At 42.5% G+C, this 471,183-nt stretch overlaps 7 protein-coding genes, 1 long non-coding RNA gene and 1 pseudogene across 9 annotated transcripts; all 9 read left to right on the forward strand.

The window, feature by feature from the left end:
* The first annotated feature begins 41,838 nt into the window (after positions 1-41,838).
* Positions 41,839-56,952, forward strand: LOC146548235 (protein NLRC3-like). Its single transcript, XM_085265041.1, has 4 exons — positions 41,839-41,843; positions 41,957-42,018; positions 43,159-44,950; positions 56,760-56,952. The coding sequence occupies exons 1-4, from the start codon at positions 41,839-41,841 to the stop codon at positions 56,950-56,952; spliced, it is 2,052 nt and encodes a 683-aa protein (XP_085121167.1).
* A 6,418-nt stretch (positions 56,953-63,370) lies between these two features.
* On the forward strand, positions 63,371-80,504 carry LOC146548236 (ribonuclease inhibitor-like). Its single transcript, XM_085265042.1, has 7 exons — positions 63,371-63,435; positions 63,880-64,053; positions 71,899-72,075; positions 74,183-74,359; positions 76,735-76,911; positions 79,287-79,463; positions 80,139-80,504. The coding sequence occupies exons 1-7, from the start codon at positions 63,371-63,373 to the stop codon at positions 80,146-80,148; spliced, it is 957 nt and encodes a 318-aa protein (XP_085121168.1). The 3' UTR covers positions 80,149-80,504.
* Positions 80,505-110,643: 30,139 nt separating this feature from the next.
* On the forward strand, positions 110,644-119,960 carry LOC146548237 (protein NLRC3-like). Of its 2 annotated transcripts, XM_085266197.1 has the most exons (4): positions 110,644-110,798; positions 112,858-113,099; positions 113,204-114,992; positions 115,132-115,180. In XM_085266197.1, the coding sequence occupies exons 1-4, from the start codon at positions 110,644-110,646 to the stop codon at positions 115,178-115,180; spliced, it is 2,235 nt and encodes a 744-aa protein (XP_085122323.1). The 2 variants fall into 2 exon arrangements, with proteins under 2 accessions (XP_085122323.1, XP_085122322.1); XM_085266196.1 differs by lacking the exons at positions 110,644-110,798; positions 115,132-115,180 and adding an exon at positions 119,783-119,960 and having other exon boundaries at positions 112,826-113,099.
* A 12,423-nt stretch (positions 119,961-132,383) lies between these two features.
* On the forward strand, positions 132,384-135,147 carry LOC146548238 (uncharacterized). The gene is made up of 4 exons (XR_014890887.1): positions 132,384-132,530; positions 133,447-133,595; positions 134,295-134,459; positions 134,537-135,147. It is a non-coding gene; the product is annotated as an uncharacterized LOC146548238 (long non-coding RNA).
* Positions 135,148-165,370: 30,223 nt separating this feature from the next.
* On the forward strand, positions 165,371-188,809 carry LOC146548239 (NACHT, LRR and PYD domains-containing protein 12-like). Its single transcript, XM_085266174.1, has 8 exons — positions 165,371-165,467; positions 167,547-167,788; positions 167,893-169,684; positions 175,622-175,795; positions 182,744-182,920; positions 185,028-185,204; positions 187,580-187,753; positions 188,429-188,809. The coding sequence occupies exons 1-8, from the start codon at positions 165,436-165,438 to the stop codon at positions 188,439-188,441; spliced, it is 2,781 nt and encodes a 926-aa protein (XP_085122300.1). The 5' UTR covers positions 165,371-165,435; the 3' UTR covers positions 188,442-188,809.
* A 37,385-nt stretch (positions 188,810-226,194) lies between these two features.
* On the forward strand, positions 226,195-459,520 carry LOC146548240 (NACHT, LRR and PYD domains-containing protein 12-like; annotated as a pseudogene).
* Positions 319,749-324,160, forward strand: LOC146548241 (protein NLRC3-like). Its single transcript, XM_085266198.1, has 3 exons — positions 319,749-320,022; positions 320,127-321,912; positions 323,983-324,160. The coding sequence occupies exons 1-3, from the start codon at positions 319,749-319,751 to the stop codon at positions 324,158-324,160; spliced, it is 2,238 nt and encodes a 745-aa protein (XP_085122324.1).
* On the forward strand, positions 395,071-401,192 carry LOC146548242 (protein NLRC3-like). The gene is made up of 2 exons (XM_085266236.1): positions 395,071-395,344; positions 399,421-401,192. Exons 1-2 carry the CDS (start codon positions 395,071-395,073, stop codon positions 401,190-401,192), a joined length of 2,046 nt encoding a protein of 681 aa, XP_085122362.1.
* Positions 450,615-454,931, forward strand: LOC146548243 (ribonuclease inhibitor-like). Its single transcript, XM_085263828.1, has 3 exons — positions 450,615-450,637; positions 452,452-452,628; positions 454,736-454,931. The coding sequence occupies exons 1-3, from the start codon at positions 450,615-450,617 to the stop codon at positions 454,929-454,931; spliced, it is 396 nt and encodes a 131-aa protein (XP_085119954.1).
* Positions 459,521-471,183: the final 11,663 nt, after the last annotated feature.

Consider the following 471,183-nt stretch of genomic DNA (forward strand, 5'->3'; position numbering starts at 1 on the left):
CCTCTCCCTGCAGGAAATAAGCTCCGCCTCTTCCTGTCCTGTATATGAGTGATTCTGACATGAGACACAATGAGTTTCCTGTTTATTGTGACTTAAAGCGAGCAGCAAAGACACTAAACTGTGTGTTTCCAGCTGAAGCTGCTTTTTGTGTTGCTCCCACAATCCTGTCTAAAACAGTCAGTGAGGAAAACTCAATGTGACTTCAGAGTGTCAGAGGTAAGCGACTCATGTTGTAACTGATGTCAGACGCCGGAGATTTTGGCGGAAATTAAAGCGAATGGTAGTTTAGAATTGAACAAATTCCTTTAAGCTTCAGTATTACCAAATACACTTATCAATAGTCTTCTAACTAACAATATTTGTCTAAATCATCTCCAACACCCTGGAGAACAACGGGGAGAGTTTAGAGGCTCTCCAAGATTACATTGATCAGTGCTTCCAGGATCTTGTGATGAAGAAGGCTCAGAGTGCAAAACCTTCATCAAAACTGTTAAGATTCAAAGTTGAGGAAGGAGAGTACACACCACCCATGGTCCAGTAGGTCTTTGGTCAAACAATGATTTTAATGAACACACGTGTGGGAAGACAACTCTGTACGCAGACAGGAAGTAGTCTTCGACTTAATCAAAGCATGAACAGATATTTTATAGCATCAGGGTTTATTTACTGACGCCCCTTCATGCGTCACCGTTACATTTTATACATAGATCAGATCAACATCATCATGACTTTTCACCCAGAAAATCATCTTCTATTTTCATGGCTTGGTACTTTCCGTTCTTATCTTAAAATGAATTGTTCCTCTTTCTTGCCGAGACAACAAGGACGGTTCCTCTAAATAAATTTAACTCTATGTGTGTGTGTCACGACCTCACATGCTCTTTCTCAATTCACCTGTTGCACTTCTGACCTTTTACCAGACCAGAAGCTCACTGAGACTATGTGTATGTCTTCTACTAAATAAATGTTTTAACCAAGAACCTCTACTAAAACCTTAATATAAAATGATCTGATATATAAGTGTTTTGTAAGCATGTATTGCAATTCCTTCTATGGCTCCAAGTCACTTGCACAATAGATTGTCCGAACATCGCGCCGAACAAAGCTTCCGACCCCCAATTAATTGACCGAGCTCCAACTCTTTAATAAGCACAGATATGCATTGTGTATAAAATAGTCATAACTGCTTAAGGCCTTCTTAAAGCTATCTGTTACATTGTTAAAGCCTCGTCTTAGCCTGCGGCTCAAAATAACTATCTGCTTTCACTTCTGCATACAACTTCCTGTCAGCCTGCAACTCAGTCTTTCTGAAAGAGACACTGTTTAACCCCTGAATGCAATATAAACTCCAGATTTTATTATTAATGCAATGGTAATGATGACAATTATTTAACAATAGCAGTAAAATAATTTCCCTGCTCCACACTCCCTCTCACGACCTCTGGAACACCAGAGGTCGCAATACATTGTGGTTCAGCAGGCCTCGAGATCTCCAGGATCCTCGCCCCTCCTGTGGTCGCCGAGATCGATCTTCTGCAAAAGAAACAAAACACCTTTTCCTGCACCTCCCTAACTTATCCTATCTGGGACTCTTTAATCAAAAGCCTGATCCTAATTATCTTCTTAACTTATTGACTTGTATTTATGTATACTCTTCAACGTTACTCATCCCTTTAAAACTCTTTAAGCCCTGCTTTCACGTCCGGTTGCTCGCTCTATTTTCCCTTATCTGATCATCAACATCCTGTGCACAAATTGTCGCTGCTGCAAGTTCCTCTACTCTAAAAGAAAACAACCACTTTAATCAATTAAGTTTAAGCATATAAGCAATTACTCCTGTATACATTTCATCATAGCTAAATGCTGCCTTGAAACAACTCCTATGTGTTAACTTCATTTTAACCTCACATTTCCTATGTTATAACCCATTTTGGTATAGCCTTTATATTTCATTTTCTCCCTTTAATGTAACAATACCTTCTAATTCTAATGTACCAGACTTAACCAAAATATATGCTTTCCTTCCTCTTTGGTCCTTCTTTAAGTTCAGTTAAAAGCTAAATGAATTTAAGGCCTTTTGCCTGGAATCAATACTGTCATGTGTGTTTCTTAACTCTGTGTCTGTAAGCGTGTGCAATCCTTCATGAACTCATATTATCCTCACAGTAGATTGGCTAATCATAGCGCTAGCCAAAGGCTCATGACCCTCCAGAGACAAATTTGAGCCACAACTCCTTTAAAAGCACAAAATGCAATATGTATAAAAATCATTTCTACGTAGAAGCTCCCCCTTTATCCTAAAAATACCTTCCATGTAATATCTGTATGTGTACGCCTACATTATAACCACTTCTTCTAAAGATCAAAAAATCAAAGCTGTTCTACTCCTTCAACCCTCACTAATTTTCCCTCTAAGATTTATTCACAGCTTTGAAAAACCAGCATTGTATCTTCTAAACAGGATTCAGTTCTGTCATGGTCCTGGGCCATGTTGGCCCAGTATTCTTGGTTCCTTGTATTTTCGCTCCTTATTTAGGCCAGGTTTTCTCAGGTGTCCTATTGTGGTGTTCCCTAAGTGTTTTTCCCTTTGTGACTCTTACCCCCTTGTGCCCCTCTGTGTATTTATGAGCTCTCGTCTCTCTTTGTATTTATTCCATGTTTCCCCCAGCCTGTTATGTCTATGTTCTCCCCGTACTTTCTCTGGGTGTATTTAAGTTGTGTCTTCTGTTATGGTAGTTGCTGGTTCGTCTGTGTTGTTTCCCCTCGGTCTCCCTGTGTTCTCTGTGTGTATTTCCCCGGACCTCCCTGCGTCTCGTTTCTGGTTTGTGTTATTAGCTTACCCAGTTTAGGTTTCCGGTTTCTTGTTTTTCCACCAGTGCTGTTTTGTGCCCACCGTTGTAAATAAATATTCACCTGCACCAGAGCTGCCGCCTTTTGGGTCCTTTTCTACAACTCCACACGGCTTGCCTCGCAAACCGTGACAAGTTCACCTTTAATCCTTTAACCTTAACTTAAAAATAACAGTTTCAGTTTTACCATATCCAAATGATCAAAAACCCAAAAGGTCCTAAAATGATCCTAAATTATTAAACAATTAAATTATTAAACCCTAAACCCCCCTTTATCTTGATACATTTCATGTGTCAAGATACTATACAAAACTTAAAAATGCTCAGTTTCCCCACTCATGATCCAATCTATGTCATAAAAATAAACTTAAAACAGAACAGTTATCAGTCATGTGTTTCTTCAATTAATGATAACTGAGTTACATCAAAAAATATTTCCCCTTTAGCATTTGGCATTCTCCCAACAATATACTATAATCCCATAATCTAACCCCAGTCAACAAAACAAAAATTTTTCTGGTAAAAGCAAATTGTTTGTCCACATTTATTCATCCTCACTCACATTCACTCACACATTCACTCACATGCAGTCACACCATATATTTGCTGATAGTGGAGCTTCCCGCACGATCAGATACTCCACCCTCAGCAAAATGAGCTCAGTCATTTTTTATTTTCCATAGGAAAATATTTCTTTATGCTTCTGGACTGGATTGACTCGCATAAAATCCTTTTTACAGGGACTTACGACCTTGATCAGTCCCCACAGGTAGCTTTCTCCTCAGCCAATTGTAATCTGGGAAGCCCACCTTATATTTGCTCTTCCCGATAATTTTCAGCGCCGTTATTCACTGTTGCAGGCCTGCTTAAAACAGAAATGAAAAAATAGAGCTGATTGTTAGCTCATAAAAACAAAACAAAATCCCCTGACAGGTTTTCTTTAAGTGCACTGTTACAAAATAATGGGCCCCTCCCAGACATGTCCATGTTTCCTAAAACTCCCTCTATTAAAAACAAAAATAACAACAACAACCTACCTGACAGAATCAACCCATCACCACAACAACCTTAAACACCCAAGTCTTGCCACCACATAATTTCACCTCCTCAATACACCAAAAGTCTCATTAAAACCACACAATTTGCACACAAAAATCACCCCCTTATGCTCTGTAACATACTTCAATTCAGCATAAAACATAACCCCCTTTGTCATATGGCTTCTTCTATTCCTCAATTACAAACACAAATGTATTTTATTAAACATTCACACCATTGTATCATTCATACAAAATAGCAAGCTGTTCTTCATTGCATATGTTTGTGTTCTTAGCCAGGTTTAATCTCTATCTCTGCATTAAACTCCATGAGCTTGTCTTGTCTTTATAAGGTTAATGCATTTTCTGTTTGTGTATGTGAATTTGCATATGATGCTTTTGCAGTGTGTCAGACTCCTTCATAATTTTGCCTTTAAACAGTCAATTTTCTCCTCCCCAAATTTACTAACCCAAATTCTGATTTCCTACCTTAAATAGCAGCATTCCTTGTCCTCAGCCAGAAGGTAGGGCTCCACTTGCCACTTTCCACCTCCACCTTAGCCCAGCGGCTTTACCCCTTGAGGTCCCATCCTCTTCACTTCATCTCACCAGTGAGTCGGAGCTCACCGGGACTGAGTGAGGCGAATAATCGTGACTGTGCCTGCCTTAGGTTGTCCCAGGGTTTCGAGGTGGGATCTTACCCGTCATGGGCTATCCAGCCTTCCATACTCGCCTGATACGGGGCCCAAGTGGGCAGGGGAGGGAACACACTGGCTCTGGGAATTAAAGGAATGTAAGCTGCTTCCTTCATTGCATCTTATATTAAACTATCTCACTTCTGACTCCTTCTTCCGTTTGTTTGTAACGTTCTACTTTAGTTCTACTAAACCTTGATGTAAAAACAATACTCCCTTATTTCACGCACACACTCTGCATTTTGCCTACGCACACACTTCTCTCTCAGACTTCCTCTGTTCACACATCACCTTGCACTCACTCTACTATCAACTTTCATAGTGTTATTATTATTTAGTATTTTGTACACCTCACACAGAATCATTCAAATCGAGTACTCACAGCATTCACATCACCGGAGATTTTGGCGGAAATTAAAGCGAATGGTAGTTTAGAATTGAACAAATTCCTTTAAGCTTCAGTATTACCAAATACACTTATCAATAGTCTTCAAACTAACAATATTTGTCTAAATCATCTCCAACACCCTGGAGAACAACGGGGAGAGTTTAGAGGCTCTCCAAGATTACATTGATCAGTGCTTCCAGGATCTTGTGATGAAGAAGGCTCAGAGTGCAAAACCTTCATCAAAACCCACCTGAAGCTGCTGGAGGACACGGTGAAGAACATCGCCTTTGATAGAGTGCATCGCATCGGCCCCATGCGGGCTGCGACCGGGAGACCACGTCCTACTGTGGCCAAGTTCGGCCACTTCAAACAAAAGGAACAGGTGAAAAGTCTCCGTGTCCATCGGTGTTTCTCCACGTCTCTCTGCCTTCTTCGTGTCATCTCTGTGTTTCCCTGCTGCCCTCATGTTTTCTGCTTTGTCTGTTAGTTCTTCCCAGTTTAGGTTGATGTTCACTTCTTCCCTCACCTTTGTTATTTTCACTGTAAATAAATCTCCACTCGCATCTCCACCGCCGTCTGCATCTTGGTCCTCATTCACTCCACCACACGACTGCTGCCCCAGCCGTGACAACTTTTGATGTTTCCTCTACATTTACCTTTAAAAATTATTTACTTTGCCTTGTTTGGTATCATTTGGTATCAGATGGCCGACTTCTAAATGGCCACCATGGTCACCACCCAACTTGAGGAGTTTGCCCCCTCACATATACTAATGTGCCACAAACAGGACTTTAATATATATCTCATGTATATCTCATGTATATCTCATGCACATATCTTTCTTTCTACATAGCACTTTAATTCTTATTGTTTGCACTGAAGCACCGCAGCAATTTCCTAATGTTGTAAACCTCAACATCTGGCAATAAACCCATTCTGATTCTGATTCTGATTCTGATTCTGATTAACATCACCAACCATTCCCATGTTATTACGGTGTATCCATATAACTGGCCCACCCTGTACAGTTATGCTTTCATGTTGACATACTGTATTAACACAATTCAGGGAGGATTCTAGGATCAGAGCTTCGGGGGGCTGAGCACCCAGAGAGCTGCCCAGCCAGCCAAGATACACTTTACTCGTCACAATGAGACTTCTTCCCCGTCTCTGTCGGTCCCTGCATCCTCCCTGTCCTCATCGTCTGTTGTCTTCGCCTCCTTTATCAGTCATCATAATTTTACCATCTCTGTGCAAGTCTGCAAATTTCTTTATTAAATCAAAAGATTCTTAAATTCATCAAGTCTCTCTGTGCCTGGGTCCTCGTCACAAAACATGACATCACTGTTTTGTACTTTTTAACAATTTAATCCCACATTTGTGAAAGAAAAGCAAAACACTTTTTTGAAAAGTCTGTAACAAAACCATCAATTCTGATCAAGGTTATTTAAATGCTGCCAAAGAAGAATGGATTGGAATAAAAAAAAATACATATCCTAACCTTAATTACTGGAGGAGAATAATGAATGATGCTCATAGTGAGTAAGAAGTAAACTGAGTGCATATTTTGGACAGAGATTCACTTTTAATGTGTTTGTATAATATAATACAGATGCATAAAAACACTCCTGAAACAGAATAAATTATTACAAATAAATTATTACAAAATATTAAAAAATATTATGGATACTTTTGTTGTTAAAATGTTACCTCTCAACCAAGTTCTGCCTTTTATATTTTTAGTAGTGTGTCACACAAACAGGAAATATTGTCAAAAAAAGTAAGTAAGTGCTGAAGCACCCCCAAAAATGAACCAAAGCACCCCAAAAATGAACCAAAGCACCCCAAAAATGAACCAAAGCACCCCAAAAATGAACCAAAGCACCCCAAAAATGGGCTAAAATCGCCAAATAATAGCCCAACAGTCACTTTTATGCTTACTGTAGCTGTTAGCTAAAAACACTAATTTAGCCTAGTTTGCCCTGAATTCAGCTTTGACAGACATGATCGACTGTTTCCAGTAGAATTCCTCGTTGTCATCTTGTTCCCTCTCAGAGCCCCGTATGCTTGCAGAGACCCCTACAGTAGGGAAATGTGCCAAAGAACGTCCAAAACATTGCATTTTAGGTTTATTTATGCCTTACACACAATCCCAACTCTTTAGCTAACTTAACAACTTTGGCTAAAGTCTATAGTTAGTCTTACTCGTTTGTACAACATTTCTGGATCGCCACTGTTTGAAATGATATGACATATGACTCTCACTGAAACAGCAAACTTTGTAGAAAACACAACACTTCTGATTCTCTATCTAGCTGTTTGGTCACAGCTGTAGATTACATTATAAGTGGTTGTTCACTCTTGTCAATAATTACATTTCTAAATTCTATTTGTGCAGTTACATGTAAACAAAGTCCAATATTGTATCTAAATGATTGTGTTATGGTGGGACAGTTTCCAATTTTGTTGTATTATTGTACTAGGTATGACTGTGCAAGAGTTATCTTATCTTCCTTGCTTGCACCACACTCTTTGCAGAAATGGTGCACAGCAGCACTGCATCATGTTATTGTGTTGTATAATATACCAGAACTAATACAAAGCAACATCCATGTACACTATAGGTCCATGCCAATGTGCCCAAATGGGACCTCCATAAATGGTAAGGGGCGCAAAGGCACTTTAAGACCAGTGGGCACACCATCGGTGCACATCCGCTCGGATGCTTTTTTCTATTCATTTATTTCCCTGTTTATTTATCGATGCACAAAAGCAATTATCTCAGAGACACCATCCTCTTAACAGAGACTCAAATCAGGAACCTGCAGATTATTAGTCAGCAGCTTTAACTTCCTGTCTTTGTCTCACTAAACCTTCCACGTGGAAACTTGAGCTGCCCACTCAAGCACAGTAGGCTTTAACTGGCTCTGCTCAAGTCACTTCAGTATCTGAGAAACTGTCTCGATGCATGCCAAAGAACACTTTGACAATACGCTTGTGTTGAGTCAAATCCACCACAAGCATATTCTATGGCAGTTTAATTCCACTCCACATAAAAATAGTCACGTATTATTTCCCCCCACCACACCTCCTGCCAGTAGCTGGTGCCCCCACCCACAGTGCATTAGTGGTTCTCTGTGTTTAGTGGCTCACTCTGGGTGGCTGCTCGGTGGGGCCCGGCCCCCTGGCTCTGTTGGGCCTGTGCTACGGGTGGGGTGCCCTCAGGTCTCGGCCCTCTGGGCCCATTTACTGTGTGCTGCTCAGTGACATTTAACACCTGCAAAGCCAGGCTTCTACCTTTCTACCTATAAAACCCGGAGAGCAGCCAAATGGCTGATAGGCTTTTAGCTAAGCTTTAGCTTCAGCCAAGTGGAAGCTAAATTGGCTAGTCATTCATATGTATATTAGGTTGTTACCTGGGAATTCTGGAGGGAGGGGAGTGGGGGTGTGTGATTGAGGGCGTGGGGGAGCTGCTAAAAGCTGTGCACTTCCTTTTGTGTTTCATCTTGATGCATTCTCAATCATCCAGGGAAATAAATCTCCAAAAGTCACCAACTTGGAGTGTTTCAGTTTGCCATCTTAGGGAGAAATCAACACACATGGGTGTAGGTCCTTTGTTGCTGAGATTTATTGATAAAAACAGTACAAAAAACCAACCATTTGTACACATATTTACAAATAATAATAAAAAGCGAGTGAGTACATTTCAACATTTTCAGCAATCACTCACAATCCTGGCACTGCCATGGTATCTGTAGTCTGCATTTACCACATGTGTATCTGTTGCAGTGAACACATCGCACAGTGGCATGATTGTTCTTGCATTTGTGTTTGACCTGACACATGGCTCTTTTTCCAGGGCTAGGTGTGGAGGGTTGTGTCCAAAGCAACTGTTCTTTTCTTGCCTTCTTCCCAGCCATATGAGAGTTAGCCAACTCTCTTGCAAGCTCCACCAGGAAGTCCACCCGTCTTTCCTTCGTCCCGGTGCATGCTTGATACAGCACATGTGCATTCAGTGCTGCCATGTCAATCATGTTATAAAACACGGCAACTGGCCAGCACCGTGTTCCTCTGCGGACAGTGTACTCCCGAACCATCTGGTCCATCACATCCACGCCACACTTTGTTTTGTTGTAAAGGGTGACAGTGTTTGGCTTCCTTTTGGTAGTGTTATCAGTCTGAACCACGCTGTGCATGCTGCTAAGAATATAGACTGTCTTCTTCCGTTTGGCCGCATACGCCGTCAGCGTGGCAGCAGAGGTTGAAAACACCTAAGAAATAAGATAAATTGTTATTTCCATAGCCCTTTTACACACAATGAAACACATAAACATAGAACCACAAAAGACCTGCAACATACCTGAGTGGTGAATTCATTGCGATCTGTCTGTCTAGTGGATTGAGGAATTTCCCTGCGAATCTTGTTGACTGTGCCGAGGATGGTGGTTTTTCGTCTAAGAAGTTTTTGCGCAAGTGAAAGCGATGTGAAAAAATTGTCCGTGGTAACATTTCTGCCCTTGTCTAGGAACCATCAGCCTCATCACTACATTTTCAGAAAGTCTCTCCCTAGTGGGACGATTGGGGTCCTTGCCAAGATATGGGAAGACATTGCAAATGTACTTGGATTTTAGGTCGCAAGCCACCCAAAACTTGATCCCAAACTTGTCAGGTTTACTTGCAATATACTGCAGGAAACAGCACCGAGTCTTTGATGGGAAAAGCTGTTCATCAACGGTGATATGTAGACCAGGGTTGTAGCACGTGATGCAGTTGGTGACAAATGATCCCCACACACTGGAAATTGCAGCAAACTTATCAGTCTTTGCTCGATCACTGCGGGTGGACTTGTCATCAAAGCGTAGGTGTTGCATGATGTCTTGGAAGCGGTTCCATGCCATAGTTCCAATGATCTGTGGGTTTCCCAGGTTTGCTGACCAGCAGTCACGTAAAGATGGAACCCTGTTAACCCCCCGCAAGATGACAATTGCAATAAATGCCATTAGTTCAGGGAGGTCCATGAACCAATGAACATGCTCCGTTTGCTGTGCATGTTGAATAGTCCATTCTTGAATGCTATGAAGCATGTCAAGAGTGATGAAACACAGGAAGCTCTGAAGGCGACTCGAGATACTTCTCCTGGCCTTAGCCGTTGGCTCTCCATCTGCAGCGTACGCTTCTATTGGGGTGAAAGGGAGACAGGTCCCCACCTGTTCTTCATGCCACACTGTGCCATCTTTCGCTGTCTCAGTCCCCAAACAAGCTCTCTTTTTAGGTGCAGAAGCAGTCTCCTCATCTGCAGTGTGAACAAATTCAAATTGTGAGCAATGGGAAGGTCAAACAAAATCAGAAATGCATGCATAGATACTAATTATAATTCCAGTATCTCCTCCTCTGTATCAGAATAATGTCTGAAATATCTTACTTACAAACTACATCCACTTACTTGTTTGAAATGAAATAGGAAATAACATGAAATGAAACTAACCGGAAGACTGATCAGACAGCTCTGAGTCCGAATCCGGCTGAACTTCTAGGTCTTCTCCATCCGAGTCACAAGGGTCGACTTCCCTCAGGATCATTTCCAAGGCCTGCTGAGTGGTGAGTCTTCTCTGCATTTTCTTTCCTTGGAGAGGAGGTCCGTACACCACAGAATTCTTCAGGGCAATGAAGGATTAGGCTAAGTGCAGTGAGATTGTATCATATATATAGGGCTTGGCTTCCTGATCAATGGTCCACTACCAAAAGGAAGCCAAGCCCTGTGATCACACCTTGTTTTGTTGTAAAGGGTGACAGGGCTTGGCTTCCTTTTGGTAGTGGACCATTGATCAGTCGTCCATTGTGGCATCAATCAGACCACTGCTGTGGTGTTTTTAGCCCAGTCCAGTTTATTGTCAATGTGTACTCCAAGGTATTGTGGAGGACTATAAATACCTTGGAGTACACATTGACAATAAACTGGACTGGGCTAAAAACACCACAGCACTTTACAGGAAGGGCCAGAGTCGTCTCTATTTTTTGAGGCGACTGAGGTCCTTCAACATCTGCCAGAAAATGCTGAGGATTTTCTATGAGTCTGTTGTGGCCAGTGCGATCCTCTATGCTGTTGCATGCTGGGGGAGCAGGCTGAGGGTCGCACCTTGAGGAGCTGGACTCCCTCAAGGTGGTGTCGGAGAGGCGGATGCTGTCCAAGATAAAGACAATGTTGGATAACACCTCCCACCCACTCCATGACATGTTGGTCAGTCACAGGAGCACGTTCAGTGAGAGACTGAGATTACCAAAAAGCACCACTGAACGACACAGGAAATCTTTCCTGCCTGTGGCCATCTCCCTGTACAACGCATCCACTTAACACACTGGTTACTGCTACAGCTACACATGTTTCTTTTCCAACTATTTATTTATAAGTGACTTATGTATGTATGTATGTATATATATGTATATATTGTACTATTCTTAGTTAGCGTATTGTCTGTCTTGTCTTAATGTTGGTTTAAAATGGAGCACTGTAACAAAAAATAATTTCCCCCAGGGATCAATAAAGTATTCTGATTCTGATTCTGATTGATTTCTCCCTAAGATGGCAAACTGAAACACTCCAAGTTGGTGACTTTTGGAGATTTATTTCCCTGGATGATTGAGAATGCATCAAGATGAAACACAAAAGGAAGTGCACAGCTTTTAGCAGCTCCCCCACGCCCTCAATCACACACCCCCACTCCCCTCCCTCCAGAATTCCCAGGTAACAACCTAATATACATATGAATGACTAGCCAATTTAGCTTCCACTTGGCTGAAGCTAAAGCTTAGCTAAAAGCCTATCAGCCATTTGGCAGCTCTCCGGGTTTTATAGGTAGAAAAGCCAAATGGCTGGTCTCTGGGAGTTTAATTAATATCTATTATTTACTACTACTTACTAGATTAGATTAGATAGATTAGATAGAACTTTATTAATCCCTCGGGTGGGTTCCTCTGGGAAATTCGATTTCCAAAAAATCACAGCACCGACAGAAGTTACAGAGGTACAGAATATTATATATATATACACACACACACACACACATATATATAAATACAGAGACAATATAAATAAAATATACGAAGGGGATAAATAGAATAAATAGGAATAAAAAATAAAAATACAAGTGAATTGCACATTTCAAGTAACGCGTTACAAGTAACGCGTTACTGTAATCTGATTACTTTTTTCAAGTAACGAGTGAAGTAAGGGATTACTATTGCAAAAACGGTAATTAGATTACCGTTACTTTCCCGTAGGAACGCTGCGTTACTGCGTTACTAAAACCGTGATTTTTTGCGAGAATGTCTCATGACAGTGACGTAAGCGAGTGCGCCGTTCGTGACAACAGCTGTGTGCAGATCAACAATGGTTCACATATCGATTGTGGGAGAGAGTATGAGCGTGCAGCGTTTAAAGCGTGGAAGTACTGACCTTACTTTGAGTTTGATTCCATAAAAAGTGACAAAAACATTAGCATCCGTTGTGCGTGGGAAGAAAACTTCTTTTTACAGCGAAAAAAACCCCTAAACTTCCGAGCAAGCACCGAGTGCGCAACGACGTGATGGGAAACTCACAGAGAAACTCGCGGATTCTTCAACTGACCGCGGCACACCTGCACCAGGGTAAACCTCCGCCTACCACAGTCCTGCTTTACAGGTGAAAATAGAGCAACAGGACCGCTGAGTCTTTGACTTTATTTATTTTCTGCTGCGTTTTACTTGCATCTATTTGAAAGACTGAGTGTAAACACAAAAAATATTTTATTTTATGTGCTGGAATGTGTAGAAAATAGGTTTAAATGTTAAACTAATTTATTCAAGTCAGAGAATGTTGCATATAATTACATTTTTGCTTGATGCATAAAGTTAAAAGATTTAAACTAATAAAACAAGTTTAAAAAAAGAGACTTTTCCATTTGATTACATTTTGTATGATGGATTATGCAGAAAAAGTAGAATTGGGCTGAAAGATCTATCGCTTTATCACCTATTCAGGTTGTAAATCGTGTTTTTTAAAAGTAACTAAGTAACTAAGTAATTAATTACTTTTGAAAATAAGTAATCAGTAAAGTAACGGGATTACTTTTTTGGGAAAGTAATCAGTAATTAGTTACTGATTACTTTTTTCAAGTAACTTGACCAACACTGGTTGACTATTTACAAAAGTATTGCACAGTGAGGTGAAGAGGCACTACAGCTTAGTTGTTCCCCCCTCCTTTGTCCTCCTGTTTCCCCTCCCTCTCCCCTCCAGAGAGGAGTTAAACAGTCTGATGGCGTGTGGGACAAAGGAGTTTTTAAGTCTGTTAGTTCTTGTCTTTGGGAGAAGCAACCTGTCACTGAACAGACTCTTCTGGTTGTTAATGGCCGTGTGCAGAGGATGCCTGGCATTGTCTATAATGTCCATCAGTTTCTTTAATGTCCTTTTCTCTGCCACTGTCACCAGAGTGTCCAGCTTCATGCCGACCACAGAGCTAGCCCTCCTGATCAGTTTCTCCAGCCTGGATGAGTCCTTCTTTGCTGTGCTGCTCCCCCAGCACACCACAGCATAGAAAAGGACTCCAGCAACCACCGACTGGTAAAACATCCTCAGGAGCTTCCTGCAGATGTTAAAAGACCTCAGCCTCCTGAGGAAGTACAGTCGGCTTTGGGCTTTTTTATACAGGTGCTCTGTGTTGCATGACCAGTCCAGTTTATTGTCCACCCACAGCCCGAGGTACTTGTACTTGTTGACCACCTCCACCTCCTCCCCCTCTATCTGAACCGGCAGTGGACCTGCTCTAGACCTCCCGAAGTCCACAACCAGTTCCTTAGTCTTTGAGGTGTTGAGTTGCAGGTGGTTTGTGTGACTCCATGCGACAAAGTTCCTCACCAGACTTCTGTACTCCTCTTCCTGATCATCCCAGATACACCCCATGATGGCTGTGTCGTCTGCAAACTTCTGAATGTGGCATAATTCAGAGTTGTAGCAGAAGTCAGAGGTGTACAGGGTGAAGAGAAGAGGGGACATCACGTCTGACACTGTGGTGCTCCTGTGCTGCTGACCACAGTGTCAGACGTGATGTCCTTCAGCCTGACGTACTGTGGTCTGTCGGTGAGGTAGTCGGAGATCCAAGCGACCAGGCAGGGGTCCACCTCCATCCTGTTCAGTTTTTCCTGAAGCATACAGGGCCGGATGGTATTAAAGGCACTGGAAAAGTCAAGAAACAGGATCCTGACCGTGCCTTTTCCCCCATCCAGGTGTGAGTGGGCTCTGTGTAGGAGGTACAGGATGGCATCCTCCACTCCGACACCCGCCTTGTATGCAAACTGTAGTGGGTCCTGGGCATGTTGTACCTGTGGTCGGAGGAGGTTGAGGAAGAGCCGCTCTAGAATCTTCATAAGATGTGACGTCAGTGCCACCGGTCGGAAGTCATTCAGCTCATTGGGCCGGTTCTTTTTGGGGACCGGGACGATGCAGGATGTCTTCCATAGGGCGGGCACTCTCCCCAGTCGCAGACTGAGGTTGAAGACTCGTTGCAGCGGCTCCCCAAGTTCAGCAGCACACGCCTTTAGCATCCTAGGACACACCTTGTCTGGGCCTGCTGCCTTTCTGGGGCGAAGCTTCCTCAGTTGTCTCCTGACCTGATCCACTGTGACACTGGGAGATGTTTGGGAGGAGGGGAGGGGGGGAGATGTCTTGCTGCTGAGAGAGGGATTGGAGGAGGGGGGTGTCATGGTGTCAGGAAGGGGGGGAAGCGAGGGAGGTAGGAGAGTGGGGATTGGACTCTGTAGTGAAGGTGAGGGTGAGGGTGGGGGGGTTGTGGGCTGGTCAAACCTGTTGAAGAAGTTGTTGAGTTCGTTTGCCTTCTCCACAGTCCCCCCCACTGTGCCTTTCTTGGTGTTGTGGCCTGTGATGGTTTTCACACCATTCCAGACCTCCCTCATATTGTTCCTCTCCAACTTCTGCTCCACCTTCCTCCTGTAGGTGTCCTTTGCTTCCCTCAGGCAGCGTTTCACCTCCCGCTGTGCTGCTTTCATCTCCTCCTTCACTTTGCTCCTGAAAGCCTTCTTCTTCATGTTGAGGACAGCTTTGACTTCCTGTGTTACCCACGGTTTGTTATTAGGATAACACCGTACCGTCTTAGCAGGGGCGACCGTGTCCACACAAAAGTTGAAGTAGTCTGTAAGACAGTGTGTCGCCCCCTCTATGTCCTCACCATGTGGGCTCAGGAGCACATCCCAGTCTGTGGTGTCATAACAGTCCCTCAGAGCATCCTCCTTTTCTGGGGTCCATCTCCGGATGGAGCGCGTTGTGACCGGCTGCCTTTGGACGAGGGGTGTGTATTGTGGCTGTAGGTAAACCAGGTTGTGGTCTGACTTCCCTAGTGGGGGGAGGGGGGTGGCTCTGTATGCATCTCTCACATTAGCATATAGTAGGTCAATTGTCCTGTTGCTCCTTGTGGGACAATTCACTAGCCTAGTTACTGCATATTATTGGTTGTTGCTGTGGGTTCCCCACTGTGTTGGTTTTTCCTTGTGTTTTTCAGCAGATGATGAAATAGATTTTCAGTATGTTTTCTCTCTTCCTCTCCATCTATTTCTCTTCTTCTCTATTTTTCCCTCTTCTTCTGTTAACTTTCTCCCCAGCTTATCTTTTTTCTGCTTTCCTGACCCCCGTTCTGATTCTAATGACTCAAAATAAAATAAAATCAGAATCAAATTCTAATAAAATATGACTATCAAGTGGACCAGTATACAGTGGGGCAAAAAAGTATTTAGTCAGCCACCGATTGTGCAAGTTCCCCCACCTAAAATGATGACAGAGGTCAGTAATTTGCACCAGAGGTACACTTCAACTGTGAGAGACAGAATGTGAAAAAAAAATCCATGAATCCACATGGTAGGATTTGTAAAGAATTTATTCGTAAATCAGGGTGGAAAATGAGTATTTGGTCAATAACAAAAATACAACTCAATACTTTGTAACATAACCTTTGTTGGCAATAACAGAGGTCAAACGTTTACTATAGGTCTTTACCAGGTTTGCACACACAGTAGCTGGTATTTTGGCCCATTCCTCCATGCAGATCTTCTCGAGAGCAGTGATGTTTTGGGGCTGTCGCCGAGCAACACGGACTTTCAACTCCCGCCACAGATTTTCTATGGGGTTGAGGTCTGGAGACTGGCTAGGCCACTCCAGGACTTTCAAATGCTTCTTACGGAGCCACTCCTTTGTTGCCCGGGCGGTGTGTTTTGGATCATTGTCATGTTGGAAGACCCAGCCGCGTTTCATCTTCAAAGTTCTCACTGATGGAAGGAGGTTTTGGCTCAAAATCTCACGATACATGGCCCCATTCATTCTGTCCTTAACACGGATCAGTCGTCCTGTCCCCTTGGCAGAAAAACAGCCCCATAGCATGATGTTTCCACCCCCATGCTTCACAGTAGGTATGGTGTTCTTGGGATGCAACTCAGTATTCTTCTTCCTCCAAACACGACGAGTTGAGTTTATACCAAAAAGTTCTACTTTGGTTTCATCTGACCACATGACATTCTCCCAATCCTCTGCTGTATCATCCATGTGCTCTCTGGCAAACTTCAGACGGGCCTGGACATGCACTGGCTTCAGCAGCGGAACACGTCTGGCACTGCGGGATTTGATTCCCTGCCGTTGTAGTGTGTTACTGATGGTGACCTTTGTTACTTTGGTCCCAGCTCTCTGCAGGTCATTCACCAGGTCCCCCCGTGTGGTTCTGGGATCTTTGCTCACCGTTCTCATGATCATTTTGACCCCACGGGATGAGATCTTGCGTGGAGCCCCAGATCGAGGGAGATTATCAGTGGTCTTGTATGTCTTCCATTTTCTGATGATTGCTCCCACAGTTGATTTTTTCACACCAAGCTGCTTGCCTATTGTAGATTCACTCTTCCCAGTCTGGTGCAGGTCTACAATACTTTTCCTGGTGTCCTTCGAAAGCTCTTTGGTCTTGGCCATGGCGGAGTTTGGAGTCTGACTGTTTGAGGCTGTGGACAGGTGTCTTTTATACAGATGATGAGTTCAAACAGGTGCCATTCATACAGGTAACGAGTGGGGGACAGAAAAGCTTCTTACAGAAGACGTTACAGGTCTGTGAGAGCCAGAGATTTTCCTTGTTTGAGGTGACCAAATACTTATTTTCCACCCTAATTTACGAATAAATTCTTTACAAATACCACCATGTGAATTCATGGATTTTTTTTTTCACATTCTGTCTCTCACAGTTGAAGTGTACCTCTGGTGCAAATTACTGACCTCTGTCATCATTTTAAGTGGGGATACTTGCACAATCGGTGGCTGACTAAATACTTTTTTGCCCCACTGTAGCAAAAACCATGATGGTCACAGAGGCCACAGAGCCAAGTGGCAGGATTTTCAACGTTCAAACCAGATAAAAAACAGAAATTAAATGGTGTTAAAAGCCATGAATTAAGGCAATTCATTCACAACATCATTACAAGTTTTACTGGACGTTAATATTTTTCTCTTTTTTCAGTGCAAAACAAACTAACAGTACACATGATGCTGGCAAGTTAAAATGTCAGTGTCTTTTATAGATAGCATGTCTAGCATCATAGTTTTATAGATTATGTAGTCAGGATAAAAACTCCATCTCTGATTATTATTGTACATGACTGTGACATGCAGCGGCCTCAGCATCATGATGAAGGCGACCGGAGGAGATAGTTTGGTAGACATCGATGTTTTGCCGATGAAGGCTCATGTAGCGGTCCTCTTTGTCCTAAACAACAATTTACACTGTCATTTACATTTAATTAAAGTGCAGCTTAAAACACAGACATAATGCACTGCAGCCTCGGCACAATTAAGTGTAAAACAGAACTATGGAAAACTGACAAACATCTGGCGAGTTTCAGATCCTGTTAAGTTAGTTAGACCTGATCTGTTTTCTCTGTTAGGATAAAAACATCAGAGGTCATGGGGTGAAAAATACCTCAAAAACAAGACTAGCTATGTCTACAACTAATGTGTGGTGTTTGAAAAGAACCTATGAGATACTTTGAACACCACAGTGGCTGCTGTATGCAGTAATGTGCTCAAGTGATTTCAAAGGGTCATTTCATGAGTTTAAGTGCGTCAGTAAAAGTTTTCACCTGCGAGGATTTCTCCTCAGGCTGTAACCACAGGTTATCACAGCCACACTGATGAGTGAAGCAGCAGCAGAAATGATGGGAACTGTAGCCATGAACTTCATGCCAGAAGAATCTCCATCGTCTGTTGAATGTTGCCACACACACACAAAAAAACTTCATTTTGAAAACATGAAAAGTCACGAAATTTGCATTAACCTGTTATATTAAAGTGGAAAACATGTTTATCTTTTCATTACATTAGAGTTACAATTGCATCATTCAAACATTTCACTGATGAAATAACACCAAAGTTGTGATTGGACAGTGTGAGGTAGACTATAGTGAAAGCAGGAAGACTTGCACCCTCCTTATTTCACCTCTTGTGTCTACACTGAAACTTTTACTATGTCTAAAATAGAAGTGCATAAAAGTGGAAGGACAGTAGAAGGTAAACCACCAACATTGTTTAAGCCAGACTGATCTCTCTGTTTATCTGGATGGACATTGTGTTCAAATTATGATGAGATGTTTGTTCAAAAACAAAACTAGTCTGATACAAAGAGTCATGTTTGCCACAGTTTATTGTGTTTGTATTGTATTAAATCTGAGAGCCTGAGTTGGAGTGTTATGACTGAATGGTCTCCATTACTGGGAAACAACTATCCAGTGTGAAAAGATGGACGTTTATTATAATATATGAATATTATTATATTAGTATGTCACCTAAAGTTTTATATACTTTAAAATGTTTCATAGAGCTTTATTATCCACTCCCACAGTTCCTGTGCTTCTTGCTGAGCGTGTCTTGTTGTCGTGTTGATGGTTCACTGAGATGATAGTCTGGTAGGAATCACTCGATGGCTGCTGAAGGTTTGTATAGGGCTGATCTGGCTCATCGTCATCCTTTAGAAAAGTGAAATATTTTAGGTATTAATCAAGTTCAACCCGGTCTACCCACACACTCTATTGATCTTTAAATCTCTCCATCTGTTGCCTGGATTATTTAATGTTTCTGCTCATTTCTGTAAGAGCTTCTTCACAAAATAAAGGACACTGAAGTTGGCACTAATAGTATTATAACAATAATCTGTAATTATCTATATAAGTAACATCCTAAAACATAAATGTACATGTTTTACCAAGTCTGCCAGAGCTCATATTATATTTTTACATGCTGTAGTGCCATTTTTGGGAGCATTTCAAGTTGATATACATCAATACAACCATTATAGCCCAAATTCTAATAATATGTCTGCATTAAGTGCACAGTAATTACATAAATTGCAAAAAAATGCAATAAACTACCAAAAAATTGAAAATCGTTTTTGTTTTTGAACATATATTTCTAGTTAGAGAAATTTAAGAGGCTTATCTCTCAAAACTGTAAATACAAAATAGTTGCACAAAATAGTTTCCCACCACAGGAAATTTATTTTGAGTGTCTTCATAGTTTTATTTCTGAAATACACCAATTTTTATATAATGCAGGAAAAACAAAAATAAATATTATAATGCAAAATTAATCATCAAAATAAACTATTTCCAGCAGTGCAATTTGAGTTCTAAGCATCCCAGAAACGACACAGAAAGTCATAAAGTCAAACATAACTTTTAAAAACACCAGTATAGGCTCATAAGGCCCTGATGGTAAAAAACTACATTTCTGCAAACTTTTAACTAGCTGCTGTAGATCGTAGCAATAAATTGCTCACCAAACCGTTGGGATTTTCAGGTACAGACACTCCAGATGTTCCTGACCTTAAGCAGCCACGTTGATAAGAAAGGATGTCAGCATTAGTGTAACACTATTCACATTCAAACAGAGAAAAATCAAGTAAGAACATCTACATTTATATTATCTTCTCTCTTAATAATGATAATTATTTTTGGAAGGATAAAAAGTGTTCATTCTAGACATGATGTTTAACATACAGCGAATTCTCATTTATTGAAATGTGATGTTTCCTTTTACTTTCTCTACATCTATATCATCTTTGAATTACTACAGCAAAAATAGTCTCACCCATTACTTTTCCTCCAGTAGATAAATCCCACGATAACTCCAGTTATAAAGATGATCACAACACCGGGCAGATAAACGGAAAAAGATTTGTCTGCTGAAGTGTGGGCCTCGTTTGTGTCTAAATCATTGAAAAGATGCATTTGTCAGTAAAATCATTTACTTTCATTTCCTGGAAATCAAAACACAAATCAAACACAGTTTACGTCTACTGAAACTCTGAGTGAAGTAATGAAACCCCAGTTTTATAACCACAGAGCTTTAAATATTGTCACTGTGCTCTTTTCTTTTGTCTTCTTCTTCTTTTGCAGTCTTTTCTGAATATTACTATGAACTGAAATTGGTCCAACTGCTTATATACATTCACTGGCCACTTTATGAGGTATACTTGTTCAGGGTGTAACACAAATATTTCAGTGTTCATTTCATTTGTCAATCACATGTCAGCTTCATCTTCCTGGTTAAATAAAGGTTAATAAAATAATAAAATGTCAGCAAATCAATGCTCAAACAGAGCAACATGGCACATGTTACTGGTCCCAGTGCTTCACAAACTGCTGATCTGCTGGGATTTTCACACACAATCATCTCTGTTCACAGACAATGGTCTGAAAAATAGAAAATATCCAGTGAGCTGTGATTCTCTGGGTAAAAATGCTGTTTACACATCAAACCTTGAGGCAGAGCGGACCACACTGGATATCACTGCTGTCCTCTAACAACAGCAAGCTGAGGCTACAGTTTGCAAGTCTGGACAACAGAAGACTAAAAAAACGATGCCTTGCCCGATGAGTTGATTTCTAACAGTTCAGACTGCTGGTGGTGTAATGCTCTGTGGGGGATTTTCTTTGCAAACTTTGGACCCTGTAGTAACCACTGAGCATCATTTAAACACCACAGCCTGCCTGAAGGTTGTTGCTGACCACATTCATGTCTTTATGCCCAAAAAATACCCATCGTCTGATGGCTGCTTCCAGCAGGATACCACACCATGTCACGGCGCTCAAATCATGTACGGCCTGCGCAGTCACCAGATCTCAATCTAGCAGAGCACCTTTGGGATGTGGTGGAACGGAAAGTTTGCTTCAAGTAAGAGCAGCTGACGAATCTGCAGCAACTGTGTGATGATGTAATTTCAATATGTCTTGAGAATCTTTGAGGAATGTTTTTAGCGCCTTGTTGTGCCACAAAAAATGAAGACATGTTTGATGGCTGAAGGTGGTCCAACTCGGTTCAAAGATGTACCTGATAAATGAGTCAGTGAGAGTATTTAAACTGCTGTAAGTGAAAATAAGAAGAAAAGAAATGAACAAATTACAAGAATAAAAAACACATAAGCAGGTCAATACAATGCTAACACAGTGCTGAATAACTGTGTCAAATAAAGAAACCAAAATGCATTTACCTTCCACAGTGACACTGATATGGACAATATATGTCCCTTCAGTGTTTGTACACTCACAGGTGAAGTTCCCACTATCAGCTGGTGTTAAACTGGTCAGCTCGAGAAAGGCAGTCTGATTTTCTTTTGTTATTGAGAACCTGGGGTCACATTCCTGAGTAACGTTCTCTCCGTGTCGATACAGCAGATGACACTCTCCTCCTGTGTCCCTCTGTCTTTTGATCTTACAGATAATCAAAACAATAGTAGTCTGACTTTCCTTGTTGCAAATCCGAGTGACATCGTGTTCTCTCCTGACTGTCTTCACAACAGTCTCTGTAAACAGGGACAGCAAAATACGGTAAATACAAGATTCAGCCTGTGTCAGAGAGGACTTTAGTTTCTATATTTTGTGAATGTTAAACCATCTTTTTAATCCCATAATAATGTGTTTAGTTTAAACTAAAAGCAAGGAGGTTATAAATTTAAAAATATTAATAATGCATAATGAAAATAGTTTCCTTGTATTACCTTCAGCATCATGGGACACAGCTAGTGGTAACAGCAAAATCAAGCAAAGTTTTGATACGTCCATGCTTGTTAACATGTCTGTGAGCCACCGAAAGTGAAGAGGAAGATGTGCGGAAAGAAACAAGCTGAAGCTTTCCTGGCTAAGCAGACGTCAGACTGTTGCCCTTCACGGGGCAAGTGTGAAATGATGTAAAAAGGAAGTGTACTGACAGGACTTTCATATTAAAAGGCTGTAAAGTTGAAACACTGTGCGAGCTCCCACACAAAAAGAAAACAGGCTAATTTTTCTTTATCACAGAGGAATTATTACACTGCTAACTGTCATGTTCGCTGAAGCTGAAGGATGGATAATATTGTAAAAGTAACAACAAAACTACCATTTATCATAACATTATAAGTATTTTAAACTAAAATAGCGTGTTACGTCATCAAACCGCTTCATCCAATCACTCAGATACTTACAAAGTTTTGACTGCATTACCTTTAAAATTTGTACGAAGATGAGCATAAAATGAATAAAACTGACATGCTTGCATTTGTTGTGTAGTGCAACAGGTGTATGTGGCTGAGGGATTCCCATGATGCAATGCGTATTTCTTCTTCAGTCACCTTTCCTACTCACTGTGTGTTAATGCAGCTCTCTGCATTGAATCATACCTGTTATTAACCTCTGTCTCTCTTCCACAGCGTGTCTTTATCCTGTCTTCCTTCTCTCATCCCAACCAGTCGCAGCAGATGGCCCCGCCCCTCCCTGAGCCTGGTTCTGCTGGAGGTTTCTTCCTGTTAAAAGGGGGATTTTCCTTCCCACTGTCTCCAGACTGCTCACTCATAGGGAGTCATATGATTGTTGGGCTTTTTCTCTGTATGTATTATTGTAGGGTCTGCCTTACAATATAAAGCGCCTTGAGGTGACTTTATATTGTTGTGATTTGTCGCTGTGCAAATAAAATTGAATTGAAAATTGAATTGTGAAGGCCACACCAGAAGCCACACAATTGGGAAGTCAGTAACGTCAGACACCAGCATCTTTATTTTAATTTTAATGCACATTTCCACAAACATAAATAACAACACATGTCCCATAAACAATTTCTGGTTAATGTTTTACTGGTTCTGGAGGTCTGTTGGACTGCTGAGGGTAACTGGAGAGAAAATGATGTGTTGTTTTCACTGGACGTTAAGGCGTCTGGGAAGGGATCTCAGACCATTTACATCCTGGGCCATCTGACCTCAGGAAATCACATGATAAGGTGGGGCCAGGTTTCACAATGAGCTCACCCGAAACCCTGGCTGATTAGGACCCACATCCGCTTTCACACCTTGGCTCATGTGATTAGGTAGAGGATCATCAGGGGTCCTTTGTCCCTCTTTGGGGGGAAACTCCCACTGGTTTTAAGTCTAGGACTCCCCACCATTGACCCTTAGAACTGAAGAAGCTTCTCGGATGAGAGGTGAAACGTCTTCAAGCAACTCAAGAAGTCCAGACGCTTTTCCTTCCAAGCTCCTTAGACTACGATGACCTGGATGACTGAGAACCTTCACAGACTTAAGTATTAAATTAATAGTTGGTTTTCATTCTTTGTTTTTAGATAATTTTTTTTCTATTTGTATCCCCTCGTGTATTTAACTGGCCAGTTCAGTCCAATTTACTTTGGGAAATATTTAATCTGAGGTAGGGTTGCACCGATACCGGTATCTGGTATCGGCCTCGATACCACATTTTCTAAAGTACTCGTTAAAAGTTCCCCGATATCGAGGACCGATACCACGGTCTGAGACCTGTCTATGTTTGAGCGGCATGTAAGGGGTTAATCACAGGCGCTGAGTGCCCGCCCCACAGGCCCCGGCTGCATCTCAGAGCTGGGAGAAGGCGAGGCGAGACAAGTCAGCCGTGTGGAACTATTTCAAAGTGAACGAAGACACGAAAACAAAGACGGACTGCAAATTGTGCTCATCGAAATTGTCCAGAGGAGGCTCTAAAGGTAGCGCATTTAACACAAGTAATTTAATCAAGCACCTAAAATCCCAACACGACAACGAGTACAAAGAGTTTACCCACGCTTATTTACCCACGCTTATTAGCACAGAGGAGCATAGCTGATGCCAAAGCAGTGGGACGGAAAATAGTTGGGCATTTTAAACATTTTAAACGCCTTAGCCTACTCCCGCCTCGAGGACATTCAGGGACAGCTCAACCAGCCAATAAAGAGACTGCAGCAGGACATACAGACACGCTGGAACAGCACGTATTACATGACATCAGTCCTATTTTTCCACATATTAATACATTTATGAATTTTGTGCAGGTATAAAGATCGCTTCTTCTCCAACAACACTGCTCCAGAGGCCAAGCTGCACCTGAAGCAGGAGCTTCTAGAGGTGAGGCAGAGGGGAGTCGGGCAGAAGCTGCAGAACCTCCTGCTAAACTGTTCCTCAAGGCCCAGGCTGCCGCTGGCAGCAGGTGCTGCCATTGAGCTCGACACATACCTCGGAGAGGCCCCAAGCCCTCGTGAAGACAGTCCTCTGAAGTACTGGGGTGTCAACAAAATCAGGTTCCCCACTTTGGCTAAAATAGCCTGTAAATAGCTCTCAGCCCCATGTAGCAGTGTGGACAGTGAAAGGCTTTTTAGCTCAGTGTCACACATTATAGATGAAAACAGAAACAGTCTGACTGCTGATGATGCAGAAAAGCTACTTTTCTTAAAAAACCCTGCCACTCACTGTTTCTCTCCATTTAGTGAGTCATCTTAGACTTGATGTTAATACCTACCTCAGTTGCACTGACTGCCACAGTTCTATGTCAGTGGATGTTGTTAGTTTATTCACATATTGTGCACTAAATGGCAAAGATGTTTATTAATGCCCCTTGTGTTGTCCAAAGCGGCAGAGTTTAAAATAAACTGAAAAATACTTGAGTTGCACTGTCACTGTTTAAATTTTTTTTATAATTATTTATTCTGTAATATGTTGCATACAACATGCTTTTATTTTAAATAAATGTTCTTAATTCCAAACCAGTCCCTTGTTTTTTTGTTGTTAAATTATAGGACTAAAGCTGTTACCTGTAAATTTAAATCATGTTTTTATTAAGTACTCGGTATCGGCGAGTACTGAAATGCAAGTACTCCTACTCGTTTCCAAAAAAGTGGTATCGGTGCATCCCTAATCTGAGGTAAACATTTTGCTTTTCATTTGACCCCTGACCTGTCTGCTGTAATGCAGGAGGCAGGTTTATGACCTATACTGCAGACAGACACCACAGGAAGCCTTCCTCCATGTTTTCTTTACAGTAATTGATTCAGCCAGTTTAAGTCTCCTTTGTTTTTGTGCATTAGATCACTGTGTGGGTTGTGTTGAGTGCTTATGTATTTGTAAGTAGCCATTATGACTTGACTAGTGGTGTTTATCTCTTTTAAGGGTCTAGTATCATCAGTTAATTAGTTTTTACACTTTGCAGGCACTTTGCTGTAAATACAACAACACTGCTGAAAACTCTAATTTAAATAATTACTACTGATGCACCTATCAAATAAACTAACATTTGCACAGGTGTTGAAATGCTGGACTCTTCCTCTCCTAAATCTGTGGCAGAGAAAAAATGTTGCAGGAGTGTTTTTTTACATGATATGTAAGAAAAAGAAGAAAAAGAAAGAAACCCTGTGATTTTAATGTGAATGCATTACTGACATCTTATCCAAACACACATTGTGCACACCACTTTATCCGCTATTACAACTGCAGCTTTTATTAGTGCATGTTCACGGGACTTCTGATTCTATAGGGTCTTGACAAAAGTCTCTGCAATCAATTGATTACAATCAAGTGATTCAATTGAAACATGGAAATCAGCATTTCACCATTTTATACTATACATACATGTTTTGCTTTCAAGACTGGACAGGAGTGGCATGTGGGCGGCATTGTAGAGTGTGTTGACAGGAGGAAAACTTACACGCTCAGTAAATCACCCCCGTCACTACCTAAACCTCAAAGTCTGTAAACAGGAAGTGCATCTGCATGAAAGCTTCTGTTTTATATGCAGACAGATGACCTTTTGATGTAAAACCTTTCTCTGTATCTAGAGAAACACTTTAACTATATATTCAACTATATAGTTTAACATTTGGTCCGTAACTATCATTTAAAAACAATAAAAAGGTTTAAAAGAATATACATAGGCGGCTATAAAGACTGCAGGTCAAACATCGTGCAGATACAGAAGGACCTCCTGGGGTCCAAAATGTCGCACTATTACAGAGCAATGCTTACAATAGTCTTGCATGGTTAGCCAGTTAGACAGATGCAAATGTTAAAGTGCTAAAACAGACATGTAAATAAAATACAACATCATGTTAGCAGCTTATTGGTATTAATGTCTCTTAAAGCTCTCCATGACCTAGCTGCATCTTAACTCTCTGAGCTGCCACAGTCTTATAAACCCACCCGCTGTCTCAGGTCAGCTGATCAGCTGTTCCTGAATGTTCCCAGGACTGAGCGTAAACTTAGAGGACATCGTGCTTTTGCTGCAGCATCTCTGAAACTGTGACACGATCTGCCTTTAGAGATTAGACAGGCTTCTTCTCTGCCTGTTCTTAAATCACTCCTGAAAACTCATCTCTTCACCCTGACCTTTGACACCTTGTAAGATGTTGGTTTTTAGTTTGAGTTTTTTAGTTTATTTTTGCTGTTTTATCTTGTTTTGAAATATAGGGCTGTTTACATTTTTTATGTATTATGTGTTTTATTTTTTTACTGTTATGTTTTATTCTATTGTTCTTAACTCATTTACTGTACAGCATTTTGGTTTTGTCCTGGGTTTTTTAAAGTGCTTTCTCAATAAAGATGGATTGGATTGGACTGGAAGATAAACACTTTAGTTTGCAGTACTGTGGTGAGTTCACAGTAAAGCACTGTGTTGGACTGGCGCACAGTGATTGTGGCGTTCATGGTCAGTGTTAGGTTACCTCAAGTACAGTGGATTCATTTGCATTTAAGCTGATGATGCTTCTATTAAGTCATCAAATTTCACCTTTATATCAGCTCTATAAGCCAATTCTCAGGATACTGTTAGTGTAGGAAATGGAAAGACAACCAAGATATCTGTGAAACGTCTGCTTACATCTTGAATTCAGCTCCGGCGTATGTGGTAAGTTGTTAATGAGTGACTTTAATTGATTCTTTCTTCAGATGTGGCTATACACTCTACTGAGAATAAGCATACTGTCATGATATGAGTGGATCTTCAAAATAGACATCAAAATAGTTCATGGAGAAAATAAGTAGAAAAAGTAAAGATCTTATTAGGAATAATACTGTTTGGATAATTATAACCATCATAAGCAACCGAATCATCTCAACATGTATTTGCTCAAAAATGTATTTATTACCACAAACATGTATTTAATTATCAACACAAGGAAAATCAACAGTTTCTAGAACTCCAACAGGGGCAGGACTTGGAGGTACTGGGATTTCAGGAGGCAGCAGAATGGTACACTGGTCAGTGTCATTATTATTGACCTGTGATGGTGGATGGCCTTGGAGGGAGCTGAGAGGTAACTCAGACCTCTTGTCTTCAGGACACGTAAAGCAAACATACTCCTTCTCAGCAGCTGGAGACTTAGAGACATCCCAACTCATCAGCCTCATGCGTTTGGGCATCAAATGTTCCTCTTCATCATTAACAGAAAAAGCAGTAGAATATCTGCGCTTTCTGCAGAGACCTACCTCTGCAGTGGGTGGAGGTCTCGGAGGCAGAGGAACATCGCTAGGACACATGAAAAATGTCACTTCATCATCCAGGGATGCATGATCATTTTTCAAATCTGGATTAATGATCTTGTCAGTGTACTTTGCATGGAAGCTGGCATCAGCAGGTGGAGGAACTGAAGAAACTGGAACATCAGAACTCATCAGCCTCATGCGTTTGGGCATCAAATGTTCCTCTTCATCCTCCACAGAAAAAGCAGTAGAATATCTGCGCTTTCTGCAGAGACCTACCTCTGCAGTGGGTGGAGGCACTGGGATTTCAGGAGGCAGCAGAATGGTACACTGGTCAGTGTCATTATTATTGACCTGTGATGGTGGATGGCCTTGGAGGGAGCTGAGAGGTAACTCAGACCTCTTGTCTTCAGGACAAGTAAAGCAAACATACTCCTTCTCAGCAGCTGGAGACCTAGAGACATCCCAACTCATCAGCCTCATGCGTTTGGGCATCAAATGTTCCTCTTCATCATTAACAGAAAAAGCAGTAGAATACCTGCGCTTTCTGCAGAGACCTACCTCTGCAGTGGGTGGAGGTCTCGGAGGCAGAGGAACATCAGTAGGACACATGAAAAACGTCACGTCATCATCCAGGGATGAACGATCGTTTTTCAAATCTGGATGCATGATCTTGTCTGTGTCCTTCGAATGAAAGCTGGCATCAGCAGGTGGTGGACTTAGGAGCTCACATGCAGGTGCGCTGATAGGTCGGAACATGAAAGCGGGAACTTCATTGTCCAGAGCACAACGGTCTGCACTGGATGAGCGTGGGAGCTTCTCCTTTGCCTGTGGAGGAGGCAGACTTTGACTTTGTGTTGCAGAGGAACATTTAAGTCATCTGACGTTTTGCTCTGTTACATATTATTATTGTTGTTGTTGGATTTTTCTTTAAAAATTCACACGATTTAATGTTTAGAAACAGACACAGTGAAGGGTAACTTACCACAGCTCGAGCCATTTTAGGCGTCTGTCAAGGCAAAGACGCAGGATTTGGTTTCTCTGTGTAAGATTACAGGACAGTTGTCAGTTTCATTTTCAAGTCAGTTGGATAAATTCATATCAAACTTCTCAAACTGTATCATTAAAGCATTGTTTAGGTGGACAAATATGAAAGCTATGAAGATAAAACAGTAACAGCTGGCAATCAAGGGAAAACAACCTTACGAAAAAGGTCTTAATCATTATTGTTTTAAAGTAAATCTTTCAGTCCTTACTTCAGTGATTGTTTGAAGTCTCTGTGCTTGTTGTCAGTCGCAGATTTGTGTAAAATATTTGCAGTTTGTGCATAAAGTTTGCAGGAGCTCCAAAGTTTGTCTGTTCAATACCAAAGTAATGAGGAGACTGAGTGCAGGTTTGGAATCCTCAGTGACAGAAGAATGCAGCAATGTTTGAATTTGAATTTGTTATTGTTTTATTAACAACAACTACCAGGATCATACCATAGCAACACAGTGATGCCCAATCAAATGTCAGGTACAAGGGATAGCCCACATACACATCCAACAGCACAGTAAAGCAATGGGCACCAATGCCACCAGTCAGGCCTTAAAAATACCTGAGTTATATAACAGCACACTGACAGTGTCTCATCCAAAAATATAAAATGTATAAATACAGTTAATATCATTTTCATTTAAATTTTATTTAATTCTCTTCATATAGTGCCAAACAGATGTCTCAAGTCGTCACTGTTACAACATAGATAAACATGAACATGAAATCCATTATTTAATTCTCTTCCATTCACTCCAGTTCAATTCAATAGCTATATAGATGGATAGACAGATACTGTATTATATACTATATTGATTCCAAATGGAGAATTAATGTGTTATATCACCAGGATAATGAATTCAAGTAGTACAATCTCCAATAAACAGACAACACAGTTCAAGTTCAAAGTGCAATATGTGCAGGATCCAGGCTTTATATTGTAAGATGCAAAATGTTTATATATACATAATATTGTTGAAAAAATAAAGAAAGTTAAAAATCAAAATAAGTTTATTGTCACTGTGGCTGATGTGATTGCAATATGAACCCGGAAGCAGACAAGGGAGAGATGGAACTGAATCTTAACAAAAAACAAACCATTTATTAGGTTGAAAAACACGAACACAAAACAAGGCCCAGCAAACAGGGGCGGAAACTAAAACTAAAACCTATACTGGGAATAACTCGGTATGACTATGACAACTATGACAAGAAAAACATGAACATGAATCCGAGGAGGTGCATGCGAGAAACTCTGATGAAAAAACATGAACATGAACATGGACCTAAACAGAATCAGGAGATAACCTGAAACCCGGAATAACGTGAACGGAGGAAAACGCACCAACACTGCCCAGAGGAAGACAGCGGACTTAAATACACAGAAGAGAAAGGAGGGAAGTGGAAACACAGCTGACACAAATGAGCCTGACACCACAGGGGAAGCAACATGAAACACACTGAACATGGAAACACAACCCTTTCATAATAAAAGACGAAACAAGGAGAGACGTGGACGTGTGATGGGCTGAGTAGCCAAATGGCTGGTAGGCTTTTAGCTAGGCTTTAGCTTCAGCCAAGTGGAAGCTAAATTGGCTAGTCATTCATATGTAAATTAGGTTGTTACCTGAGAATTCTGGAGGGGAGTGGGGGTGTGTGAATGATTGCTGATTTCTAACTGCCAACTGCCTCTTTGTTTGTCTGGGGGGGAGCTGCTAAAAGCGGTGAACTTCCTTTTGTGTTCGTCTTGATGCATTCTCAATCATCCAGGAAAATAAATCTCCAAAAGTCACCAACTTGGAGTGGTTAGTTTCCTGAGCCACAAGGAAACTTGTGTTTCAGTTTGCCATCTTAGGGAGAAATCAACACACATGGGTGTATGTCCTTTGTTGCTGAGATTTATTGATAAAAACAGTACAAAAAACCAACCATTTGTACACATATTTACAAATAATAATAAAAAGTGAGTGAGTACATTTCAACATTTTCAGCAATCACTCACAATCCTGGCACTGCCATGGTATCTGTAGTCTGCATTTACCACATGTGTATCTGTAGCAGTGAACACATCGCACAGTGGCATGATTGTTCTTGCATTTGTGTTTGACCTGACACATGGCTCTTTTTCCAGGGCTAGGTGTGGAGGGTTGTGTCCGAAGCAACTGTTCTTTTCTTGCCTTCTTCCCAGCTACATGAGAGTGAGCCAACTCTCTTGCAAGCTCCACCAGGAAGTCCACCGTCTTTCCTGCGTCCCGGTGCATGCTTGATACAGCACATGTGCATTCAGTGCTGCCATGTCAATCATAATTATCAAAGACCAGTGGTCTGATTGATACCACAATGGACCTCTGATCAATGGTCCACTGTTCTCCCCGTGTTTGCGTGGGTTCCCTCCGGGTACTCCGGCTTCCTCCCACCGCCCAAAGACATGAAGCTTGTGGGGATAGGTTATTTGGATAATCCAAATTGTCACTAGGTGTGAATGTGCGAATGAATGTGGGGGGCGGTCAGCCTGTACTCGTGTCCCGTCTACAAGAAGCCTTGATGCACCGACCTGAACTTCATCTTCTCCCTGCAGCTGAGGAGCGTGCAGCCGCCCGAGCACTGGACGCTGCGAGGCGCCGCGCTGCTCTGCGACTGCAAGTGATCCAAACGTTGTTGTTCCACAGACACGGACAGACACTCACCGTGGGGCTCTGCCGTGTCTCACTCAGACCTCCCCACAGTTTTCACTTTTTTATTCTGATGTTCTGATATTTTTCATTTTTCTTCAGCACCAAACATGTTTGTAGGTTTTTAGTCTGTTAAATTTATGAAAATCAAAATGTTTCCACCTCTTCTCTCTGCAAGTCTCTAATAATAATAATAATAATAATAATAGTAACATTAATGATTTTGTATGGGACCTCACACAGTAAAGCTGATGTGAGGATCATCACAGTTTTGGTGGTTGTATGAACTTAGAATGCATAAACTAATAATTTGTTTTAACTAAAAAACTTTCTCTCTGTCATTTCCTGAGTGTTTCAAAATAAAAGTCCTCTCTTTCATGTTTTGAATGTGAGGCTGTTCCTGTGATGCCTTCAAATCTGTTTCAGTTTGCAGATTTTTACAGTTCAGACCCAAAGTGACTCAAACATTTACTTAAAAGAGATTTTTGTTCGTCTGGGTTTTCCTGCTCAGCAGCTCTAAACAGGCAAAAGCAGAAACACACAAACAGAAAGAAACAGGAAAATATGTGTTTCTGTGAACAATGCAGCACCAAAATGAAAGACCAGGATTTATTTTTAATGATTGACCAGTGTTGGGTAAGTTACTTTAAATTAGTAACTTAGTTACATTGCTAGTTACTTCTATCAAAAGTAACTCAGTTACTTCAAGTTACTCGTTACTTTCAAAGTAACTAGTTACTAGGGAAAGTAACTTTGGTTTTACTCAGAATTCTCTTGTTAATGTGTTGCTTCCATAACTTTGCCAGTCTTCTAGCTTGCTTACCTGCCACAAGTGCACTGTGCCACCTACCAATAGAAAGGAAAAGATAAGGTGCATATTTCCACGAGAGAAATCCCACGCCTGGACCGCCGTTGACCGCCACCATGATTCTAGCCTACGTCACAGCATCATGTGCGCCTTTTACATCCAACACAAAAACTGCAGTCATGGTGCTTTCGACTGTACTCAGAACTCGGAAATTCTGCCTTCTGAATAGGAAGATGTAGGTAACACCAGACTGCAGATGAGCTGCATACAGGGTTGGACTGGGACAAAAAAATCAGCCTGGGCATTGTGACTAGAGACCGGCTCACCATTATAGCAAAAATCCTAAAGCCTTTGAATGAAAACAAACGCTGTTGTGACAGTGATGCTCACTGTCTTGATGGTGTATATGCATCAATCTATCAATCGTTTGTTGTAAGATTCAGATAATTATTTTTTAAAAGCGAGACATTTTAAACGAGAATAAGAAAGAAAAGTATTTCCTTGTGCCCCCCTTTCCCTGTTAATGCCCTACCTGGCCCCCCTGGCAAAACTTTGCTAGACCCGCCCCTGCACAGTTACCAGCTGTCAGCTACCTAAAAAAGGATCCTGGTGTTATTTGTCTCTCAGAAACAGTTCATAACTTCCCTTCAACTCATCCATGTCACCTAAAAGGTAAACCTGTTTCTCCATCACAGCTCTGATGATTCAGTAAGGACATCTCCTGGTTTCATCTTCATGTTTCCCTCTCACCACATAACCAAACCGACATCATGACCAGCAGCTTTTTTGCAGCTGTGGCTCCAGCAAACATCAGCTGATACTAGAAATTAATATGAAATAAATTCTAACAACAGCTGATCAAGCTTAAACGTGCTGCTGTTGTTTAACGTGAACTCCGCTGGTTTCCTCTTTCTGATGCAAAGTGGGCGATAAACAAACAAGAGAGACGATCAGCTGATCATTGATCAGTTTTCATGATTGAAGTAGAAACGGGAGAGGGAGGGGGAGAATGAAAGAAGAAGAGGCAGCTGTGCAGCAAAGACACAGAATAACTCCAGCTTTGTGCCTTTTTCATTGTAGCTGAATTACGGGACTAACTGTTCCTTTTCACCTCAATAAGAAATGCGTAATATTTTCTCTGAATACCAGATGAGACGGTTGGCAATTCTAATAACTTATGAACGAAATAAAGTTCAACATCATTAACTTCATAGCACCCACCCAGCTGTATAGAAACTCTGTCATGCTAGCTAGTATGCAGTACGGAAAAAGTCAGAATAACAAAAATAAACTCCACCTAAACTTGGTTTATATCTGACCCAGAGAGACTGCAGGTCATAACTTCTTACCTGAAGTTCAGTTCACACTTGGACCGGCGGCCGCCTCGGGTCTCTTTTCCTTCTGCGTCCCCCTTTCCCTCCTCCACCTGCTGGCTTCCACCACTTGCTAATGTTACTGAATCTGTGGAAGCTCCGCGATAGCCATCACACGAAGTAACGAGTAACGAGCCTATCTAAATCCCAGTAATGACTAACGCGTTCCAGATTTTAGTATAATAACTAGTTACCGTGCTCGTTACCACAATAATAACGTAGTTACTGTAACGTGTTACTTAATAACGCGTTAGTCCCAACACTGTGATTGACAAAAACATTAAATGATCATGTTTATTTTCACATAAATGTTCCATCGGTCCTTCTTTTAGAATAAGTTTAGAAATGAAAAATACTAATAACACACCAGGAAAAAGCCAACAGCACGAGTCCTGAAAGGCTTAAAGATAAAATAAACGCACAAAGAATGAAACAAAAAGGCACAAAACCTCAAAACAAGAGTGAATTAAATCTGACCGACACACAAAGATGCTAAAAGCCCCAAACATGACCCTGCAGAGGTGAAGGTCACAGTCAGAATCAGCGCCAGAGAACCGCACAAGGACGGCCTCATTGGTCACGGCTGAGTTCATTATGTGATGGTAACAAGCTGATTATTACAGAACAGGAAACACACGTCTGCTCATCAAACACCAGCTGCTGCTGCTTTTATCAGTCTGACAACAAAACCTCACAAGAAAGAAGTTTTTGTGAGTTTGCAGCGTTCCTCTAAACTGAAAACTAAAACAGACTGAAAATGGGAACACGCACCCACACTCGAGAGTCAGGCAGCTTAAATGTGTTTGTCTTCATCTGTAGTTACGTTTCATTGGCTGGAAATGTGCTAACTGGAATCATTCATGAGTCCAGATGAACAAGAACAAGTGTTTACTGCTCCACGCTGCACGAATCTGAATCAAAATCACTCAGACGCGCCCACGTAGGCATTCCACTAAAACCATGTGACCACCTTCACCTTTAAACCTGTCGTGAATATAATTTTAGACTCTTCACTTTATTTTGAAAGAACAGATTTGCAGGAAGTGCGGCTGCTGCAGAAACTCTTCACTTTTCACTGGCTTTAATCTTGAAGGTTTCTCCAGATGTGGAACTTTCATGCTAAACATTCAACATCTGACGACTGTCTCCGTGTAAAACACTGACAAACTCAAACTTTATACGGTAACTGACAGATTTATTCCTCCATTTTCAGGCATTTCACAATGAACTTGGATTAGTTTGATGATTTTATTCACGTCGGTGAATAAAACCAGCCAAGAGGCTGATTCCTGCAGAGGAGGAGGCAGAGTGGAGGAATCTGCAGGTTCTGTCTCTAACACACAACCAGAGCTTCAATCATAACGAGCACATAATAAAACCATGATCCCCCTGATCGACTCTTTTAGCCTGTTTCCTCTGGATCGAACAGGATCTAACAAACCCCAGCTTCTGCTGGGACACTGGTCATCATGGGAGGAAAAAGATGGCTGCCGTGTTGCCGTTTCCTGTCTTACACCAGCGTTATACTTCCTGTATCTGTGGGTCTGAGTTTTTAATCAGAGGATGAACTTAAAGCTTTCAGTCTGCTCTACAACCCACCACCTATCCACACGTCTGCTAAGTGGACTGGAAATCAGTAAAACTTCTACCAGACTTTAGTAAATATTGCATTAAGATGAGCAGACAGATTTTAATCTCAGCATCGTGCACACAGATTTTTCAGGACACTGGAAGAGTTCCTGCCGTGGATTTAGATGTTAGTGTTGTGTGGATGATCCCATTCTGTCATCTTTGTGTTACTAACACTGATGACACCACCGTTATTGGACTCATCTCGGACGGGGATGAGTCTGCCTACAGGAGGGAGGTTGAACGTCTGGTGTCCTGGTGCAGCCACAACAACCTGGTGCTGAATGCCCAGAAGACAGTGGAGATTATTGTGGACTTCAGGACGCACACAGCTCCACTCCCCCCCATCATCCTGTCTGACACCCCCATCACCTCTGTGGACTCATTCCGCTTCCTGGGTACCACCATCACCCAGGACCTGAAGTGGGAGCCCACCATCACCTCCGTCATTAAGAAAGCCCAGCAGAGGATGTACTTCCTGAGGCAGCTGAAGAAATTCAACCTGCCAACACGGACGATGATGCAATTCTACACTGCAATCATCGAGTCCATCCTCACCTCCTCCATCGCTGTGTGGTACGCTGGAGCCACTGTCAGGGACAAACAGAGACTGCAGCGTGTTGTGCGCTCTGCTGAGAAGGTGATTGGCTGCAGACTCCCATCTCTGCAGGACCTATACACCTCCAGGACACTGGGGCGTGCAGCTCGGATCTCAGCTGACCCTTCTCACCCTGGACACAGTCTGTTTGACCTGCTCCCCTCAGGCAGGAGGCTCCGGTCCATTCGCACCAGAACCTCTCGCCATAAGAACAGTTTCTTCCCCTCTGCTGTCGGACACATGAACAATAACCGTATGACTGTTCCCACCACTAACACCCTACGCTGTGTTCACTGCATCATTCCATGTTTGGCACTGATCACCACCTGCACTCATGTATATATCATGTATATATCTATCTACTTAGCACTTTTAATTCTTATTCTTATTTTTATTTTCATGTCTATTTAAGTGTAATTTATGACAGTATGTTTGCACTGAAGCACCGCAGCAATTTCCTAATGTTGTAAACCTGCTCAACATTTGGCAATAAAACCCTTTCTGATTCTGATTCTGATGCTTTTACACTTTAGGACCCTCGAGACCTCTGCTGCTCAGCTGTTCTGATCGCTGCCTCCACTTTAACCAGAGGCTGTAACCTCTGATCATTTCACCTGCACCGACAGTAAAACTCTTCTCCAGAACCAAACGTGCCATAAACCCATCACAGCTTCATCATCAGCTCAGTCTCAGCAACATGCAGACGACCGAGCAGCAGAAACTCTGCAGGGAACGTCTGAAGTCTGTTCTTCAGTTTTCCCAGCTCACTGTTTATTGAACATGAGACAGAAAAATAATTTCACCTTTAATGTGAAACTTTTATCGCCTGTGACATGTTTGCAGGAAGTTTACATGCTGTGATTTAGTGTCACAGCCATAAATATCACACAAGGTAAAAACTACAAGTCCCAGCATCCTCTGTGTTTAGGGAGGAGCAGTGAAAGTGAAAGTGTTGATCCTCCGTTCAGAGCAGCAGGAGGAGGAAGGTGGAGCTGATGCAGGTGAGTGTTAACATGAATATGTTTCTTCTTATGACATAAAATAATTCCACGCTGTTCGTGTCTGTGGATGAAACGTGAGGCCGGTCGGCTCCTCTGAGCGCTGGTTTCCTGTAAGTAGAGAGGAAGTGAGTTTAGCTGAGAGAGCAGGAGGAGAGTGAGAGCTGTGCTGAGGCAGGTGAGTGTTAACACCGCTCTGACATTACTGTGTCTCTGTGGCGGGAACAACAGGCTCCGTCAGTGGAGGCAAAAATAATCAGACTTTGGTTTTTCAAAGGAAACTACTTTATGTTGGGAGAAGCCGCGCGCTCATTGGATAACGACTTGTCAATCTCAAGTTATTAGCCAATGAGCGCGCAGGTTCACAGTAAGACCCGCCCTTATCACGACGTCTTTTAAAACTAAAATGGCGACAGAAACTCGGTGAGTGGAGTTCAGGCTGACTTTATGAAAGTGCGACGTTTGAGCCACTTCCTGTTCTCAGTCCCGGCGTCCTGATCACCGAGGTTTCTGTTGCTCTGATATCTGATATTGATTATATCGGTAAACAGGCTGTAGGCAGAAACATCAGGTCTGATCTGAAAATCCCTTCAGAAACAAACTTTAAGAGTTTTATGTCCGTGTGAGGCCGCACGCTGATTGGATAACCACCTGTCAGTCTCAGGGTATTAGCCAATGAGCGCGCAGATTCACAGTAAGATCTTACACGTCATTCTTTTAAACTAAAACATCGACAGTGAAACTGTAACGTGTCCTGTGATCTATAAACACTCTGTGATGAATAATCTGAAGTCATTTTGAGCCTGACAGTAGTTTCCTGTCACAGAGCTGAAGCTGCAGGCAGTTTTTGGCACCTTTATATTTAATTTATTCCAAAATAAATCAATAAAGGTAGAAAAGAACTCTCAGTGACATTAAAAATCTATTTTTAAAGACAGATGTGACCAAGTGCAACAAATATAAGATGAGATGTTTACAGATATTTGAAGTATTGATCATATGTAGAACACAGAGCAGGTCCAATAACAGAGTCATCCTACTCACAAACAGCAGTTTGGTTTCATGAGCTCACTTCCTGCAGTGATCCTCAGCTTCTCTCCAAAGGAGCCGTAACATGTGGGCTCCTCACCATGATGATGATCCCAAACACACTGAGTTCCTTCATCCACCTGATCATGTACTTATTAAATAATGTGATGGTTTTGGTGTTTTTTAAAGACTTTGAGCCTTTAAAATAACTGGTTTGGACTTTAGGGCCAAAGCTCCAACATTAGAAAGCCGTCAGTGTGATGCTTCCAGTACAACAGCACCTCTGAGTGTGTGTGTTTACCTCTCAGACTAACTCCACCCTGACATCAAGAAGATGGAGGAAGAGGACGGAGCAGCATCTACAGCATCCAGCTGTGTGTCTGTGAGGAGTGACGGAGTTACACAAACACCTCCACCTTACAGTCATGGACCTGCAGCAATAATGTAAGAACACTACTAACTTTATTAGTCATTTCAACATAACCATGACAGAATCATTGATCTGTGATTGGTTCAAACTGTTTGATCTGAGTTTGATTTTTATTGACTTGTTTTCTTGCTAAGATCTGAACTCGGTAAGTTTAAGTGAAGTCAGTGCAGCAGAATCAGAGAGAAGAGCTGAGAACAAACTGAGTTCATTCAGAGACAGAAAAAACTGGATGATGATTGGCTGACCTGTCAGCGTTATGAGGCAGACACAATATCACAGAGGGATCAGCTGATCATATGGCTGTCAGAGAGAACTGATCAGTTATTGATGTTTGTGTTTGCAGAGGTCAGAGGTCACAGTCTCCAGCATCCAGCTGTGTGTCTGTGAGGAGTGACTGGTCCAGAGAAATACTTCCTCCACTCTTCAGTGATGAACCTGCAGCAACAATGTTCTTCAATCATGGAGCTCAGCTGACCATGTAAGAGAGCTGCTGACTCAGAGTTCAAAGGTTGTTTCTATAAATGTTCTGCCAGTGACATCATAACTTAACCTAACACTGGTCTGTGTATGAAGTATCATTTAGTGGCAGTTGTTAAAGTTGTATAATGATGATGCTAGTTTGGGGTGTATTTTCCTGCTGATGCAAATGCATCTACTTTGCCCTTTGTCTGGTGCTTTGGACAAAGACGTCCAATGAAACTCAGAACAACACAGTTTGCACCACCAGCAGGCAGAGGAAGTGGCTGACATCCAGAAATCCTACCAGTGGCTGAACAAAGCTGGACTGAAAGACAGCACAGAGGCACTAATCATGGCAGCACAGGAACAAGCTCCGAGCACAAGACCCATAGAGCCCGGGGTCTACATGGCTCTTTTTGGGGGGGTTGTGTTGTATTAATAGTGACTTTGTTTCTTTGGACCAAAATCTTTTGTTTTTCAGTTCAGTTGCAACATTGACTAACACAAATGCAGGGGTCGGCAACCTGCGGCTCTTTAGTCCTTACAGTGCGGCTCCTCGTGGTTTGGGAAAATAAATTAGAAGTATTTAGCTGAAGTGTATTTTATTTATGTTCTTTTTTAACTTGTAGTTCTAAATTGGAAGATTATTGTGATATTGAAATATAAAAATAAAATTATATTTTTTATTTTTTCATCGTTCAAATAAGCGTCACACTCGTGGAAGCCGGTGTACCCGCCGAAACGCCGTGCATTTATCGAGACTTTCAGCCCCAGGTAGGCCAATTATGGATCTTCGGATCCACATTATGTCAGCAGCTGTTCTCCACTGTGAACTATGTTAAAAACAAACACCGCTCACGCCTCACAGACGACAGCTTACAGTCCTGTAAAGATGAAAGTGACTTCGTACAGCCCCGACCTGCAGACGCTGTGCGCAGAGGTTCAGGAGCAGAAGTCCCGTTGTAAACATATCACGGCAGACCCGACGATGTTTGCATGAACACGCTTTTCAGCTTCTCTTTATTGACCACTTTTCACACACGGTTGCTGTACGCACACAGCCGGCTGTAGCTTTGCAGCTCACAGCCCGACACACACCAACACAACAGCACAGACGTTAAGGCGGTGAGGCGTGATTGCGGGTGCCGCTCAGGTGCGTCCGCCTCCCCTGCAGCGGCGCTGCAGACCACGCCCCGCCACACACATTAACCAGGTAAAATACATATTTAGGCAGAATTTTGCAAATATCTATTTTTCATCTTTCAGCAGCATAGAGCTTTTTTTCCAATTGTTTTTTAAAAGTCAGGTCAAGGCTCCAAAAGCCCAAAGGAGATATAAGGGTGGCGGCTCACAGCAGCTTTTGTTTGCTACATCATTTTAGTTCAGCTGGGTGTCTTTCCTTTGGTTATATTTCTTTAAGAGTTCAAATGTGTTCATTACATAAATAACATGTAATTTTCTCTGTAGCACTTCATGGATTTCATAAGCAACACACCTTAGTTGTTCACACAAAGCATAAAGGTAAAAAACAGTATATACAGTGTTATCTTCATTCTAGACGTCAAAAAGTATTTGTGGCTCCCAGTGTTTTCTTTTGCGTGGAAACTGGCTCCAAATGGCTCTTTGGGTCCTGAAGGTTGCTGACCCCTGACCTAATGGTATATTTTTTTTAGCTGGATCGTTCTATAAAAACATGAATCAAATCTGAGAAAAGTTTCCACCTGACCTGTTGAATGTTATTGAAGCCAGAAGTTTGCCTTCATACTGTGTTTCTTGCATGCCTTTTGTGGTGTACTAATTGATGTGAAATGAATGCAATGTGGTTGTGTTTGCAGAGGTCAGAGGTCACAGTCTCCAGCATCCAGCTGTGTGTCTGTGAGGAGTGACTGGTCCAAAGAATATCCTCCACACTTCAGTCATGAACCTGCAGCAACAATGTTCTTCAATCATGGAGCTCAGCTGACCATGTAAGAGAGCTGCTGACTCAGAGTTCAAAGGTTGTTTCTATAAATGTGTTCTACCAGTGACATCATAAATGATTCCTAATGGTGGTCCGGGTACGATAATGCTAGTATCAATCGTAGTAGTAATGCAATCCAAGGTAATGATTTCTTCTCTGTTGCTGTGAACGTCTCTGCAGCCGTCTGTACTCTAATCTGAGACAACTATTACTGACAGAAACCATCACATCATCCAGTTTGTGTGTTTGCAGCTGCTTAAAAGATTTTAAACAGAGATTAATCAGTAATTCATGTGATGTGTTTGTGTTTGCAGAGGTCAGAGGTCACAGTCTCCAGCATCCAGCTGTGTGTCTGTGAGGAGTGACCGGTCCAAAGAATATCCTCCAGACTTCAGTCATGAACCTGCAGCAACAATGTTCTTCAATCATGGAGCTCAGCTGACCATGTAAGAGAGCTGCTGACTCATTTATGGGTGTTTGAAATTCTGTGACCACTTTGTAATTTTAGTTTATATTTAAAAGTGTTTTTATTTGTAGTTGCCTGTATTTTTATTACACTGTGTGTAACGTGGTGGTTTGTGCTGTTTGGGATCGTTTTGGTGTATTTGTGTCAGAACATCAGATAAATGATTTCATCACATTTTAAAAGAAAGTATCAGGATAATAATCTGAACTGAGTCATCAGAAATAGAAAGATGGTCTCAACAGGCCACTGAGCTGATCTCCAAAGAAATGCAGAAGATTGAAGAGTCCGAGGCTGTTTATTTGTCACAGGCATCGTCATACACGTACAACACAGTGAAATGTGCTGAGCTGCTCCTGTGACTGGACAAAACATTAGAAACAATCATTAAATGAAATAATGAAACATTGTGCAGATGTAATGTTAAAGTGCTTTGTGCCACATTAGCACAGCATGTACTGACAGAGCAGTGCAAGCAGAACAAAGCAAATGAGCAAAGTGATGTAAACAGAGTAACTGAACAGAGTGAGCAGAGTAATATCAGCAGTAATGAAGCAGCAGGATCAGTGTAGCAGCGTGTGACGTCATAATGAATCAGGTATGATCTGAAATATGACAGTGAGACAAGAACATGATGTAAGGTCCTGTTTAAACCCTGATGGTGATGCTATGAGGGGAGCATGTTCTGATTTAGGACTTGGATGGTCTGAGGATAGAAGCTCCTCTCTGTTTGTGTCCTGATGGTGCAGAAGCTTCTGCCTGATTGTAGAAGGAGCTGAAGCCAGCATCATCCCAGAGGTGAAGCTCCTCTGTGTGCAGACCTGAGGTCAGATTCCTCCAGGCTGATGTTCAGGATCTACAGAAACGTGTGGTTGTAGTTATTGCTGCACTGTGTGCTGACAGCAGATACTCAGAACAAAGCGCTGCACACGTGTTCTTTACAAACATCTGTACATATAAAATATGGATCATGGCAGTGAATGAACACGTTTCTGTCATTTGTTTCATTGGCTTCTTTTTTCTGCCTGTGTTCATGTGATTAATGTCTAACACATAAACAGGTTTGTAATCAAACATCACATCATCAGGGAGGCATCATGAAACAAAGTTACTGCTGGAGGCTGAACTCAATTTGGTGGCAATGTTCAAAAATATCACTCAGATCATTTCAAAGCTTTTAGTTCTTCTTCTTCACTTCTGTAAAATAATAGAAAGGAAATCAGAACCCAGAAGTTCACTTCCTGATGACTGAACTCTTTCAAAATAAAGCTGAAAGCTCTGAATGTGACACCGCTGCTCCACCACAGTTTTTAGAGGAGGTCAAAGGTCAGTAGAATGTGATGGATCCCAAACTTCCAGTGCATCCAGTGAAGGACATAATCAGCTCTGTGATGAAGGCTTTTACTGTGGAGTTTGTAGGCTGATCACTCTGTGTTTAATAAGACAGGCAGGAACAGCAAAGGAAACTTGGATTCTGAACTCAAACACAAGTTTCTCCACTTTGACTTTTCTCTGTGACCATCAGAGCTTCTGCACAGTGTCATCAAATCTGGATGTTTGTCACTGACAGTCAATGATTTTAGTGATAAAGAAATGTGTTCACAGAGGGAGGAAGAGGAAGAGGAGTGGTGTCTGTGAGGAGGAGCAGCTGTCCTGCTGTGCTTTGTGTCAGGACGTCCTGAAGGATCCAGTCTCTACCAGCTGTGGACACTGGTTCTGCAGACAGTGCATGTCCTCATACTGGGACCAGTCTGCTTCATCAGGAGACTGGTCCTGTCCCCAGTGTGGAGAAAGATCCAGAAGCAGAGCTGGACTGCAGACAGCCAGTCAGAGCAGCTGTGTACAAAGTAAGACTGAACATCTGTCTGCTGATGGACTCATTTCTGAAAACTGGACTTCTTGTTGTTGTTCAGACATTGAAGAGTTTTCTTTCTGTTTTTCTTTCTTTCAGCAGATGTTGGTCTGCAGGAGGTTTTAGATGAACATAAGATCAGTCTGAGGAGGAGATGTGAACGTGTGACTGAAGGAAGTGATGAAACAGGAAGTAGAACCCTCCTCAACAGGATCTACACTGAGCTCTACATCACAGAGGGACAGAGTGAAGAGGTTCATAGCCAACATGAGGTGAGGCAGCTGGAGACAGCTTCCAAGATGGACGCCCTCCATGACACTCCAATCAGGTGCCAGGACATCTTTAAAGCCTTACCTGACCAACAGAGACCCATCAGAGTGGTTCTGACCAACGGCGTGGCTGGTGTTGGAAAAACCTTCTCAGTGCAGAAGTTCACTCTGGACTGGGCAGAGGGCTTGGAGAACCAACATGTCAGTGTGGTGGTTCTGCTTTCATTCAGGGAGCTGAACCTGATCAGAGAGGAGCAGTACAGTCTTCTGGAGCTGCTCCATGTTTTCCATCCAACATTAGAGAAGGTCACAGCAGAGAAGCTGGCTGTCTCTCAGCTTTTGTTCATCTTTGACGGCCTGGATGAAAGCAGACTTTCATTGGATTTCACCAACAGGAAGCTGCTGTCTGATGTCACACAGAAGTCATCAGTCAGCCAGCTGCTGACAAACCTCATCCAGGGGAATCTGCTTCCCTCGGCTCTCGTCTGGATAACTTCCCGACCTGCAGCAGCCAATCAGATCCCTCCTACATGTGTTGACAGGCTAACAGAAGTACGAGGCTTCACTGACGCCCAGAAGGAGGAGTACTTCAGGAGGAGATTCAGTGATGAAGAGCTGTCCAGCAGAATCATCTCCCACATGAAGACATCCAGGAGCCTCCACATCATGTGTAGTATCCCAGTCTTCTGCTGGATCACTGCTACAGTTCTGGAGCACATGTTGACTACAGAGCAGAGAGGAGAGCTGCCCAAGACCCTGACTGACATGTACTCACACTTCCTGCTGGTTCAGACAAAGAGGAAGAAGAACAAGTACCACGAGGGACATGAGACGAGTCCACAGGAGCTGACGGAGGCTGACAGGGAAGTTCTTCTGAAGCTGGGGAGGCTGGCGTTTGAACACCTGGAGAAAGGAAACATCATGTTCTACCAAGAAGACCTGGAGCAGTGTGGTCTGGATGTGACAGAGGCCTCGGTGTACTCAGGAGTTTGTACAGAGATCTTCAAAAGAGAGTGTGTGATCTTCCAGAAACCAGTCTACTGCTTTGTTCATCTGAGCATCCAGGAGTTTCTGGCTGCAGTCTACATGTTCCACTGTTTCACCAACAGGAAGTCAGAGGTGCTGAAGGACTTCCTGGGAAAAAAATACAAAGAGTCATCTCTGGACAATTTTTTGATGGAAACACTAACAAAATCCTTCAGGAGTAAAAATGGCCACCTGGACCTGTTTGTTCGCTTCCTTCATGGCCTCTGTCTGGAGTCCAACCAGAGACTCTTAGGAGGTCTGCTGGGTCAGACAGAGAACAGTCCAGAAACCATCCAGAGAGTCATCAAGAACCTGAAGAATAACAAGAAGCTTAAAATCTCTCCTGACAGAAGCATCAACATCTTCCACTGTCTGATGGAGATTAACGACCTCTCATTACACCAGGAGATCCAAGAGTTCCTGAAGTCAGAGAACAGATCAAAGAAGAAACTCACTATGATCCAGTGCTCAGCTCTGGCCTTCATGCTGCAGATGTCAGAGGAGGTTCTGGATGAGTTGGACCTGCAGAAGTACAACACATCAGCAGAGGGACGACAGAGACTGATTCCAGCTGTGAGGAACTGCAGAAAGGCTCGGTGAGTCCAAGATTTGTTATTCAGAAATGCAGAAGCTGGAGGATGTTTGGTCATTTGTTCTGACACAAGCTGTTGTGTAATATTTTTGAAAGAGTTTCCAAAACCAAATTTGTGTAAAGTTGGAAATAAACATTTCCAGTTAACTCTGTCAAACGTTTTTTCTCCATCTAAAGAAAATATTGTAGTTTCGATGTTTTTACTGCATGAGTAGTCTATGAAACTAAGTAATCTATGTGTATTTGTTGATGAGTGCCGACCTTTTATGAAACCAGTTTGGTCAGGATGAATTAAGAGGGAGGTTATTTTCTCTAATCTCTTTGAGAGAGCTTTGCAGATTATTTTAAGGTCTACATTTATAAGTGATATTGGACGATAGCTTGAGGGATGTACAGGGTCTTTGCCTGGTTTTAGCAGGAGACTAATGTTTGCAGAATTCATATTTGATGGAAGTCTGCCCTTTTCTTTGATTTCCAACAACGTTCTGTAAAAAACTGGTGCCAGAATCGTCCAGAATTCTTTGTAGAATTCTGCCATCTGGACCTGGAGCCTTATTATTGGGCATACTTATCAGGGCTTCCTGGAGTTCACCCGGCGTCACCTGGTGAATCCACTGACATTGCTTGACTGTCTAGTAATTTTGGAAGAGTTACGCTGTCAAGAAACTAATAAATGTCTTTTTTTAGACGCGTTTATTTGTGGTGAATATAAAGTTTCATAGAAATCCCTAAAAATGTTGTTCATTCTTTCAGGTCATACATTGTGTTCCCAGATCATCTTTAACAGCACATATAGTTGTTTTTTCTTTATTTATTTTTAACTGGTTAGCTAAAAATCAACCAAATTTGTTACTGTGTTCAAATTTTTGGGGTATTTTGTTCAGTATTTCCTAAGTCCACTCTTTTTTAAAAATATTTAACAAAGTCTTCATCTCAGTGTCTGAGATGTCACTCAGCAGTGAGCTGCTGACCAAAAAATAATCCAGGCGAGAGTAGGAGTGATGGACATGTGAGAAGAAAGTACAGTCGTGGCCAAAAAGTTTTGAGAATGACACAAATATTAGTTTTCACAAAGTTTGCTGCTAAACTGCTTTTAGATCTTTGTTTCAGTTGTGTCTGTGATGTACTGAAATATAATGACAAGCACTTCATACGTTTCAAAGGCTTTTATTGACAATTACATGACATTTATGCAAACAGTCAGTATTTGCAGTGTTGGCCCTTCTTTTTCAGGACCTCTGCAATTCGACTGGGCGTGCTCTCAGTCAAATCCTGACTGACAGCAACCCATTCTGTCATAATCACTTCTTGGAGTTTGTCAGAATTAGTGGGTTTTTGTTTCCTCCACCCGCCTCTTGAGGATTGACCACAAATTCTCAATTGGATTAAGATCTGGGGACCTGGTCCCCGAGCCAGTTATCACTTTTGCCTTATGGCACGGTGCTGTGGAACGCCAGGACTGCCATAATGAAATAATTAAATACACCATTAAATAATTAATTAAATGTGGCAATAATTAATTAAAATTGGAAATAATTAAATAAATATTTACAACACATTTAATTAATTATTGACAGTTTTAATTAATTATTTAATGATGTATTTATTTAATTCATTTTGACACTTTTGTCCCCTTCATGTCTCAACTTGAAATCATTTTATCTGTCAGCCTCACCCATCAAACTAAGTGGGCGGGGTTAACGCTGCCACTGCAGCTTCTCTAGCATTTGATTGGTTGCCGTGCAAAGTAAGTCAAGACAGGTCGATCCTAGATAATCGATTGCTTGTGTGGCCTTGGGGCAGCCAGGTATCCCAGAATGCATTTCAAATCACCGTCAGCAATGGTGGTGTAAAGTTATAAAATATCCTGTTTTTCTGTCACCAACTACACTTTTAACAGTGTTTTAGCCGCGACTGTCGCAGCGTAATCTTCACACGTCTGGTCAGGTTGTCAACATAGAACGTGTTTGCAAAAGTGCTCAGATGTTTTCAGAGATTTCACTCGCTCTGCTAACAGTCAGCTGACAGAGAGCACCGAGCTCACAGCCCCGGTGTTCCAGCTTAACTGTTTTTGGGGTTTTTTTGGGGGGGGTTACGTTACCCAGTTTGTTTACATATTCCACTGTCCGTGTTCCACATGTTGCATTTGCAGATTCTCATTTTCACCGTCTTTTTCCGCCTTGTGTCTCTGTGCTTCTGTAACATAAAGAACGAGCTGACGTGTTTCTCAGGACACCAGCGATCAGCTCAACAGGCCCTCAGTTTACCTGCATGCATCCTCCTCCTCACCTGTCAGCTGTTTAGCTGCTAATTCAAGAAACGCGCCCACGTGACCTGGTGATAGTCACAGTTTAACTGGGCAGCCGGTGCTCGATATAACGCAATGTCAGCGCATTTTTCTGCACAAGATAAGTAAATATAGTTTTTTCCCCGAGCGCAGAGCTGCTGAAGCTTGTTTCCCTACAGAGCACTTTATAGGCGAACCAACTTCATCAGCAGCTGATGTCCAATCACACAGCTTTGAAACCTCAGCTGAGTTTTAGCTCTCAGTGGTTAAACGCTGGACTTAATTCACTCAGGTTCTGTCTGTCGGGTCACGTTTACTTCGCTGTTTTATTTACAACTGAGCAAATCGGTTTGGCTGAGGTTAAACTGCATGTCTCCAAAAGTTGATTCTGTTCATCTGGACGTAGCGTTTTGTTTCGTCATCATCAGGTGACTTCTTCAGTCTCAGCTGACTGCAGGTTTCAATCTTATAAACAGTACATTTGCATAATGACTGAAACCAGCCCACTGAAGGAACAATGGGCTGGGAGGTCAGTTCATTAATCAGAATTATGCAAACTGTCACAGCCATTGATCAACAACCACTGATCAATGTCCATGAGTCCCATTCACAGAGAGTTGGGGAATGGCTGCAATCACAGCATGTAAGATGGTGACAGATGTACCCTTAGGCTCCTCCTCGATTCAGAGATGGTCTTTCCCTTTTCACTTACTTCCCTGGATGATTGAGAATGCATCAAGACGTCATAACTTCATAGTTTTACTGAAGTTTAATGGTTCACTGTGTTAGACTGAACCGTTCGCTTTTCTTTATCTGGTGTGTTTTGGATTTAACAGTGAATTTTGAGATTAAACTGACTTTTAAAATGTTTTTATACAAAGAGGAAAGAGACGGCGTATTTCCACTGAGAGGAGCAGAGCTTGCAACAGCGTGTTCAGACTGCAACCTGGGCAGAAATATTACATCATCTGGTTTTTAATAGTTATTCAACTGTATTCTAAGCACCAGCGATCTGTTAGAATTTTTAGAGTTTACTTAACTAAAAATAAACGAGGTTAACATATAATTTGTGTGATTGTTTTTGTTTGTTTGTGTGTGTTTCGGTCATGTTATGTTTACCTGTCAAAGGCTTGTTAGAAACTATGAAACACATCATGCAGACTTCTGGATGTTAGAAGAAAACTAATACTGCTCATGAATGAGACTAAAGGCAGGAAGGTGTCCTGTAAAACTAAACATGTTAATAGGACCTCCCTATTTATATCATAGTTTATGATATCCGGTTGTTCAGTCTGACGTCACTAGCCGTGTCTGGGTCTAAACTCCGCTGCAGGTCCATATATCAAACGATCACTATGGCATTACTGAGAGTTGAAAAACTGTCTAAAGTCTTTCATCTTTAATAAAATGATCAGCGTTCTGCTCTACCAGGTGTAACAATTGAGTTTAACATCCAGGCATCCATGAAAACGGAATTTATGACAATTAACGGAGTTAGAAGTTAGCAGGGAGTTAGCTCGCTAGCTTCTATCTAAATACAATATAGCATGTCCTGACTGCGGGGTTTTGGAAACAAATTAAAACGTACAGCTCTGTTATCACTTCCAGCATAAATGAAGACAGAAAACTAAACAGCAGTGACGTTTGTAGGGTTACTGAAGTTGGGCTAGCTGGTATATAATGATGTGCTACGTGACCGCTAGCGACACAGCTATGTTAGCATAATATAAACAAGCTAACTTTTTTTCCACTCGATAAAAGTTAACGTGAGTGTTCTCGGTGGTCAGGAACAAATGTAATCGCATGGCAGGATGCTGTAAAAGGACCAAACTTCAGCCAGGAGAACAACTGAGATAATCCATCCACAATACGAGGTTAGTCATTCATATACTGCTGCATGGGCTGGGCTGTAGTTACATCCTAAGGCTTTAAAAACTGAGCTTAAATAAATGATTAGCGGTAATAAAAGCCGAGGGAGGTCAACAGTGATCACTGACTGTTTTAGGAGCTTTTTGAGATCAAATAGAAGAAAATACATAACATTAAACATGTTAACAACACAAAAGCCATATTAAACGCAGACTACTTTAGACCCGGAAGTAGGATTCGTCGCGTCATCACTGAACAACCGGATAGCACGTGTATTTCAGTAATAGCCTGCTGATTTCAGTGTAGTGGTGAACAGTCACACAGCTCCGTGGGTGTTATCTGTGAGACTGCTTAACTATAATTTATCCAAGTTAACGTCAGTTAACCATTCAGACAGTTCTTTTGCAATGACAAACCTCATGTCGCCGGTAGGTTTCCGCTGTGCCAGCTGTTTACATTACAGCTGCTTATGCAGTAACCATGGTAACCACGGACTCCAGGTCAGACAACAATTTTACATATACGATCTTAAAACAGGACACAGCCACTGTACGTGCTGGCCTCATATCAAATGTGAACGCAGACTGAGTCTATGTTTGACGTTTGTTTATATCTAATCTTCCTCTCAAACATTTAAACAGCAGCGAGTCTGCAGCTGAGGGAACACAAACTCAAACTGTCGGAACAGGTTTGATCGTTTTGTGTATGATTTATGATTTATTAAACGTATAAATGTTATTCTAATCTGCTGCTGAGTCTCTTACGCTGATGAAAATGCAGAAAACACAGATCACGGACACCTGTTCAACCAATCACATTCATTCCACTTTGATCTGCGACAAACAGACGGTTCATCTCTGTTACAGTGTTGCGTTAGACTGCTATATTTTTTGTTCTTTATGCTGTAGATTTTCACGTCTCTGGAATAGTTGGCAGTAAAAAGGATGATTTTGTGTAAAATCATATTGATATGAGCCGTGACATATTCGTAGATGACAGTTAGATTAGTCAGCTGGGAAACTCTGGGTTAACTCAGAGAGCTGAAGATATCGTGGACATGCTGACCTCGCTCCGTGGTGTACAGGGCCGTTTACCCTCGTGATTAATATTCACAATTAAAATATTAGCCGAACATCATGAAGTCTGTATGTGTGTCATAGTGTCGAACAACCTTTGTACAGTTAAAGCCAGCAGTTACTACATGAAACACCAACGTTATCTCTTTTATGCGTTTATACGCAGGTCACGCTGATTACTGAACAAAAACACAAAGATCAGATGTTAATCGGATTTATTTGCTTTCTCTCCTCCTTAAACATGTTTTTATGTTAGTTATAATTCAGAATTGGCGACTGAAACACGCAGGACACATACGAACATCAGGAAATAAAAACCTGATGAATATAACCTCAGTAAATGAAGTCAGTGTACTGCGGGGGTTATGGCGGCTGAAATCAAATCACTTTGACTGTCACATCACATGTGCAGGTACACTGGTACAGTACATGCGAGTGAAATTCTTGTGTGCGAGCTTCACAAACAACAGAGGTGTGCAAAAATACAATAACATAAGAACAAGCAAAATAGAAGAATGGCTAAATCTGAGAGTTATATGGAAATTAAATAGAGTAAACAATAAAATAAAATATACAGAGGTTGGTAGTTGGACATGTGCAAAACAAGTGGCATTTATATACAGTGTGGAGTGCATAATGTTGAAGTTCCAGTAGTGAAGGTGAGGTGTCTATGAAGTGTCCAGCAGTCTGATGGCCTGGTGGAAAAAGCTCTCTCAGTCTGCTGGTTGGGGACCGGATGCTGCAGAACCTCCTTCCTGATGGAAGTAGTCTGAACAGTTGATGGCTGGGGTGACTGGAGTCCTTGATGGTCCTCCCCGCTTTCCTCAGGCAGCGCTTCCTGTAGATGTCTTGGAGGGAGGGAAGCTCACCTCCAATTATCCGTTCAGAACACCGCACTACTCGCTGGAGAGCTTTGCGGTTGTAAGCGGTGCTGTTGCCATACCAGGTGGTGATGCATCCAGTGAGGATGCTCTCAATGGCACAGTGATAGAAGGTCCTGAGGATGCGGGGGCTCATGCCGAATCTTTTCAGTCTCCTGACAAAGAAGAGGCGCTGCTGCGCCTTCTTCACTGTTTTGCTTATGTGTCCTGACTAGGGCTGCATGATTAATCGTTAGAAAATCGCGATCTCAATTCATACTTATGTGCGATCTCATTTCCTTTTTTTTTTTTTTTTTTTTTTTTTTTTTTTCTAAATGACATCAGAAACAGCAGTATGCGACATTACGTGATGGCAGAGCTTCAGTTCATCCTTTGTCATTTTTTTTTTTTTTTTTTTTTTTATAAATAGGACAGGGGGAATGAATGAGAGAAAGAAAGAAAACCAAAGGGGAGAAGAGACGGTGAGAGGGGGGGGAAGAGAGAGAAAAAAAAAAAAAGAACTCCTGGGTCACCTGTATGGAGAAAAAACAAAAAAACAAAAAAAAACAAACAGAGGAGACAGCAAACAACAAAGAGCAACATAATAATAGAGAAAACAAAGCACCATCACAATAAACTAGCTAGTCATAGATATCAATATTTACTAAATAATAAACGATATTGTGCAGCACGCAAGATAGACAGCGCACAGTGTGCTTTGAGGCAGCAGCCAAGAAAGCTTTAGTCCGCGTCTGTGAATACCCATGTGTACACCTGTGTGCATACCTGTGTGGATCAGCATGCTTGCATTCCAAAGGTTTCTCCATGTAATGATCTGCTAGGGAGTGTGGGGGGGCCACAGCCCCGTCCTCCAGGGTGTGAAGCGGGTATGGAGGAGATCAAAACTCCAGACATCCAGAGGCCCCCAGAACACAAGAGACCATGGAAGACCAACAGAGGGGCAGCCGCGCCACTGTTCCAGTAAGAGCTGAGGAGAGTCCCAGATGAGGGCTCGCCCAGCAGCCGCGGAGCAGAAGTCAGGGGGAGTTGCAGTGACGCGCCCGTGAGCTCCGCCGGCCCCCAGCTGTGCCTGAGTGACCGAGCCCCAGGCCGAGAGGCCGGGGGCACCCCACCTCCAAAGGGGCCCGAGCGAGCCCCAGGCCCCAGGCCCCGACAAGCGGCCGCCAAGGAGTGAGCCGGTGTGTACCCGGACGCCCACCCCCAGACACAAAGAACCACCAACACACCGACACCTGAGGGAGTCCGCCACCGGCAGGGGAAGTGGTGGTGGGTGGAGATAGGCCTCCAAACCTTGGAGGGCCTGAGGTGTCCCCAGAGAGGTGGCGTCTGATACCCAACCTGACATATAGACACAGACATACAGGCACCCACAGACACAAACATCCATTCCCACCCTCATGCTCTCATATGCACTCACTCCACACTCAACCAACGTGGAGACAGACATAAAGAGACGCTGTACACACAATCACACTCCCCAAGCGTACTCTACAAACCGGGTCTAGGTACCCTTGCCCCTGGAGGGGGGAATTGCACCCAGACCCAGGTGGTGTTACCCTTTTCCCTGCGGTGGGGAGAGGCAGACCACCCCGACTCCGCAGCAGCAGGGAGGCCCCACACCCCAGACCGCAGTCGGACGGCCAACTCCTCCCACTAGCCCTCCCGCTCCAGCAGGCCGCAGAGAATGGGAGTGGGAGAAGACTCCAAACCTCCCTCCACCCGCTCATTGTAGTGTTGATGCATATGTGTTCTAAGGTGTAATTAAAACCCAGGAGGGCTTGGAGCTACCTGCCAAGGAGCAGCAGGTAAGCGCATAGTCCCTCCTGCTAGCCCTCAATGACTAAGTGTATTTAAAATTGAGAGGTGGGCAACGACGTCAGGGGTGAGGTATACACCCTGATGGTAATTTGGACTCCGTGATTGTGCCCACCCCCAAGATCCTATATGTATGTGTAATGAGAGTGTGAATAATGTGAATGTCTAAGTTGTGGGATAAAATTGAGGCAGAGGCAGCCAGAAGGGGACAGGGGGGGGGTTAGCCTCCTCTGCACCCTGGTGACATACCCCCACTCCAAGGCCCTGCATGTGTGGGTGGTTGTGGAGGAGCGGGAAGAGGGAGGCAGCTGGAGATGGGGAGGGAAGGAAGGGAGGGGCAGGTAACCCCTCCCTGGGGCCAGCTCCCCCGCTGACCCCAGTAGGCACTCCCACCCTCCGCGGCCCATCAGACCGGGGCCCAGTGCAGTAGCGCCCTCCGGCTCCACAGAGCCCTGGACAGTCCACCCAACCCCACCACAGAGAAAACTGCACCCACCCCACCATCCACACATCTTCCAGACTACATAAGACGGTAAACGCCCAGGCTGAGATCTTCCTCCACCTCTCCTGTATCTCCCCCTCCTGCAGAGAGTTCCTGAAGAGAAGAAAGCTCCTGCAAGATGTGACCATCCCCCCCACCAGTTGAAGAGCCCCCCAGGCGGCTCGACGCACCGGCGGCACCCTGCTCCAGGGCCGGGCCCCCATGCACCCACCCGCCCACAACCCCGGCAGCACACCAACCAGGACCCAAGCCCCCGAGGCCCGGGCCCGGGCCCCAGCCCAGAGACGGAGCGCCCCCAGAACCTCACGCCCATCCCGGACCCACCCAGGGGCAGCCAGGTTGCCAGGTCAGTAACCCACGTCCGTCAGCACAGACCCTCCCCTAGCCCCGCTGCACGCAGCCGCGAGGAAACAGTCACCTGAGAGCCAACAGAGCCCCCAACCGGACGTGACCGCTACCCCGGGTTGAGCCCCCCAAGGAAGATGCCTCCCGGGAACCCCCCGACGCCCTAAGCCTGTCCCTACCCCCTCACCAATCACAACAGTGAAGGCGGGACCAAACTATGACCCCCCACCCCCACTAGGTGATGGAGCTGATAAAAGGGGCCCAGAGCAATTGATCTAATGTGGTGGCAGAGGCTGTGTCAAGACTAATGTAATCTAATAGATAATTTCTATATTGGTTAGAATTAAGATTATTTTTATTTTTCCAGTTCATGAGGACTGTTTTCTTGGCTATGCATAGGGCAGTGAAGATCATATGGGCTATATTCTTTTCTGAAGTGACATTATCTAAGCTGCCCAGTAGACACACTAAGGGGGAAGTTGGAATGTTACATTTCAGACACTTTGATAAGTCTTCACATATCTCGCGCCAAAACTTTTGCACTGGTGGACAGAACCAAAGAGCGTGGATGTAATTGTCTGGTGTATTGCCTTGACAGTGTGAGCAGTTGTTGGAAGATGTAAAGCCGATCTCATTTCCAAAATTACAACGATTTTAAAAAAAAGAGAGAGAGAAAAGACAACGACGATTGTACCGCATTTAGATCCGGGACGTAATCTGCATGAAAACAAGCGCTCACTCTTCCTGCTCAACAAATGACAAGGGCGGAGCCTTATACCACGTGGTACAGAAGCTGGCTGCGAAAATTAGCAGGGAAAAAACCACGGAGAGCACGTCAGGGATGACGAAAGTAACAGGAGAAAATCCGTCCCGGTCAACAACCCAAACATCAATAACGGGAACCTTATACAGCGCTTCCCTATACACGTCGAACTCCCGCAGGCACAAAGAAATTAGGGAGGCTATCACTTATCACCTGACCAAAGATATGGCTCCCATCAACACTGTGCAAAACGAGGGATTTAGGAAAATGATCAACACCCTAGACAAACGCTACACAGTGCCGTCCCGCAACTATTTTTCTATTGTTGCACTACCTGCTCTATACACGCAGTGTGGAGCAACGGTGGAGACGGAATTTCAAGCAGTACAACATTTTGCGGCAACAACAAAACGTGAGACATTTGTTGTTTTTATGTTTATTTATTGTTTTTATGTTCAGTCTCAACTGTTACGAAGTTGATGTGCAGTTAATAAGTGCAATAAATATTTATACTGGAAAAGAAAATCGTGAGAGAATCGTGATCTCAATTCTAAGCCAAAAAATCGTGATTCTCATTTTATGCAAAATCGTGCAGCCCTAGTACTGACCACGTAAGATCGTCAGCCAGATGTACACCAAGGAAGCGGAAGCTGCTCACTCTCCACAGCAGCACCATTGATGGTGATGGGGTGTGTACTTCTCTGCACCTCCGGAAGTCCACTATCAACTCCTTTGTCTTTGCGACGTTGAGGGTGAGATGGTTGTCTTGACACCGGTGGGTCAGGGCGCTGACCTCCTCCCTGTAAGCCGTCTCATCACCTTTGGTGATAAGTCCGCAAACTGTACTCCGCCCTCTCCTGTGAGTACAGGACAGGGCTCAGTACACACCCCTGTGGAGCACCAGTGTTCAGTGTGAGGGGGGATGAGTTGATGCTGCCCAGTCTGACCACTTGGCATCTGTCAGACAGGAAGTTAAGAATCCAGCTGCAGAGGGAGCTGCTCAGTCCTAGATCCTGCAGTTTCCTGTCCAGCTTTGAGGGAACGATGGTATTGAATACTGAGCTGTAATCTACAAACAGCATTCTCACATACGTGTCTCTCTTCTCCAGGTGTGACAGGGCAGTATGTAGTGTCAGGGCTATGGCATCATCAGTGGACCTCTTGTGGCGGTATGCAAATTGTAGAGGGTCCAGTGAGTCGGGTAGTGCAGAGCAGATGAAGTCCCTGACCAGCTTCTCGAAGCATTTGCTCACAATGGGGGTAAGGGCTACAGGTCGCCAGAAGTTCAATGATGAGATGGTGGAGGATTTGGGTACAGAGACGATGGTGGCCATTTTGAAGAAGGCTGGGACTACAGACAGAGAGAGGGAAAGGTTGAAGATGTGTGTAAACACTGTGTGTGCGCACTGACGTCATCCACCAGTGTCCTGTTATATTTTAGATAGCAAGGAGCAGACGGCCGAGGTTATTAAACTCCACCGAGACAGCGGTGATGCTAATCAGAAGGCTAGACCGTCTGATATTACAGCCTCGCACTTCCGGCCTACCCGACCTTCGGAGGACCCGGCCCACATAGACCGTGAAGGCCGGGTCCTCAGGAGGATGCAGCCTATGAAAGTACTCACTGGCTGTATCACAATTCAGGGTCTGAAGCCTTAACGGTCCTCAAGGGCCGCGTACTCAAAGACCGCAAAGGCCGGAAGTGCAAGGCTTGTGAAATGGGACGGCAGGAGCAGGAACATGAATAATGACAGTAGATGTTTGTGTGAAAGTGCTGGAAGCAAATGAGTGTGTGATGTTCTTTCAGTGTTGCACTTTGTAGACGCTCCCTGAGCACTGGTCTCACAGGCAGCTGCACATAGAGACCAGTGTTGTTAGTCCAGGTCAGAAGATGACTTGTTGGAATGAAAATGAGCTTGTAGTTTGTCTGCTTTAATAATGTGACTGGAAAAAGGTGTTGGACTTCAAATATGTCCATTTCTGTCACACTTCACCTTTAAAAGTGAAGCCATGTGGTTCCTGGAAGGAAAAACACGACTTTTTCAAGTCTTTGTCCTGTTTTTATGAGAAATGTACGACTTTAATGTGAAACATTCAGAGTTTTTTCTCTTGTTGTGTTTGTTTGAAGCTGCTTCCTGTTGGCTTCAGCTGTTTGGAGTTTCCATTTTCTAAACTTCTACATTCTGAACCTTCTTCAGCTCTGAACAGATGATGAAACACTGAATGATTTCAAGCACTTTGTCTAATAAACTTACATCTTTCATTCTTTATACAGTGTCTGTGGTTTGTCAGATAATGGCCTTGATTATCTGGCAGCAGCGCTGAAGTCCAACCCCTCGTATCCCACAGAGGTGGACCTGAGTGGAACCTACAGCAACCTGAAGGATCCAGGAGTGAAGCATCTGTGTGGTTTCCTGGAGAATCCACGATGTCGATTTGAAACTCTGAGGTCAGTCAGCATGTTTTAGTTGTGCTGAGATGAATATGATGTGAAAGTTGTGCTGACACTAAACTGCAGACATCAGGCTGATATTATACTGATCCACACTGAGGATCTTCATGGTAAAGTCTGTTTTCTTCTTCTCTGGTTTAGTCCATTGACTGCAGCAGAACAATGTTCACATTTCAAACAGTGATACTCAACGTATGGCCCGCGGCCCACACGCGGCCTGCCCACCTTTCCTGATTCAGAGAGAGGGGACCCTGATTAACTGTGTAGCTTCTTCCTCACAGTTCTAAGTATCAGACACAACAATGAATAATCCACAGCTGACTGTCTTTAGCAGGTCAAAGGTCACGGCACACAGCAGACAGTCAGAAATATTCTAACTCTGATCATTTATCAGTTGTGACACTGTGAGACTTGATCAGAGGTGTGATCATCACAGCAGAGGCCTTTGTGTCAAAGTCACTGAGGATCAAACAGAAACACATGAAGCAGATTTTCCTCTTCTGGCTTTTTATAGCAGATAACCTTCAAAATATTCTGCAGTCGATCAAAAACTGAAGCAAACCATGAAGCAACATGTGAACATGAGCTGATGCTGCTGAAGTGAAGCAAAGTTACAGAGGTTTGATTACAGACACAGCTGAGAGTTTGTAATCTGTCATCATTTTAAAAAGTTTCCATGGAACAGCAGAAATGAGGCTTTACTGTCAGAGGCCGACAGCACTGAACACAACAGCAGACTGGTGGCTAATAAACAGTGAATGATGCAGAAACAGATGTTTGAAGCTGTTCTTGGAGTACACTGAGAGAGAGAGAGCTGTGCAGGCAGGAACAGCCAAAGTCAGAGAGAATTCATGAGCATATTGATCAAACGTGAAGCAGAGTTTGGATCTTCTTTTGCTGCTGCTTCACTCAGTTTTGGTTGGAGACAGATGAAACCTGCAGCTTCAGGATCTGTGAGCTGTCCACTTTCAGCCCCGACGGCGTGTCCGTGTACGTGCCGTCGAGTGAACGATCCACGCTCTGTGTTTCCATCTTTGTGTGTTTAGCTGCTCTCATTTACTGTTTTAGCTGTTTGCTGCTTGTTGAAATAGTTTGTGAGCTTTAACCTGAGATTCTGGCAAAATACATTTATATTAAACATCGATTCAGGATTGAATGAATCAACATCGTTTTATTCAAATTAAAACCATTTAAATGGGAACATGAATTTTTTACAGCCGCCTCTAATGCTGGGTAATGTCAGCTGGTCCATGTGCAGCTGGCTGTGAGGCTCAGGGAGCGTCTACAAAGTGCAACACTGAAAGAACATCATCCATAAATATTGAGTAAGAACTGGACTCTCATACAGCGAGACTCAAATGCCTTTAAACATCAGCTTATCCTGCTGATCCAAGTCCAACACTGAGTTTGTAAAAACATGTTTGTCAATCATTTTGTTTGGTTTCTGAGGAAAAAGATTCAATAAGTTGCTGCTAATACACAACATTTCATCATATTTCCTCATAACCCTCTTTTGTCTGACCATTTGATCCCATTTGAATTTGCAATAAAGGATCCACAGAGTTTGGTGACAATAATGACAGTAGATGTTTGTGTGAAAGTGCTGGAAGCAAATGAGTGTGTGATGTTCTTTCAGTGTTGCACTTTGTAGACGCTCCCTGAGCACTGGTCTCACAGCCAGCTGCACATAGAGACCAGTGTTGTTAGTCCAGGTCAGAAGATGACTTGTTGGAATGAAAATGAGCTTGTAGTTTGTCTGCTTTAATAATGTGACTGGAAAAAGGTGTTGGACTTCAAATATGTCCATTTCTTTCACACTTCACCTTTAAAAGTGAAGCCATGTGGTTCCTGGAAGGAAAAACACGACTTTTTCAAGTCTTTGTCCTGTTTTTATGAGAAATGTACGACTTTAATGTTCTTTTTTTTATACTCAATTTTTATTATAATTTACAACATTGCAACTTGTACTTGTCAATGTTCACAAGTAGGACAGTTACAGGAACCGCAATGCAGAAATGTAGATTAAAATAAGAACTGCAATTAGGAAGCACAAAACAAAACCCAAGCAAAACAAACAAACAGACAACAACATAACAAAAAGAAAACAAAACAAAAACTTTATGTAATATTAAATAACATGTGATAGGGCTGGGCGAGATATCAAAAATTTATCGTTACCGAAATTTATGACTCTCATCGACGTCATTTTGCCCATGTCGGTAAATTCGGTATTTAAAAAAAAAAAGGAAAGGCATGTGCAGGTTGGCGATGTTCATGTCCCTTTAAGACGCTGTGCTACGTTACAGACTTGACGGGGTGGAGTCACATGACTCTACTACCTGTAACAAGACGAGACACGGGTGAACAAATGGAGGACGATTTAAATGTTGAAGCAGCAGCGACGGAGGTAGGCTGGTGGAGGAGGAAGAGGAGACGCTTGTTAACAAAAAAAATGCATCATCAATCGTTTGGCAACATTTTGGATTCAACAAGGATGATATTGATCAAAAAATTGTTAAATGTAAACTCTGCAAAAAGACTGTTGCGTCAAGTCAAGGTAACACAACCAACCTCTTAATAAATAATATTTATTATTAAACTATTTTGTTTACAAGGGATATACATTTTTTAGAGAGCATGGTTACATATTGTATCCGACACTTTTTATTTTGTTCAGTTAATAAATCTTAACCACTAAAAGTACTTGCTACTATTGTCTTCATTTATTTTCAGTGACATTTTACAGTCCTTTAAAGTGGTAATAATATAATTGCAATGAATAGGTCTAGGGGGAATAATATTATCAAAATAACTGGAGGAACTATGCTGCCTGCCACAGCCCCATCAAATGAAAAAAAAAAAAAAAGTTTGTTTTTTGGCACTTGGGGTGGTTATCGTCCATTTATCGTTATCGAGGTTAACTGCTCAATTTATCATGATATTGATTTTAGGCCATATCGCCCAGCCCTAACATGTGACAAACTTAGCCGTAAATGGACAAAACGAAACAGACCTATGCTAAATTATTGAAACAGTAAAGCATGTATGGGTCGCCAACGCTCAGTAAACAATTCTCTCTGAATCTGCAGAGCAGATGTTATTTCCTCCATCTGGTAAATTTCTCTTGCTTTATCAATCCACATATTATATGAAGGTGGGTCAAGATTCAGCCATTTAATAGTGATACACTTTAGTGCTGCTGTAAGATTCTTAAGAGATACTTTTTATTGTTTCCCGCAAAACCCTTTGGTAAGACTCCTAAAATGGCTAACTGTTGGTCTTTGTATTGTTGGAAAACTGTACTGAGAACTTTAAATATGTCATTCCAAAGTGGGCAGATTTTTGGGCATGACCAGAATATATGTGAGTGGGTTCCTAAAGAAGTACCACAATTTCGCCAGCAGGTGTCAGGATTTGTAGGCTTCATTTTGGCCATTATCTCTGGGGTTCTAAAATATCTCATGACCACCTTCTATTTAAATTCTCTCCACAGCCCAGAATTAGTCACCAGATGGGCTTCACCGAACACCTCTTCCCAGGTGTCCTCTGAGATTTGAGTGCCAGTCTCAGCTTCCCACCTTGCCTTAATATCCAAAGTTGCATTTGTATTGAAACTCATAAATGCGTTATAAAAATGACTGATTAATTTTGGGGAGGAATTACTTTGAAATATTTTTAGAAATATTTCCTCAATGGGTGAGGGCTCCAAAACTTGCCTCCATTCTTTATGTTTTGTCAAAAAGCTTCTTAGCTGCAGAAATCTAAAAAAGTCAGAAGAAGGAAGCCAAAACTGACCTCAACTGTTCAAATGAGCTCAGGTGCCCATTCCTCACAACATGACAAAGTTTATGAAGCCCGCTATGTGACCATGCTCTGAAGCCAGAGTCTTCCACAATAGGAGAAAAACCCTGCAGGGAGGAGAGGATTGATAGAATTGAAATTTCTTTTGGACGACCAAATGATTGTTTGATTCTACGCCAAATCTTTAGTGTGACCCTCGTCCGTTCCCCCATATGCACATTTTTAATTGAAATGTTAGAACAAAGCAGGGATTCCAATGATCTTTCGCACATTGTCTTCTCAATGTTTAGCCACTGAGTTTCAGACAAATCCCGCACCCATACAGTCAGGGGTCTCATCTGAGCTGCCCAGAAATAATATTTCAGGTTTGGAACAGCCAATCCCCCCTGCAGGTTTGACAGTTTTAATGTTTGGAACTTGATCCTTGGGCGTTTGCTTTGCCATATAAATTTGGAAAAAAGTTTATCTAAATTATCAAATGTAGAGTTGGGAATGTTAATAGGCAGCATTTGAAAAAGGTCTAGAAGTCTTGGCAATACATTCATACGTATACTCTCGATCCGACCCAAGAAAGACAGAGGCAGGACTGTCCATCTCTCTAAGTCTTTTTTTATTTTTGCAACTATAACTTCATAATTTACTTTAAACAAGTCTGATAATGAGTGAGGAATTTGAATTCCTAAATACTTGATACCTTCGTCTGGCCATTTAAAGCCACATCGCTCCTTGAATGTTAGTGAAATGTTTCCTCCTATATCCATTGCCAATGTTTTGTCAATATGGCACTATATTGCAGGAAGGCAATATAGTGCCATAGTTGTCATGGTCCTGGGTCGTTGACCCAGCGTTTTGTGTTTTGTGACTATTTCCCTCTGTTCTAGTTATTCTGTGTCCTCCCCCCTTGTGTCCGGTTCGGGTTCTAGATTTCCTGTTTTACTTTGTAGGTCTGTGTCTCGTTATGCCCATTAAGTTCCAGCTGTGTCCCCTCCTGTGTGCCATTTCCTCATTACCTGGTGTGTGTATTTATAGTTGGTGTCTGCCTGTGCTCCTCGTCGGCTCGTCTGCGTTCATCCATGTATCACTGCGTTCCTCCGTGTAGCTCTGCATTCTATGGTGTTTCGTTCCTGTCTCTGCGTCTCTCTGCCCCGCACCCCTTTTGTATGGTCTCAGGTTTGTCTTTAGTTTCTCCCAGTTTAGGTTTGTAATTGCTCATGTTGAGTTGCCTGTTTTTGCCACCACCACCACCTTGTAAATAAACATCACTCTGTCATCAGTTCGCTGCATCTTGGGTCCTCCTTTTCCTCCACACCACACGGCTCCCTCCGCCAGCCGTGACAATAGTGCCTTCCTGCAATGAACCCCGTTTGATCTGGATTTATAACCTGTGTAATAATTTTACTAACTCTTTTGGCTAAAATCGTGGTGAGAATGCGCAAATCAGTATTAAGTAATGAGATTGGCCTGTATGATTGACAGTTTGTGGGGTCCTTGCCCTCTTTATGGATTACAACAACTGTAGCATCGTTCCAGGACGACGCGCACACACATACACTTAAACTGATAAGCACGCACTCATCCCCCTCTCTTTCCAAACGCCTTCGATGCTTGTTTCCTGTGGGGGAAGACGGCGGGTCCGTGTGCCACGCTGGAATGGTAGCGCTGTGTAGGACGACTGCTGTGTTCCTTCGTATTACTCCTCACCCCCTACCCAACCCCGGTGGCTTGTCACGTGCCCCAATGTTGTGACGTGGACATTTATGTGCTCTCTGTGCAGAGGAGTTTTTTTGTTTCCTGTTCTCATGCTGTCCTCCCATAGGTGCCCAGCGTGAGAAGAGGTCTCTTTTTTTCCTCATGTACTTTTCCCATTGTTGTGTACTTTTTCAGTTTTTTTTTTTTTTTCTGTAACGCTGCCGATCTCTGACTGTATTCCCATGTGATGTCTTTGTTGTGTGTGTAAGTCGGGGGGGAGGGGTCCTATTCCTCTGCGGGGCAACCTGCATATGGCCAATAAAGCATTCATTCAATTCAATTCAATTCATAGTCCCAGTCTCCAGAGCGCAGTGGTAAGCTTTCAGTAATAAGGGTGCGACTTTGTCCTTAAGTTTTTTAAGTGCTAAGCCTCTTAAGTGTTAAGGTTTGAAATCACCTGTAAAATTTCTTGTTCATCTAACTCCTTTGCTACAGACTCTGGCAGTGTTTTTAAATTGATCTTTTCTAACAAATCAGATAGTGTATTGTTATCTTTACATGTATCTGAATTTTTATATAATGACTCGAAAAAATTGGCAAAACAACTTGCAATTTGATTTGGTTTAGTAATTAGGGTTTGATCTGACTTCAACTTTTGGACCATATTACAAGTTTGCTGTTTCCTGAGTCTTATTGCCAGCAATCTACTAGCCCTACTACCCTGTTCATAGTACTTTTGTTTAGTGAATCTTAAATTGCCCTCAATTTTCACGTTCATTAAACTATTAAGCTCACTACGTAACATTTTAAGATCGGAAAGCAAATTGGCTGTCTGTGCTTTTTTGTGTTGTTGCTCTAGGTGTTTTATTTTGGCCTCCAATTCACACCGCCTAGCCTCTTTTCTTTTCTTCCTGGCACTTGCAAATAATATTATGCGACCTCTAATGTATGCCTTGGCGCAATCCCAGAGGGTTAAAGGCGATATCTCTGGAGTTGTGTTCAACTGCAAGTAAGTATTTAGTTCAGTATGTATGAACTCAAAAAACTGCCAGTCATTTAGGAGTGAGGCATTTAGTCGCCAGACTTTAATGTTCTTGATGCTCCTGTACCATCTCTGTGTCATCCTCCTCGCTCCCTCTTTGCACTCACAGTCTTTGTGCATCATTAACACTCACATGAGGAAAACCAAAGTTTACTGGGCAGAAGATGATCATCAGTGACGCTGTCTTTAAGATACTCTTGTTAGAAATGATCGACTTTAATGTGAAACATTCAGAGTTTTTTCTCTTGTTGTGTTTGTTTGAAGCTGCTTCCTGTTGGCTTCAGCTGTTTGGAGTTTCCATTTTCTAAACTTCTACATTCTGAACCTTCTTCAGCTCTGAACAGATGATGAAACACTGAATGATTTCAAGCAATTTGTCTAATAAACTTACATCTTTCATTCTCTATACAGATTGGAGCGCTGTGATTTGTCAGAGATCAGCTGTGATTATCTGGAAGCAGTGCTGAAGCTCAACCCTTCGTATCCCAGAGAGGTGGACCTGAGCTCCAACAATCTTCAGGATTCAGGAGTGAAGCAGCTGTGTGTTCTTCTGGAGAATCCACAACATCAAATTGAAACTCTGAGGTCAGTCTCCACGTTTTAGTTGTGCTGACACTGTCGATCTGTGGAACTAAAACCTTTATACAGGAAGTCTGGTTCAGCTCTTTGTAGACCTTCTAATCTCTGATGCTCTGAGTCTTACTCAGTAGATGATGCAGAGTTGTGAAGCTGATGTGGGTGAGGACACTCGCCCAGCTCTAACTACTTTGACGTCCAGGCGGCTTCCCTGCTTGTCCTGATACAAACAAACCTGAGTAACCTTGCAGGTCAGATCTCATCAGTCACACCTGTTATGGCAGCTCTCCTCTAGATTGTAGTTCTTGTTAACCTGGGATGGTTTTAGAAGCCTGGACCACAGACTGCAAGGGAAGATATTACTGGGAAAGGCCAAAGCAACCTATCAGACCCATTAAACACTAACATAGATGAATACTCAGATTTAAACCTTTATTGTTTCACAAAGGGTTAAAAAGGGAACGTCCACAGTTTAGACTGCAGCAGATTTTATTAAAGCAGTTTGACAGGAGCAAAGCAAAAACACAAAGAATAAGTGTTTCACATATTAATACATATAACATAATAATAAAAGTAAAGCAAAAGAATGATAAAAAAGAATGAAAAAGTTGTCCAGAGCAGCAGGATGTCTGAGGTCTGCAGAAACACAAAAACACAGCAGCTAAAAATAGTTGTTGAAAGAAAACGAGGTGGGAGCTGCTGATTCCTGAGCTTTGATACTGGATTAGCTTCAGTAGTTATTCCCATCACTGCTGTAGGAGCTACATTTAGTCACAGCTGATTGTCTCCTTTGACCAATCAGAAGACTACTGTTGTAAAAACAAGCAGACAAAGAACCAATGAGAGTGAAGAACAGGATAAAGAGCTCGTGTGATGGAGGCAAAGCAATAATCAGCAGACTGTAGCAGTTTCTATCTGGATGAAAGTAGAAGGAGCTCAGCGGAGCTCAGTCCCATATCTTTGGTTAGAAACAACATCAGTGATTTCCTGCTGCTCGAGATGATTCCAGCAGCTCTCATTACAGCAGCTGATGAGAGAAACAGCTGATGGCTCACAGCTCGTACACTGTTGGATCTCCAGATGTTCACGTGGCTGAAGTCTGTGAAGAAACTGTGGTCCACGTAGTTCACACGGCCTCAGATTGGACCGAGCTCCCTGGATCACTGCAGCATCCTCAGCTGGTACATGGACGTCTCTGCTCCTCAGTCTTGGAGCCCCTGCAGATCCGTCCACACCACCGGGGTCTTCCCACTCACCTTTCCTTTGTCCTCGTCCTTCATCGGCCGTGCTGTGTCTTTGTTCCTGCAGTGTTGTTCCCACGATGCAGCGCTGATGTTCCCTCCTTGAATGCACAACAAGTACGGTGCTGGTCTTTCTCGGGTGGAGCAGAGACAGATTGAAGTCTTTCAGGCTTTAGTGCCGACTTCCCTGACAGAGGCTGGACTCCATGGTCTGCACAGGAGGCTTCTACACTGTGTGGAGGTGACTCCTGGACTCGAAGACAGGCTGCAGGTACATGTGTGATGAAGAGGAGCTACAGCAGTGTGATGGAGCTGCAGGTGTGAAGGAAGTCCTGCTGTCCTGTCCCACCCTCATCTTTGCTTCCTCTGTCTTCTCTGGACTTGTCCTCCTGTTTCAGAAACAGCACTGCTTCATGCCGAGGGTGGACGGGAGCGTTGGCTCTGATTCTTTTACCGTCCACCACAAGGAGACACTGATGCTGACCTCCTGATTCATCTGCATGTGTTCTGCTTCACACTGCTCACCTCCACCAAAGACTTCACAAACATCTTCTTTCTTTGAGTCCAGTTTGTCCCACAAACACTTCCAAATCTCCTCCTCTGAGATTCTGCAGCTTCTTGCAGTGTGACTCAGCTGACTTCTGACAGACCACAGACTGGCACAGCATCCACATGTGTCTCCTTTCAAACAGGCTCTTGATGTTTCCTCCCACATCATTCTGGCCTCTCAGTCTCCTTTGTTCCCCAGCTCTGTAGCTCCAGCTGGTGAAGCTTCAGTTTTCCATGTTGGTAACAGTAAACTACAGCCTCTGCTGTCAGCTGGGTAACTAAACAGAGCTGCAGCACGTCTCTGCGGTGGTGCTACATCCAGCCTGCAGACGGCCGTCTACATGTTGTAGTGGTTTACAGTCACCAGGGGGCGCTGTCCCAGCCATGCAGGCAGTGGGCTGCTCTGCTTGTGCTGTTGTTGGTGAAGCTGAAGTGAAAGCGAGAGTTAAAACCCTGAACAGTGTCCACTGAGCTTCTCATGCTCTTCTCATGCTCAAAGAAGTTTAACAGGAAGGACGACTCGTCCATCAGGCGTCCAGCTGTCCGTGACGTGTCCACAGCAGAGTGTGACCGAGGCTTCATGCTAACACGCACACATGAAGCTAATACCACCACGAGCAGCTGCTCAGTGGATTTGGAGGACAAATGTCTGCAGCTTCTCACAGGCAGTATGCAGAATGTGGATCTCCACAAAGACTGTGGAGAGCTCGTCCCACACTCTAAATCCACACTTGTCTGCACAAAACTTCTCACACGTTCCCGTCACAAGTGTCTTCTAAGTGAAGCTACCAGGTTCAGGTCCAGCTTGTTTATCTGGAGCTGCAGGAGATGATCCATCCTCACAAAGCAACACAGCAGATATGCAAACACACAACACAACCAAAGGATTCTCTCTGCATGTCTGTGGCTGATGCTGCTGGAACGAAGCTGTTTGAAACCTTGTTGTTCTGCACTTTGGGACCAGAAGAGGAAACTGAAGCTCTGTGCAGAGGGTTCAATGGAAGCAGCCAAGCGCTGTAAGTGTCTGCTGTACAGGGATGCTGGTTCAGCTGTGGCTCAGTTTCACAGTGTGACTCAATAAAAGCAGCAGGAAATCAAAGCTTGATGCTTTCATCAGTGTGGAAATAAGAAAGTTTCCTGTGACAGACGCTGGAGCTCTTTCACTCTCAGCTTCACAGTTTCAGCTTCAAACTTCTTCCAACATGTTTCTAACACGGCCACATTCCACCTTAATGGAGCTGATATCTTGTGCATCAGCACATTTTCTAAAGGCAGCGATCACATCTTTAGTTTTGGATGTTTAACTGCAGATTGTTTATGTGTTTATAGCACATTAATTACAGCAGCAGCGTTGACCACAGTGCTGTACAAGAATCCAAGATAACTATTAAAATAACTCCTAATATTAATATCACACATCAAATATCAAATAACTCTCATGCTGTATTAAAAGCCAGTGAATACAAATGTGTTTTCAGAGCAGATTTACAGAGACTGACAGCAGGAGCTGGGGCTGTTCGATAGAACGATGTATATATGATGACCATATGAAAACGTCTATCGTTTCATATCACGCTCTTTGTTTCCTGCTTATGTGTTTGTGTTTTCCAGATAAAGCTTTCAAAATAAATCTGAAGATCCTGTTGAGAGTTTTCAAAATAAACACAATACAGTACTGCGGTCGCTCGTTTATCGAGTTACGTTCTAAAAATAAGTCTCAGAATGAAGTAGCAGCTTTATGTTTTACAAGTATTATAGAAGTTTTAAGGCAGTTAAACCCTCACTGCACACTTTCTACACTTTTCTCAGACAGGCATGAACATTTTCACACTTTTCTCTCTTGTTTAAACAAAGTTCAAACCTTCATAGAAAAATAAGTTCATTATTAAAGAGTGAAAGCAAAGTGTTTCTGAAACGTGTCAAATCAGCCTTTGCTGGCATTAAATGAGCTTCTGTGTGAGGAGCACTCGTCCATGGCCTGGGCTCCTCGCTGTCAGGTAAAGTTTCATAAAGCTTTTGAGTTTTTCTGCAGATAATGTTGGTGTCCAGCACGATGTTCTTTTTCCTGCGGTCACTGAGCCACAAAGCCAAAGCTGACTCCATCCTTACGATGTTCTTGTTGTGGACAGTTACAACCTTTTTGCCTCCTTGTTGAAACTATGATGGTCAGCATCTTCCTCTGCCTTTGGCTGCTACCACAGGTGCAAAACGTCTCGTCATCATTGTTGTTTGTTGGGGACAAAACGTACAAACATACAGTGCAGCACTGCAGAGTCACACTGCTGTAAATTTGAACACATTCTGTACTGTACAGGAGACACGGCACGAGATTGGCTGACAATGGTCTACAGCCAATCAGGACGCAGAACACAATGCGCTGTAAAAAACAAAAACATGCAAAATTGCACAAAAAAGATCAGCGAAACAGCGAGGCCGCCAAAGGTGAACTGTGTTACAGCGAGGGACCAGCGTATATGTGGTTGTTGGGACGATAAATGTCTTTGAGCTTGTGTCAGAAGACGAGCTGCAGCTTTCTGGACCAGCTGCAGTCTTGCCAGGCAGGTCCCACTAACTCCAACATATAAGGAGTTACAATAATCCAGCTGGGACGTCATGAAAACGTGGATCGCCCGTTCAAGGTTTTTAAAAGATAGAAATGATCTCACCTTAGATAAAAGCCTCAGTTTGAAGAAAGACCGCTGTACAACTGAGCTCAGCTGTTTTTCAAATTGCCGTCAAATATAAGCCCCAAATGTAATAATGCGATTTAATAAAAGAGCTGAACCAGTCTAATAGAGCGCCCTTGATGCCGCCATGCTCCAATGGTGAGGTCAAGATGCTGTGGTCAACGCAGCGGTCAGATCCAAAAGCACAGCGGAGTCTCCTGATCAGTGGCTGATAAAAGATCATTAAGAACTTTCCAAAGTGCAGTTTCAGTGCTGTGAAGAGCTTTAAAACCAGACTGAAACCTTTACAACAGATTGCAGCTGAACAAATATAATCTTTTACAAAATCTTCGACAGGAAGGGAAGCTTTGAAATAGGCCTGAAGTTTGAGCGGACAGAGGATCCAGATCAGGTTTTTAGTACAGGCTGTACAACAGCATGTTTCAAACAGGCTGTACAACACCTGAACTAAGACTGCTGTTAAAAATCGCTAAGATGTCGGAACCAACAACCTTTAAAATCTTTTTAAACACGTGTTGGAACAACTTCATTTGGACAAGATGATGTCTTTATAGCATCACATCGTTCCTCCACCTGATCAAACCACACAGGCTCAAACTGATCAAAAACAGCTGAGCAGGTGAATATTTTAGCCCCGGTGCGATCTCGGGCGAGAGTATCGATGATGGCCAAAGGGCAGCGTCCAGCTCTACGGCCGCTGAAGAGCAGACTCAACAGACGCGCGTGATGTGGATCCTACTGCTCTAAAACTGGAGCTTCTTCAATCCATTAAAGAGGACATTAGTACGCTGTTAAAAGAAGAAGTCAGAAATGCATTGAAAGAAGATTTTGACAATATAAGGGCTGACGTGCAAGGACTGAGAAATGAGATCGCTAACAGCATGGCGGCGACGTGCGGCAAAGTTGATGGAGTAAAGGTTACAGTGAAAGAAGCTGAGGATGGGCTGTCAATGTGGAGCGATGAGGTGACCACCCTGCAGTCTACAGTAGAGAGTATGAAGGAGGAGCTGTCTGACCTGAAGGATAAATGTGATGAAGGCAGGAAGCGGAGAGCTAACATCCACATCATAGGGATCCCAGAGGGCCTGGACTCGAGCTCCTCCACGGCCGTATCCGTGCTACTACGTGAAGTGCTGGGTATGGATAAAGACGTTATTGTCGACCGCTCACACAGGAGCCCTATCCTGAGAAAGCCAGCTGGTAACCCGCACGCCGTCATAGCCGAGCGTCACTACTACCAGGATTGTGTGGCTACGCCGTGCCAGGGCCCAAGCCCCGCTTGAGTTTAACGGACAACCTATTGCAATATTACGACTGGGCGATATGACCCAAAGTTCATATCTCGATATTCTTTAGCTGGATGGCGATATACGATATATATCTCGATATTTTTAAAGCCAGAAAGTTCGAACAAGTTCTTAGTCAAAGCTGTGTCCCAAATCTCACACAGGCACATTTATTAACATACAGCGTAGATGTACATGAAACAATTACTCAGAAATAAATGATCAGCATTTATTAAATAATAATGCTCCATAAATAAAAGAAAACAATGTTGTGTTTGTGCATAACAAAAAGCTCACAATCGTGCAGTCAAAATGTAAACAGACGCTGAAGCAGCTGCTCTGTTCCCAGGTTCTACTGCGTGACTGACAGCCTGGAGTTTGAAATCCTCTTTGTAACCGTGTCTCTTACAGGTGCCATTTATGGTCCTTATACACACTCAATACAGTAATATTACGTTGAAGCAGAGTACGTATCACTCCGCGAGGCTCCTCGTAGCTGTAATGCTCCAACAATCCATCAAGCGGTGCGGCCTCGTAGCTGAGCAAAGTCGTACCAAAACATCTTTTGAAAGGTTTCTGAGCGCCGTGTAGCACATAAAATCGGTTCGAGGTCAGTAAGCACAACCAGAATTCATCCATAAGGCGCACTGTCGATTTATGAGAAAATTACAGGATTTTAAGTGCAGAAAATATAGTTTATGGTTTTCATTTGATCTTAGCAAATATCTACGCCTCTAATTGGGACGATCACAGATTTTTCACTAATGTCTTTGCGCGGCTCCCCAATATGTCATCACATAATATCATCTTTGAGGGAGACCTAAACTGCTCATTATCTGCTATGGACCACAGTTCACACAAAAGTACACTTAGTCCAAACTCAGCATGCGTCATTCAGAGCTTTCTTGATAATTATGGGCTGGCTGATGTATGGAGATTTCATAATCCTGCTTCACATCAATACTCTTTTTTTTTCTAATGTCCATAAAACATATATTTGTATAGAAAAACGTCTCCCTTTAGTTACAGAATGTGATTATAAGACTCTGGTGATTTCTCCTCTTGTTTTTTCAATGTGTATTCCTGATGCCTGCTCCAACTATCAGTCATGGAGATTCAACTCAGTGTTGTTAGCAGATGAAGAGTTTGTCAGTTACAAAAGGTCTCAAAGACATTTTTTTTCTATCAATCAGACCCCAGAGATGTCATCATCAGTCATTTGGGAATCTCTAAAAGCATCTGAGAGGCCAAATAATTTCATTTTGTGCCAAACAAAGTGCAACACTGAAAGAACATCATCCATAAATATTGAGTAAGAACTGGACTCTCATACAGCGAGACTCAAATGCCTTTAAACATCAGCTTATCCTGCTGATCCAAGTCCAACACTGAGTTTGTAAAAACATGTTTGTCAATCATTTTGTTTGGTTTCTGAGGAAAAAGATTCAATAACTTGCTGCTAATACACAACATTTCATCATATTTCCTCATAACCCTCTTTTGTCTGACCATTTGATCCCATTTGAATTTGCAATAAAGGATCCACAGAGTTTGGTGACAATAATGACAGTAGATGTTTGTGTGAAAGTGCTGGAAGCAAATGAGTGTGTGATGTTCTTTCAGTGTTGCACTTTGTAGACGCTCCCTGAGCACTGGTCTCACAGCCAGCTGCACATAGAGACCAGTGTTGTTAGTCCAGGTCAGAAGATGACTTGTTGGAATGAAAATGAGCTTGTAGTTTGTCTGCTTTAATAATGTGACTGGAAAAAGGTGTTGGACTTCAAATATGTCCATTTCTGTCACACTTCACCTTTAAAAGTGAAGCCATGTGGTTCCTGGAAGGAAAAACACGACTTTTTCAAGTCTTTGTCCTGTTTTTATGAGAAATGTACGACTTTAATGTGAAACATTCAGAGTTTTTTCTCTTGTTGTGTTTGTTTGAAGCTGCTTCCTGTTGGCTTCAGCTGTTTGGAGTTTCCATTTTCTAAACTTCTACATTCTGAACCTTCTTCAGCTCTGAACAGATGATGAAACACTGAATGATTTCAAGCACTTTGTCTAATAAACTTACATCTTTCATTCTTTATACAGATTGATGGACTGTGGTTTGTCAGAGATCAGCTGTGATTATCTGGCAGCAGCACTGAAGTCCAACCCCTCCCATCTGAGACAGCTGGACCTGAGCGACAACTACAAGCTGCAGGATCCAGGAGTGAAGCATCTGTGTGGTTTCCTGGAGAGTCCAGGATGTAAACTTGAAACTCTGAGGTCAGTCAGCATGTTTTAGTTGTGCTGAGATGAATATGATGTGAAAGTTGTGCTGACACTAAACTGCAGACATCAGGCTGATATTATACTGATCCACACTGAGGATCTTCATGGTAAAGTCTGTTTTCTTCTTCTCTGGTTTAGTCCATTGACTGCAGCAGAACAATGTTCACATTTCAAACAGTGATACTCAACGTATGGCCCGCGGCCCACACGCGGCCTGCCCACCTTTCCTGATTCAGAGAGAGGGGACCCTGATTAACTGTGTAGCTTCTTCCTCACAGTTCTAAGTATCAGACACAACAATGAATAATCCACAGCTGACTGTCTTTAGAGGGTCAAAGGTCACGGCACACAGCAGACAGTCAGAAATATTCTAACTCTGATCATTTATCAGTTGTGACACTGTGAGACTTGATCAGAGGTGTGATCATCACAGCAGAGGCCTTTGTGTCAAAGTCACTGAGGATCAAACAGAAACACATGAAGCAGATTTTCCTCTTCTGGCTTTTTATAGCAGATAACCTTCAAAATATTCTGCAGTCGATCAAAAACTGAAGCAAACCATGAAGCAACATGTGAACATGAGCTGATGCTGCTGAAGTGAAGCAAAGTTACAGAGGTTTGATTACAGACACAGCTGAGAGTTTGTAATCTGTCATCATTTTAAAAAGTTTCCATGGAACAGCAGAAATGAGGCTTTACTGTCAGAGGCCGACAGCACTGAACACAACAGCAGACTGGTGGCTAATAAACAGTGAATGATGCAGAAACAGATGTTTGAAGCTGTTCTTGGAGTACACTGAGAGAGAGAGAGCTGTGCAGGCAGGAACAGCCAAAGTCAGAGAGAATTCATGAGCATATTGATCAAACGTGAAGCAGAGTTTGGATCTTCTTTTGCTGCTGCTTCACTCAGTTTTGGTTGGAGACAGATGAAACCTGCAGCTTCAGGATCTGTGAGCTGTCCACTTTCAGCCCCGACGGCGTGTCCGTGTACGTGCCGTCGAGTGAACGATCCACGCTCTGTGTTTCCATCTTTGTGTGTTTAGCTGCGCTCATTTACTGTTTTATCTGTTTGCTGCTTGTTGAAATAGTTTGTGAGCTTTAACCTGAGATTCTGGCAAAATACATTTATATTAAACATCGATTCAGGATTGAATGAATCAACATCGTTTTATTCAAATTAAAACCATTTAAATGGGAACATGAATTTTTTACAGCCGCCTCTAATGCTGGGTAATGTCAGCTGGTCCATGTGCAGCTGGCTGCGAGGCTCAGGGAGCGTCTACAAAGTGCAACACTGAAAGAACATCATCCATAAATATTGAGTAAGAACTGGACTCTCATACAGCGAGACTCAAATGCCTTTAAACATCAGCTTATCCTGCTGATCCAAGTCCAACACTGAGTTTGTAAAAACATGTTTGTCAATCATTTTGTTTGGTTTTTGAGGAAAAAGATTCAATAACTTGCTGCTAATACACAACATTTCATCATATTTCCTCATAACCCTCTTTTGTCTGACCATTTGATCCCATTTGAATTTGCAATAAAGGATCCACAGAGTTTGGTGACAATAATGACAGTAGATGTTTGTGTGAAAGTGCTGGAAGCAAATGAGTGTGTGATGTTCTTTCAGTGTTGCACTTTGTAGACGCTCCCTGAGCACTGGTCTCACAGCCAGCTGCACATAGAGACCAGTGTTGTTAGTCCAGGTCAGAAGATGACTTGTTGGAATGAAAATGAGCTTGTAGTTTGTCTGCTTTAATAATGTGACTGGAAAAAGGTGTTGGACTTCAAATATGTCCATTTCTGTCACACTTCACCTTTAAAAGTGAAGCCATGTGGTTCCTGGAAGGAAAAACACGACTTTTTCAAGTCTTTGTCCTGTTTTTATGAGAAATGTACGACTTTAATGTGAAACATTCAGAGTTTTTTCTCTTGTTGTGTTTGTTTGAAGCTGCTTCCTGTTGGCTTCAGCTGTTTGGAGTTTCCATTTTCTAAACTTCTACATTCTGAACCTTCTTCAGCTCTGAACAGATGATGAAACACTGAATGATTTCAAGCACTTTGTCTAATAAACTTACATCTTTCATTCTTTATACAGATTGATGGACTGTGGTTTGTCAGAGATCAGCTGTGATTATCTGGCAGCAGCACTGAAGTCCAACCCCTCCCATCTGAGAGAGCTGGACCTGAGCAGGAACTACAAGCTGCAGGATCCAGGAGTGAAGCATCTGTGTGGTTTCCTGGAGAGTCCAGGATGTAAACTTGAAACTCTGAGGTCAGTCAGCATGTTTTAGTTGTGCTGAGATGAATATGATGTGAAAGTTGTGCTGACACTAAACTGCAGACATCAGGCTGATATTATACTGATCCACACTGAGGATCTTCATGGTAAAGTCTGTTTTCTTCTTCTCTGGTTTAGTCCATTGACTGCAGCAGAACAATGTTCACATTTCAAACCTTCAAAGAAGAAGAAAAATCCTCCACTGGAAAATTCACTGTGAAACTCTCAAACTCTTCGTTCCACCTTAAAGTCTGTCTGACACTGAAATCCAAAGCAAAATGTGCGTTTGCTTTACAGACAGCAGTCCAACACAAACATACACACATCATCCAAAACACAGTCCAACATCCAAATCTCCTCCACTGCCAGCATGAATGATGGGAAAGAGAAGGAGGAACACTCTGACATTCAGGGTTAGAATGAGTTTCATCAAGCAGACTGTGAAGATCAAAGCTGCATTAGAAAGCTTACATGAATGAATGAGTGGACAGAAGTGGACAGAGATCATCTGAAGCACTTCAAAGGCTTTAAATCAGCACATTTCTCTTTATTCTTTATCAACTCTGTTAGTTTCTCTCAGTTTTCTGTGGAATGAAGCTAACAGCAGGCTAATAAGATGCTGACCAATAGGTTTCTATTAAAGGTTGTAATTTGTATATGAAAAAGTGCTTTGGCTCAGCAGGGATCAGCTTACAGGTAGAATACAGCTGCTGGATGGGATTAGCATGTCATAGCTATCTACCAAACTGCTAACTGGGGGATTTCAGGCCATCTATGGATCATTTTTGCTAACTGTTTATTCAGCTTAGGCTCACAGGGCTGCAGCCTGTGCCCTAGCTGTCATAGGGCAAGAGGCGTGGTCCACCTGCACAGGTGAGCAGTCCATCACAGGGCCAACAGAGAGCGACAGAGAAGCACTCCCTCACATCCACACCTACAGCCAATGTAGAAGCACCAATGAACCTAAGCAGCATTTCATTGGACTGTGGGAGAACATCCAACCTCCACAGAAAGGCCCAGCTGACCAACAAGCTTCAACCTACAACCTTCTTGCTCTAAGGCACTAGTGCTAACCACTTTTGCCCATTTCAGCCCAAATCCTGCATCTTCCTGTTTCTGACTCCAGGCCAGCTCCACTAACACTTTCTCATCAGACACTGCCACCTAGTGGAGGAAGTCTTAGTTCCATTTGAAGCTTCAGATTACAGTTAGTTCCTTTACAAAGAGGTGGAGGTGGTGGGGCCGCAGCACCATCATCACTGAGTGCCATAGGACACTTAACCTTTGTTTCCATATGCTGGGAACTTCCTGTTGTTCCAAGGAGGACTGGAAAATGTGTGAAAATCTCCCAGTCAGTTCCTCACAGCACACTTCAATCATTTCCCTCCCACAGCATCAGGACCAGGGCTTTTTCTCTCTTTGGTCCCACTAAGAGATTTCCACACAAACACCTCATCAGTGGGACTCTCAGAGCTACCAGCCCTTTGCTACAATCACAAAGCTCTTCATTGAAATCAATGATATCAAAGCTGGAATCAAATGAGTCCAAGTCTTCTGCTGATTCAGCATCACATTCATCTTTGCTCCTTGTTCTGCATCCCCACCATGGACTTCATTCCTTTCCAAGCCAGCCTTGAGTGTCCTTTATTCAGCTCATCCTCTGCTTTACTTTTACACCTGATTTTAGCTGCTTTATCTCTCTTTCAACAGGTTTCTGTGCCTCAATCTTTTTCTTCTCTCCCTCATAACAAGACAGCTTCTTCTGCCTGAGAACATGTTGGAGTGATTTACTAATCCAGGGCTGCTTATTGGGGAAAATACTTCCTGTTTGCAAAGTAATCCCCATTTTTCCCAGAAAGAAATGTCAGTAGAAATCGATGATCTAAGTGAGAACATGAGCCTTTCAAAAGTCCCAGTGGGTGCAGTCAAAGCAGTCCCTCAGTCCCAGTATAGAGTCTTTGGTCCAGACTGGAACAACTGTGTGCCCAGTTTGAGCTCTCTTCAGTGCTGTGACCTGACAGACCCAGAGGGGCCATCACATCACATTTAGAAGCTCCCCTGATGGAGCCACAACACATGTCCAATACTTAGTCTGTCTTGTTGGACCAACTGGAAGAAATGATTCAAGGACTTAGTCACAGAACAGAGATTCAAATCTCCAAAATCCAACTGGCTGCATCAGGACATATAGTCTGAAACTCTGCACAGTTTCCTGTTTGAAGCTGCTTCCTGTTGGCTTCAGCTGTTTGGAGTTTCCATTTTCTAAACTTCTACATTCTGAACCTTCTTCAGCTCTGAACAGATGATGAAACACTGAATGATTTCAAGCACTTTGTCTAATAAACTTACATCTTTCATTCTTTATACAGATTGAAATACTGTGGTTTGTCAGAGATCAGCTGTGATTATCTGGCAGCAGCACTGAAGTCCAACCCCTCCCATCTGAGACAGCTGGACCTGAGCAGGAACTACAAGCTGCAGGATCCAGGAGTGAAGCATCTGTGTGGTTTCCTGGAGAGTCCAGGATGTAAACTTGAAACTCTGAGGTCAGTCAGCATGTTTTAGTTGTGCTGAGATGAATATGATGTGAAAGTTGTGCTGACACTAAACTGCAGACATCAGGCTGATATTATACTGATCCACACTGAGGATCTTCATGGTAAAGTCTGTTTTCTTCTTCTCTGGTTTAGTCCATTGACTGCAGCAGAACAATGTTCACATTTCAAACCTTCAAAGAAGAAGAAAAATCCTCCACTGGAAAATTCACTGTGAAACTCTCAAACTCTTCATTGCACCTTAAAGTCTGTGTGACACTGAAATCCAAAGCAAAATGTGCGTTTGCTTTACAGACAGCAGTCCAACACAAACATACACACATCATCCAAAACACAGTCCAACATCCAAATCTCCTCCACTGCCAGCATGAATGATGGGAAAGAGAAGGAGGAACACTCTGACATTCAGGGTTAGAATGAGTTTCATCAAGCAGACTGTGAAGATCAAAGCTGCATTAGAAAGCTTACATGAATGAATGAGTGGACAGAAGTGGACAGAGATCATCTGAAGCACTTCAAAGGCTTTAAATCAGCACATTTCTCTTTATTCTTTATCAACTCTGTTAGTTTCTCTCAGTTTTCTGTGGAATGAAGCTAACAGCAGGCTAATAAGATGCTGACCAATAGGTTTCTATTAAAGGTTGTAATTTGTATATGAAAAAGTGCTTTGGCTCAGCAGGGATCAGCTTACAGGTAGAATACAGCTGCTGGATGGGATTAGCATGTCATAGCTATCTACCAAACTGCTAACTGGGGGATTTCAGGCCATCTATGGATCATTTTTGCTAACTGTTTATTCAGCTTAGGCTCACAGGGCTGCAGCCTGTGCCCTAGCTGTCATAGGGCAAGAGGCGTGGTCCACCTGCACAGGTGAGCAGTCCATCACAGGGCCAACAGAGAGCGACAGAGAAGCACTCCCTCACATCCACACCTACAGCCAATGTAGAAGCACCAATGAACCTAAGCAGCATTTCATTGGACTGTGGGAGAACATCCAACCTCCACAGAAAGGCCCAGCTGACCAACAAGCTTCAACCTACAACCTTCTTGCTCTAAGGCACTAGTGCTAACCTCTTTTGCCCATTTCAGCCCAAATCCTGCATCTTCCTGTTTCTGACTCCAGGCCAGCTCCACTAACACTTTCTCATCAGACACTGCCACCTAGTGGAGGAAGTCTTAGTTCCATTTGAAGCTTCAGATTACAGTTAGTTCCTTTACAAAGAGGTGGAGGTGGTGGGGCCACAGCACCATCATCACTGAGTGCCATAGGACACTTAACCTTTGTTTCCATATGCTGGGAACTTCCTGTTGTTCCAAGGAGGACTGGAAAATGTGTGAAAATCTCCCAGTCAGTTCCTCACAGCACACTTCAATCATTTCCCTCCCACAGCATCAGGACCAGGGCTTTTTCTCTCTTTGGTCCCACTAAGAGATTTCCACACAAACACCTCATCAGTGGGACTCTCAGAGCTACCAGCCCTTTGCTACAATCACAAAGCTCTTCATTGAAATCAATGATATCAAAGCTGGAATCAAATGAGTCCAAGTCTTCTGCTGATTCAGCATCACATTCATCTTTGCTCCTTGTTCTGCATCCCCACCATGGACTTCATTCCTTTCCAAGCCAGCCTTGAGTGTCCTTTATTCAGCTCATCCTCTGCTTTACTTTTACACCTGATTTTAGCTGCTTTATCTCTCTTTCAACAGGTTTCTGTGCCTCAATCTTTTTCTTCTCTCCCTCATAACAAGACAGCTTCTTCTGCCTGAGAACATGTTGGAGTGATTTACTAATCCAGGGCTGCTTATTGGGGAAAATACTTCCTGTTTCCAAAGTAATCCCCATTTTTCCCAGAAAGAAATGTCAGTAGAAATCGATGATCTAAGTGAGAACATGAGCCTTTCAAAAGTCCCAGTGGGTGCAGTCAAAGCAGTCCCTCAGTCCCAGTATAGAGTCTTTGGTCCAGACTGGAACAACTGTGTGCCCAGTTTGAGCTCTCTTCAGTGCTGTGACCTGACAGACCCAGAGGGGCCATCACATCACATTTAGAAGCTCCCCTGATGGAGCCACAACACATGTCCAATACTTAGTCTGTCTTGTTGGACCAACTGGAAGAAATGATTCAAGGACTTAGTCACAGAACAGAGATTCAAATCTCCAAAATCCAACTGGCTGCATCAGGACATATAGTCTGAAACTCTGCACAGTTTCCTGTTTGAAGCTGCTTCCTGTTGGCTTCAGCTGTTTGGAGTTTCCATTTTCTAAACTTCTACATTCTGAACCTTCTTCAGCTCTGAACAGATGATGAAACACCGAATGATTTCAAGCACTTTGTCTAATAAACTTACATCTTTCATTATTTATACAGATTGATGAACTGTGGTTTGTCAAAGATCAGCTGTGATTATCTGGCAGCAGCACTGAAGTCCAACCCCTCCCATCTGAGAGAGCTGGACCTGAGCTACAACTACAACCTGAAGGATCCAGATGTGAAGCAGCTGTCTGATCTTAAGAAGAGTCCAGACTACAGACTGGAGACTCTGAGGTCAGTAGAGTGATGGAGTGAGTGGGTGGTGCTGTCAGCAGTGTTGTACTAAACACAGTCAGTATGAAACAAAGATCCAGTGTTTCCTGTAAAGCTGCAGCTTCTCAGTGAAGCTGTGAGAGGAGAACGGTGACAGGCTTCAGGATTGGACACAAACACTTCCTGTTTCTCACCTTTATGGTCACCATAGTAACGGCTGACACGCTCTGATCAAACACTGTCAACAGCCAATCAGCTCTCTGAACAAAGCAGCACGCAGACCAATGACTGCATTGATTTCCAAGTTTAAAGCAGTGAAGAACACAGTCTGTAGGTGAGGAAGAATTTAGTGAGAGCAGATGTTTGGATGGAATTCCTCCAGTTAACAGCTGGAACCGTCCATCTGGATTGTTGGGCTTGTTGTTGGGGTTCCTACAGAGCTCAGAGTGGACACACCAAGGTTCTTCTAATGAATGAAAGTCCAAACTCAAACTAGGAGGGAAAAACATTTTCAGCAACTTCAATAAAAATCCAAAGATTAGAAAAAGTGAAGCAACAATGAGTCCTAGTACAGTCCCAGCACTGACGTCCCTGCTGCTCTTTATACTGGATGTGCTGCATCACTGACTGACAGCTGATGAAGAGTCTCTGGAAACACTCGTTTATCTCCTCTGCTCTTCCTCCTTCTCTCTGCAGGTGGAGGTGATGATGGTAAACAGGACGGTGTGTGTGCTGAGAGAGGAGCAGCTGTGTCCTGATGATCCAGAGAGGTTGAAGCAGCAGCAGCTTGTGTGTAGAGACGCTCTGACTGGGCCATGTTACTGGGAGGTGGAGAGGAGAGCTTCATCCAGCAGTGACTGACAGAGGAATGAAGTGCAGATGACTGTCAGTGCTGCAGAGTGAACTGCTCTGAGAACAGCTCCACTGTCAGACACAATGTAGAGTCCAGCATCAGCCCTGTGTGTCCCTCTGGATCTGACAGAGGATCATCAGTGTATCTGGACTGCTCTGCTGCTGCTCTGTCCTTCTACAGTCTCTGCACAGTCTCTGTCTCACTCTGGAAAGATTTTACAACTTGTTGTAATTACAGAACGTTAATATAATATTCAAACATGTGATCTTCTCTTTATTTCTGAATCTTTACCAAATAAAGAAAAACCAAACTAACAAACAGAAGCTGTCGTGTCCTTTTTCACCACATCTGTGAATCTTTTCTGTGTTTTTCCTCTTTTCCTCCTTCCTGCAGCTCCATCTTCATCATTCTGTGTCCAGTATATGTGAACACGTCCAAAGCATCTGAGCCTCATGTTACCCGTTTGTGTGAGTTACGCCTGTCGTTGTGTTGTGGTGTATAAATAAGGGGCAGGAGACAGCGCTGGATCTCTGAGTTCTTTACTCTCAATTTCTGCAACATCTGCAATATCTAGAAATGCAAACCTGTGAGCTGTGTGTGTTGTGCGTCTGCTCGGCCACCTCTCCTCCGGCCGTGCTGGAAGCAGCTGTGCGTTTGACAGTTTTATCGACTCGACAATAATCGAACAAATTAAATGTTCAAAAATATCAACTTAAGCACTTCAAAGTCAACAAAAAGCTTAAAACAATGAAATAATATTTCACTGACAAAACAACAGCTCATAAGAACGATACACAAAATAATACAGAAACAAACAAATAAAAGTTATTAACCAGGATCCATGTTTTTGTCACAAACACTGAATCAGCTGATTCACTCTTTATGTTTCTGAGTTTGTTTTGTGATTATAGTTCTGGTTTCTGTTTCTGTGTCTTCACTGTGTCCCACGTCTCCTTACTTTGGACTCTGTGTTATATTTCCTGTTTTACTTTGACAGTCCTGTGTTACTGTTTCCTGTCTCGTGTGTGTAATTGGTCCCAGCTGTGTTTCCCTCCTGTCTCCCGTTCCCTGATTACTAAACTGCGTCCACGCCGCCGGCGCTCCTCTCCACAGCTGGATTCCAGGATTTCAGAGCATCCAGCTGTGGTGAGTGATGGAGACACTTTCTCTGCTCCCTCAGTAATCAGGACAGTTTATTGAACATCAGAGGACATAAAGGACTGTTTTTCACCTGCCCGTTCTGAACCTGGACATTAAAGACTGCTGGCTTCAAGGACATTAATCCCAGTGTCAGCCAGCCAATAACAGCCTGTGTTTTTCAGCTCTTTAGGAGTCAGAAATGAGAAAGACACAGACTGCTAACCTCTCCCTGCAGGAAATAAGCTCCGCCTCTTCCTTTCCTGTATATGAGTGATTCTGACATGAGACACAATGAGTTTCCTGTTTATTGTGACTTAAAGCGAGCAGCAAAGACACTAAACTGTGTGTTTCCAGCTGAAGCTGCTTTTTGTGTTGCTCCCACAATCCTGTCTAAAACAGTCAGTGAGGAAAACTCAGTTTATGCTTCCAAGCTCATTGTGAGAGGGCACATTGTGTTCCTGCAAGTGCTGATTTTGTCTGCATCCCTGAGTTTAGTGAGCTGCCTCCAAGGACTTGTGAAGCCCAGTGTGTTAAGGCTGCATCTCCCAGATGTTTCCACCTTTCCAGCAGAGACGGTAAATGTTCCCACAAAGGCTCAAAGACGGTTTGATTTTGTGAGTGTTGGCCTCAAGAGATTGCTCAGTGAGCACCTGAGTGTTTCTGGGACATCGGACACTAACTGGAACTTCAAGTCTGCCTCAGCCAGAGGTCTCCACACCTGCTGGCCCTGCATCTGCTCTGACTGGGGGCTCCGGAGAGCCGCGCCAGCCATCCATCTCTGCTGGGGCTCCTGTTTGAGAATGTAGGAGTGTAAACTTCAAATATCTGCTCGGTTTGTCAAGATATCACATATTTGCAAAAGTGCTCTGACGTTTTTTGGAGACGTCTGTTACCCACCATCTGGATAGCTAACCGGGAGGTCGAGGGTCATTAGAGCCGGCGAGAACAGCGGACTCCCGGCACATCGTTTTTGGACCCCCACGGCCTTTGGCTGTTCAGGTTTAAACATGATATATAAGTCACTTAGATCACGTAAAAATGTTATCGTTTGGCTTTTTCAGTGTTGTTTGTTTGGTTTGGCTGAAGTTACAGTTTTCACACAGCTGAATAAACGTCAAACAGAAAAGTGATTAAACAGAAGTGTGAGACGGTCGAGAGTTTACTCCTCTGTCCTGTTAGATTTTAGACAGCAAGGAGCAGACGGCTGAGTTTATTAAACTCCACCGAGACAGCGGTGACGCGGATCTGAAGGCCAGACCGTCACAGCCGCTCACTTCCCGCCTACCCGACCTTTGGAGGACCCGGCCCACGTAGACCTTGAAGGCCGGGTCCTCAGGAGGATGCAGCCTGTGAATTTGGACACGCCATGACACATGATGTTCTACAGCTGATGTGTTTAAATGAGCTCTACAGGTGATCAGACTTATTAACGTTACCAGCATAATAAACTGTCCTGTCACTGAAGGTGTCTGCCCAACAAGGACGTGGTGCTGAATGCATCCAGACCCCTGCTGACTGTCTTTGCAGCTTCGGTCAAAGGTACAGTGTCCACTGTGACCCTGAGAGCAGGACACAGCCAGAGGTGAGTCAGCAGTTACAAACTAAATGCTGCTGACATGAATCAAACTGCTGGATAACCCACTGCTCATGAAAATGGCACCTTTCTGTTGCTTTTTGAGATTACTGAGAATATTTGAATTGTGACTCAGATGGCAGATCCAGGCTCTCAGCCTCCAGCTGAAACTTCCAGTCCTCCCCCAGCCAGAAGCTCTGATGCTGGGCTGAGAGACTTTGATCCTTCCCTGGATCCAGAAATCCAGGAGGGAGAAGGAGAACAGGACCTCCTTCCTGATCTGGAGAGGCCTGAGGGAAAGAAAGATGGAGCAGACAGAGCTTTGAACAAATCCAAACCTCCTGAGCTTCACCTCCACAAAGGTGCAGACACTGATGCACAGATTCACATGTGACACCTGCAGCGTCCAGCTTGTGCCGCTGACATTATCTCCACTCTGATACAAGCCTCATTCACTCGCTCACACACGTTCATACAATCACCTTTTCCTCACAGTCACACACATGAATGTAATGAGGGGAACTCGGGGTTCACTGTCATTCCTCAGGATACTTTGATATGCAGACTGGAGGCTCTGTGGATGAAACACCGACTGTCTGAACCACTCTGAAGTCTTCATGATGGACTTCATCCTGATTAACACTACAATACTTGTTAGAGGCCTTTTATATGTAATAATATTCTTTTCCATTAAAGCTCTGAACATTCTCACTCTTTCTTGACCAGGTGTGACAGGTGAAGGACACCGGCGAATAGGAGGACAGAAGCTGAGAGCCATTAGTCACATGACTTCAGCTGCTGCTGCCTCACCAACCACTGGCCCCTCGGTGAGTCTAGAGTTACAGCAGTGACCACAGGAAGTGCACACGTGTGATCTAAAGCTACATGTGGGCCTGTGACCATCAGTCTTCTCACTGTGGTAGACGGGTTTGTGAGTCCCTGTGATGCTGGGAGTGTCCAGGACAGTCGCTCCTGATCGGGTCTCTCATGGAAAGCTGGTCCCAGGAATTCCTGGAAAATTCCTCCACAAAAGAGAACTGGGAACATAAGTGCAGAGTGACAGAGGTGCTCAGCAACCCTGCTGTTATATGGGAATAGAACCAGAATAGTCGGCAACCACTTGAGTTAAGTTAGCCAAAGAGATGCGACTCAGACTGACTTCATCATGTTGGCAACGTGTCTGCATTGATAAACTCCAGTTATTGACAAATCAGAGAATAATTCCAGTCGTTCAGAGACAGATTGTGATTGTTTGGAGGATGTAATCGTTTCCCTTCAGGGAGCGTGTTGGACGCTCAGTGTCCGGGTGATTAGCTGATGCAACTACTTAGAATCAGTTTGTGAATATGAAGAAAATCAGTGCAGTCACTGGACAAACTCTGATTCTTCCTAGTTTCACTCTTGTTTCAGTCCAGTGTGACTGAGGTGGTAAAAAATGATCTGACTTTTAGCCACACAGCTGTCTGCTAGAGAAAAAGCCTTTGTGCACAACTTTCTTAAAGGCAAACGGCACCATGTTCACTGCAGCTGCAGCAAACGCAGCAAAGAGTGAAAGTTGGACTGAGAATGTTGTGACTGTTTCATGAGAAAGAGCAGGAAAACAAGCATCACACACCCAGACACAGTGCTGGGATTAGAATTAGACTTTAGAGCCAAATGTAGGACAAAAGCTTTAATATGAAAGAGGAAAACCCAACAACAGCCAGAGCATGAAGCTCAAATCTATACCAATCACCAAGAAAGCTGACAGGCCTGTGACACGTCAGAGACGCCGTTCAAATCATAAAGAAGTTGGTTTATTGACAAAATGTAAAAAACCAAAAGAATCAAGTCAACCTTCAGTTTCGAGCGAGTAGACCAATCAGGCACAGCAGCAGCTCTAGAATAAGCAACAATTTGATGTCTTACAAACAACCTTTCATATACACACATACATATGGCTCATATGCTGTTTAAAAAGGGCTCAAAGACCCAACAGATTACACAAAGTACAAAAACACTTTCATTCAGACAACAGTCAGCTGTGCACGAGACAGAGAGCCGACTACAGTTAGTAACATGGACTCACTTTGTTTCAGACACGACACAAAGTAACACAAAGCCACAAAGAGCAGAAACATCAAAAAGGAGGCAGAGCAGCAGCAACTCTCCATGAGCTGTGAGGCTAACAGCCACCCACACTTCCTGTGATGCATAATGAAAACAACATTAACCTGAAGGATGATAACAACAGAAAGAAGTCTAAGCTAACGTTACACAGCGCTCACACAGCGCTGACTGTACAGGCCTCACACAGCTACGACCTGCATCCACAACACCTGATTCTACTGAACACAAACAAGTTAATGATATATGAGCAATCCAGGGAAGGCTTCCAGGAAGGTGAGGATCCAAAGACAGCTCTACAACAGCATCAGTCAGCAACAATGTTACTAATCACTGACTCTTTCATCCTTTTATACTCAATCAAAAAGTGCTGTGTTCACATTTGTTTCTGCTGAAATCCAGAGACTGAAAATGCGTCTTTTTAAAGTTTGAATAAACTGACTGAACTTCTCACGAGTCCAACCGTGAGGAACACTTCCCCCCATGACACATCACAGGAGAACGTCTCAGTGGAGGGGGGACAGTAGCTCAGTTTAGGCAGTCACTCTCAGAATCGATGCCTCCAGTCAGGGTCAAACGTGGTCCTCAGAAACCTGCAGATGTTTGGGCCAAGCTCTCACTGGTCTCTGCGTCTGTAGACTGAGCTGATGTTTCTCCAGGTGTCTGGTAAAAGGACGATGCTGCTGTCCAATGAGGCGAGGAGAGAAGTAGCCAAACAGGCGAGAGCCGTGAAGGAGGAACGGCGGGCAGCTCTGGATGCCCGACATAAATACCTGATGAGCAGGCTGGCCGACGCCGGCAGCCTGGAGGAGGCGGCGGTGGAAGACGCCATCGTCTCTGATGACAGAGTAAGTTCAGAGACGTGATCCTTCCTCAGAGTTGAACCTTTGAGTCATTAATGTCTGATTCTTCCAGTTCAGTCTGATCCATGAATTCTTTGCTGCAAACGGATCCAAGAAGCTGATTTTCTTCTATCAGGATGTCAAACAGGTAACTTTGATCACATTTCAATGACTGACACATGAAGGTCTAACCGCTCTTCATAATCTGCTGTCCTGTTTGTTGCAGCGTACTATGTATTCATATCTTTTAATATCTGCCTTTCTCCCAGAGTCTGTCCTCCCGTCAGTCTTCCTTTGTGGACGCATCAAACTCAGCTGTGGCTCAGAGGAAACTCTTCCTCACTACGGGGAACTCTGAGGTTGGCTTCAGCTTTTTATGTTTAGTTCATGTGAGAATCACAGAAAAATGCTGATATGAGTGGAAGGTTCTGCTGGGAAATTGGCAAAGAGCAGATTATTGAACAGCGAGGCAGACAGTTCATTTCAGTGATGCCAGTTTATTAGAAACGAGGACTGTGGGGCTGCTGGAAGTCAGGACGGCCGTTCTCTGGATAAACCTGACAGCTGAGGTGGAGAGCAGGATTTATCCACAGACGGCTTCTTCCAAGCAAATGTCCTGAACACACCTGAGCTGAGGGTTACACAGTGTGTCCTGTGTGATCTCTGCTTTATGGTGGTTGAATCTCACAAATGTGACCATCAGACCTGACGACTTATTTGTGATGTTTTAATTAAAAATATCCTGGGTGAGGTGTTTGGGGCCTGTCCCATGAGGAGGAGTCTCCAGGGCAGACCCAGGACACACTAGAGAGGTTATATCTCTCAGCAGGCCTGGGAATGCCTCAGTATTGTCCTGGATATGCTGGAGGAAGTGGTTGTTTAGGGAGGTCTGGGATTCTCTGCTTAGACTGCTGCACCTGTGACCCGGGACCAGATAAACAGGAAATGGATGTTTGAAATTCAAAGAAATCCTCTTTTAATAATGAGGAAAAAAGACAGCAGGAGATCCATCGCAACTAACAAAACACTTCAAACACATCAGTGCATCAACTTTAATCAACTTCATTTGGTTCAAATGAAGGAATCTAACAAAGCACTCACTAAAATGAAACACCAGTTAGTTTCCTGAGCTCAACAGGTCGAACACCTGAGTTTGGTTTGCGGTGCAGTTTTTATTTCTTCTAGATAACTTGGGTTATTTGCACAGGAAGGTTTTTAAATGTATTTCTTAAGTACGATCTTATATGGGGGTTGATTTTATAGCATAACAGAATAATGTAATAACTCTAATAGAGTATAAAACATTTGCAGAATGAAGTACAAGGTGAAGAAAAGTCAGAACGTCCCTGTTTGAAAATACAGTCTCAGAAGGTCAGAGATGGACAAATTCAGCTACAGAAACATGTGGCCATTTTTTTAAAGCCATAGAGCATATTACAGACGACACAAAGAGCAAACACTGTAAACTTCTAACCACAGACCTCACACAGCTCACACACGTCAGAGTGAAGCTGTCATTTCCTGAAGCTTCCACACAAGAGAACTGGCAACAAGGTGGAGTCCTCATGGATCACTAGCAGAGAAATGTGGGTGGGTGCCAGACCACATGGACTCGACTCACTTTATTTCATACAAAGGAGCAGACTAATGCTGTCATCCTTAAAGACTAACTAGAAACAAGCAGTGCGCTCGCATCGACTCGACTTGTTTTGCAAGTTTGAAGTGAGATGGTACTTTGGAGTCAGCCTCCCGAGATGATGGCTGGTTTTTGAAAAACATCTCATATTTATACAATGAGTAGCAGACTTTCCTGACTTGCAGAGGTCAACGTCCTCCTCAGTCATGCGCCATGAGTGGCACAGATACTATTCATCAAATAACTAACATGGCCTTGATTGTTACTCCAGAGACTTATCTGCGATGTAGCTTTATAGCATTTTCATTAGCAATCGTATGATTTGTGTTACAATGACCTTTGTGGACGGGCCCGGACCCCCAGGCCTCGTCCGTGACGCCGACGGTGAGCGCAACGTTTTTGTTTTCTTGCGCTTAAAATAACCTGATCAGCGTTCTGCGGACGGTTTGTTTACATTTCTCACATCTGTGATTGTTCACACGGGTTGGACACGAGCAGAGAGGGCTTTCAAGATGAAAAAGCCAACGTGAAACTTTAACGGACGACAAAGTTTTTCAATCAAATCTCCGTCACACCCTTCCTTGACCTCATCACGTTATCCACCTTAGTCAAGGAACAGTGGTTCGGGAAAATATGCATTTGTTTTTTGGACCAGTTTAAAACGTATCTCAACTAGTGATGTGCGGATCGATACTGAAATATCGATTCCTCCGATACCCGTCATTGTGTCCGGCCCCTTGGCGTGCACACTCACAACAATGGCTGAGCGTAAACAGAGTCATGTGCAGACGTATTTTACCTCCACGAACAGCTGAGACGTGGTTTGCCATACATGTGGCAAGAATGTGAGGTGTTGTGGTAACACCGCTGACCTGGTCAAACACCTCACAGTGAATCATATCACAGAATATGACGAGCGTATGTTGAGGCGAACTGAAGAGGAGGAGAGGGAGAGGTGCTGCCAGGGCGAGACAGACGTCTCTCACGGAGTCCTTTAATGCTGCAGGCAGGCAACAAATAGCCACAACTTCAGGTTTTTCATTTCTATATGATAATTCTGCATCATTAAGTGATAAGAACAAGTAATCTGATGTCCTGTGATCATTACGACGCTATAATTTGAGATAAAATAAAAGATAGAGTAAAAAAATAAGTTTTTGTTCAGAGTATCGGTATCAGATCAGTATCGTCGATACCACCCTGAATTTTACTTGGTATCAGATCGGAAAGGAAATCAGTGGAAATCAAATCCTGCTTCTACAGGTGTCCAGTTCATTCACTCTGACCCCTCCAGATAAGCGTTGCCAGTTCTCACTGTGCTGTAGATCACATTTTCTTGTGTTTGGGGTTATAACGGTTACTTTTGAGGTCTGTGTTATAAAGCAAGTTAATCCTGAATTTAACTGGAGAAGACAAATTCCCACTGCGTGGTGTAGTGCACAGCCAGGCATTCTTTACATTAGTTCGTTTGACAAAACCAAAAAGCCGAAAGTATTTACTTGGAGTTTGGTTTGATGAAATAAGTGCCAGAATCAGTGAATACAAATGATTCCAATGACATGAAAACTGGTGGAAGGACAAATCCCTCAAGAAAAGCACGACTAGCACATTAAGTTTGTTTGTAATCATCATCATCTCTAACACCATGCGCACAACAGTGATTTTGTTACAGAACACTAAGATAGTAAAATCTGGGAAATGATGATTTCTTTCCAAAACTTCCTGTCTGGAAGACATTAAAGCTGCTGTGCCACCTGCAGCTTCTTTCAATCTATGTTATGTGAATATATCTTTTTTTTGGGGGGTTTGAACATCCATTCAAACTCACTCTCTGCCTAGCAAGTCTCATTCCCTCATTTCCTTGGGGTCCAGCTTCACATACGTGGCACTGAGCCTTTTCCTTTGTCACCTCTTTCTGCTACATGCCTAGCCTCCCAGTTTCTTGGTCTATTTTCTTCATTTCGCTAACTACACTTCTTTTTCTTTGTAAATCTCTTCCTTCAAATACTTTCAAAATCACTTTTCTTTTTTCCCTTTCTTCTGTGCAGAGAAGACGTCAAACCCCTTCTTGGCAGTTTATCTCAATAAAGCTGTACTATCCCAGCCATCTGGTAAGTCTTCCCTACTACCCAGAGCCTGTTTATACTCCTGCATGTCTCTGCCTTCACTCACTTCCTCTTCTTGATGTCCAAACTCATCCTTCAAACTACCATTTGATGCTGCATAGCTGCATTCTCCCTGACACCTCCTTGTCTCCTGTCTTTTTGATTTCACCTTCTGCATAATATTTAGTTGCCCTGTGTGCAGCTTCCTCCACTTTCATATATTTCTACAAGTTCCTCCCTGTTCTTGAAGTATGTGTGCACCACGGCCATTTCCACTTGGAAAATCTGCCCCACATCTGTCTTTCTAGATTTCTCTCCTAAACACCACACCTACCCAACACCTCATAACCTCTGTTCCCTTCACCTAAATGTCCATTGAAGTCTGTGTCAATCACCACTGTAGTATGTGGTCTCTTGCACACAAAATGTGTCTACCCTCCACCTCCATAATATGAGTCCGCCAGCCCTCCCATTGCCAGTCAGAGTCCATAACAAGTCAAAAACATAAACAGCTCGAACGTATTATTTATTTAAAAGAGAGAGAGAGAGAGAGAGAGCTCAGTTGTCCTTGCTCTAGCATCAAGAGTCAGTGACTGGCTGTTCACTGCAGGCTCAGCAGTCCAATGGCCGATCAGCAACAAAACAAATAAAAAAATAAGACACGTTCTTGATTATGACAACAAACCACATCCAAAAAAATATGACAGCAACACTTTAAGTTTTGTGTGCATTCATCATGTGCAACTCTGCAGAAAGTCTCATGTCAAGGATGTGTGGACAGGGGGGCTATTAAAAAGTTCCAGTATACAGAATAGAAAACCATCAAATGAATGAAATAAAATCTGTTGTCACAGTGGTTTTTGAAGGAACAATTACTTCACAGATGGACAGCCTCATTATATTTGAGTTAAATCTGATGATACACACTTCACGTCACCCTAGTTACATGTTTTTATTTGCCATGTGTATGTTATCCAAGGGAGGAAGAAAATGAAAAAGAAAACTTTTGATGTGTCCAGACATTTCTTCACATCAGCTGCCAGCAACCAGTTTCAGCATGTACAACTGTTGCAGTAAGTGTGCTCATGCAGACCAACTATGCTGGTCCACTGTTCTTAATGGTGCTGCATGTTGAGAAAGAAGTGAAACAAATGTTTTGTTTAACAAGTCCACTAGTGTTAGAATAACTTGGCATTTCCAATCTGTTTCTGCTGTAGTTCAATGAAAGGTTTCAGTTACTTAAGTTTGAGAAAAAACCAAAAAAACAAATTGCGTTTACAATTGTAGTTTCATCTTGTTATAAGATATTTGAAATAAAAACAAACAAAAAACATGAACAAACAAACCACAAACAAACAAACCACAAACAAACAAACCACAAACAAACAAACCACAAACAAACCACAAACAAACAAACCACAAACAAACCACAAACAAACAAACCACAAACAAACCACAAACAAACAAACCACAAACAAACAAACCACAAACAAACAAACCACAAACAAACAAACCACTACATTTTCAGAAATATTTCTGCAGTCTGATTTACAAGTATAAACTTTCTGACCAAAACGCCACAATTTCATCCCTCAAACAAGTTGTCAACTGTGTCAACGACCAATGAGGACATCACTGCTACACTTGATGATACTCACACCTTGAAAAAGTGCAAAGGTTTCCCAACAGGACTTCGACGGTTGGTCTTCTTGATCAAGCTATAATCTGTTCTCATCAAAACCACCATAAAACCAGTTTGACAGGATGATGCTGATAAATCCCTCTAGACCTTTTTGTGACAGTATTAAAAGCTTGCTGGAAATTCTCTGTACTCATATTTGTGCTCAGTATCTGTAGGAGCCATTTTTGTGTGGGTACCTCATGTATGCCACTAGGGGTCACCTTTTGTGTTACATATGGTGTGTCTATTTAAGGTAGATAGGTCATTAGCAGCAGGTGTGTTGTTGTTGGGAAGGAGCAAACAGATTGTGACCGCTGCGCTGTTATGTTAAATTGTGTTGGAATAAAGAATCTAAAGGACAAGATAAGTATGGTTTCAGTTATTGAACTAAGTTTAATACGTTTATTCATACCAGTGACATTGCATTAACCTGCCAACAAACAGCTCAGTGGCTTTAAATGTAGGCTTAGCCTCGACAGCATCTATAACACCATTAAAATGCAGTAATGGCCACACAAAAAATAAAACGTGACCATATTCAGTTTAAGCCATTTTATGTGGTTTAGTTTATACACTTGAATCACAGTAGATGATAGCTTTCTGTTTTTAAATGTCTCCATTTATTGCAAACACTATAGTTACTGTTCTGCCTTTTATAAGGTAAACTGGATATTATGGTTGCAAACGGCCCTAGAGCTCCCTCTAGTGGCTGCTTTGTAATATGGGTTTGACTACTTTGGGAAAGGAACAATGAGAAGGTGAAAAAATCAAAGATGGCGGAAAGTTATCGTTCTAAGCTGATATGGACCTTAAAATGTTGTTGCCTTGGACAAGATATGTCTGTAAGTATGAGTGACGATAAAATAATTATTATCTTTTGTTTTGTGTAAAAATGGTACGATAATTTGTACATTTGAAAGTTTTATCTTGTTATCAAATCAAATCACTTTGATTGTCACATCACATGTGCAGGTACACTGGTACAGTACATGTGAGTGAAATTCTTGTTTGCGAGCTTCACAAGCAACAGAGGTGTGCAAAAATACAATAACGTAAAACAAGCAAAATATAAGAACGGCTAAATCTGAGACTAATAAATATATGTACAATATATAATAGTACATGCATTACTGGATGTGTATACTAAATATGTTTTTCTACACGCGCGTGTGTGTGTGTGTACATATTTTACAAATTAAATAGAGTAAACAATAAAATAAAATATACAGAGGTTGGTAGTTGGACATGTGCAAAACAAGTGGCATTTATATACAGTGTGTAGTAGGGCTGCTCAATTAATCGAATTTTATTCACGATTACGATCTGGGCTTTCAACGATCATTAAAAATGACTGAGCCGATTATTAGCCCCTCCCTCATTTATCCGCGACACCTTAAAGGCCGGTCCGTGAAAATATTGTCGGGCATAAACCGGTCCGTGGCGCAAAAAAGGTTGGAGACCGCTGATTAAGAGGACCCGAGGGAAGCTCGGAAAGCTAAGCAGAAGTTATTTGGAGAGTGACTGCCGTTGGTTGAAAAGAGAGTTTAAAAAAAAAAAACTTCAGTGGTGTTGCACACTATTTTATATTATTTTTTAAAGTCATTGTTAACCCTTTAAAGCCGGTCAGAGCAGCATGCTCCGTTTTGCGTAACTATTTTTAAATCCCTGTAGAACCTGAACCGTGTAAGCTAGCGCAATAATTTGTTTTGCATATGAAACCGGAGGAGTTGTACTTACATCTTATGCCATCAGCTTGTCCTCGGTCACGGTTTCCTTCCACATATAGCTTTGCAAAAATTGCATAAAAAGCACTTGCAGGAACAAAAACATAATATTCCAGAAACACGCTTTGCCGTTCCTATCAGCTGTTCGTAACACTTCCCACAGTGAAATGATGCACATGCTGTTTTCTTTGCAAATTTGCATCATAGGATTGTTTTTTGTTTTTCCTGCAGTATATAAAAATTGCTGTATCTCCAAAATAAAACTATGAAGACACTCAAAATAAATTTCCTGTGGTGGGAAACTATTTTTTGCAACTTTATTGTATTTAAAGTTTTGAGGGATAAACCTCTTAAATTTCTCCAAGTAGAAATATATGTAAACAAAACAAAAACGATTTTCAATTTTTTTTGTAGTTTATTGCACTTTTTTGCAATTTATGTAATTACTATGGACTTAATGCAGACATATTATTAAAATATGGGCTATAACAGTTGTATTGATGTATAGCAACTTGAAATGCTCCCACAAATGGCACTACAGCATATAAAAAAATAATAATATAAGCTCTGGTGGACTTGGTTCTATAGTAGGTCTTAAAGGGTTAAATAAATATCGTCAAATAATCGTGATTATCATTTTTGCCATAATCGAGCAGCCCTAGTGTGTAGTGCATAATGTTGAAGTTCCAGTAGTGAAGCTGAGGTGTCTATGACGTGTTCAGCAGTCTGATGGCCTGGTGGAAGAAGCTGTCTCTCAGTCTGCTGGTTGGGGACCGGATGCTGCAGAACCTCCTTCCTGATGGAAGTAGTCTGAACAGTTGATGGCTGGGGGGACTGGAGTCCTTGATGGTCCTCCCCGCTTTCCTCGGGCAGCACTTCCTGTAGATGTCTTGGAGGGAGGGAAGCTCACCTCCAATTATCCGTTCAGAGCACCGCACTACTTGCTGGAGAGCTTTGCAGTTGTAGGCGGTGCTGTTGCCGTACCAGGTGGTGATGCATCCAGTGAGGATGCTCTCAATGGCACAGTGATAGAAGGTCCTGAGGATGCGGGGGCTCATGCCGAATCTTTTCAGTCTCCTGAGAAAGAAGAGGCGCTGCTGCGCCTTCTTCACTGTTTTGTTTATGTGTCCTGACCACGTAAGATCCTCAGCCAGATGTACACCAAGGAAGCGGAAGCTGCTCACTCTCCACAGCAGCGCCGTTGATGGTGATGGGGGTGTGTACTTCTCTGCACCTCCGGAAGTCCACTATCAACTCCTTTGTCTTTGCGACGTTGAGGGTGAGATGGTTGTCTTGACACCAGTGGGTCAGGGCGCTGACCTCCTCCCTGTAAGCCGTCTCATCACTGTTGGTGATAAGACCCACCACTGTAGTGTCATCCGCAAACTTCACAATGATGTTGGAGTTGTTAGTGGCTGTGCAGTCATAGGTGTAGAGTGAGTACAGGAGAGGGCTCAGTACACACCCCTGTGGAGCACCAGTGTTCAGTGTGATGGGGGATGAGGTGATGCTGCCCAGTCTGACTACTTGGCATCTATCAGACAGGAAGTTAAGGATCCAGCTGCAGAGGGAGCTGCTCAGTCCTAGATCCTGCAGTTTCCTGTCCAGCTTCGAGGGAACGATGGTATTGAATACTGAGCTGTAATCTACTGTTAGCTTGCAGTAAGAGTGTAACAAGCTAGTTTACAATGTTAGTTAGCTAATACAGTATTTTGTACTTTCAGTTTTACGATGGTCAAAGAGAAGGCAATGGTCAGAGGCCATTCTTCAATAAATCAGCGCAGAAAGGAAAACAAGTCTGGTTATTGGAGCATCGTTATCTCGCTGTCTAGCTGGTGAAACTAAGGAACTCAGGGCGAGGACAGCAAAGTTACCAAAGGGGAAAAACTATCAAATTAAAACTGCATCATCTCAAAAATCACAAGTTTCTCTAAAATGTGTTTATTCTAGGGTTGCGGTTATTCATTATTTTAGTCATCAATCATTTTATTGATTGTTCGAAAATTGAATTGGATTAGAAATAGTTTTCTTATTAATGAGCAATAATTATTATTATTCAAAAGAGAAAACACACGGGTCTTTTGGTTACCATTTTAGAAATTGCCATCCTTTAATGATTCATCTGTTAAAAAAAATATTTTGACTGCTTTTATCTAAAAAATATTTTGAGATGCTGAAATGCTGAAATAATAATAATAAAAAAAACAGACACTGATGTCAACATAAAGGTAAACACGCAATTTAGTTTCTTTAGTTTCTGGTTCTCTCCTGTATGGACTAGAGAACGCACGATACCACTTTTTTGTGTCCAGTATCGATATGAATCCGATACAGCGTATTTTTATAATCAATAAAACAGTTTTTTTTAATATCTTTCTTTATTTTGTATAAGTTCATACTCAAGTTTTAAAAAATAAAACATTAAAGTTATTTAGTTATACCTGTATGCAAAAAACACACTGCACCCAAAATATTTCATAGTTCAGCAACACTGATCAATCTAATAAACTTAAACCTGCACCATCCTCCCTATTCTGGTATTTTAAAGAGTACTTAGCAGAAATATTAAACAACCTAACTAATAGGGTTGCAAACTCCCAGCAAAAAAAAAACTAAAGGGAACCATCGCCCACCCTCTGCCTCGTGATGCTTAATCGACATAATCGACTTTAATTTAATGCATGTATTTAAAAAAAATGCACAGAAATCAATTATTTTTCAACAACAATTAAATAGATTCAACATCTTTCTTCAACAGAACTGCAGACTGCACAGATGGTATCTTCCCAAAGGAAAAAGTACTATAACTTACTAGGGTATATATTAGACTTAATAGTTACTATATACAATATTAGATTTCTATACATTTTACGTTAGATAAAAACTTTGGTTATAAGATTCAGATAATTATTTATTAAAAGCGAGACATTTTAAACGAGAATAAGAAAGAAAAGTATTTCTTTGTGCCCCCCTTTTCCCTGTTAATGCCCCAGCTGGCCCCCTGGCAAAACCGTGCTAGACCCGCCCCTGCACAGTTACCAGCTGTCAGCTACTTATAGCATTAGGCATTAAAGTAATATTAAATAAATTCTAACAACAGCTTATCAAGCTTAAACGTGCTGCTGTGGTTTATCTGCTGGTTTCCTCTTTCTGGCGCAAAGTGGGAAACAAACAAGAGAGACGGAACTTGCGATCAGCTGATCATTGATTAGTTTCATGATTGAAGTAGCAGCAGGAGAGGGAGGGGGAGAGGAGACGCGGCAGTCGCTCCATATATCGGTTGTTAAGCTTAACGTGGGAATGCGTTACAAACACTGAGAGAGAAACTTACAAACTTGCTTTACTTCTCTAGGACAGCTTTCACTGAGAAGAAATGCCGATTTGGAAACATGTAGCGAGGCGCTAAATGCTCCACCAGACAACCGAGAGGTCTCTTGTTGTCACATGCAAGAAAGCATGCTCTGAAGAATATCCAGGTAGATAACTGTGGCGATATGTTGGTTATATTACTTTAAAGTGCAACTGGCTAATTCTTATTTTAGCCAACTCAAAAAGTAAAAATGATGCAACGACCTTGAAATAACACATTTATCTCACTGAAACATGTCATTTAAATAAAAACTTTACTGAAATTAAAATAAATATACTGAATATAATATGGCTCAGATTTAATGGAATATAATGATCCTTTTGTGTTGCTGTTAAAGAAAGGGATAATGTGTGATTACTGCTTTTAAACTATGGGCTACAAACTAAATCCTTTTATTATTTCTGTCCTCGGTTTTAACTCATTAATAATCATTAGCATGAAGCCCCCTAAAAAACAACGTAAAGGTCATGAAAATGTAAACAATTTGGCATTTTGATGATGCATCATCCACATTAAAAAGTAGAGATCATATCAGCCCTGTATTTACTTGTATCGGATACATAAAAAATCTTTCCGTATCACACAGCACTACAGAAAGCTCTTTTCTAGGGTTGTATTAAACATCTGTAACTACCGTAACTCCTGATCCATTTCCTCAATTAAAAGAAGTCCAATGATTCCTGAGAGCAGCAACTCTGCACTTTTCATTAATATTTGCATCATTACGGTAATCCCAGGTACATTGTTGCAGCAGCCCCGTGAAGGCAAAGGTTGAGAGAATAGTGAGTGAGCGTGATGGAACAATGTTATCACACGTTTGGCTTCTTTTTACCATGTTTGTTTGTTTTGTTCTTTCATGTGTTATTTACCAAGATTTGGATGGTGTTCTGCCTCGAGTTACCATAATGTCCCTAACATCACAAAAAAGCACAGAGTTGCTGCTTTCAAGAACTGCTGGAATTTTTCATTTGCCCCAATGGTTCAAGACTGAAGTTAGGCTAAAAACACTGGGACCAGTTTAAATGGGTTCATGTGTGTCAGCTGCATCGTCACTGCTGCTCTTATGTTATGTGTTTTTGTTGAAAACTAGGTGCTGTTTGGGCTTAATGATGTCAAACTTTTCATTCACTTGTTTGCTCCTAAATACGTTTCTATTGCAGGTCTTTTCCAGTTGAAAATGTGAGTGAGCACTACACAAATTACTGACACTGAAATACACTGAAAAGAAAAAAAACAAAACTAAATCCAAACAAAAACAACTAAACGAAGTAGTTACACACGTTATAGAATATATATACTGGGCATACAAGCCTGGCCTAAGCTTTCTGTCAGGAAGACTGCAGCAGTCCAGGAGTTGGGTTAACTGTCTTTAAGTTCCACAGAAGAAATGTTTACATCAAAGTGCTTGCCAGGCTTAATCCAAATTAGGTACAGCCATACTTGAACTTATCATTGTATAGTATGTGGGACTATGAGCAATGGTTTTCTGGAAACAGAAACAGGCAATTTTATCATTAGTAGAGTCACAAATAACTAGAAAAACAATTGAAAACATAATGTACTCAACACAGCAATATCTCACAATATCCACAAGGGGTCACTATAGATCATATATTGCCTAAATAGCACGTCATACAAATTGCCAATCATAAGGCACGGACATGGCAAGCTAGCCACAGTTAAACTAAACAATAGAAAAGTCCTTTATTTGTAATCTGGATGTAATGACTGCGGGAGATTACAGCCACTGCTATTAACTTAGTGCCAAATAATCCTACCAACATGGTATCAAAGAACTGAGGCATAACTTTAACATGCACAAACAATTATAACAGCTTCATGCGAGTCATCCTGCCAAAAGGACTAACACTCACAGGTTCATAAACACACAACTTAATCACACGAAACAACTGCGATGCTCTGCAGTGGCACCTTTAGTCACTCCCACTCTGCGTGCTGAGCACATGCCCACTGATACGCTTATTTCCTTTGAGTGTGCTTGATTTCTGCCTCTAGACATTCTGAGGCCGAGTCAGAGCAGGAAACTTGAGCACACGTGGTCTCATTAAATCAGACAGCTGGAGTCATTTAAAAAGGATCTTTTAAGCAGTGCTGTCCCTCAGCTTCATAGTAGATCCATCTATGGGATCAGTTTGAAAATCCTAGCTGTCTTCTCTCTAGTTATCATGTTACAAGATTTTAAGAAAACTTGAACGCTGATCATGAGTTGAATGGTAAATGGTCAGCATTTGTATAGCGCTTTTCTAGTCCCTAAGGACCCCAAAGCGCTTCACACTACATTCAGTCATTCACCCATTCACACACACATTCACACACTGGTGATGGCAAGCTACATTGTAACCACAGCTGCCCTGGGGCGCACTGACAGAGGCGAGGCTGCCGGACACTGGCGCCACCGGGCCCTCTGATCACCACCAGTAGGCAAACACGGGTTTAGTATCTTGCCCAAGGATATTTGGCATGCAGCCAGGAGGCAGCCTGGGATCGAACCACCGACCTTCTGATTAGTGGCTGACCTGCTCTGCCACCTGAGCTACAGCCACCCCAATGAATGCCACTGATCTTCAAAATCATCCAAGCTTTTTGATAAATGCACACAAAAGTCGGGTGTCCATGCCACCCGCATGCAAGGTGACAAAAATACCCCAATCAGCCTTTCAAGCTGACAGCTAAAGAAACCATTTCACCAGATTTAGCTTCTTGGATATTGTGTTCACTGTACTGTGTTCAAAATGTACTTCTCATTTAATAGAAGAAATGTAATCATGTCAATATAGAGGATTTCAAATTCTCACTCCTGTTAATTAAAAAAAAGAAAAAAGTAGGATAAGACATGAGAAACTCCTTGAAAAGGACAGTCTCCATTATAGCACCTCATGGAAGCTTTGTTAGACGACCTGTCATTAAAAACTAGAAAGACCATCCAGCATCGGGAGCTTTCAGACTTCCAGGTACGACAACAAGCCTATTGCTGGTTTGCCCACTCTGACTGTGTCAGTATTTGCTCCACATACCAACTGCTCTGACCCTAAAGTAAGCCAGAATCCCACACAGCCATATGTAGGCACATTCCAACCACAAAGAATAACTGGGGATTCTTCATCCTGTAAACATCCTGAACAACTGGTTTTGGTGGTTTGATGGGAACAGATCCTCACCTGATCAGGAATACCAACGATCACCCCACCACTCATGTCTTGTTGGGAAATGTTTGCAGTCCTCAAGCTGTGAAAGTCATCAGGTGCAGCAGTCATGAATACCATGTAAACATCCCTGTTGGTAGGACAAACAAATAACAGTGGGATTCATTCGAGAAAACAGAACTTGTTTGATTCCCTGTCTGACAAAAAGAAATTAATGCAACGTAAAAATTAGATTTAAAAAATCAGCAGCATCATATGTAACCAGGTCCTAAATTACATATTGTTATAATTACACAAAATTTGTTCTAAAGCCCAAACTGCTCCTGGTATATCTGACTTTTAGCACCTCCAAGCCTGTAGTCATCTTGGTTATTAGTTAGGCCCCTCCCCCGTGTGTCGCTATGTGTATAGGCACTGTTAATGCTAGCATGAACAGATCATTCTTGCTGGCTGTTGTAGTGGCTTGAGCTAACTCTCATCCCAACTGTTTATATTTGGTTATAGGAGCTGGAGTGGGCATTAATGCTCCACAATTTACAAGCTGGGACCTGCCGCTAATCCATGGTTAAAGCCTTTACCCACATCAACACTGCAGGCAGAGGCTAACATCTGCAATACTATTAATAATTACACATAACTGTAGCAACAACAAAGAGAGGCTCGAACAAGAAAGGCTTGAAACCCTTAGAAAAGACTGATCAGAGTTGGTTCAATGAACTCTGATCATGTTCATTCGGAGTTAAGCTCGTGTGTGTTTAGAGACAGAAAGCCATCATGTTACCAGGATTCTCCAGAGAAACACAGAAATAAAGAGCAGAGCCTCCATCTTCATTTAGTGGACAGAGGAATATGATCACAAATCAGTGTGGGCCAAAATTTGTATCTTAAAAACTAGGAGGGGATAAAGTTATACCAACATACTGTAATATTTTTATAATATACACTAGCAAACTTTCATGCTGTGTGTGATATTAAAAATATTGTATTGTGTGATATCACATTCTATTGTGATACAGCATTTTAATCTGACCTTTGATTTCTAAATGCTTCATTAAACTGTCAAATATACAAATATAGACAACTGTGGGATTTGTCTAAAGTATTTGCATATGCCATAGAAATGTTAGCACTCACAGTTTACTGGGCAAGGTTTATGCAACGTTTCAACAAGACCAGTCCACTTATGACAAACGCGATCATACGAGCATTATAGTACGATGCAGTCTCTGCATGATATGACTATCTATTCAGCTGTAACCTGACAGGGACAAAGTCTAGGAGACAGAAACTGGAGATAGACACCATTTACTGATGGACCTGTTATATTAGGTGACAATTCCACGTGAAAGTCAAAAGAAATGAATACATACAGGGCAAGTCTTTATGAGGCAAACATGATGTGCATCTCACACGAAAGCGATTTAGGTGATTTTCTGTGAGAAATGTGTAAAAAGATCCGTACTCTGAATTTCAGATACTATTGATCTGTTTGTTGTGTGTCTGAGGGTTTACGCAGGGACGTTTTGTGTAAGCACTGATTGCTACAGTAGCATCCAATCAATGCTTACAGTGCAAAGAAACTGGCCTACAGTCTGACAGCTGCATTAATGTCTACACAATCTAAGAGTTTGAAAGATGGACACACGTGAGATGATCATAAATCCACAACAGAATCCTTTCTGTCCTAACATACTGATGAGAAAATAACTGAAGCACTCGTGTCAAGAACAACAACAACAAAGGGAAACATGCCTAACTTGGATTTCAGTGATTGTGAAAACAAACATATGCAAATGAATTTCCTCTGTGCGCTTTGCCTAATTCAGGAAATCACTATCAATCAAGTTGAGTGTGAGTCAGTGAGTATGTTCTGTTCACATAGACTGTTACCTCAGGGGCTAACTTACCAGATGAAATGAACCTTTATGGAACGGAAACCCAGAATTTGTTTCAAGTCACATTTTAGCTTAACCTGCATGGTGGAAAGTGCCTGTACCAGAGACATGATTGTTGCTGCTTAGGTTAAAATATCTAGTATATGTCAATAATGTAACAAAAAAGAAGAAGAAAATCTGTGGCGGTGTAAAAGTCCCACTAAATGCGTCTCTCGGTGTACATCTAAACTATATAACGATTAACCGCCAACTGTGAGTTCAATTTAAATTTTCCTTTACAAATGTGTGTTTGTTTAGGAAGGAAAGAAATGTGTGCGCACAGTGTTCGGCAATATAGACTCAAAGGCAGCACCAAGACTGGCACGAGACTATTTCCACTGCACTGAGGGTGGGAACTCCAGGCCTCGGGGCCGCTGTCCTGCAGGGTTTAGATGTGTCCTTGATCCAACACAGCTGATTTAAATGGCTAATTTTGAACGTTGACATATACATCAAGGAATGGACCAGCCACTGCACTGATGTTAAACCAGTTCAGAAGTTCATTTATCATCATGAACCACCAATTTATGAGCAGACAAACCAAAGTGCACTCCAAGATTCAGTTGCTTGTAGAAGCACGTTTAGCAGCAACAGCTCAAAGTCATTGTTTTCTGTATGACTATCAGTCTCTCACATCATTGGGGAGTCATTTAGGCTCACTCTTCTTTATAATGTTGCTTCACTTCATTGAGGTTTGCACAAATTTGTTTATGCAAAACTCACGACCACACTACTTCTATTAAGCTGATGTTTAAACTTTCTAAAATATAAAACCTGCTAGACACCGGTGTTGTGCCAAAAAGTGATTGTCTGCCAAAAAGTGATTTCTGGTATTTGCCAAAAAGTGATTGCTCGTATTTAAACTGCTATAAGTAACTTGTTGGGCTATAATATGTGAAACATATGTCAAACACTTCCCTCATGGATGACATAAAGTCATCTTGAGCCACATTCGTGTAACAAGGTAGAAGCTGCGATCAGTTTTTGGCAGCGACTTTTATATAACCTTTATTTATGTAGTTAAAAAAATCTCATTAACATTAAACATGTCTTTTGTAAGAGTAAGTTGGCCAAGAGGAAATATTACAATAGTTCAGTAAAAATATTTTAAGTGAGGATAAAGGAGCGGATTGGTTATAATGTAAGTACAGGGTGGGCCTTTTATATGGATACACCGTAATAACATGGGAATGGTTGGTGATATTAAAGTCCTGTTTGTGGCACATTAGTATATGTGAGGGGCAAACTCCTCAAGATGGGTGGTGACCATGGTGGCCATTTAGAAGTCGGCCATCTTGGATACAACTTTTGTTTTTTCAATAGGAAGAGGGCCATGTGACACATCAAACTTATTGGTAATGTCACAAGAAAAACAATGGTGTGCTTGGTTTCAACGTAAACCTCCAGCAGAACCAGGCTCAGGGAGGGGCGGGGCCATCTGCTGACCGGTTGGGGTGAGAGAAGGAAGACAGGATGAAGACATGCTGTGGAAGCGAGACAGAGATTAATAACAGATATGATTCAATGCAGAGAGGTCTGTTAATACATAGTGAGTGAACCAACCAACCACAGCATCTGTGGTGAGAGAGTCATCAAGGAGTTCAGGCACTCCATCAAGCTCACAGTCACAGACTCAGGTGAGATTCTAGAGTTGCAGGGCTTCCTCCAGAGCAGCTGTTAGAAACACAGCTGCATCTTCTTTCTCTCACACACAGAAAAGAGTGAGACAGAGTGAGGCATCAGGGAGTTTAATTACCAGCTTTAAGACAAATGAATGAGAGTGCTGAATGATAGCACTCATGAGTGGTGCAGCATGCTTTAATTACTACCCACTAGTGAATGTGTCAGCAGCTGAAACTGTATTAATGGTGATTTAAAGAAACGAGTCCCAGTGTGTAGACCAGGCAAGCTGCTTCACTTGTAACACACTGGCAGAAACCCCAAGTCAGTTAGGATGACTACCTGAACATTTGAATGTTTCCACTGGTCACTGAGGTGGTACGTTACAGGGATCCAGTCTGTTCATTTACAGGACTCTACTAGAGCTGCTTTGCATGACTCACAGTTGAAATAATGCTTCTTTGTCTGATGCAGGGCCTTGGTTCACCCCATCAGTCGTGCAGGGGGTCGTCTGCTCTGCAAAAGTGCACTTTAATGTAAACTGTGCAGCAGTGCTGCAAACTAATCCAGACGAAATAAAAGCACAATGTCAGGAGCTACTGCAGTTCAGCATCAAACGTAGGCCAAATCAATCATTAATATGATTTTCATGATCATCTTGTTTGTCTTAATGTTCTTATGATTCAAAGAAACATCCAGCAGCTGTGAGATCGGCTGTACTGATTTAAAATGAAGTGTGTACGGCCCCAAAGCCTCTGAATGAGCTGCAGATGTGTTTCAAACTCCTGTAACAAAAGCAAACATGTCTGCATACCGGCTAACTTTGTCCACACACTGTTTCTGCTCTGCAGGTTTCACAGATGAAGATGCAAATAGTGGAGGATACGGGGATGGAGGAGATTGGGTTGGACTTTCATTAATATTTTGTCTGTTAGTTTGGGCTGTTTGTTGTTCCTGCTGCTTCCGCTGTCGTCATAATTACCTGCAAGGAACTAAAGCCATTATAGCAGCATCCTCCTGAAAACAACATCTGCTCTGCTTTTCCACAAGAATGAAGATGCAGAGGTCTGGCTTTAGGATCTGAGCTCAGATAACATCTGGAGTTTAAAGCATCATTTTAATCTTCTTCTGCACAAAATGGCTCAGTCGAGTGCTGCCAACTCCAAGAGGTTTTCGGAGGATCGGGTGATGGAGATCTATAAAGTAGGAGTAACATTATATAGCTACTATGTCAAAATTATATAGTATGGTATATGATATGGCACAGCCCTGCTGTAAAGATCAAATGTGTGACAGTGAAAGGTGCTACAAAGAAGTCGGGAGAGAAATGCTGCAGAAAAGTCTCTTTAGCAAACAACGAGCAAACATAAAGCCCGTCCATTTCACATTTAAGGCAGGTAGTATGTTTGTTTTTCTAATGTTGACAAACTGACCCTCCATCCATCCACTTCTGCTGATCCTTTTCAGGGTCGCGGGGGCGCTGGAGCCTAACCCAGCTGTCTTAGAGCGAGACAGACTGAAGACCTGTCCAGTCCGCTGTCCCTACTAAGTGCATGTCCTTGAAACAGTGGAATAAAAACTAAAGCAATGACAAATAATGATCCTCATCATCAACATTACTACCGAAATGTGAACTAGCAAGTACAGCCTGAGCCCATAGAAACAACATCTTTGTAATCTGTAACAGTTTTGGATTTTTGGACATGTTAAACAACTTTTAAAGGGTTTTTCACAAAGATGCTGAACATTAAATGCAGGATGCCACAGACATCCATTTTAGCCAACAATCTGCCATCTTCACCTCCAGTGTTCAAATAAAACGGAGACGTTGTGACATCAGCAGGAGACAGAGATCAGCTAGAGACACGCAGACAGTTTAAGCAGGCTGCTGTTCAAGTGGAGGCTGGTATGAATCCTGCTTCTGTTTATGTTTCCTGTTGAACAAAAACTTGACCAGAAACTGACATACCAACTTTCAGACTAGCAGATCCATCCTCCTTCCCTCCATCCTCTGTGTGTCCTTCTGTCTGACCTGCAGCTGAGAAACAGGTGTGAGGTGTCAGCTGTCAGGTAGGTGATGAGTGAAGAACAGAACAGAATCCATTTCCTCTTCAAACTGCTGTCAGACATGAGCTGTGTTCCAATTCGTCGGCTGCATCCTTCGGAGGACCCGGCCTTTGCGGTCTACGTGGGCCGGGATGGTGGGGACAGAGAGGCTGTAACTACATCTGCTGGTGTCACTGTGACCTCAGAGCAGTTTACATGAAACATGAAACGAATTACAACTTTTGCGATATTGACCAGCTCATGATGCAGAGTGTAGACTGTATCTGTGATAATGAAAATGATTTAAGGACTGGTTTATGACACGTCTATAAAAAATATAAAGTCTGTACAAATGTGAAACTACAAAGTTAAAAGCAGCTGGAACGACAGCTGTTCAAAGCTGAACACTTACATCAGCCAGAAGACAGAGTGAGTCCTCCATCTCTCTGAAGGAGGCCATCGTGGTGAGCACAGATGCAGCAGCAGTGTGGATGTGTCCACTCTCACAGTGTCTCTCTTTCAAGTTTGTCCTCACATTCTCAAAAAAAGAACATGTCTATGCAGATGCCCAGAGCCTAACAACACACCCGCTATAAAAAATTTTTGCACCACCAGAGAGAGAGCAGGAAGAACCAGTCTCAACAAGAGACACACACACCTGATTTCCTGTAACTGCAGAGGGGAGGAGCCACCCGAGCAGGTGGGAACAGGAAGAGAAACAGCTGAGCCTCCGTCAGAGCAGCAGGAGGACGGTGGAGCTGAGGCAGGGTGAGTGTTAACACCACATTGTTGTAGTTTTGCTGTCAGAGTCTCTGAGTGTGTTTGTTTGTGTGACTGTAGAGAGAAGAAGAGTCACAGTGAGCTCTGTAGCTGTGATTGGCTCAATAATCACCTTCAATGGACTGAACGCAGAGAACGAGCCGAGGAACCTGACAAACCTGTTTGTGTGTGTGTGTGTGTGTGTGTGTGTGTGTGTGTGTGTGTGTGTGTGTGTGTGTGTGTGTGTGTGCCTGTTTAGACATGTTTGTGAGGACAAAGAGTTGGTATGCTACTATGTGGGCTAATAGAGTCCCACAAAATGGCCGTCCTCACGAGTTTGAGGATATTTTTGAGGCTTTTTGGTGTCCTCACTAAAATCTGAAAACAAGTGTCTGTGTGTGTGTCTGTGTGTGTATGTGTCATAAAGAGAGTCGAGTTCACGGTCGCACACTTTCTATCTCAGAGGCTGTATCCCAATTCTTCGGAGCCCCTCTGATGACATGGTCCAAAAAATAAATCAATTGTGGCCACAAAATACTACTTCGTGCGCACGAAATGCTAATTTGTGGGCACGAAACACTTGACCAATAACCGTGATCCTTCCCAGGCCCTTGCAGTTGGTTGACAATAAAATCTATCCCGGCGTCCAGGTCCTGTAAAGCAACTGGGCTCTCAGTATCCTGTTTAAATGTCTCTCCGTAATAATGGTTCCTTGCATTGCAGGCTTTTCAAAATGCATTGTAGCTCATTCCCAGCCTAAAATAAAACTCACTCATACCGTCTCTGTCCACGGTGTATAGGTTTAGCCTACTCTCATGCTTGTGTCTCTACGCAGCTGTCCAGGAATTGTATCAATATGATGTTGCCACAAATGCGTAATTCGTTGCCACGTTATACCCATTTCATGCCCACAAATTAGCATTTCATGCGCACGTTATACCTATTTCGTGCCCTCGAAAATAGTATTTCGAGGGCACGAAATAGTATTTTGTGGCCACAATTTATTTATTTTTGGGCCATGTCATCAGAGGGGCTCTGTACAATTCAGGTTCTGCAGCCTCAACGATCCTCAAGGGCCACGTACTCAAGGACCGCTAAGGCCGGAAGTACGAGGCTTGTGAAATGGGCGGTCTAGCCTCCGTCGCGCTGCCCCGGTTGCCTAGCAACCATGATACTAACAGCTGGAAACGTTTCACACAGCTTTGTTTGACAGAAATGAAGGAGAACATATTTTAGACATCTTTGTGAAGGACGCATTTCGAGCAGCCTTTGAATTGGGAAAGCCTTCGGTGCGCCACTGTGACGTAATCGGCCTTAAAATGCAGCCTTTAAGGCTACAGACCCTGAATTGGGATACAGCCTTTATGAAAGTGCGACGTTTGAGCCACTTCCTGTTCTCAGTGCCGGCGTCCTGATCACCGAGGTTTCTGTTGCTCTGATATCTAATATTGATTATATCGGTAAACAGGCTGTAGGCAGAAACATCAGGTCTGATCTGAAAATCCCTTCAGAAACAAACTTTAAGAGTTTTATGTCCGTGTGAGGCCGCACGCTGATTGGATAACCACCTGTCAGTCTCAGGGTATTAGCCAATGAGCGCGCAGATTCACAGTAAGATCTTATCACGTCATTCTTTTAAACTAAAACATCGACAGTAAAACTGTAACGTGTCCTGTGATCTATAAACACTCTGTGATGAATAATCTGAAGTCATTTTGAGCCTGACAGTAGTTTCCTGTCACAGAGCAGAAGCTGCAGGCAGTTTTTGGCACCTTTAAATTTAATTTATTCCAAAATAAATCAATAAAGGTAGAAAAGAACTCTCAGTGACATTAAAATCTATTTTTAAAGACAGATGTGACCAAGTGCAACAAATATAAGATGAGATGTTTACAGATATTTGAAGTATTGATCATATGTAGAACACAGAGCAGGTCCAATAACAGAGTCATCCTGCTCACAAACAGCAGTTTGGTTTCATGAGCTCACTTCCTGCAGTGATCCTCAGCTTCTCTCCAAAGGAGCCGTAACATGTGGGCTCCTCACCATGATGATGATCCCAAACACACTGAGTTCCTTCATCCACCTGATCATGTACTTATTAAATAATGTGATGGTTTTGGTGTTTTTTAAAGACTTTGAGCCTCTAAAATAACTGGTTTGGACTTTAGGGCCAAAGCTCCAACATTAGAAAGCCGTCAGTGTGATGCTTCCAGTACAACAGCACCTCTGAGTGTGTGTGTTTACCTCTCAGACTAACTCCACCCTGACATCAAGAAGATGGAGGAAGAGGACGGAGCAGCATCTGCAGCATCCAGCTGTGTGTCTGTGAGGAGTGACGGAGTTACACAAACACCTCCACCTTACAGTCATGGACCTGCAGCAACAATGTAAGAACACTACTAACTTTATTAGTCATTTCAACATAACCATGACAGAATCATTGATCTGTGATTGGTTCAAACTGTTTGATCTGAGTTTGATTTTTATTGACTTGTTTTCTTGCTAAGATCTGAACTCGGTAAGTTTAAGTGAAGTCAGTGCAGCAGAATCAGAGAGAAGAGCTGAGAACAAACTGAGTTCATTCAGAGACAGAAAAAACCGCTGATGATTGGCTGACCTGTCGGCGTTATGAGGCAGACACAATATCACAGAGGGATCAGCTGATCATATGGCTGTCAGAGAGAACTGATCAGTTATTGATGTTTGTGTTTGCAGAGGTCAGAGGTCACAGTCTCCAGCATCCAGCTGTGTGTCTGTGAGGAGTGACTGGTCCAGAGAAATACTTCCTCCACACTTCAGTGATGAACCTGCAGCAACAATGTTCTTCAATCATGGAGCTCAGCTGACCATGTAAGAGAGCTGCTGACTCAGAGTTCAAAGGTTGTTTCTATAAATGTTCTGCCAGTGACATCATAACTTAACCTAACACTGGTCTGTGTATGAAGTATCATTTAGTGGCAGTTGTTAAAGTTGTATAATGATGATGCTAGTTTGGGGTGTATTTTCCTGCTGATGCAAATGCATCTACTTTGCCCTTTGTCTGGTGCTTTGGACAAAGACGTCCAATGAAACTCAGAACAACACAGTTTGCACCACCAGCAGGCAGAGGAAGTGGCTGACATCCAGAAATCCTACCAGTGGCTGAACAAAGCTGGACTGAAAGACAGCACAGAGGCACTAATCATGGCAGCACAGGAACAAGCTCCGAGCACAAGACCCATAGAGCCCGGGGTCTACATGGCTCTTTTTGGGGGGGTTGTGTTGTATTAATAGTGACTTTGTTTCTTTGGACCTGACCAAAATATGTTGTTTTTCAGTTCAGTTGCAACATTGACTAACACTAATGCAGGGGTCGGCAACCTGCGGCTCTTTAGTCCTTACAGTCCGGCTCCTCGTGGTTTGGGAAAATAAATTAGAAGTATTTAGCTGAAGTGTATTTTATTTATGTTCTTTTTTAACTTGTAGTTCTAAATTGGAAGATTATTGTGATATTGAAATATAAAAATAAAATTATATTTTTTTATTTTTTCATCGTTCAAATAAGCGTCACACTCGTGGAAGCCGGTGTACCCGCCGAAACGCCGTGCATTTATCGAGACTTTCAGCCCCAGGAAGGCCAATTATGGATCTTCGGATCCACATTATGTCAGCAGCTGTTCTCCACCGTGAACTATGTTAAAAACAAACACCGCTCACGCCTCACAGACGACAGCTTACAGTCCTGTAAAGATGAAAGTGACTTCGTACAGCCCCGACCTGCAGACGCTGTGCGCAGAGGTTCAGGAGCAGAAGTCCCGTTGTAAACATATCACGGCAGACCCGACGATGTTTGCATGAACACGCTTTTCAGCTTCTCTTTATTGACCACTTTTTACACACGGTTGCTGTACGCACACAGCCGGCTGTAGCTTTGCAGCTCACAGCCCGACACACACCAACACAACAGCACAGACGTTAAGGCGGCGAGGCGTGATTGCGGGTGCCGCTCAGGTGCGTCCGCCTCCCCTGCAGCGACGCTGCAGACCACGCCCCGCCACACACATTAACCAGGTAAAATACATATTTAGGCAGAATTTTGCAAATATCTATTTTTCATCTTTCAGCAGCATAGAGCTTTTTTTCCAATTATTTTTTAAAAGTCAGGTCAAGGCTCCAAAAGCCCAAAGGAGATATAAGGGTGGCGGCTCACAGCAGCTTTTGTTTGCTACATCATTTTAGTTCAGCTGGGTGTCTTTCCTTTTGTTATATTTCTTTAAGAGTTCAAATGTGTTACATAAATAACATGTAATTTTCTCTGTAGCACTTCATGGATTTCATAAGCAACACACCTTAGTTGTTCACACAAAGCATAAAGGTAAAAAACAGTATATACAGTGTTATCTTCATTCTAGACGTCAAAAAGTATTTGTGGCTCCCAGTGTTTTCTTTTGCGTGGAAACTGGCTCCAAATGGCTCTTTGGGTCCTGAAGGTTGCTGACCCCTGACCTAATGGTATATTTTTTTTAGCTGGATCGTTCTATAAAAACATGAATCAAATCTGAGAAAAGTTTCCACCTGACCTGTTGAATGTTATTGAAGCCAGAAGTTTGCCTTCATACTGTGTTTCTTGCATGCCTTTTGTGGTGTACTAATTGATGTGAAATGAATGCAATGTGGTTGTGTTTGCAGAGGTCAGAGGTCACAGTCTCCAGCATCCAGCTGTGTGTCTGTGAGGAGTGACTGGTCCAAAGAATATCCTCCATATTTCAGTCATGAACCTGCAGCAACAATGTTCTTCAATCATGGAGCTCAGCTGACCATGTAAGAGAGCTGCTGACTCAGAGTTCAAAGGTTGTTTCTATAAATGTTCTACCAGTGACATCATAAATGATTCCTAATGGTGGTCCGGGTACGATAATGCTAGTATCAATCGTAGTAGTAATGCAATCCAAGGTAATGATTTCTTCTCTGTTGCTGTGAACGTCTCTGCAGCCGTCTGTACTCTAATCTGAGACAACTATTACTGACAGAAACCATCACATCATCCAGTTTGTGTGTTTGCAGCTGCTTAAAAGATTTTAAACAGAGATTAATCAGTAATTCATGTGATGTGTTTGTGTTTGCAGAGGTCAGAGGTCACAGTCTCCAGCATCCAGCTGTGTGTCTGTGAGGAGTGACTGGTCCAGAAACAGACCTCCAGAGTTCAGTCATGAACCTGCAGCAACAATGTTCTTCAATCATGGAGCTCAGCTGACCATGTAAGAGAGCTGCTGACTCATTTACGGGTGTTTGAAATTCTGTGACCACTTTGTAATTTTAGTTTATATTTTAAAGTGTTTTTATTTGTAGTTGCCTGTATTTTTATTACACTGTGTGTAACGTGGTGGTTTGTGCTGTTTGGGATTGTTTTGGTGTATTTGTGTCAGAACATCAGATAAATGATTTCATCACATTTTAAAAGAAAGTATCAGGATAATAATCTGAACTGAGTCATCAGAAATAGAAAGATGGTCTCAACAGGCCACTGAGCTGATCTCCAAAGAAATGCAGAAGATTGAAGAGTCCGAGGCTGTTTATTTGTCACAGGCATCGTCATACACGTACAACACAGTGAAATGTGCTGAGCTGCTCCTGTGACTGGACAAAACATTAGAAACAATCATTAAATGAAATAATGAAACATTGTGCAGATGTAATGTTAAAGTGCTTTGTGCCACATTAGCACAGCATGTACTGACAGAGCAGTGCAAGCAGAACAAAGCAAATGAGCAAAGTGATGTAAACAGAGTAACTGAACAGAGTGAGCAGAGTAATATCAGCAGTAATGAAGCAGCAGGATCAGTGTAGCAGCGTGTGACGTCATAATGAATCAGGTATGATCTGAAATATGAGAGTGAGACAAGAACATGATGTAAGGTCCTGTTTAAACCCTGATGGTGATGCTATGAGGGGAGCATGTTCTGATTTAGGACTTGGATGGTCTGAGGATAGAAGCTCCTCTCTGTTTGTGTCCTGATGGTGCAGAAGCTTCTGCCTGATTGTAGAAGGAGCTGAAGCCAGCATCATCCCAGAGGTGAAGCTCCTCTGTGTGCAGACCTGAGGTCAGATTCCTCCAGGCTGATGTTCAGGATCTACAGAAACGTGTGGTTGTAGTTATTGCTGCACTGTGTGCTGACAGCAGATACTCAGAACAAAGCGCTGCACACGTGTTCTTTACAAACATCTGTACATATCAAATATGGATCATGGCAGTGAATGAACACGTTTCTGTCATTTGTTTCATTGGCTTCTTTTTTCTGCCTGTGTTCATGTGATTAATGTCTAACACATAAACAGGTTTGTAATCAAACATCACATCATCAGGGAGGCATCATGAAACAAAGTTACTGCTGGAGGCTGAACTCAATTTGGTGGCAATGTTCAAAAATATCACTCAGATCATTTCAAAGCTTTTAGTTCTTCTTCTTCACTTCTGTAAAAGAATAGAAAGGAAATCAGAACCCAGAAGTTCACTTCCTGATGACTGAACTCTTTCAAAATAAAGCTGAAAGCTCTGAATGTGACACCGCTGCTCCACCACAGTTTTTAGAGGAGGTCAAAGGTCAGTTGAAAGTGATGGATCCCAAACTTCCAGTACATCCAGTGAAGGACATAATCAGCTGTGTGATGAAGGCTTTTACTGTGGAGTTTGTAGGCTGATCACTCTGTGTTTAATAAGACAGGCAGGAACAGCAAAGGAAACTTGGATTCTGAACTCAAACACAAGTTTCTCCACTTTGACTTTTCTCTGTGACCATCAGAGCTTCTGCACAGTGTCATCAAATCTGGATGTTTGTCACTGACAGTCAATGATTTTAGTGATAAAGAAATGTGTTCACAGAGGGAGGAAGAGGAAGAGGAGTGGTGTCTGTGAGGAGGAGCAGCTGTCCTGCTGTGCTTTGTGTCAGGACGTCCTGAAGGATCCAGTCTCTACCAGCTGTGGACACTGGTTCTGCAGACAGTGCATCTCCTCATACTGGGACCAGTCTGCTTCATCAGGAGACTGGTCCTGTCCCCAGTGTGGAGAAAGATCCAGAAGCAGAGCTGGACTGCAGACAGCCAGTCAGAGCAGCTGTGTACAAAGTAAGACTGAACATCTGTCTGCTGATGGACTCATTTCTGAAAACTGGACTTCTTGTTGTTGTTCAGACATTGAAGAGTTTTCTTTCTGTTTTTCTTTCTTTCAGCAGATGTTGGTCTGCAGGAGGTTTTAGATGAACATAAGATCAGTCTGAGGAGGAGATGTGAACGTGTGACTGAAGGAAGTGATGAAACAGGAAGTAGAACCCTCCTCAACAGGATCTACACTGAGCTCTACATCACAGAGGGACAGAGTGAAGAGGTTCATAGCCAACATGAGGTGAGGCAGCTGGAGACAGCTTCCAAGATGGACGCCCTCCATGACACTCCAATCAGGTGCCAGGACATCTTTAAAGCCTTACCTGACCAACAGAGACCCATCAGAGTGGTTCTGACCAACGGCGTGGCTGGTGTTGGAAAAACCTTCTCAGTGCAGAAGTTCACTCTGGACTGGGCAGAGGGCTTGGAGAACCAACATGTCAGTGTGGTGGTTCTGCTTTCATTCAGGGAGCTGAACCTGATCAGAGAGGAGCAGTACAGTCTTCTGGAGCTGCTCCATGTTTTCCATCCAACACTACAGAAGGTCACAGCAGAGAAGCTGGCTGTCTCTCAGCTTTTGTTCATCTTTGACGGCCTGGATGAAAGCAGACTTTCATTGGATTTCACCAACAGGAAGCTGCTGTCTGATGTCACACAGAAGTCATCAGTCAGCCAGCTGCTGACAAACCTCATCCAGGGGAATCTGCTTCCCTCGGCTCTCGTCTGGATAACTTCCCGACCTGCAGCGGCCAATCAGATCCCTCCTACATGTGTTGACAGGCTAACAGAAGTACGAGGCTTCACTGACGCCCAGAAGGAGGAGTACTTCAGGAGGAGATTCAGTGATGAAGAGCTGTCCAGCAGAATCATCTCCCACATGAAGACATCCAGGAGCCTCCACATCATGTGTAGAATCCCAGTCTTCTGCTGGATCACTGCTACAGTTCTGGAGCACATGTTGACTACAGAGCAGAGAGGAGAGCTGCCCAAGACCCTGACTGACATGTACTCACACTTCCTGCTGGTTCAGACAAAGAGGAAGAAGAACAAGTACCACGAGGGACATGAGACGAGTCCACAGGAGCTGACGGAGGCTGACAGGGAAGTTCTTCTGAAGCTGGGGAGGCTGGCGTTTGAACATCTGGAGAAAGGAAACCTCATGTTCTACCAAGAAGACCTGGAGCAGTGTGGTCTGGATGTGACAGAGGCCTCGGTGTACTCAGGAGTTTGTACAGAGATCTTCAAAAGAGAGTGTGTGATCTTCCAGAAACCAGTCTACTGCTTTGTTCATCTGAGCATCCAGGAGTTTCTGGCTGCAGTCTACATGTTCCACTGTTTCACCAACAGGAAGTCAGAGGTGCTGAAGAACTTCCTGGGAAAAAAATACAAAGAGTCATCTCTGGATGATTTCCTTAAACGAGCCATGGAGAAATCCCTCCAGAGTAAAAATGGCCACCTGGACCTGTTTGTTCGCTTCCTTCATGGCCTCTGTCTGGAGTCCAACCAGAGACTCTTAGGAGGTCTGCTGGGTCAGACAGAGAACAGTCCAGAAACCATCCAGAGAGTCATCAAGAACCTGAAGAATAACAAGAAGTTTAATTCCTGTCCTGACAGAAGCATCAACATCTTCCACTGTCTGATGGAGATGAACGACCTCTCAGTATATCAGGAGATCCAAGAGTTCCTGAAGTCAAAGAAAAGGTCAAAGGACCTCTCTATGATCCACTGCTCAGCTCTGGCCTTCATGCTGCAGATGTCAGAGGAGGTTCTGGATGAGTTTGACCTGCAGAAGTACAAAGCTTCAAAGGAGGGACGACTGAGACTGATTCCAGCTGTGAGGAACTGCAGAAAGGCTCGGTGAGTCCAGATGTGATCATTACATCATTGATCAGTGTCGGTTAATAGTTTAATGTTTAAATTAAAAACACAGTCCTTGGTTATAAAGTGCTTTACAAACACCAACATTACGGCTAACAGCTGGATTCTCCTGTTTCAGTGCAGCTAGCCAAACAACAAAGAGCCACTTGCTGCTAAAGACAGAGTGAAAGTGGACGGTATATCCTCCATTCTTCATGTAAAACACATGCAATGAATTGTAATGCACCATCTGTGTTTACCTTCATGCAGTTTTCTCTTTATGGTAGACTTGGATATTTAAATGTTTACCTCCTGGAGAGTCTTGTTCACTTGATTAGTTTTTGTGAAGGGGATTCTCCTCACCCCGTCTCCAAGGGAGACACCAGCTACCCTTCAGAGAAAATTTATTTGCCCCACTTGTAACCATGATCTGGTTCTTCCAGTCACTGCCCACAGCTCGTGACCATAGGTGAGGGCAGGGACATAGATCGACCGGTAAATTGAGAGCTTCGCTGTCACGCTCAGCTCTCTCTCTCTTCACCACGACAGACCGGTACAGCGTCTACCTCACTGTTACCGCAGCAACGGTCTGTCTGTTGATTCCTGCTCCCCTCCCCCTTCTTTACACGACCCTGAGATACTCAGACTCCTCCACCTGGGGCAGGAACGTCTCTGAGCCAGAGTGGGCACTCCACCCTTTCCCAGCTGAGGACCATGGCCTCAGATGCTGATCCTCATTCACAGGGCTTCACACTCTGCTGAGAACAGCTCCACTGTGAGCTGCAGGCCATCACCTGATGAAGCCAACAGAACCACATCCTCTGTGAAAACAGAGACCAGACTGTGACACCACACAAGTGGAATATAAGGTCAGAGGTCAGCTAATACCTAATATGGTAATCCTGAGCTAACAGGAAAGGGAAATGCAGTGAAGAAATGGATTTTCAAATGAGGAGTGGAATCACCATTTTAAATGTACAAAGTAAATCCTTGATTTTATTTTTTAAAAGATTTGTAAAATTGGAATTCAAAAATGTTTTTTAAAATGAAATACATTTACTCACTAAATTTACTATTATTAGTATAGTCTACTATTATACTATACACTATTATTAGTATAGTCTACTATTATACTATACACTATTATTAGTATAGTCTACTATTATACTATACATATCTGTTTTTAACAGGGAATCTTGATCCTGTTACATTTGACTTCTGTTGAGCTTCTTGAATTGTCACCTTCAGTTCCTTTCCTTTACTCTTCCAGTGTCTTTGGTTTAAATGTATTTACCCTGATAACTGCATATGAAACAGTTCACCTCTTGTCACTCACTATTATCTGTTTGCCATAAAAGTGTTGGTGATGTGTTGGGAGAATCATTATTTTCAGTCTCTTCTTATAAACATAGTGAGGCAAAGATGTGGGTCGTGGTCCCTGATAATCAGATGTGTCTGTGTTCTGTTACATGTGACGTTAGAGAGGTTTTAGTGGAGATAAAAACAGGACCAACATCACTCGTGACTGCTTTCCTGTCTTCAGTGTGTTTACTGTTGGAGCTCGTCCTCCTGTTGCATCTGTCACAGCTGTTACGCTCCTCTGTGACTCCTCCTCTGTCTGCTGTCACACTGCAGGAGTTTTTGGTCATGGCGTGTGAATAACTGCCGAGGTCGGCTAGGACGACGCCACCACTCGTTGTCAGACCCTGTCACGCTGTCTGTTTTCATCTTTAGCCGAGGTTATTAAGAACTTCAAAATGAAACCAGTCTCTGTTTTCAGTCTCCGCCCTCTTTTGCAGCTTTGAGCCAGGTTGTAACACCTGTTAAAGTCACCACCTGTTGTGACCGGGGAGTGAGATGAGTGTGAGAAAGATGAAAACAACGTCTCATTCTGACTAGTTACTGGGAACTGATGTGTGATGATGCAATAACAAAGATGACTGTTTCTATGATTTTCTGTTTTATTAATTGTTTTTATTGATGATAAGGACAGGCAGAGGAGATTGGATGGATTTACTTTGTTTTATTATTTTGCACTGAAATGGAGTCCAGTGTACAGTCCTTGGCGTTGCACATTTTAATATGTTTTAGCTGAGACTGTAGTGGGCACTCTTTAAATGTCGGGTCAGTTTGTCACGTTAGAGCCTATTTGTGCCTGTTAGTGCTGCGATGACTTTAGACCGAGCTGACTGAGGGGTCTAAGCTCATGATGCCACCAGCAACACCCGGGTCATGCTGCAGAGTTTTCAAACCCGACATAATTTACTCAGGTTATATCAGGTGATCTAAGAAAGGCCGCTTAGAAAGAAAAGCAAGTGCACTGCTTTAAGTTTCTTGAAGATGTTTAATCCGAACATTCAGCTTCTTCACTTCTAAAACCAAAAAGTGGAGAGTCCCAGATTTTAATCCTAGTGGGAGTGTCCCTTAAGAGGGTCGCTGACCAACTATTGATCATGTGGCTCATCACATGAGCCAAGCTGTGAAAAAGGGTGTGGGTGATTATCAGCAGAGGTTTCGAGAGATGAAACGTCTTCAAGAAACTTAAAGAAGTCACTTTTCTTTCCAGGCTCCTTAGATTACCATGACTGTATGATGAGAACCTACACAGACATATCAGGTGAAGGTTTCAGTGTTTTGGTTCAGTTTAATGTAAAAATGGAGATGAAACACATATAAAGGCTGGTTTACACCACTGAGCCCTGCTCTAAAACACTGACACAGATCTGTCTGTGAAGCTGGCTTTAACAAATAAGAGCTTAAAGTTTTAAACACATGTTTAGCGCCAAACTGTCCACTTTACTGTCTGTAGCAGGAAGTGGCTGTTTGGCACTGAAACGGGAGAATCCAGCTGTTAGCCGTGATGTTGTGTTTGTAAAGCTCTTCATAAACAAGGACTGTGGAGGAGGAGAGCCTGTGTGAGTCAGGTGGTTCACCGGCCGAGTGTGTCAGCGGCAGAAACAGCTGATCAGCGCCGTTTTATGCAGTAAAATAATCTTTCTGTTCCCAAACACATCCACACAGTTTACAACATAACAGCCCACTACATGCACATCTCACCGCAAACATGCATAAACCTAAACATAAAATATGTCCTGTACCTGTGTGATCTCTTTAAGTAACTCACAGAATATCAACACTAACGCCACAAGTTTGTTGGTGTTTTAACATTTTGACCATTGATTTTGAATTAAAACCAACAGTTAAAATATTTTTACACCTGAGGAAAGAGCAGCAGAAATATTAAGACAGATAAATCATTCTGTCTTCAGTCTCCATGAACAGCATCAACATCCTCTGGTGAAATTTCTCTTTCCTCCTTAAAATATATTAAATGTCAGTTTAATTCCAGATTAATGGTTAAAACATGTATGTCACATATGAACATCAGGAAATAAAGAAAAGTGACTGATTCAGTTCCATATATGCTCCAGGGAGGCGTTAAGGTTCATTGAAATTGTTCAGTTATTAAAGTTTAATCTGAGCCGAGCTGACTTCCTCAGGAACAAATAAACACCGAGATAAACTTCACCTTACAGATATAATCTAAATGAATCATATCTAATCTCAGAGAGTTGACAGTCAGCTGTGTGCTGGGAGACATGTTTGTCTGCAGTGTACGAGCTCTGACCGCTCCCCAAAAATGTCGGAGTGAATACATTAATATTAAAAGTGTAGCTGGTGACACAGAAACAGAGGATTTAAGAAGTTTAAGTGTAGGTCGGGTCCACACATGTCCAAACACCTGTGCGTAGGCCTGCTTGTTACTCAGAAACGAACACTAATAAAATGGCCATAAGGCCAAAGCAATGGTTTTGACTGGTGTTGACCCCGCCCCCACCCTGAGTGTGGATGCTGAGAGAAGGGCCAGCTGTGAATATGAGGCTGTGGGAGCAGATGGAGAGAGAGTATGTCGGGGTATCCCAGTACAAGCTTTACTGGGGTCAGAAATTAGACAGACTCCAGTTCCTTTGTTTGATTTATCTAGTTTGATGTTAGGAAAGAGATTCATGAGATGGAAAAACCTCCCAGTCTACTGAGATTCAGAAATGATTTGTACACATGGAAACTCCCTGAGTGGGAACAAAGAGTGTCCTGTCAGGAAGAGCATTTGGAATATGGATGTTGAGGATGTGACAGTGCCTGAAATCCTGCTGCTGTTCTGAACCATAGTTTCTGATCTGAAGGTCAAACAGAGTCATGATGGTTGTTTCTATTTGTTCCTTTTTAGTTTAGTTCCCCTGAAATCAGATGTGATATCAGCAGCTCTGAGTTCATTCATCATTATTGTCCAGTGATGAGATTTCTGCTCCGTTTGGTGACAGTCCGCAGATTTTTCCTGAGTGTGGACGTGAACAGTCGTACCTGACAGCAGCAGGTAGCAAACAGAGATCGTCTTTCCAGCTGGAACTCTTCACTGAGCTGAGCTCATTCAAAATGTTCTAGATTCAAGACAGGAAACAGTCCAAATGTGTGTCTTCACTCTGACTCTGGATCAGATCTCACTGACAGACTGTGGACATTATGGAAGCCTAAATGTGACACCATCTTCCTCCTTCATCTGCAGATTAAAGCCAAACAAAGATTCTCATTAAAAGTCTGCAGGTCTGAGAGAGACTCAATCGTTGTGTCATGTCAAACAAAGTAAGAGGAGCTGAAGCACAGATGTGAAGAGCAGATGTTCATCAGATTATGACCTCACTCTGTTTTGTCTTCATATACATTCAGTCTGTGTTTATAATGCAGACTTTTTGCTTTTATAATAACACATTTTGTATTTTCTATGATCACAGACTGGCTGACTGTGGACTCTCAGGGACTCACTGTGAAGTTGTGGCCTCGGCCCTGAAGTCCATCCCCTCCCATCTGACAGAGCTGGACATTAGTAACAACAAGCTGCAGGATTCAGCAGTGAAGCTTCTGTGTGCTGGACTGGAGAGTCCAAACTGTCGACTGGAGACTCTGAGGTGAGTTCACTGACTGCAGCTGTTGTTGTGTTTCTATATTTCAGGCTGCAGAGACTTTGAGCTTGTGTGGAAACAGACAGAGAAAAGAAAGACATGAATGTCAAAGCTAATAAAGGTGAAGTTAGGAGCTGTGACGATGTTCATGTATCAGAAGCTGATCTGGCTGCTACAGAGACGACCCACACAGCTGCTGTGGTGAGGTTTGTGTTAAAGCAGAGGAACACAGGCCCACACATGACAGCAAAGCAGGATTCAGGCTCTGTGAGAGGATTTCAAACAGAAGCTGGAGAAGAGAAAGGACTACAGAAAGAAGGCAGCTGAGACCAGTCCAAGTGTTTCCATGGAGCCCAGTCTAACATTCATTCATACACTAACGTACAGAAGTGAACGGGAAAATGAATCCATAGTTTCAAATGTAGAAACAGTTCTCAGTTCATTTACAGAGTTTAATACATTTCATGAGGAAATGTTCAAAACAGCAGCTGAGAAGAAATCTGCTTCACAAAGTTGGATCCAATTCCAATAGTTTGTGATGCACTTGAACGCAGCGTGAGCAGTTCACTGCCTAACCCCACAGAGACTGTCAGTCTGGACTTTTCTTTATTTCTATTGGCTGTCAGTGAGATTTCAGAGCAATCAGAGACTGTGGGTCTGTGTATGAAGTATAATTCATGTGCAGTTGTTGAAGTTGTAGAATGAGAAATGGCAGTTTGGGGTATTTCCTGCTTTCATTGTCCTGCTTGTGCTGATGAAAATGTTTATTGACGTGTGAATTCATTCTTCAACGCTCGATTCTGCCTGAACAACGTGAAAACTTTGCTTTTCTTTGTGTAACACAATTCAAAGCACTGAAGCATCGACTTCTTTCATTATTACACAACAGCAGACTGGTGTCTAATAAACAGTGAATGATGCAGAAACAGATGTTTGAAGCTGTTCTTGGAGTACACTGAGAGAGAGAGAGCTGTGCAGGCAGGAACAGCCAAAGTCAGAGAGAATTCATGAGCATATTGATCAAACGTGAAGCAGAGTTTGGATCTTCTTTTGCTGCTGCTTCACTCAGTTTTGGTTGGAGACAGATGAAACCTGCAGCTTCAGGATCTGTGAGCTGTCCACTTTCAGCCCCGACGGCGTGTCCGTGTACGTGCCGTCGAGTGAACGATCCACGCTCTGTGTTTCCATCTTTGTGTGTTTAGCTGCTCTCATTTACTGTTTTAGCTGTTTGCTGCTTGTTGAAATAGTTTGTGAGCTTTAACCTGAGATTCTGGCAAAATACATTTATATTAAACATCGATTCAGGATTGAATGAATCAACATCGTTTTATTCAAATTAAAACCATTTAAATGGGAACATGAATTTTTTACAGCCGCCTCTAATGCTGGGTAATGTCAGCTGGTCCATGTGCAGCTGGCTGTGAGGCTCAGGGAGCGTCGACAAAGTGCAACACTGAAAGAACATCATCCATAAATATTGAGTAATAACTGGACTCTCATACAGCGAGACTCAAATGCCTTTAAACATCAGCTTATCCTGCTGATCCAAGTCCAACACTGAGTTTGTAAAAACATGTTTGTCAATCATTTTGTTTGGTTTTTGAGGAAAAAGATTCAATAACTTGCTGCTAATACACAACATTTCATCATATTTCCTCATAACCCTCTTTTGTCTGACCATTTGATCCCATTTGAATTTGCAATAAAGGATCCACAGAGTTTGGTGACAATAATGACAGTAGATGTTTGTGTGAAAGTGCTGGAAGCAAATGAGTGTGTGATGTTCTTTCAGTGTTGCACTTTGTAGACGCTCCCTGAGCACTGGTCTCACAGCCAGCTGCACATAGAGACCAGTGTTGTTAGTCCAGGTCAGAAGATGACTTGTTGGAATGAAAATGAGCTTGTAGTTTGTCTGCTTTAATAATGGGACTGGAAAAAGGTGTTGGACTTCAAATATGTCCATTTCTGTCACACTTCACCTTTAAAAGTGAAGCCATGTGGTTCCTGGAAGGAAAAACACGACTTTTTCAAGTCTTTGTCCTGTTTTTATGAGAAATGTACGACTTTAATGTGAAACATTCAGAGTTTTTTCTCTTGTTGTGTTTGTTTGAAGCTGCTTCCTGTTGGCTTCAGCTGTTTGGAGTTTCCATTTTCTAAACTTCTACATTCTGAACCTTCTTCAGCTCTGAACAGATGATGAAACACTGAATGATTTCAAGCACTTTGTCTAATAAACTTACATCTTTCATTCTTTATACAGATTGTGGAGCTGTGGTTTGTCAGAGATCAGCTGTGATTATCTGGCAGCAGCACTGAAGTCCAACCCCTCCCATCTGAGAGAGCTGGACCTGAGAAACAACAACAAGCTGCAGGATCCAGGAGTGAAGCATCTGTGTGGTTTCCTGGAGAGTCCAGGATGTAAACTTGAAACTCTGGGGTCAGTCAGCATGTTTTAGTTGTGCTGAGATGAATATGATGTGAAAGTTGTGCTGACACTAAACTGCAGACATCAGGCTGATATTATACTGATCCACACTGAGGATCTTCATGGTAAAGTCTGTTTTCTTCTTCTCTGGTTTAGTCCATTGACTGCAGCAGAACAATGTTCACATTTCAAACCTTCAAAGAAGAAGAAAAATCCTCCACTGGAAAATTCACTGTGAAACTCTCAAACTCTTCATTGCACCTTAAAGTCTGTCTGACACTGAAATCCAAAGCAAAATGTGCGTTTGCTTTACAGACAGCAGTCCAACACAAACATACACACATCATCCAAAACACAGTCCAACATCCAAATCTCCTCCACTGCCAGCATGAATGATGGGAAAGAGAAGGAGGAACACTCTGACATTCAGGGTTAGAATGAGTTTCATCAAGCAGACTGTGAAGATCAAAGCTGCATTAGAAAGCTTACATGAATGAATGAGTGGACAGAAGTGGACAGAGATCATCTGAAGCACTTCAAAGGCTTTAAATCAGCACATTTCTCTTTATTCTTTATCAACTCTGTTAGTTTCTCTCAGTTTTCTGTGGAATGAAGCTAACAGCAGGCTAATAAGATGCTGACCAATAGGTTTCTATTAAAGGTTGTAATTTGTATATGAAAAAGTGCTTTGGCTCAGCAGGGATCAGCTTACAGGTAGAATACAGCTGCTGGATGGGATTAGCATGTCATAGCTATCTACCAAACTGCTAACTGGGGGATTTCAGGCCATCTATGGATCATTTTTGCTAACTGTTTATTCAGCTTATGCTCACAGGGCTGCAGCCTGTGCCCTAGCTGTCATAGGGCAAGAGGCGTGGTCCACCTGCACAGGTGAGCAGTCCATCACAGGGCCAACAGAGAGCGACAGAGAAGCACTCCCTCACATCCACACCTACAGCCAATTTAGAAGCACCAATGAACCTAAGCAGCATTTCATTGGACTGTGGGAGAACATCCAACCTCCACAGAAAGGCCCAGCTGACCAACAAGCTTCAACCTACAACCTTCTTGCTCTAAGGCACTAGTGCTAACCACTTTTGCCCATTTCAGCCCAAATCCTGCATCTTCCTGTTTCTGACTCCAGGCCAGCTCCACTAACACTTTCTCATCAGACACTGCCACCTAGTGGAGGAAGTCTTAGTTCCATTTGAAGCTTCAGATTACAGTTAGTTCCTTTACAAAGAGGTGGAGGTGGTGGGGCCACAGCACCATCATCACTGAGTGCCATAGGACACTTAACCTTTGTTTCCATATGCTGGGAACTTCCTGTTGTTCCAAGGAGGACTGGAAAATGTGTGAAAATCTCCCAGTCAGTTCCTCACAGCACACTTCAATCATTTCCCTCCCACAGCATCAGGACCAGGGCTTTTTCTCTCTTTGGTCCCACTAAGAGATTTCCACACAAACACCTCATCAGTGGGACTCTCAGAGCTACCAGCCCTTTGCTACAATCACAAAGCTCTTCATTGAAATCAATGATATCAAAGCTGGAATCAAATGAGTCCAAGTCTTCTGCTGATTCAGCATCACATTCATCTTTGCTCCTTGTTCTGCATCCCCACCATGGACTTCATTCCTTTCCAAGCCAGCCTTGAGTGTCCTTTATTCAGCTCATCCTCTGCTTTACTTTTACACCTGATTTTAGCTGCTTTATCTCTCTTTCAACAGGTTTCTGTGCCTCAATCTTTTTCTTCTCTCCCTCATAACAAGACAGCTTCTTCTGCCTGAGAACATGTTGGAGTGATTTACTAATCCAGGGCTGCTTATTGGGGAAAATACTTCCTGTTTCCAAAGTAATCCCCATTTTTCCCAGAAAGAAATGTCAGTAGAAATCGATGATCTAAGTGAGAACATGAGCCTTTCAAAAGTCCCAGTGGGTGCAGTCAAAGCAGTCCCTCAGTCCCAGTATAGAGTCTTTGGTCCAGACTGGAACAGCTGTGTGCCCAGTTTGAGCTCTCTTCAGTGCTGTGACCTGACAGACCCAGAGGGGCCATCACATCACATTTAGAAGCTCCCCTGATGGAGCCACAACACATGTCCAATACTTAGTCTGTCTTGTTGGACCAACTGGAAGAAATGATTCAAGGACTTAGTCACAGAACAGAGATTCAAATCTCCAAAATCCAACTGGCTGCATCAGGACATATAGTCTGAAACTCTGCACAGTTTCCTGTTTGAAGCTGCTTCCTGTTGGCTTCAGCTGTTTGGAGTTTCCATTTTCTAAACTTCTACATTCTGAACCTTCTTCAGCTCTGAACAGATGATGAAACACTGAATGATTTCAAGCACTTTGTCTAATAAACTTACATCTTTCATTCTTTATACAGATTGAGTTTCTGTGGTTTGTCAAAGATCAGCTGTGATTATCTGGCAGCAGCACTGAAGTCCAACCCCTCCCATCTGAGAGTGCTGGAGCTGGACTTCAACAACCTGAAGGATCCAGATGTGAAGCAGCTGTCTGATCTTCAGCAGAGTCCAGACTACAGACTGGAGACTCTGAGGTCAGTAGAGTGATGGAGTGAGTGGGTGGTGCTGTCAGCAGCATTGTACTAAACACAGTCAGTATGAAACAAAGATCCAGTGTTTCCTGTAAAGCTGCAGCTTCTCAGTGAAGCTGTGAGAGGAGAACGGTGACAGGCTTCAGGATTGGACACAAACACTTCCTGTTTCTCACCCTTATGGTCACCATAGTAACGGCTGACACGCTCTGATCAAACACTGTCAACAGCCAATCAGCTCTCTGAACAAAGCAGCACGCAGACCAATGACTGCATTGATTTCCAAGTTTAAAGCAGTGAAGAACACAGTCTGTAGGTGAGGAAGAATTTAGTGAGAGCAGATGTTTGGATGGAATTCCTCCAGTTAACAGCTGGAACCGTCCATCTGGATTGTTGGGCTTGTTGTTGGGGTTCCTACAGAGCTCAGAGTGGACACACCAAGGTTCTTCTAATGAATGAAAGTCCAAACTCAAACTAGGAGGGAAAAACATTTTCAGCAACTTCAATAAAAATCCAAAGATTAGAAAAAGTGAAGCAACAATGAGTCCTAGTACAGTCCCAGCACTGACGTCCCTGCTGCTCTTTATACTGGATGTGCTGCATCACTGACTGACAGCTGATGAAGAGTCTCTGGAAACACTCGTTTATCTCCTCTGCTCTTCCTCCTTCTCTCTGCAGGTGGAGGCCATGATGGTAAACAGGACGGTGTGTGTGCTGAGAGAGGAGCAGCTGTGTCCTGATGATCCAGAGAGGTTGAAGCAGCAGCAGCTTGTGTGTAGAGACGCTCTGACTGGGCCATGTTACTGGGAGGTGGAGAGGAGAGCTTCATCCAGCAGTGACTGACAGAGGAATGAAGTGCAGATGACTGTCAGTGCTGCAGAGTGAACTGCTCTGAGAACAGCTCCACTGTCAGACACAATGTAGAGTCCAGCATCAGCCCTGTGTGTCCCTCTGGATCTGACAGAGGATCATCAGTGTATCTGGACTGCTCTGCTGCTGCTCTGTCCTTCTACAGTCTCTGCACAGTCTCTGTCTCACTCTGGAAAGATTTTACAACTTGTTGTAATTACAGAACGTTAATATAATATTCAAACATGTGATCTTCTCTTTATTTCTGAATCTTTACCAAATAAAGAAAAACCAAACGAACAAACAGAAGCTGTCGTGTCCTTTTTCACCACATCTGTGAATCTTTTCTGTGTTTTTCCTCTTTTCCTCCTTCCTGCAGCTCCATCTTCATCATTCTGTGTCCAGTATATGTGAACACGTCCAAAGCATCTGAGCCTCATGTTACCCGTTTGTGTGAGTTACGCCTGTCGTTGTGTTGTGGTGTATAAATAAGGGGCAGGAGACAGCGCTGGATCTCTGAGTTCTTTACTCTCAATTTCTGCAACATCTGCAATATCTAGAAATGCAAACCTGTGAGCTGTGTGTGTTGTGCGTCTGCTCGGCCACCTCTCCTCCGGCCGTGCTGGAAGCAGCTGTGCGTTTGACAGTTTTATCGACTCGACAATAATCGAACAAATTAAATGTTCAAAAATATCAACTTAAGCACTTCAAAGTCAACAAAAAGCTTAAAACAATGAAATAATATTTCACTGAAAAAACAACAGCTCATAAGAACGATACACAAAATAATACAGAAACAAACAAATAAAAGTTATTAACCAGGATCCATGTTTTTGTCACAAACACTGAATCAGCTGATTCACTCTTTATGTTTCTGAGTTTGTTTTGTGATTATAGTTCTGGTTTCTGTTTCTGTGTCTTCACTGTGTCCCACGTCTCCTTACTTTGGACTCTGTGTTATATTTCCTGTTTTACTTTGACAGTCCTGTGTTACTGTTTCCTGTCTCGTGTGTGTAATTGGTCCCAGCTGTGTTTCCCTCCTGTCTCCCGTTCCCTGATTACTAAACTGCGTCCACGCCGCCGGCGCTCCTCTCCACAGCTGGATTCCAGGATTTCAGAGCATCCAGCTGTGGTGAGTGATGGAGACACTTTCTCTGCTCCCTCAGTAATCAGGACAGTTTATTGAACATCAGAGGACATAAAGGACTGTTTTTCACCTGCCCGTTCTGAACCTGGACATTAAAGACTGCTGGCTTCAAGGACATTAATCCCAGTGTCAGCCAGCCAATAACAGCCTGTGTTTTTCAGCTCTTTAGGAGTCAGAAATGAGAAAGACACAGACTGCTAACCTCTCCCTGCAGGAAATAAGCTCCGCCTCTTCCTTTCCTGTATATGAGTGATTTGATTCTGACATGAGACACAATGAGTTTCCTGTTTATTGTGACTTAAAGCGAGCAGCAAAGACACTAAACTGTGTGTTTCCAGCTGAAGCTGCTTTTTGTGTTGCTCCCACAATCCTGTCTAAAACAGTCAGTGAGGAAAACTCAATGTGACTTCAGAGTGACAGAGGTAAGCGACTCATGTTGTAACTGACGTCAGACGCCGGAGATTTTGGCGGAAAATTAAAGCGAATGGTAGTTTAGAATTGAACAAATTCCTTTAAGCTTCAGTATTACCAAATACACTTATCAATAGTCTTCTAACTAACAACATTTGTCTAAATCATCTCCAACACCCTGGAGAACAACAGGGAGAGTTTAGAGGCTCTCCAAGATTACATTGATCAGTGCTTCCAGGATCTTGTGATGAAGAAGGCTCAGAGTGCAAAACCTTCATCAAAACCCACCTGAAGCTGCTGGAGGACACGGTGAAGAACATGGCCTTTGATAGAGTGCATCGCATCGGCCCCATGCGGGCTGCGACCGGGAGACCACGTCCTACTGTGGCCAAGTTCGGCCACTTCAAACAAAAGGAACAGGTGAAAAGTCTCCGTGTCCATCGGTGTTTCTCCACGTCTCTCTTCCTTCTTCGTGTCATCTCTGTGTTTCCCTGCTGCCCTCATGTTTTCTGCTTTGTCTGTTAGTTCTTCCCAGTTTAGGTTGATGTTCGCTTCTTCCCTCACCTTTGTTATTTTCACTGTAAATAAATCTCCACTCGCATCTCCACCGCCGTCTGCATCTTGGTCCTCATTCACTCCACCACACGACTGCTGCCCCAGCCGTGACAACTTTTGATGTTTCCTCTACATTCACTTTTAAAAATTATTTACTTTGCCTTGTTTGGTATCATTTGGTATCAGATGGCCGACTTCTAAATGGCCACCATGGTCACCACCGAACTTGAGGAGTTTGCCCCCTCACATATATTAATGTGCCACAAACAGGACTTTAACATCACCAACCATTCCCATGTTATTACGGTGTATCCATATAACTGGCCCACCCTGTACAGTTATGCTTTCATGTTGACATACTGTATTAACACAATTCAGGGAGGATTCTAGGATCAGAGCTTCGGGGGGCTGAGCACCCAGAGAGCTGCCCAGCCAGCCAAGATACACTTTACTCGTCACAATGAGACTTCTTCCCCGTCTCTGTCCCTGCATCCTCCCTGTCCTCATGTTGTCTTCGCCTCCTTTATCAGTCATCATAATTTTACCATCTCTGTGCAAGTCTGCAAATTTCTTTATTAAATCAAAAGATTCTTAAATCCATCAAGTCTCTCTGTGCCTGGGTCCTCGTCACAAAACATGACATCACTGTTTTGTACTTTTTAACAATTTAATCCCACATTTGTGAAAGAAAAGCAAAACACTTTTTTGAAAAGTCTGTAACAAAACCATCAATTCTGATCAAGGTTATTTAAATGCTGCCAAAGAAGAATGGATTGGAATAAAAAAAATACATATCCTAACCTTAATTACTGGAGGAGAATAATGAATGATGCTCATAGTGAGTAAGAAGTAAACTGAGTGCATATTTTGGACAGAGATTCACTTTTAATGTGTTTGTATAATATAATACAGATACATAAAAACACTCCTGAAACAGAATAAATTATTACAAATAAATTATTACAAAATATTAAAAAATATTATGGATACTTTTGTTGTTAAAATGTTACCTCTCAACCAAGTTCTGCCTTTTATATTTTTAGTAGTGTGTCACACAAACAGGAAATATTGTCAAAAAAAAGTAAGTAAGTGCTGAAGCACCCCAAAAATGAACCAAAGCACCCCAAAAAAGAACCAAAGCACCCCCAAAAATGAACCAAAGCACCCCAAAAATGAACCAAAGCACCCCAAAAATGAACCAAAGCACCCCAAAAATGGGCTAAAATCGCCCCTGTTAACAAATAATAGCCCAACAGTCACTTTTATGTTTACTGTAGCTGTTAGCTAAAAACACTAATTTAGCCTAGTTTGCCCTGAATTCAGCTTTGACAGACATGATCGACTGTTTCCAGTAGAATTCCTCGTTGTCATCTTGTTCCCTCTCAGAGCCCCGTATGCTTGCAGAGACCCCTACAGTAGGGAAATGTGCCAAAGAACGTCCAAAACATTGCATTTTAGGTTTATTTATGCCTTACACACAATCCCAACTCTTTAGCTAACTTAACAACTTTGGCTAAAGTCTATAGTTAGTCTTACTCGTTTGTACAACATTTCTGGATCGCCACTGTTTGAAGTGATATGACATATGACTCTCACTGAAACAGCAAACTTTGTAGAAAACAACACTTCTGATTCTCTATCTAGCTGTTTGGTCACAGCTGTAGATTACATTATAAGTGGTTGTTCACTCTTGTCAATAATTACATTTCTAAATTCTATTTGTGCAGTTACATGTAAACAAAGTCCAATATTGTATCTAAATGATTGTGTTATGGTGGGACAGTTTCCAATTTTGTTGTATTATTGCACTAGGTATGACTGTGCAAGAGTTATCTTATCTTCCTTGCTTGCACCACACTCTTTGCAGAAATGGTGCACAGCAGCACTGCATCATGTTATTGTGTTGTATAATATACCAGAACTAATACAAAGCAATATCCATGTACACTATAGGTCCATGCCAATGTGCCCAAATGGGACCTCCATAAATGGTAAGGGGCGCAAAGGCACTTTAAGACCAGTGGGCACACCATCGGTGCACATCCGCTCGGATGCTTTTTTCTATTCATTTATTTCCCTGTTTATTTATCGATGCACAAAAGCAATTATCTCAGAGACACCATCCTCTTAACAGAGACTCAAATCAGGAACCTGCAGATTATTAGTCAGCAGCTTTAACTTCCTGTCTTTGTCTCACTAAACCTTCCACGTGGAAACTTGAGCTGCCCACTCAAGCACAGTAGGCTTTAACTGGCTCTGCTCAAGTCACTTCAGTATCTGAGAAACTGTCTCGATGCATGCCAAAGAACACTTTGACAATACGCTTGTGTTGAGTCAAATCCACCACAAGCATATTCTATGGCAGTTTAATTCCACTCCACATAAAAATAGTCACGTATTATTTCCCCCCACCACACTTCCTGCCAGTAGCTGGTGCCCCCACCCACAGTGCATTAGTGGTTCTCTGTGTTTAGTGGCTCACTCTGGGCGGCTGCTCGGTGGGGCCCGGCCCCCTGGCTCTGTTGGGCCTGTGCTGCGGGTGGGGTGCCCTCAGGTCTCGGCCCTCTGGGCCCATTTACTGCTCAGTAACATTTAATATCTATTATTTACTACTACTTACTAGCCTACTTACTGCATATTATTGGTTGTTGCTGTGGGTTCCCCACTGTGTTGGTTTTTCCTTGTGTTTTTCAGCAGATGATGAAATAGATTTTCAGTATTTTTTCTCTCTTCCTCTCCATCTATTTCTCTTCTTCTCTATTTTTCCCTCTTCTTCTGTTAACTTTCTCCCCAGCTTATCTTTTTTCTTCTTTCCTGACCCCCGTTCTGATTCTAATGACTCAAAATAAAGTAAAATCATCATCAAATATGACTATCAAGTGGACCAGTATAGCAAAAACCATAATGGTGGCAGAGGCCACAGAGCCAAGTGGCAGGATTTTCAACGTTCAAACCAGATAAAAAACAGAAATGAAATGGTGTTAAAAGCCATGAATTAAGGCAATTCATTCACAACATCATTACAAGTTTTACTGGACGTTAATATTTTTCTCTTTTTTCAGTGCAAAACAAACTAACAGTACACATGATGCTGGCAAGTTAAAATGTCAGTGTCTTTTATAGATAGCATGTCTAGCATCATAGTTTTATAGATCACGTAGTCAGGGTAAAAACTCCATCTCTGATTGTTATTGTACATGACTGTGACATGCAGTGGCCTCAGCATCATGATGAAGGCGACCGGAGGAGATAGTTTGGTAGACATCGATGTTTTGCCGATGAAGGCTCATGTAGCGGTCCTCTTTGTCCTAAACAACAATTTACACTGTCATTTACATTTAATTAAAGTGCAGCTTAAAACACAGACATAATGCACTGCAGCCTCGGCACAATTAAGTGTAAAACAGAACTATGGAAAACTCACAAACATCTGGCGAGTTTCAGATCCTGTTAAGTTAGTTAGACCTGATCTGTTTTCTCTGTTACACTCAGAAAAATTATGGTTCTTAAATGGTTCTTCAGATGGCTTCATGGTTCTTTAAAGAACCATCATACGTCAAAGAACCTTTTTATTTTGTGGATGGTTCTTCAGCTATTACAAATGGTTCTTTAAAGAACAAAAGGTTCTTCATCCTTAGCAATCTAAGTTTGATGGTGTAAATGGCATAAATATTTATTCACTATAATGAGGCTGTGAATTATACTGTGTGTTTTCTTTGTGTGCATGTGTGTGCGAAGGGAGAGGACGGGATACCTGGCAATTACCCTTTAAGAGAAGATGGTAGGAAACTGAATATTCAAATAAAAGCTAGAAATATTTGCTTAAAAATATACTGGTGGCAGGGGTGGGGGGCCAAAGCCTAAAGACCCTAACCCCCCCCCCCCCCACACACACACACCCCTAACCCCACAAACACATTATGAATATGGTGAGTTAACAAACAGTAGACACAATACACACATTCAAATACTGTACTTTAGTTATAAATTTTGATAAAGCATTACTATAATGGATAATATATAATATGTAATATAATATATCTATATCACTAAAGCACTTCTGGATGGATGCAAACTGCATTTCGTTGCCCTGTACCTGTGCATGTGCAATGACAATAAAGTTGAATTCTATTCTATTCTATTCTATTTTCTACTCCAAGGCATTACTTTTGAGATTATTATATATTTTTGAAAATATAGCATAATGATAATACTAGTTATTGTAAACTTTACAAACCACCCAGCAGTATGTAAAGTCAAATTATGAAATACAAGTAAATAACAATTGCAGAACAGAATGTCAGTGTAATGAACACACACTTCGTTTTGACAAAGCACACTGCTTAGGTAAATGATCTGAGTAGTTGTTCATCACTGAGCAATTTGTTAATATGTGTTTCGAGCCAAATAAATGACAGGGAGAGAGACAGTGACGTCAGAACACGTCATACTATAACCTCCCGGGAGCGGACGGAGGGGGTCAGTCGTTGGGATGCGCATGCGCAGACAGAGTGCGCGAGCGGCGGGCCTTGACCTTTCGGGAAAAAAAACTCACGGACGGTGACAGCGAAACGGATAACAGTCTTCAGTACCTGCTGGACTTTGAAGCTGTGGATTCTGGGACTGTTAGAAAAGGTAAAACATTTTCATTAAAACCTTATTACTGTTTTGTTTTTGTTACTCGTCATTGTAGCTTGCTGTTGATGTTGTGCTAACAGTAGCGATTAGCTAGATACGTTAGCCGTTGACGTCAGCGCAATTTAGTATCCGGTATACAGAAACTGTTTTCCTAACAAAACCACTGTTATAATTAAGTGAAGCTGCTCCCAGATAATTTGAACCTTTGGCTTCTAAAATATGTGGTTCAATTGCGTGCCTGAAGCCTGTTGTGAGCTCTGTGTCTGATCTAGAAACTCTGAAATCCTGTAGATCTGAGCCGTACATTAAATACTCACATGAACCTGTACTTTGAATTCTGTATGAGCTGTATAAAATGTAGCTATGCATAAGAGTTTTGAATGAATAATTAGATTAGATAACTCTTTATTGTCTAATCGAATTATATAGAAATGAATAGAAAGTGGTTCTTTAGACTGATGCCATAGAAGAACCTTTTTTGGTGCCACAAAGAACCTTTCAAACAATGGTTTCAAACATGAGAAGGTGTGTCTTTGACTGTTCCTGCATAACTTAGTTTCGGACTAGTTGACAAGTTATGCTCCGGTCATTTGATGTTTCCAAGATAGATGTTCTTTTGTAATATAGTTAATTTTTTTGTATATTTCATTTATCCACCATCATACATACAAGCTAAGAAGAGGTCGTTATACTAACAAGAGGTATCAACGCTGGGCCAAAGTTCAGCACATGGTTAAAGTTTGTAATCCAGCCAGGGTGTAAATATCACTCAGCAGCCAGAGCTGAAGCAGGTAGCATCAACACATAAATCTACTCTACCCGGCTTAAATCACAAGAGCACCTCTGACCAAAAAGCTGTAGATTTTTCTTGTTTGCACAAATTAATCCAGATTCACATTAATTGTGTTCACAGCTCCAACAAAATGAGGAAGAGGAGGGGGAGAAACACAATTAGGTTGAATTACAATTGGATGGAAGGCGAGGACAAGAAGAAGGAAGCTTAGGATGAGGAGGAAGAGAAGCAGCAGGAGCATCTTTAGGGATCCCTATGATGTCATTGAGGTTTGTTTCATTAATATGGTCCTCTCACAAAGAACGATGACTTGTTTTAGTTCACGTACTTCCTGTATTAAATAGTGATATGCAAAATGTTGTGAAAAACCATGGAACAGGCACGTATAGTGCATCTGCAGGTAAATGAACATCAAATCTCTGAGACAGACTGAAATCTGTATATTTATCACCCTTATGATAAAACCCATGTCAGCCATTGGTTTATGGACTTTGTATTTTGAAGCCTCAATATTTGCTTTATTGCTGTTGCTATGTTGGGACCATATTAGGATGAGGGATCAGAATCTGGAGTCATGCACACTATTGTTTCATTTAGTGTGTATCCATAAGATTTGTACAGCAGATCCAAGTTGTGCCTTGAAAACAGGAAAGTCGTCTGCATAGAGGAGAACTGTAATAGCAGGCTTGTACAAAGTGAGGCTTTGTGCACTCGTTTTACTTCTGTCACCCTGTTTTGATGCAGATTTCACTTGAAATCAGGCAAGAACTGGACTTATTTTTTATGTGTTCTTGTGAATTGATTGTGTATCGCATATGTTTGATTTGACTTTCTGCAAGACAACAGTCGTCCACTGGCCAAAAAAGTTTTCCAAATACCTCCACGTGATCTAGCCTGGATTTAGAAAAGAATAGCAAAAAAAAATCTGCACCTCCTGCTTCAGATGAAATTTGTGTTTCTGTGTTCAGAGGCAGCGGCGAGAGGGGAGACCTCGGCTCATCCAGCTGGAGAGCCTGACCAGGAGGAGTCGAACATTAACTCATTTCTTCCAGGGCACCCTGCAGACTCGGCTACTGGCAACAGCAAGGGATGACGTGAACGCCAAACTGGAGTCCATCACAGGTCAACTGCAGGTATGCGAGTCAGACCTTCTGAGGAGGGTTTCACTTTTCTCTCTTCTTTATAATTGACTCTTTTCTCTCTCTTTCAGCTCCTTGTCTCAGAGTGAGAGGGATTTGAAGCACAAAGGGAGGAGCTTGTCGTTTGGTTGGCTGATATGGATGTCCGCCTGAGAGGTTGACCAGCTGACAGGAAACACCAGTGAAAAACTGAAACAACTGCAGATGTGGGCTTGTTTTGATATGACATATATTTGATATGAAACATACGTCAGAGACATTATCCTAAACTGGACTAACCAAGGACCATGAGTACAACATGAAACGTACATTACATAGTGTAAGGCTGAAGTTCATTGATCATTTTAATCATAAACTTGTTGTTGAAATATTTTTACTGAACATGCAAACATCTGCTGATGAAAATGTGTTGATTTATTGGTCTGTTATGAAGCTATTGCTATTTCTAATGTGTTTTATCACTTTCTGATGTTTTATTAATTAAACAATACATGTATTATTTGTTGTGTTATCTGTAGATATAGTATTTATATATATTTATTTATAGTATAGCCAATATATTTAATTATTACTGTTTAAAACACTAATATGTGACATGTATTAGTATTGATGTTGTGCTGAGGGTTAAAATGCCTTTTTGTCTTTTGGTAACTACAAAATGACAATAAACCATTAATATATGTCTATGCTGTGCTCGTATTTATTTTACCCTACTCAAATTCAATTTATGATGCATTTTATTTTGAAAGATTTAAAATGGTTTTTTAAAGAACCACTCAAAAAAGGTTCTTTAAAATGGTTCTTTTAAAGAACCATTTGAAGGAGCTTTTTAAAAAAGGTTCTTTAAAGAACCATTTTTAAAAAGGTTCTTTGAAAAACCATTAAAGGTGCCCCAAAGAACCATTTCTTGATGGTTCTTTGGGGCACCTTTAAAGGTTCTTCAATGAACCACTGAAAGAAATGGTTCTTCAAAGAACCATTGTTTGAAAGGTTCTTTGTGGCACCAAAAAAGGTTCTTCTATGGCATCAGTCTAAAGAACCACTTTTGGTTCCAGTTGGCACCTTTATTTTTCTGAGTGTAGGATAAAAACATCAGAGGTCATGGGGTGAAAAATACCTCAAAAACAAGACTAGCTATGTCTACAACTAATGTGTGGTGTTTTAAAAGAACCTATGAGATACTTTGAACACCACAGTGGCTGCTGTATGCAGTAATGTGCTCAAGTGATTTCAAAGGGTCATTTCATGAGTTTAAGTGCGTCAGTAAAAGTTTTCACCTGCGAGGATTTCTCCTCAGGCTGTAACCACAGGTTATCACAGCCACACTGATGAGTGAAGCAGCAGCAGAAATGATGGGAACTGTAGCCATGAACTTCATGCCAGAAGAATCTCCATCGTCTGTTGAATGTTGCCACACACACAAAAAAACTTCATTTTGAAAACATGAAAAGTCACGAAATTTGCATTAACCTGTTATATTAAAGTGGAAAACATGTTTATCTTTTCATTACATTAGAGTTACAATTGCATCATTCAAACATTTCACTGATGAAATAACACCAAAGTTGTGATTGGAGCAGTTTTATAATGAAATTTTAAACAAATTAGCCAGAAGAAGAGCTTAAAAACATTCCAGATGTTCATCTCCTGACTGAAACCTTTCATTAATCCGCTGCAGGCGGGAATGACGACCTCAAACCATGTATGACAGAAAAGAAAGTGTTAACGCAGTTCCAAACATCCACCTTGAATCTGCGGTGTGGGTATGAATAGAAAATGTTTTTACCTCTCACAGTCACACTGAGATGGAGAACATACAATCCACCACGAAATCCACACTCACAGGTGTAGTTCCCACTGTCTTCAGATGTTAAGTTGAGCAGGTGGAGAAACACAGTCTCATTTTCTTTGATCAGTGTGAACCTGGAGTCACAGCCATGAATAAAGCCTCGGTCGTAACGATAGAGCAGACGACGCTGTTCTCCTCGGCTCCTCTCTGTGCTGATCTCACACAGTATCATCACAGTAATATTCAGAGTTGTTTTGCTGCATATTTGAGTGGAATCGGGTTTCTTTCCAATTGTCTTCACAAGAGTCTCTATAAATTGTTCCAGTTAAAATGAAACAAAATCGGGATTATAGTTTCTATATATTTGTTGTTGTGGGAAAATCAATCACATATATTATTTCACTAACCTAACTAAAGCTTTCTTCTTAAACACCTGGCTTTACAGCTTTTCTTTTTTAATTATTTATATTTACCTTCACTGCTAAAAACCACAAGCAGAAGCAGGAGAAAGCAGAGTTTCCGTGCAGTCATGCTGGTGAGGAAGTAACTGTGGCTGACAGTGTGAGGTAGACTATAGTGAAAGCAGGAAGACTTGCACCCTCCTTATTTCACCTCTTGTGTCTACACTGAAACTTTTACTATGTCTAAAATAGAAGTGCATAAAAGTGGAAGGACAGTAGAAGGTAAACCACCAACATTGTTTAAGCCAGACTGATCTCTCTGTTTATCTGGATGGACATTGTGTTCAAATTATGATGAGATGTTTGTTCAAAAACAAAACTAGTCTGATACAAAGAGTCATGTTTGCCACAGTTTATTGTGTTTGTATTGTATTAAATCTGAGAGCCTGAGTTGGAGTATTATGACTGAATGGTCTCCATTACTGGGAAACAACTATCCAGTGTGAAAAGATGGACGTTTATTATAATATATGAATATTATTATATTAGTATGTCACCTAAAGTGTTATATACTTTAAAATGTTTCATAGAGCTTTATTATCCACTCCCACAGTTCCTGCGCTTCTTGCTGAGCGTGTCTTGTTGTCGTGTTGATGGTTCACTGAGATGAGAGTCTGGTAGGAATCACTCGATGGCTGCTGAAGGTTTGTATAGGGCTGATCTGGCTCATCGTCATCCTTTAGAAAAGTGAAATATTTTAGGTATTAATCAAGTTCAACCCGGTCTACCCACACACTCTATTGATCTTTAAATCTCTCCATCTGTTGCCTGGATTATTTAATGTTTCTGCTCATTTCTGTAAGAGCTTCTTCACAAAATAAAGGACACTGAAGTTGGCACTAATAGTATTATAACACTAATCTGTAATTATCTATATAAGTAACATCCTAAAACATAAATGTACATGTTTTATGTTTACTGGCAAACTTTTAACTAGCTGCTGTAGATCGTAGCAATAAATTGCTCACCAAACCGTTGGGATTTTCAGGTACAGACACTCCAGATGTTCCTGACCTTAAGCAGCCACGTTGATAAGAAAGGATGTCAGCATTAGTGTAACACTATTCACATTCAAACAGAGAAAAATCAAGTAAGAACATCTACATTTATATTATCTTCTCTCTTAATAATGATAATTATTTTTGGAAGGATAAAAAGTGTTCATTCTAGACATGATGTTTAACACACACCGAATTCTCATTTATTGAAATGTGATGTTTCCTTTTACTTTCTCTACATCTATATCATCTTTGAATTACTGCAGCAAAAATAGTCTCACCCATTACTTTTCCTCCAGTAGATAAATCCCACGATAACTCCAGTTATAAAGATGATCACAACACCGGGCAGATAAACGGAAAAAGATTTGTCTGCTGAAGTGTGGGCCTCGTTTGTGTCTAAATCATTGAAAAGATGCATTTGTCAGTAAAATCATTTACTTTCATTTCCTGGAAATCAAAACACAAATCAAACACAGTTTACGTCTACTGAAACTCTGAGTGAAGTAATGAAACCCCAGTTTTATAACCACAGAGCTTTAAATATTGTCACTGTGCTCTTTTCTTTTGTCTTCTTCTTCTTCTTTTGCATCTTTTCTGAATATTACTATGAACTGAAATTGGTCCAACTGCTTATATACATTCACTGGCCACTTTATGAGGTATACTTGTTCAGGGTGTAACACAAATATTTCAGTGTTCATTTCATTTGTCAATCACATGTCAGCTTCATCTTCCTGGTTAAATAAAGGTTAATAAAATAATAAAATGTCAGCAAATCAATGCTCAAACAGAGCAACATGGCACATGTTACTGGTCCCAGTGCTTCACAAACTGCTGATCTGCTGGGATTTTCCCACACAATCATCTCTGTTCACAGACAATGGTCTGAAAAATAGAAAATATCCAGTGAGCTGTGATTCTCTGGGTAAAAATGCTGTTTACACATCAAACCTTGAGGCAGAGCGGACCACACTGGATATCACTGCTGTCCTCTAACAACAGCAAGCTGAGGCTACAGTTTGCAAGTCTGGACAACAGAAGACTAAAAAAACGATGCCTTGCCCGATGAGTTGATTTCTAACAGTTCAGACTGCTGGTGGTGTAATGCTCTGTGAAGGATTTTCTTTGCAAACTTTGGACCCTGTAGTAACCACTGAGCATCATTTAAACACCACAGCCTGCCTGAAGGTTGTTGCTGACCACATTCATGTCTTTATGCCCAAAAAATACCCATCGTCTGATGGCTGCTTCCAGCAGGATACCACACCATGTCACGGCGCTCAAATCATGTACGGCCTGCGCAGTCACCAGATCTCAATCCAGCAGAGCACCTTTGGGATGTGGTGGAACGGAAAGTTTGCTTCAAGTAAGAGCAGCTGACGAATCTGCAGCAACTGTGTGATGATTTAATTTCAATATGTCTTGAGAATCTTTGAGGAATGTTTTTAGCGCCTTGTTGTGCCACAAAAAATGAAGACATGTTTGATGGCTGAAGGTGGTCCAACTCGGTTCAAAGATGTACCTGATAAATGAGTCAGTGAGAGTATTTAAACTGCTGTAAGTGAAAATAAGAAGAAAAGAAATGAACAAATTACAAGAATAAAAAACACATAAGCAGGTCAATACAATGCTGACACAGTGCTGAATAACTGTGTCAGATAAAGAAACCAAAATGCATTTACCTTCCACAGTGACACTGATATGGACAATATATGTCCCTTCAGTGTTTGTACACTCACAGGTGAAGTGGAAGTACTGTGGATAGTTTTACCTTACATACATAGATCTACCAGTACAGCTTCTGAGGTAACTGTTTACAAAATGGTATATTCTATCCACAAGTTCTTTGCAATTTTACATTGATAAACATTATCCTTAACACATTTGGCCCACATAAAGTACTATGGCCATCACACTGTCATTTAGAATTGTTTAAATAACTCGTGTCTTAAGTCATTCCAAATAAAAAAAGTCGCATGGTTCACTTTTATATCACAAAATGTTAGAAATATAAGTCGTTCATAACAAACTGAAAGGCTGGGAGTTTAAAATGCAAACCGATGGAAGTAGAAGTCTATAATGTCTCAGAGCACACGGTGTCTATTATTGTGTAGACATTTATAAATAAAAGCTTAATAAAGATGCTTAATTTCTTAAGAAATAAACAGGTGGAGTGATCTTTATCAAAAGTGGATGTTGCATCTGTGGCTAAACCCCTGTAACCAAAAACTTTAAGAATCTACTGTGTGTGAGGCTGTGTAAGTAAAGCTTGCCCTTCACACCCGCGTGTAACAAACCATTTGTTGGGGGTTGTGGATTTGACACCTCAGCATTGTGAAAGTGGGGAAACATGTTTCTGGCTGAGCATAAGATTTCTGCTTACAACTTAGAATCTCAGCTCTAAATGTAATTCAGATGTTTTTTAAGTATGGCTAATGTATTATTTGACTTCTAAGACACACACACACACACACACACACACACACACGCACACACACACACTCACACACACACGCACGCACACGCACACACACACGCACACACACACGCACACACACACACGCACACACACACACGCACACACACACACGCACACGCACACACACACACACGCACACACACACACACGCACACACACACACGCACGCACACACACACACACACACAAACACACACACACACACACACACACACACACACACAAGAACAACACCAACACAGAGAAGAAGAAGAGGGGGTCGTTTTACTACACATCATAAAAACGCAATCATTCATCTTCCAACTGTATCTTTCTGTTCTGGATTTAGAATCATTGGTTGTTTACTGATCTGTACTTTGGGAGTCACACTGTTGTGATACTGGGGAGAAAAGGGTAAGGTTTGATAGACTAAACCATTACACACAAAACTTGAAAAACCTAAAGAGTGTGTGAGACTGCTAGCTGTGTCGTTCAGCAATAAACTCATCTATAAATGTGTTAGTAAAGAGTGACTTGTACTTCTGTCCCATTAAGCAACGGTTTAACAAATTTCACTGCAAACTATAAAAGTCATCTGGATTTAAATAGAACATAGTAGTGCAGGAAACACTAGTATAAGGTGTCTATGGAACAAATCTCCTTCAGCGTTCAAAATGACCAAAGTGAGGCCTACAGGCGTTTCTCTCAGTTGGTTGTGTTCAGGGAAAAAGCAGCTAAATACACTGAGACTGCTCCACATTGTTAGTGAGTTAACTCTGGATATCTGTAGGTTTGTCAAACTTGGAGTGAACAAAAGCAGAAAACAGTAAAAGATGCAGACAGTGAAAGTCTGGTTTATTTCATGAACACAATGAAACATTTTCGGCAAAGTAGCATACATGATAAATAGATACACATAACACGGACAGTGAGAAGTAAAACTCGTCGTCTTACCACATGTTATATTCTGTAAACTTAAAATAAACCACAGAAATGAGTGTTTTAAAGTCATTATTAAAAACATGAGTCAACATTACTGAAGTGACACTTTAACGATGCTTCACATCACCGTGTTTATGATGATAAAACATGTTCTCTCGTTAGTAGATGTCTGCGCTGACACTTGTCATGAAAATGTCCCGAGCCAGGGTTCCTCTTCAATTACCATTGATCATTACAGTTTTTGCCCGTTGCTTGAACACTATAAACCCATGCTTAGACTAAAGTAACACAACGTGAAGCTGTTGTTACCATACCTCAAACACATGTACCCCTACCTTAAACAAAAGCGCTGCTTTGCACCCCAGTACCAATTATGCAACACACCTACTCCCTCATGCAACACACATGGTCCTGCATGCTACACTCTATTTCATACATAAGACACTTCGCTCACAAAATGAAATCTCAGGGTGCCATTCGGAAAACACATGTACCCAAAATACAAAACACATCGGGTAATTGCAACCACTCAAATACACACCTGAAGGCACCTACTTGCAAAACCGAACACCAATTAGCCAACTACAAAAAGCCCTCAGCGTAGCCATTCCAAGAACTTTGCAAGCATGGATGGAGGGAGAGCAAGAGGATATTTACCCCGGTGCCTAGCGGGAGAAGACACTGCTTGCGATGTTGATGAGGTCCTGTGGCCAGACCCCAACAGACGGCGGGATCCATGAGCCCACTTATGCACAATTGTCATGGTTTTTTGTGTTTACAGTATAGTGTTTTTTCTATTGCAGTACTATTGTGTTGTTGTTGTTTTATTTGCTGTACCTGTATTCATGGTACTGCAATGTACAGTATTGAGTAGGTCTATTTGCGTTTATGGTTGTTTGGAAATGTGTCTCCTGTAAATGTGCCTTCTGAATAAACAATGGGAATCAAGGACTGCAGTGTTTTATGTACAGCAGACTAGTGTGTTCCCCCTGATCTGTGAGTGTTTGCATATGGTGCAGGTATGTGTCATTTTGTCAACAGAGTTACATTTTGACAGAGGAATGTTAGGTTTTGACAGCAGAGTTTAGGTTTTGGGAGTAGAGTTCCAATTTGGCACAGATGTGAATGGTATATTTCCCAGTGTTGTGTCATGTGTACTTGTGTTTAGAGTTTTGGCACAGAGAGCGGGGTTTTGCAAAATGTGTTCAAGCAGTGGGCAAAAACTGTAATACAAAGGATTGAAGCCGTTTTTGGATTTTCACTTGTTGTTGGCTTTAATATGAACAGTCACATAAAATTCATTCCAGTTTTTTTTTTTGCCTTTGCTTCAATTACAGTTTTTGCCCGTTGCTTGAACACTATAAACCCATGCTCAGACTAAAGTAACACAATGTGAAGCTTTTGTTACCATACCTCAAACACATGTACCCATACCTTAAACAAAAGCGCTGCTTTGCACCCCAGTACCAATTATGCAACACTCCTACTCCTTTATGCAACACACCTACCCATTTATGCAACACACATGGTCCTGCATGCTACACTCTATTTCATACATAAGACACTTCGCTCACAAAATGAAATCTCAGGGTGCCATTCGGAAAACACATGTATCCAAAATACAAAACACATCGGATAATTGCAACCACTCAAATACACACCTGAAGGCACCTACTTGCAAAACCGAACACCAATTAGCCAACTACAAAAAGCCCTCAGTGTAGCCATTTCAAGAACTTTGCAAGCATGGATGGAGGGAGAGCAAGAGGAAGAGGAGGAGGAGGTCAAAGAGGCCATGCACGGACCCATATTTCTGATGATATAAGAGCAACTTTGGTGGACCATGTCATCAACCACGGCCTGACTATGAGGGAAGCTGGGCAGAGAGTCCACCCACATCTAAGCCGCTTCACAGTGGCATCTGTAATAAGAAAATTCCGACTAGAAAACAGGTATGTCTTCACCTCCATACCTTCTGCTCTACTCAGATGGTTTTATAGCACTGTTCTACAGTATATCACATTACCATATCAAGTGTACGGGGTGCTAATGCTCCTTTTGCAGCCAAAGTGGTAGTTTCTGTGAAACATACCATGATTACTTATATTGAAGTACAGTGTTGTACAGTGGATGATACAGTATATACAGTAAAGTACTGTAAGAAAAATAAGCAAACCGATGACAATATGTGGTTGTATTTCTCTAGAATGACTCGAAGACCTTCTGGGGGAGGACGCCAACGCCTGTTCACACAACGGCAGGAACTTGCTGTTGTGGACCTAGTGAGGGCAGACAATGCCATCCGTCTCCACCAGCTACGACGGAAAATACTTGCAGACAGGCGAGTGTTCAGCAACATAGACCATGTGAGCATCACCACCATCAGACGCATCTTGGGTAAACACAGCATCACCATGAAGCAGCTCTACAGAGTCCCATTCGAGAGGAACAGTGACAGGGTCAAAGGACTTCGAGCTGAATATGTACGGGTACGTGTAACTGTCCCTTACATTTACAATAGAGTATTGGTGAAGTCCAGTAGCAGCTGAATATGTACCATATCAGTACCACATGGATCTATTCTGAGAGCTACACAGGTACCTGTGTGATGGGGTGAGGGTGCTGTATGTGTAGCACTGTAGTACAGTGATATGTTCCCCTTTTTTTCAGAGAATCTTGGCCATGGATGGAGCTGCACAGCCTCATGAATACATTTTCATTGATGAAGCTGGATTCGACCTGAGCAATGCGGCGACATTCAGGTGACAGCAATCCATGGATGGTTTTGACATGGAAGAGGATATTTTCCCCAGTGCCTAGTGGGAGAAGACATTGCTTGCGATGTTGATGAGGTCCTGTGGCCAGACCCCAACAGACGGCGGGATCCATGAGCCCACGTATGCACAATTGTCATGATTTTTTGTTTACAGTATAGTGTTTTTTCTATTACTGTATTATGGGGGTTTTTTTTGTTTTTGTTTTTTTTGCTTTATCTGAATTCATGGTACTGCGATGTACACTATTGAGTAGGTCTATTTGCGTTTTTGGTTGTTTGGAAATGTGTCTCCTGTAAATGTGCCTTCTGAATACACAATGGAAATCAAGGACTGCAGTGTTTTATGTAAAGAAGACTAGTGTGTTCCCCCTGATCTGTAAGTGTTTGCATATGATGCAAGTATGTGTCATTTTGTCAACAGAGTTACATTTTGACAAAGGAATGTTAGGTTTTGACAGCAGAGTTTAGGTTTTGGGAGTGGAGTTTCATTTTGGCACAGATGTGTATGGTATATTTCCCAGTGTTGTGTCGTGTTTACTTGTGTTTAGAGTTTTGGCACAATGAGCGACGTTTTGCCAAATGTGTTCAAGCAACGGGCAAAAACTGTAAGATGTTTCTTTAAATCTACAACAGCTTCCTTTTCAAAAAAGTTTACAGACATAGTAAGGAAGTAGCTAGGGACCTCAGTAAGTATGAGCAACAATAGCTTAGGGCCAGTTTCTACAATAAAGAGGATTTCATCATCTGCTGTTCGTCAAAAAGTGCCGTATTAAAAACAATTCAGCAGACCCTCAGAGTGCGGATACAAACTGTTTTCAGCTGTAGAGGTAGAGGTACGCTTCATGTACTTATCAACATGCAGTTTAGAGGTTTGCATTAGAGTGCATTGGTGCTTGGGCCTCTTTTATTTAGCACGGTTATACCATTGTGAATTTAGCTATATAAATATGCTCAAGAGTCTATCATATGTTTGACATGCAACTAAAAATTCGAAAATATATTTTTAAATCAGTAACTTTGCAAATTTAGAGGAAATGTTTTCAGACAACATATGTGTCACATTTTAAACAGGGTTTGAATAATCAGCGCTGACATCCAGACATTTATGCTCTGGGTATAACAGACATGCTTACCTTGTGAAAGGCCCTGGGATGTCTTGGAGCAGAGAAACACTCTGTATTGTTGCTTTTCTCTATTGTATAAGCAGCGCCCGACTGTCAGAAACGTTCTGTGCGGGTAGCAAAGTCGGCTCCAACGCACATTCAGGTGAAAAAATAAAAAGTTAAAACGATATACCTCGCTGCAGTTGTGAAGTGCTGAGGAAAATACTGTGTGTCTGATGGGGTGTTTTTATATAGGTGGGGCTACTTTCAGTTGACCTCTGAGATGTAGAGATAAAAGAGCACGATGTAAGGAAGAAAGGTGGAAAGCCTTTGGAGACTCTGTTGGACATAGTTTCTGCCGGCCTCTGACATGATAAGACTAGTTGCATTAAAGCCATTAACTGTTTGTGAATATACACCTTTGGGTTGGGATACTCTTGATAAGGAGCATCTTTTGTTTGCTTCATGACTTCTTTTACAGACTGATGGGATCAGCTAGGCAGCTGCTGCACCCCCTCTGTCTAACTGTTGCAGAGTGTGAGAATATGTGTTTTTTAGAAGTATCACAGGTTATTTCTAAAAGAAATACATGTTGTTTGCGGTGCTCTATTTAAAACTATTGGTCTGTGAAACTTTTAGAAAAGTGAAATGCCCCTAAAGTAGTTAAATCATCTATGTGTAATCAGCGAGTCTAACTGTTGCAGACTAGTAGATAATTATAAGACTAGTTGCATTAAAGCCCCATTGAGGTTGATACAGCTCTAGTGTGAATATGTACTTTTAGAAGTATCACAGTTTATTTCTAAAGGGATACCTGTTATTTGCTCCTAAATAGCACTGAAGAAAATGCAAAAGGCTCCTAACTAGTTAAAATACCCATAAAGTAGTTAAATTAAATCACCTATGTCTAAATAACAGAACTCTGAGACCTATACAATCCTTTAAAAAGAGTTTAATTAAAACACATAATGGTTTCATTAAATAATACACTATTAAACACATGTGAACTCATATGACCCCTGGACACACACGCACGTGCAAAAAGTCCGTTCTCGCGCACGTGCACACGCACATGGACGCGGCGGGGGATAGGGGAGGGGGGAAAATGCCCTCGGGGTGGGGGGTGTGGGGGAGAGGGGTGGGGGGGTGGGGGGCAAATGCCCTCGGGGTGGGGGGGGGGGGGGGGGGGGGGGAAGCTATAGGTATATTACTACTGATGTGTTTTTTTTCATTGGGCGTTAAGGCGTCTGGGAAGGGATCTCAGACCATTTACATCCTGGGTCATCTGACCTCAGGAAATCACATGATAAGGTGGGGCCAGGTTTCACAATGAGCTCACCTGAAACCCTGGCTGATTAGGACCCACATCCGCTTTCACACCTTGGCTCATGTGATTAGGTAGAGGATCATCAGGGGTCCTTTGTCCCTCTTTGGGGGGAAACTCCCACTGGTTTTAAGTCTGGGACTCCCCACCATTGACCCTTAGAACTGAAGAAGCTTCTCAGATGAGAGGTGAAACGTCTTCAAGCAACTCAAGAAGTCCAGACGCTTTTCCTTCCAAGCTCCTTAGACTACGATGACCTGGATGACTGAGAACCTTCACAGACTTAAGTATTAAATTAATAGTTGGTTTTCATTCTTTGTTTTTAGATATTTTTTTTCTATTCGTATCCCCTCGTGTATTTAACTGGCCAGTTCAGTCCAATTTACTTTGGGAAATATTTAATCTGAGGTAGGGTTGCACCGATACCGGTATCTGGTATCGGCCTCGATACCACATTTTCTAAAGTACTCGTTAAAAGTTCCCCGATACCGAGGACTGATACCACGGTCTGAGACCTGTCTATGTTTGAGCGGCATGTAAGGGGTTAATCACAGGCGCCGAGTGCCCGCCCCACAGAACCCGGCTGCATCTCAGAGCTGGGAGAAGGCGAGGCGAGACAAGTCAGCCGTGTGGAACTATTTCAAAGTGAACGAAGACACGAAAACAAAGGCGGACTGCAAATTGTGCTCATCGAAATTGTCCAGAGGAGGCTCTAAAGGTAGCGCATTTAACACAAGTAATTTAATCAAGCACCTAAAATCCCAACACGACAACGAGTACAAAGAGTTTGCCCACGCTTATTTACCCACACTTATTAGCACAGAGGAGCATAGCTGATGCTAAAGCAGTGGGACGGAAAATAGTTGGGCATTTTAAACATTTTAAACGCCTTAGCCTACTCCCGCCTCGAGGACATTCAGGGACAGCTCAACCAGCCAATAAAGAGACTGCAGCAGGACGTACAGACACGCTGGAACAGCACATATTACATGACATCAGTCCTATTTTTCCACATATTAATACATTTATGAATTTTGTGCAGGTATAAAGAGCGCTTCTTCTCCAACACTGCTCCAGAGGCCAAGCTGCACCTGAAGCAGGAGCTTCTAGAGGTGAGGCAGAGGGGAGTCGGGCAGAAGCTGCAGAACCTCCTGCTAAACTGTTCCTCAAGGCCCAGGCTGCCGCTGGCAGCAGGTGCTGCCATTGAGCTCGACACATACCTCGGAGAGGCCCCAAGCCCTCGTGAAGACAGTCCTCTGAAGTACTGGGGTGTCAACAAAATCAGGTTCCCCACTTTGGCTAAAATAGCCTGTAAATAGCTCTCAGCCCCATGTAGCAGTGTGGACAGTGAAAGGCTTTTTAGCTCAGTGTCACACATTATAGATGAAAACAGAAACAGTCTGACTGCTGATGATGCAGAAAAGCTACTTTTCTTAAAAAACCCTGCCACTCACTGTTTCTCTCCATTTAGTGAGTCATCTTAGACTTGATGTTAATACCTACCTCAGTTGCACTGACTGCCACAGTTCTATGTCAGTGGATGTTGTTAGTTTATTCACATATTGTGCACTAAATGGCAAAGATGTTTATTAATGCCCCTTGTGTTGTCCAAAGCGGCAGAGTTTACAATAAACTGAAAAATACTTGAGTTGCACTGTCACTGTTTACATTTTTTTATAATTATTTATTCTGTAATATGTTGCATACAACATGCTTTTCATTTTAAATAAATGTTCTTAATTCCAAACCAGTCCCTTGTTTTTTTGTTGTTAAATTATAGGACTAAAGCTGTTACCTGTAAATTTAAATCATGTTTTTATTAAGTACTCAGTATCGGCGAGTACTGAAATGCAAGTACTCGTACTCGTACTCGTTTCCAAAAAAGTGGTATCGGTGCATCCCTTATCTGAGGTAAACATTTTGCTTTTCATTTGACCCCTGACCTGTCTGCTGTAATGCAGGAGGCAGGTTTATGACCTATACTGCAGCCAGACACCACAGGAAGCCTTCCTCCATGTTTTCTTTACAGTAATTGATTCAGCCAGTTTAAGTCTCCTTTGTTTTTGTGCATTAGATCACTGTGTGGGTTGTGTTGAGTGCTTATGTATTTGTAAGTAGCCATTATGACTTGACTAGTGGTGTTTATCTCTTTTAAGGGTCTAGTATCATCAGTTAATTAGTTTTTACACTTTGCAGGCACTTTGCTGTAAATACAACAACACTGCTGAAAAGTCTAATTTAAATAATTACTACTGATGCACCTATCAAATAAACTAACATTTGCACAGGTGTTGAAATGCTGGACTCTTCCTCTCCTAAATCTGTGGCAGAGAAAAAATGCTGCAGGAGTGTTTTTTTACATGATATGTAAGAAAAATAAGAAAAAGAAAGAAACCCTGTGATTTTAATGTGAATGCATTACTGACATCTTATCCAAACACACATTGTGCACACCACTTTATCCCCTATTACAACTGCAGCTTTTATTAGTGCATGTTCACGGGACTTCTGATTCTATAGGGTCTTGACAAAAGTCTCTGCAATCAATTGATTACAATCAAGTGATTCAATTGAAACATGGAAATCAGCATTTCACCATTTTATACTATACATACATGTTTTGCTTTCAAGACTGGACAGGAGTGGCATGTGGGCGGCATTGTAGAGTGTGTTGACAGGAGGAAAACTTACACGCTCAGTAAATCACCCCCGTCACTACCTAAACCTCAAAGTCTCTAAACAGGAAGTGCATCTGCATGAAAGCTTCTGTTTTATATGCAGACAGATGACCTTTTGATGTAAAACCTTTCTCTGTATCTAGAGAAACACTTTAACTATATATTCAACTATATAGTTTAACATTTGGTCCGTAACTATCATTTAAAAACAATAAAAAGGTTTAAAAGAATATACATAGGCGGCTGTAAAGACTGCAGGTCAAACATCGTGCAGATACAGAAGGACCTCCTGGGGTCCAAAATGTCGCACTATTACAGAGCAATGCTTACAATAGTCTTGCATGGTTAGCCAGTTAGACAGATGCAAATGTTAAAGTGCTAAAACAGACATGTAAATAAAATACAACATCATGTTAGCAGCTTATTGGTATTAATGTCTCTTAAAGCTCTCCATGACCTAGCTGCATCTTAACTCTCTGAGCTGCCACAGTCTTATAAACCCACCCGCTGTCTCAGGTCAGCTGATCAGCTGTTCCTGAATGTTCCCAGGACTGAGCGTAAACTTAGAGGACATCGTGCTTTTGCTGCAGCATCTCTGAAACTGTGACACGATCTGCCTTTAGAGATTAGACAGGCTTCTTCTCTGCCTGTTCTTAAATCACTCCTGAAAACTCATCTCTTCACCCTGACCTTTGACACCTTGTAAGATGTTGGTTTTTAGTTTGAGTTTTTTAGTTTATTTTTGCTGTTTTATCTTGTTTTGAAATATAGGGCTGTTTACATTTTTTATGTATTATGTGTTTTATTTTTTTACTGTTATGTTTTATTCTATTGTTCTTAACTCATTTACTGTACAGCACTTTGGTTTTGTCCTGGGTTTTTTAAAGTGCTTTCTCAATAAAGATGGATTGGATTGGACTGGAAGATAAACACTTTAGTTTGCAGTACTGTGGTGAGTTCACAGTAAAGCACTGTGTTGGACTGGCGCACAGTGATTGTGGCGTTCATGGTCAGTGTTAGGTTACCTCAAGTACAGTGGATTCATTTGCATTTAAGCTGATGATGCTTCGATTAAGTCATCAAATTTCACCTTTATATCAGCTCTATAAGCCAATTCTCAGGATACTGTTAGTGTAGGAAATGGAAAGACAACCAAGATATCTGTGAAACGTCTGCTTACATCTTGAATTCAGCTCCGGCGTATGTGGTAAGTTGTTAATGAGTGACTTTAATTTATTATTTGTTCACATGTGGCTATACACTCTACTGAGAATAAGCATACTGTCATGATATGAGTGGATCTTCAAAATAGACATCAAAATAGGTCATGGAGAAAATAAGTATAAAAAGTAAAGATCTTATTAGGAATAATACTGTTTGGATAATTATAACCATCATAATCAACCGAATCATCTCAACATGTATTTGCTCAAAAATGTATTTATTACCACAAACATGTATTTAATTATCAACAAAAGCAAAATCAACAGTTTCTAGAACTCCAACAGGGGCAGGACTTGGAGGTACTGGGATTTCAGGAGGCAGCAGAATGGTACACTGGTCAGTGTCATTATTATTGACCTGTGATGGTGGATGGCCTTGGAGGGAGCTGAGAGGTAACTCAGACCTCTTGTCTTCAGGACACGTAAAGCAAACATACTCCTTCTCAGCAGCTGGAGACTTAGAGACATCCCAACTCATCAGCCTCATGCGTTTGGGCATCAAATGTTCCTCTTCATCATTAACAGAAAAAGCAGTAGAATATCTGCGCTTTCTGCAGAGACCTAACTCTGCAGTGGGTGGAGGTCTCGGAGGCAGAGGAACATCGCTAGGACACATGAAAAATGTCACTTCATCATCCAGGGATGTATGATCGTTTTTCAAATCTGGATTAATGATCTTGTCAGTGTACTTTGCATGGAAGCTGGCATCAGCAGGTGGAGGATTTGAAGAAACTGGAACATCAGAACTCATCAGCCTCATGCGTTTGGGCATCAAATGTTCCTCTTCATCATTAACAGAAAAAGCAGTAGAATACCTGCGCTTTCTGCAGAGACCTACCTCTGCAGTGGGTGGAGGCACTGGGATTTCAGGAGGCAGCAGAATGGTACACTGGTCAGTGTCATTATTATTGACCTGTGATGGTGGATGGCCTTGGAGGGAGCTGAGAGGTAACTCAGACCTCTTGTCTTCAGGACAAGTAAAGCAAACATACTCCTTCTCAGCAGCTGGAGACTTAGAGACATCCCAACTCATCAGCCTCATGCGTTTGGGCATCAAATGTTCCTCTTCATCATTAACAGAAAAAGCAGTAGAATACCTGCGCTTTCTGCAGAGACCTACCTCTGCAGTGGGTGGAGGTCTCAGAGGCAGAGGAACATCAGTAGGACACATGAAAAACATCACGTCATCATCCAGGGATGAACGATCGTTTTTCAAATCTGGATGCATGATCTTGTCTGTGTCCTTCGACTGAAAGCTGGCATCAGCAGGTGTTGGACTTAGGAGCTCACATGCAGGTGCACTGATAGGTCGGAACATGAAAGCGGGAACTTCATTGTCCAGAGCACAACGGTCTGCACTGGGTGAGTGTGGGAGCTTCTCCTTTGCCTGTGGAGGAGGCAGACTTTGACTTTGTGTTGCAGAGGAACATTTAAGTCATCTGACGTTTTGCTCTGTTACATATTATTATTGTTGTTGTTGGATTTTTCTTTAAAAATTCACACGATTTAATGTTTAGAAACAGACACAGTGAAGGGTAACTTACCACAGCTCGAGCCATTTTAGGCGTCTGTCAAGGCAAAGACGCAGGATTTGGTTTCTCTGTGTAAGATTACAGGACAGTTGTCAGTTTCAGTTTCAAGTCAGTTGGATAAATTCATATCAAACTTCTCAAACTGTATCATTAAAGCATTGTTTAGGTGGACAAATATGAAAGATATGAAGATAAAAACAGTAACAGCTGGCAATCAAGGGAAAACAACCTTACGAAAAAGGTCTTAATCATTATTGTTTTAAAGTAAATCTTTCAGTGCTTACTTCAGTGATTGTTTGAAGTCTCTGTGCTTGTTGTCAGTCGCAGATTTGTGTAAAATATTTGCAGTTTGTGAATAAAGTTTGCAGGAGCTCCAAAGTTTGTCTGTTCAATACCAAAGTAATGAGGAGACTGAGTGCAGGTTTGGAATCCTCAGTGACAGAAGAATGCAGCAATGTTTGAATTTGAATTTGTTATTGTTTTATTAACAACAACTACCAGGATCATACCATAGCAACACAGTGATGCCCAATCAAATGTCAGGTACAAGGGATAGCCCACATACACATCCAACAGCACAGTAAAGCAATGGGCACCAATGCCACCAGTCAGGCCTTAAAAATACCTGAGTTATATAACAGCACACTGACAGTGTCTCATCCAAAAATATAAAATGTATAAATACAGTTAATATCATTTTTATTTAAATTTTATTTAATTCTCTTCATATACGGCCAAACAGATGTCTCAAGTCGTCACTGTTACAACATAGATAAACATGAACATGAAATCCATTATTTAATTCTCTTCCATTCACTCCAGTTCAATTCAATAGCTATATAGATGGATAGACAGATACTGTATTATATACTATATTGATTCCAAATGGAGAATTAATGTGTTATATCACCAGGATAATGAATTCAAGTAGTACAATCTCCAATAAACAGACAACACAGTTCAAGTTCAAAGTGCAATATGTGCAGGATCCAGGCTTTATATTGTAAGATGCAAAATGTTTATATATACATAATATTGTTGAAAAAATAAAGAAAGTTAAAAATCAAAATAAGTTTATTGTCACTGTGGCTGATGTGATTGCAATATGAACCCGGAAGCAGACAAGGGAGAGATGGAACTGAATCTTAACAAAAAAACAAACCATTTATTAGGTTGAAAAACACGAACACAAAACAAGGCCCAGCAAACAGGGGCGGAAACTAAAACTAAAACCTATCCTGGGAATAACTCGGTATGACTATGACAACTATGACAAGAAAAACATGAACATGAATCCGAGGAGGTGCATGCGAGAAACTCTGATGAAAAAACATGAACATGAACATGGACCTAAACAGAATCAGGAGATAACCTGAAACCCGGAATAACGTGAACGGAGGAAAACGCACCAACACTGCCCAGAGGAAGACAGCGGACTTAAATACACAGAAGAGAAAGGAGGGAAGTGGAAACACAGCTGACACAAAATTAACCTGACACCACAGGGGAAGCAAAATGAAACACACTGAACATGGAAACACAACCCTTTCATAATAAAAGACGAAACAAGGAGAGACGTGGACGTGTGATGGGCTGAGTTGCCAAATGGCTGGTAGGCTTTTAGCTAGGCTTTAGCTTCAGCCAAGTGGAAGCTAAATTGGCTAGTCATTCATATGTAAATTAGGCTGTTACCTGAGAATTCTGGAGGAGAGTGGGGGTGTGTGAATGATTGCTGATTTCTAACTGCCAACTGCCTCTTTGTTTGTCTGGGGGGGAGCTGCTAAAAGCGGTGAACTTCCTTTTGTGTTCGTCTTGATGCATTCTCAATCACCCAGGAAAATAAATCTCCAAAAGTCACCAACTTGGAGTGGTTAGTTTCCTGAGCCACAAGGAAACTTGTGTTTCAGTTTGCCATCTTAGGGAGAAATCAACACACGTGGGTGTATGTCCTTTGTTGCTGAGATTTATTGATAAAAACAGTACAAAAAAACCAACCATTTGTACACATATTTACAAATAATAATAAAAAGTGAGTGAGTACATTTCAACATTTTCAGCAATCACTCACAATCCTGGCACTGCCATGGTATCTGTAGTCTGCATTTACCACATGTGTATCTGTAGCAGTGAACACATCGCACAGTGGCATGATTGTTCTTGCATTTGTGTTTGACCTGACACATGGCTCTTTTTCCAGGGCTAGGTGTGGAGGGTTGTGTCCGAAGCAACTGTTCTTTTCTTGCCTTCTTCCCAGCTACATGAGAGTGAGCCAGCTCTCTTGCAAGCTCCACCAGGAAGTCCACCCGTCTTTCCTTTGTCCCGGTGCATACTTGATACAGCACATCCTGCGGTGCTCCATAGGATAATTCTAAAAAATGCTTTAGTTCCTCACATTTTAATGCAACCCACTGAATTAAAGCTGAAACTACATCTGAGTTGTATCATTTCAAATTCATTGTTGTAATTTACAGAACCAAAGTTAGAGAAAGTTGTTTCTGTCCAAAGTCTTATAGACATAACTGTATGATTTTCAGTGATTTCAAGGACAGCTGAAGATAAAAAGTATTCAACAAGGAGAGACCAGGAATTAGTGACGTGCAGAGTTTGAATAAGAAGCTGTAATTAGACTGAATGCAAGACGAGAGCAAAGCCATGGCAACAGCAGGAAGTGGAGCAGGACCTGCGTGTGTCCATGAAGCTCGATGTTTTTGTGCACAGATCACATGCAGTCTGAAATGTTGTGCAGTCCAGACTGTATATTTTGCTGAGTGAAATACAAAAGCTTCCTTCATGGATGGAAAAGAAACTGTTTCAGTGTCAAATGAAACACTTTCTGTTGATTTCAACTCCCAGAACTGAGTTCAGCTGAGCTCCACGGTGCAACAATTAGACTCCACTATGTTTCCTCTGTTTTGTAACAGCAACAGGCTGTTTAGGGCAAGATTTGCTAAAAGGCTCAAAACAGCGCTTACAGACATGGTTCGTTTTTTGGGCCAATTACAAAAGTTCTGCTGTTTTCTAAACACAGGAGATGTGAGTTCAAATCTATAAAACACAAAAATAAGACATGCTTATTTGTATTAAATATCTGGATAATGATCTGTAGATGTTAAAAACATTAATAACACAGTTTGAATGTCCAGAATTGGGTCTTCATCAGGGCCACAAAAATCTTTGAGATTCTGTCTCTGACACACAATCCTGTCGCTGCGCTCGATTTGTAAACACTAACAGCTCTTTGACTCCAGAACCCAGTTTGTGTTGGTGCGAGGCATTAGTGGATCTCTCTCTTAGAGTAGAGTTAGAGTTACTACAGTTTCTTAGGAAACTGAAGAAGGCCCATCTCCCTCCTCCAGGTTCCCGTGCAAATGTCAGACAATTCAAAATCCTGTTTGACTTTATAAAGGAGACACAAATGTGCAACAATCTTGACAGAGTGCCACAGTGTCACAGACAGTTGCACTGCCTTTGATGAGAAACACTGAGTGATAGTAAAACTAAACAATCACTGCAACACACTGATACAGGAGAAGTTGTGATTGTTCTTTTCATTTGTCCTGTTGTGTAGTTTGGCTGTAGTGTGCCCCCCACCCACCCCCCTTTCAAGAAGCCAGCTGTATGATCGTCCACATTAAGAGAAGGAGTTAAAAGTGGGAGTCAAAACCTCCAACTTAAAGTGGAACATTAATGTCACACAAATGCAGACACAGACTCAGTGCCATTTTTATATTGTTAGATTCAGAGATTTTATTGAAGTTCTCAGTTATATTAGGGACATACAGAATGCTTTCTAATGGAATAAGAGGAGAGAGTGAAGCAACTGTGCCACCCTAAGGACCATGGAGTGGGATTAATGATCAGTTGTGCTCATTTGATACCAACTAATGTGTGTTGGGTGCATTGTGGGCGCCGTCCCGGAGCGAACCAAACCCCAAGACTGGCAATTGGGACATTGAATGTCACCTCTCTGGTGGGGAAGGAGCCTGAGTTAGTGCGTGAGGTTGAGAGGAACCGGCTAGATATAGTCAGGCTCACCTCAACACACGGCTTGGGCTCTGGAACCAGCCTCCTGGAGAGGGGCTGGACTCTGACTCAGTCTGGAGTTGCCCCTGGTGAGAGGCCTGGGGTGGGTATCCTGGTGTCCCTTCAGCTTGCTGCCTGTATGTTGGGGTTCCTCCCAGTGGATGAGAGGGTTTGTTATCTGTGCCTCCGGGTTGGGGTTCAGAGTACCCAGCCTTCTTGGAGTCCCTGGGTGGGACACTGGAGGGTCCTACTGGGAGACTTAAATGCTCATGTGGGCAACAACAGTGAAACCTGGAGGAGCGTGATTGGGAGGAATGGACCCCAGGACCTGAACCCAAGTGGTGTTTTGTTATTGAACTTCTGTGCAAACCACAGCTTGGCCATAACGAACACCATGTTCGAACATAAAAGTGTCCATAAGTGCACGTGGCACCAGGACACTCTAGGCCACAGGTTGGTGATTTGTTGAGTCTTCTCAGTTTGTGCTAAATCATTGAGTTGATTCTCAGTACTGTTCATTACAGTTCCTGACCTGTTCTTTCCTGTACCTAGATTTCCTGGACGCGTCCCTGACCCTGTGTGGATTGCCTGTTGCTGGATTGGCATGAGAGTGTAACGGTGTGAGGGTGAGTGGCTGAAGAGGAGTGAGCGTGTGAGCCTGGAAGAGGTGAGTGTAACACAGACGATGCGACGAGGAGCACAGGCAGACAGGAGGGGACACAGCTGGAACTAATGGGCATAACGAGACACAAACCTACAAAGTAAAACAGGAAACTCACAGGCTGTTTCACAATACCAACTTGGGGACACGAACAGAACACAGAGGAAAGACACAGGTAGGGACAATAGAAACACTAAACACACAACTCAAACCCTAAGAACAAATACAAAACAGCAGAAACTGGAAAATAATACCAACAAACTCAAAACACTGGGTCAATGACTCAGGACCACGACAGATCTGCCCTGTTTCACACTTAACACTTTGTGCCCACAGAAATTGGGCGCACCCACAGAAACGCAAAGCAGGAGATGAAGCATCGCTGAATATGTTTCCAAACCAACTTCATTCTAAGCCAAAGACTAGAAAATATGGTGAAGCATATTTTACATGTAGTTGTTTTTTCCTGTGTAATAATATTCAACATTGCTATCAATACCTACCTCGGCACTTGTGCAGGTGAAACCAAAGGGAAGATAATCACACCGTGACGCCTCTGCCTTTGTAAATGGAGGGACAGCAACTGCATGTGTGTATGTAAGCGTGTAAAACCTGCAGATAGTCAGATTAACAGTATTTTGTCTCTATCTGCCATTCTGCAATTCATCTCATGTAAACAATAATGTGCGCACAGCGTGACGTGAAAAAAAGGCACATATCTTTGACGTTGCGTGACCAACTCTGTATTCCTCGTCCACATGTAAACGCAAAAAAGGAGTTTTAAAAAATCTCAGTTTTCGGTGATTCGAAACGCCGTTTACATGTGGGCGAAAGGTCCAAACGCATAGAAACAGCTGCGTTTTCAAAAATCCCCGTGTAGATGTGGACGTAGCGTAAAAGAGTTAGTAGTTTATTTTCTTACTACCTGTAATTTATTGCAGATTATTTGTATTTGCTTAATTGTTTACTAAATGTTTGAGGTGTGAAATAAACCGCAATGGAGCAAAATATGGGCGTGTGTGGTTGGAGGTTGTGTTTGTGCGTGCGCGCGCGAGAGGGGGGCGCGAACATTTATCTTGTAAAACAAGAGGGGCCCAGCAAAAAAAAGTTTGGGAACCACTGCTTTAGGGTTTCCAGACCGCCATGCGCCAGGAGACGACACGCTCCAACCTGTCCAGGGGCTGGGCCTTGGACATGGTCACCCTTAGCAACGATGTCACCAAGATGATGAGGGAGGTCGTCTAAGCTCTGATGTTCTGATATTTTCCATTTTTCTTCAGCACCAAACATGTTTGTAGGTTTTTAGTCTGTTAAATTTATGAAAATCAAAATGTTTCCACCTCTTCTCTCTGCAAGTCTCTAATAATAATAATAATAATAATAATAATAATAATAATAGTAACATTAATGATCGTGTATGTGACCTCACACAGTAAAGCTGATGTGAGGATCATCACAGTTTTGGTGGTTGTATGAACTTAGAATGCATAAAATAATAATTTGTTTTAATTAAAAAACTTTCCCTCTGTCATTTCCTGAGTGTTTCAAAATAAAAGTCCTCTCTTTCATGTTTTGAATGTGAGGCTGTTCCTGTGATGCCTTCAAATCTGTTTCAGTCTGCAGTTTTTTACAGTTCAGACCCAAAGTGACTCAAACATTTACTTAAAAGAGGTTTTTGTTCGTCTGGGTTTTCCTGCTCAGCAGCGCTAAACAGGCAAAAGCAGAAAAACACAAACAGAAAGAAACAGGAAAATATGTGTTTCTGTGAACAATGCAGCACCAAAATGAAAGACCAGGATTTATCTTTTAATGACTGACAAAAACATTAAATGATCATGTTTATTTTCACATAAATGTTCCATCGGTCCTTCTTTTACAATAAGTTTAGAAATGAAAAATACTAATAACACACCAGTAAAAAGCCAACAGCACGAGTCCTGAAAGGCTTAAAGAGAAAATAAACGCACAAAGAATGAAACAAAAAGGCACAAAACCTCAAAACAAGAGTGAATTAAATCTGAGCGACACACAAAGATGCTAAAAGCCCCAAACATGAACCTGTGAGGTCATTAATACCTGTGTGTGTGCATGTTTACATGTCTTTGTGGGGACCAAAATGCCCGTCCCCACAAGTTTGAAGACATTTGTGAGACTCAGAATGTGGTTTTAGTGTCAGGGACAGTCAGGTCAGGGTTAGGCATTCAGTCTTAATGGTTAGAGTAAAAGGCTGAGGAGAGCATGATGTCAAATAGATGTCCCCAAAGGATATGAAAACACAACCGTGTGTGTGTGTTACTGTGAGTTTGTGAGACAAGTGAAGATTTCAGAATCAGTGAGAAATGTTTCACTTCCTGTTGGTGAAGAAGAGCAGACTCCTCTTCAGCCACAGAAATGAAGAAGCTTTTATTTTGTCAGCCTGACAAACACGAGCTCAGCCACGAGCAGAGGCGACCCTGCAGAGGTGAAGGTCACAGTCAGAATCAGCGCCAGAGAACCGCACAAGGACGGCCTCATTGGTCACGGCTGAGTTCATTATGTGATGGTAACAAGCTGATTATTACAGAACAGGAAACACACGTCTGCTCATCAAACACCAGCTGCTGCTGCTTTTATCAGTCTGCCAACAAAACCTCACAAGAAAGAAGTTTTTGTGAGTTTGCAGCGTTCCTCTAAACTGAAAACTAAAACAGACTGAAAATGGGAACACGCACCCACACTCGAGAGTCAGGCAGCTTAAATGTGTTTGTCTTCATCTGTAGTTACGTTTCATTGGCTGGAAATGTGCTAACTGGAATCATTCATGAGTCCAGATGAACAAAAACAAGTGTTTACTGCTCCACGCTGCACGAATCTGAATCAAAATCACTCAGACGCGCCCACGTAGGCATTCCACTAAAACCATGTGACCACCTTCACCTTTAAACCTGTCGTGAATATAATTTTAGACTCTTCACTTTATTTTGAAAGAACAGATTTGCAGGAAGTGCGGCTGCTGCAGAAACTCTTCACTTTTCACTGGCTTTAATCTTGAAGGTTTCTCCAGATGTGGAACATTCATGCTAAACATTCAACATCTGACGACCGTCTCCGTGTAAAACACTGACAAACTCAAACTTTATACGGTAACTGACAGATTTATTCCTCCATTTTCAGGCATTTCACAATGAACTTGGATTAGTTTGATGATTTTATTCACGTTGGTGAATAAAACCAGCCAAGAGGCTGATTCCTGCAGAGGAGGAGGCAGAGTGGAGGAATCTGCAGGTTCTGTCTCTAACACACAACCAGAGCTTCAATCATAACGAGCACATAATAAAAAACCATGATCCCCCCTGATCGACTCTTTTAGCCTGTTTCCTCTGGATCGAACAGGATCTAACAAACCCCAGCTTCTGCTGGGACACTGGTCAGCATGGGAGGAAAAAGATGGCTGCCGTGTTGCTGTTTCCTTTCTTACACCAGGGTTATACTTCCTGTATCTGTGGGTCTGAGTTTTTAATCAGAGGATGAACTTAAAGCTTTCAGTCTGCTCTACAACCCACCACCTATCCACACGTCTGCTAAGTGGACTGGAAATCAGTAAAACTTCTACCAGACTTTAGTAAATATTGCATTAAGATGAGCAGACAGATTTTAATCTCAGCATCGTGCACACAGATTTTTCAGGACACTGGAAGAGTTCCTGCCGTGGATTTAGATGTTAGTGTTGTGTTGATGATCCCATTCTGTGATCTTTGTGTTACTAACACTGATGACACCACCGTTATTGGACTCATCTCGGACGGGGATGAGTCTGCCTACAGGAGGGAGGTTGAACGTCTGGTGTCCTGGTGCAGCCACAACAACCTGGTGCTGAATGCCCAGAAGACAGTGGAGATTATTGTGGACTTCAGGACGCACACAGCTCCACTCCCCCCCATCATCCTGACTGACACCCCCATCACCTCTGTGGACTCATTCCGCTTCCTGGGTACCACCATCACCCAGGACCTGAAGTGGGAGCCCACCATCACCTCCGTCATTAAGAAAGCCCAGCAGAGGATGTACTTCCTGAGGCAGCTGAAGAAATTCAACCTGCCAACACGGACGATGATGCAATTCTACACTGCAATCATCGAGTCCATCCTCACCTCCTCCATCACCGTGTGGTACGCTGGAGCCACTATCAGGGACAAACAGAGCCTGCAGCGTGTTGTGCGCTCTGCTGAGAAGGTGATTGGCTGCAGACTCCCATCTCTGCAGGACCTGTACACCTCCAGGACACTGGGGCGTGCAGCTCGGATCTCAGCTGACCCTTCTCACCCTGGACACAGTCTGTTTGACCTGCTCCCCTCAGGCAGGAGGCTCCGGTCCATTCGCACCAGAACCTCTCACCATAAGAACAGTTTCTTCCCCTCTGCTGTTGGACTCATGAACAATAACCATATGACTGTTCCCACCACTAACACCCTACGCTGTGTTCACTGCATCATTCCATGTTTGGCACTGATCACCACCTGCACTCATGTATATATCTATCTACTTAGCACTTTTAATTCTTATTCTTATTTTTATTTTCATGTCTATTTAAGCGTAATTTATGGCAGTATGTTTGCACTGAAGCACCGCAGCAATTTCCTAATGTTGTAAACCTGCTCAACATTTGGCAATAAAACCCTTTCTGATTCTGATTCTGATGCTTTTACACTTTAGGACCCTCGAGACCTCTGCTGCTCAGCCGTCCTGATCGCTGCCTCCACTTTAACCAGAGGCTGTAACCTCTGATCATTTCACCTGCACCGGCAGTAAAACTCTTCTCCAGAACCAAACGTGCCATAAACCCATCACAGCTTCATCATCAGCTCAGTCTCAGCAACATGCAGACGACCGAGCAGCAGAAACTCTGCAGGGAACGTCTGAAGTCTGTTCTTCAGTTTTCCCAGCTCACTGTTTATTGAACATGAGACAGAAAAATAACTTCACCTTTAATGTGAAACTTTTATCGCCTGTGACATGTTTGCAGGAAGTTTACATGCTGTGATTTAGTGTCACATCCATAAATATCACACAAGGTAAAAACTACAAGTCCCAGCATCCTCTGTGTTTAGGGAGGAGCAGTGAAAGTGAAAGTGTTGATCCTCCGTTCAGAGCAGCAGGAGGAGGAAGGTGGAGCTGATGCAGGTGAGTGTTAACATGAATATGTTTCTTCTTATGACATAAAATAATTCCACGCTGTTCGTGTCTGTGGGTGAAACGTGAGGCCGGTCGGCTCCTCTGAGCGCTGGTTTCCTGTAAGTAGAGAGGAAGTGAGTTTAGCTGAGAGAGCAGGAGGAGAGTGAGAGCTGTGCTGAGGCAGGTGAGTGTTAACACCGCTCTGACATTACTGTGTCTCTGTGGCGGGAACAACAGGCTCCGTCAGTGGAGGCAAAAATAATCAGACTTTGGTTTTTCAAAGGAAACTACTTTATGTTGGGAGAAGCCGCGCGCTCATTGGATAACGGCTTGTCAATCTCAAGTTATTAGCCAATGAGCGCGCAGGTTCACAGTAAGACCCGCCCTTATCTCGACGTGTTTTAAAACTAAAATGGCGACAGAAACTCTGTGAGTGGAGTTCAGGCTGACTTTATGAAAGTGCGACGTTTGAGCCACTTCCTGTTCTCAGTGCCGGCGTCCTGATCACCGAGGTTTCTGTTGCTCTGATGTCTGATATTGATTATATCGGTAAACAGGCTGTAGGCAGAAACATCAGGTCTGATCTGAAAATCCCTTCAGAAACAAACTTTAAGAGTTTTATGTCCGTGTGAGGCCGCACGCTGATTGGATAACCACCTGTCAGTCTCAGGGTATTATCCAATGAGCGCGCAGGTTCACAGTAAGACCTTATCACAGCATTTTTTTTTTTTAACTAAAACATGGACAGTAAAACTGTAACGTGTCCTGTGATCTATAAACACTCTGTGATGAATAATCTGAAGTCATTTTGAGCCTGACAGTAGTTTCCTGTCACAGAGCAGAAGCTGCAGGCAGTTTTTGGCACCTTTAAATTTAATTTATTCCAAAATAAATCAATAAAGTTAGAAAAGAACTCTCAGTGACATTAAAAATCTATTTTTAAAGACAGATGTGACCAAGTGCAGCAAATATAAGATGAGATGTTTACAGATATTTGAAGTATTGATCATATGTAGAACACAGAGCAGGTCCAATAACAGAGTCATCCTGCTCACAAACAGCAGTTTGGTTTCATGAGCTCACTTCCTGCAGTGATCCTCAGCTTCTCTCCAAAGGAGCCGTAACATGTGGGCTCCTCACCATGATGATGATCCCAAACACACTGAGTTCCTTCATCCACCTGATCATGTACTTATTAAATAATGTGATGGTTTTGGTGTTTTTTAAAGACTTTGAGCCTCTAAAATAACTGGTTTGGACTTTAGGGCCAAAGCTCCAACATTAGAAAGCCGTCAGTGTGATGCTTCCAGTACAACAGCACCTCTGAGTGTGTGTGTTTACCTCTCAGACTAACTCCACCCTGACATCAAGAAGATGGAGGAAGAGGACGGAGCAGCATCTGCAGCATCCAGCTGTGTGTCTGTGAGGAGTGACGGGGTTACACAAACACCTCCACCTTACAGTCATGGACCTGCAGCAACAATGTAAGAACACTACTAACTTTATTAGTCATTTCAACATAACCATGACAGAATCATTGATCTGTGATTGGTTCAAACTGTTTGATCTGAGTTTGATTTTTATTGACTTGTTTTCTTGCTAAGATCTGAACTCTGTAAGTTTAAGTGAAGTCAGTGCAGCAGAATCAGAGAGAAGAGCTGAGAACAAACTGAGTTCATTCAGAGACAGAAAAAACCGCTGATGATTGGCTGACCTGTCAGCGTTATGAGGCAGACACAATATCACAGAGGGATCAGCTGATCATATGGCTGTCAGAGAGAACTGATCAGTTATTGATGTTTGTGTTTGCAGAGGTCAGAGGTCACAGTCTCCAGCATCCAGCTGTGTGTCTGTGAGGAGTGACTGGTCCAAAAACAATCCTCCACACTTCAGTCATGAACCTGCAGCAACAATGTTCTTCAATCATGGAGCTCAGCTGACCATGTAAGAGAGCTGCTGACTCAGAGTTCAAAGGTTGTTTCTATAAATGTTCTGCCAGTGACATCATAAATGATTCCTAATGGTGGTCCGGGTACGATAATGCTAGTATCAATCGTAGTAGTAATGCAATCCAAGGTAATGATTTCTTCTCTGTTGCTGTGAACGTCTCTGCAGCCGTCTGTACTCTAATCTGAGACAACTATTACTGACAGAAACCATCACATCATCCAGTTTGTGTGTTTGCAGCTGCTTAAAAGATTTTAAACAGAGATTAATCAGTAATTCATGTGATGTGTTTGTGTTTGCAGAGGTCAGAGGTCACAGTCTCCAGCATCCAGCTGTGTGTCTGTGAGGAGTGACTGGTCCAAAGAAATACTTCCTCCATATTTCAGTAATGAACCTGCAGCAACAATGTTCTTCAATCATGGAGCTCAGCTGACCATGTAAGAGAGCTGCTGACTCAGAGTTCAAAGGTTGTTTCTATAAATGTTCTGCCAGTGACATCATAACTTAACCTCACACTGGTCTGTGTATGAAGTATCATTTAGTGGCAGTTGTTAAAGTTGTATAATGATGATGCTAGTTTGGGGTGTATTTTCCTGCTGATGCAAATGCATCTACTTTGCCCTTTGTCTGGTGCTTTGGACAAAGACGTCCAATGAAACTCAGAACAACACAGTTTGCACCACCAGCAGGCAGAGGAAGTGGCTGACATCCAGAAATCCTACCAGTGGCTGAACAAAGCTGGACTGAAAGACAGCACAGAGGCACTAATCATGGCAGCACAGGAACAAGCTCCGAGCACAAGACCCATAGAGCCCGGGGTCTACATGGCTCTTTTTGGGGGGGTTGTGTTGTATTAATAGTGACTTTGTTTCTTTGGACCTGACCAAAGTATTTTGTTTTTCAGTTCAGTTGCAACATTGACTAACACTAATGCAGGGGTCGGCAACCTGCGGCTCTTTAGTCCTTACAGTGCGGCTCCTCGTGGTTTGGGAAACTAAATTAGAAGTATTTAGCTGAAGTGTATTTTATTTATGTTCTTTTTTAACTTGTAGTTCTAAATTGGAAGATTATTGTGATATTGAAATCTAAAAATAAAATTATATTTTTTATTTTTTCATCGCTCAAATAAGCGTCACACTCGTGGAAGCCGGTGTACCCGCCGAAACGAAATTAACCAGGTAAAATACATATTTAGGCAGAATTTTGCAAATATCTGTTTTTCATCTTTCAGCAGCATAGAGCTTTTTTTCCAATTATTTTTTTAAAAGTCAGGTCAAGGCTCCAAAAGCCCAAAGGAGATATAAGGGTGGCGGCTCACAGCAGCTTTTGTTTGCTACATCATTTTAGTTCAGCTGGGTGTCTTTCCTTTGGTTATATTTCTTTAAGAGTTCAAATGTGTTCATTACATAAATAACATGTAATTTTCTCTGTAGCACTTCATGGATTTCATAAGCAACACACCTTAGTTGTTCACACAAAGCATAAAGGTAAAAAACAGTATATACAGTGTTATCTTCATTCTAGACGTCAAAAAGTATTTGTGGCTCCCAGTGTTTTCTTTTGCGTGGAAACTGGCTCCAAATGGCTCTTTGGGTCCTGAAGGTTGCTGACCCCTGACCTAATGGTATATTTTTTTTAGCTGGATCGTTCTATAAAAACATGAATCAAATCTGAGAAAAGTTTCCACCTGGCCTGTTGAATGTTATTGAAGCCAGAAGTTTGCCTTCATACTGTGTTTCTTGCATGCCTTTTGTGGTGTACTAATTGATGTGAAATGAATGCAAAGTGGTTGTGTTTGCAGAGGTCAGAGGTCACAGTCTCCAGTATCCAGCTGTGTGTCTGTGAGGAGTGACTGGTCCAAAGAATATCCTCCATATTTCAGTCATGAACCTGCAGCAACAATGTTCTTCAATCATGGAGCCCAGCTGACCATGTAAGAGAGCTGCTGACTCATTTACGGGTGTTTGAAATTCTGTGACCACTTTGTAATTTTAGTTTATATTTTTAAAGTGTTTTTATTTGTAGTTGCCTGTATTTTTATTACACTGTGTGTAACGTGGTGGTTTGTGCTGTTTGGGATTGTTTTGGTGTATTTGTGTCAGAACATCAGATAAATGATTTCATCACATTTTAAAAGAAAGTATCAGGATAATAATCTGAACTGAGTCATCAGAAATAGAAAGATGGTCTCAACTAGTGATGGGCAGATGAAGCCCCATGAAGCACTGGAGCTTTTCATCCAATTGGTTCACCCCAACGCGAAGCTTCATGAAGCTTCATTTGCTCTAGCAGGACACCTACTGGACGTAAAAATAATAGCTGGCATGAATTTGAAGAGTGTGGCATTTTGCACACAGCCTGTAAATGTCAACAACAAAAGGAGTGTGTAAAACATGTATATTGTAGTGATGGCAGTATACTGTGTATATTTATGCTGGCAGTATGGAAAATGATTATTTGCGGCAAAGTTCGAACCGCTTCATGAACCAGTCACGTGGTACAGCCGGGCAGCGAGGCTTCGGACGTCATCATTTTCAGCTCCTCCCATAAATGAAGCAAGCCTCGATACGCGCTTCGCGGAAACGCCCCCTCCATTACTCGACACACGCTCCGAAGCCTCGATACAGAACGTCCCATCACTAGTCTCAACAGGCCACTGAGCTGATCTCCAAAGAAATGCAGAAGATTGAAGAGTCCGAGGCTGTTTATTTGTCACAGGCATCGTCATACACGTACAACACAGTGAAATGTGCTGAGCTGCTCCTGTGACTGGACAAAACATTAGAAACAATCATTAAATGAAATAATGAAACATTGTGCAGATGTAATGTTAAAGTGCTTTGTGCCACATTAGCACAGCATGTACTGACAGAGCAGTGCAAGCAGAACAAAGCAAATGAGCAAAGTGATGTAAAGAGAGTAACTGAACAGAGTGAGCAGAGTAATATCAGCAGTAATGAAGCAGCAGGATCAGTGTAGCAGCGTGTGACGTCATAATGAATCAGGTATGATCTGAAATATGACAGTGAGACAAGAACATGATGTAAGGTCCTGTTTAAACCCTGATGGTGATGCTATGAGGGGAGCATGTTCTGATTTAGGACTTGGATGGTCTGAGGATAGAAGCTCCTCTCTGTTTGTGTCCTGATGGTGCAGAAGCTTCTGCCTGATTGTAGAAGGAGCTGAAGCCAGCATCATCCCAGAGGTGAAGCTCCTCTGTGTGCAGACCTGAGGTCAGATTCCTCCAGGCTGATGTTCAGGATCTACAGAAACGTGTGGTTGTAGTTATTGCTGCACTGTGTGCTGACAGCAGATACTCAGAACAAAGCGCTGCACACGTGTTCTTTACAAACATCTGTACATATAAAATATGGATCATGGCAGTGAATGAACACGTTTCTGTCATTTGTTTCATTGGCTTCTTTTTTCTGCCTGTGTTCATGTGATTCATGTCTAACACATAAACAGGTTTGTAATCAAACATCACATCATCAGGGAGGCATCATGAAACAAAGTTACTGCTGGAGGCTGAACTCAATTTGGTGGCAATGTTCAAAAATATCACTCAGATCATTTCAAAGCTTTTAGTTCTTCTTCTTCACTTCTGTAAAAGAATAGAAAGGAAATCAGAACCCAGAAGTTCACTTCCTGATGACTGAACTCTTTCAAAATAAAGCTGAAAGCTCTGAATGTGACACCGCTGCTCCACCACAGTTTTTAGAGGAGGTCAAAGGTCAGTTGAAAGTGATGGATCCCAAACTTCCAGTACATCCAGTGAAGGACATAATCAGCTCTGTGATGAAGGCTTTTACTGTGGAGTTTGTAGGCTGATCACTCTGTGTTTAATAAGACAGGCAGGAACAGCAAAGGAAACTTGGATTCTGAACTCAAACACAAGTTTCTCCACTTTGACTTTTCTCTGTGACCATCAGAGCTTCTGCACAGTGTCATCAAATCTGGATGTTTGTCACTGACAGTCAATGATTTTAGTGATAAAGAAATGTGTTCACAGAGGGAGGAAGAGGAAGAGGAGTGGTGTCTGTGAGGAGGAGCAGCTGTCCTGCTGTGCTTTGTGTCAGGACGTCCTGAAGGATCCAGTCTCTACCAGCTGTGGACACTGGTTCTGCAGACAGTGCATCTCCTCATACTGGGACCAGTCTGCTTCATCAGGAGACTGGTCCTGTCCCCAGTGTGGAGAAAGATCCAGAAGCAGAGCTGGACTGCAGACAGCCAGTCAGAGCAGCTGTGTACAAAGTAAGACTGAACATCTGTCTGCTGATGGACTCATTTCTGAAAACTGGACTTCTTGTTGTTGTTCAGACATTGAAGAGTTTTCTTTCTGTTTTTCTTTCTTTCAGCAGATGTTGGTCTGCAGGAGGTTTTAGATGAACATAAGATCAGTCTGAGGAGGAGATGTGAACGTGTGACTGAAGGAAGTGATGAAACAGGAAGTAGAACCCTCCTCAACAGGATCTACACTGAGCTCTACATCACAGAGGGACAGAGTGAAGAGGTTCATAGCCAACATGAGGTGAGGCAGCTGGAGACAGCTTCCAAGATGGACGCCCTCCATGACACTCCAATCAGGTGCCAGGACATCTTTAAAGCCTTACCTGACCAACAGAGACCCATCAGAGTGGTTCTGACCAACGGCGTGGCTGGTGTTGGAAAAACCTTCTCAGTGCAGAAGTTCACTCTGGACTGGGCAGAGGGCTTGGAGAACCAACATGTCAGTGTGGTGGTTCTGCTTTCATTCAGGGAGCTGAACCTGATCAGAGAGGAGCAGTACAGTCTTCTGGAGCTGCTCCATGTTTTCCATCCAACACTACAGAAGGTCACAGCAGAGAAGCTGGCTGTCTCTCAGCTTTTGTTCATCTTTGACGGCCTGGATGAAAGCAGACTTTCATTGGATTTCACCAACAGGAAGCTGCTGTCTGATGTCACACAGAAGTCATCAGTCAGCCAGCTGCTGACAAACCTCATCCAGGGGAATCTGCTTCCCTCGGCTCTCGTCTGGATAACTTCCCGACCTGCAGCGGCCAATCAGATCCCTCCTACATGTGTTGACAGGCTAACAGAAGTACGAGGCTTCACTGACGCCCAGAAGGAGGAGTACTTCAGGAGGAGATTCAGTGATGAAGAGCTGTCCAGCAGAATCATCTCCCACATGAAGACATCCAGGAGCCTCCACATCATGTGTAGTATCCCAGTCTTCTGCTGGATCACTGCTACAGTTCTGGAGCACATGTTGACTACAGAGCAGAGAGGAGAGCTGCCCAAGACCCTGACTGACATGTACTCACACTTCCTGCTGGTTCAGACAAAGAGGAAGAAGAACAAGTACCACGAGGGACATGAGACGAGTCCACAGGAGCTGACGGAGGCTGACAGGGAAGTTCTTCTGAAGCTGGGGAGGCTGGCGTTTGAACATCTGGAGAAAGGAAACATCATGTTCTACCAAGAAGACCTGGAGCAGTGTGGTCTGGATGTGACAGAGGCCTCGGTGTACTCAGGAGTTTGTACAGAGATCTTCAAAAGAGAGTGTGTGATCTTCCAGAAACCAGTCTACTGCTTTGTTCATCTGAGCATCCAGGAGTTTCTGGCTGCAGTCTACATGTTCCACTGTTTCACCAACAGGAAGTCAGAGGTGCTGAAGGACTTCTTGGGAAAAAAATACAGAGAGTCATCTCTGGATGATTTTTTGATGGAAACACTAACAAAATCCTTCAGGAGTAAAAATGGTCGTCTGGACCTGTTTGTTCGCTTCCTTCATGGCCTCTGTCTGGAGTCCAACCAGAGACTCTTAGGAGGTCTGCTGGGTCAGACAGAGAACAGTCCAGAAACCATCCAGAGTGTCATCAAGAACCTGAAGAATAACAAGAAGCTTAAAATCTCTCCTGACAGAAGCATCAACATCTTCCACTGTCTGATGGAGATTAACGACCTCTCATTACACCAGGAGATCCAAGAGTTCCTGAAGTCAGAGAACAGATCAAAGAAGAAACTCACTATGATCCAGTGCTCAGCTCTGGCCTTCATGCTGCAGATGTCAGAGGAGGTTCTGGATGAGTTGGACCTGCAGAAGTACAACACATCAGCAGAGGGACGACAGAGACTGATTCCAGCTGTGAGGAACTGCAGAAAGGCTCGGTGAGTCCAAGATTTGTTATTCAGAAATGCAGAAGCTGGAGGATGTTTGGTCATTTGTTCTGACACAAGCTGTTGTGTAATATTTTTGAAAGAGTTTCCAAAACCAAATTTGTGTAAAGTTGGAAATAAACATTTCCAGTTAACTCTGTCAAACGTTTTTTCTGCATCTAAAGAAAATATTGTAGTTTCGATGTTTTTACTGCATGAGTAGTCTATGAAACTAAGTAATCTACGTGTATTTGTTGATGAGTGCCGACCTTTTATGAAACCAGTTTGGTCAGGATGAATTAAGAGGGGGGTTATTTTCTCTAATCTCTTTGAGAGAGCTTTGCAGATTATTTTAAGGTCTACATTTATAAGTGATATTGGACGATAGCTTGAGGGATGTACAGGGTCTTTGCCTGGTTTTAGCAGGAGACTAATGTTTGCAGAATTCATATTTGATGGAAGTCTGCCCTTTTCTTTGATTTCCAACAACGTTCTGTAAAAAACTGGTGCCAGAATCGTCCAGAATTCTTTGTAGAATTCTGCCATCTGGACCTGGAGCCTTATTATTGGGCATACTTATCAGGGCTTCCTGGAGTTCACCCGGCGTCACCTGGTGAATCCACTGACATTGCTTGACTGTCTAGTAATTTTGGAAGAGTTACGCTGTCAAGAAACTAATAAATGTCTTTTTTTAGACGCGTTTATTTGTGGTGAATATAAAGTTTCATAGAAATCCCTAAAAATGTTGTTCATTCTTTCAGGTCATACATTGTGTTCCCAGATCATCTTTAACAGCACATATAGTTGTTTTTTCTTTATTTATTTTTAACTGGTTAGCTAAAAATCAACCAAATTTGTTACTGTGTTCAAATTTTTGGGGTATTTTGTTCAGTATTTCCTAAGTCCACTCTTTTTTAAAAATATTTAACAAAGTCTTCATCTCAGTGTCTGAGATGTCACTCAGCAGTGAGCTGCTGACCAAAAAATAATCCAGGCGAGAGTAGGAGTGATGGACATGTGAGAAGAAAGTACAGTCGTGGCCAAAAAGTTTTGAGAATGACACAAATATTAGTTTTCACAAAGTTTGCTGCTAAACTGCTTTTAGATCTTTGTTTCAGTTGTGTCTGTGATGTACTGAAATATAATGACAAGCACTTCATACGTTTCAAAGGCTTTTATTGACAATTACATGACATTTATGCAAACAGTCAGTATTTGCAGTGTTGGCCCTTCTTTTTCAGGACCTCTGCAATTCGACTGGGCGTGCTCTCAGTCAAATCCTGACTGACAGCAACCCATTCTGTCATAATCACTTCTTGGAGTTTGTCAGAATTAGTGGGTTTTTGTTTCCTCCACCCGCCTCTTGAGGATTGACCACAAATTCTCAATTGGATTAAGATCTGGGGACCTGGTCCCCGAGCCAGTTATCACTTTTGCCTTATGGCACGGTGCTGTGGAACGCCAGGACTGCCATAATGAAATAATTAAATACACCATTAAATAATTAATTAAATGTGGCAATAATTAATTAAAATTGGAAATAATTAAATAAATATTTACAACACATTTAAATAAGTATTGACAGTTTTAATTAATTATTTAATGATGTATTTATTTAATTCATTTTGGCACTTTTGTCCCCTTCATGTCTCAACTTGAAATCATTTTATCTGTCAGTCTCACCCATCAAACTAAGTGGGCGGGGTTAACGCTGCCACTGCAGCTTCTCTAGCATTTGATTGGTTGCCGTGCAAAGTAAGTCAAGACAGGTCGATCCTAGATAATCGATTGCTTGTGTGGCCTTGGGGCAGCCAGGTATCCCAGAATGCATTTCAAATCACCGTCAGCAATGGTGGTGTAAAGTTATAAAATATCCTGTTTTTCTGTCACCAACTACACTTTTAACAGTGTTTTAGCCGCGAATGTCGCAGCGTAATCTTCACACGTCTGGTCAGGTTGTCAACATAGAACGTGTTTGCAAAAGTGCTCAGATGTTTTCAGAGATTTCACTCGCTCTGCTAACAGTCAGCTGACAGAGAGCACCGAGCTCACAGCCCCGGTGTTCCAGCTTAACTGTTTTTGGGGTTTTTTTTGGGGGGGGGGTTACGTTACCCAGTTTGTTTACATATTCCACTGTCCGTGTTCCACATGTTGCATTTGCAGATTCTCATTTTCACCGTCTTTTTCCGCCTTGTGTCTCTGTGCTTCTGTAACATAAAGAACGAGCTGACGTGTTTCTCAGGACACCAGCGATCAGCTCAACAGGCCCTCAGTTTACCTGCATGCATCCTCCTCCTCACCTGTCAGCTGTTTAGCTGCTAATTCAAGAAACGCGCCCACGTGACCTGGTGATAGTCACAGTTTAACTGGGCAGCCGGTGCTCGATATAACGCAATGTCAGCGCATTTTTCTGCACAAGATAAGTAAATATAGTTTTTTCCCCGAGCGCAGAGCTGCTGAAGCTTGTTTCCCTACAGAGCACTTTATAGGCGAACCAGCTTTATCAGCGGCTGATGTCCAATCACACAGCTTTGAAACCTCAGCTGAGTTTTAGCTCTCAGTGGTTAAACGCTGGACTTAATTCACTCAGGTTCTGTCTGTCGGGTCACGTTTACTTCGCTGTTTTATTTACAACTGAGCAAATCGGTTTGGCTGAGGTTAAACTGCATGTCTCCAAAAGTTGATTCTGTTCATCTGGACGTAGCGTTTTGTTTCGTCATCATCCAGGTGACTTCTTCAGTCTCAGCTGACTGCAGGTTTCAATCTTATAAACAGTACATTTGCATAATGACTGAAACCAGCCCACTGAAGGAACAATGGGCTGGGAGGTCAGTTCATTAATCAGAATTATGCAAACTGTCACAGCCATTGATCAACAACCACTGATCAATGTCCATGAGTCCCATTCACAGAGAGTTGGGGAATGGCTGCAATCACAGCATGTAAGATGGTGACAGATGTACCCTTAGGCTCCTCCTCGATTCAGAGATGGTCTTTCCCTTTTCACTTACCGTATTTCCCGGACTACAAAGCGCACCCGAATATTAGCCGCACAAGCTAAAATCAGGGGAAAATCCTGTTTTGTACATACATTAGCCGCACCTGACTAAAGGCCGCAGGTGTTTCAATGTTGACTTATCATATGTAAGAGAATATGCACAAAGGGAATTGTCAGGAAAGAGATTGCTGTTTGGAGACACACCCCTTTTATTAATATTTTGAAAAACAAGTTATGGGTACATATTTGCATAACCTTTTAGGTATATGTACAAGTAGCGGTAATTACAAGTAGGAAACATGTACTGTGCTTCATAAATGAGTAACAAATGTAGTACATAACAATAACCTACAGCACACCAGAAAAATAGATTCAGACTACCTTTTAGGCTCAGGTGCAGTGACACGGCTTTAACAAGAAGAAAAGTCAGTCATTCACCACCATCTTCCTGCCCACTAAAACCACCAAAGTCCTCTTCTCCAGTGTCGGATACAAACAGGCTCAGGATGGCTTCGTCATCCACTCTCAGCTTCTTTCCTTCGTTGTCACTTTCAAAACCAAAGAAATCCTCGTTGTCAGTGTCAGAGTCGAACACCCTCAGAAGGGCCGTGGCAGTGTCCTCCTCTCCATCATGCAGCATTCAGCCCTTCGAAATCCGTTGGTGATCGTGGATGTTTTCACACTTTTCCACGCTGTCAGATTCCACCGGTGGAGTTGAGCATAACTTGCTTTTCGCATTGTTTTTCGCGCTACTTGTACGGCACTATGTTGTCTGGCGGATGGACACGTGACCAACACACCACTCTTGAACCCCGATACTGTGTGTCTGATCACATGCCCTTCCGCCAGGCAACGTAGTGCCGTACAACAGCGGAACAAACAAAACAAATCGTCTTACGATATGACAAAAATCATGGACAATCCATAGAAAAGCCGCACCTGACTAAAAGCCGCAGGGTTCAAAGCTTGTGGAAAAAGTAGCGGCTTATAGCCCGACAATTACGGTACTTCCCTGGATGATTGAGAATGCATCAAGACGTCATAACTTCATAGTTTTACTGAAGTTTAATGGTTCACTGTGTTAGACTGAACCGTTCGCTTTTCTTTATCTGGTGTGTTTTGGATTTAACAGTGAATTTTGAGATTAAACTGACTTTTAAAATGTTTTTATACAAAGAGGAAAGAGACGGCGTATTTCCACTGAGAGGAGCAGAGCTTGCAACAGCGTGTTCAGACTGCAACCTGGGCAGAAATATTACATCATCTGGTTTTTAATAGTTATTCAACTGTATTCTAAGCACCAGCGATCTGTTAGAATTTTTAGAGTTTACTTAACTAAAAATAAACGAGGTTAACATATAATTTGTGTGATTGTTTTTGTTTGTTTGTGTGTGTTTCGGTCATGTTATGTTTACCTGTCAAAGGCTTGTTAGAAACTATGAAACACATCATGCAGACTTCTGGATGTTAGAAGAAAACTAATACTGCTCATGAATGAGACTAAAGGCAGGAAGGTGTCCTGTAAAACTAAACATGTTAATAGGACCTCCCTATTTATATCATAGTTTATGATATCCGGTTGTTCAGTCTGACGTCACTAGCCGTGTCTGGGTCTAAACTCCGCTGCAGGTCCATATATCAAACGATCACTATGGGATTACTGAGAGTTGAAAAACTGTCTAAAGTCTTTCATCTTTAATAAAATGATCAGCGTTCTGCTCTACCAGGTGTAACAATTGAGTTTAACATCCAGGCATCCATGAAAACGGAATTTATGACAATTAACGGAGTTAGAAGTTAGCAGGGAGTTAGCTCGCTAGCTTCTATCTAAATACAATCTAGCATGTCCTGACTGCGGGGTTTTGGAAACAAATGAAAACGTACAGCTCTGCTATCACTTCCAGCATAAATGAAGACAGAAAACTAAACAGCAGTGACGTTTGTAGGGTTACTGAAGTTGGGCTAGCTGGTATATAATGATGTGCTACGTGACCGCTAGCGACACAGCTATGTTAGCATAATATAAACAAGCTAACTTTTTTCCCACTCGATAAAAGTTAACGTGAGTGTTCTCGGTGGTCAGGAACAAATGTAATCGCATGGCAGGATGCTGTAAAAGGACCAAACTTCAGCCAGGAGAACAACTGAGATAATCCATCCACAATACGAGGTTAGTCATTCATATACTGCTGCATGGGCTGGGCTGTAGTTACATCCTAAGGTTTTAAAAACTGAGCTTAAATAAATGATTAGCGGTAATAAAAGCCGAGGGAGGTCAACAGTGGTCGCTGACTGTTTTAGGAGCTTTTTGAGATCAAATAGAAGAAAATACATAACATTAAACATGTTAACAACACAAAAGCCATATTAAACCGGAAGTGCAAGGCTTGTGAAATGGGACGGCAGGAGCAGGAACATGAATAATGACAGTAGATGTTTGTGTGAAAGTGCTGGAAGCAAATGAGTGTGTGATGTTCTTTCAGTGTTGCACTTTGTAGACGCTCCCTGAGCACTGGTCTCACAGCCAGCTGCACATAGAGACCAGTGTTGTTAGTCCAGGTCAGAAGATGACTTGTTGGAATGAAAATGAGCTTGTAGTTTGTCTGCTTTAATAATGTGACTGGAAAAAGGTGTTGGACTTCAAATATGTCCATTTCTGTCACACTTCACCTTTAAAAGTGACGCCATGTGGTTCCTGGAAGGAAAAACACGACTTTTTCAAGTCTTTGTCCTGTTTTTATGAGAAATGTACGACTTTAATGTGAAACATTCAGAGTTTTTTCTCTTGTTGTGTTTGTTTGAAGCTGCTTCCTGTTGGCTTCAGCTGTTTGGAGTTTCCATTTTCTAAACTTCTACATTCTGAACCTTCTTCAGCTCTGAACAGATGATGAAACACTGAATGATTTCAAGCACTTTGTCTAATAAACTTACATCTTTCATTCTTTATACAGTGTCTGTGGTTTGTCAGATATTGGCCTTGATTATCTGGCAGCAGCGCTGAAGTCCAACCCCTCGTATCCCACAGAGGTGGACCTGAGTGGAACCTACAGCAACCTGAAGGATCCAGGAGTGAAGCATCTGTGTGGTTTCCTGGAGAATCCACGATGTCGATTTGAAACTCTGAGGTCAGTCAGCATGTTTTAGTTGTGCTGAGATGAATATGATGTGAAAGTTGTGCTGACACTAAACTGCAGACATCAGGCTGATATTATACTGATCCACACTGAGGATCTTCATGGTAAAGTCTGTTTTCTTCTTCTCTGGTTTAGTCCATTGACTGCAGCAGAACAATGTTCACATTTCAAACAGTGATACTCAACGTATGGCCCGCGGCCCACACGCGGCCTGCCCACCTTTCCTGATTCAGAGAGAGGGGACCCTGATTAACTGTGTAGCTTCTTCCTCACAGTTCTAAGTATCAGACACAACAATGAATAATCCACAGCTGACTGTCTTTAGAGGGTCAAAGGTCACGGCACACAGCAGACAGTCAGAAATATTCTAACTCTGATCATTTATCAGTTGTGACACTGTGAGACTTGATCAGAGGTGTGATCATCACAGCAGAGGCCTTTGTGTCAAAGTCACTGAGGATCAAACAGAAACACATGAAGCAGATTTTCCTCTTCTGGCTTTTTATAGCAGATAACCTTCAAAATATTCTGCAGTCGATCAAAAACTGAAGCAAACCATGAAGCAACATGTGAACATGAGCTGATGCTGCTGAAGTGAAGCAAAGTTACAGAGGTTTGATTACAGACACAGCTGAGAGTTTGTAATCTGTCATCATTTTAAAAAGTTTCCATGGAACAGCAGAAATGAGGCTTTACTGTCAGAGGCCGACAGCACTGAACACAACAGCAGACTGGTGGCTAATAAACAGTGAATGATGCAGAAACAGATGTTTGAAGCTGTTCTTGGAGTACACTGAGAGAGAGAGAGCTGTGCAGGCAGGAACAGCCAAAGTCAGAGAGAATTCATGAGCATATTGATCAAACGTGAAGCAGAGTTTGGATCTTCTTTTGCTGCTGCTTCACTCAGTTTTGGTTGGAGACAGATGAAACCTGCAGCTTCAGGATCTGTGAGCTGTCCACTTTCAGCCCCGACGGCGTGTCCGTGTACGTGCCGTCGAGTGAACGATCCACGCTCTGTGTTTCCATCTTTGTGTGTTTAGCTGCTCTCATTTACTGTTTTATCTGTTTGCTGCTTGTTGAAATAGTTTGTGAGCTTTAACCTGAGATTCTGGCAAAATACATTTATATTAAACATCGATTCAGGATTGAATGAATCAACATCGTTTTATTCAAATTAAAACCATTTAAATGGGAACATGAATTTTTTACAGCCGCCTCTAATGCTGGGTAATGTCAGCTGGTCCATGTGCAGCTGGCTGTGAGGCTCAGGGAGCGTCTACAAAGTGCAACACTGAAAGAACATCATCCATAAATATTGAGTAAGAACTGGACTCTCATACAGCGAGACTCAAATGCCTTTAAACATCAGCTTATCCTACTGATCCAAGTCCAACACTGAGTTTGTAAAAACATGTTTGTCAATCATTTTGTTTGGTTTCTGAGGAAAAAGATTCAATAACTTGCTGCTAATACACAACATTTCATCATATTTCCTCATAACCCTCTTTTGTCTGACCATTTGATCCCATTTGAATTTGCAATAAAGGATCCACAGAGTTTGGTGACAATAATGACAGTAGATGTTTGTGTGAAAGTGCTGGAAGCAAATGAGTGTGTGATGTTCTTTCAGTGTTGCACTTTGTAGACGCTCCCTGAGCACTGGTCTCACAGCCAGCTGCACATAGAGACCAGTGTTGTTAGTCCAGGTCAGAAGATGACTTGTTGGAATGAAAATGAGCTTGTAGTTTGTCTGCTTTAATAATGTGACTGGAAAAAGGTGTTGGACTTCAAATATGTCCATTTCTGTCACACTTCACCTTTAAAAGTGAAGCCATGTGGTTCCTGGAAGGAAAAACACGACTTTTTCAAGTCTTTGTCCTGTTTTTATGAGAAATGTACGACTTTAATGTTCTTTTTTTTATACTCAATTTTTATTATAATTTACAACATTGCAACTTGTACTTGTCAATGTTCACAAGTAGGACAGTTACAGGAACCGCAATGCAGAAATGTAGATTAAAATAAGAACTGCAATTAGGAAGCACAAAACAAAACCCAAGCAAAACAAACAAACAGACAACAACATAACAAAAAGAAAACAAAACAAAAACTTTATGTAATATTAAATAACATGTGATAGGGCTGGGCGATATATCAAAAATTTATCGTTACCGAAATTTATGACTCTCATCGACGTCATTTTGCCCATGTCGGTAAATTCGGTATTTAAAAAAAAAAAAGGAAAGGCATGTGCAGGTTGGCGATGTTCATGTCCCTTTAAGACGCTGTGCTACGTTACAGACTTGACGGGGTGGAGTCACATGACTCTACTACCTGTAACAAGACGAGACACGGGTGAACAAATGGAGGACGATTTAAATGTTGAAGCAGCAGCGACGGAGGTAGGCTGGTGGAGGAGGAAGAGGAGACGCTTGTTAACAAAAAAAATGCATCATCAATCGTTTGGCAACATTTTGGATTCAACAAGGATGATATTGATCAAAAAATTGTTAAATGTAAACTCTGCAAAAAGACTGTTGCGTCAAGTCAAGGTAACACAACCAACCTCTTAATAAATAATATTTATTATTAAACTATTTTGTTTACAAGGGATATACATTTTTTAGAGAGCATGGTTACATATTGTATCCGACACTTTTTATTTTGTTCAGTTAATAAATCTTAACCACTAAAAGTACTTACTACTATTGTCTTCATTTATTTTCAGTGACATTTTACAGTCCTTTAAAGTGGTAATAATATAATTGCAATGAATAGGTCTAGGGGGAATAATATTATCAAAATAACTGGAGGAACTATGCTGCCTGCTACAGCCCCATCAAATGAAAAAAAAAAAAAAAACGTTTGTTTTTTGGCACTTGGGGTGGTTATCGTCCATTTATCGTTATCGAGGTTAACTGCTCAATTTATCATGATATTGATTTTAGGCCATATCGCCCAGCCCTAACATGTGACAAACTTAGCCGTAAATGGACAAAACGAAACAGACCTATGCTAAATTATTGAAACAGTAAAGCATGTATGGGTCGCCAACACTCAGTAAACAATTCTCTCTGAATCTGCAGAGCAGATGTTATTTCCTCCATCTGGTAAATTTCTCTTGCTTTATCAATCCACATATTATATGAAGGTGGGTCAAGATTCAGCCATTTAATAGTGATACACTTTAGTGCTGCTGTAAGATTCTTAAGAGATACTTTTTATTGTTTCCCGCAAAACCCTTTGGTAAGACTCCTAAAATGACTAACTGTTGGTCTTTTGTTAATGGTTGTTGGAAAACTGTACTGAGAACTTTAAATATGTCATTCCAAAGTGAGCAGATTTTTGGGCATGACCAGAATATATGTGAGTGGGTTCCTAAAGAAGTACCACAATTTCGCCAGCAGGTGTCAGGATTTGTAGGCTTCATTTTGGCCATTATCTCTGGGGTTCTAAAATATCTCATGACCACCTTCTATTTAAATTCTCTCCACAGCCCAGAATTAGTCACCAGATGGGCTTCACCGAACACCTCTTCCCAGGTGTCCTCTGAGATTTGAGTGCCAGTCTCAGCTTCCCACCTTGCCTTAATATCCAAAGTTGCATTTGTATTGAAACTCATAAATGCGTTATAAAAATGACTGATTAATTTTGGGGAGGAATTACTTTGAAATGTTTTTAGAAATATTTCCTCAATGGGTGAGGGCTCAGAAACTTGCCTCCATTCTTTATGTTTTGTCAAAAAGCTTCTTAGCTGCAGAAATCTAAAAAAGTCAGAAGAAGGAAGCCGAAACTGACCTCAACTGTTCAAATGAGCTCAGGTGCCCATTCCTCACAACATGACAAAGTTGATGAAGCCCGCTATGTGACCATGCTCTGAAGCCAGAGTCTTCCACAATAGGAGAAAAACCCTGCAGGGAGGAGAGGCTTGATAGAATTGAAATTTCTTTTGGACGACCAAATGATTGTTTGATTCTACGCCAAATCTTTAGTGTGACCCTCGTCCGTTCCCCCATATGCACATTTTTAATTGAAATGTTAGAACAAAGCAGGGATTCCAATGATCTTTCGCACATTGTCTTCTCAATGTTTAGCCACTGAGTTTAAGACAAATCCCGCACCCATACAGTCAGGGGTCTCATCTGAGCTGCCCAGAAATAATATTTCAGGTTTGGAACAGCCAATCCCCCCTGCAGCTTTGACAGTTTTAATCTTTGGAACTTGATCCTTGGGCGTTTGCCTTGCCATATAAATTTGGAAAAAAGTTTATCTAAATTATCAAATGTAGAGTTGGGAATGTTAATAGGCAGCATTTGAAAAAGGTCTAGAAGTCTTGGCAATACATTCATACGTATACTCTCGATCCGACCCAAGAAAGACAGAGGCAGGACTGTCCATCTCTCTAAGTCTTTTTTTATTTTTGCAGCTATAACTTCATAATTTACTTTAAACAAGTCTGATAATGAGTGAGGAATTTGAATTCCTAAATACTTGATACCTTCGTTTGGCCATTTAAAGCCACATCGCTCCTTGAATGTTAGTGAAATGTTTCCTCCTATATCCATTGCCAATGTTTTGTCAATATGGCACTATATTGCAGGAAGGCAATATAGTGCCATAGTTGTCATGGTCCTGGGTCGTTGACCCAGCGTTTTGTGTTTTGTGACTATTTCCCTCTGTTCTAGTTATTCTGTGTCCTCCCCCCTCGTGTCCGGTTCGGGTTCTAGATTTCCTGTTTTACTTTGTAGGTCTGTGTCTCGTTATGCCCATTAAGTTCCAGCTGTGTCCCCTCCTGTGTGCCATTTCCTCATTACCTGGTGTGTGTATTTATAGTTGGTGTCTGCCTGTGCTCCTCGTCGGCTCGTCTGCGTTCATCCATGTATCACTGCGTTCCTCCGTGTAGCTCTGCATTCTATGGTGTTTCGTTCCTGTCTCTGCGTCTCTCTGCCCCGCACCCCTTTTGTATGGTCTCAGGTTTGTCTTTAGTTTCTCCCAGTTTAGGTTTGTAATTGCTCATGTTGAGTTGCCTGTTTTTGCCACCACCACCTTGTAAATAAACATCACTCTGTCATCAGTTCGCTGCATCTTGGGTCCTCCTTTTCCTCCACACCACACGGCTCCCTCCGCCAGCCGTGACAATAGTGCCTTCCTGCAATGAACCCCGTTTGATCTGGATTTATAACCTGTGTAATAATTTTACTAACTCTTTTGGCTAAAATCGTGGTGAGAATGCGCAAATCAGTATTAAGTAATGAGAGTGGCCTGTTTGATTGACAGTTTGTGGGGTCCTTGCCCTCTTTATGGATTACAACAACTGTAGCATCGTTCCAGGACGACGCGCACACACATACACTTACACTGATAAGCACGCACTCATCCCCCTCCCTTTCCAAACGCCTTCGATGCTTGTTTCCTGTGGGGGAAGACGGCGGGTCCGTGTGCCACGCTGGAATGGTAGCGCTGTGTAGGACGACTGCTGTGTTCCTTCGTATTACTCCTCACCCCCTACCCAACCCCGGTGGCTTGTCACGTGCTCCAATGTTGTGACGTGGACATTTATGTGCTCTCTGTGCAGAGGAGTTTTTTTTGTTTCCTGTTCTCATGCTGTCCTCCCATAGGTGCCCAGCGTGAGAAGAGGTCTCTTTTTTTCCTCATGTACTTTTCCCATTGTTGTGTACTTTTTCAGTTTTTTTTTTTTTTCTGTAACGCTGCCGATCTCCGACTGTATTCCCATGTGATGTCTTTGTTGTGTGTGTAAGTCGGGGGGGAGGGGTCCTATTCCTCTGCGGGGCAACCTGCATATGGCCAATAAAGCATTCATTCAATTCAATTCAATTCATAGTCCCAGTCTCCAGAGCGCAGTGGTAAGCTTTCAGTAATAAGGGTGCGACTTTGTCCTTAAGTTTTTTAAGTGCTAAGCCTCTTAAGTGTTAAGGTTTTAAATCACCTGTAAAATTTCTTGTTCATCTAACTCCTTTGCTACAGACTCTGGCAGTGTTTTTAAATTGATCTTTTCTAAGAAATCAGATAGTGTATTGTTATCTTTACATGTATCTGAATTTTTATATAATGACTCGAAAAAATTGGCAAAACAACTTGTAATTTGATTTGGTTTAGTAATTAGGGTTTGATCTGACTTCAACTTTTGGACCATATTACAAGTTTGCTGTTTCCTGAGTCTTATTGCCAGCAATCTACTAGCCCTACTACCCTGTTCATAGTACTTTTGTTTAGTGAATCTTAAATTGCCCTCAATTTTCACGTTCATTAAACTATTAAGCTCACTACGTAACATTTTAAGATCGGAAAGCAAATTGGCTGTCCGTGCTTTTTTGTGTTGTTGCTCTAGGTGTTTTATTTTGGCCTCCAATTCACACCGCCTAGCCTCTTTTCTTTTTTTCCCGGCACTTGCAAATGATATTATGCGACCTCTAATGTATGCCTTGGCGCAATCCCAGAGAGTTAAAGGCGATATCTCTGGAGTTGTGTTCAACTGCAAGTAAGTATTTAGTTCAGTATGTATGAACTCAAAAAACTGGCTGTCATTTAGGAGTGAGGCATTTAATCGCCAGACTGTTCTTGATGCTCCTGTACCATCTCTGTGTCATCCTCCTCGCTCCCTCTTTGCACTCACAGTCTTTGTGCATCATTAACACTCACATGAGGAAAACCAAAGTTTTACTGGGCAGAAGATGATCATCAGTGACGCTGTCTTTAAAATACTCTTGTTAGAAATGTTCGACTTTAATGTGAAACATTCAGAGTTTTTTCTCTTGTTGTGTTTGTTTGAAGCTGCTTCCTGTTGGCTTCAGCTGTTTGGAGTTTCCATTTTCTAAACTTCTACATTCTGAACCTTCTTCAGCTCTGAACAGATGATGAAACACTGAATGATTTCAAGCACTTTGTCTAATAAACTTACATCTTTCATTCTTTATACAGATTGACTCTCTGTGGTTTGTCAGAGATCAGCTGTGATTATCTGGCAGCAGCACTGAAGTCCAACCCCTCCCATCTGAGACAGCTGGACCTGAGCGACAACTACAACCTGCAGGATCCAGGAGTGAAGCATCTGTGTGGTTTCCTGGAGAGTCCAGGATGTAAACTTGAAACTCTGGGGTCAGTCAGCATGTTTTAGTTGTGCTGAGATGAATATGATGTGAAAGTTGTGCTGACACTAAACTGCAGACATCAGGCTGATATTATACTGATCCACACTGAGGATCTTCATGGTAAAGTCTGTTTTCTTCTTCTCTGGTTTAGTCCATTGACTGCAGCAGAACAATGTTCACATTTCAAACAGTGATACTCAACGTATGGCCCGCGGCCCACACGCGGCCTGCCCACCTTTCCTGATTCAGAGAGAGGGGACCCTGATTAACTGTGTAGCTTCTTCCTCACAGTTCTAAGTATCAGACACAACAATGAATAATCCACAGCTGACTGTCTTTAGCAGGTCAAAGGTCACGGCACACAGCAGACAGTCAGAAATATTCTAACTCTGATCATTTATCAGTTGTGACACTGTGAGACTTGATCAGAGGTGTGATCATCACAGCAGAGGCCTTTGTGTCAAAGTCACTGAGGATCAAACAGAAACACATGAAGCAGATTTTCCTCTTCTGGCTTTTTATAGCAGATAACCTTCAAAATATTCTGCAGTCGATCAAAAACTGAAGCAAACCATGAAGCAACATGTGAACATGAGCTGATGCTGCTGAAGTGAAGCAAAGTTACAGAGGTTTGATTACAGACACAGCTGAGAGTTTGTAATCTGTCATCATTTTAAAAAGTTTCCATGGAACAGCAGAAATGAGGCTTTACTGTCAGAGGCCGACAGCACTGAACACAACAGCAGACTGGTGGCTAATAAACAGTGAATGATGCAGAAACAGATGTTTGAAGCTGTTCTTGGAGTACACTGAGAGAGAGAGAGCTGTGCAGGCAGGAACAGCCAAAGTCAGAGAGAATTCATGAGCATATTGATCAAACGTGAAGCAGAGTTTGGATCTTCTTTTGCTGCTGCTTCACTCAGTTTTGGTTGGAGACAGATGAAACCTGCAGCTTCAGGATCTGTGAGCTGTCCACTTTCAGCCCCGACGGCGTGTCCGTGTACGTGCCGTCGAGTGAACGATCCACGCTCTGTGTTTCCATCTTTGTGTGTTTAGCTGCTCTCATTTACTGTTTTATCTGTTTGCTGCTTGTTGAAATAGTTTGTGAGCTTTAACCTGAGATTCTGGCAAAATACATTTATATTAAACATCGATTCAGGATTGAATGAATCAACATCGTTTTATTCAAATTAAAACCATTTAAATGGGAACATGAATTTTTTACAGCCGCCTCTAATGCTGGGTAATGTCAGCTGGTCCATGTGCAGCTGGCTGTGAGGCTCAGGGAGCGTCTACAAAGTGCAACACTGAAAGAACATCATCCATAAATATTGAGTAAGAACTGGACTCTCATACAGCGAGACTCAAATGCCTTTAAACATCAGCTTATCCTGCTGATCCAAGTCCAACACTGAGTTTGTAAAAACATGTTTGTCAATCAGTTTGTTTGGTTTCTGAGGAAAAAGATTCAATAACTTGCTGCTAATACACAACATTTCATCATATTTCCTCATAACCCTCTTTTGTCTGACCATTTGATCCCATTTGAATTTGCAATAAAGGATCCACAGAGTTTGGTGACAATAATGACAGTAGATGTTTGTGTGAAAGTGCTGGAAGCAAATGAGTGTGTGATGTTCTTTCAGTGTTGCACTTTGTAGACGCTCCCTGAGCACTGGTCTCACAGCCAGCTGCACATAGAGACCAGTGTTGTTAGTCCAGGTCAGAAGATGACTTGTTGGAATGAAAATGAGCTTGTAGTTTGTCTGCTTTAATAATGTGACTGGAAAAAGGTGTTGGACTTCAAATATGTCCATTTCTGTCACACTTCACCTTTAAAAGTGAAGCCATGTGGTTCCTGGAAGGAAAAACACGACTTTTTCAAGTCTTTGTCCTGTTTTTATGAGAAATGTACGACTTTAATGTGAAACATTCAGAGTTTTTTCTCTTGTTGTGTTTGTTTGAAGCTGCTTCCTGTTGGCTTCAGCTGTTTGGAGTTTCCATTTTCTAAACTTCTACATTCTGAACCTTCTTCAGCTCTGAACAGATGATGAAACACTGAATGATTTCAAGCACTTTGTCTAATAAACTTACATCTTTCATTCTTTATGCAGCTTGAAGAGCTGTGATTTGTCAGAGATCAGCTGTGATTATCTGGCAGCAGCACTGAAGTCCAACCCCTCCCATCTGAGAGAGCTGGACCTGAGCAGGAACTACAAGCTGCAGGATCCAGGAGTGAAGCATCTGTGTGGTTTCCTGGAGAGTCCAGGATGTAAACTTGAAACTCTGGGGTCAGTCAGCATGTTTTAGTTGTGCTGAGATGAATATGATGTGAAAGTTGTGCTGACACTAAACTGCAGACATCAGGCTGATATTATACTGATCCACACTGAGGATCTTCATGGTAAAGTCTGTTTTCTTCTTCTCTGGTTTAGTCCATTGACTGCAGCAGAACAATGTTCACATTTCAAACCTTCAAAGAAGAAGAAAAATCCTCCAGTGGAAAATTCACTGTGAAACTCTCAAACTCTTCATTGCACCTTAAAGTCTGTGTGACACTGAAATCCAAAGCAAAATGTGCGTTTGCTTTACAGACAGCAGTCCAACACAAACATACACACATCATCCAAAACACAGTCCAACATCCAAATCTCCTCCACTGCCAGCATGAATGATGGGAAAGAGAAGGAGGAACACTCTGACATTCAGGGTTAGAATGAGTTTCATCAAGCAGACTGTGAAGATCAAAGCTGCATTAGAAAGCTTACATGAATGAATGAGTGGACAGAAGTGGACAGAGATCATCTGAAGCACTTCAAAGGCTTTAAATCAGCACATTCCTCTTTATTCTTTATCAACTCTGTTAGTTTCTCTCAGTTTTCTGTGGAATGAAGCTAACAGCAGGCTAATAAGATGCTGACCAATAGGTTTCTATTAAAGGTTGTAATTTGTATATGAAAAAGTGCTTTGGCTCAGCAGGGATCAGCTTACAGGTAGAATACAGCTGCTGGATGGGATTAGCATGTCATAGCTATCTACCAAACTGCTAACTGGGGGATTTCAGGCCATCTATGGATCATTTTTGCTAACTGTTTATTCAGCTTAGGCTCACAGGGCTGCAGCCTGTGCCCTAGCTGTCATAGGGCAAGAGGCGTGGTCCACCTGCACAGGTGAGCAGTCCATCACAGGGCCAACAGAGAGCGACAGAGAAGCACTCCCTCACATCCACACCTACAGCCAATGTAGAAGCACCAATGAACCTAAGCAGCATTTCATTGGACTGTGGGAGAACATCCAACCTCCACAGAAAGGCCCAGCTGACCAACAAGCTTCAACCTACAACCTTCTTGCTCTAAGGCACTAGTGCTAACCACTTTTGCCCATTTCAGCCCAAATCCTGCATCTTCCTGTTTCTGACTCCAGGCCAGCTCCACTAACACTTTCTCATCAGACACTGCCACCTAGTGGAGGAAGTCTTAGTTCCATTTGAAGCTTCAGATTACAGTTAGTTCCTTTACAAAGAGGTGGAGGTGGTGGGGCCACAGCACCATCATCACTGAGTGCCATAGGACACTTAACCTTTGTTTCCATATGCTGGGAACTTGCTGTTGTTCCAAGGAGGACTGGAAAATGTGTGAAAATCTCCCAGTCAGTTCCTCACAGCACACTTCAATCATTTCCCTCCCACAGCATCAGGACCAGGGCTTTTTCTCTCTTTGGTCCCACTAAGAGATTTCCACACAAACACCTCATCAGTGGGACTCTCAGAGCTACCAGCCCTTTGCTACAATCACAAAGCTCTTCATTGAAATCAATGATATCAAAGCTGGAATCAAATGAGTCCAAGTCTTCTGCTGATTCAGCATCACATTCATCTTTGCTCCTTGTTCTGCATCCCCACCATGGACTTCATTCCTTTCCAAGCCAGCCTTGAGTGTCCTTTATTCAGCTCATCCTCTGCTTTACTTTTACACCTGATTTTAGCTGCTTTATCTCTCTTTCAACAGGTTTCTGTGCCTCAATCTTTTTCTTCTCTCCCTCATAACAAGACAGCTTCTTCTGCCTGAGAACATGTTGGAGTGATTTACTAATCCAGGGCTGCTTATTGGGGAAAATACTTCCTGTTTGCAAAGTAATCCCCATTTTTCCCAGAAAGAAATGTCAGTAGAAATCGATGATCTAAGTGAGAACATGAGCCTTTCAAAAGTCCCAGTGGGTGCAGTCAAAGCAGTCCCTCAGTCCCAGTATAGAGTCTTTGGTCCAGACTGGAACAGCTGTGTGCCCAGTTTGAGCTCTCTTCAGTGCTGTGACCTGACAGACCCAGAGGGGCCATCACATCACATTTAGAAGCTCCCCTGATGGAGCCACAACACATGTCCAATACTTAGTCTGTCTTGTTGGACCAACTGGAAGAAATGATTCAAGGACTTAGTCACAGAACAGAGATTCAAATCTCCAAAATCCAACTGGCTGCATCAGGACATATAGTCTGAAACTCTGCACAGTTTCCTGTTTGAAGCTGCTTCCTGTTGGCTTCAGCTGTTTGGAGTTTCCATTTTCTAAACTTCTACATTCTGAACCTTCTTCAGCTCTGAACAGATGATGAAACACTGAATGATTTCAAGCTCTTTGTCTAATAAACTTACATCTTTCATTCTTTATACAGATTGTGGAAGTGTGGTTTGTCAAAGATCAGCTGTGATTATCTGGCAGCAGCACTGAAGTCCAACCCCTCCCATCTGAGAGAGCTGGACCTGGACTTAAACAACCTGAAGGATCCAGATGTGAAGCAGCTGTCTGATCTTCAGCAGAGTCCAGACTACAGACTGGAGACTCTGAGGTCAGTAGAGTGATGGAGTGAGTGGGTGGTGCTGTCAGCAGTATTGTACTAAACACAGTCAGTATGAAACAAAGATCCAGTGTTTCCTGTAAAGCTGCAGCTTCTCAGTGAAGCTGTGAGAGGAGAACGGTGACAGGCTTCAGGATTGGACACAAACACTTCCTGTTTCTCACCCTTATGGTCACCGTAGTAACGGCTGACACGCTCTGATCAAACACTGTCAACAGCCAATCAGCTCTCTGAACAAAGCAGCACGCAGACCAATGACTGCATTGATTTCCAAGTTTAAAGCAGTGAAGAACACAGTCTGTAGGTGAGGAAGAATTTAGTGAGAGCAGATGTTTGGATGGAATTCCTCCAGTTAACAGCTGGAACCGTCCATCTGGATTGTTGGGCTTGTTGTTGGGGTTCCTACAGAGCTCAGAGTGGACACACCAAGGTTCTTCTAATGAATGAAAGTCCAAACTCAAACTAGGAGGGAAAAACATTTTCAGCAACTTCAATAAAAATCCAAAGATTAGAAAAAGTGAAGCAACAATGAGTCCTAGTACAGTCCCAGCACTGACGTCCCTGCTGCTCTTTATACTGGATGTGCTGCATCACTGACTGACAGCTGATGAAGAGTCTCTGGAAACACTCGTTTATCTCCTCTGCTCTTCCTCCTTCTCTCTGCAGGTGGAGGCGATGATGGTAAACAGGACGGTGTGTGTGCTGAGAGAGGAGCAGCTGTGTCCTGATGATCCAGAAAGGTTGAAGCAGCAGCAGCTTGTGTGTAGAGACGCTCTGACTGGGCCATGTTACTGGGAGGTGGAGAGGAGAGCTTCATCCAGCAGTGACTGACAGAGGAATGAAGTGCAGATGACTGTCAGTGCTGCAGAGTGAACTGCTCTGAGAACAGCTCCACTGTCAGACACAATGTAGAGTCCAGCATCAGCCCTGTGTGTCCCTCTGGATCTGACAGAGGATCATCAGTGTATCTGGACTGCTCTGCTGCTGCTCTGTCCTTCTACAGTCTCTGCACAGTCTCTGTCTCACTCTGGAAAGATTTTACAACTTGTTGTAATTACAGAACGTTAATATAATATTCAAACATGTGATCTTCTCTTTATTTCTGAATCTTTACCAAATAAAGAAAAACCAAACTAACAAATAGAAGCTGTCGTGTCCTTTTTCACCACATCTGTGAATCTTTTCTGTGTTTTTCCTCTTTTCCTCCTTCCTGCAGCTCCATCTTCATCATTCTGTGTCCAGTATATGTGAACACGTCCAAAGCATCTGAGCCTCATGTTACCCGTTTGTGTGAGTTACGCCTGTCGTTGTGTTGTGGTGTATAAATAAGGGGCAGGAGACAGCGCTGGATCTCTGAGTTCTTTACTCTCAATTTCTGCAACATCTGCAATATCTAGAAATGCAAACCTGTGAGCTGTGTGTGTTGTGCGTCTGCTCGGCCACCTCTCCTCCGGCCGTGCTGGAAGCAGCTGTGCGTTTGACAGTTTTATCGACTCGACAATAATCGAACAAATTAAATGTTCAAAAATATCAACTTAAGCACTTCAAAGTCAACAAAAAGCTTAAAACAATGAAATAATATTTCACTGACAAAACAACAGCTCATAAGAACGATACACAAAATAATACAGAAACAAACAAATAAAAGTTATTAACCAGGATCCATGTTTTTGTCACAAACACTGAATCAGCTGATTCACTCTTTATGTTTCTGAGTTTGTTTTGTGATTATAGTTCTGGTTTCTGTTTCTGTGTCTTCGCTGTGTCCCACGTCTCCTTACTTTGGACTCTGTGTTATATTTCCTGTTTTACTTTGACAGTCCTGTGTTACTGTTTCCTGTCTCGTGTGTGTAATTGGTCCCAGCTGTGTTTCCCTCCTGTCTCCCGTTCCCTGATTACTAAACTGCGTCCACGCCGCCGGTGCTCCTCTCCACAACTGGATTCCAGGATTTCAGAGCATCCAGCTGTGGTGAGTGATGGAGACACTTTCTCTGCTCCCTCAGTAATCAGGACAGTTTATTGAACATCAGAGGACATAAAGGACTGTTTTTCACCTGCCCGTTCTGAACCTGGACATTAAAGACTGCTGGCTTCAAGGACATTAATCCCAGTGTCAGCCAGCCAATAACAGCCTGTGTTTTTCAGCTCTTTAGGAGTCAGAAATGAGAAAGACACAGACTGCTAACCTCTCCCTGCAGGAAATAAGCTCCGCCTCTTCCTGTCCTGTATATGAGTGATTCTGACATGAGACACAATGAGTTTCCTGTTTATTGTGACTTAAAGCGAGCAGCAAAGACACTAAACTGTGTGTTTCCAGCTGAAGCTGCTTTTTGTGTTGCTCCCACAATCCTGTCTGAAACAGTCAGTGAGGAAAACTCAGTTTATGCTTCCAAGCTCATTGTGAGAGGGCACATTGTGTTCCTGCAAGTGCTGATTTTGTCTGCATCCCTGAGTTTAGTGAGCTGCCTCCAAGGACTTGTGAAGCCCAGTGTGTTAAGGCTGCATCTCCCAGATGTTTCCACCTTTCCAGCACAGACGATAAATGTTCCCACAAAGGCTCAAAGACGGTTTGATTTTCTGAGTGTTGGCCTCAAGAGATTGCTCAGTGAGCACCTGAGTGTTTCTGGGACATCGGACACTAACTGGAACTTCAAGTCTGGTTCTGAAGCTGCACATGCAAAGACTGTTTCTGGTTGTAGAGACCTGGCTGTTCCAGGGATTGTAACCTCCCCAGAGGCTGAGCTGCTGACCTCAGCTGACTCTGGAGCCTTGAAGGTAACTAAGTTTGCACCGCTCGGGTGAGCCATCTCAGCTGCAACAGCCTCCACAGAGAGCTCACGCAAGCTTACCCAGCCTGCTGAGGATTTTATGCTGCTGCAGCCCAAAATGGGCTAAAATCGCCCCTGTTAACAAATAACAGCCCAACAGTAACTTTTATGCTTATTGTAGCTGTTAGCTAAAAACACTAATTTAGCTTAGTTTGCCCTGAATTCAGCTTTAACAGACATGATCGACTGTTTCCAGTTAGGGTTGCCAACCGTCCCTTAAAATACGGAATTGTCCCGTATTTAGAAACAAAAGTACACGTCCCGTATTGAGCTAATAAGGGACGCACATTGTCCCGTAATACAGTGAGACTCAAAAGTAGTCTATAACTTTTAATGGAATTAACGGTTTGTTTGAAAACATAATTCCCAGCCCCTCTCCTGCTTTGTGACCAATGAGCTGACAGCACACTTATCGCGATTTTTTTTTTCAGTCACGTTATTCAGCTCCTGCTCAAACTGCACGATTGACTCGCAGGGGTTAGAAGTTGGTAGGTCACGATGCAGGTCTCACACTATACGGCCCGATGCTCTGATGCGACCTGAGTGCTCACACTGTGCCTCCATAAAATGAAGGTTATAGCAGAAAATCTGTTGCTCTCTGTCTTTCACTCACACAGACACACCACCACCATCAACTTTGCTAAATTGCTAATGAAAAACATTGATCAGGCAGCTGTGATTGAGCAGCAGTGTAAATCCAACTATTTTCACGGTTGTTGTGGTCGTGATAATTTTGTGAGGCCACATCGAAAAGGCTCGGATGAGCTTTCCAAAGTTCTACAAGTTGTGCCTCCATCGCTTGTGTCCAGATCACACGCTGCACAGCCGTGCTGCTCCATCTTTTTCACGGCGTTTACGTGTTTGCGCGTGAGCAGTGTGAGCGGCTCACGAGCGATTGATGATCGGGAGCTGCTCGAGGTGTTAATCGCTTCTCGTTACCCCACGTATACTACACGACGCACGACGAAGGCCAAAAAACGGTCCGATCACCAAAACGGTCGCACGACTCAAAAATCGGCTCAAAATGGGCCTAAAACCGCACAGTGTGAGCCCAGCATTAGAGCAGCAATGTTTGTTCCCCTCAGAGAAAGGGAAGAATGGGAAAAGGAAAACACCTGGCTGGAAAAAGTTAATATGGGCATGTGCAGTGAATATCAGCGCTATGTGGCCAGAAGTGTGATAATATAATTTATTTTGTGTAATAAACAACTGCAAGGATAGATGATTACAACAAATAGATGACTAATACATAAAAGTAATACATAGATGAATAATGATGATGAGTTAAGATGCGTAATCATGGGAACAAGCGGGTTTACAAACAGGAGCAGCTGATTAGAAAAGCTGAAATAATACCTCAACTGAAGCCAATTGTACTAAATGCACTAAATGTGCACTGTTAGAAGAATATTTTTCTTTCTATTGTTTTCTATTATTTTAAGTTAAGCAGGACAGAGTTCTTTTAAAGAAAGATTTACTTATATTCTCAAAAGTTAAGCATGACAGGCTTCTGTTTAAGAAAGAGACCTGTTTTATTGTGTTAATGTTGTCATTTTGAGCTACAAAAAAATGGCTAAATGATCATTTGTTTCCCATGTGTTCATATCACAAAGAATAGAATAGGATTTAAGTAGAACATATCTACTTAAATCAACTTCAAGTCAAATGGTTAAAAAAAAGAGCTAGAAAATTCACCACACTGGGAAGGGTGAAGACAACTGGGTCGCCTGGCCCTGGCCACGAGGTGTCCCTTATTTATTTTTCAGGAAGTTGGCAACCCTATTTCCAGTAGAATTCCTCGTTGTCATCTTGTTCCCTCTCAGAGCCCCGTATGCTTGCAGAGACCCCTACAGTAGGGAAATGTGCCAAAGAACGTCCAAAACATTGCATTTTAGGTTTATTTATGCCTTACACACAATCCCAACTCTTTAGCTAACTTAACAACTTTGGCTAAAGTCTATAGTTAGTCTTACTCGTTTGTACAACATTTCTGGATCGCCACTGTTTGAAATGATATGACATATGACTCTCACTGAAACAGCAAACTTTGTAGAAAACAACACTTCTGATTCTCTATCTAGCTGTTTGGTCACAGCTGTAGATTACATTATAAGTGGTTGTTCACTCTTGTCAATAATTACATTTCTAAATTCTATTTGTGCAGTTACATGTAAACAAAGTCCAATATTGTATCTAAATGATTGTGTTATGGTGGGACAGTTTCCAATTTTGTTGTATTATTGTACTAGGTATGACTGTGCAAGAGTTATCTTATCTTCCTTGCTTGCACCACACTCTTTGCAGAAATGGTGCACAGCAGCACTGCATCATGTTATTGTGTTGTATAATATACCAGAACTAATACAAAGCAATATCCATGTACACTATAGGTCCATGCCAATGTGCCCAAATGGGACCTCCATAAATGGTAAGGGGCGCAAAGGCACTTTAAGACCAGTGGGCACACCATCGGTGCACATCCGCTCGGATGCTTTTTTCTATTCATTTATTTCCCTGTTTATTTATCGATGCACAAAAGCAATTATCTCAGAGACACCATCCTCTTAACAGAGACTCAAATCAGGAACCTGCAGATTATTAGTCAGCAGCTTTAACTTCCTGTCTTTGTCTCACTAAACCTTCCACGTGGAAACTTGAGCTGCCCACTCAAGCACAGTAGGCTTTAACTGGCTCTGCTCAAGTCACTTCAGTATCTGAGAAACTGCCTCGATGCATGCCAAAGAACACTTTGACAATACGCTTGTGTTGAGTCAAATCCACCACAAGCATATTCTATGGCAGTTTAATTCCACTCCACATAAAAATAGTCACGTATTATTTCCCCCCACCACACTTCCTGCCAGTAGCTGGTGCCCCCACCCACAGTGCATTAGTGGTTCTCTGTGTTTAGTGGCTCACTCTGGGCGGCTGCTCAGTGGGGCCCGGCCCCCTGGCTCTGTTGGGCCTGTGCTGCGGGTGGGGTGCCCTCAGGTCTCGGCCCTCTGGGCCCATTTACTGCTCAGTAACATTTAATATCTATTATTTACTACTACTTACTAGCCTACTTACTGCATATTATTGGTTGTTGCTGTGGGTTCCCCACTGTGTTGGTTTTTCCTTGTGTTTTTCAGCAGATGATGAAATAGATTTTCAGTATTTTTTCTCTCTTCCTCTCCATCTATTTCTCTTCTTCTCTATTTTTCCCTCTTCTTCTGTTAACTTTCTCCCCAGCTTATCTTTTTTCTTCTTTCCTGACCCCCGTTCTGATTCTAATGACTCAAAATAAAGTAAAATCAGAATCAAATTCTAATAAAATATGACTATCAAGTGGACCAGTATAGCAAAAACCATAATGGTGGCAGAGGCCACAGAGCCAAGTGGCAGGATTTTCAACGTTCAAACCAGATAAAAAACAGAAATTAAATGGTGTTAAAATCCATGAATTAAGGCAATTCATTCACAACATAATTACAAGTTTTACTGGACGTTAATATTTTTCTCTTTTTTCAGTGCAAAACAAACTAACAGTACACATGATGCTGGCAAGTTAAAATGTCAGTGTCTTTTATAGATAGCATGTCTAGCATCATAGTTTTATAGATCACGTAGTCAGGGTAAAAACTCCATCTCTGATTATTATTGTACATGACTGTGACATGCAGCGGCCTCAGCATCATGATGAAGGCGACCGGAGGAGATAGTTTGGTAGACATCGATGTTTTGCCGATGAAGGCTCATGTAGCGGTCCTCTTTGTCCTAAACAACAATTTACACTGTCATTTACATTTAATTAAAGTGCAGCTTAAAACACAGACATAATGCACTGCAGCCTCGGCACAATTAAGTGTAAAACAGAACTATGGAAAACTGACAAACATCTGGCGAGTTTCAGATCCTGTTAAGTTAGTTAGACCTGATCTGTTTTCTCTGTTAGGATAAAAACATCAGAGGTCATGGGGTGAAAAATACCTCAAAAACAAGACTAGCTATGTCTACAACTAATGTGTGGTGTTTGAAAAGAACCTATGAGATACTTTGAACACCACAGTGGCTGCTGTATGCAGTAATGTGCTCAAGTGATTTCAAAGGGTCATTTCATGAGTTTAAGTGCGTCAGTAAAAGTTTTCACCTGCGAGGATTTCTCCTCAGGCTGTAACCACAGGTTATCACAGCCACACTGATGAGTGAAGCAGCAGCAGAAATGATGGGAACTGTAGCCATGAACTTCATGCCAGAAGAATCTCCATCGTCTGTTGAATGTTGCCACACACACAAAAAAACTTCATTTTGAAAACATGAAAAGTCACGAAATTTGCATTAACCTGTTATATTAAAGTGGAAAACATGTTTATCTTTTCATTACATTAGAGTTACAATTGCATCATTCAAACATTTCACTGATGAAATAACACCAAAGTTGTGATTGGAGCAGTTTTATAATGAAATTTTAAACAAATTAGCCAGAAGAAGAGCTTAAAAACATTCCAGATGTTCATCTCCTGACTGAAACCTTTCATTAATCCGCTGCAGGCGGGAATGACGACCTCAAACCATGTATGACAGAAAAGAAAGTGTTAACGCAGTTCCAAACATCCACCTTGAATCTGCGGTGTGGGTATAAATAGAAAATGTTTTTACCTCTCACAGTCACACTGAGATGGAGAACATACAATCCACCACGAAATCCACACTCACAGGTGTCTTCAGATGTTAAGTTGAGCAGGTGGAGAAACACAGTCTCATTTTCTTTGATCAGTGTGAACCTGGAGTCACAGCCATGAATAAAGCCTCGGTCGTAACGATAGAGCAGACGACGCTGTTCTCCTCGGCTCCTCTCTGTGCTGATCTCACACAGTATCATCACAGTAATATTCAGAGTTGTTTTGCTGCATATTTGAGTGGAATCGGGTTTCTTTCCAATTGTCTTCACAAGAGTCTCTATAAATTGTTCCAGTTAAAATGAAACAAAATCGGGATTATAGTTTCTATATATTTGTTGTTGTGGGAAAATCAATCACATATATTATTTCACTAACCTAACTAAAGCTTTCTTCTTAAACACCTGGCTTTACAGCTTTTCTTTTTTAATTATATATATTTACCTTCACTGCTAAAAACCACAAGCAGAAGCAGGAGAAAGCAGAGTTTCCGTGCAGTCATGCTGGTGAGGAAGTAACTGTGGCTGACAGTGTGAGGTAGACTATAGTGAAAGCAGGAAGACTTGCACCCTCCTTATTTCACCTCTTGTGTCTACACTGAAACTTTTACTATGTCTAAAATAGAAGTGCATAAAAGTGGAAGGACAGTAGAAGGTAAACCACCAACATTGTTTAAGCCAGACTGATCTCTCTGTTTATCTGGATGGACATTGTGTTCAAATTATGATGAGATGTTTGTTCAAAAACAAAACTAGTCTGATACAAAGAGTCATGTTTGCCACAGTTTATTGTGTTTGTATTGTATTAAATCTGAGAGCCTGAGTTGGAGTATTATGACTGAATGGTCTCCATTACTGGGAAACAACTATCCAGTGTGAAAAGATGGACGTTTATTATAATATATGAATATTATTATATTAGTATGTCACCTAAAGTGTTATATACTTTAAAATGTTTCATAGAGCTTTATTATCCACTCCCACAGTTCCTGCGCTTCTTGCTGAGCGTGTCTTGTTGTCGTGTTGATGGTTCACTGAGATGATAGTCTGGTAGGAATCACTCGATGGCTGCTGAAGGTTTGTATAGGGCTGATCTGGCTCATCGTCATCCTTTAGAAAAGTGAAATATTTTAGGTATTAATCAAGTTCAACCCGGTCTACCCACACACTCTATTGATCTTTAAATCTCTCCATCTGTTGCCTGGATTATTTAATGTTTCTGCTCATTTCTGTAAGAGCTTCTTCACAAAATAAAGGACACTGAAGTTGGCACTAATAGTATTATAACACTAATCTGTAATTATCTATATAAGTAACATCCTAAAACATAAATGTACATGTTTTATGTTTACTGGCAAACTTTTAACTAGCTGCTGTAGATCGTAGCAATAAATTGCTCACCAAACCGTTGGGATTTTCAGGTACAGACACTCCAGATGTTCCTGACCTTAAGCAGCCACGTTGATAAGAAAGGATGTCAGCATTAGTGTAACACTATTCACATTCAAACAGAGAAAAATCAAGTAAGAACATCTACATTTATATTATCTTCTCTCTTAATAATGATAATTATTTTTGGAAGGATAAAAAGTGTTCATTCTAGACATGATGTTTAACATACAGCGAATTCTCATTTATTGAAATGTGATGTTTCCTTTTACTTTCTCTACATCTATATCATCTTTGAATTACTGCAGCAAAAATAGTCTCACCCATTACTTTTCCTCCAGTAGATAAATCCCACGATAACTCCAGTTATAAAGATGATCACAACACCGGGCAGATAAACGGAAAAAGATTTGTCTGCTGAAGTGTGGGCCTCGTTTGTGTCTAAATCATTGAAAAGATGCATTTGTCAGTAAAATCATTTACTTTCATTCCCTGGAAATCAAAACACAAATCAAACACAGTTTACGTCTACTGAAACTCTGAGTGAAGTAATGAAACCCCAGTTTTATAACCACAGAGCTTTAAATATTGTCACTGTGCTCTTTTCTTTTGTCTTCTTCTTCTTTTGCATCTTTTCTGAATATTACTATGAACTGAAATTGGTCCAACTGCTTATATACATTCACTGGCCACTTTATGAGGTATACTTGTTCAGGGTGTAACACAAATATTTCAGTGTTCATTTCATTTGTCAATCACATGTCAGCTTCATCTTCCTGGTTAAATAAAGGTTAATAAAATAATAAAATGTCAGCAAATCAATGCTCAAACAGAGCAACATGGCACATGTTACTGGTCCCAGTGCTTCACAAACTGCTGATCTGCTGGGATTTTCCCACACAATCATCTCTGTTCACAGACAATGGTCTGAAAAATAGAAAATATCCAGTGAGCTGTGATTCTCTGGGTAAAAATGCTGTTTACACATCAAACCTTGAGGCAGAGCGGACCACACTGGATATCACTGCTGTCCTCTAACAACAGCAAGCTGAGGCTACAGTTTGCAAGTCTGGACAACAGAAGACTAAAAAAACGATGCCTTGCCCGATGAGTTGATTTCTAACAGTTCAGACTGCTGGTGGTGTAATGCTCTGTGGGGGATTTTCTTTGCAAACTTTGGACCCTGTAGTGACCACTGAGCATCATTTAAACACCACAGCCTGCCTGAAGGTTGTTGCTGACCACATTCATGTCTTTATGCCCAAAAAATACCCATCGTCTGATGGCTGCTTCCAGCAGGATACCACACCATGTCACGGCGCTCAAATCATGTACGGCCTGCGCAGTCACCAGATCTCAATCCAGCAGAGCACCTTTGGGATGTGGTGGAACGGAAAGTTTGCTTCAAGTAAGAGCAGCTGACGAATCTGCAGCAACTGTGTGATGATGTAATTTCAATATGTCTTGAGAATCTTTGAGGAATGTTTTTAGCGCCTTGTTGTGCCACAAAAAATGAAGACATGTTTGATGGCTGAAGGTGGTCCAACTCGGTTCAAAGATGTACCTGATAAATGAGTCAGTGAGAGTATTTAAACTGCTGTAAGTGAAAATAAGAAGAAAAGAAATGAACAAATTACAAGAATAAAAAACACATAAGCAGGTCAATACAATGCTAACACAGTGCTGAATAACTGTGTCAGATAAAGAAACCAAAATGCATTTACCTTCCACAGTGACACTGATATGGACAATATATGTCCCTTCAGTGTTTGTACACTCACAGGTGAAGTTCCCACTATCAGCTGGTGTTAAACTGGTCAGCTCCAGAAAGGCAGTCTGATTTTCTTTTGTTATTGAGAACCTGGGGTCACATTCCTGAGTAACGTTCTCTCCGTGTCGATACAGCAGATGACACTCTCCTCCTGTGTCCCTCTGTCTTTTGATCTTACAGATAATCAAAACAATAGTAGTCTGACTTTCCTTGTTGCAAATCCGAGTGACATCGTGTTCTCTCCTGACTGTCTTCACAACAGTCTCTGTAAACAGGGACAGCAAAATACGGTAAATACAAGATTCAGCCTGTGTCAGAGAGGACTTTAGTTTCTATATTTTGTGAATGTTAAACCATCTTTTTAATCCCATAATAATGTGTTTAGTTTAAACTAAAAGCAAGGAGGTTATAAATTTAAAAATATTAATAATGCATAATGAAAATAGTTTCCTTGTATTACCTTCAGCATCATGGGACACAGCTAGTGGTAACAGCAAAATCAAGCAAAGTTTTGATACGTCCATGCTTGTTAACATGTCTGTAAGCCACCGACAGTGAAGAGGAAGATGTGCGGAAAGAAACAAGCTGAAGCTTTCCTGGCTAAGCAGACGTCAGACTGTTGCCCTTCACGGGGCAAGTGTGAAATGATGTAAAAAGGAAGTGTACTGACAGGACTTTCATATTAAAAGGCTGTAAAGTTGAAACACTATGCGAGCTCCCACACAAAAAGAAAACAAGCTAATTTTTCTTTATCACAGAGGAATTATTACACTGCTAACTGTCATGTTCGCTGAAACTGAAGGATGGATAATATTGTAAAAGTAACAACAAAACTACCATTTATCATAACATTATAAGCATTTTAAACTAAAATAGCGTGTTACGTCATCAAACCGCTTCATCCAATCACTCAGATACTTACAAAGTTTTGACTGCATTACCTTTAAAATTTGTACGAAGATGAGCATAAAATGAATAAAACTGACATGCTTGCATTTGTTGTGTAGTGCAACAGGTGTATGTGGCTGAGGGATTCCCATGATGCAATGCGTATTTCTCCTTCAGTCACCTTTCCTACTCACTGTGTGTTAATGCAGCTCTCTGCATTGAATCATACCTGTTATAAACCTCTGTCTCTCTTCCACAGCGTGTCTTTATCCTGTCTTCCTTCTCTCATCCCAACCAGTCGCAGCAGATGGCCCCGCCCCTCCCTGAGTCTGGTTCTGCTGGAGGTTTCTTCCTGTTAAAAGGGGGATTTTCCTTCCCACTGTCTCCAGACTGCTCACTCATAGGGAGTCATATGATTGTTGGGCTTTTTCTCTGTATGTATTATTGTAGGGTCTGCCTTACAATATAAAGCGCCTTGAGGCGACTTTATATTGTTGTGATTTGTCGCTGAGAAAATAAAATTGAATTGAAAATTGAATTGTGAAGGCCACACCAGAAGCCACACAATTGGGAAGTCAGTAACGTCAGACACCAGCATCTTTATTTTAATTTTAATGCACATTTCCACAAACATAAATAACGACACATGTCCCATAAACTATTTCTGGTTAATGTTTTACTGGTGCTGGAGGTCTGTTGGACTGCTGAGGGTAACTGGAGAGAAAATGATGGGTTTTTTTCACTGGACGTTAAGGTGTCTGGGAAGGGATCTCAGACCATTTACATCCTGGGCCATCTGACCTCAGGAAATCACATGATAAGGTGGGGCCAGGTTTCACAATGAGCTCACCCGAAACCCTGGCTGATTAGGACCCACATCCGCTTTCACACCTTGGCTCATGTGATTAGGTAGAGGATCATCAGGGGTCCTTTGTCCCTCTTTGGGGCGAAACTCCCACTGGTTTTAAGTCTGGGACTCCCCACCATTGACCCTTAGAACTGAAGAAGCTTCTCGGATGAGAGGTGAAACGTCTTCAAGCAACTCAAGAAGTCCAGACGCTTTTCCTTCCAAGCTCCTTAGACTACGATGACCTGGATGACTGAGAACCTTCACAGACTTAAGTATTAAATTAATAGTTGGTTTTCATTCTTTGTTTTTAGATATATTTTTTTTCTATTCGTATCCCCTCGTGTATTTAACTGGCCAGTTCAGTCCAATTTACTTTGGGAAATATTTAATCTGAGGTAGGGATGCACCAATACCGGTATCTGGTATCGGCCTCGATACCACATTTTCTAAAGTACTCGTGAAAAGTTCCCCGATACCGGGGACTGATACCACGGTCTGAGACCTGTCTATGTTTGAGCGGCATGTAAGGGGTTAATCACAGGCACCGAGTGCCCGCCCCACAGGCCCCGGCTGCATCTCAGAGCTGGGAGAAGGCGAGGCGAGACAAGTCAGCCGTGTGGAACTATTTCAAAGTGAACGAAGACACGAAAACAAAGGCGGACTGCAAATTGTGCTCATCGAAATTGTCCAGAGGAGGCTCTAAAGGTAGCGCATTTAACACAAGTAATTTAATCAAGCACCTAAAATCCCAACACGACAACGAGTACAAAGAGTTTGCCCACGCTTATTTACCCACGCTTATTAGCACAGAGGAGCATAGCTGATGCTAAAGCAGTGGGACGGAAAATAGTTGGGCATTTTAAACATTTTAAACGCCTTAGCCTACTCCCGCCTCGAGGACATTCAGGGACAGCTCAACCAGCCAATAAAGAGACTGCAGCAGGACATACAGACACGCTGGAACAGCACATATTACATGACATCAGTCCTATTTTTCCACATATTAATACATTTATGAATTTTGTGCAGGTATAAAGATCGCTTCTTCTCCAACAACACTGCTCCAGAGGCCAAGCTGCACCTGAAGCAGGAGCTTCTAGAGGTGAGGCAGAGGGGAGTCGGGCAGAAGCTGCAGAACCTCCTGCTAAACTGTTCCTCAAGGCCCAGGCTGCCGCTGGCAGCAGGTGCTGCCATTGAGCTCGACACATACCTCGGAGAGGCCCCAAGCCCTCGTGAAGACAGTCCTCTGAAGTACTGGGGTGTCAACAAAATCAGGTTCCCCACTTTGGCTAAAATAGCCTGTAAATAGCTCTCAGCCCCATGTAGCAGTGTGGACAGTGAAAGGCTTTTTAGCTCAGTGTCACACATTATAGATGAAAACAGAAACAGTCTGACTGCTGATGATGCAGAAAAGCTACTTTTCTTAAAAAACCCTGCCACTCACTGTTTCTCTCCATTTAGTGAGTCATCTTTGTTAGGTATTTTGATACCACGGTAAGCATTTACAGGATATTGTTTTATACAGGAAAACTGTTACTCAATAAGGCCCAACTACTAGTTGTTTTTCTCTTTCTCTGTGACCCAAGAATTAATGTGTAGGACTCACAAGCTGGTACCCCAAGGTCGAAAACACCACAGAGATGAGACCACTTCCTTACTCCCATCCTCCCTTTTTTCTTTATCTCCTGGAAAAGGCTCGTTAAAGGCTAGGTGGTTTGTTTCAGAATTCACTAATGAAAGAACTCTGTATTTTATGTCTAGGAGTGTATTTTGCTGGGATGATCATAAATTATAGCTGAACTGATAAACTACACAAGGGATACTTTGCTCAGAAGGCAGGAAGACGTTTCCTTATTTGGTCTGTACCGGTTTGAACTGGGAAAGCTGACACACGAACCTTTTTTTTCATCTATATAAACTGCTGTGTATCAAATAAACCTTTGAGTTGATTTGGGAAGGCAACCTGAAGCAGTCTGTGTTTCCTTGTTCTCCCAAGCTGCTCCCGGCGCTGTAACTAACCCAGCTGAATGGCATACCTGAGTGTTACTTTAAATAATTAGGAATCTTAGAAGGAAAGGACAAAACTCTGCTTATCGCTCACGCCACGGAGGAAACCCGGGATGGCAATTTCCTTCAATTTTGGTGTCAGAAGTGGGATCCCTGACAGAAGGTAAATATGTGTCTTTCATATTTATATAAAGACCTATTATACCTCTCTCAGTGATTGATCCATAAAGAAACGGGATATGCTGACGAAGTTTCACTTAGTGATCCAGAGAGATACACTGACGACTTCCTCAGTCCCCGAATAAAGTAAATTAACCCTTGTGTGGTGTTGGTGGACACAGGAAGTTGCCTGTTGTCTTGAATATTTTAATTTTGTTTAAAAAAAATAATAATAATTAATTGTTTAATTAAACGTACGTTAAAAAGTGAGAAGTTGCTCACTTAGAAAAGTGACACAGAAAGTTGCCTGTTGTCTTAAATACTTCTCGTTAAGTGAGAAGTTGCTCACCAAAGAGTGACACAGGGAGTTGCCTGTTATCTTGAAACGTACGTTAAGAAGTGAGAAGTTGCTCACTCACAGAAAGCTAGTAAATAATTAAATTTAATTTTGTTAAAAAAAAAAAAACGAAAGAAAACTGAAAACGGGTCTCACAGACCCGATTACCATACAAGGGTTAAAAGCAGTAAATTAAAAGCAGAAAGACACAGGAAGTTGCCTGTTGTTTTACGAGAAGTTGCTCGTTAAGCGAGAAGTTGCTCGCTAAGTGAGAGTTGCTCACACAAACAAAAAAAATTGCTAGCAATAAATTTAAAGTGACCTCAGCTGTGCCGCAGCGAAAATACTAACCTAAATCCTCCTAGCGTGTAAACCCCTCTGGAAATCACTGAACATGGGTCAGAATTATTCAAAGACCACAGACAGGTCCGATAAAAAATCTAAAGTACCTGTAAAACCAAAAATTAATAAAATACAAAATAAAGTCTCAAATAACGGCTCAGTATAACTCCCATTTCCGGTTACGTGTAACCTACGTCCACGAATCGGTGAAGACGTCCATGATCACGTATCCAGAACATGCGGGAGTGCTTATGTGACTGACTTTGTTTACAACTTAAGAAGTTCAATGCATTCTAATTTCTTTTCGGAGCCTTATCCCGAACGATTGTCGCCAGAAAACAGGTCAGTAGAAATGTTGAATATCATTTGTGATAAGAAAAGTAGTCTGCTTAAAAAGTCCTGTAGAAAATATATGATAGAATGCCGCGACGTGATGCATCAAATGTTACCGCTATGGACAAAAGGAGGGTAAATAATGACAAAGTCGCCGATTTCTTTAAGAATCTAAAGAAATTCCTGCTAACAATGTCCAGAGACAAAATTGACTTAAATGCAGTAACTATGTGTAAACAGAAGCCTGATGAATCCATCCTAGTATTCATAAAACGCTTTATGCACTGTTGGACAAGCTAGAGGTGCAAATTTAGCTCAGTTTTCCAGCAGCCGCAGACACCCAAAGCAAAAATGAATTTGTGTATTTCATTTAACATAAAGGGTGAAATGTTTGCTGACACTGATAACAGCTTATGTTTTCTCTGCCCTATGTACCGACATGATGGAGAAGGAACATCCTCTGTGTCAGCTGGACCCTCAGCAGAGAATGAACTCAACATCCTTTTTGTCCGGTACTCTATGTCACACACTGTGCCAAAAAAAAAACGTGTACAGACGCCACTAACAGGTAATCCCATGACTGGGAGCCACACTTTTGTTTCTCTCACACTGTTCAACAACATGATAACTGCTCACACAAGTGAAGGTCAAACAGTGATTTTGTCACATAACTCAGACATAGTTTATGATATAACTACACCATGTCATCACATACATCTAACCTACCCTATCCACTGTACTATTTCTGCAGTTACATTGCCAGCTGAATACCAGAATATGACATTGTGGTCAAAAAGTGAGAATGATATAGGATTTATTGACTGTACACTTTATCACGTACACCTATTAAAACACAACAAGCGAGTATATGTCAGGCAATGTCCCCTTTCCACGGAAAAAGCTGCAGTCCTAGATGTCATGATAGGAGATTTATTGACTACAGGAGTAATAAAGCCCACACTCCTGTCAATCCTGTGCCAAAGCCTAACAAACCTGGCGTATGGCGTTTCATACAAGACTTAAGGCAAATTAATGCAGTCAACATTCCTCTGCCACCTCTCGTTTCAGATGTTCACAGCATATTGACATGCATTGCATACACATTTTACCGTGGTGGATTTATGCTCCGCTCCTTTTTCTCATGAAGACACACAGCCGTTATTTGCATTCACACATAGAAATAAGCGGTACACTTGAACTCGTTTGCCCCAAGGCATGATAGACAGCTCTGCTGCTTTCTCTATGGTGCTTCACTCCTCCAGGGCTGCACCCTGATCCACATGTGGATGACCTCCTCCTCTGTGCTGAAAGTGAAAAACTATGTCAAACTGCTACACACATGCTTCTCCAGCACCTCCAAAAGACTGGCCACAAAGCATCAGCAAAGAAAATGCAGTACTGTCAGACTTCTGTTCAATATTTGGGATTCACACTGTCTCACGGAAAACGTTCCATGACTGCAGACAGGGTCAAAGCTGTGACCTCCGTCCCTCGTCCCACTACACAGAAGGAAATGTCGTCCTTCTTAGGCATGGTGAACTATTGCAGACAGTGGATACCAGACTGTTCTTTTCATGACCACATTCTGCGTGACTGTTGTAAAAAAGACAAGCCTCCTCGAATACTGTGGTCCACAGAAATGACTGCCTCTTTCAATGCATTAAAGGGAGTGCTGACCTCCGCCACTCAAAGGTGCTGCCTGAATTGTTCAGGGAATGCCGGCCTGCCTGAGGGCAGTAGCAGCTTGCTCTATCATGATAAGGGACTGCGAGAAGCTCACACTCTCACATGACACTATTCTACACACCAATCACCAGGTCACGACCATTCTAGCAAACATAACTACACAACATATGCAAATCTCACATTTATTGATCCTATACTGTGTTCTTCTGACCGACAGGATGGCTCAGACAGGCTTGACGTTCATGACTGCATGACACGTATACAGGAATCCACAGCACCACGTCCAGATTTAGAGCAAACACCTATCCCAGACTCAGCCACGGTTTATGTGGACGGGTCCTGTTCAAGGCCGAGTGACAACTCATTTCTTTGTGGCTATTCAGTGGTAACAGTGCCTGACATCATACTAGAGGCTCACTCATTACCATTTCACTCAGCACAAAAAGCAGAGCTCATGGCTTTAATACGCGCCTGTGAGCTACATTTGGATAAGCATGTGACAATTTACGCAGACAGCCGCTATGCATTTGGCGTTGTGCATGACTTTGGCACATTGTGGAGACAGAGAGGATTTAGATCTGCTGATGGAAAATAAATTGCTGAATTCTGATTTTGTTCAAAGACTTTTTCAGGCTATACAGCTGCCATCGGCCGTTGCAGTTGTAAAAACGAATGGACACAGTACAGCTGACACAGACGAAGCAACAGGTAATGCCTTAGCAGACGTGACAGCCAAGGCTGCAGCTCCCACCTCCGCAGGAAGTATTATCTGTGCACCTACAGCTGCCACTTGTTACACTCCCAGACTATTTAGACACAAATGTTGATTTAAAATTCATACAAGAGCAAGCCTCTGCATAGAATAATGACTGTACCTTAGATGACAGAGATGGCCTATACAAAAATCTTAAGGGTTTGATTGCCCTCCCATATTCCCTGATGCCAGTCCTTGCCCGACATTTTCACTGTGTGAGTCATGTCGGACAAAGAGGGGTAATAGGGGCAATAAAATTAAGATTTGTAATTGAGAAAACATCACACGCAGTAAAAAGCATATTAGCAACCTGTCTAACATGTGCGCGAACTAATGTAGGTAGCTCAAAAGCAAAACATCAGCATTTACCACAACCAGATTTTCCATTTCATACATTACAAATTGATTTCACACATATGCCAGCACAAGGAAGCATCAAGTACTTACTGGTAATAGTGGATCAATTTAGTAAATGAGTAGAAGCTTATCCAACCTCAAAAGAAACTGCAGAAGTAGTCTATCAAAAGTTGAGCAATGAAATAATACCCAGATTCGGAATACCTCACCAGATTAACAGTGATAGAGGATCTTCATTCACATCAGAAGTAATTCAAAAGTGTGCTAAAACTTTAATGACCTGGGTCAAATTACTTACTTAAGTCCTGTGTAAGATTAGAATGACTCAATCTGCAGTAACCAAATTATTTCCATTTGAAATAAGACTATTTCCAAGACCATGGTCAGCTTCCAGAGGGGCACCGCTAGTAGAAGGTGATGTATATTGCATTGTCCACTGATGTTCACAACCTGATAGAAAAACTGAATAATAACTATCAGAAAGTTTGTCTCTCTTAGCTTTTCCCCTCCACAGTTCCACCAGTGGAGACAAGGAGATGCATGTTGGAGAAGCCACTAAAACCAAGGACTCTCTGGGAGGCCGCGCGTGTTCCAGCCCCCAGACTGTACTGGCAGTGACGAAGAACCAGCATCCTCACAGACGGACAACCTCAGTGGATTCATGCCAGCAGGGTTAAGACCAGCCCAATCGGACCATCTCAGGCGTCGGATCAAGCAGACGACATCTCCGGCGAGCCAGCGCCCGGAACTAGAGCAAATAAACACACGGGTAGATGACATCTCAGGCGAGCCAGCGCCCGGATCCAGTACATACACACACAATCACTGATTAACACACAACGTCTGAAAGAACAACGACAAGGTACTCAAACATCCAGCAGGAACAGAAATCCAAAAGTACCACATGATGTCTAACCTGATAAAGCCAGACTCATTTCATCCTGATAATGGAGAAAATGAAATGCCCATTGTCATCATACGACGCTTATTCAATGTCTCTCGAACCTGGGACCAGGCCAGAAGACAACTGAAGAACTGTTTTTCTTATATATTGTCTTATATATTTAGGTTATTTATCATATCTATCGCATTAACTTTAGGATTTCTCTTTGCTATTTTGTATTGTAAACTGCAACCATGTTCACATTTCTGCAGGTCATATTTTGCTGACTATACCTCATGCTCCATTTTGCAAGACACCTACTTAATGCACTCCTCACGCTCCCTAAAATCAGTAAATAGCAACATAGACGCCACTAATAAACCATTTTATGCACCCTCTAGAACAGGAGCTAACGCCTGGTATGAAAATGCCAGAACAGCCGCTCGTGATTTAGGAAACAGTAACTGTTATGTCTGTTCAAAGGCTAATCCAGAACAGGTAATAGTAGGATACCCCATATCCGGTTTCCCCCTCACTGAGGGACTAGAGAAAATCAGCGGAAATAATGCTCTCTTTAAAGACGCTTTACAGTTGACTCTGAGCCCTCTCGACTGCTTACTTAGACACACACACACACCAACTAACCCTGAGACTCCATTAGGCGAATTATTGAAGTTATCTGATGACACCGCAGGGACCTGCGCCCCAATGAAACGCCCTAAGAATAGGTTAAAGCCCTCACTGCCCTTAGGACAGATCCCTTTCCATTTTAATACTAGTATGATATGTCTGCGCAGACTAAAGTTAACTGGCCCAGACACACACATAGATTATACAAAGGATAACTATACATTCTTCTCTGACTCCCCAGGTGCACGCTGTAATGAGACATGGCTAGCTGTCTCTATGGCTGAAGTTGTATCATATCTGGAGGAACACACACACAGTTCAAGTTTGAGCGGAGAATCGATCATTGTTCCCCCAGAGGGTGTCTTAAATGATACTGACTGGGGGGAGTTAGTTAAATCACACATGGTCACGCGCCTGACCAGACCAATCCCACATGCTTACTGGTTGTGCAATAATACCCTTAGATTAGCTTTACCTGTTAATTGGACCGGTACCTGTGGTTTAGTAACCGTTGATGTATGCTGTACTTTCATTCCCAATAACACCGCTCCTAACGGTTCATTCACACAAGCTATGAATAAACTTGAAGCATTGCAGATAGAACTAATTGCCAATACAGGTCACGGTCAGTGGCTACATAAGTGGCTACAGGACACGTTTGGGAGATGGAAGGAACTAATTGTAGCCTTTGTAACCGTTGCAGCATGTTTTTGATGATTATTGTCTGTTGTGTGGTACCCTGTGTACGTTCAATGATAACCCGTATAGCTACTAGTACAGCTACTTCAATGTATTTGCAATTGGCACAAATTGACCCAGGTTATGTGTCAGATGTTACCAATGATGTTCCTGATGTGTATATTGAACATTAGGTTGTGAACTATTACATTTTATGATTTGCTTTTTATATTATGTTATTACATTTGTGATTTTTCCTTTCTATTTGAGTTATTATTTTTTAAAAAATAATAAAAGAGGGGAACTGTTAGGTATTTTGATACCACGGTAAGCATTTACAGGATATTGTTTTATACAGGAAAACTGTTACTCAATAAGGCCCAACTACTAGTTGTTTTTCTCTTTCTCTGTGACCCAAGAATTAATGTGTAGGACTCACAAGCTGGTACCCCAAGGTCGAAAACACCACAGAGATGAGACCACTTCCTTACTCCCATCCTCCCTTTTTTCTTTATCTCCTGGAAAAGGCTCGTTAAAGGCTAGGTGGTTTGTTTCAGAATTCACTAATGAAAGAACTCTGTATTTTATGTCTAGGAGTGTATTTTGCTGGGATGATCATAAATTATAGCTGAACTGATAAACTACACAAGGGATACTTTGCTCAGAAGGCAGGAAGACGTTTCCTTATTTGGTCTGTACCGGTTTGAACTGGGAAAGCTGACACACGAACCTTTTTTTTCATCTATATAAACTGCTGTGTATCAAATAAACCTTTGAGTTGATTTGGGAAGGCAACCTGAAGCAGTCTGTGTTTCCTTGTTCTCCCAAGCTGCTCCCGGCGCTGTAACTAACCCAGCTGAATGGCATACCTGAGTGTTACTTTAAATAATTAGGAATCTTAGAAGGAAAGGACAAAACTCTGCTTATCGCTCACGCCACGGAGGAAACCCGGGATGGCAATTTCCTTCAATCTTAGACTTGATGTTAATACCTACCTCAGTTGCACTGACTGCCACAGTTCTATGTCAGTGGATGTTGTTAGTTTATTCACATATTGTGCACTAAATGGCAAAGATGTTTATTAATGCCCCTTGTGTTGTCCAAAGCGGCAGAGTTTAAAATAAACTGAAAAATACTTGAGTTGCACTGTCACTGTTTAAATTTTTTTATAATTATTTATTCTGTAATATGTTGCATACAACATGCTTTTCATTTTAAATAAATGTTCTTAATTCCAAACCAGTCCCTTGTTTGTTTGTTGTTAAATTATAGGACTAAAGCTGTTACCTGTAAATTAAAATCGTGTTTTTATTAAGTACTCGGTATCGGCGAGTACTGAAATGCAAGTACTCGTACTCGTACTGGTTTCCAAAAAAGTGGTATCGGTGCATCCCTAATCTGAGGTAAACATTTTGCTTTTCATTTGACCCCTGACCTGTCTGCTGTAATGCAGGAGGCAGGTTTATGACCTATACTGCAGCCAGACACCACAGGAAGCCTTCCTCCATGTTTTCTTTACAGTAATTGATTCAGCCAGTTTAAGTCTCCTTTGTTTTTGTGCATTAGATCACTGTGTGGGTTGTGTTGAGTGCTTATGTATTTGTAAGTAGCCATTATGACTTGACTAGTGGTGTTTATCTCTTTTAAGGGTCTAGTATCATCAGTTAATTAGTTTTTACACTTTGCAGGCACTTTGCTGTAAATACAACAACACTGCTGAAAACTCTAATTTAAATAATTACTACTGATGCACCTATCAAATAAACTAACATTTGCATAAGTGTTGAAATGCTGGACTCTTCCTCTCCTAAATCTGTGGCAGAGAAAAAATGTTGCAGGAGTGTTTTTTTTTACATGATATGTAAGAAAAATAAGAAAAAGAAAGAAACCCTGTGATTTTAATGTGAATGCATTACTGACATCTTATCCAAACACACATTGTGCACACCACTTTATCCCCTATTACAACTGCAGCTTTTATTAGTGCATGTTCACGGGACTTCTGATTCTATAGGGTCTTGACAAAAGTCTCTGCAATCAATTGATTACAATCAAGTGATTCAATTGAAACATGGAAATCAGCATTTCACCATTTTATACTATACATACATGTTTTGCTTTCAAGACTGGACAGGAGTGGCATGTGGGCGGCATTGTAGAGTGTGTTGACAGGAGGAAAACTTACACGCTCAGTAAATCACCCCCATCACTACCTAAACCTCAAAGTCTGTAAACAGGAAGTGCATCTGCATGAAAGCTTCTGTTTTATATGCAGACAGATGACCTTTTGATGTAAAACCTTTCTCTGTATCTAGAGAAACACTTTAACTATATATTCAACTATATAGTTTAACATTTGGTCCGTAACTATCATTTAAAAACAATAAAAAGGTTTAAAAGAATATACATAGGCGGCTATAAAGACTGCAGGTCAAACATCGTGCAGATACAGAAGGACCTCCTGGGGTCCAAAATGTCGCACTATTACAGAGCAATGCTTACAATAGTCTTGCATGGTTAGCCAGTTAGACAGATGCAAATGTTAAAGTGCTAAAACAGACATGTAAATAAAATACAACATCATGTTAGCAGCTTATTGGTATTAATGTCTCTTAAAGCTCTCCATGACCTAGCTGCATCTTAACTCTCTGAGCTGCCACAGTCTTATAAACCCACCCGCTGTCTCAGGTCAGCTGATCAGCTGTTCCTGAATGTTCCCAGGACTGAGCGTAAACTTAGAGGACATCGTGCTTTTGCTGCAGCATCTCTGAAACTGTGACACGATCTGCCTTTAGAGATTAGACAGGCTCCTTCTCTGCCTGTTCTTAAATCACTCCTGAAAACTCATCTCTTCACCCTGACCTTTGACACCTTGTAAGATGTTGGTTTTTAGTTTGAGTTTTTTAGTTTATTTTTGCTGTTTTATCTTGTTTTGAAATATAGGGCTGTTTACATTTTTTATGTATTATGTGTTTTATTTTTTTACTGTTATGTTTTATTCTATTGTTCTTAACTCATTTACTGTACAGCACTTTGGTTTTGTCCTGGGTTTTTTAAAGTGCTTTCTCAATAAAGATGGATTGGATTGGACTGGAAGATAAACACTTTAGTTTGCAGTACTGTGGTGAGTTCACAGTAAAGCACTGTGTTGGACTGGCGCACAGTGACTGTGGCGTTCATGGTCAGTGTTAGGTTACCTCAAGTACAGTGGATTCATTTGCATTTAAGCTGATGATGCTTCGATTAAGTCATCAAATTTCACCTTTATATCAGCTCTATAAGCCAATTCTCAGGATACTGTTAGTGTAGGAAATGGAAAGACAACCAAGATATCTGTGAAACGTCTGCTTACATCTTGAATTCAGCTCCGGCGTATGTGGTAAGTTGTTAATGAGTGACTTTAATTTATTCTTTCTTCAGATGTGGCTATACACTCTACTGAGAATAAGCATACTGTCATGATATGAGTGGATCTTCAAAATAGACATCAAAATAGGTCATGGAGAAAATAAGTATAAAAAGTAAAGATCTTATTAGGAATAATACTGTTTGGATAATTATAACCATCATAATCAACCGAATCATCTCAACATGTATTTGCTCAAAAATGTATTTATTACCACAAACATGTATTTAATTATCAACAAAAGGAAAATCAACAGTTTCTAGAACTCCAACAGGGGCAGGACTTGGAGGTACTGGGATTTCAGGAGGAAGCAGAATGGTACACTGGTCAGTGTCATTATTATTGACCTGTGATGGTGGATGGCCTTGGAGGGAGCTGAGAGGTAACTCAGACCTCTTGTCTTCAGGACACGTAAAGCAAACATACTCCTTCTCAGCAGCTGGAGACTTAGAGACATCCCAACTCATCAGTCTCATGCGTTTGGGCATCAAATGTTCCTCTTCATCATTAACAGAAAAAGCAGTAGAATATCTGCGCTTTCTGCAGAGACCTAACTCTGCAGTGGGTGGAGGTCTCGGAGGCAGAGGAACATCGCTAGGACACATGAAAAACGTCACGTCATCATCTAGGGATGAACGATCGTTTTTCAAATCTGGATGCATGATCTTGTCAGTGTCCTTTGCATGAAAGCTGGCATCAGCAGGTGGAGGAACTGAAGAAACTGGAACATCAGAACTCATCAGCCTCATGCGTTTGGGCATCAAATGTTCCTCTTCATCCTCCACAGAAAAAGCAGTAGAATATCTGCGCTTTCTGCAGAGACCTAACTCTGCAGTGGGTGGAGGTCTCGGAGGAAGAGGAACATCGCTAGGACACATGAAAAATGTCACGTCATCATCCATTGATGAACGATCGTTTTTCAAATCTGGATGCATGATCTTGTCTGTGTCCTTCGACTGAAAGCTGGCATCAGCAGGTGTTGGACTTAGGAGCTCACATGCAGGTGCGCTGATAGGTCGGAACATGAAAGCGGGAACTTCATTGTCCAGAGCACAACGGTCTGCACTGGATGAGCGTGGGAGCTTCTCCTTTGCCTGTGGAGGAGGCAGACTTTGACTTTGTGTTGCAGAGGAACATTTAAGTCATCTGACGTTTTGCTCTGTTACATATTATTATTGTTGTTGTTGGATTTTTCTTTAAAAATTCACACGATTTAATGTTTAGAAACAGACACAGTGAAGGGTAACTTACCACAGCTCGAGCCATTTTAGGCGTCTGTCAAGGCAAAGACGCAGGATTTGGTTTCTCTGTGTAAGATTACAGGACAGTTGTCAGTTTCATTTTCAAGTCAGTTGGATAAATTCATATCAAACTTCTCAAACTGTATCATTAAAGCATTGTTTAGGTGGACAAATATGAAAGATATGAAGATAAAAACAGTAACAGCTGGCAATCAAGGGAAAACAACCTTACGAAAAAGGTCTTAATCATTATTGTTTTAAAGTAAATCTTTCAGTCCTTACTTCAGTGATTGTTTGAAGTCTCTGTGCTTGTTGTCAGTCGCAGATTTGTGTAAAATATTTGCAGTTTGTGAATAAAGTTTGCAGGAGCTCCAAAGTTTGTCTGTTCAATACCAAAGTAATGAGGAGACTGAGTGCAGGTTTGGAATCCTCAGTGACAGAAGAATGCAGCAATGTTTGAATTTGAATTTGTTATTGTTTTATTAACAACAACTACCAGGATCATACCATAGCAACACAGTGATGCCCAATCAAATGTCAGGTACAAGGGATAGCCCACATACACATCCAACAGCACAGTAAAGCAATGGGCACCAATGCCACCAGTCAGGCCTTAAAAATACCTGAGTTATATAACAGCACACTGACAGTGTCTCATCCAAAAATATAAAATGTATAAATACAGTTAATATCATTTTTATTTAAATTTTATTTAATTCTCTTCATATAGTGCCAAACAGATGTCTCAAGTCGTCACTGTTACAACATAGATAAACATGAACATGAAATCCATTATTTAATTCTCTTCCATTCACTCCAGTTCACTTCAATAGCTATATAGATGGATAGACAGATACTGTATTATATACTATATTGATTCCAAATGGAGAATTAATGTGTTATATCACCAGGATAATGAATTAAAGTAGTACAATCTCCAATAAACAGACAACACAGTTCAAGTTCAAAGTGCAATATGTGCAGGATCCAGGCTTTATATTGTAAGATGCAAAATGTTTATATATACATAATATTGTTGAAAAAATAAAGAAAGTTAAAAATCAAAATAAGTTTATTGTCACTGTGGCTGATGTGATTGCAATATGAACCCGGAAGCAGACAAGGGAGAGATGGAACTGAATCTTAACAAAAAAACAAACCATTTATTAGGTTGAAAAACACGAACACAAAACAAGGCCCAGCAAACAGGGGCGGAAACTAAAACTAAAACCTATACTGGGAATAACTCGGTATGACTATGACAACTATGACAAGAAAACATGAACATGAATCCGAGGAGGTGCATGCGAGAAACTCTGATGAAAAAACATGAACATGAACATGGACCTAAACAGAATCAGGAGATAACCTGAAACCCGGAATAACGTGAACGGAGGAAAACGCACCAACACTGCCCAGAGGAAGACAGCGGACTTAAATACACAGAAGAGAAAGGAGGGAAGTGGAAACACAGCTGACACAAATGAACCTGACACCACAGGGGAAGCAACATGAAACACACTGAACATGGAAACACAACCCTTTCATAATAAAAGACGAAACAAGGAGAGACGTGGACGTGTGATGGGCTGAGTTGCCAAATGGCTGGTAGGCTTTTAGCTAGGCTTTAGCTTCAGCCAAGTGGAAGCTAAATTGGCTAGTCATTCATATGTAAATTAGGTTGTTACCTGAGAATTCTGGAGGGGAGTGGGGGTGTGTGAATGATTGCTGATTTCTAACTGCCAACTGCCTCTTTGTTTGTCTGGGGGGGAGCTGCTAAAAGCGGTGAACTTCCTTTTGTGTTCGTCTTGATGCATTCTCAATCATCCAGGAAATTAAATCTCCAAAAGTCACCAACTTGGAGTGGTTAGTTTCCTGAGCCACAAGGAAACTTGTGTTTCAGTTTGCCATCTTAGGGAGAAGGAGGATCATCACAGTTTTGGTGGTTGTATAAACTAATAATTTGTTTTAATTAAAAAACTTTCCCTCTGTCATTTCCTGAGTGTTTCAAAATAAAAGTCCTCTCTTTCATGTTTTGAATGTGAGGCTGTTCCTGTGATGCCTTCAAATCTGTTTCAGTCTGCAGTTTTTTACAGTTCAGACCCAAAGTGACTCAAACATTTACTTAAAAGAGGTTTTTGTTCGTCTGGGTTTTCCTGCTCAGCAGCTCTAAACAGGCAAAAGCAGAAACACACAAACAGAAAGAAACAGGAAAATATGTGTTTCTGTGAACAATGCAGCAGCAAAATGAAAGACCAGGATTTATTTTTAATGATTGACCAGTGCTGGGTAAGTTACTTTAAATTAGTAACTTAGTTACATTACTAGTTACTTCTATCAAAAGTAACTCAGTTACTTCAAGTTACTCGTTACTTTCAAAGTAACTAGTTACTAGGGAAAGTAACTTTGGTTTTACTCAGAATTCTCTTGTTAATGTGTTGCTTCCATAACTTTGCCAGTCTTCTAGCTTGCTTACCTGCCACAAGTGCACTGTGCCACCTACCAATAGAAAGGAAAAGATAATGTGCATATTTCCACGAGAGAAATCCCACGCCTGGACCGCCGTTGACCGCCACCATGATTCTAGCCTACGTCACAGCATCATGTGCGCCTTTTACATCCAACACAAAAACTGCAGTCGTGGTGCTGTCGATTGTACTCAGAACTCGGAAATTCTGCCTTCTGAATAGGAAGATGTAGGTAACACCAGACTGCAGATGAGCTGCATACAGGGCTGGACTGGGACAAAAAAATCAGCCTGGGCATTGTGACTAGAGACCGGCCCACCATTATAGCAAAAATCCTAAAGCCTTTGAATGAAAACAAACGCTGTTGTGACAGTGATGCTCACTGTCTTGATGGTGTATATGCATCAATCTATCAATCGTTTGTTGTAAGATTCAGATAATTATTTTTTAAAAGTGAGACATTTTAAACGAGAATAAGAAAGAAAAGTATTTCTTTGTGCCCCCCTCTCCCTGTTAATGCCCTACCTGGCCCCCCTGGCAAAACTTTGCTAGACCCGCCCCTGCACAGTTACCAGCTGTCAGCTACCTAAAAAAGGATCCTGGTGTTATTTGTCTCTCAGAAACAGTTCATAACTTCCCTTCAACTCATTCATGTCACCTAAAAGGTAAACCTGTTTCTCCATCACTGTTCAGCTCTGATGATTCAGTAAGGACATCTCCTGGTTTCATCTTCATGTTTCCCTCTCACCACATAACCAAACCGACATCATGACCAGCAGCTTTTTTGCAGCTGTGGCTCCAGCAAACATCAGCTGATACTAGAAATTAATATGAAATAAATTCTAACAACAGCTGATCAAGCTTAAACGTGCTGCTGTTGTTTAACGTGAACTCCGCTGGTTTCCTCTTTCTGATGCAAAGTGGGCGATAAACAAACAAGAGAGACGATCAGCTGATCATTGATCAGTTTTCATGATTGAAGTAGAAACGGGAGAGGGAGGGGGAGAGAATGAGAGAAGAAGAGGCAGCTGTGCAGCAAAGACACAGAATAACTCCAGCTTTGTGCCTTTTTCATTGTAGCTGAATTACGGGACTAACTGTTCCTTTTCCCTCAATAAGAAATGCGTAATATTTTCTCTGAATACCAGATGAGACGGTTGGCAATTCTAATAACTTATGAACAAAATAAAGTTCAACATCATTAACTTCATAGCACCCACCCAGCTGTATAGAAACTCATGCTAGCTAGTATGCAGTACGGAAAAAGTCAGAATAACAAAAATAAACTCCACCTAAACTTGGTTTATATCTGACCCAGAGAGACTGCAGGTCATAACTTCTTACCTGAAGTTCAGTTCACACTTGGACCGGCGGCCGCCTCGGGTCTCTTTTCCTTCTGCATCCCTTTTCCCTCCTCCACCTGTTGGCCTCCACCACTTGCTAATGTTACTGAATCTGTGGAAGCTCCGCGATAGCCACCACACGAAGTAACGAGTAACGAGCCTATCTAAATCCCAGTAACGACTAACGCGTTCCTGATTTTAGCATAATAACTAGTTACCGTGCTCGTTACCACAATAATAACGTAGTTACTGTAACACGTTACTTAATAACGCGTTAGTCCCAACACTGTGATTGACAAAAACATTAAATGATCATGTTTATTTTCACATAAATGTTCCATCGGTCCTTCTTTTAGAATAAGTTTAGAAATGAAAAATACTAATAACACACCAGGAAAAAGCCAACAGCACGAGTCCTGAAAGGCTTAAAGAGAAAATAAACGCACAAAGAATGAAACAAAAAGGCACAAAACCTCAAAACAAGAGTGAATTAAATCTGACCGACACACAAAGATGCTAAAAGCCCCAAACATGAACCTGTGAGGTCATTAATACCTGTGTGTGTGCATGTTTACATGTCTTTGTGGGGACCAAAATGCCCGTCCCCACAAGTTTGAAGACATTTGTGAGACTCAGAATGTGGTTTTAGTGTCAGGGACAGTCAGGTCAGGGTTAGGCATTCAGTCTTAATGGTTAGAGTAAAAGGCTGAGGAGAGCATGATGTCAAATAGATGTCCCCACAAGGATATGAAAACACAACCGTGTGTGTGTGTTACTGTGAATTTGTGAGACAAGTGAAGATTTCAGAATCAGTGAGAAATGTTTCACTTCCTGTTGGGGAAGAAGAGCAGACTCCTCTTCAGCCACAGAAATGAAGAAGCTTTTATTTTGTCAGCCTGACAAACACGAGCTCAGCCACGAGCAGAGGCGACCCTGCAGAGGTGAAGGTCACAGTCAGAATCAGCGCCAGAGAACCGCACAAGGACGGCCTCATTGGTCACGGCTGAGTTCATTATGTGATGGTAACAAGCTGATTATTACAGAACAGGAAACACACGTCTGCTCATCAAACACCAGCTGCTGCTGCTTTTATCAGTCTGCCAACAAAACCTCACAAGAAAGAAGTTTTTGTGAGTTTGCAGCGTTCCTCTAAACTGAAAACTAAAACAGACTGAAAATGGGAACACGCACCCACACTCGAGAGTCAGGCAGCTTAAATGTGTTTGTCTTCATCTGTAGTTACGTTTCATTGGCTGGAAATGTGCTAACTGGAATCATTCATGAGTCCAGATGAACAAAAACAAGTGTTTACTGCTCCACGCTGCACGAATCTGAATCAAAATCACTCAGACGCGCCCACGTAGGCATTCCACTAAAACCATGTGACCACCTTCACTTTTAAACCTGTCGTGAATATAAATTTAGACTTTTCACTTTATTTTGAAAGAACAGATTTGCAGGAAGTGCGGCTGCTGCAGAAACTCTTCACTTTTCACTGGCTTTAATCTTGAAGGTTTCTCCAGATGTGGAACTTTCATGCTAAACATTCAACATCTGACGACCGTCTCCGTGTAAAACACTGACAAACTCAAACTTTATACGGTAACTGACAGATTTATTCCTCCATTTTCAGGCATTTCACAATGAACTTGGATTAGTTTGATGATTTTATTCACGTCGGTGAATAAAACCAGCCAAGAGGCTGATTCCTGCAGAGGAGGAGGCAGAGTGGAGGAATCTGCAGGTTCTGTCTCTAACACACAACCAGAGCTTCAATCATAACGTGCACATAATAAAACCATGATAATAATAATGGATTGGATTTATATAGCGCTTTTCAAGGCACCCAAAGCGCTTTACAATGCCACTATTCAGTCACTCTCACATTCACACACTGGTGGAGGCAAGCTACAGTTGTAGCCACAGCTGCCCTGGGGCAGACTGACAGAAGCGAGGCTGCCATATCGCGCCATCGGCCCCTCTGGCCAACACCAGTAGGCGGTAGGGTAAAGCGTCTTGCCCAAGGACACAACGACCAGGACAGAGAGCCCAGGGATCGAACCGGCGACCTTCCAGTTACAGATACGCTTCCCAACCCCCTGAGCCACGGTCGCCCGCCCCTGATCGACTCTTTTAGCCTGTTTCCTCTGGATCGAACAGGATCTAACAAACCCCAGCTTCTGCTGGGACACTGGTCATCATGGGAGGAAAAAGATGGCTGCCGTGTTGCCGTTTCCTGTCTTACACCAGGGTTATACTTCCTGTATCTGTGGGTCTGAGTTTTTAATCAGAGGATGAACTTAAAGCTTTCAGTCTGCTCTACAACCCACCACCTATCCACACGTCTGCTAAGTGGACTGGAAATCAGTAAAACTTCTACCAGACTTTAGTAAATATTGCATTAAGATGAGCAGACAGATTTTAATCTCAGCATCGTGCACACAGATTTTTCAGGACACTGGAAGAGTTCCTGCCGTGGATTTAGATGTTAGTGTTGTGTGGATGATCCCATTCTGTGATCTTTGTGTTACTAACACTGATGACACCACCGTTATTGGACTCATCTCGGACGGGGATGAGTCTGCCTACAGGAGGGAGGTTGAACGTCTGGTGTCCTGGTGCAGCCACAACAACCTGGTGCTGAATGCCCAGAAGACAGTGGAGATTATTGTGGACTTCAGGACGCACACAGCTCCACTCCCCCCCATCATCCTGACTGACACCCCCATCACCTCTGTGGACTCATTCCGCTTCCTGGGTACCACCATCACCCAGGACCTGAAGTGGGAGCCCACCATCACCTCCGTCATCAAGAAAGCCCAGCAGAGGATGTACTTCCTGAGGCAGCTGAAGAAATTCAACCTGCCAACACGGACGATGATGCAATTCTACACTGCAATCATCGAGTCCATCCTCACCTCCTCCATCACTGTGTGGTACGCTGGAGCCACTGTCAGGGACAAACAGAGACTGCAGCGTGTTGTGCGCTCTGCTGAGAAGGTGATTGGCTGCAGACTCCCATCTCTGCAGGACCTGTACACCTCCAGGACACTGGGGCGTGCAGCTCGGATCTCAGCTGACCCTTCTCACCCTGGACACAGTCTGTTTGACCTGCTCCCCTCAGGCAGGAGGCTCCGGTCCATTCGCACCAGAACCTCTCGCCATAAGAACAGTTTCTTCCCCTCTGCTGTCGGACACATGAACAATAACCGTATGACTGTTCCCACCACTAACACCCTACGCTGTGTTCACTGCATCATTCCATGTTTGGCACTGATCACCACCTGCACTCATGTATATATCATGTATATATCTATCTACTTAGCACTTTTAATTCTTATTCTTATTTTTATTTTCATGTCTATTTAAGCGTAATTTATGACAGTATGTTTGCACTGAAGCACCGCAGCAATTTCCTAATGTTGTAAACCTGCTCAACATTTGGCAATAAAACCCTTTCTGATTCTGATTCTGATGCTTTTACACTTTAGGACCCTCGAGACCTCTGCTGCTCAGCTGTCCTGATCGCTGCCTCCACTTTAACCAGAGGCTGTAACCTCTGATCATTTCACCTGCACTGGCAGTAAAACTCTTCTCCAGAACCAAACGTGCCATAAACCCATCACAGCTTCATCATCAGCTCAGTCTCAGCAACATGCAGACGACCGAGCAGCAGAAACTCTGCAGGGAACGTCTGAAGTCTGTTCTTCAGTTTTCCCAGCTCACTGTTTATTGAACATGAGACAGAAAAATAACTTCACCTTTAATGTGAAACTTTTATCGCCTGTGACATGTTTGCAGGAAGTTTTCATGCTGTGATTTAGTGTCACAGCCATAAATATCACACAAGGTAAAAACTACAAGTCCCAGCATCCTCTGTGTTTAGGGAGGAGCAGTGAAAGTGAAAGTGTTGCTCCTCCGTTCAGAGCAGCAGGAGGAGGAAGGTGGAGCTGATGCAGGTGAGTGTTAACATGAATATGTTTCTTCTTATGACATAAAATAATTCCACGCTGTTCGTGTCTGTGGGTGAAACGTGAGGCCGGTCGGCTCCTCTGAGCGCTGGTTTCCTGTAAGTAGAGAGGAAGTGAGTTTAGCTGAGAGAGCAGGAGGAGAGTGAGAGCTGTGCTGAGGCAGGTGAGTGTTAACACCGCTCTGACATTACTGTGTCTCTGTGGCGGGAACAACAGGCTCCGTCAGTGGAGGCAAAAATAATCAGACTTTGGTTTTTCAAAGGAAACTACTTTATGTTGGGAGAAGCCGCGCGCTCATTGGATAACGACTTGTCAATCTCAAGTTATTAGCCAATGAGCGCGCAGGTTCACAGTAAGACCCGCCCTTATCACGACGTCTTTTAAAACTAAAATGGCGACAGAAAGTCGGTGAGTGGAGTTCACTTTATGAAAGTGCGACGTTTGAGCCACTTCCTGTTCTCAGTGCCGGCGTCCTGATCACCGAGGTTTCTGTTGCTCTGATGTCTGATATTGATTATATCGGTAAACAGGCTGTAGGCAGAAACATCAGGTCTGATCTGAAAATCCCTTCAGAAACAAACTTTAAAGAGTTTTATGTCCGTGTGAGGCCGCACGCTGATTGGATAACCACCTGTCAGTCTCAGGGTATTAGCCAATGAGCGCGCAGATTCACAGTAAGATCTTATCACGTCATTCTTTTAAACTAAAACATTGACAGTAAAACTGTAACGTGTCCTGTGATCTATAAACACTCTGTGATGAATAATCTGAAGTCATTTTGAACCTGACAGTAGTTTCCTGTCACAGAGCAGAAGCTGCAGGCAGTTTTTGGCACCTTTATATTTAATTTATTCCAAAATAAATCAATAAAGTTAGAAAAGAACTCTCAGTGACATTAAAAATCTATTTTTAAAGACAGATGTGACCAAGTGCAACAAATATAAGATGAGATGTTTACAGATATTTGAAGTATTGATCATATGTAGAACACAGAGCAGGTCCAATAACAGAGTCATCCTGCTCACAAACAGCAGTTTGGTTTCATGAGCTCACTTCCTGCAGTGATCCTCAGCTTCTCTCCAAAGGAGCCGTAACATGTGGGCTCCTCACCATGATGATGATCCCAAACACACTGAGTTCCTTCATCCACCTGATCATGTACTTATTAAATAATGTGATGGTTTTGGTGTTTTTTAAAGACTTTGAGCCTCTAAAATAACTGGTTTGGACTTTAGGGCCAAAGCTCCAACATTAGAAAGCCGTCAGTGTGATGCTTCCAGTACAACAGCACCTCTGAGTGTGTGTGTTTACCTCTCAGACTAACTCCACCCTGACATCAAGAAGATGGAGGAAGAGGACGGAGCAGCATCTGCAGCATCCAGCTGTGTGTCTGTGAGGAGTGACTGGTCCAAAGACAGACCTCCAGACTTCAGTCATGAACCTGCAGCAACAATGTTCTTCAATCATGGAGCTCAGCTGACCATGTAAGAGAGCTGCTGACTCAGAGTTCAAAGGTTGTTTCTATAAATGTTCTGCCAGTGACATCATAACTTAACCTAACACTGTTCTGTGTATGAAGTATCATTTAGTGGCAGTTGTTAAAGTTGTATAATGATGATGCTAGTTTGGGGTGTATTTTCCTGCTGATGCAAATGCATCTACTTTGCCCTTTGTCTGGTGCTTTGGACAAAGACGTCCAATGAAACTCAGAACAACACAGTTTGCACCACCAGCAGGCAGAGGAAGTGGCTGACATCCAGAAATCCTACCAGTGGCTGAACAAAGCTGGACTGAAAGACAGCACAGAGGCACTAATCATGGCAGCACAGGAACAAGCTCCGAGCACAAGACCCATAGAGCCCGGGGTCTACATGGGTCTTTTTGGGGGGGTTGTGTTGTATTAATAGTGACTTTGTTTCTTTGGACCAAAATCTTTTGTTTTTCAGTTCAGTTGCAACATTGACTAACACTAATGCAGGGGTCGGCAACCTGCGGCTCTTTAGTCCTTACAGTGCGGCTCCTCGTGGTTTGGGAAAATAAATTAGAAGTATTTAGCTGAAGTGTATTTTATTTATGTTCTTTTTTAACTTGTAGTTCTAAATTGGAAGATTATTGTGATATTGAAATATAAAAATAAAATTATATTTTTTTATTTTTTCATCGCTCAAATAAGCGTCACACTCGTGGAAGCCGGTGTACCCGCCGAAACGCCGTGCATTTATCGAGACTTTCAGCCCCAGGTAGGCCAATTATGGATCTTCGGATCCACATTATGTCAGCAGCTGTTCTCCACCGTGAACTACGTTAAAAACAAACACCGCTCACGCCTCACAGACGACAGCTTACAGTCCTGTAAAGATGAAAGTGACTTCGTACAGCCCCGACCTGCAGACGCTGTGCGCAGAGGTTCAGGAGCAGAAGTCCCGTTGTAAACATATCACGGCAGACCCGACGATGTTTGCATGAACTCGCTTTTCAGCTTCTCTTTATTGACCACTTTTCACACACGGTTGCTGTACGCACACAGCCGGCTGTAGCTTTGCAGCTCACAGCCCGACACACACCAACACAACAGCACAGACGTTAAGGCGGCGAGGCGTGATTGCGGGTGCCGCTCAGGTGCGTCCGCCTCGCCGCTGCTGACCACGCCCCGCCACACACATTAACCAGGTAAAATACATATTTAGGCAGAATTTTGCAAATATCTATTTTTCATCTTTCAGCAGCATAGAGCTTTTTTTCCAATTGTTTTTTAAAAGTCAGGTCAAGGCTCCAAAAGCCCAAAGGAGATATAAGGGTGGCGGCTCACAGCAGTTTTTGTTTGCTACATCATTTTAGTTCAGCTGGGTGTCTTTCCTTTGGTTATATTTCTTTAAGAGTTCAAATGTGTTCATTACATAAATAACATGTAATTTTCTCTGTAGCACTTCATGGATTTCATAAGCAACACACCTTAGTTGTTCACACAAAGCATAAAGGTAAAAAACAGTATATACAGTGTTATCTTCATTCTAGATGTCAAAAAGTATTTGTGGCTCCCAGTGTTTTCTTTTGCGTGGAAACTGGCTCCAAATGGCTCTTTGGGTCCTGAAGGTTGCTGACCCCTGACCTAATGGTATATTTTTTTTAGCTGGATCGTTCTATAAAAACATGAATCAAATCTGAGAAAAGTTTCCACCTGACCTGTTGAATGTTATTGAAGCCAGAAGTTTGCCTTCATACTGTGTTTCTTGCATGCCTTTTGTGGTGTACTAATTGATGTGAAATGAATGCAATGTGGTTGTGTTTGCAGAGGTCAGAGGTCACAGTCTCCAGCATCCAGCTGTGTGTCTGTGAGGAGTGACTGGTCCAGAAACACACCTCTATATTTCAGTCATGAACCTGCAGCAACAATGAACTTCAATCATGGAGCTCAGCTGACCATGTAAGAGAGCTGCTGACTCAGAGTTCAAAGGTTGTTTCTATAAATGTTCTACCAGTGACATCATAAATGATTCCTAATGGTGGTCCGGGTACGATAATGCTAGTATCAATCGTAGTAGTAATGCAATCCAAGGTAATGATTTCTTCTCTGTTGCTGTGAACGTCTCTGCAGCCGTCTGTACTCTAATCTGAGACAACTATTACTGACAGAAACCATCACATCATCCAGTTTGTGTGTTTGCAGCTGCTTAAAAGATTTTAAACAGAGATTAATCAGTAATTCATGTGATGTGTTTGTGTTTGCAGAGGTCAGAGGTCACAGTCTCCAGTATCCAGCTGTGTGTCTGTGAGGAGTGACTGCTCCAAAGACATACTTCCTCCAGACTTCAGTCATGAACCTGCAGCAACAATGTTCTTCAATCATGGAGCTCAGCTGACCATGTAAGAGAGCTGCTGACTCATTTACGGGTGTTTGAAATTCTGTGACCACTTTGTAATTTTAGTTTATATTTTAAAGTGTTTTTATTTGTAGTTGCCTGTATTTTTATTACACTGTGTGTAACGTGGTGGTTTGTGCTGTTTGGGATTGTTTTGGTGTATTTGTGTCAGAACATCAGATAAATGATTTCATCACATTTTAAAAGAAAGTATCAGGATAATAATCTGAACTGAGTCATCAGAAATAGAAAGATGGTCTCAACAGGCCACTGAGCTGATCTCCAAAGAAATGCAGAAGATTGAAGAGTCCGAGGCTGTTTATTTGTCACAGGCATCGTCATACACGTACAACACAGTGAAATGTGCTGAGCTGCTCCTGTGACTGGACAAAACATTAGAAACAATCATTAAATGAAATAATGAAACATTGTGCAGATGTAATGTTAAAGTGCTTTGTGCCACATTAGCACAGCATGTACTGACAGAGCAGTGCAAGCAGAACAAAGCAAATGAGCAAAGTGATGTAAACAGAGTAACTGAACAGAGTGAGCAGAGTAATATCAGCAGTAATGAAGCAGCAGGATCAGTGTAGCAGCGTGTGACGTCATAATGAATCAGGTATGATCTGAAATATGACAGTGAGACAAGAACATGATGTAAGGTCCTGTTTAAACCCTGATGGTGATGCTATGAGGGGAGCATGTTCTGATTTAGGACTTGGCTGGTCTGAGGATAGAAGCTCCTCTCTGTTTGTGTCCTGATGGTGCAGAAGCTTCTGCCTGATTGTAGAAGGAGCTGAAGCCAGCATCATCCCAGAGGTGAAGCGCCTCTGTGTGCAGACCTGAGGTCAGATTCCTCCAGGCTGATGTTCAGGATCTACAGAAACGTGTGGTTGTAGTTATTGCTGCACTGTGTGCTGACAGCAGATACTCAGAACAAAGCGCTGCACACGTGTTCTTTACAAACATCTGTACATATAAAATATGGATCATGGCAGTGAATGAACACGTTTCTGTCATTTGTTTCATTGGCTTCTTTTTTCTGCCTGTGTTCATGTGATTAATGTCTAACACATAAACAGGTTTGTAATCAAACATCACATCATCAGGGAGGCATCATGAAACAAAGTTACTGCTGGAGGCTGAACTCAATTTGGTGGCAATGTTCAAAAATATCACTCAGATCATTTCAAAGCTTTTAGTTCTTCTTCTTCACTTCTGTAAAATAATAGAAAGGAAATCTGAACCCAGAAGTTCACTTCCTGATGACTGAACTCTTTCAAAATAAAGCTGAAAGCTCTGAATGTGACACCGCTGCTCCACCACAGTTTTTAGAGGAGGTCAAAGGTCAGTTGAAAGTGATGGATCCCAAACTTCCAGTACATCCAGTGAAGGACATAATCAGCTCTGTGATGAAGGCTTTTACTGTGGAGTTTGTAGGCTGATCACTCTGTGTTTAATAAGACAGGCAGGAACAGCAAAGGAAACTTGGATTCTGAACTCAAACACAAGTTTCTCCACTTTGACTTTTCTCTGTGACCATCAGAGCTTCTGCACAGTGTCATCAAATCTGGATGTTTGTCACTGACAGTCAATGATTTTAGTGATAAAGAAATGTGTTCACAGAGGGAGGAAGAGGAAGAGGAGTGGTGTCTGTGAGGAGGAGCAGCTGTCCTGCTGTGCTTTGTGTCAGGACGTCCTGAAGGATCCAGTCTCTACCAGCTGTGGACACTGGTTCTGCAGACAGTGCATCTCCTCATACTGGGACCAGTCTGCTTCATCAGGAGACTGGTCCTGTCCCCAGTGTGGAGAAAGATCCAGAAGCAGAGCTGGACTGCAGACAGCCAGTCAGAGCAGCTGTGTACAAAGTAAGACTGAACATCTGTCTGCTGATGGACTCATTTCTGAAAACTGGACTTCTTGTTGTTGTTCAGACATTGAAGACTTTTCTTTCTGTTTTTCTTTCTTTCAGCAGATGTTGGTCTGCAGGAGGTTTTAGATGAACATAAGATCAGTCTGAGGAGGAGATGTGAACGTGTGACTGAAGGAAGTGATGAAACAGGAAGTAGAACCCTCCTCAACAGGATCTACACTGAGCTCTACATCACAGAGGGACAGAGTGAAGAGGTTCATAGCCAACATGAGGTGAGGCAGCTGGAGACAGCTTCCAAGATGGACGCCCTCCATGACACTCCAATCAGGTGCCAGGACATCTTTAAAGCCTTACCTGACCAACAGAGACCCATCAGAGTGGTTCTGACCAACGGCGTGGCTGGTGTTGGAAAAACCTTCTCAGTGCAGAAGTTCACTCTGGACTGGGCAGAGGGCTTGGAGAACCAACATGTCAGTGTGGTGGTTCTGCTTTCATTCAGGGAGCTGAACCTGATCAGAGAGGAGCAGTACAGTCTTCTGGAGCTGCTCCATGTTTTCCATCCAACATTACAGAAGGTCACAGCAGAGAAGCTGGCTGTCTCTCAGCTTTTGTTCATCTTTGACGGCCTGGATGAAAGCAGACTTTCATTGGATTTCACCAACAGGAAGCTGCTGTCTGATGTCACACAGAAGTCATCAGTCAGCCAGCTGCTGACAAACCTCATCCAGGGGAATCTGCTTCCCTCGGCTCTCGTCTGGATAACTTCCCGACCTGCAGCGGCCAATCAGATCCCTCCTACATGTGTTGACAGGCTAACAGAAGTACGAGGCTTCACTGACGCCCAGAAGGAGGAGTACTTCAGGAGGAGATTCAGTGATGAAGAGCTGTCCAGCAGAATCATCTCCCACATGAAGACATCCAGGAGCCTCCACATCATGTGTAGAATCCCAGTCTTCTGCTGGATCACTGCTACAGTTCTGGAGCACATGTTGACTACAGAGCAGAGAGGAGAGCTGCCCAAGACCCTGACTGACATGTACTCACACTTCCTGCTGGTTCAGACAAAGAGGAAGAAGAACAAGTACCACGAGGGACATGAGACGAGTCCACAGGAGCTGACGGAGGCTGACAGGGAAGTTCTTCTGAAGCTGGGGAGGCTGGCGTTTGAACATCTGGAGAAAGGAAACATCATGTTCTACCAAGAAGACCTGGAGCAGTGTGGTCTGGATGTGACAGAGGCCTCGGTGTACTCAGGAGTTTGTACAGAGATCTTCAAAAGAGAGTGTGTGATCTTCCAGAAACCAGTCTACTGCTTTGTTCATCTGAGCATCCAGGAGTTTCTGGCTGCAGTCTACATGTTCCACTGTTTCACCAACAGGAAGTCAGAGGTGCTGAAGAACTTCCTGGGAAAAAAATACAAAGAGTCATCTCTGGATGATTTCCTTAAACGAGCCATGGAGAAATCCCTCCAGAGTAAAAATGGCCACCTGGACTTGTTTGTCCGCTTCCTTCATGGCCTCTGTCTGGAGTCCAACCAGAGACTCTTAGGTCTGCTGGGTCAGACAGAGAACAGTCCAGAAACCATCCAGAGAGTCATCAAGAACCTGAAGAATAACAAGAAGTTTAAATCCTCTCCTGACAGAAGCATCAACATCTTCCACTGTCTGATGGAGATGAACGACCTCTCAGTACATCAGGAGATCCAAGAGTTCCTGAAGTCAAAGCAAAGGTCAAAGGACCTCTCTATGATCCACTGCTCAGCTCTGGCCTTCATGCTGCAGATGTCAGAGGAGGTTCTGGATGAGTTTGACCTGCAGAAGTACAAAGCTTCAAAGGAGGGACGACTGAGACTGATTCCAGCTGTGAGGAACTGCAGAAAGGCTCGGTGAGTCCAGATGTGATCATTACATCATTGATCAGTGTCGGTTAATAGTTTAATGTTTAAATTAAAAACACAGTCCTTGGTTATAAAGTGCTTTACAAACACCAACATTACGGCTAACAGCTGGATTCTCCTGTTTCAGTGCAGCTAGCCAAACAACAAAGAGCCACTTGCTGCTAAAGACAGAGTGAAAGTGGACGGTATATCCTCCATTCTTCATGTAAAACACATGCAATGAATTGTAATGCACCATCTGTGTTTACCTTCATGCAGTTTTCTCTTTATGGTAGACTTGGATATTTAAATGTTTCCCTCCTGGAGAGTCTTGTTCACTTGATTAGTTTTTGTGAAGAGGATTCTCCTCACCCCATCTCCAAGGGAGACACCAGCTACCCTTCAGAGAAAATTTATTTGCCCCACTTGTAACCACGATCTGGTTCTTCCAGTCACTGCCCACAGCTCGTGACCATAGGTGAGGGCAGGGACGTAGATCGACCGGTAAATTGAGAGCTTCGCTGTCAGGCTCAGCTCTCTCTCTCTTCACCACGACAGACCGGTACAGTGTCCACCTCACTGTTACCGCAGCAACGGTCTGTCTGTTGATTCCTGCTGCCCTCCCCCTTCTTTACACGACCCTGAGATACTCAGACTCCTCCACCTGGGGCAGGAACGTCTCTGACCCAGAGTGGGCACTCCACCCTTTCCCAGCTGAGGACCATGGCCTCAGATGCTGATCCTCATTCACACGGCTTCACACTCTGCTGAGAACAGCTCCACTGTGAGCTGGAGGCCATCACCTGATGAAGCCAACAGAACCACATCCTCTGTGAAAACAGAGACCAGACTCTGGCTGTATCCCAATTCAGGGTCTGCAGCCTTAAAGGACGCATTTTAAGGCCGATTACATCACAGCGACGGGACGAAGGTCGCTGCTCGAAATGCGGCCCTCAAATGCGTCCTTAATTTCGCTGAATTTTAAGGACATGGCGGTGTAGACTTCATATAGTATACTACTATACTAGACACTATTATTAGTATAGTATACTACTATACTATACACTATTATTAGTATAGTATACTATTATACTGTACATATCTGTTTTTAACAGGGAATCTTGATCATGTTACATTTGACTTCTGTTGAGCTTCTTGAATTGTCACCTTCAGTTCCTTTCCTTTACTCTTCCAGTGTCTTTGGTTTAAATGTATTTACCCTGATAACTGCATATGAAACAGTTCACCTCTTTTCACTCACTATTATCTGTTTGCCATAAAAGTGTTGGTGATGTGTTGGGAGAATCATTATTTTCAGTCTCTTCTTATAAACATAGTGAGGCAAAGATGTGGGTCGTGGTCCCTGATAATCAGATGTGTCTGTGTTCTGTTACATGTGACGTTAGAGAGGTTTTAGTGGAGATAAAAACAGGACCAACATCACTCGTGACTGCTTTCCTGTCTTCACAGTGTGTTTACTGTTGGAGCTCGTCCTCCTGTTGCATCTGTCACAGCTGTTACGCTCCTCTGTGACTCCTCCTCTATCTGCTGTCACACTGCAGGAGTTTTTGGTCATGGCGTGTGAATAACTGCCGAGGTCGGCTAGGACGATGCCACCACTCGTTGTCAGACCCTGTCACGCTGTCTGGTGTCATCTTTAGCCGAGGTTATTAAGTACTTCAAAAGGAAACCAGTCTCTGTTTTCAGTCTCCGCCCTCTTTTGCAGCTTTGAGCCAGGTTGTAACACCTGTTAAAGTCACCACCTGTTGTGACCGGGGAGTGAGATGAGTGTGAGAAAGATGAAAACAACGTCTCATTCTGACTAGTTACTGGGAACTGATGTGTGATGATGCAATAACAAAGATGACTGTTTCTATGATTTTCTGTTTTATTAATTGTTTTTATTGATGATAAGGACAGGCAGAGGAGATTGGATGGATTTACTTTGTTTTATTATTTTGCACTGAAATGGAGTCCAGTGTACAGTCCTTGGCGTTGCACATTTTAATATGTTTTAGCTGAGACTGTAGTGGGCACTCTTTAAATGTCGGGTCAGTTTGTCACGTTAGAGCCTATTTGTGCCTGTTAGTGCTGACGATGACTTTAGACCGAGCTGACTGAGGGGTCTAAGCTCATGATGCCACCAGCAACACCCGGGTCATGCTGCAGAGTTTTCAAACCCGACATAATTTACTCAGGTTATATCAGGTGATCTAAGAAAGGCCGCTTAGAAAGAAAAGCGAGTGCACTGCTTTAAGTTTCTTGAAGATGTTTAATCCGAACATTCAGCTTCTTCACTTCTAAAACCAAAAAGTGGAGAGTCCCAGATTTTAATCCTAGTGGGAGTGTCCCTTAAGAGGGTCGCTGACCAACTATTGATCATGTGGCTCATCACATGAGCCAAGCTGTGAAAAAGGGTGTGGGTGATTATCAGCAGAGGTTTCAAGAGATGAAACGTCTTCAAGAAACTTAAAGAAGTCACTTTTCTTTCCAGGCTCCTTAGATTACCATGACTGTATGATGAGAACTTGAGGTTACTCTATTCCGTAACCCCTGTTCTCTGATAACATGAGTGAGGTGTCTCACTATGGGGAACGCTCTCTCAGCGTTGTCCTCAGAAGCCTCTATATCATTACTCCAGCCAGTATTGGCTGGCAGTCGTGACGCTTGCGTCAGGGAGGGGCCACCCTCCTCCCTATAAAAGGGTGTGACGCAGCGTCACCCGCCATTCAAGATAAGCTCACCTCTTCCTCGCTTCGTGCAAGGAGGGTGATCTGGTGAGACACCTCACTCATGTTATCAGAGAACAGGGGTTACGGAATAGAGTAACCTCAAGTTCTCTTTCAAACATTCGTTTCGGTGTCTCACTATGGGGATATGCAGACTCCCGTATTGCCAGATAAGCCCATCTGAACGACTGACTGCCAATTTAGGAGGTCTCGTGGGGACCCACACTTAACACAGTGTGGGCTAGAGACGGTGCAGTGACATCCAACCTGTAAAACCTTGCAAAGGTCAAAGGTGAAGCCCAGCTCGCAGCTGCACATATCTCTTCTATAGAGACACCCCTAAAAAGGGCCCAAGAGGTTGCCATCCCTCTGGCAGAATGAGCACGAAGTCCCTCCGGGGGGGGCAGACCCGTGCTGGAATAAGCCAATTGGATCGCCTCAACAATCCAGTGGGAAATGCGTTGTTTGCTAACGGGCTTGCCAAGATGTGGTTTAGCCCAGGAAACAAACAGCTGATCCGACCTCCTGAAAACCTTCGTTCTCTCCATATAGGTACATAAAGCCCTGACTGGACAGAGAGCATGTAGGCGCTCCTGTTCAGGGGAGGAGAAAGGAGGAGGGCAAAAAGCTTCCAGCTCCAATGGGGTGCATTGAAGATAAGGGTTTTTGGGCACAAAGGCCGGATTTGGCCTGAGTGTGACTCTAGAGTTATCCCGTGTGAAGCGGGTGCACTCTTTGTGTATTGACAGCGCATGAATATCACTGACACGCTTCGCAGATGCGAGGGCCAGGAGCAATGCAGTCTTCAAAGACAGGATTTTTATTTCCACCTGGTTTAGTGGTTCAAATGGTGGCTGTGAAACTGCCCCCAGCACCAGGGATAAATCCCACGTGGGAACGAGAGGTTTAGACACTGGGTGGAGCCGTCGTGCCCCTTTCATGAAACGGCAGACTAGCGGGTGATGGCTCACCGGGCCATCTACGAAGCCCACATGGCAGGCTGAAATGGCTGCTAGATAGAGCTGGGCGATAGAACGATAACGATATGTATCGCGATATAACTTTAACTCGATAGAGAAATTAAGCTATCGCGATAGACCTCGCCGCTCTTGTCCTCTTAAAATAAAATTTTTTTTTAAAAAAAGGTCAGCCAATCCAAACTAAGTAGCGCAGAGCCGAACCAATCACAGCCGCAGCGTCACGTCGCGTGACTTGTTCAGCACAAGTGCCAAGCCGCACGTGTGTTTGTTTGGGAAGCAGCCAGCGCATAATGGAGGAAATGAGTGTGCCGACTAGAAAAATCAACCGAGCGTGACCGAAGAGAAAACAGATGATGGTTCCAATGCCGGAGAGATTGTCGAACGGAAGAGCCATAGAAGCTCCGTAGTGTGAAGGTATTTCGGCTATTTCAAGTCTGACAAAAACAGAGTAGCGTGCACTGTAAATGTGCCGAAAGCAAGTCTGGAAATACAATAAACTGGTGCATGCGTCACACTGTGCGCCACGTTATTGTTTCGGTGAAATGAATTTCTACAATACTGTTAATTCTACTCTCTGCAGTGTTTAAATGCTTACATATACACACAGTTACTGTCCCTCCACACATACGACTCGGTTCTGCTTCTATGCCCCAGCTTTGTTTACTTTTTCCCACCGAGGCTTCTAGACTTCTGATTGGCCAACATTTCTGCACAGTTAGGAATCTAGCGCCACCTGCTGCTTTGGCATGTTCATAGCAGCGTTTTCCTTCATTTCTGCCTTTATGTGTGGACGGGATTATTTTTTAAAACGAAAACGGAAAATCTCCGTTTTCAAAAATACCCGTGTACGTGTGGACGTAGCCTCAGTCTCTGACTGGAAGCGCTAATTCGTCATTCGGCTTTTGTCAGACTAAAGTAACTGTTAAAACTCAAATTCAAATTTCAAATTCAAATTTTATTTGTCACGTACACAGTCATACACAGTACGATATGTAGTGAAATGCTTGGACAACTGCTCGTGACCTAAAGAAAACAAAAAAGGAAAAGGCTATGAATACGATAGGAAATAAATATGAAAAATTAAAAAGGGTAAATTTAACTAGGAAGGAATAAAATATAAATTAAGGTTAAAAATGAAATAACTGTACAACACAAATTAGAATGAAGGGTAAATTTAACTGGGAGAATAAGATAAAGATAAATATATAAATTAAAGTTGAAAATAAAATAACTGTACAACAAAATACACAATATAGAACTATATAAGAATGTATGAAGGAATCTAAATATAAATAAATATATACACAATAACAGCAGCTGTACAAGTATTAACCGGAAATGAAGAATATAGTGACCAGTGTTGTGCAAAACCAAAGTCCAGAAAGTCCAGTGTGTGTGTAAGAACTGTATGTGTGGGTCAGTACTGTGTGGTGGTGTGATTGAGAGACCGTATCGCCTGCGGGAAGAAGCTCCTCCTCAGTCTCTCTGTGTTGGTCTTCAGGGAGCGGAATCGCTTTCCTGACCTCAGCAGAGAGAACAGTCTGTTGTTGGGATGGCTGAGGTCCTTCACCATCTTCCTGGCCTTGGTCCAGCACCGCCTGCTGTAGATTGAGTGCAGGTCAGGGAGCTCGGAGCGGATGGTGCGCTCAGCTGACCGCACAACTGACCGCACAAAACTGTTTGAAAAGCTAAGCTATACAACAAGGAGAGATTGAGAATTTCCTTTTAGTTCTCAGTTTATTTGATATTGACAAAAGTTAGTCAGTTTTGTCTGTTCTTCTGTAAAACAAACTAAGATTTATTTTTAGAATTAATATTTTGTTTCTAAGTGGAATTGACAATTTAGTCTGTTTCGTTTGTTCTATTTTGAAACTTAAACGCTTTAGCGGCTGCCTTTTGTGTAGTTTGCAATATTTGCCTTTATTTATCTGAAAAAGTCTCATGTTCCTTAAGTACATCTACCCTGTTGAACTTATTATGGGAAATAAATATTTAAATAAAAACAAGCTGCTGATTATTTCACATTTTACTTGTGAGCAACGGCACATTTAAATCTTACAAATATAGTTATTTGGCTTATATCGTGATAGATATCGTTATCGCCTGAAATGAAAAAAACATATCGTGATATGAAAAAATCTCATATCGCCCAGCTCTACTGCTAGATATACTTTAATTGTGGAAAAGGCCTTTCCTTTATCTAACAGTTCTTGGAGAAAGGAGAGAATTGTTGTCACAGAGCACTGAAAGGAGAGAGTGTGAGACTTTCCACACCATTCCTCAAATACCCTCCACTTGTTCTCATACAATGATCTTGTGGAGGGGGCTCTAGCACTCTGAATAGTGGCTATAACACCCTGGGGGAGTCCTGCCGTACTCAGATTCAACCTCTCACGGGCCAAGCCCACAGGGCGAGGCGCTCGGGGTGAGGGTGAAAAATCTCCCCCCTGGCTTGGGAGACTAGGTCTCGTCGGAGAGGGAGAGGCCAAGGTTCGCTCCACAAGAGTGGCATGATCTCCGCTAACCAATGGGACCTCATCCACCTTGGGGCGATCAGTATCATTGTTAGCCCTCTCTCTCTCACTCTGGTTAGAGTGGGAGAAATTAAGGCCAGTGGAGGGAACGCATAAAGCAGAGCATGTGGCCAGTTGTGAGCTAATGCGTCTACCCCTAGCGGAGCCTCCTGGTCCCTCAGGGAGAAATACAGTGGACACTGAGCGTTCTCCCTCGAGGCAAACAGATCGACCTGTGGCTGGCCAAAGCGGGTCCAGATTTGGGTCACCACATGTGGGTGCAGGGTCCAGTCCCCGTACTGCGGGTTTCCCCTGGACATTAAGTCTGCTCCCAAGTTCAGGGCTCCTGGAATGTGAGTGGCTCTCAGTGACAACAGATTGATGCTGCTCCACATGATCAGTCTGCGAGCCAGCATGTGCAAAGGACGGGAACGTAACCCGCCCTGTCTGTTGATGTATGCCACAACAGTGGTGTTGTCTGTTCTGATCAGAACATGGTGGTTTCTCAACAGGGGAAGGAAGTGTCTCAGTGCTAGAAAAGCTGCTAGCAATTCTAGCCAATTTATATGAGCACCCCTCTGTTGTGAGTCCCAGCTGCCGCTCACTGCTCTGCCCTCGTGAGTGGCACCCCAACCCGTGAGACTCGCGTCCGTGGTCACCACCTTTCTGGCTGTGACAGCTCCCAGTGACACCCCCTGAGTGAGAAATGTGGGATTTCTCCAACAGTGGAGTGCTGCAGCGCAGTCTGCTGTCACTCTGATATAGCGGTGGGTATGGCGCTTTCGATTCAGTCTCAGTGATGCAACCCATCGCTGAAATTCCCTCATATGCAGTCTGCCTAGTGGAATGACTGCCAGTGAAGACGCCATTAATCCCAGCATCTGCAGGCATTTTCTGAATGGGAGATATCTTCCCAACTGAAAAATGCCGGCATGTGATAGCATTTTTTTTTACTCTGTCCACAGAGAGACACGCTCTGTACGAGGCGGAGTTTAGAGCTATTCCTATGAAAGAGATGGCCTGAGCTGGCTGCAGGACACTCTTTTGGTAGTTTATGGTGAAACCCAGAGCCATCAGATGATCCACTGTCAACCTGGTGTGCTCCCTTCCCATTATTTCTGACTCTGATAGCAGCAGCCAATCGTCTATGTATGTTGCTATGCGGATGCCCCGCCTCTTCAGTGGGGCTATGGCCGCCTCTGTGCATTTCACAAATACCCGAGGGCTCAGTGAGAGACCAAACGGCAGGACCTGGTACTCGTACATTCTGCCCTGAAACGCAAAGCGCAGGAATTTTCTGTGAGGCGGGTAAATAGGGATGTGAAAATATGCGTCCTTCAGGTCTATTGATGTAAACCAATCGCCTGGGCGCACTACATGCAGCAGAGTGGTGGTCGTCAACATCCTGAATTTGTATGACCTCAGATGCTGATTCAGAGCCCGTAGGTCCAGTATCGGACGTAGTCCCCCTCCCTTCTTGGGCACGAGAAAATACCTTGAGTAAAAGCCGCATTGGCTCTGCTCCTGGGGTATTTCTCGTACTGCCCCCTTTGATAGCAAGGTAGTTATTTCTTCTTGCAGGATCCTGGCTGATTCGCCTTTTGCAAGAGAGAAAATCACTTTGTGAAATCTGGGAGGGGTGGTTGCGAATTGCAAACGATAGCCTCGCTCTAATGTCCTCACAACCCATTCTGGCGCAGCGAGAGCTCGCCATCTCTCTATTCTTGCTGACAGCGGCCCCAAAGATAGGCGCTCCACAGTAGACGGAGCTCTGGCTCCCTCTTGTGGCGGAAACTGGTCCTTCTGACCAGACCCGACTGCGCATGCGTGAGCGGCCCGCGCTTGACCAGCGCTTATGGGGCCGGACACCACTGAGGGAATCAACCCCGGTGGTGTCTGGGTGCGTGGGGGCATTATGTTTTTCAACATATTTTCTGTGTTTTTCACACATTTTTCCCGTGCCCTTGGCAACATGCCTGGATGCAACGGGTGAGTTTTTAATAAACAGTGTGTTTTGTGAGACAGACATGCTTGAATCAGCTGAACAGCGTTTCGTCGTCTCTTTTTTGAAATCCGCTCTGTGGGATCCAACTCGAGTCCCAGGCGCTGAAAGGTGGAGGCAGAACACACTTCTCCGAACGGGCTCCGGAACTGAGCCCTGGAGTGAACTTGGAGCCCGGGCTGGTCCGGCTCCAATCTCCCCGTGGGGGATGTTAGGCAGTCCGCTTCTTCTTGCGGTCCGACTGCTTGGCTGGTGGTGGGGCACCCTGAGCAGCAGCAGGCGGGACGTGTTTCTTGGGCCAGTGGGTCTTAGGGTTCTGCGATCCTAGAGGACCCTGGGCCGCGACCTGCGGGGCTGGGCGGCGAGGGATTTTAAACGTCGGCACGCCGGCTGGACGGCTGGTGACCTGAGCGAACGTGCGGCGACCGGGTGGAGGCGCAGCCTGGGTCTTCCTAGGGAGACACAGCTGGAGGGCCTCTCCCTCTTTCTTCTTCTCCTCGCACCGTCTTTGCATGGTGGCAACGGCGGTCCCGAAAAGCCCAGCGGGGTCGATGCTTTCGTCCAGAATGTCACGTTTTTCTCTGTCCGAAAGCCCCGACAAGTTCAGCCATCTTGCCCTCTCCTGTAGGACGATGATGCTGAGGGCTCTGCCCGCCGCTTGTACTGCTGCTCTAGTGAGGTGGAGACACTGGTCCGTAACTACGCCCAGCTCTTCCCACAACTCGCTAGCATCCGGGTTCGCAGCAGCCTGGTCCTGGAGCTCCGCCGAGTAGGCTAGCAGGAGCGACGAGGCGTTCAATGCCCTCGCGGTGGTGGCCACCGATTTATACGCCTTGTCAGCCAGGGAGGACTGCAGGCGTTCGGCCTTGGAGGGCAGGGACGGACCAGATGACATGGAGAGTTTCTGGTTCGGGTGGAGATGAGAAGCCACCAGATTCTCCACTGTGGGAATTTGGTAGATGCCCTTCTCTTTCATTCCAGCGCAGTCAAACGCCGCCGCTCCCTGCACGGGGTTGGGTGACGAAAATGGCTTTTCCCAGCAGCGTGTGACCTCGTCCACGCATTCGGGGAAAAGCGGCAGTACCTGCTTAGTAGTGCGCTTTGCTTTGGGGAGCCTTTTACCCTCGTATCGTGAGGTGGAGGTCTCCGTTGTCACCGCGGGCCATGGGATTGCCAGCTTTTCAGCTGCCCGTTTTGCAACGTCAAATAGCTCCACGCCGCGGGACTGTGTGCCGGGGTTATCACAGTCGGCCCCTTGTGTCGCAGAATTCCGACCAGAGGGGGCAAAGAAAACGTCGTCATCCTCGTCCGAGACGAGATGTTCCGACGCTCCCTCAGAGGATTCGCTGAGTAGCTCGTCATTAGCCTCGAGGGAATCAAGCATAGCTTCGCAGCTGACCTCGGCATCATCCACCAGCGGGAGGACGACATCCATCTCGTCTCCCCAGCTGGTGCCTGGTGTGGCGGACTCAGTGTGCTCCATCGGTGCGCCGATTGGAGACAGCATTGGGTCCTCCTTCGACAGGCTAGCCTGGCGGGCTAGCCTTCGGCGAAGGCTTTTTAGGGTGAAGCGAGCGCAGTGTTCGCATATACCCGGTGTGGAAATAGCCGCTTGGGCGTGTTGCAGCCCGAGGCACATCACACACGCGTCATGTGTATCTGAACCTGAGATTTTGCAACCGCAGGGGCAAATTCTGGGCAGCGGTTTGCAGTCTGCCATATTAAGGAAGCTTGGTGTAGCTAGCTTGGAATGGCTGGACGGCTAACGCTGATCCTTTTTTTTTTTTTTTTTGTTTCTTCTCTCGGTCGGGTAGCTATGGTGAGCTAGTATGACCTGGCTAGTGTGGTGGCTAGCGCTTGTGCTACTTGGCTTGGTGACCGTGTGTAGCAAAGACAGTTAGCTTGATCAGCTAACTGTTGTGCTAGGTGCGTGGTGGCAGCTAACACACTCCCCGACCTGGCTCTGTGGTGAAGAGCAGGCGACTCGAAACGCGAGCCGTGCTGGCGCCCGGTGACCAAGGTGTTAGCTTGCTCGTGTGGACAGTTAAGCTAGCACTCACGTTCGCAGTCAGGAGAGATGAGGTTTCTAAGAAGCGAGAAGAGGAAATTGAATGGCGGGTGACGCTGCGTCACACCCTTTTATAGGGAGGAGGGTGGCCCCTCCCTGACGCAAGCGTCACGACTGCCAGCCAATACTGGCTGGAGTAATGATATAGAGGCTTCTGAGGACAACGCTGAGAGAGCGTTCCCCATAGTGAGACACCGAAACGAATGTTTGAAAGAGAACCTACACAGACATATCAGGTGAAGGTTTCAGTGTTTTGGTTCAGTTTAATGTAAAAATGGAGATGAAACGCATATAAAGGCTGGTTTACACCACTGAGCCCTGCTCTAAAACACTGACACAGATCTGTCTGTGAAGCTGGCTTTAACAAATAAGAGCTTAAAGTTTTAAAAACATGTTTAGCGCCGAACTGTCCACTTTACTGTCTGTAGCAGGAAGTGGCTGTTTGGCACTGAAACGGGAGAATCCAGCTGTTAGCCGAGATGTTGTGTTTGTAAAGCTCTTCATAAACGAGGACTGTGGAGGAGGAGAGCCTGTGTGAGTCAGGTGGTTCACCGGCCGAGTGTATCAGCGGCAGAAACAGCTGATCAGCGCCGTTTTATGCAGTAAAATAATCTTTCTGTTCCCAAACACATCCACACAGTTTACAACATAACAGCCCACTACATGCACATCTCACCGCAAACATGCATAAACCTGAACATAAAATATGTCCTCTTTAAGTAACTCACAGAATATCAACACTAACGCCACAAGTTTGTTGGTATTTTAACATTTTAACCATTGATTTTGAATTAAAACCAACAGTTAAAATATTTTTACACCTGAGGAAAGAGCAGCAGAAATATTAAGACAGATAAATCATTCTGTCTTCAGTCTCCATGAACAGCATCAACATCCTCTGGTGAAATTTCTCTTTCCTCCTTAAAATACATTAAATGTCAGTTTAATTCCAGATTAATGGTTAAAACATGTATGTCACATATGAACATCAGGAAATAAAGAAAAGTGACTGATTCAGTTCCATATATGCTCCAGGGAGGCGTTAAGGTTCATTAAAATTGTTCAGTTATTAAAGTTTAATCTGAGCCGAGCTGACTTCCTCAGGAACAAATAAACACCGAGATAAACTTCACCTTACAGATATAATCTAAATGAATCATATCCAATCTCAGAGAGTTGACAGTCAGCTGTGTGCTGGGAGACATGTCTGTCTGCAGTGTACGAGCTCTGACCGCTCTCCAAAAATGTCGGAGTGAATACATTAATATTAAAAGTGTAGCTGGTGACACAGAAACAGAGGATTTAAGAAGTTTAAGTGTAGGTCGGGTCCACACATGTCCAAACACCTGTGCGTAGTCCTGCTTGTTACTGAGAAACGCACACAAATAAAATGGCCATAAGGCCAAAGCAATGGTTTTGACTGGTGTTGACCCCGCCCCCACCCTGAGTGTGGATGCTGAGAGAAGGGCCAGCTGTGAATATGAGGCTGTGGGAGCAGATGGAGAGAGAGTATGTCGGGGTATCCCAGTACAAACTTTACTGGGGTCAGAAATTAGACAGACTCCAGTTCCTTTGTTTGATTTATCTAGTTTGATGTTAGGAAAGAGATTCATGAGATGGAAAAACCTCCCAGTCTACTGAGATTCAGAAATGATTTGTACACATGGAAACTCCCTGAGTGGGAACAAAGAGTGTCCTGTCAGGAAGAGCATTTGGAATATGGATGTTGAGGATGTGACAGTGCCTGAAATCCTGCTGCTGTTCTGAACCATAGTTTCTGATCTGAAGGTCAGACAGAGTCATGATGGTTGTTTCTATTTGTCCCTTTTTAGTTTTGTTCCCCTGAAATCAGATGTGATATCAGCAGCTCTGAGTTCATTCATCATTATTGTCCAGTGATGAGATTTCTGCTCCGTTTGGTGACAGTCAGCAGATTTTTCCTGAGTGTGGACGTGAACAGTCATACCTGACAGCAGCAGGTAGCAAACAGAGATCGTCTTTCCAGCTGGAACTCTTCACTGAGCTGAGCTCATTCAAAATGTTCTAGATTCAAGACAGGAAACAGTCCACATGTGTGTCTTCACTCTGACTCTGGATCAGATCTCAGTGACAGACTGTGGACATTATGGAAGCCTAAATGTGACACCATCTTCCTCCTTCATCTGCAGATTAAAGCCAAACAAAGATTCTCATTAAAAGTCTGCAGGTCTGAGAGAGACTCAATCGTTGTGTCATGTCAAACACAGTAAGAGGAGCTGAAGCACAGATGTGAAGAGCAGATGTTCATCAGATTATGACCTCACTCTGTTTTGTCTTCATATACATTCAGTCTGTGTTTATAATGCAGACTTTCTGCTTTTATAATAACATATTTTATATTTTCTGTAATCTCAGACTGGCTGACTGTGGACTCTCAGGGACTCATTGTGAAGTTGTGGCCTCGGCTCTGAAGTCCATCCCCTCCCATCTGACAGAGCTGGAGATGAGTAACAACAAGCTGCAGGATTCAGCAGTGAAGCTTCTGTGTGCTGGACTGGAGAGTCCAAACTGTCGACTGGAGACTCTGAGGTGAGTTCACTGACTGCAGCTGTTGTTGTGTTTCTATATTTCAGATCTTTGATTGATGTTTGAAACTTTCTTTAGTTCCTAAATGTTCAGGATGTGTCTGAAGACAAATGTGAAGAAGTTTGAGTGCTTTCAGAAATGTTTTGTCTTTCCAAATGACTGAACAACAGTTTTTCCTCTTGGCTCCAAATAGAAGTGACAGACTTGAGCAGCGTTCATTTAAAGGCTGACAGAAGTGCAGTGGTGATGGGGAGATGTTTGTCAGGACAGCTTTTCAGCCTCCACAGGTTCATGTTGTGCTCCATCAGTCAGTGAAGATGAAGTCAGTACTGATGAGGCTGTAGAGTGTGTGAGGGATGTGAATGAGGCTGTTGGAGATCTGATGATAGCAGATAAAAACAGGCTGCAGAGACTTTGAGCTTGTGTGGAAACAGACAGAGAAAAGAAAGACATGAATGTCAAAGCTAATAAAGGTGAAGTTAGGAGCTGTGACGATGTTCATGTATCAGAAGCTGATCTGGCTGCTACAGAGACGACCCACACAGCTGCTGTGGTGAGGTTTGTGTTAAAGCAGAGGAACACAGGCCCAAACATGACAGCAAAGCAGGTTTCAGGCTCTGTGAGAGGATTTCAAACAGAAGCTGGAGAAGAGAAAGGACTACAGAAAGAAGGCAGCTGAGACCAGTCCAAGTGTTTCCATGGAGCCCAGTCTAACATTCATTCATACACTAACGTACAGAAGTGAACGGGAAAATGAATCCATAGTTTCAAATGTAGAAATAGTTCTCAGTTCATTTACAGAGTTTAATACAGTTCATGAGGAAATGTTCAAAACAGCAGCTGAGAAGAAATCTGCTTCACAAAGTTGGATCCAATTCCAATAGTTTGTGATGCACTTGAACGCAGCGTGAGCAGTTCACTGCCTAACCCCACAGAGACTGTCAGTCTGGACTTTTCTTTATTTCTATTGGCTGTCAGTGAGATTTCAGAGCAATCAGAGACTGTGGGTCTGTGTATGAAGTATAATTCATGTGCAGTTGTTGAAGTTGTAGAATGAGAAATGGCAGTTTGGGGTATTTCCTGCTTTCATTGTCCTGCTTGTGCTGATGAAAATGTTTATTGACGTGTGAATTCATTCTTCAACGCTCGATTCTGCCTGAACAACGTGAAAACTTTGCTTTTCTTTGTGTAACAATTCAAAGCACTGAAGCATCGACTTATTTCATTATCCAACAATGAAAACAGGAAACACAGACAGCTGGCCTTCAAAGTAAAAGCTGCTCCTTTTGAAACATGTTGGTGGTAAAATGTAAGAAGAGCTGAAGCACATAAATGATCTACGTGCCAAAATATTAAACACAGTTGATATATTTGTGTGAGTGTTGTGATTCAGGTGTAGATGTAATAATGTACATATAGCAGAGTTTCCTTTTCTAGATCAGCTGATCAGAGTCAGGCCAATCAGCTCTGAGCATGCTCAGTCTGAGTTATGGAGCCACATACTATGATTCACCATGGCAACGGCATGAGCAGAGGCTCCGTGTGAATCCAGAGGAGCAGAAACATGAATGATGACAGTAGATGTTTGTGTGAAAGTGCTGGAAGCAAATGAGTGTGTGATGTTCTTTCAGTGTTGCACTTTGTAGACGCTCCCTGAGCACTGGTCTCACAGCCAGCTGCACATAGAGACCAGTGTTGTTAGTCCAGGTCAGAAGATGACTTGTTGGAATGAAAATGAGCTTGTAGTTTGTCTGCTTTAATAATGTGACTGGAAAAAGGTGTTGGACTTCAAATATGTCCATTTCTGTCACACTTCACCTTTAAAAGTGAAGCCATGTGGTTCCTGGAAGGAAAAACACGACTTTTTCAAGTCTTTGTCCTGTTTTTATGAGAAATGTACGACTTTAATGTGAAACATTCAGAGTTTTTTCTCTTGTTGTGTTTGTTTGAAGCTGCTTCCTGTTGGCTTCAGCTGTTTGGAGTTTCCATTTTCTAAACTTCTACATTCTGAACCTTCTTCAGCTCTGAACAGATGATGAAACACTGAATGATGTCAAGCACTTTGTCTAATAAACTTACATCTTTCATTCTTTATACAGATTGAAGAGCTGTGATTTGTCAGATATTGGCCTTGATTATCTGGCAGCAGCGCTGAAGTCCAACCCCTCGTATCCCACAGAGGTGGACCTGAGTGGAACCTACAGCAACCTGAAGGATTCAGGAGTGAAGCATCTGTGTGGTTTCCTGGAGAATCCACGATGTCGATTTGAAACTCTGAGGTCAGTCAGCATGTTTTAGTTGTGCTGAGATGAATATGATGTGAAAGTTGTGCTGACACTAAACTGCAGACATCAGGCTGATATTATACTGATCCACACTGAGGATCTTCATGGTAAAGTCTGTTTTCTTCTTCTCTGGTTTAGTCCATTGACTGCAGCAGAACAATGTTCACATTTCAAACAGTGATACTCAACGTATGGCCCGCGGCCCACACGCGGCCTGCCCACCTTTCCTGATTCAGAGAGAGGGGACCCTGATTAACTGTGTAGCTTCTTCCTCACAGTTCTAAGTATCAGACACAACAATGAATAATCCACAGCTGACTGTCTTTAGCAGGTCAAAGGTCACGGCACACAGCACTCTGTGAAACAGTTTGGAGCAGGAATTCTTGCACATTTACAAACTGACACTGCTGCACGGCATGCTGGGTAATGCTAGCTGCTCAGGTATGGGTGTGCTAACGGCTGTGAGACTCTGTGGCTGCAGAACACTGAAGAAGAGAAAAGAGAAGTGGAGGATGAAGAAAAGAGGCGGAGATGAAGCAGAAGTTTTGCTCCAGAGAGGAAATGTTTCTGTGTGGGTGGGTGATAGGTTTGTAGCTTGAACCTATTCGCTGGAACGTTGAAGACAATATAATTACACAGCAAGCAAGACACGAAGTAGGCAAAGTTCTTCTTGTTACTCATTCAATTCAATTCAATTCAATTTTATTTATATAGCGCCAAATCACAACAAAAGTCGCCTCAAGGTGCTTCATAGATACAGAGAAAAACCCAACAATCATATGACCCCCTATGAGCAAGCACTTTGGCGACAGTGGGAAGGAAAAACTCCCTTTTTACAGGAAGAAACCTCCGGCAGAACCAGGCTCAGGGAGGGGCGGGGCCATCTGCTGGTTGGGGTGAGAGAAGGAAGACAGGATGAAGACATGCTGTGGAAGAGAGACAGAGGCTAATAACAGATATGATTCAATGCAGAGAGGTCTGTTAACACATAGTGAGTGAGAAAGGTGACTGGAAAGGACAAACTCAATGCATCATGGGAATCCCCCGGCAGCCTACGTCTATTGCAGCATAACTAAGGGAGGATTCAGGGTCACCTGGTCCAGCCCTAACTATATGCTTTAGCAAAAAGGAAAGTTTTAAGCCTAATCTTAAAAGTAGAGATAGTGTCTGTCTCCCGAATCCGAACTGGAAGCTGGTTCCACAGAAGAGGGGCCTGAAAACTGAAGGCTCTGCCTCCCATTCTACTTTTAAATACTCTAGGAACAACAAGTAGGCCTGCAGAGCGAGAGCGAAGCGCTCTAATAGGGTGATATGGTACTACAAGGTCATTAAGATAAGATGGGGCCTGATTATTTAAGACCTTGTATGTGAGGAGCAGGATTTTGAATTCAATTCTGGATTTAACAGGAAGCCAATGAAGGGAAGCCAAAACAGGAGAAATCTGCTCTCTCTTTCTAGTCCCTGTCAGGACTCTTGCTGCAGCATTTTGGATTAGCTGAAGGCTTTTCAGCGAGTTTTTTGGACATCCTGATAATAATGAATTACAGTCGTCCAGCCTGGACGTAATAAATGCATGAACTAGTTTTTCAGCGTCACTCTGAGACAGGATATTTCTAATTTTAGAAATGTTGCGCAAATGGAAGAAAGCAGTCTTACATGTTTGTTTAATATGTGCGTTGAAGGACATGTCCTGGTCAAAAATGACTCCAAGGTTCCTCACAGCGTTACTGGAGGCCAAGGTAATGCCATCCAGAGTAAGAATCTGCTTAGATACCATATTTCTAAGCTTTTCAGGGCCGAGTACAATAACCTCAGTTTTATCTGAAATGAGAAGCAGAAAGTTATGCATGAGGGAGACCTGCCTGGAGCCAAGTGTCGTTCCCCATTGCACTCCTTTTATTGTGGTTACATGAATATGCATAGGGTCATTAACATATGACGTCTACATAGGTATACATGTGAACAAAGAATACTGTTTGTGTGTGTGTGTGTGTGTGTGTGGGGGGGGGGGGGGTCAGAGTGTGACCCCATAAATGACTTCCCTAAACCTGCTGGTCTGGAAGTCCAACAGTTCATCTAAACAAAAGGCACTTAGCATAAAACAGATACAGCCATGTTTATCCTGCCATAAAACAATAAAACAAGGTACGACCTCTTCCCATGCTCCCAGGATGTAGGTGTGCATTCCAGTGTGGAATACACACCAAGCCTTTGCAGCCTGCTAAAGATCACACATCCTATCAGTACACAATTGATTATACACCTCTAAGCATAAATGACAATCAACAATACAAAACCTAACAGCGGGGCTCAGGCAGCTCCGCCCACACAGTGACAGTGAAGCAGGTGAAGAGTAATAAATGAAGACAGCAGACAGGATTTGATAAGCTGATGTACAAACATGTAGAAATGGGTCCATACAGACTGAAGCGTGTCTCCTTTGCATCTTCCATATTTGATACTGAGAGTTTCCAGAAGAGCAAACATCAAACACGCCTCCAAACATGTGACGAGTCAGACTGACATCATTTCTACAGAGAACAGTGTGAGCTCTCAGCAGCTCACTTCAATAAGAAGGACAAAGTGCAGCAGGAATGACTAAACCCACTAACAATCTGATATCCCCGTGTTCCTGTTGTTCTACAGCATCATCATTAATGCTGCTCCACCACCATCACTGCAGCTGACCAATCAGCTTCTGTCACGTCATGTGACGCTCTGTGACTCAGACTGGAGAAATGCTAAATGGCTAACCTGAAGCTAACCTGAGAAACAGTCAAAGTACTGATGATTCCTACAAAGTGTTTGTGTTCAGTATGAGATGAGTGTGAACGAAACCATGGAGGAGCGGGCCGTGGCTGCTCTCACACACGTTTGCTGCAGGGGCGGAGCTACAGAAATGTTCATAGGGGGCAAAATCAAAGCCATTATTGTTGACACATATGCAGCTGTTACATCCTGTAATATGCATTAAATATGGTTCAAATACATTAAATGCATTAAATATACATGTTTCATATAAATACAGTCTACAACTGTGTTTTCTTCAGCCCACATAAGGAAACAGTTGAGTCAGATAAAGACAGAAGGCCTTTTCCACGTCCATCTGCTCAGTGTTAAAGTGCTGATGATGTTCAAGCTCAGGCAGCAGGAGGGATTTCTAAGCATCCTTCACTGATCCACAACAAAGGTCCAGAGTTTGATCCGTCCTAGTAGGACAGGAAACATACTGATAAGAGTTTCAAAGTGTCTTTGTAAGCAGACATGATTGAAATGAGCCAGTCTGAGTTTGGTTCCTGCAGTTTGTGCATCATAAACAGAGCTGAAGCAGAGGCAGCGTGTGCCTGCAGGTGAATGTACACTGCTGTTATAAGAGCTGTGGAAACTCAGATCAAAAGGACGTAACCACACTGCTGACAGTTCCAGGACAGTCACAGAGTTACAGCATGAACTGCAAACATGAATAATGATAGTAGATGATTGTGTGAAAGTGCTGGAAGCAAATGAGTGTGTGATGTTCTTTCAGTGTTGCACTTTGTAGACGCTCCCTGAGCACTGGTCTCACAGCCAGCTGCACATAGAGACCAGTGTTGTTAGTCCAGGTCAGAAGATGACTTGTTGGAATGAAAATGAGCTTGTAGTTTGTCTGCTTTAATAATGTGACTGGAAAAAGGTGTTGGACTTCAAATATGTCCATTTCTGTCACACTTCACCTTTAAAAGTGAAGCCATGTGGTTCCTGGAAGGAAAAACACGACTTTTTCAAGTCTTTGTCCTGTTTTTATGAGAAATGTACGACTTTAATGTGAAACATTCAGAGTTTTTTCTCTTGTTGTGTTTGTTTGAAGCTGCTTCCTGTTGGCTTCAGCTGTTTGGAGTTTCCATTTTCTAAACTTCTACATTCTGAACCTTCTTCAGCTCTGAACAGATGATGAAACACTGAATGATGTCAAGCACTTTGTCTAATAAACTTACATCTTTCATTCTTTATACAGATTGAAGAGCTGTGGTTTGTCAGATATTGGCCTTGATTATCTGGCAGCAGCGCTGAAGTCCAACCCCTCGTATCCCACAGAGGTGGACCTGAGTGGAACCTACAGCAACCTGCAGGATCCAGGAGTGAAGCATCTGTGTGATTTGCTGGAGAATCCACGATGTCGATTTGAAACTCTGAGGTCAGTCAGCATGTTTTAGTTGTGCTGAGATGAATATGATGTGAAAGTTGTGCTGACACTAAACTGCAGACATCAGGCTGATATTATACTGATCCACACTGAGGATCTTCATGGTAAAGTCTGTTTTCTTCTTCTCTGGTTTAGTCCATTGACTGCAGCAGAACAATGTTCACATTTCAAACAGTGATACTCAACCTATGGCCCACGGCCCACACGCGGCCTGCCCACCTTTCCTGATTCAGAGAGAGGGGACCCTGATTAACTGTGTAGCTTCTTCCTCACAGTTCTAAGTATCAGACACAACAATGAATAATCCACAGCTGACTGTCTTTAGCAGGTCAAAGGTCACGGCACACAGCACTCTGTGAAACAGTTTGGAGCAGGAATTCTTGCACATTTACAAACTGACACTGCTGCACGGCATGCTGGGTAATGCTAGCTGCTCAGGTATGGGTGTGGTAACGGCTGTGAGGCTCCGTGGCTGCAGAACACCGAAGAAGAGAAAAGAGAGGTGGAGGATGAAGAAAAGAGGCGGAGATGAAGCAGAAGTTTAGCTCTAGAGAGGAGCTGTCACTGTCACTCAGGCAGCTCCGCCCACACAGTGACAGTGAAGCAGGTGAAGAGTAATAAATGAAGACAGCAGACAGGATTTGATAAGCTGATGTACAAACATGTAGAATGATGGTGGCAGCTACAGAAACAGGTCCATACAGACTGAAGCGTGTCTCAGTCTGAATGTACACTGCTGTTATAAGAGCTGTGGAAACTCAGGTCAAAAGGACGTAACCACACTGCTGACAGTTCCAGGACATTCACAGAGTTACAGCATCATTTGTGACCATAAAGACAGAAAGCTCATCCAAATCCTGGGATTAAAAGTCTGTCCTGGTGGTGTCCAGTCAAACACGTCTCTGTGAAAGCTTCAATCCAACAGGCTCCAAAGTCCTTCTGCTCATTTCCTCGCCAGGTTCTTGATGCTCCTGTACCATCTCTCTGTCATCCTCCTCGCTCCCTCTTTGCACTCACAGTCTTTGTGCATCATTAACACTCACATGAGGAAAACCAAAGTTTTACTGGGCAGAAGATGATCATCAGTGACGCTGTCTTTAAAACACTCTTGTTAGAAATGTACGACTTTAATGTGAAACATTCAGAGTTTTTTCTCTTGTTGTGTTTGTTTGAAGCTGCTTCCTGTTGGCTTCAGCTGTTTGGAGTTTCCATTTTCTAAACTTCTACATTCTGAACCTTCTTCAGCTCTGAACAGATGATGAAACACTGAATGATTTCAAGCACTTTGTCTAATAAACTTACATCTTTCATTCTCTATACAGATTGGAGAGCTGTGATTTGTCAGAGATCAGCTGTGATTATCTGGAAGCAGTGCTGAAGCTCAACCCTTCGTATCCCAGAGTGGTGGACCTGAGCTACCACAAGCTGCAGGATTCAGGAGTGAAGCAGCTGTGTGTTCTTCTGGAGAATCCACAACATCAAATTGAAACTCTGAGGTCAGTCTCCACGTTTTAGTTGTGCTGACACTGTCGATCTGTGGAACTAAAACCTTTATACAGGAAGTCTGGTTCAGCTCTTTGTAGACCTTCTAATCTCTGATGCTCTGAGTCTTACTCAGTAGATGATGCAGAGTTGTGAAGCCAAGTAAAACTGGAGATTTAATATATCACTACTTAAAGATGAAGACTTTATTAAATACTTTAAAAAGGAATGGACTTCATATTTAGACTTTAATGACACTCCCGGAATATCTGCTTCTGTTTTATGGGAAGCAGGGAAAGCTGTGATGAGAGGTAAAATAATTTCTTTCTCATCACACAAAAAGAAAGAAGAAAACAAAAATATTCAGGAATTAGAAAAAAACATCAAATCACTAGAAGAAGCCTACGCGTCCCACCAAGATCAGGAAACATTGAACAAAATATGCAAAACAAAACTAGAATTAAATGAAACTATTAATAAAAAAACACAATTCCTTATACAAAGACTTCGCTTGCAGAATTTTGAACACAGTAACAAATCAGGTCGATTTGTAGCTAACCAGCTAAAAATAAATAAAGAAAAAACAACTATATGTGCTGCTAAAGATTTATCGGGGAACACAATATATGATCCTGGAAGAATAAACAACATTTTTAGGGATTTCTATGAAACTTTATACTCACCACAAATAAACCCATCTAAAAATGAAATTGATCTGTTTCTTGACAACGTAACTCTTCCAAAATTACTAGACAGTCAAGCAATGGAATTGGATTCGCCACTGACGCCAAGTGAACTCCAGGAAGCCCTGATAAGTATGCCCAATAATAAGGCTCCAGGTCCAGACGGCTTCCCTGCAGAATTCTACAAAGAATTCTGGACAATTTTGGCACCAGTATTCCACAGCATGTTGCAGGAAATCGAGGAAAAGGGCAGACTACCACCAAATATGAATTCTGCCAACATTAGTCTCCTGCTAAAACCAGGCAAAGACCCTTTATTTCCCTCAAGCTATCGTCCAATTTCTCTTTTAAATGTAGACCTTAAAATAATCTGCAAAGCTCTCTCAAAGAGATTAGAGAAAATGACCCCCCTCTTAATTCATCCTGACCAAACTGGTTTCATAAAAGGTCAGCACTCCTCAACAAACACTCGTAGATTACTTAATTTAATAGACTACTCATACGATAAAAACATCGAAGCCATAATATTATCTCTAGATGCAGAAAAAGCATTTGACAGAGTTAATTGGAAATTTTTATTCGCAACTTTACACAAATTTGGTTTTGGAAACTCTTTCATAAACTGGATAAGAATATTATACAATTCCCCAACGGCTCGTATCAGAACAAATGACCAGACATCCTCCAGCTTCTGTCTCCTGAGGGGCACCAGACAGGGATGCCCACTCTCCCCCTCACTTTTTGCAATTTTTATCGAACCTCTAGCAGCAGCATTTAGACAGGCTACAACAATTAAGGGCATAAAATGTAAGAACATAGAACATAAAATCAGTCTCTATGCGGATGATGTGTTGCTTTTTCTGCAAAACACACAAACCAACCTCTCTGAGGTAATTACTTTAATAAACTGGTTTTCAAGAGTTTCAGATTATTCAATTAACTGGCCAAAATCTACAGTTCTCCCCATTAACTGCTCCTTCCATAATTCTTCCTCTGCCCCACTGCAATCCGGAAATATTAAATATTTAGGTATTAATATCTCTCCTAAGCTTTCAGACTTAACTAAACTAAACCACATCCCACTTCTAAAGAAAGTAGAAGGCGATCTGACTAGATGGAAATCTTTACCCATATCACTCATGGGAAGGGTCGCCACTATAAAAATGATGATCTTGCCAAAAATAAATTACTTATTTTTGATGATCCCTAACAAACCATCACAAGATTGGTTCAGATCTCTGGATTCATATATTTCCAAATTCCTTTGGAAAGATAAACCCCCGCGTATTAGCTTAAAAACGCTACAAAGAACCAAGGATAGAGGAGGATTAGATCTGCCTAATTTTCACCAATACTTCTTAGCCAACAGGCTTCAGTTCATCTCAGAATGGTTAAAACATACCTTCTTAGTTGAGCCCTGGCTAGATGTTGAACAGGCACTATGCAAGGATCTAGAGATTTCAGACCTACCATTTATTAGCTCAAACATCAAAAGACATGAATGCTTTAAAAGTATCAACATCAGCTTTTCTCTAACAGCATGGTGGGAGTTTCTAAAAATAACGGAGTCTTCATTAATCCCATGCAAACGTACACCTATCTGGAATAACCCTGACATATTACAAAACAATAATATGATTAATTTCCCAGAATGGAGTCGTAAAGGAATTAAATACTTAGAACATATATTAGAGGGAACAGAATTTATTCCATTTGACAGACTAGTTGAACAATATGGGATCAACAAGACAAGGTTTTTAGAATATCAACAAATTAAATCCATAGTAAAAAAGAAATTTAACCTCAGTCAAGTTGAATTACAAACACCACTAAGTGCGGCACATTTTCTTACTCTTAAATCCCCCAAATTATTATCTAAAATATACAGAACACTTTCTAAATTAGATGAATCAATATCCCTTCCTACTGCAAAGTGGGAAGCAGATTTATCAGTCAACCTAGACCAAAACTTCTGGTCTCAGATTTGCTTAAAAACTTTTAAATTAATTAAAAATCCCAGTCTGCAATTAATACAATACAAAATACTTCATAGAGTGCACTATACAGGTCATCGGATGTTCAAGATGGGCTTTACATCTTCCAACAACTGCTCACACTGTCAAGGCAATACACCAGACAATTACATCCACGCTCTTTGGTTCTGTCCACCAGTGCAAAAGTTTTGGCGCGAGATATGTGAAGACTTATCAAAGTGTCTGAAATGTAACATTCCAACCTCCCCCTTAGTGTGTTTGTTGGGCAGCTTAGATAATGTCACTTCAGAAAAGAATATAGCCCATATGATCTTCACTGCCCTATGCATAGCCAAGAAAACAGTCCTCATGAACTGGAAAAATAAAAATAATCTTAATTCTAACCAATATAGAAATTATCTATTAGATTACATTAGTCTTGACACAGCCTCTGCCACCACATCAGATCAATTGCTCTGGGCCCCTTTTATCAGCTCCATCACCTAGTGGGGGTGGGGGGTCATAGTTTGGTCCCGCCTTCACTGTTGTGATTGGTGAGGGGGTAGGGACAGGCTTAGGGCGTCGGGGGGTTCCCCGGAGGCATCTTCCTTGGGGGGCTCAACCCGGGGTAGCGGTTACGTCCGGTTGAGGGCTCTGTTGGCTCTCAGGTGACTGTTTCCTCGCGGCTGCGTGCAGCGGGGCTAGGGGAGGGTCTGTGCTGACGGACGTGGGTTACTGACCTGGCAACCTGGCTGCCCCTGGGTGGGTCCGGGATGGGCGTGAGGTTCTGGGGGTGCTCCGTCTCTGGGCGGGGGCCCGGGCCGGGCCTCGGGGGCTCGGGTCCTGGTTGGTGTGTTGCCGGGGTTGTGGGCGGGTGGGTGCATGGGGGCCCGGCCCTGGAGCAGGGTGCCGCCGGTGCATCGAGCCGCCTGGGGGGCTCTTCAACTGGTGGGGGGGATGGTCACATCTGGCAGGAGCTTTCTTCTCTCAGGAACTCTCTGCAGGAGGGGGAGATACAGGAGAGGTGGAGGAAGATCTCAGCCTGGGCGTTTACCGTCTTATGTAGTCTGGAAGATGTGTGGTTGGTGGGGTGGGTGCAGTTTTCTCTGTGGTGGGGTTGGGTGGACTGTCCAGGGCTCTGTGGAGCCGGGGGGCGCTACTGCACTGGGCCCCGGTCTGATGGGCCTGGGCCCCCCTTCCCTGGCGGGTCGCGGAGGGTGGGAGTGCCTACTGGGGTCAGCGGGGGAGCTGGCCCCAGGGAGGGGTTACCTGCCCCTCCCTTCCTTCCCTCCCCATCTCCAGCTGCCTCCCTCTTCCCGCTCCTCCACAACCACCCACACATGCAGGGCCTTGGAGTGGGGGTATGTCACCAGGGTGCAGAGGAGGCTACCCCCCCCCCCCCCCCCCCCTGTCCCCTTCTGGCTGCCTCTGCCTCAATTTTATCCCACAACTTAGACATTCACATTATTCACACTCTCATTACACATACATATAGGATCATGGGGGTGGGCACAATCACGGAGTCCAAATCACCATCAGGGTGTATACCTCACCCCTGACGTCGTTGCCCACCTCTCAATTTTAAATACACTTAGTCATTGAGGGTTAGCAGGAGGGACTATGCGCTTACCTGCTGCTCCTTGGCAGGTAGCTCCATGCCCTCCTGGGTTTTAATTGCACCTTAGAACACATATGCATCAACACTACAATGAGCGGGTGGAGGGAGGTTTGGAGTCTTCTCCCACCCCCATTCTCTGCGGCCTGCTGGAGCGGGAGGGCTAGTAGGAGGAGTTGGCCGTCCGACTGCGGTCTGGGGTGTGGGGCCTCCCTGCTGCTGCGGAGTCGGGGTGGTCTGCCTCTCCCCACCGCAGGGAAAAGGGTAACACCACCTGGGTCTGGGTGCAATTCCCCCCTCCAGGGGCAAGGGTACCTAGACCCGGTTTGTAGAGTACGCTTGGGGAGTGTGATCGTGTGTACAGCGTCTCTTTATGTCTGTCTCCACGTTGGTTGAGTGTGGAGTGAGTGCATATGAGAGCATGAGGGTGGGAATGGATGTTTGTGTCTGTGTGTGCCTGTATGTCTGTGTCTATATGTCAGGTTGGGTATCAGACGCCACCTCTCTGGGGACACCTCAGGCCCTCCAAGGTTTGGAGGCCTATCTCCACCCACCACCACTTCCCCTGCCGGTGGCGGACTCCCTCAGGTGTCGGTGTGTTGGTGGTTCTTTGTGTCTGGGGGTGGGCGTCCGGGTACACACCGGCTCACTCCTTGGCGGCCGCTTGTCGGGGCCTGGGGCCTGGGGCTCGCTCGGGCCCCTTTGGAGGTGGGGTGCCCCTGGCCTCTCGGCCTAGGGCTCGGTCACTCAGGCGCAGCTGGGGGCCGGCGGAGCTCACGGGCGCGTCACTGCAACCCCCCCTGGCTTCTGCTCCGCGGCTGCTGAGTGAGCCCTCATCTGGGACTCTCCTCAGCTCTTACTGGAACAGTGGCGCGGCTGCCCCTCTGTTGGTCTTCCATGGTCTCTTGTGTTCTGGGGGCCTCTGGATGTCTGGAGTTTTGATCTCCTCCATACCCGCTTCACACCCTGGAGGACGGGGCTGTGGCCCCCCCACACTCCCTAGCAGATCATTACATGGAGAAACCTTTGGAATGCAAGCATGCTGATCCACACAGGTATGCACACATGGGTATTCACAGACGCGGACTAAAGCTTTCTTGGCTGCTGCCTCAAAGCACACTGTGCGCTGTCTATCTTGCGTGCTGCACAATATCGTTTATTACTTAGTAAATACTGATATCTATGACTAGCTAGTTTATTGTGATGGTGCTTTGTTTTCTCTATTATTATGTTGCTCTTTGTTGTTTGCTGTCTCCTCTGTTTGTTTGTTTGTTTGTTTGTTTGTTTTTTCTCCATACAGGTGACCCAGGAGTTTTTTTTTTTTTTTTTTTTTTTTTTTTTTTTTTTTGTCTCTCTTCCCCCCCCCTTCTCACCGTCTCTTCTCCCCTTGGGTTTTCTTTCTTTCTCTCCCCCTCTCTCTCTCATTCATTCCCCCTGTCCTATTTATTAAAAAAAAAAAAAAAAAAAAAAATGACAAAGGATGAACTGAAGCTCTGCCATCACGTAATGTCGCATACTGCTGTTTCTGATGTCATTTAAAAAAAAAAAAAAAAAAAAAAAAAAGAGTTGTGAAGCCGATGTGGGTGAGGACACTCGCCCAGCTCTAACTACTTTGACGTCCAGGCGGCTTCCCTGCTTGTCCTGATACAAACAAACCTGAGTAACCTTGCAGGTCAGATCTCATCAGTCACACCTGTTATGGCAGCTCTCCTCTAGATTGTAGTTCTTGTTAACCTGGGATGGTTTTAGAAGCCTGGACCACAGACTGCAAGGGAAGATATTACTGGGAAAGGCCAAAGCAACCTATTAGACCCATTAAACACTAACATAGATGAATACTCAGATTTAAACCTTTATTGTTTCACAAAGGGTTAAAAAGGGAACGTCCACAGTTTAGACTGCAGCAGATTTTATTAAAGCAGTTTGACAGGAGCAAAGCAAAAACACAAAGAATAAGTGTTTCACATATTAATACATATAACATAATAATAAAAGAAAAGCAAAAGAATGATACAAAAGAATGAAAAAGTTGTCCAGAGCAGCAGGATGTCTGAGGTCTGCAGAAACACAAAAACACAGCAGCTAAAAATAGTTGTTGAAAGAAAACGAGGTGGGAGCTGCTGATTCCTGAGCTTTGATACTGGATTAGCTTCAGTAGTTATTCCCATCACTGCTGTAGGAGCTACATTTAGTCACAGCTGATTGTCTTTGACCAATCAGAAGACTACTGTTGTAAAAACAAGCAGACAAAGAACCAATGAGAGTGAAGAACAGGATAAAGAGCTCGTGTGATGGAGGCAAAGCAATAATCAGCAGACTGTAGCAGTTTCTATCTGGATGAAAGTAGAAGGAGCTCAGCGGAGCTCAGTCCCATATCTTTGGTTAGAAACAACATCAGTGATTTCCTGCTGCTCGAGATGATTCCAGCAGCTCTCATTACAGCAGCTGATGAGAGAAACAGCTGATGGCTCACAGCTCGTACACTGTTGGATCTCCAGATGTTCACGTGGCTGAAGTCTGTGAAGAAACTGTGGTCCACGTAGTTCACACGGCCTCAGATTGGACCGAGCTCCCTGGATCACTGCAGCATCCTCAGCTGGTACATGGACGTCTCTGCTCCTCAGTCTTGGAGCCCCTGCAGGTCCGTCCACACCACCAGGGTCTTCTCACTCACCTTTCCTTTGTCCTCGTCCTTCATCGGCCGTGCTGTGTCTTTGTTCCTGCGGTGTTGTTCCCACGATGCAGCGCTGATGTTCCCTCCTTGAATGCACAACAAGTACGGTGCTGGTCTTTCTCGGGTGGAGCAGAGACAGATTGAAGTCTTTCAGGCTTTAGTGCCGACTTCCCTGACAGAGGCTGGACTCCATGGTCTGCACAGGAGGCTTCTACACTGTGTGGAGGTGACTCCTGGACTTGAAGACAGGCTGCAGGTACATGTGTGATGAAGAGGAGCTACAGCAGTGTGATGGAGCTGCAGGTGTGAAGGAAGTCCTGCTGTCCTGTCCCACCCTCATCTTTGCTTCCTCTGTCTTCTCTGGACTTGTCCTCCTGTTTCAGAAACAGCACTGCTTCATGCCGAGGGTGGACGGGAGCGTTGGCTCTGATTCTTTTACCGTCCACCACAAGGAGACACTGATGCTGACCTCCTGATTCATCTGCATGTGTTCTGCTTCACACTGCTCACCTCCACCAAAGACTTCACAAACATCTTCTTTCTTTGAGTCCAGTTTGTCCCACAAACACTTCCAAATCTCCTCCTCTGAGATTCTGCAGCTTCTTGCAGTGTGACTCAGCTGACTTCTGACAGACCACAGACCGGCACAGCATCCACATGTGTCTCCTTTCAAACAGGCTCTTGATGTTTCCTCCCACATCATTCTGGCCTCTCAGTCTCCTTTGTTCTCCAGCTCTGTAGCTCCAGCTGGTGAAGCTTCAGTTTTCCATGTTGGTAACAGTAAACTACAGCCTCTGCTGTCAGCTGGGTAACTAAACAGAGCTGCAGCACGTCTCTGCGGTGGTGCTACATCCAGCCTGCAGACGGCCGTCTACATGTTGTAGTGGTTTACAGTCACCAGGGGGCGCTGTCCCAGCCATGCAGGCAGTGGGCTGCTCTGCTTGTGCTGTTGTTGGTGAAGCTGAAGTGAAAGCGAGAGTTAAAACCCTGAACAGTGTCCACTGAGCTTCTCATGCTCTTCTCATGCTCAAAGAAGTTTAACAGGAAGGACGACTCGTCCATCAGGCGTCCAGCTGTCCGTGACCGTGTCCACAGCAGAGTGTGACTGAGGCTTCATGCTAACACACACACATGAAGCTAATACCACCACGAGCAGCTGCTCAGTGGATTTGGAGGACAAATGTCTGCAGCTTCTCACAGGCAGTATGCAGAATGTGGATCTCCACAAAGACTGTGGAGAGCTCGTCCCACACTCTAAATCCAAACTTGTCTGCACAAAACTTCTCACACGTTCCCGTCACAAGTGTCTTCTAAGTGAAGCTACCAGGTTCAGGTCCAGCTTGCTTATCTGGAGCTGCAGGAGATGATCCATCCTCACAAAGCAACACAGACAGCAGATATGCAAACACACAACACAACCAAAGGATTCTCTCTGCATGTCTGTGGCTGATGCTGCTGGAACGAAGCTGTTTGAAACCTTGTTGTTCTGCACTTTGGGACCAGAAGAGGAAACTGAAGCTCTGTGCAGAGGGTCCAATGGAAGCAGCCAAGCGCTGTAAGTGTCTGCTGTACAGGGATGCTGGTTCAGCTGTGGCTCAGTTTCACAGTGTGACTCAATAAAAGCAGCAGGAAATCAAAGCTTGATGCTTTCATCAGTGTGGAAATAAGAAAGTTTCCTGTGACAGACGCTGGAGCTCTTTCACTCTCAGCTTCACAGTTTCAGCTTCAAACTTCTTCCAACATGTTTCTAACACGGCCACATTCCACCTTAATGGAGCTGATATCTTGTGCATCAGCACATTTTCTAAAGGCAGCGATCACATCTTTAGTTTTGGATGTTTAACTGCAGATTGTTTATGTGTTTATAGCACATTAATTACAGCAGCAGCGTTGACCACAGTGCTGTACAAGAATCCAAGATAACGATTAAAATAACTCCTAATATTAATATCACACATCAAATATCAAATAACTCTCATGCTGTATTAAAAGCCAGTGAATACAAATGTGTTTTCAGAGCAGATTTACAGAGACTGACAGCAGGAGCTGGGGCTGTTCGATAGAACGATGTATATATGATGACCATATGAAAACGTCTATCGTTTCATATCACGCTCTTTGTTTCCTGCTTATGTGTTTGTGTTTTCCAGATAAAGCTTTCAAAATAAATCTGAAGATCCTGTTGAGAGTTTTCAAAATAAACACAATACAGTACTGCGGTCGCTCGTTTATCGAGTTACGTCCTAAAAATAAGTCTCAGAATGAAGTAGCAGCTTTATGTTTTACAAGTATTATAGAAGTTTTAAGGCAGTTAAACCCTCACTGCACACTTTCTACACTTTTCTCAGACAGGCATGAACATTTTCACACTTTTCTCTCTTGTTTAAACAAAGTTCAAACCTTCATAGAAAAATAAGTTCATTATTAAAGAGTGAAAGCAAAGTGTTTCTGAAACGTGTCAAATCAGCCTTTGCTGGCATTAAATGAGCTTCTGTGTGAGGAGCACTCGTCCATGGCCTGGGCTCCTCGCTGTCAGGTAAAGTTTCATAAAGCTTTTGAGTTTTTCTGCAGATAATGTTGGTGTCCAGCACGATGTTCTTTTTCCTGCGGTCACTGAGCCACAAAGCCAAAGCTGACTCCATCCTTACGATGTTCTTGTTGTGGACAGTTACAACCTTTTTGCCTCCTTGTTGAAACTATGATGGTCAGCATCTTCCTCTGCCTTTGGCTGCTACCACAGGTGCAAAACGTCTCGTCATCATTGTTGTTTGTTGGGACAAAACGTACAAACATACAGTGCAGCACTGCAGAGTCACACTGCTGTAAATTTGAACACATTCTGTACTGTACAGGAGACACGGCACGAGATTGGCTGACAATGGTCTACAGCCAATCAGGACGCAGAACACAATGCGCTGTAAAAAGCAAAAACATGCAAAATTGCACAAAAAAGATCAGCGAAACAGCGAGGCCGCCAAAGGTGAACTGTGTTACAGCGAGGGACCAGCGTATATGTGGTTGTTGGGACGATAAATGTCTTTGAGCTTGTGTCAGAAGACGAGCTGCAGCTTTCTGGACCAGCTGCAGTCTTGCCAGGCAGGTCCCACTAACTCCAACATATAAGGAGTTACAATAATCCAGCTGGGACGTCATGAAAACGTGGATCGCCCGTTCAAGGTTTTTAAAAGATAGAAATGATCTCACCTTAGATAAAAGCCTCAGTTTGAAGAAAGACCGCTGTACAACTGAGCTCAGCTGTTTTTCAAAGGTCACATTGCCGTCAAATATAAGCCCCAAATGTAATAATCAGAATCAGAATCGTGTTTATTGGCCAAGTATATGTGCAGACACATACAGGGAATTTGGTTCCGGTAGATGGTGGCTCTCAAGCACAGCAATGTAAATCACACACACACACACACACACACACACACACACACACACACACACACACACACACACACACACACACACACACACACACACACGTCTATATATACACATTACACATACATACACAAAGCTGTGTAAACCAACTGTAAATAACGAATCTAAACGTATATACATAAAATACAGAAATGAATGAGGTGGAATGAATACTACAAAATGTACATAAGGTGCAGCTGCAGTCTGGCAGTGGGAGCAGTGTGACAGGTCAACGGTTAAGAAGGGAGATGGCGAGGGGAAAGAAACTGTTCCTGTGTCGGGTGGTCCTGGTCTGCAGGCTTCTGTACCGTCTGCCAGAGGGCAGCAGATCAAAAAGTCTGTGTGCAGGGTGTGAGGGGTCTGTGATGATTTTCCCTGCCCGTTTCCTGGTTCTTGAGAGGTACAGATCCTGGATGGAGGGCAGGGACGTGCCGATGATCCTTTCTGCTGCCCGTACAGTCCGCTGCAGTCTGCTCCTGTCCTGTTTAGTGGCTGCTCCATACCAGACTGTGATGGAGGAGCACAGGACAGACTCAATGACCAGTGTAGAACTGGATCAGCAGCTCCTGTGGAAGACTGTACTTCCCCAGTTGTCTCAGGAAGTACATCGTCTGCTGGGTCTTTTTGAGGATGGCGTTGATGTTGGTCTCCCACTTCAGGTCCTGGGAGATGGTTGTACCCAGGAACTTGAAGGTCTTCACAGTTGACACAGGGCTGTCTGATATGGTGAGAGGGAGCAGAGTTGAGGGATGTCTCCTGAAGTCCACTGTCATCTCTACAGTCTTAAGAGTGTTCAGCTCCAGATTGTGCTGACTGCACCAGAGTACCAGCCGCTCAACTTCCTGCCGGTATGCAGACTCATCACCATCTTGAATGAGGCCAATGACAGTGGTGTCATCTGCAAACTTTAGGAGTTTGACAGCCGAGTTCTTGGAGGTGCAGTCGTTAGTGTAGAGGGAGAACCGTAGTGGTGAGAGGACACATCCTTGAAGGGCACCAATACTGAGGGACCGGGTTTCAGAGGTGATCTCCCCCAGCCTCACTTGTTGCTTTCTGTCTGTCAGGAAGCTGGTGATCCACTGACAGGTAGCTGGTGACACGCTGAGCTGGGAGAGTTTGGAGGAGAGAAGTTCAGGCACAATGGTGTTAAAAGCCGAACTAAAGTCCACAAACAGGACCCTGGCATAAGTTCCCGGGCGGTCAAGGTGTTACAGGATGTAATGCAGCCCCATGTTCACTGCATCATCCACCGACCTGTTTGCCCGGTAGGCAAACTGCAGAGGGTCCAGCTGGTGGCCTGTAATGTCTTTCAGATGGGCTAACACCAGTCGTTCGAAGGATTTCATGACCACAGACGTCAAGGCGACAGGTCTGTAGTCATTCAGTCCTGTGATGGTGGGTTTCTTGGGAACAGGGATGATGGTGGAGCGTTTGAAGCAGGAGGGAACTTCACACAGCTCCAGGGATCTGTTGAAGATGCGAGTAAAGATGGGAGCAAGCTGTTCAGCACAGGTTTTGAGGCAGGAGGGTGAGACGCCATCTGGTCCGGGGGCTTTCCTGGGCTTCTGTTGGCTCACATCCTGAGTGTGTATTCTGAGTTTCAGGGAGGAGGAAAGGGGGGTGAGAGGTGTGGTGGAGGTCGTTGAATCTGGATGCGATTTAATAAAAGAGCTGAACCAGTCTAATAGAGCGCCCTTGATGCCGCCATGCTCCAATGGTGAGGTCAAGATGCTGTGGTCAAGGCAGCGGTCAGATCCAAAAGCACAGCTGAGTCTCCTGATCAGTGGCTGATAAAAGATCATTAAGAACTTTCCAAAGTGCAGTTTCAGTGCTGTGAAGAGCTTTAAAACCAGACTGAAACCTTTACAACAGATTGCAGCTGAACAAATATAATCTTTTACAAAATCTTCGACAGGAAGGGAAGCTTTGAAATAGGCCTGAAGTTTGAGCAGACAGAGGATCCAGATCAGGTTTTTAGTACAGGCTGTACAACAGCATGTTTAAAACAGGCTGTACAACACCTGAACTAAGACTGCTGTTAAAAATCGCTAAGATGTCGGAACCGACAACCTTTAAAATCTTTTTAAACACGTGTTGGAACAACATCATTTGGACAAGATGATGTCTTTATAGCATCACATCGTTCCTCCACCTGATCAAACCACACAGGCTCAAACTGATCAAAAACAGCTGAGCAGGTGAATATTTTAGCCCCGGTGCGATCTCGGGCGAGAGTATCGATGATGGCCAAAGGGCAGCGTCCAGCTCTACGGCCGCTGAAGAGCAGACTCAACAGACGCGCGTGATGTGGATCCTACTGCTCTAAAACTGGAGCTTCTTCAATCCATTAAAGAGGACATTAGTACGCTGTTAAAAGAAGAAGTCAGAAATGCATTGAAAGAAGATTTTGACAATATAAGGGCTGACGTGCAAGGACTGAGAAATGAGATCGCTAACAGCATGGCGGCGACGTGCGGCGAAGTTGATGGAGTAAAGGTTACAGTGAAAGAAGCTGAGGATGGGCTGTCAATGTGGAGCGATGAGGTGACCACCCTGCAGTCTACAGTAGAGAGTATGAAGGAGGAGCTGTCTGACCTGAAGGATAAATGTGATGAAGGCAGGAAGCGGAGAGCTAACATCCACATCATAGGGATCCCAGAGGGCCTGGACTCGAGCTCCTCCACGGCCGTATCCGTGCTACTACGTGAAGTGCTGGGTATGGATAAAGACGTTATTGTCGACCGCTCACACAGGAGCCCTATCCTGAGAAAGCCAGCTGGTGACCCGCACGCCGTCATAGCTGAGCGTCACTACTACCAGGATTGTGTGGCTACGCCGTGCCAGGGCCCAAGCCCCGCTTGAGTTTAACGGACAACCTATTGCAATATTACGACTGGGCGATATGACCCAAAGTTCATATCTCGATATTCTTTAGCTGGATGGCGATATACGATATATATCTCGATATTTTTGAAGCCAGAAAGTACGAACAAAAAGAGAGTTCTTAGTCAAAGCTGTGTCCCAAATCTCACACAGGCACATTTATTAACATACAGCGTAGATGTACATGACTTCACTCTGGTGATTTCTCCTCTTGTTTTTTCAATGTGTATTCCTGATGCCTGCTCCAACTATCAGCCATGGAGATTCAACTCAGTGTTGTTAGCAGATGAAGAGTTTGTCAGTTACAAAAGGTCTCAAAGAGATTTTTTTTCTATCAATCAGACCCCAGAGATGTCATCATCAGTCATTTGGGAATCTCTAAAAGCATCTGAGAGGCCAAATAATTTCATTTTGTGCCAAACAAAGTGCAACACTGAAAGAACATCATCCATAAATATTGAGTAAGAACTGGACTCTCATACAGCGAGACTCAAATGCCTTTAAACATCAGCTTATCCTGCTGATCCAAGTCCAACACTGAGTTTGTAAAAACATGTTTGTCAATCATTTTGTTTGGTTTCTGAGGAAAATGATTCAATAACTTGCTGCTAATACACAACATTTCATCATATTTCCTCATAACCCTCTTTTGTCTGACCATTTGATCCCATTTGAATTTGCAATAAAGGATCCACAGAGTTTGGTGACAATAATGACAGTAGATGTTTGTGTGAAAGTGCTGGAAGCAAATGAGTGTGTGATGTTCTTTCAGTGTTGCACTTTGTAGACGCTCCCTGAGCACTGGTCTCACAGCCAGCTGCACATAGAGACCAGTGTTGTTAGTCCAGGTCAGAAGATGACTTGTTGGAATGAAAATGAGCTTGTAGTTTGTCTGCTTTAATAATGTGACTGGAAAAAGGTGTTGGACTTCAAATATGTCCATTTCTGTCACACTTCACCTTTAAAAGTGAAGCCATGTGGTTCCTGGAAGGAAAAACACGACTTTTTCAAGTCTTTGTCCTGTTTTTATGAGAAATGTACGACTTTAATGTGAAACATTCAGAGTTTTTTCTCTTGTTGTGTTTGTTTGAAGCTGCTTCCTGTTGGCTTCAGCTGTTTGGAGTTTCCATTTTCTAAACTTCTACATTCTGAACCTTCTTCAGCTCTGAACAGATGATGAAACACTGAATGATTTCAAGCACTTTGTCTAATAAACTTACATCTTTCATTCTTTATACAGATTGAAGAGCTGTGGTTTGTCAGAGATCAGCTGTGATTATCTGGCAGCAGCACTGAAGTCCAACCCCTCCCATCTGAGAGAGCTGGACCTGAGTAATGACTCCTTCTCTTCTTCAACTAAGAACAACCTGCAGGATCCAGGAGTGAAGCATCTGTGTGGTTTCCTGGAGAGTCCAGGATGTAAACTTGAAACTCTGAGGTCAGTCAGCATGTTTTAGTTGTGCTGAGATGAATATGATGTGAAAGTTGTGCTGACACTAAACTGCAGACATCAAGCTGATATTATACTGATCCACACTGAGGATCTTCATGGTAAAGTCTGTTTTCTTCTTCTCTGGTTTAGTCCATTGACTGCAGCAGAACAATGTTCACATTTCAAACAGTGATACTCAACGTATGGCCCGCGGCCCACACGCGGCCTGCCCACCTTTCCTGATTCAGAGAGAGGGGACCCTGATTAACTGTGTAGCTTCTTCCTCACAGTTCTAAGTATCAGACACAACAATGAATAATCCACAGCTGACTGTCTTTAGCAGGTCAAAGGTCACGGCACACAGCAGACAGTCAGAAATATTCTAACTCTGATCATTTATCAGTTGTGACACTGTGAGACTTGATCAGAGGTGTGATCATCACAGCAGAGGCCTTTGTGTCAAAGTCACTGAGGATCAAACAGAAACACATGAAGCAGATTTTCCTCTTCTGGCTTTTTATAGCAGATAACCTTCAAAATATTCTGCAGTCGATCAAAAACTGAAGCAAACCATGAAGCAACATGTGAACATGAGCTGATGCTGCTGAAGTGAAGCAAAGTTACAGAGGTTTGATTACAGACACAGCTGAGAGTTTGTAATCTGTCATCATTTTAAAAAGTTTCCATGGAACAGCAGAAATGAGGCTTTACTGTCAGAGGCCGACAGCACTGAACACAACAGCAGACTGGTGGCTAATAAACAGTGAATGATGCAGAAACAGATGTTTGAAGCTGTTCTTGGAGTACACTGAGAGAGAGAGAGCTGTGCAGGCAGGAACAGCCAAAGTCAGAGAGAATTCATGAGCATATTGATCAAACGTGAAGCAGAGTTTGGATCTTCTTTTGCTGCTGCTTCACTCAGTTTTGGTTGGAGACAGATGAAACCTGCAGCTTCAGGATCTGTGAGCTGTCCACTTTCAGCCCCGACGGCGTGTCCGTGTACGTGCCGTCGAGTGAACGATCCACGCTCTGTGTTTCCATCTTTGTGTGTTTAGCTGCTCTCATTTACTGTTTTATCTGTTTGCTGCTTGTTGAAATAGTTTGTGAGCTTTAACCTGAGATTCTGGCAAAATACATTTATATTAAACATCGATTCAGGATTGAATGAATCAACATCGTTTTATTCAAATTAAAACCATTTAAATGGGAACATGAATTTTTTACAGCCGCCTCTAATGCTGGGTAATGTCAGCTGGTCCATGTGCAGCTGGCTGTGAGGCTCAGGGAGCGTCTACAAAGTGCAACACTAAAGAACATCATCCATAAATATTGAGTAAGAACTGGACTCTCATACAGCGAGACTCGAATGCCTTTAAACATCAGCTTATCCTGCTGATCCAAGTCCAACACTGAGTTTGTAAAAACATGTTTGTCAATCATTTTGTTTGGTTTCTGAGGAAAATGATTCAATAACTTGCTGCTAATACACAACATTTCATCATATTTCCTCATAACCCTCTTTTGTCTGACCATTTGATCCCATTTGAATTTGCAATAAAGGATCCACAGAGTTTGGTGACAATAATGACAGTAGATGTTTGTGTGAAAGTGCTGGAAGCAAATGAGTGTGTGATGTTCTTTCAGTGTTGCACTTTGTAGACGCTCCCTGAGCACTGGTCTCACAGCCAGCTGCACATAGAGACCAGTGTTGTTAGTCCAGGTCAGAAGATGACTTGTTGGAATGAAAATGAGCTTGTAGTTTGTCTGCTTTAATAATGTGACTGGAAAAAGGTGTTGGACTTCAAATATGTCCATTTCTGTCACACTTCACCTTTAAAAGTGAAGCCATGTGGTTCCTGGAAGGAAAAACACGACTTTTTCAAGTCTTTGTCCTGTTTTTATGAGAAATGTACGACTTTAATGTGAAACATTCAGAGTTTTTTCTCTTGTTGTGTTTGTTTGAAGCTGCTTCCTGTTGGCTTCAGCTGTTTGGAGTTTCCATTTTCTAAACTTCTACATTCTGAACCTTCTTCAGCTCTGAACAGATGATGAAACACTGAATGATTTCAAGCACTTTGTCTAATAAACTTACATCTTTCATTCTTTATACAGATTGTGGAGCTGTGGTTTGTCAGAGATCAGCTGTGATTATCTGGCAGCAGCACTGAAGTCCAACCCCTCCCATCTGAGAGAGCTGGACCTGTTCTACAACAACAAGCTGCAGGATCCAGGAGTGAAGCATCTGTGTGGTTTCCTGGAGAGTCCAGGATGTAAACTTGAAACTCTGAGGTCAGTCAGCATGTTTTAGTTGTGCTGAGATGAATATGATGTGAAAGTTGTGCTGACACTAAACTGCAGACATCAGGCTGATATTATACTGATCCACACTGAGGATCTTCATGGTAAAGTCTGTTTTCTTCTTCTCTGGTTTAGTCCATTGACTGCAGCAGAACAATGTTCACATTTCAAACAGTGATACTCAACGTATGGCCCGCGGCCCACACGCGGCCTGCCCACCTTTCCTGATTCAGAGAGAGGGGACCCTGATTAACTGTGTAGCTTCTTCCTCACAGTTCTAAGTATCAGACACAACAATGAATAATCCACAGCTGACTGTCTTTAGCAGGTCAAAGGTCACGGCACACAGCAGACAGTCAGAAATATTCTAACTCTGATCATTTATCAGTTGTGACACTGTGAGACTTGATCAGAGGTGTGATCATCACAGCAGAGGCCTTTGTGTCAAAGTCACTGAGGATCAAACAGAAACACATGAAGCAGATTTTCCTCTTCTGGCTTTTTATAGCCGATAACCTTCAAAATATTCTGCAGTCGATCAAAAACTGAAGCAAACCATGAAGCAACATGTGAACATGAGCTGATGCTGCTGAAGTGAAGCAAAGTTACAGAGGTTTGATTACAGACACAGCTGAGAGTTTGTAATCTGTCATCATTTTAAAAAGTTTCCATGGAACAGCAGAAATGAGGCTTTACTGTCAGAGGCCGACAGCACTGAACACAACAGCAGACTGGTGGCTAATAAACAGTGAATGATGCAGAAACAGATGTTTGAAGCTGTTCTTGGAGTACACTGAGAGAGAGAGAGCTGTGCAGGCAGGAACAGCCAAAGTCAGAGAGAATTCATGAGCATATTGATCAAACGTGAAGCAGAGTTTGGATCTTCTTTTGCTGCTGCTTCACTCAGTTTTGGTTGGAGACAGATGAAACCTGCAGCTTCAGGATCTGTGAGCTGTCCACTTTCAGCCCCGACGGCGTGTCCGTGTACGCGCCGTCGAGTGAACGATCCACGCTCTGTGTTTCCATCTTTGTGTGTTTAGCTGCTCTCATTTACTGTTTTAGCTGTTTGCTGCTTGTTGAAATAGTTTGTGAGCTTTAACCTGAGATTCTGGCAAAATACATTTATATTAAACATCGATTCAGGATTGAATGAATCAACATCGTTTTATTCAAATTAAAACCATTTAAATGGGAACATGAATTTTTTACAGCCGCCTCTAATGCTGGGTAATGTCAGCTGGTCCATGTGCAGCTGGCTGTGAGGCTCAGGGAGCGTCTACAAAGTGCAACACTAAAGAACATCATCCATAAATATTGAGTAAGAACTGGACTCTCATACAGCGAGACTCAAATGCCTTTAAACATCAGCTTATCCTGCTGATCCAAGTCCAACACTGAGTTTGTAAAAACATGTTTGTCAATCATTTTGTTTGGTTTCTGAGGAAAATGATTCAATAACTTGCTGCTAATACACAACATTTCATCATATTTCCTCATAACCCTCTTTTGTCTGACCATTTGATCCCATTTGAATTTGCAATAAAGGATCCACAGAGTTTGGTGACAATAATGACAGTAGATGTTTGTGTGAAAGTGCTGGAAGCAAATGAGTGTGTGATGTTCTTTCAGTGTTGCACTTTGTAGACGCTCCCTGAGCACTGGTCTCACAGCCAGCTGCACATAGAGACCAGTGTTGTTAGTCCAGGTCAGAAGATGACTTGTTGGAATGAAAATGAGCTTGTAGTTTGTCTGCTTTAATAATGTGACTGGAAAAAGGTGTTGGACTTCAAATATGTCCATTTCTGTCACACTTCACCTTTAAAAGTGAAGCCATGTGGTTCCTGGAAGGAAAAACACGACTTTTTCAAGTCTTTGTCCTGTTTTTATGAGAAATGTACGACTTTAATGTGAAACATTCAGAGTTTTTTCTCTTGTTGTGTTTGTTTGAAGCTGCTTCCTGTTGGCTTCAGCTGTTTGGAGTTTCCATTTTCTAAACTTCTACATTCTGAACCTTCTTCAGCTCTGAACAGATGATGAAACACTGAATGATTTCAAGCACTTTGTCTAATAAACTTACATCTTTCATTCTTTATACAGATTGATGGACTGTGGTTTGTCAGATATTGGCCTTGATTATCTGGCAGCAGCACTGAAGTCCAACCCCTCGTATCCCACAGAGGTGGACCTGAGTGGAACCTACAGCAACCTGAAGGGTTCAGGAGTGAAGCATCTGTGTGATTTGCTGGAGAATCCACGATGTCGATTTGAAACTCTGAGGTCAGTCAGCATGTTTTAGTTGTGCTGAGATGAATATGATGTGAAAGTTGTGCTGACACTAAACTGCAGACATCAGGCTGATATTATACTGATCCACACTGAGGATCTTCATGGTAAAGTCTGTTTTCTTCTTCTCTGGTTTAGTCCATTGACTGCAGCAGAACAATGTTCACATTTCAAACAGTGATACTCAACGTATGGCCCGCGGCCCACACGCGGCCTGCCCACCTTTCCTGAATCAGAGAGAGGGGACCCTGATTAACTGTGTAGCTTCTTCCTCACAGTTCTAAGTATCAGACACAACAATGAATAATCCACAGCTGACTGTCTTTAGCAGGTCAAAGGTCACGGCACACAGCACTCTGTGAAACAGTTTGGAGCAGGAATTCTTGCACATTTACAAACTGACACTGCTGCACGGCATGCTGGGTAATACTAGCTGCTCAGGTATGGGCGTGCTAATGGCTGTGAGGCTCTGTGGCTGCAGAACACCGAAGAAGAGAAAAGAGAGGTGGAGGATGAAGAAAAGAGGCGGAGATGAAGCAGAAGTTTTGTCCAGAGAGGAGCTGTGTCTGTGTGGGCAGGGCTCAGACAGCTCCACCCACACAGTGACAGTGAAGCAGGTGAAGAGTAATAAATGAAGACAGCAGACAGGATTTGATAAGCTGATGTACAAACATGTAGGTCGTGTCCAAATTCATGGGCTGCATCCTCCTGAGGCCGCATTTGTAGACCGATTACGTCACAGCGACACGTCGAAGGCTGTCCAAATTCGTAGACTCCTCCGAATGCAGCCAACAAATGCGTCCTCCTTTTCCCCGAATTTGAAGGATGGGTCGGGTGTGTCCTTCGTGGCCTACCATATCCCAGAATTCATAGCGCGGCCCAGCCAAACTCCAGTTTCCAACAATGGCGGCCGCTACTAATTTTTAAAATTACTCATACTAATCTTTTTCGGTCACAAAATAAACTTTTAACATATTTTCAGGCGAGAAAGTAGCTGTGTAAACATCAAATATCTGCTCGGTTTATCAAGATACCGCATATTTGCAAAAGTGCTTCGACGTTTTCGGAGACGTCTGCTACCCACCAGCTCGATAGCTCGCCGGGAGCTCGAGGGGCACTGAAGCCGCCGAGAACGGCACAACTCCCGGCACATCATTTTCAGATCACCGCGGACTTTCGCTACTCAGGTTAAACGTGATATATAAGTCACTTAGACAACCTCAAAATGTTATTGTTTGGCTTTTTTCAGTGTTTTATTTGTTCGTGAGTAAATCGGTTTGGCTGAGATTAAAGTTATTAGATTAGATAAAATAAAACTTTATTAATCCCCCAGGTGGGTTCCTCCTTGGTCTTTACAGAGCTGACTAAACGTCAAACAGAAAACTGATTAAACAGAAGTGTGAGACGGTCGAGAATTTACGCCAGTGTCCTGTTATATTTTAGATAGCAAGGAGCAGACGGCTGAGTTTATTAAACTCCACCGAGACAGCGGTGACGCTAATCAGAAGGCTAGACCGTCCAATTTCCCCAGCCGTTTATTTCCAGCCTACCCGACCTTCTGAGGACCCAGCCCACGTAGACCGCAAAGGCCGGGTCCTCGGGAGGATGCAGCCCATGAATTTGGACACGACCGTAGAATGATGGTGGCAGCTACAGAAACAGGTCCATACAGACTGAAGCGTGTCTCAGTCTGAATGTACACTGCTGTTATAAGAGCTGTGGAAACTCAGGTCAAAAGGACGTAACCACACTGCTGACAGTTCCAGGACAGTCACAGAGTTACAGCATCATTTGTGACCATAAAGACAGAAAGCTCATCCAAATCCTGGGATTAAAAGTCTGTCCTGGTGGTGTCCAGTCAAACACGTCTCTGTGAAAGCTTCAGTCCAACAGGCTCCAAAGTCCTTCTGCTCATTTCCTCGCCGGGTTCTTGATGCTCCTGTACCATCTCTCTGTCATCCTCCTCGCTCCCTCTTTGCACTCACAGTCTTTGTGCATCATTAACACTCACATGTGGAAAACCAAAGTTTTACTGGGCAGAAGATGATCATCAGTGACGCTGTCTTTAAAACACTCTTGTTAGAAATGTGCGACTTTAATGTGAAACATTCAGAGTTTTTTCTCTTGTTGTGTTTGTTTGAAGCTGCTTCCTGTTGGCTTCAGCTGTTTGGAGTTTCCATTTTCTAAACTTCTACATTCTGAACCTTCTTCAGCTCTGAACAGATGATGAAACACTGAATGATTTCAAGCACTTTGTCTAATAAACTTACATCTTTCATTCTCTATACAGATTGGAGCGCTGTGATTTGTCAGAGATCAGCTGTGATTATCTGGAAGCAGTGCTGAAGCTCAACCCTTCGTATCCCAGAGAGGTGGAGCTGAGCTACCACAAGCTTCAGGATTCAGGAGTGAAGCAGCTGTGTGTTCTTCTGGAGAATCCACAACATCAAATTGAAACTCTGAGGTCAGTCTCCACGTTTTAGTTGTGCTGACACTGTCGATCTGTGGAACTAAAACCTTTATACAGGAAGTCTGGTTCAGCTCTTTGTAGACCTTCTAATCTCTGATGCTCTGAGTCTTACTCAGTAGATGATGCAGAGTTGTGAAGCCGATGTGGGTGAGGACACTCGCCCAGCTCTAACTACTTTGACGTCCAGGCGGCTTCCCTGCTTGTCCTGATACAAACAAACCTGAGTAACCTTGCAGGTCAGATCTCATCAGTCACACCTGTTATGGCAGCTCTCCTCTAGATTGTAGTTCTTGTTAACCTGGGATGGTTTTAGAAGCCTGGACCACAGACTGCAAGGGAAGATATTACTGGGAAAGGCCAAAGCAACCTATTAGACCCATTAAACACTAACATAGATGAATACTCAGATTTAAACCTTTATTGTTTCACAAAGGGTTAAAAAGGGAACGTCCACAGTTTAGACTGCAGCAGATTTTATTAAAGCAGTTTGACAGGAGCAAAGCAAAAACACAAAGAATAAGTGTTTCACATATTAATACATATAACATAATAATAAAAGAAAAGCAAAATAATGATACAAAAGAATGAAAAAGTTGTCCAGAGCAGCAGGATGTCTGAGGTCTGCAGAAACACAAAAACACAGCAGCTAAAAATAGTTGTTGAAAGAAAACGAGGTGGGAGCTGCTGATTCCTGAGCTTTGATACTGGATTAGCTTCAGTAGTTATTCCCATCACTGCTGTAGGAGCTACATTTAGTCACAGCTGATTGTCTCCTTTGACCAATCAGAAGACTACTGTTGTAAAAACAAGCAGACAAAGAACCAATGAGAGTGAAGAACAGGATAAAGAGCTCGTGTGATGGAGGCAAAGCAATAATCAGCAGACTGTAGCAGTTTCTATCTGGATGAAAGTAGAAGGAGCTCAGCGGAGCTCAGTCCCATATCTTTGTTTAGAAACAACATCAGTGATTTCCTGCTGCTCGAGATGATTCCAGCAGCTCTCATTACAGCAGCTGATGAGAGAAACAGCTGATGGCTCACAGCTCGTGCACTGTTGGATCTCCAGATGTTCACGTGGCTGAAGTCTGTGAAGAAACTGTGGTCCACGTAGTTCACACGGCCTCAGATTGGACCGAGCTCCCTGGATCACTGCAGCATCCTCAGCTGGTACATGGACGTCTCTGCTCCTCAGTCTTGGAGCCCCTGCAGGTCCGTCCACACCACCAGGGTCTTCTCACTCACCTTTCCTTTGTCCTCGTCCTTCATCGGCCGTGCTGTGTCTTTGTTCCTGCGGTGTTGTTCCCACGATGCAGCGCTGATGTTCCCTCCTTGAATGCACAACAAGCTAATACCACCACGAGCAGCTGCTCAGTGGATTTGGAGGACAAATGTCTGCAGCTTCTCACAGGCAGTATGCAGAATGTGGATCTCCACAAAGACTGTGGAGAGCTCGTCCCACACTCCAAATCCAAACTTGTCTGCACAAAACTTCTCACACGTTCCCGTCACAAGTGTCTTCTAAGTGAAGCTACCAGGTTCAGGTCCAGCTTGTTTATCTGGAGCTGCAGGAGATGATCCATCCTCACAAAGCAACACAGCAGATATGCAAACACACAACACAACCAAAGGATTCTCTATGCATGTCTGTGGCTGATGCTGCTGGAACGAAGCTGTTTGAAACCTTGTTGTTCTGCACTTTGGGACCAGAAGAGGAAACTGAAGCTCTGTGCAGAGGGTCCAATGGAAGCAGCCAAGCGCTGTAAGTGTCTGCTGTACAGGGATGCTGGTTCAGCTGTGGCTCAGTTTGAGCCTCAGTTTGTCAAAATGAGCTTGTAGTTTGTCTGCTTTAATAATGTGACTGGAAAAAGGTGTTGGACTTCAAATATGTCCATTTCTGTCACACTTCACCTTTAAAAGTGAAGCCATGTGGTTCCTGGAAGGAAAAACACGACTTTTTCAAGTCTTTGTCCTGTTTTTATGAGAAATGTACGACTTTAATGTTCCTTTTTTTATACTCAATTTTTATTATAATTTACAACATTGCAACTTGTGCTTGTCGATGTTCACAAGTAGGACAGTTACAGGAACTGCAATGCAGAAATGTAGATTAAAATAAGAACTGCAATTAGGAAGCACAAAACAAAACCCAAGCAAGCAAGCAAACAAACAGACAACAACATAACAAAAACAAAACAAAACAAAAACTTTATGTAATATTAAATAACTTGTGACAAACTTAGCCGTAAATGGACAAAACGAAAGAGACCTATGCTAAATTATTGAAACAGTAAAGCATGTATGGGTCGCCAACGCTCAGTAAACAATTCTCTCTGAATCCGCAGAGCAGATGTTATTTCCTCCATCTGGTAAATTTCTCTTGCTTTATCAATCCACATATTATATGAAGGTGGGTCAAGATTCAGCCATTTAATAGTGATACACTTTAGTGCTGCTGTAAGATTCTTAAGAGATACGTTTTATTGTTTCCCGCAAAACCCTTTGGTAAGACTCCTAAAATGGCTAACTGTTGGTCTTTGTTAATGGTTGTTGGAAAACTGTACTGAGAACTTTAAATATGTCATTCCAAAGTGAGCAGATTTTTGGGCATGACCAGAATATATGTGAGTGGGTTCCTAAAGAAGTACCACAATTTCGCCAGCAGGTGTCAGGATTTGTAGGCTTCATTTTGGCAATTATCTCTGGGGTTCTAAAATATCTCATGACCACCTTCCATTTAAATTCTCTCCACAGCCCAGAATTAGTCACCAGATGGGCTTCACCGAACACCTCTTCCCAGGTGTCCTCTGAGATTTGAGTGCCAGTCTCAGCTTCCCACCTTGCCTTAATATCCAAAGTTGCATTTGTATTGAAACTCATAAATGCGTTATAAAAATGACTGATTAATTTTGGGGAGGAATTACTTTGAAATGTTTTTAGAAATATTTCCTCAATGGGTGAGGGCTCCAAAACTTGCCTCCATTCTTTATGTTTTGTCAAAAAGCTTCTTAGCTGCAGAAATCTAAAAAAGTCAGAAGAAGGAAGCCAAAACTGACCTCAACTGTTCAAATGAGCTCAGGTGCCCATTCCTCACAACATGACAAAGTTGATGAAGCCCGCTATGTGACCATGCTCTGAAGCCAGAGTCTTCCACAATAGGAGAAAAACCCTGCAGGGAGGAGAGGCTTGATAACATTGAAATTTCTTTTGGAAGACCAAATGATTGTTTGATTCTACGCCAAATCTTTAGTGTGACCCTCGTCCGTTCCCCCATATGCACATTTTTAATTGAAATGTTAGAACAAAGCAGGGATTCCAATGATCTTTCGCACATTGTCTTCTCAATGTTTAGCCACTGAGTTTCAGACAAATCCCGCACCCATACAGTCAGGGGTCTCATCTGAGCTGCCCAGAAATAATATTTCAGGTTTGGAACAGCCAATCCCCCCTGCAGGTTTGACAGTTTTAATGTTTGGAACTTGATCATCCCTCATGTGTATTTAGTCTCTGTGTCGCATCGTCTGTGTTCCCACCCTCCATATTTTCATGCCCAGTCTTTTGTATTCTTAGCCATAGCTTTCTGTGTCTTCATGATTTATTATAGTATTAGTTCCCCAGTTTAGTTCTCTTCACTGTGATTCTGCCTTGTTTGATGTCTTCAGCCGAAATAAAGGCTCGCTTTTCGTTCAAAACTCAGTTTCATGGCTGCACCAGTGTCTGCGCCTGAGTCCTCCACACACTCTCCATACGGTCAGCTACTGCGACCGTGACACTAAACTACATGCTGTGTGCAGCCACTCTCCTGAGCCTGTATTATATACACAGCGGTTACAATGACAAACTGAATACAATCTCATATCTACAAAACAGGCTGAGTCAAAGTTGCAGCTACGCTTATGAACATGGAGAAAAAACAGGCGAGTTATCAGCTCACCAGCTACGACTAAGAACAGCTAACCAACTATCCTTGAGATCTACAATGACCAGGGAATAAGGTCTACAGACAACCAAACTATCCTTGAGATCCACAATGATTTCAATAAGGTGTTTGATATTCCCTCCTTGGGAGGAGATGCGATCGCTAGTCTGGAGGAACCTGTCTCTAATGTTGGAATTGAAACGGCCGTACGGAGCATGCAGTCTGGAAAATCTGCTGCCCCGACGGGTATCCATCTGATTTTTTCATAAAGTTTTCTGACCGACTGAATTCACTGTTAAAATCAACTTTTGAAGAATCCTTCCTCTCACAGTCGTTGCCTCCAACAATGCATCAAGCAGTGATGTGTTTAATTGTAAAACAGGAAAAAGACCATTTAGATTGTCGTTCATGTCGTTTAATATCTTTGTTCAACACAGACACCAAGATCCTGGCTCAAGTGTTGGCCCGTCGCTTACACAAGTATTTGTCCTCCATTATTTCACCAGACGGGCTTTATTAGGCACTCTTTTTTGAACATTAGAGCTCTATTAAATATCATTTATACCCATGTTAAAGGTGTTACATTGGAAACTGTAATTTGGCTTGACGCAGAAAAGGCGTTGGATCGGGTGAGATGGGATTTTTTTTTATACGCTTAAAAAATGTGGCTTTAATTTTGTATCTTGGATAAAAGTATTGTATTGCTCCCCTCTAACAGCCGTCCAGACTAACAATAATCTGCTCCCCAGGACAGGGATGCCCTCTGTCTCCTTTTTGCCATTGAACCGCTAGCTGTTGCTCTGAGACAATGTGTTGGTGTTGAGGGAAAACATCGAGGGGGTATCGAACATGAAGTCTCTCTTTATGCTGACGACAGGATTTTATTTATTTCCAACCCATCGAACAGCCTCCGCAAACTTTTGGATAGACTTACAATAATAATAATAATAATACGTTTTATTTATATGCGCCTTTAAGAGCCTCAAGGTCACCTTAATGCATACTTAAGGAATTTGGGACAATTTCTGGATATAAAGTGAATTTTGGGAAGAGCGAGGCAAAGTCTATCTGTACGACAACTGGGGAGTTTTGTGTATTTTAGCCAATTTTAAACCCAGCTATAACAAGTTTAAGTACTCGGGCATCTGGGTGACAAGAAAACCACAAAGACTTGTATAAAACTATCTTCCTTTATTGTCGAAGCTTAAAGAGGATTTTGGAAAATGTAAGTTTTGCCTCTTTATATTTATGGTGGGGATGCAGAACAAGGAGCAAAGATGAATGTGATGCTGAATCAGCAGAAGACTTGGACTCATTTGATTCCAGCTTTGATATCATTGATTTCAATATGTCCATTTCTGTCACACTTCACCTTTAAAAGTGAAGCCATGTGGTTCCTGGAAGGAAAAACACGACTTTTTCAAGTCTTTGTCCTGTTTTTATGAGAAATGTACGACTTTAATGTGAAACATTCAGAGTTTTTTCTCTTGTTGTGTTTGTTTGAAGCTGCTTCCTGTTGGCTTCAGCTGTTTGGAGTTTCCATTTTCTAAACTTCTACATTCTGAACCTTCTTCAGCTCTGAACAGATGATGAAACACTGAATGATTTCAAGCACTTTGTCTAATAAACTTACATCTTTCATTCTTTATACAGATTGAGGGGCTGTGGTTTGTCAGAGATCAGCTGTGATTATCTGGCAGCAGCACTGAAGTCCAACCCCTCCCATCTGAGAAATCTGGACCTGAGTAATGAATACTACTGGTTATCAACTAACAAAAACAACCTGCAGGATCCAGGAGTGAAGCATCTGTGTGGTTTCCTGGAGAGTCCAGGATGTAAACTTGAAACTCTGAGGTCAGTCAGCATGTTTTAGTTGTGCTGAGATGAATATGATGTGAAAGTTGTGCTGACACTAAACTGCAGACATCAGGCTGCTATTATACTGATCCACACTGAGGATCTTCATGGTAAAGTCTGTTTTCTTCTTCTCTGGTTTAGTCCATTGACTGCAGCAGAACAATGTTCACATTTCAAACCTTCAAAGAAGAAGAAAAATCCTCCACTGGAAAATTCACTGTGAAACTCTCAAACTCTTCATTGCACCTTAAAGTCTGTGTGACACTGAAATCCAAAGCAAAATGTGCGTTTGCTTTACAGACAGCAGTCCAACACAAACATACACACATCATCCAAAACACAGTCCAACATCCAAATCTCCTCCACTGCCAGCATGAATGATGGGAAAGAGAAGGAGGAACACTCTGACATTCAGGGTTAGAATGAGTTTCATCAAGCAGACTGTGAAGATCAAAGCTGCATTAGAAAGCTTACATGAATGAATGAGTGGACAGAAGTGGACAGAGATCATCTGAAGCACTTCAAAGGCTTTAAATCAGCACATTTCTCTTTATTCTTTATCAACTCTGTTAGTTTCTCTCAGTTTTCTGTGGAATGAAGCTAACAGCAGGCTAATAAGATGCTGACCAATAGGTTTCTATTAAAGGTTGTAATTTGTATATGAAAAAGTGCTTTGGCTCAGCAGGGATCAGCTTACAGGTAGAATACAGCTGCTGGATGGGATTAGCATGTCATAGCTATCTACCAAACTGCTAACTGGGGGATTTCAGGCCATCTATGGATCATTTTTGCTAACTGTTTATTCAGCTTAGGCTCACAGGGCTGCAGCCTGTGCCCTAGCTGTCATAGGGCAAGAGGCGTGGTCCACCTGCACAGGTGAGCAGTCCATCACAGGGCCAACAGAGAGCGACAGAGAAGCACTCCCTCACATCCACACCTACAGCCAATGTAGAAGCACCAATGAACCTAAGCAGCATTTCATTGGACTGTGGGAGAACATCCAACCTCCACAGAAAGGCCCAGCTGACCAACAAGCTTCAACCTACAACCTTCTTGCTCTAAGGCACTAGTGCTAACCACTTTTGCCCATTTCAGCCCAAATCCTGCATCTTCCTGTTTCTGACTCCAGGCCAGCTCCACTAACACTTTCTCATCAGACACTGCCACCTAGTGGAGGAAGTCTTAGTTCCATTTGAAGCTTCAGATTACAGTTAGTTCCTTTACAAAGAGGTGGAGGTGGTGGGGCCACAGCACCATCATCACTGAGTGCCATAGGACACTTAACCTTTGTTTCCATATGCTGGGAACTTCCTGTTGTTCCAAGGAGGACTAGAAAATGTGTGAAAATCTCCCAGTCAGTTCCTCACAGCACACTTCAATCATTTCCCTCCCACAGCATCAGGACCAGGGCTTTTTCTCTCTTTGGTCCCACTAAGAGATTTCCACACAAACACCTCATCAGTGGGACTCTCAGAGCTACCAGCCCTTTGCTACAATCACAAAGCTCTTCATTGAAATCAATGATATCAAAGCTGGAATCAAATGAGTCCAAGTCTTCTGCTGATTCAGCATCACATTCATCTTTGCTCCTTGTTCTGCATCCCCACCATGGACTTCATTCCTTTCCAAGCCAGCCTTGAGTGTCCTTTATTCAGCTCATCCTCTGCTTTACTTTTACACCTGATTTTAGCTGCTTTATCTCTCTTTCAACAGGTTTCTGTGCCTCAATCTTTTTCTTCTCTCCCTCATAACAAGACAGCTTGTTCTGCCTGAGAACATGTTGGAGTGATTTACTAATCCAGGGCTGCTTATTGGGGAAAATACTTCCTGTTTCCAAAGTAATCCCCATTTTTCCCAGAAAGAAATGTCAGTAGAAATCGATGATCTAAGTGAGAACATGAGCCTTTAAAAAGTCCCAGTGGGTGCAGTCAAAGCAGTCCCTCAGTCCCAGTATAGAGTCTTTGGTCCAGACTGGAACAACTGTGTGCCCAGTTTGAGCTCTCTTCAGTGCTGTGACCTGACAGACCCAGAGGGGCCATCACATCACATTTAGAAGCTCCCCTGATGGAGCCACAACACATGTCCAATACTTAGTCTGTCTTGTTGGACCAAAGGCGTAGATTTGGTTTTGCCATTGGTGGGGACGAATAATTCAACCACCGAACTCTGCCCTGTTTCTTTTTTTTTCCCTTTTTGTTTTGGCTTCTTAATAAAAAGAGGAGAAATATACTTGCCTACATATGCTATTCTACGTGCTTTTAAACCATTTAAAATCACAATTCATAGTTTTATATGTGAATTATATAATGTTAAATTACTATTAAACAAATGACTGACTAAAGTATTTTAGGCTTTAGTTTACTTCAGCCATATTCCATATAACTCAGGTATCATACAAAAATAAAAATAGAGTCATGACAATAAAAGAATATGACTTTAAGGACTTAACAACATTACTTCAGTTATAACACCAACATCTGTTATATTTTGGCACTAAGGGAACACTGAATGACCTGCTGGTTTTTGTCCATAAAACTACTCGCCTAAGATTACCACAAAGTAAAAGATCTCTCAGCAAAATTATGCAACATTTTAGGCACTATTGCTCCGATCAAATCAGTGAGCTGAGATTTTTTTATTCTAAACATGAACTACTGTTACAGCAACAGACATGGACTACTGGCGTCCCACACAACAACTCAACGTCCACTATGTGAAGCAGCCACACACAGGCCTGCTCCTCTCATTAACTGAGATAAACTGCTGGCATATTGGTTTTGCATCTATACTGTCCAGTCTCTCCTGGTGGGCACACAGCAGCATTGTTTAATCTCATTTGAGTCACTGTTGACCTTACCCATGTTTTTAGTCTTCTGAGAGCACTGAGGCTTCTTTCAGCCTCAGTACCTGCGTTTTATCCTCAGATTACAATTATTATTCTGTGCTTGATGTGCCTCACCTTTGGCCCTGGCTCCTCCCCTCTGACTGCACTAGGACATATTGTCACCTGATAAAATAACACATTGATTCGTGCCATATAAAAAGTGAGACATGTCAATTCAGATTCTTTGTCAAACATACACTAATGAATCAATTTACAGCAGCAGCCTAACAATTGTCATGATAATAAATACTAGTTAATCTATAGCACCAAATCATCAGTCAGTCACCTGTGACCTCGCCTCTTCACCTCTGAGCTACAACATGGCAGAGCACGATACACGGAGTCCAAAGTACCATCAGGGTGTACACCCCACCCCTGGCATCGTTGCCCACCTCTCAATTTTAAATACATGTAGACATTGAGGGCTAGCAGGAGGGACCATGCGCTTACCTGCTGCTCTCTGGCAGGTAGCTCCAAGCCCTCCTGGGTTTTAAATGCACCTTAGAACACACATGCATCAACATTACAATGAGCGGGTGGAGGGAGGTTTGGAGTCTTCTCTCACCCCCGTTCTCTGTGACCTGCTGGAGCAGGGGGGCTAGGACTAGGAGGAGGAGTTGGCCGTCCGACTGCGGTCTGGAGTGTGGAGCCTCCCTGCTGCTGCGGAGTCGGGGCGGTCTGCCTCCCCCCACCGCAGGGAAAAGGGAAACACCACCTGGGTCTGGGTGCAGTTCCCCCCTCCAGGGGCGGGGGCACCTAGACCCGGTTTGTAGAGTACGCTTGGGGAGTGTGATCGTGTGTACAGCGTCTCTTTATGTCTGTCTCCACGTTGGTTGAGTGTGGAGTAAGTGCATATGAGAGCATGAGGGTGGGAATGGATGTTTGTATCTGTGTGTGCCTGTATGTCTGTGTCTATATGTCAGGTTGGGTGTCAGGCGCCACCTCTCTGGGGACATCTCAGGCCCTCCAAGGTTTGGAGGCCTATCTCCCCCCACCACCACTTCCCCTGCCAGTGGTGGACTCCCTCAGACATCGGTGCGTTGGTGGTTCTTTGTGTCCGGGGATGGGCGTCCAGGTACACGCCGGCTCACTCCTTGGCGGCCGCTTATCGGGGCCTGGAGCCTGGGGCTCGCTCGGGCCACTTCGGAGGTGGGGTGCCCTCAGCCTCTCGGCCTGGGGCTCGGTCACTCAGGCGCAGCTGGCTGCCGGCGGAGCTCACGGGCGCGTCACTGCAACTCCCCCTGGCTTCTGCTCCGCGGCTGCTGAGTGAGCCCTCATCTGGGACTCTCCTCAGCTCTTTCTGGGACAGTGGCGCGGCTGCCCCTCTGTTGGTCTTCCTTGGTCTCTTGTGTTCTGGGGGCCTCTGGATGTCTGGAGTTTTGATCTCCTCCACACCTGCTTCACGCCCTGGAGGACGTGGCTGTGGCCCCCCCACACCCTCTAGCAGATTATTACATGAAGGAACCTTTTAAAAAACAAAAAACAAGCGCGTCCATGCTCACAGGTGTACACACGGGTGATCACACCCACAAACTACACCCTTTTTGGCTCCTACCTCAAAGCACACTGTGTTCTGTTGATCTTATGTGCTGCACAATAATGTTTAATATTTAGTATTTACTGTCATATTCCCATATATCATTGTGATGTTGTTTATTCTATTACTCTTGTTCTCTTCTGCTTGCTTTCTTTTTTCTTTCTCAGCAGGTGATCCAGGTGATTGATATATGCATTTTTTTTTCTCTGCCCGTTCTGTTGGTTTTTGTTTTTTGCCCTTCTCCCCCGTCCCTCTTCTCAGCTGTTTCTCTTTCCCTCTTTCTTTCTCCCCTTCTTTCCCCCAGTCAAGTCTGTCCCGTATTCAGTAAGTGAAAATAAAATAAACAATAAAAGGTGAATCAAATGGACCATTATGGCAAGGCTGGGATGGTCAGTTTGGTAAAGTAAATCCGTTGGGCATCTTTGTTTGCCTTTAGACAATAATTCTGATGGCAAAAGAGCCAAACGGGACAGGCCAAAAAAAAAAAAGAAAAAAAAAAAAAAAGAACATGGCAGAGCTGCCTCTGTCACCTGATGAATAACAGTGAGACATTCCACATACATGCAGTCACACATGTGCTTCAAATACAGTCATGAACCAACAAGTCATCATCCAATTCCACCTGTGATCTTGTGTCACCATTGCTCTCTGAGCTTTGTGTTGGTTCTTCTGTCACCTGACAAATAGGACAAACATGACAATAAGAATAAAATGTGGAGCTGCTTCAGTGTTTCTGTCAGTTTGTGCAGATCTTGACTGATCAGTAATGTTTGTAGGGTGAGTGCATTTTTAAAACAATTTGTGCAAACTGCACTACAAGGTGGATATTTGCAAAATAATGACTACCTCATGACATTTTGTCGCAAAAATTAACCTATGAATATGTCAGCACCATTAGGATGAAATTATTGTCTCACCAACATTTTAATGTTAGACGTATAATTTTAACAGCCTCTGTGAACTAATAACTAAAACAAATCTGCGCCCTTGTGTTGGACCAACTGGAAGAAATGATTCAAGGACTTAGTCACAGAACAGAGATTCAAATCTCCAAAATCCAACTGGCTGCATCAGGACATATAGTCTGAAACTCTGCACAGTTTCCTGTTTGAAGCTGCTTCCTGTTGGCTTCAGCTGTTTGGAGTTTCCATTTTCTAAACTTCTACATTCTGAACCTTCTTCAGCTCTGAACAGATGATGAAACACTGAATGATTTCAAGCACTTTGTCTAATAAACTTACATCTTTCATTCTTTATACAGATTGAAGAACTGTGGTTTGTCAAAGATCAGCTGTGATTATCTGGCAGCAGCACTGAAGTCCAACCCCTCCCATCTGAGAGAGCTGGACCTGTACTTCAACAACCTGAAGGATCCAGATGTGAAGCAGCTGTCTGATCTTCAGCAGAGTCCAGACTACAGACTGGAGACTCTGGGGTCAGTAGAGTGATGGAGTGAGTGGGTGGTGCTGTCAGCAGTATTGTACTAAACACAGTCAGTATGAAACAAAGATCCAGTGTTTCCTGTAAAGCTGCAGCTTCTCAGTGAAGCTGTGAGAGGAGAACGGTGACAGGCTTCAGGATTGGACACAAACACTTCCTGTTTCTCACCTTTATGGTCACCATAGTAACGGCTGACACGCTCTGATCAAACACTGTCAACAGCCAATCAGCTCTCTGAACAAAGCAGCACGCAGACCAATGACTGCATTGATTTCCAAGTTTAAAGCAGTGAAGAACACAGTCTGTAGGTGAGGAAGAATTTAGTGAGAGCAGATGTTTGGATGGAATTCCTCCAGTTAACAGCTGGAACCGTCCATCTGGATTGTTGGGCTTGTTGTTGGGGTTCCTACAGAGCTCAGAGTGGACACACCAAGGTTCTTCTAATGAATGAAAGTCCAAACTCAAACTAGGAGGGAAAAACATTTTCAGCAACTTCAATAAAAATCCAAAGATTAGAAAAAGTGAAGCAACAATGAGTCCTAGTACAGTCCCAGCACTGACGTCCCTGCTGCTCTTTATACTGGATGTGCTGCATCACTGACTGACAGCTGATGAAGAGTCTCTGGAAACACTCGTTTATCTCCTCTGCTCTTCCTCCTTCTCTCTGCAGGTGGAGCTGGTGATGGTAAACAGGACGGTGTGTGTGCTGAGAGAGGAGCAGCAAGGCCCTTTAATTTGCGGCGGTGATCTGAATATACGCCTACAGCCGGATCTAGACAGCTCTAAAAGAAAGAAGCCGGGATCGAGTATATTATATAAAAGAATCTCAGCACTGTTCGATGAGGTGGGTTTAATTGATGTATGGAGAAATCGCTTTCCTACAAGGAGGGATTACTCTCATTTTTCAGCCCCACACTCACTCTACACGAGGATAGATTATTTTTTAATGTTTGGAAGAGATAGGGATAAAATCTTAACATGTGAGATGGGCTTGATAGATATAAGTGATCACGCACCGCTGTACACCCCAAAATTTCAATTTGGAGATTGAATCCATCCCTGCTTAAAGATGTGGAATTTAGGAAAGTGATAAAGGCAGAGCTCAAAGACTACCTTGAAATTAATGATAACGGGGAGGTGTTACCCCCGATACTATGGGACGCATTAAAAGCTGTTATGAGGGGGAAGATTATAGCATTTGCCTCCTTCCAAAAAAAAGCAAGAGAGAAAAAAATGGAAGATTTACAAGCGATTCAAAAACAATTAGAAAGTGAGCACAAACATAAGCCTTCAGTGGGCACCTTGCAGAAATTAACAATGATTAGAAATGAAATAAATACGCAGAGTATACAAACGATAAAGAGAAAATTGTTATATTTGAAACAGAAACATTATGATGGAGGATCGCAATCAATGAAAATTTTAGCATGGAAACTTAAGAAGAAGATAGCGGAGAATACTGTAACTAAAATCAAACACCCAGAGACGGGGAATATAATGACTCATCCTTGCAAGATACAGAATGCCTTTGAATCATTCTATAAAACATTATATGCGGGAGTCCCAGGGGGGGCTGAACACGAAATGGACAATTTCCTGAACCCTTTATGCCTACCAAGCTTTAACGAGGAACAAAATAAAACGATGATAGCGGAGGTGACGGAAGCTGAACTTATGAATGCCATCAATAGGCTGAAATCAAATAAGTCACCAGGCTCCGATGGTTACACCGCGGAGTGGTATCGGGAATTCAAACAGGACTTGATCCCTACACTACTTACTACTTTTAACTGTGTGTTAAAAACAGCGCAAATTCCACCGAGTTGGAAGGAGGCAATTATTTCGGCTATTCCGAAAGAAGGGAAAGACAAAATGGAGTGTGGCTCATATAGACCTATTTCTTTCCTTAACATAGATTATAGATTGTTTACCTCGATAATGGCCAGGAGAATGGAAGAATTTTTACCTGACTTGATCAGCAATGATCAAACGGGGTTTATAAGACGACGACAGACTCAGGATAATATACGTAGAACTCTTCATGTAATACATCAGATACAGACATCTAAGAGTACAGCCATGCTTATGAGTATTGATGCAGAAAAAGCCTTTGATTCGGTAAATTGGGACTTTCTATATAAAGTCTTGGATAAATTCGGCTTACATAAGGGAATTGTTGATACAGTGAGGGCATTATACACTAACCCCACCGCAAGAATTAAAGTTAATGGTTCTCTCTCAAATAGCTTCGTTCTGCAGAGAGGAAATAAACAAGGCTGTGCTTGGTCCCCGCTCCTGTTTGCATTGTACTTAGAACCCTTGGCACAATCAATTAGACAAAATAAAGACATTAAGGGGATCACTATTGCAGGACAGGAACACAAGCTTGCTTGTTATGCGGACGACATATTGATCTGCTTAGATCAGCCCACTAACTCCTTGCCTTCGCTGATGAATCTGTGTCAAAAATTTGGGAAACTCTCTGGATATAAAATTAATATGTCTAAAACTCAAATTCTCAGTTATAACTACAACCCCCCAGCTCACATGGTTGTTCAATATCCAATGAATTGGCAAGCACAATCATTGAAATATCTAGGAGTTGTTATTCCCAAGGATTTAACTAAACTATCTGAGGAGAATTTTCGTTCTCTACAAAGGAGAATAGTGGGTGATATTAGGCGATGGAACATGATCCCCTTTCTTTCCTTACACTCACGAGTTGAATCTATTAAAATGAACATTTTGCCAAGAATATTATATTTATTCCAAACACTACCAATATCCATTGATCCAAGTCGTTTCAATGAATGGGATAAAATAATAACGCGGTTTATATGGGGGGGGAAGCGGCCGAGGGTTTGTTTTAAAACTTTACAATTACATAAGAAGGTGGGAGGATGGGGGTTACTAAAAAATTATTATCGGGCTGTTCAGTTGAAGACGGTGGTTAATTGGTGTGATACAAGCTACCAAGTACACTGGAAGACTATAGAGGAGAATATGTTTTCCTCCCCAATACAAGCTGTCCTGATGGATTCGAATATTCGAAAATATATTGACAAGGTTCACAATCCCTGGGTGTCGTGCACACTTAATATATGGAGAAAAGTAGTGAAAGTATTCAAACTTGAACAGGATTTGGCTTTATTCAAATGGTATGCATATGATTCTGACTTTGCCCCGAATAAATTGGACTCACGTTTCAAAAGTTAGCCGGCTAAAGGGTTATCTACATTTGATAGTTTGATAAAGGATGGGAATCTTATTAGTTTTGACATGCTGAAACAGAGACACAATCTAGTAAAACAGGATTTTTTTCGATACTTGCAAATAAGACACTATATAAAGACAACAATCGGTCTGATGTCAAACACTAATGTGGAACTGGTAACTTTATTTAGACAGGCGTACAGTGGGGATGTTGATACAAGACTCATTTCTTTTTGGTATAATTTTCTTATAAATAAGCTTCCACACTCAACTGATTATGTGAAGATGTTATGGGAAAAGGAGGGAGGGATGCGTATTTCTAGGGATGAATGGACTCAGATGTGGGAATGGCAATGGAGGAGTACCAAAAGCTGGAGGGAGTTCGGATGGAAAACTCTGATAAGGTTCTTTATCACTCCGTGTCAAAAGGCTCACTATGATGGGAATCCTCCCGTGTGCTGGAGAAACTGTGGATACCAACGAGCACATCATACCCATATTATGTGGGACTGTCCTGTGCTACGGACTTACTGGAAAGACATTCATGGTACATTACAAGGCATTTTTAACTGTACATTCCCTCAGGATATGAAGACAATTTTTTTTGGCTGTATACCGCAGAACTGGTCCAAAAATGACATATGTCTGTTAAGAGCTTTATTGGTTGCAAGTAAGAAATGTATAACAAAGAAATGGTCCTCGCAAGACATACCGACCTTGTCATTATGGTGGGAAATTACGTTAGAGATATATAGGATGGAGGAAGTAACAGCTCATGTTAATGACAGGATGACCTGGTTCCATTTGTGTCGGGATAAGTGGATCCAATACGTCAATATCCATAAACCGAATTTTCTTTTTAAAGCTTGAAACCACCAATCTAGTCAATTGTTCACTCCCGACGGAGTTTTTTTTTTGTTTTTGTTTTTTTATATAAATATATAATTTTTCCCCTTTTATTATTATTATTATTATTATTTTTTCCTCTCTTTCTTTCTCCCTTCTCGTTCTGTTTTGTTTTTCTCTTGTAAACTGTGTAAATTAATGCTTGTAATCACCTTTGTGAAGTAATATTGTAGAAATAAAGAATGAAAAAAAAAAAAAAGAAAAGAAAAAAAAAAGAGAGAGGAGCAGCTGTGTCCTGATGATCCAGAGAGGTTGAAGCAGCAGCAGCTTGTGTGTAGAGACGCTCTGACTGGGCCATGTTACTGGGAGGTGGAGAGGAGAGCTTCATCCAGCAGTGACTGACAGAGGAATGAAGTGCAGATGACTGTCAGTGCTGCAGAGTGAACTGCTCTGAGAACAGCTCCACTGTCAGACACAATGTAGAGTCCAGCATCAGCCCTGTGTGTCCCTCTGGATCTGACAGAGGATCATCAGTGTATCTGGACTGCTCTGCTGCTGCTCTGTCCTTCTACAGTCTCTGCACAGTCTCTGTCTCACTCTGGAAAGATTTTACAACTTGTTGTAATTACAGAACGTTAATATAATATTCAAACATGTGATCTTCTCTTTATTTCTGAATCTTTACCAAATAAAGAAAAACCAAACTAACAAACAGAAGCTGTCGTGTCCTTTTTCACCACATCTGTGAATCTTTTCTGTGTTTTTCCTCTTTTCCTCCTTCCTGCAGCTCCATCTTCATCATTCTGTGTCCAGTATATGTGAACACGTCCAAAGCATCTGAGCCTCATGTTACCCGTTTGTGTGAGTTACGCCTGTCGTTGTGTTGTGGTGTATAAATAAGGGGCAGGAGACAGCGCTGGATCTCTGAGTTCTTTACTCTCAATTTCTGCAACATCTGCAATATCTAGAAATGCAAACCTGTGAGCTGTGTGTGTTGTGCGTCTGCTCGGCCACCTCTCCTCCGGCCGTGCTGGAAGCAGCTGTGCGTTTGACAGTTTTATCGACTCGACAATAATCGAACAAATTAAATGTTCAAAAATATCAACTTAAGCACTTCAAAGTCAACAAAAAGCTTAAAACAATGAAATAATATTTCACTGACAAAACAACAGCTCATAAGAACGATACACAAAATAATACAGAAACAAACAAATAAAAGTTATTAACCAGGATCCATGTTTTTGTCACAAACACTGAATCAGCTGATTCACTCTTTATGTTTCTGAGTTTGTTTTGTGATTATAGTTCTGGTTTCTGTTTCTGTGTCTTCACTGTGTCCCACGTATCCTTACTTTGGACTCTGTGTTATATTTCCTGTTTTACTTTGACAGTCCCGTGTTACTGTTTCCTGTCTCGTGTGTGTAATTGGTCCCAGCTGTGTTTCCCTCCTCTCCCGTTCCCTGATTACTAAACTGCGTCCACGCCGCCGGCGCTCCTCTCCACAGCTGGATTCCAGGATTTCAGAGCATCCAGCTGTGGTGAGTGATGGAGACACTTTCTCTGCTCCCTCAGTAATCAGGACAGTTTATTGAACATCAGAGGACATAAAGGACTGTTTTTCACCTGCCCGTTCTGAACCTGGACATTAAAGACTGCTGGCTTCAAGGACATTAATCCCAGTGTCAGCCAGCCAATAACAGCCTGTGTTTTTCAGCTCTTTAGGAGTCAGAAATGAGAAAGACACAGACTGCTAACCGCTCCCTGCAGGAAATAAGCTCCGCCTCTTCCTGTCCTGTATATGAGTGATTCTGACATGAGACACAATGAGTTTCCTGTTTATTGTGACTTAAAGCGAGCAGCAAAGACACTAAACTGTGTGTTTCCAGCTGAAGCTGCTTTTTGTGTTGCTCCCACAATCCTGTCTGAAACAGTCAGTGAGGAAAACTCAGTTTATGCTTCCAAGCTCATTGTGAGAGGGCACATTGTGTTCCTGCAAGTGCTGATTTTGTCTGCATCCCTGAGTTTAGTGAGCTGCCTCCAAGGACTTGTGAAGCCCAGTGTGTTAAGGCTGCATCTCCCAGATGTTTCCACCTTTCCAGCACAGACGATAAATGTTCCCACAAAGGCTCAAAGACGGTTTGATTTTCTGAGTGTTGGCCTCAAGAGATTGCTCAGTGAGCACCTGAGTGTTTCTGGGACATCGGAGACTAACTGGAACTTCAAGTCTGGTTCTGAAGCTGCACATGCAAAGACTGTTTCTGGTTGTAGAGACCTGGCTGTTCCAGGGATTGTAACCTCCCCAGAGGCTGAGCTGCTGACCTCAGCTGACTCTGGAGCCTTGAAGGTAACTAAGTTTGCACCGCTCGGGTGAGCCATCTCAGCTGCAACAGCCTCCACAGAGAGCTCACGCAAGCTTACCCAGCCTGCTGAGGATTTTATGCTGCTGCAGCCCAAAATGGGCTAAAATCGCCCCTGTTAACAAATAACAGCCCAACAGTAACTTTTATGCTTATTGTAGCTGTTAGCTAAAAACACTAATTTAGCTTAGTTTGCCCTGAATTCAGCTTTAACAGACATGATCGACTGTTTCCAGTTAGGGTTGCCAACCATCCCTTAAAATACGGAATCGTCCCGTATTTAGAAACAAAAGTACACGTCCCGTATTGAGCTAATAAGGGACGCACTTTGTCCCGTAATACAGTGAGACTCAAAAGTAGTCTATAAATGTTAATGGAATTAACGCTTTGTTTGAAAACATAATTCCCAGCCCCTCTCCTGCTTTGTGACCAATGAGCTGACAGCACACTTATCGCACACTGTTTGCCCAGCTTTATGCTGGGCAAACAGTGTGCGATTTCTTTTTTTCAGTCACGTTATTCAGCTCCTGCTCAAACTGCACGATTGACTCGCAGGGGTTAGAAGTTGGTAGGTCACGATGCAGGTCTCACACTATACCGCCCGATGCTCTGATGCGACCTGAGTGCTCACACTGTGCCTCCATAAAATGAAGGTTATAGCAGAAAATCTGTCGCTCTCTGTCTTTCACTCACACAGACACACCACCACCATCAACTTTGCTAAATTGCTAATGAAAAACATTGATCAGCTGTGATTGAGCAGCAGTGTAAATCCAACTATTTTCACGGTTGTTGTGGTCGTGATAATTTTGTGAGGCCACATCGAAAAGGCTCGGATGAGCTTTCCAAAGTTCTACAAGTTGTGCCTCCATCGCTTGTGTCCAGATCACACGCTGCACAGCCGTGCTGCTCCATCTTTTTCACGGCGTTTACGTGTTTGCGCGTGAGCAGTGTGAGCGGCTCACGAGCGATTGATGATCGGGAGCTGCTCGAGGTGTTAATCGCTTCTCGTTACCCCACGTATACTACACGACGCACGACGAAGGCCAAAAAACGGTCCGATCACCAAAACGGTCGCACGACTCAAAAATCGGCTCAAAATGGGCCTAAAACCGCACAGTGTAAGCCCAGCATTAGAGCAGCAATGTTTGTTCCCCTCAGAGAAAGGGAAGAATGGGAAAAGGAAAACACCTGGCTGGAAAAAGTTAATATGGGCATGTGCAGTGAATATCAGCGCTATGTGGCCAGAAGTGTGATAATATAACTTATTTTGTGTAAGAAACAACTGCAAGGATAGATGATTACAACAAATTGATGACTAATACATAAAAGTAATACATAGATGAATAATGATGATGAGTTAAGATGCGTAATCATGGGAACAGGCGGGTTTACAAACAGGAGCAGCTGATTAGCATTAGAAAAGCTGAAATAATATTTCAACTGAAGCCAATTGTACTAAATGCACTAAATGTGCACTGTTAGAAGAATATTTTTCTTTCTATTGTTTTCTATTATTTTAAGTTAAGCAGGACAGAGTTCTTTTAAAGAAAGATTTACTTATATTCTCAAAAGTTAAGCATGACAGGCTTCTGTTTAAGAAAGAGACCTGTTTTACTGTGTTAATGTTGTCATTTTGAGCTAAAAATAAATGGCTAAATGATCATTTGTTTCACATGTGTTCATATCACAAAGAATAGAATAGGATTTAAGTAGAACATATCTACTTAAATCAACTTCAAGTCAAATGGTTAAAAAAAAGAGCTAGAAAATTCACCACACTGGGAAGGGTGAAGACAACTGGGTCGCCTGGCCCTGGCCACGAGGTGTCCCTTATTTATTTTTCAGGAAGTTGGCAACCCTATTTCCAGTAGAATTCCTCGTTGTCATCTTGTTCCCTCTCAGAGCCCCGTATGCTTGCAGAGACCCCTACAGTAGGGAAATGTGCCAAAGAACGTCCAAAACATTGCATTTTAGGTTTATTTATGCCTCACACACAATCCCAACTCTTTAGCTAACTTAACAACTTTGGCTAAAGTCTATAGTTAGTCTTACTCGTTTGTACAACATTTCTGGATCGCCACTGTTTGAAATGATATGACATATGACTCTCACTGAAACAGCAAACTTTGTAGAAAACACAACACTTCTGATTCTCTATCTAGCTGTTTGGTCACAGCTGTAGATTACATTATAAGTGGTTGTTCACTCTTGTCAATAATTACATTTCTAAATTCTATTTGTGCAGTTACATGTAAACAAAGTCCAATATTGTATCTAAATGATTGTGTTATGGTGGGACAGTTTCCAAATTTGTTGTATTATTGTACTAGGTATGACTGTGCAAGAGTTATCTTATCTTCCTTGCTTGCACCACACTCTTTGCAGAAATGGTGCACAGCAGCACTGCATCATGTTATTGTGTTGTATAATATACCAGAACTAATACAAAGCAACATCCATGTACACTATAGGTCCATGCCAATGTGCCCAAATGGGACCTCCATAAATGGTAAGGGGCGCAAAGGCACTTTAAGACCAGTGGGCACACCGTCGGTGCACATCCGCTCGGATGCTTTTTTCTATTCATTTATTTCCCTGTTTATTTATCGATGCACAAAAGCAATTATCTCAGAGACACCATCCTCTTAACAGAGACTCAAATCAGGAACCTGCAGATTATTAGTCAGCAGCTTTAACTTCCTGTCTTTGTCTCACTAAACCTTCCACGTGGAAACTTGAGCTGCCCACTCAAGCACAGTAGGCTTTAACTGGCTCTGCTCAAGTCACTTCAGTATCTGAGAAACTGTCTCGATGCATGCCAAAGAACACTTTGACAATACGCTTGTGTTGAGTCAAATCCACCACAAGCATATTCTATGGCAGTTTAATTCCACTCCACATAAAAATAGTCACGTATTATTTCCCCCCACCACACTTCCTGCCAGTAGCTGGTGCCCCCACCCACAGTGCATTAGTGGTTCTCTGTGTTTAGTGGCTCACTCTGGGCGGCTGCTCGGTGGGGCCCGGCCCCCTGGCTCTGTTGGGCCTGTGCTGCGGGTGGGGTGCCCTCAGGTCTCGGCCCTCTGGGCCCATTTACTGCTCAGTAACATTTAATATCTATTATTTACTACTACTTACTAGCCTACTTACTGCATATTATTGGTTGTTGCTGTGGGTTCCCCACTGTGTTGGTTTTTCCTTGTGTTTTTCAGCAGATGATGAAATAGATTTTCAGTATTTTTTCTCTCTTCCTCTCCATCTATTTCTCTTCTTCTCTATTTTTCCCTCTTCTTCTGTTAACTTTCTCCCCAGCTTATCTTTTTTCTTCTTTCCTGACCCCCGTTCTGATTCTAATGACTCAAAATAAAGTAAAATCATCATCAAATATGACTATCAAGTGGACCAGTATAGCAAAAACCATAATGGTGGCAGAGGCCACAGAGCCAAGTGGCAGGATTTTCAACGTTCAAACCAGATAAAAAACAGAAATTAAATGGTGTTAAAAGCCATGAATTAAGGCAATTCATTCACAACATAATTACAAGTTTTACTGGACGTTAATATTTTTCTCTTTTTTCAGTGCAAAACAAACTAACAGTACACATGATGCTGGCAAGTTAAAATGTCAGTGTCTTTTATAGATAGCATGTCTAGCATCATAGTTTTATAGATCACGTAGTCAGGGTAAAAACTCCATCTCTGATTATTATTGTACATGACTGTGACATGCAGTGGCCTCAGCATCATGATGAAGGCGACCGGAGGAGATAGTTTGGTAGACATCGATGTTTTGCCGATGAAGGCTCATGTAGCGGTCCTCTTTGTCCTAAACAACAATTTACACTGTCATTTACATTTAATTAAAGTGCAGCTTAAAACACAGACATAATGCACTGCAGCCTCGGCACAATTAAGTGTAAAACAGAACTATGGAAAACTCACAAACATCTGGCGAGTTTCAGATCCTGTTAAGTTAGTTAGACCTGATCTGTTTTCTCTGTTAGGATAAAAACATCAGAGGTCATGGGGTGAAAAATACCTCAAAAACAAGACTAGCTATGTCTACAACTAATGTGTGGTGTTTGAAAAGAACCTATGAGATACTTTGAACACCACAGTGGCTGCTGTATGCAGTAATGTGCTCAAGTGATTTCAAAGGGTCATTTCATGAGTTTAAGTGCGTCAGTAAAAGTTTTCACCTGCGAGGATTTCTCCTCAGGCTGTAACCACAGGTTATCACAGCCACACTGATGAGTGAAGCAGCAGCAGAAATGATGGGAACTGTAGCCATGAACTTCATGCCAGAAGAATCTCCATCGTCTGTTGAATGTTGCCACACACACAAAAAAACTTCATTTTGAAAACATGAAAAGTCACGAAATTTGCATTAACCTGTTATATTAAAGTGGAAAACATGTTTATCTTTTCATTACATTAGAGTTTCAATTGCATCATTCAAACATTTCACTGATGAAATAACACCAAAGTTGTGATTGGAGCAGTTTTATAATGAAATTTTAAACAAATTAGCCAGAAGAAGAGCTTAAAAACATTCCAGATGTTCATCTCCTGACTGAAACCTTTCATTAATCCGCTGCAGGCGGGAATGACGACCTCAAACCATGTATGACAGAAAAGAAAGTGTTAACGCAGTTCCAAACATCCACCTTGAATCTGCGGTGTGGGTATAAATAGAAAATGTTTTTACCTCTCACAGTCACACTGAGATGGAGAACATACAATCCACCACGAAATCCACACTCACAGGTGTAGTTCCCACTGTCTTCAGATGTTAAGTTGAGCAGGTGGAGAAACACAGTCTCATTTTCTTTGATCAGTGTGAACCTGGAGTCACAGCCATGAATAAAGCCTCGGTCGTAACGATAGAGCAGACGACGCTGTTCTCCTCGGCTCCTCTCTGTGCTGATCTCACACAGTATCATCACAGTAATATTCAGAGTTGTTTTGCTGCATATTTGAGTGGAATCGGGTTTCTTTCCAATTGTCTTCACAAGAGTCTCTATAAATTGTTCCAGTTAAAATGAAACAAAATCGGGATTATAGTTTCTATATATTTGTTGTTGTGGGAAAATCAATCACATATATTATTTCACTAACCTAACTAAAGCTTTCTTCTTAAACACCTGGCTTTACAGCTTTTCTTTTTTAATTATATATATTTACCTTCACTGCTAAAAACCACAAGCAGAAGCAGGAGAAAGCAGAGTTTCCGTGCAGTCATGCTGGTGAGGAAGTAACTGTGGCTGACAGTGTGAGGTAGACTATAGTGAAAGCAGGAAGACTTGCACCCTCCTTATTTCACCTCTTGTGTCTACACTGAAACTTTTACTATGTCTAAAATAGAAGTGCATAAAAGTGGAAGGACAGTAGAAGGTAAACCACCAACATTGTTTAAGCCAGACTGATCTCTCTGTTTATCTGGATGGACATTGTGTTCAAATTATGATGAGATGTTTGTTCAAAAACAAAACTAGTCTGATACAAAGAGTCATGTTTGCCACAGTTTATTGTGTTTGTATTGTATTAAATCTGAGAGCCTGAGTTGGAGTATTATGACTGAATGGTCTCCATTACTGGGAAACAACTATCCAGTGTGAAAAGATGGACGTTTATTATAATATATGAATATTATTATATTAGTATGTCACCTAAAGTTTTATATACTTTAAAATGTTTCATAGAGCTTTATTATCCACTCCCACAGTTCCTGCGCTTCTTGCTGAGCGTGTCTTGTTGTCGTGTTGATGGTTCACTGAGATGATAGTCTGGTAGGAATCACTCGATGGCTGCTGAAGGTTTGTATAGGGCTGATCTGGCTCATCGTCATCCTTTAGAAAAGTGAAATATTTTAGGTATTAATCAAGTTCAACCCGGTCTACCCACACACTCTATTGATCTTTAAATCTCTCCATCTGTTGCCTGGATTATTTAATGTTTCTGCTCATTTCTGTAAGAGCTTCTTCACAAAATAAAGGACACTGAAGTTGGCACTAATAGTATTATAACACTAATCTGTAATTATCTATGTAAGTAACATCCTAAAACATAAATGTACATGTTTTATGTTTACTGGCAAACTTTTAACTAGCTGCTGTAGATCGTAGCAATAAATTGCTCACCAAACCGTTGGGATTTTCAGGTACAGACACTCCAGATGTTCCTGACCTTAAGCAGCCACGTTGATAAGAAAGGATGTCAGCATTAGTGTAACACTATTCACATTCAAACAGAGAAAAATCAAGTAAGAACATCTACATTTATATTATCTTCTCTCTTAATAATGATAATTATTTTTGGAAGGATAAAAAGTGTTCATTCTAGACATGATGTTTAACATACAGCGAATTCTCATTTATTGAAATGTGATGTTTCCTTTTACTTTCTCTACATCTATATCATCTTTGAATTACTGCAGCAAAAATAGTCTCACCCATTACTTTTCCTCCAGTAGATAAATCCCACGATAACTCCAGTTATAAAGATGATCACAACACCGGGCAGATAAACGGAAAAAGATTTGTCTGCTGAAGTGTGGGCCTCGTTTGTGTCTAAATCATTGAAAAGATGCATTTGTCAGTAAAATCATTTACTTTCATTTCCTGGAAATCAAAACACAAATCAAACACAGTTTACGTCTACTGAAACTCTGAGTGAAGTAATGAAACCCCAGTTTTATAACCACAGAGCTTTAAATATTGTCACTGTGCTCTTTTCTTTTGTCTTCTTCTTCTTCTTTTGCATCTTTTCTGAATATTACTATGAACTGAAATTGGTCCAACTGCTTATATACATTCACTGGCCACTTTATGAGGTATACTTGTTCAGGGTGTAACACAAATATTTCAGTGTTCATTTCATTTGTCAATCACATGTCAGCTTCATCTTCCTGGTTAAATAAAGGTTAATAAAATAATAAAATGTCAGCAAATCAATGCTCAAACAGAGCAACATGGCACATGTTACTGGTCCCAGTGCTTCACAAACTGCTGATCTGCTGGGATTTTCACACACAATCATCTCTGTTCACAGACAATGGTCTGAAAAATAGAAAATATCCAGTGAGCTGTGATTCTCTGGGTAAAAATGCTGTTTACACATCAAACCTTGAGGCAGAGCGGACCACACTGGATATCACTGCTGTCCTCTAACAACAGCAAGCTGAGGCTACAGTTTGCAAGTCTGGACAACAGAAGACTAAAAAAACGATGCCTTGCCCGATGAGTTGATTTCTAACAGTTCAGACTGCTGGTGGTGTAATGCTCTGTGAAGGATTTTCTTTGCAAACTTTGGACCCTGTAGTAACCACTGAGCATAATTTAAACACCACAGCCTGCCTGAAGGTTGTTGCTGACCACATTCATGTCTTTATGCCCAAAAAGTACCCATCGTCTGATGGCTGCTTCCAGCAGGATACCACACCATGTCACGGCGCTCAAATCATGTACGGCCTGCGCAGTCACCAGATCTCAATCCAGCAGAGCACCTTTGGGATGTGGTGGAACAGAAAGTTTGCTTCAAGTAAGAGCAGCTGACGAATCTGCAGCAACTGTGTGATGATGTAATTTCAATATGTCTTGAGAATCTTTGAGGAATGTTTTTAGCGCCTTGTTGTGCCACAAAAAATGAAGACATGTTTGATGGCTGAAGGTGGTCCAACTCGGTTCAAAGATGTACCTGATAAATGAGTCAGTGAGAGTATTTAAACTGCTGTAAGTGAAAATAAGAAGAAAAGAAATGAACAAATTACAAGAATAAAAAACACATAAGCAGGTCAATACAATGCTAACACAGTGCTGAATAACTGTGTCAGATAAAGAAACCAAAATGCATTTACCTTCCACAGTGACACTGATATGGACAATATATGTCCCTTCAGTGTTTGTACACTCACAGGTGAAGTTCCCACTATCAGCTGGTGTTAAACTGGTCAGCTCGAGAAAGGCAGTCTGATTTTCTTTTGTTATTGAGAACCTGGGGTCACATTCCTGAGTAACGTTCTCTCCGTGTCGATACAGCAGATGACACTCTCCTCCTGTGTCCCTCTGTCTTTTGATCTTACAGATAATCAAAACAATAGTAGTCTGACTTTCCTTGTTGCAAATCCGAGTGACATCGTGTTCTCTCCTGACTGTCTTCACAACAGTCTCTGTAAACAGGGACAGCAAAATACGGTAAATACAAGATTCAGCCTGTGTCAGAGAGGACTTTAGTTTCTATATTTTGTGAATGTTAAACCATCTTTTTAATCCCATAATAATGTGTTTAGTTTAAACTAAAAGCAAGGAGGTTATAAATTTAAAAATATTAATAATGCATAATGAAAATAGTTTCCTTGTATTACCTTCAGCATCATGGGACACAGCTAGTGGTAACAGCAAAATCAAGCAAAGTTTTGATACGTCCATGCTTGTTAACATGTCTGTAAGCCACCGACAGTGAAGAGGAAGCTGTGCGGAAAGAAACAAGCTGAAGCTTTCCTGGCTAAGCAGACGTCAGACTGTTGCCCTTCACGGGGCAAGTGTGAAATGATGTAAAAAGGAAGTGTACTGACAGGACTTTCATATTAAAAGGCTGTAAAGTTGAAACACTGTGCGAGCTACCACACAAAAAGAAAACAAGCTAATTTTTCTTTATCACAGAGGAATTATTACACTGCTAACTGTCATGTTCGCTGAAGCTGAAGGATGGATAATATTGTAAAAGTAACAACAAAACTACCATTTATCATAACATTATAAGCATTTTAAACTAAAATAGCGTGTTACGTCATCAAACCGCTTCATCCAATCACTCATATACTTACAAAGTTTTGACTGCATTACCTTTAAAATTTGTACGAAGATGAGCATAAAATGAATAAAACTGACATGCTTGCATTTGTTGTGTAGTGCAACAGGTGTATGTGGCTGAGGGATTCCCATGATGCAATGCGTATTTCTTCTTCAGTCACCTTTCCTACTCACTGTGTGTTAATGCAGCTCTCTGCATTGAATCATACCTGTTATTGTGTGGATGCTTTAAGCATCCACACTATTGAGTTCCTCTTGGGACTTCCGTACACTTTTTGGCACTTAACTACTTCCACAATTTTCAGCCGATTTTCACTGTTCAAATTTTAAAATATTCTGCTATTTCTGCTAATTCCTGCTATGTCTTTTGGTATTTTTCACTATTATACTTTTTAAAATATTAAGCTTAATTTGTCCCATTGAAATGAATGGGAAACTTCTGCAATTCTGCTAAAATTTGCTTGTTTCTGAAACTTAACTACTTCCTCATATTTTCACGTAGAACAACCATTCAAACTTTAAAATGTTCTCAAATTATTGGGCTATTCAGGTATGATTCAGCTTTTTCAAATCTTTTACCGTTTTACTTTTATGCCTCTTAAAGTTTTCAGTTGCAAAATTGTGATTTTTCACAAAATACATGCGTTGTTATGGTTGCTATGCACTTGGCTTCCAGTGTGCCACTGAAGGTTTTGCAGTCTTCTCTTCATGTCCGAACAACTTCTTGCTACTTGCTCAATTTTCACTCAACTTCCACAAATTATACATCAAAACGTAGGTATTTTTGCTGGGTTTCCGAAAATGTCACTATCATTGTTGTGGGATTTATAGAATTTTGGCAAATCTCCTCAGACCAACACAAAGTCGCAAAACTCTCCATAGAAAGTCAATGGAGAGCTTGTTCAAAATCACCGCTTGATTTCTGTAATGAGAGGCATATTCGAATCGTCATATCTCCTTAACGAAGCAAAGTTAAGACATAAGGCTTGTCCCAGTATATCTTCAGACACTCCTGACGCTCACAATTCAAGAATTATTTTCTCACCTATTACCGTTCTGAAATGAGTTAGACTTGTTTGAGGGTAGGAAATTCGTCCTTCGCTCAGATTTCTTCAGATTTCAAACTCTGGAAATGAACCACTTTTTTCTCTCGTCATATCTTTTTAATGGATTTCCACAGAGACCTGAAAATTTCCATGATTGTTCACCAAAGCCTGCTGTCTCTTACGGTGAAAGAATGATATTGATACTCCAAATAGATTTAGAGTTAGAAAGCGTTGTTTGAGGGCAAGTCAAGGCAGTTTTTGCTTTGCTCTACTCAGTTATGGTGCATTAGAAGTCAATTATCTTTAATAATTCATATTTTAATGATAAATTGTCAACACTTTAAGAATCCCCCATCTCTTCTGAACAAAACGGTGTAAGAATGACCGTTCTAGCCCCTACGGTTAGGAAATTATGGTCATTTGTTTGAGGGGAGTTGTCATTATGAGAAATAGACTGCAAAAATCCTGTGTCTCTCTGTGCTGCGTGCACCTGTTTTGGCGGGAAAAAGTGCACAGGCTCTCTGATTGGTGGATTCAAATTCAGCAGCTCCAAGGCTGCTTGACTGAGCTAGAAACTTACTTCTCTCTCCGTGTGTGTGTGTGTGTGTGTGTGTGTGTGTGTGTGTGTGTGTGTGTGTGACAGAGAGAGAGAGAGAGAGAGAGAGAGAGAGAAAGGCTTTTAATGGGATGACCTCATTCTAAGCTTCAAATTCAATATATTTAGACTGGTTGACTGAATTGGATCTTGTGTGTGTGTCTCTCTGTGCATGTGTGTTTCCTTATGTGTACATATTTCTGATTGTGTGGCTGTTATATATTTTTTTTGCTGATTTTTTTCATTTAACAAGTATATTTGAGGGACCCTCAGCATGTTCAGCATTTTTTCAGCTGTCCATTTTGCTTTTCCGATTTTTCTGTTTAACTTATTACTATTGTGCTAAATCATACTATTTCTGCTTTTAATAGGATTTGTGCCAAATATAGTATTTCTGCTTTTTATAGAATTTGTGCTTAATATACTATTTCTGCTTTTTATAGGATTTGTGCTTAATATAGTATTTCTGCTAAATGTAGTGTTTATGCTTAATCATACTATTTCTATATATTTCTGCCAGGCAGCCAATCCTCTGTGAGGACTCAGACATTCAAATATACAGATCAGGGCCTGCACGGCCTCCCAGCCAGCCAATCATATCTGAGGTTTTCCGTTTCCTCTCTCGTCATATCTCAGCGACGGATGTACATAGAGCAATGAAAATCGCAGTTAAAGTACACCAAAGTCCACTGATTCACCCAGTACAAGAATTATGCTTCTAGTCCACCTAGTTTTTGAGTTACACAACGTTTTGTAACTCGCCTCTCACCGCGATCTAATTCTGACTCCTCATCACCCTGTTTTTCAAAACGGCTGCTCTCTTTCCCAGTGGCGCAGTTGGTAATGACACGGGTCTGCAAGCCAAAGATCGTGGGTTCGATTCCACCTTGGTCAACATGTTTTTTTCCCTACAAATTAATACACTGTCACAGACCAGTAATTCATATTCATCATTTATTACAATTCTGCAAACTTTTATGATTTTACCAGCTTTTCTAATATGGACCTCACATTCTTGTTAACACTCCATGGCACAAATACTCTTCCCTTTAGGCTATTTCTCCCATTTTAAAGTATTACTCCTCCATAATTGTAATTCTGTTAAATCAAAGTACTTTTACTACATCTTAGTACTTCTGCTCAATCATAGTATTTCTGCTACTTTTTGGTACTTGTGCTAAATACAGTATTTCTGCTAAATCATACTATTTCTACTATATTATATTTTTCTTTCTAAATATAGCATTTCTGCTATATAATTGTATTTCTGCCAAGTATTATGTTTCCTCTAAGATATTGCAGTTCTGCTAAGTTATTCCATTTTAGCAAAGTTCTTTTGCTTCTGAAAAGCTTTTACAATTTCTGCAACTTTTCAGCTTTTTCAGCTGGTTTTTGCATGCAGCTTCAGCTTTAAGCATCCACACTGCATTTTCGCAGGAAATGCAAATTTTTCTAGTTAACCTCTGTCTCTCTTCCACAGCGTGTCTTTATCCTGTCTTCCTTCTCTCATCCCAACCGGTCGCAGCAGATGGCCCCGCCCCTCCCTGAGCCTGGTTCTGCTGGAGGTTTCTTCCTGTTAAAAGGGGGATTTTCCTTCCCACTGTCTCCAGACTGCTCACTCATAGGGAGTCATATGATTGTTGGGCTTTTTCTCTGTATGTATTATTGTAGGGTCTGCCTTACAATATAAAGCGCCTTGAGGTGACTTTATATTGTTGTGATTTGTTGCTGTGCAAATAAAATTGAATTGAAAATTGAATTGTGAAGGCCACACCAGAAGCCACACAATTGGGAAGTCAGTAACGTCAGACACCAGTATCTTTATTTTAATTTTAATGCACATTTCCACAAACATAAATAACGACACATGTCCCATAAACTATTTCTGGTTAATGTTTTACTGGTGCTGGAGGTCTGTTGGACTGCTGAGGGTAACTGGAGAGAAAATGATGTGTTTTTTTCATTGGACGTTAAGGTGTCTGGGAAGGGATCTCAGACCATTTACATCCTGGGCCATCTGACCTCAGGAAATCACATGATAAGGTGGGGCCAGGTTTCACAATGAGCTCACCCGAAGCCCTGGCTGATTAGGACCCACATCCGCTTTCACACCTTGGCTCATGTGATTAGGTAGAGGATCATCAGGGGGTCCTTTGTCCCTCTTTGGGGGGAAACTCCCACTGGTTTTAAGTCTGGGACTCCCCACCATTGACCCTTAGAACTGAAGAAGCTGGTTGGTTTTCATTCTTTGTTTTTAGATTTTTTTTTTTCTATTCGTATCCCCTCGTGTATTTAACTGGCCAGTTCAGTCCAATTTACTTTGGGAAATATTTAATCTGAGGTAGGGTTGCACCGATACCGGTATCTGGTATCGGCCTCGATACCACATTTTCTAAAGTACTCGTGAAAAGTTCCCCGATACCGAGGACCGATACCACGGTCTGAGACCTGTCTATGTTTGAGCGGCATGTAAGGGGTTAATCACAGGCACCGAGTGCCCGCCCCACAGGCCCCGGCTGCATCTCAGAGCTGGGAGAAGGCGAGGCGAGACAAGTCAGCCGTGTGGAACTATTTCAAAGTGAACGAAGACACGAAAACAAAGGCGGACTGCAAATTATGCTCATCGAAATTGTCCAGAGGAGGCTCAAAAGGTAGCGCATTTAACACAAGTAATTTAATCAAGCACCTAAAATCCCAACACGACAACGAGTACAAAGAGTTTGCCCACGCTTATTTACCCACGCTTATTAGCACAGAGGAGCATAGCTGATGCTAAAGCAGTGGGACGGAAAATAGTTGGGCATTTTAAACATTTTAAACGCCTTAGCCTACTCCCGCCTCGAGGACATTCAGGGACAGCTCAACCAGCCAATAAAGAGACTGCAGCAGGACGTACAGACATGCTGGAAGAGCACGTATTACATGACATCAGTCCTATTTTTCCACATATTAATACATTTATGAATTTTGTGCAGGTATAAAGATCGCTTCTTCTCCAACAACACTGCTCCAGAGGCCAAGCTGCACCTGAAGCAGGAGCTTCTAGAGGTGAGGCAGAGGGGAGTCGGGCAGAAGCTGCAGAACCTCCTGCTAAACTGTTCCTCAAGGCCCAGGCTGCCGCTGGCAGCAGGTGCTGCCATTGAGCTCGACACATACCTCGGAGAGGCCCCAAGCCCTCGTGAAGACAGTCCTCTGAAGTACTGGGGTGTCAACAAAATCAGGTTCCCCACTTTGGCTAAAATAGCCTGTAAATAGCTCTCAGCCCCATGTAGCAGTGTGGACAGTGAAAGGCTTTTTAGCTCAGTGTCACACATTATAGATGAAAACAGAAACAGTCTGACTGCTGATGATGCAGAAAAGCTACTTTTCTTAAAAAAACCCTGCCACTCACTGTTTCTCTCCATTTAGTGAGTCATCTTAGACTTGATGTTAATACCTACCTCAGTTGCACTGACTGCCACAGTTCTATGTCAGTGGATGTTGTTAGTTTATTCACATATTGTGCACTAAATGGCAAAGATGTTTATTAATGCCCCTTGTGTTGTCCAAAGCGGCAGAGTTTAAAATAAACTGAAAAATACTTGAGTTGCACTGTCACTGTTTAAATTTTTTTATAATTATTTATTCTGTAATATGTTGCATACAACATGCTTTTATTTTAAATAAATGTTCTTAATTCCAAACCAGTCCCTTGTTTGTTTGTTGTTAAATTATAGGACTAAAGCTGTTACCTGTAAATTTAAATCGTGTTTTTATTAAGTACTCGGTATCGGTGAGTACTGAAATGCAAGTACTCGTACTCGTTTCCAAAAAAGTGGTATCGGTGCATCCCTTATCTGAGGTAAACATTTTGCTTTTCATTTGACCCCTGACCTGTCTGCTGTAATGCAGGAGGCAGGTTTATGACCTATACTGCAGCCAGACACCACAGGAAGCCTTCCTCCATGTTTTCTTTACAGTAATTGATTCAGCCAGTTTAAGTCTCCTTTGTTTTTGTGCATTAGATCACTGTGTGGGTTGTGTTGAGTGCTTATGTATTTGTAAGTAGCCATTATGACTTGACTAGTGGTGTTTATCTCTTTTAAGGGTCTAGTATCATCAGTTAATTAGTTTTTACACTTTGCAGGCACTTTGCTGTAAATACAACAACACTGCTGAAAACTCTAATTTAAATAATTACTACTGATGCACCTATCAAATAAACTAACATTTGCACAGGTGTTGAAATGCTGGACTCTTCCTCTCCTAAATCTGTGGCAGAGAAAAAATGTTGCAGGAGTGTTTTTTTTTACATGATATGTAAGAAAAATAAGAAAAAGAAAGAAACCCTGTGATTTTAATGTGAATGCATTACTGACATCTTATGCAAACACACATTGTGCACACCACTTTATCCCTTATTACAACTGCAGCTTTTATTAGTGCATGTTCACGGGACTTCTGATTCTATAGGGTCTTGACAAAAGTCTCTGCAATCAATTGATTACAATCAAGTGATTCAATTGAAACATGGAAATCAGCATTTCACCATTTTATACTATACATACATGTTTTGCTTTCAAGACTGGACAGGAGTGGCATGTGGGCGGCATTGTAGAGTGTGTTGACAGGAGGAAAACTTACACGCTCAGTAAATCACCCCCGTCACTACCTAAACCTCAAAGTCTGTAAACAGGAAGTGCATCTGCATGAAAGCTTCTGTTTTATATGCAGACAGATGACCTTTTGATGTAAAACCTTTCTCTGTATCTAGAGAAACACTTTAACTATATATTCAACTATATAGTTTAACATTTGGTCCGTAACTATCATTTAAAAACAATAAAAAGGTTTAAAAGAATATACATAGGCGGCTGTAAAGACTGCAGGTCAAACATCGTGCAGATACAGAAGGACCTCCTGGGGTCCAAAATGTCGCACTATTACAGAGCAATGCTTACAATAGTCTTGCATGGTTAGCCAGTTAGACAGATGCAAATGTTAAAGTGCTAAAACAGACATGTAAATAAAATACAACATCATCTTAGCAGCTTATTGGTATTAATGTCTCTTAAAGCTCTCCATGACCTAGCTGCATCTTAACTCTCTGAGCTGCCACAGTCTTATAAACCCACCCGCTGTCTCAGGTCAGCTGATCAGCTGTTCCTGAATGTTCCCAGGACTGAGCGTAAACTTAGAGGACATCGTGCTTTTGCTGCAGCATCTCTGAAACTGTGACACGATCTGCCTTTAGAGATTAGACAGGCTTCTTCTCTGCCTGTTCTTAAATCACTCCTGAAAACTCATCTCTTCACCCTGACCTTTGACACCTTGTAAGATGTTGGTTTTTAGTTTGAGTTTTTTAGTTTATTTTTGCTGTTTTATCTTGTTTTGAAATATAGGGCTGTTTACATTTTTTATGTATTATGTGTTTTATTTTTTTACTGTTATGTTTTATTCTATTGTTCTTAACTCATTTACTGTACAGCACTTTGGTTTTGTCCTGGGTTTTTTAAAGTGCTTTCTCAATAAAGATGGATTGGATTGGACTGGAAGATAAACACTTTAGTTTGCAGTACTGTGGTGAGTTCACAGTAAAGCACTGTGTTGGACTGGCGCACAGTGATTGTGGCGTTCATGGTCAGTGTTAGGTTACCTCAAGTACAGTGGATTCATTTGCATTTAAGTCAAAGTCAAAGTCAAAGTCAAAGTCAACTTTATTTGTCGATTCTGCCACATGTACAGGACATACGGAGAATAGAAATTGCGTTACTCTTCACTCCCTAGATAAATAGCAAATGAACATTTAAATATATTTAAATATAAAAGTGATTAAAAAATGCAAGTAAAATAATTAAAAAGTAAAAATTTAAATAAATACAATTTTACATATAACAAGAAAGCTATATAATATACAATATAATGGGTAAGTGACATTGAGTGTAAACCAGGCAGAGTAGTGCAAATAGGCAAATAGTGCAAATGGAGATTTGGTAATGTATGGTAAGAGAAAGTGTAACAACAAAGTCTTATGAGGTAATGGCAGTCCAATGCTCCACAAAGTGACTGGTAACTGGTGCAGGCCAGTGAGTGAGTCAGAGAGTGTGTGTGTTTGTGTGTGTGTGACAGAGTTCAGTGAGACCGTGGAGGAGAGAGGGGAGAGGGGGCAGAATCGGGAGGGAGTTAAGCTTCCTGACAGCCTGATGGATGAAGCTGTCCTTCAGCCTGCTGGTCCTGGCCTGGAGACTCCGCAGTCTCCTCCCCGACGGCAGCAGCTTGAAGAAGCTTTGCATTGGGTGTGTGGGATCAGCCGCTATGCAAAGGGCTTTTTTAGTGAGACGGGTGCTGTAAATGTCCTGGAGGGAGGGGAGAGAGACACCAATGATCCTCTCTGCAGCTCTCACTATGCGTTGGAGGGTTCTATGACAGGACGCATTGCAGGCTCCAAACCACACAGTGATGCAGCTCGACAGGATGCTCTCGATGGTGCCTCTGTAGAAAGTGTACATGATGGGGGCTGGTGCTCCTGCTCTTCTTAGTTTGCGGAGAAAGAAGAGACGCTGCTGTGATTTCTTGGCCAGTGCTGTGGTGTTGTACGTCCAGGAGAGATCCTCTGTGATGTGCACACCCAAGAACTTGGTGCTGCTCACTCTCTCCACAGACGCTCCGTCAATGGTCAGAGGAGCATGTTGGGTGTGCATTCTCCTGAAGTCCACAACAATCTCCTTCGTCTTCTCCACATTCAGAGAGAGATTGTTGTCAGCACACCACGTGGCCAGGCGTCTCACCTCACTTCTGTAGTCGGTCTCATCCCTGTTGCTAATGAGACCCACCACCGTTGTGTCGTCCGCAAACTTGATGAAGAGGTTGGAGCTGTATGATGGGGTGCAGTCATGGGTCAGCAGAGTGAAGAGGAGGGGGCTCAGCACACATCCCTGCGGGGCCCCCGTGTTTAAAATGATGGTGCTGGATGTATTACTGCCAACCCGTACTGCTTGAGGTCTTCCGGTGAGGAAATCCAACAGCCAGTTGCACAGTGAGGTGTGCTGATGATGCTTCGATTAAGTCATCAAATTTCACCTTTATATCAGCTCTATAAGCCAATTCTCAGGATACTGTTAGTGTAGGAAATGGAAAGACAACCAAGATATCTGTGAAACGTCTGCTTACATCTTGAATTCAGCTCCGGCGTATGTGGTAAGTTGTTAATGAGTGACTTTAATTTATTATTTGTTCACATGTGGCTATACACTCTACTGAGAATAAGCATACTGTCATGATATGAGTGGATCTTCAAAACAGACATCAAAATAGGTCATGGAGAAAATAAGTAGAAAAAGTAAAGATCTTATTAGGAATAATACTGTTTGGATAATTATAACCATCATAATCAACCGAATCATCTCAACATGTATTTGCTCAAAAATGTATTTATTACCACAAACATGTATTTAATTATCAACACAAGGAAAATAAACAGTTTCTAGAACTCCAACAGGGGCAGGACTTGGAGGTACTGGGATTTCAGGAGGCAGCAGAATGGTACACTGGTCAGTGTCATTATTATTGACCTGTGATGGTGGATGGCCTTGGAGGGAGCTGAGAGGTAACTCAGACCTCTTGTCTTCAGGACACGTAAAGCAAACATACTCCTTCTCAGCAGCTGGAGACTTAGAGACATCCCAACTCATCAGCCTCATGCGTTTGGGCATCAAATGTTCCTCTTCATCATTAACAGAAAAAGCAGTAGAATATCTGCGCTTTCTGCAGAGACCTAACTCTGCAGTGGGCGGAGGTCTCGGAGGCAGAGGAACATCGCTAGGACACATGAAAAATGTCACTTCACCATCCAGGGATGAACGATCGTTTTTCAAATCTGGATGCATGATCTTGTCTGTGTCCTTTGCATGAAAGCTGGCATCAGCAGGTGGAGGATTTGAAGAAACTGGTACATCAGAACTCATCAGCCTCATGCGTTTGGGCATCAAATGTTCCTCTTCATCATTAACAGAAAAAGCAGTAGAATACCTGCGCTTTCTGCAGAGACCTACCTCTGCAGTGGGTGGAGGTCTCGGAGGCAGAGGAACATCGCTAGGACACATGAAAAATGTCACGTCATCATCCAGGGATGAACGATCGTTTTTCAAATCTGGATGCATGATCTTGTCTGTGTCCTTCGACTGAAAGCTGGCATCAGCAGGTGGTGGACTTAGGAGCTCACATGCAGGTGCGCTGATAGGTCTGAACATGAAAGCGGGAACTTCATTGTCCAGAGCACAACGGTCTGCACTGGATGAGCGTGGGAGCTTCTCCTTTGCCTGTGGAGGAGGCAGACTTTGACTTTGCGTTGCAGAGGAACATTTAAGTCATCTGACGTTTTGCTCTGTTACATATTATTATTGTTGTTGTTGGATTTTTCTTTAAAAATTCACACGATTTAATGTTTAGAAACAGACACAGTGAAGGGTAACTTACCACAGCTCGAGCCATTTTAGGCGTCTGTCAAGGCAAAGACGCAGGATTTGGTTTCTCTGTGTAAGATTACAGGACAGTTGTCAGTTTCATTTTCAAGTCAGTTGGATAAATTCATATCAAACTTCTCAAAGTGTATCATTAAAGTATTGTTTAGGTGGACAAATATGAAAGATATGAAGATAAAAACAGTAACAGCTGGCAATCAAGGGAAAACAACCTCACGAAAAAGGTCTTAATCATTATTGTTTTAAAGTAAATCTTTCAGTGCTTACTTCAGTGATTGTTTGAAGTCTCTGTGCTTGTTGTCAGTCGCAGATTTGTGTAAAATATTTGCAGTTTGTGAATAAAGTTTGCAGGAGCTCCAAAGTTTGTCTGTTCAATACCAAAGTAATGAGGAGACTGAGTGCAGGTTTGGAATCCTCAGTGACAGAAGAATGCAGCAATGTTTGAATTTGAATTTGTTATTGTTTTATTAACAACAACTACCAGGATCATACCATAGCAACACAGTGATGCCCAATCAAATGTCAGGTACAAGGGATAGCCCACATACACATCCAACAGCACAGTAAAGCAATGGGCACCAATGCCACCAGTCAGGCCTTAAAAATACCTGAGTTATATAACAGCACACTGACAGTGTCTCATCCAAAAATATAAAACGTATAAATACAGTTAATATCATTTTCATTTAAATTTTATTTAATTCTCTTCATATAGTGCCAAACAGATGTCTCAAGTCGTCACTGTTACAACATAGATAAACATGAACATGAAATCCATTATTTAATTCTCTTCCATTCACTCCAGTTCAATTCAATAGCTATATAGATGGATAGACAGATACTGTATTATATACTATATTGATTCCAAATGGAGAATTAATGTGTTATATCACCAGGATAATGAATTCAAGTAGTACAATCTCCAATAAACAGACAACACAGTTCAAGTTCAAAGTGCAATATGTGCAGGATCCAGGCTTTATATTGTAAGATGCAAAATGTTTATATATACATAATATTGTTGAAAAAATAAAGAAAGTTAAAAATCAAAATAAGTTTATTGTCACTGTGGCTGATGTGATTGCAATATGAACCCGGAAGCAGACAAGGGAGAGATGGAACTGAATCTTAACAAAAAACAAACCATTTATTAGGTTGAAAAACACGAACACAAAACAAGGCCCAGCAAACAGGAGCGGAAACTAAAACTAAAACCTATCCTGGGAATAACTCGGTATGACTATGACAACTATGACAAGAAAAACATGAACATGAATCCGAGGAGGTGCATGCGAGAAACTCTGATGAAAAAACATGAACATGAACATGGACCTAAACAGAATCAGGAGATAACCTGAAACCCGGAATAACGTGAACGGAGGAAAACGCACCAACACTGCCCAGAGGAAGACAGCGGACTTAAATACACAGAAGAGAAAGGAGGGAAGTGGAAACACAGCTGACACAAATGAACCTGACACCACAGGGGAAGCAACATGAAACACACTGAACATGGAAACACAACCCTTTCATAATAAAAGACGAAACAAGGAGAGACGTGGACGTGTGATGGGCTGAGTTGCCAAATGGCTGGTAGGCTTTTAGCTAGGCTTTAGCTTCAGCCAAGTGGAAGCTAAATTGGCTAGTCATTCATATGTAAATTAGGTTGTTACCTGAGAATTCTGGAGGGGAGTGGGGGTGTGTGAATGATTGCTGATTTCTAACTGCCAACTGCCTCTTTGTTTGTCTGGGGGGGAGCTGCTAAAAGCGGTTAACTTCCTTTTGTGTTCGTCTTGATGCATTCTCAATCATCCAGGAAATTAAATCTCCAAAAGTCACCAACTTGGAGTGGTTAGTTTCCTGAGCCACAAGGAAACTTGTGTTTCAGTTTGCCATCTTAGGGAGAAGGAGGATCATCACAGTTTTGGTGGTTGTATGAACTTAGAATGCATAAACTAATAATTTGTTTTAATTAAAAAACTTTCCCTCTGTCATTTCCTGAGTGTTTCAAAATAAAAGTCCTCTCTTTCATGTTTTGAATGTGAGGCTGTTTCTGTGATGCCTTCAAATCTGTTTCAGTCTGCAGTTTTTTACAGTTCAGACCCAAAGTGACTCAAACATTTACTTAAAAGAGGTTTTTGTTCGTCTGGGTTTTCCTGCTCAGCAGCGCTAAACAGGCAAAAGCAGAAACACACAAACAGAAAGAAACAGGAAAATATGTGTTTCTGTGAACAATGCAGCAGCAAAATGAAAGACCAGGATTTATTTTTAATGATTGACCAGTGTTGGGTAAGTTACTTTAAATTAGTAACTTAGTTACATTACTAGTTACTTCTATCAAAAGTAACTCAGTTACTTCAAGTTACTCGTTACTTTCAAAGTAACTAGTTACTAGGGAAAGTAACTTTGGTTTTACTCAGAATTCTCTTGTTAATGTGTTGCTTCCATAACTTTGCCAGTCTTCTAGCTTGCTTACCTGCCACAAGTGCACTGTGCCACCTACCAATAGAAAGGAAAAGATAATGTGCATATTTCCACGAGAGAAATCCCACGCCTGGACCGCCGTTGACCGCCACCATGATTCTAGCCTACGTCACAGCATCATGTGCGCCTTTTACATCCAACACAAGAACTGCAGTCGTGGTGCTGTCGATTGTACTCAGAACTCGGAAATTCTGCCTTCTGAATAGGAAGATTTAGGTAACACCAGACTGCAGATGAGCTGCATACAGGGTTGGACTGGGACAAAAAAATCAGCCTGGGCATTGTGACTAGAGACCGGCCCACCATTATAGCAAAAATCCTAAAGCCTTTGAATGAAAACAAACGCTGTTGTGACAGTGATGCTCACTGTCTTGATGGTGTATATGCATCAATCTATCAATCGTTTGTTGTAAGATTCAGATAATTATTTTTTAAAAGCTAGACATTTTAAACGAGAATAAGAAAGAAAAGTATTTCTTTGTGCCCCCCTTTCCCTGTTAATGCCCTACCTGGCCCCCCTGGCAAAACTTTGCTAGAGCTGCCCCTGCACAGTTACCAGCTGTCAGCTACCTAAAAAAGGATCCTGCTGTTATTTGTCTCTCAGAAACAGTTCATAACTTCCCTTCAACTCATCCATGTCACCTAAAAGGTAAACCTGTTTCTCCATCACAGCTCTGATGATTCAGTAAGGACATCTCCTGGTTTCATCTTCATGTTTCCCTCTCACCAGATAACCAAACCGACATCATGACCAGCAGCTTTTTTGCAGCTGTGGCTCCAGCAAACATCAGCTGATACTAGAAATTAATATGAAATAAATTCTAACAACAGCTGATCAAGCTTAAACGTGCTGCTGTTGTTTAACGTGAACTCCGCTGGTTTCCTCTTTCTGTTGCAAAGTGGGAGATAAACAAACAAGAGAGACGATCAGCTGATCATTGATCAGCTGATCAATGATCAGAGGCAGCTGTGCAGCAAAGACACAGAATAAATCCAGCTTTGTGCCTTTTTCATTGTAGCTGAATTACGGGACTAACTGTTCCTTTTCACCTCAATAAGAAATGTGTAATATTTTCTCTGAATACCAGATGAGACGGTTGGCAATTCTAATAACTTATGAACAAAATAAAGTTCAACATCATTAACTTCATAGCACCCACCCAGCTGTATAGAAACTCTGTCATGCTAGCTAGCACACAGTACGGAAAAAGTCAGAATAACAAAAATAAACTCCACCTAAACTTGGTTTATATCTGACCCAGAGAGACTGCAGGTCATAACTTCTTACCTGAAGTTCAGTTCACACTTGGACCGGCGGCCGCCTCGGGTCTCTTTTCCTTCTGCGTCCCCCTTTCCCTCCTCCACCTGCTGGCCTCCACCACTTGCTAATGTTACTGAATCTGTGGAAGCTCCGCGATAGCCACCACACGAAGTAACGAGTAACGAGCCTATCTAAATCCCAGTAACGACTAACGCGTTCCTGATTTTAGTATAATAACTAGTTACCGTGCTCGTTACCACAATAATAACGTAGTTACTGTAACACGTTACTTAATAACGCGTTAGTCCCAACACTGTGATTGACAAAAACATTAAATGATCATGTTTATTTTCACATAAATGTTCCATCGGTCCTTCTTTTAGAATAAGTTTAGAAATGAAAAATACTAATAACACACCAGGAAAAAGCCAACAGCACGAGTCCTGAAAGGCTTAAAGAGAAAATAAACGCACAAAGAATGAAACAAAAAGGCACAAAACCTCAAAACAAGAGTGAATTAAATCTGACCGACACACAAAGATGCTAAAAGCCCCAAACATGACCCTGCAGAGGTGAAGGTCACAGTCAGAATCAGCGCCAGAGAACCGCACAAGGACGGCCTCATTGGTCACGGCTGAGTTCATTATGTGATGGTAACAAGCTGATTATTACAGAACAGGAAACACACGTCTGCTCATCAAACACCAGCTGCTGCTGCTTTTATCAGTCTGACAACAAAACCTCACAAGAAAGAAGTTTTTGTGAGTTTGCAGCGTTCCTCTAAACTGAAAACTAAAACAGACTGAAAATGGGAACACGCACCCACACTTGAGAGTCGGGCAACTTAAATGTGTTTGTCTTCATCTGTAGTTACGTTTCATTGGCTGGAAATGTGCTAACTGGAATCATTCATGAGTCCAGATGAATAAAAACAAGTGTTTACTGCTCCACGCTGCACGAATCTGAATCAAAATCACTCAGACGCGCCCACATAGGCATTCCACTAAAACCATGTGACCACCTTCACCTTTAAACCTGTCGTGAATATAATTTTAGACTCTTCACTTTATTTTGAAAGAACAGATTTGCAGGAAGTGCGGCTGCTGCAGAAACTCTTCACTTTTCACTGGCTTTAATCTTGAAGGTTTCTCCAGATGTGGAACATTCATGCTAAACATTCAACATCTGACGACCGTCTCCGTGTAAAACACTGACAAACTCAAACTTTATACGGTAACTGACAGATTTATTCCTCCATTTTCAGGCATTTCACAATGAACTTGGATTAGTTTGATGATTTTATTCACGTTGGTGAATAAAACCAGCCAAGAGGCTGATTCCTGCAGAGGAGGAGGCAGAGTGGAGGAATCTGCAGGTTCTGTCTCTAACACACAACCAGAGCTTCAATCATAACGAGCACATAATAAAACCATGATCCCCCCTGATCGACTCTTTTAGCCTGTTTCCTCTGGATCGAACAGGATCTAACAAACCCCAGCTTCTGCTGGGACACTGGTCATCATGGGAGGAAAAAGATGGCTGCCGTGTTGCCGTTTCCTGTCTTACACCAGCATTATACTTCCTGTATCTGTGGGTCTGAGTTTTTAATCAGAGGATGAACTTAAAGCTTTCAGTCTGCTCTACAACCCACCACCTATCCACACGTCTGCTAAGTGGACTGGAAATCAGTAAAACTTCTACCAGACTTTAGTAAATATTGCATTAAGATGAGCAGACAGATTTTAATCTCAGCATCGTGCACACAGATTTTTCAGGACACTGGAAGAGTTCCTGCCGTGGATTTAGATGTTAGTGTTGTGTGGATGATCCCATTCTGTGATCTTTGTGTTACTAACACTGATGCTTTTACACTTTAGGACCCTCGAGACCTCTGCTGCTCAGCCGTCCTGATCGCTGCCTCCACTTTAACCAGAGGCTGTAACCTCTGATCATTTCACCTGCACCGGCAGTAAAACTCTTCTCCAGAACCAAACGTGCCATAAACCCATCACAGCTTCATCATCAGCTCAGTCTCAGCAACATGCAGACGACCGAGCAGCAGAAACTCTGCAGGGAACGTCTGAAGTCTGTTCTTCAGTTTTCCCAGCTCACTGTTTATTGAACATGAGACAGAAAAATAACTTCACCTTTAATGTGAAACTTTTATCGCCTGTGACATGTTTGCAGGAAGTTTACATGCTGTGATTTAGTGTCACATCCATAAATATCACACAAGGTAAAAACTACAAGTCCCAGCATCCTCTGTGTTTAGGGAGGAGCAGTGAAAGTGAAAGTGTTGATCCTCCGTTCAGAGCAGCAGGAGGAGGAAGGTGGAGCTGATGCAGGTGAGTGTTAACATGAATATGTTTCTTCTTATGACATAAAATAATTCCACGCTGTTCGTGTCTGTGGGTGAAACGTGAGGCCGGTCGGCTCCTCTGAGCGCTGGTTTCCTGTAAGTAGAGAGGAAGTGAGTTTAGCTGAGAGAGCAGGAGGAGAGTGAGAGCTGTGCTGAGGCAGGTGAGTGTTAACACCGCTCTGACATTACTGTGTCTCTGTGGCGGGAACAACAGGCTCCGTCAGTGGAGGCAAAAATAATCAGACTTTGGTTTTTCAAAGGAAACTACTTTATGTTGGGAGAAGCCGCGCGCTCATTGGATAACGACTTGTCAATCTCAAGTTATTAGCCAATGAGCGTGCCGGTTCACAGTAAGACCCGCCCTTATCACGACGTCTTTTAAAACTAAAATGGCGACAGAAACTCGGTGAGTGGAGTTCAGGCTGACTTTATGAAAGTGCGACGTTTGAACCACTTCCTGTTCTCAGTGCCGGCGTCCTGATCACCGAGGTTTCTGTTGCTCTGATGTCTGATATTGATTATATCGGTAAACAGGCTGTAGGCAGAAACATCAGGTCTGATCTGAAAATCCCTTCAGAAACAAACTTTAAGAGTTTTATGTCCGTGAGGCTGTAAAACTGTAACGTGTCCTGTGATCCATAAACACTCTGTGATGAATAATCTGAAGTCATTTTGAGCCTGACAGTAGTTTCCTGTCACAGAGCAGAAGCTGCAGGCAGTTTTTGGCACCTTTATATTTAATTTATTCCAAAATAAATCAATAAAGGTAGAAAAGAACTCTCAGTGACATTAAAAATCTATTTTTAAAGACAGATGTGACCAAGTGCAACAAATATAAGATGAGATGTTTACAGATATTTGAAGTATTGATCATATGTAGAACACAGAGCAGGTCCAATAACAGAGTCATCCTGCTCACAAACAGCAGTTTGGTTTCATGAGCTCACTTCCTGCAGTGATCCTCAGCTTCTCTCCAAAGGAGCCGTAACATGTGGGCTCCTCACCATGATGATGATCCCAAACACACTGAGTTCCTTCATCCACCTGATCATGTACTTATTAAATAATGTGATGGTTTTGGTGTTTTTTAAAGACTTTGAGCCTCTAAAATAACTGGTTTGGACTTTAGGGCCAAAGCTCCAACATTAGAAAGCCGTCAGTGTGATGCTTCCAGTACAACAGCACCTCTGAGTGTGTGTGTTTACCTCTCAGACTAACTCCACCCTGACATCAAGAAGATGGAGGAAGAGGACGGAGCAGCATCTGCAGCATCCAGCTGTGTGTCTGTGAGGAGTGACGGGGTTACACAAACACCTCCACCTTACAGTCATGGACCTGCAGCAATAATGTAAGAACACTACTAACTTTATTAGTCATTTCAACATAACCATGACAGAATCATTGATCTGTGATTGGTTCAAACTGTTTGATCTGAGTTTGATTTTTATTGACTTGTTTTCTTGCTAAGATCTGAACTCTGTAAGTTTAAGTGAAGTCAGTGCAGCAGAATCAGAGAGAAGAGCTGAGAACAAACTGAGTTCATTCAGAGACAGAAAAAACCGCTGATGATTGGCTGACCTGTCAGCGTTATGAGGCAGACACAATATCACAGAGGGATCAGCTGATCATATGGCTGTCAGAGAGAACTGATCAGTTATTGATGTTTGTGTTTGCAGAGGTCAGAGGTCACAGTCTCCAGCATCCAGTTGTGTGTCTGTGAGGAGTGACTGGTCCAAAGAAATATTTCCTCCAGGCTTCAGTGATGAACCTGCAGCAACAATGTTCTTCAATCATGGAGCTCAGCTGACCATGTAAGAGAGCTGCTGACTCAGAGTTCAAAGGTTGTTTCTATAAATGTTCTGCCAGTGACATCATAACTTAACCTAACACTGGTCTGTGTATGAAGTATCATTTAGTGGCAGTTGTTAAAGTTGTATAATGATGATGCTAGTTTGGGGTGTATTTTCCTGCTGATGCAAATGCATCTACTTTGCCCTTTGTCTGGTGCTTTGGACAAAGACGTCCAATGAAACTCAGAACAACACAGTTTGCACCACCAGCAGGCAGAGGAAGTGGCTGACATCCAGAAATCCTACCAGTGGCTGAACAAAGCTGGACTGAAAGACAGCACAGAGGCACTAATCATGGCAGCACAGGAACAAGCTCCGAGCACAAGACCCATAGAGCCCGGGGTCTACATGGCTCTTTTTGGGGGGGTTGTGTTGTATTAATAGTGACTTTGTTTCTTTGGACCAAAATCTTTTGTTTTTCAGTTCAGTTGCAACATTGACTAACACTAATGCAGGGGTCGGCAACCTGCGGCTCTTTAGTCCTTACAGTGCGGCTCCTCGTGGTTTGGGAAAATAAATTAGAAGTATTTAGCTGAAGTGTATTTTATTTATGTTCTTTTTTAACTTGTAGCTCTAAATTGGAAGATTTTTGTGATATTGAAATATAAAAAGAAAATTATATTTTATTATTTTTTGATCGTTCAAATAAGCGTCACACTCATGGAAGCCGGTGTACCCGCCGAAACGCCGTGCATTTATCGAGACTTTCAGCCCCAGGTAGGCCAATTATGGATCTTCGGATCCACATTATGTCAGCAGCTGTTCTCCACCGTGAACTACGTTAAAAACAAACACCGCTCACGCCTCACAGACGACAGCTTACAGTCCTGTAAAGATGAAAGTGACTTCGTACAGCCCCGACCTGCAGACGCTGTGCGCAGAGGTTCAGGAGCAGAAGTCCCGTTGTAAACATATCACGGCAGACCCGACGATGTTTGCATGAACACGCTTTTCAGCTTCTCTTTATTGACCACTTTTCACACACGGTTGCTGTACGCACACAGCCGGCTGTAGCTTTGCAGCTCACAGCCCGACACACACCAACACAACAGCACAGACGTTAAGGCGGCGAGGCGTGATTGCGGGTGCCGCTCAGGTGCGTCCGCCTCCCCTGCAGCGGCGCTGCAGACCACGCCCCGCCACACACATTAACCAGGTAAAATACATATTTAGGCAGAATTTTGCAAATATCTATTTTTCATCTTTCAGCAGCATAGAGCTTTTTTTCCAATTATTTTTTAAAAGTCAGGTCAAGGCTCCAAAAGCCCAAAGGAGATATAAGGGTGGCGGCTCACAGCAGCTTTTGTTTGCTACATCATTTTAGTTCAGCTGGGTGTCTTTCCTTTTGTTATATTTCTGTAAGAGTTCAAATGTGTTCATTACATAAATAACATGTAATTTTCTCTGTAGCACTTCATGGATTTCATAAGCAACACACCTTAGTTGTTCACACAAAGCATAAAGGTAAAAAACAGTATATACAGTGTTATCTTCATTCTAGATGTCAAAAAGTATTTGTGGCTCCCAGTGTTTTCTTTTGCGTGGAAACTGGCTCCAAATGGCTCTTTGGGTCCTGAAGGTTGCTGACCCCTGACCTAATGGTATATTTTTTTTAGCTGGATCGTTCTATAAAAACATGAATCAAATCTGAGAAAAGTTTCCACCTGACCTGTTGAATGTTATTGAAGCCAGAAGTTTGCCTTCATACTGTGTTTCTTGCATGCCTTTTGTGGTGTACTAATTGATGTGAAATGAATGCAATGTGGTTGTGTTTGCAGAGGTCAGAGGTCACAGTCTCCAGCATCCAGCTGTGTGTCTGTGAGGAGTGACCGGTCCAAAGAATATCCTCCACATTTCAGTCATGAACCTGCAGCAACAATGTTCTTCAATCATGGAGCTCAGCTGACCATGTAAGAGAGCTGCTGACTCAGAGTTCAAAGGTTGTTTCTATAAATGTGTTCTACCAGTGACATCATAAATGATTCCTAATGGTGGTCCGGGTACGATAATGCTAGTATCAATCGTAGTAGTAATGCAATCCAAGGTAATGATTTCTTCTCTGTTGCTGTGAACGTCTCTGCAGCCGTCTGTACTCTAATCTGAGACAACTATTACTGACAGAAACCATCACATCATCCAGTTTGTGTGTTTGCAGCTGCTTAAAAGATTTTAAACAGAGATTAATCAGTAATTCATGTGATGTGTTTGTGTTTGCAGAGGTCAGAGGTCACAGTCTCCAGCATCCAGCTGTGTGTCTGTGAGGAGTGACTCGTCCAAAAACAAACCTCCACAATTCAGTGATGAACCTGCAGCAACAATGTTCTTCAGTCATGGAGCTCAGCTGACCATGTAAGAGAGCTGCTGACTCATTTACGGGTGTTTGAAATTCTGTGACCACTTTGTAATTTTAGTTTATATTTTAAAGTGTTTTTATTTGTAGTTGCCTGTATTTTTATTACACTGTGTGTAACGTGGTGGTTTGTGCTGTTTGGGATCGTTTTGGTGTATTTGTGTCAGAACATCAGATAAATGATTTCATCACATTTTAAAAGAAAGTATCAGGATAATAATCTGAACTGAGTCATCAGAAACAGAAAGATGGTCTCAACAGGCCACTGAGCTGATCTCCAAAGAAATGCAGAAGATTGAAGAGTCCGAGGCTGTTTATTTGTCACAGGCATCGTCATACACGTACAACACAGTGAAATGTGCTGAGCTGCTCCTGTGACTGGACAAAACATTAGAAACAATCATTAAATGAAATAATGAAACATTGTGCAGATGTAATGTTAAAGTGCTTTGTGCCACATTAGCACAGCATGTACTGACAGAGCAGTGCAAGCAGAACAAAGCAAATGAGCAAAGTGATGTAAAGAGAGTAACTGAACAGAGTGAGCAGAGTAATATCAGCAGTAATGAAGCAGCAGGATCAGTGTAGCAGCGTGTGACGTCATAATGAATCAGGTATGATCTGAAATATGACAGTGAGACAAGAACATGATGTAAGGTCCTGTTTAAACCCTGATGGTGATGCTATGAGGGGAGCATGTTCTGATTTAGGACTTGGATGGTCTGAGGATAGAAGCTCCTCTCTGTTTGTGTCCTGATGGTGCAGAAGCTTCTGCCTGATTGTAGAAGGAGCTGAAGCCAGCATCATCCCAGAGGTGAAGCTCCTCTGTGTGCAGACCTGAGGTCAGATTCCTCCAGGCTGATGTTCAGGATCTACAGAAACGTGTGGTTGTAGTTATTGCTGCACTGTGTGCTGACAGCAGATACTCAGAACAAAGCGCTGCACACGTGTTCTTTACAAACATCTGTACATAGAAAATATGGATCATGGCAGTGAATGAACACGTTTCTGTCATTTGTTTCATTGGCTTCTTTTTTCTGCCTGTGTTCATGTGATTAATGTCTAACACATAAACAGGTTTGTAATCAAACATCACATCATCAGGGAGGCATCATGAAACAAAGTTACTGCTGGAGGCTGAACTCAATTTGGTGGCAATGTTCAAAAATATCACTCAGATCATTTCAAAGCTTTTAGTTCTTCTTCTTCACTTCTGTAAAATAATAGAAAGGAAATCAGAACCCAGAAGTTCACTTCCTGATGACTGAACTCTTTCAAAATAAAGCTGAAAGCTCTGAATGTGACACCGCTGCTCCACCACAGTTTTTAGAGGAGGTCAAAGGTCAGTTGAAAGTGATGGATCCCAAACTTCCAGTACATCCAGTGAAGGACATAATCAGCTCTGTGATGAAGGCTTTTACTGTGGAGTTTGTAGGCTGATCACTCTGTGTTTAATAAGACAGGCAGGAACAGCAAAGGAAACTTGGATTCTGAACTCAAACACAAGTTTCTCCACTTTGACTTTTCTCTGTGACCATCAGAGCTTCTGCACAGTGTCATCAAATCTGGATGTTTGTCACTGACAGTCAATGATTTTAGTGATAAAGAAATGTGTTCACAGAGGGAGGAAGAGGAAGAGGAGTGGTGTCTGTGAGGAGGAGCAGCTGTCCTGCTGTGCTTTGTGTCAGGACGTCCTGAAGGATCCAGTCTCTACCAGCTGTGGACACTGGTTCTGCAGACAGTGCATCTCCTCATACTGGGACCAGTCTGCTTCATCAGGAGACTGGTCCTGTCCCCAGTGTGGAGAAAGATCCAGAAGCAGAGCTGGACTGCAGACAGCCAGTCAGAGCAGCTGTGTACAAAGTAAGACTGAACATCTGTCTGCTGATGGACTCATTTCTGAAAACTGGACTTCTTGTTGTTGTTCAGACATTGAAGAGTTTTCTTTCTGTTTTTCTTTCTTTCAGCAGATGTTGGTCTGCAGGAGGTTTTAGATGAACATAAGATCAGTCTGAGGAGGAGATGTGAACGTGTGACTGAAGGAAGTGATGAAACAGGAAGTAGAACCCTCCTCAACAGGATCTACACTGAGCTCTACATCACAGAGGGACAGAGTGAAGAGGTTCATAGCCAACATGAGGTGAGGCAGCTGGAGACAGCTTCCAAGATGGACGCCCTCCATGACACTCCAATCAGGTGCCAGGACATCTTTAAAGCCTTACCTGACCAACAGAGACCCATCAGAGTGGTTCTGACTAACGGCGTGGCTGGTGTTGGAAAAACCTTCTCAGTGCAGAAGTTCACTCTGGACTGGGCAGAGGGCTTGGAGAACCAACATGTCAGTGTGGTGGTTCTGCTTTCATTCAGGGAGCTGAACCTGATCAGAGAGGAGCAGTACAGTCTTCTGGAGCTGCTCCATGTTTTCCATCCAACATTACAGAAGGTCACAGCAGAGAAGCTGGCTGTCTCTCAGCTTTTGTTCATCTTTGACGGCCTGGATGAAAGCAGACTTTCATTGGATTTCACCAACAGGAAGCTGCTGTCTGATGTCACACAGAAGTCATCAGTCAGCCAGCTGCTGACAAACCTCATCCAGGGGAATCTGCTTCCCTCGGCTCTCGTCTGGATAACTTCCCGACCTGCAGCGGCCAATCAGATCCCTCCTACATGTGTTGACAGGCTAACAGAAGTACGAGGCTTCACTGACGCCCAGAAGGAGGAGTACTTCAGGAGGAGATTCAGTGATGAAGAGCTGTCCAGCAGAATCATCTCCCACATGAAGACATCCAGGAGCCTCCACATCATGTGTAGAATCCCAGTCTTCTGCTGGATCACTGCTACAGTTCTGGAGCACATGTTGACTACAGAGCAGAGAGGAGAGCTGCCCAAGACCCTGACTGACATGTACTCACACTTCCTGCTGGTTCAGACAAAGAGGAAGAAGAACAAGTACCACGAGGGACATGAGACGAGTCCACAGGAGCTGACGGAGGCTGACAGGGAAGTTCTTCTGAAGCTGGGGAGGCTGGCGTTTGAACATCTGGAGAAAGGAAACATCATGTTCTACCAAGAAGACCTGGAGCAGTGTGGTCTGGATGTGACAGAGGCCTCGGTGTACTCAGGAGTTTGTACAGAGATCTTCAAAAGAGAGTGTGTGATCTTCCAGAAACCAGTCTACTGCTTTGTTCATCTGAGCATCCAGGAGTTTCTGGCTGCAGTCTACATGTTCCACTGTTTCACCAACAGGAAGTCAGAGGTGCTGAAGGACTTCTTGGGAAAAAAATACAAAGAGTCATCTCTGGATGATTTTTTGATGGAAACACTAATAAAATCCTTCAGGAGTAAAAATGGTCGTCTGGACCTGTTTGTTCGCTTCCTTCATGGCCTCTGTCTGGAGTCCAACCAGAGACTCTTAGGAGGTCTGCTGGGTCAGACAGAGAACAGTCCAGAAACCATCCAGAGAGTCATCAAGAATCTTAAAGAAAGGAAGACAAAATCCTCTCCTGACAGAAGCATCAACATCTTCCACTGTCTGATGGAGATGAACGACATCTTATTATCTCAGGAGATCCAAGAGTTCCTGAAGTCAGAGAACAAATCAAAGAAACTCTCTGAGATCCACTGCTCAGCTCTGGCCTTCATGCTGCAGATGTCAGGGGAGGTTCTGGATGAGTTGGACCTGAAGAAGTACAACACAACAAAGGAGGGACGACTGAGACTGATTCCAGCTGTGAGGAACTTCAGAAAGGCTCGGTGAGTCCAGATGTGATCATTAATATTATCAGTTGGTGATAGTTTAGTTACTCAGTCATAAACTGCAATCATTTCTTATTTGAGGTCACACTAGGGCTGCCACAAACGATTATTTTTGTGATTATTTGACTAATCAGATCAAAAATAAAACATACAGCTTATTGCACCAGCATGCATCTGCTGTTATATAACTATCATTAGCTTACAGCTTAGAGTTTTTAAGGTATGTGCTAACTAAAAATAAAGACCAGATGATAGTTTATTAAACTTTTAATGAAATTTGCAGATTGTAGCAACAAACAGAAAGGCCCCCAAAATGTGTGCCGAGTTCTTCAGTGTGATTTCTCCACGATGAAAGCACACTCTGCTCCACATGGTTATGAAGATCTTGATTAACCACATTAGCTTCACATTAGTAACTTTGTCCTCGACAGCTCGGCCATCTTCAGAACCTGCCCAGGAATTGAACTGCACATGTGCACTGGCTCCAGACGTGGGGTTGTCCTGCATAGTCAGTGGTGTCAGTAGATCATTAAGTAAAATAATATGTAACTAGATTCCTTTGAAAGAGCAACCATGGACGACAAAGCTGGGCGGAGTCTGCTCTAAGACACCAAATGAGCAAATGTTTGCTGACCTGTATCAGTGATCACCTTTTTGTTGGCCTGGTCCCCCAGTCCTCCCACTCCCCCTGGTCCTCGGTGGATGCTGTCACTTCCTCTGACACTGGCTCACCATTTATGTTGTGTCAAAAATCAAACGTGAAGATCTAATTTACTCTAAACTCTCTGACTGTTACTAATATAGTCATAAAATATGCAACAACCACTGGAGATGGAGATGAAGCTTCAACTTGCATAAAATAGTTTATTAAAATCAGTTTGAATAAACCCAAGGCTCAGAGCAAAAGAGACAAAAGCGCCCCCAAGTGGTCAGACTGTAGACGAACAGAATAAACCCTATCAAAGACAAACACGCTGGAAGCATCTTTTCTAACACTCCAGTATTTATTAGCATTTATTATAAATTTATTGTGACTTTGAAGACGTTCAGTGTTTCCTTTGGTATAACGGAGGTCTGACTACAGTCCAGTAAACACACTGATTAGGATTATAGATTAAACTGCAGTAATACTTTCACAGTGTGCAGTGATGCACAGGTCCGAGTGGTTTTACACTGAAATTCTCAACAACAGGAAACTATAAGAATTTGTTACTCTAATAATAAACAAAGAAGAAGAAAAACATTTTTCATTTAGAGTTGATGAATATAAATGAATTTGAACTTTACAAACCAATCAAAGACAAACTGATCCATGTGAGTTTATAACAATATTCAAAGGCTGCTGCTGGACACAGACAGGTAACATCATTTTGACTTGCTGTCACCTGGATCTGGAGTCATAAACACTGAAGCGCTGAACATTAATACAAGTCTGTTTCTGCCAACTAGTGATAAACCTGCAGACTAATGGCTCAGAAAGCTAAAACGAGCCAATCATTTCTGTGTTTAGTTCCCCTGAAATCAGATGTGATATCAGCAGCTCTGAGTTCATTCATCATTATTGTCCAGTGATGAGATTTCTGCTCCGTTTGGTGACAGTCAGCAGATTTTTCCTGAGTGTGGACGTGAACAGTCGTACCTGACAGCAGCAGGTAGCAAACAGAGATTGTCTTTCCAGCTGGAACTCTTCACTGAGCTGAACTCATTCAAAATGTTCTGGATTCAAGACAGGAAACAGTCCAAATGTGTGTCTTCACTCTGACTCTGGATCAGATCTCACTGACAGACTGTGGACATTATGGAAGCCTAAATGTGACACCATCTTCCTCCTTCATCTGCAGATTAAAGCCAAACAAAGATTCTCATTAAAAGTCTGCAGGTCTGAGAGAGACTCAATCGTTGTGTCATGTCAAACACAGTAAGAGGAGCTGAAGCACAGATGTGAAGAGCAGATGTTCATCAGATTATGACCTCACTCTGTTTTGTCTTCATATACATTCAGTCTGTGTTTATAATGCAGACTTTCTGCTTTTATAATAACACATTTTGTATTTTCTGTAATCTCAGACTGGCTGACTGTGGACTCTCAGGGACTCATTGTGAAGTTGTGGCCTCGGCTCTGAAGTCCATCCCCTCCCATCTGACAGAACTGGACATTAGTAACAACAAGCTGCAGGATTCAGCAGTGAAGCTTCTGTGTGCTGGACTGGAGAGTCCAAACTGTCGACTGGAGACTCTGAGGTGAGTTCACTGACTGCAGCTGTTGTTGTTTTTCTATATTTCTGATCTTTGATATTTGAAACGTTCTTTAGTTCCTAAATGTTCAGGATGTGTCTGAAGACAAATGTGAAGACGTTTGAGTGCTTTCAGAAATGTTGTGTCTTTCCAAACGACTGAACAACAGTTTTTCCTCTTGGCTCCAAATAGAAGTGACAGACTTGAGCAGGGTTCATTTAAAGGCTGACAGAAGTGGAGTGGTGACAGGGAGATGTTTGTCAGGACAGCTTTTCAGCCTCCACAGATTCATGTTGTGCTCCATCAGTCAGTGAAGATGAAGTCAGTACTGGTGAGGCTGTAGAGTGTGTGAGGGATGTGAATGAGGCTGTTGGAGATCTGATGATAGCAGATAAAAACAGGCTGCAGAGACTTTGAGCTTGTGTGGAAACAGACAGAGAAAAGAAAGACATGAATGTCAAAGCTAATAAAGGTGAAGTTAGGAGCTGTGATGATGTTCATGTATCAGAAGCTGATCGGGCTGCTACAGAGACGACCCACACAGCTGCTGTGGTGAGGTTTGTGTTAAAGCAGAGGAACACAGGCCCAAACATGACAGCAAAGCAGGTTTCAGGCTCTGTGAGAGGATTTCAAACAGAAGCTGGAGAAGAGAAAGGACTACAGAAAGAAGGCAGCTGAGACCAGTCCAAGTGTTTCCATGGAGCCCAGTCTAACATTCATTTATACACTAACGTACAGAAGTGAACGGGAAAATGAATCCATAGTTTCAAATGTAGAAATAGTTCTCAGTTCATTTACAGAGTTTAATACAGTTCATGAGGAAATGTTCAAAACAGCAGCTGAGAAGAAATCTGCTTCACAAAGTTGGATCCAATTCCAATAGTTTGTGATGCACTTGAACGCAGCGTGAGCAGTTCACTGCCTAACCCCACAGAGACTGTCAGTCTGGACTTTTCTTTATTTCTATTGGCTGTCAGTGAGATTTCAGAGCAATCAGAGACTGTGGGTCTGTGTATGAAGTATAATTCATGTGCAGTTGTTGAAGTTGTAGAATGAGAAATGGCAGTTTGGGGTATTTCCTGCTTTCATTGTCCTGCTTGTGCTGATGAAAATGTTTATTGACGTGTGAATTCATTCTTCAACGCTCGATTCTGCCTGAACAACGAGAAACTTTGCTTATTTTTGTGTAACAATTCAAAGCACTGAAGCATCGACTTATTTCATTATCCAACAATGAAAACAGGAAACACAAACAGCTGGCCTTCAAAGTAAAAGCTGCTCCTTTTGAAACATGTTGGTGGTAAAATGTAAGAAGAGCTGAAGCACATAAATGATCTACATGCCAAAATATTAAACACAGTTGATATATTTGTGTGAGTGTTGTGATTCAGGTGTAGATGTAATAATGTACATATAGCAGAGTTTCCTCTTCTGGATCAGCTGATCAGAGTCAGGCCAATCAGCTCTGAGCATGCTCAGTCTGAGTTATGGAGCCACATACTATGATTCACCATGGCAACGGCATGAGCAGAGGCTCCGTTGAATCCAGAGGAGCAGGAACATGAATGATGACAGTAGATGATTGTGTGAAAGTGCTGGAAGCAAATGAGTGTGTGATGTTCTTTCAGTGTTGCACTTTGTAGACGCTCCCTGAGCACTGGTCTCACAGCCAGCTGCACATAGAGACCAGTGTTGTTAGTCCAGGTCAGAAGATGACTTGTTGGAATGAAAATGAGCTTGTAGTTTGTCTGCTTTAATAATGTGACTGGAAAAAGGTGTTGGACTTCAAATATGTCCATTTCTGTCACACTTCACCTTTAAAAGTGAAGCCATGTGGTTCCTGGAAGGAAAAACACGACTTTTTCAAGTCTTTGTCCTGTTTTTATGAGAAATGTACGACTTTAATGTGAAACATTCAGAGTTTTTTCTCTTGTTGTGTTTGTTTGAAGCTGCTTCCTGTTGGCTTCAGCTGTTTGGAGTTTCCATTTTCTAAACTTCTACATTCTGAACCTTCTTCAGCTCTGAACAGATGATGAAACACTGAATGATTTCAAGCACTTTGTCTAATAAACTTACATCTTTCATTCTTTATACAGATTGGAGAGCTGTGGTTTGTCAGAGATCAGCTGTGATTATCTGGCAGCAGCACTGAAGTCCAACCCCTCCCATCTGAGAGAGCTGGAGCTGAGCTGGAACAAGCTGCAGGATCCAGGAGTGAAGCATCTGTGTGGTTTCCTGGAGAGTCCAGGATGTAAACTTGAAACTCTGAGGTCAGTCAGCATGTTTTAGTTGTGCTGAGATGAATATGATGTGAAAGTTGTGCTGACACTAAACTGCAGACATCAGGCTGATATTATACTGATCCACACTGAGGATCTTCATGGTAAAGTCTGTTTTCTTCTTCTCTGGTTTAGTCCATTGACTGCAGCAGAACAATGTTCACATTTCAAACAGTGATGCTCAACGTATGGCCCGCGGCCCACACGCGGCCTGCCCACCTTTCCTGATTCAGAGAGAGGGGACCCTGATTAACTGTGTAGCTTCTTCCTCACAGTTCTAAGTATCAGACACAACAATGAATAATCCACAGCTGACTGTCTTTAGCAGGTCAAAGGTCACAGCACACAGCACTCTGTGAAACAGTTTGGAGCAGGAATTCTTGCACATTTACAAACTGACACTGCTGCACGGCATGCTGGGTAATGCTAGCTGCTCAGTTATGGGTGTGCTAACGGCTGTGAGGCTCTGTGGCTGCAGAACACCGAAGAAGAGAAAAGAGAGGCGGAGGATGAAGAAAAGAGGCAGAGATGAAGCAGAAGTTTAGCTCTAGAGAGGAAATGTTTCTGTGTGGGTGGGTGATAGGTTTGTAGCTTGAACCTATTCGCTGGAACGTTGAAGACAATATAATTACACAGCAAGCAAGACACGAAGTAGGCAAAGTTCTTCTTGTTACTCATTCAATTCAATTCAATTTTATTTATATAGCGCCAAATCACAACAAAAGTCGCCTCAAGGCGCTTCATAGATACAGAGAAAAACCCAACAATCATATGACCCCCTATGAGCAAGCACTTTGGCGACAGTGGGAAGGAAAAACTCCCTTTTTACAGGAAGAAACCTCCGGCAGAACCAGGCTCAGGGAGGGGCGGGGCCATCTGCTGGTTGGGGTGAGAGAAGGAAGACAGGATGAAGACATGCTGTGGAAGAGAGACAGAGGTTAATAACAGATATGATTCAATGCAGAGAGGTCTGTTAATACATAGTGAGCGAGAAAGGTGACTGGAAAGGAAAAACTCAATGCATCATGGGAATCCCCCGGCAGCCTACGTCTATTGCAGCATAACTAAGGGAGGATCCAGGGTCACCTGGTCCAGCCCTAACTATATGCTTTAGCAAAAAGGAAAGTTTTAAGCCTAATCTTAAAAGTAGAGATAGTGTCTGTCTCCCGAATCCAAACTGGAAGCTGGTTCCACAGAAGAGGGGCCTGAAAACTGAAGGCTCTGCCTCCCATTCTACTTTTAAATACTCTAGGAACAACAAGTAGGCCTGCAGAGCGAGAGCGAAGTGCTCTAATAGGGGGATATGGTACTACAAGGTCATTAAGATAAGATGGGGCCTGATTATTTAAGACCTTGTATGTGAGGAGCAGGATTTTGAATTCAATTCTGGATTTAACAGGAAGCCAATGAAGGGAAGCCAAAACAGGAGAAATCTGCTCTCTCTTTCTAGTCCCTGTCAGGACTCTTGCTGCAGCATTTTGGATTAGCTGAAGGCTTTTCAGGGAGTTTTTTGGACATCCTGATAATAATGAATTACAGTCGTCCAGCCTGGAAGTAATAAATGCATGAACTAGTTTTTCAGTGTCACTCTGAGACAGGATATTTCTAATTTTAGAGATGTTGCACAAATGGAAGAAAGCAGTCTTACATATTTGTTTAATATGTGCGTTGAAGGACATGTCCTGGTCAAAAATGACTCCAAGGTTCCTCACAGCGTTACTGGAGGCCAAGGTAATGCCATCCAGAGTAAGAATCTGCTTAGATACCATATTTCTAAGCTTTTCAGGGCCGAGTACAATAACCTCAGTTTGATCTGAATTAAGAAGCAGAAAGTTATGCATGAGGGAGACCTGCCTGGAGCCAAGTGTCGTTCCCCATAGCACTCCTTTTATTGTGGTTACATGAATATGCATAGGGTCATTAACATATGACGTCTACATAGGTATACATGTGAACAAAGAATACTGTGTGTGTGTGTGGGGGGGGGTCAGAGTGTGACCCCATAAATGACTTCCCTAAACCTGCTGGTCTGGAAGTCCAACAGTTCATCTAAACAAAAGGCACTTAGCATAAAACAGATACAGCCACGTTTATCCTGCCATAAAACAATAAAACAAGGTACGACCTCTTCCCATGCTCCCAGGATGTAGGTGTGCATTCCAGTGTGGAATACACACCAAGCCTTTGCAGCCTGCTAAAGATCACACATCCTATCAGTACACAATTGATTATACACCTCTAAGCATCAGAATCAGAATCAGAATCAGAAAGGGTTTTATTGCCAAATGTTGAGCAGGTTTACAACATTAGGAAATTGCTGCGGTGCTTCAGTGCAAACATAGTGTCATAAAAATATAAAAATAAGAATAAGAATTAAAAGTGCTAAGTAGATAGATATATACATGATATATACATGAGTGCAGGTGGTGATCAGTGCCAAACATGGAATGATGCAGTGAACACAGCGTAGGGTGTTAGTGGTGGGAACAGTCATACGGTTATTGTTCATGTGTCCGACAGCAGAGGGGAAGAAACTGTTCTTATGGCGAGAGGTTCTGGTGCGAATGGACCGGAGCCTCCTGCCTGAGGGGAGCAGGTCAAACAGACTGTGTCCAGGGTGAGAAGGGTCAGCTGAGATCCGAGCTGCACGCCCCAGTGTCCTGGAGGTGTACAGGTCCTGCAGAGATGGGAGTCTGCAGCCAATCACCTTGTCAGCAGAGCGCACAACACGCTGCAGTCTCTGTTTGTCCCTGATAGTGGCTCCAGCGTACCACACAGTGATGGAGGAGGTGAGGATGGACTCGATGATTGCAGTGTAGAATTGCATCATCGTCCGTGTTGGCAGGTTGAATTTCTTCAGCTGCCTCAGGAAGTACATCCTCTGCTGGGCTTTCTTAATGACGGAGGTGATGGTGGGCTCCCACTTCAGGTCCTGGGTGATGGTGGTACCCAGGAAGCGGAATGAGTCCACAGAGGTGATGGGGGTGTCAGACAGGATGATGGGGGGGAGTGGGGCTGTGTGCGTCCTGAAGTCCACAATAATCTCCACTGTCTTCTGGGCATTCAGCACCAGGTTGTTGTGGCTGCACCAGGACACCAGACGTTCAACCTCCCTCCTGTAGGCAGACTCATATATGGTTAAATATTTCTAAGCATAAATGACAATCAACAATACAAAACCTAACAGCGGGGCTCAGGCAGCTCCGCCCACACAGTGACAGTGAAGCAGGTGAAGAGCAATAAATGAAGACAGCAGACAGGATTTGATAAGCTGATGTACAAACATGTAGAAACGGGTCCATACAGACTGAAGCGTGTCTCCTTTGCATCTTCCATATTTGATACTGAGAGTTTCCAGAAGAGCAAACATCAAACACGCCTCCAAACATGTGACGAGTCAGACTGACATCATTTCTACAGAGAACAGTGTGAGCTCTCAGCAGGTCACTTCAATAAGAAGGACAAAGTGCAGCAGGAATGACTAAACCCACTAACAGTCTGATATCCCCGTGTTCCTGTTGTTCTACAGCATCATCATTAATGCTGCTCCACCACCATCACTGCAGCTGACCAATCAGCTTCTGTCACGTCATGTGACGCTCTGTGACTCAGACTGGAGAAATGCTAAATGGCTAACCTGAAGCTAACCTGAGAAACAGTCAAAGTACTGATGATTCCTACAAAGTGTGTGTGTTCAGTATGAGATGAGTGTGAACGAAACCATGGAGGAGCGGGCCGTGGCTGCTCTCACACACGTTTGCTGCAGGGGCGGAGCTACAGAAATGTTCATAGGGGGCAAAATCAAAGCCATTGTTGTTGACACATATGCAGCTGTTACATCCTGTAATATGCATTAAATATGGTTCAAATACATTAAATGCATTAAATATACATGTTTCATATAAATACAGTCTACAACGGTGTTTTCTTCAGCCCACATAAGGAAACAGTTGAGTCAGATAAAGACAGAAGGCCTTTTCCACGTCCATCTGCTCAGTGTTAAAGTGCTGATGATGTTCAAGCTCAGGCAGCAGGAGGGATTTCTAAGCATCCTTCACTGATCCACAACAAAGGTCCAGAGTTTGATCCCTCCTAGTAGGACAGGAAACATACTGATAAGAGTTTCAAAGTGTCTTTGTAAGCAGACATGATTGAAATGAGCCAGTCTGAGTTTGGTTCCTGCAGTTTGTGCTTCATAAACAGAGCTGAAGCAGAGGCAGTGTGTGCCTGCAGGTGAATGTACACTGCTGTTATAAGAGCTGTGGAAACTCAGGTCAAAAGGACGTAACCACACTGCTGACAGTTCCAGGACAGTCACAGAGTTACAGCATCATTTGTGAACATAAAGACAGAAAGCTCATCCAAATGCTGGGATTAAAAGTTTGTCCTGGTGGTGTCCAGTCAAATACGTCTCTGTGAAAGCTTCAGTCCAACAGGCTCCAAAGTCCTTCTGCTCATTTCCTCGCCGGGTTCTTGATGCTCCTGTACCATCTCTCTGTCATCCTCCTCGCTCCCTCTTTGCACTCACAGTCTTTGTGCATCATTAACACTCACATGAGGAAACCCAAAGTTTTACTGGGCAGAAGATGATCATCAGTGACTCTGTCTTTAAAACACTCTTGTTAGAAATGTACGACTTTAATGTGAAACATTCAGAGTTTTTTCTCTTGTTGTGTTTGTTTGAAGCTGCTTCCTGTTGGCTTCAGCTGTTTGGAGTTTCCATTTTCTAAACTTCTACATTCTGAACCTTCTTCAGCTCTGAACAGATGATGAAACACTGAATGATTTCAAGCACTTTGTCTAATAAACTTACATCTTTCATTCTTTATACAGATTGTGGAGCTGTGGTTTGTCAGAGATCAGCTGTGATTATCTGGCAGCAGCACTGAAGTCCAACCCCTCCCATCTGAGAGAGCTGGACCTGAGCTCCAACAACAAGCTGCAGGATCCAGGAGTGAAGCATCTGTGTGGTTTCCTGGAGAGTCCAGGATGTAAACTTGAAACTCTGAGGTCAGTCAGCATGTTTTAGTTGTGCTGAGATGAATATGATGTGAAAGTTGTGCTGACACTAAACTGCAGACATCAGGCTGATATTATACTGATCCACACTGAGGATCTTCATGGTAAAGTCTGTTTTCTTCTTCTCTGGTTTAGTCCATTGACTGCAGCAGAACAATGTTCACATTTCAAATAGTGATACTCAACGTATGGCCCGCGGCCCACACGCGGCCTGCCCACCTTTCCTGATTCAGAGAGAGGGGACCCTGATTAACTGTGTAGCTTCTTCCTCACAGTTCTAAGTATCAGACACAACAATGAATAATCCACAGCTGACTGTCTTTAGCAGGTCAAAGGTCACGGCACACAGCAGACAGTCAGAAATATTCTAACTCTGATCATTTATCAGTTGTGACACTGTGAGACTTGATCAGAGGTGTGATCATCACAGCAGAGGCCTTTGTGTCAAAGTCACTGAGGATCAAACAGAAACACATGAAGCAGATTTTCCTCTTCTGGCTTTTTATAGCAGATAACCTTCAAAATATTCTGCAGTCGATCAAAAACTGAAGCAAACCATGAAGCAACATGTGAACATGAGCTGATGCTGCTGAAGTGAAGCAAAATTACAGAGGTTTGATTACAGACACAGCTGAGAGTTTGTAATCTGTCATCATTTTAAAAAGTTTCCATGGAACAGCAGAAATGAGGCTTTACTGTCAGAGGCCGACAGCACTGAACACAACAGCAGACTGGTGGCTAATAAACAGTGAATGATGCAGAAACAGATGTTTGAAGCTGTTCTTGGAGTACACTGAGAGAGAGAGAGCTGTGCAGGCAGGAACAGCCAAAGTCAGAGAGAATTCATGAGCATATTGATCAAACGTGAAGCAGAGTTTGGATCTTCTTTTGCTGCTGCTTCACTCAGTTTTGGTTGGAGACAGATGAAACCTGCAGCTTCAGGATCTGTGAGCTGTCCACTTTCAGCCCCGACGGCGTGTCCGTGTACGTGCCGTCGAGTGAACGATCCACGCTCTGTGTTTCCATCTTTGTGTGTTTAGCTGCTCTCATTTACTGTTTTATCTGTTTGCTGCTTGTTGAAATAGTTTGTGAGCTTTAACCTGAGATTCTGGCAAAATACATTTATATTAAACATCGATTCAGGATTGAATGAATCAACATCGTTTTATTCAAATTAAAACCATTTAAATGGGAACATGAATTTTTTACAGCCGCCTCTAATGCTGGGTAATGTCAGCTGGTCCATGTGCAGCTGGCTGTGAGGCTCAGGGAGCGTCTACAAAGTGCAACACTGAAAGAACATCATCCATAAATATTGAGTAAGAACTGGACTCTCATACAGCGAGACTCAAATGCCTTTAAACATCAGCTTATCCTGCTGATCCAAGTCCAACACTGAGTTTGTAAAAACATGTTTGTCAATCATTTTGTTTGGTTTCTGAGGAAAAAGATTCAATAAGTTGCTGCTAATACACAACATTTCATCATATTTCCTCATAACCCTCTTTTGTCTGACCATTTGATCCCATTTGAATTTGCAATAAAGGATCCACAGAGTTTGGTGACAATAATGACAGTAGATGTTTGTGTGAAAGTGCTGGAAGCAAATGAGTGTGTGATGTTCTTTCAGTGTTGCACTTTGTAGACGCTCCCTGAGCACTGGTCTCACAGCCAGCTGCACATAGAGACCAGTGTTGTTAGTCCAGGTCAGAAGATGACTTGTTGGAATGAAAATGAGCTTGTAGTTTGTCTGCTTTAATAATGTGACTGGAAAAAGGTGTTGGACTTCAAATATGTCCATTTCTGTCACACTTCACCTTTAAAAGTGAAGCCATGTGGTTCCTGGAAGGAAAAACACGACTTTTTCAAGTCTTTGTCCTGTTTTTATGAGAAATGTACGACTTTAATGTGAAACATTCAGAGTTTTTTCTCTTGTTGTGTTTGTTTGAAGCTGCTTCCTGTTGGCTTCAGCTGTTTGGAGTTTCCATTTTCTAAACTTCTACATTCTGAACCTTCTTCAGCTCTGAACAGATGATGAAACACTGAATGATTTCAAGCACTTTGTCTAATAAACTTACATCTTTCATTCTTTCTACAGATTGAAGGACTGTGGTTTGTCAGATATTGGCCTTGATTATCTGGCAGCAGCACTGAAGTCCAACCCCTCGTATCCCACAGAGGTGGACCTGAGTGGAACCTACAGCAACCTGAAGGGTTCAGGAGTGAAGCATCTGTGTGATTTTCGGGAGAATCCACGATGTCGATTTGAAACTCTGAGGTCAGTCAGCATGTTTTAGTTGTGCTGAGATGAATATGATGTGAAAGTTGTGCTGACACTAAACTGCAGACATCAGGCTGATATTATACTGATCCACACTGAGGATCTTCATGGTAAAGTCTGTTTTCTTCTTCTCTGGTTTAGTCCATTGACTGCAGCAGAACAATGTTCACATTTCAAACAGTGATACTCAACGTATGGCCCGCGGCCCACACGCGGCCTGCCCACCTTTCCTAATTCAGAGAGAGGGGACCCTGATTAACTGTGTAGCTTCTTCCTCACAGTTCTAAGTATCAGACACAACAATGAATAATCCACAGCTGACTGTCTTTAGCAGGTCAAAGGTCACGGCACACAGCACTCTGTGAAACAGTTTGGAGCAGCAATTCTTGCACATTTACAAACTGACACTGCTGCACGGCATGCTGGGTAATGCTAGCTGCTCAGGTATGGGCGTGCTAACGGCTGTGAGGCTCTGTGGCTGCAGAACACCGAAGAAGAGAAAAGAGAGGTGGAGGATGAAGAAAAGAGGCGGAGATGAAGCAGAAGTTTAGCTCTAGAGAGGAGCTGTGTCTGTGTGGGCGGGGCTCAGGCAGCTCCGCCCACACAGTGAGACTGAAGCAGGTGAAGAGTAATAAATGAAGACAGCAGACAGGATTTGATAAGCTGATGTACAAACATGTAGAATGATGGTGGCAGCTACAGAAACAGGTCCATACAGACTGAAGCGTGTCTCAGTCTGAATGTACACTGCTGTTATAAGAGCTGTGGAAACTCAGGTCAAAAGGACGTAACCACACTGCTGACAGTTCCAGGACAGTCACAGAGTTACAGCATCATTTGTGAACATAAAGACAGAAAGCTCATCCAAATCCTGGGATTAAAAGTCTGTCCTGGTGGTGTCCAGTCAAACACGTCTCTGTGAAAGCTTCAATCCAACAGGCTCCAAAGTCCTTCTGCTCATTTCCTCGCCGGGTTCTTGATGCTCCTGTACCATCTCTCTGTCATCCTCCTCGCTCCCTCTTTGCACTCACAGTCTTTGTGCATCATTAACACTCACATGTGGAAAACCAAAGTTTTACTGGGCAGAAGATGATCATCAGTGACGCTGTCTTTAAAACACTCTTGTTAGAAATGTTCGACTTTAATGTGAAACATTCAGAGTTTTTTCTCTTGTTGTGTTTGTTTGAAGCTGCTTCCTGTTGGCTTCAGCTGTTTGGAGTTTCCATTTTCTAAACTTCTACATTCTGAACCTTCTTCAGCTCTGAACAGATGATGAAACACTGAATGATTTCAAGCACTTTGTCTAATAAACTTACATCTTTCATTCTCTATACAGATTGGAGCGCTGTGATTTGTCAGAGATCAGCTGTGATTATCTGGAAGCAGTGCTGAAGCTCAACCCTTCGTATCCCAGAGAGGTGGACCTGAGCTACCACAAGCTTCAGGATTCAGGAGTGAAGCAGCTGTGTGTTCTTCTGGAGAATCCACAACATCAAATTGAAACTCTGAGGTCAGTCTCCACGTTTTAGTTGTGCTGACACTGTCGATCTGTGGAACTAAAACCTTTATACAGGAAGTCTGGTTCAGCTCTTTGTAGACCTTCTAATCTCTGATCCTCTGAGTCTTACTCAGTAGATGATGCAGAGTTGTGAAGCCGATGTGGGTGAGGACACTCGCCCAGCTCTAACTACTTTGACGTCCAGGCGGCTTCCCTGCTTGTCCTGATACAAACAAACCTGAGTAACGTTGCAGGTCAGATCTCATCAGTCACACCTGTTATGGCAGCTCTCCTCTAGATTGTAGTTCTTGTTAACCTGGGATGGTTTTAGAAGCCTGGACCACAGACTGCAAGGGAAGATATTACTGGGAAAGGCCAAAGCAACCTATTAGACCCATTAAACACTAACATAGATGAATACTCAGATTTAAACCTTTATTGTTTCACAAAGGGTTAAAAAGGGAACGTCCACAGTTTAGACTGCAGCAGATTTTATTAAAGCAGTTTGACAGGAGCAAAGCAAAAACACAAAGAATAAGTGTTTCACATATTAATACATATAACATAATAATAAAAGAAAAGCAAAATAATGATACAAAAGAATGAAAAAGTTGTCCAGAGCAGCAGGATGTCTGAGGTCTGCAGAAACACAAAAACACAGCAGCTAAAAATAGTTGTTGAAAGAAAACGAGGTGGGAGCTGCTGATTCCTGAGCTTTGATACTGGATTAGCTTCAGTAGTTATTCCCATCACTGCTGTAGGAGCTACATTTAGTCACAGCTGATTGTCTCCTTTGACCAATCAGAAGACTACTGTTGTAAAAACAAGCAGACAAAGAACCAATGAGAGTGAAGAACAGGATAAAGAGCTCGTGTGATGGAGGCAAAGCAATAATCAGCAGACTGTAGTGTTTCTATCTGGATGAAAGTAGAAGGAGCTCAGCGGAGCTCAGTCCCATATCTTTGTTTAGAAACAACATCAGTGATTTCCTGCTGCTCGAGATGATTCCAGCAGCTCTCATTCCAGCAGCTGATGAGAGAAACAGCTGATGGCTCACAGCTCGTGCACTGTTGGATCTCCAGATGTTCACGTGGCTGAAGTCTGTGAAGAAACTGTGGTCCACGTAGTTCACACGGCCTCAGATTGGACCGAGCTCCCTGGATCACTGCAGCATCCTCAGCTGGTACATGGACGTCTCTGCTCCTCAGTCTTGGAGCCCCTGCAGGTCCGTCCACACCACCAGGGCCTTCTCACTCACCTTTCCTTTGTCCTCGTCCTTCATCGGCCGTGCTGTGTCTTTGTTCCTGCGGTGTTGTTCCCACGATGCAGCACTGATGTTCCCTCCTTGAATGCACAACAAGTACGGTGCTGGTCTTTCTCGGGTGGAGCAGAGACAGATTGAAGTCTTTCAGGCTTTAGTGCCGACTTCCCTGACAGAGGCTGGACTCCATGGTCTGCACAGGAGGCTTCTACACTGTGTGGAGGTGACTCCTGGACTTGAAGACAGGCTGCAGGTACATGTGTGATGAAGAGGAGCTACAGCAGTGTGATGGAGCTGCAGGTGTGAAGGAAGTCCTGCTGTCCTGTCCCACCCTCATCTTTGCTTCCTCTGTCTTCTCTGGACTTGTCCTCCTGTTTCAGAAACAGCACTGCTTCATGCCGAGGGTGGACGGGAGCGTTGGCTCTGATTCTTTTACCGTCCACCACAAGGAGACACTGATGCTGACCTCCTGATTCATCTGCATGTGTTCTGCTTCACACTGCTCACCTCCACCAAAGACTTCACAAACATCTTCTTTCTTTGAGTCCAGTTTGTCCCACAAACACTTCCAAATCTCCTCCTCTGAGATTCTGCAGCTTCTTGCAGTGTGACTCAGCTGACTTCTGACAGACCACAGACTGGCACAGCATCCACATGTGTCTCCTTTCAAACAGGCTCTTGATGTTTCCTCCCACATCATTCTGGCCTCTCAGTCTCCTTTGTTCTCCAGCTCTGTAGCTCCAGCTGGTGAAGCTTCAGTTTTCCATGTTGGTAACAGTAAACTACAGCCTCTGCTGTCAGCTGGGTAACTAAACAGAGCTGCAGCACGTCTCTGCGGTGGTGCTACATCCAGCCTGCAGACGGCCGTCTACATGTTGTAGTGGTTTACAGTCACCAGGGGGCGCTGTGCCAGCCATGCAGGCAGTGGGCTGCTCTGCTTGTGCTGTTGTTGGTGAAGCTGAAGTGAAAGCGAGAGTTAAAACCCTGAACAGTGTCCACTGAGCTTCTTATGCTATTCTCATGCTCAAAGAAGTTTAACAGGAAGGACGACTCGTCCATCAGGCGTCCAGCTGTCCGTGACCGTGTCCACAGCAGAGTGTGACCGAGGCTTCATGCTAACACGCACACATGAAGCTAATACCACCACGAGCAGCTGCTCAGTGGATTTGGAGGACAAATGTCTGCAGCTTCTCACAGGCAGTATGCAGAATGTGGATCTCCACAAAGACTGTGGAGAGCTCGTCCCACACTCTAAATCCACACTTGTCTGCACAAAACTTCTCACACGTTCCCGTCACAAGTGTCTTCTAAGTGAAGCTACCAGGTTCAGGTCCAGCTTGTTTATCTGGAGCTGCAGGAGATGATCCATCCTCACAAAGCAACACAGCAGATATGCAAACACACAACACAACCAAAGGATTCTCTCTGCATGTCTGTGGCTGATGCTGCTGGAACGAAGCTGTTTGAAACCTTGTTGTTCTGCACTTTGGGACCAGAAGAGGAAACTGAAGCTCTGTGCAGAGGGTCCAATGGAAGCAGCCAAGCGCTGTAAGTGTCTGCTGTACAGGGATGCTGGTTCAGCTGTGGCTCAGTTTCACAGTGTGACTCAATAAAAGCAGCAGGAAATCAAAGCTTGATGCTTTCATCAGTGTGGAAATAAGAAAGTTTCCTGTGACAGACGCTGGAGCTCTTTCACTCTCAGCTTCACAGTTTCAGCTTCAAACTTCTTCCAACATGTTTCTAACATGGCCACATTCCACCTTAATGGAGCTGATATCTTGTGCATCAGCACATTTTCTAAAGGCAGTGATCACATCTTTAGTTTTGGATGTTTAACTGCAGATTGTTTATGTGTTTATAGCACATTAATTACAGCAGCAGCGTTGACCACAGTGCTGTACAAGAATCCAAAATAATGAGTAAAATAACTCCTAATATTAATATCACACATCAAATATCAAATAACTCTCATGCTGTATTAAAAGCCAGTGAATACAAATGTGTTTTCAGAGCAGATTTACAGAGACTGACAGCAGGAGCTGGGGCTGTTCGATAGAACGATGTATATATGATGACCATATGAAAACGTCTATCGTTTCATATCACGCTCTTTGTTTCCTGCTTATGTGTTTGTGTTTTCCAGATAAAGCTTTCAAAATAAATCTGAAGATCCTGTTGAGAGTTTTCAAAATAAACACAATACAGTACTGCGGTCGCTCGTTTATCGAGTTACGTTCTAAAAATAAGTCTCAGAATGAAGTAGCAGCTTTATGTTTTACAAGTATTATAGAAGTTTTAAGGCAGTTAAACCCTCACTGCACACTTTCTACACTTTTCTCAGACAGGCATGAACATTTTCACACTTTTCTCTCTTGTTTAAACAAAGTTCAAACCTTCATAGAAAAATAAGTTCATTATTAAAGAGTGAAAGCAAAGTGTTTCTGAAACGTGTCAAATCAGCCTTTGCTGGCATTAAATGAGCTTCTGTGTGAGGAGCACTCGTCCATGGCCTGGGCTCCTCGCTGTCAGGTAAAGTTTCATAAAGCTTTTGAGTTTTTATGCAGATAATGTTGGTGTCCAGTAGGGCTGCCACGATTAGTCGACTAGTCACGATTACGTCGACTATCAAAATCGTCGACGACTGATTTAATAGTCGACGTGACGTTTGAAGCTTTGTAAGATCACAAAAGACGCAGGAATAAGTAGCAGGATTTAAGAGTGTAATAACGGACTGAAATAGAAGATGGCAGCACTGCATGTACAAGGATGCCAGCTGCTGTTAAACCCCGAAGAAGAAGAAGAAGCTGTGTCCCAGAATTCATAGCGCAGCCCAGCTCAGTTTTCAACAATGGCGGCAGCTAGTTAGTTTTAATATTACTCTTATTATTCTTTCTGGGTCACAAAATAAACGTTTAACATATTTTCAGGCGAGAATGTAGCTGTGTAAACCTCAAATATCTGCTCAGTTTATCAAGACACCACATATTTTCAAAAGCGCTCCGACGTTTTCGGAAATGTCTGTTACCCACTAGCTCGATAGCTAGCGGGGGCAAGGCTCACTAGAGCCGTGAGAGCACCGGACTCCCAGCAAATCGTTTTCAAACCCACCGCTGTCTTTCGCTACTCAGGTTAAACATATATAAGTCACTTGATAACTTAAAAATGTTATTGTTTGGGTTTTTTAGTATTTTATTTGTTCCTGAGTAAATCGGTTTGGCTGAGATTAAAGTTATAGTTTTTACACAGCTGAATAAATGTCAAGCAGACAGCTGATTATCAGAAGTGTGAGATGCTCAAGAATATACTCCGGTGTCCTGTTATATTTTAGATAGCAAGGAGTTTATTAAACTTCACCGAAACAATCTGCAAATTTCATTAAAATTTAATAAACTATCATCTTGTCTTTATTTTTAGTTAGCACATACCTTAAACACTTCAAGCTGTAAGCTAATGATAGTTATATAAGAGCAGATGCTGCTGGTGCAATAATCTATATGTTTTACGTCCAATGGATGATGATCTGATTAGTCGACTAATTGCAAAAATAATCGGTGACTAGTCGACTATCAAAATAATCGTTTGTGGCAGCCCTAGTGTCCAGCACGATGTTCTTTTTCCTGCGGTCACTGAGCCACAAAGCCAAAGCTGACTCCATCCTTACGATGTTCTTGTTGTGGACAGTTACAACCTTTTTGCCTCCTTGTTGAAACTATGATGGTCAGCATCTTCCTCTGCCTTTGGCTGCTACCACAGGTGCAAAACGTCTCGTCATCATTGTTGTTTGTTGGGACAAAACGTACAAACATACATCAAAATCGTCGACGACTGATTTAATAGTCGACGCGTCGTTTGAAGCTTTGTAAGATCACAAAAGACGCAGGAATAAGTAGCAGGATTTAAGAGTGTAATAACTGACTGAAACAGAAGATGGCAGCACTGCATGTACAAGGATGCCAGCTGCCGTTAAACCCCAAAGAAGAAGAAGAAGAAGCTGTGTCCCAGAATTCATAGCGCAGCCTAGTTCAGTTTCCAACAATGGCGGCAGCTAGTTAGTTTTAATATTACTCTTATTATTCTTTCTGGGTCACAAAATAAACGTTTAACATATTTTCAGGCGAGAATGTAGCTGTGTAAACCTCAAATATCTGCTCAGTTTATCAAGACACCACATATTTTCAAAAGCGCTCCGACGTTTTCGGAGACGTCTGTTACCCACTAGCTCGATGGCTAGCCACTAGGCTCACTAGAGCCCGTGAGAACACCGGACTCCCGGCAAATCGTTTTCAAACCCACCGCTGTCTTTCGCTACTCGGGTTAAACATATACAAGTCACTTAGATAACTTAAAAATGTTATTGTTTGGCTTTTTTTAGTATTTTATTTGTTCCTGAGTAAATCGGTTTGGCTGAGATTAAAGTTATAGTTTTTACACAGCTGAATAAATGTCAAGCAGACAGCTGATTATCAGAAGTGTGAGATGCTCCAGAATATACTCCAGTGTCCTGTTATATTTTAGATAGCAAGGAGTTTATTAAACTTCACCGAAACAATCTGCAAATTTCATTAAAATTTAATAAACTATCATCTTGTCTTTATTTTTAGTTAGCACAGACCTTACACACTTCAAGCTGTAAGCTAATGATGGTTATATAAGAGCAGATGCCTGCTTGTGCAGTAAGCTGTATGTTTTATGTCCAATGGATAATGATCTGATTAGTCGACTAATCGCAAAAATAATCGATGACTAATCGACTATCAAAATAATCGTTTGTGGCAGCCCTAAGTGCAGCACTGCAGAGTCACACTGCTGTAAATTTGAACACATTCTGTACTGTACAGGAGACACGGCACAAGATTGGCTGATGATGGTCTACAGCCAATCAGGACGCAGAACACAATGCGCTGTAAAAAACAAAAGCATGCGAAATTGCACAAAAAAGATCAGCGAAACAGCGAGGCCGCCAAAGGTGAACTGTGTTACAGCGAGGGACCAGCGTATATGTGGTTGTTGGGACGATAAATGTCTTTGAGCTTGTGTCAGAAGACGAGCTGCAGCTTTCTGGACCAGCTGCAGTCTTGCCAGGCAGGTCCCACTAACTCCAACATATAAGGAGTTACACTAATCCAGCTGGGACGTCATGAAAACGTGGATCGCCCGTTCAAGGTTTTTAAAAGATAGAAATGATCTCACCTTAGATAAAAGCCTCAGTTTGAAGAAAGACCGCTGTACAACTGAGCTCAGCTGTTTTTCAAATTGCCGTCAAATATAAGCCCCAAATGTAATAATGCGATTTAATAAAAGAGCTGAACCAGTCTAATAGAGCGCCCTTGATGCCGCCATGCTCCAATGGTGAGGTCAAGATGCTGTGGTCAAGGCAGCGGTCAGATCCAAAAGCACAGCTGAGTCTCCTGATCAGTGGCTGATAAAAGATCATTAAGAACTTTTCAAAGTGCAGTTTCAGTGCTGTGAAGAGCTTTAAAACCAGACTGAAACCTTTACAACAGATTGCAGCTGAACAAATATAATCTTTTACAAAATCTTCGACAGGAAGGGAAGCTTTGAAATAGGCCTGAAGTTTGAGCGGACAGAGGATCCAGATCAGGTTTTTAGTACAGGCTGTACAACAGCATGTTTAAAACAGGCTGTACAACACCTGAACTAAGACTGCTGTTAAAAATCGCTAAGATGTCGGAACCGACAACCTTTAAAATCTTTTTAAACACGTGTTGGAACAACTTCATTTGGACAAGATGATGTCTTTATAGCATCACATCGTTCCTCCACCTGATCAAACCACACAGGCTCAAACTGATCAAAAACAGCTGAGCAGGTGAATATTTTAGCCCCGGTGCGATCTCGGGCGAGAGTATCGATGATGGCCAAAGGGCAGCGTCCAGCTCTACGGCCGCTGAAGAGCAGACTCAACAGACGCGCGTGATGTGGATCCTACTGCTCTAAAACTGGAGCTTCTTCAATCCATTAAAGAGGACATTAGTACGCTGTTAAAAGAAGAAGTCAGAAATGCATTGAAAGAAGATTTTGACAATATAAGGGCTGACGTGCAAGGACTGAGAAATGAGATCGCTAACAGCATGGCGGCGACGTGCGGCGAAGTTGATGGAGTAAAGGTTAGAGTGAAAGAAGCTGAGGATGGGCTGTCAATGTGGAGCGATGAGGTGACCACCCTGCAGTCTACAGTAGAGAGTATGAAGGAGGAGCTGTCTGACCTGAAGGATAAATGTGATGAAGGCAGGAAGCGGAGAGCTAACATCCACATCATAGGGATCCCAGAGGGCCTGGACTCGAGCTCCTCCACGGCCGTATCCGTGCTACTACGTGAAGTGCTGGGTATGGATAAAGACGTTATTGTCGACCGCTCACACAGGAGCCCTATCCTGAGAAAGCCAGCTGGTAACCCGCACGCCGTCATAGCCGAGCGTCACTACTACCAGGATTGTGTGGCTACGCCGTGCCAGGGCCCAAGCCCCGCTTGAGTTTAACGGACAACCTATTGCAATATTACGACTGGGCGATATGACCCAAAGTTCATATCTCGATATTCTTTAGCTGGGTGGCGATATACGGTATATATCTCGATATTTTTAAAGCCAGAAAGTTCGAACAAAAAGAGAGTTCTTAGTCAAAGCTGTGTCCCAATCTCACACAGGCACATTTATTAACATACAGCGTAGATGTACATGAAACAATTACTCAGAAATAAATGATCAGCATTTATTAAATAATAATGCTCCATAAATAAAAGAAAACTGTTGTTTTTGTGCATAACAAAAAGCTCACAATCGTGCAGTCAAAATGTAAACAGACGCTGAGCATAATAACAAGCAGCTGCTCTGTTCCCAGGTTCTACTGCGTGACTGACAGCCTGGAGTTTGAAACCCTCTTTGTAACCGTGTCTCTTACAGGTGCCATTTATGGTCCTTATACACACTCAATACAGTAATATTACGTTGAAGCAGAGTACGTATCACTCCGCGAGGCTCCTCGTAGCTGTAATGCTCCAACAATCCATCAAGCGGTGCGACCTCGTAGCTGAGCAAAGTCGTACCAAAACATCTTTTGAAAGGTTTCTGAGCGCCGTGTAGCACATAAAATCGGTTCGAGGTCAGTAAGCACAACCAGAATTCATCCATAAGGCGCACTGTCGATTTATGAGAAAATTACAGGATTTTAAGTGCAGAAAACATAGTTTATGGTTTTCATTTGATCTTAGCAAATATCTACGCCTCTAATTGGGACGATCACAGATTTTTCACTAATGTCATCACACAATATCATCTTTGAGGGAGACCTAAACTGCTCATTATCTGCTATGGACCACAGTTCACACAAAAGTACACTTAGTCCAAACTCAGCATGCGTTATTCAGAGCTTTCTTGATAATTATGGGCTGGCTGATGTATGGAGATTTCATAATCTTGCTTCACGTCAATACTCTTTTTTTTCTAATGTCCATAAAACATATATTTGTATAGAAAAACGTCTCCCTTTAGTTACAGAATGTGATTATAAGACTCTGGTGATTTCTCCTCTTGTTTTTTCAATGTGTATTCCTGATGCCTGCTCCAACTATCAGCCATGGAGATTCAACTCAGTGTTGTTAGCAGATGAAGAGTTTGTCAGTTACAAAAGGTCTCAAAGACATTTTTTTTCTATTAATCAGACCCCAGAGATGTCATCATCAGTTTGTCTGCTTTAATAATGTGACTGGAAAAAGGTGTTGGACTTCAAATATGTCCATTTCTGTCACACTTCACCTTTAAAAGTGAAGCCATGTGGTTCCTGGAAGGAAAAACACGACTTTTTCAAGTCTTTGTCCTGTTTTTATGAGAAATGTACGACTTTAATGTGAAACATTCAGAGTTTTTTCTCTTGTTGTGTTTGTTTGAAGCTGCTTCCTGTTGGCTTCAGCTGTTTGGAGTTTCCATTTTCTAAACTTCTACATTCTGAACCTTCTTCAGCTCTGAACAGATGATGAAACACTGAATGATTTCAAGCTCTTTGTCTAATAAACTTACATCTTTCATTCTTTATACAGATTGAGGAACTGTGGTTTGTCAGAGATCAGCTGTGATTATCTGGCAGCAGCACTGAAGTCCAACCCCTCCCATCTGAGACAGCTGGACCTGAGCATCAACAACAAGCTGCAGGATCCAGGAGTGAAGCATCTGTGTGGTTTCCTGGAGAGTCCAGGATGTAAACTTGAAACTCTTAGGTCAGTCAGCATGTTTTAGTTGTGCTGAGATGAATATGATGTGAAAGTTGTGCTGACACTAAACTGCAGACATCAGGCTGATATTATACTGATCCACACTGAGGATCTTCATGGTAAAGTCTGTTTTCTTCTTCTCTGGTTTAGTCCATTGACTGCAGCAGAACAATGTTCACATTTCAAACAGTGATACTCAACGTATGGCCCACGGCCCACACGCGGCCTGCCCACCTTTCCTGATTCAGAGAGAGGGGACCCTGATTAACTGTGTAGCTTCTTCCTCACAGTTCTAAGTATCAGACACAACAATGAATAATCCACAGCTGACTGTCTTTAGCAGGTCAAAGGTCACGGCACACAGCAGACAGTCAGAAATATTCTAACTCTGATCATTTATCAGTTGTGACACTGTGAGACTTGATCAGAGGTGTGATCATCACAGCAGAGGCCTTTGTGTCAAAGTCACTGAGGATCAAACAGAAACACATGAAGCAGATTTTCCTCTTCTGGCTTTTTATAGCAGATAACCTTCAAAATATTCTGCAGTCGATCAAAAACTGAAGCAAACCATGAAGCAACATGTGAACATGAGCTGATGCTGCTGAAGTGAAGCAAAGTTACAGAGGTTTGATTACAGACACAGCTGAGAGTTTGTAATCTGTCATCATTTTAAAAAGTTTCCATGGAACAGCAGAAATGAGGCTTTACTGTCAGAGGCCGACAGCACTGAACACAACAGCAGACTGGTGGCTAATAAACAGTGAATGATGCAGAAACAGATGTTTGAAGCTGTTCTTGGAGTACACTGAGAGAGAGAGAGCTGTGCAGGCAGGAACAGCCAAAGTCAGAGAGAATTCATGAGCATATTGATCAAACGTGAAGCAGAGTTTGGATCTTCTTTTGCTGCTGCTTCACTCAGTTTTGGTTGGAGACAGATGAAACCTGCAGCTTCAGGATCTGTGAGCTGTCCACTTTCAGCCCCGACGGCGTGTCCGTGTACGTGCCGTCGAGTGAACGATCCACGCTCTGTGTTTCCATCTTTGTGTGTTTAGCTGCTCTCATTTACTGTTTTATCTGTTTGCTGCTTGTTGAAATAGTTTGTGAGCTTTAACCTGAGATTCTGGCAAAATACATTTATATTAAACATCGATTCAGGATTGAATGAATCAACATCGTTTTATTCAAATTAAAACCATTTAAATGGGAACATGAATTTTTTACAGCCGCCTCTAATGCTGGGTAATGTCAGCTGGTCCATGTGCAGCTGGCTGTGAGGCTCAGGGAGCGTCGACAAAGTGCAACACTGAAAGAACATCATCCATAAATATTGAGTAAGAACTGGACTCTCATACAGCGAGACTCAAATGCCTTTAAACATCAGCTTATCCTGCTGATCCAAGTCCAACACTGAGTTTGTAAAAACATGTTTGTCAATCATTTTGTTTGGTTTCTGAGGAAAAAGATTCAATAAGTTGCTGCTAATACACAACATTTCATCATATTTCCTCATAACCCTCTTTTGTCTGACCATTTGATCCCATTTGAATTTGCAATAAAGGATCCACAGAGTTTGGTGACAATAATGACAGTAGATGTTTGTGTGAAAGTGCTGGAAGCAAATGAGTGTGTGATGTTCTTTCAGTGTTGCACTTTGTAGACGCTCCCTGAGCACTGGTCTCACAGCCAGCTGCACATAGAGACCAGTGTTGTTAGTCCAGGTCAGAAGATGACTTGTTGGAATGAAAATGAGCTTGTAGTTTGTCTGCTTTAATAATGTGACTGGAAAAAGGTGTTGGACTTCAAATATGTCCATTTCTGTCACACTTCACCTTTAAAAGTGAAGCCATGTGGTTCCTGGAAGGAAAAACACGACTTTTTCAAGTCTTTGTCCTGTTTTTATGAGAAATGTACGACTTTAATGTGAAACATTCAGAGTTTTTTCTCTTGTTGTGTTTGTTTGAAGCTGCTTCCTTTTGGCTTCAGCTGTTTGGAGTTTCCATTTTCTAAACTTCTACATTCTGAACCTTCTTCAGCTCTGAACAGATGATGAAACACTGAATGATTTCAAGCACTTTGTCTAATAAACTTACATCTTTCATTCTTTATACAGATTGGAGCGCTGTGGTTTGTCAGAGATCAGCTGTGATTATCTGGCAGCAGCACTGAAGTCCAACCCCTCCCATCTGAGACAGCTGGACCTGAGCGACAACAACAACCTGCAGGATCCAGGAGTGAAGCATCTGTGTGGTTTCCTGGAGAGTCCAGGATGTAAACTTGAAACTCTGAGGTCAGTCAGCATGTTTTAGTTGTGCTGAGATGAATATGATGTGAAAGTTGTGCTGACACTAAACTGCAGACATCAGGCTGATATTATACTGATCCACACTGAGGATCTTCATGGTAAAGTCTGTTTTCTTCTTCTCTGGTTTAGTCCATTGACTGCAGCAGAACAATGTTCACATTTCAAACAGTGATACTCAACGTATGGCCCGCGGCCCACACGCGGCCTGCCCACCTTTCCTGATTCAGAGAGAGGGGACCCTGATTAACTGTGTAGCTTCTTCCTCACAGTTCTAAGTATCAGACACAACAATGAATAATCCACAGCTGACTGTCTTTAGCAGGTCAAAGGTCACGGCACACAGCAGACAGTCAGAAATATTCTAACTCTGATCATTTATCAGTTGTGACACTGTGAGACTTGATCAGAGGTGTGATCATCACAGCAGAGGCCTTTGTGTCAAAGTCACTGAGGATCAAACAGAAACACATGAAGCAGATTTTCCTCTTCTGGCTTTTTATAGCAGATAACCTTCAAAATATTCTGCAGTCGATCAAAAACTGAAGCAAACCATGAAGCAACATGTGAACATGAGCTGATGCTGCTGAAGTGAAGCAAAGTTACAGAGGTTTGATTACAGACACAGCTGAGAGTTTGTAATCTGTCATCATTTTAAAAAGTTTCCATGGAACAGCAGAAATGAGGCTTTACTGTCAGAGGCCGACAGCACTGAACACAACAGCAGACTGGTGGCTAATAAACAGTGAATGATGCAGAAACAGATGTTTGAAGCTGTTCTTGGAGTACACTGAGAGAGAGAGAGCTGTGCAGGCAGGAACAGCCAAAGTCAGAGAGAATTCATGAGCATATTGATCAAACGTGAAGCAGAGTTTGGATCTTCTTTTGCTGCTGCTTCACTCAGTTTTGGTTGGAGACAGATGAAACCTGCAGCTTCAGGATCTGTGAGCTGTCCACTTTCAGCCCCGACGGCGTGTCCGTGTACGTGCCGTGGAGTGAACGATCCACGCTCTGTGTTTCCATCTTTGTGTGTTTAGCTGCTCTCATTTACTGTTTTATCTGTTTGCTGCTTGTTGAAATAGTTTGTGAGCTTTAACCTGAGATTCTGGCAAAATACATTTATATTAAACATCGATTCAGGATTGAATGAATCAACATCGTTTTATTCAAATTAAAACCATTTAAATGGGAACATGAATTTTTTACAGCCGCCTCTAATGCTGGGTAATGTCAGCTGGTCCATGTGCAGCTGGCTGTGAGGCTCAGGGAGCGTCTACAAAGTGCAACACTGAAAGAACATCATCCATAAATATTGAGTAAGAACTGGACTCTCATACAGCGAGACTCAAATGCCTTTAAACATCAGCTTATCCTGCTGATCCAAGTCCAACACTGAGTTTGTAAAAACATGTTTGTCAATCATTTTGTTTGGTTTCTGAGGAAAATGATTCAATAACTTGCTGCTAATACACAACATTTCATCATATTTCCTCATAACCCTCTTTTGTCTGACCATTTGATCCCATTTGAATTTGCAATAAAGGATCCACAGAGTTTGGTGACAATAATGACAGTAGATGTTTGTGTGAAAGTGCTGGAAGCAAATGAGTGTGTGATGTTCTTTCAGTGTTGCACTTTGTAGACGCTCCCTGAGCACTGGTCTCACAGCCAGCTGCACATAGAGACCAGTGTTGTTAGTCCAGGTCAGAAGATGACTTGTTGGAATGAAAATGAGCTTGTAGTTTGTCTGCTTTAATAATGTGACTGGAAAAAGGTGTTGGACTTCAAATATGTCCATTTCTGTCACACTTCACCTTTAAAAGTGAAGCCATGTGGTTCCTGGAAGGAAAAACACGACTTTTTCAAGTCTTTGTCCTGTTTTTATGAGAAATGTACGACTTTAATGTTCTTTTTTTTATACTCAATTTTTATTATAATTTACAACATTGCAACTTGTACTTGTCAGTGTTCACAAGTAGGACAGTTACAGGAACTGCAATGCAGAAATGTAGGTTAAAATAAGAACTGCAATTAGGAAGCACAAAACAAAACTGGGAAGCAAAACAAAACCCAAGCAAACAAACAAACAAACAGACAACAACAAAAACAAAAAGAAAACAAAATCTTTATGTAATATTAAATAACATGTGACAAACTTAGCCGTAAATGGACAAAACGAAACAGACCTATGCTAAATTATTGAAACAGTAAAGCATGTATGGGTCGCCAACGCTCAGTAAACAATTCTCTCTGAATCCGCAGAGCAGATGTTATTTCCTCCATCTGGTAAATTTCTCTTGCTTTATCAATCCACATATTATATGAAGGTGGGTCAAGATTCAGCCATTTAATAGTGATACACTTTAGTGCTGCTGTAAGATTCTTAAGAGATACGTTTTATTGTTTCCCGCAAAACCCTTTGGTAAGACTCCTAAAATGACTAACTGTTGGTCTTTTGTTAATGGTTGTTGGAAAACTGTACTGAGAACTTTAAATATGTCATTCCAAAGTGAGCAGATTTTTGGGCATGACCAGAATATATGTGAGTGGGTTCCTAAAGAAGTACCACAATTTCGCCAGCAGGTGTCAGGATTTGTAGGCTTCATTTTGGCAATTATCTCTGGGGTTCTAAAATATCTCATGACCACCTTCCATTTAAATTCTCTCCACAGCCCAGAATTAGTCACCAGATGGGCTTCACCGAACACCTCTTCCCAGGTGTCCTCTGAGATTTGAGTGCCAGTCTCAGCTTCCCACCTTGCCTTAATATCCAAAGTTGCATTTGTATTGAAACTCATAAATGCGTTATAAAAATGACTGATTAATTTTGGGGAGGAATTACTTTGAAATGTTTTTAGAAATATTTCCTCAATGGGTGAGGGCTCCAAAACTTGCCTCCATTCTTTATGTTTTGTCAAAAAGCTTCTTAGCTGCAGAAATCTAAAAAAGTCAGAAGAAGGAAGCCGAAACTGACCTCAACTGTTCAAATGAGCTCAGGTGCCCATTCCTCACAACATGACAAAGTTTATGAAGCCCGCTATGTGACCATGCTCTGAAGCCAGTCTTCCACAATAGGAGAAAAACCCTGCAGGGAGGAGAGGCTTGATAGAATTGAAATTTCTTTTGGAAGACCAAATGATTGTTTGATTCTACGCCAAATCTTTAGTGTGACCCTCGTCCGTTCCCCCATATGCACATTTTTAATTGAAATGTTAGAACAAAGCAGGGATTCCAATGATCTTTCGCACATTGTCTTCTCAATGTTTAGCCACTGAGTTTCAGACAAATCCCGCACCCATACAGTCAGGGGTCTCATCTGAGCTGCCCAGAAATAATATTTCAGGTTTGGAACAGCCAATCCCCCCTGCAGGTTTGACAGTTTTAATGTTTGGAACTTGATCATCCCTCATGTGTATTTAGTCTCTGTGTCGCGTCATCTGTGTTCCCACCCTCCATATTTTCATGCCCAGTCTTTTGTATTCTTAGCCATAGCTTTCTGTGTCTTCATGATTTATTATAGTATTAGTTCCCCAGTTTAGTTCTCTTCACTGTGATTCTGCCTTGTTTGATGTCTTCAGCCGAAATAAAGGCTCGCTTTTCGTTCAAAACTCAGTTTCATGTCTGCGCCAGTGTCTGCGCCTGAGTCCTCCACACACTCTCCATACGGTCAGCTACTGTGACCGTGACACTAAACTACATGCTGTGTACAGCCACTCTCCTGAGCCTGTATTATATACACAGCGGTTACAATGACAAACTGAATACAATCTCATATCTACAAAACAAGCTTAGTCAAAGTTGCAGCTACGCTTATGAACATGGAGAAAAAACAGGCGAGTTATCAGCTCACCAGCTACGACTAAGAACAGCTAACCAACTATCCTTGAGATCTACAATGACCAGGGAATAAGGTCTACAGACAACCAAACTATCCTTGAGATCCACAATGATTTCAATAAGGTGTTTGATATTCCCTCCTTGGGAGAAGATGCGATCGCTAGTCTGGAGGAACCTGTCTCTAATGTTGAAATTGAAACGGCCGTACGGAGCATGCAGTCTGGAAAATCTGCTGCCCCGACGGGTATCCATCTGATTTTTTCATAAAGTTTTCTGACCGACTGAATTCACTGTTAAAATCAACTTTTGAAGAATCCTTCCTCTCACAGTCGTTGCCTCCAACAATGCATCAAGCAGTGATGTGTTTAATTGTAAAACAGGAAAAAGACCATTTAGATTGTCGTTCATGTCGTTTAATATCTTTGTTCAACACAGACACCAAGATCCTGGCTCAAGTGTTGGCCCGTCGCTTACACAAGTATTTGTCCTCCATTATTTCACCAGACGGGCTTTATTAGGCACTCTTTTTTGAACATTAGAGCTCTATTAAATATCATTTATACCCATGTTAAAGGTGATACATTGGAAACTGTAATTTGGCTTGACGCAGAAAAGGCGTTGGATCAAGTGAGATGGGATTTTTTTTTATACGCTTAAAAAATGTGGCTTTAATTTTGTATCTTGGATAAAAGTATTGTATTGCTCCCCTCTAACAGCCGTCCAGACTAACAATAATCTGCCCCCCAGGACAGGGATGCCCTCTGTCTCCTTTTTGCCATTGAACCGCTAGCTGTTGCTCTGAGACAATGTGTTGGTGTTGAGGGAAAACATCGAGGGGGTATCGAACATGAAGTCTCTCTTTATGCCGACGACATGATTTTATTTATTTCCAACCCATCGAACAGCCTCCGCAAACTTTTGGATAGACTTACAATAATAATAATAATAATACGTTTTATTTATAGGCGCCTTTAAGAGCCTCAAGGTCACCTTAATGCATACTTAAGGAATTTGGGACAATTTCTGGATATAAAGTGAATTTTGGGAAGAGCGAGGAAAAGTCTATCTGTACGACAACTGGGGAGTTTTGTGTATTTTAGCCCCTTTTAAACCCAGCTATAAGAAGTTTAAGTACTCGGGCATCTGGGTGACAAGAAAACCACAAAGACTTGTATAAAACTATCTTCCTTTATTGTCGAAGCTTAAAGAGGATTTTGGAAAATGTGAGTTTTGCCCCTTTATATTTATGGTGGGAATGCAGAACAAGGAGCAAAGATGAATGTGATGCTGAATCAGCAGAAGACTTGGACTCATTTGATTCCAGCTTTGATATCATTGATTTCAATATGTCCATTTCTGTCACACTTCACCTTTAAAAGTGAAGCCATGTGGTTCCTGGAAGGAAAAACACGACTTTTTCAAGTCTTTGTCCTGTTTTTATGAGAAATGTACGACTTTAATGTGAAACATTCAGAGTTTTTTCTCTTGTTGTGTTTGTTTGAAGCTGCTTCCTGTTGGCTTCAGCTGTTTGGAGTTTCCATTTTCTAAACTTCTACATTCTGAACCTTCTTCAGCTCTGAACAGATGATGAAACACTGAATGATTTCAAGCACTTTGTCTAATAAACTTACATCTTTCATTCTTTATACAGATTGAAGAGCTGTGGTTTGTCAGAGATCAGCTGTGATTATCTGGCAGCAGCACTGAAGTCCAACCCCTCCCATCTGAGAGAGCTGGACCTGAGTAATGACTCCTTGTCTTTGAATAAGAACAAGCTGCAGGATCCAGGAGTGAAGCATCTGTGTGGTTTCCTGGAGAGTCCAGGATGTAAACTTGAAACTCTGAGGTCAGTCAGCATGTTTTAGTTGTGCTGAGATGAATATGATGTGAAAGTTGTGCTGACACTAAACTGCAGACATCAGGCTGATATTATACTGATCCACACTGAGGATCTTCATGGTAAAGTCTGTTTTCTTCTTCTCTGGTTTAGTCCATTGACTGCAGCAGAACAATGTTCACATTTCAAACCTTCAAAGAAGAAGAAAAATCCTCCACTGGAAAATTCACTGTGAAACTCTCAAACTCTTCATTGCACCTTAAAGTCTGTGTGACACTGAAATCCAAAGCAAAATGTGCGTTTGCTTTACAGACAGCAGTCCAACACAAACATACACACATCATCCAAAACACAGTCCAACATCCAAATCTCCTCCACTGCCAGCATGAATGATGGGAAAGAGAAGGAGGAACACTCTGACATTCAGGGTTAGAATGAGTTTCATCAAGCAGACTGTGAAGATCAAAGCTGCATTAGAAAGCTTACATGAATGAATGAGTGGACAGAAGTGGACAGAGATCATCTGAAGCACTTCAAAGGCTTTAAATCAGCACATTTCTCTTTATTCTTTATCAACTCTGTTAGTTTCTCTCAGTTTTCTGTGGAATGAAGCTAACAGCAGGCTAATAAGATGCTGACCAATAGGTTTCTATTAAAGGTTGTAATTTGTATATGAAAAAGTGCTTTGGCTCAGCAGGGATCAGCTTACAGGTAGAATACAGCTGCTGGATGGGATTAGCATGTCATAGCTATCTACCAAACTGCTAACTGGGGGATTTCAGGCCATCTATGGATCATTTTTGCTAACTGTTTATTCAGCTTAGGCTCACAGGGCTGCAGCCTGTGCCCTAGCTGTCATAGGGCAAGAGGCGTGGTCCACCTGCACAGGTGAGCAGTCCATCACAGGGCCAACAGAGAGCGACAGAGAAGCACTCCCTCACATCCACACCTACAGCCAATGTAGAAGCACCAATGAACCTAAGCAGCATTTCATTGGACTGTGGGAGAACATCCAACCTCCACAGAAAGGCCCAGCTGACCAACAAGCTTCAACCTACAACCTTCTTGCTCTAAGGCACTAGTGCTAACCACTTTTGCCCATTTCAGCCCAAATCCTGCATCTTCCTGTTTCTGACTCCAGGCCAGCTCCACTAACACTTTCTCATCAGACACTGCCACCTAGTGGAGGAAGTCTTAGTTCCATTTGAAGCTTCAGATTACAGTTAGTTCCTTTACAAAGAGGTGGAGGTGGTGGGGCCACAGCACCATCATCACTGAGTGCCATAGGACACTTAACCTTTGTTTCCATATGCTGGGAACTTCCTGTTGTTCCAAGGAGGACTGGAAAATGTGTGAAAATCTCCCAGTCAGTTCCTCACAGCACACTTCAATCATTTCCCTCCCACAGCATCAGGACCAGGGCTTTTTCTCTCTTTGGTCCCACTAAGAGATTTCCACACAAACACCTCATCAGTGGGACTCTCAGAGCTACCAGCCCTTTGCTACAATCACAAAGCTCTTCATTGAAATCAATGATATCAAAGCTGGAATCAAATGAGTCCAAGTCTTCTGCTGATTCAGCATCACATTCATCTTTGCTCCTTGTTCTGCATCCCCACCATGGACTTCATTCCTTTCCAAGCCAGCCTTGAGTGTCCTTTATTCAGCTCATCCTCTGCTTTACTTTTACACCTGATTTTAGCTGCTTTATCTCTCTTTCAACAGGTTTCTGTGCCTCAATCTTTTTCTTCTCTCCCTCATAACAAGACAGCTTCTTCTGCCTGAGAACATGTTGGAGTGATTTACTAATCCAGGGCTGCTTATTGGGGAAAATACTTCCTGTTTCCAAAGTAATCCCCATTTTTCCCAGAAAGAAATGTCAGTAGAAATCGATGATCTAAGTGAGAACATGAGCCTTTAAAAAGTCCCAGTGGGTGCAGTCAAAGCAGTCCCTCAGTCCCAGTATAGAGTCTTTGGTCCAGACTGGAACAGCTGTGTGCCCAGTTTGAGCTCTCTTCAGTGCTGTGACCTGACAGACCCAGAGGGGCCATCACATCACATTTAGAAGCTCCCCTGATGGAGCCACAACACATGTCCAATACTTAGTCTGTCTTGTTGGACCAACTGGAAGAAATGATTCAAGGACTTAGTCACAGAACAGAGATTCAAATCTCCAAAATCCAACTGGCTGCATCAGGACATATAGTCTGAAACTCTGCACAGTTTCCTGTTTGAAGCTGCTTCCTGTTGGCTTCAGCTGTTTGGAGTTTCCATTTTCTAAACTTCTACATTCTGAACCTTCTTCAGCTCTGAACAGATGATGAAACACTGAATGATGTCAAGCACTTTGTCTAATAAACTTACATCTTTCATTCTTTATACAGATTGAAGAGCTGTGGTTTGTCAGAGATCAGCTGTGATTATCTGGCAGCAGCACTGAAGTCCAACCCCTCCCATCTGAGACAGCTGGAGCTGTGGGGAAACAACGTGAAGGATCCAGATGTGAAGCAGCTGTCTGATCTTCAGCAGAGTCCAGACTACAGACTGGAGACTCTGAGGTCAGTAGAGTGATGGAGTGAGTGGGTGGTGCTGTCAGCAGTATTGTACTAAACACAGTCAGTATGAAACAAAGATCCAGTGTTTCCTGTAAAGCTGCAGCTTCTCAGTGAAGCTGTGAGAGGAGAACGGTGACAGGCTTCAGGATTGGACACAAACACTTCCTGTTTCTCACCTTTATGGTCACCATAGTAACGGCTGACACGCTCTGATCAAACACTGTCAACAGCCAATCAGCTCTCTGAACAAAGCAGCACGCAGACCAATGACTGCATTGATTTCCAAGTTTAAAGCAGTGAAGAACACAGTCTGTAGGTGAGGAAGAATTTAGTGAGAGCAGATGTTTGGATGGAATTCCTCCAGTTAACAGCTGGAACCGTCCATCTGGATTGTTGGGCTTGTTGTTGGGGTTCCTACAGAGCTCAGAGTGGACACACCAAGGTTCTTCTAATGAATGAAAGTCCAAACTCAAACTCGGAGGGAAAAACATTTTCAGCAACTTCAATAAAAATCCAAAGATTAGAAAAAGTGAAGCAACAATGAGTCCTAGTACAGTCCCAGCACTGACGTCCCTGCTGCTCTTTATACTGGATGTGCTGCATCACTGACTGACAGCTGATGAAGAGTCTCTGGAAACACTCGTTTATCTCCTCTGCTCTTCCTCCTTCTCTCTGCAGGTGGAGGTGATGATGGTAAACAGGACGGTGTGTGTGCTGAGAGAGGAGCAGCTGTGTCCTGATGATCCAGAGAGGTTGAAGCAGCAGCAGCTTGTGTGTAGAGACGCTCTGACTGGGCCATGTTACTGGGAGGTGGAGAGGAGAGCTTCATCCAGCAGTGACTGACAGAGGAATGAAGTGCAGATGACTGTCAGTGCTGCAGAGTGAACTGCTCTGAGAACAGCTCCACTGTCAGACACAATGTAGAGTCCAGCATCAGCCCTGTGTGTCCCTCTGGATCTGACAGAGGATCATCAGTGTATCTGGACTGCTCTGCTGCTGCTCTGTCCTTCTACAGTCTCTGCACAGTCTCTGTCTCACTCTGGAAAGATTTTACAACTTGTTGTAATTACAGAACGTTAATATAATATTCAAACATGTGATCTTCTCTTTATTTCTGAATCTTTACCAAATAAAGAAAAACCAAACTAACAAACAGAAGCTGTCGTGTCCTTTTTCACCACATCTGTGAATCTTTTCTGTGTTTTTCCTCTTTTCCTCCTTCCTGCAGCTCCATCTTCATCATTCTGTGTCCAGTATATGTGAACACGTCCAAAGCATCTGAGCCTCATGTTACCCGTTTGTGTGAGTTACGCCTGTCGTTGTGTTGTGGTGTATAAATAAGGGGCAGGAGACAGCGCTGGATCTCTGAGTTCTTTACTCTCAATTTCTGCAACATCTGCAATATCTAGAAATGCAAACCTGTGAGCTGTGTGTGTTGTGCGTCTGCTCGGCCACCTCTCCTCCGGCCATGCTGGAAGCAGCTGTGCGTTTGACAGTTTTATCGACTCGACAATAATCGAACAAATTAAATGTTCAAAAATATCAACTTAAGCACTTCAAAGTCAACAAAAAGCTTAAAACAATGAAATAATATTTCACTGACAAAACAACAGCTCATAAGAACGATACACAAAATAATACAGAAACAAACAAATAAAAGTTATTAACCAGGATCCATGTTTTTGTCACAAACACTGAATCAGCTGATTCACTCTTTATGTTTCTGAGTTTGTTTTGTGATTATAGTTCTGGTTTCTGTTTCTGTGTCTTCACTGTGTCCCACGTCTCCTTACTTTGGACTCTGTGTTATATTTCCTGTTTTACTTTGACAGTCCTGTGTTACTGTTTCCTGTCTCGTGTGTGTAATTGGTCCCAGCTGTGTTTCCCTCCTGTCTCCCGTTCCCTGATTACTAAACTGCGTCCACGCCGCCGGCGCTCCTCTCCACAGCTGGATTCCAGGATTTCAGAGCATCCAGCTGTGGTGAGTGATGGAGACACTTTCTCTGCTCCCTCAGTAATCAGGACAGTTTATTGAACATCAGAGGACATAAAGGACTGTTTTTCACCTGCCCGTTCTGAACCTGGACATTAAAGACTGCTGGCTTCAAGGACATTAATCCCAGTGTCAGCCAGCCAATAACAGCCTGTGTTTTTCAGCTCTTTAGGAGTCAGAAATGAGAAAGACACAGACTGCTAACCTCTCCCTGCAGGAAATAAGCTCCGCCTCTTCCTGTCCTGTATATGAGTGATTCTGACATGAGACACAATGAGTTTCCTGTTTATTGTGACTTAAAGCGAGCAGCAAAGACACTAAACTGTGTGTTTCCAGCTGAAGCTGCTTTTTGTGTTGCTCCCACAATCCTGTCTGAAACAGTCAGTGAGGAAAACTCAGTTTATGCTTCCAAGCTCATTGTGAGAGGGCACATTGTGTTCCTGCAAGTGCTGATTTTGTCTGCATCCCTGAGTTTAGTGAGCTGCCTCCAAGGACTTGTGAAGCCCAGTGTGTTAAGGCTGCATCTCCCAGATGTTTCCACCTTTCCAGCACAGACGATAAATGTTCCCACAAAGGCTCAAAGACGGTTTGATTTTGTGAGTGTTGGCCTCAAGAGATTGCTCAGTGAGCACCTGAGTGTTTCTGGGACATCGGACACTAACTGGAACTTCAAGTCTGGTTCTGAAGCTGCACATGCAAAGACTGTTTCTGGTTGTAGAGACCTGGCTGTTCCAGGGATTGTAACCTCCCCAGAGGCTGAGCTGCTGACCTCAGCTGACTCTGGAGCCTTGAAGGTAACTAAGTTTGCACCGCTCGGGTGAGCCATCTCAGCTGCAACAGCCTCCACAGAGAGCTCACGCAAGCTTACCCAGCCTGCTGAGGATTTTATGCTGCTGCAGCCCAAAATGGGCTAAAATCGCCCCTCTTAACAAATAACAGCCCAACAGTAACTTTTATGCTTATTGTAGCTGTTAGCTAAAAACACTAATTTAGCTTAGTTTGCCCTGAATTCAGCTTTAACAGACATGATCGACTGTTTCCAGTTAGGGTTGCCAACCGTCCCTTAAAATACGGAATCGTCCCGTATTTAGAAACAAAAGTACACGTCCCGTATTGAGCTAATAAGGGACGCACTTTGTCCCGTAATACAGTGAGACTCAAAAGTAGTCTATAACTTTTAATGGAATTAACACTTTGTTTGAAAACATAATTCCCAGCCCCTCTCCTGCTTTGTGACCAATGAGCTGACAGCACACTTATCGCACACTGTTTGCCCAGCATAAAGCGATTTTTTTTTTCAGTCACGTTATTCAGCTCCTGCTCAAACTGCACGATTGACTCGCAGGGGTTAGAAGTTGGTAGGTCACGATGCAGGTCTCACACTATACGGCCCGATGCTCTGATGCGACCCGAGTGCTCACACTGTGCGTCCATAAAATGAAGGTTATAGCAGAAAATCTGTCGCTCTCTGTCTTTCACTCACACAGACACACCACCACCATCAACTTTGCTAAATTGCTAATGAAAAACATTGATCAGGCAGCTGTGATTGAGCAGCAGTGTAAATCCAACTATTTTCACGGTTGTTGTGGTCGTGATAATTTTGTGAGGCCACATCGAAAAGGCTCGGATGAGCTTTCCAAAGTTCTACAAGTTGTGCCTCCATCGCTTGTGTCCAGATCACACGCTGCACAGCCGTGCTGCTCCGTCTTTTTCACCGACGTTTACGTGTTTGCGCGTGAGCAGTGTGAGCGGCTCACGAGCGATTGATGATCGGGAGCTGCTCGAGGTGTTAATCGCTTCTCGTTACCCCACGTATACTACACGACGCACGACGAAGGCCAAAAAACGGTCCGATCACCAAATCGGTCGCACGACTCAAAAATCGGCTCAAAATGGGCCTAAAACCGCACAGTGTGAGCCCAGCATTAGAGCAGCAATGTTTGTTCCCCTCAGAGAAAGGGAAGAATGGGAAAAGGAAAACACCTGGCTGGAAAAAGTTAATATGGGCATGTGCAGTCAATATCAGCGCTATGTGGCCAGAAGTGTGATAATATAACTTATTTTGTGTAAGAAACAACTGCAAGGATAGATGATTACAACAAATAGATGACTAATTGTCACGGCTGGCGGAGGGAGCCGTGTGGTGTGGAGGAAAAGGAGGACCCAAGATGCAGCAAACTGATGATACGAGTGATGTTTTATTTACAAAGGTGGTGGTGACAAAAACAGGCAACGAGGTATGAGTACTTTACAAACGGAAACCTAAACTGGGAGAAACTAAATAGCAAACCTGAGACCGTACAAAGGGGGTGCGGGGCAGAGGGACGCAGAGACAGGACACCATGGAACGCAGATGAATCCAGAGATACGCAGAAATACACGGATGAGTGCAGACGAGCCGACGAGGAGCACAGGCAGACACCAACTATAAATACATACACCAGGTAATGAGGAAATGGCACACAGGAGGGGACACAGCTGGAACTTAATGGGCATAACGAGACACAGACCTACAAAGTAAAACAGGAAATCTAGAACCCGAACCGGACACAAGGGGGGAGGACACAGAATAACTAGAACAGAGGGAAATAGTCACAAAACACAAAACGCTGGGTCAACGACCCAGGACCATGACACTAATACATAAAAGTAATACATAGATGAATAATGATGATGAGTTAAGATGCGTAATCATGGGAACAGGCGGGTTTACAAACAGGAGCAGCTGATTAGCATTAGAAAAGCTGAAATAATACCTCAACTGAAGCCAATTGTACTAAATGCACTAAATGTGCACTGTTAGAAGAATATTTTTCTTTCTATTGTTTTCTATTATTTTAAGTTAAGCAGGACAGAGTTCTTTTAAAGAAAGATTTACTTATATTCTCAAAAGTTAAGCATGACAGGCTTCTGTTTAAGAAAGAGACCTGTTTTACTGTGTTAATGTTGTCATTTTGAGCTACAAAAAAATGGCTAAATGATCATTTGTTTCACATGTGTTCATATCACAAAGAATAGAATAGGATTTAAGTAGAACATATCTACTTAAATCAACTTCAAGTCAAATGGTTAAAAAAAAGAGCTAGAAAATTCACCACACTGGGAAGGGTGAAGACAACTGGGTCGCCTGGCCCTGGCCACGAGGTGTCCCTTATTTATTTTTCAGGAAGTTGGCAACCCTATTTCCAGTAGAATTCCTCGTTGTCATCTTGTTCCCTCTCAGAGCCCCGTATGCTTGCAGAGACCCCTACAGTAGGGAAATGTGCCAAAGAACGTCCAAAACATTGCATTTTAGGTTTATTTATGCCTTACACACAATCCCAACTCTTTAGCTAACTTAACAACTTTGGCTAAAGTCTATAGTTAGTCTTACTCGTTTGTACAACATTTCTGGATCGCCACTGTTTGAAATGATATGACATATGACTCTCACTGAAACAGCAAACTTTGTAGAAAACAACACTTCTGATTCTCTATCTAGCTGTTTGGTCACAGCTGTAGATTACATTATAAGTGGTTGTTCACTCTTGTCAATAATTACATTTCTAAATTCTATTTGTGCAGTTACATGTAAACAAAGTCCAATATTGTATCTAAATGATTGTGTTATCGTGGGACAGTTTCCAAATTTGTTGTATTATTGTACTAGGTATGACTGTGCAAGAGTTATCTTATCTTCCTTGCTTGCACCACACTCTTTGCAGAAATGGTGCACAGCAGCACTGCATCATGTTATTGTGTTGTATAATATACCAGAACTAATACAAAGCAATATCCATGTACACTATAGGTCCATGCCAATGTGCCCAAATGGGACCTCCATAAATGGTAAGGGGCGCAAAGGCACTTTAAGACCAGTGGGCACACCATCGGTGCACATCCGCTCGGATGCTTTTTTCTATTCATTTATTTCCCTGTTTATTTATCGATGCACAAAAGCAATTATCTCAGAGACACCATCCTCTTAACAGAGACTCAAATCAGGAACCTGCAGATTATTAGTCAGCAGCTTTAACTTCCTGTCTTTGTCTCACTAAACCTTCCACGTGGAAACTTGAGCTGCCCACTCAAGCACAGTAGGCTTTAACTGGCTCTGCTCAAGTCACTTCAGTATCTGAGAAACTGTCTCGATGCATGCCAAAGAACACTTTGACAATACGCTTGTGTTGAGTCAAATCCACCACAAGCATATTCTATGGCAGTTTAATTCCACTCCACATAAAAATAGTCACGTATTATTTCCCCCCACCACACTTCCTGCCAGTAGCTGGTGCCCCCACCCACAGTGCATTAGTGGTTCTCTGTGTTTAGTGGCTCACTCTGGGCGGCTGCTCGGTGGGGCCCGGCCCCCTGGCTCTGTTGGGCCTGTGCTGCGGGTGGGGTGCCCTCAGGTCTCGGCCCTCTGGGCCCATTTACTGCTCAGTAACATTTAATATCTATTATCAGAGGTGTGGACTCGAGTCACATGACTTGGACTCGAGTCAGACTCGAGTCATTAATTTTATGACTTTAGACTTGACTTGAAAAAATGTTCTAAGACTTGTGACTTGACTTGGACTTTTACACCAATGACTTGGGACTTGAATTGGACTTGAACCGGTTTACTTGAAAAGACTTGATATTTTACCCCAAATATAAAATTTAACATGCATATTATATAGAGATTGAAAATGTGACGTCATTCACGGGTAGAACCGCAAAGGATTCTGGGAACTCGTGGCAAGCGGTACTAGCGCACGCAGGCTTTCAATTAAAATCAGTTATACAGCGATAAAAAGAAACACAAAAATGTCAAGAAGCTGTTGTATTATTAACTGCAATAGCTGGTCGCATGACAGCCACGGGAAGCCGACGGGTAAAGAGATCGGTTGTTATCGGATTACGTCGTTGAAGAGAAATTGTTCAAGCCATGTTTCCGAAGTAACAAAGAGGCGACTGGATTGCAGCCATTCAAAGATCAAATATAACGTCCCAGAACCCTCCAGCTCACAGGTTAGTCTGCTCCAAGCATTTACACGAAGGTCAGTGTTTTTTAGTAGTTAATGCGTCATTTTTCTTAACATAATTGGTGATATAGGTTACAAGCAAGTCTGGCGCTGAACAGAAATTGTCGCGCTATGCTCCTTTATTTATTGTGCATAAATAGTGACTTGTCCTGACACAATATTGCGTTTCGCTTCTGTTATTATGGTACATTGACAAAAACATATACTTTTATTCACAGGATAAAACAGGTTTTTTGTATCACTAATTGCCCAGTACGATTACAGCATACAGTATTATTGTCACTGCTACATTTCTGTGATGCTACCAGAAATTATTTCCACTACTAATTAATTACCGTTGAGCTCAAAGGTCCTATTAATAAACGGTTAAGGAATGTGTATTTATGACGACAATTTGTGAGACTGGTAAACTTATGATACGTACGATGGTCTTTCGTTCTACACGGTGCATTTCAAGGTCCTGCACCCATCCGTCGGTAAACTGTACCTGGGCTTGTTGCAGTGACCTGAAGTTACTAAACTTCATGATCGTATGCGCTCACTCCAAGAACCGTATGATTATAAATATGCATATAAATATGCTAAGATGAGATAGCTGACTTCATTTAACTAGCAAATGTTGTCCAGGCTACGTTGGTGATACAGTTTTTTTTAATGTGTATGATATTTTTGTCATGCGATTTTAAAGCCGGTCCTACAACCGCATCCAAGAATAACATGCAGCTTATCTCAGAACTGTCGGTGAAAATTATTCTTGGAGCTAGGTTTAATTGAGCTGCATTTTAAAGAGGTGCAATTTCACAATTTGTGTATATTTTCTAAGTTCACTATTTTGTCATGTGTTGAGAAAAACACAGATTTTAAAATTACATGGTCTAATATTTACATTTAGCATATAACTGCAACATTATTTTTTCGTTTTTTTTTTTTTAAAGACTCGAAAGGACTTGAAATTCAAAGTTTCAGACTTGTGACTTGACTCGGACTTTTACACCAGTGACTTGAGACTCGACTCTGACTTGCCTGACATTACTTGAGACTTGACTTGAGACTTGAGGATAAAGACTTGAGACTTACTTGAGACTTGCAAAACAATGACTTGGTCCCACCTCTGTCTATTATTTACTACTACTTACTAGCCTACTTACTGCATATTATTGGTTGTTGCTGTGGGTTCCCCACTGTGTTGGTTTTTCCTTGTGTTTTTCAGCAGATGATGAAATAGATTTTCAGTATTTTTTCTCTCTTCCTCTCCATCTATTTCTCTTCTTCTCTATTTTTCCCTCTTCTTCTGTTAACTTTCTCCCCAGCTTATCTTTTTTCTTCTTTCCTGACCCCCGTTCTGATTCTAATGACTCAAAATAAAGTAAAATCATCATCAAATATGACTATCAAGTGGACCAGTATAGCAAAAACCATAATGGTGGCAGAGGCCACAGAGCCAAGTGGCAGGATTTTCAACGTTCAAACCAGATAAAAAACAGAAATTAAATGGTGTTAAAAGCCATGAATTAAGGCAATTCATTCACAACATCATTACAAGTTTTACTGGACGTTAATATTTTTCTCTTTTTTCAGTGCAAAACAAACTAACAGTACACATGATGCTGGCAAGTTAAAATGTCAGTGTCTTTTATAGATAGCATGTCTAGCATCATAGTTTTATAGATCACGTAGTCAGGGTAAAAACTCCATCTCTGATTATTATTGTACATGACTGTGACATGCAGCGGCCTCAGCATCATGATGAAGGCGACCGGAGGAGATAGTTTGGTAGACATCGATGTTTTGCCGATGAAGGCTCATGTAGCGGTCCTCTTTGTCCTAAACAACAATTTACACTGTCATTTACATTTAATTAAAGTGCAGCTTAAAACACAGACATAATGCACTGCAGCCTCGGCACAATTAAGTGTAAAACAGAACTATGGAAAACTCACAAACATCTGGCGAGTTTCAGATCCTGTTAAGTTAGTTAGACCTGATCTGTTTTCTCTGTTAGGATAAAAACATCAGAGGTCATGGGGTGAAAAATACCTCAAAAACAAGACTAGCTATGTCTACAACTAATGTGTGGTGTTTGAAAAGAACCTATGAGATACTTTGAACACCACAGTGGCTGCTGTATGCAGTAATGTGCTCAAGTGATTTCAAAGGGTCATTTCATGAGTTTAAGTGCGTCAGTAAAAGTTTTCACCTGCGAGGATTTCTCCTCAGGCTGTAACCACAGGTTATCACAGCCACACTGATGAGTGAAGCAGCAGCAAAAATGATGGGAACTGTAGGCATGAACTTCATGCCAGAAGAATCTCCATCGTCTGTTGAATGTTGCCACACACACACAAAAAAACTTCATTTTGAAAACATGAAAAGTCACGAAATTTGCATTAACCTGTTATATTAAAGTGGAAAACATGTTTATCTTTTCATTACATTAGAGTTACAATTGCATCATTCAAACATTTCACTGATGAAATAACACTAAAGTTGTGATTGGAGCAGTTTTATAATGAAATTTTAAACAAATTAGCCAGAAGAAGAGCTTAAAAACATTCCAGATGTTCATCTCCTGACTGAAACCTTTCATTAATCCGCTGCAGGCGGGAATGACGACCTCAAACCATGTATGACAGAAAAGAAAGTGTTAACGCAGTTCCAAACATCCACCTTGAATCTGCGGTGTGGGTATAAATAGAAAATGTTTTTACCTCTCACAGTCACACTGAGATGGAGAACATACAATCCACCACAAAATACACACTCACAGGTGTAGTTCCCACTGTCTTCAGATGTTAAGTTGACCAGGTGGAGAAACACAGTCTCATTTTCTTTGATCAGTGTGAACCTGGAGTCACAGCCATGAATAAAGCCTCGGTCGTAACGATAGAGCAGACGACACTGTTCTCCTCGGCTCCTCTCTGTGCTGATCTCACACAGTATCATCACAGTAATATTCAGAGTTGTTTTGCTGCATATTTGAGTGGAATCGGGTTTCTTTCCAATTGTCTTCACAAGAGTCTCTATAAATTGTTCCAGTTAAAATGAAACAAAATCGGGATTATAGTTTCTATATATTTGTTGTTGTGGGAAAATCAATCACATATATTATTTCACTAACCTAACTAAAGCTTTCTTCTTAAACACCTGGCTTTACAGCTTTTCTTTTTTAATTATATATATTTACCTTCACTGCTAAAAACCACAAGCAGAAGCAGGAGAAAGCAGAGTTTCCGTGCAGTCATGCTGGTGAGGAAGTAACTGTGGCTGACAGTGTGAGGTAGACTATAGTGAAAGCAGGAAGACTTGCACCCTCCTTATTTCACCTCTTGTGTCTACACTGAAACTTTTACTATGTCTAAAATAGAAGTGCATAAAAGTGGAAGGACAGTAGAAGGTGAACCACCAACATTGTTTAAGCCAGACTGATCTCTCTGTTTATCTGGATGGACATTGTGTTCAAATTATGATGAGATGTTTGTTCAAAAACAAAACTAGTCTGATACAAAGAGTCATGTTTGCCACAGTTTATTGTGTTTGTATTGTATTAAATCTGAGAGCCTGAGTTGGAGTATTATGACTGAATGGTCTCCATTACTGGGAAACAACTATCCAGTGTGAAAAGATGGACGTTTATTATAATATATGAATATTATTATATTAGTATGTCACCTAAAGTTTTATATACTTTAAAATGTTTCATAGAGCTTTATTATCCACTCCCACAGTTCCTGTGCTTCTTGCTGAGCGTGTCTTGTTGTCGTGTTGATGGTTCACTGAGATGATAGTCTGGTAGGAATCACTCGATGGCTGCTGAAGGTTTGTATAGGGCTGATCTGGCTCATCGTCATCCTTTAGAAAAGTGAAATATTTTAGGTATTAATCAAGTTCAACCCGGTCTACCCACACACTCTATTGATCTTTAAATCTCTCCATCTGTTGCCTGGATTATTTAATGTTTCTGCTCATTTCTGTAAGAGCTTCTTCACAAAATAAAGGACACTGAAGTTGGCACTAATAGTATTATAACACTAATCTGTAATTATCTATGTAAGTAGTTAACATCCTAAAACATAAATGTACATGTTTTATGTTTACTGGCAAACTTTTAACTAGCTGCTGTAGATCGTAGCAATAAATTGCTCACCAAACCGTTGGGATTTTCAGGTACAGACACTCCAGATGTTCCTGACCTTAAGCAGCCACGTTGATAAGAAAGGATGTCAGCATTAGTGTAACACTATTCACATTCAAACAGAGAAAAATCAAGTAAGAACATCTACATTTATATTATCTTCTCTCTTAATAATGATAATTATTTTTGGAAGGATAAAAAGTGTTCATTCTAGACATGATGTTTAACACACACCGAATTCTCATTTATTGAAATGTGATGTTTCCTTTTACTTTCTCTACATCTATATCATCTTTGAATTACTGCAGCAAAAATAGTCTCACCCATTACTTTTCCTCCAGTAGATAAATCCCACGATAACTCCAGTTATAAAGATGATCACAACACCGGGCAGATAAACGGAAAAAGATTTGTCTGCTGAAGTGTGGGCCTCGTTTGTGTCTAAATCATTGAAAAGATGCATTTGTCAGTAAAATCATTTACTTTCATTTCCTGGAAATCAAAACACAAATCAAACACAGTTTACGTCTACTGAAACTCTGAGTGAAGTAATGAAACCCCAGTTTTATAACCACAGAGCGTTAAATATTGTCACTGTGCTCTTTTCTTTTGTCTTCTTCTTCTTTTGCATCTTTTCTGAATATTACTATGAACTGAAATTGGTCCAACTGCTTATATACATTCACTGGCCACTTTATGAGGTATACTTGTTCAGGGTGTAACACAAATATTTCAGTGTTCATTTCATTTGTCAATCACATGTCAGCTTCATCTTCCTGGTTAAATAAAGGTTAATAAAATAATAAAATGTCAGCAAATCAATGCTCAAACAGAGCAACATGGCACATGTTACTGGTCCCAGTGCTTCACAAACTGCTGATCTGCTGGGATTTTCCCACACAATCATCTCTGTTCACAGACAATGGTCTGAAAAATAGAAAATATCCAGTGAGCTGTGATTCTCTGGGTAAAAATGCTGTTTACACATCAAACCTTGAGGCAGAGCGGACCACACTGGATATCACTGCTGTCCTCTAACAACAGCAAGCTGAGGCTACAGTTTGCAAGTCTGGACAACAGAAGACTAAAAAAACGATGCCTTGCCCGATGAGTTGATTTCTAACAGTTCAGACTGCTGGTGGTGTAATGCTCTGTGAAGGATTTTCTTTGCAAACTTTGGACCCTGTAGTAACCACTGAGCATCATTTAAACACCACAGCCTGCCTGAAGGTTGTTGCTGACCACATTCATGTCTTTATGCCCAAAAAATACCCATCGTCTGATGGCTGCTTCCAGCAGGATACCACACCATGTCACGGCGCTCAAATCATGTACGGCCTGCGCAGTCACCAGATCTCAATCCAGCAGAGCACCTTTGGGATGTGGTGGAACGGAAAGTTTGCTTCAAGTAAGAGCAGCTGACGAATCTGCAGCAACTGTGTGATGATGTAATTTCAATATGTCTTGAGAATCTTTGAGGAATGTTTTTAGCGCCTTGTTGTGCCACAAAAAATGAAGACATGTTTGATGGCTGAAGGTGGTCCAACTCGGTTCAAAGATGTACCTGATAAATGAGTCAGTGAGAGTATTTAAACTGCTGTAAGTGAAAATAAGAAGAAAAGAAATGAACAAATTACAAGAATAAAAAACACATAAGCAGGTCAATACAATGCTAACACAGTGCTGAATAACTGTGTCAGATAAAGAAACCAAAATGCATTTACCTTCCACAGTGACACTGATATGGACAATATATGTCCCTTCAGTGTTTGTACACTCACAGGTGAAGTTCCCACTATCAGCTGGTGTTAAACTGGTCAGCTCCAGAAAGGCAGTCTGATTTTCTTTTGTTATTGAGAACCTGGGGTCACATTCATGAGTAACGTTCTCTCCGTGTCGATACAGCAGATGACACTCTCCTCCTGTGTCCCTCTGTCTTTTGATCTTACAGATAATCAAAACAATAGTAGTCTGACTTTCCTTGTTGCAAATCCGAGTGACATCGTGTTCTCTCCTGACTGTCTTCACAACAGTCTCTGTAAACAGGGACAGCAAAATACGGTAAATACAAGATTCAGCCTGTGTCAGAGAGGACTTTAGTTTCTATATTTTGTGAATGTTAAACCATCTTTTTAATCCCATAATAATGTGTTTAGTTTAAACTAAAAGCAAGGAGGTTATAAATTTAAAAATATTAATAATGCATAATGAAAATAGTTTCCTTGTATTACCTTCAGCATCATGGGACACAGCTAGTGGTAACAGCAAAATCAAGCAAAGTTTTGATACGTCCATGCTTGTTAACATGTCTGTGAGCCACCGACAGTGAAGAGGAAGATGTGCGGAAAGAAACAAGCTGAAGCACAAACATTCCGCCTTAGCCTACTCCCGCCTCGAGGACATTCAGAGACAGCTCAACCAGCCAATAAAGAGACTGCAGCAGGACGTACAGACACGCTGGAACAGTACGTATTACATGACATCAGTCCTATTTTTCCACATATTAATACATTTATGAATTTTGTGCAGGTATAAAGATCGCTTCTTCTCCAACAACACTGCTCCAGAGGCCAAGCTGCACCTGAAGCAGGAGCTTCTAGAGGTGAGGCAGAGGGGAGTCGGGCAGAAGCTGCAGAACCTCCTGCTAAACTGTTCCTCAAGGCCCAGGCTGCCGCTGGCAGCAGGTGCTGCCATTGAGCTCGACACATACCTCGGAGAGGCCCCAAGCCCTCGTGAAGACAGTCCTCTGAAGTACTGGGGTGTCAACAAAATCAGGTTCCCCACTTTGGCTAAAATAGCCTGTAAATAGCTCTCAGCCCCATGTAGCAGTGTGGACAGTGAAAGGCTTTTTAGCTCAGTGTCACACATTATAGATGAAAACAGAAACAGTCTGACTGCTGATGATGCAGAAAAGCTACTTTTCTTAAAAAACCCTGCCACTCACTGTTTCTCTCCATTTAGTGAGTCATCTTAGACTTGATGTTAATACCTACCTCAGTTGCACTGACTGCCACAGTTCTATGTCAGTGGATGTTGTTAGTTTATTCACATATTGTGCACTAAATGGCAAAGATGTTTATTAATGCCCCTTGTGTTGTCCAAAGCGGCAGAGTTTGAAATAAACTGAAAAATACTTGAGTAAATACTCAAATACTGTCACTGTTTAAATTTTTTTTATAATTATTTATTCTGTAATACGTTGCATACAACATGCTTTTCATTTTAAATAAATGTTCTTAATTCCAAACCAGTCCCTTGTTTGTTTGTTGTTAAATTATAGGACTAAAGCTGTTACCTGTAAATTTAAATCATGTTTTTATTAAGTACTCGGTATCGGCGAGTACTGAAATGCAAGTACTCGTACTCGTTTCCAAAAAAGTGGTATCGGTGCATCCCTAATCTGAGGTAAACATTTTGCTTTTCATTTGACCCCTGACCTGTCTGCTGTAATGCAGGAGGCAGGTTTATGACCTATACTGCAGCCAGACACCACAGGAAGCCTTCCTCCATGTTTTCTTTACAGTAATTGATTCAGCCAGTTTAAGTCTCCTTTGTTTTTGTGCATTAGATCACTGTGTGGGTTGTGTTGCGTGGTTATGTATTTGTAAGTAGCCATTATGACTTGACTAGTGGTGTTTATCTCTTTTAAGGGTCTAGTATCATCAGTTAATTAGTTTTTACACTTTGCAGGCACTTTGCTGTAAATACAACAACACTGCTGAAAACTCTAATTTAAATAATTACTACTGATGCACCTATCAAATAAACTAACATTTGCACAGGTGTTGAAATGCTGGACTCTTCCTCTCCTAAATCTGTGGCAGAGAAAAAATGCTGCAGGAGTGTTTTTTTACATGATATGTAAGAAAAATAAGAAAAAGAAAGAAACCCTGTGATTTTAATGTGAATGCATTACTGACATCTTATCCAAACACACATTGTGCACACCACTTTATCCCCTATTACAACTGCAGCTTTTATTAGTGCATGTTCACGGGACTTCTGATTCTATAGGGTCTTGACAAAAGTCTCTGCAATCAATTGATTACAATCAAGTGATTCAATTGAAACATGGAAATCAGCATTTCACCATTTTATACTATACATACATGTTTTGCTTTCAAGACTGGACAGGAGTGGCATGTGGGCGGCATTGTAGAGTGTGTTGACAGGAGGAAAACTTACACGCTCAGTAAATCACCCCCGTCACTACCTAAACCTCAAAGTCTCTAAACAGGAAGTGCATCTGCATGAAAGCTTCTGTTTTATATGCAGACAGATGACCTTTTGATGTAAAACCTTTCTCTGTATCTAGAGAAACACTTTAACTATATATTCAACTATATAGTTTAACATTTGGTCCGTAACTATCATTTAAAAACAATAAAAAGGTTTAAAAGAATATACATAGGCGGCTATAAAGACTGCAGGTCAAACATCGTGCAGATACAGAAGGACCTCCTGGGGTCCAAAATGTCGCACTATTACAGAGCAATGCTTACAATAGTCTTGCATGGTTAGCCAGTTAGACAGATGCAAATGTTAAAGTGCTAAAACAGACATGTAAATAAAATACAACATCATGTTAGCAGCTTATTGGTATTAATGTCTCTTAAAGCTCTCCATGACCTAGCTGCATCTTAACTCTCTGAGCTGCCACAGTCTTATAAACCCACCCGCTGTCTCAGGTCAGCTGATCAGCTGTTCCTGAATGTTCCCAGGACTGAGCGTAAACTTAGAGGACATCGTGCTTTTGCTGCAGCATCTCTGAAACTGTGACACGATCTGCCTTTAGAGATTAGTCTGAAACATGGTTAGATGAGAATAAGGGTTGTAATTTTTGTATTGAAGGATACGATTTGTACTTTGTGAATAGAATTAAGACAAAGGCAGGAGGGGTGGCACTTTTCGTTAATTGTGATTTGAAATGTAAAAAAGTTGAATGTATGTCTGTTGTTATGGATGATTTAATGGAGTCTGTGACAGTAGAATTGGATATAGAAAAGAGAAGTAATATAATTGTAACGTGTATATATAGGAAACCGGGATCACAGATTGAGTTATTTACAGAAGCAGTAGAAAATTTATTGAGTAAGGTTAAGGGAAATAAGACTGTATGTTTGTGTGGTGATTACAATATTGATCTTTGTAAAGTGACAAATGATAAGGCTTCGTCAGATTTTTTTGAATTATTATATGGTAAAGGATTTTATCCTTTAATTATAAAGCCGAGTAGAATAACGGATAAATCAGAAACATTAATTGATCATATTTTTATTAATAGTTTGGAGAATAATATTGAAAGTGGCCTCATCATAAATGATATAAGCGATCATCTACCAGTCTTTTTTATTTTCGATTTAAAAATGAAAAGAAAGAAAGAAGCTAGTTTTGTGAGTTACAGAAGGTTAAGAAATGATGAAGCAATTAATAGGTTTAGACAAGATCTCATGGAAACGGACTGGAAGGAGGTTTATGTTAATGAGGTCAACATTGCATACGGAGTATTTTTAAATATATATTTGGCCTTGTATGATAAACATTGTCCATTGATATCATTTAAGCATAAGAAAAAGAATATAAATAGGAAACCTTGGATAACTAAGGGTCTTGCAAATGCGTGTAAAAAGAAAAATAATTTATATAGGGATTATATAATATATAGAACTAAAAATGCGGAAATGAAATATAAACTATATAAAAATAAGTTGGTATTAATATTGAGGAAAGCTAAGAAAGATTACTATAATAAAGTTTTTCAGGAAAACAAAAATAATATTAAGGGCATTTGGAATATTTTTAAAGAGGTATTGGGTAATAAGAACACACCCATAGTTCGGCCTAATTATTTTATTAATAATAATCAAGTTGTTAAAGATAAGACCGAAGTAGCAAACGAATTCAATTCTTTTTTTGTAAATGTTGGACTTACTTTAGCAAATCTAATCAGGAAAAATGATGATCCAGGAGATGAGGAAGCCTGGATAGGTGATAATAGAATGGTTAATTCCATATTTTTAGCCGATACTACCATAAAAGAAATAGTAGCAATCGTAAAAAATTGTAAAAATAAAAAATCTACTGATTGTGATGGTATAGACATGGTCATAATTAAAAAGACAATAGATTGTATAAGTACTCCTCTTTGTTATATTTTTAATCTTTTGCTACAGTCAGGAGTATTCCCTGACAGAATGAAAGTGGCAAAAGTAATACCATTATATAAATCAGGAGATAAGCATAGTTTTAACAATTATAGGCCAGTGTCTCTTTTATCACAGTTTTCAAAATTGCTAGAAAAACTCTTTGCACAAAGACTTGATAGTTTTATTGAAAAATATCAACTAATACATGAAAACCAATTTGGATTTCGTAAAAATAGGTCAACGGCATTAGCGTTGTTGACTTTTATTGAAGATATTTCATCTGCAACACATAATAATAAATACACAGTGGGAGTATTTGTTGATTTAAAAAAAGCTTTTGATACGATACAACATTCTATTTTGATTTCTAAATTGTATAACTATGGAGTGAGAGGAGTAGCATTGAATTGGTTAATGAGTTATTTAGAGAATAGGTTGCAATATGTTTATTATTTTGGCAATACTTCTGAAAGACTGAAGATTGTATGTGGTGTTCCTCAAGGTTCTATTTTGGGACCTAAACTCTTTAATTTATATATTAATGATATTTGTGACGTATCTAAAAGGTTAAATTCGATTTTATTTGCAGATGACACAAATTTTTATTGCTCTGGAGAGAATTTGCAAGACTTGGTTGAAATTATGACTTCTGAGATGTTAAGAATAAAAAAATGGTTTGATGTAAATAAATTATCTTTGAATCTGACAAAAACGAAATATATGATATTTGGCAATCGTGTAAAGGAGGATAAAGTCATTATGTTTATAGAGGAAGAATTGATTGAAAGAGTTACTGAATTTCGTTTTTTGGGTGTAATAGTGGATGAGAATTTGACATGGAAATCTCATATTGAACATATTAGAAAGAAAATGGTCAAAAGTATTTATATTTTGGGTAGTATAAGAGATTTATTAAATTATAAAACAATGCGTATTTTATATTTTTCTTTGTTTTTTTCATATATCAACTATTGTGTTGAAGTTTGGGGGAATACATATGAGAATACCATAAAACCTTTAAACCTATTACAGAAGAAAGTTATACGAATAATTCATAATGTTAAATATAGAGAACATACAAACAAATTATTTATAGAATCAAAATTATTAAAATTAGGAGATTTAGTGAAATTACGGACATTATTAATTATGTTTAAGGCTAAAAATAATATTTTGCCTTTTAAGTTACAAAGAGTATTTTTGATGTGTTCAAGGGGAGAAGAGAATAGAAGGAAATTTTATTTTAAACATCAGTTAGCCAGGACTACACAAAGATTAATGAGCACAACGGTTAGGGGTATAAGACTGTGGAATTCACTTCATTATAATTTAAAGAATTGTATAAATTTACAATGTTTTAAAAAGTGTTATATGTTTAAAACGATAACTCAGTATGAAGAATGCGAATGAATGTGATGTTGGTTTGGGATTCGACCGGAGAGAAATGTCAATATTAGTTTGTTCCTGATTTTTTTGGTGCCCACCGGTGATATAAGTTCGATGGTAGATAGGGGGCAGGGTTTAATAAGAATATTTTCTTCTTCCTGCTCCTTTTCACACATGGTTGTTGTGTTTTGTTGACAGAAGATGTGGTTGTTTTGTTTGATTTGTAGTACCAAGTGTGAAATAAATAAAAATGAAATGAAAAATGAAATTAGACAGGCTTCTTCTCTGCCTGTTCTTAAATCACTCCTGAAAACTCATCTCTTCACCCTGACCTTTGACACCTTGTAAGATGTTGGTTTTTAGTTTGAGTTTTTTAGTTTATTTTTGCTGTTTTATCTTGTTTTGAAATATAGGGCTGTTTACATTTTTTATGTATTATGTGTTTTATTTTTTTACTGTTATGTTTTATTCTATTGTTCTTAACTCATTTACTGTACAGCACTTTGGTTTTGTCCTGGGTTTTTTAAAGTGCTTTCTCAATAAAGATGGATTGGATTGGACTGGAAGATAAACACTTTAGTTTGCATTTGCATTTAAGCTGATGATGCTTCGATTAAGTCATCAAATTTCACCTTTATATCAGCTCTATAAGCCAATTCTCAGGATACTGTTAGTGTAGGAAATGGAAAGACAACCAAGATATCTGTGAAACGTCTGCTTACATCTTGAATTCAGCTCCGGCGTATGTGGTAAGTTGTTAATGAGTGACTTTAATTTATTATTTGTTCACATGTGGCTATACACTCTACTGAGAATAAGCATACTGTCACGATATGAGTGGATCTTCAAAATAGACATCAAAATAGGTCATGGAGAAAATAAGTATAAAAAGTAAAGATCTTATTAGGAATAATACTGTTTGGATAATTATAACCATCATAAGCAACCGAATCATCTCAACATGTATTTGCTCAAAAATGTATTTATTACCACAAACATGTATTTAATTATCAACAAAAGGAAAATCAACAGTTTCTAGAACTCCAAAAGGGGCAGGACTTGGAGGTACTGGGATTTCAGGAGGCAGCAGAATGGTACACTGGTCAGTGTCATTATTATTGACCTGTGATGGTGGATGGCCTTGGAGGGAGCTGAGAGGTAACTCAGACCTCTTCTCTTCAGGACACGTAAAGCAAACATACTCCTTCTCAGCAGCTGGAGACTTAGAGACATCCCAACTCATCAGCCTCATGCGTTTGGGCATCAAATGTTCCTCTTCATCATTAACAGAAAAAGCAGTAGAATACCTGCGCTTTCTGCAGAGACCTAACTCTGCAGTGGGTGGAGGTCTCGGAGGCAGAGGAACATCGCTAGGACACATGAAAAACATCACTTCATCATCCAGGGATGAACGATCGTTTTTCAAATCTGGATGCATGATCTTGTCTGTGTCCTTCGACTGAAAGCTGGCATCAGCAGGTGGTGGACTTAGGAGCTCACATGCAGGTGCGCTGATAGGTCGGAACATGAAAGCGGGAACTTCATTGTCCAGAGCACAACGGTCTGCACTGGATGAGCGTGGGAGCTTCTCCTTTGCCTGTGGAGGAGGCAGACTTTGACTTTGTGTTGCAGAGGAACATTTAAGTCATCTGACGTTTTGCTCTGTTACATATTATTATTGTTGTTGTTGGATTTTTCTTTAAAAATTCACATGATTTAATGTTTAGAAACAGACACAGTGAAGGGTAACTTAACACAGCTCGAGCCATTTTAGGCGTCTGTCAAGGCAAAGACGCAGGATTTGGTTTCTCTGTGTAAGATTACAGGACAGTTGTCAGTTTCAGTTTCAAGTCAGTTGGATAAATTCATATCAAACTTCTCAAACTGTATCATTAAAGCATTGTTTAGGTGGACAAATATGAAAGATATGAAGATAAAAACAGTAACAGCTGGCAATCAAGGGAAAACAACCTTACGAAAAAGGTCTTAATCATTATTGTTTTAAAGTAAATCTTTCAGTCCTTACTTCAGTGATTGTTTGAAGTCTCTGTGCTTGTTGTCAGTCGCAGATTTGTGTAAAATATTTGCAGTTTGTGAATAAAGTTTGCAGGAGCTCCAAAGTTTGTCTGTTCAATACCAAAGTAATGAGGAGACTGAGTGCAGGTTTGGAATCCTCAGTGACAGAAGAATGCAGCAATGTTTGAATTTGAATTTGTTATTGTTTTATTAACAACAACTACCAGGATCATACCATAGCAACACAGTGATGCCCAATCAAATGTCAGGTACAAGGGATAGCCCACATACACATCCAACAGCACAGTAAAGCAATGGGCACCAATGCCACCAGTCAGGCCTTAAAAATACCTGAGTTATATAACAGCACACTGACAGTGTCTCATCCAAAAATATAAAATGTATAAATACAGTTAATATCATTTTTATTTAAATTTTATTTAATTCTCTTCATATAGTGCCAAACAGATGTCTCAAGTCGTCACTGTTACAACATAGATAAACATGAACATGAAATCCATTATTTAATTCTCTTCCATTCACTCCAGTTCAATTCAATAGCTATATAGATGGATAGACAGATACTGTATTATATACTATATTGATTCCAAATGGAGAATTAATGTGTTATATCACCAGGATAATGAATTCAAGTAGTACAATCTCCAATAAACAGACAACACAGTTAAAGTTCAAAGTGCAATATGTGCAGGATCCAGGCTTTATATTGTAAGATGCAAAATGTTTATATATACATAATATTGTTGAAAAAATAAAGAAAGTTAAAAATCAAAATAAGTTTATTGTCACTGTGGCTGATGTGATTGCAATATGAACCCGGAAGCAGACAAGGGAGAGATGGAACTGAATCTTAACAAAAAAACAAACCATTTATTAGGTTGAAAAACACGAACACAAAACAAGGCCCAGCAAACAGGGGCGGAAACTAAAACCTATACTGGGAATAACTCGGTATGACTATGACAACTATGACAAGAAAAACATGAACATGAATCCGAGGAGGTGCATGCGAGAAACTCTGATGAAAAAACATGAACATGAACATGGACCTAAACAGAATCAGGAGATAACCTGAAACCCGGAATAACGTGAACGGAGGAAAACGCACCAACACTGCCCAGAGGAAGACAGCGGACTTAAACACACAGAAGAGAAAGGAGGGAAGTGGAAACACAGCTGACACAAATGAACCTGACACCACAGGGGAAGCAAAATGAAACACACTGAACATGGAAACACAACCCTTTCATAATAAAAGACGAAACAAGGAGAGACGTGGACGTGTGATGGGCTGAGTTGCCAAATGGCTGGTAGGCTTTTAGCTAGGCTTTAGCTTCAGCCAAGTGGAAGCTAAATTGGCTAGTCATTCATATGTAAATTAGGTTGTTACCTGAGAATTCTGGAGGGGAGTGGGGGTGTGTGAATGATTGCTGATTTCTAACTGCCAACTGCCTCTTTGTTTGTCTGGGAGGGAGCTGCTAAAAGCGGTGAACTTCCTTTTGTGTTCGTCTTGATGCATTCTCAATCATCCAGGAAAATAAATCTCCAAAAGTCACCAACTTGGAGTGGTTAGTTTCCTGAGCCACAAGGAAACTTGTGTTTCAGTTTGCCATCTTAGGGAGAAGGAGGATCATCATAGTTTTGGTGGTTGTATAAACTAATAATTTGTTTTAATTAAAAAACTTTCCCTCTGTCATTTCCTGAGTGTTTCAAAATAAAAGTCCTCTCTTTCATGTTTTGAATGTGAGGCTGTTCCTGTGATGCCTTCAAATCTGTTTCAGTCTGCAGATTTTTACATTTCAGACCCAAAGTGACTCAAACATTTACTTAAAAGAGGTTTTTGTTCGTCTGGGTTTTCCTGCTCAGCAGCTCTAAACAGGCAAAAGCAGAAACACACAAACAGAAAGAAACAGGAAAATATGTGTTTCTGTGAACAATGCAGCAGCAAAATGAAAGACCAGGATTTATTTTTAATGATTGACCAGTGTTGGGTAAGTTACTTTAAATTAGTAACTTAGTTACATTACTAGTTACTTCTCTCAAAAGTAACTCAGTTACTTCAAGTTACTCGTTACTTTCAAAGTAACTAGTTACTAGGGAAAGTAACTTTGGTTTTACTCAGAATTCTCTTGTTAATGTGTTGCTTCCATAACTTTGCCAGTCTTCTAGCTTGCTTACCTGCCACAAGTGCACTGTGCCACCTACCAATAGAAAGGAAAAGATAATGTGCATATTTCCACGAGAGAAATCCCACGCCTGGACCGCCGTTGACCGCCACCATGATTCTAGCCTACGTCACAGCATCATGTGCGCCTTTTACATCCAACACAAAAACTGCAGTCGTGGTGCTTTCGATTGTACTCAGAACTCGGAAATTCTGCCTTCTGAATAGGAAGATGTTGGTAACACCAGACTGCAGATGAGCTGCATACAGGGCTGGACTGGGACAAAAAAATCAGCCTGGGCATTTTGACTAGAGACCGGCCCACCATTATAGCAAAAATCCTAAAGCCTTTGAATGAAAACAAACGCTGTTGTGACAGTGATGCTCACTGTCTTGATGGTGTATATGCATCAATCTATCAATCGTTTGTTGTAAGATTCAGATAATTATTTTTTAAAAGCGAGACACTTTAAATGAGAATAAGAAAGAAAAGTATTTCCTTGTGCCCCCCTCTCCCTGTTAATGCCCTACCTGGCCCCCCTGGCAAAACTTTGCTAGACCCGCCCCTGCACAGTTACCAGCTGTCAGCTACCTAAAAAAGGAACCTGGTGTTATTTGTCTCTCAGAAACAGTTCATAACTTCCCTTCAACTCATTCATGTCACCTAAAAGGTAAACCTGTTTCTCCATCACAGCTCTGATGATTCAGTAAGGACATCTCCTGGTTTCATCTTCATGTTTCCCTCTCACCACATAACCAAACCGACATCATGACCAGCAGCTTTTTTGCAGCTGTGGCTCCAGCAAACATCAGCTGATACTAGAAATTAATATTAAATAAATTCTAACAACAGCTGATCAAGCTTAAACGTGCTGCTGTTGTTTAACGTGAACTCCGCTGGTTTCCTCTTTCTGATGCAAAGTGGGAGATAAACAAACAAGAGAGACGATCAGCTGATCATTGATCAGTTTTCATGATTGAAGTAGAAACGGGAGAGGGAGGGGAGAGAATGAGAGAAGAAGAGGCAGCTGTGCAGCAAAGACACAGAATAACTCCAGCTTTGTGCCTTTTTCATTGTAGCTGAATTACGGGACTAACTGTTCCTTTTCCCTCAATAAGAAATGCGTAATATTTTCTCTGAATACCAGATGAGACGGTTGGCAATTCTAATAACTTATGAACAAAATAAAGTTCAACATCATTAACTTCATAGCACCACCCAGCTGTATAGAAACTCTGTCATGCTAGCTAGTATGCAGTACGGAAAAAGTCAGAATAACAAAAATAAACTCCACCTAAACTTGGTTTATATCTGACCCAGAGAGACTGCAGGTCATAACTTCTTACCTGAAGTTCAGTTCACACTTGGACCGGCGGCTGCCTCGGGTCTCTTTTCCTTCTGCATCCCCCTTTCCCTCCTCCACCTGCTGGCCTCCACCACTTGCTAATGTTACTGAATCTGTGGAAGCTCCGCGATAGCCACCACACGAAGTAACGAGTAACGAGCCTATCTAAATCCCAGTAATGACTAACGCGTTCCTGATTTTAGCATAATAACTAGTTACCGTGCTCGTTACCACAATAATAACGTAGTTACTGTAACGTGTTACTTAATAACGCGTTAGTCCCAACACTGTGATTGACAAAAACATTAAATGATCATGTTTATTTTCACATAAATGTTCCATCGGTCCTTCTTTTAGAATAAGTTTAGAAATGAAAAATACTAATAACACACCAGGAAAAAGCCAACAGCACGAGTCCTGAAAGGCTTAAAGAGAAAATAAACGCACAAAGAATGAAACAAAAAGGCACAAAACCTCAAAACAAGAGTGAATTAAATCTGAGCGACACACAAAGATGCTAAAAGCCCCAAACATGAACCTGTGAGGTCATTAATACCTGTGTGTGTGCATGTTTACATGTCTTTGTGGGGACCAAAATGCCCGTCCCCACAAGTTTGAAGACATTTGTGAGACTCAGAATGTGGTTTTAGTGTCAGGGACAGTCAGGTCAGGGTTAGGCATTCAGTCTTAATGGTTAGAGTAAAAGGCTGAGGAGAGCATGATGTCAAATAGATGTCCCCACAAGGATATGAAAACACAATCGTGTGTGTGTGTTACTGTGAATTTGTGAGACAAGTGAAGATTTCAGAATCAGTGAGAAATGTTTCACTTCCTGTTGGTGAAGAAGAGCAGACTCCTCTTCAGCCACAGAAATGAAGAAGCTTTTATTTTGTCAGCCTGACAAACACGAGCTCAGCCACGAGCAGAGGCGACCCTGCAGAGGTCAAGGTCACAGTCAGAATCAGCGCCAGAGAACCGCACAAGGACGGCCTCATTGGTCACGGCTGAGTTCATTATGTGATGGTAACAAGCTGATTATTACAGAACAGGAAACACACGTCTGCTCATCAAACACCAGCTGCTGCTGCTTTTATCAGTCTGACAACAAAACCTCACAAGAAAGAAGTTTTTGTGAGTTTGCAGCGTTCCTCTAAACTGAAAACTAAAACAGACTGAAAATGGGAACACGCACCCACACGCGAGAGTCAGGCAGCTTAAATGTGTTTGTCTTCATCTGTAGTTACGTTTCATTGGCTGGAAATGTGCTAACTGGAATCATTCACGAGTCCAGATGAACAAAAACAAGTGTTTACTGCTCCACGCTGCACGAATCTGAATCAAAATCACTCAGACGCGCCCACGTAGGCATTCCACTAAAACCATGTGACCACCTTCACCTTTAAACCTGTCGTGAATATAATTTTAGACTCTTCACTTTATTTTGAAAGAACAGATTTGCAGGAAGTGCGGCTGCTGCAGAAACTCTTCACTTTTCACTGGCTTTAATCTTGAAGGTTTCTCCAGATGTGGAACATTCATGCTAAACATTCAACATCTGACGACCATCTCCGTGTAAAACACTGACAAACTCAAACTTTATACGGTAACTGACAGATTTATTCCTCCATTTTCAGGCATTTCACAATGAACTTGGATTAGTTTGATGATTTTATTCACGTTGGTGAATAAAACCAGCCAAGAGGCTGATTCCCGCAGAGGAGGAGGCAGAGTGGAGGAATCTGCAGGTTCTGTCTCTAACACACAACCAGAGCTTCAATCATAACGAGCACATAATAAAACCATGATCCCCCCTGATCGACTCTTTTAGCCTGTTTTCTCTGGATCGAACAGGATCTAACAAACCCCAGCTTCTGCTGGGACACTGGTCATCATGGGAGGAAAAAGATGGCTGCCGTGTTGCTGTTTCCTTTCTTACACCAGGGTTATACTTCCTGTATCTGTGGGTCTGAGTTTTTAATCAGAGGATGAACTTAAAGCTTTCAGTCTGCTCTACAACCCACCACCTATGTTCAAATAGCGCACAACTTCAGTTTTTTTATTTCTATATAATGAACCTTACATTATTAAGTGATAAGAACAAGTAATTTGATGTCCTGTAATCATTATGATGCTATAATTTGAGATACAATAAATAAAATACGTTTTTGTACAAAGTATCGGTATCGGATCAGTATCGTCGATACCACCCTGAATATTACTTGGTATCGGATCGGAAAGAAAATCAGTGGTATCGCACATCACTACTGCTGAGTGTAACTACCGCCCCTCCCCCCTCTGCCCAGCGTAGAGCACAAAGCTCGTGTGCAGAGTGAAGCAGAAAAAAAGTGCGAGAGAGAGAGAGGGGCTGAGAGAAAGAAAAAAAAACACGGGACGTCGTTCACGTCTAAGATCCGGCTCTAAGAGCCATTTTGTTCGCGAACGACCCATCACTGGTTCAGAGCAGCAGGAGGAGGAAGGTGGAGCTGATGCAGGTGAGTGTTAACATGAATATGTTTCTTCTTATGACATAAAATAATTCCACGCTGTTCGTGTCTGTGGGTGAAACGTGAGGCCGCTCGGCTCCTCTGAGCGCTGGTTTCCTGTAAGTAGAGAGGAAGTGAGTTTAGCTGAGAGAGCAGGAAGAGAGTGAGAGCTGTGCTGAGGCAGGTGAGTGTTAACACCGCTCTGACATTACTGTGTCTCTGTGGCGGGAACAACAGGCTCCGTCAGTGGAGGCAAAAATAATCAGACTTTGGTTTTTCAAAGGAAACTACTTTATGTTGGGAGAAGCCGCGCGCTCATTGGATAACGACTTGTCAATCTCAAGTTATTAGCCAATGAGCGCGCAGGTTCACAGTAAGACCCGCCCTTATCACGACGTCTTTAAAACTAAACGTCCAAATTCATCGGCTGCATCCTCCCGAGGACCCGGCCTTCGCGGTGTACGTGGGCTGGGTCCTCAGAAGGTTGGATATGCTGGAAGTAGTGAGGGCCAAATGAAGCTTTCCGAAGCACTGAAGCTTGTATTGAAAAACTGTTCATTACTCGAAGCTTTTCAACACAGTCCTCTCCGGTGACATCTGGTGGTGAAAATTTTGAAGAGCAGCTTGAATCTGCAAAATAAAACAGACTGCTCAATCATCACTGCTCACTCAAGAGCAGGGACGTGCAGGGGGGGGGGGGCTAGAGGGGCTTGAGCACCCGCCCCTTTCCTGATGAGTGCCCAAAGTGCCCTTTTGTTGAGGCAACTTTTAAATTTTTTTTATTTATTTATTTATTTATTTTATGTGTGTGTGCGTGCGGAGTCCTGTCTGTGCCCCTCAACAATAATATTTAACTATTAATCATAGTTTTGCTAAATAAAAGGATCTGGCTTGCATCAGTCACATGATCACATTTAACCAATGATCGCCCTCGACGGCAGAACGCGCTGGTTACGAGCCGGGAACGAGCTCACAAAGAGCACGCGCATTTTTTGTGGTCCGGAGCTGTAGGAGAAACACAAGTTAACTCAGAGACACAGACTGATGCGACAAACCCAGTAAGTAGGTGTACAGCGTACACTGTAGTGTGTAGCACACAGGAGTATTAGCTTATTACGTACACGTTGGTAAGCTGTCTTGTTGCAACTGACGAACTGAAACAAACGAGCGTGCTCCGTGTGCAACAGCGCGACAAACATTACCTGTCCTTTTATTAACTGCACAAGTAGTGCTGGTCACAGCTGCTGGCTACCTGTGTAAGGCTGTCATGGGTCTGTAGCTCTGTCACCGTTTTAGTGAACATATTTAGTTTTAAAGTAAGTTACAGAGTCGGGCTGGGCGATATGACCCAAAATTCATATCTCGATATTTTTTAGCTGGATGGCGATATAAGATATATATCTCGATATTCTTTTTTTTAAAGCCATAAAGTAAGAACAAAAAGAGAGTTCTTAGTCAAAGCTGTGTCCCAGATGTCACACAGGCACTTTTATTAACATAGAGCAGATGTACATAAAATTTACTCAGAAATAAATGATCAGCATTTATTAAATAATAATGCTCCATAAATAAAAGAAAACAATGTTGTTTTTGTGCATAACAAAAAGCTCACAAATGTGCAGTCAAAATGTAAACTAAAAGATGAGCACTATAACAAGGACAGATTTCACAGCTGCTCTGTTCCCAACTTGTACTGCGTGACTGACAACCTGGAGTTTGAAATCCGCTTCGCAACCACGTCTCTTAACAGGTGCCATTTATGGTCCTTATACACAGTAGGGTAATATTACGTTGAAGCACAGTACGTATCACTCCGCGAGGCTCAGCCGTAATGCTCCGACAATCCATCAAGCGCTGCAGCTCCGTAGCTTACCAAAGTCGTACTAAAACATTTTTTGACAGATTGCTGAGCGCTGTGTTCCACATAAAATCGGTGCGCGGCCATCAAGCACAACCAGAATTCATACATAAGGCGCGCTGTCAACTTTTGAGAAAATGAAAGGATTTTAGTCCGTGCAGCACCTCTGGGCTGCATGGCGTTAGCGTGGTTAGCTCGTTAGCGTGGTTAGCTAGCTAACACGTTGACGCCGTCCAGCCCCACGCACGGGGCGATGCGCAGTAACTCGTTAACGGATTTGCCGTGTCCATCTTGTCGCTTCCTGCAGGTGAAGCGATGGGGGAGGAGGGGGAGTTGTGTTCAGTGAAGGAGAGGCGAGGCCGAGTAACGTTGCGTAAAGACGAAAGTGGACGAAAGAGAGGCAAACTTGCGGCTCCGCAAGTATAATTATAACGTAACATAGACTATATCGATATAAAGGATATTGTCACATCTTATATCTCGTATAAAAATATATCGATATTTTTTAAAAACTCGATATATCGCCCAGCTCTATTACAGAGCATTTCCTGCCTTTCTGAGGGGATTATATTTCACTAAAAAACGATCTAATATGCATGTCCACATAATAATTATTATAATTATAATATATTAAAAAACACACGCTGTATTTTAAAGAACATACATTAAGAAGCAGATTATATTAGATTTATATATTTAATAAGACAAAATTTGGATTTTACAGCAGCAAAATGATTGTATCTCTACAGTTTAAACATGTAATAAGCTTTGCCCCTGCACAGAGTGGATAGTGAAACAAATGCAATCATCATAAATACATTATTTCATATTTATTACTTCCCCCTCCTCATTGCTTTATTATTGTAGCTCTAGTAATGAATAATAATGTAAGGATTCTGGATCAGCACCATGATGCCCATAGTATATACAGTATTCTGAAGAAGGTCTAAAATGTCACTGTGTGTGCATGTGTGTGTTTTATTTAGCTGGATTTAAAAAAATTATTACTCATGATATAACATTGTGCAGACATGGCTGGTAAGGACATGAGGAGGAAACAGTAGGAGCTGTGTGAGGCTACTAAAGGCAGGGCTATAACATTTTTCTGTCATCATTTTATTATAGATTAAGTGCAAGAGTTGTTAGGTGTGGATAATTAGATTATAGTTTATTGCAATAGCAAGTTGTGCCTTGTTCTCAGATAGACAGCAAGTGGAGAGTGATATATGAAATGATGGGATGGAAGGAAGAAGAGAAGCAAAGAGTGATTCACAGGCAGAGCCGAGTTTATGTCACAGTTTTTTGTTGCCTTATGGTTCCAAGCGCTGTCACCAATCTTTGCATTTTGTTATTATCTCATGACAATTGTTTAATCAGCTACCATCTCTCCTGTGGACTTTTTAATGTCTAGAGTCTCAGATCAACACAGCCCTGCCCTTTCCATATTAGATTGTTGATGAATGTGTGTTGTTGTTATTCAGCCTGGTTCAATGTGCCCCTTTTTAACTTTGAGCACCCGCCCCTTTAAACGTCTCTGCACGGCCCTGGACTTATATATCACGTTTAACCTGAGTAGCGAAAGTCCGCGGTGATCTGAAAACGATGTGCCGGGAGTTGTGCCGTTCTCGGTGGCTTCAGTGACCCTCGAGCTCCCGGCTGGCTATAGTGCTGGTGGGTAGCAGACGTCTCCGAAAACGTCGAAGCACTTTTGCAAATATGCGGTATCTTGATAAACCGAGCAGATATTTGATGTTTACACAGCTACTTTCTCGCCTGAAAATATGTTAAAAGTTTATTTTGTGACCCAGAAAGATTAGTATGAGTAATTTTAAAACTTAGTAGCGGCCGCCAAATTGAGGAACTGGATTTGGTGGTCATGAAAATGGCATTAAACAAGTCCCCAGGGACAGATGGACTCACTACTAATTTTTATCAATTCTTCTGGAAGGACCTAAGAACTTTATTGTTTGATGCATTAAAGGAATCGATAGAGAAAAAAAGAACTGATGCCGAGCATGAAACAAGCGCTGATAACCCTGATCCCTAAATCGGGTAAGGATAAAAGAATTTTAGACAATTTAAGACCCATCACCTTAAACACTGACTATAAGATCCTGTCTGGAGCTGTAGCTGAGAGGCTAAAGAAAGGCATCTCAAACATTATCAGTGAAACACAATCAGGTTTTTTGAAAGGAAGACTAATTCATAACAATATTGGGCTGGTTTTGGACCTCCTTGAGTACAGTGAAATAATCCAAGATGTCACGGTCCTGAGTCTGTGGACTCAGTGTTTTTCTGTTTGTATTAGTTATCTTTGATTTCATGATGTGTTTTGATTCTCTTGGGTTTGATTTTTGTCGCTAGTATTCCTAACTCCCTAGGTCCTTGGCATTTCTTGTGTTCTCCTTCTTAGGTCGTGGTTCTGTGTTACTTCTGTTAGTATACAGTCATCTCTGTCAGTGTGTCTCTTGTTCTGTCACTGTATCCCCTAGTTTAGTCCACGTCTGTTCAGTTTCCTGTTTTACTTTGAAAGTCTGTGTACTATGTCAATGTGTTGAGTTTTGCCGCCCCTTGTCTTGTCATGTCTGATGAGTCCCAGCTGTGTTCTCCTCCTGTTTCACATTCCCTAATCACCTCAGTATGTATTTAAGCCCTGTGTTTTTCTCTGCCAGTTGTTGCGTCCTCCACGTTTGTTGTGTGTGTATTCGTTGTCGTCTACCTTCATCATCTCCAGTCTAGTTAGTTTAAGTTGTTGTTTATGTATCGCCAAGGGTGACTCACCAGCAAATAAAGCTGTCGTTTAAGTTAATGTTTTGTCTCTGAGTCCTGCACGTGGGTCCAGCCACTGACAGCCACACAACTCATCGTGACACAAGAGAGAGGATACATGCTGTTCTTGGATTTTTACAAAGCATTTGACTCAGTTGAACATACGTTCATATTCAAAACTCTGCAGTCTTTTGGTTTTGGAGAGGAATTTATCAATGTTATAGAGATGCTATATAATGACATTAACAGCTCTGTTTTGCTAGAACATGGTACATGTTCAAGGTTTGAGGTTAATAGAGGGATAAGGCAGGGATGTAGCAGCTCACCACTTCTGTTCATCATGGTTGCTGAGTTATCTATTTTGATTAAAAACAGTCACATTGAGGGGTTAACTGTGATGGGTGAACAGATAATAATCAGTCAGCTCGCAGATGATACCACCCTGTTTTTAAAAAACGAGGACCAGATTCCTTTAGCCTTACAGGCGATCAACCACTTCTCCAAAGCTTCTGGCCTGCAGCTGAATATTAATGAATAAGAAATTCTAGCTCTGCATGAGTGTCCCCTGCAAGCAATAGATAATATACAGATAAAAAAAGAGGTTAAGTATCTGGGCATTGTAATTTGCAAGGATAAGACATCAACAGAAAATAAGAATATCTGTGCCAATATAGAAAAGTGTAAGTCTATATTAAACAGGTGGCTGCAAAGGGACATAACTCTGTTTGGGAGAATCTTGCTAACCAAAATGGACAGTCTGTCCAGACTAATCTATCCAGCCTTTTCTCTGCCCATATCTCCAAAACTAATTAAATCTATAAATAATCTTAATTTTAGGTTCATATGGAGGAACAAATGTCATTATATAAAGAAAAATGATATGATTAAGAATTATGAAGAGGGTGGGGCTAATGCCATTGACTTTGATGTTATGAATGGTGTACTAAAACTGAAATGGTTAAGATCTTTCATTAGGAACAAAAATTCCTTTTGGAACATTATTCCCAGTGTGATTTTTGGCAAAATGGGTGGAATAGACTTTTTGTTACGTTGTGACTTTGATTGCAGTTCGTTACCTGTTAAACTCTCAGCTTTCCATCAGCAGGTCCTTCTCTACTGGAAATTAATCTACAAACATAACTTTACTCCTCACAATACCCCTATATGGAACAACAGGTATATCCGTTTGTGTAGGAAATCTGTGTACATGGATGAATGGAGATCTAAAGGGATTTGGGCTGTAGCTCATTTTACGGATGATAATGGGGTCTTATTAAAACATGATACGTTTTGTGAGAAATTTGATGTAAGATGTACTGCTAACAGATATAAATCCCTAGTGAAAGCCATTCCAGTCCCTTTGAGATCAAGGATAAAAGAAGATATTGTGCACTCTAAAATTTCTCCTGGACTGAGGCAGCTCTGCATAGCTGGAGCTGAATTTGGTGACAGCAGGTTTACAAACAAAGTGATCAGGAATATTTTGATCAACGACATTTGCCCTAATCCGGTTAAAAGAAATTATATCCTTAAAGAATTTGAGACCATGGAGGTTAAGGCGATAAGAAAAAAGTATATTTCACTTCCTCTTTCCCCTAAAGTAAAAGAGGTTCACTTTAAAATCATTAATGAGGTTTATCCAACCAATGAATTCTTAAGATGGAAATTTAACTTAGATGTGAACGCCTGCACATTTTGTGAAAATGATATTGAAAGTCTGGATCACTTGTTTTTCTACTGTGAATCAGTGCACTCCTTCTGGACTGACATGTGGAGCTGGCTACAGTCCAGGAGAATTCAGTTACCACATTTGACGGTGACAGTAATAAAATTTGGAATACTTGCTGAGAATGCAGATTTTGACCTGTTGATTAGGACGTTTTTGTTAATGGGAAAATTTTTTCTTCACAAATGCAGATACTTTAAAGCTAAACCATGTATAAACAGATGGCTGAATGACTTTAGACTCTGGGCTAAATCGCTGAAACTTGTGAATAACAAGAAAGCCCATAAACTTGTTGTTTTATTTAAAGAGTTTAACCTATGTTAAAAAAAAAGAATCCTCCCTATTTTATAATCATGACTGCCATTTTTTGCTCATGGTATTTTTTGCCTTTGGTTCAAATCCTTCAAAATACATACAAAATCAGTATCGATACTGACGTAAATTAATAGAAATAGAGATGGACCGATACGTAATATCGCATCGGTCCATCTCTATTTCCCTTTCTGGATTAAGTAAGTTTGTAAAAGCAGCTCGATGTACAACCTGTTCTTTGGATCCTCTACCAGCCTGGGCTATAAAGGAACTGTGGTCAGCATTAGGACCCTACAACCTGTTTCTTTTAAATACTTCATTGAGTCTTTCCTGAATGTTTTAAATCAGCTGTGGTAGTACCAATCTTGAAAAAGCCTGGACTGGATGTTGACATGGTCGCAAATAGGGCAGGGTATCGTCACTGATTTCTAGAATCGATTTGATTCCGATTCACAAGGTCCTGAATCAATTCGATCCACGATTCGATTCAATTCAATTTTAATCTGGGAAATTTTGCCTCAGACAGTCAGAAATATTATAATTCAGATCAGTACATTTACATATTTTTGTATCTATAAAAAGGAAGCTGACACTCGCAAGACTTTATCAAAGGTGTGAGCATCACAGCAGAGGCCTTTGTGTCAAAGTAGCTGAAGATAAAACAGAAAAACATGAAGGTGGTTTTATAAAAATATTCTACAGTAGATCAAAAACGAAAGAAAACCATTAATCGACATATGAACATTACCTCTGAAGTTACAGCGGTTTTATGACAGACACAGTGTTTTGCAATTTGCATAATTTTAAAAAGTTTAAATTTGTTCAGAAGCCTGTTGAACGGCAGAAATTAGGTTTTCTTTTCGGAAGTAAGTAAAAGGAAAAAAACAGCAGCCGACAGCGCTGTAAACTATGGAACGCCAGGACTGCCATAATGAATTAATTAAATACACCATTAAATAATTAATTAAATGTGGCAATAATTAATTAAAATTGGAATTAATTAATTAAATAAATAGTTATGACACATGTAATTAATTAATTATTGACACATTTAATTAATTATTTATGTATTTCACATTTTAATTAATTATTGACACATTTCATTAATTATTGACACATTTAATTAATTATTTAATGATATATTTATTTATTTCATTTTGGCAGTCCTGGCGCCTGGCTCTCGTCATGAAATAATTTTATCTGTCAGCCTCACCCATCAAACTCAGGGGGCGGGGTTAACGCTGATCGAGTCAAAACCATTGCTTTGGCCTGGTGGCCATTGTTTCTAGCACACAACAACCGGCATGTGGAAGCTAACAGAACTGAGCTTTGAAAAACCCTGTTTGTGTGTTACCAAATACCGTTTTAATATTTTTTTAGCCGAGAATGTAGTGGTTTAATCTTCATGTGTCTGGTCGGTTTGTCAAGATACAGCCTCTTTGCAAAAGTGTTTCGATGATTTCGGAGATGTCGTCCCAGTCTCACGGCAAAGCGTGGGATAGACCCGCTCGCCTCACAAGCAATCCCACCGACAAAGCGCAGGCCCCGGTACACAGCTGTAGTAACCCCCGCTGACTTCTTTTACTGAGGTTATATTTATCGATGTTTTATTTCCTGATGTTCTTATGTGTCCTACGTGTTTCAGTCGCCAATTCTGAATTATAACTAACATTAAAAACATGTTTAAGGAGGAGAGAGAGCAAATAAATCTGTTTAACATCTGATCTTTGGGTTTTTGTTCAGTAATCAGCGTGACCTGTGTATAAACACATAAAAGAGATAACGTTGGTGTTTCCGTCATGTAGTAACTGCTGGCTTTAACTGTACAAAGGTTGTTCGACACTATGAAACACATACAGACTTCATGATGTTCGGCTAATATTTTTATTGTGAATATTAATCATGCTGACCTCGCTCTGTACACCACGCAGCGAGGTCAGCATATCCACGATATCCTCAGCTCCATGAGTTAACACAAAGTTTCCCAGCTGACTATCTAACTGCCAACTATTCCAGAGACGTGAAAATATACAGCATAAAGAAAAGTGTAAGAGACTCAGCAGCAGATTAGAATAACAGTTATACATTTAATAAATCACCAAATGAATCCAAGAAACGAGCAAACCTGTTCCGACAATTTGAATTTGTATTCCCTCAGCTGCAGACTCGCTGCTGTTTAAATGTTTGAAAAGGAAGATTAGATATAAAAAACGTCAAACATAGACTCAGTCTGCCTTCACATTTGATATGAGGCCAGCACGTATAGTGGCCTCAGCAGGCTATTACTGAAATACACGTGCTATATCATAAACTATGATATAAACAGGGAGGTCCTATTAACATGTTTAGTTTTACAGGACACCTTCCTGCCTTTAGTCTCATTCATGAGCAGTATTCGTTTTCTTCTAACATCCAGAAGTCTGCACAATGTGTTCCATAGTTTGTAACAAGCCTTTGACAGGTAAACATAACATGACCGAAAAAGCAAAAAAAAAGAAAAAAAAAAGAGAGAGAGTGTTGACATAAGAAGAGAAAATTCTCTCAATTATGGAGACAGGCAAATGGTTCATTTATGTTTGATGTGTGTTTATTCCTCCCTAAATATCGTCGGTGAAGTTTGCCATGCATGTCAGATTTTCCTGCGCATTTTTATACCTCTGCCAACAGAGAGAAAAAAAATCACATTCTAACAGACAGCTGGTGCTTAGAATACAGTTGAATAACTATTAAAAAACAGATGATATTTAGATGATAGTTCAGTCTAACACATGTGCCAGTGAACCATTAAACGTCTGTGAAACTATGCAGTTATGAAACGTAACTTTAACCTCAGCCAAACCGATTTGCTCAGTTGTAAATAAAACAGCGAAGTAAACGTGACCCGACAGACAGAACCTGAGTGAATGAAGTCCAGCGTTTAACCACTGAGAGCTAAAACTCAGCTGAGGTTTGAAAGCTGTGTGCCGGTGATTGGACATCAGCCGCTGATAAAGCTGGCTCGCCTATAAAGTGCTCTGTAAGGAAACGAGCTCCAGCAGCTCTGCGCTCGGGGAAAACACTATATTTACTTATCTTGTGCAGAAAAATGCGCTGACATTGCGTTATATCGAGCACCGGCTGCCCAGTTAAACTGTGACTATCACCAGGTAACTAGGCGTGTTTCTTGAATTAGCAGCAGGTGTTAAACAGCTGACAGATGAGGAGGAGGATGCATGCAGGTAAACTGAGGGTCTGTTGAGCTGATCGCTGGTTTCGTGAGAAAAATGTCAGCTCGTTCTTTATGTTACAGAAGCACAGAGACACAAGACCAGGCGGAAAGAGACGATCGTTCGGTGAAAATGAGAATCTGCGAATGCAACATGTGGAACACGGAGAGTGGAATATGTAAACAAACCGGTTAACGTAACCCCCTCGGTGCACTCTGCATGCTAACTGTTAGCAGAGCTAGTGAAATCTCTGAAAACATCTGAGCACTTTTGCAAACATGTTCTATGTTGACAACCTGACCAGACATACGTCGCGACATTCGCGGCTAAAACACTGTTAAAAGTGTAGCTGGTGACAGAAAAACGGGGTATTTTAAAACTACACCACCACCATTGCTGCTTGTGATTTGATCTGCATTCTGGGATAACTGGCTGCCCCAAGTCTACACAAGCAATCGATTTTCTAGGATCGACCTGTTTTGACTTACTTTGCACGGCAACCAATCAAATGTTAGAGAAGCTGCATGGGCAGCGTTAACCCCGCCCCCTGAGTTTGATGGGTGAGGCTGACAGATAAAATTATTTCATGACGAGAGCCAGGCGTCAGGACTGCCAAAATGAAATAAATAAATATATCATTAAATAATTAATTAAATGTGTCAATAATTAATTAAATGTGTCAATAATTAATTAAAATGTGAAATACATAAATAATTAATTAAATGTGTCAATAATTAATTAATTACATGTGTCAATAATTAATTAAAATGTGAAATACATAAATAATTAATTAAATGTGTCAATAATTAATTAATTACATGTGTCATAACTATTTATTTAATTAATTAATTCCAATTTTAATTAATTATTGCCACATTTAATTAATTATTTAATGGTGTATTTAATTAATTCATTATGGCAGTCCTGGCGTTCCATAGTAAACAACGGTAGACTTGTGCGTAACAAGCAAGCGAATAATGCAGAAAACAGATTTTAAGACAGGAAACTGTGTGTGAGAGAGAGAGAGAGAGAGAGAGCTGTGCATGAAGTGTGATTTTTATCCTGGTGGAAGCAAAACAGCAAAAGTCAGAGTGAGTTCATGACGATGTTTATGTGAAGCGTAGTTTGGATCTTCTTTTGCTGCTGGTTCAGTCAATATTGTTTGGAGAGAGATAAAACTAACAGCTTTAGAATCAGCGTAAAAAGGACGTAAACACAAAGCGTGGACCCGCCGAAACATCAGAATCAGCGAGCTGTCGGCTTTCAGCCCCGACCGTGTCCGTGCCATCGGGTGAGAAAGGCGACATCTCACTGATTCTGATGTGTCGGCGGCTCTGAGCTTTGTGTTTACGTCTTTGTGCAGAATCCGTGTTCCTGCTCTCATTTACTGTTTCAGCTGTTTGGTGGTTGTTAAAGTTTTGTGAGGTTTAACCTGAGATTCTGGCGTTGGTGCAAAATGCAGCTGCTTGCATTTTAACAAGAACTGGGAAATTTGAGCACATTACCCCTGTTCTGAGATGTCTTCACTGGCTACCTTGTCAGGTTTGAGCAGATTTTAAGGTCCTGCTGCTCACCTACAAGGCTTTAAACGGATTGGCACCTTCATACCTCTCCGACCTTTTACACCTTTATGTTCCATCTCGTGCTCTCCGATCTCAGGACTCTGGTCTTCCAAAAGTTCTTAGAGCCAGAAAAAAGACAATTGGAGAGCTTTTTCTTTTCATGCCCCGTTTCTGTGGAACAACCTCCCACAAGATATTCGGCAGGCTGCTCTGTGGAGGTTTTTAAAACCAAGTTGAAGACACATTTGTTCACCCGATCCTACATGTCTTAATTCTATGGCTTTTAGTTTTTACATTTTTATTGTTTTTAACTTGTATTGTGTCTTTTACCTGTATTGCTATGTATCGCTTTTATTTTATTTATCTCTTTAGTTGTACAGCACTTTGTTTGAAAGCGCTTTATAAATAAAGTTATTATTATTATTATTATTACAAGGTCCACGTTTACGGGAACATCTGCCACAGATATGGGAGAATATTTGATTTCTATTGTAGACAGAAGCCACGGGTGTGTTCAGTCAAACGTTTAGAATAAACTTTGGTCTATAAATGTGTTTCATGATTTATTTTTAACTCCAACTGCTTATTTGTACTATGCTTTCATTTCAGAGTGCAATGAGAAATAAAAAGGATATTTTCAATAAAACTGTCACGATCCTGGGTCTGTGACTCAGTGTTTTCTGTTTTGTATTGTTAATCTTTGATTTCATGATGTATCTTTGTTTATTCTTACGTTTTGGTTCTGTGTTTTGTTGTACCTCTAAGTTCAGTCTTTGTATTTCCTGCTTTGTTGTGAAGGTCCGTGTCTCATGTCAGTGTGTTTAGTTTGCGTTTCCTCTGTCTCGTCTTGTCAATCACTCCCAGCTGTGTCCTCCTTCTGTGTCTCATTCCCTCGTTATCCCTCTGTGTATTTAAACTTTGTGTTTGCCTCTGTTAGTTGCTGGTTTGTCTGCGTATCTGTCAGGGTCCTGGGTCTCCTGAGCTAGTGGTTTCAGTTCTTTGTGATTTTTGTGTTATGCCAGTTTAGTTTGTGAGTTATTCTATGCTTCCTAGGTTTTGATTCCCTGCCCCCCTTGTTTCTCTGTGCACTCTGTTCTGTGTTTAGTCTTCTCTGTCCATTTGTTCCGCCCTGTGTTGTTGCCTTCTGTGTCTCCCTCTGTGTAACTGTCTATATAGCGATGTGTTGTGGTGCTTTGCTCCCACCCCTTGTGTTCCGTGTTTTCGTCTTCCCTTCGTGTAATTCTTCATATTCGTGTACTGTTAGTTTTCCCAGTTTAGGTTTTTGCTTAGTTTCCATGCTCACCTTCGCCATTTCTGTTTGTATCACCATGTGATGAATAAACTCACTTGCATCTGAGCTGCCTGCATAAAGGGTCCTTTAATAATTTACACACGGCTCTCAAACCGTGACAAAAACACTGGAAAAATTGGGCTGTTCTAAAACGTTTGACGGGTAGTGTATATATTTAGTTTATATATTTTCTTTATTTATAATAGTTTGTTTTATATTGTAGCAAAGTGTTACTTGGATACTTCTCTATGTGCTTCTTCATGTGCAATTTTGTTGCATTCTGAGCCTTAGAAATTTATTGTGATGAACTGCTGTTAGAATCAAGTTAAATTCTGATAAATCAGACAATTACCTCTCCAGCTGTTGTTACAGTCTTTGTTTATCGGGTCCTTACAGGGTAAAAGATGACGACACCTAAAGAAATCCTTCTGGGGACTTTGGAGGATTTGGGACGTGATGACTTTGAAAAATTTAAGTGGCATCTGAAGAACGGGTCTGTAGAAGGTTTACCAGCAATCCCAGTGAGTAAACTGGAGAATGCAGAGAGGACGAACATAGTGGATCTGATGTTTGATACCTACTCTATCAACACTTTTGAAGTCACTAAAAATCTTTTGGGGAGGATAAACAAGAATGATCTGTTGGAGAATTTAAATAAAACCATCCCAGAACCCACAGGTAAGTCAGGGAATGACTAAACAAAAAATACATAAACAATAAAAACCTTAGTTAACATTACACAGGTGCCATTAATCTTGGATGGTCGTCAGAATTTTCACCCTTTTATGGTCCTCGGGACCCAAAATGGTCCCCATCCAAAAGGTGATATAGCAATGGATTTTATGAATTTTTTTTTCATTTTTTTTCACATCAGATCTTTTAAACAACTTCAGACCTATCCACTGATATAAAGTTTTTCATAATTTTTTTCATATTTTGTAGGTTTTTATGGCTTTATTGTCATAAAAACCCCTGTTTTTTGGGGGGTAAAAAATCATAATATGCAATATTTTTAAAAAATGAGTTGCAAATGGAACTACTTGGCATGAGGTTATTAGAGCCTTGGATAGGTAAAAAATTCATAACAGAATTGATTTGGATACTTTATTATTTTTGGAGCAATAAGAGTTTTTCAAATTTACACCCTTTTATGGTCCTCGGGACCCAAAATGGTCCCCATCCAAAAGGTGATATAGCAATGGATTTTATGAATTGTTTTTTCATTTTTTTTCACATCAGATCTTTTAAACAACTTCAGACCTATCCACTGATATAAAGTTTTTCATAATTTTTTTACATTTTTTTAGGTTTTTATGGCTTTATTGTCATAAAGACCCCTGTTTATATTTTGGGGGGTAAAAAACCATAATATGCAATATTTTCAAAAAATGAGTTGCAAATGGAACTACTTGGCATGAGGTTATTAGAGCCTTGGATAGGTAAAGAATTCAGAATAGAATTGATTTGGATGCATTATTATTTTTGGAGCAATAAGAGTTTTTGCAATATACTTCCATTGGTATCCCTCGGGACCCAAAATGGTCCCCATCCAAAAGGTGATATAGCAATGGATTTTATGAATTGTTTTTTCATTTTTTTTCACATCAGATCTTTTAAACAACTTCAGACCTAACCACAGATATAAAGTTTTTCATAAATTTGTAAATATTTTTTATGTTTTTATAGCTTTATTGTCATAAAGACCCCTGTTTATTTTTTATTTATTTATTTTTGGGGGGGGGGGACCCGTAATATATATTATAAATATATTCTCAATCACATTCACACCACTCTCTTATATCAGTTCCACTACATCGAGACTATTTTATGGTGGTCAGCTGTTTTATTGTCATGTATTTTGCATAATAAGATAACCATGTCCTGCATTCAAAACCACTGAAAATGTCTATGGTGGTGCTGTACCTAATATTGTGCTCATTGGATCCAAAACATATTTTTCCTTTATTTTGAAGCCTGAGGCTTAGATCCATTAGGTATTCACGAGAAAAAAATTATCACATGTCAGGATTACAGTATATCGAAAATATGTGATTATAATGGGAGTCAATGGGACCCAAAATGGTACGAGGACCACAGATGGTAACACTTATGTGAATCTCCTTTACTATACACAACACCATAGAGGGGATCAATGAATTTTAAAAATAATGCTAAAATGCACATCCTAGCCAAGTTTCATGCAACTAGTCTTTAAAATGACTGATATATTGAGAATCAAAAATCCAAGGGGACCCAAAAGGGTCCCTTTTTTGACTATGACCATCAGAGGGCATTAAAATCCATATAAATAATAAATCCAAAGCACTTGCCAACACTTTCAGGAGTGAGAGACTGCAGAAAGCCAACAGTTTGTGTTTTATGCATCTGCACAAATAACCTCCTGTGTACACATGAATATCTGCTCTTTGGGTTGGTTTGATTAAAATGGGACCAGCAGCAGGTTTTCTGCCCATTTTACAGATTTATATTGTCAGATTGGTTTTAGAGCTGTTTTATCAACATAAATGAGGCGACAACAACAGTTTGGGACACGTCACAAATATGATCAAAGTGCTTTTTCTTAAATCTATTTACCAGTTGAAGGTAAAGTTAAAAAAATGGCTGCCATTTCTTTCTGCTGTTTGGAGACCCAAACAAAAAAATGCCCACACAGTAAATGCTTTTTATTATGGTTGATAAACAGGACACTAAGGTGATTGGTCAAAGGTTGGAGGAAAGCCACAGTTCTCCTTATATGACTGAAATCCACCATTTCAGCTCATGCTTTTTCTTCTGCAGCTTTCTTGGAGATTCCACTTCAGCCTTCTGCTGGCAACGCTCCCATTACCATGCTTCCCTTAGGTAGCATCATTAGAAAACATAGCATACATTTACACTGCTATGCAGATGATACCCAGCTCCATCTGTCCATGAAGCCAGATAACACACACCAATGAGTTAAACTGCAGGAATGTCTTAAAGACACAAAGACCTGGATGGCCGCTAACTTTCTGCTTCTTAATACAGATAAAACTGAGGTTATTGTACTCGGCCCTGAAAATCTTAGAAATATGGTATCTAAGCAGATTCTTACTCTGGATGGCATTACCTTGGCCTCCAGTAACGCTGTGAGGAACCTTGGAGTCATTTTTGACCAGGACATGTCCTTCAACGCACATATTAAACAAACATGTAAGACTGCTTTCTTCCATTTGTGCAACATCTCTAAATTTAGAAATATCCCGTCTCAGAGAGACTCTGAAAAACTAGTTCATGCATTTATTACTTCCAGGCTGGACGACTGTAATTCATTATTATCAGGATGTCCAAAAAACTCGCTGAAAAGCCTTCAGCTAATCCAAAATGCTGCAGCAAGAGTCCTGACAGGGACTAGAAAGAGAGAGCATATTTCTCCTGTTTTGGCTTCCCTTCATTGGCTTCCTGTTAAATCCAGAATTGAATTCAAAATCCTGCTCCTCACATACAAGGTCTTAAATAATCAGGCCCCATCTTATCTTAATGACCTTGTAGTACCATATCCCCCTATTAGAGCACTTCGCTCTCGCTCTGCAGGCCTACTTGTTGTTCACAGAGTATTTAAAAGTAGAATGGGAGGCAGAGCCTTCAGTTTTCAGGACCCAAAAAGATATATATATTTTTTTCAGTTGTATTATTGTAGGTTCTTTATCTTACAATATAAAGCACATTGGGGTGACTGTTGTTGTTATTTGGAGGAATTAAAAAAAAAACGTTTATACTTGAAATTCTTTCATTTATTCTACATATTTATTCATCACTGGCTCCATAGTGTTGTTTATGTAATATGTGAAATGTTGCTAGTATTGATTTGGTGCTGTATAAATAAACACAATTAAATCAAATGTGTCTCTATAAAACCTGCCCTCAGTTATAACCCAAGTGTCAGGGCTCAATGGCTCATGAAAAGGAATGGAGTCAAGCACAGAACCAAAAAACGGAGGCTGAGTGACTTTTAACAGAAATGTATTTTACTAGATTTCTTGACGGAGAAAGCTGAATCACGGCTAAATTCAACAGCAAGCGAGGTATTATGAGAAGTGCAGAGCTGAGGCCAGAACATAAGCTGAGGCAGGTCAAAGGAACAACAGGGGCAGAATCGGGCGAATAGAAACTATCCAGGATCACTGGAACAAAGGAGATAATAATCAGAGTGGTCCACAGTGTAGTGAATGAGTCCAAGATTTAAAAACTAAGAGGTGTTACGTGGCTGCAGGTGGAGATCAGCTGGAGGAGGAGATGAATTAAATCTGGGTACAGAGTGAGATGTGGGTGCACAGGGAGGCAGGCAGCTGAGGATGGCAGTTTGCAAGAGTGAGTTTTCCCAGCAGTGGCAGGCCAGAATCCTGAGGCGTGACTTATGGCGAGAGTTGGAAGATATATCCAGGTGCCGACTAGGGAACAGGAAAAGAGGGTTACGCGAAACAAGCTGAGGAGCACAAGACAAAATGTGAGGCAGAGAACTGACTGTGGTAAGCAGACAATCTGGAGAAGGTTCATTGTGAGTGCTGCTCATAAATACTGCCGGAGTAATTGGCAACAGGTGAGGAGCACGGAGGAGTGAGGAGGGCTCCACCCAGGGGAGGAGAGCTGATGCTGTGGAAAGTTACTCAGACTCACCCGGATCATGACACCAAGAGTCCAGTGAACTGAACACATAACCACAGTAACCAGAATGCAGTTTTCTCATTTGTGTCATTTGCTGTTTATTCATGCAGAGATTCTCACTGAGTGTCAGCTCAAACTCAAGTCAGACCTGAAGCAGAAGTTCCAGTGTGTGCTCGAGGGGATTTCTACAACAGAAAACCCGACCCTCCTGAGTCAGTTCTACACAGAGCTCTACATCACAGGGGGAGGGACTGCAGAGGTCAATGATGAACATGAGGTCAGACAGATTGAAACAGCATCCAGGAAACCAGACAGACCAGAAACAACCATCAGACAAGAAGACATCTTTAAACTCCCACCTGGAAGAGATAAACCAATCAGAACAGTGCTGACAATGGGAGTGGCTGGCATTGGGAAAACAGTCCTAACACAGAAGTTCACTCTGGACTGGGCTGAAGACAAAGCCAACCAGGACATCCAGTTCATGTTTCCATTCACTTTCAGAGAGCTGAATCTGCTGAAAGAGGAAAAGTTCAGCTTGGTGGAACTTGTTCATCACTTCTTTACTGAAACCAAAGAAGCAGGAATCTACACCTTTGAAGACTTCCAGGTTGTGTTCATCTTTGATGGTCTGGATGAGTGTCGACCTCCTCTGGACTTCCACAAAACTGCAATCCTGACTGACCCTAGAAAGTCCACCTCAGTGGATGTGCTGCTGATAAACCTCATCAGGGGGAAACTGCTTCCCTCTGCTCGCCTCTGGATAACCACACGACCTGCAGCAGCCAATCAGATCCCAGACTGTGTTGGCGTGGTGACAGAGGTCAGAGGGTTCACTGACCCACAGAAGGAGGAGTACTTCAGGAAGAGATTCGGAGATTCGGAGCAGGCCAGCAGCATCATCTCCCACATCAAGACATCACGAAGCCTCCACATCATGTGCCACATCCCAGTCTTCTGCTGGATCACTGCTACAGTTCTGGAGTTTGTCATGAAGAACAAAGAGAGCAAAGATCTGCCTAAGACTCTCACAGAGCTCTACCTACGCCTTGTGCTATTTCACCTAAAAACGAAGGACATCAAGTATGATGGAGGAGCTGAGACAGAGTCGTGCAGGAAGATCATTGAGTCTCTGGGAAAACTGGCCTTTGATCAGCTGCAGAAAGGAAACCTGATCTTCTATGAATCAGACCTGACAGAGTGTGGCATCGATATCAGAGCAGCCTCAGTGTACTCAGGAGTGTTCACACAGATCTTTAAAGCTGATGAGTGCCACATGTTCAACAACGTTGTTTACTGTTTCATCCATCTGAGCATTCAGGAGTTCTTTGCTGCTCTTCATGTCTATCTGACCTTCATCAACTCTGGAGTCAACCTGCTTAAGAAACAATCTCCTCTCTTTAAAATCTTCCAGAAAACACTTACTGTAAAAGACTTCTACCAGAGTGCTGTGGACAAAGCCTTAAAGAGTCCAAATGGACACCTGGACTTGTTCCTCCGCTTCCTCCTGGGTCTTTCACTGCAGACCAATCAGGATCTTCTATGCATGCTGACACAGACAGGAAGTAGCTCACAGACCAATCAGGAAACAGTCCAGTACATCAAGAAGAAGCTCAGTGGGAAACTGTCTGCAGAGAAAAGCATCAACCTGTTCCACTGTCTGAATGAACTGGATGATCGTTCTCTAGTGGAGGAGATCCAACAGTCCCTGAGATCAGGACGTCTCTCCACAGATCAACTGTCTCCTGCTCAGTGGTCGGCTCTGGTCTTCATCTTACTGTCATCAGATCTGGATGAGTTCGACCTGGAGAAATACTCCCGTTCAGAGGAGGCATTTTTGAAGCTGCTGCCAGTGGTCAAAGCATCCAAGAAAGTGCTGTAAGTGAATCTATGAACAAATATGTTTAATAATGCTAGATGAATAAAAGAATATGTCTCCATTGTTATTCTTCCTCAGGCTGAGAGATTGTAAACTCTCAAAAAGAAGCTTTGAAGCTTTGTCTGAAATTCTCAGCTCCCCATCCAATCATCTGAGAGAGCTGGACCTGAGCTCGAACTACCTGCAGGATTCAGAATTGGATTTGCTGTGTGTTGGACTAAAGAGTCCTGACTGTAAACTTGAAACTCTCAGGTAAGGATACAGACTTTTTGACACTTTTTGACTCTTAAATCTGTAAGTTTATCTTGATGTGGACGTTCAAAGTCAGCACAATTTTCCTTTTAAGTTCCTGAGTTTATATTTTTGACTGTCAGGTTGTCTGGACAGATGTTTTTATTTTATTTTATTTTTTTACTTGTCCCTAAAGTCAGAACTAAACCCACATGTAGATGACTTTCTGTTACTGGAGCAGCCTTCTTGAAGACAGCAGTGTGTTTTCATGCTTTTAAAGCCAAACTCACCTTTCAGACCTGTGTAACACTGATGTAGCGCTAATGAGTTAATACAGGCTAGGGATTGAGTGTGATTATTATTAATCAGAAGATTTAGGAATGCTACTGGAGCTGATGGGCAGTAATTAAATACACACAACACAAAATGCTTTTGCAGGTACCATGTATTTAACCGAAAGCAAAGAAAATTAAGAAAAGAAAATGAAAGCTTAAATAATCATTCCTGCTGTAGCTATTTAATTAATAGAAAAACCCAGTGGGGGTGCACAAAGGCAACTAAGCAAATTCTTCTGGCTTATACCAAGCAATATAGATTCTCAAAAAAAGTTCCCCATAAATAACACATGTTAACATCGAAAACACTGATCCACACTGAAGTCCATGAGTTTTATCTGAATATCCATGAGAGATGTCCAAGCGCTATTGTCCATAAACGGGGGAACTGGTGTGTATGATTGTGGAAATCAGTGTATTCGGAAATTACGGGACAGAGCGTCGCCTTTGATAGCTTCCTACCAGTCCAGTGGAAGCTTCAATGCAGAATGAGTCCTGCTCCTAGCCGTTCATTGGCTCGCCATCCTTTTCCATACCCAAAAAAGGTTCACTTGGCCTGCATTAAATAAACAAGGCCAATAAGAAATCACAAGAACAACATACAAAAATGTCAGCCAATTAAGCTAAATACATTAAGTTATTCTTGTTCCTGTGTACACAATTTATAAAAATAAACAATATATTGGTTAAATATAATATTTCTAACCAATAAGGATTTAACTGAAAACATTTCAACTGCTACATACATACATACTATGTAGCTCCACAACATTTGTTATTCAACAACTATCAGTCAAATCAAAATCCAAGTCATGATGTGAAAAAACTTCAGACATGGCATTTAGTTTTGTTGTGATCCGTTCTCTCCATTCTGCTGGTATTGGTGACTCGCCAAATTTGAAAGTGAGTGGTGTTGACACCATCTCCCGATCTGGGGGGTTGGTCACACTGTGCTCAGAGACTATGCAGTCATAGGCTCCCAGCTCTGCAATGACACTCAAAGCTGGTATATAGATGTCTTGCTCTGTTCTGTTTGACACAACAACTGGAACCTGAGTATGTGTACCACCTTTAAGAGCGACTAGACAATTACTGACACACAAACCACCCGGCAGGCCTGAACCCGGGTGCTGAATGACAACACATTGACTAGCTGGGCTGAGAAGCTTGGCAGAACCCTCGACCACAACTGTGCAGCCAGCTGGAATTAGCACAGGAGATTTACTAAGGGTCGTCACAACACCAAGATGATCATTCCAATTCTGTTGGTATGTCACTTGGAGAGTTTGCAGAACTGCTCTGTACCCGTAAGAGGTAGGCTGGAATGATGAACAGTTACTAGAAGAGAATTGTTCATAAAGAATTTCAAGTGTATTCATGCCAACAAGTACTGAGGTTGGATAATCAGGTCTCACATCAGGAACAACAAGTGCAAGCGTTTGAACTGGGAAGTCACTCCCAAGAAAGTCTTTTGGAAATGTCATGGCAACCTCAACATACCCAAGGTATGGAACACATTGACCAGCAGCCCCCTCCACATGAAGAAGCTCATTCAATGGGTGGACTGGCTGATCGGAGAGATGCTCATTATAGAATGAAACTGGAATTGTGGTAACCTGGGAACCAGTATCCAGTAGACACGGGCAGTTGCAACCTGCAATGTTGACTTCTGCTGTACATCTGGATCCAACTAATCCTGGTGGTAATCTAGTGTGGATCTTTGTCTGCGACTTTGCACACTTGGCATGCTTTTTGTTCTCAGCGGGACAAGGTTGGTCCAGCTCAGCTCCTGTTTGCCCCTCAACAGGAACTGGAACTAGTTTAAATCCTCAGAAGCAGAGGACTTTTGCTTCTGCCACTTTTGTTTGCTGTCAAATTGCTTCCGCTTGGCACTTACCAATGCTGAATTGGGTGCATTCTCACATTGTGGCTTAATGTGACCATCTTCTCCACAGCGGAAGCAAAACCCTGGTTTAGGGCTGGAGACGCTAGGTTTTGGATTCTTACCAACCTTCTTTGGGCCATAGAGCTTTGGAGCTGGGCAGGCAGCAACCGATGGTTTGACATTACACTGCTGTGCTGTCAAAGCTGAAAGCTGCTGTTGTATAGCTGCCATTTTTTGGCGAGCCAGCCAGGAGCTGATTTGGTTAGTAATTAATATATATTCAAACTCACCAATTCACTTGGCCTGCATTAAATAAACAAGGCCAATAAGAAATCACAAGAACAACATACAAAAATGTCAGCCAATTAAGCTAAATACATTAAGTTATTCTTGTTCCTGTGTACACAATTTATAAAAATAAACAATATATTGGTTAAATATAATATTTCTAACCAATAAGGATTTAACTGAAAACATTTCAACTGCTACATACATACATACTATGTAGCTCCACAACATTTGTTATTCAACAACTATCAGTCAAATCAAAATCAAATTGTTTGGACCGGCAGCAGCCGATTAGGGTCAGCTGGTAGCAATACAAACAGTCAATTAAAAGTTCAAACTCACCAATTCCATTCTGTTCAGTGCACAACAACATTATGGCTCTGGCTCACAGTAATCAGCATCTAAGTTGCATAAGTTAGTTGGTGTTAAGAAAATGCATTAAAACGGGAAAAGCAAATGTTTGCCAATACACACCTGCAACAGCTCTGTCACCTGGCTTGCCTCCACGCATCTGACGGGAGGAAGCCGGGACAGGCTTACTATGACCTACATGCCATTCGATTGGCTGAGCAAAGTCATGTGGTTGGAGTCATGCATTTGTGATGCATTCAATGGCAGGAAATAAGTGCAGGAAATTACTCTGGGTTACACCCTCCCCCCTTGAATACATGCACGTCCCGTTGCATGACAACACTACACAATATGTACGACTGAAGGGTTAGAATTGGTGGTTGCGGTGGTCAAAGCATCTGACAGACTATGTAACAGAGACTGAACAACTGATATCAATGGATTGCCTAAGCGGGCATACTGAAGTCGCCTAGGTGGTGATCTGTGACGCGTTGACCGCCTCAGAGGGGGGTCAATAACCGAATCTGAGCAATTAAGAGTTGGTAATGTCACAGGACTAGGCTCGGCCGCTAAGTTGTCAGAGACTCCAGGATCGGACAAGTCTGTAGACACGGTTTCAAGAATGGGTTCGGGTAAGATTTCAAGCAAATCTTCCCCCGATGTCTCATCAGCGTCAAACTCCAATGGGTCTTCCCTCTGGGATCCTGACAGAGCTTCTCCAGCTGATTCCATTTCAGGTGTAGATGTTGGAGGAAGTCTTTCCTCCTCACCACTGGGAAAAGACTGTAGGGGGTTGAGAGACTTCTCCACTCTAAACTCCATTGGGAGCGGGGCAAGGTGGACAAAGGTCGGTTCAAATACATTCTCTTCAACATAGTACTCAGGAGATTCCTGTTGTTTCTTGGCCTGTTGACGAGTTAAAGAGGGTGTGATTGGAATAGTCTCATCTGATGGTCCTGACTCTGTTGCAGGAAGAAACCCACACGGAAGAAGGAGATCTCTGTGCAATGTGCGAATTGGGCCGTCTTTGCATTCTGGTTTTACAGTGTAGACGGGGAGATCTTTGGCACATTTCAGCACTACAAAGACATCTGGTTCCCATTTGTCAGCAAGTTTATGTTTGCCCCTCAGCCTCATGTTCCGTACCAAAACTCTGCTTCCAACTTCTAGCTTGGACGGTATAATACGTTGGTCAAATCGAGTCTTGTTCCTCTCAGCGTTCTTTGCAGCATTCTTTGAAGATAGCAGATAACTTTCTTTCAACCTAGCTTTTAAGTCTTGTACATACTGTGAATGTGTCTGTTGTTCTTTCTCACGTACAGGAAGATTAAAAGCGAGGTCAATGGGGAGACGAGGACAACGTCCAAACATTAGTTCGTATGGGGTGTAGCCAGTGACTTCATTTTTGGTACAGTTGTAGGCATGGACAAGTGGTTTCACAAACTGTTTCCATTTGGATTTCTGTTTGAATTCAAGAGTTCCCAACATGGCCAGTAGAGTGCGATTAAACCTCTCTACTGGGTTTCCTCTTGGATGGTACGGTGTTGTGTGACACTTTTGGACTCCCAACAGGGCGCATAACTCCTTTATCAATTTCGACTCAAAGTCTGGCCCTTGATCTGTATGGAGTCTTTCTGGAATTCCATAATAAACAATGAAGTTTTCCCAAAGACAGTTAGCCACAGTTTTTGCCTTTTGGTTTGGTGTTGGAATGGCAAGGGCATATTTGGTAAAATGATCTGTCAGTACCAGGATGTCTTTGGTGTTGCTGGTATCGGGCTCGAGACTGAGGAAATCCATACAAATGAGTTCAAGCGGACGTGATGTCCGAATGTTAACCAGAGGAGCAGCTCTCTCCGGCAAGCTTTTCCGGCGAATACACCGGCCACAGGTTTTTATTTTATTTTCCACATCCACTGCCATTCTTGGCCAATAGAACCGAGTCCTGGCAAGGTCATGGGTCCGTTCCACTCCCAGGTGGCCCATATCATTGTGGAGGCTGTGGAGAACAGTTTGCCGCAGTTCTGTCGGAAGGACCAGTTGGTATGATGGTTGTTCATTTTCATATCTTATCCTATAGAGGATACCATCAATCAGCTCCAATTTGTTCAGTTCGCGAAGGAGAAGAGGAATTTCAGGAAGCTCTTTCCTGGCTGTCAGAGGAACTTTTTCTCCTGACTCCAACTGGTGAATAACCTCCTGAAGAGTTGGATCAGTTCTCTGTTTTTCATAAAGCTCAGAATGGGATATGGTGGAAATAACAGGAAGTCCATGTGAATCTTCTGAGTAATTCTCAGGAAGCACTGCTGTGTTGATGGACAGGGATTCAACCAAACTATTCTCAGCTTGGGTCCTGACAACACCACTTTGGCAAATCGCATCGACAACTTCAGCTGATATTTCACCATCACTGCTGCTTGAGAGATGTTGTTGAGTAAACTGATTAATTAGCTCCTCATCTTTTTGAGCAGGTTCCCCAGAGGAAGTACCATCATGGGGCAGACGGGAAAGTGCATCTGCATCCAGGTTTTGCTTGCCTGCTCGATACTGTATCTTGAACGAGAATGTAGAAAGAGCAGCCAGCCAACGATGGCCGGTAGCATCCAACTTTGCTGATGTCAAGATATAGGTAAGTGGGTTGTTATCCGTGACTACTGTAAAGCTTGCTCCGTACAAGTAATCATGAAATTTTTCTGTCACGCTCCACTTCAGTGCCAAGAATTCAAGCTTGTGAGCTGGGTAACGACTTTCACTGGATGACAACCCCCTACTAGCATAGGCTATCACCCTAAGTCTCCCCTCTTGCTCTTGGTAAAGGGCAGCGCCCAATCCGTTGGTGCTGGCATCTGTGTGGAGAATGTAAGGCAGTGCCGGATCAGCAAAACCTAGAACTGGTGCAGTGGTAAGTTTGTCAATGAGGGTATCAAAAGCCAACTGACATTCAGGACTCCACCTGGAACCAAAGGAGTGCTTGGGATCAAACTGTGAGCTCTTAGAAGTCTCATTTTTGGAGCTTTTGTGTGTGGATGGATATCCACGTGTGAGGTGGTTGAGTGGCTTGGCAATCATGGCATATCCCTTAATAAAACGCCTATAGTAGCCAGCGAATCCCAGAAAAGATTTCAAGGTCTTCAGGTTGGTTGGAATTGGCCAGGATTTCAAGGTGGCAACCTTTTCTGGGTCTGTCTCAACACCATTTTCTGAAACAATGTGGCCCAAGTATCGGACGGATGTCTGAAAGAATTTGCATTTTTCTGGAGAAAGTTTTAACCCAAATTCTCTCAAGCGATTCAACACCCTCAGCAAACGGTCTTCGTGCTCCTCAAGAGTGTTGGAGAATATGATCAAATCATCCAAAAACACGAGGACCTCTTTCAAGTGCAAGTCTCCCATGCACTTCTCCATGAGTCTTTGGAACGTTGAAGGTGCATTAGTAACTCCTTGAGGCATTCGGTTGAACTCCCAAAACCCAATTGGCGTTACAAAAGCGGTTTTGGCTTTATCAGCTTCATCCATCTCTATCTGATAATAACCAGATTTGAGATCAAGCACAGAGAACCATTTCGATCCAGTGAGTGCTGTAAACGATTCCTCCAAGTTGGGCAATGCGTACACATCCTTGATCGTTTGCAGGTTGAGTTTGCGGTAGTCAATACATAGTCGAATGTCTCCATTTTTCTTCTTGACAACCACTATTGGTGATGAAAATGATGACTCCGACTCCCTGATAACACCAGTATCTAGAAGCTCTCGAAGATGTTTACGAACAGCTTCTATGTCCTGGGGATGAATAGGTCTTGCTTTGTGTTTAAAAGGGGTATTGTCATGGAGCTTGATGTGATGCTTCACTTCCTTAGTGCAACCAAAATCCAAGTCATGATGTGAAAAAACTTCAGACATGGCATTTAGTTTTGTTGTGATCCGTTCTCTCCATTCTGCTGGTATTGGTGACTCGCCAAATTTGAAAGTGAGTGGTGTTGACACCATCTCCCGATCTGGGGGGTTGGTCACACTGTGCTCAGAGACTATGCAGTCATAGGCTCCCAGCTCTGCAATGACACTCAAAGCTGGTATATAGATGTCTTGCTCTGTTCTGTTTGACACAACAACTGGAACCTGAGTATGTGTACCACCTTTAAGAGCGACTAGACAATTACTGACACACAAACCACCCGGCAGGCCTGAACCCGGGTGCTGAATGACAACACATTGACTAGCTGGGCTGAGAAGCTTGGCAGAACCCTCGACCACAACTGTGCAGCCAGCTGGAATTAGCACAGGAGATTTACTAAGGGTCGTCACAACACCAAGATGATCATTCCAATTCTGTTGGTATGTCACTTGGAGAGTTTGCAGAACTGCTCTGTACCCGTAAGAGGTAGGCTGGAATGATGAACAGTTACTAGAAGAGAATTGTTCATAAAGAATTTCAAGTGTATTCATGCCAACAAGTACTGAGGTTGGATAATCAGGTCTCACATCAGGAACAACAAGTGCAAGCGTTTGAACTGGGAAGTCACTCCCAAGAAAGTCTTTTGGAAATGTCATGGCAACCTCAACATACCCAAGGTATGGAACACATTGACCAGCAGCCCCCTCCACATGAAGAAGCTCATTCAATGGGTGGACTGGCTGATCGGAGAGATGCTCATTATAGAATGAAACTGGAATTGTGGTAACCTGGGAACCAGTATCCAGTAGACACGGGCAGTTGCAACCTGCAATGTTGACTTCTGCTGTACATCTGGATCCAACTAATCCTGGTGGTAATCTAGTGTGGATCTTTGTCTGCGACTTTGCACACTTGGCATGCTTTTTGTTCTCAGCGGGACAAGGTTGGTCCAGCTCAGCTCCTGTTTGCCCCTCAACAGGAACTGGAACTAGTTTAAATCCTCAGAAGCAGAGGACTTTTGCTTCTGCCACTTTTGTTTGCTGTCAAATTGCTTCCGCTTGGCACTTACCAATGCTGAATTGGGTGCATTCTCACATTGTGGCTTAATGTGACCATCTTCTCCACAGCGGAAGCAAAACCCTGGTTTAGGGCTGGAGACGCTAGGTTTTGGATTCTTACCAACCTTCTTTGGGCCATAGAGCTTTGGAGCTGGGCAGGCAGCAACCGATGGTTTGACATTACACTGCTGTGCTGTCAAAGCTGAAAGCTGCTGTTGTATAGCTGCCATTTTTTGGCGAGCCAGCCAGGAGCTGATTTGGTTAGTAATTAATATATATTCAAACTCACCAATTCATTTTTCCCCATAATGGAAGTTTTTGAGACACTTGCCATTAAGATCCCAAATGCGGTTTTAGTTGACGGAGTAACTGAGCACTCAGTTAATGAAGTTGTACATTTCCTTGAACAGTATGGTGACATAGCTCGCAAGGTTACTATAGATTCACCAGAATCTGAATTTAATGACATGCTTGTCGCTGAGTACAAGGATGAAACAGCATTTGGGACCGACAAAACAGAAAGCCACCACTAATGCCCAGTTTGCCAATACTGGAGAAGAAACTAACCTCTGTGCTGCGCTAACCACTCTGACTAAACGGCTCTTTGCTGCCTCTCTGGTTCTTTTGGTATTCTTTACGGCCAAAAAGACACGGCTCAAAAGTGGTCTTTTTACTTTAAAAAATGATCTTTATTTTACATATCCGGATATGGAGACCTGAACACACAACCCCAGGTCTGAAGCACAAAACAGGAAGCCTAGTCATTTATATAGACGTCACACACACTTTAAGTTTCGACCAAACACTGTGCTCAGTTTCACTTTTTGCCTGCAAAAGCATGTAATTTCCTGTCAGTCCTGTCGGCACAGAGTGTACTCAGAGTTGGGCCTTTCTTATAAAGCAATATAATCAGCATATAAGTATTTAAGATTATAAATTTAAACCTCAACAATGTTCTTACCTAGTCTCTGGTTTGTTTGTTTGTTTGTTTGTTTGTTTGTTTGTTTGTTTGTTTGTTTGTTTGTTTGTTTGTTTGTTTGTTTGTTTGTTTGTTTGTTTGTTTGTTTGTTTTGCTCAGTTCTGTTTTTCTGAGGTTTTTTAAGTTATTAAATTTGTAACTGTAGTGATTTGTGTGTGTGACAGAGAGGCACTGCCAGGGATTTTGACACAAGTTGTTCTTGTAAAATCAGTCTGTGAAGGTTCTCAGACATCCAGGTCATCGTAGTCTAAGGAGCTTGGAAAGAAAAGCGTCTGGACTTCTTTAAGTTTCCTTGAAGATGTTTCACCTCTTATGAGAGGGTCAAATGGTGGAGTGGGGCAGTCAGTGAAAGGGCAATGGTGGTGGCTCAGGGTTTGTATGTTTGGGGGGTTCAGAGGGAAAAGATGAATGCACGTCTGGAGTTGCTGTGTGAGAGCAGGGAGTGAATTCAGCACCCTGACAGCCTGGATGAAGCTGTCTCTCAGTCACCTGGTTCTGGCCCGGTGGCTCTTCAGTCTCCTCCCTGATGACAGCAGGTCCTGACAAACATGTTGATAGTGTCACCACCCGATCGTTGGGGGGGTGGGGGGGTTGAGTCTTCTGTGCTGGGGTGTCGTTCTGTGTCTCAAAGCAAGAGAAAACTTCACTTAGCTCTTACGGTAATGTGGTGGACCCGACAGCGGTCTGAGGAGTGGGCTTGTAGTCTGTGATGGTCTGTATCCCTTGCCACAGCCTCTGAGTGTCTCTGCTGTCACTGAAGCTTTGCAAAATCCTCCTGGAGCACTGCATTTCCACCTCTCTGATGCACGTGACAGGTTTGCCCTTGCTGTTGTTAGGCTCACCTCATCCCCAGCTTTCAAGGCTGCATTTCTCACCCTCAGGAGCCTGTAGACCTAACCTGTGAGCCATGGTTTCTGATTGGCCCGGACAGTGGTCTCTATGACCTCATCGATGCCTTTTGAGATGTAGCCAATGACAGTTTCTGTATATTCCTGCAGTTCTGTGGTGTTGTCATGTGTGGCGAACTGTTTAAGGATCTCCCAGTCTGTGGTGGAAAAGCAGTATTGCAGGTTCTTCTGGCCACACACGTACCTGCTTACGAACTGGTTTTGTTACGGCCGAGACCGTTTCAGACGAGTGACAGGACTCAAACGCAAGACGCCGAACAGCTCGTAAATATATTTTAAGAATAATGTTTAATGTTTACACAAAATATTCATAAACAAAAAGGTGAGCGTAGACGTTAAACTAAATAACGATCTGGTCCGGGTCAGAGAGGACAGCTATTCCGGGGATTGGACTGGAAAGCAAGTGTTAAGATTCAAAAATTGAGGAAGGGTACAAGAGGTGATCGAAAAATAACCACACTGGTCCGGCCGGGTGAAGTCAAACGAAGATTTTAATTCACACGTGGGAAGATCACTGAAAACAGCAATTGATCTTCAACTTACTAAGGCACAAACAATTATTTTATAACATCAGGGTTTGTTTACTGACGCCCCTTCATGCGTCACCGGTACATTTTATACATAGATCAGATCAACATCATCATGACTTTTCACCCAGAAAATCATCTTCTATTTTCATGGCTTGGTACTTTCCGTTCTTATCTTAAAATGAATTGTTCCTCTTTCTTGTCTAGACATAACTGATCTCCCCTCTAAATAAATCTTAACTAATGTGTGTGTACGTGTTGACCTCACATGCTCTTTGTGTCACCTCTTCACCTCCTACTGTCTGTGTCTCGTCCTCAAATGCTCTTTCTCAATTCACCTGTTGCACTTCTGACCTTTCACTAGACCAGAAGCTCACTGAGACTATGTGTATGTCTTCTACTAAATAAATGTTTTAACCAAGAACCTCTACTAAAACCTTAATATAAAATGACCTGATATAAGTGTTTTGTAAGCATGTATTGCAATTCCTTCTATGTTCTAGTTTTCCCTCAGCATGTATCACCTGAACAGTCACGTCAGTGAGGCTTAAAACCTTTAAAGAACCTGAACATCAACTCAAATAAGCACAGATATGCAATATGTATAAAATAGTTATAACTGCACCTGAAATACAAAGTTAATATCATCATAAACATCTTAAGGCCATCTTAAAGCTATCTGTTACATTGTTAAAGCAATGATCATACTGCAGATTATATTATGCTGGTAAAATACTTTTCTGTTCATCCCCACACAAGTCACAAAGGGTCCAGGAAAAAGGTCGGGGTCACTGTAACAGAATGCAGATGTTCAAACATAGATAAGGAGGCATATGAATATGTTGTTTGGCTCAGAATCCTCCTTCGTACTGCGTACTTGCCAACGGAGGTCGGAGATGACATAGAGGGGTGAGTAGTCCGGGTGTGTAAATCCAAAAACTCCTGGCGTGGAGGCAGAGAGGCAGGTAGGTAATTTTGGTAATAGCCTGAGGGACTGCCAGAAGGTCCAGCATCCAAGTAGAAGCTCTTCGCCAGGGGTTGACAGTTAGGTGTAGCTGAAAAAGGAGGCACACAAAAAACAAACATACAGTGAGGCAAGGTGATTCAAAAAAACACGTAGGGAATTTATGGTGGTGGCCTGCACTGACTGATGTTTAGCAGAGAATCTGGCGAAGAGAGATTGAGAACGCTGGCCTTATGAGTCCCCGGCTAATTACCCACAGATGTAAGCGATCAGCAAAAACACTGAGGCCCCTCCCAGGGGTGGAGACGCCGGCTCGGAGGGAGACACACTGGCACACACCCGGACCATGACAGTACCCCCCCTCAAGGGACGCCACCCGGCGGCCGACCAGCACCCGCCCCACGACGTGACCTAAGAAAATCAGAAACCATCACAGAGTCAAGCATCAAAGAACGAGGAACCCAAGAACGCTCCTCCGGCCCATAACCCTCCCAGTCCACCAAAAACTGCAGCCCCCTACCCCGCCGCCGCACATCCAGAATGCGCCGGACAGAAAACGCAGGGTGCCCGTCAATGAGCCGGGCGGGAGGCGGGGGCACCGGAGGCGGGCACAGACGACTAGACACCACCGGCTTCACCTGAGAAACGTGAAAGACCGGGTGAACCCTCAAGGCAGCAGGCAAACGGAGCTTGACAGCCGTAGGGCTGAGGACCCTGTCCACAGAATAGGGGCCGATGTAACGAGGAGACAACTTGCGGGAGGAAGCCCTGAGAGGGATGTCTTTCGCGGCGAGCCACACCTTCTGTCCAGGTGAGTAAACAGGCGCAGGAGACCGGCGACGGTCGGCACAGCTACGTTGGCGAGCCACAGCTCGCAACAGCGCCTCCCGCGTACGAGACCAGACCCGACGGCAGCGCTGTAGATGATGCTGGACCGAGGGGACAGCAAGATCAGCCTCCTCCTCCGGAAACAGGGGCGGCTGATAACCCAAAGAGGCCTCGAACGGTGACAACCCAGTAGCAGACGAAACCAAGGAGTTGTGGGCATATTCCACCCACGGCAGATACGAGGCCCAAGTCGCAGGGTTATGACAGGTCACACAGCGGAGCGCGGCCTCAAGCTCCTGATTTAAACGTTCCGTCTGGCCGTTCGTCTGAGGATGGTAACCAGAGCTCAGACAAGGCCTGGCCCCCAAAGCAGCGCAAAAAGAACCCCAAACTTGGGACGAGAACTGCGGACCCCTGTCCGAAACTATTTCCACAGGAATGCCATGAAGCCGAAAAACATGGTCCAACAACAACGTAGACGTCTCAGCCGCAGTGGGCAACTTCTCCAAAGCGACGAAATGAGCAGCCTTAGAAAACCGATCCACGACCGAGAGAATAGTGGTCTTCCCAGCCGAAACCGGGAGTCCCGTAACAAAATCCAGGGCGATGTGGGACCAAGGGCGATGAGGCGTAGATAACGGCTGCAACAGCCCAGCAGGACGGTGAGTACGCGACTTACACCTGGCACACACAGGGCACGCAGCCACATATTCCCGAACATCTTTGTCCAGAGTGGCCCACCAAAAATGTCTCTTAACCATAGAAGTCGTCCTGCCCCTGCCCGGGTGACACGCAAACCTCGAAGCGTGCACCCATTCCAGTACCTTGGAGCGAGCAGCCGCGGGAACAAAACGCCGGTTAGTCGGTCCCGTGCCCGGATCCGGTTCCGTCCGGAGGCCCCGGTTGATGGCGTCCTCCACCTCCCAGGTAATAGCTCCCACCGTACAGCCGGCCGGAAGAATGGTGGAAAACTCCGCCGGACCCGTGTCAGAGTCAAACTGCCGAGAGAGGGCATCCGGTTTGGTGTTTCTGGAACCCGGGCGATAGGAAATGGAAAAGTTAAAACGTGCGAAAAACAGCGACCAACGAGCTTGACGTGCATTCAACCTCTTCGCACCGCGTAGGTACGTCAAGTTCTTATGATCCGTCCACACCAGGAACGGTAGCGCCGCGCCTTCCAGATGATGACGCCACTCCTCCAACGCCAACTTAACGGCAAGCAGTTCCCGGTCCCCCACATCATAGTTCCGTTCCGCTGGTGAAAGCCGCCGAGAGAAAAAGGCGCACGGCCGTAGCTTAGAGGAGGGGCCGGCACGTTGTGAAAGCACAGCCCCCACCCCCACATCAGAAGCATCCACCTCCACAATAAAAGCCTTAGACGGATCGGGTTGAGCGAGGATGGGCGCAGTAGAAAACAGATGTTTCAGCTTCGTGAACGCGCTGTCTGCTTCGGCGGACCAGCCGAACGGAAGCTTCGTAGAGGTAAGGCGTGTAAGCGGAGCCGCCACCAGACTGTAGTTCCTTATGAACCGACGATAGAAATTTGCAAATCCCAAAAACCCCTGGAGTTGCTTGCGAGTAGAAGGCACAGGCCAGTCTGTGACCGCCTTCACCTTAGCCGGATCCGTCTTCACCTGCCCCCCTGCCAAAATGTATCCCAGGAAAGAGACCGATGTCAAATGAAACTCACATTTCTCAGCCTTGGCATACAGTCTGTTTTCCAAGAGGCGTTGAAGGACAGCTCGGACATGTGAATGATGCTCAGCCAAAGTTTTAGAAAAAATAAGAATGTCATCTAAATAGACGAACACAAAACGGTCGAGGAAATCCCGTAGGACATCATTTATTAGGGCCTGAAACACCGCTGGAGCGTTCGTCAAACCGAAAGGCATAACGAGATACTCGAAATGACCCAGGGGGGTGTTAAACGCGGTCTTCCACTCGTCTCCCTGACGGATTCGCACCAAATGATAAGCATTGCGAAGATCTAACTTAGTGAACACCGTGGCACCCTGTAGCGATTCAACAGCGGAGCTAATGAGTGGCAAGGGATACTTATTTTTAATAGTGACGTCATTCAAGCCCCTGAAATCAATACACGGCCGAAGAGACCCATCCTTCTTGTCTACAAAAAAAAACCCAGCCGCCACGGGGGATGAAGACGGACGGATTAACCCAGCCGCTAGTGAATCCCTAATATACTCCTCCATCGCAGCACGTTCAGGCCTAGAGATACTATATAACCGGCTCTTGGGCAGGGACGCTCCGGGGAGCAAATCAATCGCACAGTCATAAGGGCGATGGGGCGGTAGGGACTGCGCTTTGATCTTACTGAATACTTCCCGCAAATCATGATACTCAGGCGGCACCCCTGAGAGATCGGGGACATATTCGTCAGTCCCCGTAGCCTCCCCCGGGCCGGGAAAACGGGCGGAAGTTAGACAATTGGAGTGGCAAAAAGGGCTCCAGCTGACAACCCTTTGTCCCTCCCAATCCAAGTGCGGATTGTGTAAGCACAGCCAGGGATAACCCAAAGTGAGCGGAGTATCAGGTGAATCGAGGACAAAAAAGGTGAGTTTCTCCCTATGATTCCCCGAAGTGCACAGTGACACTGGACCAGTGTGAAAAGAAATTTTAGTGAAAACCTGGTTATTAATCGCTCTAACTGGAATGGGCGGCTCAAGGCGCACGAGCGGAACGCCTAATCGTTCAGCGAGATCGAGACTGATTAAATTCTGTTCAGAACCAGAATCTAATAAGGCTGTGCATGAATGAGTAATCTGTAGCATCTCCAAGGTGACAGGGAGTTGTAAACGGGGTTTCTGACCAGAATTCGAACCGCCCACCCGTATCCCCGATTCTACCGGCGGGCGACACCTTTTCCCTCCTTCGGGCATGCAGCAATCAAGTGTTCCAGCGAGCCACAGTAAAAACAGGCATGAGCCCGACGCCGCCGCTCCCTCTCCTCCGGTGTCAACCGTGACCGGCCAATCTGCATAGGCTCCGGCTCGGGATTAGTGACGTAAGCCGAGGCGACAAACTCATGCGAGTCCACAGTCGGAGGCGGCGACGGTGACGTACCCGGAAACGAGCGCGGTAAACGGCGCTGGGATTTGTAGTTCCTGTCCCTCTCCCTGTCACGCAACCTGTTGTCAATGCAAAGGGAGAGGGACGCCAGTTCCTCAAAAGATTTTGGCTCATCACGGGAGGCAAGCTGGTCTTTCATACCCTCGTTCAATGCCCGGAAAAACACCCCACGCAGAGCGTCGTCAGGCCAACCGGTTTCGGCGGCGGCAGTACGAAAATCAATCAAAAAATCAGCAACCCTCTGATGGCCCTGGCGAAGATCCAGCAGCCTCTGCGCAGAACTACCCTCAGAAATGGGGTGCGCAAACGTTTTCTGGAATTCCCCCAAAAACACCTCATAAGAACAGGTTAACAAAGGATTCTTTGATAGATACGCCTCCGCCCACTTAAGTGCACGATTACGCAGTTTACCCACCAAATAAGATATCTTATTAGAATCCGCAACAAATGTGCGTGGAGAACGACCGAAAACAAGGTCGACCTGAAGCAAAAACCCGCTACAACTCCCTGGATCCCCTGAAAATGGTTCGGGCTCCGGGGACGTAGCATCACGGAAAGCTGATGTAGGTGGAGATGCAACGGCAACAGGTTGAGGCAGAGGAGCTGGTGTACCGGAGTCTTGGCCCGCGGGGCCCGAGGCGGAACCAGCAGCAATAGAAATACCCGCTTGTAGAGCCTGGAGGGACTCCAGTATTTTACTTTGACCATCTCTAAGAGTCTGCTGCTGGGCTAACAGGAACTGAATAGATTGTTCATGACTTCCTAATATCGCCCCCTGCCTCTGAATGGCTGACCGTTCCGCGTCTGCTGAGTCCATAACTACTGGCCAGATTCTACTGTTACGGCCGAGACCGTTTCAGACGAGTGACAGGACTCAAACGCAAGACGCCGAACAGCTCGTAAATATATTTTAAGAATAATGTTTAATGTTTACACAAAATATTCATAAACAAAAAGGTGAGCGTAGACGTTAAACTAAATAACGATCTGGTCCGGGTCAGAGAGGACAGCTATTCCGGGGATTGGACTGGAAAGCAAGTCACAAAGGGTCCAGGAAAAAGGTCGGGGTCACTGTAACAGAATGCAGATGTTCAAACATAGATAAGGAGGCATATGAATATGTTGTTTGGCTCAGAATCCTCCTTCGTACTGCGTACTTGCCAACGGAGGTCGGAGATGACATAGAGGGGTGAGTAGTCCGGGTGTGTAAATCCAAAAACTCCTGGCGTGGAGGCAGAGAGGCAGGTAGGTAATTTTGGTAATAGCCTGAGGGACTGCCAGAAGGTCCAGCATCCAAGTAGAAGCTCTTCGCCAGGGGTTGACAGTTAGGTGTAGCTGAAAAAGGAGGCGCACAAAAAACAAACATACAGTGAGGCAAGGTGATTCAAAAAAACACGTAGGGAATTTATGGTGGTGGCCTGCACTGACTGATGTTTAGCAGAGAATCTGGCGAAGAGAGATTGAGAACGCTGGCCTTATGAGTCCCCGGCTAATTACCCACAGATGTAAGCGATCAGCAAAAACACTGAGGCCCCTCCCAGGGGTGGAGACGCCGGCTCGGAGGGAGACACACTGGCACACACCCGGACCATGACAGGTTTAGTGACTTTGACCAGGGCCTGTATGCTGGCATTAGCATAACAGTGATGTGGTCAGAGGCACCAAAGTGGGTGGGGGGGCTTTGTAATCTCCTTTCTTGGTGGTGAAAACATTATCCAAAAAGTCATTTCCTTGTGTTGGAAATTCAATGTGTCTATGCAGTAGTAAACATAGGGGGTGTCCAAATTCATGGCCTGCATCCTCCTGAGGACGCATTTGTAGACCGATTACGTCACAGCGACACGATGAAGGCTGTCCAAATTCATAGACTCCTCCGAATGCAGCCGACCAATGCGTCCTCCTTTTCCCCAAATTTAAAGGATGGGTCGGGAGTGTCCTTCGTGGCCCACCATATCCCAGAAGTCATAGCTTGGCCCATCCAATTCCACTTTCCGGCAATGGTGATCGCTACTAAGTTTTTAATATTACTCTTATTACTCTTTCTGGGTCACAAAATAAACTTTTAACATATTTTCAGGTGAGAATGTAGCTGCGTAAACTTTAAATATCTGCTCAGTTTATCAAGACATCACATATTTGCAAAAGTGCTCCGACGTTTCTGAGACGTCTGTTACCCACCAGCTCGATAGCTAGCCGAGAGCTCGAGGGTCACTAGAGCCACCGAGAACAGCAAACTCCCGGCACATCATGTTCAGATCACCGCGGTCTTTCGCTACTCAGGTTAAACGTAATATATAAGTGACTTAGACAACCTAAAAATGTTATTGTTTGACTTTTTTCAGTGTTTTATTTGTTCCTGAGTATATCAGTTTGGCTGAGATTAAAGTTATTAGATTAGATTAGACAAAATAAACCTTTACAGTGGCAAAAGTATTCGGTCCCCTTGAACTTTCCCACATTTTGTCCCACATTACAGCCACAAACATGAATCAATTTTATTGGAATTCCACGTGAAAGACCAACACAAACTGGTGTACACATGAGAAGTGGAATGAAAATCATACACGACTCCAAACATTTTTTACAAATAAATAACTGCAAAGTGCGGTGTGTGTAATTATTCAGCCCCCTTTGGTCTGAGTGCAGTCAGTTGCCCATAGACGTTGCCTGATGAGTGCTAATGACTACATAGAGTGCACCTGTGTGTAATCTAATGTCAGTACAAATACAGCTGCTCTGCGACGGCCTCAGAGGTTGTCTAAGAGAATATTGAGAGCAACAACACCATGAAGTCCAAAGAACACACCAGACAGGTCAGGGATAAAGTTATTGAGAAATTTAAAGCAGGCTTAGGCTACAAAAAGATTTCCCAAGCCTTGAACATCCACGGAGCACTGTTCAAGCGATCATTCAGAAATGGAAGAAGTATGGCACAACTGTAAACCTACCAAGACAAGGCCGTCCACCTAAACTCACAGGCCGAACAAGGAGAGCGCTGATCAGAAATGCAGCCAAGAGGCCCATGGTGACTCTGGACGAGCTGCAGAGATCTACAGCTCAGGTGGAGGAATCTGTCCATAGGACAATTATTAGTCGTGCACTGCACAAAGTTGGCCTTTATGGAAGAGTGGCAAGAAGAAAGCCATTGTTAACAGAAAACCATAAGAAGTCCCCGTTTGCAGTTTGCCACAAGCCATGTGGGGGACACAGCAAACATGTGGAAGAAGGTGCTCTGGTCAGATGAGACCAAAATGGAACTTATTGTTCAAAGTGCAAAACGCTGTGTGGGGCAGAAAACTAACACTGCACATGACTCTGAACACACCATCCCCACTGTCAAATATGGTGGTGGCAGCATCATGCTCTGGGGGTGCTTCTCTTCAGCAGGGACAGGGAAGCTGGTCAGAGTTGATGGGAAGATGGATGGAGCCAAATACAGGGCAATCTTGGAAGAAAACCTCTTGGAGTCTGCAAAAGACTTGAGACTGGGGTGGAGGGTCACCTTCCAGCAGGACAACGACCCTAAACATAAATCCAGGGCAACAATGGAGTGGTTTAAAACAAAACATATCCATGTGTTAGAACGGCCCAGTCAAAGTCCAGATCTAAATCCAATCCAGAATCTGTGGCAAGATCTGAAAACTGCTGTTCACAAACGCTGCCCATCTAATCTGACTGAGCTGGAGCTGTTTTGCAAAGAAGAATGGGCAAGAATTTCAGTCTGTAGATGTGCAAAGCTGGTAGAGACATACCCTAAAAGACTGGCAGCTGTAACTGCAGCAAAAGCTGGTTCTACAAAGTATTGACTCAGGGGGCTGAATAATTACACACAATAATTACGCACATGTGGCAAAATGTGGAAAAGTTTTGCCACAAGTTTTGCCAAAAGGGGGCCGAATACTTCTGCAAGCCACTGTATTAATCCCCCGGGTGGTTTTCACACAGCTGAATAAACGTCAAACAGAAAACTGATTAAGCAGAAGTGTGAGATCAAATTCAAATTCAAATTTTATTTGTCACACACACACAACCATACACAGTATGACATGGGGGTGAAATGCTTGTAGCTGTAAAATGCCCGACCATTAAATGACAGAAGAAAAGTTTTACAATATTTACAATTTACAGTTTACTACAGAATTTTCAAATTAACTTAGGAATTTACAGTATAGAATGTGCAAATAGCAGAAGAGATTATAAAGATTATAAATTATAGGAATTATAGGATTATAGGAAATGTGTGGTGGTGCATGTGGTGACGTGTGTGAGAGTCCAGTCTTATAGTGACGTGTTTGGGAGAGTCCAGTCCTACACCTGGTTCAGGGCCCGAATAGCCTGTGGGAAGAAGCTCCTCCTCATTCTCTCTGTTTTGGCCTTAAGGGAGCGGAAGCGCTTCCCAGACCTCAACAGTGAGAAGAGTCCATTGTTGGGATGGGAGAGGTCCATCATAATCTTCCTAGCTTTGGACTTGCACCGCTTGGTGTAGATGGACAGCAGGTCAGGGAGCTCTGATTGAATGATGCGTTCGGCTGAGCGCACCACTCTTTGCAGATCTCGTCTGTCCTGCTTGGTGCTGTTCCCAAACCAGGTGCAGATGTTTGCCGTCAGGGCGCTCTCGATGGTGCAGGAGTAGAAGTTCTTGAGCACCTTCAGTGGCAGATGGAAGTCTCTAAGTCTTCTGAGGAAGAAGAGACGCTGACGGGCTTTCTTAACCAGGGTTTTGATGTGGCAGGACCATGACAGGTCCTGAGTGATGTGGACACCCAGGTATCGGAAACTGTCCACTCTCTCTTCACTGGCGTGCCACTGATGATGAGGGGTTTGTAATTCCTCGCCTGCTTTGTAGTGAAGTCCACGATCAGCTCCTTAGTCTTGCTGATGTTTAGGAGGAGGTTATTCTCCTGGCACCAGGTCTCCAGGTTCCTAATCTCCTCCAGGTAGGCCGTCTCGATGTTGTTGGAGATCAGGCCCACGACAGCAGTGTCGTCAGCAAACTTGACAATGGAGGTGGTGTATGATGTGGCTACACAGTCATAAGTGTACAGTGAGTACAGCAGGGGGCTTAAAACACAGCCTTGAGGCACTCCAGTGCTGAGTGAGATGGAGGGGGAGACTTGTTTTCCCACCCTCACTGATTGGGGTCTGTCTGTGAGGAAGTTGAGGATCCACTGACACAGTGATGAGCTGAGTCCTAGATCTGTCAACTTGGTGAAAAGCTTAGAGGGAATTATTGTGTTGAATACTGAACTGTAGTCCACGAACAGCATCCTAACATAATTCCCTCTGCCAGTGTCCAGGTGACTCAGAGATGTGTGGAGCAGGTGAGATATGGCATCGTCTGTGGAACGATTAGTCCGGTAAGCAAACTGAAGTGAGTCGATGGTGGCAGGAAGTGAAGAAGTGATGTGATCTCTCAACAGTCTTTCAAAACACTTCATCACAATTGAAGTCAGTGCTACTGGACGGTAGTCATTGTGGCAAGCGGGCTGTTGTTTCTTTGGAACAGGAACAATAATGGACTGTTTGAAGCACGTGGGGACCACAGCTTGGGCCAGGGAGAGGTTGAAGATCTCCGTGAACACTGGTGCTAGCTGATCAGCGCAGGCTCTAAGGACCCGGCCAGGGATTGCATCTGGTCCTGCTGCCTTCCTGGTGTTCACCCTCCTGAAGGTGTTCCTCACGGCATGCTCTGTGATGACGAATGCACTTTCTTCACTGGTGCACTCCGAGCGCGCGTAGCCGTTTGTTGTTTTAATTGCTGCGGCGTCGAAGCGAGCATAAAACGTGTTCAGCTCATTAGCCAGCGAAGCATCTGCATTCATCATTGAAGAAGCTGGTCGTTTATAGTCCGTTATAGTCCGCAGTCCTTTTCACAGGCTCCTAGAGTCGCACTGTCGTAGCTGTGACTCTAGTTTTTCCCCGTAGCTCCGCTTTGCCTTTCGGACCACGCTGTGCACATTGTAGGACGCAGCCTGGTATAGGTCCATATTACCGGAGACGAGCCCTTCATTGTAGGCAGCGGTGTGTCGCGGATGTTTTTATCCACCCACGGCTTCTGGTTGGGAAACGTTCGGATGATAGTTCTTTCTGCTGTGTCGTCCGCTAGTTTCCCGATAAATCCCACAACCGCTTCCGTAAACATGTTGATGTCATCAGAGCTGCGCCGAAACATGTCCCAGTCTGCGTCATCCAGTGCGTCCTGCAGCGCGGCCACTGATTGGTCCGTCCAGCGAGCGACCTCCCTCCCTCCTGATTGGTGGTTGCTGCTTTAGCCTTTGTTTGTAAGCAGGCATGAGGAAGATGGCGGCATGGTCCGATTTTCCAAATGCCGGCAGGGGCTGAGCCTTGTAACAGTTCTTGATCGGGGTGTAGCAGTGGTCTAATGTCCTCGTGCCCCGGGTGGGGCAGTTGATGTGCTGGTGAAGGTTGTGAAATGTCCGTTTGAGATTCACTCTGTTAAAATCTCCCATAACAATGAGTACGGCATCTTGGTGAAGTGTTTGTTGATGTGTGAGAGACTCATGTAGCTCACATAAGGCAGTGTCCGAGTCCGCGTGAGGCGGAATGTAAACAGTGCAGGCAATGACCGCAGTGAATTCCCGAGAGAGATAGAAAGGGCGACATTTAACAATCAAAAGCTCCAGATTGGGCGAGCAAGAGCGTGTGAGTGGGGAGATGTTTGTGCTGTCGCACCATCTGTTGTTCACCATCAAACACACTCCACCACCTCTTTTCTTCCCCAACTCCCTTGTCCTGTCCATGCGGTAAACCGAAAAGAACCCCGTCGGCTGCACGACGTGGTCTGGTATCGCTGGGTTCAGCCAAGTCTCGGTGAAGCAGAGGAGGTTGCAGTCCCGAATGTCTCTCTGGAACTTGATTCTGGCTCTGAGGTCATCAAGCTTGTTCTCGATGGATTGAACATTGGCTAACAGGATACTGGGCATGGGTGCGCGGTGTGCGCGAGCCCGTAGCCTGTTCCTGATGCCGGCTCTTTTACCTCGAGGCCGTCGCTTAGGGTTGCGTCCTTTGTTCTCTCTCAGGATCTCCTTTGGCCAGGTTGGGTCCGGAGTTAAACATGGTGAAATGGTCGTGTATTGTAGACCAATAGAAACCAAAGTGTCTCTACTGTAGCAGATTTGTGTGTTTTGCATGATGCCCATGCAAGATTATCGCAGATATAGCAAAAAGTGACGAAAAACTGCAAAAAGTGGAGAAGTTGGGGCAGAGCATCCAGCACGGCAGCCGACCTCACCGGCGCCATTATGGTCGAGATGGTCGAGAGTTTACTCCAGTGTCCTGTTATATTTTAGATAGCAAGGAGCAGACAGCTGAGTTTATTAAACTCCATCGAGACAGCGGTGATGCTAATCTGAAGGCTAGACCGTCCCATTTCATAGCCGTTTACTTCTGGCCTACCCGACCTTCTGAGGACCCGGCCCACATAGACCACGAAGGCCGGGTCCTCAGGAGGATGCAGCCTATGAGTTTGGACATGACCATAGTAAAAGTTAATGGAGTCTGACCAATGACTGTAGAAAACATAAACGACGTGACAACTCCCCAAAAATGAAGCCAAAACGTCTCTATCGCCCCCTGGTGTCTGGCTGCAGTATAGGTCATAAACCCCGCCTCCTCCATGTTAGCGGATGGGACTGGGGACAGACTAAAATAAATTTATTCTCCTCAGATATTTTTCCAAAGATTCTTTCTTTTCTTATCAATAGTTCTCATCAAGCTGATTTATGTCCAAGTTTGATTCTAATTCTGACAGCGGTGATGTTAAAATGGGGTGTAACGTCATCATAGCAGCTTTGACTGGCAGCTGCAGTCACGGAGAAACTTGCGTATCTCTGTTCGGGAATAGCAGATAGAGGTAGGCTCTGAGAGGACGGCCAGCGTTTACGCTACGAAGACACGACCGAGTGTTTTAACCTGACAGCCTGAGGTGTTCTTCAGTAAACTGGACTACCCGACAGATGGACCCAAGGCCCCGCTGCACTTTTTCGGTAAGTTAAACGTGTTTGTAAGCTACTCCGTAACTACCGTCCTTTGCTCGGTCCTGAGACCTAGCTAGCTAAGATGAGCACTCGGCCGTCAGGGTTTGTTTAGCTAACCCGTGCAGGTGAATGAATTTACCCTGACTAAAGAAATCAAGAGAAACGCCCCGGGCTGCTCAGTCACTAATTACCGTTACTGTACTTTTATTACAAGTATTATACTGTAAAGGCAACAGGCTGCACCCTGCTGCAGCTCCTGTGCAGAGCTGAATATTAAATATCTTATTAAACAGCACCATGTTTTCAGTCTCCACATGTGTAGAGACAGTAACACCTACTTTAAAAACCTGGCACTTCAGTAACTCCTCATTAATCTGTAAAAACCGATCAAATAGCAAAGCCTGATATTTACTGAAACCAACGACTTCCTCTTGGCAGCTTAAGTTAAAATTTTAATTTTTCGACTGATTAATTTTTTAGCACTGACTGTATTTTTTATACTGAGTTTGTTGCAAATATTCAGGTTAAAAACTGTCTGAAATATTGTTAATGAGGTATGTTCACAAAGACACATGTGCAGAACTCTGTACAGCTTCCATCCTTTAAGACAAATAGTTTGAAGCATTAATATTTCTTCTTCAATACCAGTGCTGATACCAGTGCTGATACCAGTGCTGATACCAGTGCTGATACCAGTGCTGATACCACCTCCGTATGTTGTGACCAGGATGCAGCAGCACTGAAACCTGCTCCATCATCACATCTTTGCAGATGTCCATTTATAAAGCTCCAACAACTCAAAGGTGAACATGATATAGGAACATCTGTTCGTATATAAGGCTTTTTTAAAATAAACAGCTCATATGTCAGCTGTCAGCAGAACTGTAGGACTGAAAAAATGTAAGAGAAGAGAAGAACACTCCCGAGTGTGGGAGGACAGAAGGATCAGCTTTATTTCAGATTTGAGAGATAAACTTTATTTATTTATTAATTTATTTAGGACAGTGCATGTTAATGAACATAAATGTAAAAAAAAATTTACATGAATGTAAACATACCAGATTATAGCCAAGGACTAATTTCCATCTGTTGTCCTTAAGCATAAAAAATAGACATAATAATTCATAAAAATTCATCATTCATTCATAATAAAAACTCCGTCACCAAACTTACACACACACACCATTCTGTTCCCAAATAAAACATTAAAACTGTACAATTCATACATGATCGCACACTTGATTTGTCCATAACCAGTTTTTAACCTTTGCCTTAAACAAACTGAGTGTAGAGCATTCTCTAATGGGTTGAGGAAGACTGTTCCACAGATGGCCTCCTTGGACAGAGAGGACGTTCTGCCCAAATGCTGTCCGTCTGTGGGGTATAAACAAGTCTCCTCGGATTGTAGCTCGAGTGGTCCTGTCTGAGCTTTCTTTATGCCTAATGAACTGCTTTAATGGTGGTGGAGCAAGGGAGTGTAAGACTTTATATATTAAACTCACTCTTTTAAGTTTCACCTAGTTATTGAAGTTCAGTAATTTATGTTTTTTAACACATGACAGTGGTGGTGGGAAGTCGGTTTTTTGTCAAGTAGTTTTAAACTTCTTTTATAAATGTTTTCAATAGTTTTAAGTGTTGTTGGACAAGCAAGTGACCAGGACGTCAAACAATAGTCCATATGAGAGATGATCATTGAGTAAAAATAAGTTTTTGCAACATTCATATTTAAATTATTACGTATATGATTAAAATTTTGATTATTAAATTTAAGTACCTGGGACACTTTATTTATGTGACTCTTGAAGGATAATGTTGGGTCTAGAAGGACCCCAAGATATTTAAATTCTGGAGCTAATTCAAGCTCTACTCCATCATATTTATATTTCAGTTTGTGATGATTGTGTTCTTGTTGTGACTACAGGAGCCGTCCTCAGATTCAGACCTCAGCACCACCCAGTGACAGCAGACAGATCATCCTATAGTTTCACTCTTTGTAGTAACTCCATAATTAACTGATGAAAACAGTCCAAAGGTTAAAGTACCACATGTGCTGTCAGTGACAGCTGCAGCTGTTTAAAGATAAAGTTAAAAGGATGAATCACCCATGTAACTGTGTCACTGTATATCAGCATCAACAGGACCTGAGTTTGGTGTTTGAGAGAGCTGTTGTCTACGTCTGTGTGCTGTCATCGCTCAGTCTGACCGAACGATGGACAGACTCAAGTTTGACTTTGAAACAAACTGTGTTGTTAAACAGTTTCATGGTTCAAAAAACAAAACAATCAAAAACACTTTTTTCATACTTGTGTTAAGTTTTGTATAGAAATGAGACCAAATTGATTGTGAGGTTAAATGTGATAGAAACAGCTCACACTGACATCCATCCTGATCAAACATGAGTGTCATGAAGCCTGTTTGCAGTTGTTTGCACTGTTTTCCACTCTGGATGTTGTTTCTGTTCAGCTGTGAGTATAAAAGGCTCCATTCTACAACCTGTTTGTGTTAGTTGTTCAATAGAAACATTATTTTGTGCTGATGTTGCACTTCTTTTATTCACAACCAAAGAGTTTTTGACGTCCGCATCAAAATACAAAGATCAGTATTGTCTAATGTTTTGGCTGCAGTGTGTTTTTGCAGACAGGTATAACTGAACAGCTTTAGTGTTTAGATTTTTTAAACTTGAGTATGAACTTATACAAAATGCAGCAAGATATTAAAAAAAGTTTGATTATAAAATCGACTATATTGGATTCATATCGATATCGGACATAAAAAGTGGCATCGTTCCATCTCTGCTTTGACTAGAGACACAGCTCTAATCAAAGAGGTGGTCCGCTTGCCTCCGCCCCAGAGAGAAGGGTTACATCTCCTGGGTTTAGGTGCGGCTTGCCCCTCTGAGGGCGGGGGTACCTGGACTTGGGATATAGAGTATGTTTGGGGAGTGCGACGGTCTGTGCAGTTTCTATTTGTGTCTGTCTACACGTTGGGTGAGTGCCGAGTATTTGGTTGTGCATATGGGGTGGGAATGCACGTTTGTGTCCGCGTGCGCCTGTCTATGTGTCAGGTTGGGTCTTAGACTCCACCTCTCTGGGTACATCTCAGGCCCTCCAAAGTACGGAGGCCTATCTCCCCTCACCACACTCCCTGCCGGTGGCTGATGCCCTCAGACGTTGGTGTGTTGGTGGTCCTTGTCGTCTGGGGCTGGGCGCTCATGTATGTACCGGCTCACTCCTGGTGGCCGATTGGCGATTCCCCCCCTTTTGGTGGTCCTCCTCGGGTCCTTGTACTCTGGGGCCTCTGGATATCTGGGGCCTGGATCTCCTCCATACCTGCTTCATACCCTGGTGGACGGGGCTATGGCTCCCCACACTCCCTAGCAGATCGTTACATGGAGAAACCTTTGGAATACAAGCATGCTGATCCACACAGGTGTGCACACAGGTGTACACACGGGTGTTCACAGACGCGGACTACACCTTTATGGCTGCTGCCTCTAAGCACATTGTGCGCTGTCTATCTTGCGTGCTGCACAATATCGTTTATTATTTAGTATCTACTGTTATCTACTACTAGCTAGTTTATTGTGATGGTGCTGTTTTTATTATGTTGTTTGCTTTCTCTTCTGTTTTTTTTTTCTCCATACAGGTGATCCAGGTGTTTTGTTTGTTTTTCTTTTTTTCTTCCCCCCCTTTCTCACCGTCTCTTCTCCCCTTTGGTTTTCTTTCTCTCCCTCTCTTTCTTTCATTCTCTCTCCCTGTCCTGTTCCCCAGTGATATCTGAATAAATTCATAATTATAATAAAGGTCAATCAAATGGACCAATATGGAAAGGCCATGATGATCCACTTGGTAAAATAAATCCGCTTGGCATCTTTCTTGGCGTTAAGACAACAATTCTGATGGCTAAAGATCCAAACGGGACACACAAAAAAAAGAGACACAGCTCTGTGTTTTCCAATTTGTCATCGTTTTGAAAGTTTACATTTCTTCAGTGTTGAACAGCAGAAATGAGACTTTCCTGTCAGAGGTCATTTTTTAAAAAATGAGGTGAATCAACCATGAAAACCATGAATCAACATGTGAACATGAGCTGATGCTGCTGAAGTGAAGCAAAGTTACAGAGGTTTGATTACAGACACAGCTGAGAGTTTGTAATCTGTCATCATTTTAAAAAGTTTCCATGGAACAGCAGAAATGAGGCTTTACTGTCAGAGGCCGACAGCACTGAACACAACAGCAGACTGGTGGCTAATAAACAGTGAATGATGCAGAAACAGATGTTTGAAGCTGTTCTTGGAGTACACTGAGAGAGAGAGAGCTGTGCAGGCAGGAACAGCCAAAGTCAGAGAGAATTCATGAGCATATTGATCAAACGTGAAGCAGAGTTTGGATCTTCTTTTGCTGCTGCTTCACTCAGTTTTGGTTGGAGACAGATGAAACCTGCAGCTTCAGGATCTGTGAGCTGTCCACTTTCAGCCCCGACGGCGTGTCCGTGTACGTGCCGTCGAGTGAACGATCCACGCTCTGTGTTTCCATCTTTGTGTGTTTAGCTGCTCTCATTTACTGTTTTATCTGTTTGCTGCTTGTTGAAATAGTTTGTGAGCTTTAACCTGAGATTCTGGCAAAATACATTTATATTAAACATCGATTCAGGATTGAATGAATCAACATCGTTTTATTCAAATTAAAACCATTTAAATGGGAACATGAATTTTTTACAGCCGCCTCTAATGCTGGGTAATGTCAGCTGGTCCATGTGCAGCTGGCTGTGAGGCTCAGGGAGCGTCTACAAAGTGCAACACTGAAAGAACATCATCCATAAATATTGAGTAATAACTGGACTCTCATACAGCAAGACTCAAATGCCTTTAAACATCAGCTTATCCTGCTGATCCAAGTCCAACACTGAGTTTGTAAAAACATGTTTGTCAATCATTTTGTTTGGTTTCTGAGGAAAATGATTCAATAAGTTGCTGCTAATACACAACATTTCATCATATTTCCTCATAACCCTCTTTTGTCTGACCATTTGATCCCATTTGAATTTGCAATAAAGGATCCACAGAGTTTGGTGACAATAATGACAGTAGATGTTTGTGTGAAAGTGCTGGAAGCAAATGAGTGTGTGATGTTCTTTCAGTGTTGCACTTTGTAGACGCTCCCTGAGCACTGGTCTCACAGCCAGCTGCACATAGAGACCAGTGTTGTTAGTCCAGGGCCCTGTTTCAGAAAGCCGGTTTAGTGCAAACTCTGAGTAAGTATACCCTGAGTTAACGAAAACTCTGGGTTTTCGGTTTCACAAAGCGAGTTTAGATTAATCCTGAGTGAGTTACTATGACGACACACTCCGTGAAGCTAACCTGCCCCCTAGCAGGTTTACTTCAACTAACCCTGACGTTCTCCGCCTCTTTGTCAGAAACCTGACTGTAGGAAGTGTCAGACATGGCGTGCCCCTTCCTTGAAGAGCCAGTAGATGTTGAAGCCCAAATTCTCCGCAGAGCTCTCCGCCGGGAGAGAGTGATCAGAGCGCGTTTGGACATTTTATCATTTCCTGATGATTTTCTGTGTGAACGTTACCGTTTTTCAGCACAATCTATAATTTATTTGAATAACATCCTCAGGCCATATATTACGCATGTGACACATCGCGGACATCCTCTCAGTTCTGTACATATTTGTATTGCACTTCGGTTTTTTGCAAACGGGAGCTTTCTGTATAATATTGGTGACGCTGAGCACGTTTCCAAGGCTACCGTCTGTCGGGCAGTCAGGAATGTTACAGTTGCACTGAAACGTCTCCTGTACGCGTTTGTGGTGTTCCCCGGTCATAGACCCACAAGATTTATCAAAGAGGGATTCCACAAAATTGCAGGTATCAGGATGAACAAAACTTAATTCATGATGTGGTGATACTTGAACTACTTCTTAAATTTTACATTTATTTTCAGGGTTCCCAGGCGTGATTGGCTGTACAGATGGCACTCACATTCCAATCATTGCTCCTTCACTAAATGAAGGAGACTATGTGAACAGGAAGTCTTTCCACAGCATTAATGTACAGGTACATAGTTCCCTGTAGCATTTCAAACTAACAAATTATTTCATTATAGTAATGGATGCTAATTTGTGTTCTCTGCACTGTGAAGATCATATGTGATGCTGCCAACATTATCACAAATGTGGAAGCCAAGTGGCCAGGCTCTGTGAGTGGTGGTGGTGGAGGACCCCCACCTGTTTTTCGGGCCTCCGCTTTTTTTCTAGTAGCTATAACGGGCCACATTTGAGCATACAGAGTAAGCAAATATGTACTTGTAATGTGCTCAGATAATTTCAATAAGTGCTTACAGAAAAAAAATTAATGTAGCCTCTAACTGCAATTGATTTACATGGGACAAACAGACCAAGCACTATGGCTCATAATACAATTACACCTTACCTGTTTGGACTATATTTTTATATTTCATTTTTACTTGCTGCCAGGCACGTTTGGGGCCTGTTGGGTTGCACCTGCGCTCACATCACATCACAAAATAAAATGTATAAAATAAAATATAATAAAATAACGTGTTAAATGGGTGGAAATCCCTCGATCAATGTTTAAATTAACACTCACACATTGACTCTGTCGGCTATGTTTTGCCATGCATGCTCCCTTTCTTTTGCAGCTGAGGCTGTGTTACTTTTTTTCCGCAAAATTTGCATGTTATCGGCATATGCTGCCATCAGAATTTCGGCCTCAAGCGCTGTAAGATACATTGACCGCGCCTTCTTTCCCTCCGTCTCCATGGTGACTCGCTTAATCTGTGCTCCACTAATCAGGGCTTTATGTATCCTCGTGCGCGCGCTTCACTTGGGGTTAAAGCAACTCCGCGTTGACTGAACTAATTGTTATCAGCCATTCTGAAACAGAATATTCCGAGTTGGACAGTTCGGGGTTACTCAACCCTGAGTATCGTTTTTCACTCTGAGTTTTCTAAACCGGCTTCCTGAAATAGGGCCCAGGTCAGAAGATGACTTGTTGGAATGAAAATGAGCTTGTAGTTTGTCTGCTTTAATAATGTGACTGGAAAAAGGTGTTGGACTTCAAATATGTCCATTTCTGTCACACTTCACCTTTAAAAGTGAAGCCATGTGGTTCCTGGAAGGAAAAACACGACTTTTTCAAGTCTTTGTCCTGTTTTTATGAGAAATGTACGACTTTAATGTGAAACATTCAGAGTTTTTTCTCTTGTTGTGTTTGTTTGAAGCTGCTTCCTGTTGGCTTCAGCTGTTTGGAGTTTCCATTTTCTAAACTTCTACGTTCTGAACCTTCTTCAGCTCTGAACAGATGATGAAACACTGAATGATTTCAAGCACTTTGTCTAATAAACTTACATCTTTCATTCTTTATACAGATTGTGGAACTGTGGTTTGTCAGAGATCAGCTGTGATTATCTGGCAGCAGCACTGAAGTCCAACCCCTCCCATCTGAGACAGCTGGACCTGTTCAACAACAACCTGCAGGATCCAGGAGTGAAGCATCTGTGTGGTTTCCTGGAGAGTCCAGGATGTAAACTTGAAACTCTGAGGTCAGTCAGCATGTTTTAGTTGTGCTGAGATGAATATGATGTGAAAGTTGTGCTGACACTAAACTGCAGACATCAGGCTGATATTATACTGATCCACACTGAGGATCTTCATGGTAAAGTCTGTTTTCTTCTTCTCTGGTTTAGTCCATTGACTGCAGCAGAACAATGTTCACATTTCAAACAGTGATGCTCAACGTATGGCCCGCGGCCCACACGCGGCCTGCCCACCTTTCCTGATTCAGAGAGAGGGGACCCTGATTAACTGTGTAGCTTCTTCCTCACAGTTCTAAGTATCAGACACAACAATGAATAATCCACAGCTGACTGTCTTTAGCAGGTCAAAGGTCACGGCACACAGCAGACAGTCAGAAATATTCTAACTCTGATCATTTATCAGTTGTGACACTGTGAGACTTGATCAGAGGTGTGATCATCACAGCAGAGGCCTTTGTGTCAAAGTCACTGAGGATCAAACAGAAACACATGAAGCAGATTTTCCTCTTCTGGCTTTTTATAGCAGATAACCTTCAAAATATTCTGCAGTCGATCAAAAACTGAAGCAAACCATGAAGCAACATGTGAACATGAGCTGATGCTGCTGAAGTGAAGCAAAGTTACAGAGGTTTGATTACAGACACAGCTGAGAGTTTGTAATCTGTCATCATTTTAAAAAGTTTCCATGGAGCAGCAGAAATGAGGCTTTACTGTCAGAGGCCGACAGCACTGAACACAACAGCAGACTGGTGGCTAATAAACAGTGAATGATGCAGAAACAGATGTTTGAAGCTGTTCTTGGAGTACACTGAGAGAGAGAGAGCTGTGCAGGCAGGAACAGCCAAAGTCAGAGAGAATTCATGAGCATATTGATCAAACGTGAAGCAGAGTTTGGATCTTCTTTTGCTGCTGCTTCACTCAGTTTTGGTTGGAGACAGATGAAACCTGCAGCTTCAGGATCTGTGAGCTGTCCACTTTCAGCCCCGACGGCGTGTCCGTGTACGTGCCGTCGAGTGAACGATCCACGCTCTGTGTTTCCATCTTTGTGTGTTTAGCTGCTCTCATTTACTGTTTTATCTGTTTGCTGCTTGTTGAAATAGTTTGTGAGCTTTAACCTGAGATTCTGGCAAAATACATTTATATTAAACATCGATTCAGGATTGAATGAATCAACATCGTTTTATTCGAATTAAAACCATTTAAATGGGAACATGAATTTTTTACAGCCGCCTCTAATGCTGGGTAATGTCAGCTGGTCCATGTGCAGCTGGCTGTGAGGCTCAGGGAGCGTCTACAAAGTGCAACACTGAAAGAACATCATCCATAAATATTGAGTAATAACTGGACTCTCATACAGCGAGACTCAAATGCCTTTAAACATCAGCTTATCCTGCTGATCCAAGTCCAACACTGAGTTTGTAAAAACATGTTTGTCAATCATTTTGTTTGGTTTCTGAGGAAAAAGATTCAATAACTTGCTGCTAATACACAACATTTCATCATATTTCCTCATAACCCTCTTTTGTCTGACCATTTGATCCCATTTGAATTTGCAATAAAGGATCCACAGAGTTTGGTGACAATAATGACAGTAGATGTTTGTGTGAAAGTGCTGGAAGCAAATGAGTGTGTGATGTTCTTTCAGTGTTGCACTTTGTAGACGCTCCCTGAGCACTGGTCTCACAGCCAGCTGCACATAGAGACCAGTGTTGTTAGTCCAGGTCAGAAGATGACTTGTTGGAATGAAAATGAGCTTGTAGTTTGTCTGCTTTAATAATGTGACTGGAAAAAGGTGTTGGACTTCAAATATGTCCATTTCTGTCACACTTCACCTTTAAAAGTGAAGCCATGTGGTTCCTGGAAGGAAAAACACGACTTTTTCAAGTCTTTGTCCTGTTTTTATGAGAAATGTATGACTTTAATTTGAAACATTCAGAGTTTTTTCTCTTGTTGTGTTTGTTTGAAGCTGCTTCCTGTTGGCTTCAGCTGTTTGGAGTTTCCATTTTCTAAACTTCTACATTCTGAACCTTCTTCAGCTCTGAACAGATGATGAAACACTGAATGATTTCAAGCTCTTTGTCTAATAAACTTACATCTTTCATTCTTTATACAGATTGCAGAGCTGTGGTTTGTCAGAGATCAGCTGTGATTATCTGGCAGCAGCACTGAAGTCCAACCCCTCCCATCTGAGAGAGCTGGACCTGAGCTACAACAACGACCTGCAGGATCCAGGAGTGAAGCATCTGTGTGGTTTCCTGGAGAGTCCAGGATGTAAACTTGAAACTCTTGGGTCAGTCAGCATGTTTTAGTTGTGCTGAGATGAATATGATGTGAAAGTTGTGCTGACACTAAACTGCAGACATCAGGCTGATATTATACTGATCCACACTGAGGATCTTCATGGTAAAGTCTGTTTTCTTCTTCTCTGGTTTAGTCCATTGACTGCAGCAGAACAATGTTCACATTTCAAACAGTGATACTCAACGTATGGCCCGCGGCCCACACGCGGCCTGCCCACCTTTCCTGATTCAGAGAGAGGGGACCCTGATTAACTGTGTAGCTTCTTCCTCACAGTTCTAAGTATCAGACACAACAATGAATAATCCACAGCTGACTGTCTTTAGCAGGTCAAAGGTCACGGCACACAGCAGACAGTCAGAAATATTCTAACTCTGATCATTTATCAGTTGTGACACTGTGAGACTTGATCAGAGGTGTGATCATCACAGCAGAGGCCTTTGTGTCAAAGTCACTGAGGATCAAACAGAAACACATGAAGCAGATTTTCCTCTTCTGGCTTTTTATAGCAGATAACCTTCAAAATATTCTGCAGTCGATCAAAAACTGAAGCAAACCATGAAGCAACATGTGAACATGAGCTGATGCTGCTGAAGTGAAGCAAAGTTACAGAGGTTTGATTACAGACACAGCTGAGAGTTTGTAATCTGTCATCATTTTAAAAAGTTTCCATGGAACAGCAGAAATGAGGCTTTACTGTCAGAGGCCGACAGCACTGAACACAACAGCAGACTGGTGGCTAATAAACAGTGAATGATGCAGAAACAGATGTTTGAAGCTGTTCTTGGAGTACACTGAGAGAGAGAGAGCTGTGCAGGCAGGAATAGCCAAAGTCAGAGAGAATTCATGAGCATATTGATCAAACGTGAAGCAGAGTTTGGATCTTCTTTTGCTGCTGCTTCACTCAGTTTTGGTTGGAGACAGATGAAACCTGCAGCTTCAGGATCTGTGAGCTGTCCACTTTCAGCCCCGACGGCGTGTCCGTGTACGTGCCGTCGAGTGAACGATCCACGCTCTGTGTTTCCATCTTTGTGTGTTTAGCTGCTCTCATTTACTGTTTTATCTGTTTGCTGCTTGTTGAAATAGTTTGTGAGCTTTAACCTGAGATTCTGGCAAAATACATTTATATTAAACATCGATTCAGGATTGAATGAATCAACATCGTTTTATTCAAATTAAAACCATTTAAATGGGAACATGAATTTTTTACAGCCGCCTCTAATGCTGGGTAATGTCAGCTGGTCCATGTGCAGCTGGCTGTGAGGCTCAGGGAGCGTCTACAAAGTGCAACACTGAAAGAACATCATCCATAAATATTGAGTAAGAACTGGACTCTCATACAGAGAGACTCAAATGCCTTTAAACATCAGCTTATCCTGCTGATCCAAGTCCAACACTGAGTTTGTAAAAACATGTTTGTCAATCATTTTGTTTGGTTTCTGAGGAAAATGATTCAATAACTTGCTGCTAATACACAACATTTCATCATATTTCCTCATAACCCTCTTTTGTCTGACCATTTGATCCCATTTGAATTTGCAATAAAGGATCCACAGAGTTTGGTGACAATAATGACAGTAGATGTTTGTGTGAAAGTGCTGCAAGCAAATGAGTGTGTGATGTTCTTTCAGTGTTGCACTTTGTAGACGCTCCCTGAGCACTGGTCTCACAGCCAGCTGCACATAGAGACCAGTGTTGTTAGTCCAGGTCAGAAGATGACTTGTTGGAATGAAAATGAGCTTGTAGTTTGTCTGCTTTAATAATGTGACTGGAAAAAGGTGTTGGACTTCAAATATGTCCATTTCTGTCACACTTCATCTTAAAAGTGAAGCCATGTGGTTCCTGGAAGGAAAAACACGACTTTTTCAAGTCTTTGTCCTGTTTTTATGAGAAATGTACGACTTTAATGTGAAACATTCAGAGTTTTTTCTCTTGTTGTGTTTGTTTGAAGCTGCTTCCTGTTGGCTTCAGCTGTTTGGAGTTTCCATTTTCTAAACTTCTACATTCTGAACCTTCTTCAGCTCTGAACAGATGATGAAACACTGAATGATTTCAAGCACTTTGTCTAATAAACTTACATCTTTCATTCTTTATACAGATTGATCCACTGTGGTTTGTCAGAGATCAGCTGTGATTATCTGGCAGCAGCACTGAAGTCCAACCCCTCCCATCTGAGAGAGCTGGACCTGAGCTGTAACGACCTGCAGGATCCAGGAGTGAAGCATCTGTGTGGTTTCCTGGAGAGTCCAGGATGTAAACTTGAAACTCTGAGGTCAGTCAGCATGTTTTAGTTGTGCTGAGATGAATATGATGTGAAAGTTGTGCTGACACTAAACTGCAGACATCAGGCTGATATTATACTGATCCACACTGAGGATCTTCATGGTAAAGTCTGTTTTCTTCTTCTCTGGTTTAGTCCATTGACTGCAGCAGAACAATGTTCACATTTCAAACAGTGATACTCAACGTATGGCCCGCGGCCCACACGCGGCCTGCCCACCTTTCCTGATTCAGAGAGAGGGGACCCTGATTAACTGTGTAGCTTCTTCCTCACAGTTCTAAGTATCAGACACAACAATGAATAATCCACAGCTGACTGTCTTTAGCAGGTCAAAGGTCACAGCACACAGCAGACAGTCAGAAATATTCTAACTCTGATCATTTATCAGTTGTGACACTGTGAGACTTGATCAGAGGTGTGATCATCACAGCAGAGGCCTTTGTGTCAAAGTCACTGAGGATCAAACAGAAACACATGAAGCAGATTTTCCTCTTCTGGCTTTTTATAGCAGATAACCTTCAAAATATTCTGCAGTCGATCAAAAACTGAAGCAAACCATGAAGCAACATGTGAACATGAGCTGATGCTGCTGAAGTGAAGCAAAGTTACAGAGGTTTGATTACAGACACAGCTGAGAGTTTGTAATCTGTCATCATTTTAAAAAGTTTCCATGGAACAGCAGAAATGAGGCTTTACTGTCAGAGGCCGACAGCACTGAACACAACAGCAGACTGGTGGCTAATAAACAGTGAATGATGCAGAAACAGATGTTTGAAGCTGTTCTTGGAGTACACTGAGAGAGAGAGAGCTGTGCAGGCAGGAACAGCCAAAGTCAGAGAGAATTCATGAGCATATTGATCAAACGTGAAGCAGAGTTTGGATCTTCTTTTGCTGCTGCTTCACTCAGTTTTGGTTGGAGACAGATGAAACCTGCAGCTTCAGGATCTGTGAGCTGTCCACTTTCAGCCCCGACGGCGTGTCCGTGTACGTGCCGTCGAGTGAACGATCCACGCTCTGTGTTTCCATCTTTGTGTGTTTAGCTGCTCTCATTTACTGTTTTAGCTGTTTGCTGCTTGTTGAAATAGTTTGTGAGCTTTAACCTGAGATTCTGGCAAAATACATTTATATTAAACATCGATTCAGGATTGAATGAATCAACATCGTTTTATTCAAATTAAAACCATTTAAATGGGAACATGAATTTTTTACAGCCGCCTCTAATGCTGGGTAATGTCAGCTGGTCCATGTGCAGCTGGCTGTGAGGCTCAGGGAGCGTCTACAAAGTGCAACACTGAAAGAACATCATCCATAAATATTGAGTAATAACTGGACTCTCATACAGCGAGACTCAAATGCCTTTAAACATCAGCTTATCCTGCTGATCCAAGTCCAACACTGAGTTTGTAAAAACATGTTTGTCAATCATTTTGTTTGGTTTCTGAGGAAAAAGATTCAATAACTTGCTGCTAATACACAACATTTCATCATATTTCCTCATAACCCTCTTTTGTCTGACCATTTGATCCCATTTGAATTTGCAATAAAGGATCCACAGAGTTTGGTGACAATAATGACAGTAGATGTTTGTGTGAAAGTGCTGGAAGCAAATGAGTGTGTGATGTTCTTTCAGTGTTGCACTTTGTAGACGCTCCCTGAGCACTGGTCTCACAGCCAGCTGCACATAGAGACCAGTGTTGTTAGTCCAGGTCAGAAGATGACTTGTTGGAATGAAAATGAGCTTGTAGTTTGTCTGCTTTAATAATGTGACTGGAAAAAGGTGTTGGACTTCAAATATGTCCATTTCTGTCACACTTCACCTTTAAAAGTGAAGCCATGTGGTTCCTGGAAGGAAAAACACGACTTTTTCAAGTCTTTGTCCTGTTTTTATGAGAAATGTACGACTTTAATGTGAAACATTCAGAGTTTTTTCTCTTGTTGTGTTTGTTTGAAGCTGCTTCCTGTTGGCTTCAGTTGTTTGGAGTTTCCATTTTCTAAACTTCTACATTCTGAACCTTCTTCAGCTCTGAACAGATGATGAAACACTGAATGATTTCAAGCACTTTGTCTAATAAACTTACATCTTTCATTCTTTATACAGATTGATGGGCTATGGTTTGTCAGATATTGGCCTTGATTATCTGGCAGCAGCACTGAAGTCCAACCCCTCGTATCCCACAGAGGTGGACCTGAGTGGAACCTACAGCAACCTGAAGGATTCAGGAGTGAAGCATCTGTGTGGTTTCCTGGAGAGTCCACGATGTCGATTTGAAACTCTGAGGTCAGTCAGCATGTTTTAGTTGTGCTGAGATGAATATGATGTGAAAGTTGTGCTGACACTAAACTGCAGACATCAGGCTGATATTATACTGATCCACACTGAGGATCTTCATGGTAAAGTCTGTTTTCTTCTTCTCTGGTTTAGTCCATTGACTGCAGCAGAACAATGTTCACATTTCAAACAGTGATGCTCAACGTATGGCCCGCGGCCCACACGCGGCCTGCCCACCTTCCCTGATTCAGAGAGAGGGGACCCTGATTAACTGTGTAGCTTCTTCCTCACAGTTCTAAGTATCAGACACAACAGTGAATAATCCACAGCTGACTGTCTTTAGCAGGTCAAAGGTCACGGCACACAGCACTCTGTGAAACAGTTTGGAGCAGGAATTCTTGCACATTTACAAACTGACACTGCTGCACGGCATGCTGGGTAATGCTAGCTGCTCAGGTATGGGCGTGCTAATGGCTGTGAGGCTCCGTGGCTGCAGAACACTGAAGAAGAGAAAAGAGAGGTGGAGGATGAAGAAAAGAGGTGGAGATGAAGCAGAAGTTTAGCTCTAGAGAGGAGCTGTGTCTGTGTGGGTGGGGCTCAGGCAGCTCCGCCCACACAGTGACAGTGAAGCAGGTGAAGAGTAATAAATGAAGACAGCAGACAGTATTTGATAAGCTGATGTACAAACATGTAGGTCGTGTCCAAATTCATGGGCTGCATCCTCCTGAGGCCGCATTTGTAGACCGATTACGTCACAGCGACACGTCGAAGGCTGTCCAAATTCGTAGACTCCTCCGAATGCAGCCAACAAATGCGTTCTCCTTTTCCCCGAATTTGAAGGATGGGTCGGGTGTGTCCTTCGTGGCCTACCATATCCCAGAATTCATAGCGCGGCCCAGCCAAACTCCAGTTTCCAACAATGGCGGCCGCTACTAAGTTTTAAAATTACTCATACTAATCTTTTTCGGTCACAAAATAAACTTTTAACATATTTTCAGGCGAGAAAGTAGCTGTGTAAACATCAAATATCTGCTCGGTTTATCAAGATACCGCATATTTGCAAAAGTGCTTCGACGTTTTCGGAGACGTCTGCTACCCACCAGCTCGATAGCTCGCCGGGAGCTCGAGGGTCACTGAAGCCGCCGAGAACGGCACAACTCCCGGCACATCATTTTCAGATCACCGCGGACTTTCGCTACTCAGGTTAAACGTGATATATAAGTCACTTAGACAACCTCAAAATGTTATTGTTTGGCTTTTTTCAGTGTTTTGTTTGTTCGTGAGTAAATCGGTTTGGCTGAGATTAAAGTTATTAGATTAGATAAAATAAAACTTTATTAATCCCCCAGGTGGGTTCCTCCTTGGTCTTTACAGAGCTGACTAAACGTCAAACAGAAAACTGATTAAACAGAAGTATGAGACGGTCGAGAATTTACGCCAGTGTCCTGTTATATTTTAGATAGCAAGGAGCAGACGGCTGAGTTTATTCAACTCCACCGAGACAGCGGTGACGCTAATCAGAAGGCTAGACCGTCCAATTTCCCCAGCCGTTTATTTCCAGCCTACCCGACCTTCTGAGGACCCAGCCCACGTAGACCGCAAAGGCCGGGTCCTCGGGAGGATGCAGCCCATGAATTTGGACACGACCGTAGAATGATGGTGGCAGCTACAGAAACAGGTCCATACAGACTGAAGCGTGTCTCAGTCTGAATGTACACTGCTGTTATAAGAGCTGTGGAAACTCAGGTCAAAAGGACGTAACCACACTGCTGACAGTTCCAGGACATTCACAGAGTTACAGCATCATTTGTGACCATAAAGACAGAAAGCTCATCCAAATCCTGGGATTAAAAGTCTGTCCTGGTGGTGTCCAGTCAAACACGTCTCTGTGAAAGCTTCAATCCAACAGGCTCCAAAGTCCTTCTGCTCATTTCCTCGCCGGGTTCTTGATGCTCCTGTACCATCTCTCTGTCATCCTCCTCGCTCCCTCTTTGCACTCACAGTCTTTGTGCATCATTAACACTCACATGAGGAAAACCAAAGTTTTACTGGGCAGAAGATGATCATCAGTGACGCTGTCTTTAAAATACTCTTGTTAGAAATGTACGACTTTAATGTGAAACATTCAGAGTTTTTTCTCTTGTTGTGTTTGTTTGAAGCTGCTTCCTGTTGGCTTCAGCTGTTTGGAGTTTCCATTTTCTAAACTTCTACATTCTGAACCTTCTTCAGCTCTGAACAGATGATGAAACACTGAATGATTTCAAGCACTTTGTCTAATAAACTTACATCTTTCATTCTCTATACAGATTGGAGAGCTGTGATTTGTCAGAGATCAGCTGTGATTATCTGGAAGCAGTGCTGAAGCTCAACCCTTCGTATCCCAGAGAGGTGGAGCTGAGCTCCAACAAGCTTCAGGATTCAGGAGTGAAGCAGCTGTGTGTTCTTCTGGAGAATCCACAACATCAAATTGAAACTCTGAGGTCAGTCTCCACGTTTTAGTTGTGCTGACACTGTCGATCTGTGGAACTAAAACCTTTATACAGGAAGTCTGGTTCAGCTCTTTGTAGACCTTCTAATCTCTGATGCTCTGAGTCTTACTCAGTAGATGATGCAGAGTTGTGAAGCCGATGTGGGTGAGGACACTCGCCCAGCTCTAACTACTTTGACGTCCAGGCGGCTTCCCTGCTTGTCCTGATACAAACAAACCTGAGTAACCTTGCAGGTCAGATCTCATCAGTCACACCTGTTATGGCAGCTCTCCTCTAGATTGTAGTTCTTGTTAACCTGGGATGGTTTTAGAAGCCTGGACCACAGACTGCAAGGGAAGATATTACTGGGAAAGGCCAAAGCAACCTATTAGACCCATTAAACACTAACATAGATGAATACTCAGATTTAAACCTTTATTGTTTCACAAAGGGTTAAAAAGGGAACGTCCACAGTTTAGACTGCAGCAGATTTTATTAAAGCAGTTTGACAGGAGCAAAGCAAAAACACAAAGAATAAGTGTTTCACATATTAATACATATAACATAATAATAAAAGAAAAGCAAAAGAATGATAAAAAAGAATGAAAAAGTTGTCCAGAGCAGCAGGATGTCTGAGGTCTGCAGAAACACAAAAACACAGCAGCTAAAAATAGTTGTTGAAAGAAAACGAGGTGGGAGCTGCTGATTCCTGAGCTTTGATACTGGATTAGCTTCAGTAGTTATTCCCATCACTGCTGTAGGAGCTACATTTAGTCACAGCTGATTGTCTCCTTTGACCAATCAGAAGACTACTGTTGTAAAAACAAGCAGACAAAGAACCAATGAGAGTGAAGAACAGGATAAAGAGCTCGTGTGATGGAGGCAAAGCAATAATCAGCAGACTGTAGCAGTTTCTATCTGGATGAAAGTAGAAGGAGCTCAGCGGAGCTCAGTCCCATATCTTTGTTTAGAAACAACATCAGTGATTTCCTGCTGCTCGAGATGATTCCAGCAGCTCTCATTACAGCAGCTGATGAGAGAAACAGCTGATGGCTCACAGCTCGTGCACTGTTGGATCTCCAGATGTTCACATGGCTGAAGTCTGTGAAGAAACTGTGGTCCACGTAGTTCACACGGCCTCAGATTGGACCGAGCTCCCTGGATCACTGCAGCATCCTCAGCTGGTACATGGACGTCTCTGCTCCTCAGTCTTGGAGCCCCTGCAGGTCCGTCCACACCACCAGGGTCTTCTCACTCACCTTTCCTTTGTCCTCGTCCTTCATCGGCCGTGCTGTGTCTTTGTTCCTGCGGTGTTATTCCCACGATGCAGCGCTGATGTTCCCTCCTTGAATGCACAACAAGTACGGTGCTGGTCTTTCTCGGGTGGAGCAGAGACAGATTGAAGTCTTTCAGGCTTTAGTGCCGACTTCCCTGACAGAGGCTGGACTCCATGGTCTGCACAGGAGGCTTCTACACTGTGTGGAGGTGACTCCTGGACTCGAAGACAGGCTGCAGGTACATGTGTGATGAAGAGGAGCTACAGCAGTGTGATGGAGCTGCAGGTGTGAAGGAAGTCCTGCTGTCCTGTCCCACCCTCATCTTTGCTTCCTCTGTCTTCTCTGGACTTGTCCTCCTGTTTCAGAAACAGCACTGCTTCATGCCGAGGGTGGACGGGAGCGTTGGCTCTGATTCTTTTACCGTCCACCACAAGGAGACACTGATGCTGACCTCCTGATTCATCTGCATGTGTTCTGCTTCACACTGCTCACCTCCACCAAAGACTTCACAAACATCTTCTTTCTTTGAGTCCAGTTTGTCCCACAAACACTTCCAAATCTCCTCCTCTGAGATTCTGCAGCTTCTTGCAGTGTGACTCAGCTGACTTCTGACAGACCACAGACTGGCACAGCATCCACATGTGTCTCCTTTCAAACAGGCTCTTGATGTTTCCTCCCACATCATTCTGGCCTCTCAGTCTCCTTTGTTCTCCAGCTCTGTAGCTCCAGCTGGTGAAGCTTCAGTTTTCCATGTTGGTAACAGTAAACCACAGCCTCTGCTGTCAGCTGGGTAACTAAACAGAGCTGCAGCACGTCTCTGCGGTGGTGCTACATCCAGCCTGCAGACGGCCGTCTACATGTTGTAGTGGTTTACAGTCACCAGGGGGCGCTGTCCCAGCCATGCAGGCAGTGGGCTGCTCTGCTTGTGCTGTTGTTGGTGAAGCTGAAGTGAAAGCGATAGGTTTGTAGTTTGAACCTATCCACTGGAACGTTAAGGACAATCTGCTACGCAGCAAAAAGCAAGACACAAGGCACCAAAGTTCTCTGGTTTACTCATGCATGAGGGAGACCTGGCTGGAGCCAAGCGTCGTTCCACCACTTGACCACCATCAGACTCTCAGCCAGGCTCCCCATAGCACTCCTTTTATTGTGGTTACATGAATATGCATAGGGTCATTAACATATAGCATCTCACATAGGTATACATGTGAACAAAGAATACTGTGTGTGTGTGTGTGTGTGTGTGTGTGTGTGTGTGTGTGTGTGTGTGTGTGTGTGTGTGTGTGTGTGTGTGTGTGTGTGGTACTGCTGATCAAAGGGTCATATAACATCCTTGGTCAGGAAGAGGGTAGACCCCCCTTCACCCTAGATGGTTCACCCTAGATAACATGGTGAGGAAGTCCAGCAGTTCATCTAAACAAAAAGCACTTAGACTAGAACAGACGTAGCTACGTTAATCCTGCCATAAAACAATAAGAGAAGGTACGACCTCTCTCGTGCTCCCAGGATGTGGGTGTGCATTCTAGTGTGGAATACACACCAAGCCCCTGCAGCCTGCTAAAGATCACACATCCTATCACTACACAATTGATTATACACCTCTAAGAATATATGGTTAAATATTTCCTAATACAAATGACAATAATAAAATCTAAACCCATCAGAAAGCGAGAGTTAAAACACTGAACAGTGTCCACTGAGCTTCTCATGCTATTCTCATGCTCAAAGAAGTTTAACAGGAAGGACGACTCGTCCATCAGGCGTCCAGCTGTCCGTGACCGTGTCCACAGCAGAGTGTGACCGAGGCTTCATGCTAACACGCACACATGAAGCTAATACCACCACGAGCAGCTGCTCAGTGGATTTGGAGGACAAATGTCTGCAGCTTCTCACAGGCAGTATGCAGAATGTGGATCTCCACAAAGACTGTGGAGAGCTCGTCCCACACTCTCAATCCACACTTGTCTGCACAAAACTTCTCACACGTTCCCGTCACAAGTGTCTTCTAAGTGAAGCTACCAGGTTCAGGTCCAGCTTGCTTATCTGGAGCTGCAGTAGATGATCCATCCTCACAAAGCAACACAGCAGATATGCAAACACACAACACAACCAAAGGATTCTCTCTGCATGTCTGTGGCTGATGCTGCTGGAACGAAGCTGTTTGAAACCTTGTTGTTCTGCACTTTGGGACCAGAAGAGGAAACTGAAGCTCTGTGCAGAGGGTCCAATGGAAGCAGCCAAGCGCTGTAAGTGTCTGCTGTACAGGGATGCTGGTTCAGCTGTGGCTCAGTTTCACAGTGTGACTCAATAAAAGCAGCAGGAAATCAAAGCTTGATGCTTTCATCAGTGTGGAAATAAGAAAGTTTCCTGTGACAGACGCTGGAGCTCTTTCACTCTCAGCTTCACAGTTTCAGCTTCAAACTTCTTCCAACATGTTTCTAACACGGCCACATTCCACCTTAATGGAGCTGATATCTTGTGCATCAGCACATTTTCTAAAGGCAGCGATCACATCTTTAGTTTTGGATGTTTAACTGCAGATTGTTTATGTGTTTATAGCACATTAATTACAGCAGCAGCGTTGACCACAGTGCTGTACAAGAATCCAAAATAACTATTAAAATAACTCCTAATATTAATATCACACATCAAATATCAAATAACTCTCATGCTGTATTAAAAGCCAGTGAATACAAATGTGTTTTCAGAGCAGATTTACAGAGACTGACAGCAGGAGCTGGGGCTGTTCGATAGAACGATGTATATATGATGACCATATGAAAACGTCTATCGTTTCATATCACGCTCTTTGTTTCCTGCTTATGTGTTTGTGTTTTCCAGATAAAGCTTTCAAAATAAATCTGAAGATCCTGTTGAGAGTTTTCAAAATAAACACAATACATTACTGCGGTCGCTCGTTTATCGAGTTACGTTCTAAAAATAAGTCTCAGAATGAAGTAGCAGCTTTATGTTTTACAAGTATTATAGAAGTTTTAAGGCAGTTAAACCCTCACTGCACACTTTCTACACTTTTCTCAGACAGGCATGAACATTTTCACACTTTTCTCTCTTGTTTAAACAAAGTTCAAACCTTCATAGAAAAATAAGTTCATTATTAAAGAGTGACAGCAAAGTGTTTCTGAAACGTGTCAAATCAGCCTTTGCTGGCATTAAATGAGCTTCTGTGTGAGGAGCACTCGTCCATGGCCTGGGCTCCTCGCTGTCAGGTAAAGTTTCATAAAGCTTTTGAGTTTTTCTGCAGATAATGTTGGTGTCCAGCACGATGTTCTTTTTCCTGCGGTCACTGAGCCACAAAGCCAAAGCTGACTCCATCCTTACGATGTTCTTGTTGTGGACAGTTACAACCTTTTTGCCTCCTTGTTGAAACTATGATGGTCAGCATCTTCCTCTGCCTTTGGCTGCTACCACAGGTGCAAAACGTCTCGTCATCATTGTTGTTTGTTGGGACAAAACGTACAAACATACAGTGCAGCACTGCAGAGTCACACTGCTGTAAATTTGAACACATTCTGTACTGTACAGGAGACACGGCACGAGATTGACTGACAATGGTCTACAGCCAATCAGGACGCAGAACACAACGCGCTGTACAAAACAAAAGCATGCAAAATTGCACAAAAAAGATCAGCGAAACAGCGAGGCCGCCAAAGGTGAACTGTGTTACAGCGAGGGACCAGCGTATATGTGGTTGTTGGGACGATAAATGTCTTTGAGCTTGTGTCAGAAGACGAGCTGCAGCTTTCTGGACCAGCTGCAGTCTTGCCAGGCAGGTCCCACTAACTCCAACATATAAGGAGTTACAATAATCCAGCTGGGACGTCATGAAAACGTGGATCGCCCGTTCAAGGTTTTTAAAAGATATAAATGATCTCACCTTAGATAAAAGCCTCAGTTTGAAGAAAGACCGCTGTACAACTGAGCTCAGCTGTTTTTCAAATTGCCGTCAAATATAAGCCCCAAATGTAATAATGCGATTTAATAAAAGAGCTGAACCAGTCTAATAGAGCGCCCTTGATGCCACCATGCTCCAATGGTGAGGTCAAGATGCTGTGGTCAAGGCAGCGGTCAGATCCAAAAGCACAGCGGAGTCTCCTGATCAGTGGCTGATAAAAGATCATTAAGAACTTTCCAAAGTGCAGTTTCAGTGCTGTGAAGAGCTTTAAAACCAGACTGAAACCTTTACAACAGATTGCAGCTGAACAAATATAATCTTTTACAAAATCTTCGACAGGAAGGGAAGCTTTGAAATAGGCCTGAAGTTTGAGCGGACAGAGGATCCAGATCAGGTTTTTAGTACAGGCTGTACAACAGCATGTTTAAAACAGGCTGTACAACACCTGAACTAAGACTGCTGTTAAAAATCGCTAAGATGTCGGAACCGACAACCTTTAAAATCTTTTTAAACACGTGTTGGAACAACTTCATTTGGACAAGATGATGTCTTTATAGCATCACATCGTTCCTCCACCTGATCAAACCACACAGGCTCAAACTGATCAAAAACAGCTGAGCAGGTGAATATTTTAGCCCCGGTGCGATCTCGGGCGAGAGTATCGATGATGGCCAAAGGGCAGCGTCCAGCTCTACGGCCGCTGAAGAGCAGACTCAACAGACGCGCGTGATGTGGATCCTACTGCTCTAAAACTGGAGCTTCTTCAATCCATTAAAGAGGACATTAGTACGCTGTTAAAAGAAGAACTCAGAAATGCATTGAAAGAAGATTTTGACAATATAAGGGCTGACGTGCAAGGACTGAGAAATGAGATCGCTAACAGCATGGCGGCGACGTGCGGCGAAGTTGATGGAGTAAAGGTTACAGTGAAAGAAGCTGAGGATGGGCTGTCAATGTGGAGCGATGAGGTGACCACCCTGCAGTCTACAGTAGAGAGTATGAAGGAGGAGCTGTCTGACCTGAAGGATAAATGTGATGAAGGCAGGAAGCGGAGAGCTAACATCCACATCATAGGGATCCCAGAGGGCCTGGACTCGAGCTCCTCCACGGCCGTATCCGTGCTACTACGTGAAGTGCTGGGTATGGATAAAGACGTTATTGTCGACCGCTCACACAGGAGCCCTATCCTGAGAAAGCCAGCTGGTAACCCGCACGCCGTCATAGCCGAGCGTCACTACTACCAGGATTGTGTGGCTACGCCGTGCCAGGGCCCAAGCCCCGCTTGAGTTTAACGGACAACCTATTGCAATATTACGACTGGGCGATATGACCCAAAGTTCATATCTCGATATTCTTTAGCTGGATGGCGATATACGATATATATCTCGATATTTTTAAAGCCAGAAAGTTCGAACAAAAAGAGAGTTCTTAGTCAAAGCTGTGTCCCAAATCTCACACAGGCACATTTATTAACATACAGCGTAGATGTACATGAAACAATTACTCAGAAATAAATGATCAGCATTTATTAAATAATAATGCTCCATAAATAAAAGAAAACAATGTTGTTTTTGTGCATAACAAAAAGCTCACAATCGTGCAGTCAAAATGTAAACTAACAGACGCTGAGCATAATAACAAGCAGCTGCTCTGTTCCCAGGTTCTACTGCGTGACTGACAGCCTGGAGTTTGAAATCCTCTTTGTAACCGTGTCTCTTACAGGTGCCATTTATGGTCCTTATACACACTCAATACAGTAATATCACGTTGAAGCAGAGTACGTATCACTCCGCGAGGCTCCTCGTAGCTGTAATGCTCCAACAATCCATCAAGCGGTGCGGCCTCGTAGCTGAGCAAAGTCGTACCAAAACATCTTTTGAAAGGTTTTTGAGCGCCGTGTAGCACATAAAATCGGTTCAAGGTCAGTAAGCACAACCAGAATTCATCCATAAGGCGCACTGTCGATTTATGAGAAAATTACAGGATTTTAAGTGCAGAAAATATAGTTTATGGTTTTCCTTTGATCTTAGCAAATATCTACGCCTCTAATTGGGACGATCACAGATTTTTCACTAATGTCTTTGCGCGGCTCCCCAATATGTCATCACACAATATCATCTTTGAGGGAGACCTAAACTGCTCATTATCTGCTATGGACCACAGTTCACACAAAAGTACACTTAGTCCAAAGTCAGCATGCGTCATTCAGAGCTTTCTTGATCATTATGGGCTGGCTGATGTATGGAGATTTCATAATCCTGCTTCACGTCAATACTCTTTTTTTCTAATGTCCATAAAACATATATTTGTATAGAAAAACGTCTCCCTTTAGTTACAGAATGTGATTATAAGACTCTGGTGATTTCTCCTCTTGTTTTTTCAATGTGTATTCCTGATGCCTGCTCCAACTATCAGCCATGGAGATTCAACTCAGTGTTGTTAGCAGATGAAGAGTTTGTCAGTTACAAAAGGTCTCAAAGAGATTTTTTTTCTATCAATCAGACCCCAGAGATGTCATCATCAGTCATTTGGGAATCTCTAAAAGCATCTGAGAGGCCAAATAATTTCATTTTGTGCCAAACAGAATAGAATAGAATTAGAATAGAATTCAACTTTATTGTCATTGCACATGCACAGGTACAGGGCAACGAAATGCAGTTTGCATCCATCCAGAAGTGCTTTAGTGACATAGATATATTACAATATATATTAGCAATAATATAGATATGTGAGTATATTACAGAAATGGGTCTATTATGTTATAATGTACACGGTATGAAGTATGTTGTGAATATTCTATAACTATAAGTATGTACAGGCTGTAGTGAGTACAAGCTATGTACAGAATATGAACAGGATATAAATATGAAAAACTATACAGAATATGAAATAAATAACTTTACAGAAATCTGAGATATACAGCTATACAGAAATGGGAACTATGCAAGTTGTAAACAGTTGTAGGATTAAAGATTATCGAATGTACAGAATGATTATTTACACAGAGCTATACAGTAGTGCAGTTAAGATAAGTGAGATATGTAGATAGTTTCTACAGAGGCTATATAAAGTGCTGGTGGTTGTGAGTGGTGATTCAGTCCATGTTATTATTGTGTTTGAGGGTACAGTTGTCCATTGTGGGTGTGTGTATGTTCAGTCCATGAGTTTAACGTGGGTCAGATGTCAGGAGGCAGAGTTCAGGAGTCTGACAGCTGTGGGGAAGAAGCTGTTCCGGTACCTGGTGGTCTTAGTTCGGAGGCTCCTGTAGCGCCTCCCGGAGGGCAGGAGGGTGAAGAGTCCATGTGATGGGTGACTGGGGTCTTTGATGATTTTCCCAGCCCTTTTCAGACACCGCTTCCTGTAGATGTCCTTTATGGCAGGAAGTGGTGCTCCGGCGATGCGCTGGGCAGTTTTCACGACCCTCTGCAACGCCTTCCGGTCCGAGGCAGAGCAGTTCCCGTACCAGACTGTTATACAGTTGGTCAGGATGCTCTCGATGGTGCAACGATAGAAGTTCACCAGGATGTCTGAGGACAGGTGGTTCTTCCTCAGAGTCCTCAAGAAGAAGAGGCGCTGGTGAGCCTTCTTGACCAGCTTGGAGCAGTTGGTCGTCCAGATGAGATCCTCGGAGATGTGGACTCCCAGGAACTTGAAGCTGCTCACACGCTCCACAGCTGTCCCCTTAATGTGGATGGGTGGATGTGGGTCAGCATTCCTCCTGTAGTCCACGATGAGCTCCTTGGTCTTCTCAGTGTTAAGCAGCAGGTTGTTTCTGTCGCACCACTCAGCCAGACGATCCACCTCCTCCCTGTAGGCGGCCTCATCGTTGTCACTGATGAGGCCAATCACCGTGGTGTCATCTGCAAACTTAATGATGGTGTTGGAACCATCAGCAGGTCTGCAGTCGTGGGTGAAGAGGGAGTAGAGGAAAGGGCTCATCACACAGCCTTGTGGTACACCGGTGTTCATTGTGATGGTAGATGAGCAGTGGTTATCCAGCCGGACATGTTGGGGGCGGTTGGAATAAAATGGGGACCGAGCGCCTCTCTCAGTTAGCTGATGAAATGACTAAACTACATGCTGTGTACAGCCACTCTCCTGAGCCTGTATTATATACACAGTGGTTACAATGACAAACTGAATACAATCTCATATCTACAAAACAAGCTTAGTCAAAGTTGCAGCTACGCTTATGAACACGGAGAAAAAACAGGCGAGTTATCAGCTCACCAGCTACGACTAAGAACAGCTAACCAACTATCCTTGAGATCTACAATGACCAGGGAATAAGGTCTACAGACAACCAAACTATCCTTGAGATCCACAATGATTTCAATAAGGTGTTTTATATTCCCTCCTTGGGAGAAGATGCGATCGCTAGTCTGGAGGAACCTGTCTCTAATGTTGGAATTGAAACGGCCGTACGGAGCATGCAGTCTGGAAAATCTGCTGCCCCGACGGGTATCCATCTGATTTTTTCATAAAGTTTTCTGACCGACTGAATTCACTGTTAAAATCAACTTTTGAAGAATCCTTCCTCTCACAGTCGTTGCCTCCAACAATGCATCAAGCAGTGATGTGTTTAATTGTAAAACAGGAAAAAGACCATTTAGATTGTCGTTCATGTCGTTTAATATCTTTGTTCAACACAGACACCAAGATCCTGGCTCAAGTGTTGGCCCGTCGCTTACACAAGTATTTGTCCTCCATTATTTCACCAGACGGGCTTTATTAGGCACTCTTTTTTTGAACATTAGAGCTCTATTAAATATCATTTATACCCATGTTAAAGGTGATACATTGGAAACTGTAATTTGGCTTGACGCAGAAAAGGCGTTGGATCGGGTGAGATGGGATTTTTTTTATACGCTTAAAAAATGTGTCTTTAATTTTGTATCTTGGATAAAAGTATTGTATTGCTCCCCTCTAACAGCCGTCCGGACTAACAATAATCTGCCCCCCAGGACAGGGATGCCCTCTGTCTCCTTTTTGCCATTGAACCGCTAGCTGTTGCTCTGAGACAATGTGTTGGTGTTGAGGGAAAACATCGAGGGGGTATCGAACATGAAGTCTCTCTTTATGCCGACGACAGGATTTTATTTATTTCCAACCCATCGAACAGCCTCCGCAAACTTTTGGATAGACTTACAATAATAATAATAATACGTTTTATTTATAGGCGCTTTTAAGAGCCTCAAGGTCACCTTAATGCATACTTAAGGAATTTGGGACAATTTCTGGATATAAAGTGAATTTTGGGAAGAGCGAGGCAAAGTCTATCTGTACGACAACTGGGGAGTTTTGTGTATTTTAGCCCCTTTTAAACCCAGCTATAACAAGTTTAAGTACTCGGGCATCTGGGTGACAAGAAAACCACAAAGACTTGTATAAAACTATCTTCCTTTATTGTCGAAGCTTAAAGAGGATTTTGGAAAATGTGAGTTTTGCCTCTTTATATTTATGGTGGGAATGCAGAACAAGGAGCAAAGATGAATGTGATGCTGAATCAGCAGAAGACTTGGACTCATTTGATTCCAGCTTTGATATCATTGATTTCAATATGTCCATTTCTGTCACACTTCACCTTTAAAAGTGAAGCCATGTGGTTCCTGGAAGGAAAAACACGACTTTTTCAAGTCTTCGTCCTGTTTTTATGAGAAATGTACGACTTTAATGTGAAACATTCAGAGTTTTTTCTCTTGTTGTGTTTGTTTGAAGCTGCTTCCTGTTGGCTTCAGCTGTTTGGAGTTTCCATTTTCTAAACTTCTACATTCTGAACCTTCTTCAGCTCTGAACAGATGATGAAACACTGAATGATTTCAAGCTCTTTGTCTAATAAACTTACATCTTTCATTCTTTATACAGATTGAAGAGCTGTGGTTTGTCAGAGATCAGCTGTGATTATCTGGCAGCAGCACTGAAGTCCAACCCCTCCCATCTGAGACAGCTGGACCTGAGCTCCAGCAACAAGCTGCAGGATCCAGGAGTGAAGCATCTGTGTGGTTTCCTGGAGAGTCCAGGATGTAAACTTGAAACTCTGAGGTCAGTCAGCATGTTTTAGTTGTGCTGAGATGAATATGATGTGAAAGTTGTGCTGACACTAAACTGCAGACATCAGGCTGATATTATACTGATCCACACTGAGGATCTTCATGGTAAAGTCTGTTTTCTTCTTCTCTGGTTTAGTCCATTGACTGCAGCAGAACAATGTTCACATTTCAAACAGTGATGCTCAACGTATGGCCCGCGGCCCACACGCGGCCTGCCCACCTTTCCTGATTCAGAGAGAGGGGACCCTGATTAACTGTGTAGCTTCTTCCTCACAGTTCTAAGTATCAGACACAACAATGAATAATCCACAGCTGACTGTCTTTAGCAGGTCAAAGGTCACGGCACACAGCAGACAGTCAGAAATATTCTAACTCTGATCATTTATCAGTTGTGACACTGTGAGACTTGATCAGAGGTGTGATCATCACAGCAGAGGCCTTTGTGTCAAAGTCACTGAGGATCAAACAGAAACACATGAAGCAGATTTTCCTCTTCTGGCTTTTTATAGCAGATAACCTTCAAAATATTCTGCAGTCGATCAAAAACTGAAGCAAACCATGAAGCAACATGTGAACATGAGCTGATGCTGCTGAAGTGAAGCAAAGTTACAGAGGTTTGATTACAGACACAGCTGAGAGTTTGTAATCTGTCATCATTTTAAAAAGTTTCCATGGAACAGCAGAAATGAGGCTTTACTGTCAGAGGCCGACAGCACTGAACACAACAGCAGACTGGTGGCTAATAAACAGTGAATGATGCAGAAACAGATGTTTGAAGCTGTTCTTGGAGTACACTGAGAGAGAGAGAGCTGTGCAGGCAGGAACAGCCAAAGTCAGAGAGAATTCATGAGCATATTGATCAAACGTGAAGCAGAGTTTGGATCTTCTTTTGCTGCTGCTTCACTCAGTTTTGGTTGGAGACAGATGAAACCTGCAGCTTCAGGATCTGTGAGCTGTCCACTTTCAGCCCCGACGGCGTGTCCGTGTACGTGCCGTCGAGTGAACGATCCACGCTCTGTGTTTCCATCTTTGTGTGTTTAGCTGCTCTCATTTACTGTTTTAGCTGTTTGCTGCTTGTTGAAATAGTTTGTGAGCTTTAACCTGAGATTCTGGCAAAATACATTTATATTAAACATCGATTCAGGATTGAATGAATCAACATCGTTTTATTCGAATTAAAACCATTTAAATGGGAACATGAATTTTTTACAGCCGCCTCTAATGCTGGGTAATGTCAGCTGGTCCATGTGCAGCTGGCTGTGAGGCTCAGGGAGCGTCTACAAAGTGCAACACTGAAAGAACATCATCCATAAATATTGAGTAAGAACTGGACTCTCATACAGCGAAACTCAAATGCCTTTAAACATCAGCTTATCCTGCTGATCCAAGTCCAACACTGAGTTTGTAAAAACATGTTTGTCAATCATTTTGTTTGGTTTCTGAGGAAAAAGATTCAATAACTTGCTGCTAATACACAACATTTCATCATATTTCCTCATAACCCTCTTTTGTCTGACCATTTGATCCCATTTGAATTTGCAATAAAGGATCCACAGAGTTTGGTGACAATAATGACAGTAGATGTTTGTGTGAAAGTGCTGGAAGCAAATGAGTGTGTGATGTTCTTTCAGTGTTGCACTTTGTAGACGCTCCCTGAGCACTGGTCTCACAGCCAGCTGCACATAGAGACCAGTGTTGTTAGTCCAGGTCAGAAGATGACTTGTTGGAATGAAAATGAGCTTGTAGTTTGTCTGCTTTAATAATGTGACTGGAAAAAGGTGTTGGACTTCAAATATGTCCATTTCTGTCACACTTCACCTTTAAAAGTGAAGCCATGTGGTTCCTGGAAGGAAAAACACGACTTTTTCAAGTCTTTGTCCTGTTTTTATGAGAAATGTACGACTTTAATGTGAAACATTCAGAGTTTTTTCTCTTGTTGTGTTTGTTTGAAGCTGCTTCCTGTTGGCTTCAGCTGTTTGGAGTTTCCATTTTCTAAACTTCTACATTCTGAACCTTCTTCAGCTCTGAACAGATGATGAAACACTGAATGATTTCAAGCACTTTGTCTAATAAACTTACATCTTTCATTCTTTATACAGATTGCAGAGCTGTGGTTTGTCAGAGATCAGCTGTGATTATCTGGCAGCAGCACTGAAGTCCAACCCCTCCCATCTGAGAGTGCTGGAGCTGAGCGACAACTACAACCTGCAGGATCCAGGAGTGAAGCATCTGTGTGGTTTCCTGGAGAGTCCAGGATGTAAACTTGAAACTCTGGGGTCAGTCAGCATGTTTTAGTTGTGCTGAGATGAATATGATGTGAAAGTTGTGCTGACACTAAACTGCAGACATCAGGCTGATATTATACTGATCCACACTGAGGATCTTCATGGTAAAGTCTGTTTTCTTCTTCTCTGGTTTAGTCCATTGACTGCAGCAGAACAATGTTCACATTTCAAACAGTGATACTCAACGTATGGCCCGCGGCCCACACGCGGCCTGCCCACCTTTCCTGATTCAGAGAGAGGGGACCCTGATTAACTGTGTAGCTTCTTCCTCACAGTTCTAAGTATCAGACACAACAATGAATAATCCACAGCTGACTGTCTTTAGCAGGTCAAAGGTCACGGCACACAGCAGACAGTCAGAAATATTCTAACTCTGATCATTTATCAGTTGTGACACTGTGAGACTTGATCAGAGGTGTGATCATCACAGCAGAGGCCTTTGTGTCAAAGTCACTGAGGATCAAACAGAAACACATGAAGCAGATTTTCCTCTTCTGGCTTTTTATAGCAGATAACCTTCAAAATATTCTGCAGTCGATCAAAAACTGAAGCAAACCATGAAGCAACATGTGAACATGAGCTGATGCTGCTGAAGTGAAGCAAAGTTACAGAGGTTTGATTACAGACACAGCTGAGAGTTTGTAATCTGTCATCATTTTAAAAAGTTTCCATGGAACAGCAGAAATGAGGCTTTACTGTCAGAGGCCGACAGCACTGAACACAACAGCAGACTGGTGGCTAATAAACAGTGAATGATGCAGAAACAGATGTTTGAAGCTGTTCTTGGAGTACACTGAGAGAGAGAGAGCTGTGCAGGCAGGAACAGCCAAAGTCAGAGAGAATTCATGAGCATATTTATCAAACGTGAAGCAGAGTTTGGATCTTCTTTTGCTGCTGCTTCACTCAGTTTTGGTTGGAGACAGATGAAACCTGCAGCTTCAGGATCTGTGAGCTGTCCACTTTCAGCCCCGACGGCGTGTCCGTGTACGTGCCGTCGAGTGAACGATCCACGCTCTGTGTTTCCATCTTTGTGTGTTTAGCTGCTCTCATTTACTGTTTTATCTGTTTGCTGCTTGTTGAAATAGTTTGTCAGCTTTAACCTGAAATTCTGGCAAAATACATTTATATTAAACATCGATTCAGGATTGAATGAATCAACATCGTTTTATTCAAATTAAAACCATTTAAATGGGAACATGAATTTTTTACAGCCGCCTCTAATGCTGGGTAATGTCAGCTGGTCCATGTGCAGCTGGCTGTGAGGCTCAGGGAGCGTCTACAAAGTGCAACACTGAAAGAACATCATCCATAAATATTGAGTAAGAACTGGACTCTCATACAGCGAGACTCAAATGCCTTTAAACATCAGCTTATCCTGCTGATCCAAGTCCAACACTGAGTTTGTAAAAACATGTTTGTCAATCATTTTGTTTGGTTTCTGAGGAAAAAGATTCAATAACTTGCTGCTAATACACAACATTTCATCATATTTCCTCATAACCCTCTTTTGTCTGACCATTTGATCCCATTTGAATTTGCAATAAAGGATCCACAGAGTTTGGTGACAATAATGACAGTAGATGTTTGTGTGAAAGTGCTGGAAGCAAATGAGTGTGTGATGTTCTTTCAGTGTTGCACTTTGTAGACGCTCCCTGAGCACTGGTCTCACAGCCAGCTGCACATAGAGACCAGTGTTGTTAGTCCAGGTCAGAAGATGACTTGTTGGAATGAAAATGAGCTTGTAGTTTGTCTGCTTTAATAATGTGACTGGAAAAAGGTGTTGGACTTCAAATATGTCCATTTCTGTCACACTTCACCTTTAAAAGTGAAGCCATGTGGTTCCTGGAAGGAAAAACACGACTTTTTCAAGTCTTTGTCCTGTTTTTATGAGAAATGTACGACTTTAATGTGAAACATTCAGAGTTTTTTCTCTTGTTGTGTTTGTTTGAAGCTGCTTCCTGTTGGCTTCAGCTGTTTGGAGTTTCCATTTTCTAAACTTCTACATTCTGAACCTTCTTCAGCTCTGAACAGATGATGAAACACTGAATGATTTCAAGCTCTTTGTCTAATAAACTTACATCTTTCATTCTTTATACAGATTGAAGAGCTGTGGTTTGTCAGAGATCAGCTGTGATTATCTGGCAGCAGCACTGAAGTCCAACCCCTCCCATCTGAGAGAGCTGAACCTGAGTAATGACTTCTTGTCTTCAACTAAGAACAACAACAAGCTGCAGGATCCAGGAGTGAAGCATCTGTGTGGTTTCCTGGAGAGTCCAGGATGTAAACTTGAAACTCTGAGGTCAGTCAGCATGTTTTAGTTGTGCTGAGATGAATATGATGTGAAAGTTGTGCTGACACTAAACTGCAGACATCAGGCTGATATTATACTGATCCACACTGAGGATCTTCATGGTAAAGTCTGTTTTCTTCTTCTCTGGTTTAGTCCATTGACTGCAGCAGAACAATGTTCACATTTCAAACCTTCAAAGAAGAAGAAAAATCCTCCACTGGAAAATTCACTGTGAAACTCTCAAACTCTTCATTGCACCTTAAAGTCTGTGTGACACTGAAATCCAAAGCAAAATGTGCGTTTGCTTTACAGACAGCAGTCCAACACAAACATACACACATCATCCAAAACACAGTCCAACATCCAAATCTCCTCCACTGCCAGCATGAATGATGGGAAAGAGAAGGAGGAACACTCTGACATTCAGGGTTAGAATGAGTTTCATCAAGCAGACTGTGAAGATCAAAGCTGCATTAGAAAGCTTACATGAATGAATGAGTGGACAGAAGTGGACAGAGATCATCTGAAGCACTTCAAAGGCTTTAAATCAGCACATTTCTCTTTATTCTTTATCAACTCTGTTAGTTTCTCTCAGTTTTCTGTGGAATGAAGCTAACAGCAGGCTAATAAGATGCTGACCAATAGGTTTCTATTAAAGGTTGTAATTTGTATATGAAAAAGTGCTTTGGCTCAGCAGGGATCAGCTTACAGGTAGAATACAGCTGCTGGATGGGATTAGCATGTCATAGCTATCTACCAAACTGCTAACTGGGGGATTTCAGGCCATCTATGGATCATTTTTGCTAACTGTTTATTCAGCTTAGGCTCACAGGGCTGCAGCCTGTGCCCTAGCTGTCATAGGGCAAGAGGCGTGGTCCACCTGCACAGGTGAGCAGTCCATCACAGGGCCAACAGAGAGCGACAGAGAAGCACTCCCTCACATCCACACCTACAGCCAATGTAGAAGCACCAATGAACCTAAGCAGCATTTCATTGGACTGTGGGAGAACATCCAACCTCCACAGAAAGGCCCAGCTGACCAACAAGCTTCAACCTACAACCTTCTTGCTCTAAGGCACTAGTGCTAACCACTTTTGCCCATTTCAGCCCAAATCCTGCATCTTCCTGTTTCTGACTCCAGGCCAGCTCCACTAACACTTTCTCATCAGACACTGCCACCTAGTGGAGGAAGTCTTAGTTCCATTTGAAGCTTCAGATTACAGTTAGTTCCTTTACAAAGAGGTGGAGGTGGTGGGGCCACAGCACCATCATCACTGAGTGCCATAGGACACTTAACCTTTGTTTCCATATGCTGGGAACTTCCTGTTGTTCCCAGGAGGACTGGAAAATGTGTGAAAATCTCCCAGTCAGTTCCTCACAGCACACTTCAATCATTTCCCTCCCACAGCATCAGGACCAGGGCTTTTTCTCTCTTTGGTCCCACTAAGAGATTTCCACACAAACACCTCATCAGTGGGACTCTCAGAGCTACCAGCCCTTTGCTACAATCACAAAGCTCTTCATTGAAATCAATGATATCAAAGCTGGAATCAAATGAGTCCAAGTCTTCTGCTGATTCAGCATCACATTCATCTTTGCTCCTTGTCCTGCATCCCCACCATGGACTTCCTGTTTCCAAAGTAATCCCCGTTTTTCCCAGAAAGAAATGTCAGTAGAAATCGATGATCTAAGTGAGAACATGAGCCTTTAAAAAGTCCCAGTGGGTGCAGTCAAAGCAGTCCCTCAGTCCCAGTATAGAGTCTTTGGTCCAGACTGGAACAGCTGTGTGCCCAGTTTGAGCTCTCTTCAGTGCTGTGACCTGACAGACCCAGAGGGGCCATCACATCACATTTAGAAGCTCCCCTGATGGAGCCACAACACATGTCCAATACTTAGTCTGTCTTGTTGGACCAACTGGAAGAAATGATTCAAGGACTTAGTCACAGAACAGAGATTCAAATCTCCAAAATCCAACTGGCTGCATCAGGACATATAGTCTGAAACTCTGCACAGTTTCCTGTTTGAAGCTGCTTCCTGTTGGCTTCAGCTGTTTGGAGTTTCCATTTTCTAAACTTCTACATTCTGAACCTTCTTCAGCTCTGAACAGATGATGAAACACTGAATGATTTCAAGCACTTTGTCTAATAAACTTACATCTTTCATTCTTTATACAGATTGAGGAGCTGTGGTTTGTCAGAGATCAGCTGTGATTATCTGGCAGCAGCACTGAAGTCCAACCCCTCCCATCTGAGACAGCTGGAGCTGTACTACAACAACCTGAAGGATCCAGATGTGAAGCAGCTGTCTGATCTTCAGGAGAGTCCAGACTACAGACTGGAGACTCTGAGGTCAGTAGAGTGATGGAGTGAGTGGGTGGTGCTGTCAGCAGTATTGTACTAAACACAGTCAGTATGAAACAAAGATCCAGTGTTTCCTGTAAAGCTGCAGCTTCTCAGTGAAGCTGTGAGAGGAGAACGGTGACAGGCTTCAGGATTGGACACAAACACTTCCTGTTTCTCACCTTTATGGTCACCATAGTAACGGCTGACACGCTCTGATCAAACACTGTCAACAGCCAATCAGCTCTCTGAACAAAGCAGCACGCAGACCAATGACTGCATTGATTTCCAAGTTTAAAGCAGTGAAGAACACAGTCTGTAGGTGAGGAAGAATTTAGTGAGAGCAGATGTTTGGATGGAATTCCTCCAGTTAACAGCTGGAACCGTCCATCTGGATTGTTGGGCTTGTTGTTGGGGTTCCTACAGAGCTCAGAGTGGACACACCAAGGTTCTTCTAATGAATGAAAGTCCAAACTCAAACTAGGAGGGAAAAACATTTTCAGCAACTTCAATAAAAATCCAAAGATTAGAAAAAGTGAAGCAACAATGAGTCCTAGTACAGTCCCAGCACTGACGTCCCTGCTGCTCTTTATACTGGATGTGCTGCATCACTGACTGACAGCTGATGAAGAGTCTCTGGAAACACTCGTTTATCTCCTCTGCTCTTCCTCCTTCTCTCTGCAGGTGGCAACCATGGCATTAAACAGGACGGTGTGTGTGCTGAGAGAGGAGCAGCTGTGTCCTGATGATCCAGAGAGGTTGAAGCAGCAGCAGCTTGTGTGTAGAGACGCTCTGACTGGGCCATGTTACTGGGAGGTGGAGAGGAGAGCTTCATCCAGCAGTGACTGACAGAGGAATGAAGTGCAGATGACTGTCAGTGCTGCAGAGTGAACTGCTCTGAGAACAGCTCCACTGTCAGACACAATGTAGAGTCCAGCATCAGCCCTGTGTGTCCCTCTGGATCTGACAGAGGATCATCAGTGTATCTGGACTGCTCTGCTGCTGCTCTGTCCTTCTACAGTCTCTGCACAGTCTCTGTCTCACTCTGGAAAGATTTTACAACTTGTTGTAATTACAGAACGTTAATATAATATTCAAACATGTGATCTTCTCTTTATTTCTGAATCTTTACCAAATAAAGAAAAACCAAACTAACAAACAGAAGCTGTCGTGTCCTTTTTCACCACATCTGTGAATCTTTTCTGTGTTTTTCCTCTTTTCCTCCTTCCTGCAGCTCCATCTTCATCATTCTGTGTCCAGTATATGTGAACACGTCCAAAGCATCTGAGCCTCATGTTACCCGTTTGTGTGAGTTACGCCTGTCGTTGTGTTGTGGTGTATAAATAAGGGGCAGGAGACAGCGCTGGATCTCTGAGTTCTTTACTCTCAATTTCTGCAACATCTGCAATATCTAGAAATGCAAACCTGTGAGCTGTGTGTGTTGTGCGTCTGCTCGGCCACCTCTCCTCCGGCCATGCTGGAAGCAGCTGTGCGTTTGACAGTTTTATCGACTCGACAATAATCGAACAAATTAAATGTTCAAAAATATCAACTTAAGCACTTCAAAGTCAACAAAAAGCTTAAAACAATGAAATAATATTTCACTGACAAAACAACAGCTCATAAGAACGATACACAAAATAATACAGAAACAAACAAATAAAAGTTATTAACCAGGATCCATGTTTTTGTCACAAACACTGAATCAGCTGATTCACTCTTTATGTTTCTGAGTTTGTTTTGTGATTATAGTTCTGGTTTCTGTTTCTGTGTCTTCACTGTGTCCCACGTCTCCTTACTTTGGACTGTCTGTCCTGTCACTGAAGGTGTCTGCCCAACAAGGACGTGGTGCTGAATGCATCCAGACCCCTGCTGACTGTCTTTGCAGCTTCGGTCAAAGGTACAGTGTCCACTGTGACCCTGAGAGCAGGACACAGCCAGAGGTGAGTCAGCAGTTACAAACTAAATGCTGCTGACATGAATCAAACTGCTGGATAACCCACTGCTCATGAAAATGGCACCTTTCTGTTGCTTTTTGAGATTACTGAGAATATTTGAATTGTGACTCAGATGGCAGATCCAGGCTCTCAGCCTCCAGCTGAAACTTCCAGTCCTCCCCCAGCCAGAAGCTCTGATGCTGGGCTGAGAGACTTTGATCCTTCCCTGGATCCAGAAATCCAGGAGGGAGAAGGAGAACAGGACCTCCTTCCTGATCTGGAGAGGCCTGAGGGAAAGAAAGATGGAGCAGACAGAGCTTTGAACAAATCCAAACCTCCTGAGCTTCACCTCCACAAAGGTGCAGACACTGATGCACAGATTCACATGTGACACCTGCAGCGTCCAGCTTGTGCCGCTGACATTATCTCCACTCTGATACAAGCCTCATTCACTCGCTCACACACGTTCATACAATCACCTTTTCCTCACAGTCACACACATGAATGTAATGAGGGGAACTCGGGGTTCACTGTCATTCCTCAGGATACTTTGATATGCAGACTGGAGGCTCTGTGGATGAAACACCGACTGTCTGAAGCACTCTGAAGTCTTCATGATGGACTTCATCCTGATTAACACTACAATACTTGTTAGAGGCCTTTTATATGTAATAATATTCTTTTCCATTAAAGCTCTGAACATTCTCACTCTTTCTTGACCAGGTGTGACAGGTGAAGGACACCGGCGAATAGGAGGACAGAAGCTGAGAGCCATTAGTCACATGACTTCAGCTGCTGCTGCCTCACCAACCACTGGCCCCTCGGTGAGTCTAGAGTTACAGCAGTGACCACAGGAAGTGCACACGTGTGATCTAAAGCTACATGTGGGCCTGTGACCATCAGTCTTCTCACTGTGGTAGACGGGTTTGTGAGTCCCTGTGATGCTGGGAGTGTCCAGGACAGTCGCTCCTGATCGGGTCTCTCATGGAAAGCTGGTCCCAGGAATTCCTGGAAAATTCCTCCACAAAAGAGAACTGGGAACCTAAGTGCAGAGTGACAGAGGTGCTCAGCAACCCTGCTGTTATATGGGAATAGAACCAGAATAGTCGGCAACCACTTGAGTTAAGTTAGCCAAAGAGATGCGACTCAGACTGACTTCATCATGTTGGCAACGTGTCTGCATTGATAAATTCCAGTTATTGACAAATCAGAGAATAATTCCAGTCGTTCAGAGACAGATTGTGATTGTTTGGAGGATGTAATCGTTTCCCTTCAGGGAGCGTGTTGGACGCTCAGTGTCCGGGTGATTAGCTGATGCAACTACTTAGAATCAGTTTGTGAATATGAAGAAAATCAGTGCAGTCACTGGACAAACTCTGATTCTTCCTAGTTTCACTCTTGTTTCAGTCCAGTGTGACTGAGGTGGTAAAAAATGATCTGACTTTTAGCCACACAGCTGTCTGCTAGAGAAAAAGCCTTTGTGCACAACTTTCTTAAAGGCAAACAGCACCATGTTCACTGCAGCTGCAGCAAACGCAGCAAAGAGTGAAAGTTGGACTGAGAATGTTGTGACTGTTTCATGAGAAAGAGCAGGAAAACAAGCATCACACACCCAGACACAGTGCTGGGATTAGAATTAGACTTTAGAGCCAAATGTAGGACAAAAGCTTTAATATGAAAGAGGAAAACCCAACAACAGCCAGAGCATGAAGCTCAAATCTATACCAATCACCAAGAAAGCTGACAGGCCTGTGACACGTCAGAGACGCCGTTCAAATCATAAAGAAGTTGGTTTATTGACAAAATGTAAAAAACCAAAAGAATCAAGTCAACCTTCAGTTTCGAGCGAGTAGACCAATCAGGCACAGCAGCAGCTCTAGAATAAGCAACAATTTGATGTCTTACAAACAACCTTTCATATACACACATACATATGGCTCATATGCTGTTTAAAAAGGCCTCAAAGACCCAACAGATTACACAAAGTACAAAAACACTTTCATTCAGACAACAGTCAGCTGTGCACGAGACAGAGAGCCGACTACAGTTAGTAACATGGACTCACTTTGTTTCAGACACGACACAAAGTAACACAAAGCCACAAAGAGCAGAAACATCAAAAAGGAGGCAGAGCAGCAGCAACTCTCCATGAGCTGTGAGGCTAACAGCCACCCACACTTCCTGTGATGCATAATGAAAACAACATTAACCTGAAGGATGATAACAACAGAAAGAAGTCTAAGCTAACGTTACACAGCGCTCACACAGCGCTGACTGTACAGGCCTCACACAGCTACGACCTGCATCCACAACACCTGATTCTACTGAACACAAACAAGTTAATGATATATGAGCAATCCAGGGAAGGCTTCCAGGAAGGTGAGGATCCAAAGACAGCTCTACAACAGCATCAGTCAGCAACAATGTTACTAATCACTGACTCTTTCATCCTTTTATACTCAATCAAAAAGTGCTGTGTTCACATTTGTTTCTGCTGAAATCCAGAGACTGAAAATGCGTCTTTTTAAAGTTTGAATAAACTGACTGAACTTGTCACGAGTCCAACCGTGAGGAACACTTCCCCCCATGACACATCACAGGAGAACGTCTCAGTGGAGGGGGGACAGTAGCTCAGTTTAGGCAGTCACACTCAGAATCGATGCCTCCAGTCAGGGTCAAACGTGGTCCTCAGAAACCTGCAGATGTTTGGGCCAAGCTCTCACTGGTCTCTGCGTCTGTAGACTGAGCTGATGTTTCTCCAGGTGTCTGGTAAAAGGACGATGCTGCTGTCCAATGAGGCGAGGAGAGAAGTAGCCAAACAGGCGAGAGCCGTGAAGGAGGAACGGCGGGCAGCTCTGGATGCCCGACATAAATACCTGATGAGCAGGCTGGCAGACGCCAGCAGCCTGGAGGAGGCGGCGGTGGAAGACGCCATCGTCTCTGATGACAGAGTAAGTTCAGAGACGTGATCCTTCCTCAGAGTTGAACCTTTGAGTCATTAATGTCTGATTCTTCCAGTTCAGTCTGATCCATGAATTCTTTGCTGCAAACGGATCCAAGAAGCTGATTTTCTTCTATCAGGATGTCAAACAGGTAACTTTGATCACATTTCAATGACTGACACATGAAGGTCTAACCGCTCTTCATAATCTGCTGTCCTGTTTGTTGCACCGTACTTTGTATTCATATCTTTTAATATCTGCCTTTCTCCCAGAGTCTGTCCTCCCGTCAGTCTTCCTTTGTGGACGCATCAAACTCAGCTGTGGCTCAGAGGAAACTCTTCCTCACTACGGGGAACTCTGAGGTTGGCTTCAGCTTTTTATGTTTAGTTCATGTGAGAATCACAGAAAAATGCTGATATGAGTGGAAGGTTCTGCTGGGAAATTGGCAAAGAGCAGATTATTGAACAGCGAGGCAGACAGTTCATTTCAGTGATGCCAGTTTATTAGAAACGAGGACTGTGGGGCTGCTGGAAGTCAGGACGGCCGTTCTCTGGATAAACCTGACAGCTGAGGTGGAGAGCAGGATTTATCCACAGACGGCTTCTTCCAAGCAAATGTCCTGAACACACCTGAGCTGAGGGTTACACAGTGTGTCCTGTGTGATCTCTGCTTTATGGTGGTTGAATCTCACAAATGTGACCATCAGACCTGACGACTTATTTGTGATGTTTTCATTAAAAATATCCTGGGTGAGGTGTTTGGGGCCTGTCCCATGAGGAGGAGTCTCCAGGGCAGACCCAGGACACACTAGAGAGGTTATATCTCTCAGCAGGCCTGGGAATGCCTCAGTATTGTCCTGGATATGCTGGAGGAAGTGGTTGTTTAGGGAGGTCTGGGATTCTCTGCTTAGACTGCTGCACCTGTGACCCGGGACCAGATAAACAGGAAATGGATGTTTGAAATTCAAAGAAATCCTCTTTTAATAATGAGGAAAAAAGACAGCAGGAGATCCATCGCAACTAACAAAACACTTCAAACACATCAGTGCATCAACTTTAATCAACTTCATTTGGTTCAAATGAAGGAATCTAACAAAGCACTCACTAAAATGAAACACCAGTTAGTTTCCCGAGCTCAACAGGTCGAACACCTGAGTTTGGTTTGCGGTGCAGTTTTTATTTCTTCTAGATAACTTGGGTTATTTGCACAGGAAGGTTTTTTAAATGTATTTCTTAAGTACGATCTTATATGGGGGTTGATTTTATAGCATAACAGAATAATGTAATAACTCTAATAGAGTATAAAACATTTGCAGAATGAAGTACAAGGTGAAGAAAAGTCAGAACGTCCCTATTTGAAAATACAGTCTCAGAAGGTCAGAGATGGACAAATTCAGCTACAGAAACATGTGGCCATTTTTTTAAAGCCATAGAGCATATTACAGACGACACAAAGAGCAAACACTGTAAACTTCTAAGCACAGACCTCACACAGCTCACACACGTCAGAGTGAAGCTGTCATTTCCTGAAGCTTCCACACAAGAGAACTGGCAACAAGGTGGAGTCCTCATGGATCACTAGCAGAGAAATGTGGGTGGGTGCCAGACCACATGGACTCGACTCACTTTATTTCATACAAAGGAGCAGACTAATGCTGTCATCCTTAAAGACTAACTAGAAACAAGCAGTGCGCTCGCATCGACTCGACTTGTTTTGCAAGTTTGAAGTGAGATGGTACTTTGGAGTCAGCCTCCCGAGATGATGGCTGGCTGGTTTTTGAAAAACATCTCATATTTATACAATGAGTAGCAGACTTTCCTGACTTGCAGAGGTCAACGTCCTCCTCAGTCATGCGCCATGAGTGGCACAGATACTATTCATCAAATAACTAACATGGCCTTGATTGTTACTCCAGAGACTTATCTGCGATGTAGCTTTATAGCATTTTCATTAGCAATCGTATGATTTGTGTTACAATGACCTTTTTGGACAGGCCCGGACCCCCAGGCCTCGTCCGTGACGCCGACGGTGAGCGCAACGTTTTTGTTTTCTTGCGCTTAAAATAACCTGATCAGCGTTCTGCGGACGGTTTGTTTACATTTCTCACATCTGTGATTGTTCACACGGGTTGGACACGAGCAGAGAGGGCTTTCAAGATGAAAAAGCCAACGTGAAACTTTAACGGACGACAAAGTTTTTCAATCAAATCTCCGTCACACCCTTCCTTGACCTCATCACGTTATCCACCTTAGTCAAGGAACAGTGGTTCGGGAAAATATGCATTTGTTTTTTGGACCAGTTTAAAACGTATCTCAACTAGTGATGTGCGGATCGATACTGAAATATCGATTCCTCCGATACCCGTCATTGTGTCCGGCCCCTTGGCGTGCACACTCACAACAATGGCTGAGGGTAAACAGAGTCATGTGCAGACGTATTTTACCTCCACGAACAGCTGAGACGTGGTTTGCCATACATGTGGCAAGAATGTGAGGTGTTGTGGTAACACCGCTGACCTGGTCAAACACCTCAGAGTGAATCACATCACAGAATATGACGAGCGTATGTTGAGGCGAACTGAAGAGGAGGAGAGGGAGAGGTGCTGCCAGGGCGAGACAGACGTCTCTCACGGAGTCCTTTAATGCTGCAGGCAGGCAACAAATAGCCACAACTTCAGGTTTTTCATTTCTATATGATAATTCTGCATCATTAAGTGATAAGAACAAGTAATCTGATGTCCTGTGATCATTACGACGCTATAATTTGAGATAAAATAAAAGATAGAGTAAAAAAAATAAGTTTTTGTACAGAGTATCGGTATCAGATCAGTATCGTCGATACCACCCTGAATTTTACTTGGTATCAGATCAGAAAGGAAATCAGTGGAAATCAAATCCTGCTTCTACAGGTGTCCAGTTCATTCACTCTGACCCCTCCAGATAAGCGTTGCCAGTTCTCACTGTGCTGTAGATCACATTTTCTTGTGTTTGGGGTTATAACGGTTACTTTTGAGGTCTGTGTTATAAAGCAAGTTAATCCTGAATTTAACTGGAGAAGACAAATTCCCACTGCGTGGTGTAGTGCACAGCCAGGCATTCTTTACATTAGTTCGTTTGACAAAACCAAAAACCTGAAAGTATTTACTTGGAGTTTGGTTTGATGAAATAAGTGCCAGAATCAGTGAATACAAATGATTCCAATGACATGAAAACTGGTGGAAGGACAAATCCCTCAAGAAAAGCACGACTAGCACATTAAGTTTGTTTGTAATCATCATCATCTCTAACACCATGCGCACAACAGTGATTTTGTTACAGAACACTAAGATAGTAAAATCTGGGAAATGATGATATTTCTTTCCAAAACTTCCTGTCTGGAAGACATTAAAGCTGCTGTGCCACCTGCAGCTTCTTTCAATCTATGTTATGTGAATATATCTTTTTTTTTTGGGTTTGAACATCCATTCAAACTCACTCTCTGCCTAGCAAGTGTCATTCCCTCATTTCCTTGGGGTCCAGCTTCACATACGTGGCACTGAGCCTTTTCCTTTGTCACCTCTTTCTGCTACATGCCTCGCCTCCCAGTTTCTTGGTCTATTTTCTTCATTTCACTAACTACACTTCTTTTTCTTTGTAAATCTCTTCCTTCAAATACTTTCAAAATCACTTTTCTTTTTTCCCTTTCTTCTGTGCAGAGAAGACGTCAAACCCCTTCTTGGCAGTTTATCTCAATAAAGCTGTACTATCCCAGCCATCTGGTAAGTCTTCCCTACTACCCAGAGCCTGTTTATACTCCTGCATGTCTCTGCCTTCACTCACTTCCTCTTCTTGATGTCCAAACTCATCCTTCAAACTACCATTTGATGCTGCATAGCTGCATTCTCCCTGACACCTCCTTGTCTCCTGTCTTTTTGATTTCACCTTCTGCATAATATTTAGTTGCCCTGTGTGCAGCTTCCTCCACTTTCATATATTTCTACAAGTTCCTCCCTGTTCTTGAAGTATGTGTGCACCACGGCCATTTCCACTTGGAAAATCTGCCCCACATCTGTCTTTCTAGATTTCTCTCCTAAACACCACACCTACCCAACACCTCATAACCTCTGTTCCCTTCACCTAAATGTCCATTGAAGTCTGTGTCAATCACCACTGTAGTATGTGGTCTCTTGCACACAAAATGTGTCTACCCTCCACCTCCATAATATGAGTCCGCCAGCCCTCCCATTGCCAGTCAGAGTCCATAACAAGTCAAAAACATAAACAGCTCGAACGTATTATTTATTTAAAAGAGAGAGAGAGAGAGAGAGAGAGAGAGAGAGAGAGAGAGAGAGAGAGAGAGAGAGCTCAGTTGTCCTTGCTCTAGCATCAAGAGTCAGTGACTGGCTGTTCACTGCAGGCTCAGCAGTCCAATGGCCGATCAGCAACAAAACAAATAAAAAAATAAGACACGTTCTTGATTATGACAACAAACCACATCCAAAAAAATATGACAGCAACACTTTAAGTTTTGTGTGCATTCATCATGTGCAACTCTGCAGAAAGTCTCATGTCAAGGATGTGTGGACAGGGGGGCTATTAAAAAGTTCCAGTATACAGAATAGAAAACCATCAAATGAATGAAATAAAATCTGTTGTCACAGTGGTTTTTGAAGGAACAATTACTTCACAGATGGACAGCCTCATTATATTTGAGTTAAATCTGATGATACACACTTCACGTCACCCTAGTTACATGTTTTTATTTGCCATGTGTATGTTATCCAAGGGAGGGAAAAAATGAAAAAGAAAACTTTTGATGTGTCCAGACATTTCTTCACATCAGCTGCCAGCAACCAGTTTCAGCATGTACAACTGTTGCAGTAAGTGTGCTCATGCAGACCAACTATGCTGGTCCACTGTTCTTAATGGTGCTGCATGTTGAGAAAGAAGTGAAACAAATGTTTTGTTTAACAAGTCCACTAGTGTTAGAATAACTTGGCATTTCCAATCTGTTTCTGCTGTAGTTCAATGAAAGGTTTCAGTTACTTAAGTTTGAGAAAAACCAAAAAAACAAATTGCGTTTACAATTGTAGTTTCATCCTGTTATAAGATATTTGAAATAAAAACAAACAAAAAACATGAACAAACAAACCACAAACAAACAAACCACAAACAAACAAACCACAAACAAACAAACAAACCACAAACAAACAAACCACTACATTTTCAGAAATATTTCTGCAGTCTGATTTACAAGTATAAACTTTCTGACCAAAACGCCACAATTTCATCCCTCAAACAAGTTGTCAACTGTGTCAACGACCAATGAGGACATCACTGCTACACTTGATGATACTCACACCTTGAAAAAGTGCAAAGGTTTCCCAACAGGACTTCGACGGTTGGTCTTCTTGATCAAGCTATAATCTGTTCTCATCAAAACCACCATAAAACCAGTTTGACAGGATGATGCTGATAAATCCCTCTAGACCTTTTTGTGACAGTATTAAAAGCTTGCTGGAAATTCTCTGTACTCATATTTGTGCTCAGTATCTGTAGGAGCCATTTTTGTGTGGGTACCTCATGTATGCCACTAGGGGTCACCTTTTGTGTTACATATGGTGTGTCTATTTAAGGTAGATAGGTCATTAGCAGCAGGTGTGTTGTTGTTGGGAAGGAGCAAACAGATTGTGACCGCTGCGCTGTTATGTTAAATTGTGTTGGAATAAAGAATCTAAAGGACAAGATAAGTATGGTTTCAGTTATTGAACTAAGTTTAATACGTTTATTCATACCAGTGACATTGCATTAACCTGCCAACAAACAGCTTAGTGGCTTTAAATGTAGGCTTAGCCTCGACAGCATCTATAACACCATTAAAATGCAGTAATGGCCACACAAAAAATAAAACGTGACCATATTCAGTTTAAGCCATTTTATGTGGTTTAGTTTATACACTTGAATCACAGTAGATGATAGCTTTCTGTTTTTAAATGTCTCCATTTATTGCAAACACTATAGTTACTGTTCTGCCTTTTATAAGGTAAACTGGATATTATGGTTGCAAACGGCCCTAGAGCTCCCTCTAGTGGCTGCTTTGTAATATGGGTTTGACTACTTTGGGAAAGGAACAATGAGAAGGTGAAAAAATCAAAGATGGCGGAAAGTTATCGTTCTAAGCTGATATGGACCTTAAAATGTTGTTGCCTTGGACAAGATATGTCTGTAAGTATGAGCGACGATAAAATAATTATTATCTTTTGTTTTGTGTAAAAATGGTACGATAATTTGTACATTTGAAAGTTTTATCTTGTTATCAAATCACTTTGATTGTCACATCACATGTGCAGGTACACTGGTACAGTACATGTGAGTGAAGTTCTTGTTTGCGAGCTTCACAAGCAACAGAGGTGTGCAAAAATACAATAACGTAAAACAAGCAAAATATAAGAACGGCTAAATCTGAGACTAATAAATATATGTACAATATATAATAGTACATGCATTACTGGATGTGTATACTAAATATGTTTTTCTACGCGCGCGTGTGTGTGTGTGTGTGTGTACATATTTTACAAATTAAATAGAGTAAACAATAAAATAAAATATACAGAGGTTGGTAGTTGGACATGTGCAAAACAAGTGGCATTTATATACAGTGTGTAGTGCATAATGTTGAAGTTCCAGTAGTGAAGCTGAGGTGTCTATGAAGTGTCCAGCAGTCTGATGGCCTGGTGGAAGAAGCTGTCTCTCAGTCTGCTGGTTGGGGACCAGAT

The sequence above is a fragment of the Mchenga conophoros genome, linkage group LG23, assembly GCF_057382185.1.
Source record: "Mchenga conophoros isolate Kocher_MC1m ecotype Shallow Benthic linkage group LG23, M_conophoros_male_GT1.1, whole genome shotgun sequence".
In the NCBI taxonomy this organism is placed as follows: domain Eukaryota; kingdom Metazoa; phylum Chordata; class Actinopteri; order Cichliformes; family Cichlidae; genus Mchenga; species Mchenga conophoros.

Excerpts from the sequence above, each read along its gene's own strand:
- LOC146548236 (XM_085265042.1), top strand. The coding sequence starts at position 63,371 with ATGTATGCCTTGGCGCAATCCCAGAGGGTTAAAGGCGATATCTCTGGA. Across the intron at positions 72,076-74,182 it reads TGTAAACTTGAAACTCTGAG|ATTGATGGACTGTGGTTTGT; the intron begins GTCAGTCAGCAT and ends TTCTTTATACAG. Across the intron at positions 74,360-76,734 it reads TGTAAACTTGAAACTCTGAG|ATTGAAATACTGTGGTTTGT; the intron begins GTCAGTCAGCAT and ends TTCTTTATACAG.
- LOC146548239 (XM_085266174.1), top strand. The coding sequence starts at position 165,436 with ATGTTCTTCAATCATGGAGCCCAGCTGACCAT. Across the intron at positions 165,468-167,546 it reads CATGGAGCCCAGCTGACCAT|AGGGAGGAAGAGGAAGAGGA; the intron begins GTAAGAGAGCTG and ends ATGTGTTCACAG. Across the intron at positions 185,205-187,579 it reads TGTAAACTTGAAACTCTGGG|ATTGTGGAAGTGTGGTTTGT; the intron begins GTCAGTCAGCAT and ends TTCTTTATACAG.
- LOC146548241 (XM_085266198.1), top strand. The coding sequence starts at position 319,749 with ATGATTTTAGTGATAAAGAAATGTGTTCACAGAGGGAGGAAGAGGAAG. Across the intron at positions 320,023-320,126 it reads TCAGAGCAGCTGTGTACAAA|CAGATGTTGGTCTGCAGGAG; the intron begins GTAAGACTGAAC and ends TCTTTCTTTCAG. Across the intron at positions 321,913-323,982 it reads AGGAACTTCAGAAAGGCTCG|ACTGGCTGACTGTGGACTCT; the intron begins GTGAGTCCAGAT and ends CTGTAATCTCAG.
- LOC146548235 (XM_085265041.1), top strand. Across the intron at positions 42,019-43,158 it reads CCCAGAGGTGAAGCTCCTCT|CAGATGTTGGTCTGCAGGAG; the intron begins GTGTGCAGACCT and ends TCTTTCTTTCAG. Across the intron at positions 44,951-56,759 it reads AGGAACTGCAGAAAGGCTCG|TGTCTGTGGTTTGTCAGATA; the intron begins GTGAGTCCAAGA and ends TTCTTTATACAG.
- LOC146548242 (XM_085266236.1), top strand. The coding sequence starts at position 395,071 with ATGACGACACCTAAAGAAATCCTTCTGGGGACTTTGGAGGATTTGGGA. Across the intron at positions 395,345-399,420 it reads AACCATCCCAGAACCCACAG|AGATTCTCACTGAGTGTCAG; the intron begins GTAAGTCAGGGA and ends TTATTCATGCAG.
- LOC146548243 (XM_085263828.1), top strand. The coding sequence starts at position 450,615 with ATGGGGACCGAGCGCCTCTCTCA. Across the intron at positions 450,638-452,451 it reads GGGACCGAGCGCCTCTCTCA|ATTGAAGAGCTGTGGTTTGT; the intron begins GTTAGCTGATGA and ends TTCTTTATACAG. Across the intron at positions 452,629-454,735 it reads TGTAAACTTGAAACTCTGAG|ATTGCAGAGCTGTGGTTTGT; the intron begins GTCAGTCAGCAT and ends TTCTTTATACAG.
- LOC146548237 (XM_085266196.1), top strand. The coding sequence starts at position 112,826 with ATGATTTTAGTGATAAAGAAATGTGTTCACAGAGGGAGGAAGAGGAAG. Across the intron at positions 113,100-113,203 it reads TCAGAGCAGCTGTGTACAAA|CAGATGTTGGTCTGCAGGAG; the intron begins GTAAGACTGAAC and ends TCTTTCTTTCAG. Across the intron at positions 114,993-119,782 it reads AGGAACTGCAGAAAGGCTCG|ACTGGCTGACTGTGGACTCT; the intron begins GTGAGTCCAGAT and ends CTATGATCACAG.